Source organism: Ziziphus jujuba, chromosome 4, assembly GCF_031755915.1.
Source record: "Ziziphus jujuba cultivar Dongzao chromosome 4, ASM3175591v1".
Taxonomy (NCBI): Eukaryota; Viridiplantae; Streptophyta; class Magnoliopsida; order Rosales; family Rhamnaceae; genus Ziziphus; species Ziziphus jujuba.
The window spans coordinates 31,332,189-31,860,408 of NC_083382.1; the positions used below are offsets into that span (position 1 = coordinate 31,332,189).

The 528,220-nt window shown below is 34.8% G+C and overlaps 62 protein-coding genes, 6 long non-coding RNA genes, 2 other non-coding genes and 3 pseudogenes across 146 annotated transcripts; 36 read left to right on the forward strand and 37 right to left on the reverse strand.

Moving 5' to 3' along the window:
• The first annotated feature begins 2,048 nt into the window (after positions 1-2,048).
• LOC125419867 (2-methylene-furan-3-one reductase) lies at positions 2,049-3,614 on the forward strand. The gene is made up of 4 exons (XM_016023717.4): positions 2,049-2,408; positions 2,527-2,850; positions 2,934-3,093; positions 3,194-3,614. The coding sequence occupies exons 1-4, from the start codon at positions 2,187-2,189 to the stop codon at positions 3,457-3,459; spliced, it is 972 nt and encodes a 323-aa protein (XP_015879203.1). The 5' UTR covers positions 2,049-2,186; the 3' UTR covers positions 3,460-3,614.
• A 2,182-nt stretch (positions 3,615-5,796) lies between these two features.
• Positions 5,797-7,434, forward strand: LOC125421968 (2-methylene-furan-3-one reductase). The gene is made up of 4 exons (XM_048472265.2): positions 5,797-6,125; positions 6,222-6,545; positions 6,636-6,795; positions 6,899-7,434. Exons 1-4 carry the CDS (start codon positions 5,898-5,900, stop codon positions 7,162-7,164), a joined length of 978 nt encoding a protein of 325 aa, XP_048328222.2. The 5' UTR covers positions 5,797-5,897; the 3' UTR covers positions 7,165-7,434.
• Positions 7,435-32,969: 25,535 nt separating this feature from the next.
• Positions 32,970-34,082, forward strand: LOC107415368 (2-methylene-furan-3-one reductase-like; annotated as a pseudogene).
• An 8,040-nt stretch (positions 34,083-42,122) lies between these two features.
• Positions 42,123-49,040, forward strand: LOC125421887 (2-methylene-furan-3-one reductase-like; the record flags this gene model as incomplete). The annotated part of the gene is made up of 4 exons (XM_060816839.1): positions 42,123-42,288; positions 42,400-42,628; positions 45,243-45,300; positions 48,768-49,040. Coding segments are annotated over 4 exons (726 nt in total), but the record flags the coding sequence as incomplete, so codon positions are not given.
• Positions 49,041-49,925: 885 nt separating this feature from the next.
• LOC125419868 (uncharacterized) lies at positions 49,926-50,428 on the forward strand. Its single transcript, XR_007238629.2, has 3 exons — positions 49,926-50,021; positions 50,093-50,221; positions 50,323-50,428. It is a non-coding gene; the product is annotated as an uncharacterized LOC125419868 (long non-coding RNA).
• Positions 50,429-55,148: 4,720 nt separating this feature from the next.
• On the forward strand, positions 55,149-56,789 carry LOC107415383 (2-methylene-furan-3-one reductase). The gene is made up of 4 exons (XM_016023690.4): positions 55,149-55,537; positions 55,679-56,002; positions 56,132-56,291; positions 56,402-56,789. The coding sequence occupies exons 1-4, from the start codon at positions 55,316-55,318 to the stop codon at positions 56,665-56,667; spliced, it is 972 nt and encodes a 323-aa protein (XP_015879176.3). The 5' UTR covers positions 55,149-55,315; the 3' UTR covers positions 56,668-56,789.
• Positions 56,790-65,048: 8,259 nt separating this feature from the next.
• LOC125421971 (uncharacterized) lies at positions 65,049-67,787 on the forward strand. Its single transcript, XR_007240440.2, has 2 exons — positions 65,049-65,185; positions 67,600-67,787. It is a non-coding gene; the product is annotated as an uncharacterized LOC125421971 (long non-coding RNA).
• LOC107415412 (RNA exonuclease 4) lies at positions 65,520-68,242 on the reverse strand. The gene is made up of 6 exons (XM_016023735.4): positions 67,912-68,242; positions 67,550-67,701; positions 67,091-67,221; positions 66,488-66,915; positions 66,260-66,340; positions 65,520-66,003 (listed from the first exon to the last, which is right to left on the reverse strand). Exons 1-6 carry the CDS (start codon positions 67,944-67,946, stop codon positions 65,760-65,762), a joined length of 1,071 nt encoding a protein of 356 aa, XP_015879221.1. The 5' UTR covers positions 67,947-68,242; the 3' UTR covers positions 65,520-65,759.
• A 6,524-nt stretch (positions 68,243-74,766) lies between these two features.
• Positions 74,767-76,888, forward strand: LOC112491444 (uncharacterized). Its single transcript, XM_025073156.3, has 2 exons — positions 74,767-75,641; positions 76,373-76,888. Exons 1-2 carry the CDS (start codon positions 75,232-75,234, stop codon positions 76,506-76,508), a joined length of 546 nt encoding a protein of 181 aa, XP_024928924.1. The 5' UTR covers positions 74,767-75,231; the 3' UTR covers positions 76,509-76,888.
• Positions 76,889-77,378: 490 nt separating this feature from the next.
• On the forward strand, positions 77,379-78,643 carry LOC125421984 (uncharacterized). Its single transcript, XR_007240476.2, has 2 exons — positions 77,379-77,894; positions 78,412-78,643. It is a non-coding gene; the product is annotated as an uncharacterized LOC125421984 (long non-coding RNA).
• Positions 78,644-81,743: 3,100 nt separating this feature from the next.
• LOC107415394 (protein KINESIN LIGHT CHAIN-RELATED 2) lies at positions 81,744-85,213 on the forward strand. The gene is made up of 3 exons (XM_016023714.4): positions 81,744-82,039; positions 82,556-84,550; positions 84,680-85,213. Exons 2-3 carry the CDS (start codon positions 82,560-82,562, stop codon positions 84,891-84,893), a joined length of 2,205 nt encoding a protein of 734 aa, XP_015879200.3. The 5' UTR covers positions 81,744-82,039; positions 82,556-82,559; the 3' UTR covers positions 84,894-85,213.
• Positions 85,214-86,138: 925 nt separating this feature from the next.
• LOC107415404 (GDSL esterase/lipase At3g27950) lies at positions 86,139-88,328 on the reverse strand. Its single transcript, XM_016023725.3, has 5 exons — positions 87,855-88,328; positions 87,552-87,752; positions 87,298-87,470; positions 86,662-86,932; positions 86,139-86,566 (listed from the first exon to the last, which is right to left on the reverse strand). Exons 1-5 carry the CDS (start codon positions 88,099-88,101, stop codon positions 86,316-86,318), a joined length of 1,143 nt encoding a protein of 380 aa, XP_015879211.2. The 5' UTR covers positions 88,102-88,328; the 3' UTR covers positions 86,139-86,315.
• An 810-nt stretch (positions 88,329-89,138) lies between these two features.
• Positions 89,139-95,578, reverse strand: LOC107415443 (L-aspartate oxidase 2-a, chloroplastic). Of its 12 annotated transcripts, none has more exons than XM_048471675.2 (10): positions 95,524-95,578; positions 94,936-95,053; positions 94,698-94,790; positions 93,830-93,970; positions 92,797-93,148; positions 92,270-92,512; positions 92,089-92,145; positions 91,901-91,981; positions 90,992-91,053; positions 89,139-90,502 (listed from the first exon to the last, which is right to left on the reverse strand). In XM_048471675.2, exons 1-10 carry the CDS (start codon positions 95,561-95,563, stop codon positions 89,476-89,478), a joined length of 2,214 nt encoding a protein of 737 aa, XP_048327632.2. In that variant the 5' UTR covers positions 95,564-95,578; the 3' UTR covers positions 89,139-89,475. The 12 variants fall into 12 exon arrangements, with proteins under 12 accessions (XP_048327632.2, XP_048327631.2, XP_048327634.2 ...); XM_048471674.2 differs by having other exon boundaries at positions 93,830-93,973; XM_048471677.2 differs by lacking the exon at positions 94,698-94,790.
• A 3,502-nt stretch (positions 95,579-99,080) lies between these two features.
• Positions 99,081-103,746, forward strand: LOC107415441 (uncharacterized). The gene is made up of 14 exons (XM_016023766.4): positions 99,081-99,441; positions 99,799-99,943; positions 100,094-100,161; positions 100,259-100,312; positions 100,431-100,514; positions 100,621-100,706; positions 101,277-101,357; positions 101,654-101,784; positions 102,388-102,429; positions 102,634-102,710; positions 102,782-102,875; positions 102,949-103,030; positions 103,260-103,332; positions 103,455-103,746. Exons 1-14 carry the CDS (start codon positions 99,353-99,355, stop codon positions 103,621-103,623), a joined length of 1,275 nt encoding a protein of 424 aa, XP_015879252.3. The 5' UTR covers positions 99,081-99,352; the 3' UTR covers positions 103,624-103,746.
• Positions 103,747-104,474: 728 nt separating this feature from the next.
• Positions 104,475-107,553, forward strand: LOC107415442 (protease Do-like 1, chloroplastic). The gene is made up of 8 exons (XM_048471818.2): positions 104,475-105,016; positions 105,096-105,218; positions 105,918-106,089; positions 106,202-106,239; positions 106,452-106,650; positions 106,742-106,894; positions 106,989-107,123; positions 107,250-107,553. Exons 1-8 carry the CDS (start codon positions 104,571-104,573, stop codon positions 107,325-107,327), a joined length of 1,344 nt encoding a protein of 447 aa, XP_048327775.1. The 5' UTR covers positions 104,475-104,570; the 3' UTR covers positions 107,328-107,553.
• A 786-nt stretch (positions 107,554-108,339) lies between these two features.
• Positions 108,340-113,681, forward strand: LOC107415438 (carbonic anhydrase 2). Of its 3 annotated transcripts, none has more exons than XM_025072366.3 (10): positions 108,340-108,495; positions 111,628-111,686; positions 111,793-111,933; positions 112,075-112,123; positions 112,197-112,313; positions 112,427-112,480; positions 112,597-112,682; positions 112,824-112,929; positions 113,038-113,196; positions 113,477-113,681. In XM_025072366.3, the coding sequence occupies exons 1-10, from the start codon at positions 108,481-108,483 to the stop codon at positions 113,513-113,515; spliced, it is 825 nt and encodes a 274-aa protein (XP_024928134.3). In that variant the 5' UTR covers positions 108,340-108,480; the 3' UTR covers positions 113,516-113,681. The 3 variants fall into 3 exon arrangements, with proteins under 3 accessions (XP_024928134.3, XP_015879248.3, XP_015879249.3); XM_016023762.4 differs by lacking the exon at positions 108,340-108,495 and adding an exon at positions 110,354-110,584; XM_016023763.4 differs by lacking the exon at positions 108,340-108,495 and adding an exon at positions 111,181-111,278.
• A 211-nt stretch (positions 113,682-113,892) lies between these two features.
• LOC107415437 (phosphoglucan phosphatase LSF1, chloroplastic) lies at positions 113,893-120,030 on the reverse strand. Of its 4 annotated transcripts, none has more exons than XR_007240224.2 (11): positions 119,576-120,027; positions 119,328-119,434; positions 118,118-118,574; positions 117,868-117,939; positions 117,478-117,599; positions 117,060-117,275; positions 116,505-116,610; positions 116,260-116,372; positions 115,360-115,504; positions 114,391-114,832; positions 113,893-114,156 (listed from the first exon to the last, which is right to left on the reverse strand). XR_007240224.2 is itself a non-coding variant. In XM_016023761.4 (10 exons), the coding sequence occupies exons 1-10, from the start codon at positions 119,909-119,911 to the stop codon at positions 114,713-114,715; spliced, it is 1,782 nt and encodes a 593-aa protein (XP_015879247.2). In that variant the 5' UTR covers positions 119,912-120,030; the 3' UTR covers positions 114,260-114,712. The 4 variants fall into 4 exon arrangements, 2 of the variants coding, with proteins under 2 accessions (XP_015879247.2, XP_015879246.2); XR_007240223.2 differs by having other exon boundaries at positions 113,893-114,287; XM_016023761.4 differs by lacking the exon at positions 113,893-114,156 and having other exon boundaries at positions 114,260-114,832; positions 119,588-120,030.
• A 5,240-nt stretch (positions 120,031-125,270) lies between these two features.
• On the reverse strand, positions 125,271-126,767 carry LOC107415395 (uncharacterized). The gene has a single exon (XM_016023715.4). It carries the CDS (start codon positions 126,471-126,473, stop codon positions 125,646-125,648), a length of 828 nt encoding a protein of 275 aa, XP_015879201.3. The 5' UTR covers positions 126,474-126,767; the 3' UTR covers positions 125,271-125,645.
• A 5,143-nt stretch (positions 126,768-131,910) lies between these two features.
• LOC107415297 (probable phospholipid-transporting ATPase 8) lies at positions 131,911-140,089 on the reverse strand. Its single transcript, XM_016023596.4, has 12 exons — positions 139,866-140,089; positions 138,870-139,718; positions 136,603-137,957; positions 135,901-136,011; positions 135,528-135,804; positions 135,229-135,317; positions 135,042-135,150; positions 134,743-134,973; positions 134,494-134,619; positions 133,720-133,818; positions 133,068-133,259; positions 131,911-132,740 (listed from the first exon to the last, which is right to left on the reverse strand). Exons 2-12 carry the CDS (start codon positions 139,260-139,262, stop codon positions 132,162-132,164), a joined length of 3,561 nt encoding a protein of 1,186 aa, XP_015879082.2. The 5' UTR covers positions 139,263-139,718; positions 139,866-140,089; the 3' UTR covers positions 131,911-132,161.
• A 5,048-nt stretch (positions 140,090-145,137) lies between these two features.
• LOC107415302 (serine/threonine-protein kinase BLUS1) lies at positions 145,138-154,761 on the forward strand. Of its 9 annotated transcripts, none has more exons than XM_048472742.2 (22): positions 145,140-145,644; positions 147,141-147,219; positions 147,660-147,888; positions 148,140-148,394; positions 148,775-148,899; positions 149,020-149,064; positions 149,196-149,277; positions 149,386-149,454; positions 149,526-149,696; positions 149,812-149,877; positions 150,215-150,283; positions 150,428-150,568; positions 150,698-150,771; positions 151,226-151,432; positions 151,522-151,613; positions 151,706-151,782; positions 152,755-152,880; positions 152,962-153,004; positions 153,089-153,135; positions 153,827-153,888; positions 153,974-154,025; positions 154,276-154,761. In XM_048472742.2, the coding sequence occupies exons 3-22, from the start codon at positions 147,700-147,702 to the stop codon at positions 154,312-154,314; spliced, it is 2,031 nt and encodes a 676-aa protein (XP_048328699.1). In that variant the 5' UTR covers positions 145,140-145,644; positions 147,141-147,219; positions 147,660-147,699; the 3' UTR covers positions 154,315-154,761. The 9 variants fall into 9 exon arrangements, with proteins under 9 accessions (XP_048328703.1, XP_048328704.1, XP_048328699.1 ...); XM_048472743.2 differs by lacking the exon at positions 145,140-145,644 and adding an exon at positions 145,680-145,884; XM_048472741.2 differs by having other exon boundaries at positions 145,140-145,662; positions 147,141-147,888.
• A 1,350-nt stretch (positions 154,762-156,111) lies between these two features.
• Positions 156,112-159,244, forward strand: LOC107415285 (cinnamoyl-CoA reductase-like SNL6). Its single transcript, XM_016023583.4, has 5 exons — positions 156,112-156,549; positions 157,138-157,319; positions 158,266-158,460; positions 158,549-158,702; positions 158,815-159,244. The coding sequence occupies exons 1-5, from the start codon at positions 156,282-156,284 to the stop codon at positions 159,129-159,131; spliced, it is 1,116 nt and encodes a 371-aa protein (XP_015879069.2). The 5' UTR covers positions 156,112-156,281; the 3' UTR covers positions 159,132-159,244.
• Positions 159,245-159,917: 673 nt separating this feature from the next.
• LOC112491493 (small nucleolar RNA snoR1) lies at positions 159,918-160,019 on the reverse strand. The gene has a single exon (XR_003055777.1). It is a non-coding gene; the product is annotated as a small nucleolar RNA snoR1 (small nucleolar RNA).
• Positions 160,020-164,176: 4,157 nt separating this feature from the next.
• Positions 164,177-165,554, forward strand: LOC107415295 (uncharacterized). The gene has a single exon (XM_016023594.4). It carries the CDS (start codon positions 164,607-164,609, stop codon positions 165,192-165,194), a length of 588 nt encoding a protein of 195 aa, XP_015879080.2. The 5' UTR covers positions 164,177-164,606; the 3' UTR covers positions 165,195-165,554.
• Positions 165,555-166,519: 965 nt separating this feature from the next.
• LOC107415288 (universal stress protein A-like protein) lies at positions 166,520-169,628 on the forward strand. Its single transcript, XM_016023587.4, has 4 exons — positions 166,520-166,860; positions 168,655-168,776; positions 168,948-169,066; positions 169,332-169,628. Exons 1-4 carry the CDS (start codon positions 166,683-166,685, stop codon positions 169,438-169,440), a joined length of 528 nt encoding a protein of 175 aa, XP_015879073.1. The 5' UTR covers positions 166,520-166,682; the 3' UTR covers positions 169,441-169,628.
• Positions 169,629-170,302: 674 nt separating this feature from the next.
• Positions 170,303-174,446, reverse strand: LOC107415304 (PWWP domain-containing protein 3). 2 transcript variants are annotated; one of them, XM_048472810.2, is made up of 2 exons: positions 174,154-174,446; positions 170,303-173,769 (listed from the first exon to the last, which is right to left on the reverse strand). In XM_048472810.2, the coding sequence occupies exon 2, from the start codon at positions 173,715-173,717 to the stop codon at positions 170,562-170,564; it is 3,156 nt and encodes a 1,051-aa protein (XP_048328767.2). In that variant the 5' UTR covers positions 173,718-173,769; positions 174,154-174,446; the 3' UTR covers positions 170,303-170,561. The 2 variants fall into 2 exon arrangements, with proteins under 2 accessions (XP_048328767.2, XP_048328766.2); XM_048472809.2 differs by having other exon boundaries at positions 174,085-174,446.
• Positions 174,447-177,044: 2,598 nt separating this feature from the next.
• On the reverse strand, positions 177,045-177,942 carry LOC107415287 (large ribosomal subunit protein bL12c). Its single transcript, XM_016023586.4, has one exon. The coding sequence runs from the start codon at positions 177,842-177,844 to the stop codon at positions 177,269-177,271; it is 576 nt and encodes a 191-aa protein (XP_015879072.2). The 5' UTR covers positions 177,845-177,942; the 3' UTR covers positions 177,045-177,268.
• Positions 177,943-178,504: 562 nt separating this feature from the next.
• On the forward strand, positions 178,505-186,836 carry LOC112491188 (uncharacterized). 3 transcript variants are annotated; one of them, XR_009638757.1, is made up of 6 exons: positions 178,505-178,816; positions 180,507-180,605; positions 180,812-182,132; positions 182,365-182,455; positions 186,236-186,326; positions 186,461-186,836. It is a non-coding gene; the product is annotated as an uncharacterized LOC112491188 (long non-coding RNA). The 3 variants fall into 3 exon arrangements; XR_009638755.1 differs by having other exon boundaries at positions 180,507-182,132; XR_009638756.1 differs by having other exon boundaries at positions 180,507-181,531.
• Positions 186,837-191,676: 4,840 nt separating this feature from the next.
• On the reverse strand, positions 191,677-194,637 carry LOC125422172 (uncharacterized). The gene is made up of 5 exons (XM_048472677.2): positions 194,087-194,637; positions 192,938-193,004; positions 192,312-192,366; positions 192,100-192,204; positions 191,677-191,924 (listed from the first exon to the last, which is right to left on the reverse strand). The coding sequence occupies exons 1-4, from the start codon at positions 194,266-194,268 to the stop codon at positions 192,179-192,181; spliced, it is 330 nt and encodes a 109-aa protein (XP_048328634.2). The 5' UTR covers positions 194,269-194,637; the 3' UTR covers positions 191,677-191,924; positions 192,100-192,178.
• A 4,670-nt stretch (positions 194,638-199,307) lies between these two features.
• Positions 199,308-199,379, reverse strand: TRNAP-UGG (transfer RNA proline (anticodon UGG)). Its single transcript has one exon. It is a non-coding gene; the product is annotated as a tRNA-Pro (tRNA).
• A 143-nt stretch (positions 199,380-199,522) lies between these two features.
• On the reverse strand, positions 199,523-203,776 carry LOC107415283 (monodehydroascorbate reductase 4, peroxisomal). The gene is made up of 8 exons (XM_048471937.2): positions 203,363-203,776; positions 203,106-203,265; positions 202,464-202,515; positions 202,181-202,261; positions 201,597-201,715; positions 201,104-201,323; positions 200,835-200,953; positions 199,523-200,510 (listed from the first exon to the last, which is right to left on the reverse strand). Exons 2-8 carry the CDS (start codon positions 203,223-203,225, stop codon positions 199,779-199,781), a joined length of 1,443 nt encoding a protein of 480 aa, XP_048327894.2. The 5' UTR covers positions 203,226-203,265; positions 203,363-203,776; the 3' UTR covers positions 199,523-199,778.
• Positions 203,777-206,513: 2,737 nt separating this feature from the next.
• LOC107415291 (MYB-like transcription factor EOBII) lies at positions 206,514-210,300 on the reverse strand. Its single transcript, XM_016023591.4, has 3 exons — positions 210,024-210,300; positions 209,758-209,887; positions 206,514-207,166 (listed from the first exon to the last, which is right to left on the reverse strand). Exons 1-3 carry the CDS (start codon positions 210,160-210,162, stop codon positions 206,836-206,838), a joined length of 600 nt encoding a protein of 199 aa, XP_015879077.2. The 5' UTR covers positions 210,163-210,300; the 3' UTR covers positions 206,514-206,835.
• Positions 210,301-217,410: 7,110 nt separating this feature from the next.
• Positions 217,411-220,872, reverse strand: LOC107415305 (ADP-ribosylation factor). The gene is made up of 7 exons (XM_016023610.4): positions 220,711-220,872; positions 219,893-220,084; positions 219,479-219,549; positions 218,624-218,743; positions 218,254-218,372; positions 217,820-217,901; positions 217,411-217,674 (listed from the first exon to the last, which is right to left on the reverse strand). Exons 2-7 carry the CDS (start codon positions 220,038-220,040, stop codon positions 217,669-217,671), a joined length of 546 nt encoding a protein of 181 aa, XP_015879096.1. The 5' UTR covers positions 220,041-220,084; positions 220,711-220,872; the 3' UTR covers positions 217,411-217,668.
• Positions 220,873-225,006: 4,134 nt separating this feature from the next.
• On the forward strand, positions 225,007-229,576 carry LOC107415274 (peptide deformylase 1B, chloroplastic). Of its 3 annotated transcripts, XR_007240529.2 has the most exons (7): positions 225,007-225,315; positions 225,416-225,554; positions 225,849-226,041; positions 226,450-226,560; positions 227,074-227,136; positions 228,521-228,695; positions 229,300-229,503. XR_007240529.2 is itself a non-coding variant. In XM_048472779.2 (6 exons), exons 1-6 carry the CDS (start codon positions 225,096-225,098, stop codon positions 229,336-229,338), a joined length of 765 nt encoding a protein of 254 aa, XP_048328736.2. In that variant the 5' UTR covers positions 225,007-225,095; the 3' UTR covers positions 229,339-229,576. The 3 variants fall into 3 exon arrangements, 2 of the variants coding, with proteins under 2 accessions (XP_048328736.2, XP_048328735.2); XM_048472779.2 differs by lacking the exon at positions 228,521-228,695 and having other exon boundaries at positions 229,300-229,576; XM_048472778.2 differs by lacking the exons at positions 228,521-228,695; positions 229,300-229,503 and adding an exon at positions 227,537-228,075 and having other exon boundaries at positions 225,012-225,315.
• LOC107415281 (polygalacturonase At1g48100) lies at positions 228,206-231,891 on the reverse strand. The gene is made up of 6 exons (XM_016023580.4): positions 231,088-231,891; positions 230,052-230,183; positions 229,579-229,794; positions 229,251-229,458; positions 228,965-229,155; positions 228,206-228,866 (listed from the first exon to the last, which is right to left on the reverse strand). Exons 1-6 carry the CDS (start codon positions 231,370-231,372, stop codon positions 228,465-228,467), a joined length of 1,434 nt encoding a protein of 477 aa, XP_015879066.2. The 5' UTR covers positions 231,373-231,891; the 3' UTR covers positions 228,206-228,464.
• Positions 231,892-237,477: 5,586 nt separating this feature from the next.
• Positions 237,478-239,293, reverse strand: LOC132803478 (replication protein A 70 kDa DNA-binding subunit B-like). Of its 2 annotated transcripts, XM_060816624.1 has the most exons (4): positions 239,214-239,293; positions 238,692-238,842; positions 238,336-238,606; positions 237,478-237,909 (listed from the first exon to the last, which is right to left on the reverse strand). In XM_060816624.1, the coding sequence occupies exons 2-4, from the start codon at positions 238,836-238,838 to the stop codon at positions 237,674-237,676; spliced, it is 654 nt and encodes a 217-aa protein (XP_060672607.1). In that variant the 5' UTR covers positions 238,839-238,842; positions 239,214-239,293; the 3' UTR covers positions 237,478-237,673. The 2 variants fall into 2 exon arrangements, with proteins under 2 accessions (XP_060672607.1, XP_060672606.1); XM_060816623.1 differs by lacking the exon at positions 239,214-239,293 and having other exon boundaries at positions 238,692-238,926.
• A 2,413-nt stretch (positions 239,294-241,706) lies between these two features.
• LOC107415301 (DNA (cytosine-5)-methyltransferase DRM2) lies at positions 241,707-247,462 on the forward strand. 6 transcript variants are annotated; one of them, XM_048472122.2, is made up of 12 exons: positions 241,707-241,920; positions 242,029-242,116; positions 243,214-243,362; positions 243,763-243,805; positions 243,985-244,122; positions 244,514-244,613; positions 244,697-244,743; positions 245,174-245,287; positions 245,545-245,644; positions 245,762-245,862; positions 245,981-246,706; positions 246,861-247,462. In XM_048472122.2, exons 4-12 carry the CDS (start codon positions 243,803-243,805, stop codon positions 247,296-247,298), a joined length of 1,767 nt encoding a protein of 588 aa, XP_048328079.2. In that variant the 5' UTR covers positions 241,707-241,920; positions 242,029-242,116; positions 243,214-243,362; positions 243,763-243,802; the 3' UTR covers positions 247,299-247,462. The 6 variants fall into 6 exon arrangements, with proteins under 6 accessions (XP_048328079.2, XP_048328080.2, XP_048328077.2 ...); XM_048472123.2 differs by having other exon boundaries at positions 243,251-243,362; XM_048472120.2 differs by having other exon boundaries at positions 242,029-242,096.
• Positions 247,463-248,038: 576 nt separating this feature from the next.
• On the forward strand, positions 248,039-254,137 carry LOC107415300 (DEAD-box ATP-dependent RNA helicase 46). Of its 2 annotated transcripts, XM_016023599.4 has the most exons (9): positions 248,039-248,198; positions 248,754-249,095; positions 249,501-249,689; positions 249,882-249,950; positions 250,504-250,773; positions 251,205-251,555; positions 251,651-251,928; positions 252,421-252,798; positions 253,351-254,137. In XM_016023599.4, exons 2-9 carry the CDS (start codon positions 248,778-248,780, stop codon positions 253,775-253,777), a joined length of 2,280 nt encoding a protein of 759 aa, XP_015879085.2. In that variant the 5' UTR covers positions 248,039-248,198; positions 248,754-248,777; the 3' UTR covers positions 253,778-254,137. The 2 variants fall into 2 exon arrangements, with proteins under 2 accessions (XP_015879085.2, XP_048328075.1); XM_048472118.2 differs by lacking the exon at positions 249,882-249,950.
• A 6,441-nt stretch (positions 254,138-260,578) lies between these two features.
• LOC107415289 (phosphoenolpyruvate/phosphate translocator 2, chloroplastic) lies at positions 260,579-264,202 on the reverse strand. The gene is made up of 9 exons (XM_016023588.4): positions 263,732-264,202; positions 263,335-263,457; positions 263,055-263,207; positions 262,361-262,446; positions 262,133-262,217; positions 261,886-262,005; positions 261,424-261,501; positions 260,921-261,050; positions 260,579-260,770 (listed from the first exon to the last, which is right to left on the reverse strand). Exons 1-9 carry the CDS (start codon positions 264,119-264,121, stop codon positions 260,694-260,696), a joined length of 1,242 nt encoding a protein of 413 aa, XP_015879074.1. The 5' UTR covers positions 264,122-264,202; the 3' UTR covers positions 260,579-260,693.
• Positions 264,203-265,476: 1,274 nt separating this feature from the next.
• Positions 265,477-267,934, reverse strand: LOC107415290 (uncharacterized). 2 transcript variants are annotated; one of them, XM_060816610.1, is made up of 4 exons: positions 267,776-267,934; positions 266,622-267,081; positions 265,991-266,235; positions 265,477-265,809 (listed from the first exon to the last, which is right to left on the reverse strand). In XM_060816610.1, the coding sequence occupies exons 2-4, from the start codon at positions 267,068-267,070 to the stop codon at positions 265,568-265,570; spliced, it is 936 nt and encodes a 311-aa protein (XP_060672593.1). In that variant the 5' UTR covers positions 267,071-267,081; positions 267,776-267,934; the 3' UTR covers positions 265,477-265,567. The 2 variants fall into 2 exon arrangements, with proteins under 2 accessions (XP_060672593.1, XP_015879076.3); XM_016023590.4 differs by having other exon boundaries at positions 267,780-267,933.
• An 894-nt stretch (positions 267,935-268,828) lies between these two features.
• LOC107415465 (ubiquitin-ribosomal protein eS31 fusion protein) lies at positions 268,829-269,881 on the reverse strand. Its single transcript, XM_048472240.2, has 2 exons — positions 269,325-269,881; positions 268,829-269,045 (listed from the first exon to the last, which is right to left on the reverse strand). Exon 1 carries the CDS (start codon positions 269,802-269,804, stop codon positions 269,328-269,330), a length of 477 nt encoding a protein of 158 aa, XP_048328197.2. The 5' UTR covers positions 269,805-269,881; the 3' UTR covers positions 268,829-269,045; positions 269,325-269,327.
• Positions 269,882-270,394: 513 nt separating this feature from the next.
• On the forward strand, positions 270,395-274,466 carry LOC107415294 (uncharacterized). Of its 8 annotated transcripts, none has more exons than XM_048471394.2 (10): positions 270,400-270,756; positions 271,442-271,520; positions 271,605-271,771; positions 272,268-272,301; positions 272,518-272,742; positions 273,136-273,225; positions 273,365-273,430; positions 273,524-273,615; positions 273,739-273,786; positions 273,988-274,466. In XM_048471394.2, exons 2-10 carry the CDS (start codon positions 271,443-271,445, stop codon positions 274,106-274,108), a joined length of 921 nt encoding a protein of 306 aa, XP_048327351.2. In that variant the 5' UTR covers positions 270,400-270,756; position 271,442; the 3' UTR covers positions 274,109-274,466. The 8 variants fall into 8 exon arrangements, with proteins under 8 accessions (XP_048327352.2, XP_060672286.1, XP_060672285.1 ...); XM_048471393.2 differs by having other exon boundaries at positions 270,402-270,756; positions 271,442-271,771; positions 273,988-274,153; positions 274,255-274,466; XM_060816303.1 differs by having other exon boundaries at positions 270,397-270,756; positions 271,442-271,701; positions 272,268-272,299; positions 272,596-272,742.
• Positions 274,467-274,798: 332 nt separating this feature from the next.
• On the forward strand, positions 274,799-276,119 carry LOC107415306 (cytochrome c-type biogenesis protein CcmE homolog, mitochondrial). The gene has a single exon (XM_016023611.4). It carries the CDS (start codon positions 275,010-275,012, stop codon positions 275,775-275,777), a length of 768 nt encoding a protein of 255 aa, XP_015879097.3. The 5' UTR covers positions 274,799-275,009; the 3' UTR covers positions 275,778-276,119.
• Positions 276,120-276,593: 474 nt separating this feature from the next.
• LOC107415486 (glutaredoxin) lies at positions 276,594-278,103 on the reverse strand. Its single transcript, XM_016023825.4, has 4 exons — positions 277,897-278,103; positions 277,717-277,805; positions 277,081-277,179; positions 276,594-276,924 (listed from the first exon to the last, which is right to left on the reverse strand). Exons 1-4 carry the CDS (start codon positions 277,950-277,952, stop codon positions 276,845-276,847), a joined length of 324 nt encoding a protein of 107 aa, XP_015879311.2. The 5' UTR covers positions 277,953-278,103; the 3' UTR covers positions 276,594-276,844.
• Positions 278,104-279,179: 1,076 nt separating this feature from the next.
• Positions 279,180-284,531, reverse strand: LOC107415286 (isocitrate dehydrogenase [NADP]). The gene is made up of 15 exons (XM_016023585.4): positions 284,100-284,531; positions 283,785-283,828; positions 283,565-283,674; positions 283,098-283,135; positions 282,852-282,929; positions 282,565-282,618; positions 282,374-282,475; positions 282,179-282,267; positions 281,963-282,066; positions 281,768-281,836; positions 281,564-281,679; positions 280,936-280,970; positions 280,700-280,842; positions 280,125-280,247; positions 279,180-279,521 (listed from the first exon to the last, which is right to left on the reverse strand). Exons 1-15 carry the CDS (start codon positions 284,359-284,361, stop codon positions 279,419-279,421), a joined length of 1,470 nt encoding a protein of 489 aa, XP_015879071.1. The 5' UTR covers positions 284,362-284,531; the 3' UTR covers positions 279,180-279,418.
• Positions 284,532-289,389: 4,858 nt separating this feature from the next.
• On the forward strand, positions 289,390-298,313 carry LOC107415496 (polyribonucleotide nucleotidyltransferase 2, mitochondrial). Its single transcript, XM_016023838.4, has 16 exons — positions 289,390-289,948; positions 290,457-290,612; positions 290,694-290,864; positions 290,974-291,099; positions 291,180-291,341; positions 291,431-291,550; positions 292,013-292,150; positions 292,239-292,401; positions 292,578-292,703; positions 293,820-293,950; positions 294,312-294,531; positions 294,619-294,702; positions 295,218-295,297; positions 295,999-296,142; positions 297,092-297,673; positions 297,787-298,313. The coding sequence occupies exons 1-16, from the start codon at positions 289,607-289,609 to the stop codon at positions 297,892-297,894; spliced, it is 2,853 nt and encodes a 950-aa protein (XP_015879324.2). The 5' UTR covers positions 289,390-289,606; the 3' UTR covers positions 297,895-298,313.
• A 2,338-nt stretch (positions 298,314-300,651) lies between these two features.
• LOC107415491 (cysteine-rich receptor-like protein kinase 42) lies at positions 300,652-304,415 on the forward strand. Its single transcript, XM_016023830.4, has 6 exons — positions 300,652-301,698; positions 301,838-301,951; positions 302,040-302,390; positions 302,680-302,914; positions 303,388-303,532; positions 303,645-304,415. Exons 1-6 carry the CDS (start codon positions 300,918-300,920, stop codon positions 304,062-304,064), a joined length of 2,046 nt encoding a protein of 681 aa, XP_015879316.1. The 5' UTR covers positions 300,652-300,917; the 3' UTR covers positions 304,065-304,415.
• A 677-nt stretch (positions 304,416-305,092) lies between these two features.
• Positions 305,093-306,928, reverse strand: LOC107415492 (probable cytochrome c oxidase subunit 5C-1). Of its 4 annotated transcripts, none has more exons than XM_016023833.4 (2): positions 306,412-306,928; positions 305,093-305,682 (listed from the first exon to the last, which is right to left on the reverse strand). In XM_016023833.4, the coding sequence occupies exon 2, from the start codon at positions 305,661-305,663 to the stop codon at positions 305,469-305,471; it is 195 nt and encodes a 64-aa protein (XP_015879319.1). In that variant the 5' UTR covers positions 305,664-305,682; positions 306,412-306,928; the 3' UTR covers positions 305,093-305,468. The 4 variants fall into 4 exon arrangements, with proteins under 4 accessions (XP_015879319.1, XP_015879318.1, XP_048327611.1 ...); XM_016023832.4 differs by having other exon boundaries at positions 305,093-305,673; positions 306,412-306,915; XM_048471654.2 differs by lacking the exon at positions 306,412-306,928 and adding an exon at positions 306,039-306,382.
• Positions 306,929-307,023: 95 nt separating this feature from the next.
• LOC107415493 (DExH-box ATP-dependent RNA helicase DExH17) lies at positions 307,024-315,909 on the reverse strand. Of its 12 annotated transcripts, none has more exons than XM_025072830.3 (28): positions 315,503-315,903; positions 314,766-314,856; positions 314,288-314,468; positions 313,778-313,939; positions 313,424-313,661; positions 313,264-313,345; positions 313,085-313,131; positions 312,767-312,804; positions 312,583-312,604; positions 312,256-312,468; positions 311,982-312,138; positions 311,845-311,896; positions 311,259-311,330; positions 311,046-311,095; positions 310,817-310,934; positions 310,671-310,734; positions 310,501-310,584; positions 310,268-310,393; positions 309,983-310,179; positions 309,718-309,906; positions 309,362-309,613; positions 309,212-309,261; positions 309,039-309,056; positions 308,578-308,660; positions 308,275-308,476; positions 308,136-308,173; positions 307,668-308,033; positions 307,024-307,578 (listed from the first exon to the last, which is right to left on the reverse strand). In XM_025072830.3, the coding sequence occupies exons 2-28, from the start codon at positions 314,831-314,833 to the stop codon at positions 307,034-307,036; spliced, it is 3,714 nt and encodes a 1,237-aa protein (XP_024928598.1). In that variant the 5' UTR covers positions 314,834-314,856; positions 315,503-315,903; the 3' UTR covers positions 307,024-307,033. The 12 variants fall into 12 exon arrangements, with proteins under 12 accessions (XP_024928598.1, XP_048327609.1, XP_024928595.1 ...); XM_048471652.2 differs by having other exon boundaries at positions 313,264-313,300; positions 315,503-315,902; XM_025072827.3 differs by having other exon boundaries at positions 307,668-308,173; positions 313,778-313,906; positions 315,503-315,909.
• Positions 315,910-316,802: 893 nt separating this feature from the next.
• On the forward strand, positions 316,803-319,778 carry LOC107415470 (high affinity nitrate transporter 2.7). The gene is made up of 2 exons (XM_016023808.4): positions 316,803-318,138; positions 319,068-319,778. The coding sequence occupies exons 1-2, from the start codon at positions 317,006-317,008 to the stop codon at positions 319,309-319,311; spliced, it is 1,377 nt and encodes a 458-aa protein (XP_015879294.3). The 5' UTR covers positions 316,803-317,005; the 3' UTR covers positions 319,312-319,778.
• Positions 319,779-319,918: 140 nt separating this feature from the next.
• On the reverse strand, positions 319,919-323,299 carry LOC107415488 (uncharacterized). 5 transcript variants are annotated; one of them, XM_060816368.1, is made up of 6 exons: positions 323,072-323,299; positions 322,839-322,959; positions 322,002-322,087; positions 321,716-321,885; positions 321,326-321,373; positions 319,919-320,130 (listed from the first exon to the last, which is right to left on the reverse strand). In XM_060816368.1, the coding sequence occupies exons 1-6, from the start codon at positions 323,166-323,168 to the stop codon at positions 320,086-320,088; spliced, it is 567 nt and encodes a 188-aa protein (XP_060672351.1). In that variant the 5' UTR covers positions 323,169-323,299; the 3' UTR covers positions 319,919-320,085. The 5 variants fall into 5 exon arrangements, with proteins under 5 accessions (XP_060672351.1, XP_060672350.1, XP_060672349.1 ...); XM_060816367.1 differs by having other exon boundaries at positions 321,653-321,885; XM_060816366.1 differs by lacking the exon at positions 319,919-320,130 and adding an exon at positions 320,154-320,646 and having other exon boundaries at positions 323,072-323,296.
• A 222-nt stretch (positions 323,300-323,521) lies between these two features.
• LOC107415487 (chaperone protein dnaJ C76, chloroplastic-like) lies at positions 323,522-325,375 on the forward strand. Its single transcript, XM_016023826.4, has 6 exons — positions 323,522-323,681; positions 323,837-324,014; positions 324,136-324,328; positions 324,407-324,513; positions 324,597-324,804; positions 324,917-325,375. The coding sequence occupies exons 1-6, from the start codon at positions 323,590-323,592 to the stop codon at positions 325,045-325,047; spliced, it is 909 nt and encodes a 302-aa protein (XP_015879312.2). The 5' UTR covers positions 323,522-323,589; the 3' UTR covers positions 325,048-325,375.
• On the reverse strand, positions 325,340-328,001 carry LOC107415490 (sirohydrochlorin ferrochelatase, chloroplastic). Of its 2 annotated transcripts, none has more exons than XM_016023829.3 (6): positions 327,843-328,001; positions 327,477-327,697; positions 327,304-327,365; positions 326,355-326,465; positions 326,134-326,226; positions 325,340-325,754 (listed from the first exon to the last, which is right to left on the reverse strand). In XM_016023829.3, the coding sequence occupies exons 1-6, from the start codon at positions 327,887-327,889 to the stop codon at positions 325,653-325,655; spliced, it is 636 nt and encodes a 211-aa protein (XP_015879315.1). In that variant the 5' UTR covers positions 327,890-328,001; the 3' UTR covers positions 325,340-325,652. The 2 variants fall into 2 exon arrangements, with proteins under 2 accessions (XP_015879315.1, XP_024928542.1); XM_025072774.2 differs by having other exon boundaries at positions 325,340-325,768.
• A 10,606-nt stretch (positions 328,002-338,607) lies between these two features.
• LOC107415468 (glycosyltransferase BC10) lies at positions 338,608-343,290 on the forward strand. Of its 2 annotated transcripts, none has more exons than XR_003055479.3 (11): positions 338,608-339,302; positions 339,619-339,732; positions 340,010-340,110; positions 340,380-340,451; positions 340,600-340,681; positions 340,809-340,889; positions 341,158-341,196; positions 341,342-341,407; positions 341,663-341,812; positions 342,436-342,574; positions 342,734-342,753. XR_003055479.3 is itself a non-coding variant. In XM_016023802.4 (11 exons), the coding sequence occupies exons 1-11, from the start codon at positions 339,060-339,062 to the stop codon at positions 342,749-342,751; spliced, it is 1,095 nt and encodes a 364-aa protein (XP_015879288.3). In that variant the 5' UTR covers positions 338,612-339,059; the 3' UTR covers positions 342,752-343,290. The 2 variants fall into 2 exon arrangements, 1 of the variants encoding a protein (XP_015879288.3); XM_016023802.4 differs by having other exon boundaries at positions 338,612-339,302; positions 342,446-342,574; positions 342,734-343,290.
• A 5,900-nt stretch (positions 343,291-349,190) lies between these two features.
• Positions 349,191-352,750, forward strand: LOC107415484 (probable galactinol--sucrose galactosyltransferase 5). Its single transcript, XM_016023823.4, has 4 exons — positions 349,191-350,758; positions 350,978-351,155; positions 351,514-351,881; positions 352,041-352,750. Exons 1-4 carry the CDS (start codon positions 349,541-349,543, stop codon positions 352,602-352,604), a joined length of 2,328 nt encoding a protein of 775 aa, XP_015879309.2. The 5' UTR covers positions 349,191-349,540; the 3' UTR covers positions 352,605-352,750.
• Positions 352,751-367,082: 14,332 nt separating this feature from the next.
• Positions 367,083-369,122, reverse strand: LOC107413513 (uncharacterized). The gene is made up of 4 exons (XR_007240456.2): positions 369,034-369,122; positions 368,641-368,745; positions 368,437-368,487; positions 367,083-367,693 (listed from the first exon to the last, which is right to left on the reverse strand). It is a non-coding gene; the product is annotated as an uncharacterized LOC107413513 (long non-coding RNA).
• A 399-nt stretch (positions 369,123-369,521) lies between these two features.
• LOC107415482 (protein transport protein sec31) lies at positions 369,522-373,514 on the forward strand. Its single transcript, XM_016023821.4, has 3 exons — positions 369,522-370,031; positions 370,218-370,496; positions 372,158-373,514. Exons 1-3 carry the CDS (start codon positions 369,708-369,710, stop codon positions 373,256-373,258), a joined length of 1,704 nt encoding a protein of 567 aa, XP_015879307.3. The 5' UTR covers positions 369,522-369,707; the 3' UTR covers positions 373,259-373,514.
• A 913-nt stretch (positions 373,515-374,427) lies between these two features.
• LOC107415481 (zinc finger CCCH domain-containing protein 41) lies at positions 374,428-379,715 on the forward strand. The gene is made up of 5 exons (XM_016023819.4): positions 374,428-374,790; positions 375,401-376,290; positions 376,438-377,643; positions 378,046-378,399; positions 379,025-379,715. The coding sequence occupies exons 2-5, from the start codon at positions 375,511-375,513 to the stop codon at positions 379,490-379,492; spliced, it is 2,808 nt and encodes a 935-aa protein (XP_015879305.3). The 5' UTR covers positions 374,428-374,790; positions 375,401-375,510; the 3' UTR covers positions 379,493-379,715.
• An 819-nt stretch (positions 379,716-380,534) lies between these two features.
• Positions 380,535-383,288, reverse strand: LOC107415469 (pentatricopeptide repeat-containing protein At5g40400). Its single transcript, XM_025072424.3, has one exon. It carries the CDS (start codon positions 383,053-383,055, stop codon positions 381,136-381,138), a length of 1,920 nt encoding a protein of 639 aa, XP_024928192.3. The 5' UTR covers positions 383,056-383,288; the 3' UTR covers positions 380,535-381,135.
• Positions 383,289-383,770: 482 nt separating this feature from the next.
• LOC107415483 (protein RST1) lies at positions 383,771-396,935 on the reverse strand. Of its 3 annotated transcripts, none has more exons than XM_016023822.4 (25): positions 396,388-396,935; positions 395,727-396,014; positions 395,486-395,569; positions 395,055-395,331; positions 394,503-394,753; positions 393,934-394,102; positions 393,656-393,843; positions 393,434-393,534; positions 393,114-393,189; positions 392,755-392,886; positions 392,584-392,665; positions 391,728-391,800; positions 391,255-391,423; positions 390,935-391,065; positions 390,740-390,831; positions 390,252-390,343; positions 389,959-390,174; positions 389,723-389,800; positions 388,903-389,085; positions 387,379-388,278; positions 386,982-387,278; positions 385,738-386,382; positions 385,267-385,417; positions 384,860-384,978; positions 383,771-384,290 (listed from the first exon to the last, which is right to left on the reverse strand). In XM_016023822.4, exons 1-25 carry the CDS (start codon positions 396,778-396,780, stop codon positions 383,928-383,930), a joined length of 5,550 nt encoding a protein of 1,849 aa, XP_015879308.3. In that variant the 5' UTR covers positions 396,781-396,935; the 3' UTR covers positions 383,771-383,927. The 3 variants fall into 3 exon arrangements, with proteins under 3 accessions (XP_015879308.3, XP_048328793.2, XP_048328794.2); XM_048472836.2 differs by having other exon boundaries at positions 393,434-393,558; XM_048472837.2 differs by lacking the exons at positions 383,771-384,290; positions 384,860-384,978; positions 385,267-385,417 and having other exon boundaries at positions 386,248-386,387; positions 393,434-393,558.
• Positions 396,936-397,121: 186 nt separating this feature from the next.
• On the forward strand, positions 397,122-398,714 carry LOC107415479 (uncharacterized). 4 transcript variants are annotated; one of them, XR_001581225.4, is made up of 3 exons: positions 397,130-397,396; positions 398,212-398,262; positions 398,378-398,714. XR_001581225.4 is itself a non-coding variant. In XM_025072425.3 (3 exons), the coding sequence occupies exons 1-3, from the start codon at positions 397,643-397,645 to the stop codon at positions 398,618-398,620; spliced, it is 339 nt and encodes a 112-aa protein (XP_024928193.3). In that variant the 5' UTR covers positions 397,403-397,642; the 3' UTR covers positions 398,621-398,714. The 4 variants fall into 4 exon arrangements, 2 of the variants coding, with proteins under 2 accessions (XP_024928193.3, XP_024928194.1); XM_025072425.3 differs by lacking the exon at positions 397,130-397,396 and adding an exon at positions 397,403-397,687; XR_007240560.2 differs by lacking the exon at positions 398,212-398,262 and having other exon boundaries at positions 397,122-397,396.
• Positions 398,715-413,916: 15,202 nt separating this feature from the next.
• LOC107415471 (protein ANTHESIS POMOTING FACTOR 1) lies at positions 413,917-418,273 on the forward strand. Its single transcript, XM_016023809.4, has 10 exons — positions 413,917-414,117; positions 414,452-414,552; positions 414,677-414,786; positions 414,870-414,936; positions 415,492-415,591; positions 415,782-415,898; positions 415,987-416,124; positions 416,313-416,394; positions 416,846-416,895; positions 417,663-418,273. Exons 1-10 carry the CDS (start codon positions 414,043-414,045, stop codon positions 417,834-417,836), a joined length of 1,014 nt encoding a protein of 337 aa, XP_015879295.1. The 5' UTR covers positions 413,917-414,042; the 3' UTR covers positions 417,837-418,273.
• Positions 418,274-418,475: 202 nt separating this feature from the next.
• Positions 418,476-419,286, reverse strand: LOC107431408 (oleosin Ara h 10.0102). Its single transcript, XM_016042304.4, has one exon. The coding sequence runs from the start codon at positions 419,223-419,225 to the stop codon at positions 418,683-418,685; it is 543 nt and encodes a 180-aa protein (XP_015897790.3). The 5' UTR covers positions 419,226-419,286; the 3' UTR covers positions 418,476-418,682.
• Positions 419,287-423,490: 4,204 nt separating this feature from the next.
• On the reverse strand, positions 423,491-425,677 carry LOC107415475 (LOB domain-containing protein 25). The gene is made up of 2 exons (XM_016023814.4): positions 425,220-425,677; positions 423,491-424,316 (listed from the first exon to the last, which is right to left on the reverse strand). The coding sequence occupies exon 2, from the start codon at positions 424,291-424,293 to the stop codon at positions 423,766-423,768; it is 528 nt and encodes a 175-aa protein (XP_015879300.1). The 5' UTR covers positions 424,294-424,316; positions 425,220-425,677; the 3' UTR covers positions 423,491-423,765.
• A 4,955-nt stretch (positions 425,678-430,632) lies between these two features.
• Positions 430,633-436,201, forward strand: LOC107431365 (mitogen-activated protein kinase kinase 3). Of its 5 annotated transcripts, XR_009638751.1 has the most exons (13): positions 430,633-430,789; positions 430,890-431,010; positions 431,188-431,442; positions 431,607-431,825; positions 431,944-432,081; positions 432,226-432,393; positions 432,663-432,776; positions 432,920-433,027; positions 433,375-433,466; positions 433,822-434,534; positions 434,851-435,017; positions 435,328-435,384; positions 436,061-436,201. XR_009638751.1 is itself a non-coding variant. In XM_048472253.2 (10 exons), the coding sequence occupies exons 2-10, from the start codon at positions 430,909-430,911 to the stop codon at positions 434,180-434,182; spliced, it is 1,557 nt and encodes a 518-aa protein (XP_048328210.2). In that variant the 5' UTR covers positions 430,633-430,789; positions 430,890-430,908; the 3' UTR covers positions 434,183-434,640. The 5 variants fall into 5 exon arrangements, 1 of the variants encoding a protein (XP_048328210.2); XR_009638749.1 differs by lacking the exon at positions 436,061-436,201 and having other exon boundaries at positions 434,681-435,017; positions 435,328-435,445; XR_009638748.1 differs by lacking the exon at positions 436,061-436,201 and having other exon boundaries at positions 435,328-435,445.
• Positions 435,864-440,451, reverse strand: LOC107415477 (uncharacterized). Its single transcript, XM_016023817.4, has 17 exons — positions 440,226-440,451; positions 440,033-440,145; positions 439,832-439,940; positions 439,684-439,748; positions 439,474-439,512; positions 439,061-439,157; positions 438,863-438,959; positions 438,693-438,756; positions 438,546-438,622; positions 438,347-438,425; positions 437,978-438,057; positions 437,704-437,788; positions 437,541-437,609; positions 437,368-437,435; positions 437,239-437,287; positions 436,591-437,092; positions 435,864-436,483 (listed from the first exon to the last, which is right to left on the reverse strand). The coding sequence occupies exons 1-16, from the start codon at positions 440,290-440,292 to the stop codon at positions 436,721-436,723; spliced, it is 1,530 nt and encodes a 509-aa protein (XP_015879303.2). The 5' UTR covers positions 440,293-440,451; the 3' UTR covers positions 435,864-436,483; positions 436,591-436,720.
• Positions 440,452-441,703: 1,252 nt separating this feature from the next.
• LOC107431371 (cysteine-rich receptor-like protein kinase 46) lies at positions 441,704-445,080 on the reverse strand. The gene is made up of 8 exons (XM_025078832.3): positions 444,591-445,080; positions 443,911-444,244; positions 443,410-443,538; positions 443,174-443,310; positions 442,876-443,086; positions 442,477-442,711; positions 442,206-442,359; positions 441,704-442,120 (listed from the first exon to the last, which is right to left on the reverse strand). The coding sequence occupies exons 1-8, from the start codon at positions 445,002-445,004 to the stop codon at positions 441,800-441,802; spliced, it is 1,935 nt and encodes a 644-aa protein (XP_024934600.2). The 5' UTR covers positions 445,005-445,080; the 3' UTR covers positions 441,704-441,799.
• A 2,680-nt stretch (positions 445,081-447,760) lies between these two features.
• LOC107415494 (pescadillo homolog) lies at positions 447,761-452,815 on the forward strand. 2 transcript variants are annotated; one of them, XM_016023835.4, is made up of 14 exons: positions 447,761-448,069; positions 448,554-448,662; positions 448,790-448,875; positions 449,150-449,398; positions 449,502-449,627; positions 449,741-449,825; positions 449,916-450,026; positions 450,149-450,242; positions 450,354-450,637; positions 450,907-451,014; positions 451,103-451,224; positions 451,785-452,004; positions 452,124-452,345; positions 452,544-452,815. In XM_016023835.4, exons 2-14 carry the CDS (start codon positions 448,642-448,644, stop codon positions 452,631-452,633), a joined length of 1,818 nt encoding a protein of 605 aa, XP_015879321.1. In that variant the 5' UTR covers positions 447,761-448,069; positions 448,554-448,641; the 3' UTR covers positions 452,634-452,815. The 2 variants fall into 2 exon arrangements, with proteins under 2 accessions (XP_015879321.1, XP_015879322.1); XM_016023836.4 differs by having other exon boundaries at positions 447,762-448,069; positions 448,549-448,662.
• A 622-nt stretch (positions 452,816-453,437) lies between these two features.
• On the reverse strand, positions 453,438-471,625 carry LOC107415461 (uncharacterized). Of its 3 annotated transcripts, none has more exons than XM_048471544.2 (22): positions 471,398-471,625; positions 468,532-470,205; positions 468,073-468,432; positions 467,752-467,850; positions 467,474-467,632; positions 466,256-467,329; positions 465,902-466,015; positions 465,553-465,636; positions 465,287-465,448; positions 464,152-465,201; positions 463,767-463,880; positions 463,508-463,669; positions 460,592-463,396; positions 460,346-460,501; positions 459,134-460,240; positions 458,784-458,930; positions 458,269-458,520; positions 458,091-458,195; positions 455,142-457,997; positions 454,863-455,027; positions 454,539-454,787; positions 453,438-454,377 (listed from the first exon to the last, which is right to left on the reverse strand). In XM_048471544.2, exons 1-22 carry the CDS (start codon positions 471,437-471,439, stop codon positions 453,649-453,651), a joined length of 13,665 nt encoding a protein of 4,554 aa, XP_048327501.2. In that variant the 5' UTR covers positions 471,440-471,625; the 3' UTR covers positions 453,438-453,648. The 3 variants fall into 3 exon arrangements, with proteins under 3 accessions (XP_048327501.2, XP_048327502.2, XP_048327500.2); XM_048471545.2 differs by having other exon boundaries at positions 458,269-458,493; positions 467,474-467,635; XM_048471543.2 differs by having other exon boundaries at positions 467,474-467,635.
• A 6,765-nt stretch (positions 471,626-478,390) lies between these two features.
• On the forward strand, positions 478,391-479,372 carry LOC107415459 (cyclin-dependent protein kinase inhibitor SMR6). Its single transcript, XM_016023793.3, has one exon. The coding sequence runs from the start codon at positions 478,803-478,805 to the stop codon at positions 479,130-479,132; it is 330 nt and encodes a 109-aa protein (XP_015879279.2). The 5' UTR covers positions 478,391-478,802; the 3' UTR covers positions 479,133-479,372.
• Positions 479,373-485,742: 6,370 nt separating this feature from the next.
• Positions 485,743-487,705, reverse strand: LOC107415467 (F-box/LRR-repeat protein 4). Its single transcript, XM_016023801.4, has one exon. The coding sequence runs from the start codon at positions 487,398-487,400 to the stop codon at positions 485,967-485,969; it is 1,434 nt and encodes a 477-aa protein (XP_015879287.3). The 5' UTR covers positions 487,401-487,705; the 3' UTR covers positions 485,743-485,966.
• Positions 487,706-488,950: 1,245 nt separating this feature from the next.
• Positions 488,951-493,351, reverse strand: LOC107431374 (uncharacterized; annotated as a pseudogene).
• Positions 493,352-494,842: 1,491 nt separating this feature from the next.
• LOC107415458 (large ribosomal subunit protein uL15x-like) lies at positions 494,843-496,120 on the reverse strand (annotated as a pseudogene).
• Positions 496,121-517,873: 21,753 nt separating this feature from the next.
• Positions 517,874-518,353, reverse strand: LOC132803619 (uncharacterized). Its single transcript, XR_009638827.1, has 2 exons — positions 518,294-518,353; positions 517,874-518,163 (listed from the first exon to the last, which is right to left on the reverse strand). It is a non-coding gene; the product is annotated as an uncharacterized LOC132803619 (long non-coding RNA).
• Positions 518,354-528,220: the final 9,867 nt, after the last annotated feature.

The following is a 528,220-nucleotide window of genomic DNA, read 5'->3' on the forward strand; positions in this document are numbered from 1 at the left end:
CTTCAAATTCAAGACAACCAAATGCATCACGAATCTGCAAGGTGCTCCAGATGTGGAGATCTTGTTGCTGTTGCCGAGATAGAACTAGAAATGTGGAATCCAATCATAAACGTGGAAGAAGATATGGTAGTGGAATCTCCAAAATACTGGAAGTGGACAACAGCTAGAAAGAAAGAGACAAGGAAGAAGACGAGGAAGAGATGCAAGAAGACCATGAAATAGAGGAGAAAGATTCTGGGAGAGCTTGATTTGTGTTCTGATGGTAAGCAGGTATGGATGTTCGATGGAAATTGTGGAGGTGGGTATTGCAATGGGAGTCTTGGATCAGCTAAATTTTGCAGAGATGCTCACCAACCGTGTTTCTTTCTCAGAGAGAACCGACGAGAGAACACCAACGAGCTCCTTCAATTTTCCATGGCGAGCCAAGGATCTGCTTCGACGAGGCTTCATTTGAGTTTGGGACAAAAGTAACTTGCGCCGGGGGGGGGGGGGGGGGGGGGGGAGTTGTGGAAGAGATGGGTCAGATGAGTCCCGATTAATTGGGATTAAAATACTATTTAGGATTAGTTGTCCCGATCTCAAATTATAAAACCAAACATCAGACTGAGATATAGTCCCGTCCTATCCTGGTCAATCCTACTTACCAAACGCACCCTTAAGGATAAAATGTCTACGCTAGGAGTCCCAACACTCAGGCTAGGTACTTGTCATAATTTTGTGTCCAAAATATGTAAGAACATAATGAATAAAAATCAATTGTCATTCATATATCATTGCCAAACAAACAAAAGTGTCATTTATAAAAATATACTCACAACTTCTAAACCAAGTGTCATTTATTTAAGAATTGTTTTTATTTTTTCAAAAACTGGAAATTTTCATCTACATTTTTAAAGTTTGATGAAAATTCATTACCACCTTTAAAATTTGAAAAATCATCACTTACACTTTTAAAGTTTGAAAAAATCATTATTTACCTCCTTAGGATTGATTTTGAGTAAATTCAATAAATTCATTGATAAAAACTCTATTTTACACCTTAATTTCAAAATAAATATTAAAGCTTTATTTTATGATCTTTTTATATAATAATTTATATTAAAAATTGTAATATATTTATCATTTTTTAGTTATATTGTTTATCATTATATAAATCAAATTTATAATAAATAATTTTTTAATATATAATATTATTAAATAAATAATAGAATAATAATGTAATATTTATTTTAACATATAAGGTAAAATACTTTTTCTAAATTAGTTTTTTCAAATATCAAATCCAAAAGTGGTAAATGATAATTATTTGAACATTAAAAGATAAACGATGATTTTTCAAATTTTAAAAGTATTAATGAATTTTTATCAAATTTAAAAAATATAAATTAAATTTGTTTTAAAAAAAGGAATTAGTTTACATTTTTATCAAATAGAAAGAAAAAAGTTTTTTTTTTTAATTTTTATTTTATTTCCTTTGGATAATCAGAAAAGAAAGAAGTTTTATGCATAGGATGGTATGAAAGCGGGACGGCCTCCCCCGCCCTATCCTGCAGGGATGTTTTCATCCCTATCTCTGTCCCATTTCTTATTTATTGGCGACCAATTTCTATAGGACAACTGCATAAGCCCAAGTGGTTCTCCAGTACAATTTCACAATGACACATGTCTTAATATCAGGTTTATGCACACATGGACCCAAATTTAATATTTTTTTATTTGTTACCCCAAATATGATTACAAGTAGATTATATATCCTATTAGGGTTGCTTAATGACAATTAAATTTTTTGGGTAATATTCAATGACAATTTAATTGGATAATGTTAAAAAATCAAAAGATATTTAAATAAAACTGTCCTAAAGCCTGTTGAACTTCACAAAAATTGCGTCCAGATACATAATTTAAGTCGAAGAGCTCTTTTTCTGTTTTGCAAGGAATACTAGTCAAAGAGCTTTTAAAGTCACGCCCAGTTGGTTTTTTTTTTCGTTTTTTTTTTTTTTTTTTTGGGTTTTATAAGTGTCCAAAATCAAAATAACTAAATTGTGACTTTCTGTAATATTAAAAAATAAAAATAAAAAAATTAAAAAGAGAGAGAGAGCCTTGGCCTTGGGTAATAATTAATAAATCAAATAGACATATCTCTGACGGTTTTTCCTACTCAACATGGTTAGCATAGCATAGCATCCATGGCTGCTGCTTCCAGTGAACCAACAATACCGTCTGTAAATAAGGCTTGGATCTACTCAGAGTACGGAAAAACCTTAGACGTGTTGAAGCTCGATGAAAATTTCCCAGTTCCCCAAATAAAAGAAGATGAGGTGCTGATCAAGGTTGTTGCGGCTGCTCTTAACCCAATTGATTACAAGAAGATACTTGGAGTGCGCAAAGATAATGACCCTCCTCTACCTGTAACCCAGCTTTGCTTTATCTTCTTCTTTCTCCTACTCATTAATTTTCTGGGTTTTATTTATTTATTTATGTCGCTTTTTCTTTTTTCTTTTTTTTTTTTTTGTTGGGATCTGGCAGATTGTTCCAGGACACGATGTAGCTGGAATTGTGGTAAAGGTGGGAAGCCAAGTGAAGAAATTCAAGGTTGGTGATGAGGTTTATGGGGATATTACTGAAAAAGCTTTGGAGGAACCCAAAAAGTTCGGAACTTTGGCTGAGTATACAGCGGCTCAAGAGAAAGTGCTGGCTCTTAAACCCAACAATCTGAATTTCGTGGAAGCTGCTAGCCTTCCTCTGGCCATTGAGACTGCCTATGAAGGCTTTGAAATAGCTCAACTCTCTGCTGGCCAATCCATTCTTATTCTTGGAGGTGCCGGCGGAGTTGGAAGCCTCGCCATTCAGGTGCTTATTCTCGTGTATATATATATATATATATATGTTTTCTCTGCTTTTCAAAAAATTATGTGCTATTTATTTGTATGCAGCTTGCAAAGCATGTTTTTGGAGCATCAAGAGTGGCAGCTACAGCAAGCACAAAGAAACTAGACCTGTTAAGGAGCTTAGGTACTGATTTGGCCATTGATTACACTAAGGAGAAATATGAGGAGCTCCCTGAGAAATTCGATGTCGTTTTTGATGCAGTTGGTAAGTTTCATCCTAGATCAAAGTCATAGGAGATGAGGTTTAATTATATTGAATGTTGATGTTGATTATGGTGATATTTAACTTTGGAACATGGAAACAGGGGAAGGTGAACGAGCAGTGAAGGCATTGAAAGAAGGTGGGAAATCGGTGGCGATTGCAGGTCCAATATCTCCACCAACTGTCATATTTGTTCTGACTTCAACTGCAACTACTTTGGAGAAGCTGAAACCTTACTTGGAGAGTGGCAAGGTAAAGGCAGTGCTCGATCCAGTGACTCCAGTTCCATTTTCAAAGACTTTGGAGGCATTTGCCCACCTTGAAACTGGACATGCTACTGGCAAGATTGTTGTGTATCCTATCCCATGACTTGACAAACCTCTTCTTTCTTTCTGTCCTTCATTGCTATTTGTAAAACTTAAATCTTTTGTTTGTAAATAAATAGGGTTTAAACCTTTTATATGTAAATTAAGATGTTAAGGCAATTATAAGTAATATATGTCTGCTATGTGATCTAGAAATAATTTTTGTTTTTTGTTTTTTTTTTTTTTTTTTTTGTTTTCCAAATCATTAAACTCTTTTTAGATGTCAAATACTTTTTTGATACACTATTGATTTAAGATTGGTTTTACACTGAGGAAAAAAAAAATGAAAAGGTTTTTTAGACATATGTACAAGCAACTTTTGAATTAGTTCATAATTTTGTTTCCACCGACCCCTGTACAAAGGAGAGATGTTTTGTAAGAATGATCCAGAATTGTGAGAAGAAATAGAATAGGAGGGATTGATGACAAGCGGAAAAAAAAAAAAAAGAGGTATAAGTAGAAGGAAAGAAAAATTTGTTGGTTTCCATTTATATGGTAGGGAAAAATAGAAGGAAATTTTTTTTCTTTTTTTTATCCTCTTTAGTAATGATTGTAAATTGTCCTTTAATTAAGGGAAAAAGGTTGAAGATCAATCCCAAGTAAATTTGTTGATAAAATTTATTTTCTTCCTCCAATCCCTCCAAAGACATACTTCAATTTTGCAAAGACATCACGTGTGCATCCACTCCCTTTGATTTAAGTTGGTGTTCCTTTTCCTATCCGAGTTCATACCAAACGATAGGTTTATTCCCTATCTCTCTCTTTTCCCGTTTTATTTTTTTCCATATTTCTAATCTATCAAACAGAGTCTTCTACTTGCTTTTGGAGACAGTCCAATATCGAAGCGACAGTTTTCAATACAAATAATTTTGAGTTCAAATTTTCAAATCTTATCATATAAATGTGCCCAAAAAAAAAAAAATTGTTCTTATATCCTTAAAAAATCAATTACCGAAAATCCTTCTTATAGTAAACCACAAAAATTAAAAAAAAAAAAAAAAAAAAAAGGAAAATGAACCATAAAGAGAGAATGATGTGTCCGGATGCATAATTGTCAGCAAAGCTTCTAGTAAGAAATACCATCTTCTTCTTTTTCAATTATCAAGGAATCATACAAAATAATTTTAGGTTCTGTATTTAAGCTCTTTTTTTTTCCCCGTTATAACACGGCTTTCCATAGGTATTCCTGGCTCCTTGTCTTTATGGAGCTTGGGTGCTGATTTGGCCATTGATTACACCAAGGAAAACTTGGAAGACTAGCTGAGAAATTTGATGTCGTATTTAACACTGTCGGTAAGGTCACTGTCGTTAATTAATTTCCACAATGATATATTATACACTAAAAAAGTATATATTATTTGGAAATATGAAACAGGGCAAGGTGGAGTAGTTGTGAAGGCATTGAAAGAGGGAGGAAAAGCGGTGTCAATTCAAGTTCCTGTAACTCCACCTACCGTCCTATTTATTTTCACTTCAACTGCAACTATTTTGAAGAGTGGGAGTATAAAACCAGTGCTTGATCCCAAAACCCCTTTTCCTTTTTCTAAGGCTGTGGAGGCTTTTTCCTAGCTTGAAACTTTCAGAGCTATTGCCAAGGTCGTTGTTTATTCTATTCCTTGACTTTTATGCATCCGAATACAACTTTGAGAATTAAGTTGCGTGATGGTTAAAAAAGAAAATTTTGAATATTAGTTATGATATTAAAGATCGATTTAAATCTGGTTATGTATATACATATATATATATATATATATATATAGGTAATTTGTATGCCTAATGTACAAGTTGTTTCAATAATAAAGGATTTTAATACACTTAACGTGTCCTGTTTATTTATTCTTTCCGTTGAAATGTCAGTGGCATAAAAAGAAAAGTCAAACATATATAACAACGCCACAACAACTCAACAACAACAATTCAAATTCAATATTGGGCAAACAGAACAATTGTACTAAAAAAGCAATATTTTGTCAGTATTATACCTTTAATAGTACCAATTTATAACAATTACATTAATTAGATTGATTTGGATGAGATAGCATGAAAGAGATCCTAATATCACGCATAAATTTGAACCCAAATTGTCTGCATGAATGGAGAAAATATGAGAAGCACTCGATAATATCTCAAAGAAAAAAAAAAAAAAAAGAAAAGTGTGTCCCAGATGCATAAGTTGAGTCAAATAATTTCGAAACTCACGCCCAATATATCTCATAATTTTGCGTCCGAAAATATTCAATTAGCATCGTTAAATTTCTTTTTCGCTGTGTGATCTAAATTCAACTTTTGACTTCCTATATATAGAAAAAAAGAGCAATTAAATAACACATGCAAAACGCAATTCGGTCATAAAATTAAAGGGGACACAATCTCTATCTTTATTTTGCTGGGACTCTGCGAAAAAAAGTTTATCCTTTCTTCCTAAATCCAATTTTCCTTTCAATGGCTGAAGCAGCTTCCAATGTTCCAACAACAATACCCTCAGTACACAAGGCTTGGATCTACCAAGAGTATGGAAAATCCTCCGATGTGTTGAAGCTGGATGAAAATTTCCCAGTTCCAGAAGTGAATGAAGATGAGGTGCTGATCAAGGTTATTGCTGCTTCAATTAATCCTGTTGATTTCAAGAGGATGCTTGGTGCCATAAAAGATAATGACACTCCTCGACCTGTATGTCTCAGCAATTTTCTTCTATCTTTCCCTTCATTTCAGATCAGTCATTTTGAATTTTGAATTTTGAATTTTTTTTTTCTTGGTATTTGGCAGATTGTTCCAGGACACGATGTTGCTGGGGTGGTGGTAAAAGTGGGAAGCAAAGTGAACAAATTCAAGGTTGGTGATGAAGTCTATGGAGATATAGCTGAAAAAGCTTTGTCCGAACCAAAACAGTTCGGAACTTTGGCTGAATACACGGCGGTTCAAGAGAAAGTATTGGCTCTGAAACCCAACAATCTGAGTTTTGTGGAAGCTGCTAGCCTTCCTCTGGCTATTGAAACAGCCTATGAAGCATTTGAACGAGCTCAACTCTGTTCTGGTAAATCAGTTCTTATTCTTGGAGGTGCCGGTGGAGTCGGAACCATGGCTATTCAGGTTTTCCTTTTTGAGTTTATAAAATTTACTATGTTTCTCAATATGCATATGAATTATTTTCTCTGTTTTATAATCAACAATGTGATGCAGCTAGCTAAGCATGTTTTTGGAGCATCCAGAGTGGCAGCTACAGCAAGCACTGCCAAACAAGACTTGTTAAGGAGCTTGGGTGCTGATTTGCCCATTGATTACACTAAGGACAAGTATGAGGAGCTTCCTGAGAAATTCGATGTAGTATTCGATGCAGTTGGTAAGATTCTTATCGAGTTCATCATTGTCTTTTTCATAACACAAAACAAAACAAGGCTGATGTGATATTATTGATTGATGATATGTATTTGGGAATGAAACAGGGGAAGGTGAACGACCGGTGAAGGCAATGAAAGAAGGTGGGAAAGTGGTATCGATAATGGGTCCAATAGCTCCACCAACTGTCATATTTGTTCTGACTTCAACTGCTACTACTTTGGAGAAGCTGAAGCCTTACTTCGAGAGTGGCAAAGTAAAGCCAGTGCTTGATCCCAAAACCCCATTTCCATTTTCCAACACTCTGGAGGCATTTTCCCACCTTGAAACTTGCAGGGCTATTGGAAAGGTTGTTGTCCATCCAATCCCATGATCATGACTTGAAAATCCTTCTTTCTTTTTCCGTGATATTGCTAAGGGTAAACGAAATGCTCAAGTTATTTGAACAAGAGAGGTTTTAATCAATACCGTTAATTTGTCATCCATGCAAAAGTAATACCGTTTTATTTAAATTTTTTTAATGGGATAGAACCTTGCCGGATCATCATGTAATCACTAGACTCTTGATCTGTTATTTTTCTTTTAAATTTCTTTCTTTTTGGTAATGAAAATAAAATAAAGGGTTTTTATTTTTATTTTTTAATTTAATTTAATTTAATTTTATTATTCTTTTTTTTCTAGCATGAACTTTTCCAGATTTGCATTTCACCCCCCCATAAATCATGGAAACATAAAGCATTGGCTTGTATGGTCTAAGCCCTTAATGCCATGCGCCTTGCACATGCTCCCTTTTCTTTATCAGATAAGAAGGGTAAACTTGGTCAATTAAAACCGAAAATATTTATATTTATTTTACCGTGTAAATAAAACCAATATGATAATTATATATTTCAAAAACAAAAAAATATTATTAGCTAAAAAAATTTTAAAAAAAAATGGCACATATGAAATAATAGAATTTGGGGTTTAGGGATAAAGGCAAATCAAAAACATAAAATTAAAAAAATCCATGAAAGTGAAGAAACAAGACAGTAGTATGCATTTAAAGGAAGAGAGATCTTATAATTAGCATAAAAAGGGTCAATAAAAAGATGAAGAAATTGTTTTGATAGTGTGAAATATATGGAAGGATTTGTAATCTCCAGACCTAAAATAATTTATTTAAATTGTAAATTCACATATGTTTATATTTCCAATATAAAATGAGAGAGTATATTCACTTTTTATTTTCTTCTTGTACCCAACAAAAAATAATGATATATTCATCTCTTTTTCTAAATTCATTCATTCATATGATTAGAGAGTACATCAACCAACAAAAATAAAAAATAAAATGAAATAAAAGGATTAGAAGTATAGCATACGGAAAGAAGATTAATTGGTATATGGAGTGGCCTCACTATTAGGCTAATAAAAGGCAGATACATGAAATGGCTAGAAATATACCAAAAGAAAAAAAAAATGAAGAAAAAGAAAAAAATGAAAAATGAAAAACAAAATTCTAAACGATTTGCAGCAAAATCTATAGCCATTTTAATGGCACAGATACGGGAAACAACTAGGGCACAATTTCGATTTGTCACTTGCCTTCGATCCACCTTCAACCCTAGCCTTCGGCACTCATCATTCTACTTTACTTATATCCCTTTCAAAGTATGTTTGTTTATTTATGTAGTAAATACTACTAAGATATAAACAAGAGGTGTTGGTGTTTTTTTTTGTGGGGGGGGGGGGGGGGGGGGGGGGGGGGGGGGGTTGTTGTGTTAAAAAAAAAAAAGACAATCTCCTAATGTAAAAAAGGAAAATCATAAGTAATAATTACGCTGCATGAAAGTTAAAAATAAATATTTTATAAAAAAGAATAAAGAAAATTGAAGATAAGACGTCAATTTCATGATCAAAATGGAAGCAACAGTGTGTACATCTTATATGACGGTGGGGAAGAAATTTTTTGCTGAGCTACTTACCTCTGAAGGATGGTTGACTTCTGATGTAAGTTATATGCTTTATGTTCATGTAAAATCATTGTGTTCCTACGTTTGGAATGATGTTTTATTTATCACCTTGCACTTGTTATTTATTTCCTTTAATGTGGTTTTGCAGCATATTGACACTATTTTGTATTTCATACGAAAAAGGCGGTTTGAGAATGAGAAGATGTTCACCCACACCTGTGCCATATTAGACGTGTTATTTTGGGTAAGATGATGGGATGTTACTGCATTGCTTAATCTTATATTGATGATATTTTATATTGTATATATTTCATTATTTGGCAATCATCCATCAAAAGGCGTTATCCCATATGGAGGGCATCTCGTAGCACATATTTATGTGATGTGACCCTTCGTAGCTATGTGTGTGGGAAGTCACCCAAACCTAGCGTGCCGTGGCGGAGATGTGATTATGTAAGTCCCTACATCTATTTAAAAAATTCTCACTAAGTTTCCCATTTTATGGATAATGAGGTTATGTTCTAATTTGCAGGTATAAATCCCTGTCAACAATGGAGGCGCGCATTGGTTCGCAACATGTGTGGACTTGAAGGCCCGACATATTGATTTATACTATCCAAATATGGGAAATAAATATGTCTAGAATAAAGAGTTGAACAATACGAAATGCCTTATGTATTTGCTGCCTTACCTATTGAAGGATGGGGGATATTACGAGAAGAATCCGGACGTGCCTCCCACTTTAGAGCCATTCACGATGACCATGACCGAAGATGCACCCCGCCAAGATAATGGGTATGAATGTGTTGTCACTTCAAACAACTTCTATTGCTATTGCTTTATTGTGGTTACTTGTGGAAATACATGTGGTTGGTTTTCATTAATGCTAATCATTAATGCTATTCTACAAGGGTGATTATGCGTCTACACTTTGAAATTTATTGAATACAAAAGTAGTGAGGAGAATCCTTCCTTTGGCCCGCAAGACATTATGTTTTTTAGAAAAAAATATGCTGTTGATTTGTACTTTAATAAACTTTCAATGTAGATCGTATGTTTAATGTTATGACACTCTATACTAATGTTATCTTAATATGCTGAACCTATCTTTAGTAATGATAACCGTTGAAAAAAAAAAAAAAACAGAAAAGAAGACCCTCGGTTGTGATAAAAATTAAACCAAAGATGATTACCGATGGTGCATCGATAATTCCCGATTCACCATCGGTAATTACCGATACACTTTCAGAAATATCAATTAACATTTTTTTTTCTCCAAATACTTAGCTAATGGGTGTTTTCGAAAAAAAAATACGATAACTGTAGACCTTCGGTAATTACCGATGAAACCTTCAGTAACCAACATATACTCTCTGGAAAAATTACCGTAGGTTTCATCGGTAATTACCGAAACCCCAGTGGTAATCACATTGTACCAATGTTATGGCCCCCACAAGTCCCATAAGGTGTGTTAAATGAAAACACATGCAAAATATGGATTATCAAATTATCCTAATGAGAGAAAATCCCAAAATTGCTTAAAAAGTTCTCAAATTGGCCAAAAAAATACGATGATTGTAGACCTTCGGTAATTACCGATGAAACCTTTGGTAACCAGCATATACCCTCTGGAAAAATTACCGTAGGTTTCATCGGTAATTGGTAAAATGTGATTACCATAGGGGTTTTGGTAATTACCGATGAAACCTACGATAATTTTTCCAGAGAGTATATGTTGGTTACCGAACGTTTCATCGGTAATTACCGAAGGTCTACAGTCATCGTATTTGTTTGGCCAATTTGAGAACTTTTTAAGCCATTTTGGGATTTTCTCTCATTAGGATAATTTGAGAATCCATATTTTGCATGTGTTTGCATGACAACACACGTAAGGGGACTTGTGGGCCCAAAAAATTGGTAAAATGTGATTACCATGGGGGTTTTGATAATTACCGATGAAACCTACGGTAATTTTTCCAGAGGATATATGCTGGTTACTGAAGGTTTCATCTGTAATTACCGAAGGTCTACAATCATCGTATTTGTTTGGCCAATTTGAGAACTTTTTAAACAATTTTGGGATTTTCTCTCATTAGGATAATTTGAGAATCCATATTTTACATGTGTTTGCATGACAACACACGTAAGGAGACTTGTGGGCCCAAAAAATTGGTAAAAAGTGATTACCATAGCGGTTTCAATAATTACCGATGAAACATACGGTAATTTTTCCAGAAGGTATATGCTGGTTACCGAAGGTCTACAGTCATCGTATTGTTTTGGCCAATTTGAGAACTTTTTAAGCAATTTTGGGATTTTCTCTCATTAGGATAATTTGATAATCCATATTTTGCATGTGTTTGCATTTAACACACCTTATGGGACTTGTGGGGGCCATATCATTGGTAAAATGTGATTACCACTGGAGTTTTAGTAATTACCGATGAAACCTAAGGTAATTTTTCCAAAGAATATATGTTGGTTACCGAAGGTTTGATCGGTAATTACCGAAGGTCTACAGTTATTGTATTTTTTCCCAATTTGAGAACTTTTTTTGGAGATTTTTGGGTTTTCTCTCCTTACGATCATGTAACCATACATATTTTCCATGTTCTTGCATTTAACACACATTAGGGGGTTGGTGGGGGCCATAACATTGGCAAAATGTGATTATCACTGGGATTTCGGTAATTACCGATGAAACCTACGGTAATGTTTGAAGCAAAAACAAATTGAACTTTTTCATTTTTTAATGCCGTTTGATCTCTTACTTTGTCAGAATTTATCATTAATAATGCTACATTTAGCATGTTATTGGTTGGAACACACATGATTGAAGTTGTCGGATGGAATTGTGGTGATTCTTTTACGACGGTGTACAAATGTCAATTACCGATGATGCATTGGTCATTACCATTGGGCAGTAATATCATCTGTGCAATAGTAAGAAACATACAAACTACTAAACCAAAAACTAAACATAGAATGATATGTTATCAAAACAATACGATAGATGAATTTGACAACAAAAGAACATATAAAACCAACGTCTATTATGCCAAAACACATGTTACGCGGTTGAGCAACTAATTGCATTCTTGACTACATTGCATACACACGCATACCGCATAACATGGCCCCATTTTCTGAATATAGCATCGCGCGATTGATGGGCCTTCGGTTCAATGGTGCTGTTGGTTGGTAGTGCTATCAAGAGGTACGGCGGCAGAGCATGATCAGCTGCTGTGACCAATCTGTTTGCACCTCCTGCATCTATATTGATTACGCTCCTCTCCTTGAGATTGAATCCTCTTCTTTCTCGGTCTTCCTGACTGTTTACCAATTTGAGGTGGAAGTACAACCTGGTTTATGACATCATCTAGAGCATGCCACTGACATTTATCTCCAAGTGGATATATGGTTTCCGAATATGCATCACGGAGTGAGTCGACTGAGTAATGCGTCGAGCAAAGGAAATATGGAGAAATATGTCGATGCTTACATGCTGCAATTGCATGGACACAAGGAAATCCATCAATGTCAAATTCCTTGCATGAGCACGTCTTATTTTCTAAGTTAACAACTCCAACGAACATGCCATGGCCAACAACTTAAAACTCATATAAGTTCATTCGCATAACACGTAAGCCTCTGCCATTATTTGAGCGCTCTTGCATGATTTTTTCCAACCAATTAGTAACAAGAGTTTGGATTGCAGCTGCGTTAGTTCGACGTTCATACCACCACCTTTGCAAGACATCACGAATGTGATCTAGTAATGACAAAACAAGTTTATCCCTAGCATCAATAAGCACAGAGTTCATGCTCTCTGTGATGTTAGTTGTCATTATGTTGTATCTATTGCCCGGAAAATATGATCTAGCCCATTTTGAAGGACTTGCATCCTTGAGATATTGTACAACTTCAATACTAACCCCTTTTAAAAGCTGCATGGCCTTATCAAAATCCTCAACAATATATGCTCTAGCTGCATCATTAAAAGTTGATATAATCGCATTGACATTACCTTTAAACTTCTTAGCACTTAAATTTGTACCAAGATGATATGTGCAGTGGCCATGGTGATTATTAGGGAAAACTGTACGTATTGCTTTTGCAATGCTCTTGTGTCTATCCGATATAAAAGCTATATTTGGATCATCCTCAAATGCTTCTTTAAAGCTCTAAAAAAACCACGTGTAAGCCGCATCCGTCTCCTCAGGGCCTATTCCATAAGCAAGTGGATAAATTTGATTGTTACCATCCAAACATGATGCAATATATAACAAACCTCTATATCTATTCTTCAGTGTAGTTCCATCGACAGCTACGACTCTCCACATATGCTGAAACCCTCTAATGCTAGGTCCAAGTGCCATGAAAAAAAATATAAAAATCTATTTTGATCATCAGTTTCAATTCGAGTAAACGTACCCGGATTTTTGCTCTTCAAAACATGACTCCATAAAGGAAGTTTTGCATATGAATCTTCTGGCGTGCCCCACAAACCTGATAGTGCAACTTCCTTAGTGGCCCATGCTTTGTTGTAGCTTATGTTTACTCCGTAATTAGAGCGAATGTCATGCATGATATCTCGAGGTTTGTATTGCCTTGAAATCCCATCAAACGTTGGCTGGATGATGTCTACGATAACTGAACTTATTGCTTGACGATGATCCTTTTTCATGATATTTAAAGAGCAAATATGCTCATCCTTGAAAGCCCTAATCATGAAGGCCTCTATATTATCACCATGTAGTTTGGTAGCACGCATTCGCCACATGCAATTGTCATTTGTACATACATCCTCATATCGGACTCTATTTGACTTCTTGACCTTGAATTCAAAATTTCTCCTTAGTGAATAAAGATTAATCTTCTTCTGTAGCACATTCTTACTCGCAAAGAGTTGGTTGATTCGAATGATTTCATGGGTATTGACAGATAAGAAGCAACGGTTAACCTAAGTTCAGCCATGGTTGCGGTACAATCCTGTCGAATGTCCAAATGATTTTCGGTACAAGGAGAGGCAAGCACATCATCATTCACATTATCAATTGGACTATTACTATAAGGAGACTTACCATGTCGACTATCACCAGCTGAAAGTCCCGAATGTTGGGTCCAACAAATGTCACGTAACTCATCTTCACTACAATCAGTGTTGACCTCAACCTCAAATTGTTCATCTTAATCATAAGCATGTCCACGATATTCATTCATATCATTAATGTCGAAGCACTCATTATCATGATCATGGTCCACAGATTGTACATTGTTTTCACAAATTTGATTTTTGGAGAATCCAGGTTGAGTTTCCGGCACATGAAGTTCGGTCGCTGAGGACTGCATGTCAGCATCAGAGGTACAAGTAGCTGTCTCGGGAACTGTAGATAGTGGGGCAATAGTCATAAATCCTGAACTTGTAGGTATCCTATTCATAACACATCCAGCAGTATTAATACTCTGTGGAACCCTGGATAACACATCAACAATAAGTGGAGATCTGTCTTGAGGTCTGTGTGAACTATACTCTTCAATAAAACTTTGTAGGTCTTCATCATTTTCCACAACGTACGGCTCACATGACAAACACACATGGTATATGAACTTGAAGATTAATTGATGTTGTGTAGAATCTAAGTTGAGAGCGTTGTAGACAACATTTTCAAGTTCTGCCAACGTACAATTCCTTTTTATATGTATAATCTTCGCTCTTTGACGTTGGTATCTCCAAGTACCTTCAGAACACACACTCCATGTTCCATCATAGAACAGTAAAACTGAAATTTGTGACATTGAGCACAAAGGGTTTATCAATTCAAAACATACTAAGTATCTATTTGTCACAAGCTTGTGGTAATTCGTGAGGTCGTATGACTAAAAATAATTGCAATTGTAGAATCTTTGCTGCAAGGTTTAACTATGATCCTAAAGCAAAAGTAATGAAAAACTACAAATGCATTTTCAGTAAATGAGTACAGAAAATAAGCCAAACAATTATGTTATTAACGCCTAGTGGAATAGCATTTTAAATGCAAATGAGTAGAATAGCATTTTAAATACAAATACAAATGCATTTTCAGTAAATAAGTAAAGATAAAATACAAATGCATTTTCTGTAAATGAGTGCAAATGCATTTTAAATGTTGCATATTAACACCTAGTAGAATAGCTACTCTTGACAGACATAGTGGATCAAGTAGATTAAGATGTCAAATTTGTGGCACATGTGCTAAATCATAACATAACGTTAGTTTGAATGGATGCAATGTTGACAATGTGGTGTTCTGTGGATCATTTTGTTAAACATCATAAATATAGTTACATTTAGCATGTCATTCATTTACAATAACATTAGAGAAGTGGACAAATTCGATTGTCCAATCGGTTTGCTTTTAGAAAATGGAAAAATTAAATATTCTGATGGAACCGCCGTTAAATTTTCCAACAAGCAAGTGTTTCATAATTAGTGATGGACCGTATGTAACAAACAAAGGTTGTAATTTTCAAATGAAAATTTTCGAATCATTTATGGATTGTTTTACATAAAATAGCACCAACATAGAACTTGCACTAATATATCATGTCAAAACATGACAAACAATGAATCCAATATAGGGGAAGATTTTATATATATATATACATACCAAAAAATCTTTAACTCTGATTCGCAGAAACGTACAATTTAATTACACCCTTTTGAAGTGTATGGGCTCCACAATGAAGATTTTCAATCTTGTTGTTATCAGAAAAGATTGGGGGTATGCAGGGAGAGTGAACTGAACTGAAGATGGTATTGTGTTTTCTGCAACGTTTTGTCAATGCAAAGAAAGGCTGAAAGGTACGTAACCAACAAAAGAGAAAGAGAGAGGAAGACACACAGGATTCATTTAATGTGGTAGCAGGGAGAGTAAGAGAGAGGGATAGAAGTTAATGAGGGTAGATGAGAAATGAGAGATGGCAAAAAAAATTGTTTTAATATTTTCCACTTTATTCGACAGTTAATGAGAAATGAGGGTAGATGAGAAATGGGAAACTGTTTCATTTATTTTACACTTTTATATCCATTTATTTAAATAGTTTCCACAAGTGCACAATTAATTCCCTCCTAACAACTCTCGTTTGGACATACTACCATAGAGCTGCATTTTAAAAGTGATTGGAAGAAGCTTGCAAGCTGGGAATCGTCAACAATCTAAAACTAACTATATTTCAATGCATTACATTCAAACAAGTTTTAATGGTTAGAAACTAGAGAGCCAATATTTGAGAACTCAATTACCATCCATTTAAATTATCATCCTTCTTATTTATTACTTTTCCACATATCAAATAATATGGAGAATTTAATAATGAAATTGGATCGTTACACATCATATTGACACGAGAATCATTTACAAAAACTAAAAACAAAATCTGAATTAGCAAGAGGAAATTGTACAAGTGTTTTATGAATAAAAACTAGAGAATATTACAGCTCCTACAAAAGCCTTTGTTGGTATCAATCCCGAATTGACCTAATGTTCTCCATCAATGTCAAAATCTCGAACACCAACTGGCACCACCATTGGTATAATGCCAAACTTTAGTGATAGCATTAAAAGCATACGGGGCACCTCCACTAAAACGGAGACCGATTTGATACCTGGATGAAATCAAACGAAATATCTACAGTTAGTTACAATATTTAGCATACAAGTTTCAAAGAAAATAATTAAATACCTAGAGTATCCATAAAGAAGTATATAGGTTCAAATCTAACAATTGAGGCAATAGCTCATACCTAATAATATCCCTTGCTCTCTATGAATTGTATAGAACCAAAATCCAATCTCGTAGACTGATTTGCTAAAGGATGCCCGAATCTCCAAAACAGCAAAAAAAGGAAGTATGTGAAAATGTTTTCCATCAAATTCTTTTGCTACTTCCTTGTCAACCTCTGCCAACCTTCCAAAGTGCAGCATCAAATTCATCCACCAGTAATCTAACAAGTACAAAACATGTAGCAGAGAACAAACTACACATCACAGATGCAACAAATCAAACAAAACATCAACATGATCAACATTCAATAATGCTTTGGAATGCCAATAACCAAAAATTAATAAAAATAAATAAATAACAAACAGTAGAAGAATAAGAAAAAGCATACCATTACACAACACAACTACGATAATAAAAAGATAAGCAATGGCACCAGGCAACTTAGTACAACAAAGACATACATTAAATAAGTATCACATGCAACTACGTAAAGCGATAAATTAAATAACTATCACATGCAAAACCGTGACTAATGAACAGTCGAAGTTTTACCCTTATTTTACAAGAGCTCATTTGTTCTATATATGGAGAAACCACAAACATTACTTAAATTTAATAGCATCTAGCTACCATTTTTAGAGCTGTCAAGGAAAAGATTCATACAAATGTAAAAGACCCAAGTATCCATGCAAAACAACGTACACCTAAATGCAGATAAAAAATTTGCCACTACAATATGCATCATATTTGCAATACCAAATGCAAATTATCAAACACGCAGGAACCTTAAAGGCAACAGATTTTGCATCATAATTAGATGCATAACCATAAGCAACTAACCATCATTACTTAATCAATTTTTCATACCAACCACAAATTTCCAATAAATGGACAAAATTATTCTAAATTTCATAAAATGTTTTAGAGCCTTTAGCATATATGTTGAAACATTCCTTACATAATTGCCAATGAAGAGTTCACGTTAATATTCAATTTCATTTCTGCCTTGTCATTTTCCAAATAGACCTTTCAACAAAATAACTAACAAATCTTGGGTTCTTATTCAACACATATTCCGCTCGTTAGCCTAAAGCCACTTAAAAAAATGATTACATAACCTCCTGCACCTTGATGTCAATGGAATAAGGTAAGCCGTAAGTCTCAATAGCTCCAAAATTGTCCATGACCCTCCAAATAGAAGTTTGAAACATCCATCTTTCATACTAACTATTCAAAGGGCAATCTTTTCTTTTATGGAGTTGGGAAACCGTATGACAAACCCCCAACTTTAACCAGTTCAGCCATCAAGCTCAATAGGAAAAAAGGAACTCTTGTCCTAATAAAGTTAAAATTACTTTTACATATATATACATATATATAATGAACAACAGACAACAAACAACAAAAACCAAATGCAACCCCTAAATCATCATAGGAGACGCTTTTGATGAGTGAGAAATAAGAGATACGAGAATCTACTCCTTTTGCTCGTTGTCTTCTCTCTTGAGATAGAAGAAGAACTCCGTGTAAAGTGAATAGCAGACCCAATTCCAACGGTTTCATTCACATGCAATCATGATTTTTTGTTTCCTTCGACATAAAAACAGAGGGAAAACCTCGCAAGACTCTGACTGACAGGCAAACCAATCCAAAGCTTTCGCACTGGAAGGCACAATGACCTTTACAAATCCTCGCAGAATCACATATGAAATGAAAACCAAACAAAACAACATCGTATCAAAACAGCAAAGTGAAACGACATAGTATGTGAAATGAAAATGACATACGGAATTTTTCAGTACCTGAAACCGAAAGAACCCATTGGAGGTAGAAGGAGGATTCAGCTTCAACTTCCCCATAGCATCTTTGATACTCCCTAATCCCTTCTCAAGCGTCAATGCCGGGGGTAGAGTATGTGTAATGCAAGTCTCCACCACATAATCCCGGTCCTCCATTCCCGAATCCTTGCCGATTTCCATTATCAGACTGTCAAATAGCACACCGAACACTACCTAAAACAAAAATTACAAAAGCATAAGGAAAAAAATTACAGAAATAGCAAAACCAAAAAAACAGAACCCTAATTTCGATTCCAACTTATCCCAAAAACAATTAGAAAAAAAAAAAAAAAACACCCCACAAATGTTTTAAATAAACTCTTGAAACCACTCAAATAGAAAAGTCAAAGGAAAAATGAAGCAAACACCAGGCATTTTATCAAAGAGGCCAAGTGAAACAGCAAGCTTAGGCATCTGCTTCCTCCATGCAGTACCACCCTTGAGCTTCGTATACAAATCCACGTCCTCCTTCTTCACAATACCCTAATTTCGAATTCTAAACCATCAATTTCTTTCTTTGTATGGAATTTTGGCAACCAGGGAGACGAAACGGGGCTGCTTGGAAAAAGGGCAACTAGGTGAAGAAAGCTTGATGGATGAATGAGAAGAGATGAGCCGGCTTTAGGGAAGCATGATGAAGGAGAAGAGAACAGTCAGGTGAAGAAAAGAAAGAAATAACATAAAATAAAAAAAAAAGTAAAAATATTTAATTTGGATATAAGTGTATTTTGGGATTATTAAAAATTGAAAGGGTAGAAAAAAAAAAAAAAAAGATAGCAAATGAAGGGGTAAAAATCATGAAGCTCATCCTTATGGGGGCATTGGGCCAAATTCCCCAAAATAAAATAAAGCAATAAAAAAATAAAAAGGCAGGCCCAATATTGTTTAAGCTGCTGCGTTTTCCATGTTCTTGGTTGCCAAATTCAGAATAGATCTAATTTATACAATCCCATCATTTTTTTTATTTTTTATTTTTTGGCTGTGCCCTATGCCCACCCCTTCCATGACTCGAATTCAGCACGTCTTAGCTTGGATAGCAGCGCTCAACCAAATGAGCTAAGCTGCTTCGTCACAATCCCATCATCTTATTGAAAGAAAAAGAAGAAGAAGAAAAGTATGAGGTCTGATTTTCTCTGCATTTGGTTTTAAAAGATCGAGTCTCATATTTGTCCCATCTGTATGGAAAAAAACCAAAAAAAAAAAAAAAAGGCTTCTTGAACGTACAACCATGGCTGTTGCTACCAGCGATCCAACAACACCCTCAGTACACAAGGCTTGGTTGTTAAATAAATTAATAACTGTGGACTTAGCATAATCAATTACTCACTTACAAGGTCTATTTATGCCATTAATGGAACTGACTTATTTTATTATTTTGTAATAGGACCCTTGGTCACACACTTTCCATAAGACTCCAGTTGGCCCATTAGATTGGAAGACCAACTCTCTTTAAAAGCCCAATGACTTACCCATATTTTTTCTAATATTATTATATTATTAAATTATTAGTATTTTGTGTGTGTTAAAATTAATGGGTAAGTGTGACTTGCAGAGACTATAAAAAATCTAGGACAAACAAACAAACATATTTCATACGGTATTTTAATATTAGGATTTTCAGAGATCTGAGAATGGTTTAAGAGTAGTGTGTCCATAGGCACCACTTTACATTGTTTTCTATTTTGCAGGATTAAAGATTTATCAATGGCTGCATTTAGAGGTTAGTAATTTATGATTAATGAAATTTATCATGTATATTTATATCCATAAAATCTAATAATTGATATCAGAGCATGGTTAATATGCATAATAAATTTCTTTATGATTATTCTTCATTGTATCCATAATGATCGGATTGAACAGCACATGTTCGGCCATTGATGATCTGTACATTGATTACATGATATTTATTTTTATTATTGTTTGCTCTTTCTTTATTAATCGGATATTATATGTTGATTGCCTGTGAAATATAATCTGGCCATTATAAACTCAATAATAATAATAACAAAAACATCTCTGAACAAGGTTCTAGCACCATGCCAAATGTGTCCGAAGAAAAAGAGCAAAGCAAACGAAGCATGTCCAAAAGTAAACCAACCCCTCGGACTGCTACGAAAAACACCGTCGGATTTCAAAGTAGCACGATCTATAATAATAATAATAATAATTATAAAATTTCTTCTCTGGGTATTGTGGTTCTTTGTAGAATTTCTTTTCTGGATCGAATGGAATATTTTTGAGTTAATTTGGGTTTAAAAAAACTTTAAAAAAAAAAAAAAAAACTGGAGTTCAACGGCCGAATTTCATTATGATTGGGTGTTAAAATTTCTGGGTCTTTAGGCCAAATTGATCTATGAATAATATTTTCCACACTGAAAGGAATCTATAGACATCGGAATTGAAGAAAATGGTGGCCGTTTTTTGTGGTTTTCCGGCCGGGTTAAGGAAGCGGGTCGCTCGACCCGTTAACCAGGAATTGCGACCCGGCTCAGTGAAGAAGACGCTGACATCAGCGTCCTTCTTGCTGACATCATCAACCTAAATTACCCAACAAAAAAAAAAAAAACAAAACCTTTATTTTATTTTATTTGATATATCTTTATATCATTTTATCACTTATTTATTGTTGATTATTTATTCATCTATTGTTTTATTATTATTTAAAAAAAATGTTATTTCTTTATTTATTTGTTTTTTTATTGGTTATTGGTTTATTTATTTATTTGTTTATTTATTCCATTCCAAATTTTTGAATTAAATTAAATATCTATGTTAAAAAAAAAATGGATTGCGTTTGGAGCTTTCCCTAAAGAGGCTTTATGCCTAGTTGGTATAGTAGTGTGGGATTTTAGGTATCACCTGATGTAACACTTATTTTATCTGCATTATGTGTACCAATGTAATATTTGTTGGCATAGTGAATGGGATATTTTATATTTATCTATTTCATGAAATTGCCAATATGTTATTTTCTTCCACTTATTAATTAGGGTCTATACGGGTAACTAGACTACCCTGTCGGTGGTTTTAATTGCTTAGTATGACGCCTGGATTGGCAATGGAAGTTGATTGAATGCCATGAATCGCAGCTTCTGAGTTACCCTATCGGTAATTCAGTTCAATACATTTGATTGTGGTTATTTGGTTGACTGTCCCTGGCCCGCGAAAAAGTATCTTTAGTGCTACAAAGACCCTAGTGATATTGATATTTTATGTTTTGTGTTAAAGGGCTGGAAAATAGTTATTGTTTTATATATATTAAATATTTTATTGTGTTTACTATTTTCACAGTTAGTAGCACCCCGAGTATTCTACCTATGACTACCATGATGAAATTGGATGGGACAAACTATCAGAAGTGGAAGAAGATTTTAGTTATGAATTTGACCTTTATGAAATTGGATTTGGCTTTGGAGATAGATCCAGTAAAGATACCAACTGATGAGAGTAATGCAGCAGATAAGAGACTTTATGAGGATTTGAGACATTCTAATAAGTGCTGCATGATGATGATGGAGAATCATATGGATGAATCAATGTATGCTAGTATTCCTAAGGTTGATACTGCAAAGGAACTTCTTGAGGAGATAGGAAAGAATTTACCAAGTTTGATATGAATGAGAAACATTATTATTTAGACCTTTTAAATAATACTAAGTATGATGATACTTATCAGATAGGGGAAAGGAAAGGCTACTTCAATGGAAAGAGTGGCTACTGCAATAAAGTTGGACACAAGAAGATAGAGTGTTGGAATTTAAAGAAAAGCAAGAAAAGAAAGATAACATTTTAATGATTGAGACCAATATTACTGATGTGCCTATGAATTTTTGGTGGTTAGATACTGGAGCAACAATTCATGTTACTAATTCATTGCAGAGGATGATAAGACAAAGGGGGCCACCAATCTTGAGCAACATGTTTATATGGTAGATAGCTCAAGAGTGAAAGTGGATATCATGGGAACAATCAAGTTGAAGCTTACCACTGGATATGTTTTAGAATTACAAGAAGTTTCCTATGTACCCTCAATTAGAAGGAACTTATTATCTATCTCACTTTTGGATAGTCAAGGGTTTAGTTTCTTGTTTGGACATAACAAAGTTGAAGTATATAAGGATGTCAAAGTTGTTGATTTGGGAACTTTATGTGGCAGTTTATATAGACTTGATTTATTTAGTAATGGTCTCAATTCTTCTATTAATCCTGTTGTTGCCCCTATTATTGCTTCTAAACATCCAAGAGTTAATGATAATTCCTCATTATTATGGCATAAGCGTTTGGGACATATTTCTAGGCACAGGATGGAAAGGTTAGTGAAGGATGGAATACTTTCTAATTTTGATTTCTCCGATCTGTCGACTTGTGTAGAATGTGTCAAAGGGAAGCTAACTTCCAAGGTTAGAAAGAATAAGATAGTAAGGTGTGGAAATATTTTGGAATTAATCCATACTAATGTATGTGGACATTTCACTCCAACTGCTTTGGGTGGTTATAGGTATTTTATTACTTTTATTGATGATTTTTCTCGTTATGGACATGTTTAGCTTATCCGTGAGAAGTCAGATTCTTTAGTTGCTTTTAAGGAGTTTAAGATAAAGATGGAGCTTCAAAAGAATAAGAAGATAAAGGCTGTGAGGTCTGATAGAGGTGGTAAATTTTATGGCAAATATGATGAGACTGGATGAAACCCAGGACCGTTCACAATTTATTTACGTGAGTGTGGCATTGATGCGCAATATACAATGCCTGGTACACCTCAGCAGAATGGCATAGCTGAGAGGAGAAATCGTACTTTGTTAGACATGGTTCGATCTATGTTGGCAAATTCTATCTTGCCAGATTACTTATGGGGAGAAGCTTTAAGGACAGCTGCTTATATTTTGAATCAAGTTCCAAGTAAATCCATTCCTAAGACTCCTTTTGAGTTGTGGTCAGGGAGAAAGCCTAATTTGCATCATTTTCGAGTATGGGGATGCAAAGCTAAAGTAGGCATTTATAATCCCCAAATTAAGAAATTGGATCCTAAAACTATAAGTGGGTATTTTGTTGGCTATTGTATAGGATCTAGGGGTTCAAGATTCTTTTTTCCATCTCACACCACGAGAATTGTTGAATCAGACAAAACTATTTATTTTGAAGATAATTTTGGGTTTGATGATAGTAATGGTCCAAGGGAGTCTCAATTTAGAGAAGAAAATGTATTCATTCCCAGTGTTGTAGTTCCTGATAGAGATATTATTAATCTAGTAGTTGATGAACCAGTAGTTGATCAGGATGAACCCATCATTGAAGAGCAGAATATCCCAGCTATTGTAGATGCTGATGTGCCTTTGAGAAAGTCACAAAGGACTAGGAGGTCAGGTATTCCTGATGACTATGAGGTTTACTTGCAGGAGCATGATTTTGACATAAGTGATGATTCAGATCCAGTCATTTATGAGAAAGTCATAAGCAGTTCGCACTCAAATTTTTTGTTGGATGCAATGGAAGATGAAATGAAATCCATGGCATCAAATGGTATTTGGGATTTGGTTGAGTTACCATTGGGTAACAAGCCTATAGGGTGCAAATGGGTCTTTAAGACTAAAAGAGACTCTAATGGTCAAGTAGAGAGGTATAAGGCTAGACTTGTAGCTAAAGGGTTTAGCCAAAAGGAATGAATTGATTACACAAAGACATTCTCTCCTATATCCACAAAGGATTCTTTTAGAATCATTATGGCAATTGTGGCACATTATGACCCAGAGTTGCATCAGATGGATGTCAGAACTACTTTTCTGTATGGTGATTTATTTGAGGATGAATATATGGTTCAACCAGTTGGCTTCCAGTAAACAGAGAATGGTAATTTGGTTTGTAAGCTTAAGAAGTCAATTTATGGTCTTAAGCAGGCTTCGAGGCAATGATATCTTAAGTTTGATGAGGTTGTCATCCAAAATGGCTTTAAGGAGAATGTTGTTGATAGATGCATATATATAAAGGTCAATGGGAGCAGTTTTATATTTCTGGTGTTGTATGTTGATGATATACTTCTGGCTACTAATGACACTGACCTGTTGGCTGAGACAAAGCAGATATTGTGCAACCATTTTTATATGAAAGATCTTGAAGAGGCTTCTTTTGTTTTGGGCATCAAAATTATTCGAGATATGACTAATTATGTGTTGCAATTGTCTCAAAAAGCCTATATTGATAGAATCCTTAAGAGATTTGATATGCATAATTGTTCTCCTAGAAGTGTATCGGTCACAAAGGGTGAAAGATTTTCTAAGGATCAATGTCCCAAGAATGATAAAGAGAGGATGGCGTTGAGAAATGTTCGCTATTCTTCAGCAGTGGGTAGTTTGATGTATGCTCAAGTATGTACACGGCCTGATATAGCTTTTGCTGTGGGTGTGCTTGGTAGATTTATGAGCAATCCTGGTCCTATTCATTACCAAGCAGTTAAGAAGATCTTTAGGTATCTTCAGAGTACTAAAGATCATATATTGACATATCGACGTACAAACTCGCTTGATATAGTTTGTTATAGTGATGCAGATTATAAAAACTGTGTGGATGATAAGAAATCTATCACTGGATATATATTTATTATGGCAGGAGATGCTGTGTCTTAGGGGAGTGCCAAGCAAACAGTGACAGGATTCTCGACTATGGAGGCAGAGTATGTGGCGTGTTATGAGGCTACTTGTCATGCAGTTTGGCTTCAAAATTTTATTCGTGATTTGGGAGTGATTGACTCCATTGAGAGACCTATTATGATGTATTGTGATAATACTGCAGCAGTGTCTTTATCCAATAATTTAAAAGGTACCCCTGGTGCGAGGTACATTGATGTTAAGTATTTTATGGTTAAGGAGAATGTTGAAGAAAGCTTCATTACTGTTGTTCACACACCTACTTATAGCATGGTGGCAGATCCACTGACCAAGCCCTTACCAGTAGGCATATTTAAGGAACATGTGTCCCCTATGGGATTGTTAGACAGCTGAGACTGCTATGGGTCAGTGGGAGTTTGTTATATTTTCTGCAGTAATATCCACGTTAAGTATTATTTATTATTTTGATACATTAATGTATGTGGATCATTATATATTTATGAGATATTTTATTACATATATTATTGCTCATTATATTTACAGGCCTGTTGAGACTATTGGTCTATGTATATGTGTATGTTGATCCACAGGTGCCATAGTGAGTCCCTACTATCTAGTTTGGGTATATTGATGTATCATGTCGATACACAATGTGCTCGAATGAAATGGTATTTGTGTGTTGAGGGATTGCACGTGGTTAGGTAAATCTCTACTACCTAGACTGAGTTTATGGCATGTAAAGTGCTCAGTTGAAATGGTATCATGTTTTGGGAGATTTACTGAGAGAATCTCTACTGCCTAGTCTAGTATATTGTTATGCCCTGTCAGTATGCTATATATTTAGATGAAATGACATTATGGTTCGGGAGATTCTGTAGTAAGTGAGTTTGGATTTTATATATATATGATAATGATTATGCAGTCCAAGTGGGAGAATGTTAAATAAATTAATAATTGTGGACTTAGCATAATCAATTACTCACTTACATGGCCTATTTATGCCATTAATGGGACTGACTTATTTTATTATTTTGTAGTAGGGCCCTTGGTCACACACTTTCTATAAGACTCCAGTTGGCCCATTAGACTGGAAGACCAACTCTCTTTAAAACCCTAATGACTTATCCATATTTTTTCTAGTATTATTATATTATTAAATTATTAGTATTTTGTGTGTGTTAAAATTAATAGGTAAGTATGACTTGTAGAGACTATAAAAGGTCTAGGGCAAGCAAACAAACATATGCCATACGGTATTTTGATATTAGGATTTTCAAAGATCTGAGAGTGGTTTGAGAGTAGTGTGTCCATAGGCACTACTTTACATTATTTTCTATTTTGCAGGATTAAAGATTTAATTTATCAATGGCTGCATTTGGAGGTTAGTAATTTATGATTAATGGAATTTATTATGTATATTTAGATTCATAAAATCTAACATTGGTTCTACCTATTAAGGACACTATCCCACACAACTAATTTCCAATTTTTAATTGACATGGCTAGCTGTATCTGCTGTGATAGTTTTCCATATATATTTCTCACCTTATGTAATATTTAAAAATAGCTGTATTACCGTGTATAACTAAATGCATTGCCTTGTATAGCCTTTAACTAAATGCATTGCCTTGTATAGCCTTTATGTAACTGCATTTAACATCCCCTGTATAGCAATGGAATAACAAAGCTTTTATTTTCCAATTCACTCTTTCATATGATATCAAAGCAATGATCCTACCCTTCTGTATAAACAATGCCATCACGTGAACAGTATCGCCATGTGAACAGTACCTCTAATAAATAAATAAAAATTTCCTTTCTCCTTCTTTCCTTCCTTCACATCCGAGACTACTCTCACCTTTTATTCCTTTTTCGTACACCCTTTGTTTCACTCCTTCTTCATCATCATCATCATTTTTTATTCAACCAATACTAAATCCTCCCCTATCAGTTCCATCTCTTCTACCAATTTAATCTACTTAAATGTCTCTGCATAGGCTCCTCTCAAACTCACCGCCAACAATTATACGGCCTGGCATGCCTAATGGTATTCTCTGTTGATTGGGTATGACCTACTTCGTTTTGTCACCGGCCAATCTATTTGTCCATCCTCTGATCCCGATAAAACTCTCTAGATCCAACAAGATCATCTGCTTCGAAGTGCTGTCCTGGCTTCATTAGATCCTACACTTGTGAATTTTGTTGCTTCCTCAGAATCTTCTCGTGAAACATGGCAAAATCTTGCAACCATGTATGTAAAACCTTCACGTGGCAGACTCATGAGTCTACGTGAAACTCTAAGTAAAATTTCCAAAGATGATAAAATTATTTCTGAGTATATGCAATCAGTTCAAGGACTTGCTGACTCTTTTGCATTGGCCAGTGAACCTCTCGGCAAGGACAAAATCACGTTTCACATCCTTAATGGTCTAGGGCCTGACTATAAAGAAATTTCTGCTGCAATTCGGGCACGAGACTCATCCATCACCTTTGCCGAATTGCATGATAAGTTAGTCGATTATGAAGCTTTTCTTCAACGCCATCGCACTACCCCTACTTATGTCTCTCCTGTCACAGCCAATTATGCATCCCATCATGGACATTCCTCTTCTCACCCATGGCCAAACTTCTCATCCAGACCCATTCATACTCGATCACCATCTCTTAGCAAGTCTGGTTCTTCTAGCCCTATTTGTCAATGCTGTGATCTACCTAGCCACACTGCTCGCAACTGCCGCAAACTCCTTGCTTCAGCACCATAGTTATCTAGGTCAAAATGGAAACCTCAACATTCCAACACCCCCCCCCAAAATCATTACTTGGCCCTCCACCACATGCTTCCTATCCTAGAGCTCATTTTGCATCTCGTTCCAACCAACCCATCATCATCTACTTGGCTAGTAGATTCTGGTGCCTCTCATCACATCACAAATGACTTGAATAATCTCTCCCTACATGCTGAATATGATGGGCCTGAGGAAATCATGATTGCGGATGGTCACACTGTACCAACCAAATATTTACCCTCTTCATTCTCTGCCAGATACCTCCATTCAAGTAGTATCTCCATCTCCTTCCTCTCTTCACCCTCGGTCATCGTCTTCCCCTCCTATGGAGCCTTTCAATTCACTTTCCCAATCATGTTCCTCTGGGTCAGCTTCTTCCTCTGCCTCTACTATCTCAGCTCATTCTTCTTTCACTTTTTCATCTTCAAAACAGACTAAGCACTCCTTGGCCCACTCCACTGCATCTGCATCATCCACTTCTGGCATTCCGATTAGCTCCCCTCCCATACCAGATCATGCACCATCAATTCCTACTTCTATTTCTTCTCACTTCCCTCCATCAACAATCATCACCCGGTCTAAAAACAACATTCATAAGCCTAATCCTAAATTCTTCTCAGCTCTCAAAACTTTAAACCTCACAATAACCGAACCCACGTCCATTTCTCAAGCTTTAACAGGACATGTCTAGCGGGAAGCACTATCTGCCGAATACAATGCTCTCTTAACCAATGGAACATGGAAACTAGTCCCCCCTTCTCCTAATAAAAATCTAGTTGGTTGTAAATGGATATTCAGAATCATAAAGAAAACTGATGGCTCCATTGAACGGTATAAGGCTCGGTTGGTTGCAAAAGGTTTCCATCAACGACCCGACCTCGATTACAATGACACCTTCGGCCCAGTGGTCAAACCCATAACGGTACATCTTATTCTTTGCATGGCTGTTACTTCTAATTGGTCATTATGTCAATTGGATGTCAATAATGCTTTCCTTCAAGGAAGCCTCCATGAAGATGTGTATATGAAACAACCACCAGGCTTTGTTAACAAACAATATCCTCACTATGTTTGCAAACTTCAGAAGGCTCTCTATGGTTTGAAACAAGCACCACGTGCTTGGTATCAGGAACTTCATCAATTCTACTTTCTTATGGCTTCACCAATTCTTACTCTAACAGTTCTCTCTTCATCTACAACAATAGTGGCTTTGTTATGTTTATGCTTATTTATGTTGACGACATTAAACTTATCGGCAACACTTCTTCTCTAATTGATAAGTTTATTTCCTATATTGGTGATCATTCTCATTGAACGATTTAAGCCCTCTCACTTATTTCTTAGGTGTGGAAGTCACTTCTACTTCCAATGGTATCTTCCTATCTCAACAAAAATATACACGAGAGTTACTAAGCTAGGCTAATATGTTTGGTGCCAAGGTTATCAATAAACCACTTTCTCCTGGTAGTAACTTATCTTTACATGATGGAAACAATCTGGATGACCTACTCCTTATCGAAAGTTTGTTGGTAGTCTTCAATATCTCTCCTTTACCAGACCTGGCATCGCCTTTGCTGTGAATAAATTGTCACAATTTATGCACAAGCTGACAATTACTCACTGGGATGCTCTAAAACGTGTTCTGCGCTATTTGAATGGCACCATGTCTCATCGAATCTTACTTCATAGCAACTCTCCTCTCAATCTTCATGCTTTTTCAGATTCCAATTGGGTAGGAAACAAAGATGACCGAACGTCGACAGGTGCCTTCATTGTGTTTCTTGATCACAATCCCATATCTTGGTCATCTAAGAAACCACGTTCAGTTGCTCACTCCTCTACAGAAACCGAATATCGGTCTGTAGCTTCAACAACAGCTGAACTCTGCTGGCTCAAGTCACTCCTTCATGAGCTGTCTATCTCCTTTCCTAGTGCACCTACCATTTACTGTGATAATATTGGAGCCACATACCTCTGTGCTAATCCCGTTTTCCACTCGCGGATGAAACATATATCCATCGATTATCACTTTGTCCGCGATCACGTCCAACATGACTCCTTAAAGGTCTCTCATGTTTCTTCCCAGGATTAACTTGCTGATGCTTTGACAAAATCTTTGCCCAAATCTTCATTTCTTCTCCGTCGAACCAAGATGGGTGTTTCCTTTAAACCCTCCATCTTGCGGGGGCATATTAAGGACACTATCCCACACAACTAATGTCCAATCTTTAATTGATATGCCTAGCTATATCTGCTGTGATAGTTTTCCATATATGTTTCTCACCTTATGTACTATTTAGAAATAGTTGTATTACCTTGTATAACTAAATTCATTGCCTTGTATAGCCTTCATGTAATTGTATTTAACATCCCCTGTATAGCAATGGAATAACAGAGCTTTTATTTTCCAATTCACTCTTTCATACTACCAAGAGTATGGAAAATCTTCTGATGTTTTGAAGTTTGATGAAAATTTCCCTGTTCCTCAAGTAAAGGAAGATCAGGTGCTGGTTAAGGTTGTTGCGGCTTCGCTTAACCCTATTGATTACAAGAGGATGCTTGGGCTTGTAAAAAACATGGACTCTCCGTGAGTCTTCATGGTTTTGCTTCATTATTGGGCTTAGATTTTTTAGATCATGCAAAAATGGTATTTTGTGTTTTTTTCATTTTATTTTTTTTATTCAGATTGTTCCAGGATTCGATGTTGCTGGAGTGGTGGTAAAGGTGGGAAGCAAAGTGGAAAAATTCAAGATTGGGGACAAAGTGTTTGGAGATATCAATGAAAAAGCAGAGGACGGCCTAAAACAATTTGGGACTTTGGCAGAGTACACCGTCGCTACAGACAGAGTATTGGCTCTTAAACCTGAGAATCTGAGTTTTGTTGAAGCTGCTAGCCTTCCATTGGCCATTGAAACTGCATATGAAGGTTTTGAACGAGCCGAATTCTCTGCTGGTAAAACCGTCCTCATTTTGGGAGGTGCTGCTGGAGTTGGAACACTTGCTATTCAGGTCTATATCTATTACTTTTTCTAAGTTTTGTAAATCCCATTTTATGTTTTATTTTTTTATTTATATATTTACAAATTATATATATATATATATATATTGTGATGCAGCTAGCAAAGCATGTTTTTGGTGCTTCCAAAGTGGCTGCTAGGGCAAGCACTAAGAAACTGGACTTGTTAAGGAGCTTAGGTGCAGATTTGGCCATAGATTACACTAAGGAGAATTTTGAAGAGCTTCCTGAGAAATTTGATGCAGTTGGTAAGATTCACTCTGATCATTAATTCATTGTCATTTTTTTTAATTAAAAAAAGAAAAAGAAAAAGAATGGAAGGCTGATATATGTGCTTGGAAAAAGGAATATGGAACAGGGGAAGGTGACCGAGTTGGGAAGGCAGTGAAAGAAGGTGAGAAAGCTGTGGCAATTATATGGCCTGTAACACCTCCAACCACGATGTTTATTCTAACTTCAACTGCGACTATTTTGGAGAAGCTGAAACCTTACTTGGAGAGTGGGAAGGTAAAACCAGTGCTTGATCCCAAAACCCCTTTTCCATTTTCAAAGACTGTGGAGGCATTTTCTCACCTTGAAACTTCCAGAGCCACTGGTAAGATCGTTTTGTATCCTATCCCATGAAATTCCAAACCATCAACTACTTAGTATTATCTATATATGTCTAAACGTAATGTTCTGGGTCCAAATTGTTCAAATAAATGGCTTTAGACTTGCAAAAATAATAATAATAAATGGCTTTAATCCTTTATGTTTTATTTATGCTTTCTCACTTGCCTTCAATCCATCTTCAACCCTAGCCTTCGGCACTCATCATCCTACTTTGCTTATATCCCTTTCAAAGTATTTTTGTTCATTTATGTAGCCAATACTACTAAGTAATATAAAAGAGGTGTTGGGGGGGCCAAAGGATTAAAAAAAAAAAAAAAAAAAAAAAAAAAACACACAATATCTCCTAAAGTAAGAAAAGAAAATCAGTCAGTAAATAATTACGTTATGTGCACATGAAAGTTTAAGATAAATATTTTATAAAAAAGAATTGAGAAAATTGAAGATAAGACGTCAATTTCGTGATCAAAATGGAGGTGGCTTTTGCCTAAGCATGATGTCTCTCATTGTGACTTTAGCTTCCCTTTTCAAAGTATTTGCTTATTTTTGTAGCAAATATTGCTGAGAAATAAAAAAGAAAATGAGTTAAGAAAATAATTACGTTGAAGATAATTTTATACAAAAGAAAAAAGAAAGTTGAGGATAAGAAGTCAATTTCGTGATCAAAATGGAGGTTGGCTTTTCAATTTCGTTACCAAAATGTAGGTTGGTTTTCTTTGTCCAAAAAAAATTAAAAAAATGGAGGTGGCTTTTGGCTAACCATGACTAGCAATATCTGCGGACGGAACACACCGGTTTTTAAAATTCTATTTTCATAGAAAAAAATTTTATTTTATTTCTGTGGTTTTTATTTTTTTTAATTTTAAAGATAGGACAGAAACAGAAATTTTCCAATTAAAAATGGACAATCTATTTTTTTTGCGTAATATAATTTTTTTTTTAAATTTATATAAAGAATTTTCTTTTTTATGAAAGCCTACATATACACAATTGGCTAACTAAAAAATTTAAGTGAACAAAAAAAAATAGTAAACAAAAAAAATAAATATTAATTTTATTTCATAAAATAAAATTATTAAAAAAATAAATAAATATATATATCGGCCAAGTTTGAGCCGAGATTGTTATTTTTCAATCCTGTCCCGATTTGAGCTTTACAATTTTATTCCAAATCTGTCCCATAATTTCAATTTTAAAAAAAAATAAATAAAAAAAACGATGCAGTGCACCGTAAATTTCTGATTATATAGGGTAAATTGCCATCCCTAACCATGATCTTTTGCACTTTTTTTTTTTTTCTTTCTTTTTGGAATACTGGGTTTAGCATCTTATTTCTAGTTTTGAAATAACGTAACTAACTCGTAGTAAAGAATTAAAATTCTGGTTGTTTTAACATTTTAATTTTTGGAGTAACTTAAATAATAGTGTAACCTGTGGACTTTTTTTTTTTTTAATCATTAATATACAAAAGCAGTTGAGATTTTTTTTTTTTTTTTTTTTTTGCTTTTTAAAATTAGTTGAGATAAATAAGCTTCTAGAGAAAATAGTTCCATCTATACATAAAAATGATCTGATAAAGCTCATAATCTCTCGCCACAGTGAGATTCTTTTTTGCTTTTTTTTTTTTTTTTTTTTTTTTTCTTTTTTTCTGGTAGTACACTGCAATGAGATTCTTCGGAGATAAAATGGAGACCATTCACAGTGAACAATAAGGAATAATGCGTCTAGATGCAGATACAAATTAGCCCATGATTTCTGTCTACAAAAGTGTATTAAAAAAGGCGTTTGGTTCTAAAGATCGAGACCCATATTATCCCAATTACCCACCAAAAAAAAAAAAAAAAAAAGAGAAAGTAAGAGACCCATATTATCCCACCTGTCTTGGAAAAAAAATAAAAAAATGTAAAGCTTCTTGTACGTACAGTGTACTGACATGGCTGCTGCTTTCAGTGTTCCAACAATACCCTCTGTAAATAAGGCTTGGATCTACGAAGAGTGCAGAAAATCTGCTGATGTTTTGAAGTTTGAAGCAAATTTCCCAGTTCCTCAAGTAAAGGAAGATCAGGTGCTGATCAAGGTTGTTGCAGCTTCGCTTAACCCAATTGATTCCAAGAGCATGCTTGGGTTTTTTCAAAAACATTGACTCTCCTCGACCTGTAAGCCTTCTTGATCTTTTTATTTTTATTTTTATTTATTTTTTCCAGTTTCCATTCATGGGTTTGCTTCAATATGGGGTTTAATTTGTTTAGATCTTGTTAAAAAAAAAAAAAAAAATTTTTTTTTTGGGCATTTTCTTTTTTTAATTCAGATCGTTCCATGATATGATGTTGCCGGAGTGGTAGCAAAAGTGGGAAGCAAAGTGGAGAAGTTCAAGGTTGGGGATGAAGTGTATGGAGACATCAATGAGAAAGCAGTGGATGGCCCAAAACAATTTGGGACTTTGGCAGAGTACACTGCCGCTGAAGACAGAGTATTGGCTCTTAAACCCAAAAATCTGAGTTTTGTTGAAGCTGCTAGTCTTCCTTTGCCCATTGAACCGCCTATGAGGGTCTTGAACGAACCGAACTCTCTGCTGGGAAAACCATTCTCATTTTGGGTGGTGCTGGTGGAGTTGGAACACTTGCTATTCAAGTTTATGTATATATATATATATATATTCTCTGTTCCTAAAAAAATCTCTTATGATTATAATTTATAATATTGTTTTCTCTGTTATTATTATTATTATTATTATTATTATTATTATTATTATTATTATTGTGTGATGCAGGTAGCATGATAATAAACTAAAACATGGAATAAATCACACAAGACAAAAAAATATATATCATTGAAAGATACATTTTTGTTCAAGGTACAGTACTTATATAAACATTACATCTAGCAAACTCAATCAAAATAAAAACAACTAATAATACATAAAAAATAGGATCACTATCCTGCAGTAACAATATTCCTAAAAACTAGTTAAAGATTAGACATTACCCAACAGAAATGAACATAAATTTCCAACAATCTCTCCCTTAAACTGATGTTCTAAACATCCAGTTTAATAACTTAAACTACATTCTCCATATTACAAACATCCAGTTTAATAACTTAAGCTACATTCTCCATATTACAAACCCCAAGCAACTTCCTTAGCCTCAAAAAAATTACTAAATTGAGAGGTTTAGTAAAGATATCTGCAATCTGGTCTTCACTTCTGCAATATTCAAGCTCAATTACCTCATATTTTATAAGATTTCTCAGAAAATAATATCTCATATCAATATGCTTGCACGTTCCATGTAGAACAGGATTCTTAGACAGCTTGATAGTTGAACTGTTATCGCAATAGATTTGTGTAGGACCTTCTTGCTTGAACTTCAATTCTTCAACAAGTCTTCTTAGCCAAAGAACTTGACAACCACAACATGATGCAGCTACAAACTCAGCTTCAGTTGTTGATAATGTCATTAGTGGTTGCTTTTTTGATAACCATGAAACTGCAGCTGATCCCAACATAAACACATATCCAGATGTGCTCCTTCGGTCATCTAAATCTCCTGCATAATCACTATCAGTAAAGCCATATAAATATGATTTTTCTCCCATTTTGTAGAAAAGCCCAAAATCCATGGTACCTCACAAATACCGAAAAATTCTTTTTGCAACCAAAAGATGTATCTGTTTTGGATTTTCCATATACCTGCTGATGAGATTTACTGAATGCATTATATCAGATCTTGTTTCTGTCAAATACATTAAACTTCCAACTATTTGCTTATAAAATGTACTATCAACCATTTTGCCTCCTGAATCATTTACAAGCTTCAAACCTTTCTCCATTGAAGTTCCTTCATGTCAAACCTGTCTAAAATTTCTTGGACATATTTCTTTTGAGAAATAAAGATACCAGCAGCAGATTGCACTACTTCAATGCCCAAAAAATAATGCATCAAACCAAGATCAGTCATATCAAATTCCAGCATCATAGACTCCTTAAATTTTTCAAACATGGCTCTATCATTTCCGGTATAAATCAAATCATCCACATATAAACATATCAAATTATCTTCCCATCAACTCCAATTTTAGTATAGAGAGTATGTTCATATGGACACCTTTGAAAACTTTTGTTTATAAAATAAGCATCTATACAACTATACCAAGCTTTAGGTGCTTGTTTTAGTCCATAAAAAGCCTTTTTCAATTTGTAAACTTTATGCTCACTACCAATTTACACATAACCAGTAGGTTGATCGATAAATACCTTTTCTTGCAAATCTCCATATAAGAAAGCTGACTTCACATCTAGTTGATAGATAGGCCATGAATTTTGTGCTGCCAATGCAATCACCAATCTAATTGTATCATGTCTTGCAACAGAAGCAAAAACCTCTTTGTAATCCACACGTAGCTTTAGCAACTAGACATGCCTTGTACTTGTCAACTTCACCATTCTCCTTTAACTTGGTCTTATAAACCCATTTAACACTGATTGTTTTCTACCCTTTTGGAAGATCTGTCAATTTCCAAGTATTATTCCTTTCAATAGCTGCAATTTCTTCATCCATTGCCTTTTGCCACTTAACTTCTTTTACAGCATCATCAAACCTTGTAGGATCACAATCAGAAAACAAAGCTAGATGAGTAAGAATATCTTCAAAATCAACAATTCCAGTTACCTCACAGTCAATCATCCAAGCTGGCCTTTTTCTATGACGTTGAGGACGAGAACCAACTGCTACATCAAGTTGAGTGGCTGCTGTCACTTGATTTCTTTGACGAATATCTGAAATGTTTTGAATTTCTGCAAGAACTTCCAAAGTTGCTTGCTGACATTTGTCACCTTCATCTTCACTGTCAAAATTTATTGGAATTTGCTGTCCATTGTCAATATCATTCCAAGACCAGATTTTTTCTTCATCAAAGACCACATCACGACTTATAATAATTTTCTTGGTAATAGGACTGTACAACTTGTAAGCTTTTGATTGATCATAAACACCAAGAAAAATACACTTTTCACTCTTTGCATCCAATTTTTTTCTTTTCTCGTCAGGAATATGAGCATATGTTATGCATCCAAATATTCAAAAGTGACTAAGTGTTGGTCTACATCCTTTCCAAGCTTCCTCAGGGATCATATTTTGAACAGATACTTCATTTAACTGCTTCATGCCATAAGCTCTTGGGAAGGTCAATTCTCCTCATAAGATTTCGCACCATACTTAGAATTGTACGATTTTTCTCTCACACACTCCATTTTGTTGAGGTGTATATGCTGCAGTAAGCTGTCTTTTGATTCCATGCTCTTCACAAAAATAATTAAATTCTTGTGAATTAAACTCTCCTCCACAATCTGTGCAAAAGACTTTTAATGGGCTTCTAGCATCTTTCTCAACAAATGCCTTGAAATGCTTAAAGGCAGCAAATGCTTCAGACTTTTCCTATAAAAGAAAAACCCAGCATTTTCGACTAAAATCATCAATGAAAGTTATGAAATAACGTTTACCTCCATTTAATGTTGGTTTTAAAGGGCCACAAAGATCGGAATGAACTAGTTCCAACTGCTTCTTAGCTCTCCAAAATTGTCCTTTTGGAAAACTATCATGGTGTTGTATGCTAGCGACACAATCTTCACAAACTTCTGTAGGTGAATCAAATTGTGGAAGACCATCAACCATCTTCTTCTATTGTAAAGTCCTCATCCCACTAACGTTTAGGTGCCCATATCATAAGTGCCATAACCATGCTTCATTTTTTACACTTGCAGAGAAACTAGAATGTGTTGTCTTGTGAAGATACAATGAGAACATTCGATTTGCAATCATTCTAACTTGGGCAATTAAGCCCAAATTGTCATCTTGGATTCGACAAACACCATCCTTAATAGAGATCTCATATCCCTTTTATGGAAGCTATCCAACATTAAGCAAGTTAGATTTCAAATCAGGAACATATAGAACATCTGGAATAGAAGGTGTAGAATTTCTCTTGGTTTGGATAGAAACTCTTCCTTTACACATAACAGATACTGTAGAGTTATCACCAAACTTTACAATATTCTGAAAAGATTCATCCAAATCAGAAAATACAGATTAACTCCACATATATGGTTTCTATAACTAGTATCTAAATACCATAAATTCTCATTAGTTTCTTCTTAAATGTGAGACACCATGAGAAGAGAAATTTCTTCTTCCTTTTCTGCAAAATTGGACCTTTCACTATGTTCACCACGATCTTCATTTAAATTAGTACGACATTCTGAATGATAATGTCCATACCTATGGCAACGGAAACATTCAATTTTTTATTTGTCTACATACTTGGATTTAGGCCTAGCTGAATTTTGACCATCACGACCCTTTCCATTTCCTTGAGAGTCAGCTACCTTATTTTCTCCTGATTTGTGATGCTTGATCTTTCCTTTTGAGCCACCTCTGTCATGCCAGACACCTTTTGTTTTTACCTATAATGCTTGTTCCTTTTGATCCTGCTTACTTAATTTTTGCTCATGCACCAGCAAAGAACTTTGCAATTCATCAATTGACAATGTATCAATATCTTTAGATTCCTCAATTGAACAAACGACAAAATTGAATTTTACCGTCATTGATCGAAGAATCTTTTCAACTATAGTGACATCCTCCAACTTCTCTCCATGAATCCGCATCTTGTTTGCGATTGCCATCGTCCTTGAGAAATACTCTGAAACTAACTCTCCTGACTTCATTCTTAAGTTCTCAAATTCAGCACGGAGGGCTTGAAGTTGTACTCTCTTTGCCCTTGCTCTCCCCTGATACTTCTTCTTCATGGAATCCTAAATCTGTTTGGAGGTGTCTTTGTTTAGAATTATCTCCAAGATTGAACAATCAATAGCTTGGAATAAATAGTTCTTTGCGTTGAGATCTTTCAACTTTTGTGCTTCCAACTCTGCTTTCTGTGCATTTGTCCACACAATGCTAGCTACTAGTTCTGCAATATCTTTAGATTCCTCAATTGAACAAACAACAAAATTGAATTTTACCATCATTGATCGAAGAATCTTTTCAACTATAGTGACATCCTCCAACTTCTTTCCATGAATCTGCGTCTTGTTTGCGATTGCCATCGTCCTTGAGAAATACTCTGAAACTAACTCTCCTGACTTCATTCTTAAGTTCTCAAATTCAGCACGGAGGGCTTGAAGTTGTACTCTCTTTGCCCTTGCTCTCCCCTGATACTTCTTCTTCATGGAATCCTAAATCTGTTTGGAGGTGTCTTTGTTTAGAATTATCTCCAAGATTGAACAATCAATAGCTTGGAATAAATAGTTCTTTGCCTTGAGATCTTTCAACTTTTGTGCTTCCAACTCTGCTTTCTGTGCATTTGTCCACACAATGCTAGCTACTAGTTCTGCAATCCCTTCACCAATAACCTGCCAATACTCTTTAGACCTTAGAAAATTCTCCATTAACATTCTCCAATGGTCATAATGACCATCAAAGCGAGGTATTGCAAGTTGCACAAAGTTCTCAGATGCCATGAATAAATTGCTGCTGCAACAAAGAAATTAGAGTAGAAAAAAGATACAATTCTTTCTATCTCACTTCTCTCCCTCAATATGTCTCTGATACCACTGATAATAAACTAAAGCAGGGAATAAATCACACAAGACAGAAAAATATATATCATTGAAAGATACACTTTTATTCAAGGTGCAATACTTATATAGACATTACATCTAACAAACTCAACCAAAATAAAAGCAACTAATACATAAAAAAATAGAACCACTATCCTGCAGTAACAATATTCCTAAAGACTAGTTAAAGACTAGACATGTAACACCCCGTCCCGAACCATGTCGGAATTTTTGCACGTTGACCGTTGACCGTTGACCAAAGGGGTCAAAAGTTGATTTTTTGACCCAGTTGGAATTCTAGGTTGACTGAGGTACCGTTACGAAGTACACGTTGGCACGAGTTCATAGACTGGTAGCACGTTGAAAACGGAGCTACGGTTTGAACGTTATGAGCAAAACAAGTTGAGGTCCAAACTGTCTAAGGGGTGCCGGAGTTGACTTTTTATTCATGCAAGGTTGAGCTTTGACTCATGCATGGTTGTGAAGTGCTCGTCGATACGAGTCCGTAGACTAGCGGCACGTCCGATTTGGACATGTGGTTTGAAAGTTATGGACCTGTAGAGTTTTTCAAATACTGTATTATTTTAATATTATTTTTTAAACGTGTAACGATGTGCCACGTGTGACTTAATGAAGGTGACCATGTGTCACCATGTTGAGAAGCCACATGTCAACCATGTGTAAAATCAAATTATTTTTATTATTATTTTAAATAATAATATTTTGATTTAATTATTTAATTATTTTTATTTTTATTTTTCCCTTTCCTTTTTCTTTTTCTTTTCCTTTTTCTTTTCTTTTTCTTTTTCTTTTCTTTTCCCCAAGTGGGAAAACAGCATTTCTTTTTTTCTTTTCTTTTTCTTTTTCTTTTTTCCTTCTTTTTCCTTCTTCTTCCCCGAGCCCGTCAAAACAAAATGCAGAAATTTTTTTTCTCCCTTTCTCTCTCCTTTGACTCTCTCACCCTCTCTGTTTGACCACCGTCTGGCCGGATTGCAGTCGCCGGAGTGCCACACGTGCCGGCCACCAGTGTAGCCCGCCACCTCACGACCTCAGCCACCAAATTTCCCGGCCAGCTGCCGCTGGACGCGCCCAGATCGGGCCGGCGAAATCGCGGCGGCGAGGTGAAATTTTTCCGGCGATTCTCGCCGTTTCCGACCAACCCAGCCCGTCCCATACCTCTATCCCACCATTTTCGACCCCTCTGAGTCCATTTCCAGGGTTAGTTTGCCCAAAATCCCCACCGTTTGAAAGATCCCTCAAGTTTAAAACCGGCCGAAGCTTCCCGACCAAATTCCGACCACCTCCGGCGGAATTGGAGTCGATGGAGACCGGTAATGCGCTCCTCATTCCACGAGCTTCGATTCGGTATATCATTCGCCTATTTTGGATAACGTTTGTGTTTGACCCCCCGGGTACCGGGTATTATTTACCTAATTAAAATATTAATTTATTTGACTGTCTGTGAATTTTGTTCTAGGAGCACCGGTGAGTCGTGGAATTGATCCCATAGTGGATCATGATTTAATTGCGTGCTCCAAGTGAGTGACCCACCTTCAAAAATTATTTTGGGCAATTAATTATGTTTATTTGGTATTTAAATTATGCTCATGTGGTACAATTTGGTTATGGTTTTATTGTGGTTTAATTTATTATGCATGAGCAAGGTGTATTTCGGTAGTATTTGTACGTGGTTTTCAGTATTAATTTTTCGGGCATAATTGGGTTAAATATTTTATGAAAATATTTGTTTAAGTTGGTGGTTTAATGTTATAAATTATGCCCGCGGTATTTTTATGGTTGCATCTCGTATTTCGAAAAAATTGTGGTTTGTTATTATCGCTGTTTCGTACCGGTTTGGTTAAATAAAAATATGTGGGATGGTAAGTGTGATAATTTAATGTATTTCCCACGATAATTTTGGAAAACGGTACGGTTGGTTAATAATGTTTATTTTTAGACGCACTCATACAGTATTGGTGTTCTGGTGTATGGTGTATGGACACGTGGTAGCGCGCGGTTATTATGTGGTTTAGCGCGTGGTTATTACTTCACCCGTGAGTTGCCATTGGACCGTTGGCAGGCAAGTTTGTTGTGCACAGCCGCCCCCCTCCTTGGCCGGGTTAATGGTTTTAGCAGCGGTACTGTCGGGACGCCGAAGTGCCTGTTGCAGGTTTCTCTCTTTAACCCCCCCGCCAGTCGGTGCTCGGGACGCTGGGTATCGGAGGGCATCACCGGTATATGGTGTGGTGCATCGGTGTAAATTGCAAATAATGTTTTAAACCCCAAAGGTGTTCTAAAATTATTTATTATAATTTATTGCAGTTTATTTATATTTGGGGTATTTATTTATTTATTTATTTATTTATTTATTTGTTGTTTATTAAATTATTTGGTCCCTTGGTTTTCGAGGAGTACGTACATCGGGTTTTGTGAAAATGTTTTAAAAGGGGAACATTTCCAATGGAGTGAATAGTGAGGGTTTTGAGAGAAATTATTACTTCAAATATTTATTTATTAATTGTTCGGTATTGATTTATTAAATTCCTTTATTTTTATATTATTTATATTAAAGGTGTATAGTAGATAGGGTCACTCACGGAGATGATTAGCATCTCACACTTTTAAATTCCGTTCCCCTAGGTCCAGGTTGGAGACGTTGATTGTCCGGGGCAAGCCCAACGTCTCGGTTCGTTGCCGAAGGTTCAAGAAATATTTCTTCCCTTTTTCCTCTCTATCTTGTATTGCTTCTTTATCTGTCATTTTATAAATTCCGCATGTATCTGTATAATGCTCTATATACTGTATTGAACGTGTAGTTGTTCTTTATGCACTGGGTTGCTGCTGTTGTTTTATTTGGAAGTGCTGAAATTTGTGGAATCAATTTGTAGTCTGTGGGAGGAATAAGGGGATGAATTTTTGAAGTGTGTTTTCAGTGCAGGAAATTTTTGGTTAGTCCTACCCTTAGGGGAGGTGCTGTCGGATTTTCCGTTAGAAGGTTCGGTGGTATTTTCCTGGGATTAGGGCTTGTCTAGGGTTCCAGGAAAGGAATTCTGGACGGGTCCTGACAAGACATTACCCAACAGAAATCAACATGTACTCAACAATAAACAAACTTCCTAAAGACCGGGTCAACATAAATTTCCAACATAGCAAAGCATGTTTTTGGTGCTTCCAAAGTGGCTGCCACGGCAAGCACTAAGAAACTTGACTTGTTAAGGAGCTTGGGTGCTGATCTGACCATAGATTACACTAAGGAGAAATTCGAAGAGCTTCCTCAAAAATTTGATGTCGTATTTGATGCAGTTGGTAAGGATCATTTTGATCATCAATTCATTGTCATTTTTGTTAATATATATATATATATATATGTGTGTGTGTGTGTGTGTGTGTGTGTGTGTGTGTTTGGAAATGAAACAGGCGAAGGTGAACGAGTTGGGAAGGCAGTGAAAGAAGGTGGTAACACTGTGGCAATTATAGGGCCTGCAACACCACCGACCACGGTGTTTTTTCTGACTTCAACCGCCACTATTTTGGAGAGTGGGAAGGTAAAACCAGTGCTTGATCCCAAAACCCCTTTTCCATTTTCAAAGCCTGTGGTGGCATTTTCTCACATTGAAACTTCCAGAGCTATTGGCAAGATTGTTGTGTACTCTATCCCATTAATCCAAACCATCAACTACTAATTACCTTAATATCGTCTATATATGTCTAAACAATGTTCTGGCTGTAACTTGTTCACATAAATGGCTCTAAACTTAAAAAAATAAATAAACTATAAACTACTGGCAAGATTATTGCACATTATATGATAGATAACATTATTAAAAAAAAAAAAAAACTCAATCTAATAAAAATCAAATCACCATTATTACAATTTAATTTTTATCGCTCTGCACGTTCGATCAGGTGTGCTTACAGATTTAATCGTCTTTCCTACTCAACCTACTTGTGTTTATATTCCTTTCAAATTATTTTTGTTTATCTATGTAGCAAATATTCCCGAGAAATATACAAGGTGAAAGGAAAAAGGACAAATATCCAGACGTAAAAAAGTGGGGAAAAAAAAAAGCAACAAAAATAATTATATTAGGTATATACGAAAGTTAAAGATAATTTGGAAAAAAAAAAAAAAGTTGAAGATGACATGTCAATTTCATAACTGATGCAGTAAGCTCATGATCTAATAGAGTAGCGAGACTCCTTGGAGATAAAATGGGACCATTTAGTGAATCAAAAGAGACAGTGCGTTTGCTATACAAGTCTATACTATATTATTTTTGTTGTACGGTGTTGATCAGGTTTAATTGTATAAGACAGGAGCATTCTAATATCGTATATTATTTAGTGTTAGATTGTACTGTATTATAAATTTTTATAAAAAATGAATTTTTGACAAAATAAAAATTAAGTTTTGTTATTATTTATATAATTTTTAAGTAATTACATTATTAAAAATATATTAAAAAAATTGATCTTTATCAATATTCACTTAATTTTTAAAGTAATTGCATTGTTCGAAAATAGATTAAATACGTTTTTTTTTATGGCTAATTTTTTACATAATTTACTTTCCCTATAATATATTAAATTGAGTTATTTCATCGCCATATTAACCAAAGAAAGATTTTTTTGATTGTCATTTATAGTAGTATATACATTATGTAAAGTCAAATTCATTGGAAAGTTTAACATTAAAGAAGTTAAAAAACTAAAAGTATTTGAGTAAATTTTATATTGTTATTGCATGGATTTTATTATGTTAAGCAAGATTTAAAAAAAAAAAGAAAAAGAAAAAGAAAAAAAGTTGCATAGCATATGCTGGCAAAACTCAACCCGTCATTGTCAAAAATAAAAAATAAAAATAAAAATTGCATCGGGTTAGATTGCGGGGAGGAAAGCTCACCCCTCTTGGGTCGCGTTTTGCCCCATATTGTGCAAAAAAAAACACGGGTTTTTTCGAAAACTAGTCACCTTACAATTCCATTTTAGAAAAATAGCAAATTTTTTTTTATTTTTTTAAAAACTAACCAATATTTTACCCGTTTGGACTAAAGTACCCTTATCTATATTTTTTCTTTTTTCTTTTTTTTTTTTGTTCTTTTCTCTATCAAAAGGCCTAGTTATTTTTTTTGGTTTTAGTTTTGTTTTTCTTACTTTCCCTTTGAAAACGTTTGAAAACGCAGCTAGGGCATTTCAAAAATTACCATCCCGGCCACCATTTTCACCGACATTCGTCTCCCATTCGCCGGCATCGTCCTCGTCCATTGTTGTGTCGGCAAGAGTCGTTCAATTGAGAGCTACCAGAGACAGAGGAGACACACAAAAGGCAACGCCTTCCATACCGTTTGCCGCCGTAATCGTCCTCGGACCACTATAGTGCCGTTCGCCGTCATCGTCCTCTCACCAGGGGCTAGCCGTTGCCATAGCTGCAAGGTAACCTTTCTTTGAAAGCACCTGTGCTTCCAACAACTTTAACATTTTTTTTCTTCTTCTTGTTTGCTTAAAATCTTCAAGTACACAGAAAGTGTGCCATAGCTCACTATTGCTTGCATTCCGAGTCAAATAGCAGAGCATTCTTTTTGGGTGCGTGCAGCTTCCCCCACTATCCTCAGCTTTCATATAATTTTCCAAAACAGAAAGAGAAATAGAAATAGAGAGAGAGAGAGAGAGTTAGGGCATAATTTCATATTTCTATCATACAGAGAGTCCATTATATATGCCAAACGCACCCTCTGAAATCATATTTCCTAAGGTCCGAGAAAGAAAATAACAGATATAGGAGATAATTCATCATGTCTACTTGTCTGATTTACCACATAAATTGTTTGGACCTAGTTTTGGTGTATAGAACATTATACATATAGTTTGGGTCTCGTCTCATTTAAGCTATATATATATATATAATTATATAATTGTATGATTATTTGAAGATTTTGTACCAATTGAGATATAATGCATGCTTTTGCCCTGTTCCTGATAACTCAGTATCAAGATGAAGAAGAAAATTACCTTTGTTGGTAAAAGAATAATAGATCCCTTATATAAATTTTTTAGTGTCTTGGCATAAAACTTGGTACTCAAATTTACTTAACCAATCTATGCCTGCGTGATTTTTAGCACTGACATTTTTTGTCGAAGGGTTATTTTATTTTACTTGGACACAGCTATTCTCAGTTCTTCAATTCTTGTTTTGTTTTTCCCTGGTTCCTTTGTCTCTGCATTTATTCAGTGGACTAAATCTGCATTGTATGTGCATACAGGTCCCATTTGGGACCCATTCATGCATTCTGGAGGGTTTCAATGCCAATTGCTGGAAATGTAGTTTGGGGTCTATGATTTGACTGGAAAACTATCTTGATTGTTGTTACCATCGATTTATGTGAAATTGAGATTTTTCCTTTTTTGAAATCCTATGTGAAAGTGAGGTTGATGATTATGATTTTAATGACAGTGCTTATCTTATAAATATTCGTTCTTTTTATTAGCATGGATCACTGTATGTGCTGACCAGATTACATCTTTCCACTTTATTAGCTTATTAACTACCATTATTTGAGCATGCAACACAAATAAGTGTTCCTATTACTTGAACAATTTTGGTTGATTTGTGTTGAGAATTTGAACTTCAATCAAATTAGTTATGATCATTGTTGCAGTCAAGTTTTGATGGAGTCTCTCATTTCTAAGTTCATTGTACATATCATGGTTTTTAAAGGTGTGGAAGCTAGATGATATTTTGAAAATCAATCTCCTTTCACTTTCAAGTTCGAGAGAAGAAAAAAAATTATTGCTTCCATTTTGTTGGTACAAATCAATATCACTCTTTGTTGGCTTCTCTATCCGATGGGAACCTTGCATGTGGTTTTAGATGGGTGTTTGGTGAGATGTCATTGTTGAGTTTTGAAGCTTTTTAAGTTTGGATTTCTTGCATTTCAGCTTGAACAGATTTGGCAAGTAAACTTCTCTTCCTCTTTTATCTTCTGATGATGAAACTAGCTTTCTAGTCAAATTTTATGAGGTGTGGAGTTTAATTTTTTTTTTTTTTTTTTTTGGATAGAAATAACATGAACATCTAGAGCAACTAGTCCATGCCATATACGTGTGCTTTAAACCAGCATTACTAAATTAAAGCCTTGTTTTCAGTTCTTAGGCTATGTGCTCAGTTCTTTATTGTGAAGCTGTAATTATAACAATATTTGTTTTCATGGACAATGTGATGCCATGAGAGGGAGCCTTCAGTCTCAACCACCCCAAATCAATTTATCAAGTAATTTTTTATTCCAATGGTAAACTATGGAAGTCTGCGTTTCTATTTGGTTACAGGACATTGCCCGCTAAAGGATAGAACCAAGTGTCACTAAATGGTTAATTTGAATCATAGGATTTATCACAAATTGAAATCGCATACCACATCTCATGCAATGATGGGCTAATATCTTTGCTGATATGGAGTGTTTTGACTTGAGTGAATTGATTAGGCAACCAGAACAGAGATTTTAACTGGAGTGTTAGTTGTTTTTCTTGGTTTTCATGTTGAGATCTGGCTTATGACTGGTTAGACATAGCTAATTGTATGGATTATATTTGTTTAAAAGGGTTTATGCTTCTTGTGGTTTTTTTCTATTGGTGGAAAATTTCCAAATTTCTCATATGCTCTTGTTCATATGCACATCTTACACATATAATATGCTAAATTTGATTGCTGCATGGTTACTAATATTGATTTTCTATTTCTTTCAGCATTGGAGGAGCAACTGATGGACTGAGCAGAAAATTGAAGCACAAAATTTGCGATCATGGAGTTACAAGTGCAAGCTGATAAAATTACACATACACTCACAGAGATAGATAAAGAGAGAGAGAGAGATATAAATAGATAGAGAAGCATTGGTGGTGGTTTGTCCCCCATTAATGTAAGTTGCTTCTCTGTACAACATAGAAAATATTTTGCAAACTAATTTCGCTTTAATGTAACGAACTTATCTGAAAACCTTTAGTTGTGCTGTATTGAATGAGTTTTACAATTTTGAACCTTGTCATTATGCGCTATGCTTATAATATTGTGTTATTTGGTGTGACAGAAATGTTGTGTTGCATGGTTAGAATGTGAAATGTGAAATTAAAACTATTGTGAAGTTGTGTTTTTGTTTGAATTTAATGGGAGGTTTGAATGTGAAACCATAATATATCTATAGGTTATCCTTAGGAAGCAATGTATAATGTACACTACTAATGTATAATGTATTATGCGCTGGTTTGAAAATATTCTTTAGCCATTTTCATTATATTGTTGCACAAATCCCGTTAGGTGTATGTTATTTTGGTTCTGGAAAATTTTCCAACCCGAGGAAAATATTTCCTTTTTTTTTCCTCCTGGCGGGAATTTTTTTACTCCTGGAGGAAAAAATTTCCTCCAGGCGGATGTTTTCCTCCTGAAGGAAAATTTTTCCTCGAGGTGGAAAATGTTTTCCTCTTGGAAGAAATTTTTTCCTCCAGGCGGAAAATGTTTTCCTCCTAGAGGAAAATGTTTTCCTCCAGGCAGAAAATGTTTTCCTCCTGGAGGAAATGTTTTCCTCCAGGCGGAAAACCTTTTCCTCCAGGCGGAAAAATTGTCCTTCAGGCTTTTCTCGTGTCGAAAAAAACGTTTCCTCCATCTGTTATGTTTTGTTGTATTTGATTTGCAAATAAATGGATTCAGATTACCAATGAAGGTTTTGGGACTCGGAGATATCGAGGGCAAAGGTTAATTGTAGATCGAACTTCTGGAAAGCCGTGTCGGATATTAAGTTCAAGCTGACTCCAGCCCAAATAAAGAAGTTTGAGGATACCTATTTTGGCCACTTTTTGAAGGCCAACGAGATACAATTTAGTGGCCACATCGTCAACAGCATGCTGTATAGGCAATGTGTTTGCGATGACAAGGACTCTATGGTATTCAATTTTGGAGGGCGTGATGCTAGATTTACACAGAGAGACTTCACCATAATTACAGGTCTACGGTTTGGTTACGAACCCAATAGGCAGGTTAACATCTCTACTCGTATTAGTGACGCGTATTTTGGCGGAAAGCGAAAGGTCACTAATTCGGAGATAACCGAAGCTTTCATCACTGCACAGTGTCAAGACAATGATGAAGCCGACGATGATAGATTGAAGTTGGCTTTATTATATTTCCTAGAGACGGTTCTTCTAGGCAAAGAAAGCATGGCCACCGCACCTCATAATCACTTGGAGATGGTGGACGATTTATAGTACTTCAATAACTATCCATGGGGTACTTTATCGTATACTACCACCATTAGATCGTTGAAGAGTGCTTTTGAGCATAGAGAGTCCATGGCTTTAAACAAGTCAAAGAGTTATAGTCTTTGTGGGTTTCCTTTGGCTTTCATGGTAAGTTTGTTACACTATTATTTAAAGTTTGTTACACTTGTATTTATGGTGTGTATTTCTTTACTTATTCATTACTAATTAATTGTTTGACAGATTTGGGGTTTTGAGACAATTCCTTCATTGGGTCAAGCATTCGGAAAGAAGTTTCCGGGCATGGCATTCCCTCGAATTCTTAATTGGCATTTTTCACAAGTGCCAAGTTTTGAGAAGGCCACTGAACTCTTCGATCATCGTGATGTAAGTCTATGAGTTCTTCCACTTATATGTACAAATATATATATATAAATATACATTCCAACATAATAATATTATTTATACACTTTTGCAGTATTTGTATGAATATTAGTATTACTTGCTAATCACTTGATTATAATCCTTTTTGACTTTTGCAGTATCCCGTTCATGGCTTAATGAATGTGACTGAAGTTGAGCATGCATATATCGGCAACTTGGCATGGGATGTACGTCATGACAGTACTCCATACAATGTTGCACCTGCTGTTCGAGACAAACCACCACAGGCAAGTCATGATGAAAAAGATGAAGGTATTCCACTTACAAGAAGTGGAATAAGTAAGAAATGGAAAGAGGCATCTGTGGAAATTATGGGAAAAGGAGGGAGGCGGAGAATGGGACATAAGCCAACATACCAGCCTTCTTCATAAACTGCAGGAGTTGCTGCTCATGTTCATGTTGAACCATCAACTCCATCCCAACCTCCAACGACTCCATCCCATGATGAGGTTTGAATAAATTGTATGAATGTTTATCTTTTTTTCATTATTGCAACTATTAATAATTATTATTTCTTTTAGGTACCTTTGAGAGAGAGATTAACAATCCTTGAAGGCGAAGTGGCTAGTGTACGGCAAGACGTTAAGGATTTACGAATCGCCATGCTTAGAGAGTTTGCAAGTTTGGACACCAAGCTTGATAAGTTAATGAAGCACCAAGGAGTGGGAGTTAGTGCTAACGGGTTGGGAGATGGGATGGACGTTGAAGGGGATGAAAATAAAGAAGAGTATGGTCCCGATGCGACCCCCGTTGATAGACAGTCACAGCCATATGTTGTAGACGATGCAGGACCAAGTGTTACGATTATCGAGAAAGTGTCTCCATCAAAGTTTCCTGCCGGGAGACGTGCAAGAAAGGTAGCAGCTGCTAAGCAAAACATAGATATTGGGAGGAGGGATAAGAAGGCAGCAGCAGCTATTACAACTCCTTATAGTGTCGGAGGCTTGCGGAAAAACTACAGCGCACTTTACCCGGTGCATTTTCTACTTTGAAGTTCGACCCATACAAACCAGTACCCACGCGACTTGTAAAAAATTTTGACAAATTTATGAAGTCTGGTTGGGCAGCAAAGGTTGATATGGACATTTTGACTGCTGGTAAAGACTTTTTCCAATTGCTTATAAACAGTGAAAAGTGGCTAAATCACGATGTAAGTATTTTTCGATCAAGATTTTTATTTTATAATTTGATAAATTCCATAGATAGTTGTTCAACTGCATGGATGTAATTTAAAATTAACTCGTCTTTCAATGCAGCATATGGAAGTCCTGCCTTACCTATTTCGTGTACGTGCCAATCAATTTCCTGATATTTTTTATCCTAGTTTTGAGGTGCTAGATGGAGGATTTTGGGTAAGTAACGGCCAGGTGTCCTATATGTGGCTATTGTGATTTTGGATAACTAATAAATTATTTTGTTGTAGGTATACATTGAGCAATGTCATGGAAAGTTCATCGACAATCCATCTAAGTTCCAATTCTCATACGCAATGCAAGAATATGTGCTGGGGATTCGAATGAAGGAGTCCAAGCCATGGAAATACGTAAATCATGTAATATATACTTGTCCAAATTGTGTAATGTTAACTATTCATTTATTCATGTGCCTTCCTTTATTTATTGTGCTAACTGCAATTCTGTAATGTATTGACAGTTGTTGATTCCACTAAACAAGCGCAACATACATTGGGTGGTAGGGCACGTGGACTTGAAAGAGCGTCGCATGACTGTATATGATTCAGATAAGGCTGGTAACCGATACAAGGGACAAATTTATTTCCAGAAATTATGCATAATGTTATCATATTTACTGCGGTCTGCATCCTTTTATGAGCATCGGCCGGATCTTGTAGACTCCATTGACGAGTTTACATGTGAATTGGCACAAAATACCCCTCAGCAAAGTAACGGGTAAAACCCCTTAATACTTACATGTTTGTTGAATAAATATTAACTATTGAATATGGTTCTAATAATACTAATATATGTTATAATAATTGTTTGTTTTTGTAGTGGTGACTGTGGCATATTTACACTCAAGACCATCGAATTTTTACATGCTAGATTACCATTGACATTCACACAAGATAACATGGAGTTCTTTAGGAAGAAGTATGCATATGAGGCTTACAACAAAGAACTTAGCATATGAGCTGCGTGGTGATGCTTTTTTCTTTCCTTTTGTCATGTTTATAGATGCATATTATTTATTATATTTGACTTTTAATTGTAAATATAATGGTGGCTTATAATGTTCATTCAACAAAGATAACAATGTGGTATTGATGTAAGGATAAGTAATTGACCTTATAGGAAATGTGATATGTTTATTTATTAGAATTCTGTTATGCACAAACGCCTTAAGAGCTCAATTGCAAATTTTAAAAAAATTTCCGCTTGTCGGAAATATTTCCTATAGGCGGAAAAATTTTCCTACTGGAGGAAAAATGGAGGAAAAACATTCCTCCAGTCGGAAATCCCATATGAAGAAAAATTGAAGCCTCTTGATAAATTTCCACCAGGTGGAAAAATTTTCCTCCAAGCGGAAATAGTTTTCCTCCTGTTGGAAAACATTTCCTCCAAGCGGAAATCGTTGAATAATTTTTACTCCTGTTAGAAACTAATTTCCTCCACTTGGAAAATCAATTTCTAATAGATTATATAAGTTAATAGTAGGGTAAAAAAAATTGGGAGTGGAGACAAATATTATATAAGATGAAGATGGAATTAACAAAAAATGTAGTGACATTTAAAATCAATAACCATTTTAAATTAAAAGAAAAAATTGATATATGTTTGTTTTTATTTTCAAAATCATTTGGACATTTCATAAAATGATATGTAAACTAAAGATTGAAAATCAATTCCAGAAAGCCTCTTTTCATTTAGGATTAAATTCAAAAAAAAAAAAGATTGCTAATAAATCTTCCACCGTGGAGTAGAAAATATTATATCCAATATATGAAATAATTATCAAAACATATTAAACCATAACACTAAATTAAAACTTTCTAATTCGAAGCATAAGACAATGGATTCGTACATCTCTGCCTATAATGTCCAACACCACCGCATCGGCTACATCTACGTCCAATAACATCTTCACCTTCGGATGGTATGCGTTGCATCCTCGGTCTACCGACTCGCCTACGTGTCCATCTTGGTGGAAGAACAATGCGACTTGCCACGTCATCCGGGACATGCCACTGTTTTTTATCTAACAAAGGATAAATGGACTCAGCATAAGCTGCACGATATGCATCCGCGGTGTAGTAATGAGAACACATGCCATAAGGAGCAATTTTTCGGTCTCTGCAAGCGGCAATACAATGATCACAAGGATATTGATCAAGATCGAAGACTTTGCATGAGCATGTTTTTGATTGGAGATTAACTATACCCCTCAAACTCCCACTTTCCACAAGAAATTCATGCATATTAATGGCTTTCACACGTAGTCCAATGGACTCCAAATTTCGTAGTTTGAGTTGCTCTTCCATATGGTCAGTCACAGGCTTTGTCAATTTTGCACCTGCAGTACGTCGCTCATAAAACAACCTTTGCAGTAAATCCCGTATGTGCTCTATTAATGCTACTATTGGCATCTCTCTAGCAACTAGCAGAATGCCATTCAAGCTTTCTGCAATATTTGTGGTCATGATAGTGTACCTTCTACATGGACAAAGAGACCGTGCCCACCTTGTAGAGTCACATGATCGAATGTACTGGGCAGCCCTACTGTTTTTTGCCTCAATTTGCCCCATATAAAACTCAAAATCTTCAACCAAATATGCACTAGCTGCGAGCATGAAACATTGTATTATTGATTCATCTTTCGCATGTCCATTTGCTTTAATATTTCTGCTTATATGGTACGTGCACAACGCATGGTATGCATTGGGAAAAACTTTGCGTAATGCCCTTTCAATAGCGGGGTGTCTATCACTCACAAACACCAAATCTGGAAAATCTCCGATGGCATCCTTCAGGTTTTGGAAAAACCATGTATATGCTTGCTCGTTCTCTCCATCTCCAATGCCGAAAGCCAAAGGATATATTTGCTTATTGCCATCTATGCCCGATGCAATATACATGTACCCTTTGTATTTCCCTTTCAATGTAGTTGCATCAACAGCCAATACGGGTCTTATGTGGGATTTAAATCCCCTAATGCTTGCTCCAATCGCCATAAAGAAATATACAAAATTGTTATTATCGTCTGTTTTGATACGTGTAACAATCCCAGGGTTCTTCGACACTAACTCATAACAGTAGGCAGGTAACTTAGCAAAATTCTCCTCTGGAGATCCCCTAACACTGTTAAGTGCATACTCTTTACCTCTCCATGCTTTGTTGTAGCTTATATTCACCCCATATTTCTGCAAAAAATCATGTTGAATTTTTTTGGGTTTGTAAACATGTGTAATACCTTCATATTTAGATTTGATACATTGCCTGATAACCCGACTACTGGCTTGCTTGTGTTCTCGATGCACGATATCTAACGAGCAACTGTGTACATTATCAAAAATTCTCACAACAAATATTTCTCCATTTTTAAATGTGGTTGCACGTAGTCGCCATTTACAAGTATTTTCCAAGCATACAACCTCATACCGTTGTGTAGTTGACCGTGTCACCTTGAACTCCTTATTTTCTCGCATGCAATAGATACTCAGTTTATTCTGTAGGTCACGTTTGTTGCGAAATAATTGTCCAACTACTATGCTCTCACAGCCAGTGAACTTTGACGAAAATATGGCCATAGAACCACTTCTGTTGCTCGATGATATGTGGTCACTTGTAGCACGATGAACCCTAACATCATCAACTCCTTCATTGTTCATTTCAGGATGCATATCATTATCATTGTCCGGCAACTCATGATCAAAATCTACATCATTATGATCAACATCATCCCCTGCTGCATTGTAATTCTCATCATGATCAATATGATGCAACTGCTCATACTCCTCGTCGTTAGGAAACCGTTCAGCATAGTCACCTCCAACATCAACTCCTTCGTGAATGTTAAATGATGTCCAGGCCCCACGAACATCAACTTGATCTCTAAACGGAGTTTCTTGAACCATAATTTCCTGAGATGTAGCCTGAATAGGTTCAGTACCGGAAGCTTGTGGTAGATGAGCGCCAATTGGAGGACAAGAAAAAGAATGAAGATTACTCCCACTATTCGAAGTAAATGCTGTTTGATGAATATTTCTACATACATGTTCAACTTTCGAAATCACCTCAACATACAATGGAGGCCGCATCATTGTCATCCCTCCATTCCTCACTTCTTGAAGAAAGCATTTCACATCCCTATCACATCGTATTTCTGTAGGATCCAACTTTTCTGCACATCGTCCATATATCCATTTTAGCTTTAGCAAATATTCATTTCGATCTATCTCAATAGAATTGAAAATCTCATCCTCTAACTCTAATTTTGTGCATCTCTTGCCGACGGAAACCATTACATTTTTACCATTTCGATATTCCCAATCACCACTATCATTTTGTACCAATGTTCCATTGTATAAAACCACAATTACAATGTCATCATCTTCCATTTTACTACAAAATTAAATGAATAACGTTAAACTAAATCAATAAATATATAAAATTTTGAATAATACTAAACAAACATATTAATTGTATTAAAAAAGTTGATTCTGTTTTTTTTTTGGGCCAAATATAGCTTTTTCCTACTGGCAGAAAACTGGCGGAAAAATGGCGGAAAACTGGTGGAAAACTGGCGGAAAACTGGTGGAAAACTGGCGGAAAATTGGCAGAAATTTTGCGAAAACTGACAAACTGGAGGAAATTGGCGGAAATTCATCTTTTTCGCCAAATTTCCTCCGTTTTTACTGTTTTTCGAGATTTTTCAGTTTTACACAAAATTTCTCCCATTTTCCAACCATATGCCACCTAAGTATCTTTAAAATCACATATAACATCTCATAAATTAATTTCTTGCATACCCATATCAAATAAAAAGCTTAAAAAACCCTAAACTAATAAAACTTACAAGAAAAAAGAGAAAGAGAGAAAACAAAAAAAATACATATTTCTTTACTTTCATCTAATAAGAAAAAAGATAAAATTTTTATCTGATTTTAGTTTGAGATATGAGAAAATACAAAAAAATGAGAGTGAGAGGCGATGAGATGCAAAGAGTTTAGAGAAACTCCACGAACGGCTATGTAGAAACCCCACCCCCACGAACGGCTGTGTAGAGGAAGAAAGGAAAGGATGTAAAAAAAACCTTTTACGTAATTTTTAATTTTATCAAGGATATTTTTGTCCCAAGATGGCTAGTCATTTAAAAAAAAAAAAATTTATTATTTTTTTAAAATGGAATTGTAAAATGACTATTTATGGAAAAAAAACCCAAAAAACACAGCCCAATATTGTTTAAGCTGCCTCGCCTCGTTCTCTATGTTTTTGGTGGCAAATATAGGATAGATCTAATTTATACGGTCCCATCATCTTATTATAAAAAAAGGGAAAGCATGAGGTGTGATTTTTCTGCCTTTGGTGCTGAAGGATCGAGGCTCATATTTATCCCATCTGTCTGAGAAAAAATACAAAAAAGAAAAAAAAGGAAAGAAAAAAAAAAAGGGTTTCTTGAACGTACAGACATGGCTGCTGCTACCAGCGATCCAACAATACCCTCAGTACACAAGGCTTGGGTCTACCAAGAGTATGGAAAATCTTCTGATGTTTTGAAGTTTGATGAGAATTTCCCAGTTCCTCAAGTAAAGGAAGATCAGGTGCTGGTCAAGGTTGTGGCGGCTTCAATTAATCCTATTGATTACAAGAGGATGCTTGGGCTTGTAAAAAACATTGACTCTCCTAGACCTGTGAGTCTTCTTAAATCTTTCTTTCTTTCTTTTTTTTTCTTTTTTTTTTTTTTTTCATGGGTTTGCTTCATTATTGGGCTTAAATTCTTTGGATCATGCAAAAATGGTATTTTGGGTTTTTTTTTTTTTCTTTTTATTCAGATTGTTCCAGGATTCGATGTCGCTGGAGTGGTGGTAAAGGTGGGAGGCAAAGTGGACAAATTCAAGGTTGGGGACGAAGTGTATGGAGATATCAATGAAAAAGCAGTAGACGGCCTAAAACAATTTGGGACTTTGGCAGAGTACACCGTGGCTAGAGACAGAGTATTGGCTCTTAAACCTAAGAATCTGAGTTTTGTGGAAGCTGCTAGCCTTCCATTGGCCATTGAAACTGCCTATGAAGGTTTTGAACGAGCCGAACTCTCTGCTGGTAAAACCATCCTCATTTTGGGAGGTGCCGGTGGAGTTGGAACACTTGCTATTCAGGTTTATATTTATTACTTTTTCTAATTTTTCTAAATCCCATTTTATGTTTTTTAAAAATTTTTATTTATATATTTTTGTATATTTACAAATGATATATATATATATATATATATATATATTGTGATGCAGCTAGCAAAGCATGTTTTTGGTGCTTCCAAAGTGGCTGCTACCGCAAGCACTATGAAACTAGACTTGTTAAGGAGCTTAGGTGCTGATTTGGCCATAGATTACACTAAGGAGAAATTTGAAGAGCTTCCTGAGAAATTTGATGTTGTATTTGATGCAGTTGGTAAGATTAATTCTGATCATCAACCCATTGTCATTTTTTTCTTTTAATTAAGAAAAAAAAAAAAGAATGGAAGGCTGATATATGTGCTTGGAAAAACGAGTATGGAACAGGGGAAGGTGAACGAGTTGGGAAGGCAGTGAAAGGAGGTGGGAAAGCTGTGGCAATTGTAGGGCCTGTGACACCTCCGACCACGGATTTTTTCCTAACTTCAACTGCGACTACCTTGGAGAAGCTGAAACCTTACCTGGAGAGTGGGAAGGTAAAACCAGTGCTTGATCCCAAAACCCCTTTTCCATTTTCAAAGACTGTGGAGGCATTTTCTCACCTTGAAACTTCCAGAGCCATTGGCAAGATCGTTGTGTATCCTATCCCATGAAATTCCAAACCATCAACTACTTAGTATTATCTATATATCCCTAAACGTAATGTCCTGGTTGCTACTTGTTCAAATAAATGGCATTAAACTTGCATAAATAATAATAATAAATGCCTTTAATCCTTTGTGTTTTATTTATGCTGGGGCTTGGATAGGTATTCCTAAATTGTTCATATTAGGGAATTGAGGTACAAGATACACAATTATAGTTGAAGTCGTAATTATAGATATGAGAAATTTGCATGTAAAGTACTCAAATAAAACACATATAAAATAATTTGGCAATTGTAAAATTTTATTATAGTAACAGAATATAATGATTTCTCTTTAAAATAAATAGAGCATAGTTGACAATATCATTTCTTTTATAATAGGAGAAAAACACTCTTTTTAACAAAAGAAATACACAAGTATTTAGAAAATATTTTTTTTTTTCCCATTAATACTTTCATTTTCTATTTCTTTATTTTCTTTGTCTCTCTCTAATACTTTTATTTTTTCTTTCTGTTTCTTACAAAGGAAAGACACAAATATTTAGGAGAAATTTTTTTTGATAATTCTCTCTAATATTGTCCTTCTTTCTCTTTGGTTTTCATGCCAAGAAATGAAATTGGCTTCTACATGATAATGATTTGTGTCCAATCTTTAAAATGGGATTAGTTTTGCAACAATTCTAGATGAATATATATAAAAGAGAATGGGCGGTGGAATTCATATCGAAATTGAATTCACCTAAGGTAGAGGAACTCATTGAATTTGTCCTCTATCATGACAATTTAATGCTTACTGTAATTTTTATTCCTCAAGTCAACATATATGACTTAATTGATAAGAATAAAAGTGGTTTTAACTATCTTATATTTCCCATTTAAAGTCAGTTTTGTTATAATTTTTCTATCATTTCTACTTGCTATCTCATTCCTATCCTGCTTATATTTCTGTTAGGCTAATGGAGGATCTGAAATTTGATCTTTCTTAACATAATGCAGCATTTGAGGTACCTTTAATATATTTTAGGATCCACTCCACAACATTCCAATGCTTTCTACTAGCATTTGTCATGTACCGATTAACCACTCTCACTGTTTGTGTAATGTATGATCTTGTGCATATTATAGCGAACATTAAACTATTCATTGCTGATGCATATGGTATTTGAGACATTTCTATCTTCTCTTTTTTATTACTAGGGTTCATACTTAAGGATAACTTGAAATTAATAGAAAGAAGGGTAAGAATTGGTTTACAATTTTGCAAGTTGAAATGCTGAAAACTTTTCTTCATATAATTATTTTGAGAAAGCTAAATCTTCCTATTATTTCTATCTAGGTAAATTTGTATCCCTAGAATCTTGTTTGTCAGTCTCAGGTCTTTCATTCAAATTCCCTAGCCAAATGTGTCTTCAACTCTTTAATACGATATTTGTTGTGGACTGCTACTAATATTTCGTCAACATATAACAGCATAATAATGAAATCACCATTATTAAATCTCTTATAGTAAGTATAAGGATCTGCACTAAGTCTGTTGTATCCAAAGTTTATGATAAAGGAATCAGATCTCTTATACTAACATTTCAGTGCCTGTTTGAAACCATATAGAGATTTGTTCAACTTGCAAATTAAGTTCTCCTTCTCTCTCTTTGTTTCTCATGCCAGGAAATGGAGTTGGCTTCTAGATGAGAATGAGTTGAGTCCTTCTACAAGTTTTCTATGAAGATATGTAGTTTTTACATCTTTGTTGATTGTTACCTTGTGGGTAGTGGGATTACACAGGCCATACCTTTGAAGTCCATCAGCATACCCTAAAAAAATACACTTTCTGAATTTTGGATTCAGCTTTAGTGTTTCTTGGGTGTTGTACATAACCTAAGTAGGACTTCCAAATATATGTAAGCGAGAAAAATCAACTGGTTTACCATTCCACATCTCCATCGGTGTTTTCAGATCAATTGTGGTTGAGGGTGATCGATTGATCATATAGCAGGCAGTCTTATATGCTTCTGTCCAAAATAACTTGCCATTCCTACAGTTCTCAATATCGCTCTTGTTTGTTCCAACAAGGTTCTGTTCATCTACTCTGCTACTCCATTTTGCTGGAAATATATTTGTTTTCCTCTTGATTGGGCACATCCAATATTTCCTGGAGTGATCAATCGGTCATCATCAGCCGCAATTGATATGAAAATGCGATGGAGATGTGGACTGGTAAGCCAGCTGATTATTTTCGCTTACATATATTTGAAAGTTCTGCTTAGGTTCTGTAAAACACCCAAGAAACACTAAAGCTGCATCCAAAATTAAGAAAATGTATTTTCTTAGGGTATGTTGATGGAGTTAAAGGGTATCACCTGTGGGATCTCACTGCTCACAAGGTAGTAATGAGCAGAGATGTGAAAACTATATTTATTTATGGAAAACTTGAAGAAGAGATTTATATGCTCCAACTAAGAGGTTTTTGAAGAAAAATGGAAGGAGAATTTAGTTTGCAGGTTGACAAATCCCTATACGGTCTCAAATAGGCGCCGAGATGTTGGTATAACAGATTTGATTGCTTCATCATAAACCTTGGATACAACAGAATTAGTTCAGATTCTTGTGCTTACTACAAGAGATTTGGTGATGGTGATTTCATTATTTTGTTGTTATATATTGATGACATATTGGTAGCAGATCCCAACAAAGATCGCATTGAAGACTTGAAGGCACAGTTGGCTAGGGAGTTTGAATAAAGGATTTGGGATCGGCAAACAAGATTATAGGAATGCAAATTTACCGAGACAGAAATAATAGGAAGATTTGGCTAAGAATTACTTGGAATGATGTGAAGAGGATTTAAAATTTGATCCTCCATTGGCCTAGCAGAAACATGCGCAGTATAGAAATGAGATGGCAAGTAGAAAGGATAGAAGGGTTATAGCAAAAGTGGCTTTAAGTGGGAGATATGTGGCCATTAAAGCCACTTTTATACTTATCAATTAAGCCACATATGTTAACTTAAGGGACAAAGAAGACAGCAAGCACTAAATTATCATTATAGAGGACAAATTCAATTTGAACTCCATCACCTTAGGAGAATTCAATTTTGATTTGAATTTCATCGCCTCTTCTCCTCTTTATATATGCATCCAGGTTTGTTGCAAAACTAATTGTTTTTTAAGAAGGGCTCAACTCATTCTCATGTAAAAACCAATTCCATTTCTTAACATGAGAAGCAAAGAGAGAGAAGGAGAATATTAGAGAGAATTATCAAAAAGGGTTTACCATCAAAAAGGATTTCAACTTCAGCTGTAATTGTATGTCTCGTATTTCAATTTCCTAACAGTTCAATTGTATGACTTTTATGTATTGTGATATTTTGCTGAAATTATTAAAAAAAAAAAAAAAAAGAAGAAGAAAAAGACTATTGTTTGATCCTAACTCTATGGTAGATTGATTTGATTCAAAATCGACTAGAAGTGTAAATTAGAAAAAAGAGTATTCATGAGATCAGAAATTCATACATTTTATTTATTTACCATTTAGAGATGATAGTGATTGGTTTGTTTAACACTTCAGTTGAATCATTGAGAGTCTGCCCAAGAAATAAAATTACCCCATTAAAAAAAAAAAAAAAAAAAAAAAAGAATCGTTGAGAGTCTGCAAAAATGTTGGAAGATGTATTGTTCTGTAATGCTTCGTTATAGATAACACAAGTTGAAACACAATGGGGGATGTCTAATGATAAAACTGGAGCTTTGATAGTACTAAGAAGGGTTTTTTAAAGTTCCCAAAAAATGGGGGAAAAAAAGATTTTTTTTTTTTTTTTTTTTTTGGTTAAATGAATTTCTGGAACATGCATAATTAGTAAGCATTAGCTCAACTTGGCTGTCTTCATTTCAATAGATCCAATGACGTGCATTGCCCGTCTGGGTAATATATATCTAGTTTAATACGCCGAATGGCCTGGTGCATGGTCTTAATTTGATAATAGTAAGTTTTGTTTTTGAGCAAATAAGTTTTAAATTTTAATATAAGACACTTATTCTTTATATTTTTTTTAAAAGTCATTATTAATCTTTTTTAATTTTGAAAAAAATAAAATATAAAAATATAATTATGGCATTTAACTATTAAAATAAATTAATACAAATTAATATATTGGATTTAAATAATGATTTCTTAAAAAATATAAAATTTACTGTAATTAAGATAAAATTGAATAATTTAAATGAAAATTTTTCTTTGTTTTTCCTTCTACAATATCTATTTGTAATATAAAATTTTTAATGGAATTTCTTAACCGAGTCCGCATGTTGGCACTTATATATACAGAGTTAAGATCATATGTTTCATTGTATATCTCTTCCACACATATGTATAGTGGAGTAGTAATTATGTATTAAAAGGTCTCAACTGCATACTTGGATGATGTGTAATATGACTCATGAAGAAGAAAAGTCACAAGATAAACAAAGGCGATTTAAACTCATGAAATAGTGCGCAAGAGCTAGAAATTTTGATGCACAAATGACTAGATTTTATTTTTGTATAGCAAATTTCTTGTTTCTTAAATAACTTTATAGTTTGTACACAATTAAATTCTAGTTGATCATTTATTCTTTTGGATGAAATATATACATATATATATATATATAGCATGAGGTTACTGTATGGACCGCACCAAAACTATTTTTTTTTTTTAAGAAAAAACGTCAACTTTGCTGTTATATATATGAAGCAAAGCCGATGTTTTTTCTTAAAAATTTCGACTTTGATGAGGATCCACATAGAGACGGACCGTATCATAAAATTACCCTCTATATATATATATATATATTTTTTTTTTTTTTCCAACTTATAAATAATTTTGATATGTTAGAAACATGTTGGTCATGATGTTTATGAACTATAAATTTACGAATTGAAATGACAATTACTAGCAAATTTTATATGTATATATATATATATATATATAAAGTGGTATTCATTTTAGATCACCATGACCATTAATGAATCTATTACAGATAAGGTGGAAAAAGAAGCAGTACTTAAAGCCAAACATGTTGAATATGGATAGAGAAAAGGAAAAATTCAATTTTATCCTTTTCAGTTTTGTCTTAGTTATAATTAGATCCATACTTTTAAAAAATTACGGTTAGAATTCATTTCTTAGTTTTTTCACATTAATTTTTACAGTAAAAAATTACAAATGTGATTATAACAAAACTGAAGGAGTTTAAATGAAATTAATTCTATAAAAAATAAAAGGAGAGAAATTAAATTGTTTGATAATAGTGTTGATTTTTTAGTGTTTATTTTTTATTTTTTTTACATAATAATTTGTAATTTACTTGTATCAAATGTTAAATAATAATATTTATTGTTTGTTTAACATTTTAAACAACTAAAAAATTTAAAGAAATAAAAAAAGATAAAATAAAAACCAAAAACCATTATAATTTGAATTTCTATTCAATTTTGTATTTATCTTTTATTTCTTTCTTAACTTTCTAACTATCTTAAGTATCTAATAAATTTTAATTATTACTAACTATCATTTGATATAAGCAAATTATCTATAATAAGATAGATAGATTAAAAAATAATAATAATAATAACCAAACAATACCTAAGCATGCCTCCAGGTTATGAGAAAGCATGCATGTTTATGTTTGTTCTTTTTTTCTTTTTCTTTTTTGAAAGAATGCATGTTTATGTTGAACAGCAAAAGAAAATGTGTACTAGAGTATTGTATACTTTGAATGCATATTACTTTTTAATATTGGAATAGCATCCCTCCATTTTCTGTAAAATGGACAATCCTTGTGGTACATGATCAAGAAAGCACACTACTTTTAATTTAAACAAAATCAAATATAAATTAATATGATCATCAGGTGGGAAAAATCTCCATCCGATATTATAATGAAAATTTATATCAAGGGACAAAAATGTACAGGCAAAGTAGAGTGAAAATTGATCTTATAATTAAATAACATATTAAAGGGTTAATGTAGAACACATATAGCTATTTATAATTTTCTCATATATTTTTTGCTGATCTCTATGCAGAGTAAAAACTTTCCTCTGGCCAAGTAATTAAAGACACGGCGGGCGATACCTGCAGTGTTGCTGATAAAATAGGTGCTGCGTATTTCTATATTTCTAGGAGCGTCTTGACAAAGGTAGAAGGAATTGATTCAAAAACTAATTACTTGGTCCCAAATAAAAACTAATGGTTGTAAAAAAGTAAAAGATAGATGATTCGGGTTGGTTTTAAAATAGCCACAAGTAATAAGTCGGCTAAACTAAACCTTTTACACAAAACCTACTTTACCATCTTATAAACAGTTACTTGCTTTATAAATGTTAAAATGTGTATCCATTAACATGTTAACTATTGTACACACTTTATTAATTAAACCAAAACACCATTATCCCAAATAACCAAAACCATGTTTATCCTAATATTTCACTTACCCAAAATCATCAGTCACCATATCAAGGCTTGGATCTACTCAGAGTACCGAAAATCTGCTGTGCGCTTGTAGGCTTTTGGTGGGCTATTGAGACCTTTGAAATTGAAGGGCTTCAACAAGCACATATGTTTCCCGCAAATTCGTTCTTGTCTTAGGAGGTGCTGGTGCAGTTGGATTAACACTGCTTACTCAGGTATACATTAATTAATATACATATACACAAATGTTTTTCTTCTTTTCTTAATTAATTTAGAAGAAAATAATAAGAACAAATAAATCGGATACAGCTAGTGGAACAAGTGCTTGATATACCCAAGATAGCAGCAAACCGCAAGCTCTGAAAAACTTGAGTTAATTAGAAGGAGATTGGTTGCTGATTTAGCTATTGGTTACACAAAAGAGAGCTTCCAAGACCTTCCTGAGAAAGTGAGGTGAGGTAATATTCGAAAATCAATATTCATGGTCCTGTGTTCAAAACTTACAACTTCGACAGATAACACAAACACATATAAAAACATAATATTCATGAGAGTAGCGTTAAAGATGTATTAATACAAAATCTGTAATTAAATGGATATTAATGCATGTTTTTATTCTAAAAATTTAATTTGAAAAAGTAAACATCTTTTATTATTTATGTTGGAGGATTAGATTACAGACCAAGTGATTTAAATTTAGTCTTATATAATTGGATAAATGTTTCAAAAAATAATAATAATTACATAATTAAACAAGACTTCCAAAGGTTCAATTCAAACTAATTTTGCAATCCAAAGAGGTTAATGTTGTTAAATAACATATGGGGTTCCAATCGGGAAATATTACAGGTGATAATAAATAATATTTTTAATGCAGGTTGTTCAATCATTATGACTGAGAATATAAATAAAGGGCTTTTTATTCTGTTTCCTAATAATTTCTTTTATCTTATTTCTTTTATCTTCTCTCCCTTTTACTTTTATCAATTTTTGTATAATACGTACCCTAAAGAATTAAACAAGGGTTAAATATAATTAACATACAACTACAGAAAAAAAAATAAATAAAAAATAAAAAACACAAGAAGAACAAAAACAAAAACAAAAATTGTAGATTATATTTGGAATTTTAAAATTGATAAGTAATCAAAAAATTAATGTCTAAATAATTTTAACTTTTTTTATTTGATTAAAAAATAATTGTGAATAAAGGAAAATAGAACGTGAGAAGTTACATTTTCTACAAAATTTAGTTTTTATGATGAAAATGTAAACCAAAAAATTATATGGATTTGTTTTTTCTTTTATATAAATATTATATAATTTTTTAATGTAATACGTTTTGTTGGGTTTATATTTTGACACGGGGATTCGATTAGATCTAAAGTTTATATATATATATATATATATAGTTTGAATTTAGTATGTTAATTTATTTTATGGTGTATGGTAATGATATGATATAATACTAAATGAAAGTAAAAAAAAAAAAATGCATAAACTTTTCATTTTTTTAAATAAAATCTAGTGTGGTCTACACACTCTTAACAGTTTATTTGATTTTCATTAAAGATCTATTTTTTCTGATTAGGTTTTTAATATTAAAAAAATAAAAAATGTTGTAAAATAATATTACCATTTAAGACTTGCTAATTGAACTAAATAGTTTATGTTTTATTTATGTATATATTTTAAATATGTTTTTAAATTTGAGCACTTAAAAGGAATTTAAAAAAAAAATTAATGGTTGATAAATGAAAACCTGGATTAACTCTATATATATATATATATATATACACGTATGTCAATTACACAACTCGGTTATCGGTTATATGATTCTGTTCCGTATAATCCATGAATATATATATATATATATATATATATATAAAACCATGTTACATGCTTAATTTACAAATTTATGCCACCGATCTATTGTGAACCTTGTGCGATGTAGTTATGTTGCGCATCCTTTTGTGTGCAGCAACGGCTGGACCTGCATGAGAGCACGTGATCGGAGATGATTAAGGCGGTGGCGGTGGAATAAGTTTAGCTTCTCATCTCCCTTCGCTGAGCCCTTTTGGTAACTTAATTTTCAATATTTCATTTGCTAGTAGCTTCGTGATCATCATTTAATTAATTTCTCTGTTATTTTCTTAATTATTAGAATTGTAATTGACTAATTTGTTTGTCTAAGTTACACACACACACACACACACACACACACATATATATATATATATGCAAATATCTAAATCAAAATTAATTATGCTTCATCTGAATATAGAATTGATTCAGAACCCTAATATTATTTATATATATATATATATATATAAACTTATCCTGCAAATAGTACATCAATTTTGCCTTACAATCATATATATATATATCTATATATATAGGGGATCTATTGGGGAATGACATAGAATTGATTCAGAACCCTATTATTTCATTCATTTATAAATATATAAACTGATCCTGCAAATAGTACATTAATTTCCATTGTAATCATATATATATATATATATAGGGTCTACTGGGGAATGACATATAATAAATATATATATATGTATATATTCCCATTTTATTATAGAGTAATCATAATACATGATCTATATATATAAAGAGAGGTTGATCCACATATAGTATTGATACTTTTAATAGTCCCTGGAGTCCAAACACCAACAGTAGAAATCAGACCTTGAGATATCCAACATTTGTTCAGGGGTCATCCTCTCAAGCTCACTTTGCCTCCATGATGCAAAATTGTTTCGGTTTTGTGCATCAGAAGCAAGTGGGAAATCCTCTACTTTATGATTCTGGGATTTCATTCTCTGGTAGAGCCTCATTGTTGCTACGCAATCCTCGTAGGGGTCTTGAATGCCAATTTGTATGTCATACCTGTTTATATGGAGAAAGAAAAAAAATCAATTTATATACACATAGATTCTCATACAAATCATATATATTTGTGTACACTTAGTATTTGTAATATAAGTATAATCTAGTTTATATATTATTTCCATATATTTTCCATATATTTAAATATATTATATATTTAATGTATGTTAATAGGTGTATATAATTATTATGTATTTAAAATTAATATTCTATTTAAGTAACACAGAAAAATATAACAATAAGGTATAGGACTTGCCCCAGATATGCCTGTGTCAGATACTTGAGCGAGTTGCTGAGCTTGCTTGTTTTCATCAATGGAGGATATTTTGCAGTATCCCTGCTTGTCACATTTTTAATATATATGAATTGATTATTTCTTTTTTCAACATATAGAGTTAGCTGAAATATTGCAGACCATATTATGAATGGGAAGTAATATAAATATTTATAAATTTCTTACTTGGGTTAATTTAAAGAAGCTTACCTCAACATTGTTGCTGGATATTCTATCTGTAGACGGTCAAGATCATGATCCAAACCATGGCCAACAAGAATCCTAGCCTTTCCACACCTAGGACGAATTTTCCACATTGGTTCCCCATTGCAGAGGAAATCTTGAATCTTCTTTTGAACCTGTTTAAGCGGCATGGCGTCCCTCAAGTATTCGGGACGAATGCCTGTAGTTTCGTACCTGTAGTTGGTGACTGGAAGTATTGGCTTGACATAACTATGGAAGATAACATTTTCGTATTCATCAATTAGGCAAACCCTTGCGCAGAGATCTAGGGACCCATCACTGCCACCTCCAACCATCTTGCATGCCATTGCAACCACTGGGGAGCCTCTTGTTCTTCCATAATCTATGGTTAAATTGTCACGCATTCCCAGCTTACCAGAACGAGCACCTAGTGCCTAGATAAACATGGAATGTTTATACTAGGATCAGACATGGTCTAAGACTAGGAAAAGTGTAAATTAATTTTATTAAGAGTTAGTTGATCATGGTATTCGTGGGCTTGATCCCCTACCCTAAGTTGTACTAAAAATTAAAAAAAATAAAAAAATCTAGTTGATGATGATTGATTACGTTATTAACACTGGAGAGTTGGCATGAATGCTGGTGAATCCTGAGACTGTGAGGGCTATCGAGGATTGCCAAGCAAAATTTGCATCCTCTGTTGCTGAATATGTTCTTACATTCTTGTTTTGGCAATGGCCCTGAAAAGTCAAAGGCAAATATTAGTATACACACACACACACACACACACACACACACATATATATATATATATATAGTTCTACTCTTCTGGGTGATGGAGCGGATGGAGCCTAGGATATCCTGAGCAATGCACACATATTCTTTGTTGAATACGCGTGTAAATCAATTTCAACTTGGATATGTGTGTGTCGCTCACGATGTTTTGGGCTCCATTTCGCCTAGGAGGAAGCATTATATATTTACTGATGATGCCATAAAGAAGAATCTGGGAAAATTAATGCTAGTTAAGACTGCAGAGAATTGATGTAAGTTGTTTGGATTTTATACCTATAAGATGTTCTCTGAGAGACTCAAAAGATCTGCAATGTTTCTTACAGATTCCGCACGTGGGTTCATGAACTGAGTGATATGATATCCTCATATGCTCCACAAGATGCTCCAGTCTGTTAAATTGTCTGAAGCATGCTGCACACTTGTTCCTGGTAATTAATTGTCCAACAAGCAATTAGTATTACATATATATCTTTAAATGGGTTTTCTAATGCATATATATATTTTCCAACAAGCAATTAGTATTACATATATCTTTAAATGGTTTTCTAATGCATATATATATGTATGATGTTAGCTAATATTTAAGAATGAGAAAGAGAGAGAGAGAGAGAGAGAGAGAGAGAGATAGAGAGAACCTCAGAGTTTCTGATGTCTCAACTCGACTATCCATGATGGTTGTAAAAAGTGGAGAGGAGATGGAAAACTAAATGAAGCTGAGAAAGAAGGTAGGGATTGGGAAGGTATTTATAGCACAAAGTTTGGAAGAAAAAGAAGGTAGGGCTTCCAAGTTGGAGATTAGGGATGAATATGATTCCTTAGGGGCAGACTGGCTGTAGTACTGTCACCAAAATTTTGGTATCTAGGTTTATATTTATCTAGGTTTTTCTAGCAGAATTAATTTAGCCATCCTAACCTAGAACATTCGTCGTCATCCAAAAAGCTTGGGCCCCTCCCTTCAACCAGAATATTTTCATGTTACCCTTTATGATTCTCTCTATCTAGCTATATATATATATATATATGTGTGTGTGTGTCTGTGTGTCTGTGTGTCTGTGTGTGTGTTATGGACCCATGCAATTTCCTGTTAATTATTTGTTAATTTTATACATGTAACTTGAGAGAAGATTAATAAGCTGCGCCTATTAAGTACATACTTTTTGAATGGTTACACTTTTTGTAAATGAAGAAAATGATATTTCAGCGAATGAATATGCTCGAAGGATATCTGGATATGCCAAATAATTATATCATAACTAGAAAGGTATTAGTTCGGCTTTATTGACATGTCTGGTAATGGGAAAGTGGTATGTAAATTACTAATAGGTTTGATCAAAGTTTCGTACTGGGATTAAAAAAAAAAAAAAAAAAAAGGTATGTAATCGGTGGGCAAGCTGACATGATACGAAAGCCCAACGGCTAATGGATGTGAGTGATGGGATAGATGATATACAAAAGCTGGGAAAAATGCATGGTGTTTATAGATGGAGCTAAATCTCCATTACTTTCGGCAAAGGTTCTTGGTTATGAAGCTTCAGATAAGATTTTCAAGCTCACAACTCTTGCTTCAGATAAGATTTTCAAGATATCATCCCCTGTTAATTTGTACCTTGGACCTGCTTTTAAAAACCTTATTGAGAATATATATGCACGGATGCCAATTGGCAAAAAATTAATTGACTTTGTTTACCACCTTTTACACAAAAATTTGGAGATAATTTGTGTGTATAGAGGAATAAATAAATCAATGCTTTGCTTTGAAACTGTACTTTCCAGCTGGAATATATTGATGAATATTACTGGTTTAATTCAATGTATCAATTATTTTTGTTCTATCAAAAGACATATATATATATATATATATGATTATCATATTGGATCTGCACCATTAGAATATGCATGTTCAATATATTTTTATCTCTTTCCAATAGATAGCATTAGAGAAAAGTTTAGGTCTACAAATGTTACTATCAAACTTTTCTATAGCACTAGCCAGTCTTGGTTTTGGCTCGGATACTGTTGTACATACGATTGCCCACATCTCTCTTTCACTTTCTCACTCAGGTCTGAGGAGGAGTTTGACTTTTAAACATGGAGAATGTCAGTAAGACGCTCTTTCTGGTCATGAGGACTGGTCCACCAAAGAGATTCGTAATTCGGTGCTTTAATTTAAGATACCCCGAATAAAAAGAAAGTCCATTATTTTTTGTGATTCTGGTCCACTACCTTGCACTGCCTCATTTTATTTTGTTCCTTGACCATCTCTCAGGCATTGACGTCCCTCTTTGTTTCGAATGTCAAACCAAAAAGCCAATCCAAAAAGCAGGGATAAGTTAGAGATTGGTTTGGTTTTAGTTTGTTCGAATTCGATTCATCATTAAATGAGCCGAACTTTAATAATAGATTAAGTTTCCCTGCCAATTGTGAGTAAGAAATTAAACTTAATAAGTAGCTTAAAATTAGCTATTTTATACATTTTTATACAAAAATTATTTTATAATGAATTTAAACATATTAAATACTTATAATATGTGAACAATATTTTTTATTTAATTTAATAATTTATTTGATTTTGTCAAAAAATTCATATAATCAATTAAATTTATTAATAATTTAGTGTTGAAATAAAAAGTAAATAATATCAAATTTCCAATTTTTAGAATTTTGTATTTACATAAGCTAAGTCAAATTAAACCCAAGTTTTTCATGAGCAAGCTTGGTCAATGCTCAGCAAAAGATTTCAAAATTTTGTAAATTTGAACTGAATTTAAGTATTCCTAAAATATGAATTGACCTTGAAAATCTTAATAATTTGATTCTATTTGACTCATTTACATCTCTATCAAAAAATTCTTTTTCATATTACAAACATTTTTTTCCTCTCATTTACATCTCTATCGAAAAATTCTTTCTCAGATTACAAACATTTTTTCCTCTCATTTCAGGGCCTTTTATACGATCATAGCTTGACTTGTAAGAGAAACGGCTTATTGATTTCTTTTGCCTCACACCTACTCAAATGCCCAGCGAAATATGACCCCGGTGTTTATATATATATAATCATCATAATCATTTTGGTGGTTTTATGCATTAAAACTTCCTTATCAACTTTTAGATTACTTAAAGGGATGAATTTAAAAAATATATTTGAATTTACATGAGTTCATATAAGGTTTATTAAATTTATTTTCATCTTTTTAAGGTTTTAATATCTTATTAAATTCATATAATTCAATATCATAATTTTAAATTTTAACTATTGGAGCAATATTCAATTTCAATAATAAAGTTTTGATAATAAAATCATTTTAATATATAGAACAATGATGATATAGTACAGAATTTTGATAGGTAGAAACCTATTAACATGACAATGCTGAAAGTTGTCACTTGTTCTACTAAGTTTTTAGTTATAAATTATATATTAATTGATTTAATACTTTTTACACTTGATTTATTAATATATTTTTTTCTCGAAAACATATTTTTAACATAACTATCTCTATATATATTGGAAATACGGATAAAATTCAGAATCGTTGAACAATAGCATTGCAAATTCACTAGGTTGTCCCACACGGATGACCATATTGATTCTTGCCACACATCTTGTAGGTGTGAGTTATGATGGACAAAGCAAGCTATGTACTGTACATCAATAGAGAGGGACAGATTTCTTCATCCTGTTTTATTTTCCCTTGAATAATTAAATTGAAAGTCATATAACCATATTCATTGAAAGTTCAACTTCACTTTTCTGTTATGGCATGTGGCTAGAAAATTAACTCATGTTTCAATTTGCTGCCTAGATACGGAGATCTCAAGACAAGGGACAACTTGGTGTGGGTTTTTTCTGTTGTGGGTCTTTGAATACACATGCATATAAAGATCATAAGATTTATTTTATTTTTTAAAAAAAAAAAAAATCTCTCTCCACCATTCATTTGTTTCCAATACTTGAAGATAACCCTCCATGCACCTATTTGCTTCCAAAGAAAAAAGAAAGATCATGATTCTTTCAACATAAAAAACAGTCAAAAAAGGAAGTTCGTCCACCCATGGGTACAAAATATATTCAACTTCACAACAAAAGAATATATATCCAGCTTGGAGATGCATGCATTTATGTATAATATATTTATATATATGCACCCTTCACGCAATCATGTGCTTTGGTAGAAACTGGTCCATACCGGTCCTTTCTTTTTGGTTTTTTTACCACTACGTACCGATCTTTTCTTTTCCTCCAAACTTAATTATTGCTTCTGAGTATGGTATATACCTCAAAATTATCTGTGGAGCTATATTAACAACTAATGAAACAGAGAAATCAATGAAAAGTCGTATGTATATAGGTCTTTTCTCTTTACCATTTTTAATATTTCACTCGTTAACAACTCATGTAAGATTAGAAGGCCAGAACCAAATACCCTATAAACTCATTAGAACACAAATCGTGGGTTTAGGGCTTTTTTTTTTTTAAAAAAAACAAAAACCTATTAAGAATGAATTAAGAGAGATATATATAGTGTCTCTATGAAAGAGTAATCCGAGAATACACATGAATGAACATGATTGTAGAGAGATATATATGGGATTAGATCTCTCCCTTATTATGAATTTGCTAAGAATCTGCATTTAATTGTAATCCTGCCAATTTGATTTAACTTTTCTCTTTTCCGTGAAGAAAAAGAAAATCTCAATCCTTGCTGGCACTTGAGACAAAAATGATCCAAAATAATTGAACATATATAGTTGGCAGGATAACATGACAAAAAGGTGATATAAGACTCAAGTTTTTTTTATGGCGGTAGCAAATTGTAAGAGAGGTATATGAAAGTCCCAGCGGCATTTTGAATCTTTTTTTCAAGCTTTGTCATGGAGATCTTTAGAGAGAGGGGGGTGGGGGGGGGGGGAAGAAGGGGAGGAGGAAGGGGAGGAGGAGGAACAAAAAAGTTATTTGATGGAGATGTATAAAATATGCATATTGAACAAACTTAACTTTAACAGTATATCTGGTTGATGTTTTCTTGATGGAATTTATTTCCTTTAAAATAAAAATAAAAAAAAATCTTTAGTAGTGTGACCCATTTCTGTCCACTTGATTACCAATTCAACCGGTCAAACTGAAAAGGTTTGGCTAAAGAGAACATTTTAAAAGATAAAAATGATGCTTCTTTCCAATGACCAAAGAATGAACTGCATGGTGATGATGCCTTTTATTTATCAATTTTTTAATCTTTTTTTTTTTTCCCCTTCACGGTTCCAGGACCAAGTATTAAGTAACTAGCTAGAACTCCATTTGCTTGCTAGTAGGGATGATGTATATGAATCGTATACATTAGAAAATTTAGAAAATTTAGTCAAAGCACACCACTCTCTCTAATAATTTAGAAAATTATTTATCCACATTGCTTAAAAATAAAATAGAAGACTTTTGAGCTCATTTATATGAATCGTATATGAGAGCAGCAAGATGAAGGATTTTAATTTTAGACTGGAATATAAATTAGTATTAAATATGCTATATATATAGTTCGATCGATCATAAGCAGGATGGAATATTTTTAACCCTGTAAATTAATATTATTTATATTGGAAATAGGGCATGATCATGATCGAATAAATAAGATATAATAGAACCAAATTTATTCTCCTTCTCCTCGTGGTTAAAATGAATATTTTTATTTTTTATTATTATTATTTTTTTTAGCTCTACAACAAAGGATTTACTGGAATATAAATTAGTGTTAAATATGCTATATTTTTAGTTCGATCGATCATGAGCAGGATGGAATATTTTTATCCCTGTAGATTAATATCATTTATATTGCAACTAGGAGCTTTTTTTATCATGATCGAATATATGAGATAAAATAAGGCCAAATTTATTCTCCTTCTCCTCGTGGTAACATTGAATTTTTTTATTATTATTATTATTAGTTTTAGCTCCACAAAAAGCATTTATAAGAGAAAGACAAAAGAAAGTAATTAATTTCATTACATTACACTTTGTCCTTCTCTTGGACCACCACGCGATATGTATAAACACACCTTATCCTCATTTTGTTGACGTATGGATATCCAACAAAATGCAAATATACAATTTTATTACAAGCAATTTCTTATTAAATATATATAGTATTTGTATTTTAACAAAATTCAAATAACCATGTGATAGAAATACTAAATATTATTGGGTGTTAATTAACTATGCTAGCTTCCCGACTCTCTTAAACGCACTCATCACCATTCAAGTGAATAAATTTGTTGGTAAGGCATTTCAATTTCAACAAAAAAGATAAGAGTTTGAATTTCATCTGGATTAAAGATGACATACCTAGATTGGTAGGGTCAACGGAGATGGGGCCCACCACTTAAGAATTGCAAGGAATGCCAAGCTCTATCTATCATTTTTTTTTTTTTTTTGGTTTAATTATTACCAAAAAATAATAATTGCACTCACCAACTAGGTAGCATGGGCATTCTAAAGCCAGCACTTGTTTGTTAACATGTGGGAATGGCAACCGAGTTGGGTTTATCTGAATCTGAGTAATTGGGCTTATCTGAATCTGAGTAAACTCGGTCTGATCCAACAATAATCCGTCTCTGTAGAAATCTGATTTGCCCCGACCACACCTGCTTCGATGGATTTTGTAGAGGAAAATTTAAAATTTGTCACATTTTGCAAATAAAACATCCTATATATATATATATACCGAGTAAATTAGAATCTGACCCGACCCAAACCCGAAATGAACACAAAAATTGTAAATACAATCCGATCCGAATCGTGTTTATGGTTTTTAATGCCCATCCCAATCAGATCGGATCTTTCGGAAACCTAACCCGACAACGCCATGGATTATCATTGCTATTAACAAATGTCAAATGGCCTTTGCAAATTGAAACTACGTACGGGTTTTTATTCTTTCTTTACCTTTTATACATGCGCACCACCCACCACGTCACTCAGCCCTCAATTATTTTTTTTTCCTTACTCTCTGTGACGTCACCCTTTATCTTTCTGCTACGGATTCAGCTAGCCTTTGTCATTTTTGTATGACAAATCTATTAATGAATGTATATGTATTATGGACAAAACGATCGACGATTCAAATTCAATAGTATGTACGTACGATTCGCGTTGGCTGTATCGACGACTTATTCAGACAATTTTCCGATTCAAGGGACCGAGTTTGATTCGATTTCCTTCGACAACACTGCTTAGCACTAAATACGTGTCTGTAATCATGCTACCAATTAATAATGCATGCACTTTCTATAATTGGCACATGGCTCATCACATCAGGAATAGTACTGTGGTTCCTATTCTGTTAGTTTTCGCTTTGATCAGTCTACGACTAATCACGATCCGTAATTAATTGTTATTTCATGGGCGTTATTGCCTTGGCTTCCCTACGAATCGCTAATTATACAATTGACGAGTCACTTTCAAGTTTCAAGCATACAGTTAAGCTCCATTCCTTGTCTGATTGCAATTACTTTCAGCGGCTGAGGACAGCTTCTGCCCATGAATAGCTTCCCAATCACAAAAGTTCACAACCCACTACTCCATTTAATAAATCGAGAGACACTGCCCATCCATTAATACTATTTTTCCTTTATTTATACCTTCATTGCAACCCATCATCCACCACTGAAAATAACCCATGTTAGCGTTTTACTTTTTGAAACACAAAAGAAACAAAGAAATGGAGAATCCATCAGCCTTGTGGCAGAAAAATTAAGGTGAACTAGCTTGGAGCTTTCGATATATAGCTTGAAGTTGGGTGTCAAGGGACTTTTAGATGCCAGTTTGATGAAGATCCCAACAATCTTCATTCATGAACAGACCAGCTGTGCATGTCTCTGCAAAACACTGCTACGGTGATCATGATGAACACACCAAGTTCAGTATCCACTCATAGATTTACAAGGCAGAGGTAAAGTTGCAAATGATCGTCATAGAGCAATCCACGAAGTTCAATTTGCTTGCGAGAAATGGGGATTCGTCCAAGTGTTCAATCATGGAATTTCTGGTGAATATTTTGAATGAAATGCTGGGTAGACTGCATGCATTTTGTGAAGGAGACCCTAAGTCATTGAAAAAACGTTTCTTAATTAGTCTGGTGAAAGCAAAGTGCTTTGTAATACCAATTTCGATCCTTATAAGTGTCAGCATCTACTTATTGGAGGGACACTTTCAAAACTATGGTGGCACACCTTGCCGTCCAGATCCATGTAACTTGTATTGCAGGGATGTTAAAATGGACTACTCAGAACAAAATATTCTCATTAGGGCTTGTTTCATACGAACTGAAGTCTGGACTCTCAAGCTAGCCAGCTCTAGTCCTAAATGTTACAGGCAAGTGTTTGTTCTATATAATATTAGTAATAATTAATTGTCTAGCAGATTTCTTAAATTCTTATTTTGTGTCTAAAATTATATATGTGAAGAGCACAAGAAAGAAAAGTGATACTCTGTACCCTGGGGACAATTAATTATTGCCTTCTTTCTCAAAATTTAAAATATAACAAAATAATGAAAGTGAAAAATTTCTCACCCAAATGCCCCATAAAATGTTCTGTATTCTCTATATAAGCCTAATTCCTGTTTGGCCTATAAAATATTCTGTATTTTCTACATAAACCTAATTCTTATTCGATGAATAGACTATTAATAAATATCTTTTCTAACAAAATTTTTACCTAAATAAATTTTTGAAGTTACAATTTGCTATTAAATCAACCAGTACCTTATTGGTTCCTATGCTATTTTATTAATAAATTAATATATAAATATATATATTTGCTTCTTCTGGCTACTAATTAATTTTGAAAAATGATCTTTAGTTAGGATGACTATTCCTCATATGGTCGTCATTTATTTTAGGTTAAAGTTATATTTGTCTTACAATCTTATTTTATCAATTATATAATATAACAATTTATGTTAAAAAAAATGACATTAATTTACTGGCTTAACTGAAGGTGACAGCAATTAAGGTGCCATTACAGAAGTCAAATTGTCTCTCAGTGGATGCTGAAACTTGATATGGATTGAAATTCGTATTATAAAGCACTTTGCTTTTGCAGGCACGAGAACAAAAACATTTTTTCAACGCAGGGTGTGAAATGCACGTATTCCATCTTGCAATTCATCCAAAATATTCATGGAAATACCATGATATCAGTCACTCGGAAGAATTCCAATTTCTCACAAGCAAATTGAAGTTCGTGGACTACTCTACTATGAACATTTGCATCTTTGTCTATGCTTTGTAAATCTATGAGCGGTATGCTGAACTTGGGATTGCTAATGCTAGGACCATAACTGTGATCAAGAGCCTGGTCTGTTCATGAATGAAGATTCTTGGGATCTTCATCAAATTGGCATCTACGAGTCTCTTAACACCCATTTTTGAGCTACTGAAAGCTTTTAGTACTTCGCTCTTTCTGTTATAAGAGATGGACTCAGCATTGTGCTGGGATGTTATGATTTCCATTTCTTTCTTTCTTTTGTACTTCAAAAGTGAAACGATAATTGCTTATTTTATCAGGCATGTAATGGGTTGCAATTAAGGTATAAATAAAGGAGAAATATAGTAATAACGATGGGCTTCGCAATGTATTAAATGTACCCATTAGATATATTTATTATAAAATATAAAAATGTATGTTCTTCGAGAAGGGATTTTTTTTTTTTTTTTTTTGGTGGGTAATATCGAGAAGGTTGAAGAAAGAGAACTGGTCAAACTGAAAAGCTTAAAAGCACCTTTTAAAAGATGAAATGACGCCTACTTTCCAATACATGACCAAAGAATAACTACGTGGTGATTTCCCCACAAAAAAAAAAAAAAAAAAAAAAAAGACAGAATAAGTACATGGTGATGGTGCTTTTTTATTTATCGTAGTTTTATATTATATATTTTTTTCTCTCTCTCTACTTTTTATTACGCCGCAAGTGAACCCAAACAAGATTTTAAGCCGAAAATACAAGGAGAATGTGGGCCAATGCCACTGTTACAAGATCTTAAAGGACATCTATCCACACATTTTAGATTTTTTTATTTTACTTTTTAATATCCATTTTAACTTTTAAAAGGATGAAAATAATTTTCATATCCGTATTTTATTTTCCCCCACTGCGACACCATAGCAGAGATCAAGAGAAAGAAAGACTGAGAGGAAATAGGATCGAACTGCCTAGGAACGACAATTTGACCAGCACGCCATGAAACTCGCGATGCACATCCCTTAACGGGGTAGTTTTTTTCCCAAAAATCAGGGTTGCAGGACGGAGGTGGGGCAATATATTAAAATCCCGATCGGACCGGATCAAGTCCGGGACATGAAAACCCCAGTTTGAACCCGGTCCGATATATATATGTTTTTTTTTTTTATATAATTTATTTTATGTTAAAAATGATGTAACCCTAAGAAAAACAAATATTTTCCTTTTTTTCTGCCGCACCTTCACCTAAACAACTCCTTTCCTTTTCTTGCTGCCCCACCTTCACGTCACCACCTCACCTCACAGCTGAGCTGCTGCCGCACCTTCATTATCTGATGATTTAGCAGGTTTGCAAGAGCTGCCGCACCATCATATCTTCAAAAGGTCAGTCCTTCATTTCCTTTTTCAATGCATGAAGCGTATGGTTCTTTTATGATCACATAGTTTGTAAGAATAAATTGGTCAATCTGCATTTTGGGATCCTTCTGAGAAGATGATGAACAAATTAGAATGTAAGATCTATGGAATATATGAAATTAAAGCCCATATATACCCTGCAATTATACGGATTTGATCATCTTCAAACAAATATTTAATCCTCCTTAAAATCTTTAGCTCATGGGAAACAGCAAAAAAACATCAGAACCAAATGCAAGTAAACTATAAATCACAAAGACCCAAAAAATAAATAAAAAATAAAAAATTAAAGGAATCGTCGAGATCTTATCCATGGGAAAGCCATGTGCTAGCTAGTGAGGATATCTTTATTCTGAGCATTGCTTCAATTTCTAATTAATAGAATTATCAGCCGAATTGTTACAGTTTCTTTTTTTATTGTTATTAATTTACGACTTGCTTGGTGTTCCATATTGGTCTGCAATAATATTATTAGTTAATGAAGATTGACAGGAAGTGAAGGAGTCGAGCTTTGGAATAATTGCATATATGTGTCGGCAATAACAGTATTAGTTATAAACTTTATGTTTTTATATTTGGATACATTGTATTTTATTTTTTTTAAAATATATTTTATTATAATTGTAAATTTAAATTTGGATATATTTTATTGTATTTTTATTTTAGACCTTGATGCATTTTTTTGTAATTTTATTATATTTTAGTTACTTTATTTATATTTTATTTATAAAAAAAATTCTTTTATATAAATTTTTCAAAAAAAAAAATCAATTATGAAAAAAAGGAAAACACCATCCTATCCCATCTCCGAATGGGGAATCTCGGTCCCCGCCCCGCATCTAAAGAAACAAGGAAAATCACGAAGATCGGATGAAAAATTTCCTCCGAAAAAAGGAATGGAATTTTAAAAATCGATTCTATCCCGTCCCGTTGACATTCCTAGAACTACCACACCATAGCAGAAATTGTAGATAAAGAGAGTGTGAGGGAAAAGGATCGTGTGGAGAAGAAAGAAATGGAATGGAGCAACAAAAAAAATAAATAAAAACAGATAACAAAGAGAGGGAAGTTCAGAACCAAAACCACCCTCTATTTCTCTTCCTGGCATCTACTGCTTGTTCCTTATCTTGATGTAAACCCACACCCACTCTCTCTCACTCTCTTCCCACCGCTTCCGAGTCAATTTCGTGTGTGTTATGGTCCACCGTTTGGACATCTGAAATTGAGCATAAAACCTCCTACCACAGCTTCAAGATTGTCCTTCAAATCTAACAAGAAAAAGAACTTGAATATGAAAAGGGTTACTAGTAAGACAAAAAGGGAAATTGGATGTAAAATGTGGTTGGTGGGACATGTAAGAGAGAGAGAAATTATAAGCAATTTATTGAGTAAGGATAAAGTTGGAATAATGAAAAAAAAGTGGATAAATAAAAAAAATTTAGAAAGAGTATTTTCTATTGCGGCTTTCAAAATAGGAATATTGGGTCAAATCTTTCAAAACATAACCATGAATCCATGAAGTTACATTTGGAGCCAAGCCCAAGCCCAATTTATAGAAGTCTATGGCCCTTTCAAGTTTGACCTTTCCAGACCAAAGTTCCAATTATGTTGTATCAATATCAAGGACTGGGTTATCTATTACAGTGTACTATTCATTGCTACCTTTTATTCTTCTTTGTTTTTTCTTTCTCTTTTTCTTTTTCTTTTATGGTAATATTTTCTTTTTCTTTTTCTTTTTTTTTTTTTCCTTCTTCTTGCTTGCAAATGCTTTTGCATTATTGTGCAGTAAAATTAGAGTTGCATGTTAACTTCCTAGCCAAGCATCTTATTATCTTATCTTTACTAAATGTTACAGACTTACAGCTAAACATTGCTTTGTGATAACTTCCTTAATCTTCGTTGCCAATCTCCCAAAAATTATTAAGCACATTTATTCTTTAAAATTATAAGTTATCAATATTTGCAAAGAGCTCTACGGATTAACTTAAAGGAATGTTATTTGGTCGTTACAAAACCACAAACTTAATTAGAGCAAATGATAATCCATATGATCAACCTACTTTTTCCGTGACTGATGACAAAGGAAACCGTGTTGCGAGATTACAGGCACTTGCATTCAATTTCAGCCTTAATTAATACATTAAACTGTATTATATAAATATTTTCAACATAATAAATTATAAAGTAGATTGACTGATTGAAGACCTCGACAAGACGTTTTGGGCCCCAATTAATTTATATTTTAAAGTATAGCCATAACGCCTATATAATAGTGGTAGAAAAATACATACCTATAATTTCCTTACATATATTTTATTTTATATTTGCTGTTAGCTTCCATTTTCAAAGATCAAAGCTCCTGTCATTGTTTGTTGCAGTTGAAGATGAGACAGTTCCACTTCAATTGAAATGCATTTTAGACTTGTATATGCAAACTAAAAACCTGTGCGTTGGTGCTTCAATTTTGGGTTCCCTGTCATTGAATTGGTCGGTCACCTAATCAAACATTGATTATGGAAATCAAAATTAAGCTAACCAGCAAATCCTTCTCTTTTATTTTTCTAGGAAAAAGGAAAAAGCAATATCATTATTATCTTATTTGAGATACCCATTTTTTTTAATTATGCTAAAAATCATGCTAAACAGAAGCCAACAAATACACTAATCCCTATGATTTTGTCAATTGATCACGGATTAATTCGGTGGATTGATTTGGGTTGGATTTGAACTGTTACTGTGAGTACCTAAAATTCTTAGACTGGGGTCCCAACCACCAGGCAGTGGGGTTGCACCAATAATCAGGATATATGCCATGGGGCAATGTATTTATTAGGATAATGTGTGTGATTATAAAATGATATATAATGAATAACCTTGGCATGTCTTCTTGTCCTCATTCTTCAAGTCAAGCCTTCAAACTAAATGCCATTAACAGCATCAATCATTTGCTTTTGTCCATAACTGGGTTTCCATGACCCTACTTGGATTCTTTCATTAATTCCATAGCTCATCCAATTATTATTGGGTTTTATGTCTTCAAGATTTTTAATTTAATTTCCTAACTTGTAAAATTCCATTCATTTTAGCTTCCAATTTTAACCAGCAGCTTTCACATTTGACTCATTAAAAATAAAAAAACGGAGAAACCCAGAAAACCAAAAATAAAATTAAAAAAATAAAAAAATAGAAAAAACAAAAACAAAAATAATTTTGATTTTATCATAAATAAAAATTGTCACTATCATGTAGGACCTTAACCCATTGGATACAACTATTTTGGGCCAAAATTGGCTGGATTTTACATCGTATAAAGCTTTCCACTTTGACTGATGAAGTTTCCAAGTATTTGTTTTAATTTTTGGGGGCGGGGATAAACAGGACATTGTGGGCCTCTGACCCTTTCCAGTAATGTAGGGCGGTCCCGTAGTCTTTATTCGGGCCCACACATCTACCTGGTTTATGGTCCATTTTCGATTTTTACATAAAAAAGGCAACCAACTAGCTCCTGCCTTGGTGAAGCTAAACACGCTACACGTGGAATCTTACAAAAGGCAACCAATCATTCGATTACAGGCAAATTTAAAGCTGAAACTTCAACCTTTTCTTTTGCCACGTGTTAAAGTTATATTAAAGTTTCATGGTTCCGTGAATGATAGCGTTGTCACCTGAACATTTCCCAGTCCTTTGGCGTTGAAAAGCCGTTAATCCCGCCAACTTGAGACGTCAATGTGAAAATATCAAATTTTTATTTTATTTTTAATTTTAAATAATAAAATTGCCAGAGCAGAGAGAAAGAGGAAGTGGGGTGGGAGAGAGGTCAGCTTCCTTATTGCTTCAACATTCCAACTCTCTGCAACCCCACACCTATGCATATATTATCTGTATATAATTCTCAATTATTCCAAAAAATTTCTCCAGTTCCCCATTTTACCCTCACCCTTTTCTTTCTCAATCCTTTAGTTACTTCTGTCCGTCTTCTTGGTCTCCTTATATATATATTTGCAAAAGCAAACAATATAAAAATCATCCTCATCTTCCTCTGTCTATCTGTACAAACACCTGCAAAAGTTTATAACTTTGGCATTATCTTTCTTCCGCCATAATAGAAAAAGGTAAGCTGCATTTATCATTTTACGTTCCTTTATTGCTTTTTTTTCTGATTTTTATAGCTGGATAATTTATTGTTTACTGAGGTTGGACTTATATGCTCAATCATATTTTCTATATCTGTCACATTTCTCTGTTTATCTGTTTTTGCCCATGTAGATTTTGATTTTCTACATGGAAGTCCATAATTCAAACTTCATTAATTTGCAGAGACAACAAAAGGGATTCGTTGTTTTCTTCATTCATTGAATTTGCTTTTGTTTTTTTTATGAATTTTACATCTTAATTCAATGTTTTCTGGCGGTGTGAAAGTATAAAAATCTTGAATTCTTGGTAATAGCATTTGAGTCATGTAAGAGGTTGTTGGCTTTTTGCCAATAATGGATAATCTGGAAATAAGCACATTTAGTTTGCTAGGTTGTTTGAATATTGCTAAGTTACTATTTCAGCCAGCACTTTTATTGACTTGAGCTCAAAATTAATTACTTCATATTTCTAAGTTTTAATTGATTCATAAACAGTGAAATGCCTGGGCTACTTATGGATACATATAATGGGGACAATGGAGTGGAAGAACCGAATGGGGAATACACACCTCGAAAGGAAAGCTGTACACTGCAAGGCTCACCAAGAACTCCATTGAGTCCTGGAACACCACAAAGTGACTCCATTGATCTGGCCATAGATGGGGTCATTGACACTTCTATTGAGCAGCTCTATCACAATGTCTGTGAGATGCAGAGCTCTGATCAATCACCATCAAGGGCTAGTTTCTTTTCGTACGGTGAGGAATCGAGAATCGATTCAGAATTACGCCATCTTGTTGGAGACATTGAGGATGTGGAGATTACAAAAGAAGTTGTCATGGAAAAAAAAGAGGGAAGCAATGTTGGTGGCTCAACTCCTGACAAAGTAATTGGTTCTGCTGCTAGAATGTCTGCAAGAAAGGCCAAGAACCAATCTGCAAGTGACGAGAAGCTTCTGCATTTGCCAGCGGATTCTGAAGCATCAGCTAAATCAATCCCCAAGAGCAAATCTCCCCATGAGAGACCTCCAGTAGCTAATAAGAGACATGAGAGAAATGCAAGAAGAACAAATGCAGTTGTTCGGATGAACAAGCAGAGAATTTTCGGTTTGCGCGGAGCAAAATTTCAGAATGGGATGGATAGTCTCATGGAAGATGATGGACTTGATAACCCAGACCTTGGACCATTCCTACTAAAACAAACAAGGGATATGATCTCCTCAGGTGAAAATCCACAGAAAGCACTTGAATTTGCTCTCAGGGCAATGAAATCGTTCGAGAAATGTTCAGATGGGAAACCCGGTTTGGAGATGGTCATGTGCTTGCATGTATTGGCTGCAATACACTGCAAGTTGCGCCAATATGATCAAGCAATTCCGCTTCTCGAACGCTCGATCGCTATTCCAGTGATAGAGGACGGCCAAGAGCATGCACTGGCCAAGTTTGCAGGGTGCATGCAATTAGGTGATACGTATGCTATGATGGGTCAAATTGAGAATTCAATACTGTTTTATACAGCAGGTCTGGAAATCCAGAGGCAAGTATTGGGAGAAACAGATCCTAGATTCGGCGAGACATGTCGGTATGTAGCTGAGGCCAATGTTCAAGCACTGCAGTTTGATGAGGCTGAGAAGCTTTGTCAGATGGCTCTTGACATCCACAAGGAAAATGCTTCCCCTGCTTCTCTTGAAGAAGCAGCAGATAGGAGGCTCATGGGACTTATCTGTGACTCGAAAGGAGACCATGAAGCTGCTCTTGAGCATTATGTTTTAGCAAGCATGGCTATGGCTGCCAATGGCCAAGAAATCGATGTGGCTTCCATTGATTGCGGCATCGGAGATGCGTATCTATCTTTGGCTCGCTATGATGAGGCAATTTTCTCCTATCAGAAAGCTCTCACTGTGTATAAGTCCAGAAAAGGAGAAAGTCATCCTGCTGTGGCCTCAGTTTTTGTCCGTTTAGCTGAATTGTACAACAAGATAGGGAAGTTCAGAGAATCCAAATCATACTGCGAAAATGCGCTTCGAATCTATACCAAGCCTAATCATGGAATTCCATCAGAGGAGATTGCCAGTGGCTTGATTGATGTTTCTGCTATCTACCAATCCATGAATGAATTAGAACAAGCTCTCAAGTTGCTCAAGAAAGCTTTGAAAATATTTGGTGATGCACCAGGTCAACACAACACAATTGCAGGAATTCAAGCCCAGATGGCTGTGATGTATTATATGATAGGAAAGTATTCAGAATCTTACAACATCTTCAAAAGTGCAATATCGAAGTTCAGGGCCAGTGGAGAGAAGAAAACTGCCTTGTTTGGGATTGCTCTAAACCAAATGGGACTTGCTTGTGTGCAATGTTACTCCATAAATGAAGCTGCAGACCTCTTTGAAGAATCCAGGACTATATTGGAAAAGGAATATGGACCATATCATCCTGATACATTGGGGGTCTATAGTAATTTGGCTGGAACATATGATGCAATGGGAAGGTATTGTTCTTTTTTTATTAACAATTCAGCAAATGCATATCTTTTTGCTTCATTTTTTACATTTTAAGAATGATTTAGTAAGTTTTTAAGTTTTAGTCCTTAATTGTATAGCAAAAATTTTCTGCACAGGTTGGATGATGCCATTGAAATTTTAGAATATGTTGTTGGCATGAGAGAAGAGAAACTAGGGACAGCAAATCCGGATGTGGACGACGAGAAGAGGAGGTTGGCAGAGTTGTTGAAAGAGGCAGGCAGAGTTCGAAACAGGAAACCCAGATCACTAGAAACTCTTCTTGACGCCAACACCCAAATTACACAAGGTGACACTATTGAGGTAATATAATGCCGGTGTTGTACATAGAGAGGTTTCGTGTGTATTATATGTCAATTTAGGACTTGATTTGTGTTTTGTCAAATTGTTGTTGGCCAATGTGCAAAAGAAAAAAAAAATGGAATAGAAAAAATAAGTGAATGATATTGACAAGCAGAGAAGGAGATTCTGTTTACCGAATTTGTTAAATTCTTATATCAAAAGGTGTCAAGAAAAAAAAAATTACATTTTTTGCTTAATTGTTTTTTTAAGGTATGATGAAGTTCCTCTATCACATTCTTCTCTGTATGTCTCAATCTCAATAAAGAATTGTTGGAATATCATTTTCTTTTTGTTGGTGCACCAAAATGCCTGTTGGAAAACTTCAATTTGTGTTTAAATGCGCGTGTTAGATATATTAATATATTATATGAGATTAGCACCCTGGATCTGTGATCCTTCTCAAGGTCATGGTTTTCATTTTCAGGGTCGTTAAGTGAGAAGGATTGCTTAAGTATAATTGAAGTATCTTTCCTGTATTTGTCATTGAATGCGTGCTTTGAAGGTAGATTTGGACCGACGTTATACATGATACTCACACGTTTCCTAAATAACATGCATAATGCATCCCACAAATATTATATTTATTTTATATACATACACATGCCTATGCGCAGGTACAAAACATATATAATAAGCTTTCATGTTCGAGCACATATGTATATATATGCAATCATGCTATGATGGGCGGATTATATGAAATCAGGCATCTAAAAGTACTCCATCATAAAAGATTATGTATACACAAGCCTTCATGTTCAAGCACATGTATATATATGGATGTACGAATCATGCTAAGATGGGCAAATTACATGACATTCGACGCCTAAACGTTGCCCATCATAGAAAAATTATGTGTGTGCGCATATATATATATATATATATATATATATATTTGTATATATGTATTGTGCATTCTTACAAAGTAGTTGAGTAGTGTCTGTCATGAAACGAAAGCACATCTGAAAATGTATACAACACAGAAAATGACAGAGTATAGTTTTACCACAATTAAAGAACATCTAGAGGGAAAATATTTGATTCCCTTTTCTTCAAAAATACAAAATAGGAAGTTTCCTGATAATGAAGCCAACTTGCCTAGCAGCACATATAGCACCTTTTAGAGTCTTGGTTTGGCAGCGAAGATATATAAATAGTGGGAACTAGTCAAACAAACATGATAGAAACACCAAATTCCTGTTTCCAAAATCTGAAGAATACAAAATAAAACTTCTTTTTTAGATCTCTTCTATTTCTGGAATGAAAGGCCCAGCTTTGTGTTATAGTAGATATATAACTCCAATTGAGATGTAGTTCACATAAGCATGCCACATATAATCAAATATAAGAAGCTTATTATAGCAAACAATGCCCAATGAAATTTAATACAGGTGTTCATACATTCTTGAGACTATGACAAGCTTCCCCAATTGAAACTGGTGGCTCGGAAAATGATCCATTAAGAATGTGGTCAGCAACCCAAAGGTTAGCTGCCTGAGAATAGTGTATGCCATCCCAGCTAATGTGCTTTGATGGATTCTTACAAGGATTACCATAAACGGTTCCATTCACAATAGCTTTCTTCCCACAATTAATATGATAACCATAATAACTACCACAGCAAAACTCCAGAGGATCAACAAAGCCTGCCATCAACAAAAAATCATAACGTTAATAAACATGAATTATCTAATGGGTTTTTCCTTAAAAATTTTCATAAGGACAGATCAAGCTTAATTACCTAGATCTTTTGCATAGCTTATTAGTTCATATTTAGCAGAGTACACATTGACATATGTGAATACTGCAAGAGGAAGTGTTTTCTTTAGCTGTAAGAGCTTGTCCTTAAGCTGCCTATTGAACTCCTGAGCCACTGCATTCTGAGGCTTCACACACCCATTTCCATCAAGACTACCTGGTTTTGATTTGTCATATATAACAGTATATGGCAAGCAACCAATTGGGCCTGTGTTATGTACCCAGAAAAACCTTGCCCGTTCTTCATATAGTTTCTGTAAAGAAGGTACATAAAAATTAATTAGTGAGTTGAAATACCATTTATCCCAAAAGCTTAAACTAATGGAAGATCGGTTTTTATTTCATCTATATTATTCTCTAACACTCCTCCTCACATGTAGGCCCGTCTCTTTTTGGGCTTCTTTGGATCCTTACATGTGTTTAAATTCTTGGATGGAGTTGTTGAGTTTTGAACTCAAAACCTTTTGGATCTCTGTCTCTAATATCAAGTTGAAATACCACTAATCCCAAAAACTTAAGCTGATGGGAGGTATTTTTCATTTCATTTGTATTTTTCTCTAACAGTATTATAGGCTATTGTTTTATTTTGCACAAAGCCAAAGTAGTTTTTGCTTCTTACATGTATTGCTTCGGAGAGCTGACCAAGGATATCAGGAATGGAGGCAACAACTTTTTCTGGTGTGGTGTGTTGAAAACCATAACCAAGATCATTCTGTCCAATATCAATTGTATATAGAGCTTTTGAGAAGTCCTTCGGCCTGGGAAGCTTGGATTTGAAGGGTGAGGAAGTTGCTGGAATATAAAATTTGCCAATTTCAAAATCCATTAAAAGTTGTCATTAACATTATAACAGAGAGGTAATAAGAGACTGACCGTTTGGAGTGAGCTGAGTATAGAGAGCTGTGGAGTGAGATTTGAATCTCACAAATTGGGAAATCTGAATGCCAAGATGAAATGGGCTATAACCACCAGGCCTAATTGATGAACCTCCTGTTGCAAAATTTGCCCCGTGCCTGAAATTCGTCCCGAGCGAATCCAAGTAGGGACTCAGCAATGGTAACTTCAATTTCTCAGCTGAAAGAAAATTATACAGAGAAAAAAAATTGTCACATTGACACAAAATAAGTGTACATTTTGAGTAGCATTAATTACATTGAACTTGAACTTATAGCTTACCGATGAAATCAACGAGAAGCCGACCATCACAAAACCTTCCAGAGGGACTCCCAAAGAAGCTCTCGCCATTGGGTGGTTGGACTTCAGATAGAGCTGCAGATATTGCTCCTGTGTCGGAATTTGAGTCGCCGAAGTTGTATATAGCAGGAAACTTACAAACCCTCGTACCACCATGACCATTAACCATGTGTAGTTGTCCCACCGATCCCAGAACTAGAAACCCAAGTAGTAGCTTTACAGGATCCATGGAGGGTTTGCTTTGGGTTCAGCAGCTACAAGAAGCAGCGGCCGTCTTCTTTTATATCTTCTTTTGAAGGGGCTGTTTTCTAAGTTTTTGGCAACTTGCTGGATGTAGTAACTAGTAGCTGTCAGTGAATATCTCTATTCATGAAACTGCACGGCTTTGAGAATAACAACAAACGAAAATCACACTTATACTGTTGTCAACAGTCTATGTCTATTTAATGATGCTCTTTTAATGTATGGTTCACATTCTCTCTTTATCAGTTTCAATTTTTTTTCCCCTTCTCGAATTTGAATCAGTTTGTGAATTTCTTCTTTTTTTTTTTTTTTTTTTTGGCTAAAACAGTTTGTGAATGTTTTATGTAACGCAAAACAAACATATGGTAGTATATGCCATTGTATCTACCAATAATGATCCTTTGCACCAAAATTAGACAACCAAAAATTAAATTTGCTTCTTCTAAACTTTTTTTGTGCATGAATGGATAATCCAAATTTTGTTGTCAGATGAGAGTAGAACGTTTGGAATTACTTCGAAATTGGAAACAAGCCGCATGACCAGCAATCACAACTTACCTTATCTAGTTTTCTTTATGATTTGGAAAGGGTCCCACTTGTTTTATTCGATTTGAAATATGTTACTTTTTCGAAAAGTTTTTCATCAAGTGTATATATACTTGACTTGGAGCTTGGCCATATGAGCAAAAGACCTTCTCAAACTCGTGAAGACAAACTAACATTGATATGAGTAACTGGTAACTAAAATATCTTTGCAAAATAATACGAGTAAATTAAAACCAAGCCTATGATCTCAAAAAAAATGATAGATTAGGTAGCCAAAATAAAAAAAAATAAAAAATAAAAAATAAAAAAAAAAGGTAACACAATAATGAGTTCAATGGCAGAGAAACTCAGAAATGAAGTTTTCGGCCAAAATGTACAACGGCTGCGCAAAAATTAGCCTTGTAATTATGGATCTAAGAATCCGAATTACAGGCTCACCTAAAAAAATAAATCACAATTGTTGTCCAATAAGAAATATTGAATCAAAAAGAGTAGAAGGCAACCAGTGCTGCAGATATGTAGTTGATGATAACTTATTTACAATTTGTAAATAAACATACAAAGGAATCAAAATACTATAAATATTCCCATGCTAAGTTGAAGAAATTATCTTTCTATAACCCAAAACAAAGAATCAGAACCTTGTAAATAGAAAATCCTAAGTAAAAAGCCATAACCCGGTGCAATTCTCACCAAGCTGCCCACATTGCTGTAAGACAGATTTCAACCCTAACTAAAGATTTTCATTAATGCTAGATTTCAAATACAACAAGAAATGTACCCTGTGATCAATTCAAGTGGATTATATATCCTCTTAAGGCTGTAGTTCTAAATATTTTGACTGTTTGTGTAGTTGCTGAGAACTCCATGTACCCTTCACAGGTGAACAAGGGAAGATGATTGTGGGCAGCCTCAAACTTTCCTCTAAATGAGGAAAATCAATTGTGTAGTGAAGCCCACGGCTTTCATGCCTAGCAAGGGCGCTGCTCACCACTAGCTTTGCACAACAAAAAAGGTTCCTCATTTCACAAGCCTCAAGTCCCACCATAGTTGGTTCCCATCCTTCACGAAACAAGTACTCCTCCCACTTAGCCTCCAGCTCTCCAATCTTTCTCTCTGCAGTTTTAAGCCTCATTGTAGACCGAACGATGCCCACATGCTTCCACATGATTGCTTGCAATTGCTTCCTTACTTCCTTCGTCATTTGTATAATTTTGTCGGTAATATTGATTCCAAGTGCCATAGGCACAAAAGGCCTGGCCCACCAATTTGAAGCACTGAAATCAAGGTTAGAGCTCTTCATGTGATCAATTGAAGGCTGCACAGCTCTTCGGGCAAAAACCAGCGCTTCAAGTAATGAGTTGCTAGCTAGTCGATTTGCACCATGCAAACCTGTGCATGCAACCTCACCTGCCACATACAGGCCTTGAACATTTGTCTCCCCTTGGAGCCCTGCACGAACTCCTCCACACATATAATGAGCTGCGGGAACAACTGGTATTGGATGGCGGGTTATATCCAACCCATACTGTAGACACTCAGCAGCTATGTTAGGGAAGTGACTGAGAATTTTCTCCCTAGGTTTGTGACTTATATCAAGTAGCACATACTTCTCATTACGCTTTTTCAGTTGGTCATCTATGCCTCTTGCCACCACATCCCTAGGAGCTAGCTCTGCTCTCTCATCATACATTGGCATGAACCTTTCCATGTCTAGATTGTAAAGGATCCCTCCATCTCCCCTGACAGCTTCAGTGATGAGAAATGCATTTTCTCGGGTCTTGGTTGGTCTAATGGGAAGACCTTCATCAGCTAAGGCTGTTGGGTGGAACTGCACAAATCTGCACAAGAAAATTAGAATTAATCCAATGCCCAACAGCCACCCCAACGGGAAACAAACAAAGATTAAAAAACACAAATCTGCTTTATTTACTCATGTAGAATAAATATTAGGGCTTAATTGAAGAAGTTTACAAAGAAACTAGTCAACCAAAACAGAACAGTAACCTTCTTAACATCCTGAAAACATAAAATGGGCATGGCTAACATCCTATAAAATCTTTAACCTAAGAGCAATGCAGCATACCCAGAATCTGTTTCAGTTTCCACTAGATGATCATTTTCAAAATAAATATACTCCACTGAGCATTTGAATGTTAAACCCTGAAGGCATGGTTATGCATATCCAATTTTTCCAACCTCCCCCAGGATTGTCTTGCATAACTGTCATCCTATATAGCACTAATATTTCATTATTTGATTTAACAGCAATAATGAGGCTGTTTTTAGTGGATAACATTTCAGATAGTAATGCATTGAGATTTACTCACTCCATGTTTGAAATCACAGCTTCTGCTCGATGAGCCATAGCAATTCCATCTCCAGTGGCTACCTATAAAAATATATCAAGAGCAATCAATAAAAAGCAGTTAGGTTTAAACTTTTAAAAGTGGAAACAAAGACATCAGTTGTAATACTCCAAAAAAAGAAAAACCATCCAATAAGAGAGAGTAGAATTAAACTGTGGTTTAATTATCCTATAAATTCCAGAGAGTGGGATATCTTTCTTCAACATCTTTTGTGGGTTGATATGTCAAATTGGAAGTTAAATCTGTACCCATGTTTACAATCATCTAATTCCATAGTTCCATTCATCCATAAGAATTACCAAAGTGCTTCTTCAAAAAAAAAACCTTGAGCATAGCAAGCATGATGATGCAGATAAGCATGACAGGAGAATTAACTGATTTGGTCAACCCCAGTACTGTTCGTTCATTGTGAATGCAATGCTTAAGTTACCTAATAACCAAAGATTAGATTTCATTGCCCTCAAATGTCTTAGAATCAAAACAAGAATTGTCAATCCCCATTTGCTAATGTAAAACAAAACGCTGAATGGAAATTTTACATATCAAGAAACACATCCAGCTAAAATTTCATATAATTGCCACATTTTATCAGTTTGCATATATTCTGTCCCAGTAAATGAATGGCACTGGTTCAGATCAAACCCAGTGGTTTCTCTGGGAGGTTTCTCTCTGTTAGGTGATCAGACTTCCTTAATCCCTCTCAGTATGCTTAATGTAAAATTAGGTGATGAGACTTCCTTAGTCCCTATTTTCTTCTTCTTACTTAATTTATTTCCTTTTATTCCCTAAAGATGAGGGAACGTGTTTCCAGGATTATGCATAGGGGAAAAAAATCAAGTTGTAGAATAAGTTCAAAAATGTCTGAAGTACCGGAGGATTTGTAGTTGTTGGATAGATATGTCCGGCCCCACCTGATGCAAGTAAAGTCACCTTGGAAATAAATCGTATGACCTAAAAGTACCAAAAATGATAGATTTCAGAATTCAGGATATATAAAATGTTCCCTTAGCAAATATTTTCAAATATAAGGAAGTATATATGGTCAATATTGGGGTCACCTCTAGTGTTTCAGTATTTAAGGTGTCAACACCAAGACAAACTGTGTCAGAACCATCCTGTAAATGCAGCAGCATAGATTAATGTTAGAAATTACCAGTAAAACCATTCCACCAAAGCCAATATATAAAGGAGCAAGTGCAACACATAACACTGCAAAATAAGAAAGGCTGAAAAATAAACCTGAGAAGTAAGCAAATCTATTGCAAAATGGTGTTCAAACATGGTAATGTTAGGATCCATTAATACTGCTTCCAATAGGGCCCGCTCAATCTCCCTTCCAGTCACATCAGCAGCATGTACAATCCTGTGATGGGAGTGGCCCCCTTCCCTTGCTAGATGCAAATTTCCATCCTCTCCATGATCAAATGATGCACCCATAGCAATCAATTCCCTAATTCTGTCAGGTCCTTCAGTACAGACAACCTGGAGAACATAACAAAAGCATTCATTATCTGACTAAAGGAATGCCATGTCATTTTCAGCTGATAAGAACCAACACATGCATTATATTGTGTAGCAGTCTCTCAATAAAATACAAACTTTCAGTTTAAGGCAATTTATGCGGAACCATAAAGAAAATCTATGACATTATACTGCAATAACACCTCATACTAGAAATCAGATTTGACAGCAGATGATTATGGATATACATATATACACATGTATATATGTGTGTATTATAGACATAGCTCTACAAGACAACTTACCCTGACAGTCTCCTCATCACATAGATAAGCCCCTGCAACAATGGTGTCCTGCATATGACTCTCCACAGAATCCGTAGGACACAGCACCGCACTAACACCTCCTTGAGCATACTTTGTATTACTCTCATGAGACTCAGCCTTGGTAATCACTGCTACAGATCCATGTTTTGCAACTTCAAGGGCATAGCGAAGACCAGCAACTCCACTACCAATGACAGCAAAATCAAAATACTTGGTTGAACCATCTCTTTTGTATGAAGTAACAGTTCTGATGGACTTCCAGTTCTCAGTAATTGGAGATTGGGAAGAACTACATCTCTGGATGCGCAAAAACTTGGATACCCTTCGTGACCTGGATATTTGTAGAATAAGGATAGTTGATTTGGTTTGATAGGTATTTAAGGGGCAAAAAAATTGAAGTATTTGCTGCATTGACATATCAAAACATGAAGCAGACTATCTCAAATTTCTCATACAATACCTAAATAAATTTCAAACAATTAAAAAAGGTATCATAATTTCATATGACCAACATTATGTTTACCAAAAAGATTGAAGGCTCTGCTGCATTGACATTTATATACCAATTAAGTCCTGGTCAATGCCATCCTAAGACACTCAGATAATATGATAGGGTAGTATGATCTATATGCTAGCATAAACTGTAAGGATAAAGCATCAGACTATACCATTTTCCTAGAAAACAACAGTTCTAAAATTGTTCAGGGTGTTAAGAATTGTCCGTCTTCTTGTCCTATACCTACTTGAAAATTTGTATAGGATTTATAAATTCATATATATGATCTCCTTTTCCAAAAACCCACACAAACAAAGTTGAAAACAGTCAAACTAACCAACTTCACAGGGTTTAGAAGTCAGAGCAAGTATAGTCTTGTGCACCATCTAACACTCAACCAGGCAATTTCTTTCAAAGAAGAATTGATAGTATAAGATGATCATGTTAACTACTTAAAAGAATATAAAAGTAGTAATACATGTAAACTGGTTTTTAGGACTAAGATCCTAAGCATACCATGAAATTTCTTTTTGTATGCATCTGCTAAAAGTCACGCTGGTGATCCATGAAGATCTTCTACAACCTTGTCTCTTGCAGTCACCCACTCCATAGTTCAGTTTGCCACCTCCAGCAGGTATGCTAGTTGTCATTGTGATCCTTCTGGCAGGTAAAAACATCAAATGGAAGAAAAGTACATCAGAATTAGAATAGATATATCCTGCATTTCAACTAGAAATGTAAAATTATAAATGTTTCTTGCACTTTACTTCATTTAATATGATACATAAGCAGTTCTAACTTCTAACAAGAAAAGGAAAATTGTGATTAAAAAAACAAAACAGCTAGAAAAGGGAAAAACCAATACAAAACACAAGGGTAACCCATGTTTTAGCTGTTGAAAACATGAAGTCCACCAGTCCCCCAAAAGCTCATATCCTTATCTCAAACCAGCTTAAAAAATCCTGTTCATACTAATGTATCATATAGACATACAGACCAATTGTACTTTATTAAGAAACAATTTCATAAAATCATCCTTTCAAATCCACAAACAATATATATAGTGAAGAAGAATCTAAGGGAAGAAAAAGAAAAGAAAAAAAAAAAACAGAGAGATGGGTAAGGCAGAAATTTCAGACACAAAGCAAATGAGAACCCATCCTCCAAAGATTCCAAGCAGAAGAGTCACAAAGTAAAAGCTACAAAGAAATTCCTTTTATAATTCATTGGCGGAAAGAAACAATGAAGATTGAAGGGAATGAGGAAAGAAAAAAAAAAAAAAAAAAGTGAGAAACCGAATGAATTAACGTGATGAACAAACTAATCCAAGAAAGAAAAACCCACTTAAACAAGGAATCAATATAGGTTAAAGCCTCGTACATACAGAGGTTGTTGATGTTGTTGTCGTCGTCGTCTAATATAAGACGCTACGACTACAGACAACGAAATAATCGAATTCGAACTTGGTGTCGTTGCTCTTCAAGAACCCAACCAATCGGACAAATGAATAAGATTAATTTTTCTTCCAGAAAATATAATATAACATATTATTGGTTGAATATGAAAAAGCGATGCGAAATGCGTGACTGGTAAAACGAGCGGAGGAGAAGGAAGGTCCCTACATTTCCGAGGCGCCACACCCAAGTTTTCCTCCACAAACATCCTCGTATTTTGCGCCATCATTTCCTTGTGTGCGTCTGCAGCCGATCCCTTCCTCTCTTTCTTTCTCTTTTTTATTATCTTAAAAAATAAATAAACAATTATTAAAAAATTATTAAAAAATTATAAAATAAAAAAATAAAAAAAAAAAGCCCATTGTCGTCGTCCTTTATTGACGGTCTTAATTTAAAAGAAATTTTAAAATATTTTTGTAACCATATTTTTTAAGGAATCGTATCTTTGTATGATTAAAAAAAAAAAAAAAATTCCTAGATTTTGCTTTAATTTAATTTATTGTGAATTGACCCGGAGGGACATTGTTCTTTCATCTCAAAAACATAAAAAATTTGCCACTAACATATAAATAAATACAAAATTGTAAGTCTTTTTGAATTAGAAATTAATATTTAGATAATAAGCATTATTAAACGAGGGGTCAAACTCACTAATATATAACTTTTTCTTTTTCATTATTTAATAACAATTTGATTTATTGGCCTAAAACTAATATGTCAACCAAAGAAAGTGGCATTGGCAAATTCGGTATTTACTTGGCAGTTGTATGTTGACTGGACCCTTTACACCGTCCATTGAAAAGGCTGAAAAGGCAGTCGGACGTGTAAAGAGAAGAAAAAAAAAAAAAAAAAAAAAAAAGAGTAGAGAATGAACGCATTTCATGGTTATGAACCACTTGAGCATAATCTTGAAAACGTGGTCAATATCAGAGCCACCCAATTCAAAAAAGTGGAAACGGAAAACCAATGCACGTAGCTAGAGAAAGATTGTGAGTGGGTCTCAATATAATAAAAAGAAGAAACTGTCCTTTTCGTTTTGGCCATTTGGTGGAAACTATTTTGAGGTGGGCTGCAAAAAGGACCACATGAGGACAATACGAGCAAATAGACATATAGAGAATCACTTACAACTGAAGGAGAAAAGTCCAAATCAAACAAGCTGTGCCTTCCTACACTTTTCCTAAACACAAAACACTTTTCCTAAGGACAGAAGTTATCGTTGAGGATTTGCCATGCTTATTTATAAGTTCACCGAAATAACTTACCAAACATACCAATAAATAAACAAATAAATAAATATTTGGGCAAATCATTAATTTTGAAAAATACTAAATATGCAATTGTATTATTAAAAGTATGTAGATAAATAATATGTCATTTAGTGTTAACATCTAATTACTTATTGGCATCTTTTATGAATAAGGAACCACAAGACAAATTTTTACATCACATGGTTCTGTCTCTTCATGGTCATAGCACTTGGTCGTAGTTTTTTTTTTTTTTTTTTTTTTTTTGGGTCATTTTACTTGGTAGTAATTTGATCATCATTTTCAAACACGAAAAATTAAAAGAAACTTAACATAGTTTTCATTTCCAATTAAAATACAAATTGGATTCAAGCCCAAGTTGTCAAAAAAATTCCTATTTATGGAGTGATTGTTATCTGGGTCACGTTTTCCGTATTCACAATCCTAGTGCGAGGCTGCTATAACTGGCTACCATTTTCGACGTAGGACACACGTCTATCTTCATTCATGAACAAATAAATTCTCTCCCCATAACAGTAAGAAGGAAAAAGCCAAGAAGCAACCAATATCCTTGTTGTTATTCTTATACATTGTACTAGACTCTTCCATGTCCAAGAAAAATCGCGGCACTTTTCACCAAAAAAAATAAAAATCGTGGCACTTTTATTTAATTTATTTATTTATTAGTTATTATCAAAAAGAAGTTATTTATTTTTAAGTCATTGCACTTTCACTGGACATAGAAGCTGTTATTAACCTTCACAAGCATACATGTTTGATCAAATTTACCAAAAAAACTTACATGTACTTTATCCCGATGAATCAAGCAAGCTAATTTAGCTTCCGTTGATCCATTCCAAATGGCTGCTCATACTTTTCTGACAATTACTTTGTTCTTCAATGATTGTTTATAATTTTATTATTTATTATTATTTCCGCTTCCATAGATTTAAGAACATGTAATCACAAGGAAAATCCACCAATAAATTGATTCGAAACTTGTGATATAATAGTTGTTTTAAAATAAATTCGCTTTTATTGGTGTACATATTTCAAAACATCTATCATCTAGAATATAATAGATTGATTGAAATTTTGCATATACATAATTTCTCTCAAACTTAAGTAATACAATAATTCTATCACAATATAGACTTTTTAAGAGAAATTATCTATAAAGGTATGAAATTGGAATGAAAACTAATTTTTTAATTTTTTTATCATGTCTTTTCCAACTCATAAAAATAAAAATTGAGTATATAAAATCTTCATACAAAGGGTATTCAAAACATGACTTTAATTTCAAAACATTTATAAAGTTTAAATGGGCTTCTACAAAATTTAATTTAGATGATAAAACATATGTTACTCCCATTTTAATAACCCATAAAACATTCAATTTAATAGCCCAATTCACAGGAAATTTCAAATCAATTTCGTTCAAAAACCATTTAAATATGATATTAAAGCCATATTTTTCCAATAGCAAATAATGTGATAATTTTTAATTATTTTATTGTTGTACTTTACTTAAAGGGCTCATTTATTTATATATAGATTATACAAATATTTTATCAATTAATGTATAGCCACATAGCATTTGATAAGCATATTTGGTACCCTAACACTGTTGATTATGATATTATTTATTTTCAAATTCTTTTAGGGTAGAGTTGGAGCCACCAAATTTGTAAACCATTTTTTTTAATTACTTTTTACCAAATAATATAACAATAATTTATAGCACGTTTTTACATCGTCTACAAAATGGTTTTTCGTTCAACAATAATTGGACTAATAAAAATATTAATCAAATTTATTTGTCATAAATAATGTAATAATATTTTATTGATTTATATATTTTTACTCATTTATACATAGTTAATTAAGTTATAGGAATATGTTAATTAATAAAATATTAATATTTCTCATTTGATAAATGTTTTTTGTGAAATTGAAAATTGATTTAAAAAAGAAAAATGGATTGGTAGCTTTATTTAAAATTCACTATTTGAAAAAAATTGAAACATCTTCTAAAATATATATAAATTTAGAAAAGTCTCAAAGATGCTTTGTATAAATTTTAAAAAAATTGGAAACAGGTGTATAAAGTGATATAAATAATATTTATCATTTTAAATAAAATTTATATAAATATTAATATATAGGAAACACACATATTGATAATGTTTATAATTTTTAATAATAAATATTTAATGCTATATAGATACATTTTTTTATTTTTTTTATTTTTGAAAATAATGCTATACAGATAAATATCATATTTAATATTTACCAAATACAATTTTATTACTTTTGTTATTGTGAAATGTTTTAAAATATATTGTCAAAAGCCTTTTTAAAAAACACCTAATCCTATTTACTATTTCTATTTTACAAAATTGATTCATAAAAATTACTTTTAAAAAACTTTACTGGCCTTAATGATTGATTAAAAAAAAAACTATAACTTAAATTCATTAAATGCCAAATGTACTTTTATTTTTCGGTGAATAAAATTAGTAACCCTAAATGACAAAATAGTAATAAAAAAAGAAAATAGCAACCCTAGGATTGGTAAATTCTTTAGGTCCAGTTTGGGAATGTTAAAATTGAAAGGAAAATTGATTTGCGAGATTTAGTTTTTTAAAATTTAAAAATTGTTTGGTGAATAATAGTAAAGTTGAAATTTATAAATAATTAAATTTAATATTATATAATAAATTAAAAATAACTATATATTTTTAAAAAAGTTTAAAATTATTTTTTCTGAATTCTCAAAATGATATCTATATAAATAGAAATAATTTTCTAACATATTTTTTTATATCGATAGAAATCTAATTTTCTATATCTATATTTTTTCACCTTATAATAAATATTTAAACAAAAAAAATTAAATTTCTATTAATTTTATCTTTATTCAAATATGGCATGGAGTATTCCCAATCCTCAAACATAGAGAAATGAAATATTTAAAATTATAAAAGAGAATGATTTTTTTTGCAATTTTAAAAAATGAAGGTAAGTAATTGTTTTGAAATTTTAAAAAATGAAGGTAAGTAATTCCGTGAATGGAAATTATGTAATTTTACTAAAAAATTTTAAAATAGCGGAATTACGCAATTAAATCTACCACTACGAGAACCACTTGCCCTTGAACTCGTCATGGAGGTGAGAGAGATATCCGCGGTCGATTCAAAAGTTTCGGTTTCTCGTAACAGTCTTCTTTCTTGTGCTCCACTCCATTGTTTTTTCCATTCTCAATTCCATATTCAAACAAAAATTCAAAAACCCTAACCAATCAAACAGAGGCGTTGCGCTCATAAACAGAGACAATGGGAAATTTGATGGACAAGGAGCCACCGCCACCGGTGGTGTTGGTGCCTCCGCTCTTCGATTTTCCTCCTCTTGCTGCCCGTACCAGGTTTGCCCTAACTCCTCCCTCAATGCCCTCGCTCGATTCCGTCATTTCACTGTCGCGCTCGAAATTTCAATTGTTTGTGTCCAAATTCTGAAACTTGTAACCTTTTATCGCAATACAATTGCCAATTGGGACAATTTCGAAAATTTTTGTTAAAGTCCAGTGTAATGTACTTGACAGTGGATTTGGGAAAATTGGCCTTGACAGTGGTTTCTGTATCAACGGCAATGCTAGTTAGTTTACGAAATGAGCTTTTTTATTGGTTTGTGGAAGTCGCTTTTATTTATTTAGCAAAAATGTAGAGCTGCTATGCTTGGAAGTTAGGGTTATTTCTTTTTAACAAATTTTGAGGCGATGCAGGATGTTGGAGTCATCCTATAATATGTTGTTCGGAAAGCTTGCTTTGAAATGCCTATTTGATGATTATTTTGAAAGAGCAGAGCATTTCAGCACAATGATCATGCTAAAGCCAATTGATGACCCTCTTGTTGATTTGGTTGCAACTGTATCCTTGAAAAATTTGCATTTCAGTTATGTTTCTCGCCTCACACAACATTGAATTGTTCAATTTTTATTTTTATTTTTTATTAATTGCTTAAATTTAACACCAAGTTTAAGAGGGCAAGAGAAATATTTTTTCCTTAATTGTTGTTAGGTTTCTGGTCCACTTGAACGCAGACCTGATGAGTATCCTGTTGGAAATGCATATTTCAGATGGCAAAGGTATCGTTTTGTAGAACTGTGTTTTCTTTGTGATACTTTCAACATTAATGTTTTCTCATTTCCTTGGAGATTACTTAATGCTTCTTTGTCTGAGCAGCGATGTTGATGATCCTCACACATTCATCGACCTTTTTGTATCAAACTCTGATCCGTAAGGAACATCTATTTTTGAGCAAAATAATTTTATTTGAGTAGTTTTCATTAGCTTCCTGGCTTTTCATGTTCAAAACCATGATCCTTATTTTGTTCTCTATTTCTTATTACTTCAGGGTTTTACAGATGAGGTCATGTGCTTACTACCCTAAATATGGATTTGGAGCATTTGGCATTTTTCCTTTGCTATTGAAGAACAGGTGCTTCTATATCAGAGACATTTTATGCCTATTTCAGATGGGTTTTTGTTCTAGTTGGTATATGCGCATATCATATGTTGGTTAATGAAGCACGCTATTCCTACAGAGTATCTTCTGAAGACTATGGTGTTATGGGATTGAGATATGGCTCAGGAAACCTATCTTTTGGGGCCACAGTTATGCCTTTCTCCTGTATGGGACTTAAACTATGAATATATGAATTTCCTTTTCATGTAATGTAGCTGTTACAGTTGTTGTTGTTGTTGTTGTTGTTCTTCTTCTTCTTCTTCTTCTTCTTCTTTTCTCCCATGTATTGTCGTTTTATACACTTTTAATGTCTGCACCATGTTGTTGCCTTGTTAGGGTTTTTCTTATGAATGCACATACACAAACACATACATATGTCCAGAGATCCTATGCAGGTTAAACTCGATACTTTAATATGTATTTTTGTTACTTTCAAAGAAACTTTTTTTATTGTTTCTTAAGAGTTTTTCACTATTGTGAACACTCATTCTAAATATTGTCAAGCTAAATCCAAATTTGGGAAGACTCTTAATTTTATCTGGTGAAGGAAGTTGACTGTGGAATAGTCTTTGACTGCATTAGAGCAGAGATATTTGTGACTTTTAAACCTGTGTTTGCTTTGTTAGACTTTTAGCATTGAAACTCTTGGCATCTCCATTTGTTTGTTTACCATGAGAATACAGAAATGGTGATTTAAGAAAATATATCTGTACCAATATTCGTCATACTTTACAGCAAAAGATGAACTTCCAAAAACTGCATGGTTGGTGAGCAAGATGGGAAGACTAACTGCTGGGGTACAGTATGAGCCACAATGTAAGTGTTGGTCAGATTCATTTTCTGAAGTTTCAAGCTATTACTTGTCCAAATAATTCTATTAACTTTCATAACTTAGTTCATAAGCATCTCAATTTTGATGCTTTCACACTTATGGGATATGATGCAGACGGATAAACCCAGTAGCTGGTACTTCATTTTGCAAACTTGAGACTTAGATTTGTATAACAAAAGAGTTAAAATTTTAACTGTTCTTATTGATTTTGGTTTTGAGATTTGGATATTCATAATGAAAGCAGTTTTAACTGTTAATTTTGTTGATTTCTTTCCTTTAGATGGAGGCAAAGATGGTGCAAAGTATAAAAATTTGATGAATTGGAGCTGTGCAGTTGGCTATGAAGTGGGATCAAGCAGCCCTTTGTGCCCATCATTCAATTTTGCTCTAGAGCTTGCTAAAAGTTCTCAGGTCTGTTTTCAATTTGAATTATTTTAAGTCTGCATGTATATCGGTTGTTTACTTTATCATATCATTATACCTGTGGAAAAATGAATGCATTAATTTGTGGTCAAAAATCTAATTTTTGAAGTGAAAATATTTACTATGAATATGACTAGAGAAAGGCTGGACTCCATCTTAGTGTGCCATTTTATTTCCTTTTTCCATTTTCCCCCAATGATGCTTTACAAATTCAATTATTAGTGCTATATAATAGAAGGTAGGAGCATATGAAGTAAAGCTTCTTCCTTGTAATACCATATTTCAAGAAGTGGATAGGTTTTTTAGATCATCATCTAGTGGAAAGGGTCTTGTTTGCCTCTATCTTTCTTTCTTCAGAAAATATGATCAATGAATGGAGATTCCACTGAAAAGACTGTACAGCATGACTTTGTTTGGATGGATATACTGCCTGGCCTGCGTTTGAAAGTTTCCCTAGCGCCTCCAACTCCATTAGAATTAAGTATATCTGTTTTTGGTTCTACAGCATGAGACTCTCGAAGTGGTATACTAGGGTTCTAGAATAATATGCAAAATTTGAAGGTATCTGATGTGTTGAATTTTAATTTGCAGTTCATTGCCTCATTCTATCAACATGTGGTGGTCCAAAGACGGGTATCCCCCTCTCTCTGTTTTCTTATGATGAACCTTTAAGTTGATCTTTATTCATGTTCTTGTGTTTTTCTCTTGCTAGTGGAACTGTCTTAAATGGCTATCTGAAATACATTTTGTGATACAGAAAGGATTTTTTTCCCATCCTATTTACCTTAGAATCAAATATATTCTACTCACTAGGTTCTGATTGCTTCAACTAAACAGGTGAAGAACCCCTTAGAAGAAAATGAAGTAGTTGGAATCACAAATTATATTGATTTTGGCTTCGAATTGCAGACAAGGTATACCATTAGATACAATTTGTATGTAACCATTTTGGTGATATCTGTTCATTTTATATGTTAATATGAAGGGTTGATGATGCCAAAACAACATCAAACAAGACATCAGATTCTACCTTTCAAATAGGTGCATCTTGGCAGGCCAATAAGAATTTCTTGTTGAAGGTAGCCTGACTCCATCTTGCGCTTGGAATGATGCATCATTTAAAGTTCAGATAACAATAATCCGTATGTGCAGGGAAAGGTGGGCCCTCTCAGCTCATCAGTAGCATTGGCATTTAAGTCATGGTGGAAACCTTCTTTTACATTTGGCATTTCGGGTACCTACTTCTTCTCTTTAACTTGATTAGATTTTTATGGTGTGATATCTCCTTTCAAAGGAACTGCTGGACTTTCCTTGATATTGACTTGTGGTTGAGCCCAAATGACATTGATTTGATCCCACTGGTTTGCGTCCTTGTTTGCATTAAATGAAATGAGTCAATTTGTTGGTAGAGATGGTCCGTGTAGGTTAGTGCTGAATCAGCCTTTGTTTTCCTTTCCAAACAGCCACTAGAGATCACACTTTTGGCAGGACAGGTTATGGCTTTGGCCTCCGTATTGAGGATCTTAGAGAAGCCAGGTTTATTCATTTGTTTGCCAATTTCTTTACTTTTTTTTCACGTCAAGTATGATATTGCCAAAACATGTTTTTTTTGTGGATAACTTTGCCTGCCCATTTGGCTGTTCTCTACCGTTTTGCAGTTACCAAAGAGCTGATCCAAATTTTGTAATGCTGACACCCAACAAGGAGCACTTGGCAAATGGCATTGTATGGAAAATTGGGAAAAGACCGATGCTCCAAGCAGACGTAAATGCTGGAAAATTTGATAGCATACCAAGGGAATTAAGGCCCCTGGGAAAAATTTTGTAGCTTTTTGTTTTTATACTTGGGTTTTCTTTGGTTTTATTTTCTTGCTGGCTTGTACACGGAATTTAGATGTGAGTAATTATTGGCTAGATGAGCATTCTAAAGCTGGAGTTCAGAATTTTGATCCGCTTTTGGGTTTTCTTATTATACGGGAGCTTTGATTAAAGTTCTGTAAATTTGCTGCTGACCTTTTCGGGGGCATTTACCCAAAAAAAAAAAAAAAAAAACCCCTTTTTCGTGGATTTCATTAGGAAGGAAGATTGATGATTAATTTGACACCCATCGCATTGGGCCTTTTTTTTTTCCCCTTCCTTTTTGGAGTTTCATAACTATGAAACTTTTTTTTTTTTTTTCCCCTTCATTTTGAGTCATATTCTTTCGGCCTGTTTTTTTTTTTTCAATCAAAACCAATTTTTATTTCTCAATGTTTACCACTTCTAATTTTTATGGCAAATGTTTATGTTTTAATTAAAATTTTCTCTAAATTGAGAATAAGAATCTTATATTCGGGCACCGATAATATATTAAGAGTATGATTTAACGATGATCAAGGCATAAGAGTAGCCTTTTTACCCAAAAAAAAAAAAAAAAACAAAAAAAAAAAAAAAAGAGGCATAAGAATAGCCTTATTCACCCCCAAAAAAATATATATATACTATTAAAAATAATAATATAATTACAATAATAATAATAAATTTCAGAAACGTTTTATAGATATAGGGGAGATAAAGAAAACAAATAAGAAAAATAAATAGAAGGATCTATAAGCATCTGCAACAGCAGATCAGCGATTTTCAGGAAATACTTTTTTTAAAAAAAAAACAACGGAAAAAGTACTGGCTTATAACAATCCAAGTAATCAATCTTCTTTTCTTACCCAAAAAAAAAAAAAAAAAAAAAAAAAAAAGTAATCAACTTGCTTCACAGCAGAGGTCCAAAGACAGAAAGAGATGGCGGCATATTCAGTCCTTTCCACCATCTGCCACTCCTCTCCTACTTTCTCTCCGTTTTCTCGCTCCCCAAACAGAAAATCCACTTTCATCCTTTCTAAGTCTCTTTCCCTCCACCACACTCCCAATCCGAAGTCAACCTCTCCGTTTATCTTCTCTCTCCTTAGCCACAACTCCAACCACGATCAAAATTCTCTCACCTCAAGCAACTCCTCCACACCTTCATTCCTCAAAATCCCTCTCCCTTTCTCCTCTGCTTTGGATTCTCTGCTCATATTTTGCACTTCACTAGCTTTGTCTTTCACCCTCCTCGTTGCAGATGCTGACTCGGCCTTGGCCTTTGTGGTCACCACGCCAAGGAAGTTGCAGACCGATGAACTCGCCACGGTTCGTCTTTTTCAGGAGAACACGCCCTCCGTTGTTTACATCACTAATCTAGCTGCCAGGTACCAAGTGTGCTGCTGATTTTGGATTTCGAAGTTTAAAAACTTTTTGTGTGATTGATGAGTTTGATATGGTTTCTAGGCAGGATGCATTTACTTTGGACCTGTTGGAAGTGCCGCAAGGTTCTGGTTCTGGCTTTGTTTGGGATAAGGATGGTCATGTTGTCACCAATTATCATGTGATCCGCGGTGCTTCTGATCTCAAGTAAGCTTTATTGTTTTCGTTGAGATAATTGATTTTGGTTGGCATAGATTGAACTACAGAACCAATGTTGCATAGCAAGAGTTGTATAAATGGGCCATTTTTTGAACGTGGAGTGGTTGAGGAGTTTTCTTTTAATCTAGTTTTATTTGATAATCGTATCCGTTGATTGTCTTAAATGAATTCTGTAAACATGGTTCTATTTGAGTAAAAAGTGCATTACTGAGAATTTTGTAAACATGATTATATTTGAGTAAAAAGTGCATTACTGATACGTAAGTTGTGTTTCTTATATGTTTCAATCCCTTGAATATCATGTTACATTTAATATTTATAGTTTGTATGCTATAAATAGAATTTTGAAAGGGGAAGCAATCTGTATTTGTAAAGCTTAGGTCACTAGAATCTTAGTAGCAACTGGAGTGTACAAGTCCCGTTAGTAAGCAAAAGTGCCTTTATGGGATTGCTCTGTTTGGCGTTTAGAATTTATTAGGGGGGGAAAAAAAAATAGAGGAAAAGATTTACTCACTATTTTCCACAAAGTGTCATTTATGTCATCCATTGCATCTTTTTTATCGGGATGGCGTGTCATTTATGTCTTAAAAGACATGCATTGGGCTAGAGTATATGTACACATGGTGTGCCAATTTTTAACTATGGCGTTCTTGATGTTTGCATTTAACAAGTGCTAGCTGTTTGCAGGGTCACTCTTGCTGATCAATCGACTTATGATGCAAGAGTTGTAGGATTTGATCAGGATAAGGATGTTGCAGTCTTACGTGTTGATGCACCAAAAGACAAGCTAAGACCCATTCCAATTGGCATCTCTGCAGACTTGCTTGTTGGTCAAAAAGTGTTTGCTATTGGCAACCCTGTAAGTATGATTTCACTGTTTGCGTGATTAAAACTCAATGATAATACTACTCTATGTGATATTATTTATAGATGAAGTTTATTTATGATTTTTCTGATGTATGTTTTTGCAGTTTGGACTTGACCACACTCTTACAACTGGTGTTATCAGGTAAAAAGATCCATCATCCTCAAGTTATTTTTCTTCTTTTTCATTTGGCATTTTCAATAGTAAGTCAAACATTACCTTTGCATTTAAGGTTAAACTACAATATCTATTCAGCCTTTTTTTTTTTTTTTTTTTTTTACTATATATATATATATATATAATTTTTTGGACCATGTTTAGAGGACAATGTTGTATTTTTCTATTGTATTTTGCAGTGGGCTTCGTAGAGAGATTAGTTCTGCTGCTACTGGTCGCCCAATTCAAGATGTTATACAGACAGATGCTGCCATTAATCCTGGTAATAGTGGTGGGCCACTTTTAGACAGTGCAGGAAGTCTTATAGGGATAAATACTGCTATATATTCTCCATCTGGTGCCTCCTCTGGTGTTGGGTTCTCAATTCCAGTTGACACCGTGAGTAGCATTATGTAAAACAAGTCAATACGTTAAAATTCATCCGATTCTATGTTTAAGAGTACTTATGATTCCATTTTTATATAACTAGGTTAGTGGCATTGTTGATCAATTGGTGAGGTTTGGGAAAGTCACAAGACCTATTTTAGGAATAAAGTTTGCACCTGATCAATCTGTTGAGCAATTAGGTGTTAGTGGAGTGCTTGTCTTGGATGCTCCTGCCAACGGTCCAGCTGGCAAAGCAGTAATCTTTCCCTTCCAAAGTTTCATTGACAATATCCCATTAATATTTTCTTTATTGTTCAAATATAGTGAATCTAATAAGATCCGTTTCTCAGGGATTGCAATCAACTAAACGTGATGCTTATGGTAGACTTATATTGGGAGACATCATAACATCTGTAAACGGCAAAAAGGTTGCCAATGGCAGTGACTTGTATAGAATTCTAGACCAATGCAAAGTGGGTGATAAGGTATTGTGCAAATTACATTTCCTTAAGACTTTCCCATTTGAATCTCTAGAATGCAAAATTAGTGGAGTATCTCGATATAGCTTTACCATTTTCTTTAACTGAATGATTTGGTTTTTCAATTCTTAGGTGATTGTTGAAGTTTTGCGTGGGGATCAGAAGGAGAAAATCCCTGTAATACTAGAACCGAAGCCAGATGAGTCATAAATATGCCAAACAACGCAGCTTTTATAACTAATTACAGTGCATAGAAAGGGGTTTACCATTACTTGGCGTAGGAAGTGTCCAATGAAAAGGATCGTATTGTACATAGTCCAAAAGTTGTAACTACTTTTATTATTTTGATTAAGTGAAATTGTAAAGTCCAAAAATTGTACCTACTTTTATTATTTTGATTAAGTGAAATTATACAATAGGTTATTTGCGTGCACAATCTGGTTGCCAATTATTATAGCTGCCAACTAAATACCTATTTGTTGCACAATATTCATGTATTATGCTATTTGAACCCATATTAATTCTTTTTAGTTGATCATTCATCATATCTGTAACATATACATTTGCAAGGTTAATGCTTGTAATTCTTACTGATTCTTATTGTTGGCACGATACCTCAATCTAGTTTATCTAATGGGGTTGGCTGTTTCAAAGCTCTGTTTTTCACATGATATATATATATATATATATATATATATTTTGTTTTTGGGTTTTGTTTTGTGAAGGTAATTATAAATCAATTAGGATCTAGGAAAACCTAGTTTTAGATCAAATTAGCGGATCAAGATCCACCATTCCCAACAGCTTGTTTCCATGCCTGTCTCTCCAATAAATTGTCGTCACGTCATTAAAAAAAAAAAAAACTATGCATCTTTTCTGATTTTAAACCTCAAACCTTGATTTGGAGGTATATTCTCGTGGTTTTATCTTTTAATCGAGCCCTCGAATACATATACTTGCAAAGATTGAAGTCCAATATCAAACAAACTAATTACTAAACATCGAAATTGCCAAAAAAGGAAAGAGAAAATATTTGATTTGAAAGTAATTATTATGTGGGGAAAAAAAAAAAAAAGACAAAAGAATGTCGACATGATTGCCTTATATTTGCTAAAAATGTGGACATGCAAATTGCAATTGCTTTATATATAGAAAACAAACACTACTAATGCCCTGTTGCTGCTCCCTCTCTCTGTTTATTTCTCTATCACTCTGGAGCAGTAGCAAGTGAAGCTACTACAAGTTCTGCTTGGAAAAAATAACCAACAAGTTGTATCACTGTTTAACTTGGCCGAGCAACAAGGTCTGTCTTTGCCATGGGAGTTGATGGTTGTCTTTGATTTTAGAGCCAGATTCACTAACGATGATTCTAGTAAAGGTTTTCACGAATTTCATGCTTTTACTTTTCTCATTTTCTTTTTATTTTCTTTCTCTCTCTCTCTCATGAATGCCTTGCACCTACGCAAGATGTATCGTGACCACTGTTTCTATTTATAAAGTTGAAAATTTATTTGTTTTCTAGATCAAACCATGCATATGCATATGCATTTTTATACTCATACATACATACATATATCAAGAAAAAATACATACATCCACACATACAATCGTGCACTTTAAACGATTACGACATGAACCGTGGGGCCTTTCGTTAATTCGCTGTGTCGTTGCACAGGAGAGAATTAAATTAAACAAAAAAATATTTTTAGTGCTTAAATATATTATTTAAGTATTCATGATCAATAGAAGCAACAAAAACTAATACAACTTCATCCATCTCCATAATCATACATATATATCCACAGTCATTTAATACAGTACCAGTTGATTAAAAATACCCGTAACCCGTATATAAATATAATTGTTAATTAGGTGGCTTTTTTAATTCTTTTTGTTTTTATTTATTTATTTATTTTTTGCTTTTTATTTTTACCCTGAGATTTTTTCTGACTTTTTATTCAAATATTTTTTTTTATATAATTGGGAGATAGAGATACCAATCAGCTCCACTAAAAAAAAAATATTTAAAAAAAAAAAATCTCCATTCAAAATTGACTTTGCTATGTATATGCATGGAACAAACAGTATCTATGGTATAGAAACATCTAATTCTAGTGTGTGTGTGTGTGTATATATATATATATATCTAAATTTGCAAAGAGTTAACTTGGCTTATAATACTTGCTTAAAAAAGTTACATAACAGTATTAACTTTTCTGGGCTCGGACTAATTCACAATATATATATATATATATATATGTGTATGTATATATATAGATATATAGGCATTTCATCTCTTGCATCCGCCGGGGAAACCCAAAAGTTAGGTTATATTCCTATATGGCAGAGACAGTTAATATCCTATATGGCAGAGACAGTTAATAAAGACAGCAGTAGCACAGTACAGAAATAACGTAAGAGAGAAGTTGCAACGTAGGATCTGATTGGGTGGCAAGTAGATAATGCATACCACAGAAACCATGCATTAAGGATATGGTCTTATCTCTATATATATAAGCCATACACCACCCATCATGTTTCTCCCATGTGCACCATTAATTCTGTTCCCTTTCCCATCCAAGGATAGACCACTCTAGAACTTTCAATTACATGTCTTTTTGCTATCCAATAACTAATTGGTACTTTTTTCCCCCCTCTTTATCATGGTAAATAATTCTTACCCAATTAATGTCCATATCCATCATCCACGTAAGAACAATTCATTTATATGTGTGTGTATCTTATTCCAAGAATAATTTACCAATGAATACGACTATCACTAAGATAGCCATATGTATATCAAGTAGAAGAATGGAATACATCTAACTCGATTATTTTGCAATATTTATGTCATAATGTGCGTATATATACACATCCAAATATATAGCAAATTAAAAATGGTTTTGAACGATCAGAAAATCCAGACATCACTGCGGCAGTCGCCACGTGCCCAAACAACGAAATAGAATGCATATGCAAAGCTATAAGTATTACACATATTTAATTTAGAACAAAGATTGAATATTAATAATAGTTTGCAATTAAATTGGGAAATAATTACGGAAGCGAATGGTAGTAATATTTAAGTATGGAAGAGAAGGTAGATTCATCTTCAACGTCCAAACCTAATCTAAAAGGGTAGAAGCTCTCGTTTACTGGGCTTTCGCTTTCATTATCCGGTGGGGTGCAATACCACAGAAAGCCTAGTATGTGCCAATATTTGAAGAAGCTCTATATTTTAAACTATAAAGCGAGCCAAGTCTAGTGTCTCTTGCACAATGTCGACGGCTTCGATTAACGCCTCTTGCCTTACCTCCTCCGTTAGCACCCCCACCACCACCAAACCTACATTACGTCCTTGTGTTGTTGCCTCATTCAATCCTTCTTCCTCCTCTCCTTCTCCGCCGAGACTCATCCGAAACCAACCCGTTTTTGCTGCCCCTGCTCCGATCATCAACCCCACTTCGGTAATCACACACTCTCTTAATCTTTCTCTCTCATTCTCGATCTCTTTCTATGCATCATTGTACATGTGTCCTAAAACACACGGTTCTTGACCTTTTGCTTTGGAGTATAACACAAGGCATGAAAATTAGTAATCAACTGCGTTTTTCTTTTTTTCTTTTTTTTTTGGGGTCTATCAAAAAAATTAAAGAAGAAAATGTGTCCCTTGCATTAATTGATTACATCTGGAGAGTGAGGTGCATACGTATATATCTTGGCATGCATTGAAGCACACAGATAACGAAATGCACATGATCATGTCATTAATATCCCTATCTTTTTATGGTCATACAACTAATTTAATAATTTACTTGTATGGACGTGGCAAGTAGCTGTTGGTTGTAAGATTCCACGTGTGCTTGTTTTGTGTGGTGATCATACTTAAAGGTTGTCATTAAATTAGCATCATTTGTACGTGTATGGTTGTGATTTTATGATACAAACACTTCTGTTCTGATTTTTTCTTATAATTTGAGAAAATTAAGAAGAAAATTAGATTATAAATATGATACTCAGGCATGCCACGAAAGTGTATACCGTTAGCTATTCACCAAAAAAAAAAAAAAAAAAAAAAAAGGGCCGTTAGCTAGATAGCGGATTCTTGGACGGGTACAGATTTTTTTAAAAATAATAACGGAAGTTTTCCTTTAAGAAAAGGTCAGTTGAAGGTGTAATTTTACCGCTTCAAAACAATTCTAATTACTTTGCTTCTGTGTTTCTTAAATTTTCATTTGGAATTGTTCTATTTTCTTTTCAATTTCTGTTTGCTCTACCCATTTTCTTTTTGAGTTTTATTTTAACGTTAAAAGGGTATTGACAAACTTTGCAAGATTGAATCTGTGCTTCAGTGCATGCATGAAAATAACAGAAAAATTAAGCATAAATAAGCATCATTGCATTTGAGGATGATTTCTTTTAACACTTTCATTAGTATAAACACAATGATGTTTTATAACTCGCCATTTCTTCGCTCATAATATGTATCATATTGGCACGGAATTTGCAGAACGAGGATATGGGGAAGAACTACGAGGAGGCCATTGCAGGTCTTGAGAAACTTCTCAGGTAACCCAGCACTTGGTCACTATTCTAATTTCTTTCCAATTTGTTGGTAGCCTTTTGGAATTTTTACAAAATTAAAAAGAAATTTTGGATTTGTTGGGCTGCACAGTGCGAAGGCGGACTTGAAAACTGTTGCAGCTTCGAAGGTGGAGCAAATAACGGCCCAATTGCAGACACCAGACAGCACAGGCTTTGACCCTGTTGAGAGGATTAAGAAAGGCTTCGTTCACTTCAAGAAAGAGAAATATGAGTACGACAAACTTTTTCCCCTTTTTTTTTTTGTTTTTTTTTCAATCTCTTTTTGGGTTCTAATACATTAATAATACCTATATATATATTTTTTCACAATCTTTTATCTTAAGCCATATTTTTTCATGTTCTTTCTATGCAGCACAAACCCAGCTCTGTATTCTGAACTTGCCAAAGGTCAAAGCCCCAAGGTATCTATCTTTATACATATCTTTATATATTATTTTTTAAATGATACTAACATGAATATTATTGTGATTGCAGTTTATGATATTTGCATGCTCGGACTCTCGGGTTTGCCCATCACATGTTTTGGATATCCAGCCAGGAGAGGCATTTGTGGTCCGTAATGTTGCTAATATGGTCCCTCCATATGATCAGGTATTCTTTGTGGGTTTTTTATTTGCATAGCCATTTGTATATTAGCGTTTTTTTTTTTCTTAAATAAAATTTAATATATGGATTTTCTCTGATTTTCCAATGATGCAAAATAGACTAAATACGGTGGAGTGGGAGCTGCCATTGAATACGCTGTTCTTCATCTCAAGGCAAACAAAACCTATGCTATTTGATTTTTTTTTTTTTTCTTCTTTTTAATCGGTTTTTGTAAACGCAATTGGGAATCAATTGAACCTTGATTTTCTGCTGCTTCTGCTCGCCACAGGTATCATACATCGTTGTTATCGGCCACAGCGCTTGTGGTGGAATTAAGGGTCTCTTGTCTTTTGCTTATGATGGAACCAGCTCTACGTAAGCCCCTAGCTTGCACTTAAAAAAATGGATAAATCTTTTTTTTTATTTTTTTGGGGTAATAAAGAAATAGATAAATATTGAATACAAGTTAATTAATATTATATATTTCTCCTCTCACTGACTGGGATATGTTTGCAGTGACTTTATAGAAGACTGGGTCAAAATTGCTTTACCTGCTAAGGCCAAGGTGAAATCAGACCATGGTGGTGCAGAGTTCAATCAACTATGTGCATATTGCGAAAAGGTAAAAATCCTATACTTCCTCATTTGCTGTCTTATTTTATTTATAATTTTCTAGTTAAACAAGATATTACCTAAAATATTATTAATATGTGAGATGTAATTTATGCAGGAAGCAGTGAATGTACACCTTGGAAACCTGCTTAGCTATCCATTTGTAAGAGAAGGGCTGGTGAATAAAACTCTTGGATTGAAGGGCGGTTACTACGACTTTATAAATGGAAAATTTGAGCTGTGGGAACTTGATTTTGGCCTTAATCCATCTTTCTCCGTATGAACACCAAACCATTACTATCAGTCACCCCCTAATCGGTTCCCTAATTCCTTTCGTTCCTAAAGTGGCTTTGTAATTGCAGAAAGTTTGGAATAAATATATAAAGGGATCAGCATCCGTGTCTCGTTCCTTTATTAAAAACAAAAAAAAAAAAAAAAAAAAAAAAAGCCTCAACATTAGAGTTGCTTAATTTTCTTCGAGAAATAATAAAAATCTTCTTTACTGTTAAATCAAAAATTTTCATTACTGCAACTTTCTTCTTTTTGTTTCTTTTTAGGTAAAAGATGTGGCCACGATACTGCATTGGAAGCTCTAGGCACTTGTTAGAGGGCATAGCCTGCAAAGATGAGGCTCTTTTCATCATATTATATAATAATCCCAATCGGGTTTTGCAGAGCAGCCTATCTTGTCGAGAGTAGGATGTAAATTGTTCATCCAAAATCCTTTAGAAATAACAGTTCGTCCCAAATCCTTTCCACATATTTCTAGCTTCTTAATATTTCAATCCTCCAATAAAAACTCCATAGTTTTAGGAAACTAAAGAATGCAGAAGATCTAATACCACTATATGTTTGCGTGTGGAACTAAAATTTCACAACCCCTCGACAGTTTGTTTCAATCTTTAAGGAAAAAATTAACCATTCATGGGGCATCTATGGTATAGCGCTGGAAATGGAACCATGTAAAAGTATATCAAAGAAATACAAGACACTGGACAAGATAAATGAAGCTTTAGTTAGAAAGAGAAAAGAATTATTACTCGTATCTACTCAGAATTAGTGAATCTGCAGAATACACGGATTTATTTATTTATTTTTTTTATTAACTTCGCGAGAGAATGTAAGAGTTTTTTGGATCCTGAGAATGAATATTACCTGTTTTGCTTGTCCTTGTTGTTCTAATTTTCCATGGAACAAGAAGTAGCAAGGCACCGTTTCTAATCCTTCACTGTGATATCTACAAGGGAACGAACAAATGAGATCGACAGAGACATTTTCACTACCATTTTGTCCCACAAGAATAGGCAGTAAAAATCCCTTTAATGCAGTTTTATCCAACATTGAGGTCCATGCATGCTAACGGGTAGTCTATATAAAAAGGGTAAATGTTATAACTCCATAGAATGTGAAAGATACTATTCACCCAAAAAAAAAAGAATGTGAAAGATACCATGCTTGTGCATATATGTACCTTAGAGAAATACAGAATAGTACAACATTGACTACAGAGCGTAGGTTAAAGGCATGAACAAAAGCAACCTTAACGTTGAATCACTTCACCGCTTTATGAAGTCTTGGCATCTTACCTTGGCGAAAAGTCTGTACTATAGCAGAAAGTAATTGGCAAGACAATTTCATGCCTCAGGAAGACTAGTGGTGTAGAATTCTATAATCTCTCGACTGATTTCCTGAGATAACTTTTGTCTCAAGAAGAATCTTTTGAAGAATTCTAGCCACAATACCATGCATGTTATTATTAACATCCAAACTAGTGACCTCATCATTTGGCAATTCTACTTTGGAGCTAGTCTGATTGGGCAAACAGAGAATGCTACACAGCGAGCTGCTTTTGCCAGCATGAAGCGCTCATTTTCTGTCAATGGCCTCTCAATCACTTTCACAATATTTGCATCCTAAAATAATACAGTCAAAGAAATCACCAAAATCCAGATTAAATCACCAGTGATAGATTAAAGTAATGAATGAGGAGAGACAGAACAAGTTTCTGTCATTATTTTATTGGATGAGAAAAATCCTTTAGGAGGCAAAGCGCTCATCATATAGCAAAATCCATAACCAAGAAATTAGATTTATCATGTACATAAAAATTGATTTCAAAAGTGCAGAACATATAATAAAAGGATAAATTACTTAGCTATAATGAATATGCCTTGGCTTTTCCAATTAGATAGATAGTAATAGGATGCTACATAGAAACTTTTAAAATTTAAACTGCATAAATGAACACATGTTCTTGGAATTACCAAAAAAAAAAAAATGAAGCAGCAATATGGAACTTAAATCTGCTTATGACAATAAAGGAGGTGCATGGATTAAAATTTTAAACCTGCTTATGATAATAAAGGACGTACATGGATTAAAGTTTTAGCCGCGAGCATACTAACTAAAAATTCTTGAGAAAAAAAGAAAGTTCACTTACTTTCTTTTGCTGTTGAACAGAAGGCTTCACACTAGCAGTATCACCAATCACAATTACATTGTTGACATTTCCCCTTTCATCCCTTTCTGCCGGTGAAGCTGATGAATGTCGCCATTGCCCATTTACAATGAACTTGTAGTAAAACCTAAAAAGGCAATAAGCATCACTGTCTTTTAGAAAGAGAGTAGCTGAAAAATAAATATTCCAAACGTATAATATACAAATTATTACATTGGTTTTAAAGGTTAGCACCTAAAACAAAAAAGAATGTAGGTTGTCGGTTAGATTATTAGACAGAACAGCAACTTATACAGTATTAGATAAGTAACAGAAAGTATGTTCCATTCTCAGGTTAAAAGCATCGACGGCTCCCAGTTCAAACTTAGTCAACTCCTCGTTTGAGGCATCAGCAAAAGTAAAAGTAGTGTCACCCTTGCACTTCCCAAAACTTCTTGCCTTTGTGAAGTACAGAATAAAGATTTCATAGCAGATCATATTGCACTTTGTTAATCTGATAACACATTTACAACAATGAAAAGTCACTTTCACTTTCAAGGATTTGGTATGGTCTATCCGGTAAGGGTGATAACTTTGTAATCTGGTAAAAAAACACCCAAAAAAAAAAAAAAAAAAGAATACACCGGGATACACACATATACATATATATATATATATATATATATAGGTATAGGTAATGAATATATGTATTTCTGTCTTCTGGGACAAGTTTCTTTCTTTTCGTTTTTACTGTTTTGATTTTCTTGAAGTAAACAAACAATGTAGTTTTGAGGTCAAGGTAATTCCTAGGATAAGTGTGAAGTAAAACCAAGAGGCATAAAAAATTACATCGCTATGCCCTTTTTTCACCAATAAGAAAATAATAGAATGCTCCAGACTTACTTTCCATGTGGTAGTCGGACTTCTACTTCATATCTTGGTCCACTTATGTGATTTGCACGAATTGGTTCTTTCCAATTTCCAGTGAAATCTCCAACTAAATTTACATCTTCCCCCTGTAATACAATGCAATGTGGAATGACTAGAAAATTTTTGTGCTAATAAACTATTCTTGGTCCAACTGACTAAATAATTTGACATCGATACTTTGAGACACGGTATAATTGAAACCAGAAATTGTTAATTACCTCTTGCCCCGTCCACACAAATGTCACAGCATGTGTTGGAGGTCCATCATGTCTGCCATTTTCCACCATTGCTATGAGATCCCATGTTGCCCATGCAATTGCTGGTCTGCATTAAGGTTCAAGTAGATGCTTCACCAAGTTTGAAAACAAATAAACTATAAAACAAATAAACTATAAATGTTCTTAGTAAAAAATGATGCCTTTTTGATCTACAATATAATAGCCCTAAAATCAGCTGTGATATTTTTGCAATGAAACAGTTCAATGATGCTCCACTTCTATGCATCAACTATGCTTACACATCCCATGGAATAAATTCTCCAGACACTGCATCCAAACTTGTCTTTGATGACTTGACAAGAAATTAGAAGAACGGAAAGAATTAATGACAGGTAAAAGAGAAAGTATTGGATTCCATAAATATGATTATTTATAATGGGTTTAAACCTAACTTGTACACAATCAACTATCCATTGAATAAACTGTCCCTCAATAGGACAAGGATTATATCAAATACCAGGGGCTGACACTGATAATTACAAGCAGGAAGTTTACCTGTCAGGCTTGCTTGAATGCAAACTGGTGACAAAATTGTATGCTGCATTAAGAGAAGTATCAGTCATCCAGTGCAGATATGCTGTCACGCATGCAGGAGATCGATCAAAACCTGTTGTGCAAGTAACAAAAACACGGTGATTCTTTTTTAACAATCGTAATAGTAGCCCCACGCAGAATGGTAGTTTCTTCCTCATGTCAAAAGAATCACCCTCCCTGCAGCAGAAGATGTAGAAAAGAATATAGTTATAACCAGTTACCAAGCACTAAATGATAAAGTTTCATCCTGGACCATTCAGGAATTTTCCATGTGACCATGCTCCTTCAATGAATATGGTAACCCCAGAAGCAGGAGATCATTGAAGTGGAAAAAATTCATCACTAGCAAATAGCATATAGCACAGTATCTTTTATTTACCTAATAGGATAGTTGATCATCAGGATACTGAATTTTTGACATATCTCTTTGATTGAATTTGATTTGATTCCCCAATTTTCTGCCTCAGTTACACTTTGGAAATTCAGTACAGCCGTGACTCCCTGTAACAAGAATTCCACAGCAGTTTGAGGAAGACATTGAAAGGGAAACAATCAAATCAAAAGGTACCATGGAATGAACATTTAATGTTGGGAAAGACACTCCCACATAGAAGTTGTTGCATGCCAAATAACAGAATTTATGCAAGGTGCAATTAGCCAGCTTTAAAGTCTATGTACTTTGATAAAAGATGATCCAACGTGGTAGATTTTCAACAACTTACACAAGAGATTAGCAATTCTGTTCCAATAAAAGAGCAGCAGCACTCACCGCAACATTTGATAATGTCTTTACATCATCTTCTGTTTGTATACAGGATCCAACATATATCTGCTCTGTAATCTAACAAAAGGACCATCAGAACAAATTAGCAGTTTAATGGAAAACTCTGCTCAAATAACATAAACAATAAAAAAAATAACTTGTAACATAAATAGACAAAATAATCAAATAATCATAACCATACAGCTCTTAGCAATCAATATAAGTATGCAACACAAGATCTTGATGAATATTATACCTTACTGTAGCGCATACCAAGAGAGTGATCATAGTACAGTTCATCTTTAGAGCGTTCGAGTGCCTTTATATATTCCTCTAGTGGAAAATTCCCATGAGCCCATTCTCCCTCTCCAGACTCATCTTCAGTAAAAATACTAACTACTTGGCTAAGTTGGGTAGGAGTGCTCTTCTGCATTTGTGAGTGAACATATCCATTTTGGTCATTCAAAAATTTCCAACCTTGTGAATTTAGAAACTTCGAGGAGAACGTCACAAATCCAGAATTCCCACTGCTTTCAGAAGATGTCTGCAAATTCAATGCTGATATAGTTTTGTTCCAAGTGGCAATAGGAACTCGACCTTTATTAAATGAAATATCAAGCTCGTTCAAATTAAGCAACTGTTGAATGGGAAAAGGAGAGAATGGTCTCTCAAGGATCAGGCTAAATGATCCTGTCTTCTCTTTCAGCATTTTCCTGAAGAAATCAGAAATTGAAAAAATAAAATGACAAATTTGATGAACAGAACAATTTTCAACAGCGAAGTGATTAAAACCATATTTGAATTTTTGACTGGTTTATATAGATATTACAAGATCTGTTAAATAAAAGCCTGGAGTGCTTCAAGAGCCGGCTATTAATTGGCAGTGGGTAAAAGCAACCTAGGAATTCTCTTGGACTTATTATCATTCCATCAGAATTATACATGATAATCACTTATTTTGCAACTATTTGTTGTTTTCCAAGAAATCAGGTAAAAAGCACATGTAATTAATTCACAAACTTATTCCTAGAGCAATAGGTTTGTTAACTTGGATAAATAAGTGATTCCAATTGACAACAATGTATGGACAGAATAAGACTAATTCGTGGTATAAACTGTGAAGAGAACAATTTAAAGCAGCCAAACCATTTCAAATTTGCCTTGTACACTGATAAGGTTTTCACATAATTTCAAGAGAGGAGAAAATTGCACAGTAATCACAAAATTGAGAATAAAATTTAAATTAGATTCGAGAAATCTCTGAAAACTTTAACACCAAAAAAGTGCTATTACCACCCATGACACCTATTACACAGCATCGCTGATAATTTTTATATCAATAAATTATCAATATAAAATGCTAAGGTACCATTTTAACATATACATAACTTGTACCAAAAGTTCAATAGATAAAAGAGAAATGTAAAGAAATATCTAATCGAGCATAACTAGAAGAAATGGCATACTGCATATCGCCGAAGTCCTTGACCTCAATAAGTCTGCCATCAGGTGACTCATTTGCCTTCTTCAAAGTGTCACCAACCATGACAATCCTCGACTTCTCTGCATTGCCCTATTAATAGCCACAGAAGGGCGAAAACCAACGCAAAACGTATAAAATAAATAAATAAATAAAATTATTTCGATCATATAGAATCTGAAGCTTTTGATTTTCAAAGGAAAATAACGAGAAATCAAATATTGAAATGCGAACGAGTGAAAGTACTCCTCTCTTCAGAGCGTGAACGAAGATTTTGCCGTCCACCGAGAGCGCGAATCGAATGCCTAGTGGTTTCTGCAGAGTAACCATATACTCGTTCAAGTTCATCTTCAACGGCGACGACAAAGAATCACTCGCCATTGCGATAATCCTAACAGCTCCACCACCACCGATTCGCAAACGCTGCTTCTCTCTTCCAATAGCAGCGGAACTTCCATTGTCGAAGCACAGGTTTCCACTCCAAAACGAAGAAGAGAATCGGTCTAGTAATGGCGCCGATGACCGATCAAGAACTAGAGCTCTGCCACTCGGTAGTTGCAGAGTCCACATCTTCGGATTTTGACGGTGGGATGGGAAAAACGAAAAAAAAAAAAAAAAGTGAGAGAATCGACGTGCCGGAGCTGAAGCTCAGCTATCCAAAACCGTTTTCGTCTGTGTACAGTATAAGAAAGACACCGAGTTGGGGCTAGAATTTGACGCCCAACGTGACTTTTCGCGGGTCCACCTCACGAGGATTCTACCACTTTTCTTTGTTTTATAATGACCGCCAATCAAATAAATTCCGAGTTATCGTTTTTGAAAATCCTTACTCGACATTAGCCCGCCACGTTAGAGGAAGTAGAATGTTATAAGGAGATTTTAGTAATTACACAATGGGGAAATGTTGTAGCACCGGTGATAAGATAGCACTAAGGGGGCAGTGATGAAGGGCTATAGATATGAGTGTAAAATTCCTCGAAGCATAGGAATATTTGTTCGCACCTGATATTTATTGCTAAATTTGATATCTCGGGACGAACTGATCTTTATCCTGCGTACGCTATTCTCAATCTTTCTATAGATTTATTAAATAAGGTTAAGCTTGTCTTTTTATTAGTCCCAAAACAATATTTATTTCAATATTTTTTTTTTGGCATTATAATATTGCGATATTTAAATTTAAATTAATGTTTTTTCCGCAAGAAATCTAAATTAAAAATAAATAAAAAATCAAAGTACAAGACCATTTTGAATTCAATAATCAGGTGAACACTGGAAGCAAAAAAATAACAACAACAATAATAATCAGGGGTTGAACACTGGAAGTGGCAAAATTTTATCGATGGGACAAATTTATTTTTTGTCACATAAAAATTTAAAATAAAAAAACAATAATAATAAATGATCTATTGTCCTTTCTATGGATTAAAAAAACCAAAAAATACAGTAAAATTTTGTTCAATTTCTCATATTTCTTAAAAATGATAATAAATTTTGATTTCAAATAGAAATACATCAAATTTAAAATTTTTCATTAAATTTTTCAATATTTTTATAAAATTTCAATTGAAATTTTCATTAAATATTCATATTAATTCTTTTACAGATTTGTCGAAAAATCCATAAATTTTTTTAGATGTTTTTAAAATTTTTATTCAATTTAATTTTTTAATTTTATCAAAAATTAATAAATATTATTGATTTGTATTGCTCTACCTATCTATTATTTTTTTATCATAATAAATTTAATATTTTTATAAATATTATAAAATAGATATAAATTATAATATAGATAATAAAAAAATACAAATCTGCATGTAAAATAAATAATTATAAAATAAATAAATATTGTAAGATATATAAGAAATATATTCTCTATAACTATAGCTAAATGAATTGATGGAATGTTTATAAAATGTCATCAAGTGGTAACTCATGGATATGGTCTCAAACTCAACCATCAAATGATAATAATTTTGTACACAATCAACTAATATTATATAATGATTGTTAGCAATAACAGCCACATTTAATACGGGATCTACATTGTTAGTATATTAATAATTACGTACAAAATTATTAAGGAAATATAAATTTTAATAATTATTTTTCATATTTAACATTTCAAAGTAAAGATGAGAAAAAAATTAATAATTTTCAATTATCCAGAAGTTTTATGTAGTATTGAAATGATATTTTATGAAATATAATGTAATTGTAATAATTATTTTATATATTATAATTAATAAATATTTTTTTATTAATAATTATATATTTATGACCATTAATAGTTATTGTACATTAAGTAACGAAGATAAATATAAAATCAATTTTAATATTTTTTAATTTTTATAGTCAATTTAATAATTAATCGAGTAAATAGACTAGTTTTAAAATTTTTAAAAAAAAATTTATTTTCATTAATTTCTGTCATTTTTATAAATTTTTATTGATATTCGATATTTTTATAGATATTTTTATTTTTGAATTTTCAATATTTTTTCAACTTATCCTTTATGTTTCACTTTCTCTCCCCTCTGTTTTCTTTTGGTCTCCCCTTCTTCTCCTTCTGTTTTCCTTTTTTTCACCTTTCTATCCATTCTATCAGATTTTTTTTTTTTGTCCTCTCATATTTCATTTTACAAAGAAAATAAAAGCACAAAAAAAGAACATGATCTTGACCTACCAGACTAATAATATCCTTGTCATGTGCTGTTCATGTGTCCCAAAGTCCAATTTCCAAGGAAAAAACAATTACTTAACATTTATATGTCCAGACTGATATTCCATTTCTATTGCTTTTCTACTTTCTTTCCTTATTCGATATTGAAGCCAAATGGTGATAACGTGGAAAGAAAGTGACTTTTCATCACAATGCATGGTTATTGATTAGAACAATTTACAATTTCAAATTGGATGCTAAATTAATGATGAATTGTAAAAATAGTCAGATGCACAAAATTACTCTATATATCATTAAATAAACGGGCCTTGGTTTACGGTTTGATGATATATATATATATATATATATATGTGTGTGTGTGTGTGTGTGTGTGTGTGTGTGTGTGTGTGTGTGTGTAAATCTAGAGCTTAGCGTTAATATAGGGCACAGTGGGTTTAACGCTTGTCCAAGATTGCCAAACATTGTTTTCAAAGAGATAAATCATATGTTTGAAAAATTATACTTGTTATCGATCAATCGATGCACAAAAAAAAAATGATAGAAAAATGTGAATAACATTTATAATAAGTATATGAATATTGAATGGAGACATAAAACGAAAAAAATATTAAAAAAACAATTGGAATTAAATTATTAATTATGAATGTCAAATCCGCAATAAATAGAATATAGAAAGTGGGCAAGATGATGAATGGCAAGAAAGAATATATATATATATATATATATATATGTATGTATGTATAAACAGAGGCATATATGTAATAGAAACCTTAAAGAAATGGTAATATATGTATATGTATATATATATATATATATACACATATTGGACCCCATGATGTTTGATATTATGGTCCTAATGTATTTGCGTTGCAGTAAGTACAGGAGAGAAAGAAACAAACTTTTAGTTGTTTGTTAAACCATAATTTTCACATTAATTATATTGAGAAAGATAAGCATCAATGCACATACATATGGGCCATATGGCGGCCATCTTAGACAATATAGTAGGATATGAAAACTGCAATAGATGATAACTATATGAAAACTTCAATTTATTCCGCATGGGGGTTCTCCTTTTTACATCAGAAGCCTGCCTTTACCGCTCAACACATTTAGGACGTGTGGAAAAAAAAAAAAAAAAAAAAAAAAAAGAAGGGAATATTTTAGGATGGAGCAAGACATTTGGAGATATTGTTAAAAACACTCTGACTGGTTCATTTTGACGGTTTGGTTGAATGGAAAATCTTATGCTTCTTAAAAGAGGGCAAAAGAAAAAAATATCAATAACAACAAGCTCTAAAGTCTAAACTACTGCGTTGAAATGGTGTTTAACTTAACTTTAATTTGAGTTGATTTGTTACATATATCAATTAATGGAGAAGGAACTAGATTCCTTGTAGTTGTAAACTGTAATTAGAATTTAGTGGCTATTAGTTTGAATGATTCTATTCAAGTCGAAAAGAAAGCACAAAAATTGATTGGAGGGTAGAACCGATCAATCTACACTCCAATCAATCCCAATACCTGTGAACCCTATTGGATATATTCTTTTGCAATTACGACCATTAATATTTGGGACCAATTAATCCAAAAACTAATATATGTCTAATTATGTAAAATTGGCTCAATTCAAAACACCAAGACAAAAGAAATTATTATAATTGATTAAAAAAAAACTAATGTCTCCAAAAAAAAAAAAGTTCAAATTAAACTAATATAAGTACATAATTTGATGAAATTCACCTAACATATATCATTGTAATCTAAATATTATTATTAATTAGTAGCTAGCTAGTACTATGGATACAAAATGATTTTTCTCTGATGGCTGCTTACCAATAAAAACTATATATATAAAGTATTATTATAATTTATAAGTACATTATCCCATGGCTCACGCTTATTAGTCATAATCGCAGTAAACAGTAATTATATATATATATATATTACAAAAGTGTAGAGTAAAACTTTTTCATCCTCACGCACTTGTTTAAAACATGTTGGAAATTTTCTCTAAATTTCTCAGCGGATCAGAGAAAAATGAATTGGAGATACCAATTTTTTATCTTTTCTTTTCTCATTTTCTCGATTAGTGTGTGTAAAGTGGTGGAATTGGAAAATAATTGGAGAAATAGTTCGCTATATCGATATGCTCCCACCACAACTTGGACAAAAAAGAAAATGAAAAGATGGGGATGACCTTGGGACCCACCAATATTAATTTGATTAAGAAGTAAATAACTTTTTTTTTTCTTTTTTTTCTTTTTTTTCATTTTAGAAATTTTACCTTGAGCAAATTGGTGGAGCAATTTAAGCAAAGTCATAAATCCCGGAAGACTTTGGTGAACCTCTGCCACATAGCAACCGTTATATTTGTTCGTGTCGCCTCGTGGCTTCCATGACTGAGAAAGCTTACGTTTTTCACGAAAACTCTACGATACTCTCTCACTTACAAAGCCCCTTGTGAAATAAGCCTACGTTTATCTACAGAAATGACACATGTTGCCTTACTCCAAATACTAAGAGCCATATAAATAAATTTTATATATATATATATATTAGAGATCAAGGCCTAATATATATATATATATATATATATATATCTTCCTGACCTTTAGTACGTACTTAAATGTTTCACCTTTGCACGAATTTGATAGCTAGGACATATAAAGATTCTGAACAGAATGAAATCATATGATCTGTGAGCCATGTGAGGCTTAAAGATTTTTAAGGTTAAAATAATCCAAGTAATGTCTATACTTTCATTAACATGATCACCTAAAATTTAGTAGTCTACCCCAATTTATTAATCGAATTAGGACTTGATTATAATATATAGTAATAAAATGCTAACAAAGTATTCCTTCATTTAATGCGGAAGATAATGGTCAAATTTTCCTTTTTCTTTTGTGGTCCTCAAGATCAGATAACATAATAGTTTGAAGAATTGCATTTTATTATAGTTATTATTAAAGAGATAAAGTATTAATATAGTCTTTAAAAAAAAAAAAAACACACATTTATAATTGAAGACATTGTTTAAACCACCACTAAGAAAATATCCTTGCATTCACTATTTATTATTTGCAAATGAAGGGCGTGGCGAAAATAATTATTAGAGACAAGTTGTGGAATAAGTCATTGCCTCAGTGAGGGGCCGAAACTGGCAATAACGAATGCATGCATATGGAATCGGAGACAATAAACTATAAACAAAATGACCTTAAAAATTTCCAAAGAGAAATATAAATAAACAATCATAATATTAGACCTCAGCTGTATAAAGCTAATTTACAAAGTTATCGTTTTCAATAGCAGAAAGTGACCAGTTCCATTTGGGCACTAAAATTTTGATACCAATTTAAAAAAAAAAAAACCGAGCTTGTAAACAACAAACCATATTTACAACTATTCCAATAAAAATGAAAAATCCCATGTAATATTCCTTTTTTCTCTCTCTCTCTCTCTATATATATATATATATATATATCTGCAATTTGCCACACTCTTCAAACTAAAAATTAAAAGTTGGTAGAAAAATAAAATAAAGCTTGAATAAAGACAAAACTGGAATTGGGGTCAGAACTCAGGACTTGGAACTCACAGGAATCAGATTAGAGTTCAGAAAGGAGGGAAGCCCTTGCCCATGGCGTTCACATTAGCAAAGAAGCCAACCAAGTCTTGCCTGTACGGAAGGAAAGACCGTCGTTTATCTTCCTCCTTCAACTTCCTATTCTTCACATAGAACACCTCGTGAGCATTTTCCACCGCTTTTGCTTTCCCTTTACCCCCACGGGCCCCCGTGCCGGAGCCGGAGCTCTTCGTTTCCTTATTCAATTTCTCAACCCTATTATTATTATTATCAGCAACTTCCATCTTCTTCGAGCTCGACAACGGCGTCAAAAACACGAACGAATCCTTGCCGTCGCTGTTACTCCTCCGAAGCAAATCCCTTATCCTCCACCGCTTGGACGACGATCCGGTCGACTTGCTCTTCTTACACTGTCCCGGCGATTCCGGAACCCGTTTCGGCGTCCAAACGCAGTAAGTTCCCGGTGGAACTCCCTCTAACTCGTCAACCTCGGACGACGACGAAGACGGTGGACCAGGCACGCTCTCTTCGTCCTCATCATTTTCATCAAGTTTACCATCCCGATCGCCACCGTGATTCAACAGAAGGTCACGATTGAATACTGGGAAAACTTGGCCCATCTGACCGTTGACGGAGACATCGTCTCCGGCTTTAAAAAGCGAAACGAATTCGAAATCATCGTCGTGTCCGTCGAATCCCGATTTTTGCGGCTGAAGATCGAACTGGTCGGAGCTGGTTTCCAAGCCCAAATTGTCAAACTCCCGGCAAACTTTAGCTGCCGTATCAACGAGTTTATCAGAAGAGTAGCTGTTGAAGCTGGGACACAGGGGAAAGTCGTCCAAATTTTGCTCTTGCATTTGCAGCTAATAATTCTAAATGAACTCTTTCTTTTTTTTTCTTTTCTTTTTTTTGTCTTTTGGGCTTTCAGTTTCAGAGTGGTTGAGAAATGAGATATATGGAGAAGGGAAGGGTTTTATTGCTGCTGTTATGGTTGATTTTTTTTGTCATTTATAAATATTATATATATATAGAAACACCGACACATGGAATGAGTGACAGAGAGAGAGAGTGGCTGATAGGTGGGTTGGGTTCTTCGGCAGAAAGGAAAGTAGGGAGAGCTAGCTAGCTAGCTAGATAGGCAGCGCAAGTGCTTGCGGCATGTAACTTTTATTTTATTTTTTTTCTGTTTAATTAATAGATAAATATATTTACTTAATTTTTTAATTAATTATTTTTTACGCTTTTCTAGTACCTTCTTTGATATTTCTTTTTCTTCCTCTTTACGTTTCAAAAAAACACGTCTTGTTTTTTGGTAAATGAAATAAAAAACACGTCTTTTACTTTATATTATTGCCCTTTAATACAATTGTTTTTACAATTGTTTTCCTTCTTTATTTCCCATTTTGAAAGTCAAAAAGTTCCTTCTTTGTTTTTTTTAACTTTTAGATGATTACTCTGTGATCACATTTATATAACTAACTCAGACTAAAGACAAATCTCTTGTGCTTTTTTTTTTTTTCCGTCTTTTTTTTTTCTAAAAGGTTAAAAAAAAAGGTAAATTTTTTGATGGAGTGACGTTTGTTACATAAGTATTCCATATGAATTGTTCGATGAGAAAGTTAAAAAGGTTAGAATAAATTCCATGTTTTCAGACTTGTATCTAAAAATTTGATATATTTTAATGGTAACCTTTGACAAAATAAACCGATAATCTCCTTAATGGGATCTTACTTTATTTAATGTCTTGAAAAATAAATAATTTCCCCTCAGTTGCATATTACATAATGATAATGGTGAACTGTTGTAAACAACTTAAGCTGGTGGATTTGGTCACAAGGAAGATGTATGGTAATTTAATTAAATTTAATTTTCTTGATTTAATATATTTTACATAGGGTCTAGTTAACATAGCATGTGTAATCACGTATTTTCTTTGAAAAATCTGAACTCTTCAAATTTTTCATGAAAAATTTTTGTGTGTGCTTAATATAAAGTATTTCATATAAAGGCTTAAGAACAATAATACCCCAAAAAAAAAAAAAAAAAAAGCTTAAACAAAAAAGTTATATTAATTTGGGCATTTTGATGCACATGATACACACAACTTAATCGTATATAAAATTCTTATAGGAAATGAAAGAAAATGAGTCTTGCACATTAAATTTTCAACAATTTCTTTAATGATTAGCCGTGCTCATGTTGTAGATTTCTGCTGTCATCTTCTCAACTAAGAGGCTTCATGGGTCATTGTCTATATCTTATATTTGTGGAGGCTTTTTTTTTTTTTTTTTTTTTTTTGGGGGGGGGGGGGGGGGGGGGGGGGGACAATTTAAAGGTTTGAACTCTAAAAATGGTTCTGTATACACATTGTTAGGTAGCCAAAAGTTAATTAATTCACTTTTTTGGGAAGGTGTGGTAAAATGACAGTTAATCGTAATACATAATACATTTATTTATTTATTTTTATATCAACTTATATGATTATATTTTGTTTTTTAATTTGATCAATATGAATAAAATCATTTGTTTTTATAAAACCGGTTCCGACCTCCAATATCAATACCTCATCAATTATTATTTTGTAACTAAGGATGTTAATACTATTTAATTATAATTTTTATACCTTCCACGAGAAGTAAATTTTATGTGATTCACAAAATCGCTAATTAATTAATCAGAAGGAAACTCTTCTCAAGAAAAATAAAGAACAAAAACAAAGACAAACAGGTAAACTCCTTATGATAGGTCCCATAATTGGACCAGAGAAATCATTAACTTTGTTCACACTATAAACGGCATTATCACTGAGCACGCAAAATGGTACTACTATAATTTACCAAAAAAAATAGTACTACTATTGATTAAAGATAGTTAACATATATAATTAATTTCACATCCTATCGTAAGGAACAATAAATTTAAAATAATAATAATAATAATGAAATACTATTTAACTATATAGTGAATATGAAGCTAATATTGAATTAAGGATCCATTTGGTATAACTGATGAAAATAGAATTTTAGTTTATACAATTTTGTATAATAGATATTTAAAAAAAAAAACTATAATAAATGCTTATTAAATTTTCATATAAAAAAAATAATTTTTTAGAAAAATTTAAAATTTAAATTTTTCTAAAATAACTTTAAAAAATTTATTTTTTATCAATAAATATTTATTAATTTTTATCAAATATTTTTATTTTTTAATAAAAAAAATTTTAACCTTCCAAAACTTTTAAATAAATAAAAATATCCTAGCAAGCAGAACCTAAAATCTTCTCCCTGATGTCAAAACAAATAGATAAATAAATAAATAAATGTGAGAAAATAGTATTTGACACTAACTAGGTCCAGCATACTTGCATAAGAAAATTTGGACTCTTTATGTATGTTTGGCTAGAAAAGTCGTGTAGATCTGGATAAAAAATTTAAATAATAATAATATAACAATAATAAGAAAATTCGTATCCAAACAGATCCAAGTCACGATGGGTTTTCTAGCCTTCTAGAAGCAAAAATTAATATCAAACCGCCGTGGACTTTCTAGAAAGAAAATCTGGCAGCAGAATAACAGCACAGGCATGATGATTTTAAAGTATAGCTAAAGAGACAAAATAGGAAGAGAAAAATAAAGTAAAATACAATGATTTGCTTGTGAAGCAAAAACAAGTTGCCCTGAAATTCTGGGGAACTCTTTGAAAATACAAAAGAAGTGTCAAATTAAGGTTTGTTTTTGTATATTTGTTTTTATGGACTTTATTTTGTGTAAAATAAATAAGGTGTATATATAAATAAATAAGCATACATATATATATATATATATGAATAGGATTGGGAAGAACAAATTTTATTTTACTTTTTATATCAAATTGTATGGGGATTTCACCACTAAATAGTGATTTTACCATTAAAATATCTCATAGAGGCATAACAAATTAATTAATCAATTAAATCAATAATTAAGTGGTATTTGAATAATTGATGTTGCTTGTATGTGTTAAATCCTTAGCTAATTGCTGACCCCAGCGATTTAATTTGCCAAACGAGTAGCCTAGGGGCATTCAGTTGCAAGCATTCGTGGCATGACGATGGTACAACTTAACAATACTTGTTTACTTTTATTACACACAAATTTTCTCTTTACAGGCTCCGACCTGTTTTTATCTTTTATAAGCGAAGCCTAATTCAATAAGTAGGATTTCAATATATATAAATATAAAATAATATTATTATTTTTTTATAATATTATATATCTGTAACATCCAGGGGACCTAGTTTATATTTGGGAAGTCTCATTGGGTTAGGTAGAGAGAAATGATCTACAGAGTGAAAGACTTCTTATCTAATTTAAGTTGAATGAAGGTAATTAAAAACAATGAAAGCTGCTTAACAACCTAGTGAAAGAGACTCCAAACTAGTTTGTCTCTGCAAGGTTAGTCACTAATTTTTCAAATAATAATCCGAATGAAAATTTCTCTACTTCCAATTTATATATATTAAAAAAAAAAATCTGAAAATTCAAATATTTTTCATCCTTAATGTTTCATTTGCTTATAATTAAGTTAGATATTGATAATTAAATTTGTATAGACACTTTCTGAGGAATATTTTTAATTATTTCAGAAGTCATTTCTCAAGAATGAAAGGATATTTGTTGATCTTATTCTCTTTTTTGAATATGATTAAGTTTTATATAACATTATATATACGTCTCTTTTCATCAAAAAGATATATATATATATATATATATATACTTTTCATATCAGGCCAATTTGAGGATACATACAAATACTAATGAACCATCTTGAATTGATTTGATAAAAAAATCTCCATAGAATATAATTGATTGGCAATTTTTGTATATGGTATGTCTATCTTCATATGATAGGCTAAGATTTAATTAAAATCTACTTGCCCCAGTTGATTTCAATCTTCTAAATAAATATATTATGTTTTTGTAGTGTACTGCTACGTGAATAATTAATGAATATTAAGCCAATCACAATAAACCTTGAATCTTAACTAGCACTTGCACGAGTTCCATCGTCACACTCCACACGTGAAAATTCTTTTATAATTATATCATTCCAATTTTATTTTAAACAGGTTAGCAAGAAAATTAATAATTTAATTTTTCTTGGTGAACGCACACAAAATAATAATAATAAAACTAAAATAATTTTCTTGGTATAACCTCTTCCTCTAGAAGGATTTATTTCTTAAGGCAGATCTCTATCTCTGAACATAATGGGCGGTTAAAACGACGGACTAAGATTGACGTTTGACAAGAATCGGACTCGCCGTCACACACTTCTTTCTTTATCTCAATCTCTGCCGAATTTTCAACTTTGAAAAAATCCACATGCAATTAATGGGCTGTAATCGCCTGCTTAACCTTGTAGCAAGAAAATTTTATGGTACTACAGCTTCGGTTTGATTGGCCCAAATTCATTGGACTTTTTCCAAGCCTAAGTATGTCCAAATGGTGTTCCCATGAAATTGAGAAAATTAGGTACAAGGACCCACATTTAGATTGTCACATAATTTTCAAATCTTAATGGGTTTTCGTTTATACAGCTGTAAATTTTTAACATAATGATTTTAAAGAAGGAATATTTTGTAGGTGAAGCATCCTAATAGACCCAAATGTCGGCTTTCTCGGAGGGTAGATAGGGGTGCCAAATACGAAAGGCAGCCACCGGTGGAACTTTCTTTTTCTTTCATGGAAAATTCCAAATTACTTACATTTGTACTTTCTAGCAACGACAAATAGTTTTATTCGTTATGTACTGGATCATTTATCCTTGAAATCATTTTCCCTACTTTTTTTCTTTTGTCACAACCCTATTTCCAATGATGGAGTTGGGAGACTTTTGATTCTATAGGACTTCTATAAGCGGCTCAAGTTATTTTTCTTCATCAAATATCTCACTGCTAAATCAACTATACATATCATCTTTATTTTGTCAATCACTTCCTCTTTCCATTAGAAGACAGAAAATAAAAATGCGTCGAAAATAAAAATGCGACTTTTTATGGACAACGATGTTGCTGAATCTTGCAAGTAACTGCAAGAAAAACCAACCCATTGGAGCAACCTGCAAAAACGGTACGCCCTAAATATGTTAAAAAATTCAAACAATATAAACTTGAATAATGGTGCATCATATCTAACATAGAATAGCTACAACCCATTTCAGCAACCTGCAAAAATAACACGTCCTAAATATGTTAAAAAATTCAAACAAAAGAAACTTTAATAATGGTGCATCACACTTGACATGACATAGATAAAAAGCATGGGTAAAATAAAAATAAACCAGTTCCTTTTTGGTAAGATACATCAGATTTACATACTGAGATCTTCTGATCTTGAATCCGCTTTACATTGACTAATGTACATGAGGGGGTAAGTTGTATACAAGTACAGTCTACAAATTTCATTTTCCAACCTACACTTCGAATGCCTCTCAAAAACATATACAGAAACAAAATATCTTAATCACTTAAAAAAATCTGAAGAACCTGATGTGATATCTTTCAAGGATCCCTCTTGTTATTCAGTTTCTCTCTCAGATGCTGTAAGTTTCCCCTTACTGCGAGAGGCAATTCAGCTTCTTCTAGTCGTTCTTGTTGTATTAGATCATGGTACATTGGACGGAACCATGTCTGGAAAGCTCTGAATGAAAAATAAGGTAGCAGAGTGCAAATAACAACAAGAACGGTAACCAGCCAGTAGAGGGCACTGGGAGCACAGGCTTCCACAAGAACCTTGTATGCTGTAGTCGATACATTTGGTGAAAGGGAACCATATATTACTAAGAATATGTACCAAAAGGCGATGCTTCCCCAGATGAAGAAGTGCTGGATCCAAGTGAAGTAGTTAATGGCAAGTGCCATTTGGCAATTTACAGCCCATACTACACAAGTATACATTGTGACTCCAAGGACTTCGAAGTCGACTACTTTACCATCTCTCCGGAAAGCTTGGTTGATCAACGAGTTTGTAGAGAAGAAGAAGATAATTATGGAGCTGATAACTCCATTGATCATCCAACCAAGTATGCGTGGCCAGCTGAAGAGTATGTTTTCCACTCCTTCTCGATACAAAAGTGGATGCTGTGAACATAAAGAATGTGCAAAGACAAAAATAACTCATTTAGCTTCAATAACAAGCGTCATAAAGGGAAAGCAGGGCTATAAAGAACATTGAAATGCAGACAAAGAAATCATCCAGCAGATGAATGAGTACCCAAGGCTGAGGGAAAATCTAGCACCAAGTTATGTAATAAGTGGAGTTATGAATAGCAAACAAAGAAATCTCAAGAGATATAATATCTTAGTATGGCATTGCTGAACCCAACTTGCATATTATAAACTCTTACAAGCATATCAGTTATATTTGCGTATAGGCTTCTTTTCATCTTTTTATAATAAGTTATGTACCTTGAGGCATAGGCGTGCAGAAACATCTTGGTCAAAAACACCAAGAGCAATTACAGGAAGCGAAGTGAAGAAGACATTGTAAAATGACATGTACCAATCATTATAAGCAGGTTGACCAGAGAACGAAGTATAGGCCTCGTACCAGAACAGGGTAAACCCAAATGTTATGTTCTTATAGAAGAAGTAGCATACCTGCATACACAGAAAATAACAGAAATGCACAAATCAATATGCGGTGAAGCTTCTTCTCCCTAAATCTAGAGATATCATTCTCTGGAGAAGGAAAATATAAGCTCTGCATTAAAAACCTGCTATCACCACATGAAACGAGTAATAAAGTATGGAAAAGAAAAAAAGAAAAAAGAAACGTTCCCCACGTGAAATGAGATCTTTGCCATATGAACCAGGAAAGGAAACATGCATAACTTCTGATTATCTACCCTCGCACCCTTTATCATATTTTCCTTTTTTTTATTTTCTTTTTTCCACCCAGTATGTAGAAGTTAAAGACAAAAGAAAGCTACAAAGGAAATATTGCCCACAAAGACTGTGACCTAAGAAGAGTGACTTTCCTTCCTAAACTTATATTAGACCATTTCTAAGTCTTGTGAGCAGGAGGCAATTATAAGAAACATTGAAGCAGGGTTTTTACCATCATTGATATGCGCCTATAGCACCAATGACCATGTACCAGCAAGAGACGTTCCAAAAACCGAAATTGAGCTATTGCAAAATCACTTGCCATAACTGCCTACAATCAAAAAATTCATTGAAATCAGGAGTTGGGACTTTATCATCACCAAATTCCAAGTCAGGGCAACAAAGGAAAAGCAACCAATATTGTCATATATATGGAACTCGAGATACAAAAATAATAACAGAAAATTTTAGATGACAAAATTTGAGAAAGAAATATGCAGGCACAAGTTTGATTCAGACAGCAAACAAGAGCAAAAAGAAACAAAATGAATCAGAAAAGGAAAGGCTTCAAATTGAGAGAGGAGAGTCAGATCTTGGTGCACAATTCATTATATCAATTTACCGTCTTCACCTCTTAATCCAGAAACTAAATATTAAGAGATCATCTGCAATAATATTGGAACCAAAAGGCATTCTCAAATTTGCGAAATGAAATTCTAGCATCCATAGAAGTCAATAGAAGAAGTTACAGTATCAAATGTGCACTAGTCTGTAAAAACATAATTAATAACACGAATATGGAAACCCCAAAAGATCCCATTTAGTGAAAATGTTGAATGCCCATAAAAGACCATTTCTAAATTCCTAAGGAAATTGTAAACGAAGGCAAGTTGAGAATACAAACAAAAATTTTACAATAAATATATATATATATATATATAGGAGAAATGGGACTATATACATAAATATAGAAATACTACATAAACAAAAACAAAAATATGTTCACCTGCATCCCTTCAACACCACTAATGCCAACTCCAATATCAGCCTCTTGAAGCATGCCCACATCATTGGCCCCATCACCAACTGATAGTGTTGTTTTACCTGTTTCTAGCTTTACCAATCTTGTAACCTGCAAATCTTCTACAATTCTATCAGATTATTCTATTGTAAGAAACAACAGAAACCATTATGACATAAACAACTTAGATGATTAACATAAAACAGAACTTGAGCATGGTCACATGAAACTTACACGAGCTTTCTGCTTGGGTGTAGAGCGGCAGCATATAACAGAAGCACAATTAATAGCGAGCTCAAAAAATGTCTTTTCAAAATTCTTCTTGAGGGAAAATTCTAAGGACTTGCCATCAATTATTAAGCCAAATGCTATAGAACCTTTATTGACTGAGCTTGAACTTTCTTTAGCTGATTGAATTTGTGAAATTCCTTCTCTAAGCTGTTTCTCTATGCTATCCAGAGAAGCCTAAAGAAATGAAGGTTTCAGATATCACTAGAAAAAACATTCCAAAGTTACATACTTTAGAATTTTACCTTGGCAACAGCCTCTTTATCTCCTTGTTTTTCCAAGGCAATAATATCTGGTGAATCAAGAGTGATGATGATTTGTTTCATATCTTGTCTAAGTAAACTACAAGCATACCTGTAAACCTTACAATTGTCATAAAGTTGAATATGTAACTTTTAGAAAAGCAATCCAACATTAAAATTGCTCCAATACCCTATGTTCACTGCAGTTTCCATCTTGTCACCAGTTAAAACCCATATCTTAATCCCAGCCTGGGCCAGCTTATTGATACATTCAGGGACCTGAAATCCAGGAAAAGAGAAAAAGAATTTGCACTTAACCATCAGGAAAACACAAAGAAATGGCTAGATAGTGAACTGCATCCAATTTTTGTTGCTACCATACAAGATTCCACTTCATATCAATGAGATATTTAAAAGAGCTAAAAATTAAAGTATTAGCAGGAAATTCACCATGTAATCCATCTAAGATTTTTCATATTTGATACTTACCCCCTTTTGCAGTTTGTCCTCAACGGCTGTAGCACCAAGAAGAATCAAATCTCTTTCAATCTTATCAGCAGCTGCATCCACCAATGCATCTCGGTCAAGAGTGACAGATGTTTTCGCCTTCAAAAACTCCTCTTCCCATTTTTTATATTCCTCTTCATTGAGCTCACGATATGCAATTACCAAGGTTCTTAGACCTGCTTCAGCATATTTGTTGATATGATCCTTGGTCTGAACCTCAAACATCCTCCCATCCTTTGCAAGCCTTTCAAACATTACACTGAATACATGCTGATAGATAAATAGTCTGATAATGCGACATCCAACTTGCAACTTTATATAATTACAGTAGAGACAAATGCATCAAGAGTCTAACCTGTCAGCACCCTTGCAAAGGAGCAATAATTGATTTTCTGCATTCCTCACAATTACTGACATTCTTTTGCGGGAGCTACTAAACTCTAAGACATGAAGAAGCTCATATACTCTGCCATATAGAAACAGGTGACATCAAGACAGAATGGTAATACAGAAAAAGATACAGTGGAACTCAAAGAAACCATTAGAGAGTAAATAAATCAAAAAGAAAATTACTCAATATGAACACTTCCATGTCATCAAGATCAAATAAAGCGCAATAAAACACATTTAACTTCTTCCATGTTGTTTGTAGGACAGAAATATCTTTCACTTATTATTTTCCCTCCTTTATAAGTCTCTAGATATTTCATAAAAATGCCACTTTCTCATTGAAAGGGTTCAAACATTACAAATTTTCCTAGAGATTACTCCCAGAAAGACTATTAATAGATACCAGTACAGAGAGCTTTATTATCTACTAAAATATAGTTAACAAAAACTTCGTCTATTATATTGATAAAGACTACTACCATTCGGCAAATGTTTCTAAGAAGAAGATTTCCAGTCCAATTTTTTTCATAAACAAATATTCCTTACTACATTAAAAATGCTCTCTCAATATGACAGATGAAGCAACTAACTACAGTTTTTACAGCCAATTAGATGCAGGGAGACATGAAGCTATAAAATAAAATAGGAAGTTGCAGAAGGAGCTCACCTGTCAACTCCTTTTCCAGTTTTAAAATCAAACTCATGCAAAGATATACTTGTCTGTGTCCTTCCAAAAAACTCAAATCCAAGCTCCCTGGCAGCTATGACAAAAGCTGCTTCATCTGGCGACTCGGCCTCATAAGAAATTTCTCCCGAATCTTTACTTTTATCTGGAATGGCTGTATGGCATATTGCTAGAACCCGAAAGAACTTTTGGATAACATCACAATGAGGTTCATTAACCCACTGGCTATTATTGATGCGCTCATCTCTAAAGTTGAAACCCTTAATTGGCTTTTCAGAGCCCCTAATATCAGCATCATGGCTTAGTCGATCAGATGGAATATCATCAGTTGGCCCATCTGTTCTCCTTCTTGCCAGCGCCACCTCCACCTCTGTCATACCGCGACCATATGCAGTGCCAGCTATAGAACATTTGACAAATTCCATTGAGTTACATGTCAAAGTACCAGTTTTATCAGAAAGTATCGTATCAACCTGACCAAGCTCCTCATTCAAATTAGAAGTGCGTGCATGAGCAGGCTTATCTGTTTCTTCATAATACATATCTTGATCATGGTTAATGAATATACTCTGCAATACCTTCACGATCTCAATGGATACATACAGAGATATGGGGATCAAATATCCATACAACATAAGGGCTGTCAAGAAATGAAGAAAAGCAGCAAGTGTTGCTCTTTTGGGGTTATAAAATACAGGGGTATCATCTGGACGAAGATACCACCTTCTCAACTTTCCATGGTTAAGATCTTCTTTTGTTTCAATCTCGAAAAAGACTGATCCAATAAAAGATATCAATACCAGAGTACTGAAAAGAACATAGATTATCTTATCCATTCTCCTCTCAATTTTACTTCTCTTGGAAGGAGGATCAGTAGCATTCTGCATCACTTTCGTATCATGTCCAGTAAAAACAACAACACCATAGATGTATTCAGTGTTTTTAAGCTTAGAATCTCGTAAGAGAATCTGCTGCAAGGAAAGTGGATACTGTGTACCATCATAGTACAAAGTTCCTACAAAAGAATATAGATTCTCATTGGGGTCCTCACATCTGATTACTGCCATAAAGTCGTTGAATGATTTCTCATCGTAAAGATGAGATGTCACCTCCAATGCATGCTTCAATTTTAGATTAGTTTCTCCATCAAGGTTCATCGTTTCAACATAACAGATACCATCCTCATAGCTTGAAGAAAGCAAAAGCAGATCAGCAGGAAAGTAGTCATCCTTGTACACCTTCACAATATCACCAACTCGGAGATTCTTCCCCCTGGTCTTTTGAAATGTATGATTTCTACTGTACACTTCAACCTTTCGATTATTTGCCTCTATGTCCTGAAACCAGTTCAAGATTTAGCTGAGTACATCCTAATTAAGACACACAAACAATTATGCTTTTAAGACTGACTGCAATCACATATGAACTTTATATGTCATCACAACAAGGTCTTTGAAAGCAACCAATGAAAGAAAAAAAATGCAATTAAGACGACAGAAATGAATCATAATAAAATAGTTATATAAAGGCATAACATCAGTCACACATTTTGAATTATGCTGAGGCTACATTGCCATCTACATTCTAAACAACATTGATCCATTAATAATGCTGGGAGAATGCAGACCATATATCCTTTTGTTAGAGAATGACAGAATATTATAAAACATTGGATTTGAAGGATAGGCCAGCTGTAGTATGCCACAATAGTTTTCATGGTTTATAAAAGCATTCAAGTGAGCTTTAAAGGGGCGTCTTTTCTTTTCCCTAGCTTTAATAATGATAAGTAATGGCGTTTGAATTTGTTTTCTTTATCAATTGAGGGTGGCTTGGGGAGGGGTGGTACGGGGAGGACGAATGACCAGAGGATATGGTTACACATACCAGATTTGAAAAGATTTGATCTTTCAAAAAATCATCAGAGAAAAATTTGGTGATTGTTTGGTTAACTATAAGACTCAAGCATGTTTAGACCCTCCTAAGGCAACTTAACGCATCCAATTTTTGTATGAAAATCCAAATACAGTATTTAAACTTTTCCTCTCATGAATTAGAAGACAAACAACAACATTACTTAATAAAGTTTAATCATTGGGTGGATAACAACTTTAATCAACTGCAATTAACGTGAAATGCGAAATGGTTATCCGTATATTTTCCGCATAAGTGTAAAATGCATCAAAATAAGAAGATTCAGAAAGCAAGACAAACAAACAAAAAATAAATGTGATAGAAATTCTAAGCATTACTTGTTTTCTTCGCCTCCAATCTTCGACGGCTTCCTTGACCATTGTAGCTCCAATCACCACTACCAATGGTGCAAGAACACTGATTGCACTATAAGGTGCCAAAGGACTAAATGAAACGCAAGCCACAACAAGAAAGTACAAATTTGCCACCCTCCTAAACTGCTCAAATAAAGACTTGGGAATAAAGTTAACCGCCGTATACTTAGTAGTTGACACATAATTTCCTCTGTATCTCAATTGAACTTGCTCTGGATTATCAGGATCATTACAGTAAACAACCCTTGAGTACCCTCTTTGACCAATTTGGGCATGATTGTCTTCATGAGAGGAGCGAATACACGAAAATGAATAGAGCTTGCTAAAATGTATCCCTTTCTTTCGCCTCTCAGGCATTTTTTTTATTTTTTTTTTCCTTTTTTGGTTTTCTTTCTCACCTAAAACACAAAGAAAAAAAAGTTGTCTTTCCTTTTTCTCAATTTGGCTATCAAATTCTCACCCAAATTCCAATCCACATTTCTCTTTCTCTTCCCGTGGAAGAGCCACAAGGCAACCAAACAAGTCACAACTACTTTCCCTATACATAAATCTTCACCATTCTATATTGGTAAAATGCCCCGATATCCAACAAACACAGTCCCCACATTACAATAAAAGCCGACATTAAAAAATGGCAAAATCTTCGATAAAAAATTCTAGAAAACCATTAAGATCATCTAAACAGCCAAAACAAAGTATAACTTGAGAAGCAGATATGCTCTGAATGCTTTGCTTCTTCTAAGCTATTGTAGCCAAAAGCACACAGAAAAATGGTTTACAAATGACACAGCATCAAGCGCCTTCAAGGTTTCACTGAAAAAAAAATTATAAAAAAAAAAAAAAAAAAAAGCATTAACTTATTTCAAACTTCAACAGCAAATTTACAATACAGCTGAAAAAAGAAGCTGGCTGTGGGATTCTTGGAAACCCTAGTAGATAGCGTTTCTGAGAATTCCTTACTTCAACACCAAGTCGCGGAGATCTCTTCCTTGCAATTTCAGCTGAAATATGTAAGAGGAAGTAAGGAAGGAGAAAATGGGGAAGGAAAAATAAAAGGTGAGCCTTTTGTTTAAGTAGTAGTTAGCTTTGCCGCTTTTATAAGCAAAAAGAAAATAAAACAGAGAGAGACAGAGAGAGATAAAAGTAGGAAAATGGGAGGCGTTTCAGGCGATTACTTCTCGTACACTTTCATGGCATTTCTCATGAAGACTAGGAAGACAGCTGAAGTAAGATGCACGGAGAACTGTCAAGATCTGCCCCTTACACGTGGCAAGATAAGTAACAGTGACATGTTTATCTTGATTATTATTTTATCAATAAACATGGAAATACTAAAATATTAATTAAATTTAATTATCAAACATCTAAGATATTTAACAATATCTTTAAAAATTAATACGACAGGAATACATAACTTAACAAATAATATTGAATTGATTTTTTATTCATTTATCTCTTTAAAAACTTATTTATCTCTATTTATATTTAAATTATGAATATATCCATTAGTTATTAATACATTTATTTGATAAATAAATTTAATAAATTTTTTTTATACTATTCATTTCCTACACTGGCCTGTTACTCTACGTCCGCGGACTTCTTCTAAGAGACTGGTTTGACGTTGCCAGGACACCCGAAATTGTAGCCCCATTAGGTGTCAAAAACACTCAAAACAACGTCGTTTGCTTTGGAAAAATGCGTCCTTCATTATAGTGCGTCTTTATTAGTCAGTAGTCTTTTTGATTCTTTCTTTTTCCTTTTCTTTTTTTTCTTTTCTTTTTTTTCTTTTCTTTTTTTCTTTAATGCTAAGTTACATGCTCACTCTAATTTTTCATATGTTTATTGTTTTAACTTACAAAGGATGTAAAAATGTTATAATCGTTGTACTGCCACTCGCTGAGTTTTTTTTTTTTTTTTTTGGTAAAATCACTCGCTGAGTGCTATGAACGTCCTTCTCTGACAATTCTTATCTGAGATTTATGACTATTCAACGGTATTAATTGAATATCTACCACACCTCTGAATGCTTAAAAGATCACTCTTGTTTTTTTTTTTTTTTTTTTTTTTTTTTGGTATATTTATAGTTTAGCCTTTACCCAAAAATAAAAAATAAAAAAATCAATATTACTTTTTCCTTGTGGTTCAATTAATGGGAAAACTTTCACCGTTTTCTTGGGCTTAAGAAAATACAACTTGCTAAGCTTTAAAAAATAATGTTTTACTTTCAAATACAACTTATTTACATAATTATGACCAAATATATCTTAGTATTTATATAAATGTAGAAATAGAAAAACTTTAGAAACCAAATCATGACTCATTAGATAAGAAATATATAATTATATAATAAAATTAAAGGAAAAGGAAACAAAAAAGAAAGACTTATTAGTAGTCGTGGTTGACTGGCTTTTCTTTAAAAAGAAAATAAGAATACTATTTTTTTTCAAAAAAAAGAAAAAAAGAAAAATGAAAGCATTGGTTAGTGGAAAAATCTGGAATAATGGGCTATATTGATCCCGTGAGAGCCCAGTCGCTTCTACGGTGGACAGGAAATTTCACGCTGGGACCATTAAACATAGTAACGTATAATTTTAACTAATCTATATTGATACTGTGCCACGTGCATTTTGGGCCCTATTGATGTGATAACTGTCGGTCCACGTTGCGAAATTTAAACTACAAGACATGCACACTGATGCAACCCCCGGGGGCGTACAAAGTCTTCTCCTTCACTTTCCCAACGATAAATTTGGTGCTTTCCGATTTTGGCCAATTTGCTTTAGAGTCCAACAAAATTTCTCACATTATTGATTATTTACTTTTCACAAATTTTAATTTTAATATAATTTTTTACATATTACATTTTTTTTTAATTTCTAAAATAACAGGGGAAAAAAATTATATATTTATTTGAAAATTGGCTAAGAAATTAGAAAAAATAAATTATTCAAGATGATGAAGGGCATGGTTGTATTAATGTGTAGTATTTGTTGCCCACATGGTTCAATAGGATTGGGAAGTGGGATTTCATTTCAGTGATGTTTGTTAGTGATACCATTTGTGAATTGTCATAATCAGATGCATCACTCTTCATCATGGCATGGACAACATGTTCATCCAAAATTATTATAAGTTGGTAATCCATTCCTTCAATTTCCTTCCCGTAGCATCTATCCAATCAATTTCCTACCTCCACAACAATTAATGTTCCCCTCTTATGCTATTAACTTACAAATTTATATAACGTTCCGCAGCATTTGTACCATGTTAGTTTTTTATTGTTTGATTAGTGTTGATTTCCTACCTCCACAACAATTAATGTTTCTTTCCTATGCTATTAACTTCAAGGTTTATATAATATTCCGCTGCGTATATAGCATATTAGTTTTTATTGTTTGATCAATGTTAATTTTACATAGCCTTAACTTTTTTTTTTTAATCATACATCATTCAGCTTTAACTTTAAGAATAATATGAGTGTATATATAATACGTGTTTTTGTATTATTTTTTATTTTTTTCATAAATGCATGTAGGAAATTTTATCTCTTTTTTTTTTCTTTTTTTTTTTTTGTAAAATTAATGTTCCAATTTTATGTAGAAATTATTTTACATTTACCATCCCAAGTTCAGCTTCCTAATCTCATTCTGGTCTGCATTCCACGTGGCGTTAAACACGGATCGTGAAAAATGTTGGATTATTTTCCTAGCATATTAAAATAGCCTTCTTTTTTTCCTTTTTTTTTTTTTTGACATAATATAAAACTGGTCAATTGGCAATTGCATTGGAGTTTCAAACTCTTTTTGAATTTTTTGGTCGTTAAATGAAGTTTCAATTTTCAAAGTTCAGACTTTGTAATTGTTCATTTGGAAATGATTCAGGAACAGATTTACCAACTTGACCACCAAACCGTATATGTAGGTCAAAAATCTATGTTTGATTAGTGAATCATAAAATGTTTCTTTACAGCTTTTCTTGTACCTTATTATTTATTTATTTTTTTTTGGGTAAATATAGTTTATCTTATACGTTGCGGTCGGTAAAAAATAAAATTAAAAAAGAAAAGAAAACGATCTGAAATATTTGTTTCACCATAAAAAAAAAAAAGTAAGTACTAACAAATAATTACCTCCCAAAAATCATAAACAAGGAATCAAATAAAAAAAGAAGAAGAAAAAGTTTGTGTAATTGGTATATCCTCATTAGTCATTTTGTACATTGCCTATGATTATAATTAAACTGTATATTACATGGTATGATCGGTATCTAAAGAACACACTCAGGCTAAAATTGATCCGGATTAAAGTGATTAAAGACTCTTAAACAAGTAACTAAAAAATATATGCAAATAATATCTGTCCCTATTCGTATACAGCCTGTACAAAAGTGTAGCTCTTTTTTTCAGTTTTTATCCTTGAGCACTCAGCCATTCACGGAGCTTAGATTGAATGGCACACAAAGTGATTGGGAAGTTGGGACATCCTGACGAGGGAGATCTGACAAACAATTGTTTTGGTTCAGATGGATTTAATTAATTAAGAATATGTTTAGAATCCAAACGATAAAGAAAAAAGGAAATATTTAGGCATATATAATTCATGATTTCCACATGTTACTCAGTTAAATTTGTCTATATTAGTTGACCATGCCAGCAACTCTACGCAGAACATGCATGTCAATTACGAGCCAAATTTCTTCGTATCACCATTTGTTATTTTCCTGTTTTGGTCATTTGCAATATTAATTGCTGTTTAATGGGAGTTTCTCACTGTTAAATTTAATTAAAGCAGATATTGTCCCGTCTGACTGTTTGTTTCAATGAAAGACTTTTACTTTTATTTCCAATTTTTCAGAGTTTCTTTTCCTTTTTTTTTTTTTTTTTTTTTTTTGGGGGGGTGCGAAAATGATGTTCTACTATTATTGAAGTATCAAAAACGGTATGTCTGTGGGCATAAAAAAATAGGTATCGATTATGCCTCCAAAGCGGTGAAACTAACACTCTAGTCAGGCGCAATGAATCCAATCAATCCGATAATTGAGGCAAAAAGAGGAAAATAAATAAATAAATTCTGTCCCTCAACAAATTGTGATTGCATGCTGGCAGCGGCCCAAACCCAGTCCATGAGAAGTAGGGACAACTTATCCTCGAATCACTTCAATTGTAAACGAGACACAACTAAATATGGGTCTGATAATTTTTGTGAACCGGATCAGCCCAACACCATGTACCCAAGTCCAAAACAATTGTTTTATTTGGTAAACAGGTCCAAAACAATACAAAACTTGGATTGTTTTGACATTTGATATTTTTCAAAACCAATATAAAAAAAAAAAAAAGTTTTATGCGTTGAGTGATATAAAAATTATCCACTTGTGATAGTTAATGGAAACAATCAAACAAATACATATAAATGAAATAGGACTAGCTCAGTTGAAAACTAAAATTTGATAAATAACTATGGACTATACTGATTCAATTCCATGAATGTTTTTTAATAAATAATTTTAACATGGAGTTGTCAAATCGATATCATACTTTGTTATAAATAATAGCTCATGGACATATAATAAAGAATTCAATTATGAATTTAGTAATGAAAAAAAAAAAAAAAACACACACACACACACACACAAGAGTAGCTAATCAAAAGTCCTACCAAGATTAAACCAAAGGCATAGTAGACTCTTTTTTTATGTTTAGAGTGAGTTTAAATCCTCTTATCCTGAAAAACTCAAAATGATATTAACTTCTATTTTTTAGAGCATAACGTAATGAAGGATCATATTTATTGAAGTAGAGAAAGAAAAATTTTTACATTGCAATTTTTCCTTCTAGAGATTATTGCTATTTATTTAGCACTCACTCGATCTTACATTTTTATCGAACCGTGGAGTACGGAGTTGAATCTTTATAACGCTTTTGCACGTGGACAGCATCCAGGTTAAGAACCTTTTTCCTTCTTTTTTCTTTTGTTTTTTCTTTTTTATAAAAAAAAAAAAGGGTCAAGGGCCTTGTTGTAATTACAACCAATCACAACGGGTAGAAAAATAAAAGAAGAATTACAGCCAATCACGCAATGTGGTTGACCCTAATTAGGTATTCCACAGGTGAGAGAATCAATCCTCCTCGATCTAATTTTATCCTCTTTATGATAAATTGCCGATACGATAAAGCGATCCGCCGATATATTCACCTACTGAAACTCAAATCTATTGGCGGGACCCACTACATTGGCATCGCTGCTCTCCTCTATTACTCTCTCTCTCTCTCTCTCACTCTGTGTCTCAGAAAAATAATTTTGCTTACAATTATTATTTTTTTCGTTGGGTTTTCCCCAAAAATAAAATATTTGCTGTTAATTAGGAAGATACTGAAACGAAAGAGAAGGCAGAAAAAAGGAGCTTCGCTTTTATTTTTGGTATTTATTATATTTTTTTATTGTTTATTTATTTTCTGGGGCTAAAAACGGTGAGAGATGCGATCCCGGACCTTACACTTGGAGACAGAGAGAAGAGAGAAAGAGAGACCAAGCAGGGACTTTGTTGGCATCGTCCATGTCGAACTAGTCCATAAAGCAATTGAGTTTGCCAGCTGAATCGTGGTCGTTTTGTCGGGCAAGGAGGTTTCACTTCTGGTTTTGAACCTGTGTTTTCACGGCGAAACGAAACAAGAAAAAAAAAAAAAAAAAAAAAAAGGGAATTGGGGTCTACTTCTTCTGCTGTTGGAAAACCCTAGGTCCGTACACCCGACCTGGTGAAAAATCATTATGTCCTTGAGCTCTACGCGATTGAATTTTTAGCAGCTTTATGTTAAGCTAGCGACTTTCCATTAGGCAGTCGAGCTTTCTTCATATTCTTCTTTTTATTCTATTTTTTGTTTGGGACAATTAGTTCGATTGTGTTTGGTAAGGTTTGGAAATCAGTGGAGGATTAGAAACTTGGTTTCATGAATGGACTTCACTTGGGAATCTTAAATGTACGTGTTTTTGAATTTTTTCTATATGGGAGGTAGCATGGGGACTGGGCTATATGAATTTCCTAGTTAGGGTGCTTTGGCCTAAGAAATTAGACTAGTAAATGCTAATGTAAAGCATTTTATTTTTTTAATTTTGGATTTTCATTTTAGTTCACTTTATAAGATGAATGGTTTATCATACAATTTGCAGATTTTTAGGAACATGCAGGTGGACGATTGTTTTCTATGAACTGGGTTGCTATTATATTGTCAGGAATTGAAAATATAGAGATGCTTGGCCTTTTTTCTGTCTGGTTAGTGGAGACTGTTTTAGTACTGGATCGAATAAGATCCTTATTATCTTCGGAATTTTCTTTAAAGTAATAAAAAGCACAACGCCTTCTTCCAATTAGTCAGGTCCATCAAAATTCCGAAAGTTGTTATAGTAGAGGGGTCTTTTTCATCATTATTCCCATAGTCACTATCTCAATCGGATTTTCGGCATTTCTGCTCTTAAAAGGTCATATGCATTGATACCTCTGATAACTTGTTTTTGGGTCATCGCTGAAGGAAAATTAGATTGCAATCTGGAGTCTGACCGGGGACTGGCGAGTTAGAAATTATTCACTGTCCAACAGGCATTATGATGTGTAAGAGAATTGCAAATGCAAAGAGTCTGGGTAAGTGTTGTTTAAAACTGTTTAGAGGGAGATTGGGATGAATGTGGGTTTGTGGGCAAGGCGAAGGGCTCTTTAAAGTTACGAGTAGGAGGCAGTGCAATTATTTGCAGCTGTAGAACGATGATGACAGAAGGGTTAGCAAATTTTGTAATTCCATTAGATGAGCGTAGGTCAAAGTGATGCAATTTTTTAAACTAGGAAGATAAGGGATTCAAAATGCGTTTGAAAATCTATCAGACGAGTGTAGGTAGGTTGTTTGCACCCTGCATGGGTTGGTTAACTGTATCAAAGTTTAGAGTTTGATGTTAAGCTGTGAGAAGTTAGCAATATTACCCTTCTTTGCTGGATGTTGGCATTTGTAAATTATAGTTTTCCGTCTCTGCAATATCTTATGCTTTGTAAATTTACTTCATGAAAATGTTGGTAAATTTTGCTTGTTTGTCTTTTGGCTGTTCCCTTTAACTTTACTTCTCTCTTCATGTTCATAGTATTGGTTATTTATATGCTGAAATCATCATTATTAATTGGGAAAGTTGTCTATGTTGGTCTTCCTTCTGGTCTGATACTGTCCTAATAATTGCCTGTTTGATTTTTCAGGTCTTTCTGCTTATTGTTTTCCCCAAGAAATTTCTGTTCATCTTTGGAATGCATCTATGTTAAATGTTAAGTTGATCTGGTGAGGATAACTCCTGGTTCAAAATTGATGGTGTTACCCTGGACTTTTCCTGATGATATGAGAGTTAGGCTGGTGCAAATAATATGTCTGCGCTAGTTCCTACTAATAGTGACTGGGAATTATAAATTTTTACTGGTTTCATGTTGTATTTGATGGTGTGCAGTGTTGGTTTGGTAACTTCAGTTAAGAGTTGAAGTGATGCAGTAATATTGTTTCTACATTTGTGATAGTAGATCTTGTTTTCATTGTTTCAAGTATTTTGGGGTTTTCAAGTTTATTTGGCTTCGAAGGAATTATATATCATCTCCATGAAGTCACTGAATTCTTCTACTATTTTTTGTTGACCAAAAGAAGATGCTACCAAATTGGAAAAAACCTCTCATAAACTTGAAACTTGCCTCCTTGTTGTGCTTTGAATTCATGTTCTCTGGCATATGTAGGAGTAAAGAGGGTGTCAACCGTGTTATATAAGAAGAAAGCATGGAGCATGTTATGGAGAAAAGATATCCTGTTGATGCAAAAGATTATAAGTTGTATGAAGAAGTTGGTGAAGGGGTCAGCGCCACTGTGTATAGGGCTCTCTGCATTCCATTTAATGAGATAGTTGCAATCAAAGTTCTTGATCTGGAAAAATGTAATAATGACCTGGTACGTGTGAGAATAGCTCTTGTAAGTGAAAGGGTATCTGTATATTGCATTAAATATATTGCCTTTCTCTTAATATTGAAAATATATATGACAAGTTTGTAATCAAATTATTTTGAAGGATAATATTAACTTGTAACTTCCTTGAGCATCATTTTTTCATGTTATTATATGTGTTTTAAATCTCTTTAGGAAAGATTTTGTTCCTTATTCATGATCCCATCTCAAAATTGTCAGTGTGCTATTAAATTTGTATTAATTTGCTAATTATGCAGGATGGTATCCGGCGAGAGGTACAGACAATGACCTTGACTGATCATCCAAATTTACTACGTGCTCATTGCTCTTTCACTGCTGGGTACAACCTTTGGGTCGTGATGCCATATATGGCAGGGGGGTCATGTCTGCACATTATGAAATCTGCTTATCCAGAAGGTTTTGAAGAGACTGTTATTGCTACTTTACTGCGTGAGGTTCTCAAAGCTCTTGTTTACCTCCATGCACATGGGCACATTCATAGAGATGTGAAGGTACCTCACTTGATGTGCTGATCTCGTCATTGCCAGTGAAATTCTGCATTTTTAATCACAAGCTAAACATGTTAAGAGTTATTAATTGTCGTTCATAATGTGTATGTAGAAGCAGATTCACTTATGGTCCTGTTATGTGAGGAGATCGTTAATTGTTTGTTGTGTTGGCTTGTTATGCATAATTGGGGGAGTGATAAGTGTTTGTTGATTGTTGTGTCAATTTCATATTCATGGTTAGGTCTACTTATTAACTGCTGTTATGCAATTAGCACTAAATTTTAAAAGTGGTGACTTTTTTCTTTTTTTTACCCTCCCTGAAAAAGTGTTGGGGATGCTACTGTAATTTATTTCTTATTAAAGTACTTAATCTCCCTTTGCAGGCTGGTAATATATTAATTGACTCTAATGGTGCAGTCAAGTTAGCTGACTTTGGAGTGTCTGCTTGCATGTTTGACACTGGTGACAGGCAGCGTTCTAGAAACACTTTTGTTGGAACTCCTTGCTGGTATTCTTTTTATTTGTGCATCCTTTCCAATACCTGAGATCCTGTAGCAACATGCTGATATCTGTAGTTATAAGAATTTATGGAATTAGACTCACTTTTTATCCTCTTCCCCCCCCTCAGGATGGCTCCTGAAGTTATGCAGCAACTGCATGGATATGACTTTAAGTGAGTCAATTGCACATACAACATACTTTAATGTTCTTTATCCATCAAATTCCCCTATTATTTCTCTAAGTCCTCAGTGTTATATTTAGTTAAATTTTTTTTTCCCTGACATTTTCTGTTGTCTCAAACAGAGCTGACATCTGGTCATTTGGAATTACAGCACTTGAACTTGCTCATGGCCATGCCCCATTTTCGAAGTATCCACCAATGAAAGTAAATTTCTTAAATGTTTTTATATTCATGTGTATTGCATTCAGGAGGTTTTTCAGTGCTACTTTGTGTAAGCTCACCAAATTTTCCCTGATTTCTTTTGTCTTTTAGGTTCTTTTGATGACTCTACAAAATGCACCTCCAGGTCTTGACTATGAAAGAGACAAGAGATTCTCAAAGGTTATTGATGTTCTCAAGCTTTCATATATCCATTATAAAGTGTTGTTCTTACAGAGCTTTGTTCTTTTCAGTCTTTTAAGGAACTGGTAGCTGCGTGCTTAGTGAAGGATCCAAAGAAGCGTCCAACCTCAGAAAAGCTTTCGAAGCACCATTTTTTCAAACATGCACGCTCAAATGAGTACTTGGCCCGTGCAATTCTAGATAATCTCACTCCATTAGGTGATCGTTTTAGGATGCTAAAGGTCTCTTATTTAATCCTAATCTGCATTTTTCTGTTTGTCGGCTCCTTTTTTAACTCTTCCACTTTAGCCTTTTTTATTTTATTATATTTTTTTATCATTTGGTTTTGTTTTTTAGGCGAAGGAGGCCGATCTTCTTGTGCAGAACAAGGCTCTCTATGGGGATAAGGAGCAATTATCACAGGTAATAATGTTATTGTCATGCACCCTTATTTTATCTAGATTGAGTGCCTTGTATCTGTATATCTAATGTTTCACACTGTTTGAAACACCTGCCATTTAGATGGTGAATAAGCATATATTTTCTAGTGGTACTGACAGAAAGCTTTACTTCTAGAGATTCATTCACTATGTAGTTTCTATAAACTTGTGTCCTGTCCTCTGTGAGATACCTAGATTCTTGAATATGTATTTATTTGGTTAACCTTTAATGATTTCAATCTTTGCATGTTTTGGTTGGTTAATTTAGGTTTGGATAATATTTAAATGCCATCCTGAATCAAAATTTTAATACCTTGCAGCAAGAGTACATTCGAGGAATCAGTGCGTGGAATTTTAACCTTGAGGATCTGAAAAGTCAGGCTGCCCTTGTAAGTAGTGTTGGATTGTCAGTTCTTAGTTCAGTGTCTACTTTTCTATTCCCTGATTACTTGGGAAAACACTTGATTGATGAATGGAATATATGTTGCTGTTATTATTATTTGCGGCATTAACAGCAGTCCTTTTGCCTACAGATTCAGGATGATGACATTTCACATGCAGAAGATCCACATGTGAATAAGAAGGTAAGGGAAATCTTGGAAGATGTTAGGTTTCCAGCAGAAAGGGGTCCACCTGAAATGTCTAACCAATCAAATGCTACACCTAGCCAAGAGGTATATAACTCTTTCAAAGAAGTTTTCTTTCTCTTTTTATTTTTTGTGTATTGCGCTTCAGATATTTAATCTTTATATTTCCAGTCATTCTTTCCTGTTTGTGACCTCTGCCTTCCATTTTTTTTCCAGGATGGGATCAATGGTCTTCCTGATTTGGAGAGTTCTTTTGCTTCATTTCCTATTAAACCTCTTCAAGCACTTAAGTATGATATTTCCCTTTTATGCCTAATATTATCTCTTTAAAATATCTTCATCTTTTTCATTTTAATTGAGTTTATGGCAATAAGCAAACTTCTGCAAGGGTTATTAATTTGCCATAGGGAAAGACTTGCCTATGCATGGTGCAACTTTTATGGATGCAATCCATTTTGGGTTGCACTGCTATTTCATTCTTAATTATAAGAGTTTCCAAAAATTTTTGTTAAGATGTTTAGATCTTTGTTGAGTCTTTCATTAGTAGTATGTCTTCTTCCTTTGAAGTGCCATTTTTCTTATTTTATTTAACATTCCATTTTGTATCATCTACTTGTTTAAGTATTATACATATTTTTTCTAAAGCTTTTAAGATGATTTCAAACATGTTAAGTGTTTACTTAGAATTAAATACTTCAATTTTTATAATTATTTATTATTTAAGCGACACTTTCTCTGATGCAGAGGCTGTTTTGATGTATGTGAGGATGAGATGAGTGCGAATAGTCCAAGAACCATGGATCGAGAAAATGGAAGAAATGATGGGGAATGTTCTGGGCAAAATAATGTTTTACCACGTCATGTCATGCCCGAACATAGAAAGTTTTTGAGTGGTTCTCTTCTACCGGATAATGCTCTTTCTCCTAGAAAGGGTATTGGTGATGGGGATAGGTATACCATTTTCTTGCAATTAAAGTTGATAATTTTGTTGAGTAGAGGAGCTTAGTTATGGCAATTTCTAATGACTTGGAATTTTAAAGGGATTATGCACAATCAAAATTTCAAGCAGAACGTAACTATAGTGGGCCATTGCTGTATCGCCAAAAGCGAGATTCCAATAACTCTTCGTCTGGTCTGTTCTGCTCTTATTGTTGATTACAGTTTATCATTTGTTTTAATGCTATATAAGAAATTATTTTGGTATGGTTGCATCACTTTATGCAGCAGAGGATACATCAGAAGGAGCAGTTGTCCAACGTAAAGGGCGCTTTAAAGTCACATCTGCAGAGCTCAGTCCCAAGGTACTAATGCATCATCAGGTTATCATTTATATGAAGTGCAGTTTTTGGTTTACTCTGAAGCTGGTAAAAAGTTAAACATTGAGGTTTTATGTCAGTGCAGAAATTTGTAGTTTATTTTTCTGATGAGAGGATGTGCTGGTAATATTGCCAATTATATGGCATGTGGCTGAAAAAAAGTGTCGACCTATCTATTTTAGTACTTCAATGTGCTTTCCTTGTGCTTGCTGTTGATTATTTTTAAAAAAAGAGCAAATTTTAGCCACTGACCAAGCTTTTAATGCAGCATTGAATTTGCATTGAAATATATCAGAATCAGAGAGAAAAGCTTCTTATAAATTGTTCTAACCAATTCAGATCTACGCATTACCTTCTATGTTCAAAATGGTCTGCTTCTAATTAGCACGCTACCTGTGTGGTATATGAAATGTATACCATGTGATGTTGTACTGACACTTGTATTTGTTTCTGGAAAAAGATTTAGAAAGCATACTTACACTTGCATTTGTTTCCAAAAAAAAATTAGAACGCTTATTATATAGTAATATATGGTTGAGCTTGACACAATTGTTAATATATTTGTATATTTCCTTGTCGTGAACTTGTGATAGGCTGTTCTTTACGTCTATATAAAGTCTGAAATTTATAAAAGAAAACTGTACAAGAATGGCTTTACCTTCTATATGACTATAACTTCAAGCTTGCCAATAATGAATGAGTTACCACTGTTGGCCAGAGTTTGCACATTGGATGAATTGTGGTTTCTTTATCATTTTACTTCATATATTTTCATCCTGTGGCTCGAATTGTTTTATCTGAAATTTGTACCCTAGTATTTAGTTCGATATATAATTGGCATGTTAAATTTAAATTATCTATAGTGATGCTCAACTTGATGAATAACAAGGACGGAACTTAGTAATATATCTTTAAGGCAATGGCTTTGTAACCATTGCCATTTCATGTATGCTTCAGGGTCTTACAAATTGCTTCTTTAACCCAATTTGTGGAGGTTTGACTAGTCCAACTGCCCTGAACCTTACGGCCACGAGTGTTCTCCCATCATTACAGTTCATTCTGCAGCAGAATTCCATGCAAAGGGTATGTGTCTGTTTGTATATTGTATGTAATGTTGTATGTATCATGTCTCAATTTCTTTTCCTTTTGAAATAATTTTGACAGGAAGAGATAATTAAATTGATCAAGTATGTGGAACAAACCTCTGGTAATGTTTCTCATCAATGATCATTTCCATTCTCATTTTGACACTGTAAAATTTCTTGGATTTCACATTTTTAGCTTGATGCAGGCAAGCAAGCTGAATCAGCTGAGGCAGGAGCTGGTGACCTTTTGCAGGTATAATTCATTCCATTTATCTTGAAACATGATATTATTTTTGCTAGCCAAAATATATTTTTTCGTATAAAATGTATTAATTCTAATTGTTAAGCAATTTTCTATTATTTCACTTGTGTTATTGTTGAAGGTCTGTTATTTGTGGGTGAGTTTATGGTGGATCTGTTTCTTGTTCGACTTAGGTCAATGAATGCTTCTTCCCCCTCTTCCTCTCGTGATTGCATGAGACAGTTTTCTGGCCTTGCTTGCTTTATTAATGTGTCCTAAAACTTAAATGAGTTGTGGACTCTGCATGGTGTCAAACACAAATTAGGTCTCTCCACTGTGCTTATTATGTCTATGACTCTGGTCATGCAACAGGCCTCCCCCCTGTGGACCCTTGACACCCTTGTTAGGCAGGGGTGTTGGGGGAAGTAGCTCTGCATGGGACCGTTCCAAGCAGTTCTCCCAGTTCACACAATTCTTTAACCTCCTTCCCCATAAAATCCATGGGGCTTATTTGTTGTTATTTTGTATTTATTGGCTGGAGTCTCAAGTGCGGTGGTTATATATTGTTGGTTACTGGAAGCAGGCTTTGGATAACACATACAGCATTGTAAATACTGGCACTAATTGAGCTTTTGACTGAAAACCTCTCATTTGTTTCTTTTTCTGTTCCTAATTTGTAACAACAATTGAGAATACCATGCAGATACCTCCTGCCTCCTCACGAGAGAGAGAGCTGCAGTCTCAGGTGATTCATTTACAACAGAGGTACAATGTGAAACTCAATAAATTTTGGTGACATATGTTTTACTTCCAAGTCTATTTCCAACTTACTCCTAATCTCTGATAACAGCATTGGAAGCCTTGTTGAAGAATTGCAAAGACAGAAATTGAAGAATGTCCAGGTTTGTGTGCTTGTCCTAGTTGGAATTTCATCTTTCTTTTGCTGATGCAGTATATTGTTTGGCGTCTTATGTTTGTATATCACGACCAAGGTGTGATTTGAGGACCTATGTAATTGTCTACTTGAGAGATGTAGATGATTCAGATTTGGTTTATATAGACTTTGATATGTTTTGACATGCATGTCATTGCTCAAAATTTTTCAAAGAGTAGATAGCGATTAGGATTTGACAACACTCCTTTGGTTTGCAGTTAGAAAGACAACTGAATGCTTTGGTCAACAAAGAGTAAGTTTGAGAAAGAAATTTGGTGCTGTCACTACCAGACCATTGAGAAACCCTGGTCAACAAAGGGGAGACGATAAGAGAAGAAAACGAAGCACGGAGTCGATGTCATTAGGACTGCCTAAAAGAAATTTTTACCATGTGGCAAGGTTTGTGAGGCTGCAACCGTTGTGCAAAATATACGAGGTTGTTTTCTTCTTCTTCTTCTTCTTCTTCTTCTTGTATTTCTAGTGTACCATATGTGTGAATGGTGTGTTATGCAGACAACGAAATTTTGAGATGCTTTTCTTTCGAGTCTCAAATTGTGTAACATGTAATTTATTTACTCATTTTGTAATTATATTAACAGTTTAAAATGTCTCCCTCTGTTGTCACACGCATACTCGCGCAACATAGCATACTCGTGCAACAGAGTATGCTCCCTTTGATTATCAGTTAGAGTTTGTTTGTTTCATGCTTTCCCGTGTCTGCTTCCTGGTAGAGTTATAACCTGATAATCAGCAGCATTTGATTACCCTGTGAATCTATTCTTTGGAAAAAAACTTGTCAGTTTGAATTTTGAGAGATTAGGGGAGGGGACGGTGCAATTTTTATTTTTATTTTAATTAATATAATTATGGAATCATATTCTCTCTTTTTCTTTTTCTTTTTTTTGCCCCCCTCATAATGAGAGATGACGGGAAAAAAAAAATGAGTGTTGTAGCTATAAAAATATATATTTTGCTTCAAGCTATAGTATCTTTTGGTGTAAGATTTCAATTATCTTTTAGTAATAATTTCCTGTTGCATAGGAGTACAGGTGCAAGTGCTTAAAAAGGATCTCAGGAAAAAAAAAAAAAAAAAAAAAAAAAAAAAAAAACAAAAAAAGCGAAGGAAAAAAAGAAGAAGAGAGAAAGGAGTTATGGAGACCACGTCCTCAATAAACTAGTATTTTTACCTTAATTTACCAAAAAAGAAAGTATTTTTTTACCTTTGTATTGATGAAAAATTAATCATCTGGTGCTGCATATATTTAAATCCCTTGAAATAAATATTGTTCATCATCATTAAAAATCGAATATCAACAATTAAAATATTTTGGATGGAGAAACAATATTGCAAAAAACTGGATTCCTTTGAAATAAATATTATTCAACAAAATAAAGAATCGAATGTCAACAATTTAGATATGAATGCGGGGAAACAATCAATAATGTAGATATTTAGACGTTTAGTGCCGGATAAACAATCACGTCAGTCAATGTTCTCTATAGTAGTCATTTGTAAATTGTTTTGATTACATACATATTTATTGCTTTGTTTCTTACCTAGGTATAAATAAATTATGAAGGGGCTCCGTTTGGTTTTTTTTGATGGGTTGGTATCTGGGAGTGATGTATGGGACTTTCTGAAGACTTCGATTTAGTTGGAAACATGTTTTTATTTATTTTTTATTATTTTTTTTTCTAAAAGACTAGAGGAAAATAATGTGATTGGAAGGTGAGGTTATTTAACATACCCTCCTGTCATTCTAACATTATGCTCTCAACTAATTGGATTGTGTGTCTGAGTAGCTAACCCGTGCTCACTGGTCATTCAACACGTGACACTGCTCAATCTTTTCATTCACTTACCCACTTTTAGCCGCTCTATGTAGCCGAGCCATTTCGCCGTTAACAATGGTTGGAAAGCTAGAGCAAAGCCATAAAATAGCTAATTAATTAATTAGCTAGAGAGAACTGTTTGGCTAAGCCAAGCCAAAGCCATATGAAACTTTAAAACTTTCTTATTATATTAGTCCATGACGAGAGTTAAAAAAAAAAGAAAGAGAAAAAAAAAAAAAAAAAAGAAAAGAAAAAGAAAAAGGTACCCTTTGCATGACTATATAGATATTCTCATTTTAATAGTTCCTACACACAGCTACTACGGCAAGCAGCTACTAAGTATTGTTTGTATCATTATTCATAGCCAGTCTCCTCTTCCATTTCTGAAAATATGGGAATCGTCAAATCAGAAGAAAGGAAGAAGGCGGAGATGGAAGAATTCCGCCGCATATTGGTGGCAAACTCCGGCGTCTATCGCCGGAAAGACGAAGAATATTTCAAAGGAAAGCGATTTCCATTCACATCCATCGACGACGACGACGATGAACAAGGAGATAAACTGGTCTGTGTTACCAGCGGCGTTTCCTTCTTAGGCCTCGCCATCGTCGACCGCCTCTTGACCCGTGGTTACTCCGTTCGCCTCCTCGTCGACAATCCTGGTAATTAGTCAATATATTTATTCTTAACCACTTTTTTTTTTTTTTTTTGTGTGTGTGTTTTGCATGCATTTCTGACAAACTCTTCCTGGAACTCAATTCATCAATTCCGTAGTTTATATTTTTAAAGAGAAAAAAAAAAACAGAAAAAAGGAAAAAGGCTAAAAAAAGAACTGTTCACTTTTGACTACTAGCTTTCATCAATAATTGGTTTCATACAGTTTAGTTTGGATCTTCTTAAAAATCAAACATGGTATTAGAAAGAAGAGTAGGTTTCCAAATTCTATTTCTCTATTGAACTTTTCTAGAAGAGTAATGATCTATGGAAGAAGAAAAATAAATATGTAAAATATATTAATTTTTTTATTTATTTAGTTACTATTATGTTGATAAGTTTATAATTATAACTTATTATCCAAACAAAGAAAAAAAGAAGTTTATAATTATAACTATATAGTCTGTCTTAAATTCATGGTTATTTTAATTAAATAATGTGTAATTACTTATTTACCCAAAAAAAATAATAATAATGTGTAATTACTCTTTCTCGGTGCGTAGTCACTGAAATGGTGCTTGACTGAAAAAATGCAGAAGATATAGAAAACGTAAGAGAGATGGAAAGAGGAGAGAGAAGGATGAGTAATGATAAAGCCATTTCGGCAGTAATGGCGAAACTGACAGAGACTGAAAGCTTATCAGAGGCATTCAATGGCTGTCGTGGCGTTTTCCATACCTCTTCCTTTGTAGACCCCGCTGGTCTCTCTGGTTACACGGTGAGTCTATTTATTTTTTTTATACTTCCAAAAAATAAAAAATAAAATAAATGAATAAACCAAAAAAAAATAAATTGATACCTAAGTCAATTCATTAACCTACCGACTAGTTCTTCGTTTTCCATGATTTTTTTTTAATTTTTTTTTGTTCCATGTAAAAATTAGACTAAGTACTCTTATTCTCAATTTTTGGGTTGAAGAAGATAGTTTAGAAACTTCTGTTTATGAATTGAAATTTGGAAATTACGATTTGGTACTTAAAACAAAATTTTAGTTTTTATCTTACTTGATTATTAAAGATTTGCAAAGTAAAGAAGCTTCATAATTTTGAAAATAGAGATAAAAATGTATGCACTATAATGCTTTTTTACTGACCAATCCAGCCCGAACATATTATGGGCTAATTGGACCTGGTTTAGTATTGATTGGACTACACAAAAAAAAAAAAAAAAAAGATTAGTCCTGAATAAAATGGCCAAAAGATGTCCCATCAAGATTCGTCGGCTGGTTTGCGTCCAAATCAATGACATTCTTGTTAGAACAACTTGTTTCATTTTGACAAAACACCATTCGCTTCTTTCGATTGGTACTGATGCCCATCCTTTTCTGTATGGCCTGAGCCTCATTCTGTCTACGCCCTTGGACCCAGATAATAATGTAATGATAATAATGTAGAATCCTTTTGATCATTACATAATTAACTAAACCATAAATCTGAAATTCTTTTCTCTTCAAGAGGATGTAAGTGTCGGCCACCTCAAAGTTTATCCAAGAGAATCTAATTTCACTATGTCATCAAATGAAACACTAAATGTTCATATCAAATTCACATCGTCCACTTGATTGTCACTAATGCAAGGTTTACATCTACTTCAAGTTGTAGTTTTGTAATATTGAAAGTTATTCTTTTTTTCTTTATCTTTTTTTTTTTCTTTTCCTCAATTAGAAATCCATGGTTGAGATAGAAGTAAAGGTGACTGAAAATGTGATAAAGGCGTGTGCAAGAACACCATCAGTGAAAAAATGTGTGCTCACTTCCTCACTTTTGGCCTGTATTTGGCAAGATACAAGTCACCAAGACATTTCCCCTGTCATTAACCATGAGTGTTGGAGTCATGAATCGCTCTGCATAGATAAAAAGGTGAGCTTCGGAACATATTATGACCATTTCTTTATGGAAATAAGCTTCCAAAATCAAACTAATTAATTCCATTTGATGAAATCGGCAGCTCTGGTATGCACTGGGAAAGCTGAGGTCTGAGAAAGCTGCATGGAAGATAGCTGAGGAAACGGGGTTAAAGTTGGTCACCCTTTGCCCAGCTCTCATTACAGGTCCTCAGTTATGTTGTAGAAATCCAACAGCCACCATTGCTTATCTTAAAGGTTCCCCATTTTTTTCCCACCACATTTCAAGCCCTTTTTACTTTTCCATCTCAGAAATGTGTTTCTATAAGAAAAAGGTATATTTTATTTTTGTGAATAAATAATGTGACAGGGGCAAAAGAAATGTACGAAAAGGGTTTGCTGGCCACAGTGGATGTGAATAGACTAGCAGAAGCACATGTATGCGTATTTGAGGCAATGAGCAGGACAGCGTTCGGTAGGTACATTTGCTTTGATAAAGTGATTGAAAGAGAAGATGATGCGGAGAAGCTAGCACAGCAGACAAACATATCAAAGAGTAAGATATGTGAGGGAACAGAATCTGGATTTATCCACTCTGGATTTCGATTGTCAAATACAAAGCTTTCAAATCTCATGTCATCTACATTTGGACGATGTTACAGCCAGTGGCATGGTCAATACAACTAAAAGCACCCTTTTAATAAGTCTTTATGATTTTAATTACCTTACTTTTTGTAGTCATAGACGTTTGCTTGTAATTTTGTCTTTGAGAAAGAAAACTAGTTAGCCCTTGATTAATATTTATCATCCCTTATAACTAGAATATGATAATATCAAATCCAAGCAGTTTATATTCATAAATTAGCAATTTGAAATCGACGTTATAACGCTTACTACCACAAAAATATCCCACGGTAGATTAGATTAGATTTAGGATAATGTACATATAAACTTGTAGAACACTCCCAAAATCATAATTTTGTCTTTAGTATTATGTTAGTTAGCTTCAACCTCTAAAACAGAGACTACAATAATGTCAAATCCGAGCAGTTTACATTCATTAAAGAGGTCAAAAGATTTATTTAATGGCAATTAGCAAGCCACGTTGTGCAGTTTACATTCATAAAAGTGGTCAAAAGATTCATTTAATAGCTATTAGCAAGCGACGTTTTATCCCTTGCTACCACAAAAGGTTCCAAGGTACCTGTCGGTTCAAAGGAGGAGCAAATTAATTCAGCTTCACCGACATGGTACATTAAGAAATTTATGATAATGCATATAAAAATGAAATTGATTTTTTTTCTTTCTTATAATACTTTTATCCCCGTTCCGAGAAAACCGAGCATATGCTGATCAGATCGTTGCAAAACCAGTAAAACAGCTGAGACACTGGAGAAAAACATTAAAAAGAAAATTAAAAAGAAAAAAACTGAGTTTATAAAATAATTATAAAGAAGATAAACGAGAAATGGGGGCTCAGAGAGTTGCTATCTGTGCTCAACGAAGAGCCTTTTTATTCAAAAGGCTCTTCTCATACAAGAGGTGTCAGAATTCAAAGCACTCTTCATCTTTGCCCTATTTAATAGCATGAAAATATTTTTTAAAAAATGAAGTGAATACATGAACAGAAAGACAAAGAAAAGAATCAAGGGGCTTTATGATCGTAGAAAGATGAGGAAGAAGACCAGCCGAATTCACATCAGATATTCGACACAAGCGAAATCTTGAATTGCGGCCATGAGATGCGCCCTGATGTTAGGGTTTTCAGAGACCAGTGTGCTCGAGCTGCAGTAAGCGACGAACGATGATGCATTGCATAAATAGCTAGATTCTGGGCTTTAATGGAAAAGGCCCAACATAAGCCGGGTTTGGGTGCCCATTTGAAGCCATCCGTTTATAAGCCCGATAGAGAAAACCCTGCATGAAATTCGAATAAAAGCCCACAAAATCTTCCGTATAAATAATGGTAACTGGGAATTTTAGCTGCATTTGCCATTTACAGATTTTAACTCTGTCCGTACTGACCTCTTAACAGCTTTTCTCAATCTGTTTCAAAATTGAAACAACCAAAGCGTGATCACTTTTCCCCCCTTCTTTATCAAATTCCAGGTCGGTGACTCCTCAGCTTTACTTTAGTTTAACGAGATCATAATAGATTTGCCTCTGCGCCCCCCCCCCCCCCTCTCTCTCTCTCTCTCTCTCTCTCTATATATATATATATATATATATATATATGTATGTTTGCGAATTGCAAATTACATCCACATCCTCAAAATACATACCCTCTTTTAGCCAACACAGACATCATTTACCAATGCCAAATCTCTCTCTCTCTCTCTCTCTCTCTCTCTAAATACATATATATATATATATATATATATATGAAAAAAATATGAGCGAGTCCCCGAGTAGGTCAGAGAGGCTTGATGGGGAGCAATGACCAGCACCATCCTCGGAAGACAATATATAGACTGGTGGATTTTGGTTTAGCAATAATATTTGTTTAATGAAGCTAGGATGTGGGTGCACGTGCCGGGAGCCCGCCCACGTGCATGCATGAGTCATGCAAAGGGTGAAGAAAGTAAAACCCACAGGCCACAACAGGCAGAGGCATCAGCAGCAGCAGGGAGAGAGTGTGGAAAAAGAGCTTGGTTGATGAGGAACACTTCCCTATATTCGCTGTCATCGGTACTCGTCAAACCCCCAGTACTAAGTGCCCTTGGACCTTCTCTCTCTGTCTCTCTCATATTATATATATAATGCTGCCATGGGAAGAAGTAGAATATATATATATTTCAGATACGCTTTTATTTTTTTGAAAGCTTTTTATTTATAACAAAGTACTTAAACAATATTAGATTAAAAAAGCAGAGAGAGAAAGAGAGAGAGAGAGAGAGAGAGAGTGAGTGATTCCTCTGCAGAAAAAAAATGAGAGATAAGCAAGAGATTTCATCTCATTGCCATTTCAGATCAGATCCAACTTCTGTTTCCTTTCACTCCAGATATAAAGCATTAGTATTCTGTGTGGGGAGGTTTTTATATTTAGTCAGCCAAATACCAAACCACGAACGCTTAAAAATCTACAAGAGTCCGTCAAGAGCAACAACCTAACTACATTTTGCTTTTTGTCGGTCGATCGAGGTTAGTCGCTTTCCTTTTTCCTTTACTTCTAGAAGAATCATAATTCAGAGATTCTTGTTTTATTTTGTTTTGGTTCCATTTTCTTTAATACACACATGCATTATATGGTTTTCACTAAGCTTCTGAGATACAATGCTATGTTTTTGTAATTTTACAAAATTTTACAAACTCATTTTAGCTCTTATCAAACAAACAGGCACTGAATGGAAAATTGCTTGCTTTTGATCCATCTCATGCATTTAATTATATACAGCTATATTTCCACCTTTTCGTAGTGCGTGTAAGCCTACAGCTATTTGAGGGTTTTCTTGATGTAGAGGATGAACTTGATATCCACATCCTTTGTAACCATAGAGACTCGAAAATCATCAAAAACTATTTAGACTAATTGAATAATAGACCCCAAGTTGCCTTTCTTAGCACAGAAATAGATGGCCATGTTATCCTTTTTTCTTTTCTTTTAAGCCATTTTTTGGAAATTAAACTGCTAGAGATGACAAGGATTAATTCAACCTGTAGAGTCATAGTCAAAGTAGCAATTGGTATTTGAAATATTTAATGCTATATTCAAGTTTTAGACAGAGATTATTGCTACCATTACGTTTTATTCTAGTTTACTACTGTCTCCGAATACTCTTCGTGGGCCATGTGGTTGGGCTAGTGTTGACCTCATTGCCCATGTGAAGCAGTATTTTATAATTTTCACTTGGTCATTATAAAAACTAAATATATATATATATATATATTTTTTTTTTTTCTTTTTTCTTTTCTGGACGATAAATAAGGCCTAGAAGTTTTTAGAAGCTGATAAAACCAAATTGCTAGCAAGCACAAGGTCATATAGGGTGAACAAGTTTATAAATAGGGTGTGTTATTCTTCAGTCTGTTTATCTGACTCATGAGTTTTGATTTTGACAGTGTACTGAAAAATAATTCATGCCCCCTTTCGACAGTTAGGAAATTGATAGGATCGTAACCTTTTCTTTTGTCAAGCTTTTAGGGTATCCCTTTGAAGTACATTTCGGTCTCCACAAAAATTTCAAGTTTCTTACTTGTCTTTTGGGAGAGAAAGAAAATGCTCCTTTCTTTTGTATTGTTATGCCTGGTTGTATCATATACGATAAGCAAAACCATAACCCCGACCATAGAATTATTGACCAAAAAACCATTCTTTTATCTTTGTGATGTTCCACATGTATCCGCATGAATCATACCCAGCTCCTTAATTTTTTATTTTTATTTTTAAATATATATGTCTGTTTTAAAAAAGAAACAACTTAAAACACCTTACTTGGAAACGTCAGGCAAAAGGAAAGAAAACCATGAGGTATCTAGTATTGTACTGTTTGATTTACGAGAAAATAAACCTAATATTAAATTCAGAAATATTAAAAGTATACATTATTAAGATATTAAATTTGCATTAAAATTTATGAAAGGAATGTCCTTTTTTTTTCACCCACTCCAAACACAGCCTAAGTATAATCTATACATTAGTTCAGAACCAATGATAGATACATTATTTCAATAGTTAAAACTCATATTAGTTTATTTAAGAAAATAGATATTAATTTGCAGATACATTAAGTAGTTGAACTAAACTACTGGTTTCATACATTTATATTTCACTTTCATACACTGTTGTTAAGGATAAGTTCAAGTCTTTTTATAGGATAAGAAATGAAAAGATTAATGTCAGAGAGGCAGTTTGGCAACGAAAATGGCTATAAAAAAAATAAAAAGACCAAAAGAGAGAGAGAGAGAGAGAGAGAGAGAGAGGGGCAGAGATTGTGAAGTATATAGGTGCCTAAGAAAAAAAATTTCCCATAAAAAGCCCAACTTATTCTTTGACAATTCATTGCTGAAACATGAAGAATAGGAGGCTCTGTCCAAAGGACAGTACAGGAATTGTTGCAAAGCTGAATCAGGAATCTGAGTCATAAAACATGCACTAAGAATTTTATTGACAAAAATGCTTTGAAGGAAATGTTTTCATCGACTTAGCCTCTGCTTTCTGTGTCTAGTCCAACTCATATTCTATTTTCAATCACCACTTTTTGATATTGATGGAAAACTACTCTCCAACCTCTGTCAACTTAATTTTTCTCATCAAAATCTTAAACAGGATACCATTTTACTGCTAATCCGTCCTTTTTTCACCCACTCTTATGCACTAGATATCAGTTTGAATATTTGCATCATATATCTTTGAAATTTGTGTAGTAAATAAATTAATTGCCCAATTGGCATCTAGAATATTATATGATTTGCATTGGAAAAGGCTCAACATATATATGTTTTATCTGAAATATATACATTTTTAAGACAATATTGTGTCAACTTTTGGATTCCATAAGGTATTATTTACCCCTAATTGAAAATATAATATATTATATATAAATATATACTAGATTAGGAAAGAATCTTTATTTATATTTGATCAAAGTAAAAAGGAAAAAAAAAAGGATTGGCCATGTTCGACAAAAACTATCAATCCGTTTAGGTGTTTTTAATAGCGAACCAAAAAAAAAAAAAAATTGTTTTTCAACAAAAAGCATTTTCTATAATAAAATAATAAATTCCAGAACAGTTAAAAAATTTCTTTCCCAAGCGCTATAATGCAAGTTGGAGTACACACTCAACGGGTCAATGGTCAACAATTGTACAGCCGTATATCCCACCACTTTCTGAGGCGCGTGACTGTGGCTCTACTTCTTTGAAATAATTACACGAACCTTTTATGTGCTTTTGGAATTAGGAGGAATGAAAAAAATGCATGAAAATAAATCTTCCATTTCCACTACGTATAATTTATAAGCCATCTTGAAAGGTGATTCATATAGATTTTACAGTCCGAAGCCAAAAGCCGAAACGCAGACAAACGCAGAGAGAGAGTGCTAAATAGATAAGCGAGAGAGAGAGAGTGAGAGTGAGAGTGATGAGAATTTTTTGGTGGTGAAGTTATTTTTATCATATTATTTTGCAGGGGTCGTCTTAAAACTCTTGGGGTAAGCAAATCAAATGGAGGATAACACACCTCGAATTTCACGTACAAATGTTGGGACCCACGTGAGCTCACGGGGCGGACCCAAAAAGAAAAGCCGGTACACCGTTGATGATATTGATGGCGGAGATCGGATCGAGTGCTCTGGCAGGTATTGTCGATCATGCACCGCAGCTTTGATAGCCGATTGCGTTGCTCTTTGTTGCTGTCCCTGCGCCGTGGTCAACTTTCTTGCTCTTGCTTTTGTCAAAGTCCCATGGATGGTTGGAAGGAGGTGTTTGGGAATAGGGAAAAAGAAGAAGCAGAAGAAGCTGGAAATGCAGAGAAAATGCAAGAGATGTACTGGAGGTGGAGGAGGAGGTGATAGTGTTGTGGAGAGGAATGGAAATAATGTGAGGAAAGGGAGGGCAAATGAGGGCATGAATATAATGTCAGAAATTTCATCATCTGATGAATTGGACTTGGACTTGGACTTGGGGGAAAATGAGAACATAGACTGTGTCAGTGCAAGGTTTGAAGCAGAGAAAGTTTGGTTGGAGTTGTATCAGGTTGGTCATTTGGGTTTTGGGAGGGTTTCCTTTACTGGGTACTCAACCTCTGGGTAAGGGCAATTAGGGGAACCAAATAATTAATGTAAAACATAGTTTATAGTAGGTTTTTCCATCTTATAATTATTAAGTTTCTTTCTTCTTCTTTCTTCTTCTTTTTTTTTCTTTTTTTCTTTTAACCCCCTTTTGACTTGGAGACAAGAATCAATTACCCAAAATTAGACTTCGCGTTTTCACTGATCATGGATCGTTGGTAAAGGTGTGATTATTATATCATGACTCTCTGTTATTCTGCAGAATAGGGTGGGCTTCATCATTCACCATAACCCAAATTTCTTTTTTTATTTTATTCTTTTTTTTCTTTGTTTATTGTAAATAAACCCCAATTTTTCTTTATTTAATTTATTTTTATTTTTTATTTTTTTTGCTTAAACTTTATTTATTCTTTATACATATAGAAGCCAGCCCCCGCAGTATGGGATTATCGTGCATCTATTTAAATTAAATCTCCCCAACCAAAAGGATAAGTGAGAGGAAAAATAAAAAGATGGTCAATTCTTTAATTGAATGTATAGCAACCAAGGCAGGAGGAGGACCTAAGCAGCAATAAATCAAATGAGCTTTAAATCCGATTTTTTTTTCTTTTTATTTATTATTTTAACTTTTTTCCTCGAATTTCTCCTATTTATAGTGATTTATTTATACCGGTATATCACATATTTTCTAAAATTGCCTGGTTTGGCATCCAGAGAAGCAATAAATTGACACCCATATTAGTATCTGCCATGGTAAGAGCCAAAGAGGCAGCGTGGACAATAATATTTGGGAAACTTTTCTGGTACCAATTAATTTTCTGTGTTTTGTTTGGATAGGAGGAAAATTTACAAAAAACCACCATTATATGTCTTTAAAAGATTTGTCGCAGCTGGATAGAGCTTTAATTATGAAGTACATCTTTTAATTTTTGTTTCTTATAAATAATTTCTTCTATTTATTAAAATCAATAACAATAGATTCAGTGAAAAAAGAAAAATCAACAACAATAATTCTGAGGTCACAGTCTGTGTTCCTCTTTTGGTCTGAATTATATTGGGCTCAGTTAGACCTGGTCCAAATAATTGTCCAATTCCATAAAAAATAATAACCTAATCTTAGCCCAAAAATTCAAAAAAACTAAAAATTAAAAAAAAAAAAAGTTAAAGTGTAGATAATTTGACATACAATACGCAAATTGTTATGGGTAATTTGGTATTTTGAGTTGGACAAAAAGGACACCGCGGCCCGCCATTTTTAAGGCGAAAGATGACACGTCCTTCAATATGGCTTGGGTGTGCCAGCAATTAAAAGGCGCACGTTAGAGTTGTTTGAGAGGTCATCTATATCGTACGCTGAGGTGCTCCATTCGCCTACCGTGAGCACTAAGCAGAAGGCTTCTGTCCTTTGGTAAAATTGGAAGCCAGCGAGTTCATACATCAGAGCCTCGAGAGAGTTCGAAGAGAGAAACAGAAAGACTCGGTGAGTGAGTTAGTGAGTGAGTGCGTGAAGATGGAGGGCGAGCCAACTCGGATAATGCTGGGAGTCAACGAGTCGACGATCAAGGGTTATCCGCACGCTTCGATAAGCAGCAGAGGAGCTTTCGAGTGGACGCTCGAGAAGATCGTTCGCTCCAATACCTCTGGCTTTAAGCTCCTTTTCCTTCATGTCCAAGTCCCTGACGAAGACGGTTCTCTCTCTTTCTTCTTTCTTCTTTGATGGTTTCGCTTATTCTCTGTTTGTTTCCCGAGAAAACGAAGGAAAGGGATAAATAAAATAAAGAAGTGTGGCAAACGTTACCTATAAGTCAAATTAACTTTGAAATAGGGTTAGAAATGGTAGATTACGTGAAATTTGTAATTGCATTTTTCATTGAAGTAAGTGGAAGCCAAAAAGAGGATGTTAGTTCTTATGTAATAGAGGTGTACGGATTGAGTGAATCTATCACGAGAGATAAATACTTCTTTACTATATGACGTAATTAATTGAATAATGTAAATGGAATTTTGATAGGATAATATAGTTAATATCATCTTATATGGTCACAGAGATTAATTGATCATTTGAATATCGTGCACCACTAATCAGTGGACAGAACGGTGGTTTTTGACTATTGGTGTTAGTATGAAGCTTTTTGGTAATCTTAATTTGGTTATCTTGGAAATCAGCTATGTAGATATTCAGGCTATCCTAATACCATAAAATTGATCTGAAAGTGACTGATTTAACGAAAGCTGCTTGATGTTATACGTGATGCAAGTCTGGGCCGTTTATCATTCCAATTTTAATATGGTTCAAGTGTTTGCTTAGGAGGAATGTGCTCTCCAGTATTATATCTAAAGCTGATCAGTCTTTCTAATGTTAAAAATTAAATAGTAACATTTTTTTCTGATTGTATTTGATAGAGGCGTCTGTTCCTAGTAATTAGTGCCTTCGTATTTTGAAGGAGAGAAGGATTTCATTACGCTATTTTGTCCATATTCTTGAAGCAATTCAGTTAGATCGAGAGGAAGGGTTTATTGACTTTAATTTCATTATTCTATCTGTTTACCTTTTCTATTACTTTTTTATTGTCTTTTGTATACATAACTTAACATGCCTGCTTGTCAATGGTTGCTGGTTTCGGTCTTAGAGCAAGATACAAAGGAGATATCAAGGTCTTGTGCTGAAAGTTTTAGCAATGGAGTAAAATGTAGAATAAGAAATAAGTTTGTATTTCAGAAGTTGAAATCTTGAAGATGGCTTTTATAACGACAGAAGGACGGAAAGTTGTCTCATGTAGTTGGAGTGATGCTTTTGTTGTGTGAATGAGCATATCCCATTTATATATCACTTATGACTTGTGAAGATTGATGTAAACGACTTTTCAGATGGCTAGGACAAGTGGGATAGAGGTGGTAAAAGGGCATGATTATGAAGCAGCAGTACATATCATTGATGTTTTTCTCTTTATATAGTTTGTGAGTTTGAGCTGTTCCAATATGTAATTAATTCATGTGTAAGTTCCCTGTCATGCCTTTTACAAAGGTGTTCTATCCAAATTTGTCCCATATGTTAGGCTAACATTTGTCCTAAAGTTACATCGTTTATTAGATGAATGGTAAGCCACATCAATTGGCTCACTTGATGCTTTAATGCTACAAACTTTTCTGTGAAGGTCCTGTAGCAGTAAGCATCTGCTCTCATTATCTGCTCTAACCAAAGAATGATGTCAATTGTTTCTTTAGTTGTTTTGGGTGCACGATATTAAGGATGATGTCAATGATCTGACATATAATGCAGTAGTATCTGTTTGGAGTTTTATAGATGTTGTATTTGGTATACCTGGTAAAAGGTATCTTTTAGCTTGTTCTTGAAGGCAGTTCAAGCCTTGTTATGGTTTACCCGTTTTCCGTTGCTTCTTCCTGTACATGTGTTTTAACCACATCTAATAAGACAACAACAAAAATAACTTATGGTTTCTTGCAACCTGTGTCTTCTGTAGGTTTTGATGATATGGATAGTATCTATGCATCACCTGAAGATTTTAAAAGCATAAAGCATAGAGACAGGGCAAGAGGACTTCATCTGCTGGAGTATTTTGTCAATCGATGTCATGAAATTGGGGTACTGATATTTTGTGCTCTCTTGCTGTATTTTGTGTGCATTTACACATAGAGTATGTGTGCACAAGTTCTAGTATATTTGTAGTTTCAGGGGTATTTTATAAAATTGCAATTTTCTATCTGATACACTGTTGTTTTCAGTTTACTAATTCTTTTGTTGGTACACTTGAAGATCTCTTGTGAAGCATGGATCAAAAGAGGTGATCCCAAGGAAGTGATCTGTCATGAAGTGAAAAATAAACAGCCAGATCTTCTGGTTGTAGGCAGCCGGGGCCTTGGTCCATTCCAGAGGTATACTCCCAGCTATGTCTTCCTGGGCATACCTGATTAAGCAATGATTCTAATTCATTTATTGCAAATATACTGTTTTTACACTTGGAAAAAGTACAGCAGTTTTATTCTATCTTTCCAAGATTACCATAAAACTAGTATCCATATTTACAAATTGTTCGTGAGCTCATTCATCATTGCCCAGAAGAGCAATTTTTGTTTTATATGGAAGATTCTAAACGATATTTCTTGAACGAGGGAATTCATCTTTGTTTATATTTTGTAGGGTCTTTGTTGGAACTGTGAGTGAGTTTTGTACTAAGCACGCTGAGTGCCCTGTCATCGCAATCAAGCGCAATGCTGGTGAAACTCCTCAGGATCCAGTCGATGACTGACTGTGCTTCCCTTTGAATGTGCTCCTGTTATTTGTTTTTCCATTATGTTACGTATGAAACCGGATGGCAGTATCTATGTTAAGATTCATCTTGAACTATTTGATCGGTTTCTCACATGTAAACTACCATTGTGTATAATTAGAAATGAGATACGGATTAATGGTGGAACATGGCTGTCCATTCCTTCTTGAGCCTGCTTCTCAAATGCTTGGTCTGTTTTCGAGAATGAAAGGTCATGTTATGTTTGTGAAAGGAACGTAATAGGTAAAAGAAACGTAATATGTTTTGGAGATGCTAACTTTTGAGGTCAATTCTGCCAATTAACCAATTGATGTGTTAATGCTTCCATTGTTTTATAGAAGAGGATGTGAATTATCAGGATTTTGTTGTTTCCAAAAGAAATGGTGACTATGGTTCTATTAACAAAATATTGAAGCACAATACTCTTTCCTGAGCCAAATTGCTCTCGTGCTTGGAAGTTGCAACCATGGCGGTTCAATAAAATGAATAGCAAATAGGGTGTCAGTGAACTCTGTTTATCACCGTATTAACGTTATGGCGATATATGGGAAAGGTTGGACCAAAAAGATTAGCATAATCAGCTGCTAGCTGCACCATCCGTCCAAGGCTACCAACTGAGGCGCGATTGGGCAGCTAACTTAGTCAACCGGCATGTCTGACAAAGCACCCAAGCTTTTCGAGTAACATATTGTGCACTATAAGTAGATCGTATTAATATTTAAATAGTCCAGAATGACTGTGACAAAAAGAGTTTCAAACTGGATCAGATCCAAAAAACATTATATCTGCATTTCCTGAAACAAAACTCCATTATAGCGTGTAGGAGAGGGAGAGAGAGAGGTTTATCAAATTCGATCTCTATATTTTAATAAACTCAACCACCTGGTTACGTACATTAGACTAAAATAGGACATCCATCTGTGTCAAGTAAATTCCTAACGCAGATTTAAGTACATCATCCATAAGCATCTCAAAAGAAGGTAATAAATTACAAAGTATTTCTCTCCTAAAGCTACACATCGGTTTCACTGGCTGCATAAACTAAATGGGACTGTGTATACAAACTGAAAAAGCTTAGGTTTTCTAGACATTATCCAATCTTAAGACGAAGAGGTGACCATTGTGTTTACCTTCTCTAACAGGCCTTTCATCTCACCCTCCAATTTGGATTTCATCTTGGGTGATATTTTTTTATCAGAATTTTCCAGCATCGAGGTCATCATCTCAAGTTTCTGCTTTATGAAGTCGAGCTCTGATGCCTCAACAACAGATGGCTGGGGTGTAGACTTCTTCTTTGGGGTCTTGTCCCTTGGCTTCAGCGGAGGAGACTCTTTTTTGCTGGATATTTCACTGAGCTCACGGGTCTTGGATGCACTAGAGAGGTACTGCAGGCGGAAAGTTACGTTGGCAGTGCCAAAGGGGTTTGCATTTTGCGAATGACTGAAGGCTTTTTCTGCATCAGAGCTGTGTATAAATGACACCCGCGCAAAGAAATTATTGTAGAACATATCTGTTTCTGCTTCATCCAGATCACCATATTTACCATATATTCTAATGAGATCAGCCTTCGTAGGAAGAGAGGATCCTGGGCCAAATGTCACAAAAAGAACTGCAGGTGAAGCTTCTACATCGGTCTTCTTGTCCTTTGTCTTTGAGTCTGGTGTTCCACCACCTTGCTTTGGCTTTTTCTTATAGTCTGATGTTCCACCAGCTTGCTTCGGTTTTTGCCTACGTAACTTTGTATCAAGAATTTCTGTAGCTACCTTTTGCTCACGTTTATCTGCCTTTTTATCTTCATTCTTTCTTGCTTTCCTACCTGATTTTGCATCAAGAGTTTCAGAAGCTTCCTTCCGCTCCAGCTTATCTGCCTTCTTCTCTTCTTTGTTTCTTGTTCTCCTCCGCTTAGATTCATTTTCAGGTGATGTCCTTGAAGTCTGGTTTGGGTAATTCCCAGGCAATTCAGATTCAGAGTCTAAAATCTTTCTCCTTGCACGAGGTTGACGTTTGTTGTACAGTTTGTAGTTGGAACCATTGCGATAGATTGAGTTTCTGAATATGGATATAAAGTCCACAACCACCTCGAAAGATTTCTTTCCCCTTCGATTTGAAAGATTAACAGCCACAGACCGGATTTGAGATAGCATTTCATTAGCTGCCACATTCACTTTTGTTGGATCCACAATCTCCTTTTGATCATCTGTTATTGTCTTAGGACTAGACCCATGAGATGTCTCTTCTTCATCAAAACTAGGTAGTTCTATAGAAACAGTCTTCAGATGCTTCTCAGCGCTACAACTCACAATTTGAGGAGACCCGATAAGATTGTCGGCAGCCTTGGTTATCTGTTTCCCTATCTGAGCTTCATTAGAAACCAGCAAAGATTCTGTCTCGGTTTCTCTTTTCCTTTTCCCACTATTTATATTCGTGAAAGGTGGGGATAGGTACTTGCTTTTCTTCCTTTCCCTGGAGAGAATGCCCTTCTCAGTTTGTCCTTTGACCTCATTATCATCCCGTTGCAAACTTTGACTCTTCAATTTCCCATTGTTTGAAACAGTGCGCTCACCATCATCGTGTTCAGAGCTGACAGCATCATTCTTCCTTCTCCTTGAGATGACGCCCTTTTTAGTTTCTTCCTTGACCACATTGCCAATTTTCTTATTAGTCTGAACAGTTTTAGTATCAGCACTAATGGCAGACCCTGAGAACCTGGCCTTCCTTCCTCTCCCAGTTTCAGAAGTCAAATTGCTGTCACCCTCGCCATCACTTTCCTCTCTGCCTTTCCTCTTCTTTTTCCCGGAGAATGTTGTCTGTTTCCCTGTGATTGCTTCTCTAGTGATTTCCTTGCTCCTAGTTTTAGGCTGAGAATCTTTATCTCCTCTAGTAATTTTCTTGTCTTTAGTTTTAGCCTGAGAGTCTTTATCCCTTTCCATAATGTCAGCAATGCTTTTCTGTTTCCTTCTATGATATATCCTACTTTCCGAAATTGGAGGGGAATGTTGCAACGAACTTTGATTGTTTTGGGCAAGACTAGAACCTATTGGAGAAGAAAGCCAGTCCTCAAATGGCCCTTGGGTTGGAACTTCTACTGATTTCCAATTGTCTTCTTCAAGGCCAGGAGTTGGCTCGGGTTCATGGTATTGGGGCAACTGATATCCCCCTTTTGATCTATAAAAAGCAGACAACCGACTCTGTATCACCCTCAGCTCAAGCACACTGTTCACATACATAATCTGAGCAGCGCGTTTCAATCCAGCCAGAAGTTCATCAGGCTCAATCATTAGAGCCGAAAGCTTCCCAATTCCAGCTTCAGGCACAAGAATCCCTTCCTTAACTCCTGAATTCGCCGCAGATGGTTGACTAAGACCAATTCGATTCTCCTTGGGCACACATGAACAAGTCATCTTCAACTCCAGAAGTCTACCAATCTCATCGACAGCCTGCTGAACGGCATTGAGAAAAGCTTTAGAGCTACTCTGCTTAGACATCTCAACGAAATTCTTTTCGAAAGGCTTTAACTGAGATGGCTGGCACCAAGCGAAAGTTCCATCACCAAAGTAAGCCACAAGGAGTCTATCCTTTGGTTTAATCTTTGCTGCATAATCTGATGCATAAGACGGATCATAAATCTGCCCAGGCCACCATGGGTGGCTCTTAACTTTACCCCACACGAAATCACCTACGGTAAACTCATACTCTTCATCATTGGCATCTTCTACTTCTCCATCGTTGTTTTCACTGGTCTCTGCAATAGGAACCTCAATTGTTCTGAGCTTCCCATATGGTTCTTTTTTCCTATTTTCATTCAAAGAAATCCCATTCCCTTCAAGCCAGATTTTATCACCAATCCCTGGCTTAGCCCCAAGAACCTCGTCCGAATTTTCAATACTGCGAGTCCGACCACCATGTCTACTACCTCCAAGTCTTCTCGCGCTTAACCTCTTTCTTGGCGGAGAAGAATCCGGCAAACCACCATCCCCGGAAACTGAAATCTTTGTCTGAAGGACCCGACTACCCCCACCACCACCACCATCATCATCCAAACCTTGTTTTCCGTTTACAGATTCCTTGACCCCATTCTCTTGATTGACCCGAACGCGGCCCTCCCCTGTCGACCTTAAACCCATCCGCGATTCCTTCTTACCATCAATAACTTCTCTAAGATTTTTCTCACCTGAGACTTGAGGTTTAGCTGGTTCAGTTGGTGGACGTATAGAAGACGAAGCTAAGGATTTGGATCGTGTCTCTACCGTTCCCATTTCCTGGAAAATATTTTCTCGGGAAAACCAAACTGCTACGCCAAATTCACAGCTGATATGAATAAAAAAAGATCAGAACCCCAAAATTTAAGAAAAACAGAGTGGAAAGGCTGTGAAAATCAGCACATTGCAGGTTCAGAGTTTCAGGAAGAAGAGATTGAAACTCGCAAGTAATATAATAGTATTACACGCCACCCACTTACACTCATTGACAAAAAAATATAGAATAATTCAAAACAAGATAATATTAAAATAAAAATTTTCCAACACCAAAAAATAAATAATAATTAACAAAAAAGATAAGCATGAATGAAAGTTATAGAGATTGAATGGAATAATATCAATATACACAACGAATATATCTAACCTTAACCAACGAAGAATTAGGGTTTCCAAAAGTCTATACTATTATACGCTCAAACCAGGAAGTAATTACCATAACTATTTTCTCCTGGAAAAACAAAAAATCTGAACTTCGAAAGAGAAAGACAGCCCCGGAGAGAATCGAATTCTTGACACAGAGAAAATTAAAAAATTTTGAAACGGTGAGAACGATAAGAAAAAGACGAAGGAAAGACTGAATGAATTTGTCAAAGGTGGGAAACGTAAAATCTCGTAAGGGTAGGTTGCGATAAATTGAAGTCCAGGCGGTGTGGTGAGGTGAGAGAGAGAGGCTCTCTCTCTATTTTTACTTGGCGAAGTCGTTTTCGAGCGGTCATTTCCACGTTTAGTAATCTGTAGCATTAAACAATCCCAGTAATTAATAGTTTCTGGGACTCGCTCTTTTAGGCTGCCGTATTGGCTTTTCACTGTAGTCTTGGTGCTAGCGTGGTCGTTTTAAAGGGCGAGTATCATCGATTTTTTATATCTTCGCAATTTGTGGTGCGGATTAATGGAGGGGCTGTGACTGTTAAGCTGTTTTACGTTGAAAAAGTGAGGATTAAGTCACGGATGACCGACACCTGTCCTTCGTATCATTCGAAAGAACGGATGCCGCAAAGGCTACGATGATTCTAGCACTACTTTGCGTTCGCCAATTAGCGAGCCTAGTTACTCAGTGGGGACAGCAAAAGCAACTCAGTTACAACGACACCATTGGCGTTGGGCTCTTGTTGTTTTTTTTTTGGGTGAATTAATATATTTCATTAGATTTTTGTTTGTTTTACCATTTAAATTTTAGTATTATTTAAACAAAATTGTTTATATTTTAGGAATTAACTATTTACCCAAAAAATATTATAGGAATTATTTCCCAAAAAAAGAAATATTATAGGAATTAATTAGCAATTCATTTTTGGACAGTTATATGTATTATTATTTTTTAATTGTACAGTAAAACAAAGAAAATAAAATGGCTCCTTTCTAATTTAACGTAATTGTTTCCAAGTTATAATCATGAACTCCAGTCACAATGTCAAACGACCAGCTTTACCATATTAACACGGTAAAAAAATATATATATATATAGTGCACTGGAATATTTATCATAGAATATTGACTTATAGCATCTCTAATAATGCTTATTAGATTTTTAAAATTTCAGTTTATTTTTATTATTATTATTTTTTTAGGATTACTAATGTTTTGGCGCATGCTCTTGCCCAGTTTGGTCTCAAGTCTAATTCTAGTTCTATTTGGTTAGAGGAGGAGCCACTGGCTTCCTATTTTGAATATTGATCTAGTTGGTTTTTCCTCTCAATGAAGTTATCTTATTTAAAAAATAATAATAATAAAGAGTATATTTTCTATTAAAAAAAGCATCTTAAGATTTTCAAAAATAAAAAGTGACATTTAGTAAACTATTCCAACTTACTTTTTAAATTAACATACAATGATATTGGTGGTGTATAGGAATATGTAAAATAATAAATGAACATAAAAAGATAATATGCATAGGAAAATGTAAAAGTAATAAAAGAAAGTATTAAAAAATTTAATTTAAAGAAGGGTTTGAATCTCTATATTTTGAAAGGCTAAATTAACTTTTTATTTTAATTTCTAAATTTAAAAAGCCTAGAAATTTAAACAAGAGGTGGTTCTCTATTTTAATATATTTTTAAAGATTGATAGAATAAATAAACAGCGTATTGAAAATGCTCAACCATTCAAACTTCGAATGACATTTAATGAATGTCACACCCCAATATAATTAAGGTGGTGCATTATGGTTTTTTAGTACAACAAGTGAAAATGAATCCAACACCAAAAAATATTATACTTTAAATGTCGCAAATTATTAAACAATAGCAAAACATTGGTCTATGGATATATATATATATATATATATATATATTAATATATATACATTTTTCTTTTTTCTTTTTTCTTTTGTTGGCTCTGAATTTAAAATTCCCTTTGGAAGCCTTTGCAAAATGGGGTCGGCTACAAACTAAAATATTAATAAGAAACTTTCAGTTTGTTGAGACGAATGGTACAGAATAGTAGGCACTCCAGGTGATTGTGCACCATCTACATGGAATCGCATCTCTTTGTTATTGAATTTCACATTCCACACTTTCTATTACTTACTATTCTCCCAAACATCTCAAAGATGCTTTACTATATACTTTCAAGTGCCATTTTCAGTGAGCATTTGAAAAAGTTTGCTGCAGAATTCCAGTACCCCTTTTATACTATTTCTAAAGCATTCCAAAAAACTATTGAAGGCATATTATTAACGGCTAAAGATCTATGCACTTGATACACTGTTGCAAATGAGGCTTCGATATCCAAACAAATATCTATTCTGCATTGACTGGTAAAGGTAAACCTATCCCCAACTAAAAGATCACACTAGGAAAAGCTCAAATTTCAAACAGTCTCGTCGGTAAAAAATAAAATAAAAAATCACCTTTTGTTATTAGATAGCTACCCAAATCAACTTCAATTACTCAAAATGTGACCTTTTTTTTCGTCTGGGTCGCTTGCATAAAATTCAGATTAATACTACGAACAAAATGTATACAATTGAATTTGGTAAACCATTTGAGATGTAACCATTGTTCCGTTAAAAGAAACCGCAACATCATCTTGATCTGAATCATTCAGGCAAAATTTTGATTAATTTGCTTGTTTTTGATTAATCCCACTGCGGCCAAGTTGTATGACCAAAGATTTAATTCTATCACTTCCGCTTGCAGCTATTCTTAAAATGCCACTTTTGCTTTGAAAACAGAGATCTCTAACCGCCTTCCAAAACAATTTTGTTTCAGATAAAACAACTATATTTTAAATTATGGTCTACCAAATGTAGGTACTTGAAACAATTTCCAGTAAAATTTTGCCAAATTCAAAACGAACCAAAAAAAAATAATAATAAAAAAAAAATTAACACAAAATTTACCAACTATTCATATTTAAATAAGCAATTACATTGAAATTGAAGCAGAGAACAATCACTGTACTACAAAAAAAGAAAAAAAAAAAAAAAAAGAATACCAAACAAATCGGAGGAGAATACCAACTAAGAAGTAAGAACCCACTTCAAATCCCCCCAAAATGTAGACCAAAATAAGCTCATTTACCATGCTTCTTCTTCCTTAACCCTCCTCCTAAGCAATCGAAACCTTAGCACCAGCCTCCTCCAGCTGCTTCTTCGCTTCATCAGCCTCGTCCTTCGACACTCCTTCCTTAAACTTCTTCGGCAAGCCCTCAATCAGCTCCTTAGCCTCCTTCAGCGCCAAACTCGTCAACGCCCTCACTGCCTTAATCACCGCAATCCTCGCGTTGCTCGGCACCTCGTCGATGACCACGTCGAACTCCGTCTTCTCTTCAACGGCAGCGCCGGCATCCGCGGCGGCTACTGGAGCAGCACCGGCAACGGCAACGGGAGCGATGGCCGCAGCTGAGACACCAAGCTTCTCTTGAAGATAGTCGACCAGGATTCGGGCCTCCTCCAAGGTGAGGCCGGAGATTTCACCGCCAATCTTCTCGATCTTCTCAGGCGCGGAGACGGCGGCGATGGGACGGACATGGATGGCTCTTTGGGAGGAGAGGCTAGGGTTCGAGTTGTTGAAGGGGAATTGGAGGAAGGTTGTTTTATAGGGGGTGTGCGCAGGATAAGAGGAAGGAGTGGGTGTAGGATAAGATGGGGAGCGGAGCGTGAGTGCCGAGAGAGTGGTTGCCATTTGCTTTCCTCCTTTACTTTGTTGTTTTGTTGGAAGAAGAAGAAGAAGATAGGATAAGGGGTGGAAGGGAGAAACTACTACGGAGAGTGTAATGGATATGAGAAATGGGGATATAGCTGCTGGTTTTTCACCCGGCTGACGTAATTACCCTTCCCAATTGCTAATGTCTATCTGTTTGTGGAGATGTTACAGAACTTTTGGTCCAGGGGTATATCAGATAATTCAGATATAATGCCCATTGGGCATGAGCCGAGTAAGCTCGGGTGGCCAATATAGCCAAGCTGGCCCAATATCCAGCCCCATAAAAATCTTGTCAGTTGGTGTATATAGTATATTTAGACATATTATAATGGAAACAAACGGGGGCAACGGGACAGTTCAGGCTCAACCCCATTAGGTATGGGCTAAGTAGGCTCAGGAAGAATTATGATGAAACAGGCCCATTTTCCTGGCTCAATCAAAAAGCTATTCAGTGGGTGTAAGGTGTATTTAGAAATATTGTAAGTCATTTAAAAGCAAAAAGGAAAGGGGAATTTAGCCCAATACCCTTATTTGAAACGTATTAATGAAATTTACCTAACTTGATTGATTTTTTTTTTGTTTTACCTTTTTATTTTCATATATTTCCAAATTATCTTTTTCAAATATCAAAAAGGAAATCAAGCCCTAAACGGAGCATGACGAAGAAGGAGAGGAAGAGAGAGTGAGAAATAATGGCAAAACAGTTTAGGATGACCAAAGAGTTCTTCAAGAGGAGGGACGGAAGTCAATAATCATGGTGTAGATGGTTTCTACCCTGTCGAATCTAAGATGAAAGTGTAGGGATTAAAGCGTGGAACTGAAAGCCTATCTAGGAATTTGCAGGTGATATATGCTTTGTCGCTGGACAAGTCAAATCTGGCTGTTTCAAAATATCTAGCTGAGTGCATGGATGCTGAAGGATTAGTAGAACCAATCCATCAAACTCCAGAGGTAATGTTTATATAACTTATATTCTTAATTTTATTTTATTTTTCTAAAAATAATTAATTTTACATCAAGATTCAACGTTTTGGAACTTCTAAATTACTCCTTCATTCATAGTTTGTCACAATTAGACAAAAGACAATGGTAGTATCTGGTTTTTGCTTGAATTATTCACTTTCTTATTTGGTAGGCCGATAATTCATAAGGAAAATACTTTATAAAGGAATATGATTTTGTAAACTGTAATGTCTTTTTTTTTTTTTTTTTTTTTTGGGGAAGCTATTTGGGACATGTTGAGAGAAGTATTTTTTAATTCAAACTTGTCCCAAAAAAATAAAATAAAATAAAATAATCCCAAGTTTCATTATCCTAGATTTTTAAAATTTTTGTTCCTTCTTATATTTTCCATGCACCAAATACTAAAGAATTTTCAAAATCAATTTCTGGAAAATGATTCCTCATTGAAATAATGTAATAAACATTTTAGTGTGTTATTCATACAAGTAAAACATTTTCCTTAAGATTTCTTATTGGACTACTAAAAAAAAAAATTCTAATGGACTGAATTATTTATCATTCTTGGGTTGTAAATTAAAGTGCTTAGAGTTTGGCTGTTTATCTCTAGGCAATATATCTTTTTTTTGAATTTCTTATGGATTATTTGAATAGACTAGCTTCAACCATTTGAAGGTTTCTAAATTTGAAATGGAAAGTTAAAAGGACATTTCTTTTTCCTTGACCCATAATTTCTATGGCCCTAAAAGTTTCTTGACTAGATCATGGAAGACAGCTAAATGTTAATGTGGACCATGTTGTGATTATATACCTTAAATTAATAATAAATAAAAAGTTACAATGCTGATAATGATTTATATTAAGTTTTACATAGCTTTCTAAACAAAATGCTTGCTAGTTTGTTTTCAGAATTTATAATGATAAAAACTAGAGCTTGAGGTTTTGTTTATTTGCCATAAATGTTTGGCATGTTCATCTTATAGTTCATACAACAAAGAAAAGTATGAAAGCATTACCATCAATGGGTCCTAATATGTTGCTGGATGTTACCTTGCGGAAAGATGCCTAGCTTCAAATATTATGCAAACTTAATGAACCTAAAATATCCTAGCTTTGAGAGGATTTAGTCTCTCAAACAATAATTTAAAGTTAAATACAAATTCTCTATTATTGTAATAAAAGCATTAAAACAATCTTTGGTTGTTTTCTCTTATACATGGAAATTAAATTTACAACCAATGGAGTACCCAAAAAAAAAAAAAATGATAATGAATGTAAATGACCATAAATTTTCTTGCTCCCTATCTATTTGAGAAGATTTTAACAAGAAAAACTTGCATGTGTTTGAAGTCATGAACTGCCTATGATAGTTACTGAAAACTAAACAGACAATTTATGTTGGTGTTGCTTGTCTTGGGACAATTTTGTTTGGTTACCATCTCGGATACGACTTACTCTGGCAATAAGATAGCATGCTCTGTTTTGCTTTGAACTTTTTTAATTTAATTTCAATATTAAGGTAAGAGGTAGTACTGCATAATATTTATTATAGGATACATGATATAATTACAAATCTCAAGTCCTTGTTACTTTTTTCTTCAGACGTAACCTTCCAAGCCTTTTAATATAAACTTATTCTATGCATGAGGTTTACCATAGTGTTCTTGTTTATTTGCTGTAGGGTTGTTAACGTCTCTCTTGAGTACCCTTTCAAGGATCTTGGGATTGCTGAAAACATTATATTACAAGGCTTGAGCAATAATTCTTACCTTTGTTTTTTGTATTTGGTTTTTCCCTTTTCTAGCTATTTTGTTTTTTTAATCACAATTTTTCTTTTCTTATTAGAAGTTAGAACAGCTTATATATCATATTAAATGAAGTAAAGTGCAAGAAACATTTATCATTTTACATTTCTAGTTGAAATTCAAGATATATTTATTCTAATTCTGAGATACTTTTCTTCCATTTGATGTTCTTCCCTACTAGAAGGATCACAATGATAACTAGTGTACCTGCTGGAAGTGGCAAACTGAACTATGGAGTGAGTGACTTCAAGGAAAAATGTTGTAGAAGATCTTCATGGATCACCAGCATGACTTTTAGCATATGCATACAGAAAGAAATTTCATGATATGCTAAGGATCTTAGTACTAAAAATAGTTTACATGTACTAAATCTTACTAGCTGGGGGTATGTTATAGCTTAAATCGTAAGTTGGATGTGTATTTAGTTTATCCACTTAATCATGCTATATAACAACTATGCAATGTTCTATACATGTTATTAGTAGTCCTATTGGTGACAGTGTGCTTTTATATTTTGCTTATGCTATCTTAGTAGTTCGTTGGAAAAAATATTAACATAGATGCATTGAAGAAATGTACTAGTACAAGACAATGGTCTCATATATATTATGAAATAATTGCAATAACAATTATCGATAGAATTGCCTAAAGGTGATATATAAACCTATTCTTTCATCTTGTATTTTAATTGGTAAAAAAGTAAATTTATGCCCCTGTTTTTTATTTCTTTTATGCACAGACTATATATATATATATATATATATATTACATGCATCGGTAACAATGGATTATAATGTTTTTTCAAAGGATAACTCATGGGCTTGGTTTGTCTTAGGATTGCATTTTTCATCTTGCCATGGCATAATAAGTTACGGTGGAGATTTGTGGCTCAAAAAAGGAGGTATAATATTAAACCAAAAATATATTTCAATGAACTTTACACAACTTTATAATCAATTAAAGACGTAAATATTTGAAATATGTTTCTATTTCATTCACATTTACATACTTTTTAGTCATGATTCTTTCAAGAAAAAAGGTATATATTAAATCATAATTTTAGTTCTTGGGTTGCTGCAAATACATATCAATGGCAAAATATGATGATTACATATTAGAAAATTTTAAGGTCTATTTCATTTTTCTACATTAAGCCCACTTAAACTATCCCACTTGCAAATTTTGATGATCCAATTGGAAATTTCTCCAATAATCATCAAGAAGATTATATATTTTGGAGTTAATATTCTTTGCCTTGTGGTATTGGATAAGAGTCAGACATTATATTCCATTTGTTGCTCAAATTAATATTCATATGTTCTGTACATTGAAAAACATTTAATATTTTTGTGGTTAGGTTGAGATACTAGTTTTGTACATTTGAAATTTGACTCCTAACAAGTTTTGCAAAATGCCTGCATCTCAGTTGAAGAATTTTAAAGGTCTTTTATCGACTACCGTAAACTCTTGTGAGTGGATTATTTAAATTCTGCATAGAGAAGGTAATTCACCAGAAGAATTCTGATAGCAGTTATATTTCTTTGTGATAATATACCTAAAACAAATTTGGAAAAGGAAGGTGTATTTGCTATACGATAATAATAATTTCGATACGTAGTTGCATTAGCCATTCCTTACGATAGTTACTTGGTTACATGGATGACTTTCTTTGTTTGTTTTTCCTTTTATAAACAAAGAATCTGACGATAGTTGCTTTCTTTCTTTGTTTGACAGATTCAACTTAAAGAAGCTCACATATGAATAAAGAAAGAACCAGTTAATTGAACGATTGACTAAATTTGGGCAGTGGCATAAATTTTCAAAGGTACATAGCATAAATTTTTCTCCCTAATTTTGTCTTTATTTTTGATGAAGTGTGGAAGAATGTGAATTTTTTATGCTGAGGAATGTGGATTTTGTACGCTGGAAGAATTATATGTTGTGTTTTTTTTGTGTGCTAGAAGTATGGAGATTGAAGACTGAATTGTGGAGAATAGAAATTGAAGTTTTGGAAGAATTGTCAGGACCCGTCCAGAATTCCTCCTCCGGAACCCTAGACAGCCCTGATCCCAGGGAAATACCACCGAACCTTCCAACGGAAAATCCGGCAGCACCTCCCCTAAGGGATTTACTTACCACAAATTTACCTGCACTGAAAACACACTTCAAAAATATCCCCTTATTCCTCCCACAAACTACAAATTGGTTCCACAAATTGCAGTACTTAAAAAAAATAAATACAGTAATCCAGTGCAAAATAAATACAACAAGAGTGAAAGAAATATTACAACTGCAATAAAAGAATAACAAGGTACTGCACGAACAAATACAGCGAGGAAGATCGAGTCCGCTCCGAGTGAACACCGACAACCTGATACCTAGAGGAACGGAATTTAAGAGTGTGAGATGCTAATCATCTCAGTGAGCGACCCTACTACTCTACACTATCATACCACGGTAATAGGTATATAAATAATAATTAATTGGAAATAATAATGTCTCTCAAAACCCTTACAATTCTCTCAGTTGGAAAGGTTCCCCTTTTAAAACATTTTCACAAAACCCTTTATTCATATTTCCCGAAAACCAAGACATCACTTAAATACCAGAAGCGGTAACAATTATATTTTTAATTCTAATTCAGTTTCCAAACATTTTATTTTTAAAACACAGTTCTGAAAATCATTTGATGCACCCACTATATACCAGTGGCGCCAACAGTACCCAGCGTCCCAAGGTACCGCCAGACAGGGGGTTATAGAGAGAAACCGGCATACGGTCGCGTGGCGTCCCACAGCGCCGCTGCTAACCTGGTGTCCCGGCCAAAGGGGGGTGGCCGCCCTCTCCGATGGCATCCACAGGACACCCTCATAATATCAACCGCGCGCTACTCACACCCACCTGCGCGCTAATCACATCACCTGCGCGCTAATCACACCCACCTGCGCGCTAATCACAACCGTGTGCACACTAACCATATCACATATACCATATCACATAATCAGAACACCAGTACGTGCACGGTGCATCTAAAAATCATAAAATCCATAAATTTAAATCATAAAACAAATTTCACATTTTTCATAAGCATAGCGGGCATAATCCATCCGCTTGAACCGGGAAATTCTCCACAATTTCCTTATAATTAATACCATAAATCCCATGATTTTCAGATCCACCAACTCCCAAATCCATCAATTCAAATATCCACATTTTTCCAAGCGTAAATAATTTCTCGAAATATCATAATCAAATCTCATAATATTCCACGGGCATATTTTATAAAAATTGAAATCACCAACATAACCAAATATTTTCCTTGAAATATTTGAAATTCAAATCGTGCCCAATTTAACATTAAAACCACACCAATTTCAAAATCCTCAAAACCATAAATTAATTTCACATGGCATAAATTGGTGAAATACACATTTTTTTTAAATCCGATAAATTCACAAATAATTCCACCATAAATCAAATAAATATTTGGCACATAAAAATTAAATTCCAAATATTTAAATCACACATAATATATTCACCAATTAAATTTCCCAAAATTAAATTGAAGGTGGGTCACTCACCTGGAGCACGCAATTAACCCATGATCCACTACGGGATCAATTCTACGACTCACCGGTGCTCCTAGAACAAAATTCACACACAGTCAAATAAATTAATATTTTATTCGGGTAAATAATACCCGGTACCCGGGGGGTCAAAACACAAACGATAACTAAAATTTACGAATCATATACCGAATCGAAGCTCGAGTGATGCTAATCACAAATCCGATCTTAATTTCCGATGATCGTACCCGACGGGGTCGGAATTTTATCGGGAAGCTTTTCGGGTTTCGGCTCCGCAATTCTCCCAAACCGTCGCGAATTGGTGGAAACGGAAGTCGGATTTGGGTTCAGGAGGTCGAACACTGCAGACTGGAGCTGGCCGGAATTTTCGGGGTACTTGCCGGAACAGTAATTTCCGGCGGGCCGCCACGTCACCGGCAACCGTCGCCGGAACAGTAATTTCCGACGGTGGCCGTTTGCTGTGAAATTTTGCAGATTTGTAGATCGTGAGGAGAGCAATCCAACGGGACCGACGGTGAGCAAAACGGAGGTCGGACGGCGGAGAAATCACCGTTTGAAGATTTTCGACCCCTCGCCGGAAAACGCTCCGATCCCGGCGCGTCGGTGGTCCGATGGCCGTGATTTTTGGTGGGTAGGCCGGACTTGAGGAGAGGATGCTGGGTGTATGGCGCGTGTACTGTATATCGGCCGGAATAGTGCCGATTCGCGGTGGCCGGCGGTGGAGGGGAAAAATCGCCGCCAAACTTCGGACGTCCGATCCGGGCGCGTCCGGCGGCCGTTCACCGTGAAATTTGGAGGTTTTGCCGGAAATGAGGTGGGCAATCTGGCTGGCCGGCGCGTGTACAGTAACTAGGCCGGAAAAACGTGAAAATGACCGGCGGCCGGCGGGTCCTCTTTCTCTCTTTCTCTCTCCTCTCTCTCTTTCTCTCTCTTCTCTCTCTTTCTCTCTCTTCCCCGAGAGTTTTTCAAAATTAAAACCTTGCGTGACACTGTTCATGCCACGTGGACCAATCAGAAACTGACACGTGGCCGACCCAAAAAAAATATTAAAATAATACGGTATCCGGTAAACTTCAAACGTCCATAACTTTTTAACCGGATGTCCGTTTTGAGCGTGCCGCTAGTCTGTGAACTCGTATCGACGAGCACTTCACAACCATGCATGAGTCAAAGCTCAATTCCCCATAAACAAAAAGTCAACTCCGGCACCCCTTGGACAGTTTGGACCGCAACTTGTTTCGTCCATAACTTTCAAACCGTAGCTCCGTTTTCGACGTGCTACCAGTCTACGAACTCGTGGCATCGTGCACTTCGTCACGGTGCCCTAGTCATCTCGAAATTCTCACCGAGTCAAAAAGTCAACTTTTGACCCCCTTCGGTCAACGGTCAACGGTCAACCTCGGTCAACGTGCACGGATTCCGGTGCGATTTGGGACGGGGTGTTACAAGAATTCTATGTTTTGTTTGGTTTTTTAATTGTATATTCTATTTAACTTGAAGTTTTATTTTGTTTATTTGCATTATAAGGTCATATGAATGGTGACATTGACATATTCTCCATCAACTAGCTAAAGCAAAATTCTAAGTAAATTAGCTCATAATGTATATCACGTGTGCAGTATCTTTGTCCCCAAAATTCATATTTATGTAGACTCACATATAATGTGCATCATAGTTTTGTTCACATATTGTTTAATATATTATGTAAGTTGTTTCATATATTCAAAGTCTAAATACACTACTATATCTTGGTTGTTTACTTTTTTTTTTCTACAAAAAAAAAATTTAAAGCATTTTATCCTCCTAATGCAGCTCTCTTATGTTAACTATGATTTGGAGGAAATGGATTTTATTATGTCCATGAGAGAAAATAACTTGATGACCTTTTGCTTTATTCTTTTATATGACATTCTCTAAATTATTACCATATAGTTTTGTATGTTATCGGTGTTTGATTTGTTTACCTAAAGAGCTTTTCTTTTATGTTGTCTAACCATATACTATAAACTTTTCTTTAGGAACATGGATACAACCTTTTTTCTTTGGGGACATGTTTACAACCGTTCTTTATCATAGTGTTGGGAATGAGGAGTGTACTTGATTAGGCTGGTAAAATTTCTGTCTGAAATTCTTTGCACACTTTTCAATTTATTAGAGTTGATTTTCTCTAGATTGCATCATTCATTTCATAAGCACCCTTATTTGGTAGTCACTGAAGCATATTATTCATTTTAATTTGACAGATAATGCACATGCCGTATAGAGAAACCTGGCTTTCCTTGTGTCCATGCAATTGCAGCATGTAAGCATCAACATATTTCTCAAGGAGAGAAGCGTCATCAATATAGATGCGGGAGGTGCAAACAGATTGGTCACAGCAGCCGATCATGGTCAGCCGCCATACCTCTTGATAGCACCATAAATAGACGTTGGTTTGATGTGTTGTTTTGTTGGAAAAGTCATCTGTCGTATTATGTTGATAAAATATCAATAACCCTAAATAGAAAAAACTCCAAAAGTTCAGAAAAAGTTCTCAAATTGGCAAAAATATTTGGTTATCGTAGGTTTCACCAGTAATTACCGAAACCCCTGTGGTAATCATATTTTTCCAATTTTTTGCCCCCCACAAGTTTCCTAATGTGTGTTCAATGCAAAAATAGGTAAAATATACATTCTTCAATGATCCTAAAGAGAAAAAGCCCCAAAAGTTCTGAAAAAGTTCTCAAATTGGCACAAAAATTTGATTACCGTATTGACTTCGATAATTACCGATGAACCCTACAGTAATCAATTTATACTTGCTGGAAAAATTATCATAGAAATCATTGGTGATTACCAAAACTCTTATGGTAATCACATTTGACAACTTTTTTGGCCCCCACAAGTCCTCTAATGTGTGTTCAATGCAACAATATGCAAAATATATATTCTTCAATGATCCTAAGGAGAAAAAATCCCAAAAGTTCTGAAAAAGTTCTCCAATTGGCACAAAAATTTGATTACCATAGGACCTTTGGTAATTACCGATTAAACCTACGGTAATCAATTTATACTTGCTGGAAAAATTACCTTAGAAATCATCGGTAATTACCGAAACCCCTATGGTAATCACATTCGACAACTTCTTTGGTCCCCACAAGTCTCCTAATGTGTGTTAAATGCAACAACATGCAAAATATACATTCTTCAATGATCTTAAGAAAAAAAAATCTCAAAAGTTCTGAAAAAGTTCTCCAATTGGTACAAAAATTTAATTACTGTAAGGCCTTCGGTAATTACCGATGAAACCTACAGTAATCAATTTATACTTGCTGGAAAAATTACCGAAGGTTTCATCGGTAATTATCGAAACCCCTATAGTAATCATATTTATCAATTTTTTGGCCCCCACAAGTCCCTTAATGTGTGTTAAATGCAAAAACATACAAAATATACATTCTCCAATGATCCTAAAGAGAAAAAAACCCAAAAATTCTGAAAAAAATTTTAAATTGGCAAAAAAATTTGATTGCCGTATGGCCTTCGGTAATTACCGATGAAACCTTCGGTAATTTTTCCAGCAAGTATAAATTGATTATCGTAGGTTTCATTGGTAATTACCGAAGGCCCTATGATAATCAAATTTTTGTGCCAATTTGAGAATATTTTCAGAACTTTTAGGGCTTTTTCTCCTTATGATCATTAAAGAATGTATATTTTGCATGTTTTTTCATTTAACACACATTAGGGGACTTGTGAGGGCCAAAAAATTGGTAAAATGTGATAACCATACGGGTTTTGGTAATTACCGATGAAACCTACGGTAATTTTTTCAGCAATTACAAATTGATTACCATAGGTTTCATAGGTAATTACCGAAGACCCTACCGTAATCCAAAACCAAAGGACGTTGCTCACCATTAAAACAGCAATTAAAGATATACCAAAACCATCAAGTGGACCAAAATTGAAATCTATAACCAAAGGACTAATTAGGAAGCAAAACATATTCCCAGCTATGGCTCCCAAAGCCCCAAAGAGAACATTCAATTGCTTCTCCAACCTCCTTGATGCAGATTTTTCAAAAGAAACCTTTGCGACCAACGTCAAAAACTTAAAAACACCCATAAATCCTAGTAGAATCATAACAAAATCGCCATTTGCTAAAGACCCAGATTCTTCCAATCCACCATTCAAGTATTTCTGAAGCAACAAAGAAGAAATAACCATAAGCGAGAAGGTAAAAATATTCCGATACTCGTAAAAATGAAGGCAAGATTGAAGATGGGCATCGTCGAGCATTAGCCTGAAGATCTGAGCATTGCTTTTATCGAACTCAAACTTGTTATCCTTGGATTTGGTCCTCTTTCTAATCTTAGCATTGGTTTTGGATGAAAACCTAGAAGCTGAATCGAAGGAGCTACAAAATGTTTTCTTGTATTAAACCTAAAATAAAGGACATCCAGGTCTTTTAAATTTTTTTTAAAGGTGTAATGGATATTAAAGAGCAAAACAAAAAAGTTCACCAATGCAAAGGTATATATCGTCATAGCCCTTCTAAAGAGGGCATTGGGCCAAACTCCCCGAAAGGAAAGTGGGACAGTTCAAGCCCAGTGGTAGAATTGATATGATTTATATTCGTCATGGGCCAAGTAGGCTCATGAGGACATTCTAGTGGAACAGGCCTATTTATACGGCCTAATAAAAAATCTTATCAGTGGATGTATATTGTCGTCTGTTTGAAATATTGTCAACTCATTCTGGAAAGGGGAATTTGGCCCAATGTCCCTTTTAGAAGGGCTATGATGATATATACCCCTTCATCGGTCAACTTTTTTTTTTTGCCCTTTAATATCCATTACATCCTTAAAAAAATTTTAAAAGATCTGTATGTCCTTTATTTTAGATTTAATATAAGGAAACCTTTTGTGGCTCCTTCGATTTGGCTTCTGGGTTCTCATAAAAAACCAAATGCTGAGATTAGAAAGAGACCAAATCTAAAGACAACAAGTTTGAGTTCGAAGAAAGCAATGCTCAGATCTTCAGTCTAATGGTCGACGATGCCCATCTTCAATCCTGCTTTTATTTCTATGAGTATCGGAATGCTTTTGCCTTCTCACTTGTGGTTGTTTCTTCTCTGCTGCTTCAGAAATACTTGAATGGTGGATCTAAAGAATCTGGGTCTTTAGCAAATGGTGGTTTTGTTCCGGTTCTACTAGGATTTGTGGGTGTTTTTACGTTTCTAACGTTGCTCGCGAAGGTTTCTTTTCAAAAATCAGCGTCAAGGAGGCCGGAGAAGCCGTGAATAGAATCACCAAAAATTCTGAAAACAATATCAAATTGGCCAAAAAATTTAATTACTGTAGGGTCTTCTGTAATTACAGATGAAACTTAAGGTAATCAATTTGTCCTTGCTAGAAACATTACCGTAGGTTTCATCAGTAATTACCGAAACCCCTGTGGTAATCACATTTTATCAATTTTCTTGCCTCCACAAGTCCCCTAATGTCTGTTAAATGCAACAACATGCAAAATATACATTCTTCAATGATCCTAAGGAGAAAAAATTCTAAAATTTCAGAAAAAGTTCTCAAATTGCCAAAAAAAAATTATTACCGTAGGGTGTTCGGTAATTACCGATGCAACCTACGGTAATCAATTTGTCTTTGCTGGAAATATTACCATAAGTTTCATCAGTAATTACCGAAACCCCTGTGGTAATCACATTTTACCAATTTTTTAGCGCCCACAAGTCCCCTAATGTGTGTTAAATGCAACAACTTGCAAAATATACTTTCTTCAATGATCCTAAAGAGAAAAAACCATAAAAGTTTTGAAAAAGTTCTCAAATGAGCACAAAAATTTGATTACCATAGGGCGTTTGGTAATTATCGATGAAACCTACGATAATCAATTTGTAGTTGCTGGAAAAATTATCGTAGGTTTCATCAGTAATTACCGAAACCCCTATGATTATCACATTTTACCAATTTTTTGGCCCCCACAAGTCTCCTAATGTGTGTTAAATGCAACAACATGCAAAATATACATTCTTTAATGATTCTAAGGAGAAAAAATCCAAAAAATTCTGAAAAAGTTTTCAAATTGCTAAAAAAAATTTATTACTGTAGGGTCTTCGGTAATTACCGATGCAACCTACGGTAATCAATTTGTCTTTGCTGGAAAAATTACTGTAGGTTTCATCGGTAATTACCGAAACCCTTGTGGTAATCACATTTTACCAATTTTTTGGCGCCTACAAGTCCCTTAATATGTGTTAAATGCAATAACATGCAAAATATACTTTCTTCAATGATCCTAAAGAGAAAAAACCCCAAAAGTTCTGAAAAAGTTCTTAAATGGGCATAAAAATTTGATTACAGTAGGGCCTTCGGTAATTACCGATGAAACCTATGATAATCAATTTGTAGTTGCTGAAAAAATTACCATAGGTTTCATCGGTAATTACTGAATCCCCTATGGTTATCACATTTCACCAATTTTTTGACCCCCACAAGTCCCCTAATGTGTGTTAAATACAACAACATGAAAAATATACTTTCTTCTATGATCCTAAGGAGAAAAAATCCCAAAAGTTCTGAAAAAGTTCTCAAATTGGCATAAAAATTTGATTACCATAGGGCCCCTGGTAATTACCGCTGAAACCTATGGTAATCAATTTGTTCTTGCTTGAAAAATTAACGTAGGTTTCATCAGTAATTACCAAAACCCCTATGCTAATCACATTTTATCAATTTTTTTGCCCCCATAAGTCCCCTAATGCGTGTTAAATGCAACAATATGCAAAATATATTCTTCAATGATCCTAAAGAGAAAAAACCCCAAAAGTTCTAAAAAAATTCTCAAATTAGCACAAAAATTTGATTACCGTAGGACCTTCGATAATTACCAATGAAACCTATGGTAATCAATTTGTAGTTGCTGGAAAAAGTACTGTAGGTTTCATCGGTAATTACCGAAACTCCTATGGTTATCACATTTTATCAATTTTTTGGTCCCCACAAGTCCCTTAATGTGTGTTAAATGTAACAATATGCAAAATATTTTCCACTTTATTCGACAGTTAATGAGAAATGAGGGTAGATGAGAAATGGAAGATGATTCCATTTATTCAACACTTTCATATCCATTTATTTAAATATTTTCCACAACTGCACAATTAATTTCCTTGTGACTACTCTCTTTTGGACATACTACCATGGAACCACAATTTAAAATAGATTGGAAGAAGCTTTCAAGCTGGGAATAGTCTCCAATTCAAAACTAACTAAATTTCAATGCATACGATTCAAACAAGTTCAAATGGTCCCAAACTAGAAAGCCAATCTTGGAGAACTCAATTACCATCCATTTAAATTTTCATCCTTCTTATTTCTTGCTTTTCCATATCTCAAACAATATGGAGAATTTAATAATGAAATTGGGTCCTTACACTTCATCTTGACATGAGAATCATGTCGAAAAACTAAAAACTAAATATGAATTAGCAAGAGAAAAATGTACAAGTGTTTTATGAATAAAATCTAGAGAATATTACAACTCCTACAAAAGGCTCTGTTGGTATCAATCCTAATTTGACCCAAAGTTCCCCATTAATGTCAAAATCTCGAACACCAATTGGCACCACAATTGGTATAATGCCAAACTATAGTGACAGCATTAAAAGCATACGGGGCACCTCCACTATAACGAAGACCGATTTGATACCTGGATGAAATCAAACGAAATATCTGCGGTTAGTTACAATATTTAGCATACAAGTTTCAAAGAAAATAATTAAATACCTAGAGTATCCATAAAAAAATATAAAGGTTCAAATCTAACAATTGAGGTAATAGCTCATACCCAGTAATAATAGAGGAAAGTAGTAAAACACACTTGCCTTCATGAACATTAAGGTAAGACCCAATTCCGTGGCCTGTACCATGCCGATAATCAAGACCATTTTTCTATAGTGGAACTCAAGCAAGAATGTCTAGGGCATTACCTATAGGAAAATGAACATGTACCTTCCTATCACACAATCTTACAAGAATATGGTCAATACATTTCACTTAAAATGAAATACATAATTTAAAAAATAAAATAAAATACCATTGGTTCCATTAGGAAATTGGGCATTCCCAAGTGCAATATGACCCTTGAGGACCTGCAAAATGAAGCAAAGAAAATTGCTTTGCAAGACTTGAAAAAATATAATAATAATAATAATAAAAAAAGGAAAAATAAAATAGATTAGCACTTACTGCAGTATAGCATGCTTTAAATAGATTAGCACTTACTGCAGTATAGCGTTTTCAACTATATCACTTTTTAACAAGAACATTTGAAAGTAGTTGATAAAGTAGGAATTAACATATCCATGTCAAAGTTCATTTTAAAAGTGGAAGACCCTTTATTTCTCATGATATATTGGAATTTTTTATGCATAGAATGTCATGCTAGCTTTTGAAAGTGGTTGCTAAAGTAGGAATTAGCATATCCAATGCTAAGTTCATTTGAAATTGGAAAACACTTTATTTATCTTTATATGGTGAAATTTGCCACGCTTGCTTCAAAAGCATGTTATGCTCATGCAATACAACTTAAGAACCATTACCACTCATGTGCATAAATGACAATGTCAAAGATACCTTTTTTGAAGTTCATAGATATCATATAGAATTTTCAACCATTACCACTTATGATCATATAGAATTTTCATTTAAAGTTCACAGTACCTTTTTTACTGCATGAAAACTCTCCAGCTTATCGCTTGTAGTCACCTCTATCAGTTTAAGTGTTTGCCTGCAATCATTGCATCATTATTTGATTAGTGTGTATTGAAACTGCACACGCAGAGCATTGCATGCAGACACATAGAAATATACACAAGCTGTGTACCGACAAGTTGTCTGATATGGTTTATGTCCTTTTACATTCCTCTTTCAGCCAATATTTAGGCCACAATACATCTCAACTAGTATTTCAATCAAATGTTAGATGTTGCATAACAACCTAAAAAAACAAAAAAAACAAAAAACAAAAATGAACTTACAATTGTTTTTTCTTAGTCACTTCGTCTCCCTCCAAGAAGTAACCAGAAACTCCATATATCTTCTTCATCTGTATATGCACTAAAAGCTTAGACATCTTTTTATTTATTCATTTATTTTTTAGTTTTATTGTTTTAATAAAAAGCTTTTCCTCCAAAAATGGTATATTGACTACTTGTCCAAGAAATAAACAGATGCACAAGTTTCACAAACTACCTGATTATCCAACTAGACAAGATATTGCACCACCACAACGCCATCTCGAATGTTTGCTTTTTTCAAACCTTCCAACTCCACTGGGTTCTAAGTTTTTAAATTATCAGTTGTAAATAAAATAAAGAAAAATCAGAATTCAAACCAAATAAATTGACTGCAAAAAAATTTATTCATTCTAAGATATCAAATTGCAAACAGAAAATTAAACGTGACATGTTTTTACTGGAAAATGAACAAAAATCAAATCCTTAGATAAAATCATAGGTTTAATTATATCAAGTTTTTAAACATTTTAAATTTCCTCATTATAAAGGGTTGTCTGACTATTTAAGGGCTATCCCTAATTTGCTTTGCCACCTTGTCTTTTAAAAGTCAAGGTATAAAGTTCAATAAAGCATCTAGGATAAGAAATAACCATCCCTTGAAAAGAACAAACTTGTAAGAACTACCAAATTTAAAAATAACTTCTTGTCTTCTACATATTGTCTAAGAAATATGAAATGGACATTTTACATATTACATCTTGACATATGTCCAACTGTACGCACCAATCAAAATATGTATTTTAAATATGAACAGAAATCCATGACAAGAAATGCACGGTCAAGTTTAACATACCTATCAAACATGCTCTGTAGTATGCACCAATTTAAGGTCCACTCAAGGGTTTTAGTCAGTATCAAATGATGGCGCTTTCCTTTTGAACCAGATTTGACAGTTGGACTAGCACCAGGAGTATAGAAGAAAAACAACCTCAAATTTTCCTTGTTTTTGAAAAATTGAACACATGGTGTACCCATAATACCAGCTGCTTCTGCTATTTCCGGATTTTCCTCAATATCAGTTTCAACAAAATGTATATTTTGATCCAACTCGTCAATCACCTGCCATAAAAGAAAGTTATTAAAAAGAGGTTACTGCATTCTATATGAGGCATCAACACTAAAATAGACAGATACAGTAAAGCATGTGTTTCTTCACACAATGAGATGTTACCACATAAAATTGGTTTTTCATCATGTCATCCCAAATATTTCTGGCCACCTCCAAATCACATTAGACATCAATCACTGTAAGAGTTGATAGTGGCATTGAGATTGAACCTCATGCAAAAGTGAAACATTTTTTTATTTGGATACCTTACTAAGAATTGGCTTCAAAGTCCTACATGGACCATATGTTGGAGCTGTATATAGTATGCATATAAGCCTTGGACTTTCAAGATTTGAACTAATAAAATATATCAAACTCTCAATAAATAATAGAACACAATATTCATTATATAAATGTAACATCAGGGACAAAGAAAATACACCTGCCCCTTATGTTTTGTAAAAGTAATGTCAAAACCCTCCTGAACGTCCCTGTCTGTGAGTTTCTTCTTAACCTCCTGAGTTTTGGGCTGTCAAAAGTAAAACTTATGAGGCCAAATTTTAAGGACATTCATAGAGCTCAGAATATAACACAGCTTTGAATTGAAACTAAACAATAAAATTTCTATAATGACTCATATGCATTTAACATTATTGGAGGAGAATAATTGAAAACCAATTCAGTGCATTATAATTTTTCAGATAATAATAAATTTTTTTGAGAAAATGAGATTTGCACTCTTCATGTTATTTAGTTGTCAAAATTTTGTCTTACAACCATAGTAACATTAATGCAGCTGTATATCGGACTTATTATTATCATATAGCAAATACACCTTCCTTTCACAAATTTGTTTTAGGTAGATTACCTCCAAGAAATATAACTGCTATCAGAATTCTTATGGTGAATTACCTGCTCTATGTAGAATTCAAATAATCAACTCACAAAGTTTACGGTAGTTGATAGAAGATCTTCAAAACTCTTCAACTGAGGTGCAACCATTATACAGAATTTGTTAGGAGTCAAATTTCAAATGTACAAAACTAGTATCTCAACCTAACCACAAAAATTAAATGTTTTTCAATGTAGACAACATATGAATATTAATTTGAGCAACAAATGAAATATAATGTGTGACTTTTATCCAATATCACAAGGCAAAGAATATTAACTCCAAAATATATAATCTTCTTGACAATCATTGGAGAAATTTCCAATTGGATCATCAAAATTTGCAAGTGGGATAGTCTGAGGGGGCTTAATATAGAAAAATGGAATAGGCCTTAAAATTTTCTAATATGTGATCATCACATTCTGCCATCGATATGTATTTGCAACAACCTAAGAACTAAAATTATAATTTAATATATACCTTTTTTTCTTGAATGAATCATGACTAAAAACTCTGTAAAGGTAAATGAAATAGAAATATATTCCAAATACTTATGTCTTTCATTGATAATAAAGTTGTGTAAAATTCATTTAAATATACTTTTGGTTTAATCTTATACCTCCTTTTTTGAGCCACCAATCTCCACAATAACTTATTATGTCTTGGCAAGATGAAAATGCAATCCTAAGATAAACCAGGCCCATGAGTTATCCTTTGAAAAAAACATTATAACCCACTGTTACCAATGCATGTAATATATATATATATATATATATATATATATAATAGTTTGTGCATGAAAGAAATAAAAAATAGGGGCGTAAATTTACTTTTTCACTAATTAAAATTGAAGATGAAAGAATGGATTTATATATCGCCTTTAGGCAATCCTATCCATAAATGTTAGAACCATTTGCTTTCAACTGTTAAAAAGTCCATTTATTTTTCCAAAAATACCAATGCATAAAATAGAAATTTCACAAAAAAATTAAAAGTCATTCTTCCTCTGTTTCCAATGGTACATTTCAAGAACCCAACATCCCATTATTTTCAATCAACATCTCCAACTAAATAAAAAAAGTAGTGGTTAATCTCCAGTTGATCATAAAACATATTGAAATTACCTAAAAATTCATAATTCATATTAAAAAATATATATATAGTTTACAATCAAGTACCTTGATGCATGTTTGGAGTTGAGGCAATGGATTCAGAAAGCCATTGGCCTTAGATGTTAGAATTGTTTCATAGACAGATTTGAAGAAGCAAGATTTGAGATAGAGAGGAAATGAAAGAGAGTCAAACTAAGATTGAAAATTGTTGAAAGTACATACATATATGTGAAAATCTTGCTAATCATAATAGTCTGCCTCAAAACTATATCTTCTTCAATATATATATATATATATTTATATATTCATCATAGTCAATATTCTCGTACAAACAAATAATCGTTGAAACTAAATTTAGAATCTTATTCAAATCTAAATTTGTTTTAATTTTGAAGATCTTAAAAAGCTAATAGAAAAATTATGACCAGATTCAACAATCTCATTATAATCATATAAGAACCATTGTTTCCCTTCTAAAAAATTCCCAAAACTATGTTTTACTTTTTCCACAAAGATCATAAAATAAAACTGATACTTTAAAAAAATTCCCAAAACTATGTTTTACTTTTTCCACAAAGATCACAAAATAAAAATGATATTTCCTATCAAACAACCCTTTGTTCTTAAACCTCATTCATTTTTCATTCAACGTCTCCACCTTAATATAAGGCATTGGGACTATAAATTATATCTCCAAAAATATAACATATTTTTCACATTTTTCAGATAACATTTAAAGACCATAAAAACCTATAATGAATTAAATGAAAATTAACAATTACCTTTTTCTTCTTCCAATATTGCAATACCTGAAGGGTGGGTCTTGAAATGATGTTTTATGATGCTATTAATATCTGTGATGTTATTGACTTCCACGGTTGTCTAACCATCCATTTGTGGTCTATTCAATTTTGAGGTGCTTATAATACAATGACCAAAGAAACTCTGCATCTCAAAGCATCCACTCCTTCGCACCTGGTTAACTCGCCCTATCTCCTTGACCCATCCCCCCGATGCCAAAATCCTAAACCCCCATCTAATTATTCCCCAACAGTTGATAAAAACAAAATAAAAGCAGACCCAGAAGAAGAGAAGGAGGTTTTGTTGTAGATCTGCTCACCGACCAAGTAGAATGCTAAGGCAGTGAGTCCAAGGCCAAGACCCAGAAGAATGTGGCAGAGTTGAAAGAACTCTCCGGTAGCTACCTCACCATTCTCTCTCACTTTCTATTCCTCTATTCTTCATGCCCTGTTAAAAGGAAAAAATGAAATAGCTTTTCTATTTTAAAAGGGCAACTTGGAAATATTAAAAATTGAAAGGGTAAAATGAAAAAATTCGAGAGGAGATGGGTAGATTTTGTGAAGGGCTTTCCAAATGGGGTATAGGGCTAAATTTCCCTTCTAGAAACGTTGGGCAGTGCGACAGTTCAAGCCCAATAGTGTAACTCATATATAATGCCCATTGGGCATGGGTCAAATAGGCTAAGGAGGACAATATAGTGAAATGGGCCCATTTAACTGGCCCAATTAAAAATATGTTCAATAGGTGTAAATAGTATATTTGGTGTATGTAGAATATTATCAATCATTGTGATAACAAAGTGGGGCAGTGGGATAGTTTAGGCCCAATGGAATAAAGGAGATACGATGCCCATTGGGCATGGTCCAAGTGGGCTTAAAAGGACATTATAGTGAAGAAGGCCTATTTAATTGGCCCAATCAAAAACCTCTTCAGTGTGTGTAAATAATATATTCTTTTAGGTGTATATAGAAACATTATTTAATTCACGATAGAAACAAAGTGGGCAGCGGGCCAATTCAGGCCCAATTATGCAACTCAGACACAATGCCATTGGACATGGGCCAAGGCGGCTCAGGAGGACATTAAGGGAGACAAGCCCATTTAACTGGCCCAATTAAAAATCTTCTCTGTAGGTGTATATCAGTATATTTTCACATATATTTAGAAATATTAAAAAGTTCATTCTGGAAACAAAGTGGGAAGTTGGATAGTTCGGGCCCAATAACGTAACCCAGCCTATGCAGATAGCCTGGTGAAAAATTGTGGTACAGTAGATATGTACTATAAATTTTGATTGTTAACTGACATATATAGTGCTTTATATTGTCGCTAACTTATGATCTATTTGGTATAGCTGATAAAAGTAGAATTTTAGTCTGTAGAGTGTTCTATAATAGATATTTATAAAAAACTAATAAGTATTTAGTTGTAAATAAAAAAACTCATTAAATATTCATTAAGCTATATTAAATACTTATTAAATTTCCATATAAGATAAAAAAAAATATTTTTTTTAGAAAAGTTTAAAATTTGAGCTTTTCTAAAACAACTTAAAAAAGTTTATTTTTTGGTTAATAAACATTTATTGATTTTTGTCAAACATTTTTATTTTTTAATAAAAAATTCTGCCAAACAAAGTTTTAATTATACGGTTGACTATAGAAAAATAAATATATATAGTAATATTTGTATTAGAATTATACATAATCAAATATGGGCCCAAGGGGAACCGTTGAGGCCCATTTTTATGTAACATGGTAGCATGAGTAGCCCAGTCTATGTTTTTTTTCTTCTGATAATTTATTTTGTAGAAGGCCGAAACAAATGGCCCAATCTTGAATGCAAAAGTGACGTAAACAGTAATCGGCCTACATAACAACATATTTAGCCCACAGGATAAATACTAGGGAGGCCGACAGGAAAATTGTTGGAAAAGCATTAATGCATCCACCCACCGAAAAGTTTGCCTGTATATTTAAACTTTGCTAGTATAGCCACAGAAAGTTGTGAGAGTGTACTCAGGAAAACTGTAGAACAAAATGGGCTTGCTAATATGGGCCTAAGCCAGGCTATTGAGATACAGTGGAACCTTCCTAGATGGACTGGGTCGGACCTACGGCACACGCGGATGGATAAAACTTAAAATTAAATGCCAATCTTTGGGGCATTCCGAGAATCGAACTCGGGACCTCTCGCACCCAAAGCGAGAATCATACCACTAGACCAAATGCCCAGGTGTGTTAGCCCAATTCTACCAGTTTAAACTTAATGAATCTGACTAATATAATTCCACAACCATCGACTTGCCCATGACTGTCTACTGTTGGGGAAAAAAAAACAAAGAAAAAAAGAAGAAAGAAATATGAACACCATGTGTGCTTCAATTAAACTTTTAATCAATTATATTTCAATCTCTATAGATAGCTTGGAAATTACAGCTCTGCGTATGGTATGATGATATAACTTTGTATTCATTTAACATTTTTGAGCTATACTCTTGCCAGAATAGAAATGGCCAAATGATTCTGAGTATCACGAAACTCCTAGTCCTAAAAATGCTACAACACGTGTATAATATAACCGAATTACATTAGTAACGCCAATAAACTGCAAGATCCAAACGACTGTGAGATTACCACCGTCGGCGCCTCCTCCCATACCAATATGCAAATGCAGCTATTGATGCAGCCAGAACAACACCAGCTGTTGCATGCCATGCATAGATTGGTTTCTCCACAACAAGAGTAGATCCACGACTATCGGAAGGTGGTGGTGGTGACGGAGCTGGTTTTTTACTAACTGACAATGCAAAGACCAAACCTTGCCTTTCCAACTCAGCTAGGTCTTCAATAGCTGGTTTCATCCTTGTGGCTTTGGCTATGGCTTCATATTCTTCTTTGGTTCCACCTTCAAGAAAAGACCCAACAAGGTGACCCTTACTAACCCAATAAGCCCCAAATGTACTTCCTGAGAAATCTCCATAATGGACTACTTCCCCCACGTTGTCCCCAAAAAATTGCCAGGAAAAGGTGAAGACTCTAGAGTAGAAGAAGGGTAGATAGTCAAATTCATCCATTTTGTTTGGTTCCATTATTGCAGCCACAGCATGTCTTGCTGATTTCCTGGCAGAGTCGACATGTTCAAGCCTACGGGTTTCACCAAATAGTTTGACTGGAAATGCTGCAACATCTCCTACTGCATATACTGAGCTGTTGCTTGACTGCAATCTTCCATTCACTTTGATTCCACCCTTCTCCAATGTTAGTTGGCCTTCAAACAGGCTTGTGTTTGGACGGATGCCTATTCCCACAACAACCATGTCTGCAGGTAGTTGGCTTCCATCTTTAAGATTAACTGCAGTTACCTATGTAGATGACAAAATTTAGTGAAGTTAGTAATGCAGTACTAAATTTGAAAAGAAGTTTACATGTATAATATTGTTAAAGCCAGTCCCAGTCCTATCTTTGTGAAAAAACAAAGGGGGGAGCAACCACATATAGTCGTAGACATCTTATCTTAGCTGAAGATGATTTTCATGGATAACCAGATTGAGCTTTTCCATTTAAAGTTTAACAAAATATGCTTTTTCAGAAAACTATCTCCATGTTGAGCCCCTCCATATATGGACTTGACAAAAAAGAAGCCCCACCTCCCCAAATGAAAACATGAAAAGCATCACAAGATTTACCTTCCCATTGGAGTCGAAATCAAATGATGACAACACAGTTCCTTTAATGAACTTTACTCCTTTGGATTTATAATACTCCTCATAGTAAGTTGCAATCTTGGGTGTAAACAAACGAGCCACTACCGAAAACAGAAAGATTAGTCAACATTACTTGAGAAAAGAGTGTTTAATTTGATTCCCACTAGATGCTTAAGACCTTATAAACAGATTCGTGCACCAGAGCAAGTCAAAATTATAAAAGGAAACAGTATCACAACAGTGGTACATACTGCAATGTGCTTCTGGGAAGACCATAGTCACATTTAATTTATTGATCACCAAAGATGCAGCACACTCCATTCCTATGTAACCACCACCAATAACAACAGCATTTCCACCAGAGCAAGATTGCATGAGGTCAACAAGTGTATTTGCATCAGCCAAATCTCGTAAATAACACACATTTTCAGCATCTGATCCTTTTACTCCAAATTCTTCCAGCTTCAATGACTATTTTCAGAACACAACTACATCAGAGCCAGAATGTCTTTTCCATACCAAATTAGTTTTTGTTAGATAGTTAACACTATGTTTCTCGATAACTATTTTTATTTAATTATTTTTAAGAAATTGAAGAAAGCTCAGGAACACATATTTTATGGCAGTTGCTGACCAAGAATTTACTCATTTTAATTTAATTCCATCTATTCTGTTACAATTTCAAGATCACCGGCAATTTAAATATTAGAAGGTACTATACAATTATCAGATCAGTTTCAATACCCGGGCACCTGTTGCAATGATGAGAATCTTGTAACTAATAGTCTCCCCAGCTGCAGTTAATAATGTCTTGCGCCTGACATCAGCAGACTTAACTCGTGTTCCAAGTACTAATTCAATTCCTGCAAATTAAAAATTTAAACAAAAAAAAAAAAAAAAAAAACTTTTCTTTTTAGTGAAGAAAGAAAAAGGAAAAGAAAACTCGTGAAAAACATTAACCATGGAAATTATATTAGACATTATGTCACTCTTTTTTGCTTGCAAAATAAAATTTTGACAGTAAATTTGCTTTGAGAATCAACTAGTACTTATATAATGGGTAAGATCTGTAATGTCGATCAAAATGTTGACATTTAATCTCTGGATAATAGTTTATCCTTTTTGGCAAAGGTGGAGTTTTTCTAATGAAACAAAATATTCATCAAAATATAAGTTGAAAATGGAAAAATCACATAAGACAACGGACATTTTTGCAACAAGGATGCATGGAACATGTTCAGAACAAGTATTTTCAGAAAAAGAACATTGCATCCTTCAACTCATTAAAATAAACAAATTTAAAGAGAAAGCTGTCATTAAATAATTACCATGTTCCTTATACCATTTTGGAGTTAATCTTTCCTCATTAATACCAACGCAAGTATGAAAGGATGGAATACGCGCAGGAGCTGCAATACCACAATTCATGAAGTTAAATGACAAAAAAAATTTATGAGCAAAAGGAAAAGAATACAAAGCTAAAAATGATAAGCCAATTGTCTTTTTGCGTTATACTGAGGGGTGCTAAATTAGTGTGGGGGGGGGGGGGGGGGGAGAAAAAAAAAAAAAAAAAAAAAAAGAAAGAAGAAGAAGAACCATCTGTATTTATACCTTCTGGGAGTAGAAACCCTTTGCTCAATGCAGGTCTCTCATAAGGTGCAAGCTGAATAGGATTCAGTAGGACTGAGTTAAACCTTATTCAATCTAATAAAACCAATGAATTTTCACAAACTCATCATTCTAGTTTAAAATCAATCCAATAAAATATAGAATCAAGGAGTTTGCAGTTTGCAATATGATGATTTTCGTTCTGATTTAGCTAAAACAAAATACTTCATAAATGTGCAGCCTATAAAAGGTTCTATCTCACACCTAACTAATTCCCCCAGGCAATTAATAAAAAATTCCACCCCACCATATTTGATACAAATAAAGACGTCTAAATGCTCCATTTTAGTATTCCACACTACAAAATTAAAGCTTCTCTAATTCAACTTGAAATTTGTTAATGTTACTCTTGCTTTGAAGAATTACGCAAAAGCCGGAACTTTTTTTTTTTTTTGTTTTTTTTAACAGGTTATAGATAACATAAAACTATAAAAGAATGGAGCTTTACAGTTTACTCCTCCAATTACCCAAAAAAAAAAAGAAAAAAAAAATTGAAAAAGGCAAACTATCACAATTCTGAAAAATACACAAAATAGGAACAACAAATAGAAAATTGAGATTGAGAAATAGAGAATAGAGGCTGACTGGTTCTTCAGAGATTATGCAGAGCTCGCCACGACGAACTCCTCGCTTGGTGAATTCGAGAGCCGCGTATCCAGCAGCCACTCCTCCTCCAAGAATCACATACACAAATGCCCTTCCCATCTATCAATCTCCGTCTCTCTCACTCTGCTTCTTCCCTCGTCTCCTCAATTTTTAAAAACACCGTTGATTTTGGATTAAAAAAAAAGCTTAACATTACCCAACAAAGAAACAAAACGGAACATAAAAATATTTCAGACCTCAATCAAGATCGTCATGGTTGCTGGTGGGCCTGACCGTGGAATGTAGCCCACCACTTTTACCTTATTACCCTTCTTTCGCTCCAGTGGTTCTGGATGCAAGTTATACAGTATAACAGAAGCCAATCAGGAAAAATGGAACGGTTAGAGACGTTGACCAATGGGACCCATTGCTATCTAGGGTGGTGATGGGGCAGGCAAATTATTGAATGACACGTGTAAGGGTCAGAGAGTTGCTGGTTGGATAAGAATTCATGTTTCTGGAATTGTGAGGAGGATGATGAATGATGGATCAAGTTGAAGGCATGGAGGTGGCAGGAACTCTATAACACCTCCTCGTGTAACTGAATTATGGATCACCCTCTTCTTATCTACCACTCATTGTTTTTTTTTATTTTTTATTTTTTAATTATTATTTATTTATTTATTTTTCATTCAAACTTATCTCATGCTTCTTCATTTTAATTAACAAATGTATCACCAAAAATTCTCGTCCTTCATTTTTCTATTGGATGATTTTTTTTTTCTTTTGTAAATATTATATATATATATATATATTTAAGATTCAATAACTTTTGTAATTGTTATATTTGGAGAAGATTTTTCTCCTTTTTTGTATTTGGATTTTATTTATCTAGAATTCAAATATTACATTTTGAGAATAAAATTGTCACGAAAAAAGAAAGCAAAGAAAACAATTTCAGGAAAATGGTTGGCCAGGTTGCGCCGAACAACTCTAGAGGATAAAGCTCATCTATCTCAAACCTTGAACATGTTTTTCATCTATGTCAGATTAAGTCCATAAATAATTACCCAAATACCCTCTATCTATTTATTTATTTTTATTTTATTTTATTTTGGGGGGTTGAAATTGCTTTGGTACGTAATTCACCCAAACCTTCAAAACAATTTCCAAAAATATTGGAAAAAGACAGAGAAGTAGTGTCATTGTTTAAGAATTTGGCTGTCAGCGTCTTGTCTCTACTCCCTAATGCGATCACAAGCTCACCATAGAATGGCAAGAACGACCTCCCAATTTCAGGTGGGCCAGGCTCCAAATGCTTTGAAATTGGACCTCATTGCGTGAACAGTTTTGGTTCAATGGAAGGTTGGGCCTCGAACCAAGTTTCTTGTTGGATCAAAATCCATGAATATACCTCTTCGTGCCCAAAGCCCTTTTAGTGTTGGCTAGGACAAACAAAAAAATCAATTAGGCAAACTGCTTTACAATAAGAAAATTGATATATGATAGCCAAATGAAAGTTATAAAGATGTTTTCTTTAGAGCTTTAACAGCGTGAACATAAAATTTTCTTGGGAAAAAAAGTAGATTTAAATCTCGTATATAGAATGGAGAAAAACAAGAAGGAAAAGAAACGAATATATATATATATATATAAAAACATATACTGTGGCAAGGTACATATATGAAGGCACATGCATGTATGCAACAGTAGATCACACGAAAAGTAAAAGTCTTTCCCAACCAAAAAACAAGAACATGAATTCCAACAAACACCAACACATATGCATCTCATTTACGCATTTAAACACCCCCAATTCCTTGTCCAACAAAAACAACTTTCACTTTCATAACCCCCACATGTCAACCCCACTTCGCTCATCGACCAATTACGATCCCACATTTATATTCATCTGTCTCTACCATCACCACCACCACACACCGCCATATGCCATGATCAAAATCATCATCATATCTTAATATACAATCAAAAACCTTGCTTTGGGTTTAAGAAAACAAAAGTGGGCCCCCCTAAGACCCAATTAAGAGATGACCTGGCTAATTTTCGTGGGCCTTGTATCATTTAATCATCATCTTATTCATTCAACCCCAAACCTTTTCTTTCTCTTTTTGCGGTCATGGCCGACCCATCACGTGAATTTTCCCTCATCTTTCACATGACAGCTCTATCAATTTGATTTCAGCATATTAAACACGTGAATAAATAAACAAGCGGCTCAGATATGTGAACAATCCTTTTCCTATGACCTAAGACAAAGCTGTGAAACCCCACAAACAACCAATATATCCCTCTCTTCTCATTTAACCTTTTTTGCCATATAAAGACAGCGCAAAGTTCAAAGAGAAAGGAGGGATTGAAGTTCTCTTATAGGCTCTTTCTTTGAAAGTGTTGGGATGCTTATGAAGTCCAGACTTGATACCGCTGTAAATGCTCACTCATCCATTGTCATCGTCAACACCTAACTTTGTACACAATAATACAATATCTCCATACAAAGAAATTGCAACCAATTTGTCTGAAAAAACCCAAAGTGTTAATTAGGATTTTTTTTTTTTTTTAATTATTAGACTACTTCCTAACAATTTTCCGGAGGAAAGTTAAATTAATTACCAACTTCCAGAACTCTAATCAGATTAATTTCTCTGTTTCTGATTCCGAATTTTATGCGGTAAATTAATGTTAATAACAGTAGTATATTAATAATAGGTTGGACAAGAAGATATGTACGAATTTATCATGAGCATGTGAAAACTTCCTTGTAGTCACTGCAAGAGTTAGGCTCACGTCGGATTTCAGCATTGCATGGCCATGCACAACTTTGGAAAGAAGAGATATAATTTGACAATAATGATAGTTATATGTTGCCTCTCTGTACACGTGTTGATTTCGTACGGGTTCAGTTTGGTAATGTATGGGTATGTATCTTCATGTATGGCATATATATATATGGATGATTATGATCATGATCATACGTACTAGTCCATGTGAAGGGTTATCATCTCAATAACATGCACGAAGATCCATCCCAGTAAAACACATACCAACCCCATTAAATTGTAAAGACAAAGCTTTAAGAAATTGTCATTCTCAAGCTACACGATGAGATCAATTGGATGGTGTAGAACTAAATTTCATGTCTCTATCTCAAACTATATAGGCCCAGTAGGAGTAGTAATGAATTAGTTAAACCATTTTTTTTTTATATATAATAGAAAATTAAGCAATTAACAAGTACGTACCTTTATATTAGGCAAATGCATGATATTATTACCAATAAATAAAGGGGCTACAATCTGTTGATAAGAATAAGACAAAGGTTACGCGCTATCATTTTCAGTACGACTATCTGAAATATATATCTCACTAATCAATATAAGAAAGCAGAAAAAAGAGAAAGAGATTACCTTTGTAATGGTGGTGTCCACATAACCATGATACATATACAAGTGATCTTATTGGCTTATATACATGTTCCTTAAATCATATAACTTCGAAATATTATATATAAGCCAAATATATATAGATATTTTTTCATTTACTATATAATGGATACAAAGTATATATATATGATCCTCTTACACAAACCATACTTAATTAGATGCAAAATACCATATGGATATTACTAACTTCCAACTATAAACAAACCTAATTATATAATAAGAAGCTGGACCATGATAATTATGATTATTAATATGAAGTTATTTTTAGTTTAATCTCCATTAAGTAATTGCATAGACCAGAGATCCTCCATGCTCCAATAGCTGTCATTCGAATCAGCGAGGACGGGAAGAGCAGTGCCAGCGGAGGGATGATCGGACTCCATTTTGACTTGGTAGGATGGAGGAGAATAGGTCTCCATAGGATCTGCAGAGCTTGATACGTGGCTTGTGCTTGCCTGCTGATCGATCATCATCTCGGAACTTTGTCCATGGTTCATGTTCTGATCGGTTTGCCTAATGTGCTTCTGGATTCTAGTCCTCCAATAATTCTTTATCTCATTATCTGTCCTTCCTGGAAGATGCTTTGCAATTTTTGACCACCTGCAACAAAGGACACTTAATGAATATTGAACAATTTGACTAAGAATTTTTTGTTACTTTTCTTGAATTTTCAGCAGAAAGCATATATTAATATCTGTTCGTTGTAAATAAATGTTAGATTAAATTTTGATCTCGATACAGATAATTTCTTGCTAGTTTCTCCAATTTTGTGCTTGTAATTAACAATAGCATAATTAAGTTCCACTCAAAGTCCGAATTAATTAAAAAGATAATCATGTGCGGGAGCAATTAATCAGAATGTACATGTCCAGAAAATAAATTCACTAGAAAACGATCAAAATGAACGAGAGTGTTAATATATAAAACGGGAAGGAGAATAGATATTTTAATGTTTTCTAGGTAGATTTTCATTTTAGCTAATTAGTTTATATTTAATTTATAGTATCAGCATAAATTTATGAATGAATTATTTATGTACTTTACTATTAGTCATAATAAAAATATTATATATATATATATATATATATATATATATTTATATATACAAGCAGAAATTCAACCACAATAAAACAAATAAAAGATTGTAATCTGTGGACTAAATGTCACGGAAAGGACCGATGAACAAAAGATTGTTGTAGTTAAATAAATTTAGAATTATTAGAGGCCATGTTCCACGGCTGACAATTAAAGTCTTCCAAGTTGGACTCTTTTATTTAAGGGAAACTATGCCTCCCATTTCAAAGGTCCTTGCAATGGGATACCACCCGCATCTTACTGATATTGTTTATAGCTCCATGCTTGACCAATTGAGTTTCCAAATTTCACGTTTAGTTTGGTTAGTCATACTTCAAAATCTTACCTAAGGATTTTCACATCAGAGAGAGCTTCGAAATCAGCTATCTCTGCCTACGCAAATATGCATTATGTTTATCTAGGTACGTTGGCTTTTCTTTTTCTTCTTCAATTTTCGTAGTGTTTGCTAAATTGTCCAAAAGATGAACAATATTCTAAACTGAATAACTTTCTGTGGTTTTCCCCTGTTTTCTTAGTTTTTCCTAGAAGCAGGCTAACTAATTAAAATAATGTCGCTATGAATTCTAAAATATACCAAAAATAAATAAATAAATAAAATATTTATTGCTTATAAATATTTTGTTAAAATTGGCATATTTTGATGTATCATGGTGGGCTTTAAGATAATACATATTTCCTTATAATATGCTTATTTTTCTTTTCACTAACGTATGGGTAGTTTGGAATTTTAGAGAGGAAGGGGCTAGCTGAATGTAAGTGAAACCCATTTTCATGTGTGCATCCTAAAATACAAGGGGGTCCAAGCGTGGTCTAGAAGAGCCAAAACAATATGGTTTGTGTCTACTTCAACCAAAGCAAAAGCGTTTTTCTCTTTATTCTGAAAGGGAGGTTTAACATGTGACCAATTGATGTGGGTTTAGCTAAAAATGGAAAACTTTTATTGTCCAATCTTCTGTTTCTGTTTCAATTCACAACGTGCTTTTTTTTATATTCATAGCATGTGGTGTTTATAATTTTTACATTTCCCCTTGTCAATTTGATGATATGACAACATTTTTTAAAGCTTATTATACTCTGTTTAATTACTAGCTTTCGCTTTGATTATCAAAGTTTTGGAGTGCACATTTTCTAACGTAGTAATTTAATCTTTCCATCATAATAATTCCCATGATTTTTTTGTTCTTTGATCTAAAAAATTTGAAAAAGAAGAAGAAGAAGAGACTAAAAAATTCACATGCCCTGCTTTCGTCTAAACTTGTATTTAGATCTTATCAGTGGTAGATAAATATACAAGATATGAAAATCTTATATTTAAAAGTTTAAACTTCACAAAAATTGAGAATCTTAAATAAATATGGATAAAGAAAATAGTTTGTTTTCTTACTGCTAATGAATGAAATCGCCCTGATTATGGATCTAAGACTTTCCTACATATATATATATATATGCAACTACATGGAAAGCAGGCCCAGGTGGAATAATAATATGCCCAAGTTTCACTTGGAGAGAGGCTGAAAGGAAAAAATTGTGCACTTGTTAATCAAAAGTACTAGATGATGAGATCTTTGTAGAACGTGAAAAACTATGTAGAATAATCAAATTGTAGAAAGTAAAGAGGAAGGTGAGTTCTTTTCAAAAAGAAACAAAAAAAAAAATGAAAAGGAAAGAGAGGAAGATGGATTTTTGGTGGCCATGGAAATTCAAGAAAATAATTTTAAACCGATTTTTGATAGCCACAAATTCAACAAAAGAAAAGACCATGTGTTGGCAATCTTTTTCGTGTCCATGAAACAACTCAAATTCCCACGTTTGCAAAATCCATCTCTCTCTCTCTCTCTCTTTCTTTCTTTTTTTTTTTTTTTTTTTCCTCTCTTTCTGACCATATGCAAACAGTGTCAAATGTTCAGGAAGTAGTCAAAAACCCTGTATAAAAATCGGAAAGGAACTCCTTCTTTGTCTTCCACAAAGGTTCAAAGTAGATGAAAAAGTTGCAAAAATCCATATCATTATTCTTCTTGAACAATATATATTTATTTTCCTTTGGAATATTCCTTGTCAAATATATATACAAATACTACGTAAGAATATGAACATACCTGTTTCCCCACTTAGCATGCAGTTCCATGATCAAGAGCTGTTCCTCAGGAGTAATATTTCCTCTCCGAACATCCGGTCGTAGATAGTTTAGCCAACGAAGACGGCAACTCTTCCCGGTACGTTTCAGACCTGTACAGTAAGGTGATAACAAATGGCTATTAGGGTTTCTGTTTCAAATTAAGAACAACTTCTTTTATAGAAAAAAGGTATATACATATATATATATATATATATATATATATTAAAGGGTTAAAAATGTAATTACCAGCAGCCTTGGCTAGGGAGTTCCAAACACCTTCACCATGATTTGCAATATAGTTGATCAGAATCAAATCTTCTTCCATGGTCCATGGACCTTTTCTCACTTCAGCATCCTGGGATGAGTTACACGGTTTCTTATCCATTATTTATTGTGTAATTTGTTTCATGAGAGAGAAAATCAGAGGAAGTGAAAGAGGAAGAGAGAAAGAGAAAAAAAAAAAGAAAAAAAAGGAGAGTGAGAAAAGATAAGAGATAATGGGGTAGCTTGGGGGGGTTTTATAGAAAGAGCGTGGTATAAATTGTGACACTAATCAATATAAATCAGTGTTAATTAATAGACACAGAGAGAGAGAGAGAGAGAGAGAGAGAGAGAGAGAGAGAGAGAGAGAGAAGAGAGCTTTCTAACCTAACTATCGTTTTGATTTTTATGCATGCACATATATACATATATATACATATATATATGCATGCATGATATCAAACTACTGCATGTTTCCATGGCTGACCATATTTTGGGATATAATTTCATTTTTATATATTAATCACATACTTGGAATATATACGCATGCACTTGTAAACATATGTATATACATATATATAAATATATAGAATATAAAATATCTAGCTCAAAAAAAATAATTTTGTAAAAAAGAAACAAAAAAAATATGACAAAGTCCATTACGTTATCACGTGCATGGTTAATGAAGGTGTACAGATCAGAGCTTCCTTCGTCGGGCAGAATAAAAGAAGGTGACCGTGATTTAGTAAAAAATGCAAAGAAAATGGATAAAATAATATTAGGCAGGCATATATATATATATATATATATAGAGGGACCAATATATAATTACCACGTAGGTAACGTTTATAAGAAGATTGTTCGGTAAGCTCGGTTGCCATATATAATATATATTCTTCCATCTTTTAGTCTATAAACTGCATCAAAATGTAGAGAACAAACTGATTGTTTTGAAAGCATATGCATACGCAGCTGCATGCACGTTCTATTGATTTTAATTGTACCTTACGCACAAATATATTTTCATTGTATATATAACTGTGTATGCATATATTTTACATGCACGATGGAGAGTGGAATTTATTTGGATGCTAATATATGTTTTTTTCTCTTCAAGTTAGGTGATAGTTATCTTTCTTTTTCTTTTTCTTTTTAAATTTGTTATGTAAAAAATAAAGTGAAAGGAAGTGTATATATATATATATATATATGCAGATATACTACCATGGAGGACCTCACCTAGAGTTGACAGATTATATATATATATATATATATATATATATATATATATATATATATATATGTATATATTTATTTTTAAAAGATTGGGTACGTAAGGATAAATGTGACTAATATTATTTCAAACTAGAGGGATGAGATTGTCTTTGACTGACAGTAATTATAATGAGTTTAGTTTCTTTTCTTAAAAAATAGGGTGGCACATGGCATATATGTTAGAAAAAATATTATTTGCACCAATACTATTGATCACAATCATTAAGGACCTGATATTATAATTTGACAATTTGAATTGCTGATTAAAAAAATCTACTGTTTGAAATTAAAATTTTAAAATAAAAAATTTATTATTATCATTAATAATTATTATATTAATAAAATCTTACTGATTATTATTATTGGTGATAAATAGTAACTTATTATTTTTTGTAAATTATGTTTTAGATTTCATTTTTACTGTTGGCGATTTTAATTTGTACACCTTTTTTATTATTTTTGCAGCAAAAAAAAAATGTTATTCAATTAAAAAATCTATATAAATACCGTATACAACAAAAATAAAGGAAGGTAGAAGGGGACTTTTTTTTAATGAATTATGAATACAGCCAGAGGTGAACTGAGGTCATCTTCGCTGTCATAATCTATTTGCTTTAAGTAATGAACTTATTGCTTTGTTTTACAAAACTCCCCTAGAAACTGAAACATTCTTCCTCACTCGTATAAAATATCTTCCCTGCTCCAGCAAAGCCCCATTGCCATCTCTTCTTGGAAGAAGCGCCTTTGATGGGCGTTATATATACACCCCAAAAAAAAAAAAATCTGATTCCTTAAACGTACAGAACCGAAAATGCTCGAGATTTTTTTTCTTCTAATGATTCACCCAAATTCTATTAACAATTAAACATTATACGTCACTACCATCTTGCTCGTAAATTTTTTGTTAACATTTTCTAGTGGGTTTGATCACTCCCTTTTGTTAGTCACCTCAATATCACCTGATTGCTCTCAAAAATGAACTAGTGAGTATGAGAACGGAACGATTCTCAAGGGGACCAATTTTGTATAATATTCAATTCTAGCATCAAGTTAACAAAGAAAAGGAAAAAGGTATTATACACTTTAATGGAAGCCATTGCTAGCTCTCTAGCCGTCGCTGATCCCCTCTCGTAGCTAGTAGTTTGTTGTGTGTGTTGCATGCCAGAGCTTGAGGCCAACGCATTTTTAGGTAGTTTGATATTGAATTAAGGAATCAAATATTAAGCTTTATTAAAATAACTTAAATTTTTTAAAAAGGAAAAAAAGAAGAAGGAGTTTTTCTAACTTTTTAGAAAAGGGCAGCAGGAGGAGAAATTCCTACCGTGTAAAAAGAACAATCCAAAAAAGGGGCTTTTAGTCATTTTATTTAAAATGTCATGAGAAACAATTTTGGTCGTGTAGATAGCGGCACTCAAATTAAATCAAATGCAAAAGATCAAATAAAAAAACATAAGGGCTATCGAAGTATATTTAGGCCTCTTGAATTATTATTTTGTACTTTTTTTAGAATATAGGTTTATAATTTCTATGAGTATAAATAATATATCAATTGAGTTAATTTCATTTCACGTGCTATTAATAGTTATATAATATTAAAATTATTAATGATTAATATATAATTATTAATATTTAATTAGGTATTTAACTCTGTCTTGCTAGGGAGCTCTTACCATTATTTATTAGGCATTTTTTTTTCCCCCTCTCAGGAAAGTGGGGCATATTTAAATTTTGGAAGCGTAGATTAAAAAATCTAGATATTTAAGTCTGAGTCCACTACATAAGCATGTCAAATAGAGTTGACTTAATTGATATGACACTTGAATTATATTTAGAAAATCGTGATGTTTGAAAGATCAGAAAAGAAAATTTATTGTATATGATTAAAAAATTAAAAAAAATACCATATAGTATGCATGATCTGTGCCAACCATATATAATTAAATGAGACCTTCACATTATGTTTTGCTTGCACTTACCAGGAAAATTATTTATCTTAAAATCTCTATGAAACATTAAAATATATATATATATATATATATATGTATGTATATATATATATATATATATGAATAGATGATACAATCGAGTAATCAATTTTATCGAACTGGTTCAATGAAAGATTTGAGATTGTAAATTAGGTTCTAGTGACTGTGATCCACATAAAGCTTATGTAGTAGAAGTACAAAGAAGGTCAAATTGGCATGTATTGTATCATCACTCTTGGTCTAGTCTAAAAAACTAATAAATCCCATTTAGAAAAGACTAATTCCTAACAAGCTTCCCTCGAACAAATAGCATTATCTTACTAAATCAGAAAACCCTTCTTCCTTAATTAATTTTCCCACCCAAGCATTTCATATATTTGAAACCCTTTGCTAAAAGTTTAAGGAGACCAATGCTAATATTAGAAACCCCATGTCATGGCACCGTGTATTAAATAGATTATATCTCTCTTGACAATAAACAGTTTAACCCACTAAACCTTTAAGGCGCGTTAGCCTTAAATTTATATTGAATATTCAGCAATTTAGAAATCTTCAAGAATAAAACAATTTACAAAATCAAAACCGAAGAAAAAAAATTTCTGGAATTTTCTGCTGGAAAACGAAAAGAGGAGAAATTTTCACTTCAATTTAAAGTTTGATCATTGGGCAAAATATACACACACATATATATAGGCAGGAGAGAAATAATTGAAGGTTTAATTTGGAGAGCTTGCCTAATTTCACGCGTTATATAGTGAAGTAAAGGAGCAGAGGAAAGTTCTAAAAATCTTATAAGTTTTTTAAGTACCATTTTTGGCGATTAGAGTACAATTGGGTTTGGATAAACGTCTGCGCTTAATTTGTTTCTGAACTAAAGTAAGTTGGTAAAGAAACTAGTGCTTAAGATAAAGCCAATGACAATTGGGCATGAAATTAGTGGCTAGAAAAGTGGTTGTAAAGGGACCCAATATCCACAGTCGAAGGAACAAAAGCATGTGAGAACATCTAGATAAGCATGATTTAGGGGCACTAAAGGACTCAACCCCAACCACATATATTTTCTGTGGTACTTAATGGCTGATTAAGCTGTCTTCAACTGTTAAAATCTATGAAAAACAATAACGATATTATGGATTAATGGTGTCTCTTCCTTCGCAATCTCAAATCTTATGAGATTCATTGGGCTTTCAAATTAAGATCTCGAACTTCTGGTCTTAAGGCTGCCATGTAATCCGGGCTTACATGTTTGTGCACGTGTGCACGTGTAGTCTATAACCTAATATATCAGCTCTTATATATTACGCAGATTTTTTTTTTTTCATTTTCAATTAATTTGAAAAGTATAACTGAAAATAAATGAATTAATAGATTAAACGTGAAGAGGAAAATTATTCATATTTTTTAATTACTATTATTTTTTTATGTGACAGAAAAAATTGGTGGCTAATAATATGATGAGTAGTGTTGTCCAAACGACAATGATCTCTGTCCAACCAGATTTTGAGTTTAATAAGATCTAAAACCCTCCAACCCTATTTATCAATATATATATATATACATTGAATGAAGTATTGGTAATTTATATTCAAAGTCTTCTTATGCAAATTATGTAAATTTATAATTATATTGAATTCAATTTACGGGATCAAAAAGTAAATAGTTAGATTACATATAGATAAATTAAAAAGATATATATTGGAAAGACACCAAAGGGAAATGATTTTTACATGTTCAAGAACATGAATAAGTTTTACGGCAAAAAAACAAAAAAAAAAAAAAAAAGAACTTGAATAACCTAATTTTCAATTATGTAAAGATAAATAATGTTAGAGATATTAAAAAAATCTATTAAAATACTTATTAAAAAATAATTATTATTATTTTATTAATTTATATTTAATTGTGTTTGTCATATTGGCATATCATCTTAGTAAAGATTTTATAATATTTTTGATATTCCTAAAAGCAACTTCAATGGAATATCCATTGGTTTTGTTCATATAAAAAAAAAACAATTTGTCATATGAACAAATAGTATTTCAAAAAAACCTTCTGTATAAGAAATTTGTTAAGGTGATGTGCCAGTAAGAAAAATAAAAGTTGTTTAATAGATCCTTTACTTGTCATAAATTCAGCATTTTGTCTCTTTTCTCTCTTCACCAATTCAGTCACTTTTGTCTCCTCTCTTCTCTCATCTCCCTAGTATGACAATTTATTTTATTTAAAAATTTAAAAATGATTAATTGAATAAATTTAAATAAATTCTGTTGATGGATATATACTATATTTTTTAAGTTTTTAATATTTTTTATCCTTATCATATAAGTTCTAATTGATAAAACCATTAGAGATGTTCTAATACTATGCTATAAGAATTTAATAGTTTATCTTTTTTGTTTTTTTTTTTTTATTTTCTGTTAAATAAAGAGTAGAATAACAAATTAAAATTATACATTTTCTTTCTAAATTAAAAAAATTATACATTTCAATGTGCATGTGATATGAAGTTAGTGATCTGCTTTTTTTATCCTTTTTCAAACAATTTTTCTAACTTAATCCCACAACTTCAGTAAAGGATTTGAGTACACATTGGACGGGCACATGAACATTTGAACAATTAGAGGCGAGGATTCTTTAACGGGTCCCATGTATTATTATGTAGGCACATGTACTTGAAATTAGGCCATCTCACCAAAATAAAAATCCAGAAGGAAAAAAAAAAAAAAAAAGGAAACGGATCATTTTTAAATCTTATCTTCCAAATTTGTGTGGACCCCATAACAAAGTTGATCTGGAAATCTGGATACAAGTGGAATTCGGGTCTCACCTACAACGGGTTTTATTAGCATATTATTAAAAAGTAATTAATTCCAACCTAATCCAATTCTATTTTTTTTTGGTCGGTCCCCGGGCCTCCCCTTCCCCTCAAGACTCGAACGAGCGTCCACTGCCCGGGCTGTAGTGCTCTAGCCACTGAGCTCCCACGCGAGTCTCAACCTAACACAATTTTATGTGCAGGTGTGAAGTGATTCTACTTATTTTCTACACCAACTTCTTATGCTCTCATTTTTTGTTTTCTGAAAGGGTAGATATCATTATTGCACCTTTAATTTGTTATTTTTTCAGTGTTATATTTTTATTATAAAAAGTATTTTATAATTTCTTTATATTTTACTTTTATTTTAATATAATATTATTTTTCAAAATTCTTAGTCATAAAAATTAAATTTGACCCATTTATCTTTCTTTTGACCCCCCCCCCTTTTTTTTTTTTTTCTAAGAACTTTGGAAAAAAATAATAATAGTAATAATAACACACATAGAGACACGAGCATATATACATGCTCATTCTGAAATCGCTAAATCTTTAAAATATTGGTGGTAAAATCTCCATTTTCCAATTTATCTAATAAAAATTATATATAATAACTATAATTGTTTCAAACATAAATTCAAGAGTTAAGTTTAATACATTTAAAATTATTTTTTTCTTAAAAAAGTTAATTATGAATAATTTTCATTATTTTTTATTTTTAAAAATTGGTAAAAAAATTTCATTAAAAAAATAAATTGATCAAATTTTAATTTTATTATTAAAGATTTTTAAAAATGATACTATATCGAACGGAAAGTGAAATGTAAAAAAATTATATTGATATTTTTCCTAATAAAAATGAAATATTAAAAAAATAGCAAATAAGAGATTAAGTGATATTTATCCTTTTCTAAAAGAAAATAATATTATTTAAAAAAAACTTCATTGTTTCACATAATCGCTTTACGAGCTAAAGAGCGTGGCATTTAAATCAAAGATCATGGAACTATTTAGTTTAAATTTATAACTCGTTCACAATCTAAATAACCCTTTACCTCACCCCCTAAGCTTCTATCAAAACAAAATCCTACGGATACTTGGGCCTTTCTTTTTCAAACGAATTAAACCAAAATAGTAACAGTCTGCTTGGTACTCACATAAATAACAAAGGGGGAAAAATTGTATTTTTGGGCCTTAGGCAGAGGCCTAAATGGCCTTTCCATTTGGCTGTTCTCCAAACACTTTGAACTTCCGTAAAACATGTCCAGGGAAACAAGATATATTTAAAGATTTGATCTTCAATAAAGCATATACATATATATATATATGAGGCAAACAAGATAAATTTGACCATGGCTATGCCGAATGTAATTGTAACAACATTAGCCAGCTCTGTTTACAGCTAAAGTATAGCTAAATAGCAAATTATACAAACCCGCATTACATAAAAGTCTAGCCAAACCTTCTGCCATTACAACATTCACTTAATTAAAGAAAACTACCCTTCCCCAGAAACGCAGTGCCTTCAGGCAAAACACGAAAATCCTTCATTGTCTTACGCCTGTAAAGAAAGGAAACAAAAAAAGTCAGAAATCAGACATTTCTGAAACTAAAAATTTTGTATACAACACAATCTATATGCATGGATCTTGTAGTGCTTTGAAACAGAATGTAGGATCTATTAGATTTGCTCTTGGTGAACTTGCCTTGCTAGCAATGTTGTTTGAAAGCCACTCCAAACCCTCGTACAGGCCCTCTCCAGAGGTTGCACATGTGCTTTGGATGTACCTGAAAAGAAAACTCACGTAACATCAGCAAGAGATCAGGCTGTGATTCTCTATCTGCATATTTACGATGTCTAAATTCAATTTTATCCTAAATCTTTGCAAGAGAGTAAAGAAAAACACATTTCAAAATTTTTCTGGTTAAGTTAGATCCAACTAAAGTTTAGAAGAACAAAGAAATAGTTGTAAAGAGAACCCATCACAACAGTGACATAGATGTGTGCGTGTGTCCTCTAAGTCCCATAATTTGGCTAGTATGTATATATTACAAATTAAGAAACTTGAAAATTCATGGTTCTACCAGATTTACACAAATGAAGTAAAAATTGCATTTTTAAAATCGGAAGACAATTTACCAGTGGCGTTGACGAAGAGAATGGAGACCAAGCTTGTCAGTTATTTCAGCAGCATTCATCGCATTGGGAAGATCTTGTTTGTTGGCAAATACAAGCAAAACAGCATCTCTCAGTTCATCCTGGAGAGTGTAAACAATATTCATCCAAATTCTAGCACCCGACAAAAGAATGGAAATAATAATGCGCAGCTCCAAGAAAGTATCAAGCAAATAGAAAGTGTGATGTCATAATATATCAGCAGTAAACATAAAATCATAGGGTATAACCTCAGCCAAATAGTCAAAGACATCATAAAATATTGAAAAAGGAAAATATAAAATTCATTACATAAGTAACCAGAATGGACATAAAAGACACAAGAAGTAACTACCTCATTCAACATCCTGTGCAACTCATCTCTTGCCTCAACAATTCGATCCCTGTCATTGCTGTCAACCACAAAAATAAGACCTTGAGTGTTCTGGAAGTAGTGCCTCCACAGTGGACGGATCTGTATGAAAAGGAAACTCCATAACTAACCATCTCTACATATAGATCTTGAGAAAAAATGTACACAAGAAAAGAAAATGCATAACATAATTACAATAAATGATAAGCTCCGATTTAATTATTTACAGAACAGATTATAGAAAATGCTAATACATGCATGGCACCTACCATATGCCCAATTGCTGATATCAAATGCTATCTGGCATCGTCTTGAATGGTCATGAGCATACAAGATATTTAATATCAAAGGAAATATATATATATATATATATATATATATCATCCATTATTATGTGTCCATATTTGTTAAAAACGGCATTTATAGATCATATACTATTTATGATAGGCTTAACAATCAAACACAGATCACTATGGCATCTCCGTATACGCACAGAGACAACTACAAATCTCTAATTCTGCTTATTAGTTAAAAAATCTCAAATTGTGCTTTGGCTAGAACACGCCAAAAACTGCATCTTGACATCAAAAGACCAAATTTCTATGCAACCATAACTTTTCCATCTACCAAAATAAAAACAATCCATATTACAGTAGCTGCACTATTTATCTGCGAAATTTAGAAATTTTGTCAAAGTACCAACACTATGTCTGTATCAGAAACAAACAAAGAACATCATGATCCTGAAGGTCAATAACAGAGACTTCAAAACATGCAATGTAACAGCGAAATCATATTCATAGAGAGTGAGAAAGAGAGTGTGTGAGTGATATGTACTTTGTCCTGACCACCAACATCCCAAACAGTGAAGCTGATATTCTTGTACTCAACAGTCTCAACATTAAATCCTGCAAAGAACAATTCCCATGATTAAAACGATAGTCCACTAAACGTTGATGAGACGTTCCAATTTGCAAAGAAATGGCATAAATCATCACCTAAGCTACTCTCCATCGAAGAAATGATTAATAAAGCCTAACCGGATACATGCTATTCCCTATTTCACCAATTACAGGATACAAAGAGCATTTTCATGCATTGCTATACATTCCACGGAAACATACCTAGAAATAAGCGGGCAGAACTTGAAAGGCTTCCAATGGATATTAAAATCAATCATTAATTAATAATAATTTACAATTTGCATATGAAAATTAGTAAGGAATTACTTAGGTTTAAGAAGGTGCTCACCGATGGTTGGGATGGTGGTAACGATTTCTCCGAGCTTGAGTTTGTACAAGATGGTGGTCTTACCAGCAGCATCAAGACCCACCATCAGAATTCGCATCTCTTTCTTGGCAAAAAGCCTGCTGAAGAGCTTGGTGAAGGTAAGCCCCATTTCTAAATTTTCAGGGCTCTAATAGGCTATGAATCGCTTAAACGCTGAGACATACAGACCCAAAAAAGATAAATTAGCACGCATGCAAATCACAGGCCAAACAACAAAAAGGGCTAGCGTTGGATTTACGGAATCTTTAAGGAGATATCAAAGCTCGATCATCAAGTCATAATTACTAGTGAAACTTTGAAAAAGAGAAACAATAAAATAAACATAAACCTTTTGCGATCTCATAAACATATTACATCAATCAGTTAGCAACTCGAAAACAGAAAAGTAGCAATCCGATCATACCAGCAGACGTGTAATAGAACAACTTCAATCAGATCAAATTAGGCTAAAATTTCGTGGCTGAAATGAAATTCAAAAAATGGAAAATCGAAATTTCCAACAAAATCTGAATGAACCTAAAAATAAAAATGGAAAACAGACTCCAAAACCGTGGAAATAAAAATAATAAAAAAAAAACTAAAAGAAAGCGATCAAGAACAGCGAAATTTTAAATAATCGAGAAATAATAGAAACGAATTATATGTGAAAACCAACGTTTAGGGAAATCTAGGGTAGAGATCCAAGGAAAGGTGATGATGATTTTGATGAATTGAAGGGTCAAAAAAAGATATCAAAGTCGGAATCGAACACAGAAAGAGGAAAGTAGAAAAGACCATACCTCTAGTCTCAGGCTCTCTGCTATGGATGGAGGGCTTGGAGAAGGAAATGAAGGATCTAAACTGCAAGAGAAAGAGCAACGACCAGCCGCGATTTCTTTTTAAGTCGGCACGTCAGAGTCTTATCGCGGTAAACAACGGACTCTTCGCTGTGCGCCCATGGAATTATGCAAACGGCGCCGTTGCATGTTAAATGCTGCCATGGAATCAGAACCGTGAAATTCTTTTTTGGATTCCAATCACAACCGTTGAATTTTTGGAAACTAGTTTTTGGATTTTGCGTCTATGCCCTTATTTTTAAAAGAACTAGATATGGCCACGTGCGATGATGCACGTGGTTTAGATTAAAATTTGAATGTTTAATAGCTTTTAAGTAATATGGAAAAGTTTGAATTAAAAAATTGTTAAATTAGTTTTTTTAATTAACAATTTTCAATTTGTTTAGAAGGATTTAATCTTAAATTATTAACAAACATAAAGAAATTAATTATTTTATCCCAAGTTTTTCATAAATTTAATATCCAAATCGCATCATATAATTTTGAAGTAAGAACACTTCCAACTGATACGAACCTAGGACGACCTGCTCCTAAACCTGTATTATATTAGTCCGGATCTTAATTAAGTTCAAGTTCTAATGGAATTGACCTCAACCCCTAACCAACCTGTGGTTAGAAACCTTGGTATAATGTAGATGCCACAATAGGGGATGGAAAACCTATTGATAAGTCAAGCTAAAACAACCAATTCTCTAATGGTGTTTTAGGTGTTCTCAAAGAACAAAGACATAATTAATCTCACAAGTATTTTCTCAATCAAATCAAAGTTAGTTGTTATTGATAACTAAGCCTTTAAATAGGCTTTGAAAGAAACAAAATAAACCCCAAAAACCCTAGGTAAAACCGGCCACACACATAAAGAATCCTAGTTGGCTACAACTATACTTCCTTTCCTAATCTAAATTTGATTAATTAATTCCTTTATATTAAATTAGGAATTAATTAATTTACAATAAAATAAAAACCTTCTTAAAGTTATTTGTACAGAAAATAAATAAATAAAAATCCAAAAAGAAAGAAAATCAATCGTAAATTAGGTAACGAGTTGACTTTGACATTTAGGCGGAATTATTTCTTCAACCGAGCTAATTTATGTCTGCCTGATGTCCGAGCTAACTTATGGCCTATCCGAGCTAACTGATGTTTGTCTGAGCTAACTTGTGTTTGGCCGAGCTAACTAATGTCTGTCCGAGCTAAGTTGTGTCTGGCCGAGCTAACTGATGTCTGGCCGAACTAACTGATGTCTATCCAAGCTAAGTTGTGTCTGGCCGAGCTAAGTTGTGTCTGGCCGAACTAACTGATGTCTGTCCAAGCTAAGTTGTGTCTGGCCGAACTAACTGATGTCTGTCCAAGCTAAGTTGTGTCTGGCCGAGCTAAGTTGTGTCTGGCTGAACTAACTGATGTCTGTCCGAGCTAAGTTGTGTCTAGCGGAACTAACTGATGTCTGTCCGAGCTAAGTTGTGTCTGGCCGAGCTAACTGATGTTTATCCGAGCTAAGTTGTGTCTGGCCGAGATAACTGATGTCTGTCCGAGCTAAGTTGTGTCTGGCCGAACTAACTGATGTCTGTCCGAGCTAAGTTGTGTCTGGCCAAGCTAAGTTGTGTTTGGCCGAACTAACTGATGTCTGTCCGAGCTAAGTTATGTCTGGCCGAGCTAACTGATGTCTGTCCGAGCTAAGTTGTGTCTAGCCGAGCTAACTGATGTCTGTCCGAGCTAAGTTGTGTCTGGCCGAACTAACTGATGTCTGTCTGAGCTAAGTTGTGTCCAGCCGAACTAACTGATGTCTGTCCGAGCTAAGTTGTGTTTGGTCGAGCTAATTGATATCTGTCCGAGCTAAGTTGTGTCTGGCCGAGCTAAGTTGTGTCTGGTCGAGCTAACTGATGTCTGTCCGAGCTAAGTTGTGTCTGGCCGAGCTAAGTTGTGTCTGGCCGACCTAACTGATGTCTGTCCGAGCTAAGTTGTGTCTGGCCGAACTAACTGATGTCTGTCCGAGCTAAGTTGTGTCTGGCCGATAACTGATGTCTGGCCCAGCTAAGTTGTGTCTGGGCGAGCTAACTGATGTCTGTCCAAGCTAAGTTGTGTCTGGCCGAACTAATTGATGTCTGTCCGAGCTAAGTTGTGTCTGGCCGAACTAACTGATGTCTGTCCGAGCTAAGTTGTGTCTGGCCGAACTAACTGATGTCTGGCCGAGCTAAGTTTTTTTATTTAGATTTTGGTTGGTTGTTGAATATGCTACATTTCATTTTGCAATTTCTAAAACAAATAATGAAATAAGGGAAGATCATAGAATGAGGAACACAGATGCTCTGGCAGTTGTTAGAGCTCTCAAAAAATGGATGTTTGAGATAATCTACGCAGACAAGCTAGTCCTTTTGTTAACATAAATACATATTGGTTTTTCATATATCAATATGTGATATTGGGTGAAGAACTGAAATATAAATCATATGCATGTGCACACAAAAGCAATGAAAAATGCAAAGATTCATGCACAATGAAATTCATGAACTCACAAAAGAATTGAAATGCACGAGAAAATTAAGTAATAAGACAAAGGAATGGAAAAAATTAAAGTTACCAATTTTGTAGTGAATAACACAATCCTCAGGTTCTTTGTCGTCACTGATAAAGAGAGTAGGGGGAGAGAACAGCTGAAAACAAAAAAAAAAAAAATAGAAAAGAAAAAAAGCCAATGGCATTTAAATACTGAAAACCAAGGAAATAGGCTTTAAAATATTATAAATCAAAATCTTTACTTACATGGTAAGGCAAAGATTTTTCTGAAATACAATAATGAAGTCCAGAATTTTGTATAAAGTACACCAACTCTATCCTTACCATACTGTAAGTCATCATAACCATAATGCATGCCATACCACAACCCCTGACACCTGTATGGCAAAATAAAAAAAGAAGCATAAAATGTGGATCTCACCAGTATGGAGGATAGATTTGGATAAATGAAATTGTTAAAAAAAAAAAAAGTAAAAAACAAGGAAAAGAAAAGCCAAAACGCACGAAAAATAGTCATTTTGGAACCATTTTGAACAGTAAAACATGACCAAAACTTGGGAGCCCTTCTCGCTTATAGTATAGACTAAAGGATATAACACCTTGATTCAATATTTCTTTCTTTTTCTTTTTTTAGGGTCATTGCACCTTAATTCAACTTTGGCAATCCCGCTCCTATGAAAAGTATATGGAGATGTTTTAATTATTGGTGATCAAGTTATTTTATACATAATTACAAAACGTTCATATTGTTTTTTTTTTCTTCTTTTTGTGGACAAGTGCCTATTGATTGTTTGGGCATATTAATTCTTAAATTTAAAAAATATATATATATATAATATATGTTGGTATTTTCACTACTTAATTTCATTCATTATTTTTTTCCTCTTACCTATTTTAGCCGAGTATCACATTTCCACCGTTGACAATTTTTTTGATATGTGAGGAAGTTACAATTAATTTTTATTACTATAAAACAATGACATGATAAGCACATATATTACATATTTGGTCTAAGGCTTTCACTCTAATTTCCTTCAAGAGCCAATTTTATGAAACATAAGATAGAAGTAAATCAACAATAGGAATGCTTGAAATTCCATAGGCCATACAAGAGTGTGTTTAGAAGTATATTTTTATGAACATTTATTTTTTATATCACTTATTTTGCGAGCACTTTTATTAATAAATATTTGTGGTAAAATATTTATAATATAAAAATTTTTTTAAGTTCATATTTAATATTTTTATATTTTAATTAATGCATTAAATTTTTTTTTTTTTTTCATTTGGAAGCATTTCTTGGGAAAAAGTATTAAAGTTAGTGGTTCATATAAAATGCTTTTTTTTTTCTTTTAAAAAAAACACTTTTTTAATATTTTACCAACTATATGACCAAATGTTTTATTTATTTTCCGTAGCACTTATTTTAATTTGAAAAACACTTTCAAATAGATTATAATTATTTAAAACCAATTCAATAGAAGGTGGAATTAGTGAAAATGATTCTAAAGTTGTTATAGATATTTTAAAATCTTCAAATAGATAATTTGAGATCAGATTGCTTCATAATAGAGAATTTTGAATAAATACTAAGAATGTTAAAGAAATACTAATAAGTCATCTTTGCAATTTTCGATGTGGTTTTTCTAGTAAAAAAACAAACAAAGTTGTTAGTGATTTGGGGTAAAATTGAACTCCTCATAAGTTGGCAACCATCCGCAAAATAACGATAATTGCAAGGATACCGTTGCAAATCGGAGCCCCCGTGTTGTCAAAACAACCATACGCAGTCGTTATAGGCCATTTTCGTGGCCATGGCTCGTGCGGCTAGGCTCCACTCACTTCTCTCTTTGCAAGCTCTCTATCCCACTCTGACTCGTCGGTCGACTTTTTCAGCCGACTTCTTCCAGCTCAGTTGTTTATGCTCAACCGGCCGGCTGTTCTCCTCCATGAACGCCTTGAAACCTCCATTAAAGCCGGTCCTTGCGCAGGCTAAGCGAGGCTTTTCTGTCAACGACGACGACGTAGCTTCTCGTAAGTCTTTGCAAAGCTCGAAATATTTAACGACTTTAAAGAAAACAAATAAATAAAATAATTGTTTTAATTTTGTGGTGAAACTTCAATGTTTTTTTAGCTGATGATCTTCGATATGAGGCACCGCTCAGAATCGTGGAATATCCAGACCCAATACTGAGAGCGAAGAACAAGCGGATAGAGTCGTTCGATGACAATCTAAAGAAGTTAGTTGGTGATATGTTCGATATAATGTACAAGTATGTTTCATAAATTGCTATTGTTAGCTACAAATCAGTGCCTTACTTGCTTAGCCAATTGCTGAACAGAACAAGAAGTTAACGAATGAATCTGTGCAAAAATATTGCCTTTTAAGTTTATATGCTTTTTCATAACTTGTTGAGCTTCAATTGAAGCTATTTCGAATTTCTATGTTGGCGTTGTTTATGGAACTTCTATGGATAAAGCCTTTTCCCCCCTAGGTTACTGCTTATGTAGAGTCCTTGGCTATCTACAGGAATGTGAACAATACTTGTTGGCTTCCTTTTCCACAGAACCGATGGAATTGGGCTGTCGGCACCCCAAGTAGGAATTAATGTTCAACTTATGGTCTTTAATCCAGTCGGCGAACGCGGTGAAGGAGAGGAAATTGTTCTTGTAAATCCAAGAGTTAACAAATATTCAAAGAAAATAGTGCTCTTTAATGAAGGTTGCTTATCTTTCCCAGGGATTTATGCTGATGTAGAGGTACTTATAATTGCTTGGTCTTTCCCCTTTACTATATTATTGCAAATTGATCTTACATTCTAATTGGATTCTGAACGACTGAATTTAGAAGAAAAGCAAAATTTATACGCATTCAATACGGTTTGGTGTCTTGTTCACTGAATACAATTCTCACAAACTCGCTAAAGTTGGCATTTTTCCTCATTCCTGCTTGTTTCCTGAATTCTTGTTTGGTCAGGGTAAAAAAATTATTATAGATATCATCCATAACAGCTAAGCTGCAATCTCTTAATTTCATTTTGTTGAGGCTGTTTATTACATTTGGATATGTAATGCCTTCTAGTTCTGTTTTGGGATTTGCAGATTCTTTCGATTGTTTTATATTATCTCTTTGACTGAATTTGCATCTCTCCATTTCCCTGTTTGCAGAGACCAGAAACTATAAAGATTGATGCAAGAGACATAAATGGTGCAAGATTTTCAGTCAGCTTGTCAGGTCTTCCTGCACGGATTTTCCAGCATGAATTTGATCATTTGCAGGTCTTTTACTCAGCTTTGATTGAATCTATCTAATAGAACGTCAAACATGCTTTTAGAACAGGCTTTTAAATGGATGATTGTGAGATAAGCATGTCCCAATATTCCACTTTGTAAACTTGAAGCTTTACAGAGATCCAGTTACGGACTTGGTTCTAAAAAAATGGCTGACTGTGAAATAAGCTGACCCAACGTGGCACTTTGTAGAGTTAAAGCTTTACCAAAATCCAATTAGTTACCCACATGTGAAATGGTTTTGGAACCTGTTACCAAAACGTTGTGTCCATGGGAGGAAAATTTGCAAAATGTACATGCCAAAATCAGTTCACAGCATTCCTTCTGATGTTCTCCTTTTCTCTAAAAAAAACAATGATCTTACATGTTAACATATCCTGAAAGACATTTAAGTGAAGCTTAAAGATTATCGTAATATGTATTTTAGAGCAAATAATTGATATCATTATGTTCCAGTATTCCCCAAAGTTTAATTTTCTTAAATAGCTACTTAATATGCAGGGTGTACTGTTCTTCGATCGAATGAGTGATGAAGTTCTTGACACTATTCGTGCAAAGCTACAGGTGAGTAACATACCAACAGCTGTCACGTTTTCTGATGCCACAAATATTTTTTTCCTTTGCCAAGCTAGTTTTTCCTATCTCTTGTGATTTGTTTAGCGGACTTTTTCTTTTCGTTGGAGATTGTGTCTTTGGATAAAGGTGAATAAGGAATGAGCTATCTGCTATTTGCTAATTCCCTTCTAAGGCCCTGCACCTCCTGAGCAATCAAAACTAGTACTTTTTCATAGTTAGGCTTGTGGTCAGCGCTTATCCCTTTATTATTACTTATCAAAGAATTTTCTTCCATTTATGAATTATAATCATCCTCCATGTGTTGAGGATTTCTTTCAATTTATAGGTGTAAAGACTTACAAACTATTTTTTTTTTAAAATTTGTTAACTGCTTGTCTAACGATGGCAGGCCTTAGAAAAGAAGTACGAGGATAAGACAGGATGTCGTAGTCCTGAAAAGATTGAAACCCGCCAAAGTAAGAAAGTTGCTGTTGGTTTTGGAAAAGGAAAACCACGATGATAAATGGCTTGACATGAACATCAGGCTTTCCATATAAATTGAAGCAGTTTATATTCTTTGGCTGCTTGCTTAATTAGAAATGTTAGCTGAATGCTGGCTTGATGTTGAACTTGTTACTTACGCAAACCTTCTTACTTAAAGAAAAAGTTTGGACACATGAAATGTGAAATGAGTTAGATGAAAAAGATTATATTTACAAGTTGTCAGTGCTAGAGAGTTGTCCAACCCACTTATTCTCTATGGGAATGTCTAAGGTACTATTAATTGTATTTGTGAATGTCAAAGGAAGCTTTGTTCAAAGAGTCTAAAGGAGAGAATTGGATTCTGATTTCCTATCTGTGATTGTTAGCAAACCGATTATGAGTTGGCAGTTTCTATGAGTCTCTGTATCTCATATTTCAACTAATCTATGTTTGTTTATTTTATTATATTTTATTTAGATCCCAAATTTTTATAACAAACATGGTGGCTACTTTGATGTTAAAGCCAAATGAGTGCTTGTCTTTTTTACCGAAGTCATTGCCTGCCATTTTCTTCTCTACCTTATGCGTAAATGCTCTTACTTTTTACTTCTTTTCTTTTTGGTTTTATGAATGGTGCCGCTGATTGATACACATACAATAACCGTATTCCATAATTTTGCCATATGGTTTATTTTATATTGTAACAATGAGTAATTTTTATATTAATACTCTTAGAAATTCCACTTTTATTTTTTCTTCCCTGTATCCTCCACATTAAGGTCTGAAAAACCAGAGCATTCGTATTGAATATGTATTCCTAATTAGCTAATTCCCTAGCTAGGCTATAACCAAGCTTAGCAGGAATCAGTATTTGAGTACTTATTTGTGCCGCCGCCTGATGGTTTGCCAGTCTTCAAGCAGTCAATTTGAGGGACAGTGCTAGTTTTGAGCTCTCCGTATGCATCCCAACAGAAAGGGTCACGTGGATGGTTGCCTTCTTCAACATATTTTAGCTGAATGGTATTTAGAGTCAAACCGGTACATGGCAAGCTGTCGCTGCATGCAAAATGCACTGGTTGCTCAGTGTATGTTCCTTGAATATTCATGTAGTTTATGCCTGAAACTGCCACAGCAGAGGTTTTATTTGCACATGAATTGCCACCATTGCAGTAGAATTGGTCAATCATTATGGCTGTTTTTACTTCAGAAACCTGAATGTTTGAGAACATGACATTTTGCACTGATCCTGACCCTCCCTGCCATGAATCAAAAACCAGTAGAAATCAAAGGCTCAGATCAAAGTCTAATTTCGGTGGGGTCAATTCCATCTAAATTAAACAGATTGTAGATATACCTGCCATGTCTTAATTCGTACTCCAGTGAGGGTGTTTTGAACTTTGATATCTCGAACAGTGACGTTTGAAACACAAGCTTTGGTGTTATCCTTCCCCAGGCCTCCAATGCTAATTCCGTGTCCAGGTCCACAATTCACGTTGTGAATGTATACGTTTGAGCATCCAGTTTGTATGGATACACAGTCATCTCCTGTACAACATTATAATTGGAAAATTTACTATAGAATTAGGTTTTCTTTTTTTCTCTCTGAATATATATATGTATATATATATATTATGAATTACCACATGCAAGATTACTGCTGAAAATGGTCACGTCTTGGGAGTTCTGCAGGTGGATTCCGTCTGTGTTGGGGCTGTCACCAGGGGATGAAACACCTATGCTTGAAACCTGAACATCCTTGCAGTCGTCAAATTTGAGGTGGGTCTGAGGGCTGTTTTGGATTGTAATTCCTGTCACTGTCACTCCAGTACTTCCGTAGAACCTCAGAGCCTGAGCATATCCAATACACAAATTCATTAATCACTTAAAAATAAACCCACAGAATGGGAGATTAATTATTAAAGTTAATTAATTATGTAATTAATAAATATCGCACATATAGTTATTTACCGTTGGTTTGGTGCCTGGCATTTTTGTAGCGTCAGTCTCTATGTTGTCATCTGAAGGATTATATGTGGGCGAATCATTCCACCAAACAGAGCCTTGTCCGTCAATGACACCTTTACCTTTCACTGTGATTCTTTGAAGCTTTGAAAATTCAATCCACTGTAAAGGACCTGAACCCCAAGCACCAGAGCTTGATGGAGCTATAATTTTGCCATCCAACTGATTCATTTCCCAAATGTATTTTACAATTGATTAGTACTGACTGAATGCACAAGAAAACTGTTGGCACATGCGTCTACAACATTCTAGTATGTATTAGTATATATATATATATATATATATATAATTTTTCTCTCATCGGGAAAAATCTGTCTAGGATTATTTTAAGAATGTTGCTTAACGTTACACAGTCACACAATTATAGAGGATGAGAGAATGAATATATGCATACGCCTATGAAGATGCGCATGGCTCACCTGGAATATTATGTCGGTTTGACAATTAGGCCCGGAGAAAGAGATTGGTTTGACAAGGAACACAGACCCTGATGGAACAACTATCGTTGATGCCTGCACTTTGCAAGCTGCTGCCCACGCTGCTTCAAATGCCTGCCTTGGATTAATTAATCGGTCAGTTTCTACGGTGTAGATCATGTTTATGATCACTCATGTTAATATTAACAACGTAAAGACAGTTATAACATCATCATGATGTTTATAAGACTAAAATGTGGTCTTTGGTTTTGTACATATAGTCTTGGTCTTCAATATTGGCTATTCCTCCAATGGGAGGAACGTGTAAAATAATTAAAATTAAGTTGCTTAATTTTAAAATTTTTAATATCTATATAATATATTACTTTCATTGACTATAACCTCCATTGATCATGTGAGAATTTTTTGATTTGTCTGCATAACATTATTTTTGTCATCCTGCCGTCAGCTGACTGCTGATCACGTTTCCAATAGAAGCAATTAACAACAGAAAATGTGTTAAGAGGTACACATTTCCTCTTTGGAGAACTCCGAGTCTCCCAAGTCCTACCTAAAATGTTACATATATATATAATCATAACAGAACATGGGTTTGGCAGATGAAGATACTGCTTGCATATAATTAAGTTTACTTCTTAGTTTCAATATTAAACTATTAAGGCTTACATTTTTGACATTTGAGCATGTAACATGTTATCAAAGCAATAGTTGTCTGTGATTATCAATGATCTTTTCCTCAAATGAAGAAATATATATGCAGCAGATAAACATGACAGCAGTTATACAGAGTACTGAAACGGTTTATATATATAATATATAGTATATATAAAAGCAATACATGCATACAAAAGTTTTGTGCTGATTACATGTAATTCATGTAATTCATGGTATATACATGTAATCAGGCCAGAGATAAAATTTTTACATGCATATAGTATGTAAATATACATATATATATATATATATATATATATATATATTATGAAGAGAAGCTGTTAATTATGAATTAGGTAATGACCTTTGTATCATCGACATGTCCATCACCTTTAGCACCATAGTTCAATACATTGAAAATGGCGGAGTTGCCACCATCTTTTTGTGGTGTTATGTAATTGCCTCCTATCAACGTGGAGACTCCGCGGCCGTTGCCTGCTGCTGTTTCTTTTCTAAACGGTGCTTCTTTGCTTGGCCTCCAGTTCTGTTTGCCCTTTCTTGCATGGCAAGTTTTTAAGCATGAAGGCCAAACTAGTAAAGCCATAATAACCATGAATGAGATGTCTTTTAGTCTTAACTTACTCACCATCTTCCTAGCTTGGGGAGGAAGAGAGATAGATAGAGAAAGATGAGAGATTATTTAGACAAAGAGAAAGCTAGAGAGAGAGAGAGAGAGAGAGAGAGAGAGAGAGCTGTTTTTCCTTTAATGGCTAAGGAGGGGGATAGGTGGGACAATTTATATAGGCAGGCAAAGAGCAAATTTTGGGTATTGTACTATGCACACATGAACAATACAGTTTAATAACGACAAGGCCGTATATCTTGATTTTCAATATTTTGACGCAATTCGTTTTTTTTTTTTTTAATAATTAATAAATTGATTGTATATCTATCTAATCTTGTCTTTTTAATTAATTCATCAAATGACTCACATGACTTTGCTTATGAGTTTTACTTGAATAAATATTATTACAATATCATTCTTTGCCAACTAAGAAATTGATACGATATATATACGCTGATTTCAGATTCCACATCAAACATGAATTGCCCCCTGTGAAGACAATCTTGAATTCTTAATTATTTATTATATATTTTTAATTCAATTTGTGTAAGCTAATTAATTTGTGGTCGCGAAGGAATGTGGTTTTAGGCCTATGATTGTCTCTTTCTCATTCTCTCTAATACATATAATGTTTCATGTCTTTCCTCTTTACGTTTTTTTTTTTAGTTCCTATTAAGTATTGTTGATTAGAAAAACATAATAATTATATGCCTCTCCCCTCCAAAACACCTGAATATAGATAACACGCAACTCAAGACTTCATCACCAATATTTTTGAAGAAAGCATACAAGTGTTCAATAAAAATATGGGTAGGTAAGTATTAATTTATTTTCTCTCAAACAGCAAAATTACATAATTAAGAAAATGCACGTGATTCTCCATATATACAGTTTAAAATAGGTACAGACATAAAACGACGTTGCTTAATGGTAATCATTCCTGCTCATTACTCCTTAAAAAAATATTTATATATACATTTTTATCATCGTAAACAATATTTATACTTAAAAAAAACTTCTTAATAATGGGTATTAATTCGCACCTCAATTTATCCTTCTTCAACTAAAAAATTGAACAACATTTATTTATAATACTACATCATAAACATGTATATAACTAGCATATTTGTATACTGGTCAAGATCATCTTTAACCAAGTCATGCATATGTATAAATAACTAAAAAAAAAAAAAAAAAAACATCTGCAGGGTGTAATAATATTAATTCCTTCCATATTCAAGCTCCAAAAAACCCATATATGTTAACCATGCATCCCAATACTCAGACGTGATATCATCTATCCTTCTAGCATTTCAGCCAAAAAAAACAAAAAGACTATATAGCTAGCACTATTAGTCTGTGGGATCCAAATTCGTACATAAAAGTTTACTTTGATACAAAGCCAACAAAGCCGGCAAAGGATATGGTGGATTATTGAATAAATTTCTACATGGAAAATGGTAGAAAACAGAGAAGGCTCTAATAGTATATGTGGGATAGAAAAACCTTTTTTCCCTTTAATTGAGTAGCTAAAAATTGTCAAATCCTGTGAAAGTGACAGTTACATGTGAATTTGTATCTTGGTTAATAGAAGAAACCGTTAAATCAGTTCTTCCAGATCTTCCAGATATCATGCCACCGTTTTGGGGATTGACTCTATATGGTAGAGAAAAGATAGCAGCTATATATTTGTATATATATATATATATATTTTTTTTTTTTCTAGCCTTCGATTTAGGGGCATGAAAATCGAGTACATCTAAAAACCAAGACCTAGTTTTTGGGTCTACGATATCAAAATCTAATGCAGGTTGCAGAAAATAAGGGTTTGAATTTTTAATCGATCAAATTTCATGCTCCAGTAATTATTGGGTTCTGATCATACAGTTCCAAGGTGAAAGTATACACGATAGATGTCTTGTTCCGGGTCTAATCAAATTTTTATAAGTGATTTCTCTGATTATATGTAATAGGATAATAAAAGTTGCGCTAATACATGTAATCGGAGGAATATGGTATAAAAATTTGTCCAAATTGCTAGATAAGAGATTTATTATATATGTATAATGTTTTTTTCATACTCAGTTGTGGCCCCGGTAGATCAAAATGGCAGCAGACAAAAAAAAAGAAAACAAAAAAAAGAAGAAGAAGAAAATGAAAAAGTTAAACCAGAGAAGACGCAATGTTTGAAAATAAGTACCCAGCATTGCAAATCAATCATATAGAAAACAACCCAGATAGCGCCATGTTACAAGCACTCACATGACTTTAGGGTTATTAATTTTTTGTTTTTTCATTGGCTGTATAATTACGATTAGGATTTTTTTTTTTTAATTCTTTTCTCTGAAATTTCTACAAGATTAGGATGTTAATGAGCCGTATTTTACAAGAAATTCTGAGATTATATGAATCCAGTGAAGTCATGCTTTGATCATCTTAGAGTTCATATACTTACAAGTTCAATGTTTCTTCCTTTTGCTTCTAACTTTGAGTTTATATGCTGTTGAGCATGTGACCATTTTGAATTTTAATTATCTCACTCCTTGGACTTGTACATGATATATATAAGATCACTAATATTAGGCTATCAATTTTGTTTACCTTATGATATGGGAAAGTCTTTTCCATGAATTTAAAATATTTATTTTATCAAACATTGATATATTAGCAAATTATTTGAAAAACAAATTTGATACATCTTTAATTACTTATATAATATAACATTATGATAATATATAGAAAATAATGAAATACTGAGAGCACAACATTGATTGACTTTATACTTCCTCGAATCCATTTTTCTCTTGTAGAGTTGGAAATTATGCCTTCAATTCCACATTAATGACTTGCACAAGCAAAGAATTTGGGTAGGGCATGGAATATTTGAATAACCCACTGTTTTTTTTCTTCTTAAATTTTTTTTATACATTTAATATATATATATATATATATATATATATATATAAAAGATCATGATGTCTGTCATTCAGAGTTGCCTTTCAAATGATAACCTTGTCTTTGATTTTAAGATATTTGTGTTTATAGCTGTTATGTAACTATTAAGTATAAAATGTTTTTTTTTTTTTTTTGGAACATTATAAAATACTCAAAACTCATTTCCTATATGATTCAAATCAATATTATCATAAGTGCTCAAGCACTGTAGCTAATTTTCTTTGTTTTTAAAGCATAAAATGTTGAAAACCCGCTTTTGCTCATCTTATATATATATATTTTTTCCTACATTAATCACACATTGCCTGCATGTAATTCAGAAATCAGAAGCAATATTCTCATAAATTCATGAAAATTGTTTAACGAGCTACTTGATTGATTAAAAATTAATTGTGAATCTTTTTGGATAGAAATTAAATCTCAAAAAATATTTTTCTTTTTGAAAGAAATTAATTGTCAAAATTAAAAGTGTTGATTTTGATGGGTGTTCGTTCTTGAGGTTGATAATTATATCAAATAAAAAGGAAGGGTCGAGAATTGGTCATCTTCAATTCCCTCATTTGCAACGATCGTGTAGAAACTTGTTAGTTTAATGACCCTTTCAAGATGGAAAGTGTCCTAATAAGTGTTATTCTGTCAACATCACATGGTACTTGTTTTAGTTTGCATCACACAGTTGAATTATAAATGTTAATTACTATTATTTTCCCAGTAACTTGTATTTGTTCTTAATATTATACTGGTTATCAGATTCTATGATCTCAAATCTTTGTTTAAAACCATGTTAAAAATTCCTATATTCAGCTAAATCATTGTTATATTTGTATTCCTCATATTCCTCATCTCAAAATCTTAATTGCACATGCTGCATGTTTTCTAGGGATAATATTTGGTCCGCATTGGAACTTTGCATATATATATATATATATATATATATACTAGGTATGGCCAGATGCACGTGGTTTGGATTAAAATTTGAATTTTTAATAGCTTTTAAGTAATATGGAAAAGTTTGAATTAAAAATTTGTTAAATTAGTTTTTTTAATTAACATTTTTCAATTTGTTTAGAAGGATTTAATCTTAAATTATTAACAAACATAAAGAAATTAATCATTTTATCCCAAGTTTTTCATAAATTTAATATCCAAATCGCATCATATAATTTTAAAGTAAGAACACTTCCAACTGATACGAACCTAGGACGACCTGCTCCTAAACCTGTATTATATTAGCCCGGATCTTAATTAAGTTCAATTTCTAATGAAATTGACCTCAACCCCTAACCAACCTGTGGTTAGAAACCTTGGTATAATGTAGACGCCACAATAGGGGATGGAAAACCTATTGATAAGTCAAACTAAAACAATCAATTCTCTAATGGTGTTTTAGGTGTTCTCAAAGAACAAAGATATAATTAATCTCACAAGTATTTTCTCAATCAAATCAAAGTTAGTTCTTATTGATAACTAAGCCTTTAAATAGGCTTTGAAAGAAACAAAATAAACCCTAAAAACCCTAGGTAAAACCGGCCACACACATAAGGAATCCTAGTTGGCTGCAACTATACTTCCTTTCCTAATCTAAGTTTGATTAATTAATTCCTTTATATTAAATTAGGAATTAATTAATTTACAATAAAATAAAAACCTTCTTAAAGTTATTTGTCCAGAAAATAAATAAATAAAAACCCCAAAAGAAAGAAAATCAATCGCAAATTAGGTAACGAGTTGACTTTGACATTTAGGCGGAATTATTTCTTCAACCGAGTTAACTTATGTCTGCCTGATGTCCGAGCTAACTTATGGCCTATCCGAGCTAACTGATGTCTGTCTGAGCTAACTTGTGTTTAGCCGAGCTAACTGATGTCTGTCCGAACTAAGTTGTGTCTGGCCGAGGTAACTGATGTCTGACCGAGCTAAGTTGTGTCTGGCCGAGCTAACTGATGTCTAGCCGAGCTAAGTGATGTCTGGCCGAGCTAAGTTGTGTCTGGCCTAGCTAAGTTGTGTCTGGCCGAGCTAACTGATGTCTGGCCGAGCTAAGTTGTCTCTATCCGAGCTAAGTTGTGTCTGGCCGAGCTAACTGATGTCTGTCCGAGCTAAGTTGTGTCTGGCCGAGCTAACTGATGTCTGTCCGAGCTAAGTTGTGTCTGGCCGAGCTAACTGATGTCTGTCCGAGCTAACTTATTTCTGGCCGAGCTAAGTTGTGTCTGGCCGAGCTAACTGACATCTGTCCGAGCTAAGTTGTGTCTGGCCGAGCTAAGTTGTGTCTGGCCGAGCTAACTGATGTCTGGCCGAGCTAAGTTGTGTCTGGCCGAGCTAACTGATGTCTGACCGAGCTAAGTTGTGTCTGGCCGAGCTAACTGATGTCTGTCCGAGCTAAGTTGTGTCTGGCCGAGCTAACTGATGTCTGTCCGAGCTAACTTATGTCTGGCCGAGCTAAGTTGTGTCTGGCCGAGCTAACTGATGTCTGGCCGAGCTAACTTCTGTCTGGCCGAGCTAACCGATGTCTGGCCGAGCTAAGTTGTGTCTGGCCGAGCTAATTGATGTCTGGCCGAGCTAAGTTGTGTCTGGCCGAGCTAACTGATGTCTGTCCAAGCTAAGTTGTGTCTGGCCGGGCTAAGTTGTGTCTGGCCGAGCTAACTGATGTCTGGCCGAACTAAGTTGTGTCTGGTCGAGCTAACTGATGTCTGGCCGAGCTAACTTCTGTCTGGCCGAGCTAGCCGAGCTAAGTTGTGTCTGGCCGAGCTAACTGATGTCTGGCCGAGCTAAGTTCTGTCTGGCCGAGCTAACTTATGTGTGGCCGAGCTAAGTTGTGTCTGGTCGTTGTGTCGATCGTCTCTTGAAGAGACACAAGCCAAAGTGATGGAATGGCAGAAACGAGGAACACAAGGAATGGGGCGGGCGAGAAAAGAATGCGTAAAACGATCGGAAAACTTTGAAAGGGCATAACTTTTGATCCGACCGTCGGATCGGGGCCCATAATATATCAAAAGAAAGGGAATTTGAAGGGGAATGCAGTGGTAGGTTGCCGAAGGGGACCTGTTGGCCCGATTTTCAAAAAAAACCACTTTTAAGTGCCCAACAAGGGATTTCGATCCATTTGGGGGAAATTCCATTTTTTCTTTTTTAAAATTGGGACATGTTCAGGATTTTAGAATTCGAATTTCGACATGGGGCATCATGTATTAGGTTATACCTAAATCAATTTCTATTACATCTTGCAATGTAGAAAATAATAATATTAGTGTAACTGTCATAGTATAGTCTAAATATGCTATAAATTCACAAAAGACTGATAATAATCTACTTATGAACTGATAGTAATCTATCATGTCCACATTAACAAAAAGATGGTTCCCATGATAACAAATTAAGCATTGTCTTTAAGCTCGGCAAACTGTTTCCTACTCCCTTCACCAAATTGTAAATGAGAACTTTCAAGATTCAGCACTATTGGATCTACCTCATCTGCACTTTTGGAAATCATCAGCTTTAGTTTCTTTGTTGCATTGTTTCTTGCAGTAGGCTTTGAAACCAAATCAGCTAGGACTTTATCTTCATTGCTCATTTGCTCTATCTTAGCATTGTCAGCACTTCCAGATATATCTGATTTTGAAAGTTGTAATATATATGCATTAGAACATTAAATAAAAGCTCATGTAATTTCACTTAGGATATAATGTATCAAACATGTTCATACCTCTCAATTCAGTTATGCCTAATGATTTTCCACTTTGCTCTTCAACAATTTCTAAAACTTGACTAACTTCAGCATCATTTGAAGTATCTGTTTGTGTTAATGTGTTGATTTCTTTTGAAATAGTATCACAAACAGAAAGGATTGTGTATTTCCATCTTGTAATATCACGATATTCATGTTTAGATGCTTTAACTTGAATTAGAAGCTTATGACTACTGGATAATGTGGCAATTTTTTCAATATCTTTAACAGAATCCTAAAAAAAAGAAAGATTCACAAATAAAAAGTTATAAAAATATAGCTGAACAAATTGACTATATAGACAAACATACCGACGTGGGATAGAGAGTCAATATAAGTGTGTAGTCGTGAGAATGGGACAAAGCTGTAAACAGCAGGCACAATTATCTCTGAATCTCCAGTCACTTCTTCCACAATGGTTCGACCATTTATAGTCCATTGCAAATTATTTTGAACAATCTGATATTGTGCACCAATTTCTTTAACCCAAGCATTAGAAATATAATAATTTTTCCCAATTATGAGTGTGTCTCGGAAGATATGGATGTCTCCACCATATATTGTGGCCTGGATCTTATTACCCTGTATAAGAAAAACAAGAGACTTAAAATTGAGTTATATATGAAACAAATTATACAAAATAAATATATTATCAAAACAAACTTACTTCTTCATCAGCTAAGATTAACCTTTGATATTTGTTTGGACTTGATTTAGAAACTCGTGGCATTGCTTTCTCAATAATCACCACTTTTACTGTCCAACCTCTTTGTTGAGCTTGAATATCCTTGATTAGCTTTACTTCTCTAACCATTTTGCTATATTATATTTTAGAAAAACATAAAATGAAATCACTATGAATCAAATAAACCAAATTATAGATGACATAGTCATTGACTATGAGGAACACGAATGCTCTGGCAGTTGTTAGAGCTCTCAAAAAATGGATGTTTGAGATAATCTACGCAGACAAGCTAGTCCTTTTGTTAGCATAAATACATGTTGGTTTTTCATATATCAATATGTGATATTGGGTGAAGAACTGAAATATAAATCATATGCATGTGCACACAAAAGCAATGAAAAATGCAAAGATCCATGCACAATGAAATTCATGAACTCACAAAAGAATTGAAATGCACGAGGAAATTAAGTAATAAGACAAAGGAATGGAAAAAATTAAAGTTACCAATTTTGTAGTGAATAACACAATCCTCATGTTCTTTATCGTCACTGATAAAGAGAGTAGTGGGAGAGAAAAGCTGAAAACAAAAAAAAAAAAAAATAGAAAAGAAAAAAAGGCAATGGCATTTAAATACTGAAAACCAAGGAAATAGGCTTTAAAATATTATAAATCAAAATCTTTACTTACATGGTAAGGCAAAATCTTTTCTGAAGTACAATAATGAAGTCCAGAATTTTGTATAAAGTACACCAACTCTATCCTTACCATACTGTAAGTCATCATAACTATAATGCATGCCATACCACAACCCCTGACACCTGTATGGCAAAATAAAAAAAAAAGCATAAAATGTGGATCTCACCAGTATGGCAACTGTTGAATAGTAAAAAAACAAGGAAAATAAAAGCCAAAACGCACAAAAAGTAATCGTTTTGGAACCATTTTGAACAGTAAAACATAACCAAAACTTGGGAGCCCTTCTCACTTATAGTATAGATTAAATGATATGTATATACATATACATATATATATACACATGAACTAAAAAGTTTAATGATAGTCAACTACTGCCTAGCAACAAAAAAGAAATAAAAAATAAAAAATACTACTTAATTTCATTCGCAGGCTAGAAAGTTTGTTGGATCCGAATATTGATTGTTAACATTAAAATCTGGCCCAGTATAAAAAGTCTTGACTATTTGAAGAAGCCCATATTTAAGATTCTTCATGGGACTCCTTTTTCGAACTTCAACTAGAGGTTGATTGGATTAGATTCGTTTAAGAGCCTTTTTGGAGGTGTAAGTTGCTAGCTAGTCAGGCTAGGAGTGAGGAACTAATGACCGTTTCGCTTCTTTTCAAAATTCCGTTGGGCTGCTGAGAAATTTTTATATTTGTTAGTTTCATTTCGCTTTTCGTGGAAAATTTGGAAACCCACTATAGTTTAGGTTCATCCCTCCCCATACCTATATAAAATTTTACCGAATTAAATGTGTTAACATGTTTATTATTGACATATTTATATAATATAATTTAGATATAGATAAATAAATTAAATAATTAAATATTAAATGATATTATTTAATAAAATAAATTTGATAAATATTTTAATTGCTCGAATATCATTATTAATATAATGTTTTACAAAGTTTAAACCCCACTAATCTAAAGTATACACTTATAGGAGGATTTGATTTGGCTATTTGGCTATCTCTCTTCTTAAAATTGGATAATCTTTGTATAATCTGAAAATTGCGGTGCACTGCTCCTAAAAGAGTTGTTCTTATCTAGTGAATCGAAGTTGCTAAGCGAGCTCGAGGCAAAATTTTATGTCCTGAATCGAGATCGGAGGGGGGTTGGGAAATAAAAACTCTGCACCAAACCCTGTCCAATTTATATATTTATTTATTTAATTTTCTTTTATATCTTTAATTTACTTTGTTATTAAATAAATAAATATAAATATATGATTTTATCATGTTTATATTTTTACAAACTTTATATTTGAAGTTTTTGATTATTACAATATATTTTTTAAATATGTATTTTATTGTAACCATATATTTTAATTGTAATATATTTTATTGTATTTTAGATATTTTATTTACACTTTATTCACAAAGGAAATTATTTGTATATAAATTTCTCAAAAAACAAATATAAAAATTATATCATAAATGAATTAGGTTGGAAAAGTTCTTACCAATTATCAAAAAAAAAAAAGAAAAAAAAAAAGAAGATGGTGGTGTGGGAAACTGGATTTCTCCACCTTAATTAGTAAATCTCCATCTCCGTTTCGTCTCCAAAAATCAAGAAAAATTATAAAGACAAAGTGAAAAATACATTAAAATAAAAATAAAATTTAAAAAACCGATCCCATCCCATCTTGCTGGTCATTTTCACCACATCTTAAATGGGCTCAAAATTATTAAAGCTGAACAAAACCACTCAATTATCATTCTGACATAATATATTTTTATATATTTATTTCCAATGATGTTATTTCATATAAAAAGGAAAGTAAAAGGGAAGTCCAAAAAGAATACACTCAAAGGGAGTACAAAATTCTCAATACTCGCTTCCTTCCACCCTGGATCCACCTGTCCACTTTTCCTATTTCTATTTTTAATTTGTTAAACTAAAATATATGACAATCTATTTATTTCATTTTTATGAAAGTAATCATATTTTTATAGATCTTCCAAAAGAAAAAAAAAAGAAAAAAGAAAACTGTATTGATATAGTTTGAACAACTTTTATTCTCCATCTCAAAGCATCTTAAATTAAAATTTTCAATTCATATATAAATATGAAATAAATTTTATATATAAATATTAAACTATAAATATAATATAAAAATTTATTAATAATTAAATATGAAATTATATACATAATTGTCAAAATTTCAAACACAAAAAAAAATTATGCTCATAAAATTTGATTAATTTAATATATATTTTGTTATTTTCTTTCCTTCCTGCCGAGGACATGTGTAGCGATTAGAATATAATTTTCAACTCGCAGCAGTGGCCTTCAATTTCTTTTACCGCTCCCTAGAATTTGATACCGCATCAAAAACCAAACTGGGTCGCTCTTTCCTCGTGCTCTTAATCGTTGGGTCTCCGTTTCCGAAATTTCACAGATTCTGCATTCTCACCTGGAAGACCAGTTTCTCTCTCTCTAAAATTCTATTTTTTATCTTCTTTCTCTGCATGTAGGTTTTCTCGTTAATTATTTGCAGTATGTTTATCTACTGCTGATTTTCTCTTTAATATGATTTGTTTAAAGCCACTTCATTTATCTTACTATACTGTTTTTTCAGAGGCAAAGGTATTAAAGGATGATATAGCTACGGTATCAGAATCCCTTCCGCATTTTTGGCTTGCAGGGGTAAACTTTCCTTCTACAAAGTAAACTCTTGTTTGTTGTTGTTATAACTAATTAATTCATTGCTTATTTTTGTTGATTATTAGTTGTAATGCACTGTTTTGGGTTGCTGAGGAAAGAAGAGGGGATTTTGGGTCTGGGTTTTTGTTTATTTATTTGTTTTGTCATTGTTTGGGGCTGACTGAAACTGTTTTACTCGCGCTGGATTGGTTTTGAGTCCTTGTAATTATCTGGTCATAAGTTTGAAGCCTTTCTTGTTTCTTGAATTTTCTTTGCAGGCGTTTTGGTTTAACGTTTAGTAAAGGCTGTTGATTTGACGTTTTAAGATGTAGGATCAGAAGGGTTGTTGTGGGAATTTTTTTTCTTTTCTTTGTTGGTTGTTATTATGAGGTTAATGCTATGGCTTAAAAACCTGAGATCAGAGTATGTGGGGTTAAAAAGGGCTTGACAAATGATTATTATTATTATTATTATTAGAAAATAAAAGAAAAGGTGTGACTTTGAAGAGAGAATTGAGTGTGGAGTCAATGCTTAGGAAAATGAAAAGTTTGAAAAAGGAGCTTGAAATTATGATGCAATGGCTTATGTTGCTGTTAATGACTTTGTGACTTGCTATTAGAAGTATCTAAACTTCGTTCTTCTTCTCTATGTAAGATCTTCTAGAAAACCGCCATGAAATGTTTTGGCTCCATCCATGGATCGTTGATTGTCAATATACCCAGTGGTTAAAAGCATTATTTTGTTTGTGTTTGCGTAAGATGTTGAGAGTGGAGAACATGATGCATAAACTATATATATTGTATTAAAATGATGTGTAGTTACGAAGGAGGGGAAGAACTGTCATTTGTAATATTACTAACGGTAGTCTGTTTTAGGGTTTGAAGAATCCTGACTGTTGTGAGATCCTTTTCTCATCCCACCAATCAAGTGGTTGGGGAATCAATTGTTATGTGTCGTTTTCCGCTGGTACATGCAAAAGATTATTGAAAAGTGAATCATTACTTGATGTCATCATTTGCTGTCATGGATGGCTGTGGCTACGTGTCTAGTTTAGTATCTTCGTTTGGTTATGATTTTTGATAGTTTAATAAATAGAGTTTTAAATACCTATTTTGCACAGGCATTGTAGAGTAATGCCATTAATGACCCAATGCCAGATACTGGATATAAGCAGAAGGACATTCTCCCCTTGCATCCAGTTCCAGGCACGTTGCGCCCACATATTACTATAGAGTTGAAGGGGGATACGTTCCATAAAAGTTGAAATCAGTAAGTGGAAATTTACTAAAGCTTTATTTGTTAGATGGTCTATATTGTACAAAGGATGTAAATTCTTAGCAAATAGTTCTAGACATAAAAAATCTTAAATTTTTTCATTTTTAGAATATTTTGGTATAAATATAAACAAAGAAAAATCTGATGTTCTGGAATGCCATTGTATTTTGTTGTAAATTTATTTGTTCTGGCAGGGTGTCCATAATCAATTTAATCCTATTTTAATTCTGTAATGTAGCTTTTATAATTAAAGTTGCCTATGTGTTTTGCATCTATTTGATTTATTTGTTCTGGCAGGGTGTCCATAAACAATTTAATCCTATTTTAATTCTGTAATTTAGCTTTTATAATTAAAGTTGCCTATGCTTTTAGCATCTTTTTGTTCTTTTTACAGCTTGGAAACTCTGCTTTGGCCAACTGCATCTTAGGGAGAAATGGTACTTTCCTTATTTTACTTTTGTATCTTGTTCTCTTTGTTTGGTGCTTCTTTTACCTAATAATTATTTATTTTTAACTATACAAAATATTGGTTCCCAGCTGTAAAATAATGGCATTGATTGAGTTTATATTTGCTAGTTCTGACTTTACTTCTTTTTCTCTCCACGCATCCACGCAGAACGGGAATACTTCTGATCTAGAGGATGAAAATATAGACTGGGACTCTGAAGATGAGCGTGAAATTGATAACATCCCTTTATCATCTAATTCAAGTTTGACAGTTCCTGGTAGAGAAGCAACAACAGGCTCTGCAGAGGTATAATATTTTTCTCTGGAGATATTATATTTAATTTCCTCATTAGACTTTTAAACTGGGATAAAGTTACTAAAGCACTCCAGGATATTGAATTTAAAGTACAAATTTCGTGGTCATAAGAGATACAGCATTTTGTATTACCAGCTTCATAACAGTATTTGATTTTTCTTTCTAACTATTTAAGTGAATGCTGCATTTACTGTTCAAAATTGAATTTGTTATGCCATAAAAAACATTGTGATATGCTGGTTAGCTTTCAGACAAGTGTTTAATTTTTCTCTTTAACTTGTAAACCAATGTTTGGATGTAAATGGGTGTCTGATGTTTAATGTTAGATAATAATTGGTTCATTCTGTAAGTAACATGTATAATTACCCTTTTCTTCTTAAAGGCAAGCTTATCTGCAGGTTCCTCCAACTCCAAGTTATTTGATCATTTTGTGGGCATGGGATTTTCTGAAAAGATGGTTTCGAAGGCAATGCAGGAACATGGTAAAGGCTCTGTCTCATTTGTTTTAGGCACAAGTTTCTTCCCTGAATGCCGCATTTATAACATTGCTCTGTGGAACATCCAGGTGAGGAAAATGCAGACTCTATTTTGGAAACTCTCCTCACATATTCGGTGAGTTAACTTATCTTTCTCTCAGATTCTATCTTGGCTACTTGTGTTTTGATGCTGTGGACGGTTTGAGTCTTTGTTGTGATATGAACATTGATTAATTCATTTTGTGTTGAGCATTGGGAAATGTCTTGGAATGTTTATCAATGTCCTTTGTCCTCTTTCATGCTAGGCATTCTATTTTCTCGATGTACCTTTCTTTTAAATTAGAACTCATATTGTTTGAGTGCCTGATTCAAATGACTACCAGTTTGCGCTGTTGTTATAATTTATATGGCGTTGGCATTTATACATCCTTAGAGTCCTTCCTTGTGACTTGAATCAGTCAGTCACATGCCTTTTGGGTCATTTTTTTTATGTTTTATTTTTTATTTTATTTTTTTATTTGAAGAATATATATTTTTCCTGAATTATGTTTGCTTATGTTTTGCAGGCTCTTGAAGAACCTCCTCTAGAACAACGAATTGAATCTGATCAGTTTTCTACGGATAATGATGGGAGCTTTGTTGATGATTTCTCGGATATAGATAGTTTTTCTGATAATGAGGTGGTTTTATCTGTTTGGCTGTACTACTATAGTTTTGTTTTTAATTTTATCTGTTTGGCTGTACTACTATAGTTTTGTTTTTAATGAGCATATTTATCTGTATGTCTTCTGAAAGCTTGACAACTGGTTTTTATCTTTTTACAATTTTACAGTGTTACCCCCTCAGCCCTCTTTTCGATTTATAGTTTTGCAATCTCATAAAAGCTTAATATTTTATTTGCATGTGGTATCAGAAAACTGATTGATTTGTCTTGCAGGAAATTACAAATTCTATTTCTGGTGAGCAGAACAACTTGAAGTCCTTGGTAAAAATGGGTTACACTGTGCAGGAGGCTTCAATAGCAATAGAAAGATGCGGTGTGCATTCATAGACTTGATGTTATATTTTGTTTCTTTGTGCACATTTTAGAAGTTATAATCGCTTTTCTACATACATTCATTGTGTTTTACCTATTTCCTTTCTCAACATTTCAGGCCTTGACTCCTCACTTGCTGAGTTGACAGATTTTATATGTGCTGCTCAAATGGCAAAGGCAGCTGATGCCCATCTAGCAGAATTTGACCTTGAAGAGAAGGTTCTCATTTGCGTTTTCGTGAAAATTATGCTTTTTGAGTTTTTGTATAGATTTTGTTTTATCTGTTCAGACCATGTTCTGTCGGGAAGTAATAGCTGATTCTTAATCCATCATGCAGCCAAGGCCAAATATTCTCAAGAAAAGGAGAGGCAATGATTATGAGATTTGGAAAAAGAAAAAACAGAGGGGATTGGAGAGTAGGGTCTTGACAGAAGATGATGAGACAATTCGTCTTCCAAATCCGATGATTGGATTCGGGGTTCCAACTGATCCGTGCCTTACAATTCGTAGAACAATTCCAGATGCAGCCATAGGGCCTCCATACTTTTATTATGAGAATGTGGCACTTGCTCCAAAAGGGGTTTGGAACACTATTTCGCGATTCTTATATGATGTGGAGCCAGAATTTGTGGATTCAAAATATTTTTGTGCTGCTGCCAGGAAGAGAGGTTATATCCACAATCTTCCAATTGAAAATAGGTATCCTCTTCTTCCTCTTCCTCCACAAACCATACATGAGGCATTACCCCTGACAAGGAGATGGTGGCCTTCTTGGGACACAAGGACGCAACTGAATTGTTTACAAACATGCATTGCAAGTGCAAAACTAACAGAAAGGATCCGGAAGGCTCTTGAAAAACATGATGGAGTTCCGCCTTTGCATGTCCAAAAGTATGTTCTTGATGAATGTCGCAAATGGAATTTGGTATGGGTGGGAAGGAACAAGGTTGCCCCACTAGAGCCAGATGAAGTAGAAATGCTTTTGGGGTTCCCAAGGAACCACACAAGGGGAGGTGGAATAAGTAGGACTGACCGATATAAGTCACTTGGCAATTCGTTCCAGGTAATTATTACTTTCATCATTAGGTTAACTATTTTTTGAGTACTTTTCCAATATATCTTCCGAATTATAAGTTATTCCTGGTTGTGAAATATTATTATTATTATTTTTGTTTTCCAAGATTACATCTTGCTAATAGTTAAGACTTATTCTTCAGGTTGACACTGTTGCATACCATCTCTCGGTGTTGAAAGATATGTACCCAGGTGGCATCAATCTCCTCTCTCTTTTCACTGGTATTGGTGGTGCTGAAGTAGCACTCCATCGGCTTGGCATTCCCCTGAAGAATGTTGTTTCGGTAGAAATTTCAGAAGTAAACAGGAATATTGTCCGGAGTTGGTGGGAGCAAACAAACCAGAGAGGGAATCTGGTTGACCTTGCTGATGTGCAACAGCTAAATGGCGATTGCTTGGAGAAGTTGATGAACTCATTTGGTGGATTCGACCTTGTAGTAGGTGGGAGTCCTTGCAACAATCTCGCTGGTAGCAACAGACACCACCGAGACGGACTTGAAGGGAAAGAATCTTCACTCTTTTATGATTATTTTCGAATCCTAGATTTGGTCAAGTGTATTATGACAAGAAATGAAGATTGAGTGCTTATGCTTCGGAACTGTAATAAATTAGACTTCCATGGAAGAATACCATTCAATTTTTTCCTCCCAATCAAGCATTGGCTTTGTTTCTAAGGAAATGAAGTTTTGGAGAGGGAGAGTCAAGTTGTTGAATACTAGTTTAATTTTATCATTTTTTTTTTGAATTACTGTTTAATTTTATCATTGATAGAACAGATTTGCATAGTAAAATGTGGAAGTTGCTTTGCTTCAAGTTAGGAGGTTTGTGTCCTATGTCATTTAACAAATTGCTTGATATTTTTAGTTCATGAAATAAACAAATGTTGGATTTTTGTCTACAAAATACAACCAAATCCATTGAAAGAGGAACAACAATTAGTCCGCTGCAAATGGAAATTTGTTGTAAAAATATAGCATAGGTACATATATTTTTTTCTTTGATAAAATTAAGGTATATTTGTTTTTAATTTATAAATTATAGAAGCACAAAGGAACATGAAAAATGGTGGTATGGATTTTAATTTCATATTTCTTCATTCTACAGTCAATCTTGACAAAACGCAAAGAAACGAGTCCACATGGACCGCTGGAACCGCAAAGTCGGTATATTTTCGTTTGGAGGAAATGGTTGGATGCCTTAACCATGGTCAACCAAAAAGCCTAACCAGGGTGGCTATCGAAAGCTACCCAAACCAAACCACCCATGGTTTAGTTTTTCCAACAATGCATCTCACACCATTTATTTTTCTATAAATAGCCCATTTGATCCTTTTGTTGATCTTCCTCTCTCTTTATCTACGCTTCTTGCCCTTCGGAAGCGTAGTTTTCTCTTCGAAGAAGGGTTTACGCGCTTTCAGATCCCATCCCTTCGCTCCAAGCGTGTCTTTCTCGCCTCTACCGTATCCATTACGACACCGTCTGGTACGTTTCAGATTGTTTACTTAATTTCTCTCTGATTGACATCTCTTAGATCTGGCTGCTTCAAATTTTCTTAGGTTTTTTCTGAGCTTGATCGCAAAAATTTAAATTATACGGGTTCTGCGTGTTTAATATTATGTTATCGTTATGGTGTGTTTGGTTGCTCAGGAATAGGGCAGGAAAGTTAAGTTGGACATCTCGATGTTGTGTGTCTAATTTTGTTTTGCTTCGTATGATTGTTTGGGTTGCTTTAGGTGAGATATTTGTTTATTAGGAAGTAAAGACCTCGTGACTCGTGGTTTTGGGCCTTCCTTTGGCTCCATTTTTGTTTAACTTGTACGAACCTTTAAAAAAAAAAAAAAAAAAAAGGATTTCACCTTTTATTTTCGATAGTCGTTTTTAATTCTTTTTGTGTAATACTCATACAGATAGTGTTTGCTTGCTGGTGTTTCAGGAAAGTAGTTGTTAATTATCAAATTTGTTGGGCAATATCAATTTATTGGTTCAGAAAGTCATCCATTGAATTTTGTTATTTCTTACTATTTCTATTTGTTATAGGATTGCATTAGTAGTTCTATTGCCATGGCTGCCACTGCAGCAGCTGGTCCAAGATATGCACCTGAGGATCCAACTCTTCCAAAACCTTGGAGAGGACTTGTTGATGGTAAAACTGGGTATCTTTATTTCTGGAACCCTGAGACCAATGTGACGCAATATGAGAGACCAATGGGCTTAGCTCCTCCACTAAAGTCTTCTTTGGTGCCTATAAGCTCTTCTGTTCATGCTCAACAATCTGCTCGGGGACAACGCCATTATCATACACCTGATGAGCGTGATGTTGAGTATGGCAAAGGCGGCAATGGTGGGTCAAAACTTGAGGTTGGAACAAGGAGTCAGCAGGTATGCCTTCTTCGTGTGCTGGCTAATTTTGTCTCATGTGCAAGGCGCCTTTTTAGTTTAGTGTGAAACTCATTGAACTTTTGTTTGTTGAATTTTCCTCGTCTTGACAAATAAAAAGCTCCATGATGGCTTTTTTTACACGATGGATTTTTTAACAGTTTTCTGAAGGAGAAAAAAAAAAAAAAAAAAAAAAAAAGGACCTCATATCTGCTTGTCTTCTGTCTTATCTTATTAGGGGGCCTGTGGTATCTATGTAAGCTTATTCACATGTGATCTTATTATGAACGAGCTTCCATCTTTATGTAATAATACTAAAAGATTATGCATAAGATTCATAGAGGCGTGTATTATGTTGTGTTTTGTTTTTATCTGTTTGATTGAAGCAATGGTCTTAACTTGTATTAGAGTGCAAGAGGTGGAACTGCTGCTTCTCATAATGCTGCCAGAGGTGGAGCGGTTTCCTCTCTCAGTGCTCCTAATGGAACAGCTTTTGATGGACATGGGGGTTCTTTAGCTAGAGGACATGGAACATCAGATGCTGGAAGTGTTTTGTCTGCTGAGTCTTACCGTCGTAGGCATGAAATAAGTGTTACTGTGAGTATCTTCAAAATGCTTACATGAGGCATATTATAATGTTGTGGTTGTTGTTTGATATTATTGGACATTGATGCGATGTTTCTTTTTTATTTTAGAAGTATCTAGCAACTTTTGTTTCCTTTGCTGTTATTTGTTCAATTTGCCATTTGATGTTGTTGTTTATCATTTATTTTGCTTTACTTTTTTTAGGGAGATAATGTGCCACCACCTTTTACATCTTTTGAAGCTACTGGTTTTCCTTCTGAGATTCTTAGAGAGGTATCAAACTACTGCTTGTCATTTTTTATTTTTTATTTTTTGTGTCTTTATGCAATAATGGTGGCAAGGAGCTCCTGTAAGTTTGCTAATACTGTGTAACCTAAGTGTTTCTTGTACGATTCTATGATTGCTGGAGGTCCAATATTGAGTTTCAGACTCATGTTAATTCTTTTGCCATCTGTACTTTTTGTCGCAGGTGCGATATTTGCTCCTGGGAGGAGCTAATGTCGTACGCTGTGCTGCCCTCTTTGGGGGGCTTGCGTTTATTTTGGAGTGCCCTTATACGGTGGACCAATTTTTTGGAAGGGCCTTCCAAATCACCCAAGTTTGTGGCGGGGACTGCTGTTGGTGATGATTCAGTCTGCCACTCAGTCCGAATGAAAGAAGAGGCCTCCTCCTGCTCCAGCTTGCGTCAGCAAGCATTGGCCGCGTGCAATGGGGGATGATGCTTCTTCTGGCATTACTGACTTCTATAAGACCAAAAATGAAAACAAAGAAATCTTGCAGCCAGTATCTGTGCTTATTGGAGCTGCTGGAATTTTGCTTTTTCCAGGTACACAATGCAGGGTTCTCTGCCCCAACTCCAATTCAGGCTCAATCGTGGCCAGTTGCTCTTCAAAGTAGAGATATTGTGGCCATTGCTAAAACAGGTTCGGGGAAAACCTTGGGGTACTTAATTCCAGGGTTTATTCATCTCAAGCGCTGCCATAATGACTCTCAATTGGGTCCAACTGTGTTGGTGTTGTCACCAACACGGGAGTTGGCAACACAGATTCAAGATGAAGCTGTGAAGTTTGGAAAATCATCAAGACTATCTTGTGTGGTATGTAACATGTGGCCCCAGTTATAGTTATCTAATTTAGAATGCAGTTTTTAAATGTTCCTTTTTAATATTTCTCCTGGATGTAAATGGCTTCTCTTGGTGGCCTTTATATGGTTATAGACTTGTAATATTTTCTTTTAACGTTCTTGTGCTAATAGTATGTGTGTGCGGTGTGTTATATCACCATTCTTGTGCTAATGGTATGTGTGTGCAGTGTGTTATTTAGTGATATGCGTATCTGTTTTGGTCTATACCATGTGAAAACTCTTGTCAATTAGCACATTAATTGACTATGGGATATCCAAGTTTTATGTTTTAGCTATTTTTGTACACTAGTGTTTACTGTCCCAGTTGTCTGTTAAAGTGTTTCCCATGTTGTCGATATGATATATTGTTGACATTTATTCCTTTATGTTTATATTTTGCTTCAGTGTTTATACGGTGGAGCACCAAAGGGTCCACAGTTAAGAGATATAGATCGTGGTGCAGACATTGTTGTTGCCACTCCTGGTCGTTTGAATGATATTCTTGAAATGAGGAGAATCAGCCTCCATCAGGTTTCATACCTCGTGCTGGATGAGGCTGATCGCATGCTGGACATGGGTTTTGAACCTCAGATAAGAAAGATTGTAAAGGAGGTGCCAGCTCGCCGCCAAACCTTAATGTACACAGCAACATGGCCAAAGGAGGTTCGGAAGATTGCAGCTGATCTTCTGGTCAATCCTGTTCAAGTTAACATTGGAAATGTTGATGAACTTGTTGCAAATAAAGCTATCACTCAGGTCTGAGTTCTGACCTTTTCTGGTAATGATTTAGCTAGTCAATATACATATTATGTGCTTATTTTTTGTTTTCCTTTATCAATGGTTCGTTCCAGCATGTTGAAGTATTGGCACCCCTAGAAAAACACAGAAGATTGGAGAATATACTGCGGTCTCAAGAGCCAGGATCAAAGATAATTGTTTTTTGTTCCACCAAGAAGATGTGTGATCAACTGGCTCGCAACCTTACTCGCCAGTTTGGAGCGGCTGCCATTCATGGAGACAAATCCCAGGGTGAGAGAGATTATGTGTTGAATCAGTTCCGCACTGGTAGGACTCCAGTGCTTGTTGCCACTGATGTTGCAGCTCGAGGATTGGACATTAAGGACATCAGGTTTTTGACTGTTATTTTATGACATTTATAGTGGATAAAGATGTTGAAGGGGGAAGGGAAAAAAAAAGAACTGAAACATAAATAATTATGAATCAAAAATTAAAGCTTGAACATGTAATGACATCTTTAGGTCAAATCTATTTTAAAACATGCCATAGATTTATGAGAGTTCTCAATTAGACATGGTAGATTACATAAGCATGGCACAAGTAGAGTTGTCGTAAAGAACGGCAAATATTACAAGACTGGTTGTAAAGAAGGGCCAACAGTACAAGACTAGGCCCCCTGCTGTTTTCCTATCATTTTCACACAGAACATTATAGGTTGTCAAAAAACTGAATTACCTTACCAGATTAAGTGGTTATTTAGCAAAGATGAAAATTGAAGTAAGAGAAAACACTTGAACTTTGTTGTTCATATATTGCCAGTTTTATGTTGAGAATTATAGTTGTGTGCTTCTATTCAGGTTATAATTATAAATTTCTGTCACAGGGTGGTTATCAATTATGACTTCCCTACAGGAGTGGAGGATTATGTTCATAGGATTGGGAGGACTGGAAGGGCAGGTGCCACTGGAGTGGCTTACACATTCTTTGGTGATCAGGATGCAAAATATGCATCAGATCTCGTCAAAGTTTTGGAAGGGGCAAACCAGCGAGTGCCCCCTGAAATTCGTGATATGGGCTCTCGAGGTGGTGGTGGTGGGATGGGAAGATTCAGACGCTGGAGTTCTGGTACTGGTGGCCGCGATGGGGGCCGTGGTGGACGTAATGATTCAAATTATGGTGGAAGGGGAGGATGGGGATCTTCATCTTCCTCATCCAGCAGGCCAGATAAGGGTGGTGGCCGTGGGTATGACTCTCGGGACAGGTACATGGGATATTTTAGCTGTTGATGCATTTAAGTCATATCAATTTTGATACACATCTTATCAGTGATAGTTTATGATGTCTAACCTATTAGATGCATGTTATTTTTGAATTGACTATTATTTCTGGTCTTAAAAGTTATATTCATCGGCTTGGCCTGGTGGCAAAAGCACTGGGTGAAATCCCACTCCTCTTAAGTTTAGAATATATTGTATTCCCTGATCAAAAGGAGATAAAAGCTGTTTCCATGAATCATTGCATATGGTTAAATCTGTAATTGTATATTTGCTCTTAATTTCTTAATTGGTTGAGTTTTATACTTCCATATATGATTAGGATTATGTACATCTAAAATGCTTCAAATATTCTGTGTGGGGAAAGCAAAAATAAATTTTAAAAAAATTCCTTGCAAATTTATTTTTCTTTAATTTTATTTGATGTTTTTTGATGCCTTGTGTCATATCTGCTTCACTAAATTTTGTAACGTTTCTTCATTCCACTTGAAACACTATATTCTGGGGAGTAATAGTTGTAAATACCTTCTGTGCAACAGGTTCGACCAAGGTTACCACAATGGGTATGATGCAGATGCTCGTGGGAAGTATGATAGGGGTCGTAGTCGAAGCCCTGAGAAAGGTTCAGGTTTGGGTGATCGTAGTAGAAATTGGAATCGTGAACGCAGCCGTAGTCGCAGCCTTGAGAGATTTGACAGGGGCCCAACAGTTAGTTTCCACAAAGCAATGATGGAACGAGGTAGGATATCACCACCACCTCAACGCCAGCATGTGCCACCAGGGAATCCTACAAATGACAGAGCTTCATCACATAGTGGAGGTGGTGAGAAGGCTAACCATGGAGGTTCCTATGATGGTCATTCCCAAGAGTGGGGAAGATCATCAGGAGATGGACCTCATTCTTCTTACTTTGGGGAAGAAGCTGAAGAGGGAATGATTCCTCAAGATGAAGATGGCTGCAATTGAGGCTCCACTCTGTTCTCTTCGAGGGGTAAACTTTTTAACGTTGTCTTTTTGTTTGTCTTTGATATTTTTCTGTAACCGGATATAGGGAGGCTGTTGCAAAGGCAACTAGGGTGTGTCGGGTCGATGGTGGTGGAATTATTGATTTTTGAGATGGGGGATCGAAAGGCTAAAACTGCGTTCCCTCAGAACTTCCTGAGCCCTTCTTTTCTCTTCTTTTGTTAAATCACTGTGTTTTTTTTTTTTTTTTTTTGGTAGAAAAAGTAGGTAAGATGTACTTGTTACAGATATTTAAAGATATTTGCTGTGTAGTTTTATGATTTGCAAATTTATAGTAATCTTAACCTTTTATCTTTGATCTGATTTACTGTTGGACGTTTCTTACTCATATTCGTCTGTTAACTGTTGTAATGTTTTCTGTTTTTAGTTTTTGGTAATAAAAAGATCTCTTGGTCGGGAAGAAAATGAAAGTAAATAAGTTAGAAATTCTTTGAATGGGAAAGGACTCGCATGTTGACGTCAAGAAAGCAGAAGTGATCATCAAGTCCATAGAAAGAAAATTAATCATTTGCCTATTGTATGTCCTAAATTTCTTCCAAATTTTGTAGAAATAAGAAAACGAGCATGTACAAAAATAACATCTGAAAATTTGTTATTTCTAGAAGTAGAAAATAATGTAAAACGAAGAAATTATTTTAACATAATAGTTGCAGGTATGAAATGTCAAAATGATGGTTCATTTTCAAATAGGAAAGTAAACCGAGAATGTATTTGTACATATGCTACGTACCCTTAGTATTCCTTTTTTTATTTTTATTTTTTGGAGAATTACAATTTAACCATTATTTTTCTAAATTTGTTGATTTGTTACTGCTACAGTTTTTTATTTTTTATTTTTATTATTTTTTTAATCTTAATATATTCTAAATTAAAAGGACGAAAATTTTTGCAACCAAGTTTACGAAAGGCAGCTGAGTTTCTTATTTTCTTTTATTTTAATAATAAAAGAAATGAATTTTTTTTTTAAAATTTTTTTTTTATTATTATTTTTTTTGGGTAAGAGAAAGGAAGCTGATTGTGCGCGAAAGATATTGAAAAAACCTGCAGCCGCAGTTGGCAAGTGGAAAATACTTTTGGTCGGCACCACACATGTATTTCATGCACTACATCCATATACAACACACAATCATACATACATACATACACACACATATATATATATATCCCATACATACATCCATTCGCTCCATGTCACATATTATATTTTTGCCAAGTGGCAATTTCTCTCCCTGCTGAGATTTTTTTTATTGAAATTTTTAATTTTTCATTCTCATAAAAAATGTGCATTCATCATTTTTTTTTTAAAATTTTTAATTTATTATTATTATTATTATTATTATGTTTTGCTTTGCTTTGATGCATTTGTCATTCTTCTATGGATGCTTTTTACCATTCCCGTTGAAGGAAAAAAAAGAAAAAAAACCAAAGAATAAAATTTTCTTCTTACTTTTATTTTTCTGTGGTAAATTCCGTGTTTCAAATATTAACTTAAATCAAATCTTATTTCATTGTGCATTCAAATTGAAAATCCGGTGTTTGATAGATTTTAAGTAGTAGAAAAAAATATTTTCCCAAAAAATTATCTAAATTAAAGAGAGGTGACCAGAAAATATTTTAGTATTTATAAATTAATTTTCTGGAAATAAAGCCACATTCAAAACTTGTATTAAATGCTTTAAAACCTAGCAGATTTTAATAAAAAAGTTAAGCCACTGTCCATTTTATTTACACATACACAATTAGCAACATTAATTGCTATGACCCATCCACTTGGTGATAACTCTATTAATTTTAAACAAAATAGCAAATTCTGGGAATAACTTTTATTATAAATAAATAGGCATTTAATTAGATTTGCCAATTTAGGATGCATTCAAAGGGCAGTTACACAATAAGTACCCTGCTATAATTGCACACAACCCATGACTCATTGCTATAGCTTCAGACAAAACCCATTCCAGGTTTCTTACCTTATTTACAAAAACGACAAAATATTTGGTTGCAAACAAACCCTCCTATTATGAAATCACTTTGGTGTCCTAATTTTTATTTGAGAAAATTACCTAAAAAATTTCTAGTCTATCTTTTGTCCCAAAAAAAAAATAAAAAAATAAAAAAATTACTAGTCTATAACTATTTGTTTAGGGTACATATATATTGGAAAACTAGCTAGCAAAGATTTAATGGTCATCTCTTTATTGGTTTATATTTAATTAATATTATTTAAAAGGAAATGTTTTTCTTCTTAATTTATAAAAAAAAAAAAAAAAAAAAAACTACTTTGTTAAAGGTGCAAACTTTACAACATTAAAGTGAGCTTTCCTTATGATTTATACTTTCTTGGTATGCTAATTCATGCTCGGATATTGATCAATCAGTGGGCTATGCTAAAGCAGTAGAATAAGTTTCATCTTTAAAAAAAAAAAATAAAAAAAAAAAAGATCTTTTTAATTCATACAAATTAAAATTGACCAAAGTTGACTTCTCTCTGGATTAATTATACTTAAATTGCATCCTTTAAAGCTAAAATTAACCCCCCCCCCCCCCCCCCCCCCACAAAAAAAAAAAAAAAAAAAACCTAGGGAAAAAAATTGTTTTCTCATTGTGGGAAATAGCAAAGAAAGAGGCATATATGATGCAAGTGATTCATTTAATGAAAAAACACATGATATGCATATATAAGAAAGCCCCTATTTTAGTCCTTAAATTTTTATTCCATTCAAATCAAAAATTGTCCCACCCGAAATATATGTGTCCTACCTAATATTTTGAACCGTCAGATTGTGCATCACGACTGTGATTTTCAAAAATATAATCACATCAAAAAAAAGTCGCCACCCTAGAACGTAACGAAGAGCAGCACATGTCTTCCACGTGTCCTTGACACTGTCTAAGAAATTTTCCTAAAATACACGGTCCATATAACGACCTAATGATTATATTATACGTATATATATTTTTATGGTATATAATATATATATATATATATATATATGTATATGTATATAACATAAATTTTCTTTTTGGCAATGAAAAATAATAAGGTTGGAAGCTCAACAGTCACAATCAGGAAGCAATTTTCACCATTGGATTTGGATACAGCCAATGGCATTAGATATAATGGGGACCACTCCTCCTTTGCCCTTCCCAGTAATAAAGCCCATAGAGGACCCAATTGCTTCACATTAAACCATCCTTCCTTTCTTGAGCTTTTTCTTTCTCTCTATACTTCTTGCATGGAGCTTCTTGATACAAACAGCAGAGAGGATTTTCCTTTCTTTGCTTCTGCTTTCTCTGATAATCCTTCCAAACAACAACCAGAGCTAATTTACGACAATGGGTTTCCCTTGGAATCCTCTTCCTACAAACCCTTGTTTCAAAACCCACACCATTTTAATCATCACCATCACCAACTTCCTCAAAATGGGTCTAATTTGAATTTTCACACCTCCCTTGATCATTTTTTCCCTGAAGGAGGTTCTTCATCGTCCATCCCTATTTTTGGAGTTCCAACCCCTAGCATTGATCCTTTCGAGGCCTACACAAATGGGTTTTCGAAGGATTTTGGTGCTTATAATTCATCATCATCATTATCATCACCATCTATGCCTTTAGCATCTGATAGACAAAAAGGGATATTCATGCATAGTTTTCATCCTAGTACAGGCATAACTGATCATCATCAAGAAATTCCAGTCCAGACCATGGCAAAAACACAGATATATCCGCCTTTGAGCTTTCGAGAATTTGGATCAACAAGCGCTAAGTTGACAAATGAACTGTCATGCATAACTGCTGCTGCTGCTGAAACCAGGTTTCAGAAAAGAGTTGGAAAGAAGAAGAGGATACATGTCATGAGAAAGGCTAGCAAAGCCCAAAAAAAATCCAATATAATCAAAGGCCAATGGACTCCCCAAGAAGACAGGTAAACAAAAAAAAATTCTAAAATTTTTTTGTTTCTCAGTGTTTATCTATATGCAGTCCTTTTTTTTTTTCTTTTTTTTTTTTTCTGATTATACAAAAATTTTGAGTGTTTTGATTACGATTCCCCCCCCCCCCCCCTATCTTTTCACTTGATTATTTTTTCTTGGTAATGATAAATTTGGTTTAAAGAATCGCTCATGGAAAGAAATCTCTATTTTGCAGACTGTTGTTGCAGTTGGTAGAGCGCTTTGGAGTCAAGAAATGGTCTGCAATTGCTAAGATGCTGAATGGTAGAGTTGGAAAGCAGTGCAGGGAGAGATGGCACAACCATCTGCGGCCTGACATTAGGGTTTTCTTTTCCCCCTTCTTCCTCTTTTACCTTCCATATTTGCATATCTATGTTATTTAATATGCAAATATTCATCAACATATTATTTTTACACACATATACAAATAAATAAATCCATATAAAATATAATATGTGTAATACACATACATGAACATATGCATTCATACATTAGAGATGTGGTTTTATACACTTTTGGTTATTTATTTATGGAATAATTTACTTATTTGACGCGTATTGTCAAATAATTTAGAACTTATTAAATTGTATATTTTGTTGTTACAAATTATTTATCGACACGTGTTCTAAAGTATATGAATACTTACCTTATGTATTGTTTGTCGATACTTGCTTGACAACGCATGGACATGCATGGCGACAAATGCTAGGTTGGACTGAAATTTTCTGAATTAAACTTTATCATCATAATAATGAATATGAATTATACATCTCAAAAAACTCGTTTTATAGCTATCCTTTTTAGCTCATTTTGATAGAAAAAGTTTTGTTATTGCCAAGATTATAACATATCAAAACATTTCCAAATTTGAATGCACATAATCATATTTTTTTATACATGATATTCTAGGCTGAATTTTTAAATGAAAGAAACTCAACATTGATACATGGTATGACCATAAACTTGAGTACTTGACATATGTGTGTTTATTAATGTTTACTTATTTATACCTACATATATATATATACCATTGGTGAGAGAAATGCATGCAGCGAAGCCAACTTTCTTTCGTGCTTTTCAAGCTATAGGAATTACATATATTTGATATTTGGTGCTTTTCACTTTTTACTTGTGTATATATGAAGTTAGAAGATGTGTCGCAGATATATATATCCTAAATTGGTGGGATATATTTTGCAGAAAGATACTTGGAGTGAAGAAGAAGACAAAATACTAATCGAAGCCCATCAAGAGTTAGGAAACAAATGGGCAGAAATTGCAAGAAGGTTGCCTGGAAGGACCGAAAACACCATAAAAAACCATTGGAATGCAACCAAGAGAAGACAAAACTCGAAGAAGCAGAGAAACAAAGACTCCAACTCCAAAGTCTCGCTCTTGCAAAACTACATCAAGGGCATAACTTGTTCTTCTTCGTCTTCTTCACCATCTCCAACTGGTCATCATCGCGAGACGAAAACACAAGGAGCTGCAGAGTCAAGCAGGGATGTTGTTGTTGCTGAGCTCGATAAGCAGATCATGGTGGTGGACGACAAACTTCAAAGCATTATTGAGAGCTCGGAAATCACGGCCGCAGAATGGACAATCCCCAGCTTCGATCATAATGAAGCTATGAATGTGGTTTCGAACGACCAACTATTTTCTGAAAGTTTTGGTTTTAGGTCTTTGCTTGAGGAGATGCCCACTGGAGGTTCTGTGATTGATGATATGCCATTTGAGGTTGACAATGTGATGATGGGCAAGGTGAAGAAAGAGATGGATTTGCTCGAGATGATCTGTCAGGGAAAGCTTTAAACCTAGCTAGCTATATAGCTGTGTTTAATTTAGTTGGTTATATATTTGTCTAGCTAGCAAAATGTAAAAAAGTAGGTCATGATCAGAACTAAAAGGCTTACATATATATATATATATCTCTAGCTAGCTATGGTAGTGGGATAGAACTATGTGCTTGTGTTATTTTTGCATATGTTCTGCTTGTGTTTTTCTTACCCAAAAAAACTTATGTTCCTAAGCTTAAAAAGTAAAAAAAGAAAAGAAAAAAAAGTGTCTGCATATCCGATCGACAATGGAAAAAAAAAATAAAAAATAGAAACTTGTTTGTGAGAATAAAAAAAAAAAAAAAAAAGTCTCTATTTTTAGTAGAAAGAAGAAGAATGTGATCTGTTGGTTTTATCAAAATTAAACTATCAATCTATAAATATAGGTTTATATATATATGTATATTGTACATTGCATAATGTATTTCTTCATCTTATGTACCCATATATAGTTTTGGTAAATTCTTATGATAAATGTTATATTTACTGACTAAGGTCTAATTTTCTCAGCCAGTTATTTCAAAATATATATATATATATATATATATGCTTAGCAAGGTGTTGTATATAAATGTAAGGCCGGGATATTCGATGGGGTTGACAGTTCCGCTGCAAACCTGGAATGATCGGAAATGTCGCCCTTTCGTTAATTTCTTTAGAAAATAATTAAATGAGTAAATTAATGGTAACAATTGACCCACCCCGGAATGATTATATACTTAATCGTAAATTAATGCCTTTGTCTATGAATATTGATTTTTGGGCTTTTGATGGTTTTCGACTTTGAGCTTTTAGAGGCAATTACAGTTGCCTGTGTAATAAATGGATGCAATTTCAGTTGTCTAAAACTTAGGAGGCAATAAATAAATACGTTATTATAGCCACCAAAAACCCTTAATTTCCTGCGGTGCTTTAGTGGTTGATTAATTTAATGGGAAAGAAAGGGGGGAAAAAAAAAATGAAAAACGAAGAACCTATATAAGTGATGTACAAGAAACAAATCTTTACAGTTGCGAGATTGAATTAGTTTTAGCTTTACATAATTTGAAAGTGATGATGATGTCATATTTGTTATCAGGCAACCTTTGATTTTGGCTTGATACGCTTGGCTCTCGAGTACCAGAAAACTCCAGCGAGAGCCATAGCAGTACCTGCATTAATATGATTAATATTAGTACAATATGTAAGTCATAATATTATAATATTAATTAATCGACTACAAAATTACAGTTAGTCATTATAATGTATATACATATTGGTATTATATTATATAGAAAAAATTTAAATAAATAAATAGTTACCGAGAGCATTAACGGGTGAAACAGGTGTTCGGAAGAAGATGACTGAGGAGCTAATCACCACCACACGCTTTACACAGTTTCCTACTGCGTGAGTGACCGCTGATACCATCTCTAGTATCATATAAGACACCTGGACCCACACAATACCCCAGTCAAGAAATCAACGTCTAATTAATTGCTATACCATATAATACACACACACACACACACACACACACACACAAGTATATACTTGTTCACTGTGAAATTTTGGGATATTTGCTTAGACAAGTAACCCGCTTGAAATATATATGGAGAAAATATATTGGATGGACCTCAGATTGTCTGTTTTATGTTTTGTGTTCTTAGCCTATGGATGTGGTGTAATTTCAACATTGAAAAGAAAAGCCAGTGAATGAGGCATCGCTCAGGGATAGAAGTGTGCGGAAAAACCTGTGCAGGCCAATAATGATGCAAGTTATAAAAAAAGTGAACAAAGAAAAATAAAGCAAAATGAGCTTAACCTGTTGGTAACTATGGAAGCAGACCCCAGTTAGAAGTGATCTCAACAATAGCTCTTTTATATTTAATCCTTGGTTTGCCTGTTTAACAGAAAAGGAAGAGAATTCAAATGGTTATTTTCTAAAGTTAATTACACTTTAATATATCGTATTTTGGCCAGATTGCACATTGAACCTTCGAATTTAAAATTTTTTTATATTGGAGAATCAATTTATAATTTGTTTCACATCAGTCCAATTTCAAAATTAATTCCAAGATTTGGGACGTGGGTCCAATACTAAGGATATCCTCCACATGCATATTATACATTACTTGGCTAAGAAAACAGTATAGAAATTTTAATAATCGAGAAAATTAACTACCTTTTTCAATTTAAACAAAATATGAAGAGAAAAAAATTGATTAATAAATTAAGATGTTTAAACTTTAGATATATATATATATATATATATATAGATACTTACAGCCGACTGCAGGTATGAAGGACCAAACTTGATTCCTTCTAGGAGAATAGCCGAGGGAACCAACAAGGTGAAGGAAATGATGGTTATCACAGAGAAGAGATTGATATTATCCAAAGCATCCTGATTAGGAACAAAGTAGGGTCATAACCCAGAATTCTTCAATTTGAAAAGTTGATTGCTGAAGGAAAAAAAAAAAAAAAATATATATATATATATCATCTTCCCCCTCAAGGAGGCAATAGTCTACCTCTTTCTTAACCATTAACTTCTTGCTTAATACATTACGTGATTGGTTAGTAAGGTTGGAAGCCATTGCAGTACAGAAGCCGATCCTGTAACGAAACGTATAAATCTTCATGCAACTTTGCTGATGTTACAAGTAAATTGCCGTTTGTTTGGTGTGTATATATATATATATATAGTTCTTTTCATGTTGTTAATTAAGTGAGACTAGTGGAAGATCATTATCGCTTACCAATTAAAAGAGGCCTCGGTGAAGGATGCCAATGCTACTCCACCTACAATTGGTACAAGGGAAGAAAATACCCAGAGACTTGGCCTCTGTGTGAACACGGTCAACACTCAAAAGTCAAAAATGACTCAACAAGATGGTTATTCTCTACTACTGATTAACAACATGAATCAAAGGCAATGTCCTAACTAAATTTTTTTAGTTTTGACAATATTGTATGAGGGATATAATTCATATGAGGAATAAAAGAAAAACAACCGAGCTAGCTCATACCCTTAAAGCTCATACCCTTAATGGATAAAGAAGATAACTAGTAAATTTGCATCAAAATGAAAGAAATTATTAGCTTCTATGGGATCAAAACGAAGATTATTTATGAAAGATATTGCTTTCCTTGGTCCCATAATTTGCTTCCCAGTTTTGGTAAGAAATTTTAGGCCTACATATTTTTGTTCGCATAAATTGGAGAGTCAAATCCTGATACTTCTTGTAAATTTCTAGTGGCATCTTTGCTATAATTGATGTTATGTTTTCTTCTCCGTATTCAGTGTTCACAAAGCATCAATCTCGAAATTACATATGAACAGAATTGGGCAGAAAAAGAAAAAATTTTAGTTGTCTTTATTTTTTTTATTTTTTTATTTTTTTTTAAGGGTTGACAATTTAGGGGAAAACAAAAGAATATTTAAATTCTTACCTCTGCAAGGAACAGTGCAGAGAGCACAACCGTGAAAAAGGGCTCCATAGCTTTGATAGTGTGAGTGAATGAAACAGCAACTTTCCCAAGACTGATATTGGTCAACAGGTTTCCCATTGTGTGAGCCACGGCCAATGGTAAAATCGCTGCGAACTGGAAAATGAATATTACAGTGGCAGTTCACAATTCAAACATATGAACTTATTACATTCACCACCACAAGTAAAAAAAATATATGAGATTTTCACAAAATCTTAATTTTATAACATTAAGAAAGTACCTGTGAGCGACTGATCTTGGGTCTTGTATAGAGGTTAAATGTCCACATCAAGGTGACAATCACAGTACCACATCCAAACTGAAAAGCTGTTACAGTTGCTGGAAATGGATATACTTTCAGAACCTGTGATGTGAACCAAGCTTTTTTGCCTTAAATTTTGTTCCTTTATTTAGTTCTCAAGTTATCAAAAATCATATGTAATTTGAAGAATGGAATTCCTGTTCACATAGGAAGTATTTTCTTTCTCACGTTTTCATGGAGATCAAACAAATAACAGAGATCCTCTTGGTCTTTTATGAATATATAAATCCAAGCGATAAGCCAGAGTAGGGATGAATACCAATAAGAAGAAACAAACATTTTCAAAACGATGAATCAAAATGAAGATGAACATAACCTGTTTGTTTAAGATATTGAAGTAAATATTCAAAAGGTACCAAATTCCGAACATAGCCCCAAGCTGCAAAGTCCGAGCCAACCTATCTGTCTTCCCCGCATCTTCACCACTTTCGGGCAATGAAGCAGCCCTGACTACCAAATTCTCGAACCTTCGAGTAGAAACGGGAAACGGAGCAGATATTTGAGCACTGAAAAGCAAAGAAGATAAAGAAGCAGAAAATGTAGAAGAATGTCTTTGCGAGAAGAGTCTATGAACCACATGTTGGCTATGGTCTAGTCGTATGGAAGACGAAGATTTTGAAAGTTGGGAGAGCTTAAGGATAGGATTTGGACATGGAGGTTTGAGGAATTGAGTAGAAGGAGACATAGCCAGTGCGGTGCTCTGCATTTTTGTGGTGTTGCGCAACAGAGGAGACACACTGAAACAAAAAGAAAAAAAAGGGGGAAAAAACAAAAAACAAAAAAACAAAAAAGAAGGAAAAAAAGAAAAAAAAGAAAAAAAAGAGGAAGCTCCATATGGTGGTCTTAACGTTGCATGGAAGCAAAACGTCGTCGTCCCGCTGTATTCATAGTCGGCGGCTAAAATCCATAATTCTTGTGGTTCACGTGCCACAGGATTTAGTCCTTTTTGGTAGACTGCCACAAGATTAGTCACTGTTTTTAAGATTAAGATAGTGTCTACGAATGTTGAAGTAGGATAGTTTTGCATTTGATAGAATCCCGAGGTCACGTATCGGGTCACGTGACTTGGGGGGAATCAACTGCACAAGGGACTACAACCGTGAAGTACTAATGAACGATGTTTTAGATAAAACGTATAAAAAGGAAAAATGGTCAATTGAATTCGCAGAGATTCTCAGAATTTTGAATTATCCGCTACTATTAAGGATTATCAGATTGTTGACGTGGTAAATTGAGATTGGTTGCGATGATAATGTACAGTTACGTCATTGGGTGGTGGTTGGTCCATAGCAAACCTTGGTATGAATGGATGGTATGGACCTGATGTTATGTGTAATAAATTTGCCCAGACAAGGACGTGGCATGCAGTGATTCAGAACCTCATATCATTATACATTCATATAGAGAGAGCAACGGCCTTGGACCACCACGTTGATTGACTTGGTTTTCAAATTGTTGCAGTCCAACTTTCTCATGTGGGGTTACCATAAGGTCAGAGCTCACAGTCGCTACCTCAATTGCATAAATTTTTCAAATTTTTTGTTAAAATCTTCTCCTCAACCACCTTACGTCCTTATGCGACTCTGTTCTCAATCTAACGGTGTGATTTTCTTTGGGAAAATTTCAGTCACCCCACTGACTTTTCCAGTAAAGAAACAACAAAATCTATGATTGACAATTTGGAAATGCAGAGTCACCCAAAATGACATGTCCCTGTGTAAGATATTTTTTTCTTGTAAAGTGAAAAACAGAGTTTGGTAGATGCAAATTTTTGCAGAAAGCGTTAAGAGTAACATAGCAAGGCCCTGAGCTTCATAGAGAAAACTTACTTGCAACCTCAATTATTATTATTATTATTATTATTATGATTACTATACAAATTGGAAATTTTTCTTTAGAAATTCTACAAGTTTGACTGTATTGGGCTGGCATTTCGAGGTTTAGGTGCAAGTATCAGAAACAACCAAAACAGCGACCAATTGATCCTTTATTAAATTAGTTTTTTATATACCATAAAAAATCAAAATGAATTTGGAAACTGTCAAAGAGAACAAGAATCAGTGATCAAAATTTTTGTAGTGATAATCATAGAGATGCAACAACAAAATTCCTACAATCTCAAACTTACATGCAAGAGTTGCATTATTCATGATCATGAGACGCATTTAAGTCTTGCAAAGGTCAAATAGCCAGTGTGACCTTTAGCTTCACTACATGGCCTAGCCATTACTACCGTAGAAGTCGAGTTTTCCAGCACATTGCTTCCTTCACTTGATCGTTGTCGCCTCTTACATGGGCGCATCCCAAGAGGAACACCCTCCTCACCCTGAGAGTTGTCCAATTTCCCTTCTTGAACTTCGTATGTGCGAAGGAGTATCTCAAATGTCCTTATATCTATATCGAAGCAAATGTCACATACACTAATATGGATCAACAATCAATTGCTCTTCTTTGAAGTTCATCTTCAAAATATCAAGGAAAGTACACGCAGAACAACTAAAATATGTGAAAAAAATGGAAAAGATAAAAAGTGTGATTCCACACTGTTTCAGATAATAGAAGACTGAAAGCTTACCTGTGAAATTTGATTTAAGAGTTTCACATGATCGTTGAACCTGCTCAACACAAGGAGAGAACGAGCATAAAATTCCATCTTGTTTCAGCATCTTCCCAGCTGAAGGAATGGCCAGCCAGGGTTGAGGTAGGTCCAAGAACACAGAATCTGCCATTCCACAATATTCATCTGGAAATCCTTTGCCCTGAATATCCCTAACAGCTACAGTGGCCAAGTTGCTTAATCCCATCTTCTCAAAATCCTCTCTATAGAAGACAAACGAAAAAGTCAATGTTTCCGCATATCTTATAAATAGTGATATCCTACTTGATTAGAGTAAATAGCTCACAAAATCAATGCTCTCTCCCACCATAACCATCATAAAGTTCATTGAACAATGTTTCATAAAATCATGACAAGCAGATGAGGCAAGCTCTTTATAGGCTGAACTTGATCTTAAAACCCAATAAAAATCGTTATTTACTTGGCTCATATTCTAGACTTCGAGTATGTAAGGTTTTGAAAGAAAAATAAAAATATATTTTCCATGCAAAAGTAAACAATATTAAAAAAGAAAAACTAATGCAAACATTATGAAGACTATAGAATTATAGGTTAAACTATCTATCAATTGAAAATCTTCCTTACTTACCTAGCTGATGCTGCTCTGAGTTCATGGAAATCAAATGTATAAACATGTCCACTAGGAGCTACTGCCCTTGCAAGTGATGTGGTTAAAGATCCACTTCCAGTTCCTGACTCAAGAACCACACAACCGGGAACTATTTCCAAATACATGATCACAAAGCTAATATCTGCAATATAGAGAATCTGAGTCCTGTGGCTTAGAACCAAAGTCCACAATTCAGGAGTTGGGGCTAACAGGTATACAAATCCGCCCTTGTTGCTAAACACCTTGATGCCAAAGGGTTTACCAATCCAGTCTGAATGTTTAAATACACCAAATCGATTCTGGAGTACTGAACCCTCACAGACTTTAACAGCTTTCAATGTATCATGCCTCTCATAAACGATAACCAAATCTCCATCACGAATGCAACGAGTAAAAGATATCTTCTTTGAAGGATCATTAGCAAACATCGTGTTTATATCTGATATTTTGAAGCACAATGTTATTTTTAAAACAATACAAAATTGGTAATGCGGAATATATTATACATATATTATTGTATCTAAGGTAAATATCTACCAAAAAAACCAAGGTTTGTAAAGGGTAGCAGAAAAGCCAAAAATGAATCATAGAGTTTCATACTTCATAGACATCTTCAGTTTAAGATATACAATATTCAATACACAAAAAAAGTGTAACATCTATTTAGTTTTTAGGTCAGTTGGGAAGGTATAATTGCCGTGCCTACATAAACCGTCAAAATCACAAAACAAAAATTACTCGTACCGACAGGAAACAACCGTACTTACTTCAACCTACTACTAGCCAAGCAAAAACCTAAAACACAAAGGAAAAATTCCTTCAAAGACCACATTGATTGAAAGCATCAAAACCAAACAAAAACAGCTATTGATTGACTCCGGACGAGCACACAAAATCACATTATTCATAGGTTATTTCAGATAGCTTTTTTTTATTCAAGAACCTAGGGAAACAAACCGAACAAAGAAGTTTTAAGAGTTAAACAAGAAGAGATGAAAACCCAAGTTTTAAATTGTACGAAACCTGAAGCAGATTTTCACTATCAACAAGTAATTCAAATCAAAGCTGGGAAAATTTTCTATTGAAAAAGAAAACCGCGATAATCTAAAAAGAATACTTATAAAAAAAAGTACCTACTCAGAGAGTTCAGTATACCCAGTTGACGCAATGATGTCTGTCGTTATGAGAGTTGGGAGGCCGTTCTCCAAATGGGAACTGGTAGAGGCTCCTCTGAACAAGGAAAGGGAATGGTTAAGAACGAGAGGAGGAGGCGAGGCGGAGTAACGAAAGAATGGGCTGGGTCTTGGGCCGTGTATTGTATATAGGCCCAAAATAATTTGTTGGTTAAAATTCTACGTGCGTCGCAAAAAGACCTGCATACCCCATCATTGTCATTTACCGAAATATCCCTTTTTCTTTTGGGATTATGAAATCCATAAAACAATTTTTATTTTATTTTTTTGTCTTAAATTTAATTATATTGGTTCACATTGGAAAATCTTTATAAACTCGTATATTTCTTGCTATATTAAAGGATTCTGATTCTATTAAATAAATGAATTATTTTCTCAAATAATAATAATAATGATAATAATAAATATGGGTGTTCTTTTTTTTTTTCTTTTAAAAAAATTAGGATGTTAATTTTAGAATGTCCATGAATTTGATGTTACCATATTTTTTGGTTGACATTTTTTTTTTTAATTTCAAACTTTTTATTGGATTAAAAGACATGAATATTTCAATTTTCAAATGGACTCAGTGAAGCAGGGAAGAACGTTAATTTGCCACAAGAGTTTGTCGATCAGAATGGCCGAGGAGGATATTAGCATTACTAATTTACTCTTACGTTTTTTTCTTTTTTTTTAATCAAAAAAACAAAAAATTTACTCTTACTTCCATGGATATTTCCACTTAATATGATCTGCTTTGGTAACAGAATCTGTCCCCGTTGTCATTACACAGCACTCAAGAGAGAAGAAACATGGGCCTTTAGTAATCATTAAAAAAATCTGACCATGGGTTTAGATTGAATTAATTAAACTACTGAAATAATAATATATACAAAAACATAAATTTTTTTTCGTTTCTTTAAAACTGAAAAACAATTTTTAAGGGTCAACCTTATCAGCGCTTTTAAGCTGGAATACTCAAGAGAGACGAAACATGGGTCTTTAGGAATCATTAAAAAAATCTGACCATTGTTTAAATTGTATTAATTAAACAACTGGAATAATAATATATAAAAATATAAAATTTTCTTCGTTTCTTTAAAACAGAAAAACAATTTTTAAGGGTTTAACTTATCTGCGCTTTTAAGTTGGAATTTATCAGAAAATCTTGAACCAAGCATGTTTCTGGACAAGCTTGGCAACCAAAAGCATGCCTTTGAACCTTTGTACACTGCAACAAATAATATTAGAAGCAGGGCTTTTCAAATTGTAACAAATAAAATTAAGTACTTTTGCAGATTTTAATCAGACAGTGACACATATCCAAAGTAAACCATTGTTAATTACTTAATTCATGATATGAAAAATTACGCTTCATCAACTAGACCCTACATATCGATGAAAAGTTTAATACCGATTTAAACCCCACGTCCACCGAATTCTCTTTTCCAGCTAATAAAACAAAAAAGACAAAAACTTAAAACAGAGGAACAAAAAGGGTTAAATCCACCTTTTAATCTTTTCCACCAGCAGCATTCTGCAACAAATAAGTTAATCCACACTTGCCACAGCAATGTCTGTCAAAATGGTTGGCCATGAAAGTGCCAGGTCCACACTCGGGATTCGGACATTCCTTCCTCAGCCTCTCAACCTTTCCAGACTCATCCACTTTATAACACTGAAGCACAGCAAGCTCCACCTTCTTATTCTCGTGCTTCATCTTCTTGGGCGTTGTGTACTTCTTCTTCTTATGCTTCTTCGCACCGCCCCTGAGCCGTAGAACCAGATGAAGAGTCGACTCCTTCTGAATGTTGTAGTTGGCCAAAGTCCGGCCGTCCTCCAGCTGTTTTCCGGCGAAGATGAGTCGCTGTTGATCAGGAGGAATTCCTTCCTTGTCTTGTATCTTCGCTTTCACGTTGTCGATGGTGTCCGACGACTCAACCTCTATGGTTATGGTCTTGCCCGTAAGGGTTTTCACGAAAATTTGCATGATCTCAAATATTCTTTTTGGTGTTAAAAAGAGAAATATGATAACTTTTACTGATATTGAAGAAGAAGATGAGGATGATAGTATATAATATATATATATATATATATATATATATATATCTAGAATAGAGAAAGAGACAAATTACTAGGTCGGTGCGTAAGGAACTCAGGATTTGGACGAAACAAATACTGGCGTGTGTTGTAGCCGTAAGGCGCACCGCAATGCAATACGTTGTCGTATTGAGATGGCCTGTTGTTTAGAACGTAACGTACGTCACATGAAAAACAGAAAGGGAGGGAAAATCTTTGTAGCAACGTGGATTTCTTTGAACTTGTGCGGACTATTGCTTCATTTGCTACAAAATAATAAAACAATTTTTTGTGAAAATTTAATTTTTGTTATTGGAAAGTTCAGTACGCTAAACAATGTAGTGAAACTTAAGAAAATGCAAATAAAAATTAGAGAAAAATAAAGAGTTGTGATCCCTTTCACACATTTGTCAGAGATCAGAGGAGGAGACAAACTCAGAAGGAACCGCTTTAATGGATAATGGATAAAACCAAATATAAAATTTCTGGCTCATTTCCCCAAAAACAAAACTAAATAAGAGAGCGTCATTTTCGTGATCCGAAAAACATGAATTCAATCAAGCAAAGAATAGAAAAAGACAGAGGCAAAATGACCAAGAGACCGTCTCTGCTTCACATTTTCTCCTTTTGCTAAACGAGCTTTCTTTTCCTCTTTGACCCTTTTATTGCCTGTGTTGAAGTAACTCCACCATTCAACTGCAATTCCTATTTTCTTCGTCCAATTTGGTCGGTGAGAAAATGGAATGAAAATAAATGGATATTTACGATGAGTGAAGGCACTGATTCTAGAGCCTCAGTTCTTATTTAGTTTCCCCACCGCTTTTCCTTTTCTTGGCAATCAAACAGTGCAAAGAGATAGGCAGGTAGAGAAATTTCTGCTTTCAGGGTTTTTCTCGTTCTTCTTTTGTTTGTTTTGTTTATTGATTGAGCAATTTTAGCACTAAAGGGTCATTGTTGCTTCTCTTAATTCTTGTTTATATTATATTTTCTTACACAGATTCAACTACATTGTTATTTTCACCCGTTTAATGAAAATTTCGAGCCAAAAAAACATTGATTTAGTTTAGGGTTTGGTTGGAAGATACAATACCATTGTTAAACATGAATAATATTCCCCCTGCTAAATTGCATTCAAGACTAGGACATCTCCTATATAAGTCACCATCGTATCTATATAACTAGCCATTTTTTTGAAACTTAAACATCTAGCTTGTATTTGATTTTATTTATTTGCTGAATATAGCTAGAAATAAGTGTCTATTTTCACCATTATAATATAAGTCCAAGTTTAGGGTTGCTTATAATAGCAAAATCATTTTTGTAACTAGCAATTTAACAAGTTGATCAGTATTACTATAATGTTCATGTTCTCATGTTCTTATGTCAAAAACCTAATTTCTTTTGAGTGGGGAACTTTTATCAGGAATTCAGTTACAGAAGATGAAAACAAAAGTTAAAGACTTTACTTTATTTCTTAATTACAAACATAAGAATTTGTGTGGTAACATTTGAGTAAAATTAGTAATGACATCATGGTTTCCCTAGCAGGATGGAGCTAGAGGTTACAGTTGATTCTACCAACCTGAGTTATTGGTTAAATTGGAGGGTCCTTCTATGTGCAATTTGGGTAATTACGACTATGATTATAGCATTTGTGATAATGTGGAAATATGAAGGTCGTTTGACATCTGGCAGAGGACAAACTGAACAGGATGTTAATGAGAATGTGCATGACAATGACTCATGGAAGCCCTGCCTCAAACAAATCCACCCAATTTGGTTGCTGGTTTTTCGCGTCGCTGCATTCTGTATGCTCTTGCCATCGCTAATTGTCAAAGTAGAAACTAATGGAGGTGTCATATTTTACTATTATACTCAGTAAGCTTTCTCTTATATTGTGCTCATGTAGAATATAAAGAAACAAGATATAACAGATGTTCAACAATTGAACAAGGCTTATATATTCAAATGTTTTTGGGTGCATAGTAATCTATGGATGGCGTTCTTTCTTTCAGTTTTAAAACAGAAAATGTAGTTTATTATAGAGTTACGTTTCCCCTGTGGTGAGTTTACAAATTTTTCAGAACATGTAGTTTTGCTTTTGTATACTTACTGCTGGTGAGAAGCTATGTATTGCCATTTACCAGATAATAGAAGTTCTTGGCTTCACCATATGATTCTTCTTTTAACGGTCATCACTCTACCAATGAACGCTGGAGGGCATTTACATAGATTCATTAATTTACTGATGTGGAATATATTAGGAGCCATATGTTCTAAAAGATCCAATCTTCTTGTTAATTCAAGTTGTGAAGAGCATTACTATTTTTTTTTTTTTTTTTTAACTGATCTTCTTATGTATTTTTATGGACAGATGGACTTTTACCTTGGTCACTATTTATTTTGGGGTACGCTTCTTGTCTCCTTGAAAAGTTTATGCAAGAACCTAAACTGATTGTAAACAATATGTCAAGTTTCTTGTCATGAAGTGTCATTCTGAGATGCAGTAAGACGCATGACTCTCATTGGTAGACCTTTCATTTTTGTGCATTGTAATCTAATTGTATGTTATCTTCGGGTCTTGGACCTCCAAATCTCATTGTTTGTTTAATTTTCTTTTGCAGTGTGGATCTCTGCTCTCCATTTATGGCTGTTACCAGTATAACAAACTAAACAGATTAAGGTTTTGTCATGTTCGGACAGATACAGAGCAAGGACCATACGTGCCTCTCATATCTGAGGAATCTACCAGCATACTCAGAAAGAAAAATGCCTTAAATCTTCAGGAAGATGGACATACTACTGGACTTCCAAGGACTTGCAATTATGTCTTTGAAATTCTATTTCAGGTAAATTCTTTCTCCCAAGAGTTAATAATCTAGGTGCACAACCTTTAAGAAAACCAATATTATACTAAATCATTTTCTCTAAATTTATCTATTATTTATGTCTACCACACTTTCTTGCTTCTTTTGTTCTTACTTTCACTATATCTTGTATTGTCTAGTGCAGTTATTACCACTCAGTTGATGGCTTTGAACTTGTAGTCATTGAGTGTCAGAAGTTATTGTTTTGGAGGTCTAGTAATTAATTATGGGTTTCTTTTAATCAAGATTACTTTTGAAGTCAATAAATTATATGCTTTTTATTAATAAAAAGATGAAAATAAAACATATTTTCATGTGGCTGCATATTTTTTAACCACTCATTCGTGTTCACTTGTATTAATTTTTGATAAACAGATGAATGCTGGGGCTGTGATGCTTACTGATTGTGTTTATTGGGTTGTTATATTTCCATTTATCACCATCAAAGATTACAATCTAAATTTTGTAAGTACCGGATATTCTGCATCCTCTCTCTGTTTTGCTTTATTCTTCTTCCTCTTCTGTGTGGATGTAAAGAGGCTTTTTCTCTATTATTACCAAAGTTCTAGTGTATTTTAACACTTGCTATCTTCATTTTATGTAGATGACTGTTAACATGCATACAGTCAATGCCATTCTGCTTCTGGGTGATACAGCTTTGAATTGCTTGGTATTTTGACTTTGGATACATGTACAATTGCTGCTTAAAATTTATAGTTGTATATTTTCTCCCATATTGAATTTCTTCAACCTATTTCTTCAGCGGGTCCCCCTGTTTCGCATATATTTCTTTGTTTTATGGACAAGTGTCTACGTCATTTTCCAGTGGATTGCTCATGCCTTTGTTTCAATTGGGTAATTATTGTTATGATTTTGTCTTTCATATTTTGAGACCGAATGGTCACATAAATCAGTAAGAGGTTTTTCATTCAACCAAAAAAAAAAAAAAAATCACTAAGAGGTTTTTCTTTGTTACAGGTGGCCATATCCATTTCTCGACTTGTCGTCAAAGTATGCTCCTCTGTGGTATGTTATCTCTGCCTATTTAAGGCACATATTCAAGCCATTACCAAATTAATTTAATTTTCTGATAATTTGGTGTTCACTTTCTTCTACATTCAAGACATTCAAAAGGGTATTTGATGCATCTTTTTGACACACTATATATACATTCCTTATGACAATGAAAGATATTTGATGGTTTTGTTTTTGGGTACTGGACTGCAGGTACTTATTGATAGGAGTAATGCATTTGCCCTGCTATGGTATTTTTGCTTTCATAGTGAAACTAAAACATGACTTCTTGTCTAAACGGTTTCCCTCCTCCTATCAGTGTTCTCAACTTTGAAGATGAGTTCTTTCAATGATGAATGAATTCAGAGTTTATAAACTAGTTAGTATTCAGTTACCTGGTTTTGAATGAGCTGTTCAAATGTTCTATACATTTCTTGAGGTTGGTTTCTCTTGAGAGTTTTTCTTTTTCTTTTTGTGCAGTAGGGGGGTTGTGATACTGGCTATAGACAAATAGGCTATGATTCGGAGATGCCAGTTTTTTGGATTCTTAATCTCATTGTTTACCAACTTGTGTTAAGAACCTCAATTCTTCATTTCTTGCTAGACTTTTTGTTTATTTTAGTTTTTGTTAAGTCTAACCTTTTAACTGAATTGGAACAAACCTATTAGCTTGTTATATATAATTTCAAATATGCAACTGTCTTATTTTGACTGATACAATTATTATTTGGCTCAACTTTAGATGAAGTTTTTATAGACCTTAAATTTAAGTTTTTTAATTAATGGGAGCTTTTAGATTTTATTTTTTTTTATTTTTTATTTTTATTTTTATTTTTGGGGCCAGTAAATAACTCCATGGTATATTATTAATAAATCTTTTCAGAAGAGATAAAACTATATGAAAAGTAATATTGGGATATACAAAAAAAAATCATGATTAAGCCAAAATAAAATCTTAATTTTGTCAAAGGGTAAATTGACAATTTGGTTTAATTTAATCTAATCTAATATGCCTTCGTTAGAAACTTACAAGTTTTTTTTTTTTTTTGCGCCTTTGTTTGCTAGGATAGAAACTTACAAGTTATGCGGCTTAGAAATAGAAATTGAACACGTGTAGAGAATTGTAACGAACCTTCGCTCGCTTTTCTGTTAGCCGCCTCAAAAGCCTTCTAAAACCCTAAACAGCTTGGCCTTAACTTTTCTGCTCGCTTTTCCCGTAAAGAAATAAAACCCGAATGGCCGCTCGTCTCGCCCTCCGTCTCCGATCGCATTCATTCCGCACCACAACCACCACAACGACGTCGTATTTCCACCACCGACCCATCGTCAAATCCCCCACTCCGATTCTCTCCCCACTCTCCGATCTCCGTATACTCCAGAGCGACCTCCCTTTCACGCTCCGATTACTCTCGACGGCACGTCGAAACCCGACCCGGCCCAAAGTGGATATCGGAGCGCGAGCTCGTCAGCTTCAGACACGACGGCTATGGACCTACGCCTTGACATTCAGCTGCATCGCCGGTTTCATCGTGATCGTCCTCAACAATTTCCAAGACCAATTGGTCTTCTACGTGACCCCAACCGACGCTCTCGAGAAGTACTCGGCGAACCCCAACAAGACCAAGTTCAGGCTCGGGGGTTTAGTCCTGGAAGGAAGCGTGGTCCACCCGGCATCGTCGTCGGAGATGGAGTTCGTGATCACGGACCTGATCACCGATATCCTGGTCAGATACCAAGGATCGCTGCCTGATTTGTTCAGGGAAGGGCATTCTGTGGTGGTGGAAGGATTCGTGAAGCCATTCACGGATGAGATTCGGAAGGAGGTATCGGCCAAGAGCGTCTCCGGGAAGGCGAGGAGCGGCGACTGCTACTTTTCGGCGACGGAGGTTTTGGCAAAGCATGACGAGAAGTACATGCCTGCGGAAGTTGCAGCGGCAATTGAGAAGAATAAGAAGAAGATTGAAGCCGGTGAAGAAAGTGAGATCCAATTCAAGAGCTCATAGATCAATGAATGGCGTACGATTTGAATCGATTTTTTATTATCAACTTTTTTTTGGGTCGTATTTGATTTATATTGGATATAAATCGATTTTTTACATAGGATGGAAGGAGAATTGATTAATTTGATTTGATTAATGTTCAATTGAGGGACTAGATTACTAATCTCTGTTGAAAAAGAGAGTTAATTTTGATGACTCGAGTCTTAAGGTTCTTAAAAGTTCCAGTTTTGTTGTTGTAATGAGCAATACTTCTGTAGTTCCATGGTTAATTTTTATGGTCTTCCACTTTAAATGAGTAATGAAATAACGTCATTAATTGAGAATGACGCACCGCATCAAAATTTATGGCTTGGTGTTTTGTGTATCCTCATGTAATAATTTTCAACTTTTGAGAAAAAATGAAAGGCTTCCAGTAAAGGTGGAAGGTTGGGACACAAGAACATTTAGAATTGAAGGTGGAAAGTTCCGGATGCACATTTTTAGTGCAATGACGCTAATTAGATTTTGTAAACGTGAGCTTTAATTAATTCAAACACCACCTCAACAACTTAGAGACGATATGTGGATCAAATCAAGACAACAGAGACTCTTGACCAAAATATGAGGTTGGAATTGGATAGACAGATGGCGATCGGAAATTACTAGAAGAGCTTGCTATTTCAAGCTGCGCACCGATTTGATGGGAGATCAACAACGGTATTCAAATCCCAAGTCTCAACCAAAAGCTAATAGAAACGAAACAAAATGGGCTCATAATCTTCACAATTTTTAGACCATATAAATGAATTACGGAACACAAGATGAACTCCAAAGCCATAATTGAGCACTCTAAACCAAATACCATTCATTAATCCATATTTCTGCAACAGAGTACCACCAACTATGTATAGCCAGAGTTCAAACAAGCATAGACCCTTTAAAAATATCAACCACTAAACAGCTCAATTCAGAATTCAGTCCCCAAATTTTATTTAAAGTTAGGTAAAAAGTCTATCAGACAAAACCATAATCCTCATATACCATAACATTTTGATTACTTCTTTACTCCTTCAGAGATAGCGGAACTCGTTTTATGAAGAAGTTTTAGCAACAGCACCAGCTTCAGTCAGCAGAGTAATCACCTTCCCATCTTTGTGCAAGGCCTTTGTATCTGCAGAACATTAAGAGAAGAGAATATTGAATTAATAGGCAAAGAAACACAGAAACAATATAATCAAGGCTTATTATCAGCTAAACCCAATGGTTCCAAAACCAAAAACCAAATAAAGATAAGGCATGTTATTAAGCTTCTAGAACGAAGTCTTACTATCGCATCCACCAATGTGATTTCCGCCAATGAAAACATTGGGTACAGTCCTTTGCCCTGTTATCTCAGCCAGCGCTGATTGTATCTCAGATCCATCACCTTCAAAAAGGAAAGGTCACCAATTACAATTCAGTTTCATTTTGGAAGAATAAGACTTCATCAAAGATTTGTTTATATCCGTTCGAACACAAACTACAATTCCCAATTGATCAGATTAACCAATATCGCCTTTTAGGTATAAAACAATAGCCAAACGTACCAAACTTTTCATATGATTTTCGTGAATAAAAAATAGAAACAGAATCTTTTAAATCAAAAGTTCTAATTAACTTTTTTTTTTTTTGTTTTTTTTAAATGCTATACCAAAAGTTTCAACATGATATTGATAACGAACAGAGATGAAATCTTTCTAATTGGCCAGTAACAAAACCCAGAAAGTAATTAATTAAGCATCCACAATTGTAGGATTTTACAGCTACAGGGATAAAAAGCTGGAATAAAAAGGCATCAGCAATTTCACAGATCTGGAAAACCAACCCAACGATAAAACCGAAATTTGAGAACCAGTGGTAATTATTACGTAAGGATAAAGTGGTTCGTATATTTGAATGTGATGAAATTGATAGCAAAACTCACTCTCTGTGTCCAATTCAATGACTTTGAAAGTGGCTCCCAATTGAGTGAATAGCTGCTTCACGGTCACGCAGTAAGGACAGTAGGTCTTGCTGCAAACACAAATCAGTATATATCAAATACCCATTTCACAAACAGACACAAAACCACACACAAAGAGCAGAAAGCGAGAAAGAGAGAGACCTAAAAACAACAACGGGATTTGATGAAACGATCTCCTTAGCCTTGGGCAACGCCATCTCTCTATCTCAACCCTAAAATCGCTCTACAATCTCTTTCTTTCTCAGTTTGTGAACAACAAAACAGCTGAAATTGGCTTCAATGTAGGACCAGGAGCGGGTACATTTCTAATGCTGTATCTCATACCCTGAGGATCTGCAACCAAAAAGGAAATCATTCCGTGCATGTCTGTCACACCGAGTGATGGTCCGCGGCAAAGTTGGAAACGATCAGGGCTGTCAACGATTGGTTCCGTTTCCAAAATGCTTCTTCGCTCCTCTGGGCCCATTTCACACTGAACCTCAAATCATGTTGGCCCAAAAGATTGGGGCGGCAAGTGCCAGTTGCACTTGCACCACAATTGATTAGTTCCGTTTTTTTCTTGTTTTGTTCAGAATTAGTTCCGCGTTTGATTTTTATAGTTTGTTTTTGTATTTTTCTATTAAATTGTTATAATTTGCCCATTTTGATTGTTTGGTAATGTTAATTGTTTAAACAATTTTTTTATGATAAAAAATTATTTATTAATGCTAGGTGGAATATCTATCAAGTAATTGTGTGAAAGGGAAAAAAAAAAAAAAAAAAAAGAAGGAACAATTTTAGAATTTAATGAAACAAGGAACCCTATAATCTACGATTTTAATTATTAATTTTTTTTTGGCATGGACTTTTCTTTTTCTTTTATTAGAAAAATTACAACATCCCCGTGCCACTGTACTTTCACTAAATTTCAATTTGCCATTTACCCCTTAAATTTGGTTTTTTGAGCAATTTCCCCCTCCAAACTTCAAGATCCATACATCATACCACAGCAAAATACCGTACATAGGTACCAAATAAAAAAATACCGTACATACATCATACCACAGCATGCCATTTAAAAAAAAAAAAAAATATTCGATTTATAGACCCTCCTTCCACATAGGTACCAAATAATCTCTCAATAGCACAAGGAATAGGTCCCACACGATCTACCATGGCATATTGTGCTATAGCACTGACCACAGTTTCCAGATCAATCCCATATCGTAACATGAGGTAGAATAAACATGATATACCAGTTTTCACTCTCAAAAATCAATCATAGGCTTGGCCATCGTGAATAACATATGGTTAAGGTAAATTCAATGTGTTGATAGTCTACCCTAAAAGTTTTCTTACTTGTACCAAAAGGTGATTTTTCGATTTATTTAATTCTAATCAACCTTTATATGTTTTTTTCATTTGCAAACTGATTAGAGCTCAACTTTCTCAAATAGGGAGGTCCCAGAGTCCAGAATATTTGGAAATTAGTTTAAACACATTAACCAACATATAAGAATTTCTAGCCAAAGAGAACATCTAAGATTTGTGATTCCATTATTTCTATGGCTACTTTGAATTGCTAACGAAATAAAATTTAAAGAGGAAACTTTTCATGCAACGAGGTCTCAGTAGCACAAAAAATTTTCCTAGTTCGGATTTCCAGAATAAGTATCAAGAATGACTATCTATTCAAACCACTGCAGGTACTTGGAAGTTTTGCTCTAAGATTGTGTTCAACAGCATCAATAAATTCTTCAGTGTTCAAGTAAAACTCCCTGGAAACCCTGCATAAATGGAGCATTTCAGTAATCGTTAAAAGTGGTATACCTCCATTTGAAATATAGGTAACAGACAATTGTGGGCGAGAATTTGCTAATCACGTTCAAATTTCAACGACACAAGGAAACTAGCTAACATAAGTCGATGTAACCATGAAAGATGTAAAACAATGTTAAAATCCAAGAAAACCAGTTAATGGTAGAAACATGAGGAGAAATCATGTCAAGAAAGAAAAAAAGAAATATATTGCCTCCATTCCAACCAATAATTCGGCATTTAGTTGTAATTTTATCTATTATGTCTCTATATGTGTGTGCTCTTATATTATAGCAGTTTTCCAATCAGATGTACAATGTAAATCCAGTTTCCAGGTTGAGAACCAGTAGCAATTAATCTGAAAAAAATTCGCTTTCCACATTAACTAACAAGCACTTTCATTTGGTTAAGTACTTGACCAGGATTCTATTTGAACTCTAGAGTCGGTACAGAATAAAGAAGACGTTAAAGCATATTCAAGGCTAAAACAAAAAGTGAGCAAAGGCAATCACTGCCACTAATAATAAATGAAACCCGAATAATGCAGATTATACGAGAAAGGTCACACTTACTTGGATCCATGTGTCAAAATTGCAAGGTCCTTCGTCATTTTCCCTGCTTCAACTGTTTCAATGCATGAAGCCTCCAACTTGCGGACAAATTCCAGCAGCCTATCATTTTTATCTAATTTGGCCCTGAAACAGTCGGTAATGGTCAAAGAATCAGCTTTCAATGGAAAGTTCATAAGAAGAAAGATTACATGAAAAAAAACAACAATAATAATTTGAAATCTTTTCAAATCATAAAAAGGAATCGAAGGTTAATTGATAGATAGGAATGGACATATACTGCCCAATAACATATATAATATGGATACAATTTAATTACAATTGGGAAAATAAAAGCATAGTAAAACATGAAAATTGTAATCAAAGCTTATAAACAAGAATGTACTGAACCAAATGTTGCAGCATACACAAGCATGGAATGAAGAAATATAGCATAAAAATTGTTAAAAATATTTTCCCCATAGGGATGCAGATATGGCAACCAGCGTCCAGTTTTACTTGTTAGCATAATTGAATTTTGTTACATGATAGATTCCTCCAGTAAAAAGTACAGAAATTCGAGAATATTTAAAAATTACCTATGCTCTAGCCCTCTTGTCCATGCAAATATCGAAGCAATACTATTTGTACTTGTTTCTTGTCCCTTCTGATGTAACCTGAAATGCCTGGTCACAGTCCCATGAGCCGCCTCAGCTTCTAATGTCTTCCCATCAGAGGATAACTGCACAGCTTCTTGTAATTAAGACTTTGTGGTAATACAGGAACAAAAGAAAGAAATAAGCATTAATATGATAATATGTTCATCGGTACAAACCAATACAGACGTCATGAGGCCCAAAGATCCAAATCCTACACATGTTAACAATAAACAAGCCATTAGACACCAGTAGAGGAAAGAATTAAAAAGACACAGATGACACAATATATGCCTAACAACACAACATGAGCAGCTTTTACCTTCATCTTGGATCCCTATCCCCAAACTCACACTTCTTTCAATTTAGCAAGTAAAATTTTTCACATTGTTCGGTAAACTTATTGGTAATAGAATTAGAAAGATACAAAACATTCTTAGCTGCAACAGAAAGCCTTGAGGACAAAAATAAAACTCTTTAAAAAGAAAATCCTTAAGAAGTGCTTAGCTAGGAGTTAGAAAAACAAATCTGGAGTACCTTGCGCAAGCAGATCACTTGGATCCCTATCAACACAACATGAACAGCTTTCATCTCATCTAGGATCCCTATCCCCAAACTCACACTTCTTTTAATTTAGCAAGTAAAATTTTTCACATTTGTTCAGTAAAATTATTGGTAATTGAATTAGAAAACTACAAGACATTCTTTGCTGTAACAAAAAGCTCTGCGGTCTAAATTCAAAAAACTTTAAAAAGAAAATCCTTAATGAAGTGCTTTGCTAGGAGTTAGAAAAACAATCTGCAGTACCTTGTGCAAGTAGATCACTTTGGACATCACCATCATAATTTTTACAAGCCCAAACATATCCACCTTCACTTTTTATTGCATAGGCCACCATGTCATCAATTAGCCGATGTTCATACCTGAAAACCATGTAAACCTTCTAAGCTTGTTTAAAAATATGTTACACCTTTTAATGTGACGTTACACTTCATCAGGTAAGTTACAAACCAAATTGAGTATTCTTCAAACTTCTGCCTCCAATTCTCTTCATATACCTCTTGGAATATGTCCTTAAACCTGTGGTAATCCTACAACTATGAAAAATTCTTCACCAAATGCATTTAATATGACAAATTTACCAACGAAAGCCTTTAGCATTGCAGAATTTGCAGAACAAAGCCAATTAAAACAGAGAGTGATTACCTGCCATCATATTTCTTAAGAATTGTGTTTTTTGTGCTCAAATACAGGGGCCATTTCTTTGCAAAAGCAATTGCCATGGATGACTCAGCAAATGATCGAATAGACTGACATATTACACAACGATTGCTATTGTAGTCAATAAACATATGTAGATGACTTATCAAGATAAGTACAGCAAAGCACATATGAATAAGTAAAATATCTGATGGGACAAACCTCATCCACATTATACATAGCAAGTGCTATCCCTGGGCCTTTAAAATTATAAACATCAAGGTCCAATGGTGTGCCTCCGTCTTCTGGGACTAAATTATAGAAATTAAAAGATAAGTTTATAAGGAAAAAACAAAACCTGGATATTAAAACTTTCTATGCCTAAAAAAAAGAAGAGGACTGCCAAAAACAGCCTACCAAAAACCATTTTGAGCTTTCCAGGTCCTTTGATAACTGCATCAGTGGCACGATACTGATCACCAAAGGCATGCCTACCTATACATATGGGTTTCTTCCAACCTGAATATCATAGACCAAGCACTAAGCAGTGTTCACATTATCTTACCACATTAAGGAATATAGGTTTTCAACAAAGGAAAAAACATTACCAGGCACAATTCTGGGAATGTTCCGGCATAGGATAGGCTCACGGAAAACAGTACCTGCAAAGGTAAGCAACATTCACATGAAGCATTTCAAGATTTCAGAAACATGGCTAGAAAATGAAGATTTAAAAGGGATAAAATGCAATATCTTAATCAATTCCACGAAAGAAGAACAATAAGAATCAACCATCAACAGTTCAGGATTAAATTAATTTATAGACTATTCAAGTGAATGAATGTGTTCGAAATTTGCACTGTAACAACAAGGTGACTATTTGTCAAATACAAACCATTTAGAATGTTTCTAATTGTTCCATTGGGACTCCTCCACATTGACTTTAGCCCAAACTCCTTCACTCTGGTTTCATCTGCAGAATATAAATAAGAAAGCCAAAACTCTTAATATAGATAGCAATAGTAATTCATGAATCTGAAGGAAGAGTAACAACTAACTGTGTACTATGAATAAAAGGCTAAAGCATTAGAATATTAGATATAAAAACTCAGGACAAAAAAGAAGAAGCATATGATCTAACCAGGAGTTATTGTAGCACATTTAACAGCAACGTTGTACCTGCAATGCATTACGGGTGAGAATGAATTCAGGTCAATCAAAAGAACATTTCAGTAATTTTCTTCTCTGGAACAAGTAGTCAGCAGACTTATTGCCATCTCCCCCAACTAATCGTTTACTCAACTTAGTACCTCCATTCTTGAAATTCTATTCTCAATAACAAGCAACTTTGTGCATATGACAAGCTATAATCTCATAGTTACAATGATTCCAAAAATTTTCCATAAAACCTTGGCCAATTTACATATATCGATAAATAAATTGTGCTATTGTTTATGTGTAGCATAAATTCTACTTCCTTGTATTACTATCAACTATATCAATGCAACAGAATTACCAACAAACAAATAAAACCAAGAAGGAAACTATATAGCATGGAATTGAAAATTCCCTAGTGAAACATTGCAAATCTTAATCCAAAACACTTACTTAAGAGTGGCTTCAGCACTCTCCACTGTAACTCTGTCATCTGTAGCATCACGGTTCAAAATCCCTAAATCATAGTACTTTATATCCAAATCTACATAAGGAAAAATAAGCTGCAATCTCATACAAAAACAAATCTTATTAGAACCCAACCACCAACCAAAGTGCTTCTATTAAGTTCCAGTTCTTGATGACAAAATTCTCAACAGCAAGAAGTTCATACCTTGTCCTTTATCATTTTCCATATGATCCTCGTCATTTCATCACCTGATATAAAACCAAAAATAAATAAAATAAAGTGATAAGAAAAACAAGAACTCTATATGAAGTAAAAAAACTACTACCAACAACTTTCGGAAAGAAATACGCATATACGCATAATGCCAGAGAAAACAATTGAGCTCTGGGATTATTTACAATATGAAACTTTGGGATTCAAAGGCCTCGCTCAACTAAACTGAATTCAACTACTTCGACCAAAACGCCACTTACAACGATTCCTCGTCATTCAAAATCACAATGATTTTTAAGAACTCACCGTCCATTTCGACAATAGGATTCTGAACTTTAACTCGATCAAATGCAGACGACGAAGAAGCGTAGCATCTCAGCGAAGTGCGAGTAAAGGAAGCCGAGAAGGAAACGCTATTCCCTGTAAGAACTCCATTGAAGAACCTGGAGTTCGAGTTCGAAGGGAATGACAAGCTAGGGTTTCTGAACGCTGTAGATGATGATAACGCTGACGATGATATCGCTGTAGCACCTGACATGGCGCTTAATCGAATTCTGGCTCTTAGCATTCAACTTTTTTTTGCGGTGGCTTGCGGGGACGCTTTTTCTTAGTGCGCTTGGACTCTGCAATTTAATTTTTTATAGATGGACTCGCCTGCACTATATTACCTTTCTTGATTTTTCAGTTTGAGTCCAATCCTTTCAAGCATTTTCATCGGACGGTTGAGATTCGATGTGCGTATTCAATAGGAGCTACACAATTTACAGACGACCTATGACAAAGTGCCGTTTCTTCGAACTTGCATATTTTATTTCCCCAACCCATGTTAAGAGAGAAACGACGGTCTTTAAAAAAGAAAAAAATAACAACTTTGTTTCTTAAAATAATTAGATTACATATGTTCATCATTTTAAAATAAAATTTGTATAATTTAAAATTGATAAAATTTCTTTGATTTATAGAATATTAAATTACCATTTATATAAATTTTAAAACAATTTTCAAATAATTAAATTGAAAGAATATTAATCACGTACACTATTTTTAACCATGCTGAATTGCTGATAAGCTTAATATAATAGCCAACCTGATTGATTTAAAGTCAAGTCATAGTCATGAAAAATGTTTTTTTGTTTTTTGTTTTTTTTTTTTATATTAAAACTCCCTGTGCCTTTCTGTATTATTTGGGTTTTTTTTGGTTTATAAAAACTTCTCTTTTAGCAAAAAGAAAAATGGGTTTTTTTTTTTTATCTCTCTAATTTTATGATTCTACATTAGAAACTTGAAAATTTTAAACCATATATACTATTCTTTTTTATTGTTCGTTATAAATTTTGAATCAACTAATTAGACTTAACGTATTTCTATGTAGGTCACAATATCCAAACTTAGTTTGAAAAATAGTAGTAGTAGTATTGTATCTTACTAAATTGTTTACCAATTTTATTTGTTGATATGGCAAATAATATGCTAATATAGTTGTGGTAGAAAAATCAATATGAATTAAATATGAAACAAATGAACACCATTCAACACATAATTGGGTGAGGTACAATTTCATATCTCTTAACATTAGTATAATCATAATAGCTTATGTTATGGTCAAAATTTGAGTGAAATTAAATAAGATCCAAAATGGTGAAATTAAACTTAAGAATTCAAGAATAAAAGAAAAAGAATTAAAATAAATTTTTCTATTGATAAATACCATACACACATTTTACACTCTCTCATCTAAAGCTCTCATATCCATTATAAGTTTTCTTTTTTCAATCAAATTTTTTTCCATTTATAAACCAAGCATTTAACACAGTACCCTAAATATGTATATATATATATATATATATATATATATGTAAATGAGGGAAGTGATTATTTATTACAGATAATTAGATCATGACTTCCTCGTTACATGGAAGTGGAAATGGCTCTGCCATTATGTGAAGCAAGGGAAAGTAACTTTCTTGTGCATGGAGGTGATCAATATGACATTAACTTCCCTAAACTTCCTTTTATCTAGGAAATCAACTATACGACAATTTTGACCTTCTATTCCATCAACATTATGTATCCATATCTTTGATGTTTAACTTGATCTTCGAAACTAGCCATTTGTGATTTCCTTCAAATTATAAACATTCTTTATTGACAAGCGTTCATTGGTTTAGCATGGAGCTAAGCGCCTTGCTTAAATTTACAAATTATCGCCTTATTAAAACCATCAAACTGATCCTTGCTGCATGCTGAAGGAGTCATTTCACCTTGCTAAGTTTATTGAGTCAATCATCCTGCTAAATGTAGGAAATCACCTTACTCTTTATTCTTGTACTAGGACGATTTCACCCCTAACAACTTGTATATTATCAATAATTACAATATAACGATCACTGACTCATGATTTTAGCATATTGTCGTATTAGCTCCCTTTAAATGGTACTTTTTATGCGCTCTCTATGCATCATTATATTAAAATACTTGTATATTTAAATTTAAATGGCAATCACATATTTTAGCCTTGAGTACTAGGTAACGATTTTGTAATTAAGTGATACACATGTAAATATATCTTGCCATTAAATTTATTGAGTCAGCAAGAGTTATTGAGACCACATATAATTGATTGCAAAAGTTGAAAAAAACATATTCTATTATATTTAAAGTAAAATGTTTTGCAACTTTTCTAATCTGAAAAAAAAACAAAATTATGTTGATGTACTTTATAACAACTTTATGACTAAGGAAACAAAAAGGAGCTCCGAGCTCGGGAATGGGATATATGGATGATCAATACTTACCACCCATCCTCCAAAAAGCCTGACCTTGATTCAGTCCACGTGATTAAAATTTTATAAAAAAAATATAAAACAAACAAACAAACTAAAAACAGAGAGCTTGGGAAACCTCTCATAACTTTTACCTCCATTTCCAAGTCTGTATATCTCTTTCCCTCCCTTTTCCCATTGCATTTAACATTTCCTCCTCCTGTTTTTCCATTCAACTAGGCCATGCCCTTTACCTTAATATTGCCATTTTGATAAGGCTCCCTAAACTTTTGGTCCTCTAGACTTCTCAAATCACTTAAGTGTATTTGGCCAAGATTATAAGCCGAGAGACAATGAGACGTAGAAGATCATCAGTACGAGTTGTTATCTGCTTCGTTTTCTTGCTCTTGGAAGGTGTATTATTTAAACGTGCTACATCGAATTCGCAGGCTTCTTCTAGCTCAGAAGGTGTGTTTTTCAAGACATGGAGAGGCAGCAATAGCGGTTACAGTAATGGGATGGGCAAGAACATGGGGCAGACGAGGTTTTCCAGCCATGGATTCAGATTACGAGGCAACCATGTTGCTGAAGAACAGAAGAGAATCACACCCAATGGAGCCAACCCACTTCATAACCGGTGAGTCAGATTGTTCAATGTCAGCTGGCCTTACTGTTTTTTCTGGTTTTGACTTTCCAGAGCCAGAAATATAGCTCTGACCACTAAAACTTGAGCCATTTTCTCTTATGCCTAGCTAGATTTTAGCATAATTATGAAGTATATATATCTTTGTTTGTGGTAATTCCAATCTTAAAATGCTTGGTGCTGGTCATCAGGAATTAATGGCAGTTTTTGCTCTGTATTTTACTTCAAAGTTATGATCAGTGTGGGTTTATGTATTTGCCTTAATTTCCAAATTATGACTCCAAGTGATCTCAGTTTGGGGTGAGAAATTCAATATGAGAAAGGGAAAAAAAACAATTAAAAATGACTGAATAGTAAAATGTTCATCTTACATTTATGCTCGCATGGCCAATCTGAAAAGCAAGGAAGATATTACACTGCCAAAAAGCAAACAAATTCTAATGACTTGTCATCTTCAGTTATATGGGGGCAATTTGATTAGTGAAATCGAAGAAAACGACGTCAAACAACAAAAAGCCAATGAAAACTTCAAAAAAAAGCTACTTCTTTTGCTCTGTTCATTCACAAAACAACAAAAAGCAACCGCACTTTTACCTACTATTCAAAATGCAAACAGCAGAGGGATCTCCTTTCCCAACAGTGAATGTGTATATACACTCATATATAGATTCTGTAGCCGCCAGCAAAGAGGATTGCGACGCTACCCCACAACAATGCAATAATGCTCACAACATTCTTGTTGCGCTGCTGAGACCTGGCCTGATCTAATAGGCTGCGAACTAGTTGTTTTTATGATAAAGCAGGGGAAAAAAAAAAAGTGAGAGAGTTTTGGTTATGCATGTAAAGAAAGGTTTGGCTTCCAGCTTTTGGTATATATAAATAAATGAGCTTGGAAATTTATGTAAATAAAGCTGTAATTACAGGACTAACTTTGATCCTTGAGCTGACAAAGAAGTTATAAAACCCAAAAAAATTATTTTGGGGACTCCTTTTCTTGTCCAAATTCCATATAAAGGATAGAAGGACATTGAAGAGTCAGTTTTTACGGATGGGGACAAGAGAATTCAGCAACAAAATGGGCTTTCAAATTTTTGTTTGAATTGCTTTGGGTGCTTGAAAATACTCATCATGTGGGCCTCTTGTCTGTTACTTATCAATCTTACCAGAGATTCTTGTGTTTGTGCAAGTAAAATTTATAAAATAAGAAATTAAAATTGCAGAGCAACTTTGAGGCATGTGAGGCTGATGAGATAAGTCTTTTTTTAATCTATTTTGCTTGTGGATGTAGATGTTAGCTTATGAACTCTTACATATTATTTTTAGTCAGTACGATCGACCACGACTTTTATGAAAAAAGTTTACGAAAAAAAGGACTTTAATGAAAAAAAATCCACCAAAAAATAAAAAGAAAAAAAGGGACTTCTGCCAAAATAAAAACAAATAAAGTTTCTAAATAAAATAACGAGATGGCCACCTAACTTGATTTCCCCCATATATTTGTTTTGTCGTATTTTCAGGTACCATATAGATTCTTCTTCTATTTAAATTTAATTTTCTTTTCATTACTCTCTGTCATGCATATTCAATTTGAACGTAAATAGTTTTTTTTTTTTTTTTTGAGGCTGAACGTAAATAGTTAGTCAGTGACATAATTGAACAAATTCATATAATTTATAAACAAATATATAATAGTCTTTCCTTCATGCGGAAACAAAAAAAAAAAAAAAAAAAAAAAAACTATTGGGAATTCGTCCAAAAAGCATTCATATGTAGTGAGGCGTGTAATTGACTAAAATATATAGTCTTTTTACCATCCATGTAATTTCGCGGGATTTAATCAGAACTTTTAACTATATGTTATTTGATGCCAAATATATTAACATTGGCATGATAAACTATATACATATATAAATATATATTGAGAATTAGATTTATATAAATCAATCTAATAAATTTAATATGAAATATTCCTTTATGATATAATTTAAAAATTAATTAATAATTTAATATTAAATTTCAAATCATATTTAAATTATATATAAGAAAAATAAATTTTATAGAAATTAGATAAACTATAAATATATTTTTAAATTTCGTTAATAAAAAAATTTGATAAAACCATCGAACCATCGTGACCGACTTACATAAGGCTGGTTCATTTCGGACCCAAGCCGTTAAAGAAGCCAAACTTGGACACGATCTCATCTCCATATTAGGCCCAATAAAATTACTTTTAACCGAACCCGAAACCCCGAGATGTTTGTTTTCTAGCGCAAAACCCAATTTCCGTTGCCGCGTACCGAATCCCGGGCTACCTCGCCGTTAAACCCTAAACCCTGAAACAGACCTCGTTTTGCAGTTCCTTGTCATTTTCTCTCAGTGGCTCATATATTTTACACCATAATTCCATGGCGTCGTCCATGGGGAGCCGGGTTAACCCACTCCTCAACACCCTCCCTCATTACCTCACATGGCGGGCTTTAGGCTTCCGTACCATTTGCAGCGGCCGCCTAGGCTTTGCTCCTCAGTCGGAGCAGCAGCTAGTTTCCGAATCCCCTGTCGCCGGAACCAAAGTCCTCGAGACTTTCAGAGAAGAATTCGAGATTGGATCGCGATTAATTACGCTCGAAACGGGCAAGATTGCTCGCTTCGCTAACGGTGCCGTGGTTTTGGGCATGGAGGAGACTAAAGTCTTGTCCACCGTTGCCTCAGCTAAAGGAGACGCTGCTCGCGATTTCTTACCCCTTACCGTATGTTTTATGCGCTTGTTTGGCTGTTAAGCTTGAAAGATTTGAAATGTTGTCTGTTCAAGTAATTTTTTTCAATGACCGTTGAAGCATCTGGTTGAATAGTATAAATATATTTGGGTTTGAAGTTGCACAATCTGAATTGAAGGGGCAGTCATGGTGTGCATATGAAACCTTAACAACCGTATGAAACATGGCAAATATTCTAGTTGAGCTGTTCTTTCTGCAAATAACGGAGAGTCAGTACCAGGGAAAAGTTTCATTCTGTTTGATAATATGACACTATTCTAAGAATCTATTTCCGATAATCATCACTATTTATTGTCACTATTGGATGCATATTGTAAGATTCAATCTCTTTAAGGTGTTTTACACAGCCTCATGTGAAAATTCAATAAGGTTCACAAAATGATGAAAATATAGATCCATTGTAATAATATATATCTATTACTATAGCATTGTCTGTATTTTCATATCATTTTGTGGTTATCGATTTTTTGCTTTTTATAAGGTTGATTATCAAGAGAAACAATTTGCTCAAGGGACTATTCCACACACATTCATGCGGAGGGAGGGTGCTCCAAAAGAACGTGAGCTCTTATGTGGTCGCCTTATTGATCGACCAATTCGTCCACTTTTTCCTGCAGGATTTTTCCATGAAGTTCAGGTACATTGTTGTTTGGGTTATTTATTGTATCCTTTTGTGAAATTGTTTTCCTAATTTTCATAATTAGTATTCCTTCTATAGGTAATGGCAAGTGTGCTTTCTTCTGATGGAAAACAAGATCCAGATGTAATGGCAACTAACGCGACATCTGCTGCTCTTATGCTATCAGATATTCCATGGGGTGGCCCAATTGGAATGATACGTATAGGGAGAATCTCTGGTCGGTTTATTGTCAATCCAACTATGGATGAGGTTTGATCAACATCAGTTGTTCTCTAGCTTTTAATTTTCTTTATTAACATATTCTTTCATCTGTAAGCATTGTTTTCTTACTCAATTGTATTTTGTCTGGTATGTACAGCTTAGCTTAAGTGATCTAAACTTAGTGTATGCCTGCACAAAGGACAAAACATTAATGATTGATGTGCAAGCTCGTGAGATATCAGAGAAAGATCTTGAAGCTGGTCTAAGATTGGCTCATCCTGAGGTGAGTCATGAAACTTGTATCTTTTTGCCAAGTCTCTTTCTTTATGGAATCCTTCTTAGATGCTGGGTGTGATCATACAGGCAGTGAAATATCTGGAACCTCAAATGAGATTGGCTGCGAAAGTGGGTAAACATAAGAAGGAATACAAATTGTCAATGGTGTCTGATAGAACAATTGAGAAAGTTCACAAGTTGGCAGCAGCTCCTATAGAAACTGTTTTCACTGATCCTACATATGGCAAGGTGCATTCCCAAATGAGATTCTGTGATCGTTATTTCTTCTGTCTAAGTTTCTTTTTTTAACTTTCATATTGTGGTGCAATTTTATCCAGTTTGAACGTGGAGAGGCTCTAGATAAAATTGCACAAGATGTTAAAAGAGAGCTTGAAGAAGAATGTGATGAAGAGAGCTTAAAAGTTTTGTCAAAGGCAGTAGACACAGTGAGGAAAGAGGTAGCTGTGCCAAGAACGCACTCTTAATATTTTAATTCTTTTTGACATTTGAAGCTCTTATATGGTTTTGAATATCGTGAAGTATCTTCTAAATTTATTCATTTTTTCTAAATTTTTTTGAAAAGTTCCGTGATGACAGATCTCTTTATGACTTTTGTTTAGGTGCTAATAGCTTAATTTAAAGTTCATGCTATGGCTATTAATATTGATGATTTATTGTTGGTTGTAGTCCTTGTCTTCAGCCACCTATCCTGATGATTTATGGTTACTATCATTTCATTATAGGGATATGGCATTTGGAAAATAGAGTATGGGAGATCCATAATTTAATAGTAGGCAGTTTGAATTTCTAGAAACTTTCAGTCTCTTTAATCTTTGATTTATCTTTTTCTCCATTTAATTTTATCCTGGTTTTCACATGCTTTATAGTTGGCAATTCCTTAAGTTATGTCAAAATATCAGGTTGTCCGTAAAAGGATTATTAGAGAAGGATTGAGAGTTGATGGGAGGCGTCTTGATGAAGTCAGGCCTTTGTATTGTGAAGCTGGTAATTTACCGATGTTACACGGATCATCACTCTTTTCTCGTGGAGATACACAGGTCAGCATACATTCGGACTACTGAAATCTCAGAGTTTTTGATTCACTTCTATGCTGGAAGCAAAATTGATGTTATAACCTATATATAGGTGCTTTGTACTGTAACACTTGGGGCACCTGGTGAGGCTCAACGTTTGGAATCCCTTGTTGGTCCCTCAATAAAACGTTTCATGCTTCATTACAGTTTTCCACCATTCTGTATTAATGAAGTTGGTAAACGAGCTGGCCTGAACAGGCGTGAAGTTGGGCATGGTAATCATTTTCCACTTATCATGTTGATATATGATACAGATAAACTCTGAATGGTAATGTTATTAAAATGGATTGTGGAATATTATTGACATAATAATTTTTTTGTTAAAAATGTTAGAAAAGTAAAATAAATTGTTATTTGTAAAATGAATAGTGGTTTTTTTCTCCATGTACAGGAACTCTAGCAGAGAAAGCTCTGCTTGGTGTTTTACCACCTGAAGATGACTTTCCATATACAGTCCGCGTCAATTCTGAAGTCATGGCATCTGATGGTTCAACATCAATGGCAACTGTATGTGGAGGTATCTTTACAGTTTACAGCTCCTGTGTAGTTCATTCTTCTTCTTCCTCTTTTTGGGTTGCTTTTACTTGTAAATTGTCTTCTGGTCAATAATGTATTTTAAAAGTTAATGGAGGCACACAAAATGAAGCGTGTGTTGGCAGAAGAGTCGAGGCTGTTTTGGCATGCAGCTTCAAGTCTGCCTTTGTAATACCCAAAGGTAAAGAAAGAGAATGAGAAGAAGAGAAATTAAGCTGTGCCTGAGGAATTGTTGTTTTCCGATGTGTGCTGGCCGCCAAGAAAGTGTTGCCGCCTCTTGGTTTCCGTTGGCCGAAAACAGGTGAGAAGAAAATGTGACTTTTAAATCTTTCCTTTTCTTACTTTCCTGTCAACCCTTTTTTTTTTTTTTTTTTTTTTTCCTTTAAATTATTATTATTATTATTATTATTATTATCATTTTAGTTCCTTTTGATTTCCATACACTTTCTTTTCTATTAGTAAAAAATAGTGAAGGTTATATTTATTTATTTATTTTCCTTAACACGTAAGCTGTATTTCCTTTTCTTTTACTTTTTTAATTTCAACACACTTACTTTTGTACAATCAATTTCCAACTTCTTTTACCTTATTTTTTTGGTAATTATTATTTATTTTCTTTTATTAATTCTACTTCTCTATATCTTTTGCTAATCTTATTATTTTTTGTTCCTTTTATCATGCAGTGGTGTGGTGGCGGAGATATTTGATAGAAGAGACTGGAAGACTAGATGGGGAAAAAACTAAACATAATGAGAAATTTCTAAAACTGGCAACCAACTCATTTTACTACGATTTCTTTTGCCCTTTTCGTTAGTTTTTTGCTAGTTTTTTTTTATTATTGTGAAAAGAATTAGGGGTTATGCCTCATGAATTAGGCCTCATCACCAGGTCACTACATTAAGGTTTTTAAGAGCTAAGGATGCACATTGAGTATTTTTGTGGTCTATAATTATTTTATGAATTCAGGTTCATTTCACATCTTTGCTTTGATCATGACATGCATCTGCTTTTGACTTCTGATTTTGATTTACGAATGATTTGAGGTTACAAGTTAAAAGTGTTCATTGTATGCGATAAATAAGTATGTTCTCCTCCATAGGCAGTATGGCTTTGATGGATGCTGGCATTCCACTGCGTGAGCATGTGGCTGGTGTCTCTGTGGGTCTTGTTACTGAAGTTGATCCATTGACTGGCACAATAAAGGACTACCGCATATTGACTGATATTCTGGTGAGTTTTTTAGTTGTCTTATATTGCTTGTTAAATGGTGGCTTTCTGAGAGATGCTGTTGGCTGCTGTTTTGTTTTTAATATATTTTTTTGAAGTCTTAGGAAAAAAATAGAAACTCCACTTTTATTGAAAGTAAATAAACTATAGTTTCTCCCAAGTTATATCAAGACATTAATTAGTTCTTTTCAAAATAAATACTTGCACACTTTTGTGCATGTAGATAATAATTGCAATTCTTTTTTTGCAGACTTTTAAAAGTAATTTTCTGTTGTTTTTAAATTCCAGCTGTTATGATCATTCCTATAAGTTTATACTATACGTATTTTCATAGTTACTTTAGAAAGATATTCAATTTTACTAGGGCCTGGAAGATCACTTGGGAGACATGGACTTCAAAATTGCTGGCACCCGAAAAGGAGTTACAGCAATTCAGTTGGATATAAAACCAGCTGGAATTCCTTTAGATATTATTTGTGAGAGCTTGGAGCCTGCTCTTAGAGGTCGTATTCAAATCCTTGACCATATGGAGAGAGAGATCAATGCACCACGTACTCGTGATGATGGGAGTTCTCCTCAATTAGGTTCAATTTTCAATTTCTGTTCAGCTTTTCGTTTTACCTTATGAATGGTGTATGTGTTGAGCTTTATTTTTATGTTTGATGATGTAGCTACCTTAAAGTACAGCAATGATGCCCTTCGTCGCTTGCTGGGACCTCTTGGTGCTTTAAAGAGAAAAATTGAAGAGGAAACGGGTACTTTCAACTCTGCAAATGCTTTTTACATTCTTTTGCCAATTAAAAAGCCCCTGCCAATGATAGATAATGTTTGGGGATCTGGATGATTACTATCTTTTTGCAATGTGGGTATTCCATTGGGAAGTAAATTCATCTTAAATATACAAGTTATTTATTTATTTATTTATTTTTTTGGTTTTATTTTGGTAATCTCACAAAAAGGTTTTAATATGTAATCTCTATGTTTGAAAAAATGGCTTTGAGTGTAAGATGCCTTAAATCTGTTTGCCTATTACATGTATTCTATTTGAAACCATGCAAGGTTTGGTATTCTTATGCAGCTATTTTCGCATGTTTATTTATGTCCTTAATTACTCATAATGATTGAATACTGGTACTATTCCAAATATCGGGAAAATTATTTGGCCATTTTGAATTTTTGATATAAACTATGAGCTTGAAGATTTCAAAATGTACATGCATTGGTAAAAAAAACTGTTTCATGCTTTTGACATTATTGATTTTTAACTCAGGTGCACGTATCTCAGTGAGTGATGGGACACTTACTATACTTGCTAAGACACAGCCTGTAATGGACAAAGTACTAGAAAAGGTATTTATACCACTCGTTTGATAAGTTATTTTTCGATTTAGCATTTCAAAGTGATTAGAAGCTCAAATCTGAAGATCTGCCACAGAATTGGGATGCTTCTAAAGAAATAAAATATGCTTCAGAATATTAAAATATCCCTTCTTAAGACTCTTAATAAACAGGTGGGGAAAGGGGAAGTAAGAAGGAAATAGACAATGAGTATTAGCATGCTTACCACCTATAAGGAGAGGGAGAGTCAAAATCATGCTTCAGAAGCTTTCTAATGTTTAATGACCCCTGTTGTTTTTAAATTAATACAACAGCTGAAAACATTTTAAGATAATGATGGCACTGAACAACTTTTTCTGGAAAAAAACCGCAAGGCTTGAATTGAACCTTTTGCTTTATTTAGCAGTTAGGAAGGAAACAGAAAAAGTTGACTTTACCAATGAGAAAAAAATTTCTTTTTCAATATCACTAATTTTGGCAAAACAACATAATTATGAAAATTCAGTTATTTGATGACTAATTGGTTATAAATTTGGAACCGAACAGTTTAGAGAATGGAGAAATTTTATTGTGGAATGCTAATAGTATGGATTGAAGGTGATAATTATTATGACAATGATTTGAATATTTCTTATGCCTTGTTAGAGGAAGGATATATTTTCATCTGCAATTTGCTATGCTGAAGTGATTTCATATATTCATTCTGCCCTCAGATTGATTTTATACTTGGACGTGAGATTGAAATTGGAGGGATCTATAAAGGCGTGGTCACTTCAATCAAAGAATATGGGGCATTTGTAGAGTTTAATGGTGGCCAACAAGGTCTTCTACACATATCTGAGTTGTCACATGAACCGGTTTGTAAAAAAAGATGGTGACAATGTTACTTCAGAGAATTCCCAATTGCTTTTTCTGGCCCTCTACTTATTGTTTGTTCACTGATTCATGTTTTGTTTTTTCTTTTGAAGGAAAATCAAGTTTAATATTTTTATACTTTGAAAACTGCTCTGTATTGGAATGGTGCTGGTAATTTTGAACATAATCGACTTTGAAATCGGCTGGCAACTAATCTGAAATACATGCTTTGAAAATAATTTGATCTTAAGAATGTGTGGTGAACATAAATAAGGTTTAATTTCTTTGTCAATGTGTTGCATCTGGTCAAGGCAATACAAATATTGGACATTGTGAACTAATCTATACACATGGTTATCTTCTCAAGTCACCTTTATTTGAACCTTTGACATTCTAGGATTTCACCATATTATTTTTTATTTCTTTCCCATACATATTTATTTATTTATTTATCAAAAAAATAAATTGGACAAACTGAGACTGAAGCATGCTTACATCAATTGGTGTCAAGATAAGATATAATTAAAATACTTCAAAGCATTCAGTAAGAGGATGGGAGTCCTGTTGTTGAGTGCAAAATGTGTGAGCAGTATTTTTGTGAAAATTTCTGAACAATCAAAATACATCCTTTCAGATCTCTGTGTGCAATATTTATTTTGATTGAGAAGGTGTACAGTGTTGTGTTTACAATTGAATACTCCAATTTTTGTTTGAAAGTGTTATAAAGCCTTTCTTTTAGCTTGGATTATCTTATTATCTACTTGCTTCTAGTCGTAGTATGTCTTAGTGCACTTTAGAAACATGAATGTAGAAGGATTAGATTTTACTGAATATATCTTCATATGGCAACTTATCTCATTTTATCAAGGAAGTTGTATCCGCTTTAGTGAATTTTTTCTTAATATTATTCATAATTTCGTCTTCCTTGATACTGAAGATTTCTTTCATCAGGTTACCCGTGTTTCAGATGTGTTGTCTGTTGGCCAGCAGCTTTCCCTGATGTGCATAGGCCAAGATGTTCGTGGTAACATTAAATTATCCCTTAAAGCAACTGTATCACAACGTCAATCTGAGACGAATGATGTGGTTGAAGGATCTGCCCCATCCATGAAAGAAGCACCTAAGTATTGGGCATCAGCTGAAAATGTAGTTAATGAACAAGAGGGGGGGAATGCTACTTCAGAGGAATTATCTGTGAAAAATTATGAAGTTGGTAGAGCAAAGCCTTCTACTTCCTCTATACCATCAATTCTAATTCGCAGTGCTGCAGAGTGTGAGGAGGAGGAAAAATCTGCTGGTTTGATTCAACATTCTAGAAGCACTTCTCTAGGCTCTGGTGATTCTAAAGCAGATCACAAGTCAAAAACCCTCTCACAAAAGTCTCAGAAATTTTTGGATACTGAAGTTGAGGATCATGTAACTGCAAAAAGTCTGAAGCTAGGTACGAAGGTTACTGCCAAGGTTTATCAAATTCGTGCTCGTGGATTGGTTCTTGATTTAGGTGGAGGACTTCGTGGCATGTATCGGTTTGAGGTATGTGTCATCTTCTTGTTTTATGCTACCGTAGGCTATATGCTCCTCTGTTTGATCATATAGTTTTTTAGCAAATGAGGTGTTTTCTAAATGTGTCTTGTGTTGCCATGCAGAAAAATGGCAAGAAGGACTACGAGATAGGTGATGAATTAAGAGTTGAGTGTTCCAGTTTTACTAGCAAGGGTATTCCAGTAATGTCCTCCTTGATGGATGATGAATAGCGTTGTTTTGACTGTATATACAAAGCTTGTCCTAAGATTTGGCGGCTTTTGGAACCTTGCCACAGCCCTGCTAATTATATATTCTAATATCAGGAACTGTCTTGCAGCAGTTCGAGCTGTATACTTTTGGGCCCTCGGAACCATGCCAAAGCCTTGCTAATCATACATTCTAATATCAGGAAATGTGTCTTGCAGCAGTTCGAGCTGTATGCTTTTGCTGTCAGTTTTGTCTAGTGGCAGATATGCTTTTTGTAATTTTATTTATTTATTTATTTTTCCCTTTATTTGTCTAGGAAATTTTGCTTTCTAATTTATCATTGATGATATGTTATGCCCGTGTCCCTTGTGTTTTTAAGGGACTAAAAAGATTCGTGTATCTCAAGAAAAATAAGAATTTTGTTAGCGATGATTTTTTTTTTTTTTTTTTCCCCAACAAATCGAAGATGGTCTGGTTTGAATAGAAAGCCTTTGGTTGGAGTGGTTATGCTCGTTAATTTTGATTATTTCTGTTTCTTTGAAAGAATAATTCAATTTCTAGAATAAAATTAAATGACACTTTTTTAAGTTTAGAAAGTCGATGTAATGGAACACACGCGGCATTGATGCAAGAACTTGCCTAAGTTGATCTCCATACCCGGTAAATGAGAAGAAAAAATAGCCCAAGTTGACTTTGAATCCCCTCCATATAGGATATATGTAAAAACCATGTTCCCCTCCATATAGTATATATATAAAAACCATGTGCTATAATGATGCTAATCCGGAGGCTCTTTTCAACGCTTGAAGATTTTCTCACTGGATATAGTGGGTCTTTGCTGGACATTTTGTTCATGCTACTTTCCTCTATAAAGAAGAACACTTGTTTATGTAAATTTATATCTATATCTATATACTAATTTTAAATTTCCAATCGCAAAACGTGTGTAGACTATGTTAATTAAAAAAGTCATCTGAATATATATAATGATGATAAAAGACAAAAATCTTATGATTGTGAAATGTCACTCAGAGAGGAAAAGAAATTTTACAATAGAGACTACCTTGTGATACTAACGGCAGATTAAAAATTATTCAACTCAATCTAGAATTTCATAACTTAATAAACAATAGTTGCAGTAAAGATGGAGAAGAACAAGTAAAAAAAAAATACATACATATATATATATATATATATATAAATCATGATGCTTATGGACCTATGGTCAGATGTGCTTTTTACACACACACACACACACACACACACATATATATATATATATATATATATATATCATGATGCTAATGGACGTATGGTCTGATGTGCTAATGCCAAATTTGATATATCATGATAATCTAAAAGAATAATTTTTTTTTTTTAAGGTTGTTTGGTTTAATTTGATGCAATAATGATGTTCAAAAAACAAATTAATGCAATAATAACTTGATATGACAATCATCTTATCAATGTATCGGGGGGATAAAAAAAAAAAAAAAAACTTATCAATGGCACTACTCAATCACATTAAATGTTCACGTGAATTATATACCCCATCTTTTGCCTACCTTATTAATTGATATTAATTCACAAATTTTAATGTATTGATTATATACATGTCATGCATTGTATGGTTTATAACTAAGTTAAAATTCAAAGAAAAATAAATAAAAATGATGAAATTATAAGTTATTTATTTAGAACCTGTTTGATATAGTTTATATAAAAAAAGTTTTTGATTGTAAAATTTTTTAGTAAAGTTTGTGTAACATAAAAAAAAAAAAAAAAAAAACTATAGAATGTGTTTGGTCGTCAATTTAAAAAATTGCAAACCTTGTTTAATATTTTTTTAAAACTTTACGAATAAGTTCAAAGTGATTTTTTTTAAAAAAATCAAGAATTTTGACTTATTGATTTTAATATAAAAAAATTTGCTTTTTTCATCAATAAACACGCATTGATTTTTAACCAAATATATATTTTTTAATAAAAAATTTATGACAATCAATAAATACTTATAACTAAAAAGATAAACCATATCGTACACTCTTACTGACCTTTTGCCAACTGTTGGATGCAAATTTGCTTGAAGAAAGCATTCATACATTTGAAACCAACAAAACAGGAATACATGTACACGTGGCCATCGACATGACCGACAAAATAAATAATGCGATGTTTTCAAGTCCAACAAAGGGTCCCACTTAAAAATGATGTGCTCGGTGAAAAAACACTGAAAGCACAATTGTGGCGTGCACCAAAATCCAAACCTTCTAAAAACCGGTTAATGGTGACCCTTTTTTTTTTTTTTTTTTTTTTTTTTTTTTTTCAATTGGCAAAGATACACTGGAAAAAAAATATACATATATATATATATATATAAATAATAAAAAAATAATAAAATTTATTGTTTAAATACAATCTATCAAGATTTCAGGATCACAAGATCTTCATCTCACGATGTCAAGGTTTAGCTTATTTTTAAACTAATAATTGTATATAAAGCAAGCTGGCCGAAAAGAGCCGATCAAAGTCCGAAAAATAGGTACCGACCAACTGTAAAGATGAATTCAAAATACGTTGCAAGTTTTGTGTACTCTACTCTGTAGAATATGAATGCGAACTACAAAGAAGAAGAGCCGGATACGTAGTAGAAATGGTTCTGGTTTTTTTTTTTGTGGTGGGGACACCTTCACACCAACCAACATCTATATTATTATTATTCCACCGTACTCATGATTGACGATTAGTGTCAAATCTGATGGAGCTTTTCTTCGTTTATTTTCAAAACTGCAATAATTTAGATAAAAAGTAGGATTACTATGAGATTAGAAAGAAAAGTAGGACAGAAAAACTTTAGGCCTTTTTCTTTCTTTCTTTTTTTTTCTTTTTTTTTTTAAAAATTTAATCTCTGAAACAGAGACCCTCCACTATTTCGGATTATCAAACGGTCTCTCTGGCCTCCTACAAACTACACTTTCAAATATATAAGTTCTTTCCCTTTTTGCTTTCCCTTCTCACTTCTGCAAAACGAAAAAAAATCACCAAGATGATCAATCCCATGCATACCTCGATTTCACATAACAAGTCGGTCTTCTTCTTCTTCTTCGTCATCATCTTCTTCTTGTTCTCGTTTTTTTCCCCAACTGTCTCGGATCCCAGAATCTCCATAGCTGGAATGTATTGTGGCAGAGCTAGAGCTCCGGCTAAGGCAAATTTCATCCCAACTTTTGTCAAAGAAATGGAAAGTTTGTCCCAAACCATAACAGACCAACAATGGGGAACCCATTTTGTCAATACTACAATACCCATTTACGGCTTAGCCCAATGCTTCCAAGACCTCTCTCGCACAGATTGTCTCCTCTGCTACGCTGCTAGCCGTACAAAACTTCCTCGTTGCCTCCCTTCAATCTCTGCTCGCATTTACCTCGATGGGTGTTTTCTAAGATACGACAATTACAGCTTCTATAAAGAAACTACGGACACTTCTAGAGACACCGTGAATTGCAGCTCCAAATATGCGGTCCTTGATGATCAAAGTGGGAAATCGCAGTTTGTTAAAAATGTGAAATTCGTGGTGAATAATGTGACGAGTATTGCCTTGAAAAATGGTGGGTTTGGTGTGGCTGAAGTGAAGGGAGTCTATGCCTTGGCACAGTGTTGGAAAACTGTTGGCTATGTTGGTTGCAGAGCTTGCTTGGAAAAGGCAGCCGAGGCGGTCGGAAAGTGTGCTCCCAAGAGAGAAGCGAGGGCTTTGTATGCTGGGTGTTATTTGAGATATTCAACTGACAAGTTCTATAATGATAAACAAGCCTCGCGGGATTCAGATAGTAAGTTCCATTTTACTTTTTATTTTTTGCAATGTTTAGTTCGTTGGGTTTCGAATATTATAGTTTATTTTTCTGGCACTTTCTCAGTCAATACAAATCCTTAGCATTCTGAATTTATTTTCTTTCACTTACTTTTCAGGAATTTTAGGAAATACAGGATTAATAGTAGCAATTGTTCTAACCGGAACTGCATTCATAATGCTATCTCTGTTTGCTGCTTATGCTGCCTACGCAAAGCTATCAAATACTAAAGGTACAAGATTTTATTGGCTTAAAAACAGGACCGTAAAATTATTGCTTGCTTATGTCTATTTTTTTTTTTTTTTTTTTTCTGTTTTTAGGACGTGGTAATCTCGGCAAGGTTGCTTCTAGCATGAACAAGTCCAGCTTGAATTTCAAGTACGAAACACTCGAAAAGGCCACAGATTATTTCAATCCTTCAAGAAAAATTGGCCAAGGAGGAGCTGGTTCTGTATTCAAAGGAAATCTTCCAAATGGAGAAACTGTAGCTGTAAAAAGATTGGTATTCAATACTAGGCAATGGGTAGATGAGTTTTTCAACGAAGTTAATTTGATCAGTGTTATTCAGCACAAGAACCTGGTTAAACTTCTTGGCTGTAGCATTGAAGGACCTGAGAGCTTGTTGGTCTATGAGTATGTGCCCAAGAAAAGTCTCGATCAGTTTCTTTTCGGTAATATTTTTGTTTTTTATTTTTTTATTTTTTTGTTTTTTATTTTTTTTTCTTTCTCAATCCTGAATATGTTCACATTGAAGTTTTAGATCAGAATATTTAGCAACTGTACCAGATCTTTTTAAGTTTTTTGAATCCAAAACTGTGTGAATGCAAGTAAATGTCAATGGAAAAAAAAAAAAAGAAGAAGCCTAGGACACTTTTTAAACACTTTCTGTTCTAAAGTCAAGATCTTGCTCAAATTCGAAGTTGTAACTTTCTTTTTTTTCCTTTTTTTTTTTAAATTCAGAGAAGGACAAGGTTCAGATTCTGATTTGGAAGCAGAGGGTAAATATTATTGTTGGAATAGCTGAAGGGCTTGCATATCTTCATGGAGGTTGTAAAGTAAGAATAATACACAGGGATATAAAAAGCAGCAACATTCTTCTTGACGAGAACTTGAATCCAAAGATTGCAGATTTTGGCCTTGTTCGCTGTTTTTCTGCTGACAAGACTCATCTTAGCACTGGGATTGCTGGAACACTGTAAGTTAAAATAAATAAAAATTCTTTTTTTAAGCTTTAGATCACTCTTTTTCTCGTTCATTTTTGTCATGTGGTCTCGTGATGTTATTTTCTTATAAAGTTTGGTTCTCAATGCTATATAAAGCAAATTGATGTCAAATCATTCTCAATATTTGAAGCATTTCGAACTTTATAGCCTTAGTAGGTAGGGCATTTTTTTTTTTTTGGGTAGATAGGGCATTCTTTCTGTTGGACCACCTACTGGTTCCCTAAAAGCCTATTCCTGCCGAAACCCCCTTTTTGTTTTTTTGTTGGGGGGGGGGGGTTATATTATTTTGCATGATTAAACTAAAGCGGTACAATAACAATAATTTAGGGGATAATGTGAGAAATTTTAGTTCAGGTTAAAGTTAAAAACGTGTTAATAGTTCTTTTTGTTTCTCTCTATTTTTCTTTTCATTAATTTCTAATTTGCGAACTATCTTGTGAAGCAGGGGTTATATGGCTCCTGAGTATCTAATTAGAGGGCAATTGACAGAGAAAGCAGACGTATATAGCTTTGGAGTTCTAGTTCTTGAGATTGTATGTGGAAGGAGGAACAGTGCCTTTAAACAAGACTCGGGTTCCCTACTACAGATGGTAATTAGCCTCACCCATTTCTTCCCCCCAAGAAAAAAAAAAAAAAAAAAATCCTTTGTAGTCCATTTTTCTATTTGTTGACAAAATGAGAAATTTTCATTTTTGACACCAGGTTTGGAAACACTACAAGTCAAATGAATTGGCTGAAGCTGTTGACCCTTGTTTGGGAAATGATTTCCCAGCAAACGAGGCATCAAAAGTGCTTCAAATTGGGCTTTTATGCACACAAGCTTCAGTTTCTTTAAGACCATCAATGGCTGAAGTGGTGACATTGCTGACCAATAAAGAGGGAGATACACCTATTCCAAATCAACCTCCATTCTTAAATGCCAGTGTTTTAGAGCCATCCAGCTCCGTAAGATCTTACAGCACACATAGTTTAGCATCAAATGCATTTACAAAATTTGAAGCTTCTTCTTGCTCCACAGAGTTGTCTAGTGCTCGGAGTTCAAATGGTATAGTAAGGAGTGGAATGAGTCAGATTATTTCCTTTACAGATGGGCCATCAAGAAGTGAAGAATCTACCAAATAACTAAAAATTTCCAACAATTTTGAACCACACGTTGCTGTAAGTTTCGACGGATTGGCATTCGGCCAAGATTTGGACAAAGAATTGCGTGACAAAATGGGGCTCAAAGTGAGCTACTTTCCGTGGCAAAGAAAAGGAGACTGCAAAGAAGGAATGAATGGACTACAGCTAATTAACCCAAAAATTTTGATTAGGTAGATATGTGTGAGGAAGGTGGATCATCAAGGACTAATGTATCCATTACCAGAAAGATATCAGAATTTTCTGATCCCTCATTTGTGTTCGTGTCAGAATCCCATTAAATTTCAATAGTAGGTGAGGTGGTTGCCAGGACCCCCATATGGATATCTGTCCTATTCGTTCTTCCCTATGCTTTCTTTTTTTTTTTTCTTTCCTTTACTTTTTTTGGTTTCATTTTCTCATTTGAGAGTTGAAACATCATTATAAATCAATGCTTAAACCAATTACAGATTTTTTCACCTCAACTGGGTTGTTTAGGATATGTATAATGTCATTTAGATGCATGTCATAATCGAAATGTATACCTCATATTGGTGGAAGTTAATAGCTATATTAATACTAGATGTGACGGCTTAACTCCTTTCTACTAAATCCTTATGTAATTCTGCTTTCTAATCCATGCAAGCAACATGGTGCATGATGGTTGGGTTTTTTTGCTTCTTTTTCTTATTATTATTTTTATTTGTGGTATTCCGATAATATTTGTTGGGACCATTGGCTGGCATTTTGAGGGAAGTCTTTAGACCGCAATTGCTTTTAAAAATGATATATGAAACGTAAAAACAAAAGCAATCTAACATCATTTGAAACTGACATTTTGAATCATGTCAAACGTCCTATTGAAAGCATCTAAGCATTTGTTGACAAAAGGATCCTGAAAAGGCCGGAGGGGCTGCCTGCTACCATTATGGACTCTGTGTCATGATTCTCTTCAACTTTCGATTGACATGAGTTTGAACAGCATTTTGATCTCAATAGAGGGACCAGATCCGTTATATGGGGTTTGCGAATAAAAAGGAAATTACACCACAGGCATTCAGATAAAAACATATCAAAGAGAGGGAGAGGGCTTAAAATAGGTAAAAATGCACCTCTACAACTGCAGAAAATGAGAGAGTACTAATTCCAAGCAGAAAAACTCCAAAAACAATCTGTCTAGATGCCTACCACCTCTGCAAGTTCATGATTTTCGCTAGCAATAATGTGGGGATGACCATTTAACTTGGAAGAGTACCCTAGAAACGCACATGACATGGGACACAAAAGTTCTGTCTAATCTCTATGCCAAAATCTACAAGGCATGAAATTTTATTACAAAAGCCTGCAGTGCAACAAAGGAGTACAGAAGTTTGTCTAACACATACAGTGTATATATATGGAATTTGCCTATTCATCTTCCACCACAACGCTTATTTCACCCCTATCAAGCATTTCATAGAATTCCTTGGTTTTCCTCTGGACATTCCAGTGATGAATTTTCCAGAGAAATCCAGCCGCAAGGCCCATACTTATCCCATAAAAGATGTCCTTCAGCACATTAGGACCCTGATACGCAGCATGTGCTATCTTAGGAGCAGCCATCTCCAATACCCTGCAAAATCTACGGTATTTAAGATACACGACAAAGCAACCAAAAAAAAAAAAAAAAAGCCTAGTTTTTGCTTTCCACTGTACAGATCTCAAAAGCAGATATCGTGAAGAAAATGATAAAAATATTTCAAAAGAAATTTGCAACCTGAACAACACAGACAAATTGCACTCCCTATTCTTTTGACTACTAGAGCTCTATGTCTAATCAAGTGTAGTTTTGTTAATTTCTTTGCTATCAGTTTGTATAAAAACTTTTCATAAATAGCTATTGCAAAAACTTGGTCAAATAAATAACTGTTGGTTTACTTGTCTGAATAGATTCTTCAATTTTCGAGCATCTTTCATGGCTAAATTCAAAAAACACACCTCATTTTCTATGCAAAGCCAGCAGCCTACAACAAGAGCAATTAAGAGATGTTCTTCATTTTTGCCACACATTGACCACCCAAGCAAATGTCGTGGCCAATGCATACCACATTCTCCCTTTAGCATTTATTTTCTAAACTTCTTTCATGCATGTCTATAATCCGTTTTCATTTCTCCAAAAGAAACCTTAACTAATTAAAATTACGGTTGAATAATTAATTTAATTCCAATCTATAGATACAAAGTCTATTTTTGTAATTCTCAAAACAACTATTTTTTTTAAAAAGGAAACACTCAATCCTATAGTAAAGAAACAAAGTTTCGCCCAATTAAACTGAATTCCCATCATTATAATTTAACGAGAAATACGTACCTTAAAATGGTCAATGGAGACAAGATGGTTTACATTTACAGAAAAACATGGTTCGGGGAGCTGAGCTGATAAAGTGGGAAATGTCCTGGACCAGCGAAGTGGAATGTTGAACACGTAGTTCTATTGTTGACACGTCGTTGACACGTTTCAGACAACAGCAATTGGCACTCAACAGGGAAGTTGTTCAAAATAGGATGAATAGTGACGCACGTTGTCGTTTCATGGGCATAATCGCGAAACCAACCGAATTATGTTTTGTGCACTACGACACCGTCTCATTCCAGGTCTTCCCTTTATAAAGTCCACCCTAATTACTAACTAAACGAAGCCTGAAAACTCTCCCTATTTAACGGAGGAAGTGAAAATTGAATGCTGATCACCCCAGCAGTTGGATTGCTTAGAAACAACAAGATTTTGCAGCACCTTCAGACTATATAAATGGCTTAGACTTACCAGTTACCAGCAAAGTTTTCCATTTTCGAGTGCACCACAGTTTCACACTGCAATATGGTGAGGATCTAAATGCAACATACGCCCCCTGCATTTAGTATGAATCAAAATTTTAAGGCTATGAAATAGAAATCAGGGCGGTGATGCTCCCGCGTAAATTGTCTAATTTCCATCATAGAAAGGAAAAGACAGTCTCAAATCCAAGAAATGATTCTACTTCTCTGATTTTACTTGCTGTCGCCAATGAGCGGCACTGCTTTTGTAATACACTAGGATAATGGCGCTGCTTTTTTCTACTCTCAATTGAGCTGCATGGGTCGGATTTTTCTTTGCTATTCTTCAAGACTGGGACATCAAAAGCAGGCATTTTAATCGATGATTGATCAGTACCGGTGCTTGAAATTCTAGGGGTGACATTCTTTGTCCCAAATGTTTGATAAGAACTTCCAGAATATAGGTTTTGTTTCACCTTTTGGCTCACCCTGCTACCATACACATCTTTCTCAACCTCGCCGTTTTCTGTATCAGAGATGAGTATATAATCTCCCATAACATCACTGCATTTTGTCCCTTGCAATACGTCAAAAGCATCGGTGCAATACTCAGGCTGTTTCCTCAACTGAGGAAAATTCTTAGCTTTTTTGCGGATGTGATCAAATATTGTCTCTTCAGTAAAAGATTTGAAGGGGAAATCTTTAGGATCAGGGGGAAGTCCACCTTCATGAAGGAAACATAAGGATTAATAATTTTCATATTGAATGCGAAAGGACAATGTCAACTAAATATTTTGAGGTAAAATAATATGCCTGCGTCATCCATAAAGTTGGAGGCATCTGAGTTTCTGGCTGTGATATGGTTATTTTGAATCGGATGATTACCGGTATTGTGAGCATTTTGTTCTGCTTCACTGGGTTCTACATATGACTTGGCCATAGACCATTTTGGAATATTTTCTCCTAACTCATTCAGGACTTCTACTTCGCTATAGGATTCAAGTTGCTTCTCACGAGTGCGCTTCCGTGTGAGAATCAAAGCTTCAGTTGATGGAGACTGGACTATATTTGATGGCGGAAACTCAGGGAAGCTTTTAGCCTTTTCACGTATGCTGTCAAATATGTTTTTCTCCGTCATGATTTTGTTTTCCTCTTCGGTAACTTTGACAGAAAGCTCTCCTTCAATAATTAGAGGAAGAATACAAGTGATTAGTGAAAAGGGGTGAAATAAAACAGAAACGTAAATCATGAAAGTGCTAGTGAATTTTCCTTCAGCGTCACCTTCATCCAAATCTTCATCTAGAAGGTTGAAACTGGGCCTGAGAAAACCCAATTGAATACTAAGTCAAATCTTCAGACCTGTAATGGAACTAAGAATGAGAAATTCAAAGAACTAGGTACCCAAAGGATAAATGCTTACGCAGATTCGCTTTGCCTTTTGGATTTTATAGAGCTATTGACATCTTTAATTGGAGCTTGAGACGTAGTTTCCTCATCATCTTCTATAACATATACTTCCTGAGGTGGAGCAAAAGAGGATTGCTGCATTTTTCCCATTTGGTTATTCAAGTTGAAACTCCTCTCCTTTACCAATACAACTTTTTGGTGGAGGTCAATACCAACTACATGAACAGAACTATAAGTAACTATAATAATTCAAAACTTTAAGAACAAGTTCATTATAAAGTCTCAAAATCTAGACATGCGTGAGCAGCAGCTTAACTATATTCTTCAAAAACAAGATCAGCCTTAACATTCAGCTTTCCTTGCGGAGGGTTTGACAGGAAAATTGTTGCGCTATAGGGGCTGCAAAGGACAAACTACATCAGCCTCGACATTATAACATTAGGGACTCCCAGGCATTCTAGTTGAACACAAACAGAACATGCTTTGATGTGGAGCCACCTACCTGACTGTTACTTCTGATGATATGATTATTTTTCATGTTTACTTAACAATCAAGTTTTGTCATCATAGATTTATTATATCCAAATAGTACTGACAGATTTTATATCACAAAAACTGTAGTTAACCACTATTTCTGCAAACCAAATTATTTCTATTGAGTAAAAGAAATTCCCTTAATGCCAGGACATTAATCTTCTTAGTCATGATGTCTGAACTCTGGAGCTGATTAACATTCCTACTAACTTAGCAATGTAGAGAGTTTTAAGTCTGCATTACCTTGAAAACTCATCCACCCTGCACAAATCAGATGAAGTATACCATGTTATGGAGGATAAACAAACAAAAAGAAATCGAATCCAACATAGTACTATGGGGTCACCATTTGTACTGTGCTTACATTCTTGTGCTAAAATCTAATCGGTACATATAAACAAATGAATCATCATCACCTTATTTTCTCATGAAAGAGAATCAAATTATCTTCTTCTGAACCGACAATCTGTTAGAATGAATTTTTAATAGCAGACTGAGAATACAATTGAGTTGAGGTGCATCAACTTATTTAAATAAAATGCTGTGCAGAAACTTAAAAAGCCTACCATATCAGCATAATGTCGTTTCATTGATTGCAGAGGTTGTGTCATCCTAGTCAAAGTCACCATTAGCTTTGACTTTCCTCGTATCTGGCATTCAGTTTCTTCAACCTTTAGGTCGACTTTTGGAGGTAGTGACAGTAGAGAGTCCTTAATGTGGTTTCCAAATGGGTATTTTCTCCCAGTGATTATCTCTATTCTCCTGGGGTCAGCTTCAGCTAGTGCTTCAAATGATTGAATTTCCATCGAATGTAATGCCTGCAAAAAAGCATTTACAGGGAAAGGACTTGCAGTCAACATCTTGAAGTGCCCGCAGATAGAAGAAACACAATTTTCTAATAGCAGTAAGTTACGGAGAAAACCTTTGCTGTCACCATGCCAATACCAGGTAACTGCTTCAGCAGGTAAGGACTGTCATCCCAGAGCTTTTGATATAACGACTTTGCAAGAAGGGTTGAATTCAAGGCCCCTTTGTAGTTCTTTTTGTATATAAAAAATTCTTTCATGCACTTGGCAATTCGACACCCATTTGAGCATATAGAATTCATGTCCTATGACATGCAAACCGGTTTAGACTTGATCAATGAAACCTTAACATAAGGAAATGCAAGGATTTTGAAAGAAAACCTGGGTCAGTGATAGATCACGAACAGAAGGATCACCAGTCAAGCAGTCATTGACCAAAACAAATATCTTCTCTTCTCTGGTTTGAATGCGCTTTTTCCGTTTCCCATTGTCACTGAGGATATGAAATCGAAGTCTACCATCTTTGTCATTGTTAATGTCGTTTAGCGGCTTTTTCTCATTGCGTCTGAGTTGTATCCCTTCATTTTCGAGCAAATAGACACATAAATATTTAAATTGATTTTCATATAATGGTTGGATTTGGATGCCTCGAGTAACTATTATTACATGCAATTTCTCCGGCACGACATATAATCCGAAGAGCATCTTCTAAGGTGCAGTTTACAGGGGTCTGCATTATGAGTTTCATTGAATCAAATTTCAGATAGTACTTTGTCATCAACCTTCCAGGCTCTGAAGTGTTGAGAGAACACAAGAAAAAAGAGGTTAGGAGTAGCTTTTTGTGTTTTCTCTGTCATTCACAAAAACTGTATTATATATTTAGGTTAATGCTGTTGTACCTAACGGTTTCAATAGAAAACCATCCTCATCGGTCCAGATCATTTGATGCATCGATAACTCGTTAACTTTCTGCACACAAATCTCTGGTATAGAATAACATTGATCGTCAGAGGGGGAAAGGGAGAGAGAGAGAAAACTCTGTACTTCCGGGAGTGAAATGTAATGGTACCTTGCAAATGCTTCTCTATACGGTCACTAGAAATGGCTTTTTTGACTGCATAATTTCCAGGGTTCTGATCTTGCATAACAAATCAATTAATAAATGATAAATAATATCCAGATGATAATCTCAAATGGATGCCCATAAGTAAATACCTTCTTCATCCTCACATACAAGTACGAACATTTCATCCATTCAATTGCCCTTGTAATGTCAGAGACAGTCAGTTGAACTATCTCTGCAGTTAAATGCTCCGTCAAACATGAGAGCAATCTAAAGGAAGCAAACACAGAAACAAACTAAATAAATGGGTAATTTTTCACAAAATATATTCATAAGTCCAGGACATCATTTTGCCATGGAATTTAACAATTATACACATACTGTGATTCCACCATTTCACATCCATTCAAGAGATTCTCATACAAATGAACCTGGGGTCACGAAATAGAATTAGACAAAAATGAAGTGAACGTACTAAACAGTACCTGTTCACTAACTAAATTAATGAAGAAAATAAAATAATTAATATTACACATTAACACTAAATGCACTCCCACTCAAGAATGAAATAAACAGATAAAGGTTAAGAACTACCGTATCTCTCCTTGTCATGATTATAACTACTCCTGTATCATCAAATGGTGGCCGACCTGCCCTCCCACACATCTGCATGACAATTACAACCAGCTTATGATGAAACACAGCGACAGATTCTCCAAAGGATGCACATGTGCCGATATGCATGCAGTATAACTGTTAGTCTTTTTGTCATTTCGTAGAACAAATGCTTGTATGCCCATCCACTGTACGTTTCTACTTTATTGTATCCTTTCACATCTTTGAAATGGCAAGAATTCGTCTTGGTGGAACAGTCCTCAATCCATGGCAAAGGCCAACAATCACCACTAAGAGATTACCTTTAGCACACTGACTTTCTGGTCAATGTAAATCCCATAATTAAAGTCATGACCAATTCCTCTAATTGCAGCAATTCCCAGGGTATTTCCATAAGCTTCCATTATTTCAGGTTGAACATTGACTTAAAGCAAGATACCCTATAGCACTTAAAAATTCAATAATCTAACGGTCCACTGATTACTGTTTCAATATAATCTACGATGTCTTCTTAAAAGGAATCTGATAAAATATTTCAGTTGTTTAATCAAGACAAGTGACAGACCTGTAGTATTGTGGATCTGTCATATTCCATGTATAGACCTTTTTCTTTGTTGCTGGAGAAAAAGCACAACCGATGTATTAACATAAAAGAGATTTAAATATCAGTAAAAAATTGGCACAAATGACAGTTCAACATACAAGTGCTGCGTTGATTTTATTACTACTGTATGTGCTGGTAGGTTGATTCCGTGGGCAAGTGTGTTTGTTGTGCACAGTACTTGAATGTCACCCTTAAGAAAAAGACTTTCAATGAGATTGCGATCCTTGAGACAAAGTCCACCGTTGTGATAACCAACTGCAAGACATTTAATTTCTTTTATTAAATTACAAGAACAAAAATAAAGAATCAACTAGATACGACATTGCCATATATTCAATTCAGCATTAGAAAGCAAAATAGTTTCCTTTATACCACCGTAAATAATGTAAGATTGCATTTGTTTGTCACTGCATGATAATGAGGCTTCCCTTAGTCTTTCCTGCTGTTCTCTGTCTTTGATGAATGGATTTGAATGACCAAAGGTCATGGCAACATGAGAGATCCTCTGTGCTGCTTCCTGTGCTCCTTTTCTAGTTGAACAAAAGACCAGAGCAGATTTCCCTCTTGAATTTTGCATTAGGATATCTACAAATCAGTTTCAAGCATAGAAATCTTTTCAAGATCTTTTATTTTGAAGATTTAAAATTCAAAGAAAAATATTATATAAATCACTTTGAAGCCAATTTTTCCCTGTCTTACCAAATATATAATTCTGGAGGCGCTGAACAATGTAACATATAGCAACAATAAGACAGCGAAGAAGTGGTTTAACACGTTAGGAAACAACTTGGAAGTTCAATTTCCATAGCTGAAAAAATTTTTTGGAACAAAAATAGCACTAGTCATAGGATTGACCAGAGCTTTAGTCATATCAAATACTTACTTTTTCAAATAGAAAATCATTTTTTGCTGGGGCATAGCCTGCAGCAAAGATGGTTATGAGAATATGTTAAGATAGTGTAAACTTAATACAACTGGAAAAAGCATTCTCTTTCACATATTTTAACTATTAACAACAACATAATATCAACACGCATCAAATGAACTTGAAAAAAACAGTTACAACCTCTAAAATGCAGCATAATCAAGTTTTACCTTTAATTTCAATAAGATGAAACTATATCTCTATGAGTTATGAATCCTGAGATCAGACCAAGTTGGAATATATTTAGGAATGGCTAATTGACATAAACGTGCATACCAAAAACTTTTGTAGTCAACTTTACAGGCCTCATTTCTTCTCCAAACCTGTCAAGAAATTACAAAGCTAAATGAAGTAAACAGGATACTGATATTGAAAAGATAAACATATGCTAACATAATATTAAAAAGATAAACTGTAATCTAAAATTGAAAATTTGTAATAAAGGCTAAACATGCCTTTTGATCCCTTGGACAGGAACCTTGAGCCATTCCGCTGCAATTGTTTTAATGGAGGTGTAACTTCTCAAAGATTTCATTGCTTGAAAATGTACAAAAGAAAATTGAAATGTATCATTTTAAATTTTCACTAGGCATTACCACTGAGTCTGAATCTTACCAAGGTCCTCAATATTTGGAATTGTTGCAGATACAGCTAGAAAACGAACATTTGCTAAGGAACTTAATTTCATATCAGGGTTTTGAGAAAGAATCTTAATTCTACTGACGATTGCCTCCAAAGCTGCTCCACGTGGATCATTCAATAGATGGACTTCATCAATAAGGAGAAGAGCTATATCACTGAAAAAGCTTAAGCCACCACCTTTTAAGCTATGCCGAGTTACTGCATCAAATTTCTATTTACAAGGAAAATCTATAAGCCAAGCCCCTAAAGTATCATATGAAATCAAGCCAGCATACATAGAATGGGAGATGTAATCAATGTGTTTCTATACCATAGTTTCATCCTCACCTCAGGAGTGGTTAGAATAATGTCTGCTTCTTGTACATTCCTTAAGCTGTAAGATTCGTTGTCTCCAGTCAGCTCCAAGCAATTTATACCCCACGATCCAAATTTTTGGTTCCAATGACGAAGCTTCTCCTGTACTAAAGCCTTAGATGGGGCTATGTAGATCTAAAGAAGGTAGAAGCAGTTACTAACTGCAGCAGATTAAATTGTACACAAGCTTCTAGTCTATAGATTGTATCATGTTTAAGGGCATGAGTTACTTTATTGATAAATGATAACCTCCATCAAATTATAAAATCAGGCAACAATTCCTGCATCAGAATTGAAAAATACTATACAAACAGGAACCAGAAACAAGAAATTAATAACCAAGAAAATATAAGATAATTTCATTGAAATCATTGTTCATTCTCTTAAAAGCCAAATCAAGGAAATAACACTCTTTACATAGTGTGACTTATATATCCTCATCCCTAATTGCTTACAAGTGGCATCATTAGCTAGGACACTTACTGTCTTGAGGGTTCCCTTCACATGAAAAAACTTCTCCTCAGAGATGAACCGCGAGAGAAGCCTCAAGATGCAAAGCTCAAAGAGTACTGTTTTACCACTTCCAGTTGGTGCAGAAACGACCATGTTTACATCAGAGTGGAAACAAACTGGAAAGCATTCACTCTGCAGAGAATTGAAATATCTGCATGGATAGAGCATGGACACATTGTAACTTCTTATCGTGTGCAAGGCATAACATTAACAAGAAATCATAATGTAAAACTGAATGCAGGAGATAAGCAATTCTGAGTGGCAATTACATTTAAAAGGACAAATTTAGTTGCTGAACTAATGCTTCATATTTTTCCCACATGCAAGACAATTTGCAGTAATTGATAATGTATATAAGGCAAGCAACAATATTCAAGCTTAACTAGTAGCAATTCTCCAAAATTCCAGTACAGTTCCGTTAAAAACTCAAATTGAATACAGAAATTACCTGAAACTAAAAGTTGATCGAAAAGGAGCAGGCAAATCTGACACGGACTTCAGTGTATATGAATCCATAGTCGCACACGTTTTTTGACAGACTGAGGGAAGCCAAAAAGTTATGATGAAAAATTATGATCTATAATTCAAAGGCATTTGCACAACAGAAGGATTGAAAACTGTTTATAAGCAGGCAGACCATAAACAGTCAATGTACATAAATTTAAATCCTTAGAAATTCCGCCCTAAAATTTCATAAAGAAGATAAAAGATGTATATTAAAGCACACAAATCCAGTAAATTCCAATTATATTAAAAGTGATGCGGACGAAAGAATCAGTTCTTGTCTCTGATATTTATCACTAGGATGTACATCCAAAGGTTAACCAAACACGATAAAAATATCCTAAATCTCTTCGTATTCTTCATCAATTTTCAGAGTTGAACAAGTTTCTCTAACATTTGTAACTTCTCAAAATTTTTACACCGGGAATCTCTTTAAGCATCGCAAATAAATAAACGCCAAATGCTAAATTGCAAGAATTCAACAATGTCGGCGATGCCAGAGCTCAACAATATCATTTAAAAATTAAAATGAAAAATGAATGATCAGAGTCATGTAAATGGAATCTAACAGAGAAAACTTGCTTCTCTATTCCTGAATTCATAAAGTTCCCGATCCACTCGAAACAACAATCAGCTATATTTTGTTAATATTATTTGGATGTGAGAAAAATAAAGAGAGACCTTGCAGATCGAGAAGTTGAAGAAAGCTTTCGAACTCTCTCTCCAATCCCGGTGCTCAGCGAAACGATCGAGAGGTAAAAATGAAATCGGCGGGGTATTTATAATCCAGAGTTTTGAATTTGGCGGGATAAACCGGACCCGGAGCCAACCCGATGGAAATGCACAAGCATCTTGACAGGATGTATTCGGACACGTGTAAAACCAACGAGCGCTTAAAACATTCCTCTCTTTTTCTCTCTCTGGTTATGTCATCCTCTTGAGAAAATGAGAACATCAGGGAGTCGGTGGTCTTTCCAATCAAAAGGGCAAAAGTAATCGGTGATGACTGTCGACCTCATACTTACACTGGAAGTTTTCTTAGTAAAGAAATAGTAACCTTTTTTATTTGAACCAAAAAAATAGTACCCTACGTGGAGGCAAATAAACTCTACCGATCGATGGACCTGTTCATATTTAGCATCTTTAGATTTGATCTACCTAAACCGCTTGTATACGAATTAATTTTTATTTTTTTTTGGAAAGAGCATACGAATTAATGAAAATTATTTTTTTATATATATATAATTAGATAAAGATTTTTTTTTTTTTTTACTCTCTTATATATTTCTAATCTTTACATATATGTCACTGAATTCCTCATAAAATTATTGGGACAATGTTTAATTTATTTTTTTTTAAATTTAAACAGGGTTTTTTATTTCACATATAGTTTGATATGAGAACCTTGAACACAAAAAATATATTTGTAATGTTGTTTATAATTGATAGAAGAACATGATACATTACTTTTCACATGGACAATTCAATTTCCAATTAATCGAATAATAATAATAACGAAAAAGTGTCAACAAGTAGTGGACAATTCAGTGGCATCTATGAAAATCTGAGGCAACAAGGAACAAACGAATATTTTTAATCTAGAGGAACTGATATAGGACAATGCCAAAATAGCTGCTACAAATATGATGTATGTCCCTTGTGCAAAGTCACGTTTATTTCCTCTCTCAAACTCCATTCTTATTCGTCCTTTTACACATCAATGTTTTTTTTTTTTTTTTTCCTTGGGTTTTTGCATTTGCCAAGTTATTTTTCATTATTTATCTTCACTATTAAGTATTAACCATCATTAAAGATAACTTATAGCATGAGGAACATATAAAGATAATTAAGGAATCGAAATTGAGAAATACGAACATAAAATCGATGACTTAATTTTGCAGTATAATATATTAAGGTGTGGTCCATTCCTCCTCTTTATTTTTGTCGTTTTTTTCATGAATACTAATAATTACGTGACTGCTGGTCCACCATGAAAACGAAGGTGACCTCTAAAATTTAATTATTTCTCTTGTCAAAATATGAAGCATAATAATCGAAGTTCAAGAAATCAATTTTATAGTAGCTCATTAACTATCTCTCTATCTTATTCTGCTCAGAACTAGTACTCCGTTTTCTTCGCTTCCCCAGAAAAGCAAATATCTCTGTCTACCGATCGACGTCCATATGGAAGATAATATCTCCAACAAACAAAGTTGCACTTTCGCACTACCAGTGGATGCCGATCAAAAAGCCACGGTTTTCCGGCCATTTTCGATGGCACCACCACATATGCGTGCTTTTCACCTGGCATGGCTATCACTTTTCTCATGCTATTTCTCCACCTTCTCAATCCCTCCACTCCTCGCAGTAATCCGCGACGACCTCAACCTCACCGAAACCGATATCAGCCGCGGCGGCATCGCTTCCTTCGTGGGCTCCATCTTCTCCCGCTTTGCAATGGGACCCGCATGCGATGTGTTGGGTCCCCGCATAGCTTCCGCAACACTCTCCCTCCTCACTGCACCTGTCATCCTCGCCACTTCTCTTATCTCTTCATCCACATCATTCATCATCATTCGCTTCCTGATAGGCTTTTCGCTCGCGACTTTCGTGGCAAACCAGTACTGGATGAGCTCCATGTTCTCCAGTCCCATCGTCGGAGTCGCCAACGGCGTATCGGCCGGGTGGGCAAACTCCGGTGCCGGAATAACACAGCTAGTCATGCCGCTCATATACTCACTCATCATGGAACTCAACGTGCCATCTTTCACTGCTTGGCGTGTCGCTTTTTTGGTCCCGGCCACATTCCAAATGGTCACGGCGATATTGGTGTTGGCCTTCGGCCAGGATCGACCTTCTGATAACAACTACAGAGTTGAAAAAGAAAAGCGTAATTCGAAATTCTTCGAAGTTCTCTTCCACGGGTTGAAGAACTACAGAGGTTGGATTTTGGCTTTGCTTTACGGTTGCTCTTTCGGGGTTGAGCTCACAATCGATAATATCATAGCCCAGTACTTCTACGATAGGTTCGACGTGAATCTTCAAGTGGCAGGAACTATAGCAGCGAGCTTCGGGATCGCAAATGTGTTTTCGAGGCCTGCCGGAGGGATGTTCTCCGATCAGATGGCGAGATGGTTCGGGATGAGAGGGAGGCTGTGGGGGTTATGGTTGGTGCAAACATTTGCCGGCTTGTTGTGTGTCTTACTCGGACGAGTCAACTCGCTTTGGGGTTCGATTACTGTCATGTGCTGTTTCTCTGTGTTTGTTCAAGCAGCCGGTGGACTGACTTTTGGTGTGGTTCCGTTCGTTTCCAGAAGGTAAGAATCTTTCTTTGCCAACGTCGACGACGCGAAAAGCATGTGGACAGTAAGGAAGGGAGTTTTAAGATAATTATTTCCTAACTTTTTTTCTTTGCATATAAACATACAACGTGTCTAACAAATAATCATTTGCTGGTTGTTGACTTGGTCCTTAATTTACTTTCACTACTTTATAAGGGGTCGATGAGGTCTCTTGTTTTTTTGGCATTTTGACTAAAAATTATGAGGTCTCATGTTATGCTTCATTAACTGCAGATAATTTAAATTTCTTAATGGGTAAGTAGGTTTTATGATTTCAAGGGTTCCTATCATATTATCCCCAAAACTATGACACGTGGTCCACTTCGTTCTATAAGCCATAAATTTTTTCCCTTTTTTTTTTTTTTGGTGCTAACATTAGGTTATTTTCATTGCCCTCCAAACTATTGTTGTCACATCTCTTCAATCTACTCAAATATTTCTTCTGACAGATGAATTTGATTATTATTCTCATTCTTATTATTATTATTATTATGGATGAATTTTGTTAAATTAATTGTACACAACCAATACAATTTTATTTAGAAACAATGTGTGATTTTACTTTTATATCTTGTGTATGCTATAATTTGGCCAAATTCATTAACAAAATAAATTATATGTTCAGAATAAAACGATTCGAAAACAATATTTTGGGGGCAATGTGAAAAATTTAATAATTTAAGTGAGCAAAATCAGAAATGTGTCGTAGTTTACGGGTAAAACGGTACTAACTTCTAATTTGTAACAAATATTTTTTTAAAGGGAATTTTTAAGAAATACTAATAGTAAAATGTTAAAATAAATTACATTATTAATAAAGCAAATATTCCACCAGTGTCCGATCCACATATGCATCTACATAATTAATGAGAAAATTATGATAAACAGTGTAAATGATTTTACAGGTCACTGGGAGTGATATCAGGAATGACAGGATGCGGAGGGACCGTCGGGGCAGTGATAACCCAGCTTTTACTATTTTCAGGTTCTAGATTCCCGACCCAAGCAGGCATTTCTCTAATGGGTATTATGGTGATAGTCTGTACTCTTCCTGTCACCTTCATGTATTTTCCTCAACTGGGTGGCATGTTCTGTGGCCCTTCCCATGGTTCCGATTCACCTGTCCACCATTATCGCCTGCTTCAATAGAACCCTCCTCTGGGGTGTCCCATTCGATTCAAAGTATATTGTGGCGTCTTAAGGAAGAAAAAAAAAAAAATATATATATATATATATATATATGTGTTGTCCGGATAAAAAAGAAATATTACAATTGAAAAGAATCTGGTAGATTAAATGTCCCTGTTGATTTTTTTTTTTTTTTTTTCCCTTAAATAATTGTTCCTATTGTTTTGAGGAAGAAAGTACGCTCGTGAATATTCATTCTGATACTGTAGTTTTCACTTTTCCCAGTAACAACAACAATAATAATAGTTGTATTGTTATCATGTGGTCCCTCTACTAGTTGGCCTTTTCTTGATCACAATAGTGCCAGCACATACATGCTATTGTACCTCTTTATATCTTGTCCGCAGTAGCAAAAATAGCATGGACCTACTCGCAAAAATTGTCATATCATACGGATTCCATATATATTTGTGAGTAGGGATGGCAATCTTGGATCCAAACAATTTTTTTTTAAGTTTTTAGCACAAATGACATGGATCATTTTAACTATGAAGTTCCAACTCACAGAACCTATCACATCGTGTGAACATTAGAGAGGGAAAAAAAAAAAAAAAAAAAAGGCGGAATATAACACAAAGTAACACATCATTTTATGGATAATTGGAATAACCACTTCTCAACCCCGCCAGCCCCAAGCAAAAAATGAAACCCATATGCACTCTCTGAAACTCCAGGCCACTGGCCAAGAAGCTAGACGGTTCAGAATTCAAATATACAACAATTTACCACAAGATATTATTTAGAATCTGACAGGATCTGAGCAGCCACAGATCTGAAACGCTACAAGAGAAAAAGATTCAAGATAAACAACTAAATTTTCATCTTTCATTGGCTTTGGAATTCAGATCATTATTGCAAAACATGTTTTTGCCAAACCATAGCTCTAAAATAACAGGGGAGAACTGAAGCTGGGAGCCTAAACTTGTTAAAGGCATAACGCATATCCTAAAGTCTTATATTGAAATCACCGATCTGTGTTCAAGTGTATCTATGACCCTAAATCATAGTAAATCTTCTATCGTCATGTATTGACTACCTTGAAACTGAATGCAACTGACCTTGAATGTGGTTAGCAGCTCAACTCAACCAAATTCAGGTTCTTCTGTCTAAATTGTATCACTAATTATTTAGAACCTTATATCCAAGTAAAGAAAACACTCAAGGACTTGGTGACCTTGACCAAGCCCACCAACCACCGAGAATTCCTATTAAAATGAATTTTTGATCCCTGACTTCAACTGTAGCAATGCAGAAAAGCTGGTAGTCTTGAACTTCAACTTTGTGCGCATATAATGACTGAAGATCAAAAGGATCAAGATATGTTAGAAGTCTGTAAAAGTACCATTCACAAAATGTAAAGAATTAACCAATTCGAGAAACTCAAAGATGAGGCCCAAATGGCACTTCTCGGTACCAATAGCAGATGCTGTATACATTCATCATCAAATTACTGTCTGTATCCAATAATTTGAAACCACAAAATTACCGAATAAAACATGATGCGTCCATTTTAATGTTAACTTCCATAGTCAATGATGAACCAAAGAGGATTCAACTGACAAGGTGATTCAAAAGATGAATTTTTTTTTATTATTTACCGTGAATAAATGCAATAGTGGCTATAAAAACCTGATGACAAGTAAGAAAGCTAGGAATTCTGAAATTAGTAGCATCTGGCAATCTTTCCGGGCCACAGGGAATCAAACTCTCATCGAACAGGATATTAATTAAATGCTGATAAAATCAAGCTTTCTTAGTAGGCAGGTTAGTTTACACTTATGAGTGCCACGTTTAGTATAAACTTAACACTGATTGTTGCTACTGATCCTTTTAAAATGACGATTGACATAATTATGACAAAATGAAGCACATAACTTTTGGTAATATTAAAAAAGAAATGAGATTCTGTATCACTAAGTGTTAAATTGCATGATCTATATGAAGGGATAAATTCATAAATCCAAAGGGCAAATACCTTTAGGTAATACAATTGAGGCTCTTGGCGCATACATTGATGACATAGCTGCAACATTTCAAGTTTGAGGTCAAAAGTTTGCCAACCACAACCAGTATATGACAAATAACAGACCATAATATTGCTACTAATTATGTTCCTTTTTCTTATTTTGCTTTTTATTCTAGTTGTTGTTCAACGAAAATAAAAGCCTTTCTGACTCCTTCCAGGACTCCTTATAGTAGATTTCTATGTTCTGGTATATACTTTAAAATATCCCTGATTACACTTTCTTAAAAGGTAAGTAATTGCTAATGGCATCAAAGAGAAAAAAGTATACTATCTAACCTCATCAACAAAAACATAGACAGAAAATCTACTAGGTTTTGTTGTAAGGAGGAAAAGAATCACTTTAGTTGCAATTATTGTAATTGGACGATCCAAATGCATCCATAGAGTAACCAAGAAGAAAATAGGAAGCCAAAATTTTCTTGCAAATGTCCAGAGGGAATATGGTTCTTCTTCAAAATCTGAAGCACATGATGATTCTACATGATCATCATGCACCAATATATCACGGCCTACAACATTGAAATTCAAATCAAGGTAAATACTGACACCTATGTGCAATAGAGATTATAGACTATAGATCAAACAAGATAAGAAATAAGAAATCAGCTAGGGTGTCCACGCTCACCATCCATAGAATATCCAACACGCGACCAAAAGCTTATTGATCCAATTACAGCTGAAAAGCCAATGACACTTCCAATTCCCAATTTGCTTCCTGAAATAACATAATCAAAAGAACAAAGTTACACAAATAACTGGATCTCTTTTTTAAACAATATCAACACAGTTAACAGGCGTATATATGTATATATATATATATATATATATAAGAGCATTTAGCGGCGATTTGTAACATAACAATTCTCGAGGTATAACATTTCTAGCACAACAGGAAAATGAAGATAATCACTTAGCCACTTAGCTGCACAATCAACGTAGATAAATCCAAAGGCTACACTTCACTTGTCAGAAAGAGCTACTAGCCTAATCAGAAAACAAAGCTCACCGCAGTCTAATAATGGAAATGGCAGCTCTTTTCTGTAAGTTGTAAATCATATTATACGAGAAAAAAGAAAATGGGCACAGTGCCGAAGCTTAAATTACAGTAACACACCCATTAATGCATTTAATAATTCTAATACTTTAGAAGGTAAACCAGAATATAGAATTAGAATATCGTTTTGCATTAATTATTAACTAGTATCCACATTGGTGCTTATTTCGCTCCAAGGAATTAGAAATATAATTTACCTTTCCCCCACAAAAAAAATAAAAATAAAAATAAAAAATTACACAAACGGAAAAATAAACAGAAATAAAAAATAAATAAATAAACCATAACCAGATAATGAGTTCCAAGAACTAGTTTACAAACCAAATAATAAAGAGACATAATTATAAAAAAATAACTAGATTCTACATTTTCAAGCGTTCAAAGCAAAAGAAAACCAGATTAATTAACCTGCCTGAGAAATAGAAATTCCGCAAACGTTTTCGTTGAGCATTCAATTTCCATTGAAATCTTGAAGCGCGGCTTCCAAGTAGAGGTTCAGGGCCCTTTAGAGATTCCAACTTACCATGAACTACGCAAGTAATGCCAAAGAAAGAGTTTCTTTCAGTTCTGTTATCGAAATTACGAAACTCGACAAATAAAATTTGTAAAAAAATAATTTACCAAAAAAAAAAAAACATTACATAGTCGTCTGGAAAGAGAGATTGATGAACAGGAAGAAGGTTTTAGAATCAGAGATTGTCGTATTACTGGATAAAGAAACTTTCTCCAAAAAGCCATTTCTCGACTGCCACGTTCATCTCTAAGCTGTGCGCAAATATACCAGCTCGAATATTCTGCTTGAAAAATAAATTTTAAGAAAAAAAATCAATAACAAAATAAAACGGAGGGTTTTTTTTTTTCGGCAAAAATGAAAATAAGAACATACGTTGTCGTTTAGTAAGGTACGTTCTATTTTTTTTTATTTTTTATTTTTCGGTTCATGAACGTGGACTAACGACGTCGTGGCATGTTGGCTTTGAGCGCCAGGTGGGAAAAGCGAACCGTGGATAGTGACGTAGGAAATGCTAACATGGAGGCTTAAGATTGGTGAAGTCATTAAAACCGTTGAGAAAATATCCATTTCCTCCAACGCCATAAATATCAGTTTAATTTAGCTTCACGCAGTTCAAAGGATCAAAGGACAATTGAAGGAAGGAATATGTTAGTCTCAGTAGCCTCAATTTGCCAATTTCGTGTGCCAAAAGCTTCCCATGTTTATGAACATTCCACAGTGAAAAAGCCCATCTGGAGGTAATCCCATTTCCAAGCATAGTTTTGAATTTCGTCTATGATATTTTAGATTTCTCTTTTTTTTTTCTTTTTTTTCTTTTTTTTTTGGGGTCAGTTGCATTGGGTTTGAAAAATAGACTCACTGATTCTCTAACTCCGACGAGTTTGTCCTCTAGATGGAGACAGAGAAGCCCTGTTATCAGATGTTGTAATAGAAAAGAGGCAGTGGAAACGAAGATGGAGAAGAATTACTATGAACTGCTTGGCGTTTCTGTTGATTCAGAACCCTTGGAAATTAAAGAAGCTTATAGGAAATTGCAAAAGAAGTACCACCCTGATATTGCAGGCCAAGAGGTCGTCGTGATAGAATACAAACTTTCTATTTTTAAGGATAGTTAGTTTGTGAGTTTTGACTGGAAATTTTTAGGGGTGTTTTTATTTTTTTTATTTTATATTTTATTGTTGCTTTGTTTAGGGTCATGAGCATACTCTATTGCTGAATGAAGCATACAAGGTTCTGATGAGGGAAGATTTGAGGAGGAAATATGATGCTTCCATTGGTCAAATGAGAGCATTCTTCAGCGGGGACATGTCTGGTTTGGGTTATAGCTCATGGGATGGATCCTTGAGATCCAAAGCTTTATTTGTTGATGGAAATGCATGCATAGGTCAATACCATATACCCAAAATTCAGCATTTCTTTTTATCTACTATTCTGTTTTCTAAGCATTTTTTTTTCTTGGCAGGTTGCAGAGAATGTGTGCACCATGCAAGCAACACATTCGTGATGGATGAAGCACTTGGATGTGCACGGGTTAAAGTACAGTATGGAGACGACGAACAAAAACTTGAGGTAAAACACCGATGACAAAGTCCATGCAACATTTTTATCTTCTTCTAAGAATTGTCTAATTGAATGACTCCAAAAACTTAAAGGTATCAGTAGATTCTTGCCCTGTGAACTGCATTTACTGGGTGGATAGAGAAGAACTTCCGGTGCTTGAGTTCCTTGTTCAACCTCAGCCTAAAGAAGGTTATGGTGTATTTGGAGGTGGCTGGGAAAGGCCTAAAAATGTCTTTGCGGCAGCTGAATCCTTCAGCAAACAACTGAAAAATCAGACAGCCAATCAACACCAGAGAAACAGTAACAGACTTTCATCTTCTTGCCATAAAAATGCAAAACTTATAGAATACTTAATACTTTCTTACAAACTGATCGATTGTATGGTGCTTTCACTGATATGGATAAATTACAGCCCATTTCACTGTTGAAGAAGAAACCCCTGCTCAAGCTGAGGCACGAGTTAATGCAAGCAAGAAAATAAACGCAGGGAGATTTTCAAGGCTATGGGACTGGGCAAAACGAGCCTTCCAGAAGGATATGTGATAGAACAGAGTAAAATATACAGACAGCAAAATGATCACTTTAGAACTTTTTTTTTTTTTTTTTTTTTGAGTCAATTTTACAATGATTACATAGAAAAACTTAAGGAACACAAAGGGAGTGAAAGGATCCGAGTATAGGTGTAAGGGTGCCATAAGAAAGACTGTACATAAGGCACAGGTTCATCCATGTAGAAAAATACTTAGCAGTGATCATGTTTTGTTCTCCAGTTTAGCCATTACTCAAAAAGAAATTACTCCAATAATGGCTAATATCTTGACGGCCTATTTGTAAATTCTGTAACAATTAATTAAAGTTGTTATTTATATGAGTCCCACTGATACAATCAAGTCAAATTATGTGTTACATGAGCCAGAGGCATCTGGAAAAAAGTATGATTAAATTTTCACAACCTTCAGATTGTAAGACCATTTGCATTCATGCCTTAGATTCCTATTTTAAATCAGCATCGGTCCCTATAGTTGATTTCTTGATGGTAAATGATAACATCAACTTGACCTCCCTGAAGAAAATATATCCCCTTATGAACCAAGAAACAAGAAATACAACAGATGGACCATTCTATTTTATTGTGCACTTTTTGTTGATCAGTAGAGCCTGCACTTGCTTGTTCCAGCACAGACAGAACACTCATCTGCATCTCCAGCTACATGGCTTAAGCAATATTTGATCCTGTCATTGACAACATCCTACAACAAAATACCTAATTTCAAATGGAAACTTGAACCATTACTACTTTGTGTACTTACTACAAAAAAGTCAAAAAGCAACATATAAGCAACAGGAGGTGATTTAATGATGCTTAAAAGTTGTAAATTCTAATTAACACTTCTTAGTAACCGTAATGAGAACAAAAATATTTCTTCAGTATAAGATTTTTTAAGAATATTCCTGATTTTGTCATTCTTTAAATTTGATAGAAAAATACTGGGAATTATGATAAAGAGAAGGATAAATGGTAAAATTATCAAATTAAGTATAAACTCAAGTATAGGCAAAGCCTAAACTTCTGTTGGTATTGGAAAATATCTAATATATTAAAAAATGGAAAACAAGGAAATTCCATACCACTAGTAGCTCATGGAGGCCAAGAGGTGCAGTTACGATATATGACACATCAGGATGCTGCTTTGCAGCTTCAGCTGTTAGAGAAGGAATATCCTGTGAAATGAAAATAAAGTCTAATCCACTTTATCTAGTTTCCTTAGACTTCAATGTATTATAAATACAGCAGCACCATTGCATTTATCAATTCAATAAAATTTACATAGGATATCATGCAGAGGTACCTGGTGCCAGTGTCTTCCAGGGAAGAGGAAAAATGGGCTTACTATAACCCGATTTGCCCCTTTTTGAACACACGCATCAAATGAGTTTCTAATTGATGGTTCAGCCAGCTCCTATTTACACAAAACATTGGAATGAGATTTTTGCAAATATAACAGCATCAAAATGCAAGATGCATGTTGTTCACCAAAAATAAATTTTGAACACCTAGTCCGCGTGGCTATATGGAAACAGATAGAAACTAAAGAGATAGCTGACGTTCTTATTTTTCCCCATTCAATCTTCTATGTATTTTGTTGACCCAAAAAAGAAAAATCTTTAAATGTAACTCATCAGGGAATATAAAGAAAAAACCTCCTGTAAATCTTACAGAAGATAATAATCTTAAATGGATAACCTTTTAAATTGAACTCAAAACACAAATATCAGTTCTTACTACTTAGTCGGCTATCCCTTTGAAAATAAGAATGTGAACCATATAGCAGCAGCACATACGGTAGCCCAAATTGATTTACAGTGAAAGAATGTTAAATCGAATCTCAGAAACTATACATTGACTACCCCTTAATAATTAACCGTTAGTATACCAAAAAGAAATTCACATTTTTTCATCAAGCATTCATAATTTGTTCAATAGCACTATCAATCCTACTACCACACGGATACTTTTTTCAACAACAGATACTCAAACCTGCAGGTCGAATTAATAAAGTTTCATATTCGAGAACCAACAAATTAAGAATCTCAAGTTTCAACCTTACAACAAAACCATTTAAATTATTATAAGAAAATAAAATAAAAATAAAATAAAACTTCACTTTACTTTCCCACTAAAAGCACAGCAAAATTAAACAAAACATATCAAGAATCACATTTTCATTTCATTTATCAACTTCCTCCACCGATGGATGTAAAGATTTAAGAAAGCTTAATGAAAAGAAGAAAATATACCATATGAGCAGGCTCCACTATTTGATACCCAGTTTTCTCTCTAAACATGGCCACGAATTCATCTGAAATTTAAAAAATTAAAAAAAAAAACTCCTCCAAATAATTACAAATGCATTTTAAAGTAACAATTTTTCAAAGAAAACAACTCAAACTTCAGATTTTAAGTAGCTTACTAAGCATGAGATTTGATTCCTTTCTACGCGAACCATGGTCAACAATGATAATGCCGTCTCTGTCGCCAACACCATGTGGTTCTAGTGTAAAGCCTCCATTCCCGTTCCTCAAACTCAACCTTCTGCTTAAACTTCTGCCACTGGAAGGTTCTCCTGTAAATTTTGAGAAGTTGAGGAGTGACCGGCTAGAAGGGCTTGTTCCTGTTTGGTTTAATGAACAGCTTCAATTCCATCAAGAACCAAAGCCAAAAACAATCATTCACAACCCAACTGAGAAGATCAAAGATAAAAATAAAAAATAAAAGATAAAAAATAAAAGATGGAAAAATAAGAATCCTGTTAATATATATAGAGCGGATTTCGTACCCTTTAACGGTAAACTGAGGATGGATGGATAACGACCCAATCGGCATGTTTGAGCATATTTTCACCGGTCTGGTTTTGGACGGATGGCTATATCTGAGTTTGTGGTGACTCTACAAAACGGCAGTGTTTTTAACTTCTTTGGGTTGTGGTGGGAATCTGACGCATGCACCACATTGGCAATTGGGTCGAATTCGGATAATGGGCTCAGCTCAAAAATGTTTAAGTTGGGCTAGGCTTAAAAAAGAAGAAAATCCCTCTTGTATAGGAAGTGCCATTGGCAGTCATTTCGATTCTGTTCTGTACACCCCCATTAAGTGTAAAACACTAAAACTTTAATATTATCATGAAACTTCTTGTTTCATCATAATTTGTTTCTTGAATGTTGAACAAGAAAAGGGAAATTTGGTCCAATACCCCTCTTTAAAGATGGTTAAGGATATTTACCCATAATTTCTGGATCTTTTTTATTTTACCTTTTAATATCCATTTTTACCTTAAAAAAATTATAAATGACTTCCATATATTTATTTTACTTGCCCGTGCGTCCTGTGTTCCACTAAACAAAAAAAAAAAGATACCTTAGTGGGTTCCCATTTTTTAGAAATTGCAGAGATTCTCAATGAGTTTCTTTTTGAGCCTATCCACAGCAAACAAGCTAGTCAAACATAAATGATAAGTAAGCCAAAAATTCGAAGGCAATAATTTTCAAGTGCTTATTACCAAATGATAATCACTAGTTAGAGAATGAAAGAGAGTTGGGTTTGCATATTAAAGGTCTTCAAAGTGAGATGAAAGTGGACACCATTGAAGAATCTCAGAGATAAATAGAGAGAAAATGTCGAAGCAAAGCCAATAACAAGTTTGACAACTCTTGTAGAAGGAAGAGCAAAAGAAGAGTGTGTATAGAGTAGGGTCGCATGGGATAAGGAAGCATGTGCTGCACTTGCCTATATTAACCCCAGGAGTTCTGGAAACTTCCAATATCTCATCTTCTTCTTGTTCTTCACCATGCGAGCCTCTGTTTTTACAAAGCTGACAACTGAAAATAATTGGGGCAAAGCTGTTAAACTAAAGGGTTACTGGTAAGAGAAAGAGGAAAACTAGATTTGAAGTGTGGGAGGTGGGACATTGGTTAGAGAGAGAGAAGTTGTACGTGGTTTATTAAGGAGTCTCCACATTTGCACAAATTTCTATCATCAAGTTTTGACAGTCAATTGTAGAATTTTCCTCCATCCGAATCACCATATGGCCTACCACCATTCAATTCATTAGTCCATCCACCAGACAATACCATTTGTAGAGAGTTTATAGCCTTTGCCCAAGCACACTTATCTTGGTCCAAGAAAGGTTTCAATCCAGAACCAATTAATTTTATATTGAAATCTCAATTGAGCCTGGGCAAGTGGGCTTGAACAGAGGCTCAACACTCTATACAAGATATATATATCTCTTTGTGTCTCATTAGATCAAACAATGTTAGGCCACTTTTTATGCCCATTTGACAACTTTTTCAGAATTCTTGGGGTTTTTTTCCTTAGAATCATTGAAGAATATATATTTTGCATGTTATTGCATTTAACACACATTAGGGGACTTGTGAGGGCCAAAAAATTGATAAAATGTGATAACCATAGAGGTTTCGGTAATAACTGATGAAATCTATGATAATTTTTCCAGCAACTACAAATTGATTACCATAGGTTTCATCGATAATTACCGAAGGCCTTACGGTAATCAAATTTTTGTGTCAATTTGAGAACTTTTTTAGAACTTTTGGGGTTTTTTCTCCTTAGAATCATTGAAGGATGTATATTTTGCATGTCGTTGCATTTAACACACATTAAGGGACTTTTGAGGGCCAAAAAATTGATAAAATGTAATAACCATAGAGGTTTTGGTAATTACCGATGAAACCTACGGTAAATTTTTCCAGCAATTACAAATTGATTACCGTAGGTTTCATTGGTAATTACCGAAGGCCCTACGGTAATCAAATTTTTGTGCCAATTTGAGAACTTTTTTAGAACTTTTGGGATTTTTTCTCCTTAGGATCATTGAAAAATGTATATTTTGCATGTTGTTGCATTTAACACACATTAGGGGACTTGTGGGGGCCAAAAAATTGGTAAAATGTGATAACCATAGGGGTTTCGGTAATTACCGATGAAACCTACAGTAATTTTTCCAGCAACTACAAATTGATTACCTTAGGTTTTATCGGTAATTATCAAAGACCCTACGATAATCAAATTTTTGTGCCAATTTGAGAACTTTTTCAGAACTTTTGGGGTTTGTTCTCTTTAGGATCATTGAAAAATATATATTTTGCATGTTTTTACATTTAACACACATTAGGGGACTTGTGGGGGCCAAAAAATTGGTAAAATGTGATTACCATTGGGGTTTCGGTAATTACAGATGAAACCTACGGTAATTTTTCTAGCAACTACAAATTGATTACCGTAAGTTTCATCGGTAATTACCAAAAGGTCCTATTGTAATCAAATTTTTATGCCAATTTGAGAACTTGTTTAGGACTTTTGGAGTTTTTTTTCTTTAGGATCATTGAAGAATGTATATTTTGCATGTTTTTGCATTTAACACACATTAGGGGACTTGTGGGGGCCAAAAAATGGGTAAAATGTGATCATCATAGGGGTTTCAGTAATTACTGATGAAACCTACGGTAATTTTTCCAGCAACTACAAATTAATTACGGTAGGTTTCATCAGTAATTACCGAAGGCCCTATGGTAATCAAATTTTTGTGCTAATTTGAAAACTTTTTCAGAACTTTTGGGATTTTTTCTTTTTAGAATCATTGAAAAATGTATATGTTGCATGTTTTTGCATTTAACACACATCAGGAGACTTGTGGGGACCAAAAAATTGGTAAAATGTGATTACCATAGGGGTTTCGGTAATTACCGATGAAACCTACGGTAATTTTTCAAGCAAGGACAAATTGATTGTCGTAGGTTTCATTAGTAATTACCGAAGGTCCTATTGTAATCAAATTTTTATGCCAATTTGAGAACTTTTTCAGAACTTTTGGAGTTTTTTCTCCTTAGGATCATTGAAGAATGTATATTTTGCATGTTGTTGCATTTAACACACATTAGGGGACTTGTGGGGGCCAAAAAATTGGTAAAATGTGATAACCATAGAGGTTTCAGTAATTACCGATGAAACCTATGGTAATTTTTCCAACAACTATAAATTGATTACGGTAGGTTTCTTCGGCAATTATCGAAGGCTCTACGGTATCAAATTTTTATGCCAATTTGAGAACTTTTGGAGTTTTTTCTCTTTAGGATCATTGAAAAATGTATATTTTGTATTTAACACACATTAAGGGACTTGTGGGGGCCAAAAAATTGGTAAAATGTGATTACCATAGGGGTTTCGGTAATTACCGTAAAACCTATGATAATTTTTCCAGCAACTACAAATTGAATGCTTTCACTTATTAATGTCATTTTTTCTTTTACTTTTTCAACAATTATCATTAATAAAGCTAGATTTAGCATATTCTCGGTGGAAACACACACGATTGAAGTTGTCGGATGGAATTGTAGTGATTTTTTTACGACGATGGACAAATGTCAATTACCGACGATGCATCAGTAATTACCATTGGGTAGTAATAGCATCCGTGAAATAGTAAGAAACTACAAAAAATTGAACACAGAATGATATTTTAAAAACACAATACGACGGATGACTTTGCCAACAAAGCAACACATAAAACCAACGTCTATTATGCCAAAACACATGTTAGCGGTTGAGCTACTAATTGCATTCCCTAATACATTGCATAACACGCGAATACCACATAACATGCCCACATTGGATTAATATAGCGTGAGCAATTTATGGTCCTTCGGTTGAATGGTGCTGTTAGTTGGTAGTGCTATCAAGAGGTACGGCAGCCAAGCATGATTGGCTGCTGTGACCAATCTGTTTGCATCCCCCGCATCTATATTGAAGATGCTCCTCTCTTTGAGATTGAATCCTCTTCTTTCTTGGTCTTCCTGACTGTTTGCCAATCTTAGGTGGAAGTACAAGCTAGTCTATGACATCATCTCGAGCATGCCACTGACATTTATCTCCAAGTGGATATATGGTTTCCAAATATGCGTCACAGAGTGAGTCAACTTAGTAATGCACCGAGCAAAGGATATATGGAGAAATATGTCGATGCTTACATGCTTCAATTGCATGGACACAAGGAAATCCATCAATGTCGAATTCCTTGCATGAGCATGTCTTATTTTCTAAGTTGACTACTCCAACGAACATGTCATAGCCAACAATTTGAAACTTGTATAAGTTCAATGGAATAACACGTAAGCCCCTGCCATTATTTGAGCCCTCTTGCATGATATTTTCCAACCAATTAGTAACAAGAGTTTGCATTGCAGCTGCGTTATTTCAACGTTCATACCCCTTGTTGATTAATTCTTCAATCATGTCTGCAAACAAAACAGCTCAAAAACATTACAAACTCTAGTATTGCCCTTCCTCCTCATGATAATTATAGCAGACCATGCCTTCTAACGCAAGGAAAAAAAACTACTAAATTATAACAAAACCAATATAATATCAACCAATATAATATTAAACACAGTAATCACATAATAAAAGCATTAAAAGTTAACTAAAGACGATAACTGTGGATATTTAGATATCATAAAACATCAACAGCAAGTAGACTTCTCATATAAAACATTTAATATGTCCCCAAGAAGATAATAATCATCAAATGTGGCTCTTACCATGGACCTACCAATAATCCAAACCACAATAGCTATGGTCCTTAAAATTTTGAATAGAAACCTAAAGTGAAAGAGCTTCATGATATAATAATATGCTGACAACACAAATACAATTAAGTGAATAATCTTCCACCAGTTCCTTTCACCCTAAAAAGAAAAAAGTTCATCCCACACAACAAATAGCAAGGAGGATTGAGCATTTCTTAAAAATTAACAATGTTTTAGAACATGTGACAAATAAATTGCTTAATTTTTAAAATCCTAAAAACTAGTTATTAAGTGCACAGGAGAAAAAAGGTTCTTAGATAAAGGTGGAAATTTTGTGGTTCGGTAAAATAAAGTAGAAAGCTAAAGCATAGATATTAATTTGAACATTGTTATACAAATAATGAGGATCCATTAATAGTTCCAACCAAGTCAGAGATCAGAATGCCAACTCCCTGTGTGTAGAATGTACAAATATACAACAATGAAAGGAACTCAATGTTGACCTTAATTTGAAGGTCAGCAAATATGAACTGAACAAGAAGAATATAGGTAATAATACTATTGCACTACTTTGACCAATATAGGAACCAAATGGACCTCCAAAATTTAGAACATCTAAATTTTTTAGTCTGGCTAATGATGAAATGAGGAAAAGCAACATCTAAATTTTGAAGTGCATGTAAATGTTGATATCTATTTGTGCAATTTCAATTGGTTTACTCGTTTTTTCATATGAACACCTTATTTTACATTCATTGTGATTTTGCTTGTTTTCTAATATCTTTTCTTGGCTTTTTCCCCTTAATGTGTGTGTATTTGTCAATACAATAGATAATATAGTGGTGGCTAACTTCCAAAAAGCATAATTGATACGCAGCCAAACTGAGGAACTCAATAAAATGTCTTCCTTGCACAGCTCCCATAGTTTTCTATTATTATCATATGTTAACCTATCATTGCATCTTTTAACATGAAGTGCAGAGGGAAATGATTCCACAACATCATAACTGGAGTTTGAGTTAAATCAATAAATGAAAGCCCCAATGGACTATTTAAATCAATAAATATGTATGAGAAATGACTAAATTAGAAGGGGATAAATACAAAAAATATCAACAAAAAAAATGGAGAACAATATTTGTGAAGTATCTCTTTAACACAAGAATAATTTACTTGAATAAAAGATATTAAAGTAATAATAATAATATAAATAAAAATAGAAAGAAAAATGCATGCTGATACGAAAAAATAAAGGAAAAACAAAGTGCATTTACATTGGATATTAAGTGTTATGAAGCGGTATGAATGCAAATACTTTAAATCGAAAAACTCATTCATAGAACTCAAAGAAAGGCACTGAAAACAATATCGCTAAACAATTCACTTCATAAACCATGATTAATGCTGCAGAATAACACTACCCCAGGAAAACTTAACTCATAGAGCCCAAATCCAGCTAAAGCTACCAAAGGAACAGCTGAAAGTGGACTTAAAAACTTGAAGAATAGAAATAGAAAATCTAATTAACAACAACTTCAGAATTCCAATTGTTTGTAGGACAAAACTATTTTGGAGAAAACATTAAAAGGCATCAGTGCAAACACTCAACAGCCTTAACAAATATTTGACAATAGTTTTTGTAGTCGAGTTCTATTACTTCTCCAGTTCCCTTTAGAATGAGAAGCCAAATTTCAGAGCTTCAACTTTCCTCACTTCCATTTTCTCACTCCACTTCCCAAGTACAACATATATGTTAGACAAAATTACATATGTAGATATTGGCTTAGGATTTAAACTAAATATTTTCTTTGCTAGACAACATTATATAAGGTTAAGCACATTCAAACATAAGACCATTTAACATTAAATAATTATCAACATAAAAAATTTAAGCTTTAAGAAAACATATAGTTTTAACAAGAATGAAATAGTAAGTGGGATGCTTATTGTTTATTTTTATCATTTCTATGTTCACTACCATTATTATGGTTCTTTTAGTCTTTGCTCACAATAAAAAAACCAAAAAAAAAAAAAACAAGGAAATGACCTAAAATGGGGTTTGCAACCGAAAAATGAAATAGGAATAAAAAATTGTAAAGTCTTGAGAAAATGTTCCACCAATAAGTGGTGGGTTTTGAATTTTTAATCAAAAAGGTGATAGGGAAGTGTACCATAAACGTTTATAGTGCCCTTGGGTGGTTCCTTATCAGATTTCTTCACTGTGGGATCAGCACAGACAACAACATAAATTTTCTTGTATAGTTCTTCAAGGTTATCTGCTTAATTCCTTCGTCTATGTACTCATTAAAGGATTTCACTCAACTTTCCTGCTAATGTCAAAGAACTTGTATGAATATATACCACAATGATGCATATGATATTTTGTGCAGTAGCCAATTATAGTAGCTCGTGTAGGAACCTCGGAAGACAATGTATTGAGGTTATTTTTAATCACATAAAGTGCAATGCACCCATAACTCATTGGAAGAAACTTAAATTATCAATCAACAAAAAGGATGAACATCTTGACTTTTAAAATTAATATTATCAGACAATAGAAAAGCATGATTAAGTAAAAAAGGAAAAATAAAAAGTTCTTCAACAACTCAACTAGAAAAATGTATACTGATGTGTTAATTCAAGACATTGCATCAAGCATTCTACTTGGCAGTCTTTGTCTTTGAATAAACAAGAGCATGCCTAGAATAGGGCAAAGAAATGAAGAAAGGTAAAACTAAATATTTAGAAATATTCAATTAGAATATAGGACACAAATTAAGCAACTCATACCTACCTAAATGCATAGATGCAATAGGTCCTCCATATCCAAACATGTCAAAAAAGGGCTGCAAAATCAATATATGCTTAAAAGATAAATTTCAACGAGTAAACACTAAGAAGACAGTGGACACAGGACATAACTTACAAACAAATTGTACTTCGAATATGGAGGAAGAAATGCACGCTAATAAATAACCAAGAGAAACAGAAAATAAGATAAAGTACATGTACAAAATAACAGGTAGATTTCTCTTTATATTAGAATGAAACATACATGCACAAGCTACAAAAGTTAATGTCAGTTTTCACCATATAAATAAGTGTATTTATAAGATAAAAGCAAAATAAAAAGATTTTGAAAACAAATTTTACCATAAGGTATGGAGGTTTTAACTGTATTGCCTGTCTTTTTGAAGACCTGTGAAGTGATGCACCCATCTTTCCCCTGTATAGAATATATGTAAATGACACCTTTTGAGGAACACAAAAACCTCACAGAACATGGAAATCAGATTTAATAAATAACATTTATTATCATAATGACACTAATGAAAAATGTATTTTCTTGTAAGGCTGCTTAGGGTTTTAGTTTTTTCACAAATTCTTCTTCTGTTTGACTAGTGTATCCACTTTATAAGGAAAATAATTTCTTTAATTCTTTATGCCTCTTTGAAGTACCAATAGCTTGTTCAATAAATCACATCAAGAATGAGCATTAAAAAGAAAATATAAAAAAGAGCACATAATGAATATGAAATTTGGCCAATTAAACACTAGAACAGAAGAAAATTAGCTACCAAATCTATAGGACCCTGTTATGAAACATATCCACTGACGAAGTCCAGGTCCGAAGGGCCAGCATAAATTAATTGGAAGTCTAGGTCCAAAGTGATAATATAATGAAAACTAATGAAAAAAGACTAGGTTAACTTTTTAACATTTGATGAAAAAATTTGTTAGTGGGTCATTGTAAAGAATGACATGCTAAACTTCCAGAAGAAAAATCTTCACCTCTGCTGCACCAAAGCTTTCCATATAACCATTGGCAAAAAACATGTTCTAGTTAACAGCTTAATGATAATGATGGAATTCTAAAACATAATACTATCTCCTTATTCATGCATTCAAAGTATAAACCAAACCAGAATTTCTAAATCGAAAAAGGTCGAAAAGGGATGAAAGGAGAAAGGGCAACGCTTACCTGCTGTGGTTGGTTTGTTATCTTCCCTAAGAACACGCATCGTGAGTGAGGATAGGTTTGAGGGAAGATTGCAAAAAGGGGTTGTGTTGACATGGCATAGGTTCCGACCACCGTTTGCCCTATTAATAAGTTCTGTAGATAACCGAAGCCATGAAGATGAGAAAGAAAAGTCATCGGGAAAGGGAAGAAGTTGCTAGAAGAATTTAAGAGCTCCTATTGTAAGAGGGAAAAGGATCCTAGAGAAAGACAGAGTGAGAGGGAAAAGAATCATGTGGAGAAGAAGGAAAAGGAAATGGAATAGAGCAAAAGAAATATCAAATAAAATAACAAAAAAACATATAAGAAATAGAGAGAGAGAGAGAGAGAGAGGGGGGGGGGAGGGGAGGGAAATTAGATACGAAATTTGGTAGGTGGGATACTGGTAAGAGGAAGAAAGAAATTGTAAGTGATTTATAGGGTAAGGGTAGAGTTGGAATATTGAAAAAAACATGGGTAGATAAAAAAAGTTTAAAAAAAAATGGATATTTTTCATTAAGCCCTTTAAAATAAGGATATTGGGTCAAATTCCCCACAAGGAAACTTATATTTATTCTATAAATTTATCGAAAATAAAATTTAAAATCATTTTGTTATTTAAGCTTTTAGTTACCCTTTTATCTTTTCCTAAACATTGTAGTTGCACTTTGTCTGATGAAACCAAAATGTTATTTGAAAGTTTCTTTTCAAGTTGTATCTTTCTTTACAAGCACAAATAGTTCATGATTTCAATTCCCAAAAATTGAAAATGTTCATGAAAATATTGATCGCTTTAAACTCATGTTTCCTTCTTTTATATATATATATATATATATATAAATGAAGTTGTTTTGAGGGATATATTGTATGATTGAACTAGCTATTTTTCTTCTTTTTTTTTTTTTTTTTTTCCCCAAGAAGACAAGTCGGATAAAAATATTTGTTGTCACATGATTATTTTCTCCATATAACAATCATCTAAAAAAATGACTGAATTTTTAAGTACACATATATTAGAATATTAGGAGGAAAAAAAATACAGAAAACAAATAGTGAGACTTATAAATATTTTGATAATTGTCAAGGAATAAGATGTATTTGGTAATAAGTTAGCATAATATTTATATTTGTTTGCATTCACCAAAAATATATATTCTAATTGCTTGTAGAGTGTATTTTTTTTTTTTTTTTTTTTTTTGGTAATTGCTTGTCGAGTTGAACATCCATTCACCAGCTAGCAACGGCAATTAGTTGGTGAGTTGCTTGCATTTGAAAATACAACAGCTGACTAATACAAATTATTAGTGTTTGATATGATAAAAGACTTCCAACAAAAAGATCATTATTTGATTCTAACAACTTCTTTTGGTCTATTTTTCTATCATTGCCAACTGATACAGGTGCTATCAACCTAGCACTAACTTCTATAATAGTATGTATGTACAATACAACTAGGGAAAATGTTAAAATTTTATTCTTCTCCATTTTTGTCTCAATTTTTTATTCGATTATGTAGCTTATGAAATATATATATATATATATATATATATATATATATATATATATAATCAATATTACTACTATTAAAATTGACGTTTTGGCTAACCCAAAAATTAAAAGAAAAATAAAACTATATATATATATATATATATATTTACCTTACATGCAGAAATCTCCCCGATGAATAGAACAACTGCTAAACAAGAATACGTGCTTTAAATTGAAAAAAAAAAAAAAAAAAGAAAAATAGTTAACATTCGATGATTTTATAGAAGTTAATATATAGTTTTAAAGTAAGTAACTTTATGTCTACAGTGACTTGGATCAGTAGTTAATCTGTTATTCTTTAATAGGTTCATTAATACGGTCGGAAACGTCTTCCTCCTTTTTTTTTTTTTTTTTTTCAGTAGGGTAAGAAATGCTTACTTTTGAAGATAGAGATCCAAAAATTCAATTAAAAAAATTGTAATTTTAGGAATAAAAAAATAAAAAAGAACTCCAGAGGATTCTTTCCCCTACAACGCACGCAACAAAGAAAAAAACCCAGCAACTTTATGATACCGACCTTGAAAGAAAAAAAAAATAATAATAATAATACTAATAATAATTGCCATTGGTCTTTGCCTGGGCCAGCCAAGTCAGTCTCCGTCTCAGTTCAACTCTGAGTCTACTCCCAAACTCACATGCTTACCTTCCTGCGGCCACGGGAATCCTGAAATAACTCACTCGGGAAGACTATATATGTATATATATATATATAGATATATAAATACACATTTCTTTTCCTCATAATTTGCATTAAATTACAGGAATTCTCAAAAGCTCACAGCTCAAAGATTGGAATTGGAGTTGGAATTTCCAAGTTCAGTGGATCTGGTATTTTATTGGATCTTTCATTTTCATCAAAAGAAGAAGTAATGAGCATCGGCTTCGTGAACGAATGAAGGAAGCTTAAATGAAGGCGCGGAAAGTAGCTCATCAGCAGAAACAGCCTTACTATAAATGGAAGAGGAAGTATTTCGCTGTGCTATTGATGACCTTGTGTTTCGGAAGCTTGTCGTTGTTGATGATGCAGTCTCAATACAGTCGTATTATGACGCTTTCTTCTTCTTTGCGTGCTCAGAAGCCGAAGATCGCTTTCTTGTTCATAGCTCGCAATCGTCTTCCTTTGGACATTGTTTGGGACTCTTTCTTTCAGGTATATTTTTCTTCTTAATCTATGTTTTTGTTTTCTTTGTTTTTCTTAATACACGAAAAAGTGTTTAATTCGTATATTCAGTTCTTAATTATTTTGTTAAATACATCTTCATAGTTTGATATTACGGTGATTATTGTACAGTGGGACTATAATGCTTAAATTATATATATATTTTTTAAAAAGCAATTGTTACGCATTTCGAGTCCTGCTAAATTTGAAGTTAATGGGTTTTGAGCGATTATTTGCAGGAAAGTTTGTTTGTTTGCTGTTTTGGAATGCATAGTAAAGAAACATTACTCTGTTTTGCAATTTGCAGGGAGGGGAGAATAGATTTTCAATTTATGTTCATTCTAGGCCTGGGTTTCTATTCAACAAGGCAACGACAAGGTCGGACTATTTTCTGAATCGCCAAGTCAATGATAGTATACAGGTGATTGTTCATAACAAAAACATTCTCAAACTCTAAACACGAGTATTTTTTTTTTTTTTTTGTAGATCTTTATTTATATCTCAGTCCAAGTAGTCTTGATGCTTTATTTGGGTGTTTATGTATGAGTTATGACCTCTGTAAATTTGATTTTGTATCTCACTTGCCTCAGAAGTAATGTCCGACCAAATGAGAAATTCTTAGGAAACCATGAAACTGTAATAATTACTTGTTACATATTGGTGGCAGTATAATATTTACTTCATGTATTATATACCAGGTAGATTGGGGACAAGCAAGCATGATCGAGGCAGAGCGTATATTGCTTAGGCATGCACTTGAGGATACTTATAATCAACGGTTTGTTTTTCTTTCTGACAGGTGAGGATTGTCTTGATATCGATTCTTAGACCCATTATTTTTTGTGTCTTTCAGTTATTAAAATTCAAGAGGGGAGGGGGGTTGTCTTTTTTTTTTTTATCTTTTTATTCCCCTCTTTGATCAATTAATCTTATTTTAAGAACACTTGTGAGGATATTATGAATTTTGAAATTGAGTTTTGTTAGTTTCTGTTTACTTATCGAAAGAAGGTCATCTTTTGTTCGAGTTTTATTATCTAACAGTATTTCAGTTGTTTGATCTCTTCTCAGTTGCATCCCTCTTTACAACTTCAGCTATATATATGACTACATCATGTCAACCTCAACCAGTTTTGTAGACAGGTGAGTTAACTCACATGTACATAGTATAGAAATGATTGTTAGTTGTCTGAATTCGATGGCCTTTAAGAATGCATGTTTCTGTATAGTAAGCCATAAATTATTCATATGCTTAACCAAACCTTAAATAGATGTGGTTATCCTTGAGCAGTTTTGCTGATACAAAGGAGGGCCGATACAATCCATTAATGGCTCCTGTTATTCCTGTTTATAATTGGAGAAAAGGATCTCAGGTAGGAACTCGGGATAAGAGATTTATTGCTTCTATATTTGAGTCAAACACTAAAAGCTAATGAGTCATAGTTATTGGGATTTGTTTTTTTACTTATTATATCCAATTATTGTCTTTTCCTTTTGCAGTGGGTTGTTTTGACTAGGAAGCATGCTGAGGTTGTGGTGAATGACAATATAGTCTTTCCTATGTTTCAATGGCATTGCAAGGCAAGTTGTCTCAAGAAGTTGCATATACTCCTACTTTGTCTATTCAGCTTTAATGTAAAACTAATGGACTTACATGAAAGTTTCTAAAACAATAAATGTAACAACATTCAGCACAATATAGATAAAATCTTAATATTCATGGGATGATATATGCCTCCAGTGAGTAGCTGTCTTAATATCCTATCAAATTATTTCCTTCTTAAATTTCTTTGTTAGGGCCTGATTTTTCCTCTTACTGTTACCTGTTTTATTTGTGACGATCATGCAGAGAAGGTCACTGCCTGAGTTTTGGCGGGATCGACCCCTTGTAAGTATTCTTTAGGTTACTTTTCACAATCTGATTGTCAATTAAGATGATCATTAATTTTTCTTCTGAAACAGAGTTCCAAATTGTCATAGAAAGATAAAACGTTTAAGTTTGTTTTATGAAGTTTGATTTATTTCATGTGCAGCCGGCTGATGCATCCAAGGAGCATAATTGTATACCAGATGAACATTACGTTCAAACGTTACTGGCAGTATGTTATAGCACCATCTAACAGTTATTAGCCTTTTATGCTCAGATAGAAAAGTTAACTTGGTTTTTGTAGAAGTATGTGAAAGAATGAAACATTCCAAATTATGGAAGTTGATATAATTCTTTCTTTTATATCCTTTGAGTTCTGAAAAATCAAGTTTCTTGTCATATGATAAATTATTTTTCCTCTCTCTCACCTTTTATTCTATCTCTCTCTTGGTACTATCTTTCTACAACCTTTGTCTTCCAATCTCAGCACGAAGGCCTCGAAGAAGAAATAACACGAAGATCACTGACATATTCATCATGGGATCTATCATCCTCAAAAGACCGTGAGCGTCGTGGATGGCATCCTGTGACTTACAAGTATTCAGATGGTACTCCTAAGCTTCTAAAATCTATAAAGGTATGTTTATTTTAGCTACGTCACCAAGTCATCCTTTGAGCAATGGCGTGGCTAGTGATTGGTGCAAGGTTAAACTGTTACCATTTCTTTTTATTAGATAAAGCGTCCCAACACAATCTAAGCCATCGGAATAGAACAGAAGTGCAAAATAGTTACTCCTGCAAGGGTTTAGGAGCAAAAAGGATTATGCTTAAGTTGATTTAAAACCACTAGGGTTGTCTTGAAAACATTACTCTTGGATGCTACTTATTTTGAATCGAGCTATTTTACAAAATCCTCTTATTCCCTTATGTCATAAATACAATTTTTTCTGTCAAAGGAATTTTGTTCAAATATTTGACTACTCTCATCCAACAAGAACATTCTTACTTTCCTTGGATTTTCTGAATTTAATAGAACCTAACTAAAAGCCTTCTTCTCTTTTCCATCAAGTAAAGAGGAGCTTCAAAGTGGCGAAGTTGTGCATTTTCCGTTAGGAACATACAAATAAAGTTCACTAGTTGTACTTTATTTATTTTGATTTTAAAGCTAGGTATGATGCAGCATTACGAAGCTGCGTGGTTTATTTGGTTAATATGCAATTTTCTTATTAAATTTGTAGTAAAGCATACAAACAAATTCAGTACTTTGCAGGAGATAGATAATATCTATTATGAGACTGAGAACCGCAGAGAATGGTGCAGCAGCAAAGGGGAACCTTCTGCGTGCTTTCTTTTTGCAAGAAAGTTTACCCGGCCTGCTGCTCTCCGGCTTCTAAACACTGTAAGTTTTACTTCTTCATCTATAGTCATGCACAATTGGGCAAATATAAGAAACAAGTGGGATTTAGGGACAACTTTCATTAACATAACTTCCATTATGTTATTTTGAATGATCGAACAGGTCACATGTATTTATATGTTTACCTTTTATGTCTGACAGTCAGCACTGGAGCTCTAAATGAAGCAACAAAGAAGTATATCCTAACTATGGCCAAAGTTTATAATTAGCTAAAACTGGCTAGTCTTAGGAATAAGTCATTGGATTCCAATGAGATACAAGGACGGCTATCAGATGAGTGGGAAAGAGGTTGGAGTATTTTCCTAAGTTGTATAGTTAATATTTTTAAGAAATATACAGAATAGAAAGGAAATCATTGTCATATATTTGCTCCAGATTGTGAAAAAGAAATATCACCATTATACGTAGTAATCAGCCCACCATTCAGAATCAGCTTTCCTGTTAGCAGTGCTATATTTACAAAGTTCTTCTGCATTTACTCCATCGCAGTAGGTTAGATATTTGATGTTCACAGAACAAATAGATGAAGGTGATACAGTATGACATACTACCTCGTGGAGTGAAAAGTTTATGAAATATTTGGGTGTACCAACAACGAGTTTCTTTTTCCATTTTGTGTAACAAAGTAGTTCTAAACCTGAAACAGTAGTTGGTTTTATGACTTGCCTGAACTGGGGCCATTTTGCCCCCAAACCCAATTTTATTCTACTGTTATATATCTGGGCCAGTTGAAAGATTAAAAAATGGAACATTGCCCAAAGATTGACCATGGGCCAGATAACAAGAATGGGTCATGGGCTGTTTTAATTAATCTTGTGAGCCTGCACTTTGTACTAATTTCACCAATCTTATATGCATTGCTTCTGGGGCTGAAACAAAAACAAGAAACAGAGACGAACATGCAGTTCTGAGCTGTGTTTGAAACGTCCAGTCCAAAATAAATGTCCTTGTGGGATTTTCAACTCTATTCTATGTCCGTAACTGATGTTAACTGCCCTTGCAAAATTTTCAAAAGTAAAAAAATATTTAAAAGTAATAAAATAAAAAACTTGACTGGTAGAGCGGACGATGAGACTTTAGACCCCGATTTATTTTATTGACAAGACTTCTCCCTGGCTTTTGGGTGGCTTATGGGGAATTGTTCTGGGACTAGGACAAATTCAAAGGCATATTCTTTGGTGAGAAGAAAAGCATACACTATGATTTTTTTTTTTTTTTTTTGGTAAATAAAGCATATACTATGATTTGATTGGTCAAATTCCCATTAATTGTATAATCTTTACCACTTTATCTTATCGGGTAATTAATTTCTGCTGGCCTACATTTAGCAAAGAGTCATCATTTAAAGTTTGGAACATTTGAGAAATGAGAAATTAAGTACACATTTCAGGAAAAATAAATAAATAAATAAATGAAATGGAGAAATTGAGTACACGTAGAGGCGCGGAATCCCCCCACGTAATATGGAGTTTTTAAAGACCGAAAGCGCTTTTCTTCTCGATCCACCGGCAAAGTCTTATCCACAACAATAAATACATTTCCATGACTGGCGCGATAGGGCATAGGTCTCTGCTCCCTCTTCTCCGACGACTTCCGCAACAAGACTCTCTTTTGACACGTGGCACTTGATCTCGTCACCTTTTTGCCCCTTCAACATGAATGCTTGACACTTAAACCACTCCCTATCAAATAATAAACAATTGCTACTTCCACGCGCACTTTGTTGTCATAATATAAAATGTTATCTACTTTAATTCACATTTCATAATTTCCATATTTATAAATGTTTTACAAATGATTATAAAATTAACTATGAATTTACATATCTTGTTCTTACAACTCAAAAATATCAGACATTGTTTTCTTATCAGTAAATATATAGAGATTTATATTCATAATTATTGTCCTAAAAAATAATTGCAAAAGTTTTTGAATTGCTTTCAAAAAGCTGCCTAGATATTATTTAATTTGAATTTGGTATAAAACAATTTTGTTTCAAAAAGAAAAATTAGTTTTAGATCTACCTACCGTACCATAATCTGTGGTGATAGTAACAAATATCTTCCGCATCATTTTATTGGATTAGTATTTTATTTAGTGGCAAATCAAAAGCTTAACAAACATGTTTATGCCATGGCTCGTGGGTGCTTTTCCACAGCGAGCCATCATATGTTGTCGCTTTAACGACGCGCGGATACAAGATGGTGGAGCGACGAGTCCTATGACTTGGAGCATTTTCATTGGTTAAAACAAAGTAGTTGAGCCATTTGGTAGTTGCAGCAAACTGTTTTGAAAATTTCTTTCTAAATTTTAGTTAAGCTAAGCAGTACAAGGTTGGGTCTCCCAACGGTACTTTTTCTTGCACCACAAGTATTCAACGTGGCACATTTACGAGAATTCAGGCCCCAACTTATCTTATTTTAATTTTTAGGGGAAGAGTATCGCGTTTTTTTAGGTCGGTGGATGATGACCCGAGAGTCGTGCACGTGGCACTGGTCGGCACGCCACAAACAGCGAGCGGCAGTCAAAAACTAACACATGCTACTGTGCATCTTAATAAAATTTACAATTAAAAATTTTAAAAACAAATAGAAAAGAAAGCATAAATTTGGCGCCATACTAGTGGCTGAGATCGAAGAACGGTCCACAAATTTTTTTGTGGCCCACACGCTTTGAATAAGAATATTATTCTTTTTCATCAAACTTTTGATCTGCTTTTATATCAGGGCAGAGCTGCAAAACCAACAAATTATATTAATTAAATATACAATAACATTTAAAAACCACCCTTTTTTTTTTTCAGGAAAAAAGAAAAAAGAGGTGGACATTTTACTAATTTACTCACAACTTCGATAACTGTGCTGTTATATGGTTTGTAAATTGACCATTGCTCTCTTTATTATATGGTCTAGTTCTATCGAAAATGTTCCATAAAAAAATATATGAAAATGTTATTTAATGCATAATTTTTTAAAAGAACTTTTAAATATAGACTGAGGATTATTTTCTGTGGGAGGATTTCAATAATACAAACAAAAATTAAAAAGCAGGAAAAAATAAAAAAATAAAGCGGAAAGAGGGTATGGTCCGTATGGAATCTTTATGATAAGATAAGAGGTTTTCCTTTTTTCTTTTTCCTTTTTTTTTGTTTTTAATTTCTTTTGCTTTGAAATCGTGGATTAGATAAGAGTTTCAGATTATTTAAACTGCCAGATGAAAAGAGTGAAGACCCAGCTGGCTAACAGGTTTCTTTTGGTATATTCTGAATCCAGACAATTCGATTTCTAGACCTTAAAAACCTATAAAAAAAATTAAATTAAATTAAAAAAGGATTAACTATACTTTTAGGCCCTCTGTTTCCTCGTATTACGATTCAAATTCAAATCCCCGTATCTTCACTATCAAAAAGAAAGTTTTAAATATTTCAATTGAGTTGTTCTATTTTTATGTTGGCTTCAATTTAGGTTCCATTTTCAATTTTTATTTTAAATTTTTTAAGCAAGATTCTCAATTATAGCTTTTCTTTCAATATAGATTTTTAAAAAATATAAAAAAAATAAAAAAATAAAATCTCATACTATAAGTTAAATATGCAATGCCCAAACTGAACGAATGAAAATAGAGGCATAACTTGAGACCAAAGTGACAATTTAGACACTTAATTGATAAATTGGAAAGTTGATAAGTAAGAACTACCTTCATTAATTTAATTTCGTTATATTCATTACATTATTTTAGGAAATTTCAGATTATACTTTTTTTTTTTTTTGAGATAGATTATACATTAAAAAAAAAAAAAAATAGAGGAAATATCATATTGAAATGAAATGCTGTAGGGTCAGATGGGACTCTTTGGCAAATACATTGAAATCTCAACCTTGCAAATTATCTGACCTTTTTTTTTTTTTTTTTTTGAAAAAAATATTTGACTTAATAATGGGGTGGGTTTATTATTTGTTGCTCTGTCCATTCCATCGAATTGTTAATGCCCTTGTCAAGTAGGGATGTCAACGGGTGGGGCGGGATCAGTTTTTAAAATTCCATCTCCGTCCCCATGGGGAATTTTACATCCCATCCCTGCGATTTTCTCCGTTTCTTTAGGTGCGGGGCGGAATCGGAGATTTTGCAGGGTGGGGACGGGACAAGACGGTTTTTCCCATTTTGTTTTTTAATTGATTTTTTTTTAGAAATTTATATAAAAAAAATTATTTTATGATTAAAATATAAAGAAAATGACTACAATGCAATAAAAATATAATAAAATACCTAAAGGAACAAATTTACAATTATAATAAAATACATATTTAAAAAAAAATGAAAAAAATGATTTTACATAAATAAAATTTTGTAAAAAAAAAAAAAAAATAAATAAATAAATAAATATATATATATATATATATATATATCGGGGCAGGTTCAGGACGGGGTTATTATTCCCCGTCCTTGGTCCGGTCCCGATTCGGTTTTTAGACATTTGCCCCGTGTCCGTCCCACATCTCCAAATTTTCGGAAAAAAATCACCACATTAGGAACGGTGCACCGCAGGTATCAGGCGTGTGGGGCAAATTGCCATCCCTATTGTCAAGTCATAATCTCTCCATTTGAAAAAGGGCAAAAAAAAAAAAAAAATGTCGTAATCTCTTTTCGAGGTTAGTAATTTAAAACTTTAAAATAAACGGACAAATTAAAACGATGATGCATTTTACCCGCATGAGAAATCGCATCCAATAAATAAATTAATATATTCTTCCATTTTTATTTTGTAAAATTTTTCCATGTTTCAGTGTTGATAATCCCCCGGTTCCAGCCAAAATATAGATTTAGAATCCTGAAAAATATTCGAAGCGACTTTCAGCCAGATATAGCTCCCTCGAAAAAAATTAATAATTTTTGAAATCAAATTAAATATATATCAATTACAATTTGACTTCCCATGCACCCCCATAAGAACAATGTGCCATTTTGGGATACTGATGGATACATGATTCGTGAAAAATTGGACTTATTGATGTGGCTTCGAAGAGAAATAAAAGAAGAATATATGAAAAAGAAAAAAATAGATGCTACTTTTATTGTGATGTTTTGTGCGAGACCAAAATAATTGACATTAAAAAAGTTGGAAAAAAAAAAAAATCTACAGTTACGTTTACAAGTGCCAAGTCCAGTACTGTAGGACATATGTACCCATGTTCCTCACGACTCTAATGGATACCAATTAGATACCTTTCCTCATTCACCATGAGTTCATGGGATTCCATGGACGACTAGTTGAACTTTAAGTACTATTGGTTCCGTGAACTTTGTTGGATGAATTAAAGTGGAAAAATATTATGTATACTTATTTTCTGATCATGTAATTATGTAGATTTAATTTCAAAAAAAAAAAAAAAAGACTTGATAATGGATTTTAATGACAATTTTGATTGATAATGTCAAATAATTTCAATGGAAAATTTAGTAAATTCAATTTTCAATCTCCCCAGTTTCAATATATATATATATATATATATATATATGGGGCATTTGTTCATTTCAAACCAAGGAGTAGCTTATTTCATATTTCAAACGTTAAAGATGATACACAATTAATAATTTTAAAGTAAAATCTAGTTGGATAAATGACAATCTTTAGATTTTTTTTTTATTTTTATTTTTTTAAAGAACAACCCTTAGTATTTAAACATATATATGCCAGTAGGTTTTCAATATAAACTGAAAATTAAATTTCAATATAACTATATACAATAGCCAAGTGGAAAATAAAAATAGAGTAAAAGAGTAGCAGCTGAGATGTATTATTTAGGAGTGTTTATAGGATGTGTATGTGTATATGTGTATGCTAAGGGGAACATCTTTATCAATGTCTTTAGTAATTGTTAAATTAAATTAATACGTATATATAGTGATGTATTTCCAGAAGGTTGATCGTTTGTACCACAATTACCTATTAAGTAACGAGTTAAATTAAGGACAGGATTTATGTGTGGAATTTGTAATAATTTATACCAATTAGTCTTCAAACAGATCATCAAGTGGTCCAGAAAAGGATTTACGTATCTTGTTCTTTAGTATCAAAATTTGTTTCTATATACTAACACCACCCACAAAAAGGCCCAAAAAAAAAAAAAAAAAAACAAAAACAAAACAAAATTTCGTTCAGTAAAGGAAGAAAAATAAAGGCAAAATATTTGTGAAGAAGATTACTGAAATAATAGAGGCGAAAGATTTCTTTTTGCTTTCGTATGCGGGACTTGATGTTATTATAATATTTGTCAACATCCGATCTTCCGAATATAAACATATTTTTATTAGAGCAACTAAAGTCGGCCCCAGTGGATTATTTAAACAATAATACTTTTACCGGGTTGGCCCACACAAAAATAAAAAAAGGAAAAAAGAAAAAATCGTGGTCTCAATTCAGAAAAAGTTAAACTGATGAAAAACGAAGATGTTAATAGAATATAAAATTTATTATTCAAGAAATTAATAAAAAAATGTAAAAAAAACAATAATAAAAATTTTTCAACCAGCTTTCACCGAACCTTCGTCAAGGCATTTCATTTCGTGGGCTTGTGCATATAAATTGACTTGAGTGGTTACCAGATCCTCAAGGCATTCAAATCTCAAAACTGCAAAGTTATAGATTCCATATTTACAAAACTCCGATCAGTAAGTGATTCTTTCCTTCTTTTTTTTTTTCCTTTTCCCAGTGATTCTTTCCATTTTTTTCAAAGATTGTACAGAATCTTCTTAATTTCCGATTCCAATTCTTTTTCTCAAATTTTCTTGTCCGCCACTGTTTATTTTTATTCTATATAAGCCACTCCTTGGTTTCTCTGCATTCCATCGCAGAAAACTATATTTTCTTCTCCATCAGTTTTACCTCTATTTCTCTCTGAAACTTTTTTTCTCTACCCTCTCTATTTTCTTTCTCTTTCTTAATCCTCCATGGCTCCAAGTTTGAGCAAAAATAACTCTGACGTCACATCTCTCGTCAGTGGCCATAGCTCATGTCCATTCACCATCGAGAAATCAAACTTACTGGCCAACGGCCATTTGATCCTCTCCGATGTTCCCGATAACATTGTAGCCACTCCTTCACCCCACACTTCCATCGACAAGTCGATCACCACCGTCGGTTGCTTCATCGGCTTTGATGCTACCCAATCAAACAGCCGCCACGTCATCCCGATCGGCAAACTGAAGGACCAAAAGTTCATGAGCATATTCAGGTTCAAGGTCTGGTGGACCACCCATTGGGTCGGTTCCAACGGCAGAGACCTCGAAAACGAAACTCAACTGGTCGTTCTCGAGAAATCCGATTCCGGTCGTCCTTACGTCATCCTCCTCCCACTCATCGAAGGTCAATTCCGTTCGTGTCTCCAGCCCGGCGAAGACGATTTCGTCGACATTTGCGTCGAAAGCGGCTCGTCAAAAGTCTCTTCCGCCGGATTCCGAAGCGTTCTCTATCTGCATGCCGGTGATGATCCTTTCACTCTTGTTAAGGATGCTATGAAAGTGATGAGGGTTCATTTGGGAACTTTCAGGCTTTTGGAGGAGAAAACTCCTCCAGGCATTGTGGACAAATTCGGTTGGTGCACTTGGGATGCATTTTACCTCACGGTGAACCCTAAGGGAGTTTTGGAAGGGATTAAACGACTAGTTGAAGGTGGGTGCCCACCTGGACTTGTCCTTATCGACGATGGATGGCAATCCATCGGTCATGATTCGGATCCTATCACTCAGGAGGGCGTGAATCAGACCGTTGCTGGCGAGCAAATGCCATGCAGGCTTTTGAAGTTTGAAGAAAATTACAAGTTCAGGGACTATGTGAGCCCCAAGGACTCCGAAAAGAAGGGCATGGCGGCTTTCATTAAGGATCTCAAGGAGGAGTTTAAGAGCGTAGACTATGTCTATGTTTGGCATGCGCTTTGTGGGTATTGGGGCGGGTTGAGACCCGACGTTCCGGCTTTGCCCGAAGCGACTGTCGTGAAGCCGACGCTTTCGCCAGGATTGGAGTTGACGATGGAAGATCTGGCCGTTGATAAGATCGTGAGCACTGGTGTTGGGTTGGTCCCACCGGAGATTGTTGATCAGATGTACGAAGGGCTCCACTCCCACTTGGAGTCGGTAGGTATTGATGGGGTCAAAGTGGACGTTATCCATGTAAGTCCTCTTTCTCATATTGATTTCGTTTTTTACCTACCGTTCAACGTGCCAGGTGTCGTAAATCTAGTAGGCCCATCCTTATTATTAGTCAAAGAGACTGTTGGTTCAGTTATTGACTTGTTTGGTCGGCACGCTTTATCCTTTTCTTTTCTTTTTTTAATTTTAATTTTTTTTCCACGAAGTATTTAATATATATTATATATTTTTGTTGACCAGCTGTTAGAGATGTTGTGCGAGAACTACGGTGGACGAGTTGAGCTTGCCAAGGCGTATTTCAAGGCCCTAACGGCGTCGGTGAGGAGGCATTTTAACGGCAACGGTGTAATTGCTAGCATGGAGCACTGCAACGATTTCATGTTTCTCGGAACAGAGGCCATTTCTCTTGGTCGTGTCGGTAAGTTTATGTAATTAAATTAAATTCTCTGTTTATTTTTCCTGTTTAGTTTGGGCCGCCCCCCCCAAGTTTTAGATAAACCGTGTCTTTTAGGCAAGAAAGTAAGTGACATAATCATATATTTTATGCTATGCCTGGATTGTGACAACCACGTGTAAATTATTTCAATTACAATTTTAATTTAAATCTTTACTGTTTAAGATTCATAAGACCACTATTTTAATTTGCAGTGCTTTCCATTTGCGCAAAACATGGGATAGAACAAGGAAAACGGAATGGGAAATAAGATTAGTATGGAGCATTAAAAATAATAATAATTTGAAATTAATATTTATTATGGTGTGGTGTATTTAAACAGGTGATGATTTCTGGTGCACCGATCCATCTGGTGATCCAAACGGTACGTTTTGGCTGCAAGGGTGCCACATGGTTCACTGTGCATACAACAGTTTGTGGATGGGCAACTTTATACACCCAGATTGGGACATGTTCCAGTCAACTCACCCTTGTGCTGCTTTCCATGCTGCGTCCAGAGCCATCTCTGGGGGTCCAATCTATGTAAGTGACTCGGTCGGAAAGCACAACTTCGACTTGCTCAAGACCCTTGTCTTGCCTGATGGATCTATTCTGAGGTGTGAGTATTATGCTCTTCCTACCCGTGATTGTCTCTTTGAAGACCCTCTTCATGATGGAAAAACCATGCTCAAGATTTGGAACCTTAACAAGGTCAGTGATCTAAAAATAATAATAATAATAATAATAATAATAATAATTATGAATTTTGGGTTATTTTCTTGATTGATTTTTATTTAATTTTGGGTTTTTCATGATTGATTTTTATTTTGGGGTCTGATTTTTAATTTATATATATTTTGTTTGGGACAGTATACTGGAGTTCTTGGGGCATTTAATTGCCAAGGAGGAGGGTGGAGTAGAGAAACCAGAAGAAACCAATGTGCCTCTCAGTTTTCTCACATGGTGACCTCCAAAGCCAGTCCTAACGAGATAGAGTGGAAGAGTGGCAACAATCCAATTCCAATTGAGGGAGTTGAAGTTTTTGCCTTGTATTTCTCCCAGGCCAAGAAGCTCATACTTTCCAAGCTTAACGACAAAGTGGATATCTCATTGGAGCCCTTCAACTTTGAGCTAATTACTGTTTCGCCGGTGACTGTTTTGGCTAGAAAGTCTGTCCATTTTGCTGCCATTGGGTTGGTGAATATGCTCAATACAGGAGGGGCAATACAGTCACTGGATTTCGATGAGGTGAATGATTTGGTTCGAGTTGTCGTCAGGGGCTCCGGGGAGATGAGGGTGTTTGCATCCGAGAAACCAACGACTTGTCGTATTGATGGAAGAGAAGTTGCATTTGAGTACAAAGAAAGTATGGTCGTAATTCCAGTGCCATGGCCAGGTTCTTCCAATGGGTCCATTGTCGAGTACATATTTTAATTTAGGGTTTTTCTTAGGAATAATTGCTTATGACTTTGTATGGTATACCAAGGGGCAACTTTTCTAGTGCATGTTATATTCAGAAGTAGGGGCAAGTAATCCCCAAATGAATTAATCAAGTAACGCCAAGTTTCATTTTCTTTTTACTTTTCTCGTTTTTTCCTTTCCCATCTAATTTTAATATATTTTGTCCCAACAAAATATATATACATATATATCAACTGATAATGGTACCAATCCACTCCAATAGTAAAATAATAATGATTTTGGGCGAACCCAAGCGACCTCCGCAATCAATATACTCGCATTGGAAGAACAGGCAAGAAATGATTTTTCCTTATGATTTAAAATCTTTTTTTCCCATAGAGCTAATTTTCCGTCTTTTTGGAAGATTTGGATTTAGTTTCTTTTTTTTTTTTTTTTTCTCCCTAAAGGAGTAAAATTTCTATAATTTTGGTTAAAATTCTTTATATTTTCATAAACATTTCTATCTATATATTTTAAAAATATTAGTTAAATTTAAAATTTTATTAAATTTTAAAAATATTATCAAACACATAAAAATTCAAATCACCAATAAAATATCTCAAACAACTTATAAATAATTTTAGTTGAAAGTAGAAAAAAAATGATGAAATGGGATAAAAGTTCAAGAGTAGCTATTTTGCATGGTGGCGCCTTTGCCAGAGCTTTCATTGGATTCCATCTCTCTTCTTATGGAGAGGTCTTACAACTAACCAATTTTAAAAAACACGTTTTACATGGAAGAGTCCAATAAAATAAAAAAACCTATTAAATCTTAAGACCACACCCAAAAAATAAAAAAAAAAAAAAGCCCCCAAAAAGCTGAACTTACAAATGAAAGGAAGTGTTATGATAGTATTATCCGTAATATATACCTCTTAACACTTCACATGCGACATAGATATTATACTAATTATAGTTCATATTTATTCATTTCTTATAGTGAAATAGTGATAAAATATTTATTAACTACAACAAACTTTCATATTTTTTATGAGATTCAATAACATATAAAATGAACATTTGAACAAAGGTTACATGCACTAACATATACTCCATTTCCACATATAATTTATTAAATTGAAAGGAGTCATTATCTCTTTTGAGTCGCAGGTTTTATAAAAGAAAATAATTTTTTTGATTTAATGGGTTAATCAAAACTCACATAGCCTCATTGGAAAAACCAATAAATGAAAAGTCTAGTTCTATCATAATATATTGAGACCTAATATATGATTATTACCGGTTCACTATGGTAAAAACTTATTAATCTTCACTTATTTCACGTGTCCTGGAAAACTAAGAAATATATATATATTAAAAAAAAAAAATTAGAAGGGGAATCAGGCCCATTATTAGGCCATTACCCTGAAAAAAAAGGTGCAATAAAAAATGCCCCTTCCGTGTGAAATATTATTTTTTGACCCTTTCATACCTATTATGGCCTAAATGAAAATTACAAATGACTTTCATATCCTTTATTTTCCCTTTCCCTTTGTCCAGCATTGCATGTTCAGCATTACACCTTTGAAAACAATTGTTCATTGAACCCCAAAATTTTCTATTTAAGAACATGCTCTATTTATTTATAAGAATCAAGGTAAAACCCCTATTTCAATTGGGAGGCTTGAGTGATCATTGATTTTCATACCCAATAAGAAAATCAATAAAATCATACATATTAGAAATTTCAATATGGGCCAAAAAAAATTAATAAATAGTTCAAACAACATACCTAAATTACACATTAACAAAAGTGCTAATAATAAATAATAGTTTCTTCCTTTTCAAAAAAAAAAAAAAACAAAAAAAAAACAATTCACAGTCTCTCCTATTTCCATGCCCTCAACAAAAAAAAAGGTGGGTTTTGGAAAAGTTTTGAAAAATACCCAAATATGAGAAATTAAAAATATTTAAAGAGATACTCAGATAAAATGTAGCCCGAAATGGCTATGGTTCAGGCAAATCATGTAACACCCCGTCCCGAATCGCACCGGAATCCGTGCACGTTGACCGAGGTTGACCGTTGACCGAAGGGGGTCAAAAGTTGACTTTTGGACTCGGTGAGAATTTTGAGTTGACTAGGGTACCGTGGGGAAGTGCACAATGCCACGAGTTCGTAGACTGGTAGCACGTCGAAAACGGAGCTACGGTTTGAAAGTTATGGACGAAACAAGTTGCGGTCCAAACTGTCCAAGGGGTGCCAGAGTTGACTTTTTGTTTATGGGGAATTGAGCTTTGACTCATGCATGGTTGTGAAGTGCTCGTCGATACGAGTTCACAGACTAGCGGCACGCTCAAAACGGACATCCGGTTAAAAAGTTATGGACGTTTGAAGTTTACCGGATACCGTATTATTTTAATGTTTTTGGGTCGGTGAACAGTGAACTGCCACGTGTCAGCTTCTGATTGGTCCACGTGGCATGAACAGTATCATGCAGGGTTTTTATTTGTTAAAACACTCGGGGAAGAGAGAGAAGAGAGAGAAAGAGAGAGAGGAGAGAGAAAGAGAGAGGAGAGAGAGAGAGAGAGTCACCGGCCGCCGGCCATTTTCATGTTTTCCGGCCTAGTTACTGTACACGCGCCAGCCAGCCAGATTGCCCACCTCATTTCCGGCAAAACCTCCAAATTTCACGGCGAACGGCCGCCGGACGCGCCCGGATCGGACGTCCGAAGTTTGGCGGCGATTTTTCCCCCTCCACCGCCGGCCACCGCGAATCGGCACTATTCCGGCCGATATACAGTACACGCGCCATACACCCATCATCCTCTCCTCAAGTCCGGCCTACCCACCAAAAATCACAGCCATCGGACCACCGACGCGCCGGGATCGGAGCGTTTTCCGGCGAGGGGTCGGAAATCTTCAAACGGTGATTTCTCCGCCGTCCGACCTCCGTTTTGCTCACCGTCGGTCCCGTTGGATTGCTCTCCTCACGATCTACAAATCTGCAAAATTTCACAGCCAACGGCCACCACCGGAAAATACTGTTCCGGTGACCGTTGCTAGTGACCGTGGCGGCCCGTCGGAAAATACTGTTCCGGCAAGTACCCGAAAATTCCGGCCAGCTCCAGTCCGCAGTGTTCGACCTCCTGAACCCAAATCCGACTTCCGTTTCCGCCAATTTGCGACGGTTTGGGAGAATTGCGGAGCCGAAACCCGGAAAGCTTCCCGACGAAATTCAAACCTCGTCGGGTACGATCATCGAAAATTAAGACCGGATCTGTGATTAGCATCACTCGAGCTTCGATTCGGTATATAACTCGTAAATTCTAGATATCGTTTGTGTTTTGACCCCCCGGGTACCGGGTATTATTTACCCGAATAAAATATTAATTTATTTGACTGTCTGTGAATTTTGTTCTAGGAGCACCGGTGAGTCGTAGAATTGATCCCGTAGTGGATCATGGGTTAATTGCGTGCTCCAGGTGAGTGACCCACCTTCAAATTAATTTTGGGAATTTAATTGGTGAATATATAATGTGTGATTTAAATATTTGGAAAATATTTATTTGAATTATTGTGGAATTATTTGTGAATTTATCGGATTTAAGAAAATGTGTATTTCACCAATTTATGCCATGTGAAATTATTTTATGGTTTTGAGGATTTTGAAATTGGTGTGGTTTTAATGGTAAATTGGGCATGATTTGATTTTCAAATATTTCGAAGAAAATATTTGGTTATGTTGGTGATTTCAATTTTTATAAAATATGCCCATGGAATATTATGAGATTTGATTATGATATTTCGAGAAATTATTTATGCTTGGAAAAAATGTGGATATTTGAATTGATGGATTTGGGAGTTGGTGGATTTGAAAATCATGGATTTTATGGTATGGATTATAAGGAAATTGTGGAGAATTTCCCGGTTCAAGCGGATGGATTATGCCCGCTATGCTTATGAAAAATGTGAAATTTGTTTTATGATTTAAATTTATGGATTTTATAATTTTTAGATGCACCGTGCACGTACTGGTGTTCTGATTATGTGATATGGTATATGTGATATGGTTAGTGTGCACACGGTTGTGATTAGCGCGCAGGTGGGTGTGAGTAGCGTGCGGTTGATATTATGAGGGTGTCCTGTGGATGCCATCGGAGAGGGCGGCCACCCCCCTTTGGCCGGGACACCAGGTTAGCAGCGGCGCAGTGGGACGCCACGCGACCGTATGCCGGTTTCTCTCTATAACCTCCTGTCTGGCGGTACCTTGGGACGCTGGGTACTGTTGGTGCCACTGGTATATAGTGGGTGCATCAAATGATTTTCAGAACTGTGTTTTAAAAATAAAATGTTTGGAAACTGAATTGGAATTAAAAATATAATTGTTGCCGCTTCTGGTATTTAATTGATGTCTTGGTTTTCGGGGAATATGGATAAAGGGTTTTGTGAAATTGTTTTAAAAGGGGAACCTTTCCAACTGAGAGAATTGTAAGGGTTTTGAGAGAAAATATTATTTCCAAATAATTATTATTTATACTTATTACTGTGATATTATATGGTATAGTAGTAGGGTCGCTCACTGAGATGATTAGCATCTCACACTCTTAAATTCCGTTCCTCTAGGTACCAGGTTGTCGGTGTTCACTCGGAGCGGACTTGATCTTCCTCGCTGTTTTAGTTCGGCAGTACCCTGTTATTCTTTTATTGCAGTTGTAATATTTCTTTCACTCTTGTTGTATTTATTTTGCACTGGATTACTGTATTTATTTTTTTAAGTGCTGCAATTTGTGGAATCGATTTGTAGTACTGTGGGAGGAATAAGGGGATAATTTTAGAAGTGTGTTTTCAGTGCAGGGAATTTTGTGGTAAGTAAATCCCTTAGGGGAGGCTCTGCCGGATTTTCCGTTGGAAGGTTCGGTAGGGTTTCCCTGGGATCAGGGCTGTCTAGGGTTCCGGGGAAGGAATTCTGGACGGGTCCTGACAAATCATCTCTCTCCCAAGCTTTATTTGCCGTTCTCTCTCACTTTCTCTTCCCCTTTTCTTCACTTTCTCTTCCCTTTTTCTTCATGATGCTTTCGGGTCTAGAGGACAAAAAAGAAAGCCCCTTCATTAATTTTCCTCTTCCTTTTGACATTTCAAAGGTTAATTTGGAAATATCGAAAAATTTAAAGGTAAAACAAAAAAATGCAGAAGGGAAAGGGGATATATCGTGGCCTTCCAAATGGGATATTGGGCCAAATTCTCCTCCAAATTAGAAACTTAGGCACCTCATCATCGTACAAGCCCAAAAGGAGGCATTTTGTTTAGGGGAATTTGGCCCAATACCCTTGTAGGACCGAGCTTCATGAATTTTGCCCCCTCAATTCATTTTTTTTTTATCTACCCCCTAATATCCCTTATAACCCTCAAACAAAAAACAATTACTTACATATCCTTTTATTTTTAAAACCAAACAAAAATAAACTATTCCTTTTCTAAACGTCTTTACACTTTCACAAATACAAAAATACAAAAAAAGCAAACAAACGGCTTTATACACGAACACACAAATACAAACAACCAAACCGAAGCTGTCGTGGAAAAGGCAAACATTAGGATCTCATCTCAGCACAGGGAATAAGGTAATTGGTTGAATCTTTTTCTTTATTTGTTGCCGTGGGATCGGTGTGGGTTGTTTTTGTGTGGATTTGGCTTTATGTTTATTTCTTTCGTTGCCATGGAGTGGGTTTTTATTTATAATTTTTGTGTTTATATTTTTTGAAGATTTAGGATAGATTTATATTGGGCATTAGTAGGAAATGAAGAGAGGAAAAAAATGGGACCGGTTTGGCCTTGATCAGTGGCCGGAGGTGGAAGAAATAACCCGGTGAAGAATCGGGTCGGTAGTGGTTTAGGCGGGTTTATTTTTTGAAGATTTAGGATAGATTGATATTGGGCATTAGTAGGAAATGAAGAGAGGAAAAAAATGGGACCGGTTTGGCCTTGATCGGTGGCTGGAGGTGGAAGAAATAAACGGGTCAAGAATCGGGTCGGTGCTGGTTTAGGCGGGTTCGGGTCGACCCGGACAAGGGTTGAAGATGGATTGAACGACATGTTGTCTGGGATGAACGACACCCAGACGACACGTCGTTTTTTTTTTTTTTTTTTTTTTTAAATTTTTATAAAAAATGTTTTTTTTTTGGGTATAGATATATATATAGAATTGAAGATAAGAGAAAGAGAGAAAGAGAGAGAGAGAGAGAGAGAGAGAGAGAGAGAGAGAGAGAGAGAGAGAGAGAGAGAGAAATTAATTAGAGAAAAAATGAGAGAAATACTTTATGATTATTTTTTTTGGGTATTTTTTGGGAAAGAATGAGAGAAAGAGAGAGAGAGACAGAGAGAGAAATTAATAGTAATTCATAAAGGAATGTAATACCGTCAAGAATTCCCTATTAGATTTTTTTCCTTGTATTCATATACAAAATAATGAAATATATTATGAATTTTGTGTCACAAATATGTATGAAAACTAGGATGGCGTTTATTTGATCCAAAAAGCATAAAAGCATCCTGTCTAGATAAAGGTAATATGTTTTAACGGTTGTTGACTAAGACCAAAAGGACCCTTACAAGCAGCAACATCAACATACCCATCCTTTCCACAAATTCCAACACATGCTGAAACCCTTAAATTACCATAATATATATATATATCAGAGAGAGAGAGAGAGAGAGAGAGAGAGAGAGAGAGAGAGAGCAAAAAGAAGTGAGGTCGCCGACTACTAGAAGACTGCACTTTGTTCTACAAATAAATAGAAAAGAAAAAATGCTTATACATGACAAAACTCTCCAATGGGGAATAAACTGTATAGTATCAAAGTGCTCTTCCTCTGCTGGCTGATGTTATTGCTATGGATATGTTAAAACTAAAACCTCTCAAGTGTGCATATAATCACAAGAAGCACCCTTCTTGTAATGACCACTCTCATGATACTTGCAAACTCTCTGTCCCTTAAACGGAGGCCTTGAAGAACCTCCCCCTCCCCCTCCATTACCAAACGATGACTGCCTGTTCCAAGGTTTATTACCCCCACCATAACCAGAATCCCCACCGTGAGATCCTCTATCCCTCTGATTTGAGTATCTATCTGCATTATGATTCCGTTCGCTTCCCCATTTCCCTTGGTTCCCTGTTGGTGCGCCCCAACCCGGATTTGGATTTCCTGGTGGTGGCCCTTGACCAGGAGAAAAGAGAAAAATACTTTATGATTAATTATAATTGAAGTTGAGAATTCCAGAGTTAGTACTTTCTAAAGGTATAGAGATATATATATATATATATAGAGAGAGAGAGAGAGAAAGAGAGAGAGAAGATCGATGCATAAAATTTTAGGTACATGGTTAGCTAGAAGCAAACACGCAAACACTTTATCCCCACAAAAGAAAAAAATAAAAAATTAAAGAAGAAGAAGAAAGAAATATTTAGATGGCATGCACACTGCTATACATTAAATGTTCAGTAAATGTTATGGCATGCACAATATCCTTAGGAAGAGAGCGTATGAAATTGAGGATTGCGGATATTTATACATGTATGTATACATAGTTGACAATGTTGTTAAAGGTAGATAAAAGTTTATTAATGTTGTCAATGTACATTTGTAGGTTGTACTTTATAATGGCACCAAAGAGGAACTTGCGACGTCAACCGAAGAAGGGAGTTAAGAAGGTGGAAAGTAAGAGACGCGGTGGTAGCACAGTAGCAGCACCCGACTCTAAGCGTCAACGTACTACTAGGAAGAAATCCAAATCTGAGACGGAAAGCACCAAACTTCGAGGGCACGTTCCACTTTCCTCTCCCCCATCTGATACGGTAAGTTTTATATTCATTTAGGTTGTTTTGTGCGGTAAATGATAAGACATGTGACAGTATTTATTCATGAATGTGAAAACTGAAGAAAAACTTCACCCGATGGCCATCGGTAATTGCCGATAGGCCATCGGGCTTTTTTTTTAGTTCATTGTAGGTTGATTACCGATGGTTTCATCGGTAATTACCACTTGTGCAAAAATGTGAACCCATATGTCTTAAGATTTAGTTGGAAATTATTATTATCAAGTTAGGGTGGAAAAATAGGGTATGATTAAATCGTTGATGTCAGTTCCATTTATGTAATTCATATTGCAGCCCATCGATGCTCCAAAGGAATGGATGTTGCAGGATGCCGATATAAATAAAGGTAGGGCACATTCATTCGGGAATCCAATAGGGGCGAACAAAGTAATTACAAGTGTCCTCACAAGTGAGCAGCTCGAAAAGTATAGACAAACATGTTTTGGACACTTACTTGACATGAAGAACCTCCGGTTCTCTGGTCAGTTAGTGCATCACCTGCTTTGCAGACAAGTTGAGTCCAACAATCCAGAAGTACTGGAGTTTAACTTCGGCGAATCTGCAGTGCGATTTACGAAGTGGGAATTCGCACTCATTAGTGGGTTAAAGTTTTGTAGGTACCCTTCGATGTATGATTTGCAAATTTCCAAAGGAAATGAGCTGCGCACGAGGTTGCTAGATGACAGGAGTGACTTGAAACCGCCCGAACTGGAACGACTATTCAAGGATACACTTTTTGTGGATGATTGGGATGCTGTTAGAATTGCGTTACTATATTTCTTAGTTCATGGTGTACTCGGAATGGATCCGAAGGTTCAAATAAAAAAAAAATTCATTGATTTGGTTGCTGATCTCGACGTATTTAATTACTACCCTTGGGGCATTCTGAGCTACAAGGAGACGATCAACTCATTCCACAATGCATTCCAGCTACGAGGACGAGGACGTGCAGTAAAGAATATATCACAGTATTATGACCTAAAAGGTTTTCCATTGGTGTTTCAGGTACGGTAATATATTTAATACATGTAGCGTTTACTTAAAATTTATATTTAATAACCTATAATTTGTATTTTGTAGGTGTGGGGGTTTGAAGCAATCCCTGATTTTGGTAACCAATTTGCCGACCGGTTGGAAACCCGTTGTCCGAGGATCCTTGGATGGCATACTCCAAGGCAACCGAACCATTTTGCTGTCTATAATTAGTTCTCCTCCAATAGCAATGTAAGGCAAATTTTGTTTAGACTACATGGTACGACTACATTCAAGTTACATTACCATAGTCAATTTCCAAATTTACTTTTTTTTCCTTTCTTCATTGCATGTAGTATGTTGTGCACTGGACGTTAGATGCTACCGATGAGGAGAAGACTATGGATTACTAGCGAACAATAGCAGTTGACATACATGAAGTTCGCTACACGTCACCTCCAATTGTAGCACCAATAGTTGGCGCTAAAGATGTTAGAGCTAAAGATGCGTCCAAAGCTGGGGAGCATTCTAGTGGCCCTTCAGATTCTAATTTCAGGGTATGCAATTGTTACTTGCACGCAAATTTGTATTTCATATGTTGTACTAATATATGTTGACTTATGTTTTGGATATTGATATTGATTAGCTTGCTTGCTTGGAGGCAAAAGTTGATGAATTAAATAAAGAGATGGCAGCGTTAAGGAAGATGCTTAGTTCTGTTATTGACCAACAAAAGCATCAAGTATCATTTAGACAACTTAGTATACTTTACTTTAGTGCTTCAGCATTATTAAATTACATATTGTAATTCAGCAATTATTTGTTGTTAGAGTTTGGGAACTGCAAAAATAATCATTGTGTTTTGCAGGCCGAGCATCATATGCATAGCCATTCACCGTCATCTTCGGTTAGACCATCATCCCCTGTGGCACCGTCTGTTGGAGAGCAAGCTGAAGAATTTGATGCACCCATAGACGGTTCCAATGGTAGGAAGGAGGATGATGATTGTACTACACCGGTTGAGCCTATCGTACCTGGAGGACCCTATGTGGAGGATTCCTGGGCTTTGGTGCCATATCGGCCTTTACATTTCGGGTGGGATGTTGGTGCTTCAGCTGACAGTCCACATCATGACCAATCAGCTGAGATTGAGGTGGAAGATCGGAAGCATAACGTTGGTGATACAAGCCGATTCGGTCGAGTTTACCACCAGTCACATCACGTCATCTCTCCTTACACCGACCCGTGTAAAAAGAAGGTCAAATTTAATCTTACTCGACCTATTGATGCATCAAAGGAGAGGGCGTTCGATGAGTGGTATAGGGTGGCACCGAAGGAAGCAACCGTGTGTACATCTTATATGATGGTGGGAAAGGAATTTTTTGCTGAGCTACTGACCGATGAAGGATGATTGAATTCCGATGTAAGTTATATGTTTTATGTTCATGCAAAATCATTGTGGTCCTATGTTTGGAATGATGTTTTATTTATCACCTCGCACTTGTTACTTATTTCCTTTAATGTGGTTTTGCAGCATATTGACACTATTTTGTATTTCATATGAAAAAGACGGTTTGATAATGAGAAGATGTTCACCAACACCTGTGCCATATTAGACGTGTTATTTTGGGTAAGATGATGGGATGCTACTGCGTTGCTTAATGTTGTATTGATGATATTTTATATTGTATATATTTCATTATTTGGCAGTCATCCATCAAAGGGCGTTATCCCATATGGAGCGCATCTCGTAGCACATATTCATGTGATGCGACCCTTTGTAACTATGTGCGTGGGAGGTCACCCAAACCTAGCGTGTCGTGGCGGATATGTGATTATGTAAGTCCATACATATATTGAAAAAAATTCTCACTAAGTTTCCCATTTTGTGGATAATGAGGTTATGTTCTAATTTGCAGGTGTACATCCCTGTCAACAATGGAGGCGCGCATTGGTTGGCAGCATGTGTGGACTTGAAGGCCCGGCATATTGATTTATACGATCCAAATATGGGAAATAAATATGTCCAGAATAGAGAGTTGAAGAATGCGGAATGCCTTACGTATATGCTGCCTTACCTATTGAGGGATGGGGGATATTACGGGAAGAATCCGGACGTGTCTCCCACTTTAGATCCATTCACGATGACCATGATCAAAGATGCACCCCGCCAAGATAATGGGTATGAATGTGTTGTCATTTCAAACAACTTGTATTGCTGCTGTTTTTTATTGTGGTTACGTGTGAAAATACACGTAGTTGGTTTTCATTAATGCTAATCATTAATGCTATTCTGCAGGGGTGATTGTGGTGTCTACGCTCTGAAATTTATTGAGTACATGAGTAGTGAGGAGAACCCTTCATTTGGTCCGCAAGACATTATGTTTTTTAGAAAAAAATATGCTGTTGATTTGTACTTTAATAAACTTTCAATGTAGATCGTATGTTTAATGTTATGACGGTCTATACTAATGTTATACTAATGTTATCTTAATATGCTGAACCTATCTTTACTAATGACAACCGTTGAAAAAAAAAGAAAAAAGATAAAAGATAAAAAAAAACCCTCGGTTGTGGTAAAAATTAAAGGAAAGATGATTATCGATGGTGCATCGATAATTCCCAATTCACCATCGGTAATTACAGAAACGCTTTTTCGTAACCAACAAATAAACCCTGGAAAAATTACCGACAGTTTCGTCGGTAATTTCCGAATGTGTACAGTCCATCAAGTTTTACCAATTTGTTGGGCCCCACAAGTTCCATAATGTGTGTTGAATGCAAAAACATGGCAAATAGGGATTCTAAAATTGTACTAAGGAGAGAAAATCCCAAAATTTCATAAAAGTATATCAAATTTTGCAAAACAATTGATGACTGTTCACCCTCGGTAATTCCCAACGAAATCGTCGGTAACCACTAAATTCCTTCAGGAAAACTTACCGACAGTTTCGTCGGTAATTCCTGAGGGTGTACAGTGCGGCATATTTTGCCAATTTTTTGGACCCCACAAGGCCCCTAAGGTGTGTTGAATGAAAAAACATGCAAAACATGGATTCTATAATTGTACTAAAGAGATAAAATCAAAAAATTTCTTAAAAGTGTATCAAAGTTTGCAAAAAATTGATGACTGTTCAACCTCAGAAAATTACCGACGAAACTGTCGGGAAACAACAAATGCCCTCTGGAAAAATTACCGACAGTTTCGTCGGTACTTTCCCGAGGGTGTACAGTACGTATTGTTTTGCCAATTTTTTTTACCCCACAAGGCCCCTAAGGTGTGTTGAATGAAAAAACATGCAAAATATGGATTCTATAATTGTACTAAAGAGATAAAATCAAAAAATTTCAAAAAAGTGTATCAAAGTTTGCAAAAAATTGATGACTGTTCACCCTCGGAAAATTACCGATGAAACTGTCGGTAATTTTTCCAGAGGGCATTTGTAGTTTCCCGACAGTTTCGTCGGTAATTTCCCGAGGGTGAACAGTCATCAATTTTTTGCAAACTTTGATACACTTTTATGAAATTTTTTGATTTTCTCTCCTTAGTACAATTATAGAATCCATGTTTAGCATGTTTTTTCATTCAACACACCTTAGGGGCCTTGTGGGGTAAAAAAAATTGGCAAAACAATACGTACTGTACATCCTCGGGAAATTACCGATGAAACTGTCGGTAATTTTTCCAGAGGGCATTTGTAGTTTCCCGACAGTTTCGTTGGTAATTTCCCGAGGGTGAACAGTCATCAATTTTTTGCAAACTTTGATACACTTTTATGAAATTTTTTGATTTTCTCTCCTTAGTACAATTATAGAATCCATGTTTAGCATGTTTTTTCATTCAACACACCTTAGGGGCCTTGTGGGGTAAAAAAAATTTGCAAAACAATACGTACTGTACATCCTCGGGAAATTACCGACGAAACTGTCGGTAATTTTTCCAGGGGGCATTTGTAGTTTCTCGACGGTTTCGTCGGTAATTTTCCGAGGGTGAACAGTCATCAATTTTTTGCAAACTTTGATACACTTTTATGAAATTTTTTGATTTTCTCTCCTTAGTACAATTATAGAATCCATGTTTTGCATGTTTTTTCATTCAACACACCTTAGGGGCCTTGTGGGGTAAAAAAAATTGGCAAAACAATACGTACTGTACATCCTCGGGAAATTACCGACGAAACTGTCGGTAATTTTTCCAGGGGGCATTTGTAGTTTCCCGACAGTTTCGTCAGTAATTTCCCGAGGGTGAACAGTTAGCTTATTTTTTGCAAACTTTGATACACTTTTATGAAATTTTTTGATTTTTTCTCCTTAGTACAATTATAGAATCCATGTTTAGCATGTTTTTTCATTCAACACACCTTAGGGGCCTTGTGGGGTAAAAAAAATTGGCAAAACAATACGTACTGTACATCCTCGGGAAATTACCGACGAAACTGTCGGTAATTTTTCCAGGGGGCATTTGTAGTTTCCCGACGGTTTCGTCGGTAATTTCCCGAGGGTGAACAGTCATCAATTTTTTGCAAACTTTGATACACTTTTATGAAATTTTTTGATTTTCTCTCCTTAGTACAATTATAGAATCCATGTTTTGCATGTTTTTTCATTCAACACACCTTAGGGGCCTTGTGGGGTAAAAAAAATTGGCAAAACAATACGTACTGTACATCATCGGGAAATTACCGACGAAACTGTCGGTAATTTTTCCAGGGGGCATTTGTAGTTTCCCGACAGTTTCATCGGTAATTTCCCGAGGGTGAACAGTTAGCTTATTTTTTGCAAACTTTGATACACTTTTATGAAATTTTTTGATTTTCTCTCCTTAGTACAATTATAGAATCCATGTTTTGCATGCTTTTTCATTCAACACACCTTAGGGGCCTTGTGGGGTAAAAAAAATTGGCAAAATAATACGTACTGTACACCCTCGGGAAATTACCGACGAAACTGTCGGTAATTTTTCCAGAGGGCAATTGTTGTTGCCCGACAGTTTCGTCGGTAATTTACCGAGGGTGAACAGTTAGCTTATTTTTTGCAAACTTTGATACACTTTTATCAAATTTTGGGATTTTCTCTCCTTAGTACAATTATAGAATCCATGTTTTGCATGTTTTTTCATTCAACACACCTTAGGGGCCTTGTGGGGTCCAAAAAATTGGCAAAATATGACGCACTGTACACCCTCGGGAATTACCGATGAAACTGTCTGTAATTTTTCCAGAGGGCATTCGTAGTTTCCCGACGATTTCGTCGGGAATTACCGAGGGTGAACAGTATACTTATTTTTTTGCAAACTTTGATACACTTTTATGAAATTTTATGATTTTCTCTCCTTAGTACAATTATAGAATCCATGTTTTGCATGTTTTTTCATTCAACACACATTAGGGGCCTTGTGGGGTCCAAAAAATTGGCAAAATATGTCGTACTGTACACCATCGGGAATTACCGTCGGTAATTTTTCCAGAGGGTATTTGTAGTTTACCGAAGATTTCCTCGGGAATTACCGATGGTGAACAGTTATTGACAAGAGAATCATGTACAAAAACTAAAAACAAAATCTGAATATGGAAGAAATTGGATCCTTTCACAAATATGGAAGTTTCCTTTTTTTTTTTTTTTCTTTTTTGTTTATTACATTTTGGTATCTTTTTTTCTACAAAAATCCAGCTGAACACAACTCTATAATTCCTATGTTCCAAGATTATGTATAAGATTCGAAACATATTGGATACAAAGTCCTACAAGGTAGCAGACACGGCAAGACTTTGCTGGCATACCTCATGCTGAACCAGAATCCTGATATCCCAAACAAAAATATATAAAAGAAAGAAACAATTTGTGAAAAATTAAGTGAAAATTCAAACTCCAATGCCTGTTATCAACTGGCCCAGCGTGAAGGATTCTTTTCACATATACCAGGTTAGGCCATCTGCCTCTGTGCTAATAAGCCTTTGCAATTCAAATTTTTTTATGATGCTGAAGAATGATGCCTAAAATTCACACAGCAGCATGCATCTCTAGCCGTCTTCGTGCTAAGATTTTCAAATTTGTTCAGAATGCTTTGAAGCAACCTGTGTGTCCACCGTTCTTGTGTCATGCTTTCTCTTGCTTCGTCTCTTTGATCTAGATGTGCGGGTCTTTGTAGGATGCTTTACAGCATGCTCTTGGATGCCCAACACTACATTTTCATTGGTAGGGAGTTTAGGAGGGGCATCAGGCCATGGTGTGCGTTTTGATGGTACATTGACCTCCAGAGGAGGATCAATTATCCATCTGTAAAGAGACCACACTAATGTCAAATGCATGTGCATAGGAAGAGATTCTGCTAAATGAATTTTAATTAAATAGGCAATTGACTGTCATGATTTTTGTGTGTCAATGATATATATTGAAATTTAGATGGCTTGATGAGGGGTGGGGGGAAAAAAAGCATTTCCATATGACAAAATTATTGACTAAAGGTAAAGATTTGCTGAACCAAAGTAAAATAAAAAGAAGCATGCTACATAAAATCATAGTACAATTATATAAGTCAATTGTTTAAAGGATTGTAGTCAAATTGCAAGTAAGAAAGCCCTTGGGAATGAGGTCAGAGGACTGAATAGAAATACATTGAAATGCCACACCAATACCACTTGACCACTTGAAACAATGCAATGACATTCACTTGAAAAGAGAAGTTGAGCATCATTGTCACATTCACAGGTAGGTTACTAATTTTAAGTTCTACCCATGTGTGATATTCAAAATCACAATTTCACAGCCACAATTTTATGCTTTGAAAATAAATTAGAGACGCATAGTACTTAGAAATTGAAGGATATAGCAGTAGAAAGTTTAACATGACAAGATTATTACAAAACATTTCTACCAATTGTATATGATCATTGGCACTGTTGACTCCATCTATGCTTCAAATTTTTTAAACAACCATGACAGCTTTCAGAATGCAAAAACCATATGCACTATAAAATGGAAAATGGATTGGAGACACAATAGGAAAGAAGATATGGTACCTGTAGGGCCAAACCATAACCGCCATTCACATCTTGCTCGAAATAAAGTAACTGGAAAATAAAACAATTAGATTATAAATTTAATGTCACACCAGCAACACAAAAGAAAATGCAGATGCAGAGAGAGAGAGAGAGAGAGAGAGTTCATAGTCATCAAACATGGTATATAAACAATTTAAATGCAAAAATATGAAATATACATACCTTAAATTTGCTTTGTGCATTTGAAGTAACTCTTTCTACAATACCACACTCGGCTTGTTGCTCGTTGATCGTAACACCAAAGAAATGAGCATTTTGCTTATCCACCTGCAACAAAACAAAATCAACCAAACGGAAAATTCCAGAAAGAATGAAAGTCCATGATAACAAACATGAAAGCACCTTTCCACTAACTGATGACAGAATGGAATGTATCCCTACTTGGCTGTACTCCATCCAGCATCAAATCATCATACATATCTCTCAGCAAGAAATCCCTACCACCACCGTTATTTAAAAAAAAAAAAAAACAGAACACAACTTTCACAATTTCTCCCAAAAAAAAAAAATTCCCAACACCACTAACAGAAAATCAAAATTAGAGCTGTTGCCTACCTGTTGCTTCTGCTTCTGCTCCTAGGGCTCTCTAAAATCCTGCAGTTTTCTCTCTGAGTCGCCTCTTCACCATCTCCTTCAAAACGCGCAGCTCCACGCTTACAATCCGGCCGATTCATGAAAGGAAACAGAGGGCTCCTAAGGTCTGGTTATGGATAAAGAAATGGAGGGGAAAAGTCGAAGAAAGGAAAGAAAAAAACATATAAAAAAAAAACACATAAGGGTATTTTAGGATTTTAAAAGATTGGAGGGGTAGATAAAAAAAAAAATGAATTGAGGGGGCAAAATTCATGAAGCTCGGTCCTATGAGGGTATTGGGCCAAATTCCCCTTTTGTTTATCTTGTCTACGCCCTCATGTTTTCAGCGAAAGCCCAAACCTTCCAAATGAAATACCAAAGCCCAAGCCTTTAGGCCGAAAAGGTTATTTGTGGGCCTTAATTATGTCGATAATTAATGATTTTATAATTATTCTTCTTAACCAGCATACTTAACGTCGTGGAGACGAAAAACGAAAGAGGTAGAGGGAGTCACCTTGAAGTCGTTTGCCTTACACCATGCGCTATCTCTTCTGCCTATCCTCGCAACAATTTTTATATAATTGAGAGCAGAAAAAAAAGGAGCAACTTAAACTCCCAGGCACCGTAAAAATTATCAGTTTGTGTGCGTGCGCTCGATGAATACGACATCGTTCATGGATAAGCAGGTAATGGATCTGTCTAAGGGATCGTCGACGACGCAGAGCAAGGACTTCATCGACCTGATGAATCATCCCCAACAAGAAGAAGAAGATCAAAGCGGCCATGGCGGCAATGGAAATGGTATCGATAAGAAGGAAGATATATTTCCAAGCTACGATTTCCATCCCATTCACCCTTTCATCGGGGTCGGTAGTTCTCCACCGTCTTCCAATTTCGATTCTGTGCCGTCCAATCTCGGAGGATCCGCTAGGTCCTGGAACTCCGCCGAATCCAAACCCAAAACCTCTTCTCCTATCAGAGTAATTACTGCCGCCACTCTCTCTCCCTCTCTGTCTCCCTCTTTCTCTCTATCAATTTTTCTCTTTCTTTAGCAACAATTGTATTTAATTTGGGGATTGAGAAATTTTTTAGGGTTTTTAGTTATGATGATTATTCAATTGTTTTATTGGGATTTAATTTTGACATTTTTCATGTTTTGTGCCCAGAATTATGGTTCGTTAGACTCCATGGAACCAGCAAAAGCCATTATAGAGAAGGATCGGAATGCACTTGACTCAGCACTGGTGGCTGAGATTGATAGGACTGTGAAGAAACATTCGGAGAATCTGCTGCATGTATTGGAAGGTGTTAGTGCGCGACTGACACAACTGGAAAGCAGGACCCGCCATCTTGAGAATTCTGTCGATGATTTGAAGATGTCAGTTGGGAACAATCATGGAAGCACTGATGGAGTTATGAAGCAGTTGGAAAATGTTCTTAGAGAGGTTTGCTATATATATATATATATATATATATATATATTTTTGCTTCCTTTTGTTTTGTGCTTTAACAATTGGGCTGCAATTTATGTTTTTAGATAAAAACATGTGATAAAACTTATGGTAGCAGCATTGATACTACATAACATGATTAATGCTTCTCAACTCTGCAATGTTAATGCTACAATGTACTTTTGCTTTCATTCTAAAGTAAATTGCCTTTTATGTTTCTGGTATTAGTTAATAGTTACCTCTATGGAATGGCTTTTCAGCTTTAGATTTAAGAGTTAATAAAATTGTCCTGTCTGTGCTTACAGTTTATTAGTTAGTAACTACTTTTACAAGTTCAGACGTTGAATGGGGCTGATAAAATTATAGCAATCACCAGCAGAAAACTTACTCTTTTTTTTCTCTATTTTTTTGGCAAGTTAGTAGAAGACATACATGATGCATATATAGCTATCAGTTATATAATATACACACAGATGCATGTTGTTTTTTTAGAGTTTATGCTTTTTCAAATGTGATCCGACTCTTCTTTCTCTTTAATCATGGTGTCATCTGTTATGTAAGTTATTGGAAAGATCAACTTTAGCCTTTTAAGACTGGTGGCTTACAAATAGTGCCTGCCAAATCCAGTCAATTCTTATAGTTTAAATATGCAGACCTTTTTTTTTTTTTTTTTTTTTTTTTTTTTTCTCTTTTTTCCCTTTTAAACTCAACTATATTATTGATATGGAGGCGAAGGATTATAGTAATTTTATCGAATATGTTTTTTTGGTGAATAATTTTATCAAGTATGTTGGTTAATAATGTAAAAGACAATGCGCATGAGATCACTGGAGGTGATATTTTTTTGGATGGTGATGGCGTTTTTATAAATTTTCCTTCTTTCTTTCTTTTTTTTTTTTTTTTTTTTTTTCTCCCCCTCTTTTTATATTTAATCGTTCATTCTTCGGTCACTGTCGGGTCTCTTGTGGTGGTGTTCGCTTTCAAATTGTGGATTAGATTCAATGGCATTTATGGTGTTGTTGGTGGTTGGAGGAACAAATGCTGGTGGCCTCAATTTTTTATTTCTTACAATTTTTTTCAAAAAAAAATTTGGAGAGTGAAAGGCCGGCCCTCTCTATCTTTCCCATGATGTCTCTTACACCCCTTCTCTCTCTCTCTCTCTCTCTCTCTCTCTCTCTCTCTGTATACATATATATATATATATATAGAAAGGCTACAGTACGGTCCGTACGCATGCAGACCCGCACTAAAGCCGACGCTTTTTAGAAAAAGTGTCGGCTTTGCTGTGTACACATACATAGCAAAGTCGACACTTTTTTGTAAAAGCGTCGGCTTGGTGCGGGTCCGCATGCAGACGGTGCGGATATATATATATATATATATGTATGGATTCACACACACACACGCACACGCACACACCCATATTATATGTATGTACATACGTGAATTAAAACCTTATTTCTTTAGTTTAGATAATAAGTTGAATGAGTATGGAACATTTTAACAACAGATTTTTATAAATTGAACTCTTGCTGGTAAGGTTTACTTGTTTGCTTTTGTTGAGGGAAGCAAAAAACTCGGTTACTTCTGCTGAAGACTTATTTAAGCATGCAGTACCTATGCTAATGCTGCTTTTCATTTGTCAATGACAACAGGTGCACACAGGGGTTCAATCTTTGAAGGATAAACATGAAATAATTGAAGCTCAGTTACAGCTTTCAAAGCTTCAAGTTTCTAAGGTTGACCAGCAGCCAGAACCCCAAAAGATGGTGCATGGGGATTCTGCACAGCAGGTGGCATCTGCTCCTCAGCAATCTCACCAACAGCTTCCTCCCCATGTTAACATTCCACCATCACATCCTACTTTCTCTCCTCCAAATGCTCCTGCCCAACAGGGTGTGCCACACTCAGTTCAACCTCAAAATCAGTTTCCTCAAAACCAGATCTCTTTTGCCCCTCCAGAAGAGTCTTACTTCCCAGCACACAGTCAAACTCAAGATGCCCCAAATCAACAATATCAAATTCCTCCTAGTCAGCAGCCACTCCCCCCTCCTGCAGCACCAACTCATCAACAATTCCAGCCTACACCTCAACCACAGTTCTCTCAGCCACCACCCCAGCAGTCTTTGCAGCATCCGACTCTGGCACCTGTTAATCCCTCTCAACTCCAACCTTCAACAGTTCACCATTCTGAAGAGCCACCTTATATTCCTCCTCAGACCTACCCACCGACCCATAGAGAGCCACCCTCTCAGCAACAAAGTGTGCCCCTGCCTTCTCAACAGTTTTATGGCACTCCTTCCCATGTTTATGAGACACCATCCAGCAGATCTGGTTCAGGATTTTCATCTGGTTATGGCCCACCACCTGTGCGTGGTGAACCATATCATTATGGTGGAATGCCATCTCAGTATGGTAACACCCCTGTGATTAAGCCACATCAAGTCTCGTCTCCTACTGCAGCTCAAAGTGGTGGAAGTGGTTATCCACAGCTGCCAACTGCTCGGGTACTGCCGCAGGCATTACCTGCTGCTTCTGGGGTTAGTGGTGGTTCAGGTTCTAGTGGGAGTGGAAACAGAGTTCCTATCGATGATGTTGTTGATAGAGTGACAAATATGGGGTTTCCAAGAGACCATGTGAGGGCAACTGTTAGAAAGCTGACAGAGAACAACCAGGCAGTTGACTTGAATGTGGTGCTGGATAAGCTAATGAACGAAGGGGAAGTCCAGCCACCTAGAGGTTGGTTTGGTCGGTAGTTTGTTGCCTTTTTGTCCAGAATGATGTATAGACGTATCCCTTGTTTCTGGATCAACATTTGCTGAGAAAGATACATATAAATGGCGATTGGGATTATGCTGCCCCTTTTATATCTTTTGCATTTTTCTTTTTTAATTTTTTGTTCATTCGTGGTCATTTGAGCATGTCTCTGTTTAGAGATTGCCTATCTTCATCTCATTTGTGTATACTCAGAATAATCTAATCTGAATCATTGGGTTTTCTGTTTGGAGTTTATCATTGTTATGCAATGCTGCTGTTCAACTTCATGGTTGTCATTCCCATACTACAATTTCTTTCATTTTCGGTGTTTTAAACTATGTGGTCTGTAGATTCTATTAGGTGACATTGTAATCTTCCTACATCTACCAAAAATGTTTAAAATGGTCTTTGAAGATATTGCTGCAATCATTCAACCGAAAAATAATGTGGAGTTGATTTCTTCATGTTACTCTGGTATTTCGATGGATGCATTTCTTGTTTTATTTTTCCTTTTTATTTGTTTACTTTTATTGATGATATTTGTTATCTGCTTAATGTCCGTTAGTACATGATACGCCATGGGGATTTTGGTTTGAGTTGGGATGTTGGAGACTGAAGATATAGTGTCCCCGGTCCAAGGAGAAAGACAGCAAAAGAACAAAGAGCTTGCTTTTGTTTTGTTTCTTTCAATGGAAAGAACAAAGAGCTTTTAATTGTGAAAGAAACATGCGTCCCGCTTTGGAAACACAGAAATTATGCCCAAGTAAACAGGCTCACAATAGAAATCAGGGCCGTACGGGGCCAGAGAACTTGGCCCAAGTGTGAGCAAGAGCCGATTCAGAGCCTAGTATAGTTGTGATTTAAATGGAATATTCTTCCTACCTCAAATGATATTTATAATAAACAAATAAATTAAAATATAAAAGGAACCCAACCCAAAGGCGAGCCCGAAGCCTCAACAGGGAGAAAAAACTAAGGTCTCCCAACCAACCGCCTCGCTAGTCCCTGCCCCGCCCCGCCCCCCGCCCCAACAAACCCAAAAAAAAAAAAAAAAAAAAAAAGAAGAAGGAAAGGACGGTTTAGAATTAACAAAATCTTGCGGGAGGAAAATACAATTTCCAAGTCTGGTTGTCGTCTATTTTATTTATTCTTTTTTTTTTTTTTGGGGGTACGCCATCGTCTCTTTCTCTCTCTCTCTCTTCCAAAATCCTGTTAGCTCCGCACAGCTTCAAACCCCCCTTCAAAACAAAAAGTTTACAGTCGCAAAACCCCCCCTTCCCTCTCTTTCTATTGCATATTGCTGCTCCATCCAAATCTCTTGTGCACAACAAGCTCTGTGTGAAATCCCCCTCGATTATCACTTTATTACGATCCTGCCCCTTCCGTTTCGCAGCAATTTTTCTTTCCTGAATGCCCCTTTCGTGGTCTTCTCGTCGCCTTGTTCCGTGCTGTGCAACGAAGTTGATTTCAATCTTTAATTTTATGGAGCTTTAGGCGGCATTGGTTGCTAAATTTGTCTACAAAAGACCTTGTAAGAATTAATCGGTTTATTTATTTATTTTCTTTCTTTTTTTTCTGAAATTAATTGTGTTTGTTTTAAACCTAGATTATCATTTATTAATGCGCGTCCTGGGTTTTTTTTTTAATCACTGCAATATTGTTAGCTTCGCTGAATTTGTGGACAATTCTTATTATCTAAATGCTAGAATCCGTGGGCTTTTAGGAGCTTGTTTTCCAAGTTTGTATGTGTTGAAAATACTCTGTTCAGTTGTTAATTAGTGTTTTTAATTGGAGTATGCTTCTTTTGAGTTTGATCCGTTTTCTGTAAATTGTGTTGTTGCTGTTTTCCGTTTGTTCGATTAAGGTCAATTGCCTTTTGTTAAGTACGGAAGGCCAACGTTAAAATGTCAATTTAGTAGAGGTATTATTGGATGTTATTATAGTAATATCATATTTTGTTCATTTCTGTTACTGATTCTATTTTCTCTTTAGTTTATTCCTAGATAGCAACGCTTATAACATTATCCTTAATTCTCAGAGCGAAGTAATAAGCTCATAATCACTGCTAATTTTGTATTCCTTCAATCCTGTAATTCTGTCCATAAAATGTTGTTTGCTCTAATACATTTAACCGATTATAGGTGCCATTTTGGTGATTTTTATTGGCAATCAAGTGGTTTGGTTGCTTCAAGTGAGAGTTGTGAAGATTTGGATGCCATAAAACTACATTTTATTGATTTGACGGGATCCAATGGAGTTAAAACTTTCATCTCCAAAATTAGGGGGACTTTCTCCTGAATGTGCTAGTGATCCTGAGGAGAAGGAAGTTAGTGATGATGATGATGATGATAGGAATCATAAGCATCGTAGACGGGAGACTCGTTCTCAGTCTTTGGAGAGAGACAATCTTGATCAAGTTTTGACAAGGCCTTATAGAAAGCGGAACAAACCTTTTCCAAATGGGCATTCTTTCAGAGAGAATGAATCCCAAACGAGTACGACGTGGAAAAATTACAACTCCACTAATTTGGAGAAAGACTTGTCTGCAAAATTTGATAAAAGGCGCACTGGCATAGGACTGTTACCTCGGGCCCCTTTTGATGTAAGTCAAAGAATCCGGGCAAATCAAGCATTTACTGGAGACCCTGGTCCTGGTAGGGGTAGAGGAAGGGACTCTGGATTGTGGAACCAACGTGATGCTAGGTTCAGCGCTGATATTGCTTCTCAAATGGTTCAGCAGGGCTCTATTCCTGGTAGCCTGTTTTCTGGAAGAGGGTTGACAAATGTTTCTAATGCTCAGGGTGCATCCTGGAATGCGTTTGGATTAATTCCTGGAATACCAAATGGTGGCCTGGATGCACTTCATTCCATTGGTTTGCAGGGTACACTCAGGCCGGCAATTCATTCTTCATTGAACATGGGTATACCTCGCCAACGGTGTAGAGATTTTGAGGAGCGTGGATTTTGTCTAAGAGGGGACATGTGTCCAATGGAGCATGGTGTCAATCGGATTGTTATTGAAGATGTTCAGGTGTGTACATTGCAAACACTGTTTCCTGTTAATATTTTGTTACACTTTAATGCTTATCTTGTTGGCCTTTTCTGTTGGTATAATATATATGTATATATATATATATATTTTTTTTTTTTAATAACAATTTTTTTACCCAATCTACAGAGTCTTTCACAGTTTAACCTTCCTGTTTCGCTTCCAAGTGCACATATACTCGGAACAACTGCTGGACCTGGATCTCTAGCATCAGCAAGTGCATCTTCAACGACATCAATGAATAGTAAAGGATTACAGAACAAAATGAGTAAGCCTGGAATTGCTGACGATGGCATGGGTTTGAATGGTCTGTATCCGGGTTCGGGTTGCACAGGTGGGGCTGATTTGTATGATCCTGACCAGCCCCTTTGGAATAACAATTGTCCTGAAACATCAAATTCACTTCTTGCCATACATTCACCCAAGATTGATGAAACCGAACCATTAAATGGCGACCCTTCAGATAATGAATGCACAGTCAGAAGCACTGGAAATGCTGCTGGTTTACAGAATACATCTGTTTGGGGTAGAATTGGCGGTTCAAAAAGTAGATTAGAGGTAAAAGAGAAAATTGATCCTGGAATAAGTTCCTTAGATTATCTTGAGAATGAAACTAAAGAGGATAAGGAGGCATTAGCTGTGATTCAACCTACATCCCGCCAAGGAAAACGAGTAATTGCAGAGGATGCTGGTCCAAAACGTATGGAATCATCTTCCAAGCCACAGTTTGACACTATGCGTAACACTCGGAAACAATCGCAAAAAGCATTGCGCACTCTATTTGTAAATGGAATTCCTCTGAAAAGTAATAAAAGGGAGGCACTTCTTTCTCATTTTCAAAAGTTTGGAGAGATTATTGACATCTACATTCCTATGAATAGTGAACGGGCCTTTGTCCAGTTTTCAAAGAGGGAAGAGGCTGAGGCTGCATTAAAGGCTCCTGATGCTGTAATGGGTAATCGTTTTATCAAGCTATGGTGGGCCAATCGTGATAGCATTCCCGATGATGGCATAAGCAGCAGCAGCAGTGCATGTGTAACTCCCCATGGTGTGACAGCTGTTTCAGTTCCACCCAATCCATCTGTTGCTAGTAGTAGCAAAGATAATCATCAAGCTGCTGCACCAAAAAGTAGTGTTGCCCATACTCAAGATCCTTCTCTATCTGCCTCTGATAATGCTAGGCCTGTCATCTCGAATGGTCCCAAGGTTCAACCTCCTTCACAGAAGAAGCTAGAAACTTTGGAACAGTTGAAAGAACAACTCCGCAAGAAGCAGGAAATGCTGGATCAGAAGCGGAATGATTTCCGGCGAAAGTTAGACAAACTTGAGAAACAAGTAAGATCAATTTTCTTACCATGAAATTTGGTTTGTTGCTATATAGTTAAGTTATATTTGCAATTGTATAATATGCAATTAGGAAAAGGAATCTGGGTCTTGTTACTAGTTCAGTCCTGTCAGCAGCTGGAAACTTCTGATTTGTTGCTATATAGTTTAGTTTACAGTATTGTATTGATATTATTTCATATGAGCCTTTCTTTTTTCATGTTGCTATGGTATATTGCTTTTGAATGGTCTGCTTGAACTGTATCATGTATGTAACAACACTAGAAATGGTAGAGATGGATGGATATTTCTTTATCTTAGCTTGATCTCCAAAAAATAAAAATAAATTTTTTTTTTAAAAAAAAAAGGAAAAGAAAAATAGAAAACCTAATTTCATGTTTTAATCTTTTACAGGCTTCAGGACTCAAGGGTGAGTCAGACACAGAGCAAGTTGCTAAGAGACCAAAACGGGGAATAGCGGCTGATGTTGCTAAAGCTGCTACTCCAAGGCCTTCTGATCCTGTCCCTACTGTGGTATCACCACATGCGGAGACATCATTGGACAAGAACTTATCAGGGGAAAACATTGTCTCCCATAGTCCCAAAACCAATACAAATGTGCTAGTGCAGGAACCTGTGAGCTCAAAGCAGCAAGCAGTTCGTCCATTAACACCAGTGGGGGCTCCTTTCCTGATGAATAGATACAAATTGGACAACCGCCCGACTGCCTTTAGAATTTGTCCGCCTTTACCGGCTGGATTGGCTAATGTAACTCTCTCTCTCTCTCTCTCTCTCTCTCTCTCTCTCTCTCTCTCTCTCCCTCCCCCCTCCTCCCCCAAAAAAAAATACAAAAGAATACAAAAGCTATCTTCTCTTAAATTTAAAACATCTGTATAGGAAGGAAAATTAGATTGTCCTCATTTCTGGATAGTCACAATATCTTTTCTTGCACATTGCTTAACCAGTAGGGTTACAGTTATCCACACCATTAGCTCGTGAGATCATTGGATCATGATCAATAGATACTTGACTTGCATGAGTCTGTGATACTGATAATTAATAACCAGTTTAACTTGTCTGACATTTTATTGGGAAGAAAGATTCAAAGACACAAGAAAATCTTGAATATGGGCGAGTCTGCTATGTTTTTGTTTCCAGAACTTGGTGCATATACGTTCTACTTTGTCTTTTCACATAAGTGTTGAACTGCATTCTCAATAAGTTTGTTATCTCAAACTACCTTCAGTGTTGGCCTTGTACATCATTTATGTGTTTCTTCCTTAACTTTTCCTTTTCAGTCAAATCTGTAATTAAATTATTAAGGCTCTATTTGTCCTTGTGTTATTTGTTTATGCATCAATTAAAGGTAAACTAATGTCTTAATGCCCTTTAGGTTGCTGTGTTGAAGGAACACTTCTTACCATACGATGATCTTTCCAATGTGGAGCTAGAAGACGTCGAGACCCATGATAATAGTAGTGAATCTGAGACATCAAAAGATTGCTCAGCATGTATAACTTTCACAACACGCCGTTCTGCTGAGAGAGCATTTATTAATGGAAAATGCTGGGAAGGCCATAATTTGAAATTTACATGGTTGCCATCAAGTATTTCTAGCAATGACCGTGGTGGCAAAGAAAATTCTCCTTCCACTCCCAAGGGGTTGTTGGATGCTGACATTCATCCTGGAGAAAAACCAACATCCATTGTTTCCCAGGAAGCTGCTTCATCGGGAACTGTAGAAGCTGATTATCTAGAAACAGAGAGTGGTGTTGAGCACTTGGAACTAGGTGAAAATTCCCAGCCTACTCCAAGCCCAACATCTGACAAGAAAGAGTCACCCAAAGGTGAGATGCTTTGAGGAGGGGCTAATTGTCGGACTTGTACAGTCAGGTAAATTGTTAAATCTTAGAAACACTCTTATTTTGAGGAATTTCTGCTTTAAGCTATTGTTGAAATTTAATTTTCAATTTTCTTCGTTATTGTAAGCATGGGACATGTAGAAAAGGGAAAAATTTCCTGATTTTTGACTACCACTTGAAAGGATATTGGTTGGTATAGTTGAGTGGTGACTTTATATTGTCTATCTGCTTAGATATGTGTAGGACCAAAAGACAATAGTTGGAAATTATGTTCAAATTAATTAATTGGTTACATAAAAAAAAAATATATATATATATATATATATATATGGGGTCTGATTCCCATTCAGTTTGTTGTTACAGCATATGAATTGATCTACATCTTTACTAGATCATTACAATGTTTCCTTCTATTGGCAAGCCATTATCGTTTGTTGAGTTTGGCTATCTAGACATGGATTGGAGGCTCACAAACCATTATGTGTATCCCAGCTTATAAAATCAATTTCTACCCATCGTTAAATTGGTGAAGACGTTTGATCCTGGAAGAGCTTATAACCGACAGTATAAAAGACCAGTTTCTACCCATCTCATTCTCATACTAAATTCAATTCGACCTTTCAGTTTCCCACGATTTCCAGATTTGTGTTTTTTATTTTTATTTATTTATTTATTTTCTCAGAGATCTTAAGAACAAACAGATGTCTCGGCGCGCGCGCACACGCCCACCCAAAAAAAAAAAAAAAAGGAAAAAAATAAAAAAAGAGAGAGAAAAAGAGGGAAAGAACAAACAGAAGGTGTGGCCTCTTAAAACTTAAAATTACAAACACTTCCAACCCCACTTCACCTTAAAAAGCCAAAAATCGAGAAATGGTTCCTGAAACACTACTTAAAGGCGACCAATTCCACTACTAAAAGCTTGAAAAATTTCCAGCGGGGTCAAACATTTCCTTCAAGTTTACTGTAAACAAGCACTTCCACTGAGATTCTTGTAAGATGAAACAACAACCAGAAAAAAAAGAAAAAACAAAAGATAATAAATTCCAACAAGAACTATATGCTGAAGCCTGGACTTCAACTTTTTCATTAACCTGGTCGATGCCAGTAATCAATAATGAACTTAATTTTGATTAATAGTTACAAATATGAATTACAAGGATCATTTCATGTACAATGAACTTATCATGCAACGGTCCTCGTTTGAATTTCTATCCGTCTGGCAAAGCCACTGAGAAAGGGAAACTTCTCTTTATCATGACGTTAGAATCCAGGAATGAGGTGGATAAGCAGCCTCATTCCCCACACACACCCCCCCCCCCCCCCCCCTTGGGAAAATGGGATTATTTGCATAAACTTTGTGCACAAACTCCGATAAGGCAATTATGTGGTTGCATAATACGGCATTCAAATTAAGTGCCAAATTTGATGTCAACTTGCCATTAGTAGCCATAAATAACCAAGAGGGAAATCAGATATTAGCTCCCCAGCCATGCCAACCTCTTCAGCTGAATTCCTCATCTTCTGCCCAAATTAATGGTATCCAAAAAGGCATTTTGAACCCCTGAATGTAGATAACTGACATATACCTCATATCATCCGGTCAAGGAATAATATTTTCTCCAAAAGTCTCGATATTTTCATTCTAGTTGTAGGCTTGTAGCTTGGCTTTGTCCAGATTAGTAGTTTTCCATAAGCTATGGATCACATATCTACATGTCAAGCTATTTGGTGTAAGACCTACTTTTAGCATCCTATCCTGCAGCTCCAGCATCTTAGCCACATTACCCTCCTCACATAAAACTTTGACAAGTATATTGTAACTTTCAGTATCAAAAATTTGAAATTCCCTGGCAAATAAGCTCAGTGTTGATTCTGCTTTAGCAATATTACCTTCTTTGCAGTACCCGTCTACTAATTCCCTGCATATTACCGTATCTGGTGACAAACCCGATTCAGCCATTTCTTCCATTAAGCATGCGCCTTCTTTACTTCTATTTATTCGACACAAACAGCTTATGAGTGTTCTATATGTGAAGACACTGGGTTTGATATTCGAACTTACCATTTCATCTTTCAAAAGTAATGCCTCTGCAACATGACAACATTTGCAGAAAGATGCAATTAATTCATTGTAGATATTCATATCAGGCACATAACCATCCCCAGAAATTCTTTCCAAAAGACTTTTAGCTGCAAACGGCCGACCTTCTTGGCATAATGCGGAAATTAGATAATCATGAATGTTACCTGAAAGAGAAACTCCAAATCTCTGAAGCTCTACAACCAAATTCAAAGCAGAGAGCAGCTTACCTTCTCTGCCATATCCTTCAACGAGTGTCCTGCAAGTGAAACAGTCTGGTAGAATTCCATTGCTGATCATCTCATGCAACAATAACTTGCATTCTTTCATCTTTCCCTCATGGCAATAACCACTAATAAGAGTATTATACGACATAGCATCCGGATTCAATCCTCTATGAATCATTCTGTGGAAAAGCTGATGAGCTTCCCTCATCCTCCCTTGTTTACAAAGCCCATTCATCAAGGTAGTATATGAAACCAAGTCTGGGATCACATTCCTTCTATACATGATCTTGTACAAATAAAATGCATCTTCCAGCCTTCCTTTCCTACAATAGCTACTGATTAGAGTGTTATACGTAACAATATCAGGATCAAACCCTTCTTCTTCCATCTTCTCCAGAAAAGAGTTCACTTTATCCACATCTCCATCATTGCATAAAGCATGAGTCAAAATATTAAATGTATAAGCATTTGGATGTACCCCAATCCTCCCCATCTCTTCATAAACATGCCAGCATTGATCAATATAATTCAACCCCATTAATCCATGCATAAGAAAATTGCAAGAGATAACACTTGGGACAAAACCAACCTCTATTGTCTTCCTAAAAGTAGTATAACCTTCTCGAATCATATCTGTTTTCACATAAGCCTTCATGAGCATATCAAAGATAACTGGATCCCAGTTACAGTCTTGGGTACACAAAATCAAATTTTGAAATATGTCATCCTCTGCTGGAACGTCGTTAACCAACTCTATCAATTCAGATAACAGTTTCATGGCGGGCGAAAATTTTCGTGACCAAGCCAAAATATGAAGCATAATGCAATAGTTCGGGGTAGTGGGTCTGAGACCCAAATCATTCTTGACCCAGTTAAAGAAAGTAAGAGCTGAAGAGTAATCAGATTGACATCTCAACAAAACCCTCGAAATTTCACTGGAACCCAGATGGGGAAGAAGCCCTTTTATGTCGTTTTGGAGAAGAGTGAGGTGGAAACTTTCTTGTCTGAGGCTAGAGCTGATGAGATTGACTATATTGTTGGGGTTTTGAGTTGGAGGAAGAAAATGGTAAAGTGGGTTTGAAACTGATTTGGAGTGAGAGTCGGAGAGGTTTTGTAAAGAAGAAGAAGAAGAAGAAAAAGTAGATTTCCGTGTAAAAATAGAGGCGACGAAGGGATTTAAAGTTGGTTTTGTATGAGCAGCAGAGCTGCTTGGTAGAATCAGAAATCGGCCGATGGAAATAGGAGTTGGATTCATTAGGAGAGCTCAACACTTGAAAAAGGATTTGAAAAGTCTAAAGAAACTAGGAACAATCTCAGAGTCATAAGATTCAAACTGCGACTTTAAAAGGTTCTTTTCGGCTTGAAGGCCGGAAGAATTTACCGCCAGTAGATAGAACTCCGATCATGTTTTGCATCAATTTTATATAATTAGTTTAATGAAAACAACATGTTGTCAGTAAATTATTAAATAAATTATCTTTTTTATTTTTCTAGGGTTACCGAAGTTTGTTTTTATCGTTCTTTTTAATTCTCGAGTTTCTGTTTATTTTGTTTCCTTTATTTTTTTTTTTTCCCCTCTATTTTTATTTTTGCCCACACCTTGTCCTTGATATGTCCAAAAAACCACATTTTTTTGGTCGGGTGATATATATATATATATATATTTTCACGTTTCTTGGCTGCGACTGTTCGAGTAATATTTGTGCATTATTTAATTAATTTTTCAATGTCCTCCAGTCAAGCTGTAACTTTTTAAATTACAGATTACAAAACGAAAAATGGCAGTTGGTCCTCCGATGTACCCAAAAAATAATTATAAAAAAAAAAAAAGAAAAAAAAGAAAAAGGCGAATAACTTCAAGATGTGTAAGAAGAGAAATTCGAGGCCGTGTGGTGGCGTATGGTAAGAGGCACCAACAGCCCGGCCTATGAGTTGGGTTGGAGTCTCACCCGCAAACAAAAGAAGAGAAATTAATTTGAAACTATACATCCATACATAGAGAATTTGAAACTGGTAACGTGCCTCTTTTGTAAGTTGCGAATTGAACTTCCCAACCTTAAACAAATATGTAAAAACTGCATTTTTTTTTTAATTATATAATTACTAGAAAAATGTTGGTATGGTATGTCAAGCAAGCACCATGTTTGCAAGCTTAAGCTGCTTGTCTAGAGGCAAATAGTCTTTCAAAGAAACACAGGTTCGATGCATAACGTGCAATAGAAATACTGCCATATCCTTCTCACTCTCATCAATAGGTTGCATGAGAGGCACATCCACACACCAGCTTACGTGTCTTACCCAATTGTGAATGCGTTCTGTGGAAACCAAGAAGAAAGAAACAACAGATTCCGCAATTACTCCCCAGTTGGAATCTGATAGGAGAGAACTAAGGGTGACTGGTAAATCACTCAGCACAGCATGTTCGTCAAGAATCAGAAATGGCATATATTTGCAGAAGCTTCCGGATAGCAGACCAAGAAACTTTAGTGCCTGTAGGAGATTAAGCAAAAAGAAATTAAACACAGTATACAAAACATGGAGACAGAAATAGGATTTAATCTCCGGTGGGAGCAAGCAATTGGAATCTAAGGTCATGCCTTTCACTTCACTGGCATGCAAGGCAAGGTGAGGACTAGGATATATCATAGACCCTTTCAAAATTGAGTTTCAAGACTTTGCATTGAAAGGGATCGAAAAATTGCATAAAAGGTTAGCAGAATGTCAATGCATCCATGTCCTATTGACACCAACTTAGACCAATCAAATAGGCAAGTCTTTAATAAAATCCTTCTCATCCGTCTGATACAGATGCAAGTGATTATTGACAATTTGATAAACATCTTAATCAAGCCACATTAAACCACTTGAAGTCACAATGCAAGAGATTTTGTCTTCCAAGTGAACATGAATTTGGGAAAAAGGGATGATTACATCATATCTGGCACCAGATACCAACTACATAAATGAAATGACTTTGAACTAGCTACAGATTTCAGCACAAGAAATTGAAAGAAATTATCAATTTCAACTATGAAGGGAAATATATTGTAAATGCCTACCGTGGAAGGATAAGTTGACACACAACTAATTTCTACTGCATCAATGAGCCACTGTCTTCTGACAGCAACCTCTGCATGTTGCAAAGCTGCTACAACTTCAGTGAGCACACCCCATATACCTGCATATATCAAAAAGCTTAGTAGCAGCAGTGACAGTATGGCAATCATTTTAAGCAACCAAGAATATCATGGAAACTCTTTTACTCCTAGCACCGAGCAGAAAACAAAAGTTTCAAGCCTAATTTATTCCCAAATTTTGTTGATTAAACGTTTCAAGCCCAACTTATTCCCAATTTTTGTTGATTAACATTCTCTAGAGAACTTAACCAGATCTTCAAGAATTAGAACAATAATGATGAATTATAAATTACAATGACATACAGATAAACAAATAAAGAGAAACTAACCATGTGATCTAGAGTTCAATAAATGAGATTTTAGTCTTCCCAACTCTGTCAACGGGAAGGAACCGTTCCTAACTAGCTTAGCTTTGGCTTGAATCTTCTTCAGGACTTCAATCAACTGGTCACCTTTTTGTAGTAGGTCTTCCTTTGAGACCTGTCAAGTACAGATGGAACTTATAAAAACATAACGGTTTTAATGAGTTTGGCATACATAACTCAATCAATGTTACTAATGGAGTAAAATCATTTTCAAAGAACATCGACACACTTGTACAGCTACCAAGGGAAAATATGGCACTATGTTGAAAACTCACATTGTTACCAGAGGCAGAAAGCACTTCTAAGTAAAATTAATCTATTCTAATAGTCAAGGAGGGTAACAGAAAAGACATACATACATACATATATATATATATATATAGTGAAAGAACTGCTGCAGCATAAACAGGTAGACAAGGATATCATGTTATATACCTGTAGAAAATTCGATAACCAACTTCTTCGTGACTTCCCTAAGCATCTAACTGCCTCAGACCACTCCACGAAATTCCTCTGATCTACTCCTTTGCCATCAGCAGATTGCAGTGCAGGCAAAAAGGAAAAGAGCACCTCCATACACTTCTCAATATGGGATATGTACTCTAGAGAGTCAAGTGATGCTTCATCTAAACACATACAAATACCCTTCCAGCATGAATTCCGTAACATGGTCTTCTGATCATCATGAACTTGATTGAAAGAAACTGAAGACAAGAAGACAGTCACATCATTGAATAACTTCTCTAGCCTGGAAGCTGAGAACACTTTTATTACTTCTGCGAGATGAACGAACAAACAAGATTGCAGATTCGGCTCAAGCATTCTGAACCTGGAGAGATCAGACAGCTCATCAAGGAAACTTAGAAGTGGATCAAATTGGCTTGCATGAGCTAAAGAGAACTTCAAACATTCTTCCCTAAGCGCTCCTGTTTTGAAAGCCAAGTCCTGCTCAGCAACCTGAGACTCATATCTCATGCAGCGCCTGATGACTGCTCCCCAATCCAAGGCTGGCAACCTAGGAGCTTGTGAAAGGCACCTTAACACCACTGCTACTGTGCCAATACGAGAAATGCTACCTGTCTTCACTTCAAATTCAAAAAATTAGGAATACCACTTGCCAGTACCTTTATACTTTGTGTGCTTAAGATTGTGTATGTGAGACAGTGAGAGAGAGATCATAGACAACAATAAAAGTAAATTTCTGGACTTCTAGTATGGTTCTTGCATATGACTTGTATGCGAATACATGTATATAAAAAATAAAAAGAAACATAATAGATTACTAAATCAAAATACCAAATTTTCCACTATTCAATCTCTTTGAAAAATGGAAATGAAAGAGAAATTTAAAAACAAAATTAATTCAAGAACCAGCAGTGATAGCACGTTCTACTCCGTTCTAGCCAATAATAACAAATAAACAAGAATAATAGTAAACCGTACGGATCCAAGTTACTAAGGGTGGTAGATTAGCAATCTGTTTGACTATTCGTGGAATTGAGTAATATTATTAATTGAGTGCCCAACTTGAAGGCAAAGGCCCATTCCTTGTCACAAGTAATCAACCATATTTGCAACTTTAAGCAAATTTGAGTCTGGCCATACAATTGATCTGTAACTAACTCACAATAATGGCTTCCAGAGAGATCATAGTGCAGACATTGTAGCCAGATACCTACCTCAGAGATATTGAGATGCATTAGCCACGAAGAAAGTTTCATAACTACACTGTTCTCAGAAATACTTTGAGAAACAGATCTTGAACCAGCCATGTCAGTCTCATTGGTAAGATCCTTTTTCGGAACTTCCTTGGAAAATAAATGATTTCGAAGAAAAGAAACTGCCCATGCTGCATTATGTTGCAGTTGATGGTCATCAGAGTTCTGTGCAACGAGAAATATCTCCTGCATTAATGATGTCAATTGCGGCTCACAAACAGGACTTGAAAGTAGTGGACCATTGAGATAGTGACTTTCCTGTTTAACAAACACAAAAATACATAAACCTTCCGCGGCCTAAACAAGAAAAATAGATAACAGAGAAAAGAAACAAGTTCAACAAGAACAGAAAATATACCTTCTGTTCATAACTACTATGCGGTATTGTAGTTGGAGCATGCATGTGAACCAAGCCCCCAGCATCCACTCCCATAGCATTAACAACTCCAAGCATCCCACCCAAATGGATCAAAGGAGGGTAAGGATTACAATAACAGTTTCTAAACAATTCCAGCATAACTTTTACAGATTCCACTTCAATAGAGTGCACCCCATCATTGAGTACACAGGCAAGGAGGTTTCCTGCTCCTATGCAAGATGCCATCAACAAGCTCTGATGGAAAATACCCGATTTTTTTACAGATACCAACTCTGAAATGACCATTCTGTAACCATTCAGTAGATGGTCTACTTCATTAACCTCCATTAGTTCTACCTTCTGGCAGAAAGCAACTAAAACAGGAAGTGCAAGACAAGACCCTACTGATAAAAGCATCTGAGATCCCTCCAAGCAAGAACCAGAGCATTGAACCAGTGAATTTACATGTGGAACCCATGACATAATTAAGCCTTTTATCTTCAGCACAGCATCATTTGCCCCAGCTCTGTAAATTGCACCGATTGAACTTGCCAAACCAATTACGATTCCAGCAACACCCCAGATATCTTCCTCCAAGTCATCAAGTCTTTCACGTGACAGTTCAGTAGCCATCTTCAAATCTGTATCATATGTGCTCGATGGGAAATATGCAGAAAGGTTTTCCACAATATCAGATGAAGATTGAGTTAGCTGACATATTATTAGCAAGAAGGCCCTTATTATCTTTCCCACTAAATCTGCTTCTGACATCTTGCCTGTTTCTGTCTCCATGGCAGGGTTATCAGCTACATCAACCCTAGTAAGAAGATCTTGACATGAAAAGCCCAAGCCAACTGCACAGGCTCCTTTGACAAGGGTGCTTTTGCCATTACTTAAAACCTAGAAGCATGAAAAAAAATAAATAAATAGTTTCAATCATTGTCTTAATGGACATTAGTTATCCTTTTTATTAGTATAATTTAGAAAGTGAAAAAAAAAAAAAAAAAAAAAAAAAAAAAAACAAACAAACAAACAAACAAAAACAAAAAAAGCAAAAATAAACCCAAAAAAAAAAAGAAAAAACAAAAAAGAACCACCTCCTCAGACCATTGGGAAGAAACTACATTTTAACTTATTAGACAATCGAGGAAAAAGAAAAAAAAAAAAGTTCACTTCCCAAGGGCTAAGGGCATCAAGTATGTATCTAACGATAAAGACATTTAAGTCAGCATGACAATAACAATTAGAATATTAGATTTACATTTTATTTTATTTTATTTTTATATATATGGGGGGTGGGGGGGTGGGGGACTCTAACTCGGGTCATCGCCCAAGGAAACAGTAGCATTTACCATTGGACTGACTCCACAGGAACCAAAAAATTTAAATCTTTATGCTTAAACTTATGCATGTTATTTTTCCCCCTTCCAACCAAAATTTTAAAAAAATAAAATAAAATAAAAATTTTCAACATCAAGTTTTTAAAAACTAACAGGAATAATATCAAATTAGAACTCAGCATACCTCAAGAAGTCCGGTGATATTCTGAAATTTCTGCTTATGATCAGTTACATGTAAGCAACTTGATATCAATCCAAGAGAGATGGCAGCTGACCATTGACGGTGCTCATGTTCATGCTGGAACAACCAACTCAAGAGAAACTTCGAAGAAGTTGATTTAACAGTATGGACAGATGAAGGCAAGACCTGACAATAGCAAGCAATGACAAGATTTGACTGAGCAAAGCACACAAGCACAAGTGATCCCACTAAAGATGAGTGGAACCTTTATGAAATAAATTAAAGGTCTTTGAACAGACATTTGGTAGGCAAAAGTTCCAGCATATAGTAGCTTTTCTTGCTGGTTATCAACTGAACAAAAGATTTTAACAGCAGATAATCTTAAAAGTTCCAAAAACCCACAGTCGATAGCAGGAAACATGGTCAATCAACTTCTTTATTATTGCTTTATTCTGGGGAATTTTGGTCCTTTTCTTGTCAGGTTTTGGGGATTATGTGCTTTTGTAATAAGATTCCAAACTTGTTAGACATTTTGGAATTGCCAGGCTCATGATTTCAAATAGTGTTCCCCCTCTTCCAATATGGTGCATTTGGTCAGTAAGAAAACTTAATATTTGTGTTGGTTAAGCTTTCAACTCTAAGGCCTTCACTTTATATTTCTTAATTAACTTTTTGAATCAATGACTCATGAATATTCGATACCCTTGTTTTTCATTTTCTACTTATTATCTCATTTAATTTTCTTGAAAGCCAATGCAAAGTCTATATGGCAGTCATATTATTATGTCTAGGGCAAAGTCTACAAGCACAAGAGAGCACCTACTGCACAAAGTGCACCAATGGCTAGTGCAATGTTCTCAGCAGATCTAGGGATTGCATCCTTTGCTATTCGTATCATACTCTGCATAAAAAAAAATCGGAAAAAGTTGATTAAACTACGTCAAGGGAAGGAGATTGACAAGTGTGCAAATGCAATATTACAAAAGCAAAACTAAAAATTGAACCATCAGAATTAATTTTATTTTATTTTATTTTTCTCATTTTGGTTTAATACTGGACCTTCAGAATATCATTGGCAGCTTTGGTGGTTTTATCCAAGATGACTGATGGTGCTTTAGCATCCAAGCACATAATATCAGCCCTCAGCCAACGCCGCAAGAAGGATTTCCATGATTGCAGTGAAATAAGTGCCAGAAAAACATTTCTTGAGAGCTGAAGGGATGCAGCTAATTCCACAAGTGCCTTTTCATATCCAGCATGTACATCCCGTAATTCCTAAGCATAAAAACTGTGAAAATAAAACCAGAAGAAGGAAATGGAAAAAAATAAATTTGTAGATTCAATTAGTATACCTTTGATGTCCCTTGGGTATTCACATCCTTAGGAGTAAAGGAAAGGCATAATAGAGCAGCACCAGGTAATTCTGTAGCATTACCTCTTTTCTCTGCAAATGAAATGTTCGAAACTCAAAACTCAAAATGAAATGTTAATTAATAATACAGGTCATATACAAGAAGAATACATCAAAGTTTTAGAAAACTATTACAAATCACCATCACAATAACCACCACCATCCTTCCAAAAGATATATATTAGTGGCAAGGAGTTAATCTTCTTTGAACCTAACATCATATTTCAGTTACAATAACCCAAAAAAACCATAGTATACCAGCTTCACTCTTTATAAAGGTTCCACGCTAATGTGAACCTAGAAATTATCTAATGAAGCATAAGTAAGATCTATTTTTTTCTTCAATGAAAAATTCAAGAAACCATAGACCTTTTTTTCTGGCCAACCAGATCCAATTTATGAACAAAAAATAGACCATTCCCATGATACCTGAAGAAAAGATCACCTGAGGAAATACATCAAGTAACTTCTCAATCTTACTTCCTGCAACTCTTTTTTCCTTCACCAGTCTTCGCCTTGTACTGAAGCATATAGACAGGAAAGTAGATTAGTATTAATTGTACACTACAGTTTTCTTCTGCCACAACTGATGATTAATGGACTAAAGGATATTCATTGATATACATGTGCTCAAATGTTATGATCTTGACTTGAAGTTCTTCCATGGCCCTAACTATGAGGAGATCTTTTTCTGAAACTAGCAATTCCGTGTACTTCTTCTTGAAGTCTGGAATTCTTTGTTCAATATGTGAGACCTGGGAACCATAAAGGAAAACTTAAAAGGAATACCAAGAACAAAATAAATAATATGCTGCCATCAGACAAGTAACCAACCAGAAAATTTACAATCAGAGGATTAGATAGTCCACTTATGCAAAGCTTTTAGTAATCAACAGGAAATGTTATCAAGGAAATATACATATAGAAGCATTCACAAGATATACCTCATATTGTGCTAAAGCCTCTAAGGCAGATATCCTTGCCTTTGCCCATTCTAACTTGTTACCAGCACGAGTAGAGGTGCAGATACCCCACAACATTTGCAAAACATTCTTAGAAGCTTCTGGATATGCTTCAGCATCCATTGCACCCCATCTTAGAAGAAGGCAAATGCTGCCAATAAGCAGAAACCCAAGAGTTAAGCAAATTCAAAATTGATAACGAGTGATTGAATATGCCTTACAGAAGTATCAAAACTCCTTTAATTACAGAATGGAGTGAGGTTTAAGCATATGTTACATTAAAAAACATTCAAGTCAATACTTCCATAATTTCCAAAGCTAGAGACTCTCCACTGTGAGTTGAAACCAACATCTAGTGTCACCCTCCGCAAAATGATCCAGCAATGGTTGGGTAAATGGAGGTAGATAAATGGGCCAATAATTTAAAATAGCACTTCAAAGATAAAGGTGTTTACCTATGTGCAAGATTCGAATATGCGTGGTAGTCTAGCAAATGCTTTGCAATCACATCCCAGGCTGTATAAAAGTCTGGAGAGGAATATGTAAAAAATTATAATCAAAATAATCTATATTTCTAAAATCAGCTTCTTCATTTACTTGGAAAAAAGTGACAAAAGTATAAAATTTTGTAATTGTAGCATTGAAAAGTAGTTGTACAAATATCCAGTCTTGACAACATAACTATAGGATGAATCATTTTGATACGTCAGGAAAAAATTTCAAGGATGCAAAAACCATGAACTAAGGATTTTTTTTTTTTTTCTTTTAACAAATTATAGACTGAGTAATCAAATCACTCACACTTGTTTGGGAGAAACCCTTGCAGGATTATAAAAACATGCAGAACTCAACCTGAAATTTTTTAAGTAATTAACAGTTACATAATGGTAATTTAATTTTGTATCGAATTATGGTGCTGGTATAATTATTAAAGAATTTGTTAATGACACATTAGACTTACAAACATAATATTTTGAGTTTTACCAATATATGTAGGTTACTTGTACACTTAACCTATCACCAGTTCCTTAAGAAAGAAGCATTTTGGTAACGGCAAGTCAAATACATATAAATATATGGTTACTAAAAATAAAATAATTCCTTAGAAATGCCAAGAAGTTGATAAACTTCTTGAGTAATAAGAAAAAAAAAATAAAAATAAAAATAAAAAAGAAGAAAGAAATGCCAAGAAGTTCACATGCTCACGTTTCATCAGCTCTTGAGTAATAAATAGAAACAAGAAAACACTTGCAGGCATACTCGTATAACCATAGGTACCAAATATAAGTTCACAGAAAATTCAAGGTTTACCTATTACATCAGCTTCACAAAGGCAGGCAAGGCTTTGAAAACCAAGAGCTTGAATAAGAGGATCTCGGCTCTCAATGCATGCCTGTTAAAACAAGAATTCAGAGTACTTTATAACTGCATGCATGAGAGTAAAAAGTGTCTCAGGCGAAACGGAATACAGAAAATCCTTACTGAAACAGACAAGATAAGGTCCACACCCCTATCAGCATTTTTTCTGCAAACATCCCGAACAGAAGCAGCCATACTAATACATATATTTCTCTCAGACTTGAATTCAGTGAAACCTTTGGGAAGCAATACTCCCTAAATATTAAAAACGAAACAGTGCAAAGTCCATAAGAACATACTAAAAGTAAAAAAACAAAAACAGCATGCAAACAGCATCAGATTTTAGCACATGAAGTAGGCCTCTTCACAGTCTTTCCTGTAGTTTCTTCCCTCAGGATTGACTTAGAAATCCAAATAGAGCATTATTAGGATCATTAAGCCAAGAAAAAAATGAAAGCGATACATCATGACAAAAATCTTACTTGCAAACTCCCAAAGGCACGATCATTTATTTCCCAGGTTTGACAAAGCAGACGAATGGCCGTTGCATGTAAGGTTCTGAACACAACAGAAACAATTTATATTGGTTCAAATAATTGCTCAAAATTAAGTAAAACCTATGAAGTTATTGCGAAGCCAATGATGAGCTATCCAATATATTACAGCAAGCGACATATCATTTAAGGATCCCCTCCAGGAACAGGAAGTCATAAGGTATAGCAATTCCAATTCATCAAAGGAAAAAAAATAAAAGAATAACGGAAAAATAAGGTGATAAAGGAAGTTTCTAAATAGTACATACGGTTTGGCATCCTTCTGAAGCATTGGCATAATAGTCTGAACTATCAGTGGTATCATCATGGAATGTGAAGCAAGTGCTGGAAGCATTCCTAGAAGTTTCAGCTGTAGAACAGTTGAATTAAGAAACTACAACAACGTTGTCAAATGAAAGAGCCAAAAGAAAGTACATATGCCCATTATTAACTCATGAAATTTGAGTCCAAGATACAGAAGGCAAACATACCAACATGGTATGGCTAATTACGTCTTTCCTTGTGAATATGTTACTGAAAAATAGGATCACTAGCAACAAGTGAGCTCCCAACTTAGGATCCACGATGGCTATAGCAGCCAAAGAATCTACAGCTTCACACCCCAGTGACTTATGCATCAGCAAAACACCAGCAATGGCACAGAGTAACGAGGGAATATCTACAAGAGCAGATTGTGAAGAGAATGCGAAACCAGTTACAAGATTTAAAAACAGAGGAACTTGAATAAATGAAGGTCTTAATATCCTACCAGAAGCAAATGTATCCTGCGGTACAGAAAGTGATAACAAGGACTTCTGTTTATCAATAATCGATAAAGAGTATTCTCTTAATTGAGAAGCCCATGAGCCAGGCATATTGTGCATTTCTTTGCCATCAAAAGAAAGACATAGAAAGAACCCAGACAATGAATGCTGATCCTGTAGAAGCGCAAATATGTTTTATGAAACTTTAATCACTATTTGCTAGCCATAGTTGCTGTCGTATTGAATTTATAAGAATAAGATCATCACTTCCTTCCCAAACTACACATGTGATAGCCAAATAAGGGTCTTAAAATTTACAGCCTTTCCTTTATAGAATATAAGTTATAATTTCACTTCTCCAGGATTGGTAATTCATGAATTAGAAACATAGATCATATCCTCGATTTCCCTCCCTCCCACGCTCTTTTACTCTTTCAAAACAAACACTAAGTTAAAAGGTAATGTGAAAGAGGTTAGGCAAGGAATACCAAGAAAACTGCATCTGCGACAAAAAGATCTTTTGAAGGGGGGAAGAAAATAAAAAAAATAAATAAATAAAAATAAAAATAAAAACCTGAAACCACTGATGTTGCATAAGTCTAAAGATGATAGATCCAGGTGAGCTTAGAGATGGAAACCCAGCTTCTTTTGTTGTTTTATTTCTTGGTGCAACAAAAAGTTCTAGCAAAAGCTTCTCTAAGATGATCAGAAGATCGGCTGCTGCTCCTCTGACAGATTTAGAAGTAGAAGACAAAAGGCTGATGACAGGAAATGTCAATAAAAGCTCTTCATGCAGAGCATGTGCTGTCCTGCCAACAATATATTCTGAAAAGAAAATAAAGTAGTAAATAAGATAAAATATAAGAGGGAGGAGAAGAAGAAGATCGTAATGGCGTAAGAAGAATAAATAAAACAGCAAATTTGGGAAAACAAAGTGTGAACAAAACTATCCATACTAAACAATGAGCTCTCCTTCCCAAAAAGTTATGCCTTGATATAAAATTCAACAAGTTAGAAAATTATATATTTTCTTTTTGCCTTTTTTTAATAAGACAATGTACTAACGTCAACAGAAAAGGCCAACAAAAAAGGCCATTGAAATTCAAAACAAACTTATTCAGTATACCATTTCCATATTTCCACTTAAGGAGGAAGTGGAGAAGTTTCAATACAGACAGCTGTTCATGCTCAAGCTCCAATTGAGAGAGTATAACAAATAAGGATAGCACTACTGAAGATAGTTTATGTACATATTGCAATCCTAAATCTTTTTGAGCAAATAACATGCGCCCGGAGAGTTCAGCTATGGGCTCAATCCAACCAAAATGCCTTTGATGAAGTAAACATATTGACAGAATTGCCTCTAACAGGTCAAGACCGCAAAATTGAGCCTCAGAAATCAGCTGCAATAAAGAACAGAAAAAACAATAAACGAATCAAGAAACAGGATGAGATAATATGATCAGATATCCCTAACCGTAAACCCAATGATACATTCTTAAAACAACATTGAACTCAGCAAATGGAACAAGAGTGAGCTTTTACAAAGCCACTTACCAATCCCATTTCTGCCCAACGCCTCAAGACCACCACAAATGCATCCACCATACATTCCACAAAATATATAAAATTCCTAGATTCCTGTAAAGTTTCAAGTTATAAATAAATATATACGAGGCACAAAGTTGAAATGAAAATTTGTTCTAAAATTGTACGAATCACTCCAACCATGATCCAACAGACCCCAAAAAAAGCCAACAAACAGCACTCTTTATCAAACAAGTAACAACTGACTTGCCTCTGAATTCTTGCAGGGAGCATATTTAAGAGCCTCTGTTAACAACTTAAAGACAGGCATTGACTCGGGAGGATATAAGCAACAAAATGATGTCATAGACGATATCAAATGCCTTGCAAACATAGATGATGATGCTGTATCCATAAAGGGTATCCTTAGAATAGAATAGTTCAGAAATGGTTTTAAGAATTCACAAATTTCCACCATCCCCAATTGCTTGTGACTTGCCATCAACAGTAAAACTTGCTGCACAAGTTCAGACTGAACCTCTGATCGGCACGACAGAACCTGCCACTCATTTGGAAAAAAAATAAAATAAATTAAAAAAAAAAAGCTTCAAGTTCTAATTCCTCATAATTTACCCACATTGTCTCTATATTCAAATATTTCAACCGAACCAACGGTCAAAAACTAAGGCCATGTTTGGTTTCACATCAAATCACATATCAGAAACGAAAGCCCAAACCGCCTTAGACACCCCCAAAAAAAAAAAAAAAAAAATCCGTGCTGAATTCAAAAGTTTTATACTTTAAGTCGTAAATTTAAAACAAAATCAGTTTTCCAATGCAGCTGAGACATAATTCTGAAATTTAATCCTATATATTACGTACAACAAACCAATAACAGAGTTGTCTAGAAACTCTTGGGACTCCTTTTTTACCTTGAAAAAGGGGTGACCTTCCGTCAAACTTGAATGCCACTTGACATAGTTCTTCTGAAACCCAAACCTCACAAGGAATCCCAAGCTTTTGACGAAAAGGTCCACAAATCTCGAGTCGGTCCCTTCGAGAGCAGACTGGAGCTCCAGCAACCCGCGAGAGACGTCCATTTGGGAGTCCATGACCAGGCGGCATAGCTCGCGAACTGACTGGTCGATGACGGCTGAGGAGTTGGAGTGGAGGCACTGAGAAATGGCTTCTCTTCCGGGTTCGGACTCGGAGTCCAGGTGCTTCGGGGCGGAGCGTAGCTTCGCGAATATTGAAATTACGGCGTACTTCTGGAGCGACGGTTGGGGTACCCGGATTTTCTCCAGCAACGGAGTGTACGACTCCATGGGAGACTAGTACAAGAAAAAGGGTTTTTCTGCCTTTTTTTCTTTTCTTTTCTTTTCAGTAGACGATGAAGAAGAATATGTTTACTCTCTCTCACTACAGTCGAAAAAGAAGAACAACATCAAAACGACCGCGTATAACTAATTCTAAACTTTGAGGCCTTACGTTTACGGGCCATGCTCAAAATAACCACCCCACCAATCCATTTTTTAAAAATAACAATTTATTTATTTTTTTAAAAAGTAGCCCATTTTTTGCTTATCTGGACGAAAATACCCTTTCATAATGATTTTTTTTTTTCTCTCTCTATCAAAACACTTCTTTTTTTTCTTTTCTTGTTTTTGTTTTTTTTTTTTTCTTTCCTCTACCTTCGAATCTATCGACTCATCTAGGGTTTCTTTCTATTTTTCCTTTTCTTTCCCTTTCGAAAACTCAATCATTGTTGCCACCCAGAGACAGAGAAGAGACACACCATTGTGGGCTCTACTCTGATCTGTCATTTGTCGCTGCCATCATCGTCGCACCACCATTGTCGCCACAGTTGATGAGAATTCCAGTTCGAGTGGTTCCTCTCGATGTGTTTCTACTTTCCTAAATGTTGTCGTTCTCGGCAATGTTGTGAGTGAACCTTGTCCTTTACTACGTTATCACCGCTTTTCTGGTTTCTATACCATAAATTATCGATGCTATTTTTTTTTTCTCTCTCTTAGTTTTGATTCATTTTCGCGTTAGTATAGTAGTTTGGGTGGTTGGGTCTTTATACTTTTAGAGAGCACAGATTGATTCATTGGAATTTGGTTGGATTTGCTTTTCTCTTTTTAATATATAGATCTTTGAATCTGGTTTGTGTTTGGATCTTTGGCAATGTTGGTTCATGTGGTTAGGATTGATAACTGCTTCGATTTTGAGGTCAGTTCCTCATACGAAATTTATCTTGTTGGCAAGGAACTGAGGACTTGAGAAAGGAAATAGGTCATTGCAGCGAAAGATAGCTTCGAACTTGAGGACATCTTATATTTTCTCTTACTCATTTGATTTCAGAGTTTTTTTTTTTAGTATTGTTTTGTTTTTTTTTTTTTTCAATTTTTTAGGAATTAAATGTTGTTGCCTTTCGAGATAGTCGGATAGTGCAACTTGTTGTCTATTGAATTGCAGACTTGGTCTTTGCATGGAAAATGATATCAAATGGGTCCAACCATTATATCGTGATCTTTTCCCTCTTTTTATAAGTATCAATGCTCGCATTGGTGGTTCTATGAAACATTGAAGTTTTTTATATATTTTTCCTTATGAACTATGAGAAGCTATTTGATGATTAGTCTATATTGCAAAGTGTTAAATCTTGATAATTTTATTACATTGGTTGTTCTCTTAACTGTTTGGAGATCCTTATGTATCTTCTTTGAACATTTTTTGGTGCTCATAATATTTAGGGTGCCGGTAAATCAACAATTTTGAACAGTCTAATTGGACATCCTGTTTTGGTACGTTGAATTTGTATTTTAATAGTGGGATCCTTTTTTATTATTTTTTCTATTTGATAGGACTGCGTAGAAGTTTCTTCTTTATTCTGAAGTTTTATTTCTCATTTACTTTCAGCCAAATGGTGAAAAGGGTGCAACTCAGGCTCCCATAAGCATTGATTTACAAAGGGATGGTACTTTGAGCAGCAAATTATACAAGAAGTGGACTTTGGTTGGTGCATTGACTGTATCAGGACAAGGAAGTTGCTTCCAATATCCCAATTATGAAAACAAGCATCATTTCTTCTATGAGGTGGTTTTGGCTGTAGAGTCTAGATGGCATTTCAGTACAAGATGGATGATTTACATAAATACTTAAATTATTGAGTACTGATATAAGCTTAGATTATTGGCTCGACTTCATTGCAATTTTTTTTTTTTAATGTAAACAACTAGGTGCTATATTGCAAGAAGTGAATTTTTTTTTTCCTAGATTTATATAAATCTTTTGATTTATATTTTTCATAAACAATATTAAAGCTCATTTACCAATTGAATCAGATTTAATTGCTATTTTTTCCCCCCCAGCCTTGGTTTCAAAAAGATTGTAGGATAGAAAGTCCAGCATTAGTTCCCAAAAGAATCAGGTAAATGTCAAATTATATTTATTGCCTTTATTTATGCTTCTTCTTCTCCCTCTCTAACCACATTTATAATATGGTAATTCAGAAACTTAATTTGAAAATGATATTTGCTTAAACACAATTCTAACATGTATGATATTTTGTGACTTATCATGATGATTGCTTATTTGTGATCCATAGTTTGGAGATGGGGATGGTTTATATCTCTATTATTTATGTATTTATGTTTACTGCAAAGAAAATGAAATCCATTGATGCGTTTAGTGGCACATATTTCTGCATTTAGGCTAATGTTATTTGTTAGTCATCTTATGCATCTGCTAGTGTCTTATATTTGTTATGATCATTTTCCAAACAATTTTATGCCCAGTTGGCTTTGCAAACCAATCTCAACAAAGTTAGCATGCAAATTATTCTTAGAGTTTAAGATTAGAGATAAATAAGTGCTTCCCTTTTAATGAATCATGTGATCCTCTATCAATGATAATCCTATGCTAGACCTACTATGAATTGGGCTCGCAAAACTTTTTTTTATATCAAAACTGAAAGAGGAATTATTGATAAGTTAGATATATTGAGAGAATATGCGAGTTACATTAGAAGACCTACCCATTATACAAGAATAAAATTAACTCATTTTAGTTTAATTAAGAAATATTTAAATATTTAAATTTTTTACTATTATTGATTTTTTATTTTTTTAGCACTAAAGGAGCAAGTGATGGACCAAGCAGAAAATTGAAGCACAAAATTTGAGATCATATAGTTGCAAATGACTACTGAGAAAATTAAAAAAATAAGGATTTAAAGCTCTCACAAACACACACACACACACACACACACACACACACATACTCACAAAGATAAAGAAAGAGAGAGAGGGAGAGATAAAGAGATAGAGAAGCATTGGTGGTGGTTTGTTTTCCATTAATGTAAGTTGCTATTTTGAACAAAATAGAAAATGTTATGCAAGTTGATGCTGCATTAATGCATTAATATTGAATACGGTACGATTTGAAGGTACATAGTCATCCCAGAATGAAGCCATTATGGGAATAAGTGATCTGCAATGCAAGTGATTTAAGCATTCGAAAATAAATGACCAACATTAAAAAATGGAGTTTTTAAAAAATTTGCACTGTAAAGCATAATGTAACCCTTAATATCTTTCTATATGAGTTGTTTTATTGCAGTGGTGACTGTGGTATTTTTACACTCAAGCCTATGGAGTTTTTACATGTTAGATTACCATTGACTTTCACACAAGATGACATAGAGTTCTTCAGGAGGAAGTATGCTCATGAGGCTTACAACAAAGAACTAAGCATATACGTTAGGCGATGATGCATTTTTCTAATAGATTTTCCTCCAAGCAGAAATCGTTTTCCTTCTGTTGAAATTTTTTTCCTCCAAGTGGAAATATTTTCCTCTAGTCGGAAATCCCACATGGTTAATTAAAGCTTCTGGATAATTTTCTGCCTAGCGGAAAATTTTTCCTCCAAGCGGAAATCGTTTTCCTCCTGTTGGAAAATTTTTTTTCCAAGCGAAAATCGTTTTCCTCTTGTTGGAAAAAAATTTCCTTCAAGCGGAAATTGTTGAATAATATTTAGTCATATTGGAAACTAATTTTCTCCATTTTGAAAATCAATTTCTAATAGATTGTTTAAGTTAATAGTAGGGTAAAAAAACATTGAAAGTGGAGACAAATATTATATAAGATGAAGATGGATTTAACAAAAAATGTATTGACGTTTAAAATCAATAACCATTTAAAAGAAAAGAAAAAATGATATATATTTGTTTTTCTTTTCAAAATCATTTGGACATTTCATAAAATGAGATGTAAACTAAAGATTTAAAATCTATTCCAAAAAGTCTCTTTTCATTTGGGATTAAATTCAAAAAAAGAAAAAAATTGCTAATAAATCTTCCACCGTCGAGTAGAAAATATAATATCCAATATATGAAATAATTATCAAAATATATTAAACCATAACACTAAATTAAAACTTTCTAATTCGAAACATAAGACAATGGATTTGTACATCTCTGCCTATAATGCCAACATCACTGCATCGGCTACATCTACGTCCAATAACATTTTCACCTTCGGATGGTATGCATGGCATCCTCGGCCTACCGGTTTGCCTACATGTCCATCTCGGTGGAAGAACAATATGACTTGCCATGTCATCCGAAGCATGCTACTGTTTTTCATCTAACACAGGATAAATAGACTCAGCATAAGCTGCACGATATGCATCTTCGGTGTAGAAATGAGAACACATGCCATAAGTAGCAATTTTGCATTCTTTACAAGCGGTAATACAATGATCATAAGGATATTGACCAAGATCGAAGACTTTGCATGAGCATATTTTTTATTGGAGATTAACTGTACCCCTCAAACTCCCACCTTCCACAAGAAATTCATGCATATTAACGGCCTTCACATGTAGTCCAATAGACTCCAAATTTTGGAGTTTGAGTTGCTTTTCCATATGGTCAGTGTCAGGACCCGTCCAAAATTCCTCACCGGAACCCTAGACAAGCCCTGATCCCAGAGAAACCCTACCGGACCCTTCAATGGAAAATCCGACAGAACCTCCCCTAAGGGTTGGACTTACCACAAATTTCCTGTACTGAAAACACACTTTTATATTCATCCCCTTATTCCTCCCACAAACTATAAGTTGATTTCCACAAATTTACAGCACTCCAAATGAATAACAGTAATCCAGTGCATAATTAATACATAAATGTCCAGGACAGTATACAGAGCTTCATGAAGTACTATTAAGTATAGAATACAACAAGGATGAAAGAAATATTACAATTGAAATAAACGAAGACAAATCTACCACCCCTTGCATCTAAGGGAACGGAATTTCAAAACGTGAGATGCTAATCATCTCAGTGAGTGACCCTATCTACTGAACACTTTTAATATTAATAGTATAACAAATAAAGGAATTTAATTAATACCAACAATTAAATAAATAAATAAATAATAAACCTTTGAAAGTAATATTTTCTCTCAAAACCCTCACTATTCACTCCGTTGGAAATGTTCCCTTTTTAAAACATTTTCACAAAACCCGTTATTCGTATTCCCCGAAAACCAAGGGATCAATTAATTTAATAAACAATAAATAAATACCCCAAATATAAATAAAATGTAATAAAATATAATAAATAATTTTTGAACACTTTGGGGTTTGAAATTTCTATCCGAAAATTTATACTTGACGCACCACACCATATACCAATGATGCCCTCCGATACCCAGTGTCTCGAGCACCGACTGGCGGGGAGGTTAAAGAGGAAAACTTGCATACGACGCTTCGGCGTCCTGATAGCGCCGCTGCTGAAACCATCATCCCGGCCACGGAGGGGGGCGGCTATGTGCACTATATAAAACTTGCCTGCCCTCGGTCCAATGGCAACTCACGGGAGACATAATAACTTGTGTGCTAACCACATATACAGCCAGAACACCAATACTATATGAGTGCGTCTAAAACCAATTATTAAGTTTCTTATTACCGTACTGATTTTCCAAAAATTACCGTGGAAAATATACCAGTTTTCAAATTCACCATCCCACATTTTCCTTTAACATTTCCGGTACGAAACCATCGATAACGATATGCAAATAATTTTTCTCGTATCACAAAGTCCATCAAATAATATTCCACGGGCATAATTATCGAATTTGAAACCACCAATTTAAACAAATATTTTCCTTAAAATATTTAAATCAATTATGCCCAAAAAATAATATAAAAATCCAAACACAATTAATTAATGAAAATACTTTGCTCATGTGTAATAAATACAATTAAATCACAATAAAATAATAATCGGGAATTTCTTAATAACCCAAAATTTCCGTTTAGCATCAATGGGTATATATATATAAAATAATATTTTTTCCACAATTATATTTAAATTCCACCACATGAGCATAATTTCATATACCAAATTAACACCAAATAAATAAAATTAATCACCCCAAAATAGTTTTAAAGGTGGGTCATTCACCTTAAATACGTATATCAGTCAAGATCCTCCGCAAGATCAACTCCACTACCCACACGTGCACCTAAAACATCCACAATACACCAAATCAAATATATTAATATTTTAATCGGGTAACACCCAAATGGGTACCCGGGGAGCGAACACAAACCACAATCAAAATTGACGAGTAATATACCGAATCGAAGCTTGAGTGACGAGGATCACGGATCCGGTCTTACTTCCCGGAGATCGGACCCGAGGTGGTCGGAATCTCACCGGAAAGCTTTCGGGATTCAACTCTTCGATTCTCTCAAACCGTCACGAATTGGAGGAAAAGGACACCAGATTTGGATTCAGGAGGTCAGAATTAGTGGAGAAGGACCGAAGACGGGACTGGGCACTCACCGGAATAGGGATTTCTCCAGCGAGCCGTCGCGGTCACCGGCAACCGTCGCCGCTGACGATGCGTGAGGTGGCTGGTGGCTGAGATTTTTGGGGGTTTTGTAGATCGGAGGGAGAGGGTCTCAACGGTACAGGCAGTGACAAGAACGGAGGTCGGAATGTGGAGATCTCGGCTGTTGAAGGAATCGACGCCGCCGCCGGAAAAAGCCCCGATCCGGGCGCGTCGCCGGTCGATTGGCCGTGAAATTTTGGGGTTTGGCCGGGAATGGAGAGGCGCTCCTATCTGGCTAGCGCGTGTGGCAAGAATCGATCGAAAAATTTTGCAACTCTAGTGGCCGGCAATTTTCTCTCTCCCTCTCTCTCTCTCTCTCCTCTCTCTCTTTCTCTCTCCTCCCCCGTCGTCTTGCCAAATAAAAGCCACCATGGGTGACACTGTTCACCCACGTGGACCTCTCAGACGTCGACACATGGCGTCACTGCGCACTTAAGCCAAATATAATAAAATATTATGGTATTCGGAAAACTTCACACGCCCATAACTTTTTAACCAGATGTCCAATTTAAGCGTGCCGCTAGTCTATGAACTCGTATCGATAAGTACTTTACAACCATACAAAAGTCAAAACAAAATTCTATAACGATAAAAAGTTAACTCCCGGCACCTTTTGGACAGTTTGAACCTCGATTTGTTTTGCCCATAACTTCCAAACCGTAGCTCCGTTTTCGACGTGCTACTAGTCTACTAACTCAGGGCATCATGTACTTCACCACGGTACCACAGTCAACTAGAAATTTCAGCTGGAACAAAAAGTCAACTTGTTACGTAGCACCCGCTGCTCGCGATCCAAAATCTGCACTGGTTGCTCTACATACGAAAGATCTTCCCTTAATTCTATGTTAGGAGTCTCGAGTACGTGTGATGGGTCTACAATATATTTCCGTAGCATCGAAACATGAAATACGTTGTGCACTCAGGCTAGCTCTTCCGATAATGCTAACCTATAAGCCACGAGGCCAATCCTCTCCGTAATCTCATAAGGCCCAATATAATGAGGACCCAACTTACCTCGTCAACCAAAGTGTACTACTCTTTTCCATGGAGATAACTTTAGGAATACCTAATCTCCTACTTCGAATTCCAAATCCTTCCTACGCACATCGGCGTAACTCTTCTGTCGATCTTGGCAACCTTCAACCGATCCCTAATGATCTTCACCTTATCCAAGGTCATCCGTAAATACTCAGATCCAACCGCATTATTCGTTGCAAGGAGTCTCTCTTCTCCTGCTTCACTCGAGCACAAAGGTGTCCGACACTGCCTCCCATATAAAGCCTCATACGGGGACATCCCAATACTCGCCTGATAACTGTTGTTATAGACAAATTCTATCAATGGCAATTGTTCATCCCAGCTACCGTGAAATTGCATAACACAAGACCTCAGCATGTCTTCTAATGTCTAAATTGTGCGCTCAGCTTGTCCATCAGATTGCGGGTGAAAGGCGGTGCTGTAGTTAAGTTTTGCTCCTAATGCATCAGCCAACTTCAACCATAGTTGTGAAGTAAAACATGGATCTCGATCGGATACGATGGCTAGCGGTACTTCATGAAGACTCACAATACGTTGCACGAACAACTGGGCTAATTTCTTGGGTGAAAAACGCTCTTGTACCGGTAAGAAGTGTGCCGACTTGGTAAGACGATCAATGATCACCCAAACACCATCATATCTCCTGGGTGTAGAGGGAAGCTTGAACACAAAATCCATATTGAGTTCCTCCCACTTCCACACGGGAATATGTAAGGATTGGAGTAGTCCTGAAGGCTTCTGTCTTTCTGCATTTACTTGTTGACAAATTAGGCATTTTGATACAAAATCTGCCACTTCTCTCTTCATGCCAATCCACCAATAATACTTAACAAGCATTCGGTACATTTTGGTACTCCCAGGATGCATCGCATATATCGAGCTATGCACCTCTTCTAAGATCTCCTTCTTCAGTTCTGGAATATCAGGAACGCAAAGTCGTCCTTTATACACGAGGGCCCCATCCCTCCTTATGGAAAACTCCGGATCAAGACCTTCTTGTACCTTTCCCTTAATTATTCTCAATTTAGGGTCTTCCAATCTGACCCCACTTATTCGGGTATCTATCACATGAGCTAAATACCCTTGGCAACCCTTATTCAGTAGCTTCTTGGCGGTGAGGGTAGATATTAATCTCGGCAAAAGCCTCCCAACTTCCCCACGGAATACCACTTCAGGCAAACCTGGCCTCCTAAATGTAACTTCTTTGCTATAACAATCTACGGAAGCATGGTTCCTTGCTAACCAATCCATGCACAAGATTACGTCAAGTCCGGATAGATCCAACAGGATCAAGTCCGCTTCCATCACTTGATCTTCGATGCAGAAGAAACACTCCTTGATCAACTGGCTAGGCCACAAGGATTCTCCTATAGGAATGGCTATTTCTAATAGACATCCTAAAGGAGTAGGGGTCATACCGACCCGAATGACAAATTCCTTTGAGATGAACGAATGTGTTGCTCCCGGGTCTATAAGCATACGTGCATCATTACCAAAAATATTCAAAGTACCTGTAACAACGTCAGGTGTGGCCCGGGCTTCCTGCTGCATCATAGCAAACAGTCGACCTTGACCCGTCTGTTGGGGCTTCCTTCCTCTACCCCAACTTGATCCTGTAGACGGTTGGGCCGATCCCGAAGAACTTCCTACTGCTTAACTCCCCTGGGAACTCTGACCCTGAAATACACTAGTATGCTGTGCTCGCCGACCTGCCCCTAACATACTGCCACTACCATAAGGGCACTCCCTCCTTATGTGGCCTGGCTGCCCACACTGAAAACATATACCATCCATCTGGAACTGCCCGGAATGCTTCCTCTTATAAATTGGACAAGTCCGCGTAGGACCAAAGTGTGACTGCTGATACGAGCTTGTATCCCCACTGATCGAATGGCGTGCTGTCTGGGGCATACGATAACTGCCTCTCCGCTGAAATCTGCCTCGTGGGCTCGGTCCACCACTACCCGATGAGCCTGAACTATGGCTCTTCTTGGATGCTCCTTGTCTAGGTGCCCCACTATATGAACCTTCGAATGATCTATGTGTCGAGGGTTTGCGCATCTCCACCAGTCTCTCTAGCTCCAGCGCTGCATCCCTAGCGGACTGATAGGTAGGATGCACTGATCCAGCAAGGGTGAGGGCTATGTTTTCGTTCAAGCCATCTATGAACCTCACCTTCTTCGCGTGGTCATCGGGAATCATGTGCATGCAGAATTCGGATAGTTCCCAAAACTTTCTCTCGTACTCAGAAACAGTCATGTTCCCCTGTCGCAGCTCCTCGAACTCTCTCCTTCTGGCCTCACGGTAAGCAGGAGGGCAATATTCGGTAGTGAATGCAACCTTAAACTGATCCCATGTATGCCTTCTACGAGTCTTTTCTACCTTCCACCACTTTCGGGCGTCTCCTTCTAACATGAAACCAGAGATCCTAACCATATCTTCGTCAGGACACTGCATCCCCTCGGAAGATTTTCTCCATGTTGGATAGCCAATTCATGGCTGCAGCTGGGCCTTGGCTTCCATCGAAATTCACAGCTCCCAATCGTCAAGCCTGATCCACGGATTGATTACTAAAGCTTGAACTCCCTAAGGCTCGAGTTAGTTGAGAGACAAATTCCCTAAGGCTCGATCGACTCTCGGAACTCTCAGCCGAGTGTTCCCGAGTACTACGTGCGTCTCGCCTACGCATCGTAGCAAATTCTGAAGAAACAAACAAGAGTTTAGAATAAAGACACTTAAGCACAATTACAAAAAGGGAAAAATTTACGGATGGGCTGTACAGCAATGCACAGTCCCTTAGGATTATAAGAACCTATACTCTGATACCAACTGTTAGGACCCATCCAAAATTCCTCACCGGAACCCTAGACAAGCCTTGATCCCAGGGAAACCCTACTGGACCCTCCAATGGAAAATCCGGTAGAACATCCCCTAAGGGTTGGACTTACCATAAATTTCCTGCACTGAAAACACACTTCTATATTCATCCCTTTATTCCTCCCATAAACTACAAGCTGATTTCCACAAATTTACAGCACTCCAAATGAATAACATTAATCCAGTGCATAATTAATACATAAATGTTCAGAACAGTATACAGAGCTTCATGAAGCACTATTAAGTATAGAATACAACAAGGATGAAAGAAATATTACAATTGAAATAAACGAAGACAAAGGTAACTTCTCAAACTACGACAGCGACGGAGATTTGGTTCGCTCCGAAAGAACATCTACCACCCCTTGCACCTAAGGGAACGGAATTTAAAAATGTGAAACGCTAATCATCTCAATGAGTGACCCTATCTACTAAACACTTTTAATATTAATAGTATAACAAATAAAGAAATTTAATTAATACCAACAATTAAATAAATAATAAACCTTTGAAAGTAATATTTTCTCTCAAAACCCTCACTATTCACTCTGTTGGAAATGTTCCCCTTTTTAAAACATTTTCACAAAACCCGTTATTCGTATTCCCTGAAAACCAAAGGATCAATTAATTTAATAAACAATAAATAAATACCCCAAATATAAATAAAATGTAATAAAATATAATAAATAATTTTTAAACACTTTGGGGTTTGAAATTTCTATCCGAAAATTTATACTTGACGCACCACACTATATACCAGTGATGCCCTCCGATACCCAGCGTCCCGAGCACCGACTGGCAGGGAGGTTAAAGAGAGAAACTTGCATACGATGCTTCGGCGTCTCGACAGTGCCGCTGCTGAAATCGTCATCCCGGCCACGAATAGACCTGACAATTCGTGTTCGTGGGTCGTGTTCGTGTCAACCCGTTTAATAATCGTGTCAAAAATACTTAACCCGAACACGACTCATTTATTAATCGTGTCAGGTACCTAAAACACTAACCCGACCTGTTTATAAACAGGTCAACACGACACGACCCGTTTAACATGATTATTTTAACGGGTCGTGTTGACCTATTAACCTGAAATTGACCTATTAATCCGAAAACTAACCTATTAACCCGTTAACCCAAAAATTAACCTATTAACTCGAAAAAAAAAATTTATTTTTTTTATTTTTATGTTTTTGTTTTATTAAAGATGTATTTTTTGTTTTTAAAAAATTAGTAATAGAAAATTATTTTTATAAAATTTTTAATTTATAATATTTTTAGTTATTAAATATTATATTAGTGATAAAATATTAATTTAAAATTAAATTTAAATGAGTTGTAATAGGTGTATAATCGTGTCGGGTTGAAACTGACACGTTTAATAAATGGGTCATAACGGGTCAATTTTGAGTTAAACAGGTCAACCTGAAAATGACACGATTAATATTTGTGTTAAACGGGTTGACCCGATTATGACCCGAACCCATTTATAATAAACCCAAACCCATTTATTCCTTATTGTTTTCGAGTCGTGTCGCCATGTCATGACCCAAATTGCCAGGTCTAGCCACGGAGGGGGGCGGCTATGTGCACTATATAAAACTTGCCTGCCCTCGGTCCAATGGCAACTCACGGGCGACATAATAACTTGCGCGCTAACCACATATACAGCCAGAACACCAATACTGTATGACTGCGTCTAAAATCAATTATTAAGTTTCTTATTACCGTACCAATTTTCCAAAAATTACCGTGGGAAATATACCAGTTTTCAAATTCACCATCCCACATTTTCCTTTAACATTTCCTGTACGAAACCATCGATAATGATATACAAATAATTTTTCTCGTATCACAAAGTCCATCAAATAATATTCCACGGGCATAATTATTAAATTTGAAACCACCAATTTAAACTAATATTTTCATTAAAATATTTAAACCAATTATGCCCAAAAAATAATATAAAAATCCAAACACAATTAATTAATGAAAATACTTTGCTCATGTGTAATAAATACAATTAAATCACAATAAAATAATAATTGGAAATTTCTTAATAACCCAAAATTTCCGTTTAGCATCAATGGGTATATATATATAAAATAATATTTTTTCCACAATTTTATTTAAATTTCACCACATGAGCATAATTCCAGATACTAAATTAACACTAAATAAATATAATTAATCACTCCAAAATAGTTTTGAAGGTGGGTCACTTACCTTAAGCACGTATATCAGTCAAGATCCTCCGCAAGATCAACTCCACTACCCACACGTGCACCTAAAACATCCACAATACACCAAACCAAATATATTAATATTTTAATCGAGTAACACCCAAATGGGTACCCGGGGAGTGAACACAAACGACAATCAAAATTGACGAGTAATATACCGAATTGAAGCTTGAGTGACGAGGATCACGGATCCGGTCTTACTTCCCGGAGATCGGACCCGAGGTGACCGGAATCTCGTCGGAAAGCTTTCGGGATTCAACTCTTCGATTCTCTCAAACCATCGTGAATTGGAGGAAAAGGACACCGGATTTGGATTCAGGGGGTCGGAATTAATGGAGAGGGACCGGAGACGGGACTGGGCACTCGCCGGAATAGGGATTTCTCCGGCGAGCCGTCGCTGTCACCGGCAACCGTCGCCGCCGATGGCGCGTGCGGTGGCTGGTGGCTGAGATTTTTGGGGGTTTTGTAGATCAGAGGGAGAGGGTCTCAACGGTACCGGCGGTGACAAGAACGGAGGCCGGATTGTGGAGATCTCGGCGGTTGAAGGAATCGGTGCTGCCGCCAGAAAAAGCCCCGATCTGGGCGCGTCGACTGTCGGTTGGCCGTGAAATTTTGGGGTTTGGCCAGGAATGGAGAGGCGCTCCCTTCTGGCTGGTGCGTGTGGCAAGAATCAGCCGAAAAATTTCGCAACTCCGGTGGCCAGCGATTTTCTCTCTCCCTTTCTCTCTCTTCTCTTCCTTTCTCTCTCCTCCCCCGTCGTTTTGCCAAATAAATGCCACCGTGGGTGACACTGTTCACCCACGTGGACCTCTCAGATGTCGACATGTGGCGTCACTGTGCACTTAAGCCAGATATAATAAAATATTACGGTATTCGAAAAACTTCATACGTTCATAACTTTTTAACCAGATGTCCAATTTAAGCGGGCCGCTAGTCTATGAACTCGTATCGACGAGTATTTTACAACCATACAAAAGTCAAAATAAAATTCTACAACGATAAAAAGTCAACTCCCGGCACCTTTTGGACAGTTTGAACCTCGACTTGTTTTGTCCATAACTTCCAAACCGTAGCTCCGTTTTCGACGTGCTACTAGTCTACGAACTCGAGGCATCATGTACTTCGTCACGATACCACAGTCAACTAGAAATTTCAGCTGGAACAAAAAGTCAACTTTTGACCCACTCGGTCAACGTGCAAAAATTTCGATATGGTTTGGGACGGGGTGTTACAGTCAGTCACAGGCTTCCTGTATGTGCTCAATTAATACTCCAATTTTGCACCTGCAGTACGTCGCTCATAAAACCACATTTGCAGTAAATCCTGTATGTGCTCAATTAATACTACTATTGGCGTTTCTCTAGCATCTAGCAAAATATCATTCAAGTTTTCGGCAATATTGATGGTCATGATAGTGTACCTTCTACATGAAGAAAGATAATGTGTCTACCTTGTAAGGTCACATGATCAAATGTACTAGGCAATCCTACTGTTTTTTACCTCAATTTGTCTCATATAAAACTCAAAATCTTCAACCAAATATGCACTAGCTGCGAGCATGAAACATTGTATTATTGTTTCATTTTTTGCATGTCCATTTGCTTTAATATTTCTGCTTATATGGTACGTGCACAGCGCATGGCATGCATTGGGAAAAATTTTGCATAATGCCTTTTCAATAGCGGGCTGTCTATCATTGACAAACACCAAATCCGAAAAATCTCCAATCGCATCCTTGAGGTTTTGGAAAAACCATGTACATGCTTGCTCGTTCTCTCCATCTCCAATGCCAAAAGCCAAATGATAGATTTGCTTATTGCCATCCATGCCCGATGCAATATCCATGTATCTTTTGTATTTCCCTTTCAATGTAGTCGCATCAACAGCCAACACGGGTCTTATGTGGGATATAAATCCCCTAATGCTTGCTCCAATCACCATAAAGAAATATACAAAATTATTATTATCATCTGTTTTGATACGTATAAGAGTCTCAGGGTTCTTCGACACTAACTCATAACAGTAGGCAAGTTAGCAAAATTTTTCTCTGAAGATCCTCTAACACTGTTAAGTGCATACTCTTTAGCTCTCAATGCTTTGTTGTAGCTTATATTCACCCCATATTTCTGCAAAAAAGCATGTTGAATTTCTTTGGGTATGAAAACACGTGCAATCCCTTCATATTTAGATTCGATACATTGCCCGATAACCCGACTACTGGCCTGCTTATGTTCTCGATGCACGATATTTAACAAGCAACTGTGTACATTATCAAAAATTCTCACAATAAATATTTTTCCATTTTTAAATGTGGTTGCACATAGTCATCATTTACAAGTATTTTCCAAGCACACAACCTCATATCGTGGTGTAGTTGATCATGTCACCTTGAACTCCTTATTTTCACGCATGCAATAGATACTCAGTTTATTGTGTAAGTCACGTTTGTTGCAAAATAATTGTCCAACTACAATGCTCTCACAACCAGTGAACTTTTACTAAAATATGGCCTTAGAACCACTTCTATTGCTCGATGATATGTGGTCACTTGTAGCACAATGAACTCTAATATCATCAACTCCTTCATTGTTCATTTCAGGATGCATATCATTATCATTGTGCGGCAATTCATTATCAAAATCTACATCATTATGATCAACATCATCCCCTACTGCATTGTAATTCTCATCATGATCAATATTATGCAACTACTCATACTCTTCATCGTTAGGAAACCGTTCAGCATAGTCACCTCTAACATCAACTCTTTCGTAAATGTTAAATGATGTCTAGGCCCCACGAACATCAACTTGATCTCTAAACTGAGTTTCTTGAACCATAATTTTCTGAGATGTAGCCTGAATAGGTTCAGTACCTGAAACTTGTGGTGGATGAACGTCAATTGGAGGACAAGCAAAAGAATGAACATTACTCCCACTATCCGAAGCAAAGGCTGTTTGATGAACATTTCTAGATACATGTTCAACTTTCGAAATCACCTCAACATACAATAGAGGCCGCATCATTTTCATCCTTCCATTCCTCACTTCTTGAAGAAAGCATTTCACATCCCTATCACAGCGTATTTCTGTAGGATTCAACTTTTCTGTACATCGTCCATATATCCATTTTAGCTTTAGTAAATATTCATTTCCATCTATCTCAATAGAATTGAAAATCTCATCCTTTAACTCTGATTTTGTGCATCTCTTATCGACGGAAACCATTATATTTTTACCATTTTGATATTCCCAATTACCACCATCATTTTGTACTAATGTTCCAATTGTATAAAACCGCAATTACAATATCATCATCTTTCATTTTACTACAAAACAAAATGAATAACATTAAACTAAATCAATAAATATATAAAAATTTGAATAATACTAAACAAACTTATTAACCGTATTAAAAAGGTCGATTCTTTTTTTTTTTTCCTCCAAATATAGCATTTTTCTACTGGCAGAAAACTAACGGAAAATTGGTGAAAAATTAGCAAAAAACTTATAAAAATTGACAAACTAGAGAAAAATGGCGGAAGTTCATCTGTTTTCGCTAAATTTCCTCAATTTTTACTATTTTTTAAGATTTTACACAAATTTTTTCCTATTTTCAAACTATATGTCATCTAAGCATATTTAAACTCACATATAATAGCTCATAAATTAATTTCTTATATATCCATATTAAATAAAAATCTTAAAAATTCTAAAACTAACAAAAATACAAGAAAAAAGCAAAAAAAAAATACATACCCATATTTCCTCAGTTTTTTCTAATAAGAAAATTGATAAATTTTTTACTTGAGTTTAGTTTTAGAAATGAGAACATACAAAAAAATGAGAGTGAGAATAGATGAGATGCAAAGAGTGTTTGTGGCCTAGTAGAAAAATCCTTGCACAAAACATGAACGGGTGTGTAGAGGAAGAAGGAAAGGATAAGAAAAAACATATTGCGTAATTTTCAATTTGGTTAAAAGTATTTTTATTCCAAGATGGCTAGTTTTAAAAAAAAAAAAAATTTGCTATTTTTTAAAAAATATATTACCGGTGGCTAGTTTTCGAAAAAAAAAAACCCAAAATTTAAGTAAAACATCAATGGGCCTTGTACTTTTCTGGCCCAAAAAGTTACCAACTGACAACATCGTTTTGTTAGTGACCCAACCCAATAAATTCTGGGGCTTGTTCAATCTTGTCACAAAAGTGTACGAATAACAACATAATGGGCCTTGTAACTTTCGAGGCCCAAAAAAACCTCAAAACATATGTACTTGGTGACGACATAGTTTTCTTAGTGACGCAGAACCCAATGAAATCTGGGCCTTGTTCACCTCACACAAGTATACCACATAACGACATCGTCACGCACACTCCGAGGATAGTGGCTCTCCCACTCCCAATACCAATAGGAGCGGAATAGACTCGATAGAATATATTTTTATTTTTATATGCCGTAGTTGTTTTCCAGTTTCAATTTTGAGAATATCCTACCAGAAGACAAAGAAGCCGAGAGTCTACTATTGAGGATGAAGATGTCGCTCACAGAGCTAGACGACGACATAGTGCGCAGCATGGCCATTGGAGCCGTTTTCTCCGACTTCGTAAGCTTTCACATTTTTCCTTTCAATCTCTTTCTTTAAGCTATCGTATTCGTATGCGGATAAATTTACTTTCATGAGTGAATTTCGAATTATAGCAGAAACTTTGATTTATATTTTGGAAGTTCATCAATGGGATTTTTGTTATGTGTCAATTTATTTTTATTTTTTTAAACTTTATTCACCCAACTTGCCCGTCTATAGCTGTTCTTGAAGGAGGGGGATCAGAACAATGCATGTTGAGGATTATTCAAATAAAAAAGTTAGAACTGATTTTTTGTCCACGAAGTCTGTTTGTTTGAGTTTTGACAATTAAGTTTTGGTTGTTGTTTATCAGGGTGGAAAAGTTAATTCGATTGATTTTCATCGTAAGGATGATTTGCTTGTCACAGCCAGTGAAGATGACTCGGTGCGACTTTATGACATTGCAAATGCAAAGTGAGTTTATGTTTCTTATAAAATTTAGAAGTTCTTTGTACCATAAAGTTTTTAAAGATGATTTCCCATCTTGCCTACAAGAAACCTGATAACAAAAGATACTAACTTCTTGATGAATCTTAAGGTTGCTTAAGACCACATATCATAAGAAACATGGAGCAGATCGTATATGCTTTACCCATCATCCGAGCTCCGTTATATGTTCATCTAGATATAATTTGGATTCCACTGGAGGTTAGTTTTCCATTGTTTAATTGCTAATTTGATTCATCCTATCATTGTATTTTAGAACTGATCTTTGATCTTTACTTTAGCAGAATCCCTCCGGTATCTTTCGATGTATGACAATCGGTGCCTTCGATATTTTAAAGGACATAAAGAGAGGTTTGTATCTTATGACTTTTTGCTACTATGAATATAAGCAATGTGGATTTGATTTGGATCACTTGGTATCCTAATAACATTTGTTGTTATGTATGGAATAAGTGGGGATAGAATCTATATCTTCCAGTGAAAATGCATTTGAGGGTGATAGGAGACTAAGACTTGAAAGAACCATTGGAAAGTTGTTTTTAGTGTATATTTAACTTTCAGATTTAGCTGCAAGTTTAGAGACCCGATACCACGAACATAGACAATCTGCATGATGTTAGAAAAGAAACTGTTTCATCTATTTTACATAACGACACAAACATATGCAAACTTACACATGCCACATATTGCTCATTCTGAGTACAATATTTGTATTCAGATGTTAGCTTGCCTCCCCATTTTTTTTTCTTTTACTTTTAACCTCACATCCTCTGCCACTTTTAAATTTGGGCACTAATTGTGACAATTAAATTATTAGTGCGGCTAAAAATCTTAACTTTTCCTCTTATCTTTATTATGTTTTGCAAGCTTGTTGTACTAATCATTCTCTATCATTTTCTGCTTTAGAATCGTGTCCCTCTGTATGTCTCCAATTAATGATAGTTTCATGTCTGGTTCCATGGACCACAGTGTTAGAATATGGGATCTTCGTGTAAATGCCTGCCAGGTTGGTTTCTGTTTTTCTTTTCTATATGATTAATTAACATATCCTTTAGAAAGAAAAGTGAGATTTACTGAGAAAATTAGCATGGTCAAGTACATAATGAGTTTTCCCAGAAATTTTCCATATTTTGGCCTGCAATTAGGCATCTGTGTGTCTAGGCATGATTGGGAATGCTTACTGCTTTACTTTTCAGGGAATTTTACATCTACGTGGTAGACCTTCAGTAGCATATGACCAACAAGGCCTTGTATTTGCAGTGGCAATGGAAGGTGGTGCCATTAAATTATTTGATTCACGTTCCTATGACAAGGTTTTTTCTTAACCATCAATTACTAGCTTTCTCTATCATCATTTTTGACCATCTATATCACAGGCTTTAATAAATAAATCAAAATCAGGGTCCCTTTGATACCTTTCTAGTTGGTGGAGACATGGCTGAGGTTTGTGATATTAAATTTAGCAATGATGGTAAATCAATGCTCTTGACAACAACAAACAACAACATCTATGTTCTTGATGCATATGGAGGAGAAAAGGTGAGCTGCTTAGATAATATGGTTTTAGACTTTTAGGTGCTCCCCATCGTAGGCACTCAGATTTATAAATGGCTCTCTCCTTTCTCTGGCTATATTTTTGTGAGCCATGCATTCCACTTGTTCTTTGGATCTGTTATGCACATAATATAGGTTGTGCATGAACTAAAATAAAACTTTCCTTTACACAGCGCTGTGGATACAGTCTGGAACCCTCTCCCAATATAACTATAGAGGCAACTTTTACACCAGATGGTCAATATGTGGTATCAGGTAAACGTTTTTTGTCTTACATGTCATGTTCTACCAATATACATTTGAACTATGGTATGCAGAATATCCAAATATAATGTATGATCTTAGCTATTATGTTGGCAATCATCCAGTGTCTAGCCATTGCTCATCCCTAGTTTGAAAAGCATACTTAAAAGGGTTTTATCTGAGAGGATTAGTATTTTTAGCAATCACATTTGGAAGCCAGCTTCTTTCAGACCTTGTTATTCTCTTTTTCTATTTCAAGAGATGAGATAGAACAACCATACAGGCATCTTGAAAATATAATTTTGTAAAATCCTTGTCACATACTTTACAGTTATAAAAATGCCAAAACTATTTGTTTTCTCTTTTGAGATTTCCCAGTTGATTGTGGAGATGTAAATCTAAACTTATTCTTCAAATTAGTTATTGAAATTTTTTTGTTAATTATAATCAATCTTTGTTGAAGGCTCTGGAGATGGAACTTTGCATGCCTGGAGCATCAACACGCGAAATGAGGTAAGAATCTATTCCAAATCCTTCGGTGACAAAGCTTCTGGATGCCACTAAGTTGTTAACACGGAGTTATTTATTGCTCATGTTTTCTGCGTGATAGTGTTCTAATGTATATGCTGATTGTCATCTTCTCCACAAAAACAATAAAAAATAAAAAATAATAATAAAAAGAAAATAACAAAGTATTAGAATTCTATTCATACACGCCTCAATTCATCAGTCGCTAGCGTCCTCGTAAGATAAATGAATACCTTTGTGGCAGGCTTTCAGATTAGTCAGATGATGTTTCATGGCCCTCTAGAACTTATCAATAATTTAGGGAATTGGCTAATTAGATGCAATATTAAAGTCTTCCTCCCCAGGGAATCATATAAGATTATCACCTTAAAGCTGATAATTACTGAGGGAAGATTGGGTTGATTATGCCAACAAATAAACAAGCAAATGGGTAATTTTGCTATATAAATCCAATAGTTCAAATCAACTTTGGCTCTATCTACTAACCATTACGTCACTGGATCGGTGCATAATTATCTCATTGCATTTAACTAAGAGACAAATTGTTTAAGTTTCCTAGTTTTACAGGCTCTTTTTAACTGCTTAGTAAAAACCATGCTTAATTCTTGTTCAATAAACAACTTTCCACATTTTCCTTTATAAAGTCTCTCTTTTATGTTGAGTACCGAGAATGTATATCCGTGCTTGCATATGGCCAATTCATTTCCTTGCCATGCCAATCTGACTCTTCCACAATTGATAAACTTCCCCAGGTGGCAACCTGGACCAGCCATATTGGAGTTCCTTCATGCTTGAAATGGGCTCCTCGTAGGGCCATGTTCGTAGCTGCATCGAGTGTTCTCACATTTTGGATACCCAACACATCAAACGCTGATTCCAATCCTACAGACACCGAAGTTGGGGCTCAATCTGAACAGCCTCAATGAAACCCCATTTCTGTAAAGTTAGAATCAGGCTTTCCGATCCATGAATGATGAGAGTAAAACAAAACAAAACCGGTGGTACCCTTTGCCTTGGAGATCAGTTTTGGCTCGACACCTTCCAAGAATGCAACTTCTTTTATGCTTCAAAGCTTATTTTATAGTTCATGCCTTGGAAGGCCTTTCGACCACCTCGGAGGTTACCCCAGCAAGTCGGCCAAGTGGTCGTGGAGGTGTCCGAGGTTACCAAGCAATTCACTCATGTATCCTTATCTGTTTCCACCGTCAACCTCATAAATTTTATTTCCAATTTGTCTTGTCTCTTTCCAAATTATCAGGTTTCGTATAATCCCAATTGTGTGTACTATCAAAAGCACTGAGAATAAAGTGGCAAGTTAATTATTTTCGAAAATAATAGATTATATTTTTGGTTCTCTTTGTTATTCTTGGATGTTCCCTTTTTTCATTTTTGTTTTTTTAGTAATAGATTAAGTAATTGATGTTGCAAAAGAGAGAGAATAGAGTGATGTATCATACGCCATTGGAGACACATAAAGTACGTACATGGAAACATTTTAAATTCGAAAATAAAAGGCACGGCAACAAACACTGTGGTAAATACCACACTGTACTGGTGGCGCGGAATAGACCAAATTCTTCTGACATATAAAATTCTGTGCCAAAACAAAAAGAAAGAAAATTACAAAAACCACTTAATAGACTCCACTAAGAAATACCTGGAACAGACACATTTGCACAAGCTACAATGCCAGCACAAACATTCAAAGAAAAAAACCAGTGAAATTTTACATTATTCCCCACCCATTTTCACGATCCCTCTCAAAAACCTCTCTATTTTTCTCTAACTCCTTCAGACCTCTTTCCTTCTTGGGCCTTGGTCTGGATCTCCTGGCCCACATCCTTGGTTTTATGGCCCGTATACTCGGCCACGTCCAGCATACGCTTCTTAGCTCGGTCCAGCTGCTCTTGCACTGACCCAGTAGATCCGGTGGCCTGCCGGAAGAAATTGAAGAACCATGAGAGGGAAGACAGCCCAGTCAGCCCAAAAGCTCCAGACGTGAGAAACGCCGCGACGGCAAGGCCTATCGTAAGGCCCGCCGGAACCAGAACCGGACTAAATATAAGGAAAAGCGGGGTGGTGACGGCGAGCCCGATAATGGTTCCGGTAAGTGTAATTCCGGCTAGCGCCAGCAGGGTCCCACCAACGGGAAGGAGTGTCAGAACGGCGAGAACTTGGCTGGTGGAGGGGCCTCTGTTGTGCTGCTGCTGAGAGTAGACGTTCTTACCACCAGCACCGCCATACTGGTGTTGAACGCCGCCATAGGGGTGCTGAGGATGGACCTGGATCTGGTGAGGTTGAGGACGGTCTGCCATTGATGATGTTGAAGGATCCTAGAGGGAGAGAGGAAGAGGAAGAGAGATGTGATATAAAAGGCATGGAGAGGATGTTTTCTTTTATAGAGGAGGGAGGAATGCAAGGCAGTGACACGTATGGGTGTGAGATGGTGAGTAGGAGCTTTGCATGAGGAACAAGTTTCACTGTGGCTCTCGGGGGAACTTTTAATTCAACCAAAACTGAAATGAAATGAAAATAAATATAGGAAAAGTAATTTTCTTTTTTTTCTTTTTTTTTAGGAAAAAAAAAATGAGGTGGCCTTCACTGAAGGAGTACTTGATGACACATCCACTTTGCTGTTCTGCAAAATCGCTGTGCTGTGCTTTATTCACTAATGAACAAAATGGGTCGGATCGGCTCATTTTGTATGAAAAGGACGTGGCCTCTAATGGATGCTTTATAAGCCCAACGTGTACCGTTTTCGGAGTTTTTCCAAGCCCACAATTCACCAACTCTTGTGTACAACTTTCCTGCTTCAACAAATTTTATTGAATTTTAACAATTTAGATGAAATCCATGCAGAAGTTTTTTTTTTTTTTTTTTCAATTATTTTATTAACTTTCTCTTCTTTTAAATTATAAACATATTTTGTTTTTATTTGAAAAGATATTCTATGCCTTCGATGATCAACATGCCATGCAACTTAATTTTCTGGTTGTCATTGCTTTAACCATTACTATTTGACTGGAAGTTCAGACATTCATAAGAAATTGCACCATTAAAAGTCATTGTTCTTCCTGCCAAGTTAATCGAATGAACTAATGCAATTTCAAAATCCTAATTTATTCTTTTCTTTCTTTTACTCGTTTTTGGCTGGAGTAACATCATAGTCTAATTCAATCAAATGAACAGAATATCAAAGTAAACGACGATGGAAGAGACACATCTAGGAAAAGATGTGTTTAACTAACACTGAATTGGGTTCACTGTAGATTATCAACATCATCACTATCTAGGCTGATCATCCTCCAGCATCCAACTCCTGTACGTGTGCCAACCGCTCCATATAAAAAGTACAAGTCATTTAGACGACGTGGCGTTTTGCGATGTCTCACTACTTTCAACTTTTTTGCTTCTCTCTACCAATGAAATTATCAGAAAACTAGTGTTTAGCATAAATATTTTTTGTCAAGTCAGGTTGGAGAGAGCATTGTATAATCCCTAGGTGTTGGATAAATAAAGGGGCAAAAATTTATATTAAATTATTATATTGGTGATGTGCTACAATAAATCACTTATAAATGGATAGTAAATAAATATTTTATAAAATTTACATATTTTATTTTATGATGACATTAAAAATGTATATATAATTATAGATGGTTCAAAATATATATATATATATATATATATATAATTATAGATGACTAAATTTATATAGGATGTGAGTAATAAAAGTAGCAAGGAATAATACCACTATTATATGCAAATCTTTCTCCATTAAATGACATGACCTTTTTTATTTGTAAATATTTTTCATTTTTTTCCTCCAATAATGACATAAATAGTATGATACATATCTTTATGAAACAATCTAACGATAAAAGATAATGTTTTTTAGATAATGACTCGAATTGAATTTTCGTTTGCACGTACAAAAAGAGTGGTATACAAAAGTGCCAAATGTGTAACCCCTTGAATTATATACATTCATGATAATAATGAACTGGGGGAGAGAGGGATAGTCAACAAAGACCAGAGGAACCTGAAAGTAGTCTTAGTCACTTGGCATGTGGTTAAGAGGGCTCACGGAGGCACGAGGAATAGAGACACATCTAATCAATCAGTCAATGAAAGATTGCAACTTTTACACGAGCATAGATGTGTTGGTCTTGGACCTCTTGGGCAGTTGCTCTTTTTGGGCGGTTGTGGTGGCCCATGTATTGGAGAGCGATAGACATGACCTAGGACTCACTTCCCTCCCTCACTCACTTGATACTCACTACTCCCCCATTGGATTTGGACGTTTTTATGCCTATTTCTGTTGCGCGTGCATTCGCCAAAGTGAGAGACATCTTCCGTCTTTCTATTCCATTGTTCTCCACTTTTCTCTTTTCTAAATTATAACTTCCTTTGTTTTTTTTTTTTAATCTTTTTAATTTTCTCCATTACCCTATAAAATATATATGCGGATAAGGCTTCGTACGCATGGCTTTTCCATTGTGTATAAATATATATAACTTAAATGTGAGACGTCTATCACGAATTAGAATGAATAGAAATGTTCAATGTTGTTATTCATGTTCGATTTCAATCTTATTTTATAAATAAATATAAGAAAAAGCAATGGATGTTATGGTTTTTGGTGGATTGATTAATCAGAAGTGCAAGGCGTACCGGGGATATCATTGATTTTGATAATTTTTGGTAAATTGGTTGACAATCAAAGGAAGGCAAAAGGGTAGTGAAAAAAAAAAAAAAAAAATCCGAAATCTGATGATCTCTGCGTCATGCAAATTATTATTCTGTATGTGCACGTACTCTTAGATCACATGGGCGAACAACCCCCCTTGTGGATCTACTAGAGTAGGCATCTGTACAAATCACTGTTGTTAGGGACAGAGACAGTGTTATGATGGAGAGGACATGAAATTCACAAGCAAACACAAACACACACATACACAATTTTAATTAAAATATTCTAGGTGGACTAAGAAGTCAACATATTTACAGTACTGCCACATTTATCTGTCCCTGCTGAGAAAACAGGCAGTACTACTACTGGAGTAGAGAAAGCAAAGGGATTAAGAAGCTTGAAAATTGGTGCAGCTAATTGGAAAACAAAAAAGGCCAAAAAAAAAAAAGGTCAAGAATATTCTCATGTCGACCAAATACTTCTTTCACAATCCCTCTTCATACAATGGATGAAAGGGATTGAAAGGAAAACCATTAAATTGCTAATTTCAATGTTTCTTTTTGACCCCTCCTTGGTATCCATGAACATAAATCCTACCCTCCAGTTCGCAAGTTTTCATGAACATATAAAGGTCCATTTGGGATGTTGAACTAAACCTACTAGATTGAACTATTTCAAGTTTAGTTTATTCAAAATCTAAAGTAGTCCACTGTAATCCAATAGAATCCCAAAAGAACAATAATTAAAAGCCCTTATAATTCTTTATATATGTGTATGTATATATATATATATATACAAAAATTTATGTTCGTGAAGATAGAGAGGGGCAAAAGAAATGGAAATTAACATCAAAAGTTGGTGGCTTGCCTTCTAGGTATACGTATGCTTGAGGGTAACTTTGGTGGTTTTGTGGAATCTCCTATTAAATTTGTAGCTATATAGAACCTCATACAAAAATTAGTTCAAATTATTAAGAGAAGTAGAATATGTATGCGGTAATTATGTAGGATATATGGCACAAGTACTACAACAAATGACCTGAGAAATTAAAAAACAAACAATCATTTTCAACAAACTTCTACTAACCATATTTTTTCAAAAAAAAAAAAAAAAAAATTTCTGTTCACGTGACCTCATACGTAGAAATTCTTTACCCTCCCATGTTCTAATATTATAATGATTTGAATATATTCGAAGGGATATAGGATGAATTTATTTCAGTAGGGGATGTTAGGTATAGGTTGCCCTTTTGGTCAGCTGCAACCCTGAATAAAGTCGGAAACAACCGACCAAAGTTATCACAAATTGAAACCCGAGAAAACAACATTTCATCCGAGAAAAGTTTGAAAAGAAAAAACTTTGTATGGAAGAAAAAACCATCACCCCCCACCCCCTTACCTACAAAGTCTAAATTACATATCTACAAGAATCAACTATGTATAATTTATAATATTCCTTATGCTTTTAACTGACAAATGTTTTCGGTCTTTTCTAACTAAAATCAAGTTCACATAATTTAATATAAGTACGTTATAAACATAAAATATATAGTTTTTATTTGTTGGGAACATTGTTACTATTTTTATATTAGATATTTAATGATACAATAAATGCTAAAAAAAAATTGTTGTCCAATTAGATTTTTAATACTAATTCATAAATTGAATGGTATTTTTAATATTTAACATATCAACACGTTTTCATTTATTTGTTTTCATTTATTTATGTTGTTCCGAACAGAACATTATTCGTAACATATATATATATATATATATATATATGTTGTAATGTGTTTTTCAACATAGTTTAATACTATTCTTTTTCTTTTTTTTCCTCATTAAACCTATTCTTTTTTTTCTTCAATTCTCACATAGTGTAAAGGAAAAGAGAGTCATATTTATATAATTTATAAATAGGTAGAGGATCCAATATTACCATACCATATGATCTAATAGCAGAAACAATACAAGGAGCTAGAAATTAAATCAATAGTCCCTAAAATGGGTAAACATAAAAACATCTAGTCTTTTCCCTAGGCCTACTAATTAATCATGCACTTATGATAACAGTTTTTTTCTTTTTCTTTTTCTTTTCCTTTTTTTTTTTAAATATATGAATATTTTTCATCTTGGCAAAATACTGATGAGAGCTTAATCAATTAATTACATATTACCTTCTGTTCCTCTCTCTTGACTATCATTCCATGGAGAAGAAAAATACAAGCCGGAATTCAAGCCCCAAGAACTACCAGCACCACCACTTCCATGACCTGAATTATTGTTACTATTATTACTCCTCCTTGATCCTGCATAGTGAGAATGATGATCAGCTGGCATTTCATTGCACGCGTAGCGCATTAGATCAGCATTCGTGGCGTCCAATTCCTTCTGGAGCCTAATCACTTGCCTTTGGAGCACCGAAATGGCTCCGACACAGCCGTAGACCGGATCTTTCATCCGAGCCTCGGCTTCGTAAGCCAGAGAGTTAACGGCGTCTTCTCTCTGATGAGGAAGGACTTCGTTCAGGAGCTTGCTGACGTTGCTTGCGCCGAATATTTTGTGGACGTTTGCGAATTTCTGTGGCTCTTCTGGTGGGAAATACGGAGCGAATATGCAATCCGGCATGCATTTTCGTCTCAGAAACTTGCACGCAGCACAAGGAGAGTTTGAATAGCTGCTAGACGAAGCCATTAGATTTCTCTGTATATAATTTACTGCCAAAAAATAAAAATAAAAAACGAATTAAGGATTCAAAATTCAGGGCATAATAATCTCAAGTTAATTTCCCTATCTGGATATAAAGCGTATACTTGGAAATTTAGTTAAAAAAAAGTTTTAAAAAAATTCTTGATTTGGGTTAGAAATTGATCAAATATAGAATTTGCTAAAAGCATAGCTGGTTATAATATTAATGAATCTGTATTACAATCTCTATATATATGGTAATTGATGGAAATAGTTGATTGAGGCTGTGCGGGAAAGCCTGTGTTTTTAAATTAAAATTTTGGAAGCCTCTAGAACTAGAGAATTAGGCTTGATGAATTTAGATTTAGGTACACGCTTGCAAAAACTGTTAGCTAGGAAAAAAAAAGAAAATAGAAAAAACACTGCTTGTTTTATATGAACAAGAATCTTCATCTTTTTCAACTTTGTTTTACTTTTTAGGCCTGCAGAGCAGTTTTTCTTGAATTTATATGCTACTGTTTGCATATAAGTATTTCCAAAATCTTAAAATATATTTATAATATATATATAAAAATAGAAAATAGTTTCCCCAAAATAACCATGACAACAAGCGATTCACTTGAAACTTGTTTGGGTTTCGAATTTTTTTGTTAGCTATAGTAATGCTTATATTTAGAAACTATAGCATAGATTCGTTTACTGTGAAGTCACAGTTCATCGTTTAATTAGAACTCTAGCGAGCTAGATTTGAATTTACAGAAGCTGGTCAAAGTTAGCATTTTATAGGTATATATAGCTGGGTCAGTAGATATATATAAGCAAAATAGAATTACCAAAAAGAGGCTGCTGGGGACTTACCCTTTTATGTCTTAGATTGATTGAATCAGATATTTCAGATGAAAAAAAAAAAAAGGGGGAATACATAAGGTTACCTTTTTCTTCTCCTTTGTGTTTAAGGCTCTTTCAAGATCTGTTTTTTCTTTGATTCTCCTAAGGAAAAGAGAAAAGATAAGTTGTTGCAGTCATTGAAAAATTCTTGGGGGGATTTCCACTGTTGGATGTGAGAGTTCAAAGAGAAGAAAATTAAAACCCTAGGGTAGTTTTGCAGGGACACAGAAAGAGAGAGAGAGAAAGACTGAGAACACTGTGGACAAAAGGTGTAAGGAAGGTGATGAGTGAAAGAGGGAGGAGGCAAAGAGCATTTTTCAGAGAGAAGGGGAAGAATGGAAAAAGCAAAAGACAAGGTGTAATAAATGAAAGCGCTTGCAAGGGAGAGAAATAAAAAGGAGAGTATGACACTGCCCTTATAATAATGTCCAACACTGTATATATGCTATGCAAAGAGAGAGAGAAAGAGAAGAGCTTGCAATCGACAGGCTCAACCTGAAACTTGCCCCAATCACTAGTTTGTACCCAACGTCCCATCAACTGATGCTAATGTCTCCGAAAGCATATCGTTACATTGTATAAAACCAGCAGCAAAAAATTAAAAAAAAAAAAAAATTAATTGTACTTTTTTTTAATTACGCAAAAAGGGGCTATCTGTATAGAAAAGCAGGTTTTTTTTTTTCTTTTCTTTTTTCTTTTTTCTTTTTGTTTACTCGATCGGTGCTTATTCAAAGCCTCTTAATAAATACAGTAGACTTTCATTTATTCGTGCTACCAAATAACTTTGACTAGCTTGCTTAAAGTTGTGCATGACATGCACTGGGAGAGTGTATACACAGATGATTAAAATGATATTATTACCAAAACCAAAAAAAAAAAAAAAAAAATGAATAGAATGACAGACCTAGATGATAAAATTTATATATACCATATACTTTTAATTGTGATTTAGAATACCACTTTCACAAGAATTGCAAAACAAAGAGCTATATTAATCCCATATTCGGATGAATATATATGGCATTCATGTGTAAGCGCAGCAAAAATGAAAAGAAATAATTAAAATCCACACTCTGATGAATTCATGATACATTAAGTGAAAATGTGATATAGTTTGTTGCTCATTTTCATATCGTACTTTTTAACTCAATATTATACATTTCTAGCAAGTAGATTCTGGACTCTAAATAGTTAGCCGGAAGAGAAGTACAACACTCTATACAATATTATTTTGTACACAATTATACATATACATATTTATATATACATATATATATATATGATCATGTGTAAAACATTTTTTTGATGAATGATTTTGTGTAGTGGTATAAAATTTTTCCAAAATAATAATAAATTTTATCAAAATTCAAATTATAATTTTTAAAATTGTGAATATAATGATTGAGTGGTTTTTTTTTTTTTTTTTTTTTGCTACACCTAGTCTTATGGTGATCCACAATGATGTTTGTGTGCCACAAGTTCATGGTCTACATTTCTTTGCAATATTGGAGGGTTTGTAGTGTGTAAGAGAACTGGGAAAGTACGATGCATGCTCAGCTAGCTAGGCTAGCTATAGCCCTATCTCTGCATTTCTTTACTGCTGGTTTCTATTATTGAGGGTCAAGTTAATAAATGATCAGATTATACTGTTTCTTTCTATTATTGAATTCCTCAGTAAATTATCTTGCTTTGCGCACAGTTGCACTCTGCGTAAATCATTTTTTCTCTGTCCATACTCAAAGACGAAAGCAAGCATGGCTAAAATACAATAAGGACGAAAATGAAATAAATGTTTGGTCGGATCTTATCTCTCGCAAATTTATTTATATTCACTTATAGGTAGCTGACAGAGCGACAACTTGCACGTCTACAGACATATATCTCATTCAATATTGGAAGATAAAAGATTGTACATATATTATATAATATAAAACAGATAATTAATTTGTAGAAAATTAACCAAAGTGAAACTTGTTAGTTTACAATTTGCTTTACACTTTATTATACAAATTAACCATTCTTAAAAAATGTGTCTGGCGTATAATCTCACTTGTTCTTGCCGAAAGGCCAGAAAGGTGTAAGATCATAGCCTATTGCAGACATCGAAACTTAGGCCTCTTAAGGTTGTTGGAGGTTCTTAAGATGAGTCACCCGAGAACTAGTAGACTTTAAGTATAAGATATGCTTTTCGCCATGATGATATATACATATATTCAGGTCCACAGAATATACATAGTATATTTTAACATCCATCAAACCTTTTTTCATTCATAAACTATATATTAAATTTGATAAAATAAAAAGTAATGTTTATAGTTTAATTCATAGCCCATCAATTATATGATTGTAAAGTATACTGGTATGTATTCATGAACTGATGATGGCTTTTCCTTTAATTAGATTTTTCTCTCTTCACATTTTTTGGGTACATGAATTTTGCATTCAGTCATTATTTGTATACATGCCGACAAAATCTTTGCATATAAAAATTAGATATATGTTCATACTCTGATTAAGGAAAAAAGAGTGAAAATAATTAGGATTAAAAATTGAGTGACCATAACCGACTTTCCTATGCGGATATCTAAATAATATTATATTGTTATTTGACATGCCATGATAGTGCTTAGGTATCAAGAAAAACAAGTGGAGAGCTACTTAACCTAACTTTATATATGATTATTCTCGAGTACAAAATCCCATTGAAAAAAAAAAAGAATCAATTTCTATCTTATTAATTGTATCCGTGGTGGGGAGTCCCAGAAACTATAATTTCTTTCCGTGATTCCACTAAAGGGGATAGAGGGGAACTTTCCCTACCGCATGCCTAAGAGAATCCTTATTGGATTGCAATGGGTCGTTGATAAAAAAAAAAAAAAAGGATCATGAGTGCGTGAGGGAGATGGGGAGAAAAATTAAATTAATTAATTTCCCCTCTCTTATTTTTTTTAGTTTTTGGGAGAGGAATCCTATTAAGTAATGAAGTATGGCCCTATTCAAGCGAAAAAAAAAAAATGAAGTATATGGCCCTAATGATTAGAGAGACAATTATTGGTTATGGAAGATACATTTATATTTATCTTTTAGGCACTCTGAACATCTAAGTTGTAAATAATGTCATTTCATAATGGTGGCTGCAATAATAAGTCATGTATATGAATCGAAAAGTCCTATATATGGTTTTTCCTTTTTAAATAACTATTTCCTATTGTTTTTATATATTTTTTGAATATTTCAAAGTCAAACGATATATAGTAGACTCTGGATTAGGTTATAGACACTCCACACATACAATGGTAGAAAAACGTTTAGAAGGTCATAGGGCTACGAGGGACACTAGCTGCATTTATGGCTTAGCCTTGAAAATAAAGTCAGTCTTCTTGAAACATCTATGAGAAAATTTCCTCTCCTGTATCCATAGAAAGTTTAATTATAAAAGGTTAATATTAATTTGAGTTAATTACACTTTACCATTCCGCATCATTATATTTTTACACTTTGTCCTCCATATTTGAAAAAAAAAAAGAAAAAAGTCATTTTACCCCTTAAACTATTATTTTATTGTCACGTTAATCCAAACCATACTATTTTAATTATTATCTAATGAGTTTAGTAAAATTATGCATAAACAATAGTCAAAAATGAAATAAAATAGAATAAAAAGGTTTTCCAATAATATTACATTAGTTGTGTGCATATGATTGATTTCATAAAACTCACTTTGCAAAAATGCATATAATTGGACTAAAGTGATGAAAAAAAAGAAAAGTTTACATCATGGGGCAGTGTAAGACTTTTTGTAATTAATCTGAAGGGTAAAATGTAATAGTTTAGGGGCCTAGATGTAAATAAATCTACTATGTTTCTATAATTTTTTCGTATGGCTTATTCTTTTCTGAATAATTTCCAATTATGCTTAAAAGAACATAATATATATATATATATATATATATGTATATTGATATAACAGTTTTCTCTTCTATGTTTTTTGCATTACCTCCAAATGATGTGTGGTGATTGGCTATGGAGTTTTGTTTGCTTTGTTAGGAGCTGCCAATATGTTGTCCGTGCTCCAGTGTAGTTTGTTGCTATTAACTAAAAACAGCCTACTGGAATGGTTGTGACTTGTGAGGAGGAAGAAAACCAATTCAATCATAATTCTTTGACTAAATTACACGACTCTCCCCTTAGTTTTAAGTTTTTTCACATACACTTTATATTTTAAAAAATTACACATACTCCCCATGTCGTTTTAATTTTATTCACATATTTTCATTTTTTGGGGGGTTAAATTTTGAAATTTGATGGTCAACAAACTTAAACTTTTTTTATAATTAATGACAGAAAGTCCTTCAATACAAAATATTAAATTAAAAAATTCAATGGGGTTTGTGTAACTTAACCTTAAATTAACAGTATACAAATAAACAAATTTAAATATTATTGTTTTCAAAATGTGGCTTTTTATAGTTTATTTTAATTTTTTGACAAATAAATTTATTCACAAAATAACTTCTAAAATGATGGAATAATTATTTTTGTTAATTTCATATTTTACCTTGAGGGTTTTTTTTGTCATTAGAAAAAACTTAAACCATTTTGACCATCATTTTTCAAAGTTTGATCAAGTGGGTGATTTGAAGATTGAAATTACAAAGGGAGTATATGCAATTTTCAAAATCACAGGCTATATATGAAAAAGAAAAATTTGAAATTAAAGGAAGAATTTATGTAATTTATTCTAATTCTTTTTTTTATTTGTTTTCTTATTTGGCATCAAATATTAAAGATTTGTTAATATCTCTACGGTTGCCAGATTCTAGTCTAGCTATATGTATTTTATAATAAGAAAATGTAAGAAACTTGAATTAAAAAAAAAAAAAAAGCTAGCCATAGAAGGTGCATAAGGGAAAATAAGAACAACCAATTGCACCAAGATCATAGCTAGATACGTGATCAAACTGGTGTAGTTTGGTAGTATAATTACTTTTTTTTTTTTCCTACTAAAAAAACCAAAAACCAAAATTATTGTGTGCAATATGATATTTATTATTTTTTTTGTTTTTGTTAGTTTTATAATTAATTTACAAATCTAACAAACTTTAAATGGCATGGACTTACATTTATATAAAAAAATTACAAACAATTAAATAAAATCTAATAACCAATCAGCAATTGATTTATTTATTTATTTATTAATGTTTTTGGACACAGGAGCATACTGATTGAATCTGAATCCGTTTGCCAAAAGCGACCGAAACGACATTCTCTTTCTGTCGTTGAATTGAATCCGCAGCACCGTTTTGAAACCAAACAAAAATAATAATAATAAAAATTAAAATTGGGTAAATAATAATAAAAGTGAAAATAAAAATTGGGTTTGTGGGGTGCCGCTACATGGCGGTAAATGATTGGGTAACTGCAGAACTGGACATAGAACCCACAGTAAGGAACTGAAACGGAGGAGGGAGGTTTCTTTTATTTTTTATTTTTTATTATTTTTTTTATCCAATTTGCCTTGGATTTGAAGCATAGACAAAGGACATTAAACCGAGCGTATTAACAAGCACACGACAGCCAAAAGCAGTTGGGAGTTAGAAACTCAATTTCAATCGTAAGCGAAACAAATCCATTATTCATATCCTTCTTGATATCTCATATTTTTCTTGTTTGCATATTATTTGTAATTTCTCTTGGAATTCAAATTAATGCAGTGAAAATTGCATAAAAAATATGGCCGGGTTGGAAGAGTTAAGAAAGAAGCTCACTCCATTGTTTGATGCTGAGAAGGGATTCTCCAGCGGCTCAACCTTAGATCCTTCCGATTCTTACACAGTAAGTTTTTTTTTTTTTAATGTATTTTTTCTTTTTCACACTTAATTCGCAGAGCAAAAAAAAAAAAAAAAAACAAATTCCGAAACCAAAAAAGAAAAAAGAAAAAAAAAAAAAAAAAAACGAGTCGATCTTTCTGATTTCTCGGAGTGAAATTTTTATTTTCGAATTTTGTGGAAGTTGTCGGACGGTGGAACAGTAAACTTGTTGAGCAGATCGTACGGAGTGTACAATATCAATGAGCTTGGATTGCACAAGTGCACGTCTTCTTCTGCGATCGATGAGAGCGAGACTGAGAAGACGTATCGGTGTGCTTCGAATGAGATGAGGATTTTCGGAGCCATAGGAAGCGGTGCGAGCAGCGTTGTTCAGAGAGCTATACATATTCCCACGCATCGGATTTTGGCGCTCAAGAAGATCAATATCTTCGAAAAGGTATTTTTAATTGGATCTCACGTTCACTTCTCTCGCAATTCGTTGTTTGTTTGGCTGAAATTTGATTCTGGATTGTATAAAAAAATTGAATTAAATGATAGAATTTGAAGCGAATTGAATAGGATTTGGGTAGGATTCAAACTGTGATGCATCTGTGTGTTTAGGAAAAGAGGCAACAGTTGCTGACTGAAATTCGGACACTGTGTGAAGCAGCTTGTTACGAAGGGCTTGTGGAATTCCACGGGGCGTTTTATACGCCAGACTCTGGCCAAATCAGCATAGCTTTGGAGTATATGGATGGAGGATCCTTGGCAGATATATTGCGGTTGCGTAAAAGAATACCAGAACCTGTTCTTTCGGCTATGTTTCAAAAGCTTCTGCATGTAATACTTAGTTAAATTTTTTCACTTTTTTTCTACTTGAGGCACAATGTGCTGCATTGTTGTTGTTGCTTATTTTATTTTATTTTTTTTAAAACTATTTATGATGAGTATATGGCAGGGACTGAGATATTTGCATGGTGTGAGGCACCTAGTTCACAGAGACATAAAGCCTGCCAATTTGCTTGTAAATCTCAAGGGTGAGGCCAAAATTACAGATTTTGGAATTAGTGCGGGATTAGAGAATTCAGTGGCGATGGTTAGTTTTAATTATATTTTGTAATTTTTATTTTATTATTATTATTTTTTTAAAAGTTGGATCCTTTAATTTATTCAATTTTGAGGGAATCAGTGTCTGGTTTGGGATTTTTGATGACTGATGAGAGAATCTGATTTTTACCAGTGTGCTACTTTTGTTGGGACTGTTACATACATGTCTCCTGAGCGGATTCGAAATGATAATTATTCTTATCCAGCTGATATTTGGAGCCTTGGTCTTGCTCTTTTTGAGTGTGGTACTGGAGAATTTCCATATACAGCTAGTGAAGGACCTGTCAATCTTATGTTGCAGGTGACATTTAGTGTTGTTTTTTTGTGTTGCTTCACTTAACCACCCTCTCAGACATAAAAGAAAAAAGAAATAGAAGTTGCAACCTTGAAATTTAATATTTAATCCTGGAAATATTGCATCTTTCAATCTAAATATTTAATTATTGAAAATTTGAACATTTTGTTCTCATTCCCAATATTGATGCCTAGTGTTATCATTTTCATATGCTTCCCATTATTTGTACTTCAGTAGTTTGTTTTGCAACAAAAAATTCATGGATTGTATGGCAGATCCTGGATGATCCATCACCATCACCTTCTAAACACAATTTTTCATCGGAGTTCTGCTCATTTATCGAAACTTGTTTGCAGAAGAATCCAGATGATAGACCAACAGCTGAGCAGGTGAGCAAATAGCTTTATCAGCCACAGCCTCAATAAAAAACATCATAAGTTTTGTGCAGAGAACTCTAGAACTAGAATATTGTTATCTGTCTTTGTCTCTTACAAGTAGGAAATAGTTGATAAAAAAAGTTCTCCTGCTGCAGCTACTTTCACATCCCTTCATTACAAAGTATGAAGATGGTCAAATAGACTTGGCATCATTTGTTCAAAGTGTTTTTGATCCAACACAAAAACTGAAGGATTTGGCTGATGTGAGTATCTGACATTTTTTTTTTTTTTTTTTCCATTATGATGCAACAAATGGTGTTAAATATTTACAAGTCACTGTTAATGTTCAATGTGAATTAAGATATTACGCTGGATGGACCTATAAATTTTTTTATGAAATTTGATCTTTTATCTAGCCAGTTGTTTTCCATGCAAAATAGTCTTGCACTAAGATGTTTATTGATAACTGCTTCTGGCTCATTTGCTTGCTTAGGAGCCATACCAAGTAGATGATACAATAGCTAAAGACTTTAGATTAAAGTTAAAGCTATTTCTTGAAACAGAGTTAAGTTAAGTGCTTGTGCTAATATTCTTACTATTTTCTGAGCAGATGCTTACAATACACTATTACTTGCTCTTCGATGGGCCTGATGAGCTCTGGCTGCATACAAAGACCTTGTATAATGAAGATTCAATCTTCAGGTAATGTACAGCTCAAAAATAAATTTATGTATCATTTCCTATAAATGAAAATTATTGTGGCACGAGAAGGTTTGAAGAATTCAAACACTGTGACTTGTCTATCAACACAAGCTTTACTCAAAGGATTAATGTTATTTGACCAATATTAAGGGAACTCATGATTTGACAATATCTCGGAAAAAATATTAGAATCTGTAAATTTCTGAAATAAGAAATGTCCCCAATATATGCTGCTTTAAGCTACTCGCTAGGATAAAACTGGAGGAAAATATTCTTTTTTATTTATTTATTTTTTTTTAAAAGAAAAAATGCTATAACTATCGCATGTCTTGATGTGATCTTTGTATTTTTCTAGTTTCTCTGGAAAGCAATCAGTTGGTTCAAATGATATCTTTTCTACTCTCTCAAGTATACGGAGTACATTAGCAGGTGATTGGCCACCTGAAAGACTTGTGCATGTTGTGGAGAAACTTCAATGTCGTTCTCATGGTCAGGATGGAATTGCAATAAGGGTTTCAGGATCCTTTATCATTGGGAATCAGTTCCTTATATGTGGAGATGGTCTACAAGTAGAGGGCTTGCCAAGTTTTAAAGACCTTTCTATCGATATTTCTAGTAAACGAATGGGTACATTTCGCGAGCAGTTCATCCTGGAGCGAAGCAGTATGATTGGGTGCTATCACATTGCTAAACAAGAGCTTTATATCATGCAGTGATCATGGATTGCCTACCAGGCTAGTAGTTTCAACATTCTTCGTGTATTTTCCTGACTTGGAAGGATGAAACGTTTCTTATCAATATGTGGTGGCTGTTAGTTTGCAATCAACTTTGAACATTAAGCTTATCCAAAATGTTAATATACTATTAGTTCTCCTTGGTAAAAGCGTATAAGTTATATCCACTGAGGAGTACCAGAATCTCATCCCCAGCCCCTATCTTTCCTGTTAAGGTTTTCCTCTACCTCCTGTGAAGAGCACAAAAATGTTGTCTACAAGCTCCACATCTTGCTAGCTGCTAATGTGACAAAATCTTCTCCAGCATGAAACAGTTGGTATCCGTAGCATGCAGGTATGGGAAACACTCCTCTTTGCTATAATCATGTGCAATATATATTTCCTGCTACTCTTATCTTTTTTTTTTCTTTTTTTTTTTTCTTTTTTTTATTTTTTTATTTTTTTATTTTTTTATTTTTTTATTTTTTTCCCCTTTTCTAGTTTGTCAGAAAGCATATATACTTCATATAGCTATAGATGAATGGCTTTGTCAGATTTAGTGGAAAAGGGCGAAGCCTGGGCTTCTTTATAGGCTAGAGTCTTTTTAATGAACTCACTATTATCTTATGAACAAATCTTGGATATTTTGTTTGATTATAAGTGTTTCTCAGTGCTGTTTGGCTTTTGACTCGGATCAGAAAAGGGTGGTTTATATTTGTTAAGGTCATGGCATCGAATCTTGACTAGCAAGAGTTTGGAGTAGCTGTAACAGAGTGAATGTTGAAGATAAATGCCATCATCCTCAATCTAAACTTCGATAGAGACGTACGAATACCAGGTATACACCTGATAAAAGATGAGCAAAACACTCGCTTTTTAAAAATCTCATGTAAAAAGTTCCATCTTTTTGATACAGCGAACATGTTTTTAGCAAATTTTATTTCCTAGAAAGTCGATTAAAATTAAATTAGGAAAATGGTAGAGAGATTTGAAAAATAGTTATGTTCCTTTTGAGTATTCAGAATGCAAATTAAAGTTTTTCAAAATGGAATACGTATTAGCTTCAGATCTCTAAAATTTTTTGTTTTTATTTATTTTATATTAGCTTCAGATTTTGAATCAAAGTATTTTTTTCTTTTTTTCCTCAGGAAAGATCTCAACCATCAACCCGCAAGAACTTGAAAATATGCATCTTCTCCTGCCTGGTTTGTGTAGCTACACTTTGTATGTTATTCATAATCAATGTTAAAATTGATACAGCATAAAGCTGAAGTTTTAATTTAAAGGGAAAAAATAAAATAAAAAAAGGGAGGCAAAAAGTTGACGAGCATAAACAGAACGAGTCCACTGATCAAATTCTTTTTGGTAACTTTGGCTGCACTTTTTAAAATAATTCAGATTACCAATAGACTATAAGCTTTCAATGGGTTAATCCTCTTATTATTGTAATTTTTTTCTGTTAATACAATAAATTGTGGTAAACTGAAAAAAGCTTGTGGCAAATTGAAAACCAAATGCTCGTTGTAAGTTCGTTCTTAATTTTCCTTTTTTCCTTCGAAACTTTTATTTTAGGTGTATAGGATTGATATTTTATTTAAATGATAATTAGACGTCTCTTTTGCAAAAATACAAATGCAGAATTTAAACGGCTATAAATTTGTTAGTATTTTTTTAAGCTTATAGCTATATAAGAATGTCGCAACTGTCATTTAAATAATGTATCAAGCCTGCAGCAAAAAATAAAAAAGAAGGTAAAGCTTTAGAAAACCAGAAATAAACTGGCTTACGAAACAATATCTAAAGTTTTTTAAGCATTAGATTGCAGCATAACATTGTTGCAACTATCCTTTACTAAAATTTCAGCCATGTTTTCTTTTTCAGTATGGAAATGGAATCGAAGTTCTATTGCCGGCAAGTCCCTTCGAGTTGAAATTCTTCCATCACCGAACGAAACGGAAAAAGGTTTTTAGGAATACTTCTAAGGCCCGTTCCTATGTTTGGCAAATTTTCGTCCCAAGTGTTCCAATGATTCCCAGGAACGTTTAGTATACTATCATGAAAGTCTATTGATCTATACCGTCAATTCAAACTCATACTATTCCCACCGATATGGATGACCAAAAAGAATCTCTTCCCCAATTCAAAGGATTAGAGTCCATCTACAAAAAATAATATAAAATATTTACGATACATCATTTGATGGCTGACATCTTTCACGTCAACTACCCAAATCCTTTCCTTTGGGTTGGGGGAAAGAATAATTGAGGTTGTCTTATTTTGCTTTTCCAGACTTCAACTTGGACCCTGCATGTAGATAGACCCGATCAATAGAGAATCAAATCTTCCCGCGTTTAAAATAATAATAATAATAATAATAGGAATAATAAAAGGAGAAAATTAATGTAAATAACCTTAAAAAGGCTTCGCAGGTGCGCCTTTGCTTCTGTAGTGGCAGACCAAGCAGCAATATCAACACTATGAACAATAACTCCGTATTCTATAATATAACTGCGGCAACTGAATGAATCATTTACTGATCATTTACGCAGCTATAAAATAATCGCGGATTGTTTTCCTTTTAAGCGATGAAGGAGGGTTCAAGACAGAAGATGGGCTCCTCAATGCAGCTTCTGGAGTTTTCTCAAGGGTTTCGTTTGATTCAGAATCCGACAAGAACCTTTTCTTCTGTGCTTCAGGAGTAGTGCATTTGGACATTTTGATAGGACTCGGTGACTTGACTTCATGTGATACTTCATCCGTACACAAACTGTTAGCATTCTCCTTTTTAAGAGGCATTGATTCGTTCATGAAAAGCTTTCTACATTCTGCACCAGGTACTGCCATTACCCTCCTATTGGTAGATGGCGTTCTAGCGCTTGAGCAGTAACTACTTTGAGAATTCCAAATGCGTACCTGTTGTAAGATGTAAAATGTTGGCTTTAGATACTAGTCGGCAATTCATATTTTATTCAATAAAATCTTAAAGAGTGCACTAAAAATTCTACATATTTGTAGACCATTATAAAACATATATCCTATTGTCTGTATCTATTGCATACCGTGAAATCATCAGAAGAGGTTGCTATCTTCCCAGTCTCCAAAGGAGACCTGCAGATGTTCAGAAAAATGGTATTATAAGATATCAGGTAACATTAGAACACTCAGCATTACTAGGTAAGAAAGATTACCAATCAACTGCTGTGACTTCTCCATCATGGTTTTTCAATATGGTAGGATTATCTTGGGGCTTGTTCACCTGGTTTGAAATGGCCAATTCAGCTAACCAGTAACAAATTCAATAGGCATAAAATGGAATACAAACACACGGATAAGCATAAAATGGAAGACAAACGCACGGTACCTGCCAAATATACGCATTTCCATCGCTAGAACCGCTAAGTATGTGAGTTGCATCAGGGCTGATACTTGACTGCGATGCATAATCAAATTGAAGATGCTTAAGAATGCAGGACTTCCGCTTGCATTAAAAAACTGGATTATTGAGCTTTTAAAACAATGCTCACCTTCACAAAAAATGATTCAATTTGGCAGCCATAGAAAGATTTGATAGGACCCCTTTCAAGCTGAAATACATTATATAGATATATTCTGATGCAAGTGAAAAAGAAAAACATAAGTTGTCCATTTGAGTTCCTCTTTGTTGACTAGTTAAAGCAATACTATGTTTTTATGCTACAAACTGCAATGGTTATTCCAAGGATGCATCAAACAAGGATATGCGCCAAAAACTCATGGTTAGAATTGTCAGAATTGTTAAACAAAGAGAGCAGCAAATACCTGTTGTCCATGCATGACGCTGAAAGAGATACTCCATTCGAATCTTGGGACAAGCTAGATATACCGTGTAATCTTCTTTCCTGAAATGAAGAGGAACTCAACTTCTTTCGACTGAGAAGACAATGTATGTATGTGTTTGTGTGAAGGTATGTATATATGTTTGCGCGTGTCTAAGGGAAAACTCTTAATAGTATATTTTCCACACTAATTGTTCATCCTTTCCGCATTTCCAGCTACTTATATTATAGCTAGATTGTACATGCAAACTTTCAAGTAATAAATTATTGCCTTGGATCCGAACTTCACAAAGGTAGAAAGCATGGCTCAGATTAGACATATCAATCAATTTTACAGTGAAGCATCACCAACCTTCTCAGTCGACTCAGGATTAGGGCATGTCTGTGTGACTACAGTTTTCAGATTTCTGGTGTCCCAAAACTTCACAACACTGAAATGAACCGACAGGCCACATATAAAATATTAAAGAATAATTAGAATCGTTGGTGATATGGCTTGTCATGCAAATTTGAGATTTAAATGTGAATCATAGTTATTGTTTCATAAGTACCTGTCCACAGCTCCAGCAGTGGCAATAGAAATTCCATCTTTGAGATAAAGAACTGATGTGATACTCATTGAAGCAGCCTGAAAGAGTTCAAATCTGAATAAAAAGTGCCAAGGAATTGGTTGAGACAAAAAATTATCAGCAACAAACCTTGCCACGACGCACACGCTTTGCTTGGGTGGAAAGATGAGCTCCTTTAACCACAGCAATTGAGCTGCATTAAGTAATTAAAATGTAAATTAAAACGTACTCAGTATTCACATTCTCAGTAAGCAAAAAGATGCTACCACATGCAAACCAGAGTGCATGATATAACTTACCTTAAGCATAGCTCCTCGTGCCTACTTTTGGAGTTGGATTTACATCTCATATCCCAAAGAGCAAAGGAGCCATCTCTTGAACCAGAGACAATAATCTCTGTCGAATATAAGAAACAACATAAATTATGTCATTAATATAAAAAGAGTCAAAATAATTGAGAAAATAAAACCTGGTATGCAGAAGAAATGCAGATCTACCAGGATTAGCCGGATGAGGTGACATAGATTTTACACTTCCTGTATGCCCCATTAACATTTCAGTACATTTCCTTTTCTCAACATCCCACACCTTAATCTGTAAAAAGGTCAGAGAAATGAATAACTGGCTAAGAAGATGAATTAGCTGTAATTTTTTCCAACCTTATCTTCTCTCCCTCTAATCATATTACACACCTATATTCTTTCCATAGATTGTAAGCAATTAGCTTAGTGACTGAGTCATGTAGACTAATTCCATGTAAGTTAAACCATAAATGCTACTCGCTTTTTTAAATTGACAGATCCAACTCCCAAACTTGAACAAAATATCTTTCAAAATTCAGTATTGAGTTCTTCAGTCTTCCTATCATGCTAACAAGAAGTAAACAGAAAATCATAACTTAATCACTTACAGTTTGATCACCTGAAGCTGACAGAATACGAGTATCCTCCTGGAAAAACGAATTAATAAAATTATTAACTCATCAAATTTATCACTTTAAATTAGGATATCAACCATCTCTAAATCTTTTTTATTTAACCGCAGGCTCCTACGAATATCGCAAAGTCACAGCTAAAACGATTTCACTTGAAGATCAATTAAGTTAATAATATGGAATTACCTTGATCCAACATAAGTCAAACACGGCATTATGATGCGCAATCCATTCAGAAACCCTAGCTTTCTCTGAGATTTTGAAATGCAAAGCTCAATAAAAAGGAAGTTAAATAGACGAAATTCAATAGCAGAAATCTAAAGATTTTAACAACCTGCATTTTCCTGGTGAGAGGAGGAAGATGCAAACTGCCGACGAGTATCAAACAAGCTCACGTAACCGTCCTCGTCGGACACGGCGAGGATGTGCGAGTTCTTGTTGCTCTGCAAAAATAACAGGACTCGAAGATTTAAGATTCCACTATTAAAAAAAAAAAAAAAAAAAGACAGTTTGTCTAAACGCAAAACGCGCTCACCTTGCAAAACGAAATAGCCAACGGCGGAGTTACATCGCCGGCGTGTTCTACGGCCACAGCTCCAGTTTCACTGAAATCAGATGCGGCGTCACCGATATACGATCGCTTGCGAACTAAATACCACCGAGAAAGCTATTAGATACGATATATAAGTGTATGTGTGTGTATTTTTGAGAGAGAGAAATGGAGATACCTCTGAATCCATTTAGCTCTCTTAATCTGATGTCTTGGAACAGCGATCGAGGATCTGAGCTTTCCATGGAAAAACCAGTTGAACACTTAGAGGCACAGCCGCTAAGAGAAAGATCGCTGGGAAGGAGCGAAGGAGAAGAAGCACAGGGATGTGGTCCATCATGAGCTTTGGTTTTTCTATTTTATCTATTTTCTGTTTAATTGCCTTGGCGCGAGACCCACATGCTTCTTTGGCGGGAGCTCGATTTTGATTGCTTTTATTCTTCAAATTTTGGCGGATCTGCTGCCTACTCTAAAAACTTATATATATTTCCTTTTTTTTTTTCCCCACTTGAAATCTTTGTTAATTATAACCAAAAAATGTTTTTCAATTCTTTTATTTCTATTTTTTTTTTATTCATTCCGAATATCCTTTTTTGGCAAAGTTATTCATTCTGAATTCTTGTATATGTTCAAATAACTGAATCCCGCCTAACATATTTTTTTATTTAAATTAAGGATAAAAGTCTTTAAACTCCTCAAATAACCTGTGGAAAGAAAAAAATAAATAAAATAAGGTAATATCCCACTGCAATGTTAATTTTTTAATTAAAAAATATTAAATTAATTTATTGTAAAAATAATTAACATTTTTTTATCCGACCAATCCCATTTTACAAAATATTAACATTGATGTGTTTAATGTTTCTACTATGTTCATCATTATAAGAAAAAAAATGTTTCTGGTATTTTATATCAGAAACGTATTTTAATTCAACTTAATAAATTATCTTGTATGATTGGAATATTTTAAATAACTTATATATATATATATATATATAAGTTTTAAAAAAAAAAAAAAAAAAAAGAGTGGGAATTCAAACTTAAAATCATCATCTAATTTTATGGATTAAGTTGTTATTTTTTCAATAGTATTTTGTTAGGAGGGAAGTACAACAAATTCATTACCAAAAAAAAATTAAAAAATTAAAAATTGTACAATAAACAAGTGGACAGTAAAAACCCCTATATATACACAATAACAAAATCTCCACTGGCTTATTCACCAAAAAACAAAAAAACATTAAAAATCTGCACGGGTTTAGGAGTTTTGTTTTGTATATATATATATATATATATATATTTTTTTTTTAATGAATAAATTTTCATGTTTATAAAATACCCTAGTATATATCATACAGCATACAGTATCTTTGATACCCATGAGGATTACAAGTAAAATAAGTTCACTTCAAAAAAATAAAATAAAAACAAGGCTTTTTTTTTTTTATCTCTATTTTACTAGATAGATATATTTTTGGCAAATTTTATTGAAAAACCAAAAAAGCTTGCCCCACTATATCTTTCAATTTGCTTTCTGACTCAATATTTTCACAAACTAACACCGAACCAGTTCAGGATTTATAATGTAACTCGAATTTTAAAAGTTTAACAAACCAAAAAATTAAGTACACTTAAGTGAGACTACAAAAATCTGGGCTACGTGAAACCTAAGCAAAAGAAAAGAAAACCCAAAATCTATTTACTCATCAAACACAAAAAAAAAAAAAAAAAATCCTGTCTAATGAACATAAATTAAACAGGGTCATGTTCAAAAATTTCATGGTGGGATTTACATGTATCAAACGTACTTGAAAATTGCCTACGACCAGAACCTAATAAAGAATACAATTCCATATGTTCATCGGCGAAAGGAGGCCTCAACGGCGCTGGCAATTCTATGTTTTTATCATTAAGCATTTGATTTACCACTGTCATGTCTGGACGTTTAGAGGGTGATACTTGGGTACACAAAAGACCTATCTGAACAATTCTTATTGCTTCTTCAATATCTTCAATCTCTATTGATTTATCCACAATTTCTGACACTGAATTTGTTTGAAAGTGATTCCAAGCCTATACACAAAGAAAGAAAACTTTCTCAGCAAAGTTGAGAACATTCAAATAATAATAAGCATTAGGCATAAAATCATACACATACATGATTGACAAGAGTTTCAAAAGATGATCCGGGTGACTTAAATTTGTTGTTTCTCATCCCACTTACAATCTCGAGCATAACAACCCCAAAGCTGTACACATCAACTTTATCAGTTAGTCGTCCATAGGCAAGGTATTCAGGAGCCATGTATCCTCTGCAAAACCATCCAAAAAGCGAATGAGTTTTAATTGATCAATCTATCAGAACTTAGTTAGCTAGCTAGTAGACCAAAATCACTGAATTTGCATAAATATATGGCATATTTACTTACAGTGTCCCCGCAATGGCAGTGCTAACAAGGCTTTTGTCACACGAATAGAACCTTGCCAGGCCAAAATCTGCAATCTTTGGTCTGTATTTCATGTCTAATAAAATGTTACTTGCTTTGATGTCTCTGTGGACTATTCTCATTTGAGAGTCTTTATGGAGGTACTTCAAACCTACGGCTGTTCCTTTGATAATTCCTAGCCTCTTTTTCCAATCTAATTCTTTCTTCTTCTCTGGATCTTCCTTCCGTAGGTAGCCCAAAATCAACAAGGTTAGTATTAAGAAACTACTTAAGGTTTTGCACTCTGCAAATTGCAATGGATAGTCATTTATGTGATGCAATATTACATTAACAATTGTTTGATGTTATTTCAAAAGGCAAAGGATTGCAGAGATGGCTTACCAAATAAAATAATGTCTAGGCTTCTGTTTACAAGATATTCATAGACAATGAAGCTGTCTGTTTCTGTGAAACAGCAACCGAGGAAGCGAACCAAGTTTCTATGTTGGGCCTTACTTATTATATCCATTTCATTGCAGACCTCTGCAGCTCGACCCTTTCCACTTGCAAATAAACGTTTTATAGCAATTTCTCTTCCATCAGCCAAGGTTCCCTGCAAATATATGCATAGTTATAGAAACCAAGCAATAGAATAAGAAAACAATAATGCAAATAAATTGATATAGATATATTCAAATACCTTAAACACTTCGCCATAACCACCTTGACCAAGCTTGAAGGCTTCATTGAAACTGTTGGTTGCTTTCTCAAGTGTTGAGTAGCTGAACTGCAAGAAGCTTATGCTCCTCTTTAGCACTGATAAATCAATCTCCGTTCCTTTAGGAAGATTATGTTAAGGTATTAATTTACTGAATAAATTGTCTGTGATTTTGCGGATGAATGAAAATGAAAGAAAAAAGCTGTTTTGATCAGTACCAATATTTGATTGGCTCTGGCGATTTATCCTTCTGTAAGCAGTTTTACCCACGTAGAATCCGATTATAATCATCAATGCGCTGACAGCAAGTCCACCAACAACATAGGAGGTGTACCTTAAGATAGATTCTGTGGTGAATTGAAGAAATGGATAATGCATGAAAGTATTAGTCAAATGCCAAATCAGATTGGGCAGTGCACCTTGATTCTACCTAAATAAAAGTTATGAAATTAAAACATCTTTGATCTGTCTAAAAAATGTAATTATATATGCTGATATTATATCATTAGTTCATATATAAATGTTGTGATCCAAAAAGACAAGAAGAAGAGGAAAAGAAAAATAGTAGTTGATAGAAAATTTTAGATACCCGTAAGATATGATAAGACAATGTTACTACTAAGCTCTAGAGGACCCATTGAAGAATTTTCGTTGGCATAACTATCCATGCGTAATTGTGGTAAACTCTATGCTACTGAGGTTCATTAACCAAGACTAACCTCTGGAAAGACTTGATTTATGGTCGTAATCAGGTTTGTTTCCAAAATCATAATCAGAGTAACGAAGAACACAGCCGGAATTGAAGACGCGAGCCTCAGTAGAAGGCAGGCATGAAGAGCAACCTTGGGCAGCATTTGCCAGGCATGCAGAACACAAATCAGGGCCTATAGTCTTCCAGCAATTAGCCATTGCAAAAACAAAAAAATCAGGGGGTGATCTTTGGTATGCCACTGCAAATCCATTATTTTCGGGAGCCATTCTTGCCAAGTCATTAACCACTTTCCTTGCTGTGGCACCGAATAGTGGCCTGTCATCAACACTAGCACTGCATCTCTGTTCCACCCCAACAGAGAGGAAATGTAAGAAGATGTGAAACGAAAACTAAACACTATAATAAGGCTTAACTAATGATGACAATATAAAAGTCATAGGTTTCATAAGCCCGTTTGAAATAAGAGAGCAAATAACAATGTTTCCAACAATGTAACAAAATTTGAGATTAATGAAAATGAAGAATTAATAAAAAATAAAAATAAAAATTAACAATTGAGGTTCCCTATCGTTTGAACTTGCAAAATGAAAATTTTTATCCAAAACCAAACTCAGTTTCGTCAAATATTGCACCTTATTAATCAGAATCAATAAAAAATAAAATGAAATAGGAAAGATTCAAAATCACCCTTAAATCATCAGGTTCAATGGCGTCTCGGAAGAAGCTGTAATTCTCAGCCCTTATAAAGCATCCATCGAAAAAAACACGACCTCCAGTTGCCGGAAAACAACCAGGCAAGACATCTGTGATGGCGTTGAAGCACTGTCTACAATCATCGCTAGAAAGATCCCCCATGCATTGAGAAAACACGTAGAGGCGGTCAGGCCGCTCACCCTTCTCCCTAAAAGCAAACAGGTTGCGTGCCATATCTTCTTCCATATCCGCCACCATCCTGTAGTAGTTGTCCTCATAATTGGTTGGATTAAGCACGTGAGTTTGCCTGCATGAGCGTGCCATTAGCTCTGTTCGAGGTTCTGCACGTGAGGAATCTACAAGGCAAAGGATGACAATGAAGAAGATGAACAAAACAGAGGCTGCCATACAAAAGATAGGGACAGAGGCATGAAATTCATGAATGTAGATGCAGAGGTAGATCAAGGAGAGAGATTTTTTTTTTTTTTTTCATTTTAATTATAACATTCTTTTCCTTTTTCCGTTGTTTTCTTGTTTTTTATTCGTTATTTTTAGTTGGTTATACGTGTGGGTCTGAGAGGGGGCAGTTCTTTTTTTTTTTTTTTTTTTTTTTTTTTGAATGTTAAGACAAGTTTTGGTGGCAAAACGAACACAAAGAAACTGAAAAAAGAAAGAGAAAGAAAAGTAGATAGTATGGACCTAACCCACTCGTGTTGCTGTCTGATAAAGCAGTAGGAGAGCTGAAACGCGCAAATACAACTCAATTTTACCACTAATCACTGCTCAAACCCTGGTTTGTCTTCAGTTTTTTCTCTGTTATATCCTCAAATACTGTCAGCAAATTATCGAGAATAATTCAATTTACTAAAAAAACAAAAAAACACAGAATTATCCAACAATTATATGGATATAGTAGAAATTGCTGGTGGAGACACACGTGTAAGTTAATATTGTTCTCTTTTTTTTAAATTATTCTAGAAAAATTTAAAACTCCCTTTTTTCTCAACTTGGGGATTCAATCAATTGAGATTGAAGCACACATGAAACATAAAAAGAAAGGACGTTTAAAAAAGGTGATTAAAGGAGAAAAAACTATAATTTGAATAATCGAAAAAAAAAAGAAAAAAGAAAAAAAAAAAAAAAAAGCTTGTGCAATTCATGAATATTTTCAACACGTATTATAAATTTATAATTACAATGCTGTAGAATATAAAAATTAGATTGTTTTACGACGGAAAAAAAAAAAGTAATATAAATGCAACATTCTAATGAGATTTATTATAACTAAAATTATAATACCGATCGATTACCGACCGCGATTTCAGTGTTCTAGATTTTAGTTACTTAATCCTGAATCCATTTTGGCTCTTCCAGTCTGATTTCTTCAAACAACAATCGAAAATCTGATCATTTTCAGCTTTTCATTGGAAAATTCTGACGAACAGCGAGGGGCACACCGCACATAGGGAAATCTTTGGGGAGTGAAGAAGAAGCAAGGTTGCTATATATGCTCCATCGGGAGCTTGGATTTTCATTTTAATCTGACTCTACATTTCCATGGGCTTGGCGGGAGAGAAGCAGACTCAATTGGCGGTCTTGATCCTTCAAAAAATAAATAAATGCTCGCCTGTCTAAGAACTCTGGACAAATGGTACTTGGCATTACATTTTCAAAATTTAGCATTGATGCAATTTCTTATTCAATAAATATCAATATTGATCCGATCTGAAACGTTTGCGGTGTGACTATTTTGGAAAAATTTATTTTGTGAATTTTTTTAGACTCTATGATGGTAACGGAGGTTTCGGACCAGTGGCATGAACCTGTTCAAATTTTAGATTTATTCCATACAATATATATTTATGCTCTTGGGGTTTTTTCAGCTATATTGAGTTTTTTAACCGTTTTATTCGCTTATATCTTGTATCAATTTTTTTAATAAAAATTTTATTTTTTTTTTGCCTGTGGTTTTTTCCATTAATAGTTTTACACATAAATATTTTTGTTTTTATTCTTCTATTATTATTGTTTTTGTCATATTTTCTTAATGATATAAATAAAGAAAATTAGTGTTGGGAGAGCTTTACACTCTTGTAATCTGATTCGACTCGATGCAGATTAGTCGGGATCCAATGACCACCAAAAATATAGAATCCTGTACCTTAATGATTTTGGAAAAGATGGATACCAGGTCTAAGAACCAAAAAATATCAATATCTATGTTAATTTTGGAATTGGTATTTTATTCCAATGCTATATATTAAAAAAATAAAAATTTTAAATTTTAAAATTTTTAAATATAACTTAACTTTTTTTTGAATTACATTTTATCAATTAAATATAGAATAATATTATTTAATTCATTAAATGGTATACAATTCACATATTTTATGAAAATGGGACCAATGCCAAATTTTGACAATTTGATGATTTTTTTTTTAAATAAAAACAGGAGTAGCTTGAAAATTGGATGAGTTAAATAGAAGAAAAATGCCATATTTTGACAATGACATGCTATTAGAATTATTGATGCTCTAATATATCTTTTTTTTTTTTGTTCACTTGTTAATTTGTTGTCAAATTATTATTTTTTATATTTTATAATTTTAAATGTTAAAACAGATTTTGAAAGGATTACTTTATTAAATTATATATTGTAAGTACAATTTGTTTAATTTCACGAATTATACAATTAAATTAAAAGGCAAGTGATTGATGCAATTTTTTTTTTAGGAGTAATTGGCACCTATTATGATTAAGAGATGCAGATGACATTTTTCCCTAATTTCGTTTTTGGTTACTGATAATTGTTTCTATGGTGTGGGACGTTTTATAAAACAAACCATATTTAGATATTGATTTAAAAGTTTTTTTTTTTTAATTTAATAATATTACAACGGATGATAAATCTTTCAAGAGTTGTTTACCATATACTACTTCAATTTTTTTTTTTTTTTTTTTGTGTATCATGATTATTTACTACTCTCAAAATGTTTTATTTTATTTTATTTTTATTCCTTCACATCACTAGGGTAAGCTGAAAAAAGAACTAGCGGCCAAGACAAATGTAAATGATGCTACCACGGAAAATCCAAACCTTTAATCCTCATAATCAGAGAGGGTTATATAAATTGTATTTTATTTTTTATTTTATTTTTAAAATTTTAATAAATTCCAAAGTGAGGCGCTACCACAGAAAAACCTAACCTTTATATAGTCTGACCTGCCCAGCCAACTTCGCCAATATTCGGCGTTCGCCGACCGCTTTTCCAAATATCTACTGCTTTTCAGTTTTCTCTTAGCCTTCGGAAGTAGTTTCTTGTTGAGCACAAGCTTTTGCACAAAAGGCAAAGCTGAGAGGACAACTTCCACTTTCCGGAACAGGCTTGCCTTTGGAAGCCCGTGCATCAAAGCCCCGACTCTTCTATCATCTAACACCAGAATCGAAGCTCTTCGGCTATCCGTGGGCTTAGGTATTTATTTATTTTTAATGTTTAATATTTACTGTTTTTGAAGTTTCTTCTGTGGTTGATCACAGTAACGAAGACCTCCAATGCTTGAAGCAAAAAATTGACTTTTTTTTTTTTTTTTTCATATTGTATTACATTTTTTTTTTTTTTTTTTGTTGTTGTTTGCTTTTCTGATCTGGGAACTAGTTCACTCTCTACTTGGCTATGTTTGTCCGGTATGTTGGGCTTCTAGTTTGGTTATCTGCTTCTAATTTGATTGCCCAAATGCAAAATCGATTAAAGATTTCGAAGGGAGAGTGAAAATAAAAAGATATGAATTTTTCACTACGAATAAACAAACCCACAAGACTTGTATTACATAAACTCAAAAATAATTTAGAAGTATAGACCAAAAAAAAAAAGTGGAATGTAAACTATTTTGTTCACGTGGAAAAAGTTGTACAGCTACGTTGTGTATCATAGTCACAGTGCAATTGATACAGTGCAGGTCAATAGAATCCGGGTGTCCATACAAGTCATAAACTCTCCCTTCCAGCCTCCGTGTGTGTGTTCTTCTTACCTAACTTCTTCCAATAATGAAGCACTACAGGCCTCCAGTAAGTTCTAACATACTGTATTGCTTTAATAAATTCATCTATATATTCATACACAAATCAAGAATTTTAATGTATAAATTTTTTTGTTTCTTATACCTTTTTATATATTTCCCTTGCAACTTTAAAGGGAAAGAAGAAGGAAGGGAATGCAGCAAAGTACATTACTAGGTCGCAAGCAGTCAAGCTACTTCAAGTCAGTCTGCCCCTTTTCAGGTTAATCTCTCCATCCTGCACATGGGATAAAGTTATTATATTCATTATGGAATTGTATAAAGTGGGTTTATATTTTTTATATGTTCGTATGTGTTGAGGACCAAGATGACTTTTATCCTTTAATTGGTGTTTGAGCTGTTTTAGCAACCATTCTCACCATTTTGGTTCCTAAAAGAGAATATGTCTGGTACATATCCATATTTACTATTGCTTTGCTTTTGGAAAAAAGAAGGATTTTGAATATTATGCACTGATTTGGTTTCAAAAATTGTAGAAAACTATGTATTTTAAAGGGCATCCACCCCCGGGAGCCGAAGAAGAAGGTGAAAGGAAATCACCACACCTATTATCATCTAAAGGATATTGCATTCATTCAACATGACCCTCTGCTTGAGAAATTTAGAGAACAAAGGGCATATGAAAAGAAAATAAAAAAAGCCAAGGCAAAGAAGAATCAAGAACGTGCAAATCGTTTAGAGTTACGAAGACCTGATTATAAACTTGATAGACTTGTTCTGGAAAGGTTTGTTCATCTTTCTTCTTTAAAGATATTCAACATATTTATAGGTTTCTTTCTCCCATGTTGGGTTCCTAACATTTGTTTTTTGGTACGTTACGATATGTAGGTATCCAAAATTTGTTGATGCACTCAGAGATTTGGATGACTGTCTCACAATGGTGCACCTTTTTGCAGCTTTACCTGTATCAGATAGGAAGAAAGTTGAAGCAGAGCGGGTCCATAATTGTAGAAGGTAGATGTTTTGAAACTGTTAGAAATTAATTTAGTTTACAGAAAAATGATATTTTTATACCTTTTGCTGTGCCGTCAGTACTTATGTCTAGTTTGTTGTTGATTTTATGCTAGGTTAAGTCATGAATGGCAAGCTTACATTTCTCGTACTCATAGATTGCGTAAAGTATTTGTATCTGTTAAAGGCATATATTATCAGGTATTATTTCTTGAGATAAATTTGCATATTAATAATGTAGAAACAGTTTTATGTTGTATTGGACTTGGATTTATATGTTTGTCTGTGCAGGCAGAAATTCAGGGGCAAAAGATTACATGGTTGACCCCCCATGCTTTGCAGCAAGTTTTACCTGATGATGTAGATTATACTGTTATGCTTACATTCTTGGAATTCAATGAGGTCTCATCTTAATGATTGCTCTATTTTTTGTTCTGTTTAACTGGTCAGTTTACTCTTATGACTTGCTTCCTATCTCTTTATCTCTCACTTAATTATTTGCTTTTGTATTTCTTTTTGTACAGACCCTTCTTGCCTTTGTGAATTGCCATCTATATCACACCATAAATGTAACGTATCCACCAATACTTGATCCTAGGTTGGAAGCTTTTGCAGAAGGTGTTTATGTCTTAAGTTTTTTATTTAGAGATTTAGCATCTCTGAGCTGTGCATATTTTTTCTTTCATTCGAATGAATTTTTGAATTAATGCTTCTTTAATATCTGTGCAGAGCTTTATGCATTATCAAGATGGTTTGCTGCTACCTCTAGCACCTCCATGGTAGACTCTGAAGCTTCTGGTTTGTCTGGATCTGAACAAGTCAAGAGTGAGCAGGAAACTTCATTAAATGAGTCCGAACTAAGACTTGCCCAACTTCAGCATCAACTCCCTTCCAATGAACCTGGTGCATTAATGCACCTTGTTGAAGATCTTTCTGGTGAGGATGAAGAGGATGAAGATACAAGGGAATGTAAGAAACTCTTCAGGACCATGAAATTCTACTTGAGCCGTGAGGTAAGTTTAATTTTTTCTGTTCGAAGTCCAAGTATAATATTTTTTCTTTTCCTATTGATTTTTTGTTTTACAACAACAAAGATGTTTTGTGGCTGAGATGAGAAGGGGGGATAATGCAGGAAGTGAATAGAATGATGCTAGAGGAAGCTAATAATTCTTACAATTATAACACTTTGTTGTTGAATACTGTTTCTTTTTATTGGATCTGTGCTGTGATAACCTGTTTTGTTTGTTTGATCAATTTTTTTTTTTTTCTTTTCTATTTTCAGGTTCCTCGAGAGTCGTTACTTTTTGTTATTCCTGCATTTGGTGGCATGGTATCTTGGGAAGGAGATGATGCTCCATTCGGTGAAGGTGATGAAAATATTACACATCAGGTATGTTGTTTAATACATTGTATGTGTACTGAACTATAAACAATTCAATGTATAACACTGCAGTTCTGAGGGATTGCTTTATGTTCAGATTGTTGACAGGCCAACACAGGCTCATAGAATCCTTTCCAGGGAATATGTTCAACCACAATGGATTTATGATTGTATAAATGCACGTATCATTTTGCCGACTGAGGGTTATTTGGTTGGAAGGTAATGTATTTGGAGAATTTATGTGTTAACAACTTGGGTATGTGTCATGATGGAATAGCTTGTTATGGGCCTGGCTTCACTCTTAATGTCTGTTTTAATAGAATTGTATGCAGATATGTTATATGATCCCTTTATTCCTCGTTGTTGTAACCTAGTCTGTTAACACTTACAAAGGTTATTGGTAATGAAAAACTTTAAATGAAAAAAAGCTTTGAAATTGACAAATCTGACACTTTCAAGTATATAAATACCCTTTTCTATATGTGTGCAGCATGTAATGTGATTTCAGACGTGTTCTGGTGAGATAAGTTTCCATAGGTTCCTTGATGACATTAGGATTGACAATGAGTCAACGACACAATGATGATGATAAATTTGATATATATAAATATATATATATATATATATTTATATATATATATATATATATCTTGGACTCAGAAAGAAATAAACTTAATACTTTATTATAGATTAAGGTAGTAATGCATGTAAGGAGTGAATGAGGGAGAAGATTATATGTATGAGTTCTCAGATAATTGATGTCTTTGTTTCGTCAACAGGGTTCCTCCACCACATTTGTCGCCTTTTGTTGACAATGATGCAGAGGGATATGTTCCAGAGTATGCTGAGACCATTAAAAGGTTGCAGGCTGCAGCGAGAAATGAAGTCCTTCCATTACCAGGCATTGGCAAAGATGATCTGGAAGATCCTCAGAATCTACTGGCTGAAGGTGTTATTGATCGAGCTGAGGCTAAAGAAGCTGCTGAGAGAAAGCAAATGGTAGGCATTTATGAAATATTTTGAATAATTCCCTTATAGGATTATATGAAAAATTCTATATTCTGTATATGAGATATAGAAAACTTTGGTTGAAGATATCAAATTCTAACTGGATGCAGATGATGACCCTCGAGAAGCAGTATCATGATGAATTGAAAAAGGAACTTCATGGTGTCCAATATTCTTCGTCTGTCTCCAATATGCAAAGTTCTTTTGGGGAGGAGATGGAGGAGGGTAAGGAAGAAGCTCTTCCTGATATGCAACAAATTGCCGAGGATACTGAAAACTTGTCAAAGATTGTGATGCCACGTAAAAAGAGGGGTCTTTACGAAGCCATGCAGGTAACTTTAAAATGAGGACTCGTGATTATTTTTTTTTCAAATAAAGATAAAATGTCCATATCAATTTGAATTCTGTGGTTAATGGTTATACAGAGAACATAGTCTATTGATGGAATGGTTGTCTTTTCCTGGTGGCTCTTAAATTTTCATCCTCTTGTACCATTATTTGGATTTATGAACTGTCTACCTTCTATGCAGATTGGCAAAGAAAGAAAGCGGGCACATGTTGCTCTTCTCGAGGAACGGAAGAAAAAGATCAAAGAATCTCAGAAATCAAATGGCAATTGAAAATTATCCACCATAATTTTGTTTTATTTATTGTCTACTTTCTGATATCTGTAATAGCCGGTAGGAGATCTAGTAAAGTTTCTATGATGTTACTGAAGCTTTTTAGCGTGACATGGTAATACTGCCAATTAGAATTGTGGTTGGCTAAAGTTTTTTCAAAAAAGATATTCGACAATTGCCTTTCTGCTTGTGTTATATTTGAAGCCCAACATTTTATTTGCTGTGGGGAGGTCGGTGTAGTAAGTAAAAGACCGATGAACAATAGTAAGTTCGTTTCTGATTTCGTATTTTGGATTGCACATGCTTTTGGTAAATATGCCAGGAAAAGGACAAAATGGAAATAGCAGTTCTTAATGACGTAAAGTTCATGATGGAAAATTCGCTAATTTTATTTATACAATTATGTATACGAGTGTTTGGATGGTATGATTGAAATTTTTCGTTTTCTTCAGCTTTCCGTGACCTCGTAATTTTTTAGTATTAGTTGTGCATGGATAAAGATAAAGTTAGTAGTTTTTAATATTTTAATTTTTTAGAAAAATGATGGGTTTTTTTATTTAAAAAAAAAAAATATATATATATATATATATATATGGTAAAGTTGTTTCTATAAAATATTTTTAAAATATATATTTGTCTTTAAATTTTAATTTTTTTATTACGCAGATTAAAATTAATTTATAAAAAGCTAAATTATTAAAAAATTAAATTTTATAAAATTAGTTTTCTTTGACACTTTCCAAACCTGATTCTCAAATTTGGGCATTTCTCAAATAAGATCTTAAAAGAGTGATTTTCACTCCATGCAAAAAACTCGTGAGCTTAAGCTGTAATTACTCAAATTTGCTTCACACAAACAAAATCGTATGGTATTGTCCTTGGCAGACTGCCATTTTGATAATCTAAAGCTTTTGAATGGACTTTTACAAAATGAATGTTCATTAACTATTCAAGATGCATAATCACACATCACACCCAAACTAAATAAATATTTACGGATTTCCACATGGTTTTTTCAACTGCTGGGATCGTCTGGTTTCTTAGCACCCTGTTTTGAATGTGAAGATTTTCCGGTAATTGCTTTCTTCACCTTGGAAATCGAATGCTTGACCTTTGAGCCAACACCTGAAAGGATGCTATGAGATTTCTTGTGTGCTACTTTGACATCAATGTCTCTGGAGGCTTCTACGATGACTGGTGCATCACTTTCTGGTTCCGACGACCCTTTATGCTCTTCTCCTTCTTCATCGTCTTTTTGAGCTTCACCTTGATGTTCTTCTTCTCCTTCTGCTTCTTTACTGCTTTTTGCTTCTTTTTCTTCGATCACATCTCGCTTTGTTACCTTTGTCGTGCTCTGCAAGAGTTCAGATAATGAAAGCTTTCCTGCTGATGATACCGTCTCTGTTGTTCTTCCACCTGACTCGCCCTTCTCTTCTTCTATTCCACGTTCCACTACTTTTATTTCTGTATCGACTGAAGTGTCGTTTTGAGGTTCTGTTTTTTTCAGTTCGGTCCTGTGTGTAGTTTCTTTAATTGGGTCTGGTACCGTAGGTGGAAGTGGAACATCTTTCTCGGCAGTTATAAATGTTGTTGCCGTGCTGCTTCTGTCGAGATCTTCTTCTCTTGGAGTCTGCATTTCCAATGTTGCATGAGAGCTTTTCTGTAGCTGCTTAATGTCAGAAGTGATTTTTTCGGCTTCTGTTAATCCCAGACCACTTTCTTCTCGTGGAATCTCCACCGTTTCCTGCATATGAGAGAAATTATCAACCTTCTCAGTTTTTGTATTTTTCCCATAATTATTTTATATAACGGTCTTCAAAGTCGATTCTGTAATTTTAATTTTAATATAATCTTAGAAGTGATGTTTCATGCTAAGAAGGGAATAACGTTTTAATGTAATCTGACCTTTTCCCTTGTGCTTGTGAACTCTGTTGTTCTGTTTTCAAAATTTACTTCATCTTTCTGGTTTTCAGTGTCAAAGTTCAGAACTTCATCCTTGACATTCTTCTCCTTTGTTTCCGCTGGAGAGTTCTCTTCTATCGTTCTGTCCTCTATGGAAAGCGGTTCATGATCCTTGACACTTGTAGCTTCTTCAGATGTAATAAGCTTTTCGGTGTTTCCATTTGTTTCTTCCTTCTCATCAGCCTCAGATAACTGTGTTATAAAGAAACTATAACCATTCAACTTTATAAAATATTAGGAGAAAAGCAATAGAAAAGGCTAACTTACCTCTTTGTGCTTATTTTCATTTGTTGCAGCCTTAAAAGGTCCATCCGTCTTGTCTCCTGGATGTTCTTTAGTTTCCGAATCTACTTCTTGATGGCTCTCTTGAACATTTTCTTCACCTAGAGAAACTGGCTGAGAACCATTTGTGGCCTCCTTATCCTCCTTGATCTGTTAAAGTTGCCTCTAAGTTAATTATTTTTTAAATATAATACAACTATATATATATATATAGAGTGAGAGAGAGAGAGAGAGAGAGAGAGGGAGAGGTGTTATCTAGCTGACCTTTTCATCTGAAATTTCATTCTTGATGTCATTATTTGCTTCAATTATCAGCTCAGACTGAGATTCTTCAGTCCTCGAATCAGTTTTTGCCACCTTAAGATGACTTTCGTCGACTTCAATATCTTCTGTTTTGGTGAACAGTCCATCATTCTGAGCTTTTTCTGAGACAAAATTAGAAGGAATTTCACTTGAACCAATGTCGAGATTAGTGGTTTCTGTAATTTCTCCTATTATGTCTGTAATTTTCTCACTTTGTAATGGAGAACAAACCACTCTTGTTTCTTCTTCTGTCTTCTTAACTGTGGTTGCACTGTCATGCTCTAGTTCTTTGGGAAGCAATGTAGATACTGGCAACTGAAGTTGCTCTGATGATAGGCCAGCGGGAAGAGCCTGATCAATGATGACTTCATCTTTGTCAACTGGGAGAACCTGTTGAGCAATGTCTTCATCTCCGGCAAGAACTTCAACGGTTGAAGAACTGTGCTCAGACACTGTTTCGTACTCTTTTTCTTCAATTTCATCTTCTCCCAGCGTCTGAACTGTCGGTTCAGAGACTTTGAGCTCCCTTGGCTCTTCTTTTTCTACAATTTTCTCATTTCCTAGAATTTCCACTTCTTTCTTGTTTTCTTCATCTACCTTCTGGGTTGTGGTTGCAGTTTCATCCTCTTGTTCCCTTGGAAGCAATGTGGATGATGAAACTAGAAGCTGCTCTTTTGATATCTCTTCAGGGAGTGTCTGCTCAGTGATGATTTTTTTTTTAGTAACTTCTTCAAATTCTTCAGAATTAAATTTAGGCAATGTTTCAGAAGCTTCTTTTATTTCTTCTTCAGTTTTGGCTACACCTGAAATTTCTGCAACCCCTTCTGAGAGTTTGAGCTCCTTGGTCACTTCCTTCTGTGTGATTGCCTCTTCAGATGTTTTTGTCACATCAAAAACTTTGCTACTGTCACTGTCCAACGTTTCCACTTCCTTTTTGTTTTCTCCATCTATTGTCTTGAACGTTGGGATAGTTCCTTGCTCTTGTTCCTTTAGAAGAAATGTAGAAGATGATGCTTGAAATTGCTCTGACGTAATCTCGACAGGAAGAATCTGATCGGTTATGATTTCATCTTTGCTAACTGCTTCAACGCTTTGGGAATGAGATTGGGACACTGTTTCAGGAGCATGTTTGATATCTTCTTCAGTTTCATTTGTACCCGGCTTTTCCACAGCAAATTCAGAGACTTTGAGCTCCTTGTGCTCTTCTTGCTGCAAGTGTGTAGCATAAGAATCTTCAATGCTCTCATCATTTTGTTTTTCCACTTCCTTTGTGCCTTCTTTTTCTGGAGCATTTTTTATATCTTCTTCAATTTCATCTGTAACCGGCTTTTCCACTGTCAATTCAGAGACTTTGGGCTCCTTGTACTCTTCTTGCTGCAAGTGTGTACCAGAATCTTCAATGCACTCATCATCTTGCTTTTCCACTTCATTTGTGCTCTCTTTCTCGAGAGCATTTTCGATATCTTCTTCAGTTTCATCTGTAACCAGCTTTTCCAAATCCAATTCAGAGACTTTGAGCTCCTTGTGCTCTTCTTGCTGCAAGTTTGTTGCAGAAGAATCTTCAATGTTCTTATTATCTTGCTTTTCCACTTCCTTTGTGCTCTCTTTGTCGGGAGCATTTTTTATATCTTCTTCGGTTTCGTTTGTAATCTGCTTTTCCACATCCAATTCAGAGACTTTGAGCTCCTTGTGCTCTTCTTGCTGCGAGCGTGTAGCAGAAGAATCTTCAATTCTCTCATCATCTTGCCTTTCCACTTCCTTTGTGCTTTCTTTTTTGGGAGCATTTTTTATATCTTCTTCAATTTCATTTGTAACCAGCTTTTCCACAGGAAATTCAGAGACTTGGAGCTCCTCCTGCTCTTCTTGCTGCAAGTGTGTACCAAAATCTTCAATTATCTCATCATCTTGCTTTTCCACTTCATTCTTGCTCTCTTTCTCGGGAGCATTTTTGATATCTTCTTCAGTTTCATTCGCAACCAGCTTTTCCACATCCAATTCAGAGACTTTGATCTCCTCGTGCTCTTCTTTCTGTGTAACAGAAGATTCTTCAATGTTGTCATCACCTTGCTTGTCTACTTCCTTTGTGCTTTCTTTTTCAAGCTCCTTGGTTGTGGTTTTAGTTTCATGCTCTTTTTCCTCAGCAAAGAATGTGGAAGATTGTACTTGAAGTTGCGCTTCTGATATTCCTGCACTGAGAGCCTGGTCATTAACAATTTCGGATGTTGACACTATGTTAGAAGATTCCTTGATTTCCTCTTCAATCTCATCCCATTCCAGTTTTTCCACAGCTGGGATTGGCCTAGTTTCATCTGTATTTTCAACTTCAGAAGCTTTCGTGGTTTCCTGAACTTCATCCGAGTTTCCCCCTGTGACATTCTCTCTTTCTGTGTCTCTGTGATCCAAATCTAGACGTTGAGACACCAAATTAGAGGAACTTTTTTCAAGGTTCAAGCTGCCATCTCTTGTTACACTAGGCTCATATTTGAGCACATTCTCTTCAGATGCAGTATCAAATGTATTGACTGTCTCATTGACCACTTGAGCATCTGCAAGGTTTGTTAATGCTGTTGCCTCTGTTACAGTTGCTGAGTCGCATTTGATCTCCTCTTCATACTTTCCTTCTTCAGCTACGGCAACACAAACATCCACAGGATCTATTCCTTTATCCTGGATCTTTTCTTTTTCTGGTGCTTCAGTGACCGGACTTTCTCCCTTCTTGCTTGTGTCTTCTTCTGCCTGTGAATCAATAGGTGGTGTTGTCTCATTGAAGTCGGGCTCTTTTAGATTTTCACCAAGTACCAGCCCAGATTCTTTCTCCTGTATTACAATTGAAGTTTGCAAAACTTATTTACAGAGAAGGAAATCATAAAATGTAGAAATGTTCAACAAAGTATGAACGTTTTGGCTGACCTCTCCAACAGACGCTGGATGCAGTTCTGTCAAGTTGCTTTCTCTATCTATGACCCGTTCTTCAATGTTGTCACTTTTATCCGCTTTCTCAATTTCCTCAGTGACCTATGTAACATTCATAGATGTCAATACAAATAACATTTGGAGACACTACATTTGTATGAGTTTGAATCCTAACCTCAGTAAGGATAACAGCCTTTATGGTCTCGTTTGTGCTTTCTATTTCGCTGCTTTCATCTTCAACAGTCAATCTGGGCTCTGTTTCTACTTTCATCTCTGATTCGCCATGAAGTGCTACCTCCTGTTGTTCAATAGGCACTGGCTCTGTTTGAATGTCCTTGGTTAGAGAATGTGTTTCTTCAATTTCATCTTGGGTGGCTGATTCAGAGGTATATACAAGCACCTGACCAGGATAAACTGATTCAAGATTCTGGATACAAGCTAATATGTTAGACATTTCATGGTAGTAGAAAATACAGGAAGTGAATTTTTTACATGGAAATGAACCATAATAACATTCCTATACAAACAAGCTAGTTGTTCATGTAAAGTTGGCATAGCTGAAGAAAAAAACTTTAGCTTGCCAATTAATGGTTAGTGCTGCAATATAACACTAGAAACATAAACTTTAATTAAGGCTCATCAGATTGCTTAATATTCAGTTTCTAAAGAATGAAGTTATGTTTATCTGACCTCTTCTCTTTGTATTTCATTGTTCTCGGTGTTTTCTGCTTTTGATTCAGTTGTTCTTTTTACAACTTCAGCATCTGCTATGCTGGCTTCAAAGTTCTCATCAGCATCTCCTATTTTTTCTCCACTTTCACATGCTACCACTGGGATCTGCTAACAAGAAGTTGACAACAATAAAAGATTAATTATTGTCTACCATATCTACCTTAAGAAAGAGGAAGAAAAAAAACTTTAGCTCGCCAATAATAATGGTGAGTGCTGCAATATAAGAATAAGAATATAAACTTTAATTAAATCAATCATCAATTTGCTTCATATTCAGTGGCCAAAGAATGAAGTTATGTTTATCTGACCGCTTCTTTTTGTATTTCATCTGTCTCGGTGTTTTCTGCTTTCAATTCAGTTGCGGTTTTTACCACTTCAGCATCTGATATGCTGGCTTCAAAGTTCTTATCAGCATGTCCTATTTTTTCTCCACTTTCACATGCTACAACTGGGATCTCCTTCTCCCCATCCTCTTCCAAGATTGATTTTTTTTCTTGTGGCATTCCAATATCTACATTGCTTACCAGAATCTTCTCTTCAGGAGCTATATCAGAATTTTGAATATGCTCCATGTTCTCTGGTTCACCCTCTTTCAAATCTGTTTCTTCTGTCACAATACCAGTCGAGACAGTCTCTTTGTCCTGAAAATTTTCTTCAATTACTTTTTCAGAGGCCTCAGCTACAATGGTAGAATTTTGAACAAGAGTTTTGTTGCTTTCTTCTGCAATTTTTTCCCCTTCCAAAGCTTCTGGGGTGATTGTAGCATAGATCTCCTTATTTGACCCTGCACTGTCCTCTAAGGTTTCATGTTTTGTTTCCTCTGCCAAATCAGATACCTTATCTCCTGCAGCAGTCTCATCTAAGCTTTCCACAGCTTCAGTTGTCAAGAGATCAGCTTCAGCTTCTGGTTTGTCATGCAAGGATGTCTCACTAGTGGTTATCTTTTTTTCCTCAGTTTGAGTACCACTGCTATCTTCCACTTTTTCCTCTATTTTTTCTCCATGATCGTTTGCTGCAGTTAGAATCTCCTCCATATTATCTTTTGTGCTGGAACTGTCCTCTGGTGCAGAACCCTTTTCTTCAGGTTCAATGGTATAACTTTTCACCTGGTCCCTTTCTTCTGGTTTGCCTTTCTTCAAATCTATTTCTTCACTCACAGTCCCAGCTGACACAGAGTTGGAATTATATACAGCAGGTTCTACCTCCTTAATTTCTTCTCCAATCTCTTTCTCAGGCTTAGTGACCTCTGACACAAAGGAAGAATATTCAACAAGGATTGTGTTGGGTTCTTCTGCATGTGTTTCTGCCTCTGTAGCTTCTATCGTTCTTGTAGTATCGAGATCCTCATATGACTCTTCTTTCTTCTCTAAGGTTACACCAAGTTGTTTTTTAAAATCCAATTCTGTGTCCTTTCTCTATTATACAGATAAAATTGTAAAATTAGCCACTGAGAACTATCCAAAGCTTTTTTTTTAAAGAAAAAAAATAGCATCATATTTAAATTTTGTATATAAACTCACCTCTAATTTCATCAAAGCATTTTTGTCATCCTTCAAGATTTCCTCAGGTTTTTCTCCTCCTATCAAAGAGGAAGAGATTTCTGACATTTCCTGTTCCCCTAGCTCCTGTTTCCCTGTATTTGTACTTGAAGGTGTTGTCTCTATTCCAACCAATACCTAACAGAAGAAGCAAAGAAAAAATTTTAATACTCTAGAAACCAAACAACATAACGTCTTTTATAGAATTAAAAAATGTAAACAGGTTACTTTATCTTCTTGGGTGTTCTCTTCTGGTTGTTCTTTATTGGAAGATTCTGGAGAATGATCCTCGACACTATCTGTTTCTCTGGTTTCGTCCAATGCATGTCCTATTTTTCCTCCACTTTCAGCTATTGCTGAGATCTCTTTCTCCCCATTCTCTTCCGTGTTTGAATTTTCCTCCTGTTTTATTTCAATTTCAGCACAGGTTGCCAGACCCTTCTCTTCTTTGGATTCAATTTCAGAATTTCTAACCGGCTCATTTTTTTCTGGTTCTGCCACCTTCAAGCCTGTTTCTTCAATTGGAATTGCAGTTGAGTCAGAGCTAGAGCTGCTTTTAATCGGTGCTTTCTCCTCTATCACATCTTCATTTCCTTTTTCAGAGACCTCAACCACAGAGGAAGAGTTTTGAACAAAGGTACTGTTGCTTTCTTCTGAAAGTTTTTCTCCTTCTAAGGCTTCTGTGGCTATTGTAGCATAGCTCTCCTTATTTGGCCCAGCACTGTCCTCCAAGATCTCAAGTTTTCTTTCCTCTGCCACATTTGTTACCTCATCTGATCTCTCTATAGCTTCAGATGTCAAGAGATCATCTCCTGGTATGTCATGTGAGGAAGTCTCATTAGTGGTTATCTTCTTTTCCACTGTTCCTGCATCAGTGTTTTCCTCCACTTTCTCCTCTATTTCTTCTCCACCATCATATGATTTTGTTAGAATCTCCTCGCCACTCAGTTTTGTGCTGGAGTTTTCTTGTGGCTTTACATCAAATGTAGCACTGCTTGCAGAATCATCAGGTGCAATAGTATAACTTTTCACCTGTCCCTTGTCTTCTGGTTCGCCTTTCTTCAACCATGTTTCCTCACTCACAGATCCAGTTGACGTCTCATTAGAGATGATCTTTTCTTCCTCTTCAGTTTCAGTGTCAATGGTTTCCTCCACTTTAGCCTCTATTTTTTCTCCATGACCATTTGATGCTGCTAGAATCTCCTCTCTATTCTCTTCTATGCTGGAACTTTCCTCTGGATTTGCATCAACTGCGGTGCTGCTCGCAGAATCCTTTTCTTCAGGTGCAATGGTATAACTTTTCACCTGTTCTTCATCTACTGGTTCGCCGTGCTTCAACGTTGTTTCCTCACTAACAGTTCCAGCTGATGTCTCATTAGAGGTTATCTTTTCTTCCTCTTCCGTTTGAGTATCTATGCTTTCCTCCACTTTATCCTCATTTTTTTCTCCATGATCTTTTGCTTCTGTTAGAATCTCCTCTCTTTTTTCTTCTGTGCTGGAATTTTCCTCTGGCTTTACATCAAATGTGGTGCTGCTCGCAGAATCCTTTTCTTCAGGTGCAATAGTATAACTTTTCACCTGTTCTTTGTCTTCTGGTTCGCTGTGTTTCAACAGTGTTTCCTCACTAACAGTTCGAGCTGATGACTCAGTAGAGGTTATCTTTTCTTCCTCCTCAGTTTGTGTATCAATGCTTTCCTCCACTTTATCCTCTATTTTCTCTACATGATCATTTGCTTCTGTTAGAATCTCCTCTCTTTTCTCTTCAGGTGCAATTGTATAACTTTTCACCTGTTCTTTGTCTTCTGGTTCGCCGTGCTTCAATGTTGTTTCTTCACTAACAGTTGCAGCTGATGTCTCATTAGAGGTTATCTTTTCTTCTTCTTCAGTTTGAGCATCAATGCTTTCCTCCACTTTATCCTCTATTTTTTCTCCATGATCATTTGCTTCTGTTAGAATCTCCTCTCTATTCTCTTCTGTGCCAGAATGTTCGTCTGGCTTTGCATCAAATGTGGCGCTGCTTGCGGAATCCTTTTCTACAGGTGCAATAGTATAACTTTTCACCTGCTCCTCGTCTTCTGGTTCCCCTTTCTTCAATCCTGTTTCCTCACTCACAGTTCCAGCTGGTGTCTCAGTAGAGGTTATCTTCTCTTCCTCTTCAGTTTGAGTACGAATGCTTTCTTCCACTTTGTCTTCTATCTTTTCTCCATCTTCAGGCGCAATAGTATAACTTTTCACCTGTTCCTCGTCTTCTGGTTTGCCATGCTTCAAGCCTGCTTCCTCATTCACAGTTCCAGCTGATGTCTCATTAGAGGTTGTCTTTTCTTCCTCTTCTGGTTGAGTATCAATGCTTTCCTCCACTTTACCCTCTATTTTTTCTCCATTATCATTTGCTTCTTTTAGAATCTCCTCTCTTTTCTCTTCTTTGCTGGAATTTTCCTCTGGCTTCACATCATATGTGGCGCTGCTTGCAGAACCGTTTTCTTCAGGTGCAATAGTAAAACTTTTCACCTGTTCCTCGTCTTCTTGTCCACCTTTCATCAACCCCAATTCATCACTCACAGTTCCAGCTGACATCTCATTAGTTGTTATCTTTTCTTCCTCTTCGGTTCGGGTATCAATGCTTTCCTCCACTTTATCCTCTATTTTGTTTCCATGATCATTTGCTGCTATTAAAATTTCCTCCCTTGTCTCTTCTGAGCTGGAACTTTCCTCTGGCTTTACATCAAATGTGGCACCTGATTGATCACTCACAATTCCATCTGACACAGACTTGGAATTATGTTCAGCAGGTTCTTTCTCTTCACTTTCTTCTTCAATTACTTTCTTAGAGACATCAGATACAGAGGAAGAATCTTGACCAAGGACTTCGTTGCTTTCTTCTGCATACATTTCTTTCTCTGGAGCTTCTTCGGTTCCCGAAACATAGAGGTCCTTATTTGTCTCTATGTTCTCCTCTAAGGTTTCATGTTTTGTTTCCCCTCTCAAATCTGTTACCTCAAGCTGTTCCTTGGAATCCAAGTCTGTGACCTTTCTCTATTTCAAGGACAAAACTTTAAAGTTACAAGTTGAGAAACACCAAAACATAAAAAAAAGAAGAAAATATTAAACATCTGCCACAAATTCAGATTTTGAATATAAACTCACCTCCTGCTCTGAATTTGTCACAGCATCTTTGTCCTCCTTAAAAATTTCCTTAGCTGTTTCTTCTTGTAGCAATGAAGAAGCAATTTCTGAAATGTCCTGTTCCTCCAAGTGTTGTTTCCCTATTGTTGTGCTTGCAGGTGTTGTATCCACTCCAACTATTACCTAAAGAACAAGTAAAAAAAATATGATTAATACGCTATCAAATTTTTTTTAAAGAAAATACTGTGTCTTTATGGTGTTAAAAAAGTAGACTGATAACCTTATCATCATTGGTGCTTTTTTCAAGTTGTACTTCATTAGCAAATTCTGGAGAGTTATCCTTGATGCTATCAGTTTCTCTGGTTTCTTGGCCTCCATTAGTAGTCTCCAAAGCCTATTGAAAAATGAAAGTTTCTAAACATCAGGATGTGAGATGCAGCAGCATAATTACAAGACAAATACTGCAAAAACTAAATTTATGTATGTTTACTAGATGGAAAAATGAACAAAGTGTTTGGTGTTTAAAAACAATGAGAAAAAAGTTTCCGACCCTTAACAGTTTGGCCAGTAGTGCTCATTTGCACTATAAGATTGAGAAGCATTTTAACTTATTTAGTTTAATAGCAACAATATAATTAAAGTGCAAAAGGTGTTGTCCTTCAGACCTCTTTTGTTGGAAGTTCATCATTCGGGTTGGTATTTGCTTCCAATTCAGTGGCCGTGTTTACTTCACTTTTCAAGCTTCCTTCAGAGTTATTATCAGGTTCTTTACATTCCTGGATAGCCTTTTCACTTTCCATGCATGTATCAGCTACATTTCTAGTTGAGACTTCGCTAGACAGCTTTTCATCTTTAAAAATTTCGGAGCTAGAAACCTCATTGATTTGCTCAGATGATATATGCAGCTCTTGATCACTCTGCTTTTGGACTTCTTCACTTTCAGTCTCTTTCACAATGTCGTAAGTTTCCAATTTAGAAACATCATCTGATTTAACAGACTCAGCCTTATTTATCAACTGTAACTCTTCTTCTTTTGGTTCGACAGAAGGAGTTTTTGCACTTTCATGGTGGATTTCATCCTTTGCAGAAGTCTCCTCTGATATATCACTTGCTTCAGCTGTCAAGGCTTCATTTTTTATGGATGGAACTGTAGAAGACTCTTGGAGACTATCTTCTGGGTCATCATCTATGATTATATCACTATTGGCTCTCTTTTCTTCATTTTCAATTCTTGAAGTGGGTGATTTGTCTTCTATTTGTTCCACACTTTCACTGGCCAATGCTGGGATCTCCTCCGCATTCTCTTCTGTGCTTGACTTTTGCTCTTGTTGTACTTCAGAATCTACATTGCTTGTCGATTCCTTCCCTTCAGGGGCAATGACAGATATAACCTGATCCTTGTTATCTGGTTCGGCTTCCTTCAAGCCTATATCTTCACTTACAATTCTGTCTGGCACAGAGTCAGAGTCATTTATTGTAACTCCTTTGTCCTGAATTTCTTCTTCAATCACTTTCTCATTAGTCTCTGCCTTAACCGAGGAATTTTGGACAAAGGTTTCTTTGCTTTCTTCTGCAAGTATTTCTTCCTCTAAATGTTCTGTGCTTGTTGTAGCATAGCTGTCCTTATTAGGCTCTTTGCTGTCTTCAGGTTCTTTTTCCTCTGTCAAATCTGTTGCCACATCTTGTTCTTTGAATTCAAAATTTTTGTCTGCTTTCTGCATAGTGATGGAAATTTTAAAATAACAAACTCAAAAGCTAATAATTTTGTAAAACCAATTAAAATTTTGTATATAAGCTGACCTCTTCCTTTGAATCTATTGCATTGTTTTCATCTCCCTTTGAGCTATCTTCAACTGTTTTTTCTCCTGCCAATGAAGAAGAGAGTTCCGAGGTTGTTTGTTCCTCTAAGTTATGATCCCCTGTTTTTGTACTTAAAGGTGCTGTCTCCAATGCAGTAAATTCCTAAAGAAAGGTAAGAAAGGCGGAAAAAAAAAAATGGTCTTTTACATTTGGAAGATGCAACAATGATTCTCTTGTAAAGCTTTAATTTTGTAAAACAAGTAAACCTTATGTTCCTTGGAATTCTCTTCAGTTGGTCTTTCGTTAGCAAATTCTTCACTTTCTTGCCCTGCTACAGTGGTCTCTAGCACCTATGAAGGAAGTTTCCAAAGGATTTCAGAATTAGACATGTATAGCATTTATAATGACAATGACAAAACAGGAACATATTAGCATTTTTTTATTTTTTTATTTTTGTCTCCAAATTATCTTTTTTTTCCAGCTCCTAATTGGTGTTAATGGGAGTTTATATGGTTCCAGATCTATAAAACTTATTATCAAATATTCCAGGAGGAAATGAATAAATCATAAAAAGAAAAACATTTATTTTTTATAATAAAAGAGTAAACTGGTAACCTTATCTTCATTGGTGCTCCCTTCAAGTTGTTCTTCCTCAGCAAATTCTGGAGAGTAATCTTTGATGCTATCAGTTTCTCCAGTTTCTTGGCCTTCATTTGTAGTCTCCAAAGCCTAATGAGAAATGAGAGTTTCTAAACATCAGGATATGAGAAAAATATGGCAAAAACTAAAATTGACTACTTTTTATATGTTTACTAGATGGAAAAAGAAGTAAAGTGTTTGGTGATTAGAAACAATTGAAACAGAGTTTATTGCGTTTTTGCACTATAAGACAGAAATAGAAGTGCATTAAACTGATTCGGTTTAATAGAGACAATATAATTAAAGTGTGAAGGGAGTTATCCTTCTAACCTCTTTAGTTGAAAGATCATCATTCCTGTTGGCATTTGCTTCGCATTCCACAGCTGTATTTACTTCACTTTTCAAGCTGTCTTCAAACTTATTTTCAGGCTCTTTGTATTCTTGGATAGCCTTTTCACTGTCTATGCGTGTATCAACTGCATTACTAGTATCCACCTCGCTAGATAGCTTTTCATCTGTCAAAATCACCAAGTCAGAAACCTCATTTTTATTTGCAAAGTCAGTAGCTTCTTCCGTCTTTAAAGTTCCCACATCTACTGACTCAGAGCTAGCTATCTCATAGATTTGCTCTGATGATATATGCAGCTCTTCGTCGCTCTGCTTTTGGACTTCTTCATTTTTAGTCTCTCTCACAATATCATCAGATTCCAATATAGGAACATCACTCGGTTTAATAGACTCATCTTTTTCTGGGGTCTCCTCTGATACATGACTTGCTTCATTTGTCTTGGCTTCATTATCAATGGATGGCACTACGGAAGGTCCATGGAGATTATCTTCTGGTATATCATCTAAGACTGTCTCAGTAATGGCTATCTTTTCTTCATTTCCAATTTTTTCAGTGGGTGTTTTGTCTTCTATTTCTTCTGTTCCTTCTTCTGTTTGCTCCACAGTTTCACTTGCTGTTGCTGGGATCTCCTCTCCACTCTCTTCTGCGCTTGACTTTTGCTCTTGTTTTACTTCAGAATCTACATTGCTTGTCAATTCCTTCTCTTCAAGAGCAATGTCAGAATTTTTAATCTGATCCTTGTTATCTAGTTCGGCTTCCTTCAAGCCTATTTCTTCACTCACAATCCTGTCTGGCACAGAGTCGGAGGTATTTATTGTAACTCCTTTGTCCTGAATCTCTTCTTCAATTAATTTCTCATTAGTCTCTGACACAACCGCTGAATTTTGATCAAAGTTTTCTTTGCCTTCTTCTGCAAGTATTTCTTCCTCTAAATGCTTTGTGGCTGTTGTAGCATAGTTATCCCTATTAGGCTCTGTGCTGTCTTCCGGCTCTTTTTCCTTTGTCAAATCTGTTGCCACATTTTGTTCTTTGAATTCAGAAATTTTGACTTCTTTCTGCAAATAGATGAAAATTTTAAATTAACAACTCAAAAGCTAATAATTTTGTAAAGACCATGCAAACATATGAAAATTTTAAATTAACAAACTCAAAAGCTAATAATTTTGTAAAGAGCATTCATATTTTGTATATAAGCTAACCTTTTCCTTTGAACCTATTGCATTGTTTTCATCTCCCTTTGAGCTATCTTCAACTGTTTTTTCTCCTGCTAATGAAGAAGAGAGTTCCGAGATTGTCTGTTCCTCTGAGTTATGCTCTCCTGTATTTGTACTTAAAGGTGCTGTCTCCGATGCAGCAAACTCCTTAAATTAAAAAAAAAAAAAAAAGAAAAAAAAAAAAGAGCGAAGGTCTTTTACATTTGGAAGATACAACAACGATTATCTCTTATAAAGCTTTAAAACTTTGTAAAAAAGGAAACCTTATTCTCTTTGGAAGTCTCTTTGCTTGGTCCTTCGTTAGTAAATTCCTCTAATATTTGTTCTTCAGTTTCTTGCCCTGCTATACTGATCTCTATCACCTAAAAGAAGTTTCCAAAGGATTTCAGAATGAGGCATGTATAATATTTATTATGAATATGATAAAGAAAAACAATTTCTTTTAATAAAAAATGAAAATTTAACATAAGAACTAAGTTTGACAAAATTTAACTATTTTATGGTTCTGCGACTTGGCCGTTGACAAAATCCACGTGTGTAGATCAAAATAAAAAATGCACCATCAATATATCAAAGTTAGTTACCTCCTTTCTTGTGGAATCTGTGTTTTCCAAATTTTCTGTCTTTTCTTCCTTCTTTTCTGTATCTGGGGCTTCCTCTGGCTCATCTTTTTGCAGTGCCTTTTCTGAATCCTCTTCACCTTTTGATTCTACCTTCACAGTCTTCTCTGTATCTTCAACTATGTCATGTCCATCATCTTTGGGCAATTCAGCAGAAAATGTGTCAACTTTATTGTCCTCTATTGAAGCTTTGATCGGAACTAAGTCCTCAGCTTCTTCCTCCATAACTTCCTCTTGTTTCACTAATGAAACATCAACACATCTTTCAACATGCTCACTTGATATGCTCTCACCTGCTCCAACTGTTTCTGATTCCTCAAGAATCTGCAAAAAGCAACTTAAAGTTTTAAGTAAAAGCATACAAACTAGCTAAAATCTGCCAAAGAAATCAACTAAGCTTGAAAATTTTTGGGTAAGATTTACCTCCTCTTTGGACTCCTCTCCTTCATCTCCATCGACTTTTAATGTTGCTGTTGAATCTTGTTGAATATATTCTGGTGGAAGTTCATTTACATTGCCTTCTTTGTTGATTTTCGTACTGCTTTCCTCTTCTTTTGGCTTTCCTGCTTCATTTTCATCTACTTGTGCTTCTTTGGAATCTTTCCCTGTGCTTTCTGCTCCATTACTCTCTTCTTTGACATAGGTAGTTGTTGTGGAATCATCTTTCGAAGCTGCTGTCTCTTGCTGCCCAGCAATCACATTCAATTCAGGCTTCTTATTTTCAGGTTCATTTTGCTGTAATAAGCTGGGTTCTATGCGTCCATCGTGTTCTGTTGATTCCTGTTCCTTGTGGTCTTCTGCAAGGATGAGTTTGGAAGTGGTAATGTCTTCAGCCACCACAACTGTAGATTCTTCCACATCTCTTACCTCCTCAACTGCAGCCTCAGTTAGATCCAGCCCCTCATCTTTCTGTTGTATACCTTCTTCATGTATTATGGATGAAGCATCAAACTTTTGTTCTGAGATCTCATCGTTGTTAACATTTCCACTTGATGTGACACCAGCCAGTGAAGCTTTCTCAAGGAAATCATTTTGGTTTGTAACATCTAGTGTGCTCGCTTCGGCAATATTGAGTATCTCAGGAGCTCCATCTTTCTCTTGCTCATTTGATTCAATTTCATCTTGGATTATCACTTTGCCTGGAGCCACTGGGGCCTCATCATGTTTCTCCTCTTCTTCAATCCCAGCTTCTTGTACGCTCAATCCTGTGATGGATGCCTTTTCAAGTTTGTCTGTTTCAGCATCTCCACTTTTGGATGTTTCTTCTTCATCATTCCGTATTTCTTGACTTGCAGCTATATTTGGGATTGAGTCATTTGCAATGCTATTATCTTTGATCTTCTCTTTATCATCCTTTTCAGTTTCTGTTTCTTTGCTAGATCCAATTGCTTCAGGAACCTTCTCCTCTACTAAATCAAATGATTTCTCTGCTTCCTTGATCAGTACTCCTGTGAAGCTTCTTTCTTCTTCAATCTCTATGGCATCAACACTAGAGATATTGTCTACATTGAGGACTTCTTTACCGGATAAACTAGTACTCTTGTCCTCCACTATCTCTTGCTTTTCATCTTCCTCCAAGCCCTTGATGCCCTTTTCAATACTAGGTTGGCTTTTTCCAATGGAGGCCTGTTGATTCGAGATTACTTCAGTATGCTGCTCCTCTGCTATCTTATTCTCCGTAGATTCCTCTATTTCAATCTTGAGTCCTGGTTCTCCAATCTTAGCCATCTCTTGACTAGTTTCTCTTACTTCCTCAATATCATGGCTTCTGTTATCCTGTTCAGCTGTTGTGGTGTTCTCTTCTGTCTGTTCATTTCCTTCTTTTCTTGTTTCTTCTAAAGTCTCTAATTGTTCTCCTTTCCCAAGCTGCTTTTCATTCTCTGACTTCTCCTTTTCTGATTGAATTGGTTCATCAGCTTCGTAATATTCAAAGCTACTCACCTCTTCATTGGCAACCTTGGGGGCAACCTTGTGTGCTGAGAATGGTTCCAAAAAATTTCCACCCTCTGAGGTCCCGAAGGTGCTATTGATCATATCTTTTGTGGTTTCAAGCTGAACAGCAGCAGTTAAGTATGTGACTGCTTCTACTTCTCTTTTCTGCACATATAAAGAAGAAATTGACTAAGAATTATATTAGAGATAACATCTTTCATTTTTTCTTCTCATTCTCAGCTTTTCATTTTGTGTTTTGTTTGGCTTTATGTTCGACAACAATGTGGTGGGTGTTAGTTTCTTTGGTAAATGTTGCTTTTTACAGTTTGTGTTTTCAGGTCAATTTTCTATATAGTAGGATACAAATCTATATATTACATAGTTGATATTGTTCTTTATTTCTTTCTTTAATTAGGTTATTGTGCTCATCTATGCATGTCAAAATATCAATGTTTCAGTCCCTAATAGGCACTGTTATCATAACTGAAGACATTTATAAAATAATTCATCAAAGTTTATAGATTTATAGGAAATCTAAAAAAGTTATTTTAGATATGTTATTAATTTCCTACATCTTAAGGCCATTCACAGAATAATTCCTCAAATCTATAGATTTCCAGGAAACCAAAGTGGTTATACATATCTATATATATGTTGGCGCTTCTCTGGGCAAAAGAAAGTTGTCAGAATCTATAAGATATATGGTCCCGAAAATTGGAACTCTGTTAATAAGAAAATATATATTTATTAAAAAAAAAAAGTAATAAAAAGAAAAAAGTTTTTTCTTGTTAAATATTCTGATCCAGATCCCAGAATTGCCTTTTTCTTAATATATCGTGTAATAAAATGAAATCTAAACTACATCTGCTCTAGTGAAAAAGAAAACTTGAAAAGCTGCAACCTTTCTAACAGTGAAAAGGTTAACAAGCTTCAAACGTAATCATATATTGAATTTGAAACGCTGCAACCTTTCAGTTTCTGACAGTGAAAAGATTAACAAGCTTCGAACTTAATCAGATATTGAATTTAGCATCCACTTTATTGAGTTCTACTTGTATGATCATTGTGATTTGATTAACTGACATCAATTTTCTCATTTTGAGATCAAAATTACAGAGAGTTTCTTAAGAAATAGTACAGAAAAGTAAAGTGAGATATTACACACTAGTGCATGTTCCTGCAAACTTTACCCATTACCGCGAATGCTATTCTCGAAAGATTAAACCAGTACGTGATTCAATTGTGAAGCAACTATTTTGGAAATTTATTATAGAAGAAAGATCATAATCATGCTGACAAACACAGGAAAATCCATCTCAATAGGTGGATGGTGAATCAAGATTCTGGGTTAACATACCGTATGAGACATAGCTTCTACAATATCAGCTTCAGTAGCCATTTTTCATGAAGAGCTACTTGAATCCAAAATGAAATGGCATGAAGAAGCTCTGTTTCGATCCAAAATATATTAAAACCTGTTTTATTTCCTTTTGTGTTGCTGAAAATTCTTGTAGCTTTAAGCTGAACTTTTTGAGGTGCAAACTCTCTCTTTTTTGAATTGGCTCTTTGAGCTGAATCTGTTTGATCATTAGATATGTGTAGTATTCTAGCTGAAAGTAATGTTGCTAAAAGGTAGGCAGGAACTGACAAAATGCCACTTGTTTTAGGCTAATCTTTTGATGAGTTGGCCACTAATGCGATGGTCCATTGGTCCTACTGATTGATCACTCACATGCCCTTGCCAGATTAATCCAGCTTAAGTGAAAATTCCATAGTCTATTACATGATTTACTAGTGCTCTAAAAACTCTATTATTTTAAAGTTTTACACAAATAGATTCATTTCCTATCGGTTTAACTTTTTGATACCCATGGTAATTTAATATGGTTATTTATAATTTCCCAATCATATAAATGTTTGAGTTAAGAATCTTGCATGATAGATCTTCATATTTTCAATTTTAGGTTCATGGCAGCAGAAATCACTAGCCCAGTGTAGGACTACCAAAATATATTGTAATTATTTTTATCTTCTTTTGGTTCTGTTCTTTTTAAATTCTGTTATGTCCGAAATATGCAGTATTTAATTAAGCTCAGCTAAATATTAATTGAGAGGTACCTTTTTTTTTATTTTTTTATTTTTTTATTTTTTTTTCCCTCGGATAACTATTGAAGGAATTGAAAGCTTACTCACCAGTTCTTACTTGGAAACTAATCTTGAGGTTTTGGTGTAAGAGCAACAACCAGTAGGAGGAAGTTATTGACATTGATTGAAAGCTGTGACCACTGCATATTTAGTGAATATTTTACTATATACTATGCTTTTTTTTTTCTTTTTTTTTTCTTTTTTTCTATATAAAAACAATTTTACTAATAGACGCAATAGGATTATTGTTGCAGATGGTGGAAGATAATGTAGTAAAAGTAGTTTCAAATGTCTGAAAAACAAATAATTAGGAGAAGGAAATTTTAAGATGGAAGGGGGTTTCTGATTGGCTGTTTTTACAATGAGTCCAAAGATTTTATTCTTTCAAAAGATTACGATTATGATAATAATGTTTAGTGATTTATTTTATGTAATATACATCTGTATATATAGAAAAATATCGAATCCTTTTGATTAGCCCAAAAAAAAAAAAGGAAATTAAAAATAAAAAGATGGAATCTTTAGCCTTTTGAGAAAAATATGTTCATGTGTCATGCCCGATGGGATCAGAGTTGGCTAAGCATGGAGGGTCCCATTCTTGTGTAGGCCAAGGGGCAGAAGTCCATCTCACAGCAAATAAACTTCCAAAGAGAGTATTAGTTGTCAATAACCGTCCAATTGATCCTAAATTGTTTACATATTCAAACGGAAAAGAATTTCATTATTTGAATCTTATGGAGGGTGTGATATATTCGTTAACACAGCCTGATATATATATATATATATATATATACAATAAATTTGTATTCTAATAACTTAAGCTTTTTCATGATAATTTAGTATGGTATTAAAGTTTAAAATTTTAATAAATTTTAGGTTGAAATCAATAACTTATAAATGAAGTGGAATACTAACAAAGCTTGGTTAACATACTTAGTTGCAAATTTTGTTCTTGCGCCCTTATAGTCCCTAAAATTATTGGTAAAAAATTAGGGGAACATTAAAAAATAATTTGCACACATTAACATAGATGATTTGTGGTTAGCTTTTGCTGGAAAGGGTTAATATACAAAATAAATTTGCATCCTAATAGGTTAAAATTTTGAAATTAATAATACTTTAATATGGTATAAGAGTTTTAAATCCTACGCGTTTAAATTCAAATCTTACGATTAAAACTAAAATAATCGACAAATAAGGAAAAATATTAAAAAGTTTGATATACTTATAAATATTCTATGTATCCACATACCATATACCATTTGTAAGACCACATAAATAAATGAAAAGTTGATAAAGCTTGATATATATATGTATATATAATAAAATTTATATTTTTATAATTAAAATTTTTGATATAAGTAGCAATTTAACATGTTTATCCTATTCTATTCTATTATATATATATATATAAAACTAAACTTTGATGAATAATAAAATTATTCACAATCCACTACTCAATAAAATTTTCTTTTTTAATAGAAACATAGTTTTCCGTATAGAAAGCCAATTTTGTTTGGCAAAGCATTGCATGGGCCATGCTTTTATCTATCGCTAATTCATTTCCTTGTGGTACGTGCGCGGGACCAATTTGACTTGAGGACATTCAAAAGAGAATAAATGCTGATGTGGACCCTGGTTTTGACATGTCCAGGTTGGATCATTCATCGGCCAAAATAATTCAGTTTGGATTGACACGTCATCAGTCATCAGGTACGCCGTCCAAGTGGAAAAAAGTAATAAAAGTCGTAATAAAAATGATGTTCAGAACTTCAGGTCAGATAGTATACTTAATGGTTGTGTATATACTTCCAAAACTTCTTTGTTGTTAGTAAAAGGTATAAAGATAATCAGCCATCCTAGTGATAAGCTTATGTAACGCAATTTAGCAAAATAGTACAGCTTTACGGGACAACAATCTTTTTCAAAACCGACCAAGCAAGAAAATTTTGTTCTTCTATGCCGCCCATGCGTGGCTGCTGCAACTTGGTTCTCCTTTTTCCAATTAATTGAAAAAAAATCATAAAAGCAACATAAAAGAAGGGAGTTTAACATGGAATTGTCTTGGTTTAATTATTTTTCATTGGTTGTCGAGAAAAGCATGCAGCATATATTTGATTTTCTTGCTAATAAGGATTTAATAATCAAAGGAATTCATATACAAATGCGGTCTATTTTTGCCACTTGGTATATTATTCCTTTTCTTTGCCAATGTTGGCAAACTATGAAAAATAATTTCAAGCTGATAATGATAGAAACACAAATTATTCATCAAATAATGTGACAAAATGTGTCAATATTATTATTGTTTTCTTTAATTCCTTCCAAGTTCTGAATTTTTCTTAATTCCAAGGCATTGTAGGTTTGGTTGGTTTAACAGTTTAGTTAGGAGCAATAATTAAAAAAACAAAAATAAAAAATAAGGTAGTCTCTGGTTTGTATTTATCTGCTTTTCTTCTACTCTATTGGAACCTTTCTTTGAAGAAAAAATTCTCAAATATTTGTAACAGTTAAAATTTAACTCCGAACCAATTTCGTTGAAATCTTTTTCCCAAGTATTAGAAAAGATAAGAGCTAGGTTTAAGGAAGCAAAGCCAAGAAATGGTCAAATCTAAGGTCAGTCATAAATCAGAAATTTTCAAAACCATTCACAACTAAAGCAATTGAAACTGAAAGGTTCCACTAAAATGGAGCTGCTCCTCCCTATCTCTTTGTCTGCTTTTGCTCCTTCAGACCTTTGCATTGCATGTGACGCCAAATGACCTGGATACGGTCATAAGGTGAAGCAACCCATAACCATTGTCTAACATCACTATCCAAATATACATAGCCCCTACCGTCATTCCTTTTAATCCATTTTTTTTTTTTTTCCTTTTGGGGGGTAAATCCCAATTCATTAATCGCCACTGCTCTCTCATTAAATTTTGTTCCAGGTATAAGCCATCATCTGTTGGCCCAACCTCAGTATTATATTAGATTTCCATGATCAACGGCTGCCATTCTATTTAATTTGTTAAATGGGCGGTTGGGATTTGATTCTGCACCATCCAAGGGAAAGAAATAGTAGCTCCCTAGGATGGAGATGAAGTGCATTTGCTGGGGCCCCTTGGCACTGCCTCCTACGGATGAAAAATTTTTGTGGGTTCAAGACTGTAAGGCCTAAAAGAATCGACAATTGATCTAAGAAATTATAATTGACAACTTACGTGGCACCATCTCAGCTTTAATTTAAAATTCATTTCTCAGTAGATGGCTAGCAGTCAATTGGACCCCAACTTCTTTTTTTTTTATTTTTTTTATTTGGGGGTGTAAAAAGACCCCACCTCGTGTGGAGTGAGTCTGATGACTGTTTCATTATGCGCAAGCATTCCATGCTCCACAAGTATAATTCGTCATCGTACGAGGCCGCTTGTTCTGATACGGCGGGTTTTGGTCTGTAGCCTGTAGGATTTAGAGCATCGCCTAAATGTCACATTGCCATTCACAATTTCAAAATTATTTTAATATCAATGCTAATGTTAACTTTAGTAGTGACTTTTCAATAGTGCATATTAAAGAATGACATTGTTTATTTTCATAATAAAAAAAAATATAACATTGTTAAATTATAAATATTATTAAATAATGATGAGATTTATTTTTATTAAATAAAAAATATAATTATAATAATGTAAACATTAAATTTTAAAAAATATTAAATGGAAATGGATTCCATAAATTTTATTATAGTTGGATTCACTATTAATATTTGGCAATTATATTTAGATGCTAAATTTGATACCAACAATTGCTAAATTTTTCAATATTCCATTGACGAGGGAAAAAAATTGCACCTATGCCAAAATGTGGTATTGCAATGGCAAAATGTAATGACATTGGAATGCTCATATTAAGAATCAATTCTATGAAAAATTAAAAATCCAGAATTTTTACCCCCCAAAAAAAAAAAAAAATTTTCCAGAACGGACATTAGGAGTGAAATAAGGTGGCCGAAAGATGACAGCATATATTTTGGTAAGTTGCAATATTTTGAGGACTTAAAAAGTCTTTGATAGAGATAATAATATGAACAACCGACAATTAATTGATAAATTCACTTGAGGAGTCGGAGAGATATTAAGCCGTCAACAGTTACTATTTTGTTTATATATTTTTGGATAATCTTCAAATTAAAATGGAATAATAAGAATAGCATATAACAAATATTAATACATATAACAGAACAACAAATAATGTAAACACTAGGGGTAGCAAGAAGTCTATCAAAAATAAAATGAAAGACGTTGCAGGTTTGGTTGGTTTATCAGTTTATACAGGAGTATAAATGAAACTAGAAAAAAAGTTAGTCTTTGATTTGTATTTATCTGCTTTTCTTCTACTCCTTTGGAACCTTTCTTTGATATAAATATTCTAAAAGATTTGCACAGTTAAAATTCAGCTCTGACCCAATTTTCTTGAAATTATTTTTCCAAATATTGGAAAAGATAAAAGCTAGGTTTAAGGAAGCAAAGCCAAGAATTGGTCATGGCCAAAGGCAATCATAAATCAGAAGTTTTCAAAACCATTTCACAACTAAGCAATTGGAACTGAAAAGTGCCACTAAAGTGGAGCTCTTCCACTCTTATCTGTTTGCCTGCATTTGGTCCTTCGAACATTTGCATTGCATGTGACCCCAAACGACCTGGATTATGTGAAAAGGGTAAGCAAACCATTGAAAATTGTCCAACGCCATGCTGTTACCCAAGAAAGGAAAATTGTCCAACACCATGCACTGTCCAAAGACAGCCCCTATTCTCAGTCTCTTCATTTCCAATTTGTCATCATCTGTGGGCCCAACCTGAGTATTATATTGGATCTTCGTGTTTAACGGCTGTGATTCTGTTTGGTGTGTTAAATGGACGGTGGGGATATGATTCTGCAGCGTCCAAGGAAAGCAAAAGCAGCCCGAGGATGGATAAGTGCTGACTGCTGACGAGGTGTTGCTGGGTTCTTTGGCACCGCCTACCATGGATGAAATTATTTTTTTTGGTTCCAAGATTTGCAAAACCCACTAGAATTGACAACCATGAACTTTAAGAATTTAAAAGATTGCTATATGTCATTGTCAGTGAACCATAATCAGTCGATTTTATGTGCTAATATCGCAATTAAATAGGCTACAGTCAAAAGTTTGTGCAAGCATCCATGCTCCACAAAATTAACGCTTCATACGAGACCTTTTGTTCTTATAAGGTGGGTTTTGGATATTTTATAGTTGTTGAGAAGTAGTTCAATCAACGTTCTGAATTTTTTGAACACCTTATACCAATCAAAAAATCTATAATTCGAATTTCTATAAAATTTAAGAAAATTAATTCTTCTAAGAAAACAGTCATAATTTTATGTATGTTGTAAAATCCTACCAATAAAAAAAAAAAAAAAAAAGGTCAAGGGTCAACTGTGAGAAAACTTTATCAAATTATCAACTTTTTTTTAAAGACACTCTACCATGTTTGTTTGATTTTGTTAGGGGCACCTCATTTTTCTCCACTTGAATTTTTTGGTGCACTGAAAGAATCCAAGTTTCTTATTCTGAGTGGAGACAAATTTCTTGGATATGGGTTTGGCATTACTTATCTTTGTTTGTTTACTTTTTGGGTTTCATCTAGAGCTTCATAAAAGCTCCATCATGAACATGCATTTACTTATTTATTTACTTTTAGGGTTTCATCCAGAGCTTCATAAAAGCTTCATCATGAACATTCTTTTGTATTTTACTCTACAGTTTTTGTATCTCATCTGTCTTATGAATGGGCTCCTATGGGCCTTTCCTATAAGATTACGGCCTTGTTGATGAAAATAGGCCGAGGTCCAGACAAAGTGAGAGTAGATAACCGTATCGAATACGACGGCGTTTAATGTGGCGGTGATTATGCCCCTGACTGCCATATCATCATTAGTCCCACAGAAAATAATAATGCCACGCAAGGGTACAATCGGAAAACCACATAAAACTGGAAAGGCGGGAAATAGAGCCGTTGCTAACCAAGCTACAAGTTTTGGCGCCAAAACTGATTTTTCACACGGTTTGGGCTGCCCGTAATGTTGCGGGCAGACAATTCCTTGGGCTTTCCTTTTTTTTTTTTTTTTTTGAGCTTTAAGCAAATCGGCTTTAGAGCAAGCAATATATATACGTCTCCTACTCTAACCCGAACTCTTCTTCATTTATTTCCTATAAAAATTCAAAAATAAAAGGAACTCTTTTCCCTTATTCAAAGTCTTCAAATAGCCTCTTTTTATTTTTTCTATTTTTCTCAAACCACCTCTTCTTTCCCTCTCTTTCTCTCTCTAAGCTAGCCGCCCCCCAAAAACTTCCTTCACAAAGACCCTTTTCTCTTATTCCTCTTCCTCCTCTTTCTCAATCTTTGATTCTCCTACCTAGTTTTCTTAGTTTGTTCTGATTCTCAGATCAAAAACCCATCTTTTTTTTGTCTTTGTTTTTTTTTTCCTAATTTGTTCTGATTCTTGGTTCGAAACCCCTCCTTTTTCTCTAGCTTTGTTCTGGTCTGTTGATCAAGCTGCAAAGAGTTTTTCTTTTTCTTTTTTTTTGGGTTCTTTTTTTTCTGGTGGGTTTAAAGATGGGATTCTCAAAGAAGTCGCAAATAGATGGAGTTTTGGAATCGGAAGGTAATAAAAAGTGGGTAATCGCCGGAATTTCTCTACGGACAACTTTGAAGCCGGTAAATACGAAACCAAGGAAAGAGAGCGAAGACGACGGTGATGAAGAGCCGTGTTCGACGACCCCAACAGCGAAAGAAGCCAGAATACCAGAGATTTTGACGTGTCCTCCTGCACCCAGGAAACGCCGAACTTCTTCAAGATGCAGCAACTTCAATGGTGTAAGGGAGTTCTTTACTCCGCCTGATTTGGAAACAGTATTCATACCCCATGTTGAGAAAGCAAACTGACTCAAATGTTATTAGAACTAGCAAGGCAAAAAAAAAAAAAAAAAGTTAGTTTAGGCTTAAGATTTTTCTTTTAGAGGTTTTGTTGTGATTTTTTATTTTTTTTTTTAATTTATCTTTCTTTGTTGATCTTTTACTTCTCAGCTGTGGGTAGTGAAAAAGAGAAGCCGAATGATGTACAAAGATATGATATTTAATGCAATGAAATATTCTATATTTTAGCTCAAAAATTAATAGTTTCAACAGTCTTTCTTTCTACTGCTTAATGTTTTATTTGTTTATTTTCACTGTTTATTTTGAACCCCATTGTTAAATTTAAAATTAAAACATTACTGACCCAAACAGAGTTTTTATCTCTACTGGTTTAGCGGATAGAGAATGATAGTAAACATTACAGAGAGGGGGGGTCTCTTGGCTATCATTTACACTTTACCACAGCTCTGCCCCAGTCATTAATCATTCAGTCTCTGCTCATAAATTCCTTTGCTAAATTTCATCAAAACCCTCTCTCTCTCTCTAAATCATTAGCGATTGAGGCAGAGATATTTCAAGCCAATAATGTCAGAGAGCTCTGTTTTTGTTTGCTCACTCAACAATCCCCTTCAAATTTTCCTTCCTCTCTTTGAAAAATATATTTTTTGGTTTGGTATTTTTCAACATCCGCACGCACAAAGCACACGTGCGTTGTATGCAAATTGCATAGCACAATAGGACTTTCAAACTCGCCTCCTCCATAAAACTGAGTCAATTTTCCAGCTAAAATACTTCACAAAGTTTAGCCTAACAACCACCAAAAGTATATCTTTTTCATGGCTGAGATGCTGCACGGATGATTCACAAAATTGATTGACTGTGACAAATACCTCATACACTTATTAGCCGTGGTACCTTTTTTATTTTTTCATATATGCCCTTCTACTCCCTCTTTAATCTTCCTAATATGTCCCACTCATTTTGGACCCCACCTTAGCCCCTTGAAACTCTATGGCAAAGCCAAGTTCCTCGTAATGCTTATCTGATTATTAAAAGACAAAAACTCAAATAGACTGATGAACTAGAATCCTATGTGGGGTTTGAAGCTCTGTCACAAAAAAAAAAAAAAAAAAAAAATTATTGTTTCAAGCACTTGATGACAAAGACACCCAAGTATATTTAGGTGTTTTTCCTTTTTAGTTTATTCAATTTTTTGCGGATAAGATTTGAGGCATACTTATCATAATTGAGACAGTCAATTTGTTTATGGAGTAGATTGGATACGTTTTGCATGATCAAGGGATTTGTTTTAAAAGGTGAAAACGGGAAGTTTACCAAATAATCTAAGGTTTATCTTTGCGTATTAAACAAATGGGTTCTTGGGATTAGGATATTTTTCTTTAAAGAAAGCATATACAGTAAAGTGGCAGTGTAAACTAAGGCCCTCTTTTGTCAGAATGTAATAGTTTTGAAATTGGATAAGCCACACTGAGCACCTTATTGATGCCACATGAGCATAATGCATGCCATTTATATGGTGATTATTTATTTATTTATTTAGGAAAAAACTTTTCTTCATGTTGTTTTTGACTTTGCTCTTGTTTCCGTACTGGAAACAGCATATTTTTGGATATATATATATATATATATTTTTTTTTTCCCCTCTCTCTTTAGCTACAATAAAGTTTCATGAGGTTTTACTAAAGTCTATCATTTAGATTTTTGTGCTGTAACCATAGTCCAGTTAATGGCTGTTATCTACTACCAGTATGCCTTGTTGCTAGTTATTTGTTCTTTGAATTTCACAAGATTTGCACATCATGTCAGATAATAGTTGTATCCCAACCCACATCGATAATCTTAGGGCAATATATGAGACACATAAAAAAATTATTGTATATTAGTTTTTGATTACAGTCAAGTGAAATCTTCCTTGAGCAAGAGGGACAATAAGATAAGTAATCTATTGTTCTAAAATTTTCAAGAGAAATATACAAATTCTCACTGTTTATGTAAAATGAATATGACCTCAGCGTTGGGCGTTTATTAACTTCTAGCATGATCCTTATCCGAGTTGCATATTTTGTATGAAATCTAATTAAATTCTGTCAATTATCCATTATGTCATCTCTTAGTAATTATCAATTACTTATATATATATATATATATGTATATATTGTCGTTACTTATGTTGTCTGCTACAGGAAATGACGAGAATAAAATACCTTTAGGTATGAATTTGTGTTGGATTCTAGCGTTAAAGCAATAACAAATCTTGTCATTAACCTGTTCATGAGATGAATTTTTGTGTTTTGACTAAGCGACGATTTCCTAGCGTATGACTTCTGCATAGTGTTGTCGGTAACTCATCTATTTGTTTGTATTTGGGGAAATAAATTTATAAATATCACTTATTTCAAGGATATCAATATACCAGTTTAACATTTTCCGACTGACTTCAACCTAATTGTCCTTATTTCCGCTACCAATCCAAAATTTTCAAGCCTACTCAGCCAGATTAATAGTTAAGCTAAAAAACAGAAACAAAATAACCCTTCAGTTCTTACTTGAACCCCATGGAATAAATGTTGCTTTTTGGTGTGTTTGAGTAAATGCCCAGCTGAACTAATAAAAAGATAACATACGCAGCTGAAATTATGACGTTGAAACGGTATAGTACTCTTTGGAATCCTCACTTGACAAATATTTTAACCAAAAAACCAGAAGCAAAGCCATGTGATTTCTGGTATATAGGTTTTCAGTCCTAACCTAGTTGTAGGACTCTAAGAAACTCAGTGACATATCAAGAATCTTAATTGCTGGTACCACCACTCCCATTGAACCATAACAATATTCTTCAAAAAATTTATTATAGCCAGTAAAACAAAAACTTAGCACTCAGCAGCAGGGTCTAAATCTTTAGTCTGCCAACCACCAAGCATGATTACATGTTGAGAGGTTAGTGGCCTGTTAGACTGTTTGGTGGAGTAGAAATATCTATAAGTTTTTTTTTTTTTTCGCACAGATTTTCTAAGATTTCACTTCTCAAAGTACAGAAAGTGGAGAATAGAATCATTCGAAACCATGTGAATAATTTTGCAAGTCTGGATGGATAACCCTTCACCAGGTATTACTATCTCCCTCCTTTCCCCCAGTGAAGAGCAAAATTGCTCAGATATATCAAACTTGCCCAACTTCAACCAACCATCACACATGAGAGCTGAGAAATGAAAAAGACAGCTCTTGCTGTACTGCATACGTATAAAGAAGCTAAGAAATGCATATATATAACAACCCATGTGGGTTTTTAACCAAAATTTCAGAAGAATGCATGGTAGTTAGTGAAACACACTCCTGATTTCTGACCAATAAGCAACCGAATTTCAACCCCCCCCCCCCCCCCCCCCCAAAAAAAAAAAAAGTCCAATTCAATTATAATAGTGCTTGTTTCCATTGCTTGTTATATATAAAAGCTTTTTTCAATTTTTCAGAGCTATAAGACCAAATAGTAAACAGAAGAGAGGGGTGGGGAGAGATTAATAAATATTATTGGGGGGGGAGGAGAGTAGGAGTTGATATTAAATGAGAATAGGAGAGGGATTATTTAGGTATTTTGGGGAAAAAAAAAAAAAAAATGGAAGAAGAGGAATCCAATGCGATAATGAAAGAAAAAGGAGGGGTTTTTAAGAGACATGAACACATGGGAAAGTGAAGGAATCCAAAGAAGAATGGAGATTCTAATTCTGGAATAATAAGGTTAAAAAACTAATCACCCAATACATACGTTCACACATAAAACATTACCATTTTCATCGAATTTCGTTCCCTCATATCATATAATTTGCCTTTTGTTTTTGCTTCTCTCTCTTTACTTTCAAGCTGACTTTTGTTTTACGCGGTTTTAAGCCTTTGCTGCCTTTTTGTTTTTTGGCTTCGCAAACCCCAATCTCTCCCACTCACAATAACCCAAACCTAACTTTCAATTTCCTGCCCGAGCTGCCCGAAATTTTTGGCGGGAAGTAAAAAAGACGTAAGCTTACGTTTTTAGACTCTTCGTTTCGCGCCAAAAGTATGGAGCCCGCGAAATGCGGGCTCTGACGGCTGGCTTTCACTTAGTTCCTTATTTATTTATTTTATTATTATCCCTCATTTAAAAAATAAAAAATTTTATTGTTATTCCTTTTTTGGTTTTTAATTTTTTTTAGTCCATATTTCTTAAAACGCGTAAACTGCACTGCTGAGATTGTCACGGGTCCCACAGGCTTTGAATCCTCACCATCCGAATGAATTATAGAAGGGGAATCCTATGCATTTTTCTAAAAGAAATGAAAGACTCTGAATTATGGACATTGATCTAGTTGACTTTTTAGTTATCTTTGAATTTTTTAAAAAAAAAATTATATATATATATATATATGTATATAATTGGGTTATTTTAACAGAAACATATTGAGGCCCAAGACTTTCCGGTCCCCACTTTTTCCATTTTATTAGGCCCCTTGACAGTCTTCGTGGAGTTTTAAGACGTATGGACCAAACAATGTGGACCTGGTCAAAAGGCGAAGAAAAGTTAGTCTAAGTTTGGGCCATTTTTTCAGAACTAGTTGTACTTTTATGTAAAAAGACCAAACAGAGGCAAGCAAGCAGGCTTGGGCTGGAGTTACTGAAACAAAAGCCCGAGCCTCGTCCAACACATTTTTGCGCAGTGGCCGCGACTGCAAAAATTTTAAAAATAAGTAAGTTTTCCTTTTAACATTCTATGTAATTATAAGCTTACCACTGGTTTGAAAAATCGACTTTTTTTTTTTAGTAGTTTTCTCATGACTATTTAATTTCATCAATTTAAATTAGTTGCATTTAATTTTAAAGCAATAAGGTGCTTTTTTTTTTTTTTTGAAAGACTATAAGGTGCATGTCAATGAACGTTAATCTACAAGGCAGTTTTATTAATGAATTTCGAATCAGTATTTCTCATAACCAAAGAATTCTTGATTTTCATTATTAATGGTCCTACCATAACCAATTAACCAGTGCTGTTATAAGGGAGACATTTCGTTACAGACAACGGCTTTAAAATAAACAACCAAAGGTATACGTTTTTTTGTTTGAGATACAAAAAAGGCTGAGCTTTCATGATTATCCAATAGCATTTTGCAGTAAGAAATTTAATAATCTATTTTTAAGCAGACATGACAAAGTTTTGTAAGTTGGAAGAGAAAAATATATAGATGAAAATTATATATACTCCAATTTTGGAGATTGTTATGGGAAAAAGGCTCAACAGCCTTTAACTGCAAAAAGTCGAATCGATTATTTTCCCCTTTTCATTGAATTTGAAAATAACCAAAATAACCAAAAAATCCCATTGAATTCCCTATTGATCCATCAATAGATAGCAAAGCAAAGGTGAAAGAAAATAATTTTTATTTATTTCATATTCATGTAGCTGTCATTGAACATAAATGAACTGGTCCTACCTCCCCAACAAAAAGGAATCTAAACATGATCCTGAAAAGATCCATAAGAAATAAAATAAATTTTTGCCTCTTCATGGACTTCTGTTTACCAGAGTTCTCTCTTTTACTTGCTTCGGTTTTATCAAAGCAAATATCATGAAATACTACTCTTTTCTCTGTTTTCTTTCCGCTGATTTACCTGTTGAAGAAACTTCCAAGAGACCAACATGCCAATGACAACTACAGGCGATAATCCTCAAATCTTTGGATCAAGACCCGATGCTAAATCCCCCCTCTCCAATTTATCAAAAAAAAAAAAAAGAGACCGTTATGCCAAAACCTTAACCTTTTTCAGTTTGTCTCATGTCTAAGCAGAGAAATTCATAGACAATCTAATTTTGAGCATACATTTCCTAATTAGTCACAGTGAAACCAATTATATAAAGTATTTGCACCGCATGGATGTCGAGGTTCGGTTGAGAGGCAGAAATTTTGGAGTTTGTTTTGTCCATTCTTGACTAATTTATCCAAGTTTAAATATCAGAATTTTATGTTCTTAATTAGTATCATAACTCTCTTATAAACACACAACTAGGTAATGTTTTTCTTCTAGAAATTCCAAGGAAGTATATCACTAGATTTGGTTGCTCAATAACCATCCTTCCTCTGCAGGCACATCTCCACATTGACTTGGTTTTATTTAATTGGTTTTCTCTCTATTTTCTGTACAGAAGTCCATGAAAATATATATTGTTTTTAGCCCTTTCGTTTTGGGTTTATCTTTTATCAAAATACTAGCATCAAACCTGAATGCTAATCCACATTTCCATCATTCGACCAATCAGCATCAGAGCTTTACAAGTCATAAATTGTCAATTCCCCTTTACATCCAAAAGTATAATCCTTTGTTTCTTTGGTTATGAACTGAAAAACTATCTGTTGGCTTTTAAAAACAAGATTTTGCTACTGGAAACAACCTTCTTGTGCACCTCAAACATTGAACTAACATTTACTCTGTGGATCACCAAAAACAGAACCACATATCCAGTCTACTGTTAGGTGTATGATGCGTATATTTGAACACTGAAAACAAAATTCAGAAAAGATGGTTGTGAATCATAAATACCGAAGAGAAAGCATAGGTATTCATTTTAGTTCTCATTCACAGAGAGAAAAGCAACGACTAACTTAACCGGTGGTATTCATTTTTATTCAAGAAAACAAGCACTTTAATACACATAAATTACATGGAGCAAAAGACCCAATCTTTGTTGGTCCATAACATTAAACAGAAGCATTTACAATCATAAAACAGAAAAAAAAAAAAAATTAATTGGTGAAATTATGTACCTGTTTCATTTGAAACTTTTTATTAAAGTATTAAATTATCCACTTTTTTCTTTTCGAGCTAAATAATTTGGATGAATTTATGTGATGCCCGGGCTTTTACAACATCGGACAGCTTGCTTTCCTCAACCTGCACTTTTCTCAGCTGGGGAGAATTCATCACAAACAATTCAATTGCCTCAGCTTGAATTCCACCACAATACATAATATCAACATTTTCCAAACGCTTGCAGCTCTTAGACATGGTAACCATAGCTGCATTCGTTAGTCCTTTACAACCTCTCAGCCTCAAATCCACCAAAGAATTACAAGAAACCAGCATGGAAATGAATTCCTTATCCAGCAACATTTCATTGTAAGACAAATCCAGTTTCCTCAACTGCCTCAAATTCTGTCCTAACGTGGCCAACAACCCAGGTTCTCTTTCAACCACATCGCAGTTTATCAGTGCCAATTCTTCAAGGCCAGAACTCATGGCGATTCCTAAAGCCTTTAGGCCTTCACCACTGACAAGGCAACAACTCTGAAGTCGGAGACTTGAAAGGCTTCTGAAATTCACAGCAACAGCCAAGAGGTGGTCATTGTTGAGGTCGAGAGGCAATCGAAGATCGAGTTTTTGTAATTTACAGCGGCATTGGCTGAAGAACCTAAGCAAACCTTCTCTACTGCCTCCGTCATAAACAAGCAGAGAAATGAGAGAATCGCAATTCTCAGCCAATTTGAGCAAAACCCCATCAACTATGCTCCTACAGGTTCTGAGCTCAACTTCTTGAATTCCCTGCAAGCACCTGAGAAATGACGAAAAAGACCCTCCATCGCCGATGCCTTCGCAGCTCCGCAGTTGCAATTTCTTCAGCTTCTTGCAGCTCCTCCATAACCAACCAGTACCCCAATCATCGGCTCGAATTCCTGATAAAGAGAGACTCTCCAAACCCAATTCGGCATCAAAATCCTCTCTTGAATACAACCCATATCCCATGTTGACCTCGTTTGCCTGGTCAAGAAGACATTCCTCGTTGCATACCCAGATTGATAATTCTTTCAAGGAAGGAAAATTCACAACCCAGGTGAGAAAAAGAGGCCTGAAGAGGTTGATACCGAGAGAGGTGAGGTGTGTACATGACGCAGAGAGAGAATTCAGAGAGGAAAGAGAGACAGGACCAGCCAAGAACCTGAGGCTGTGAAGCTTGGAACAGGAGGAGGAAACTAAGAGAAGGAGTTGATCGGAGAAAGCTTCGGTTGTGGTGGCGGCGGTGGGGTCAGGAGGGAGGAGGAGAGAGAGGGAGGAGAGGAAAGGGTAGTGAGAGAGAAGGGAGGACAGAGAAGGAATTGTGGAATTGTGAGGGGTAAGACGGAGAGAAAGAGAAGTCTTGGATGTACGGTAGAGGTGGAGCCAACGCTTGGAGACCAAAGAAACCGAAAAAGACGAAGACGGTGGTAGTTTCAGAAAGATTTCTTGAAGGAGTTCATCGCAGAGCAAGTTCTCCACCACCATATTTTCTGATTTTTTCTTTTCTTTGATTCTTTTTCTTCTCAATTCCTCTACTTGTTCTTAATTTATTATTTTTTTTTTCTCATGCTCTTTTTTGCTTCGCTTACCTACCGATAGCTCGATTCTTTATTCCTCGAGGTTTCTGTCGACTTGTTTTTTTGCTCTGTTTCTGACAACTTGAGAGAGAGAGAGAGAAATTGAAATTGAAATTGGATTAGGTGAGAGAGAGAGAAAAAAAAAAAAAAAAAAAGATTTCTGATGGGAATTGAAGCGCAGTGAAATGGGAGATTTTGGGGAGAATTTGCTTAAAGCAGGCTTTTGAAATGCGTATACAGACACGTTTCTTGATGCTGTACAAGTAATGTCTGAAAGTCAAATTGTTCTACTCTCTTCACGAAAAAAAAAAAAAGTTAATATTTTTTTTGTATTATTATTATTTTTTTCTGGATACAAATAAACATGCTATTAGTTTAATTTACAAATGGGAAAATTCTGTACCAGATTAAAAAAGAAATGAGATAAATGTCCAATGGGCTCCACTGGCACTTTGGCAACCTTACGGCCGAAAATAGCATAAGCATTGCCACGTATTTGAAGAGTTGGCACTTTAGGAAACTACAAAAAAATAAATAAATAAATTTTCTCATACACCATTCAATTTCAACCGTTGGTTTGCCGCCCCCACTTTAATATTCTTTTCCCAACTAATTTATCCTCATGAACAGAAATAGTTTCAAAAGATAAAAACTTCATTTTGTTTTGGTTTGGGTTATTTATTTATTTATTTATTTTTTTTGTAATATTGATTTGGCTTATCTATTTACAAAGTTCCATAATAGAAGAACGAATTCAAAGAAATAAACTTATATGGTATGCTATGTAGTTTTAGAAACATAGTAGTTTTTTCAGTATTTGGTTAATAAAGGAATTAGCTTGGGGATTTTGCTTATTTTGCTTGTATTTGACAATCTCAAAGTGTATAAAATATTGGGATATTATTATTATTATTATTATTATTTTAAGAAGTTATAAAATTCTTAAGATTGGTTCCGATTATATTAGTAACAAAAATTAGGTATCCATCATATTGGTGTGGGATCATCCAACGGCGTAATTTTTTTTCCATGGATTAATAAAGTTTTTATTGAATATTTATAGTGCTCGATCATGAACTTTCCTCGTGTATGACATAGGAATTTGATTGCACTGCACCTTGTTATTTATTGTTTCTGGTGTTGGTTTGATCACACGTACCTAGCCATCGCTTTCCTTTTTTTGCCTTTTTTTAAAATTATTGTCACTGTTGCCTTGCCTTTCGTCCGGGGACTTGGACCCCAAGAAACAAAGCACAAACTCATGTAGTTTAGGCATTCATTACCCTTTTATTTTTTTTATACATACATATATATATATATATATATATAAGTTGTATGTTAATTTTCTCTTTTAAGTACTTTATATCTCTGTTTATGCATAAAACAAAATCATTGGTAAGGCAGATATCAAGAGCTACTCTCTAATAATCCCATGATAGATCACTGGCAGGGCAAACATAAAGGCAAATCATTCTCGACTAGCAAGATTAGATTCATCCTCAGTTTTCTTAATCATACAATAATGACAAAAAAAAAAACTTTGATTTAGAAAGCAAATGGTAAGGTCAGGCTTAAAGCACCACAACCACAACACTAGGAAGCCGGCAGTGTTGTCCAACTGGCTGCTTTAATACTTCACCAATCAAACAAAAGGATGATAAAACCTAAAAACCAGAAACTTTTGATACAAATTTTTCAATCACAGCCATATAACTTCTATAAGGCTTAAGGTTCCTTACCCTTTTGAGTGGATGTGGGAATATGACGTCCAAATTTATAGCATCTTCTTTGATAATGTTAGAGAGAAAAAGAAATCATTCTGATAGGGGCATGAACTACGTCAACAAGGCAACCTGTCTTCATCAGTCTCTTTTACTTCAATCATCTTTTTATTTTTATTCGTACTTTTATATTTGCTGCTTCAAGCAATTGCCATTTCTATGTGCCAAGAGAACTCCTCCTTTTATTCCCTCCATAGAAAGTGTCTGCGTAAAGATAAGCAGTAACTTTACGACCTCACACTTGTTTGGAGAATTAAGTATACGTTGATAAAATGCTTCCAAAGATGAAAAAAATCAAAAACCACCACAGGCTTCAAAACGTATCATTCCAGTACTAGCCAATACTCAGATTGAAAATCAGATAAGACATAGCATCAACATACAAAAATAGTGCTACTGATCCTCTGATTTGCAGGTCCAACCAACAAATAGTACACGGACAAATCGACTAAGACGTGTCAACAATGATGAAATAAAATGTGAATGCATAATAACCAGCATGGCAGGTGAACCATACCTATAAAAAGGTAAGTAGCACTGTTCCAAGCACAAAGAGACTCCAACCAATTCCAGAAATCACCAACATCAATGCTGCTAAAACCTTCAAATCCACCTTTCAAAACCATAAATGTTGCTGGTGGAAATCCTATAAAGCCCAAAACAAGATTACAAGATACTCTTGAAAAGTTTCTAAAACTCAGATCTCTAAGATCAAGCTTCAAGGGAAGTTAATGACTGACATGAGACATAAACCAATGAAGGCAACCGAGATAGTCACTGATTTCAAGATAGCCCATTCCCCTACATGAAGTGGTGATGCAAAAGAATGAGAAAATGGAGAAGCCAAATTCACATACATGATTAAAAAGCTCAATGTTGAAAACAGAACCCAAAGAAGAAAGCTTCTCGTTGGGGAGCAGTTGGGTATTTGATAGATTAAATAGGGGAATAATGAAACAACTGAACCCCACAAGCGAACAACAAAAACTTTCTTTGCAGCATTAATTCATTTCCATGATCTAAGAGTAATGCCAGGCTCATTGGCAATGCTGGTTGAAGATGTGGGTTCATCTTTTTGTACAGAATCCAAGTTGTTGGCATCAGCGTAGAGAGATGCTGCAACCATAGGAAGCGGTGCAACAAGAAGTGCAAAAGCAATCATGTAGACTCCTACCGATACAAATTTACCAGGAGATGTTAATAGGTATAGAAAGAATGACTGGTGGAACTTCTCGAGAAGGTTGTTTACTGAGCGTATGACTCCTTCAATTAAACTGCATCAGCAAGGGAATATTCTTCAGCCAGTTAACAAAAATGATGCAAAAAACAACTTTTGAGGATGTTAACACAGGGTTTTTTTTCCCCAGCCACAGAAATTTTATTATGATTTACCATAAAAAATTTCCAAACCACTCAAGCTGTTCATTTTGAATTGTTCACTTGCATAACAAATAGTAGACAGTGTACAATGGTCAAAAAAGCAAGTCACAACAGTAATGGAAAGAGATATAGTTAAGCACTTACCGGCCACATCTCAAAAGAAACTCATTTCTCCTGTTCTTGCTATCAAAAGAAGCTCTGGATGAAATTTCCAAAGTTATTGCATCGACTTGGTAATCACGAAAAGCACCATGTGGACCAGTGGGAACACCCAAAGCCTAATGTCATGAAAAACACATATGTAAACATAAACTCGACCATCAGATAAGTGATAAAACACTTATCTCCTGTTCATCGATTTTGATCAATAGGCAAAGAATGAAAGAAGAAATTAAAAAATGAAAAGTAGAACCACCTGGTTATACAATGAATTTGCAAGCGTAGCAGTGCCTTCAACATAATCAGCTGCTGGAATACCAAATTTCCATTGGGGGTTTAAGGATCTAGCCACTTGTCCTGCTGATTCAAATAATTCTCCCAAAATCTTTAGCCATTTGGTGTCGAGTACAGACCACATCTTGTCCACCTTTGCCCGCAACCCTTGCCTATGTACGGCTAAATAGTTCACAATATTGATGAGGTCAAGGTTTGGCATCTGCCCATTTGATGCCTCGGCATAGATGCTAAGGCTGTCCTCAAATTGTTCCTTTTTATCCACAACCTTAATGACAAGGGCTGCAGCCATAGTCCCAGCACGTCGAAATTCATCATATAACTTTCTTTCAGCAATTGGGCTCTCTTTCACTTCATGCACATTATTGATTTCAAGACATATTTCTGCATCTGCTGTGCGCAATCTGGTAAAAACTGGTGTGTGATATTCTCTTAGCCATGCAGCAACTGCTGCATATTCTCCATGCTGGGAATCAGCAACCAGCCAAATAATATCCTTGGCCAGCCAAGTGACTCGGGTGAGCAAGGAAAATACCGAGTGTGCAATGCCCAAGGAAAAAGCCTCGCCCTGATTAATTTTCGCTGAATTGTAAGGTGTTACAAGGACAATTGCTTCCTTCCCATCACCACGTGGTGCTCTTATTATTCCAACAGCATTGGTACCATATGATGAACAACTGGCATTCTGTTCAGTTATTCCAGAATCTGGACTAGAAAAAAAATGCAGTGGATGAAACTGAACCGCTTGAGGCCGGAACTTGTGATAGTTAACTTTGGCACCCAAGTCTGACATATACTGCGCTATCAGTCTTTGCCTCTCTCTGAATCAAAAGATTTAAGGGAGAACCACGTAAGAACATACTTGCATAGGATTTCTTCTTTTCCTAGGTTATCTACTTTATTAAGTCAAGCTAAGGGAAGCAACAAAAACGCATTTGCAACAGAGAACACAAAAAATGTCCCAGGAAATACGAGAGGTCCCAAAGTGCAAAGTGCATATAATTTCCTGCAACTGTTTTGCTAGATGTCCTGAGCACGTTGAATAACAACATATTAGAATCTCTAATGCACTAATTAAGAGCAATAACACCTTTAACATACATCAGCAACACGGAGAAAGAATTAAAAAGAAATATTGAGTTTGTTTAACCAAATTTCCAAAGCATGTAAAGAGAAACCCACTTCAACTCACATCAAATCTCCTAGATACATGAGCTTGGCTACGACAAGTTGATCTAGATACTTAGAAGGCCAAGCTAACTGCAATCTTATTGTTCAACAATCTTAGAGGTGGGTACCCTTATAAATATATATATATATATATATATATACATATATGCATGTCCAGTAGTAATCATATAAAAATTTAGAAAATTTGCTAACAGCTTATAGAGGATTGTTCAGTGCTAGAGCTATGAAACTATTTTAAAGTAATTTTCTTAAAAAGGAACTAGCATTGTCACATACTGCAGATGGAAAATTGACGCGGTTAAATTAGAATTCACAGAAATAAACCGAATAAGGAAGCACATACATTCCTGCACCTCGAGATTTGGAATTGAGAGCAATTACGTCCTTCACCAATTTATTTGCCTCTGATACATCCTGACTGGAGAGCATGGGATTCCCAGAACCCGCTCAAGTTGACATAAAAATAATTCAAAACAATCACCACAGTTAAGCAAACTTTAAATGCACTTTGATTTTTATTTTATTTTATGGTTTTTACAAGGAATTGAAATTGAGCTGGCATGAGGGCATTTTCGGATATGTAAGTGTTCTTGGAAAGAACTGGAAGCAGCAACAGAGCCAAAACTCCAGCAGTACAGTAAACGACGCTGAAAGCACCCAAAAAGGAGTAGGAAAAATCCCAGGTCTAATCAGAATATTTCTGGCTCCAAATTAAAAATTGGATCTCAGTCAATTAAGAAAACCAACAAAGTACAAATAAAAAAGAAGAAAAAGTACCTAAAAAGGAGGCTGTGTGAGATGAGGAAGATACCCAAACGAACGATGGGTCGTTGTTTGGTTCTAGGAGCTTCGCTTTCGGCCATTTGTTAGTGAGAAATCGCTGCAAAAAAGCCACCTTCTTCAGCTGCCGTGCCTGTGCGGCAGTAACAGAATTCCACGAAATTGGTTTTTGTGTAATAAGTTCCACTGTCTTTCTCGGTCTCAGTCCATTTCAGGAGCTCAGGGACAAAGTCCAACCGAAGGATGAAGGAAGGTCAAAACGTAAAGGGCCCAAAATTGTACTGCTTCGATTGGGCTTTAGCTTTGACCTATTAGTTTTCGGCTGGACAATAATTGGTTTGTTGAACTTGAAATCCAGTAACAAGCGGGCCCGTGCAGAATCTAATAGAATTTTTTTTTTTTTCTTCAGTAAACCATGGTAAGCTCATAATCATTGTTATTTATTGCAATTCATAATAATAATAATAATAATAAGTTCATAATCCTTTATCTGCACAAGAAAAGAAAAAACCCCTTTTGTCCTCTTTTTCGATACTGGTGGTGGAGTGGATTTCCTTGCAGGATAATAACCCTTTTTTGTTGAGGACCTCAATTCTATATTTAAGAAATTAACTTTCAAAGTCGATTCTTAAAAATTTTCCATGCTCATTGTTAATTTTAACTTTCTTTAAAACTCTAAATGATTCAGTTTATCTATCTAAATTATGATTTTTATGGATAAATTTTATCTTTCTTTTGCTAATATAGAGAAATTATGCCTAATTAACATTAATGAGGTGTATTCAATTCACAGTTTAATGAATTTAAAATGAGTTATAAAATTTAGAAGATTTGATGGATTGTTATGAAATTCTATAGATTGCATACAAAATTTATAAGAATCCAACGAAATCTTTGGGTTGAAGGCCGGATTTCATATTGATAATTTTCTTTATAATTTTACTGTTAAAATCCTTTCAAAGCTATTAAGATTTATTATTTTTTAAATTCTTTTAAAATAAATAATTTTTTGAACACCACTTGATTTTAAAATTTTTTTATAAAGTTCTAATTGAATACACTTGGATTTTAATGGACTTTTATAAAATTTATTAAAATCTGAATTGAATATCATTAGACTTGTATAGAATTTTTTAAAATCTAAATCGAATACTTCTAAACTTTTTAGCACTTTTAAAATCTTTCAAATTTTAAATTGAATACATCCCATAAAAGTAAATAAACGAGCAATTTGAGAAAATAAACCTGTTATGAAATGGTAGGTTTTTGTTTATTTACAAGAAAATCACATCGTTTGAATGATGTTAGAATGAACACACAATATGCATCCCACCGCAAACTAAACTCCATCTAGTACCAAGTAAGCTTATAAAGGCATAGGATATGCATTTTGCAAGTAACAACTTAGCTTGAATACACACTAAAACAATCAGATCCATAGAATCCCACACAACAATAGATTATAGATTACAAAGAAATAAAAAATGAAAAATTATCACTTGCTCAATGTTATCATGAACATTTTTCTAAATGGTTTGGGAAATGGTGGGTATTAGCTAGTTGCTCTGAACCAATTCAAGAATCTATACAAAAACATTGTGCACTAAAACATTGATTTAACGTTGAAAATGACTCATTCAAATGCCAATTTTTTTACACTTTCATTCCATTTCCAACTTCTCCCAGTAAAAAAAGTAGAGCATAAAAAAGGTAAACAGCTAAATATCCACCAAATCTACAATACCATTAAACTCAACACAGACAATTAAATATCCACAACTCCAAAGTAAAACGATCACTGCTGATCTAGAAATTGAAATTCACAATATTTTACCTAGACAACTACATATACAATTACCTACACCAACAAAGGAACTTTTAGAAACCAATAATTACTGACGTGAAATGAGTTTCGACAAATAAACTCAATATAATTTTGCACATTCTGCCAATGCTGCTATAAAAAATTAAGTATAAATTTGCAAATACTTCCAGATCCTTCAACAGTGCCAAACATTAAAATTGTTGCAAAAAAAAAAAAAAAAAAAAAAACTCAATCTCTGAAAAACTAAGCTACGAGCACAACAGCTCAACCAGCTTCTTTGATCTTCTTCTCCTCAATCTTCAGCACCACCTTGGTCTTCATGATGATTGGCTGGGTGGTAGGCAACAATCCCTTGCCCAACACCTTAAAGTACCCAAACTGTGTCATGTTAATCAATGGAGCCTTATTTTCATTCCCCGCCTTGTCCGTCACTTCTTAGGAATCCAACGACCAAAGCTTGTCGATGTTGACAATGGGGCAGTATAATTTTTTTGCACAATTTGTGGAAGTACCTCATACCCACTTTACCAAAATACCCTGGATGGTACTTTTCGAAGAGGATTCTATGGTGGTGCATACCTTCAGCATTTCCATGGCCTCCGGGATGCTTCCGGTGCTTCCTAATCCAACCATGTTAGGCACTCACGTGACCCCACTTCTTGTCGTTTTTCTTAAATTTGGTAGTCATGGCTGCTCTCTTTCTTCCTCCTTCTGTGTCCTTAGGGTTTTTGGGGAGCGGCTTGGAAGATAGTTAAGCTAGGGTTTTCAGACATACAGTTGAATCCTGTCAAGGAAGATCAAAAAGGCGCTATTTGATATGGGCAGCACATGGGCACCTTCGTTGCATTGGGTCCAACTAGTATTGAAGGCCTAACCCAAAGGCTCGTCAGCCACACCAAAAAGTGATGAATACTTATTTATTTACTTTTATGAATGCCTTATTATTATTAAATTTTTTTTTAGGGTTATTTTTCTTGCTTTAGGATTTTATCATATGGCCTTTATACAAATGGTTATTGAGATTGTAAAAGTGAGTTGTTTTGATGAATATTTAATAATATTGCATGGGTTTCTACTCAGTTTTCTGTCAAATCTTGGTATTATGCTGAAATTTATAGGTTTTGATCTTTAATTTTAGTTATTCAATCAACAGAATAGATAATCTTTTTTTTTTTGTGAGATTTATTGTCTTTTTTATGCTTCTGCCTTGTATCACTTTTTTTTTTTTTTTTTTTTTTAAACCTCAATTAACATTTATTGTTAAAACAATGAATGAAAAAATATACTTTAGTACCCTTTAGTTTCATATTATTTTTATTTAGGGGCCTATAAAAAAATTGACAATTGTTACCTTTTATTATCAAATTTGTTTAAACCATAGACATTCCATTAATAAGTGATCATTTTCTATTCAAATGATCAATCATTTAATTTCTAAAAAAAAATTTCTTATAATTTTTGAAAAGCTTTTGAGAGAAAATTTCAATAAACTGTCACATGTCTCTTGCTACTTCTTTCCCAGAACTCATGATTTCACCTTATCTCTTTATTGTTTTAACATAAACGACACTGAACAACCACCTTGACCAATGCAATGCTTCAAGCCACTGCCATTAGTTAGTCTGGATGAAAGAAAATTCGAAGGCTTATTGGTGCTTGAAACAGCCTGGATGTTATCAGAGATGTTCAATTTCCCTTAAACCGGTACCACACCTATTGAATTGTCGGAACAACCAATGCACGCTACAAGTTTTCAGTTGCCGAGATAGCAACATCAACAGCAGAAGCAACCATTGGTGTAATAGTATGAAAGTAGTTGACAAGGCATGGTAGGAGGATTTCTTGGACCTTTAGGAGATTCAAAGAATAAAAATAGCTGTGACAGTGTAATAGCTTAGTAAGGGTGGGCACGATGTGGGTCAGTTTGGGTTTTTGGACTTTTCAAAACCGAACCGACAATTTCAGTTTAGGAGGTATAAAATTTCCTTATGCTCTCTGCTCCATTACTCTCTTCTTTGACATTGGTAGTTATTGTGAAATCATCTTTCAAAGCTACCATCTCTTGTTGCTCAACAATCACATTCAATTCAAGCTTTTTATTTTTAGGTTCATTTTGCTGTAACAATCGAGGCTCTATACGTCCATCATGTTCTGTTGATTCCAGTTCCTTGTGGTCTTCTGCAAGGATGAGTTTGGAAGTGGTAACGTCTTTAGCCACCACAACTGTAGATTCTTCCACATCTTTTGCCTCCCCAACTGCAACCTCAGTTACATCCAGCTCCTCTACTTTTTGTTGTATACCTTCTTCATGTATAATGGATGAAGCATCATCCTTTTGTTTTGAGATCTTATCATTGTTAACACTTCCACTTGATGTGACACCAACCATGGAAACTTTCTAATGGAAATCATTTTGGTTTGTAACATCTAGTGTGCTCTCTTTGGTAATATGAAGTATCTCAAGAGCTCCATCTTTCTCTTGCTCATTTGATTCAATTCCATCTTACATTATCACCTTGCCTGGAGCAATTGGAGCCTCATCATGTTTCTCAAATTCTTCAATCCCAACTTCTTGTTCGCTCATTCTCGTCATGGATGCCTTTTCAAGTTTGTCTGTTTCAATACCTCCACTTTTAGATGTTTCTTCTTCATCATTCGGTGTTTCTTGACTTGCAGCTACATTTGGGATTGAGATATTGTCCACTATCTCTTGTTTTTCATCTTCCTCTAAGCCTTTAATGTCCTTTTCTTCAATGGAGGCCTATTGATTCAAGATTACTTCAGCATGCTGCTCTTCTAGTATCTTATTCTCCATAGTTTCCTCTCTTTCAATATTGAGTTCTCTTGACTACTTTCTTTTACTTCCAGAATATCATGGCTTTTTTTATCCTGTTCAGCTATTGTGGTTTTCTCTTCTGTCTGTTCATTTCCTTCTTTTCTTGTTTCTTCTGAAGTCTCTAACTGTTCTCATTTCCCAAACTGTTGTTCATTCTCTAACTCTCTTTTTTCTGATTGAATTGGTTCATCAACTTCGTAATGTTCAAAGCTACTCACCTCTTCATTGGCAACCTTAAGTGTTGAGAATGGTTCCAAAAAATTTCCATCCTCTGAGGTCCTAAAGGTGCTATTGATTATATCTTTTGTGGTTTCAAGCTGAATAGCAGCAGTTAAGTATGTGATTGCTTCCATTTCTCTTTTCTACATATATAAAGAAGATATTGTTAATAAGAATTATATTAGAGGTAAAATCTTTCATTTTTTATTCTGATTCTTAACTTTTCATTTTGTTTCTTGTTTGGTTTTATGTTCAACAACAATGTGGTGGGTGTTACTTTCTTTGGTAAATGTTGCTTTTTAGCAGTTTCTATTTTCAGTCAATTTTCTATATAGTAGAATACAAATCTATATATTACATAGTTGATATTGTTTTTTTTTTTTTTTTTTTTTCTTTCTTTGATTAGGTTATTGTGCTCATCTATATATGTCAAAATATCAACATTCTGGTCCCTAATAGGCACTATTATCATAATTAAAGACATTTATAGAATAATTCATCAAAGTTTATAGATTTATAGGAAATCTAAAAAAGTTGTTTTAGATATATTATTAATTTCCTACATCTTAAGGCCATTTACAGAATAATTCCTCATATTTATAGATTTCTAGGAAACCAAAGTGGTTATATATATATATATATATGTTGGTGCTTCTCTGTGCAAAAGAAAGTTGTTAGTCTATAAAATATATGGTCCTAAAAATTGAAACTCTGTTAATAAGAAATATATATTTATATATTTATATATATATATAAAAAAGTAATAACAAGAGAAAGTTTGTCTTGTTAAATATTCTGATCCAGATCCCAGAATTACATTTTTCTCAATTTATTTTGTAATGAAATAATATATAAACTAAATATGCTCTTGTGAGAAAGAAAACAAGAAAATTTGCAACCTTTTAGTTTGGGATAGTGAAAAGATTAACAAGCTTCAAACTTAATCATATATTGAATTGAAAAGCTACAATCTTTCAGTTTCTAATGATGAAAAGATTAATAAACTTCAAACTAAAAGATATTGGATTTAGCATCCATATGCCATGCACGTTCCCATATGTTTCTCATGCTCATCCATGTTACGTGCTACAAGGCTCTCTACATTCTTTGCATCTCTCTCTCTCTCTATACATGTCTCTCATGCAGTTTAAGGGTGGCAATATATGAAAACCTCTCTTTCTTTCTTTCTTTACAAAGTAACCTTGGCCATGATGTAAATATAATTGAAGCCATGTTAGTCATGTTTTCCTTTATCTTACCTTTCTCTCTTCTCTTCTTCTTGCTTCTCCCCTCCTTTCCTTTGTTCTGCTCTGTTTTTCACCACTCAAAATAGGGGCACATAAGATTTTTGGTATCATAGCATGTTGATCCATGGACACAGGTGGAAAAATCAATGCGGAGTTCCATAATGAGGTTCAGGAGACTCTTTAAAGGCATGAAACTAACTTTGATCAATTAAATGCTACCATGTAAATGGTATTGATGGAATTACAAGCATTGCAACTTCAACAGGGACAAAACTTGGTGGAAAGGGAAATGAACCCATTTGCTTTAGGAGAATCCTCACGAAATCAATCTGTGTTGCAACTAGGGGAGACCCGAACCTCTGGACAAGTAGATGGGAATCCGTCCGCCCTCAAGTTATATTTTTTGAAATTTGAGGGAGAGGACCCAAGTGGATGGATATTTAAGTGTGAACAATACTTTGAATTCCAGGGAGTAGAGCCACAGCACCAAGTCCAATTGGCCTTCTTCCACTTAGAGGGAGTAACACTTTAATGGTTCTAATGGGTGAATAAATTCAAGGGTCCACTCACTTAAAAGGAGTTTATACAAGCAGTACTCTAAAGATTTGGTCCCACTGATTATGAAGACCCATCTGAGGCTCTCACCTGATTGAAATAAACCGCCACATTTTCTCCATATCAGTATGAGTTTGAACAATTGTCACAATACATTGATAGGCTATTAGAATCCTACTTGATGGGATGTTTTATCGCTGGATTGAAGGATGAGGTACGTTTGGATGTAAAAATTAAGCAACCACATTCTATCACAGAAGTCATAGGGGTTTCACAGTTGGCAGAGGAGCATAATTTGTTGTAAAGAAAGAATCTAGGAACTACCTAACAAAATCTAACAATGCTGTAGAGTTTACCATAGGAATTTTTAACCCACCTCCATCCACAATGAGGTCTAACTCTTAACCACAGGTCCCTTTTAAGAAAATTATGGGACAAGGGTGCAGGAACGCTAAGTAAAAAAGGCTTTGTTATTACTGTGACAAAAAAATTCTCTTTAGGACACTGTTGCATTTGACCTTAACTCTTCATGATTGAATACCCAGAGGTTTTCAAGGAAGAAAGAAGAGGAAAGCTAGTGTAGCAAGATTAACGAGATGCAATATCCTTATCCGAGATTTCCTTAAATGCGATTACAGGAGTTGCTAAACCCTAGACTATTTGAGTGCCAGGAAAAATATGAAATCGCGGTGTTTTAGTGTTGGTAGATAGAGGCAGCATCCACAACTTCATGGACCATGGCTTCGTTTCAAGGTTAGGACTGCTGGTGGAGCAAGGCTGAGACTTGAAAGTTGTGGTAGCTAATGAGGAGAAAGTTAAATGCATAGGAAGATGTGAGGGCCTTAAGCTAACAATACGAGGCTACCTTGTACAAGTAGATTTTTATATTCTGCCAGTTATTGCTTTTCATGCTGTGTTGGGGGTTCAATGGCTTGCCACACTTGAACTGATGGAAATGGACTATCAGGCACCTACTATGAAATTTACAAAAGATGCGGTAGTCCACCAGCTTCAAGGAACTAAACCAGACACCCTCAAAGAACTTTATGGGAAGGGGTTACACTGCCTTATATGGCACCAGATCCCTCCTATAGATTCTTCCCATTAAAAAAGAGTCCCTTGAACTCAAGTACTCAGCGGATTTACAAGCTTTATTGGAAGAATTTTCTCAAGTGTTTTCCACACCTAGTGGCTTGCCACCATGCCGTAGCCATGACCACGGGATACCATTGCAACCAGGTGAGCTGTCAGTTAGTGTGAGATCGTATTGATATCTCTACTATCAAAAATCTATGATTGAATGACAGTTTAAAGAATTTCTCGACTTGAGAATAATCAAACCCAGTTGTAGTCCTTACTCATCACTGGTTCTTTTTGTAAAGATGGCGGATGGGAATTGAAGATTTTATGTGGATTACTTGGCTCTCAATGACATCATTATCAAAGATAAATATATGATACCGGTGATCGATGATAACTGGATGAACTTTATTGAGCCCAATATTTCTCACATTGATCTATAATCAGGTTACCACCAAATACGGGTGCACAATGAGAATGTTCACAAAACTGCCTTCCAAATTCATGAAAGCCACTATAAGTTTGTTGTGTGCCATTTGGATTAATGAACTCCCCAGCTACATTCCAAAACATGATGAATAACTTATTGTGACCACATTTACGGAAATTCATTTTGGTATTCTGTGATGACATCTTGATCTATAGCAATAGTTGGAATGAATATCTTAAACACCTGCAACATGTATAGGAAATTTTTGCTGCCAACCAATTATTTGCAAAGGCATCAAAATGCCAATTTAGCGTCCCACAAGTGGAGTATTTGGGCCATATTATCGCCCAAGGTAAGGTGAGCATAGACCCATCTAAAATAAAGGCTGTCAATAGGTGGCCAACTCCCACCACTACCAGGGGCATGCATGGTTTCTTGGGACTGCCAGTTACTACAGGAAATTCATAAGTGGTTTTTGCAGTGCCATTGACAAGACTTCTTACTAAGAATGGGTTCCACTAGACTGCTAAAGCTGTAGAAGCTTTTGAAAAGCTAAAGGAAGCTCACACTACACCACCAGGGCTATAAATTCCAGATTTTTCTCAACCTTTTATGGTAGGGAGTGATGCTTGTGGAGTAAGGATTGGAGCTATATTGATGCAAAATAATAGACCTGTAGGTTATTTTAGTGAAGCACTTAAGGGATCATCCTTGTCACTATTCACTTATGAGAAAGAGATGTTGGCAATCATTAAAGCTATCCGAAAGTTATGGCCATATTTGTTGGGAAAGCCCTTTGTGGTATGGGCTGACCAAAGGAGTCTGAAGTACTTATTGGAGCAGCAAATTACCACGCCTGCATAAACATGACAGCTGCCAAAGATCAAAGGTTAGGACTACACAATCCAGTATAAATAAGGAAGAGACAACCATGGAACCGACGCACTGTTCAGGTTGGAGAACTCTAATGCATAGCAATCTCCTTGTTGTCACTTGATTGGTGGAGGGAACCCCAATAAGAAGGACATCAAGATTCATATTATGTAGAGCTTTCCAATTCTAGTCAAACTCAAACTTAACATTATCTACTTCGGGATGGGAATTTGGATCCATAAAGGTAAAGTTTGCTTGAGTCCTACTTCATCTCTAATAACTAAAAGTTTGGCAGAAAATCATTCTACTTCCATGGGTGGGCATTTTGGATACCATAAAACTCTTAGAAAGATTAAAAAGGATTTTTTTCTGGCCAAAGATGCGACTGAGGATCAAAACATATATCAAGGAGCGCCCCACTTATGAGCAGAGTAAAGTCGATTGCTCCAAGGACGCAGGACTCTTACAACCACTTGCCATTTTATCTCCATGGATTTCATCAAAAGGCCACCTTCTTCTTGTGGATATTCAGTAATCATGGTGGTAATGGATCACTTAATGAAATATGCCCATTTTGTTCCTTTGAAGCATCCTTATACAGCTACCATAGCAGCCGAAGCCTTCATAAAAAATATCGTGAAGTTGCATGGCATACCAACTTCCATTGTTAATGACCGAGATAAGGTCTTCACTGGTCTTTTCTAGAAGACATTGTTCCAGTTGCAAGGAACAACTATAAAAATGAGTTCTAGCTACCATCCACAGACCAATAGACAAACTGAGATTGTAAATTGCACTTTGGAACAATATCTCCACTATTTTGCAGGAGATCAGCCAAATAAGTGGCTTAACTGGTTACCTTGAGCTAAGTATAGCTATAATACATCTACTCATGTGGCCACTAATGTTTCTCCCTTTGAAGCTGTGTATGGTGTGCGACCCTCAACGGTGCTATCTTATGGTTCAAGGACCATCAAAGTTCATGCTATGGATGAGTTCTTTCGTGACAGAGCTTAGATTTTAGAGGACTTGCACCAAAATTCAGTTGCTGCTTGAGACCATATGAAAACAAGAGCAAACAGGTCATTTTTGACATTGGGGATTATATGTATTTAAAGTTACAACCATATTGACAATGGTCAATCACATTTTGTTGCTCTTTCAAATTATCATCGTGATTCTACGGACCATATTGTGTTGTAGAACGAGTTAGACTAGTGGTCTACCCTTTAGAACTACCTCAAGGAGCTCAAAGTCATGATGTCTTTCATGATAATTTATTAAAGAAATAGGTTGGACATCTGCCTGTTACATCCTCTACTTTGCCACCAATGGCTAAAGAAGCAACAATATTGGCTCAACCTAAAGCTATATCGAATAGCCAAATCATCCAACGTGGAAAATATTGTCCTAAAATTGAAATTCTAGTGCAATGGTAAGGAACAACACTTGCTGATGCTACATGGGAGAGTGCTCACCGATTCACAAAACTCTATATGTTTCCCATGCACATCCATGCTACGTGCTGCATGGCTCTCTACATTCTTTGCATCTCTCTCTCTCTCTCTCTCTCTTTCTCTTTCTCTCTCTCTACATGACTCTCGTGTAGTTTAAAGGTAGGAATATATGAAAACCTTTCTTTCTTTCTTTCTTTCTTTACAAAGGTAACCATAGCCATGATGTAAATATAACTGACGCCATGTTAGCCATGTCTTCCTTTTAGTTAGGAGCAGTTATAGTCAGTGGTAACTTGTTATACAAACTAAGGGAATATAAAGGAAACGTTATGAATGAGAAACTATCTAACTTTTCTTTATTCTATTCTTCCCATCTCTCCCCTCAATTCCTTTGTTCTGCTCTATTTTTCACCATGCAAAATAGGGGCACATACTAGATTGTTATTAGTGCTTGCTTGGTGGTGTTGCCAGTGGTGGGGTTGGGAGTTAACCCTGCTTGGCGTTGCCATTGCTTGCTTGGTGGCATTGTCGTTGGGAGTTCAGAGGCTGCTTTGCTTGTTGGTGGAGTGGTGGTTAGGTTGGCTACTTGGACTTCAAACGTGTTTTATGAAATGGGATTGAATCCAATGGTGGGGATTAGATGGGAAAAAATCTAAGGGTGTACATAATTTTAATAAAAATAATTTTTAACATATGTTTTATATACTATATTTATATATAAAATAAAATGTTTGTGTAACACCCCGTCCCGAACCATGTTGGAATTTTTACACGTTGACCGAGGTTGACAGTTGACTTTGACTTTGACCAAGGGGTCAAAAGTTGACTTTTTGACCCGATTGGAATTCTAGGTTGACTGAGGTATCGTTACGAAGTATACGTTGGCACGAGTTCGTAGACTAGTAGCACGTTGAAAACGGAGCTACGGTTTGAAAGTTATGAGCAAAACAAGTTGAAGTCCAAACTGTCCAAGGGGTGCCGGAGTTGACTTTTTATTTATGCAAATTTGAGCTTTGACTCATGCACGGCACGTCCGATTTGGACATGTGGTTTGAAAGTTATGGACCTGTAGAGTTTTTCAAACACCGTATTATTTTAATATTATTTTTAAACGCGTAACAATGTGCCACGTGTGACTTAATGAAGGTGACCATGTCTCACCATGTTGAGAAGCCACATGTCAACCATGTGTAATATCATGTTATTTTATAATTTTTTTTATATAATATTGTTTTTATTATTTTTTAATTATTTAATTATTTTTATTTTATTTTATTTTCCTTTTTATTTTTCTTTTTCTTTTCTTTTTCCCCATGTGGGAAAACACCTTTCTCTTTTCTTTTCCCTTCCTTCCCTTCTTCTTCCCTGAGCCCGACAAAGACAAAAAGAAACACACAGACTTCTCTCTCTCTCTCTCTCTCTCCTTTGACTCTCTCCCTCGCTCTCTTTGACCGGCCTTTTGGCCGGATTTCAGTCACCGGAAAGCCACACGCGCCGGCCACCAGCGAAGCCCAGCTTGCCGCGACCTCAGCCTCTAAATTTCCTGGCCAGTCGCTGCCGGATGCGCCCAGATCGGGCCGGTGAAGTCGGCGGCAGCCGATTACGTTTTTCCGACGATTCTCGCCGTTTCCGACCAACCCAGCCCGACCCATACCTCTATTCCACCATTTTCGACCCCTCTGAGTCCATTTCCGGGGTTAGATTGCCCAAAATCCCCACCATTTGAGAGATCCCTCAAGTTTAAATCCGACCGAAGCTTTCCGGCCAAATTCCGGCCACCTCCGGCAGAATTGGGGTCGATGGAGACCGGATTTGTAATCCTTGTCCAGGGCGAGCCCGACGTCTCAGTTCGTTGCCGAAGTCCAAGAAGTATTTCTTCCCTTTTCCTCTCCATCTTGTATTATTTCTTTATCTGTCCTTGTATAAATTCCACATTATCTGTATAATGCTCTGTATACTGTATTGGACGTGTAGTTATTATTTATGCACTGGGTTGCTGCTGTTATTATTTGAAGTGCTGAAAATTGTGGAATCAATCTGTAGTATTGTGGGAGGAATAAGGGGATGTTTATAGAAGTGTGTTTTCAGTGCAGGTAATTTTTGGTTAGTCCTACCCTTAGGGGAGGTGCTGCCGGATTTTCCATTGGAAGGTTTGGTGGTATTTTCCTGGGATCAGGGCTTGTCTAAGGTTCCGGGGAGGAATTCTGGACGGGTCCTGACAGTTGGTATCAGAGCTCTAGGTTCTAGTATTCCTAAGGGACTGTGCATTGTTGTGCATCCCTTCCGCGTCTAATCTCTCGTTTTATCTGTCTTAAAGCGTTCTTTCCGTTTATCTCGATGCAAATTCGTTGCCCGAGTTTGAATAACTCTAATCTTCGAGGGTGTTAATTAGGATCACCTATCCTAACGAGGAATTCCTATGGCCTAGTCGATGGTCGAGAATTGCATTTTCTTTTCGAAGGTCAAGTAATGGGGGCAGATCTAGTTCTGTGAATCTTTTTGGGATTTGAAGTGGTCCTAGATATGGTTCGAGTGGTTATGCAACTTATGTTTATGGACCGCTAGCATAAGGGAGTAAAGTTAAAGTGATTCAGCTTACCTGAAGTGGTGCTTCGTGAGGAGTTAGGAAGTCTTTACGGAGGTTAATTTCTGCAGTCATTGTAAGGAGCTATCGGAGGATGGTTGTGAAGGGTCTATGGCCCAAGTGGTTGATGCCAAAGAAGATGGTGAGCGTTGGAACCGCTAATAGTGGGAAGCAATTTGAAAGTATTTTCCCAGCAAGTTATCTGGATTACGACCGTAAAAAGGATATCGAATCATTATTGATTTGGCTTTGGACACCGATCTATTTCAGTACCGCCATGCTGTGCGACTCCAGTAAAGTTAAAGGATTGAAAGGTTCAGCTGCAAGATTTGGTGGATAAAGGTTTCACTAGGTCAAGCTTATCATCGTGAATGGTATCCGTTTCGTTCATGGAGAAGAAGGATGATTGCCTAAGGGTGTGTATCAGCTATCTACGGTTTAGCAAGGTCATCACCCATATCGATACTCGTTGCCGAGTATGAATGTGTGTCGATCGATTTCAAGGCATCAAAATATTTTTCCGATCGTTTATCGAAATTAAATACTTTTCAAAGTGATATTTGAAATTAAAAGTATTTTATTCAAGTATTGTTTTGTTTATGTTCGTACATGTATTTGTATGTTATATTGTTTGATATTATACTGCACCATATGGAGGCGGCGAACCAATGTGGTCCATGTAGAGCTAGCCCCATAATCATGTTGCCTACAAGTCCAGGGGATTGGACGGCCAATATAGGCAACCACCCTGGGTTGTATTGGTAGCAGAGTGTCGGTGACAGTTGGAATCATGGATCACGTAGTATGTAGAAGGTATCGTACGTACCTCCATTATGAGTGTGCATATTTCATTTTATGCTATGGATTTTAAGATATGATTTTATGCATTTATTCATGTTTTTATTATTATTCCAATGTGGAGTTTTAACAATTGCTTATGCAAGTTAGGTATATTTGAAAAATATATTTTATTATTTGTTTTATGTTATGGTTTTTTTTCCAAGAGCGACTTAAGGGTTAAGTATCGCCAGTTGAGAATCCAAAGTAGGGCATCGTTTAGTTCAAAAAGGAGATCCTAAAGGAAGCACGCGATTCAATGTATGTGATACACCCCAAGGGTACAAAGATGTATGGAATGCTCACTAGACGACATTATGGTTTGGCACGATAAAGAAGTTATAGGATTCGAATAAAGGTACTTAAGTCACCGACAAGTAAAAGTAGGGAGATGTAAACATGGATTTCGTGCTTAAATTATCATTCACAAAGAGAAGGTACGACAACGTTTAGAGAATCAAACAAGATCCGGATAGTGATTAAAGTTCTACTTGGTTGTTGATGAGGTTAATGAGATGAGGATGATTCCTTAGGCATGCTTAGATGTTTAAGCATGGTTATTTTCATTCTAGAAGCTAAGATCTTGATATCTTATTTCCTTGGAGATTTAAGGTTCGTATTGGTGGTGCTTTATCGATTCAAGGTGGTTGATATTGTTGGTGATAATTTACAATGATAAGGAGTATGATTTTTGGGACGTAGTTAGAATTTAAGAAGTGTGGAATACTTTTATGGGTTAAGGATCTAGTGATTTGTTCCTAGTATTGGTGGTGATGCTAGAATTAAGATTTAAATTCCTTATTGCTTGAGGTGTGGATTCATGGAATTTATTTGAAATTGGGGGAACTTAGGGTTTTCAAGAATGGTATTTGGATGTTGAGAAATTTTATTCATGACCTTGATGAATATAGTTAAAAGAAAGATCGATGTTTGTCGAGGTTAAGACTATTGGTTAATCAATGAGGAGCAAGGGTTTTATAATTGTAAGTACTAGGAGGGTAATCAAAGACAAGTGAATTAATCTCAACCTTAACTTGGTGATACTAGTATTTGAGGAAATTAGACTTAAGTTCTAATCTTACCTTTTGAATTGCTGATCGAGTTACGAGAGTTGGTTGTTGGTTTGAGGATGCATGCTTCAGAAGCACTTTATGGTTAGCGTTTGACTATGACCAAGAATTGCAGATCGTGTTCTCGTGGACTAGTTTGAATATCCTTAATTAGGGGGCATGAGAAGGAAAGTTGCACAAGAGGAAAGTTAAAATCCACTATTAGGCGTGATGGTAGTGTAGTGATAGTGGATGAGGTCTCTATTATACTTGCTAAGTTAAGCTGCTCAGGTTCGGGAGAAGAGCTATACAGTTGTGTGTATATAGATACACTTGGAGCGAGACTTAATGACTGCATCGCCTTTCACCACAGGTCATTGGACAAGCACAGTGCAGAATTCACACTTGGAAGTTATGCTGAGACCAGTGCAGATTTTAAGTCATGAAGAATGCGTATGGGTCGATAAGACTATTTTCTCAGATCAAAAGTCTTGTGGTAAATTAATCTAGTCGAGAAAGCGACGTGGAAGCTCGAAGCACAAATCCGCAATCAATATTCTTATACGTTTCAGCGACGTAAGAAATTTCGAGGATGAAATTTTTGTAAGGGGGGAAGGTTGTAACACCCCGCCCCGAACCATGTCGGAATTTTTGCACGTTGACTTTGATTTTGACTTTGACCAATGGGTCAAAAGTTGACTTTTTGACCCGATTGGAATTCTAGGTTGACTGAGGTACCGTTACGAAGTACACATTGGCACGAGTTTGTAGACTAGTAGCACGTTGAAAACAGAGCTACGGTTTGAAAGTTATGAGCAAAACAAGTTGAGGTCCAAACTGTCCAAGGGGTGCCGGAGTTGACTTTTTATTCATGTAAAGTTGAGCTTTGACTCATGCATGATTGTAAAGTGTTCGTCGATACGAGTCCGTAGACTAGTGGCACATCCGATTTGGACATGTGGTTTGAAAGTTATGGACCTGTAGAATTTTTCAAATACCGTATTATTTTAATATTATTTTTAAACGCGTAACGATGTGCCACGTGTGACTTAATGAAGATGACCATGTGTCACCATGTTGAGAAGCCACATGTCAACCATGTGTAATATCATGTTATTTTATAATTTTTTTTATATAATATTGTTTTTATTATTATTTAATTATTTAATTATTTTTATTTTATTTTATTTTCCTTTTTCTTTTTCTTTTTCTTTTCTTTTCCCCCACGTGGAAAAACACCTTTCTCTTTTCTTTTCCCTTCCTTCCCTTCTTCTTCCCCAAGCTCGACAGAGACAAAAAGAAACACACAGACTTCTCTCTCTCTCTCTCCTTTGACTCTCTCCCTCGCTCTCTTTGACCGGCCTTTTGGCCGGATTTCAGTCGCCGGAAAGCCACACGTGCTGGCCACCGGTGAAGCCCAGCTCACCGCGACCTCAGCCTCTAAATTTCCCGGCCAATCGCCGCCGGACGCGCCCAGATCGGGCCGGTGAAGTCGGCGGCGGCCGGTTACGTTTTTCCGGCGATTCTTGCCATTTCCGACCAACCCAGCCCGACCCATACCTCTATTCCACCATTTTCGACCCCTCTGAGTCTATTTCCGGGGTTAGATTGCCCAAAATCCCCACCGTTTAAGAGATCCTTCAAGTTTAAATCCGGTCGAAGCTTTCCGACCACCTTCGGCGGAATTGGGGTCGATGGAGACCGGATTTGTAATCCTCGTCGCTCAAACTTCGATTCGGTATATTATTCGACTATTTTGGATAATGTTTGTGTTTGACCCCCCGGGTACCAGGTATTATTTATCCGATTAAAATATTAATTTATTTGACTGTGTGTGGATTTTGTTCTAGGAGCACGGGTGAGTCATGGAATTGATCCCATGGTGGATCTTAGATTAATTGCGTGCTCCAGGTGAGTGACCCACCTTTAATAAATATTTTGGGATAATTAATTATATTTAATTGCTGTTAAATTGGTATCTGAAATTATGCTCATGTGGTGGAATTTAAATATAGTCGGGAAAAAATATTATTTTATATATATATTTTTACCCATTGATACTAAACGGAATTTTGGGTTACTAAGAATTTTCAGAGTATTATTTTATTGTGGTTTAATTTATTTATTGTGCATGAGCAAAGTATATTTCAGTAATAATCGTACGTGGTTTTAATTGTTATTTTTTGGGCATAATTGGGTTAAATATTTTATGAAAATATTTGTTTAAGTTGTTGGTTTAATTTTATAAATTATGCCCGCGGTATTTCAATTGTTGAATCTCGTATTACGAGAAAAGGTATAGTTTTATTTGTTATTGATGTTTTCGTACCGGATTGTGAAAAGGAAATATGTGGGATGGTATTTTGTGAAAATTTGGTATATTTCCCACGGTAAATTTTGGAAAACGATACAGTTGGTTTAATAATTATTTTAGACGCATTCATACAGTATTGGTGTTCTGGTATATGTATATGTGGTTCAGTGCGCAAGTATTATTATTTCACCCTTGAGTTGCCATTGGACCGTGGGCAGGCAAGTTTATTATTGGCCACAGCCGCCCCCCTCCTTGGCCGGGATGATGGTTTCAGCAGCGGTACTGTCGGGACGCCGAAGTGCCGTTTGCAAGTTTCTCTCTTTAATCTCCCCGCCAGTCGGTGCTCAGGACGCTGGGTATCGGAGGGCATCACTGGTATATGGTGTGATGCGTCAAGTACAATTTTTCGGATAGAAATTTCAAACCCCAAAGAGTACAAAATTATTTATTATAATTTATTGCAGTTTATTTATATTTGGGGTATTTATTTATTTATTTGTTGTTTATTAAATTATTTGGTCCCTTGGTTTTCGGGAAGTACGAATATCGGGTTTTGTGAAAATGTTTTAAAAGGGGAACATTTCCAACGGAGTGAATAGTGAGGGTTTTGAGAGAAATTGTTACCTCAATTGTTTATTTATTTATTTAATTGTTCGGTATTGATTAATTAAATCCCTTTATTTGGTATATTATTAATATTAAAGGTGTACAGTAGATAGGGTCACTCATTGAAATGATTAGCATCTCACGTTTTTAAATTCCGTTCTCCTAGGTCCAGGTTGAGAGACGTTGATTGTCCGGAGCGAGCCCGACGTCTCAGTTCGTTGCCGAAGTCCAAGAAGTATTTCTTCCCTTTTCCTCTCCATCTTGTATTATTTCTTTATCTGTCCTTGTATAAATTCCACATTATCTGTATAATGCTCCGTATACTGTATTGGACGTGTAGTTATTATTTATGCACTGGGTTGCTGCTGTTATTATTTGAAGTGCTGAAAATTGTGGAATCAATCTGTAGTATTGTGGGAGGAATAAGGGGATGTTTATAGAAGTGTGTTTTCAGTGCAGGTAATTTTTGGTTAGTCCTACCCTTAGGGGAGGTGCTGCCGGATTTTCCGTTGGAAGGTTCGGTGGTATTTCCCTGGGATCAGGGCTTGTCTAGGATTCCAGGGAGGAATTCTGGACGGGTCCTGACAGTTTGAGTTATAATGAGTAAGGCATCGGTTTGGTGTGGGTTGGATTGGGTGAAATTTCACCCAACCCGCAACAAGAACCAAATACCTTAATTTTTTAATATATTTAACCAATTAACCCAATCAATAAATGTAAAACCAAATGTGCTTCGGTTTGGTTAGTCTAGTTCAGGTTTTGCTCACCCCTAAAGCTAGAGGTGTCAACTCATGTCACCATGTCGGGTTTGTGTTAACTCGTTTATTAATCGTGTCAAAATTATTAACTTGAATATAACTCGTTTATTAATCATGTCAGAATTCTTCAACCTGAATACGGCTTGTTTAATAAACAGGGAACCTAATACGACCCTGCAAGCCGTTTATTAAATGGGTAAATATGACTGGTTTACATGAAATTGATCCATTTATACAAAATTAACCAATTTACACAAATTGACTCTTTTATATGAAATCAACCTATTTGCATGAAACTTATCAAATAAAATAAATTAACTTATTTAAATTAATTATTTCATATAAAATAAAAATAATTTAATCATGAACTAATTCTAAATTAAAATATATATGTAAAATCATATAACTATAGTTATAAATTTACAGTAATATAACATATGATATGATATTATAATAATATAATAAAATAATCATATAATATCATATAATATAATCATATCATTTTTATGTATACATAATAAACCCAATGCTATTTCTATATAAATAATATACAAAAAAAAACTTTATTAATAATCATGTTTTTAATTTTCTACATTTCAAATACTCTTAAGCATGCTAATTTTATTTTTTCAATGTCCATAAATTCATATATATTAAACATATTATATTTAAGTAAATAAATATTATTTTAATAATTTTTATTCTTTATTTCTTAATTAATAAAAAAAGTTAATAATGCAACTTTAAATAAGTTTATAATTCAGTAATAAAAAATACTAGTTAAAATTTTATTAATAGTAAATTAGTATATTAAAATGATAATTTCACGGATTATAATTATATCATATTAGGTTGACATGTTTTGTTAAACCGGTTAATTTGAAACAATTTTGGGTTAAATGAATCAATCTAAAATTGACATGTTCAATAATTATGTTAAATGGGTTAATCCGAATTTGATCTGAACCCAACTTCAAATCGTTTTCAAATCATGTTATCGTATTATGACCTAAATTGACACTCCTATCTATAACTCAGCATCATCATCATCAACACCATCATATTCAAAGTATTAATGTGGACCTAGTAACTACAATGCAACTTTTTCTAATGAATCTACATCCAAGATCCCCTTCACATCATCCACCTGCTATTGCAACTTTCTCTACTTTCCACGTGCTTCTTCCTAATCCATCGATTTCTCTTTAAGGTTTCACTACATTAGGAGAAAAAGAAGGAAGGGCTTTTGGTCAATTCACATGGGTTTTTGATAATACACCTATTGTTCTTTTTGGTTTGTTTTTCTTCTTTGTCAACCACTAAAAAAATTGAGCATCAAAGATGGAAGGTCAAACTATTATCCATGCTTGATGAGGCATGTAATCTTTTTCTTTCTCTCTCACCCCTCTCTTTCCTTCAGGACTAAAATGCCTACTATTCTTTTTTGCCTCTTTTTTTAAATCCTTTAAAAATAAAATCCAAAACAAAAATCAATGGGACAAAACAAACAAAGTTCCAGCAACTTATAATCAAAAAAGCAATAGAGAAAACAATGGGGAGATAAGGTGAAACAGTGAGTTTTTGGTAAGGAGGTAGCAAAATGAGCTCCCACGCAATGTTATGTCTTCATCATTCAAGTTGTATGACATACGTATGTGTCTTGGTTTTCGCTTTCTTCCAGATTAGTCTCAATTTTTACTTCAAGAATTGAAGTTACCCGAATCATTTGATCGGTTGTCTTTTTTAAGTGATTCAATTGGTTTATCTTATAATTGCAAACCCCTTTCAAGCCTATCATTGTTTCCTCATAGCTATTCTTTTTCCAATTTGCACGGTTTAGTTACGGATGGGGATAGTTTAAATAAAATCTTGGTTAAGGTAATCACTTTTTATACATGTGATGGTTTTTTAAAACGATGATATTATGGTTATCAAAATATTCGATAAATTTATTTACTAAATGATGTGGCACATGATGTGATAGTATTTAATTATTTTTTTAATTCATTTATTTATTTAAAAGTTTATTTTTCTATATTTAGATTATATAAATATATCAACTAATGATAATTTAACATATATCATTTAGTAAAAAAATCTGGTAAACATTTAGAAAAATGTTGATTTTTTTTTTAATTATATTTTTGGTTTAGTCCAAGTCGAAGTCACATCTCCAGGGAAAGGAAGTGGATTGATATATATCTTTTTCAATATATATAATAGAGCTATATTTATATTTCTTTTTCTATGGTAAATATAATAAAAGTATATCGTGAGAATTATATTGATGATGTAATATGCAAGCATAGGAAGTTTTCTTACGGATTGTTCTCAATTTTCTTACTTTTTATTTATTTATTTTTATTTGTTGGAAAGCTAGAATTTGGTGTTTATCTCTATTTCTCTCTTAAAATTAAAAATGGAGAGTTTTAAAATTCCCTGGAATTAGAGTTCCGTTTTAGTAATATACGAATTTATAAAATTGAGAGTTTTAAAATTCATCAGAATTAGAGTTTACTTTTATTGATTTTTTTTTTGGTTGAAAAGCCAGATATTGGTGTTTTATTTTGTTTATTTGTTTGAAAAATATTTATATATTCTTTATGATCAGGCAGCAAGAGCGATCGGAGAATGCTATTATGTTATCACATCAGATTTTCATATTTCATTTGAGCACCATGGTTGTCCTCCTTCAACTCAAGTTCAATTCAAAAATCTTTTCTTTTGATACAAACTTTGTAACTATGCTAATCTTCATCAGTACTTTGCATATTTATGCTATTGTAATGATAATACTACTCCACCGTCCTAACTCGCATTATTCTAGAAATATTAGCTTCTTTTGTGGTATTCTTTCTTCCTTGTTACTGCTGTGGATCCTTTCTTGGTCATGATTGTTTCTGGACGGCTGTCTTTCATCCTAGAAGTAATTCTTCCTCTGCAGTGTTTTATCATAGCGTTTTGTGCCATTAATGTAATCTTTTTTTTACCAAAAAATTCGTTATAGTGTTGTTTGGCTGCCAGTGAATTATGAACATAACATGCTGTCTTTGTATTATTGTTGTTTATGAATTGGAATTAGCGTGTATTTTCCTATTTACAATTCACTTATGAATATATTCTGTAATTGCTAATAAGAAATAATTATACTAGAAATATTGAATACCAAATCAATTCAAACAGTATAACCTATGACTTCCATTATTTCCTTTCTTTGATTTTTTTCAACCTCCTCGAACATATTTGACTGTGAATATCAACCAACCATTCACTAATCAAGAAAGGATCCAATTCATATAACCACATCTGATAATGTCCATCAAATAATATAAATAAAACGAAATTTTCCAACAATTTTTGATTGAGCAACACACCAGTGAATCTCCAATCAATAGTGTGCAACAGATTACTTCTTTTTCACCTTAATACTTTCATAAATATATATTTTCTTAATGTGTAGAAAAAGTTTTGCTCAATTAAATATTTGAAATTTTTCGTATACAAAATGATTACTTGTTAATTAACAAGAATTGACTTGGGAACAAAATAAAAATAAAAATCCGATTGGAACGTTTACTACCCGCTCCATTGCGCTAAAGAAAGTAACAAGAACAGAGGAAAAAAGAAATAATAATAATAAAATAAATAAATAAAAGAAGAATAAATTGGAGAGGCATAGACTCCAAACCTCGCCATTGTGGAAAATCGCCCACTGCGTCGAAATTACTGAAACAACCTTCTCTAGGTCCCTAATTTACTCTATATTCCGACGAGAACAAATTCACTCTCTTCCATGGCTGTCCCCCTCTCGAACCTTGGCTCTCTCTGCACCTCATATCAACCACACAGAAAAACCCCTACCACCCACAGCTCCAGAGAATCAGTGTTCAATCCCAGAACCAAAACCCTGTTTCCAGTTCTACGCGTCGCATCCAAACGCCATCGTTTCCAGCTCGTAAATCATGCTCTCATGGGTGGACTATTTGCGCCGAGAGCTGAAGAAGAAGACCGAGATAAAACTATTCGGTTATAGGGGATTATTCAGAAATGAGTTGAATTTGTTGGGTCAGTAATGCCGGGAGGTAGTTGGTGGAGTTTATGCGAGAGTGAGGAAGAGGAAGTGGCGAAACCCGTTACGCTTCTATTTGCTCTTCGTCGATTGTGGAAATTGGTCAAAGATGATAGATGGGTTATCTTCGTTGCGTTTGGTGCTTTAATCATCGCTGCGGTACGTTGTTCTTCAATCCTTTGACACTAATTTTGAGTGCTTTTTCATATTAGTAACGACTGGATTAAATACAATTTGTTAAGTGCCTACGTGAAATTGAGAAAATATCCTCTGTTTTTGGTCTTGCAAAACAGAGCAGAACAGAGAGAAAACTATAGACAGAGTCTAAAGAGAGAAAGAGTGGAGAAGGAAAAGTTCAGATTTCCATTCATAATTTTCATATTTACATTTCTGGAACTCATATATGCTTTGCTAACATCTACAACAACTGCTCTTAACTTGCTACGGTTATCGTTCAATTCAACTGCTAACGATACGTCAAAACCCATGGAGGTTGCATGGGTCATGCATGGAAACGTGGGAACGTGTCTGGGAAAGAGAAGAAGGTGCATGGAAATAGGACCCGATCCTATCACAATTCTAGTTCAATGTTATTTCGCTTTTTTAATACATGTTCTTTCATGCCTCAGCTTTCAGAGATTTCGATGCCAAGTATACTAACAGAGTCTATATTTTCCGCACAGAATGGGGAGACCACAGTGTTCGCTAGGAAATCGCAGTTATTAGTTATTTTGTGTTTCACGTCAGGGATATGCAAGTTCAGTCTTATAATTCAATTTCTAGTAGCAATATTTTAAAGTCCAGCCGCACCACCATTGCACCGACAGTGTGAAGACTGCTCAGCCACCATCTTTGACAATGGCCATTGCTGCATTTAACACCAAACTCTAACTTGCTCAACAATTGTGGGCTACTGTCAGAAGCTGTTGAAGATTGTGGCCATACAACTGACCTTGTAAGCCTATAAATAGGTTCATCCCGTTCCATGCAAGGCAAGCCAAGAGAGCAAGCTCAATATCATCCCAAGCGAGGAGTATTGAGAGTAAACTCCGAGAGAGAGAGTGTTTAAGTTCCAGAGAGAGCTTGAGAGAAGAGTGAACAATTCCAGAGAGAATTTGACAGTGTAGAGAGAGGTTTCACATGAGAATCCTCCACGAGAAAAGTTTTTTATTTTTGTATTCTATTTCCAAGAGAGTAATAGACTTTTTTTTATTTTTCTTCTCATATTTCTTCTCTAAAGTGGTCAGAAAACCATAACAAGTGGTATCAGAGCTCCAGGTCAAGAGCTTGAGTTCAAAATTTGAAGAAACAGAGCCTCTGTTCTTCAAGTTGGTGTTTCGAAAAGTTAATCAAATAATTAATTTGACAATATCAAATGAAAGTACTCGATGAGACGAGAACAAACAAGTTCACCAGAGAGAAACGCAGAGGCTCACGCGCCTGCACGTGCCGTCTGAAATTTTCTGCAGCAGTTCACGCGCCTCAAGCGCCGCACGCGCCGTTTGGAGGTTGAAGACGACCACGTCAGCAGACACGTCGGCGCTAGGGGTGGGCTCGATTCGGTTCAGTTCGGTTTTGTGGACTTTTTTAAACCGAACCGACCTGTTTGGTTTGGGTTAGATACAAAACCGAACCGAACCGACCGTCACATTCAATCCGAACCGAACCGAACCGAATGATCATTGTTCGGTTTGGGTTGGGTTCATGGTTTGGGTCGGGTTGGGCTTTATGATGGGCTTCGGCCCAAAATTTTTTATTTTTGGTTTAGGCCGGTTTGGGCCTCATGATGAACTTCACTTTCAGCCCAAATTTTTTTATTTTTACTATTTTGAGATATGAATTTTGATACATTGAGCCAAAATTGTTTAAAATCTTTTTTAGACCTTTTTAATTATCAATCTTTAATTATATTATTATTCATGCATTATATTTTAAATTAAATATCTTTTTCAAATTATTATCTAACTTAAATAATTTTAACATACATTCACCTAAGTAAAAATACTAAATAAACTAACTATTAAGCATCAAACATGTGAAATAATACAACACAAAACTATACAACTACAATACAAGTTTATAGCTATCACCTAATTATACAAATACATCATACAACAACAAATAAATTCTCCAACAAGTTTACAACCAATATTAGTTATAAAATAGAATACAACCATATTTGATATCTTAAACTTCAAAATTAACTTAGAATTTAATAAACTAACAATACATAAAAATAAAAATTATTTTAAATAGTCTTCTTCCACACACTTCATTCCACGAGCAACCACCATCAACCACAATCCCATTATCACAATATGCCATGCAAAGCCATATTCCATTCATCCTTCAAAAAGCATTAAAATTACAGATTAAATATTAAATGTAACTAGCAATCAATAAACTTAAGTGCAATTTAGTATATTACTAAAATATTATCTAATTTAAAAAATAATTGGAATTAACAACAAACTTACCAAGCAATCATAGATCAATTAGATGGAGGTAGATTTTGTTTTGTAACACAAGATACTCCTAAACAAATTAAAATATAATATTAAATTAATCAATAAATACTAAAAAGACGTTGTAAATATTACTAAAAAAATTTAAAAAGCTCTAAAAAACATGATAAAAATAAAATTATAAATAATTAAAAAAAAATCGTACCTGATTCAATAGAATCATAATATGCAACATCCTCAATTGGTACTTTAACTCTATAATCATATCTCATAGGATTTGATTTCAACCAATTTTGTGAACAAATCAAAGCCTCCACCATCTTTGGACCCAATGAACTTCGAAATGCATCAAGAATACGTCCTCTGGTACTAAATGCAGATTCAGATGCTACTGTAGAAACTGGAATGGCATATACATCTCTTGCAATTTGAGATAAAATTCGATATTTTGTGCAATTATTTTTCCACCAAGCCAAAATATCAAATTTCTCACTCTCCACATCCTCACATCGATCAAACAAAAATTTATCAACCTCATTCTTTATTTCCAATACATTTTTCTCCATTTTTCTTTTTTTAAATTGTGATTCTTTCAAACGCCGACGATCATCTATACTTCCATCATCCATTGAATCCACCATCATCCCACTTTGTTGTGCTTGTATTGATTGATTATCATTAGGATTAGACACTTTAGAACTCTCATCCATAGAATCAACTTCTTTATAAAAGTCATAAAGATTATATAAAGTATCTTTCACATCCTTAGTCAAAGATTCAACCATACCACTTTCATAAGCATCCTCAAAAAGATATGATACATATTCTAGCTTATATCATGGATCAAGCACAACGACAATAAGTAACAACTTGTTGACATTTCCAAGTGAACCCCAATATTTCTCGAACTTTGTCAACATTTTCTTTGCCATATTGGCCATCAAATGGTTTTGACTATTACTCCATTCAACAAGTGCATTATACATCAAACTCAATTCATGAAAACATATATTAGAAGTAACAGTCAAAGAGGCACTAAATTTTAAGGTAATCTCATAAAAAGTAGTAAGAAATTTCACAAAAACCCTTGCACTATCCCAGTCTTTACTTTGAGGTGGCCCAGCTCTCTTCCTTCCAACTTCATCCTCCTCAAAATATCCAAGAAAAAAACCATCATCATCTACCATCCTATCAAAAGCTTTTTGATACTTCAAAGCCGAATTCAACATTAAATAGGTAGAATTCCACCTAGTAGACACATCCAAAACCATGGTTTCTCTAAATTCCATCTTCTCCTTTTCTACACATTCTTTAAATTTGGATAACCTTGAAGGCGATGATCGAACATATCTAATAGCATTACAAATTCCAGCAATACTATCATGAATTTCCCTTAATCCAAATGTCACAATCAAATTTACAATATGTGCAGCACAACGAACTTGCAAAAACTTACCATCCAAAACATTTCCTTTCCAATAATCTAATCTTTTGTTCACAAAATTAATAGCCACATCATTTGAAGAAGCATTATCAACCGTTATTGTGAAAACCCTTTCAATACCCCATTCAATTAAACAATTTTCTATAACCTTACCAATTGTCTCACCCTTGTGATTTTGGACAATACAAAAATTTATAATTCTCTTTTGCAACTTCCAATCATCATCAATGAAATGAGCGGTAAGAGTCATATAATTGTTATTTTGAATGGAAGTCCATGTATCCGTCGTAAGACAAACCCTTTGCTTCCTCAATGAAAACACACTTTTCAAAAAAATTTTCTCATCTAAGTACAATTGAAACACATCTCTAGAAATTGTTCTACGAGATGGAGGTTCATACTTAGGGTTCAAAGTATTACAAAACTTTCTAAACCCTTCCCCTTCAACATGGCTAAATGGCAACTCGTCTATGATGATCATTTGACCACATGCAAGCCTCCATGCCTCTTTACTAAATGTTGTACTTGTAGACACCAAATTACTACTACTACTATCGAAAGAAAGAACTTGTTGGCTTTTCTCCACTGTCCTATTAGGGTATTTCTTGCATTGGTTCATCAAATGATTCCGTAACGTACTAGTTCCACACCTCTTAGTATCACATGCATAATCTACCCCACAATATTTACATTTGCATCTAGGATTACTTGGATCACTATCTGGAATTTTTTCAAAATGTTCCCAAACCCAAGATGGAGCCCTAGAAGGTTTTCTCTTTTGTGTCTTATAAGATTTATCCGATTTTGAAGGTTGAGACTCAGCTTTCTCTGATTCATTTAGATATTCTTCCAATTCATTAATATCATACAAATCATTGTGGTCCTCATCCATCTATAACCTATTAAAAACAAAAAAATCTATTGAAAAACATATAAAAAGAAACAAGAATTAGTTTTACTTAATTTACTACATTAAGGTGCTTGCTGTTTTTTTTTTTTTTTTTTGGTTATCGGTTTACTCAAAAAAAGGAAAAAAAAAAGAAAAAAAAATATGTTGACACATTAGAATCAAATCCTTCAATCGAAAAAAACAGAAAAAATGAAAAATAAATTTAAGATTAGTTTTAAAAGATTTAGGAGTAAAGTCCATATCAAATAAAAGAAAAATGTGAAGGGTTTTTAGATGCATATCCGATGACACATTTAATGGTTTGATGTTTTGATGTTGTGGATGCAATCAATATGAGATTCAAACATTGTTCATAATAACTTCATAGAAATCAAATAACACAAATTTCACTTCACAATCTCCAAACTTCACAGCAAACAATTTCACAACCTAAGCTTCACTACACTTTCCAAAACTAATTTTCACCTTCCCACTTCTAATGAACTTCAAATTTCACAAATTGATGCAAAAATAATGAGAAAAAAGTCTAATAACTTACCTCCAAATTTCTCAACCACCAAAATCAAACGGAACTTGGAATCCTATCCTTCTTGTTCCTCTCAGGATGCTTTCTAGTTGAGACCAGCAATGAGTAGCTCAGTTAGCTAACAAACCAACCTATGTTGTAAATCTGGATAATTATACAAATAATTAAAATCTAAAATGAATTCATATGAAATTAAAGGAGAAAGTTCTCACAATGCATAGATATATATATATATATATATTTTAATCTTTCCTCATATCCAATTAGTTAATTACCAATGAATGTAATCAAAGAGCAAAAATCAAAATTTAAATGATAGCCAATTAGCCATTTTCTTATTTAGAACCCAAGTAAGGAAGAAAAACAACAAATGAAGTTGTTCCTCTCTGCAAAAAACATGTGCAAACCATTTTATATCTGAATTTCCCTTACATATTTACTTTAAAAGAAAGAAATATAAAACTTTTTATGTCTTTTCTTTCCCTACTAAATAGAAAACAGCATATATGGACGTCCACGGATTGATTGTGTAGGCAGGTGTCATATAATCATTTTGCCCAAAATTGAAATTGAAATGATACATAAGACTCATTAATCGAACAGTGCTCATACAGGTTAACAGAAAATCAGCTAGAAAGTATGCCAATTTAATTGATTTACGAGACATTAATACAAAATTTATGCACTAGATGCTATGGTTTATATTAGGCCAACATATAATTGCACTCGAAATGCATTGCAATAGGAAAACTTTCGGAAAGGGCATCGAATGCAGAACAACAACTGCATGATGCCCATAAGTTGAGGAAACAAAGTTCTACATGGAAGTCCAATATCTTAAGGTTAAAGAAACATAATATGCTTAATCTAAGAAATCAAATCACCCCAGACTAGACTAAGGCACAAGAAAAACAAATATTTGGTAATTGTATGACTGGGAAAGAATCAGGGGCAGAAAAATCCTAATATATATAAAATAAAATAAAAAGCTATTTCTTTTCATCATCCGAAATTCTAAGCAACCAAACAGTCACAACCACACATTTCCATTTCCAGAATCTCGCACTTTTATTACAAAACACACAAAGATTGAAAAACAAAATCACCGAATGCCTACTTTACAAACTGAAAAAAAATTTGATTTTGCAATACAAATGCTTCACAAAAAGAAATAAAATTAGGGGTTTTTAGAGAGAGAGAGAGAGAGAGAGAGAGAGAAACTCACAGTGATGTTAAGAAACTACCATTGAAGCTCGAATGGTACCCTTCTCTTCAAATACCACTGGCTAGATCCGCGAGAAAGAGAGAGAAACAAATGAGAAAAAAAAGCATGAAAACAAAACCCTAACAGAGAAGCTGTCCGATTAGTTGTCGATGCCCGACGGTGCCACAGAGAGAGAGAGAGAAGCAATAATACAATCTGAGATGAGAAATGGCTAACCTTAGAAAAGTTCCTGGAGAGGTGGAAAGAGACAAGAGACGAAGGCAGACTGGCAGAGAGCAAGAGATTTCCTTTTAATTTTCAAGCATCCAATTCCTGGAGAGGTGGAAAGAGAGGAGAGACGAAGTCAGACTGGCAAAGAGCAAGAGATTTCCTGAAGGCAGACTGGCAGAGAGCAACAGATTTCGACTGGCAGAGAGCAAGAGATTTTCTTTTTAATTTTCAAGCATCAAATTCCTGCTGGAAAATGGAAATGAAAGAGACGAGAGACGATTGGTATGGGTCGGTTCGGTTTGGGTTGGGTAAATTTTCTACCCACTCGTAACCCGAACCGAAAACCACGGATCCAATGCATCTGTAACCAAACCAACCCGATTAAGACTTAAAAACCAACCCAAACTGACCTAAATAGTTCGGTTCGGGCGGGTTGGTCGGTCCTAGTCGGGTTTTGCCCAGTCTTAGTCGGCGCACTCAGCCACGTCATCTGCCACGCGACCCGACACGTCGTCAGCCACGCAATCGCCATGTCATCTGCCACGTGTTGACACGTCAACATAATCTGCCACATCATCAGAAGTTTCTAAAATTATGGAACAGCCCCTGAATTGTTGAAAATTACAGATTGACCCCTGTAGTTTCTGTATTTACAGGTTGACCTAGAATTTTTATGAAATTACATTTTTGCCTCAAAATTTCTGGTAATTATATTTTGACCCAAGAAGAGTCAAGTCCACCATTTTCGGCTGTTCTGGACGCAACGGTTAACTCCGTTTTACCAAATTCGGCTCCATTTTTTGTCAAGCCATAATGTCAATGGAAGAATCATCTTCGGGAGCTATGGTTAAGCTCACTGCCACAAATTATACACTTTGAAGACCTCGGATGGAAGATCTCCTCAATTGTAAGGATCTGTTTGATCCTATAGAAGCTAAAGGAGAAAACCCTGATCCCAGCAAAGAAGCAAAATGGAAGAAATTTAATAAGAAAATGATCGGTCAGATCAGGCAATGGATTGACCATAGTGCCTTCCATCATATAGCGAAGGAAACGGATGCATATGCCCTCTGGACAAAATTGGAGGACATGTACCAGGCCAAGACTGCTCAGAACAAAGCCCTGTTGCTTAAGCGATTGGTAAATCTAAAATTACAGAGTGGAACTTCTGTTGCCGAGCATACCAGTGAGTTCCAGAGCTTGGTAAATCAACTATCTATTGTGGATTACCAACTAGGGGATGAGGATCAGGCCCTCCTACTTCTAAGCTCTCTTCCAGACAGTTGGGAGACATTGGTAGTCTCTTTCAGCAATTCGGCCCCGAATGGAAAACTTACTATGTCTATGGTTAAGGATGCCCTATTTAATGAAGAGGCGAGGAGAAAGGACATTGGCATGGATCAGTCACATGCCCTCGTCATAGAGAGAGGAAGACAGTAAAGAGGTGGTCGAGATAGGGGGAGAGGTAGGAGCAAGAGCAGAGGCAGATCTACAGACGGCAGAAAATCATCATATAAGTGCTATCATTGTGGCCTGGAAGGTCACATGAAGAAGAACTGCATAAAGTTGTTGAGAGAGCAGAGACTCCAAGGTAATCAGCCGAAAAAGGATGGAGAAACACTAGTCACTTTTACAGGAGAAGTGGCGCTTTGCTCCACCGAAGAAGAGACATGCCTTCATATATCAACCCAAGATGTTGAGTGGGTAGTCGATACTGCACCATCCTACCACGTCACTCCACACAGAGATTTCTTCAAAACGTACAAAGCAGGAGACTTTGGTACGATAAAGATGGAAAATTCCAATTTCGCAAAGATTATGGGAACTAGTGATATTCAGGTAAAAACGAATGTTGGTTGTACAATCACTTTGAAGGATGTCTGTCATGTTCCAGATCTTCGGCTTAATCTACTTTCGGGAGCAGCCTTAGACAAGCAAGGCTATAACAACTACTTCAGCAAAGGCACATGGAAAATGACGAAAGGTGCCATAGTTGTCGCCCAAGGACATATTTATGGAACGTTGTACAAAACTCATGTGAAGATATGTGCAGATAGCCTCAATATTGCAGAAGGAGAGACGTCCCAAAATCTGTGGCACTAGAGACTCGGTCACATGAGTGAAAAAGGATTGTCCACTTTGGCAAGGAAGAAGCTTATCACTATTTGCAAGGATGCTGCGCTAGATCCTTGTAATCACTGCTTGTTTGGTAAGCAACATAGAGTCTTCTTCAATTCCTCTGCATCGAAAAGATCAGAGTTGCTTAGTCTGGTGCACTCTGATATTTGTGGTCCCATGGAGGTGGAATCATTAGGTGGCAACAAGTATTTCCTGACCTTCATTGATGATGCTTCTCAGAAGTGTGGGTATATTTCTTGAAGACAAAGGACCAGGTATTGGATTACTTCAAACTGTTTCATACCATGGTAGAGCGTGAAATAGGAAAGAAGCTTAAATGTCTCCGCTCAGATAATGGAGGCGAGTATACTTCCAAGGAGTTCGATGCCTACTGCAGAAGACAGGGCATCGACATGAGAAGACGGTCCCTCGCACCCCACAACATAATGGAATAGCCGAAAGAATGAACCAAACCATTATGGAAAAATGTCAGAAGTATGATCAGTATGGCTAAGCTGCTAAAGCCATTCTGGGGAGAAGCTGTTCGTGCCACCTGCTATTTAATCAACAGATCACCGTCAGTACCGTTGAATTTTGAAATTCTGGAGAAAGTGTGGTCGGGTAAGATTCCCTCCTACTCTCATTTAAGAGTGTTTGGTTGTTTAGCTTATGTACATGTATCCAAGGAGCTCAGACAGAAGCTCGATGCAAGATCTACTCCATGCATCTTTATAGGATATGGAGATGAAGAATTCGAATACAGGTTATGGGATCCGAAAACAAAGAAGGTTATTAGAAGCAGAAATGTAGTATTCCATGAAAACCAGACAATGGAAGATATTGAAAAGCCCAAAATGTCTCCTAATTGTAGTTCTAGTGCCAAGAATTTTTGTCCTAATCCAGCACCAGCACAAATAGCCACAGAGGATAATGAGGTGCATGAAGATATACCAGAAGCAGACCAGGAGGAAGAAGAGGATATTGAGCAGGGGGAGACTCAATCCTCTCAAATAGCTACAGGGCCATCACAGCGGTCAGATGATGGTACACTTCCTGAAACCAGTGGTTTACAAGTTCGGAGATCTGAGCAAGGCCAAATTCCATCAAAGAGATTTCCAGAATCTGAGTATATTCTGCTTACTGAAGAGGGGGAGCCAGAGAGTTTCCAGGAAGCTGTTTCTCATCAAGAGAAGGAAAAGTGGCTGCAAGCAATGCAAGATGAGATGGAATCCTTGCTAGAAAAATCATACTTATGAGTTGGTTGAGCTTCCAACAGGAAAGAAGGCACTAAAGAATAAATGGGTGTTCAAGCTCAAGAAAGATGGCAGCGGAAAGGTGGTGAAATACAAAGCTCGATTGGTGGTCAAAGAATTTATTCAGAAGAAAGGAATTGACTTTGATGAGATTTTTTCATTAGTGGTAAAAATGACTTTAATTCGAGTCATTTTTGGTTTAGTAGCAAGTCTAAACCTAGAGCTTGAATAGATGGATGTGAAGACAGCATTTTTTCACGGTGATTTACATGAGGAAATCTACATGGAGCAGCCGGAAGGATTTAAGGTTTCAGGGAAAGAAAACCTCACATGCAAGCTGAAGAAGAGCTTGTATGGCCTCAAGCAAGCACCAAGACAATGGTATAAGAAGTTTGACTCATTTATGGTGAGTCAAGGCTATAAAAGGACTGCACTAAACCAGTGTGTTTATATTCAAAAATTTTCAGGTGGAAACTTCATTGCACTTTTGCTATATGTGGACGACATGTTGATCGTTGGACAAGATGCAATAAAGATTAGTCAGCTGAAGAAAGAAGATTAGTCAGCTGAAGAACGAATTGTCTAAGTCCTTTGATATGAAAGACTTAGGACCAGCTCAACAAATTTTGGGAATGCAAATAATCCAAGACAAGAAGAATAGAAGGTTATGGCTATCTCAAGAGAAGTATGTTGAACGGGTGATAAAGAGATTTAACATGGATAAAGCCAAACCGGTCAGGATTCCACTTGTAAATCATTTCAAGTTGAGCAAGAGATTGTGGCCCTCATCCAAAGAAGAGATAGAGGAGATTGCTTCAGTACCATATTCTTCAGCGGTAGGAAGTCTGATGTATGCAATGGTGTGTACCAGACCAGATATTGCTCACGCAGTAGGTGTTGTGAGCAGATTTCTTTCAAATCCTGAAAAGAAACACTGGGAAGCAGTCAAATGGATTCTCAGGTATCTTAAAGGTACATCGAAGCTGTGCTTGTGCTACGGGAGAGGTGATCCAATCTTAGAAGGCTATACAGATGCAGATATGGCCGAAGACCCTGATAATAGAAAGTCTACATCAGGTTATCTCTACACTTTTGCGGGGGGAGCTGTGTCATGGCAGTCAAGATTGCAGAAGTATGTTGCTTTATCCACTACTGAACCAGAGTACATTGCCGCAGTGGAAGCGGGTAAAGAAATGTTGTGGTTAAAGCGTTTTCTCACAGAATTGGGTATCAAGCAAGAAGACTACAAGATACATTGTGATAACCAAAGTGCCATGGATTTGAGCAAAACCTCAATGTATCATTCTCATACAAAGCACATTGACATCCGCTATCATTGGATACGCGAAGTAATAAATCAACAGTTGCTGAAACTGATGAAGATCCACACAAAAGAGAATCCAGCAGATATGCTAACAAAAGTTGTTGCTCAAAAGAAGCCGAAGCTGTGCAGAGACATAGCTGGAATGGATGGCAGATGACCATCAGTTTAAATGCGGCTGGAGGGGGAGAATTGTGAAGTCCAGCTGCACCACCACTGCATCGACAGTGTGAAGACTGCTCAGCCACCATATTTGACAATGGCCATTGCTGCATTTAACACCGAACTCCAACTTGCTCAACAATTGTGGGCTACTGTCAAACGTTGTTGAAGATTGTGGCCATGCAACCGACCTTGTAAGCCTATAAATAGGTTCATCCCGTTGCATGCAAGGCAAGCCAAGAGAGCAAGCTCAATATCATCCCAAGTGAGGAGTATTGAGAGTAAACTCCAAGAAAGAGAGTGTTTAGGTTCCAGAGAGAGCTTGAGAGAAGAGTGGGCAATTCCAGAGAGAATTTGACAATGTAAAGAGAGGTTCCACGTGAGAATCCTCCACGAGAGAAGTTTTTTATTTTTGTATTCTATTTCCAAGAGAGTAATAGAATTCTTTTTATTTTTCTTCTCATATTTCTTCTCTAAAGTGGTCAGAGAACCACAACAAATATGAGTAATAATTTATTTAGACCCATTAAAGATCAATATATCTACCATTTTATTAATGAGTTTAAATTTTAATTTCACATTCTTTTATGCCTTTGTTTTTTAAAAAATAATATGCGTATTTATCTTAGTAACTATCGGAAAGGGTTAATTCATTAAATACATTATAATTTACAAGTCTTCTTAAAAATGTTTAGCTATTTAATGTCTTTTTGTTTATTATTTGTCATTTGAATCTTAGAGGCCTTCAGAGTGGCTGTTTTGCGGTTGAA

What these genes read in the sequence shown, in the direction of transcription:
- LOC107431408 (XM_016042304.4), bottom strand. Translation starts at nt 419,225, where the DNA reads ATGGCAGACCGTCCTCAACCTCACCAGATCCAGGTCCATCCTCAGCAC.
- LOC107415493 (XM_025072826.3), bottom strand. Translation starts at nt 314,833, where the DNA reads ATGGATTCATATACACTGAAGTCCGTGTCAGATTTGCCTGCTCCTTTT. An exon ending in ACAGATCCACAATACTACAG is followed by an intron (nt 311,331 to 311,844) that starts GTCTGTCACTTG and finishes ATTGTCATGCAG; the next exon opens with ATGTGTGGGAGGGCAGGTCG. An exon ending in TCTTGTTTTTGAAGAATATA is followed by an intron (nt 308,477 to 308,577) that starts GTTAAGCTGCTG and finishes CTGTTCATGTAG; the next exon opens with TTGGTATTGACCTCCACCAA.
- LOC107415302 (XM_048472741.2), top strand. Translation starts at nt 147,700, where the DNA reads ATGGAGCATGTTATGGAGAAAAGATATCCTGTTGATGCAAAAGATTAT. An exon ending in TTCCAATAACTCTTCGTCTG is followed by an intron (nt 151,614 to 151,705) that starts GTCTGTTCTGCT and finishes CACTTTATGCAG; the next exon opens with CAGAGGATACATCAGAAGGA. An exon ending in AGAAATTGAAGAATGTCCAG is followed by an intron (nt 154,026 to 154,275) that starts GTTTGTGTGCTT and finishes TTTGGTTTGCAG; the next exon opens with TTAGAAAGACAACTGAATGC.
- LOC107415484 (XM_016023823.4), top strand. Translation starts at nt 349,541, where the DNA reads ATGGCTCCAAGTTTGAGCAAAAATAACTCTGACGTCACATCTCTCGTC. An exon ending in TCAAAGTGGACGTTATCCAT is followed by an intron (nt 350,759 to 350,977) that starts GTAAGTCCTCTT and finishes TTTGTTGACCAG; the next exon opens with CTGTTAGAGATGTTGTGCGA. An exon ending in AGATTTGGAACCTTAACAAG is followed by an intron (nt 351,882 to 352,040) that starts GTCAGTGATCTA and finishes TGTTTGGGACAG; the next exon opens with TATACTGGAGTTCTTGGGGC.
- LOC107415469 (XM_025072424.3), bottom strand. Translation starts at nt 383,055, where the DNA reads ATGAATCCAACTCCTATTTCCATCGGCCGATTTCTGATTCTACCAAGC.
- LOC107415286 (XM_016023585.4), bottom strand. Translation starts at nt 284,361, where the DNA reads ATGCTAAGAGCCAGAATTCGATTAAGCGCCATGTCAGGTGCTACAGCG. An exon ending in AAGTGATCTACTTGCACAAG is followed by an intron (nt 280,971 to 281,563) that starts GTACTGCAGATT and finishes TAACATGTGTAG; the next exon opens with GATTTGGATCTTTGGGCCTC. An exon ending in ATTTTGACACATGGATCCAA is followed by an intron (nt 279,522 to 280,124) that starts GTAAGTGTGACC and finishes CCATTTATGCAG; the next exon opens with GGTTTCCAGGGAGTTTTACT.
- LOC107415482 (XM_016023821.4), top strand. Translation starts at nt 369,708, where the DNA reads ATGAATACGACATCGTTCATGGATAAGCAGGTAATGGATCTGTCTAAG. An exon ending in AAACCTCTTCTCCTATCAGA is followed by an intron (nt 370,032 to 370,217) that starts GTAATTACTGCC and finishes TTTTGTGCCCAG; the next exon opens with AATTATGGTTCGTTAGACTC. An exon ending in TGGAAAATGTTCTTAGAGAG is followed by an intron (nt 370,497 to 372,157) that starts GTTTGCTATATA and finishes CAATGACAACAG; the next exon opens with GTGCACACAGGGGTTCAATC.
- LOC107415283 (XM_048471937.2), bottom strand. Translation starts at nt 203,225, where the DNA reads ATGGGAAGGGCATTTGTGTATGTGATTCTTGGAGGAGGAGTGGCTGCT. An exon ending in TCATTGCAACAGGTGCCCGG is followed by an intron (nt 201,324 to 201,596) that starts GTATTGAAACTG and finishes TTCTGAAAATAG; the next exon opens with TCATTGAAGCTGGAAGAATT. An exon ending in CTTCCCAGAAGCACATTGCA is followed by an intron (nt 200,954 to 201,103) that starts GTATGTACCACT and finishes TGTTTTCGGTAG; the next exon opens with TGGCTCGTTTGTTTACACCC.
- LOC107415487 (XM_016023826.4), top strand. Translation starts at nt 323,590, where the DNA reads ATGTTAGTCTCAGTAGCCTCAATTTGCCAATTTCGTGTGCCAAAAGCT. An exon ending in GTGAAAAAGCCCATCTGGAG is followed by an intron (nt 323,682 to 323,836) that starts GTAATCCCATTT and finishes TTTGTCCTCTAG; the next exon opens with ATGGAGACAGAGAAGCCCTG. An exon ending in CAATCAACACCAGAGAAACA is followed by an intron (nt 324,805 to 324,916) that starts GTAACAGACTTT and finishes GATAAATTACAG; the next exon opens with CCCATTTCACTGTTGAAGAA.
- LOC107415395 (XM_016023715.4), bottom strand. Translation starts at nt 126,473, where the DNA reads ATGCAAGAGCAAAATTTGGACGACTTTCCCCTGTGTCCCAGCTTCAAC.
- LOC107415274 (XM_048472778.2), top strand. Translation starts at nt 225,096, where the DNA reads ATGGCTCGTGCGGCTAGGCTCCACTCACTTCTCTCTTTGCAAGCTCTC. An exon ending in ATGTTCGATATAATGTACAA is followed by an intron (nt 225,555 to 225,848) that starts GTATGTTTCATA and finishes CCTTTTCCACAG; the next exon opens with AACCGATGGAATTGGGCTGT. An exon ending in ATGAATTTGATCATTTGCAG is followed by an intron (nt 226,561 to 227,073) that starts GTCTTTTACTCA and finishes CTTAATATGCAG; the next exon opens with GGTGTACTGTTCTTCGATCG.
- LOC107415441 (XM_016023766.4), top strand. Translation starts at nt 99,353, where the DNA reads ATGGGAAATTTGATGGACAAGGAGCCACCGCCACCGGTGGTGTTGGTG. An exon ending in TTGTTGATTTGGTTGCAACT is followed by an intron (nt 99,944 to 100,093) that starts GTATCCTTGAAA and finishes AATTGTTGTTAG; the next exon opens with GTTTCTGGTCCACTTGAACG. An exon ending in ATGTGGTGGTCCAAAGACGG is followed by an intron (nt 102,430 to 102,633) that starts GTATCCCCCTCT and finishes TCAACTAAACAG; the next exon opens with GTGAAGAACCCCTTAGAAGA.
- LOC107415306 (XM_016023611.4), top strand. Translation starts at nt 275,010, where the DNA reads ATGGCCGCTCGTCTCGCCCTCCGTCTCCGATCGCATTCATTCCGCACC.
- LOC107415494 (XM_016023835.4), top strand. Translation starts at nt 448,642, where the DNA reads ATGAAGCACTACAGGCCTCCA. An exon ending in GATAGACTTGTTCTGGAAAG is followed by an intron (nt 449,399 to 449,501) that starts GTTTGTTCATCT and finishes TACGATATGTAG; the next exon opens with GTATCCAAAATTTGTTGATG. An exon ending in TTAAAGGCATATATTATCAG is followed by an intron (nt 449,826 to 449,915) that starts GTATTATTTCTT and finishes TTGTCTGTGCAG; the next exon opens with GCAGAAATTCAGGGGCAAAA.
- LOC107415471 (XM_016023809.4), top strand. Translation starts at nt 414,043, where the DNA reads ATGAAGATGTCGCTCACAGAGCTAGACGACGACATAGTGCGCAGCATG. An exon ending in TTTAAAGGACATAAAGAGAG is followed by an intron (nt 414,937 to 415,491) that starts GTTTGTATCTTA and finishes TTTCTGCTTTAG; the next exon opens with AATCGTGTCCCTCTGTATGT. An exon ending in TGGTCAATATGTGGTATCAG is followed by an intron (nt 416,395 to 416,845) that starts GTAAACGTTTTT and finishes TCTTTGTTGAAG; the next exon opens with GCTCTGGAGATGGAACTTTG.
- LOC107415491 (XM_016023830.4), top strand. Translation starts at nt 300,918, where the DNA reads ATGATCAATCCCATGCATACCTCGATTTCACATAACAAGTCGGTCTTC. An exon ending in AGCCTCGCGGGATTCAGATA is followed by an intron (nt 301,699 to 301,837) that starts GTAAGTTCCATT and finishes CTTACTTTTCAG; the next exon opens with GAATTTTAGGAAATACAGGA. An exon ending in TCTCGATCAGTTTCTTTTCG is followed by an intron (nt 302,391 to 302,679) that starts GTAATATTTTTG and finishes TTTTAAATTCAG; the next exon opens with AGAAGGACAAGGTTCAGATT.
- LOC107415467 (XM_016023801.4), bottom strand. Translation starts at nt 487,400, where the DNA reads ATGGTGGTGGAGAACTTGCTCTGCGATGAACTCCTTCAAGAAATCTTT.
- LOC107415305 (XM_016023610.4), bottom strand. Translation starts at nt 220,040, where the DNA reads ATGGGGCTTACCTTCACCAAGCTCTTCAGCAGGCTTTTTGCCAAGAAA. An exon ending in ATGTTGGTGGTCAGGACAAA is followed by an intron (nt 218,744 to 219,478) that starts GTACATATCACT and finishes CTTTTCATACAG; the next exon opens with ATCCGTCCACTGTGGAGGCA. An exon ending in TCTCTTCGTCAACGCCACTG is followed by an intron (nt 217,902 to 218,253) that starts GTAAATTGTCTT and finishes TTTTCTTTTCAG; the next exon opens with GTACATCCAAAGCACATGTG.
- LOC107415394 (XM_016023714.4), top strand. Translation starts at nt 82,560, where the DNA reads ATGCCTGGGCTACTTATGGATACATATAATGGGGACAATGGAGTGGAA. An exon ending in ACATATGATGCAATGGGAAG is followed by an intron (nt 84,551 to 84,679) that starts GTATTGTTCTTT and finishes TTTTCTGCACAG; the next exon opens with GTTGGATGATGCCATTGAAA.
- LOC107415300 (XM_016023599.4), top strand. Translation starts at nt 248,778, where the DNA reads ATGGCTGCCACTGCAGCAGCTGGTCCAAGATATGCACCTGAGGATCCA. An exon ending in GGCATGAAATAAGTGTTACT is followed by an intron (nt 249,690 to 249,881) that starts GTGAGTATCTTC and finishes TACTTTTTTTAG; the next exon opens with GGAGATAATGTGCCACCACC. An exon ending in GGGTATGACTCTCGGGACAG is followed by an intron (nt 252,799 to 253,350) that starts GTACATGGGATA and finishes TCTGTGCAACAG; the next exon opens with GTTCGACCAAGGTTACCACA.
- LOC107415461 (XM_048471543.2), bottom strand. Translation starts at nt 471,439, where the DNA reads ATGGCTACTGAAGCTGATATTGTAGAAGCTATGTCTCATACG. An exon ending in GAGAGGAGTCCAAAGAGGAG is followed by an intron (nt 468,433 to 468,531) that starts GTAAATCTTACC and finishes TGCTTTTTGCAG; the next exon opens with ATTCTTGAGGAATCAGAAAC. An exon ending in ATCCAGCGTCTGTTGGAGAG is followed by an intron (nt 457,998 to 458,090) that starts GTCAGCCAAAAC and finishes ATTGTAATACAG; the next exon opens with GAGAAAGAATCTGGGCTGGT.
- LOC125421968 (XM_048472265.2), top strand. Translation starts at nt 5,898, where the DNA reads ATGGCTGAAGCAGCTTCCAATGTTCCAACAACAATACCCTCAGTACAC. An exon ending in ATAATGACACTCCTCGACCT is followed by an intron (nt 6,126 to 6,221) that starts GTATGTCTCAGC and finishes GGTATTTGGCAG; the next exon opens with ATTGTTCCAGGACACGATGT. An exon ending in TGTAGTATTCGATGCAGTTG is followed by an intron (nt 6,796 to 6,898) that starts GTAAGATTCTTA and finishes GGAATGAAACAG; the next exon opens with GGGAAGGTGAACGACCGGTG.
- LOC107415486 (XM_016023825.4), bottom strand. Translation starts at nt 277,952, where the DNA reads ATGGCGTTGCCCAAGGCTAAGGAGATCGTTTCATCAAATCCCGTTGTT. An exon ending in AATCCCGTTGTTGTTTTTAG is followed by an intron (nt 277,806 to 277,896) that starts GTCTCTCTCTTT and finishes TTGTGTTTGCAG; the next exon opens with CAAGACCTACTGTCCTTACT. An exon ending in TCACATTGGTGGATGCGATA is followed by an intron (nt 276,925 to 277,080) that starts GTAAGACTTCGT and finishes AATGTTCTGCAG; the next exon opens with ATACAAAGGCCTTGCACAAA.
- LOC107415483 (XM_048472836.2), bottom strand. Translation starts at nt 396,780, where the DNA reads ATGGAGTCGTACACTCCGTTGCTGGAGAAAATCCGGGTACCCCAACCG. An exon ending in CTGCCAATGATATTCTGAAG is followed by an intron (nt 389,801 to 389,958) that starts GTCCAGTATTAA and finishes TTTTTTATGCAG; the next exon opens with AGTATGATACGAATAGCAAA. An exon ending in TGTCAACTTATCCTTCCACG is followed by an intron (nt 384,291 to 384,859) that starts GTAGGCATTTAC and finishes AATCTCCTACAG; the next exon opens with GCACTAAAGTTTCTTGGTCT.
- LOC125422172 (XM_048472677.2), bottom strand. Translation starts at nt 194,268, where the DNA reads ATGGGTACACCATGTGTTCAATTTTTCAAAAACAAGGAAAATTTGAGG. An exon ending in CTACAGAGCATGTTTGATAG is followed by an intron (nt 193,005 to 194,086) that starts GTATGTTAAACT and finishes CAATGATTGCAG; the next exon opens with GCAAACACTTAAACTGATAG. An exon ending in ATTTCCTAATGGAACCAATG is followed by an intron (nt 192,205 to 192,311) that starts GTATTTTATTTT and finishes ATTTTCCTATAG; the next exon opens with GTAATGCCCTAGACATTCTT.
- LOC107415488 (XM_060816365.1), bottom strand. Translation starts at nt 323,168, where the DNA reads ATGGCTTTTTGGAGAAAGTTTCTTTATCCAGTAATACGACAATCTCTG. An exon ending in AATTTCTATTTCTCAGGCAG is followed by an intron (nt 322,088 to 322,838) that starts GTTAATTAATCT and finishes TATTTCAGGAAG; the next exon opens with CAAATTGGGAATTGGAAGTG. An exon ending in TGTTGGATATTCTATGGATG is followed by an intron (nt 321,886 to 322,001) that starts GTGAGCGTGGAC and finishes TCAATGTTGTAG; the next exon opens with GCCGTGATATATTGGTGCAT.
- LOC107431365 (XM_048472253.2), top strand. Translation starts at nt 430,909, where the DNA reads ATGGCCGGGTTGGAAGAGTTAAGAAAGAAGCTCACTCCATTGTTTGAT. An exon ending in CTGTCAATCTTATGTTGCAG is followed by an intron (nt 432,394 to 432,662) that starts GTGACATTTAGT and finishes ATTGTATGGCAG; the next exon opens with ATCCTGGATGATCCATCACC. An exon ending in ATAGACCAACAGCTGAGCAG is followed by an intron (nt 432,777 to 432,919) that starts GTGAGCAAATAG and finishes CTCCTGCTGCAG; the next exon opens with CTACTTTCACATCCCTTCAT.
- LOC107415289 (XM_016023588.4), bottom strand. Translation starts at nt 264,121, where the DNA reads ATGCAGAGCACCGCACTGGCTATGTCTCCTTCTACTCAATTCCTCAAA. An exon ending in CCAAGATCAGTCGCTCACAG is followed by an intron (nt 263,208 to 263,334) that starts GTACTTTCTTAA and finishes TTCATTTTCCAG; the next exon opens with TTCGCAGCGATTTTACCATT. An exon ending in TTCACCCGTTAATGCTCTCG is followed by an intron (nt 260,771 to 260,920) that starts GTAACTATTTAT and finishes ATATTAATGCAG; the next exon opens with GTACTGCTATGGCTCTCGCT.
- LOC107415288 (XM_016023587.4), top strand. Translation starts at nt 166,683, where the DNA reads ATGGAGGGCGAGCCAACTCGGATAATGCTGGGAGTCAACGAGTCGACG. An exon ending in ATCGATGTCATGAAATTGGG is followed by an intron (nt 168,777 to 168,947) that starts GTACTGATATTT and finishes GTACACTTGAAG; the next exon opens with ATCTCTTGTGAAGCATGGAT. An exon ending in GGCCTTGGTCCATTCCAGAG is followed by an intron (nt 169,067 to 169,331) that starts GTATACTCCCAG and finishes TATATTTTGTAG; the next exon opens with GGTCTTTGTTGGAACTGTGA.
- LOC107415285 (XM_016023583.4), top strand. Translation starts at nt 156,282, where the DNA reads ATGGGAATCGTCAAATCAGAAGAAAGGAAGAAGGCGGAGATGGAAGAA. An exon ending in CCTCCTCGTCGACAATCCTG is followed by an intron (nt 156,550 to 157,137) that starts GTAATTAGTCAA and finishes GAAAAAATGCAG; the next exon opens with AAGATATAGAAAACGTAAGA. An exon ending in CACCATTGCTTATCTTAAAG is followed by an intron (nt 158,703 to 158,814) that starts GTTCCCCATTTT and finishes ATAATGTGACAG; the next exon opens with GGGCAAAAGAAATGTACGAA.
- LOC107415412 (XM_016023735.4), bottom strand. Translation starts at nt 67,946, where the DNA reads ATGGATAGTCGAGTTGAGACATCAGAAACTCTGAG. An exon ending in GAGACATCAGAAACTCTGAG is followed by an intron (nt 67,702 to 67,911) that starts GTTCTCTCTATC and finishes ATTAATTACCAG; the next exon opens with GAACAAGTGTGCAGCATGCT. An exon ending in AACTCTCCAGTGTTAATAAC is followed by an intron (nt 66,916 to 67,090) that starts GTAATCAATCAT and finishes ATGTTTATCTAG; the next exon opens with GCACTAGGTGCTCGTTCTGG.
- LOC107415404 (XM_016023725.3), bottom strand. Translation starts at nt 88,101, where the DNA reads ATGGATCCTGTAAAGCTACTACTTGGGTTTCTAGTTCTGGGATCGGTG. An exon ending in GCTTCTCGTTGATTTCATCG is followed by an intron (nt 87,753 to 87,854) that starts GTAAGCTATAAG and finishes ATTTTCTTTCAG; the next exon opens with CTGAGAAATTGAAGTTACCA. An exon ending in AGCTCTCCGAAGCAATACAT is followed by an intron (nt 86,933 to 87,297) that starts GTAAGAAGCAAA and finishes CCTTCTTTACAG; the next exon opens with AAACTATATGAAGAACGGGC.
- LOC107415475 (XM_016023814.4), bottom strand. Translation starts at nt 424,293, where the DNA reads ATGGCTTCGTCTAGCAGCTATTCAAACTCTCCTTGTGCTGCGTGCAAG.
- LOC107415301 (XM_048472122.2), top strand. An exon ending in CAACAACAGGCTCTGCAGAG is followed by an intron (nt 244,123 to 244,513) that starts GTATAATATTTT and finishes TTCTTCTTAAAG; the next exon opens with GCAAGCTTATCTGCAGGTTC. An exon ending in AAACTCTCCTCACATATTCG is followed by an intron (nt 244,744 to 245,173) that starts GTGAGTTAACTT and finishes TATGTTTTGCAG; the next exon opens with GCTCTTGAAGAACCTCCTCT.
- LOC107415294 (XM_048471393.2), top strand. Translation starts at nt 271,443, where the DNA reads ATGGAGCTAGAGGTTACAGTTGATTCTACCAACCTGAGTTATTGGTTA. An exon ending in TCTTTGAAATTCTATTTCAG is followed by an intron (nt 272,743 to 273,135) that starts GTAAATTCTTTC and finishes TTTGATAAACAG; the next exon opens with ATGAATGCTGGGGCTGTGAT. An exon ending in CATGCCTTTGTTTCAATTGG is followed by an intron (nt 273,616 to 273,738) that starts GTAATTATTGTT and finishes TCTTTGTTACAG; the next exon opens with GTGGCCATATCCATTTCTCG.
- LOC107415470 (XM_016023808.4), top strand. Translation starts at nt 317,006, where the DNA reads ATGGAAGATAATATCTCCAACAAACAAAGTTGCACTTTCGCACTACCA. An exon ending in GTTCCGTTCGTTTCCAGAAG is followed by an intron (nt 318,139 to 319,067) that starts GTAAGAATCTTT and finishes ATGATTTTACAG; the next exon opens with GTCACTGGGAGTGATATCAG.
- LOC132803478 (XM_060816624.1), bottom strand. Translation starts at nt 238,838, where the DNA reads ATGGTTAGAGAAGTAAAGCTAATCAAGGATATTCAAGCTCAACAAAGA. An exon ending in TAATCTTAGCTGATGAAGAA is followed by an intron (nt 238,607 to 238,691) that starts GTAAGTTTGTTT and finishes TTTCTTATACAG; the next exon opens with GGTAATAAGATCCAGGCCAC. An exon ending in TGACTCTCTATCCCACGTCG is followed by an intron (nt 237,910 to 238,335) that starts GTATGTTTGTCT and finishes TTTCAAAATCAG; the next exon opens with ATATATCTGGAAGTGCTGAC.
- LOC107415287 (XM_016023586.4), bottom strand. Translation starts at nt 177,844, where the DNA reads ATGGCAACCACTCTCTCGGCACTCACGCTCCGCTCCCCATCTTATCCT.
- LOC107415496 (XM_016023838.4), top strand. Translation starts at nt 289,607, where the DNA reads ATGGCGTCGTCCATGGGGAGCCGGGTTAACCCACTCCTCAACACCCTC. An exon ending in TAAGATTGGCTCATCCTGAG is followed by an intron (nt 291,100 to 291,179) that starts GTGAGTCATGAA and finishes GTGATCATACAG; the next exon opens with GCAGTGAAATATCTGGAACC. An exon ending in GTGGCATGTATCGGTTTGAG is followed by an intron (nt 297,674 to 297,786) that starts GTATGTGTCATC and finishes GTTGCCATGCAG; the next exon opens with AAAAATGGCAAGAAGGACTA.
- LOC107415438 (XM_016023762.4), top strand. Translation starts at nt 110,396, where the DNA reads ATGTCGACGGCTTCGATTAACGCCTCTTGCCTTACCTCCTCCGTTAGC. An exon ending in CGATCATCAACCCCACTTCG is followed by an intron (nt 110,585 to 111,627) that starts GTAATCACACAC and finishes CGGAATTTGCAG; the next exon opens with AACGAGGATATGGGGAAGAA. An exon ending in GGTCTTGAGAAACTTCTCAG is followed by an intron (nt 111,687 to 111,792) that starts GTAACCCAGCAC and finishes TGGGCTGCACAG; the next exon opens with TGCGAAGGCGGACTTGAAAA.
- LOC107415291 (XM_016023591.4), bottom strand. Translation starts at nt 210,162, where the DNA reads ATGGATAAGAAACCGTGTAACTCATCCCAGGATGCTGAAGTGAGAAAA. An exon ending in CTCCCTAGCCAAGGCTGCTG is followed by an intron (nt 209,888 to 210,023) that starts GTAATTACATTT and finishes CTTACTGTACAG; the next exon opens with GTCTGAAACGTACCGGGAAG. An exon ending in CATGCTAAGTGGGGAAACAG is followed by an intron (nt 207,167 to 209,757) that starts GTATGTTCATAT and finishes CCTTTGTTGCAG; the next exon opens with GTGGTCAAAAATTGCAAAGC.
- LOC107431371 (XM_025078832.3), bottom strand. Translation starts at nt 445,004, where the DNA reads ATGGCAGCCTCTGTTTTGTTCATCTTCTTCATTGTCATCCTTTGCCTT. An exon ending in CCTAGACATTATTTTATTTG is followed by an intron (nt 442,712 to 442,875) that starts GTAAGCCATCTC and finishes TACGGAAGGAAG; the next exon opens with ATCCAGAGAAGAAGAAAGAA. An exon ending in TTGAAACTCTTGTCAATCAT is followed by an intron (nt 442,121 to 442,205) that starts GTATGTGTATGA and finishes CTTTGTGTATAG; the next exon opens with GCTTGGAATCACTTTCAAAC.
- LOC107415295 (XM_016023594.4), top strand. Translation starts at nt 164,607, where the DNA reads ATGGAGGATAACACACCTCGAATTTCACGTACAAATGTTGGGACCCAC.
- LOC107415383 (XM_016023690.4), top strand. Translation starts at nt 55,316, where the DNA reads ATGGCTGCTGCTACCAGCGATCCAACAATACCCTCAGTACACAAGGCT. An exon ending in ACATTGACTCTCCTAGACCT is followed by an intron (nt 55,538 to 55,678) that starts GTGAGTCTTCTT and finishes CTTTTTATTCAG; the next exon opens with ATTGTTCCAGGATTCGATGT. An exon ending in TTGGAACACTTGCTATTCAG is followed by an intron (nt 56,003 to 56,131) that starts GTTTATATTTAT and finishes ATTGTGATGCAG; the next exon opens with CTAGCAAAGCATGTTTTTGG.
- LOC107415443 (XM_048471674.2), bottom strand. Translation starts at nt 95,563, where the DNA reads ATGGACGGTGTAAAGGGTCCAGTCAACATACAACTGCCAA. An exon ending in CAACAACATCAACAACCTCT is followed by an intron (nt 93,974 to 94,697) that starts GTATGTACGAGG and finishes TTTACCTGCCAG; the next exon opens with AAGGATCACAATGACAACTA. An exon ending in GTGATGAGGAGACTGTCAGG is followed by an intron (nt 92,513 to 92,796) that starts GTAAGTTGTCTT and finishes TATGTTCTCCAG; the next exon opens with GTTGTCTGTACTGAAGGACC.
- LOC107415465 (XM_048472240.2), bottom strand. Translation starts at nt 269,804, where the DNA reads ATGCAAATTTTCGTGAAAACCCTTACGGGCAAGACCATAACCATAGAG.
- LOC107415437 (XM_016023760.4), bottom strand. Translation starts at nt 119,911, where the DNA reads ATGTGGACTCTGCAACTACCGAGTGGCAGAGCTCTAGTTCTTGATCGG. An exon ending in AGAGAGGAGTACTTTCACTC is followed by an intron (nt 119,435 to 119,575) that starts GTTCGCATTTCA and finishes GGCTATTAATAG; the next exon opens with GGCAATGCAGAGAAGTCGAG. An exon ending in ATGATCAACTATCCTATTAG is followed by an intron (nt 117,276 to 117,477) that starts GTAAATAAAAGA and finishes CTTCTGCTGCAG; the next exon opens with GGAGGGTGATTCTTTTGACA.
- LOC107415479 (XM_025072425.3), top strand. Translation starts at nt 397,643, where the DNA reads ATGTTGGTTCATGTGGTTAGGATTGATAACTGCTTCGATTTTGAG. An exon ending in ATAACTGCTTCGATTTTGAG is followed by an intron (nt 397,688 to 398,211) that starts GTCAGTTCCTCA and finishes CATAATATTTAG; the next exon opens with GGTGCCGGTAAATCAACAAT. An exon ending in TAATTGGACATCCTGTTTTG is followed by an intron (nt 398,263 to 398,377) that starts GTACGTTGAATT and finishes ATTTACTTTCAG; the next exon opens with CCAAATGGTGAAAAGGGTGC.
- LOC107415481 (XM_016023819.4), top strand. Translation starts at nt 375,511, where the DNA reads ATGGAGTTAAAACTTTCATCTCCAAAATTAGGGGGACTTTCTCCTGAA. An exon ending in TTGTTATTGAAGATGTTCAG is followed by an intron (nt 376,291 to 376,437) that starts GTGTGTACATTG and finishes CCCAATCTACAG; the next exon opens with AGTCTTTCACAGTTTAACCT. An exon ending in TAGACAAACTTGAGAAACAA is followed by an intron (nt 377,644 to 378,045) that starts GTAAGATCAATT and finishes AATCTTTTACAG; the next exon opens with GCTTCAGGACTCAAGGGTGA.
- LOC107415281 (XM_016023580.4), bottom strand. Translation starts at nt 231,372, where the DNA reads ATGGTGAGTAAGTTAAGACTAAAAGACATCTCATTCATGGTTATTATG. An exon ending in GACATGTCGATGATACAAAG is followed by an intron (nt 230,184 to 231,087) that starts GTCATTACCTAA and finishes AATCCAAGGCAG; the next exon opens with GCATTTGAAGCAGCGTGGGC. An exon ending in TGCCAGGCACCAAACCAACG is followed by an intron (nt 229,459 to 229,578) that starts GTAAATAACTAT and finishes GGATATGCTCAG; the next exon opens with GCTCTGAGGTTCTACGGAAG.
- LOC112491444 (XM_025073156.3), top strand. Translation starts at nt 75,232, where the DNA reads ATGATCGTCATAGAGCAATCCACGAAGTTCAATTTGCTTGCGAGAAAT. An exon ending in TCTAGTCCTAAATGTTACAG is followed by an intron (nt 75,642 to 76,372) that starts GCAAGTGTTTGT and finishes TTGCTTTTGCAG; the next exon opens with GCACGAGAACAAAAACATTT.
- LOC107415459 (XM_016023793.3), top strand. Translation starts at nt 478,803, where the DNA reads ATGGGATTCTCAAAGAAGTCGCAAATAGATGGAGTTTTGGAATCGGAA.
- LOC107415468 (XM_016023802.4), top strand. Translation starts at nt 339,060, where the DNA reads ATGAAGGCGCGGAAAGTAGCTCATCAGCAGAAACAGCCTTACTATAAA. An exon ending in TTTGGGACTCTTTCTTTCAG is followed by an intron (nt 339,303 to 339,618) that starts GTATATTTTTCT and finishes TGCAATTTGCAG; the next exon opens with GGAGGGGAGAATAGATTTTC. An exon ending in TCAACCAGTTTTGTAGACAG is followed by an intron (nt 340,452 to 340,599) that starts GTGAGTTAACTC and finishes ATCCTTGAGCAG; the next exon opens with TTTTGCTGATACAAAGGAGG.
- LOC107415442 (XM_048471818.2), top strand. Translation starts at nt 104,571, where the DNA reads ATGGCGGCATATTCAGTCCTTTCCACCATCTGCCACTCCTCTCCTACT. An exon ending in ATCACTAATCTAGCTGCCAG is followed by an intron (nt 105,017 to 105,095) that starts GTACCAAGTGTG and finishes TATGGTTTCTAG; the next exon opens with GCAGGATGCATTTACTTTGG. An exon ending in TCTCAATTCCAGTTGACACC is followed by an intron (nt 106,651 to 106,741) that starts GTGAGTAGCATT and finishes TTATATAACTAG; the next exon opens with GTTAGTGGCATTGTTGATCA.
- LOC125419867 (XM_016023717.4), top strand. Translation starts at nt 2,187, where the DNA reads ATGGCTGCTGCTTCCAGTGAACCAACAATACCGTCTGTAAATAAGGCT. An exon ending in TTGGAAGCCTCGCCATTCAG is followed by an intron (nt 2,851 to 2,933) that starts GTGCTTATTCTC and finishes ATTTGTATGCAG; the next exon opens with CTTGCAAAGCATGTTTTTGG. An exon ending in TGTCGTTTTTGATGCAGTTG is followed by an intron (nt 3,094 to 3,193) that starts GTAAGTTTCATC and finishes ACATGGAAACAG; the next exon opens with GGGAAGGTGAACGAGCAGTG.
- LOC107415297 (XM_016023596.4), bottom strand. Translation starts at nt 139,262, where the DNA reads ATGCCTGAGAGGCGAAAGAAAGGGATACATTTTAGCAAGCTCTATTCA. An exon ending in ATTGGAGGCGAAGAAAACAA is followed by an intron (nt 137,958 to 138,869) that starts GTAATGCTTAGA and finishes AACTGGTTTCAG; the next exon opens with GACATAGAGGCAAATAATCG. An exon ending in CTTTGCAAGGGTGCTGACAG is followed by an intron (nt 135,805 to 135,900) that starts GTTAGACTCTTG and finishes GCATGTATTCAG; the next exon opens with TGTAATGTTTGAAAGGCTTG.
- LOC107415304 (XM_048472810.2), bottom strand. Translation starts at nt 173,717, where the DNA reads ATGGGAACGGTAGAGACACGATCCAAATCCTTAGCTTCGTCTTCTATA.
- LOC107415477 (XM_016023817.4), bottom strand. Translation starts at nt 440,292, where the DNA reads ATGGAAAGCTCAGATCCTCGATCGCTGTTCCAAGACATCAGATTAAGA. An exon ending in ACCTCATCCGGCTAATCCTG is followed by an intron (nt 438,960 to 439,060) that starts GTAGATCTGCAT and finishes TATATTCGACAG; the next exon opens with AGATTATTGTCTCTGGTTCA. An exon ending in ATCCTGAGTCGACTGAGAAG is followed by an intron (nt 438,058 to 438,346) that starts GTTGGTGATGCT and finishes TCTTCATTTCAG; the next exon opens with GAAAGAAGATTACACGGTAT.
- LOC107415490 (XM_016023829.3), bottom strand. Translation starts at nt 327,889, where the DNA reads ATGCCGATTGGGTCGTTATCCATCCATCCTCAGTTTACCGTTAAAGG. An exon ending in CCTCAGTTTACCGTTAAAGG is followed by an intron (nt 327,698 to 327,842) that starts GTACGAAATCCG and finishes ATGGAATTGAAG; the next exon opens with CTGTTCATTAAACCAAACAG. An exon ending in CTGGAAGACACTGGCACCAG is followed by an intron (nt 326,227 to 326,354) that starts GTACCTCTGCAT and finishes TTCATTTCACAG; the next exon opens with GATATTCCTTCTCTAACAGC.
- LOC107415290 (XM_060816610.1), bottom strand. Translation starts at nt 267,070, where the DNA reads ATGTTTGCTAATGATCCTTCAAAGAAGATATCTTTTACTCGTTGCATT. An exon ending in CTCAGAGCAGCATCAGCTAG is followed by an intron (nt 266,236 to 266,621) that starts GTAAGTAAGGAA and finishes TGTCTTCTATAG; the next exon opens with AGAGGATTTTGAGAAGATGG. An exon ending in TCTTAAATCAAATTTCACAG is followed by an intron (nt 265,810 to 265,990) that starts GTAAGCTTTCAG and finishes GCTTCGATATAG; the next exon opens with ATATAAGGACATTTGAGATA.